This window comes from Mesoplodon bidens, assembly GCF_964165515.1.
Source record: "Mesoplodon bidens genome assembly, chromosome: 3".
NCBI lineage: Eukaryota > Metazoa > Chordata > Mammalia > Artiodactyla > Ziphiidae > Mesoplodon > Mesoplodon bidens.
The window spans coordinates 91,390,040-91,794,896 of record NC_138178.1 but is presented as its reverse complement, the minus strand read 5'-3'; the positions used below and the strand labels follow the sequence as shown (position 1 = coordinate 91,794,896).

General features: G+C 40.5%; 1 protein-coding gene across 5 annotated transcripts; it reads right to left on the bottom strand.

The window, feature by feature from the left end:
- Positions 1 to 6,068: 6,068 nt before the first annotated feature.
- Positions 6,069 to 354,899, bottom strand: FRMD5 (FERM domain containing 5; the record flags this gene model as incomplete). Of its 5 annotated transcripts, none has more annotated exons than XM_081228955.1 (15): positions 6,069 to 6,646; positions 13,145 to 13,251; positions 14,156 to 14,224; positions 14,785 to 14,859; positions 17,520 to 17,611; positions 18,205 to 18,268; positions 18,860 to 18,946; positions 21,303 to 21,391; positions 31,874 to 31,961; positions 35,133 to 35,256; positions 37,439 to 37,536; positions 46,441 to 46,519; positions 46,749 to 46,791; positions 51,860 to 51,964; positions 354,798 to 354,899. In XM_081228955.1, the coding sequence occupies 15 exons, from the start codon at positions 354,897 to 354,899 to the stop codon at positions 6,069 to 6,071; spliced, it is 1,800 nt and encodes a 599-aa protein (XP_081085081.1). The 5 variants fall into 5 exon arrangements, with proteins under 5 accessions (XP_081085081.1, XP_081085080.1, XP_081085082.1 ...); XM_081228957.1 differs by lacking the exon at positions 18,860 to 18,946 and having other exon boundaries at positions 6,076 to 6,123; positions 6,303 to 6,646; XM_081228954.1 differs by lacking the exon at positions 18,860 to 18,946 and having other exon boundaries at positions 46,441 to 46,600.
- Positions 354,900 to 404,857: the final 49,958 nt, after the last annotated feature.

The window sequence follows — 404,857 nt, the reverse complement described above, 5'->3', positions numbered from 1 at the left end:
TTTTACAGGTTCTAGAATGGCTAGTTCTGTGGGAGTTGTTCTTTTAAGATGTTGAAAACTACTCTCAATCAAATTAGTACTATCATTTAAGCTTCGAATACTTGGTGGTATACTTGGTGCTAATTGCCTGGCTTCTGCACTAAATGTTAGCAAATTCTTGATGTTTCTCACTTTTCTGGTTTCTTTTGCCATTGTAGCTTCATCAGCTGTGCTATTTATATCCCATTCTACTTAACAGAGTTCTGTCTTCTTGAGGCGGTGCAGGAAGGAGAGGAGGAGAGTGAGTGGGGGACTTGTTTCTTGGTGGTAAGTTCTATAAAGGAGCAATTGTTTAAATCTAGAAAGCACGTAAAGGACAGTTGCCTCCCTTAGGACATCCTTAAACTGTATTCTGTTGTGAAAGGCACTTCTCCCAGAGACTCGCTTAAAGCTGTGTGGCTTCTGTAATTATGTGTGTATTATGATTGCTCTCTCCCTTCTGGATAAACCTTTTTTGTTAGCTGGCCTTTATAACATCTCATAATCATGTAAGCTCTGCATTCTCCTGTAGTTATATTCTTTGAGATGCCTGACCTTTTTTAATGTGACGTTAAGGAGGAAGGAGATGATCTCATTTGGGGTGGATGGAGACTTGGTCAGACTAAGAGAGACCGCAAATGATTAGGAACTGATAGAATCTGAATTGCTTAAGACCCATGTTAGTATTCTGTCCTTTGAGTTAACGTCTCCACAGAGAAGACTGCAAAGGTAGTTCTCCAGGAAAGCAGAGAGCTTTAGGGCTGTGGATACAAAGGTTTAAATACTTTCAGCCAGTGTACAGTACATGAGAAGAGGAGGAGGGCAGAAACATGTGCCTTCTGTATCAAACTTGAGAGGAAGAAGTATATGCCCTCTGTCTTCAGATTCCAAAAACTTAGGCGTCTCGTTTGTTAGGCTGTCCCTTCTGATTTAGTACTTTTGTTTTTCCTTGTTAGTACAGAGTTGATGGCCACTAATGAGTTTTAGTTTTAAGACGGCATAGACCCATAATTCTGGTTCATGTGGCTGTAAATGTTTGACTTTTCAAATGAAAAGGTGGAATTTTGTGAGGAAGATAATATTTAGCACAGTTACACAGAGCGAGGAGTAAAACATCTTAAGGTATGTTTTCCTAAAATGGAAGCTATGCAAGAGGATATGTTTTAAAAGTATCTTTTGTGTGTTTTACTCCACTCCATCAGCATGTTGTAGGGGTGTGTAGAGGAAGCCTGTTCATGAGCTAAAACCAGAAGTGTGTTCAGGTGCAGAGGGGCTTGGTTGTGGTTGAGGCACCCTAAGCAGGGGCCTTGAAAGGATGTGTGCATAGGTGAGTCATCATTAGTTATCCAAAGAAGGGCTATAGGGACTTCCCTGGTGGCACAGTGGTTAAGAATCCGCCTGCCAGTGCTGGAGACCCGGGTTCGAGCCCTGGTCAGGGAAGCTCCCACATGCCGCGGAGCAACTAAGCCAGGGCGCCACCACTACTGAGCCTGCGTTCTAGAGCCCATGAGCCACAACTACTGAGCCCACGTGCCATGACTACTGAAGCCCGTGTGCCTACTAGAGCCCGTGCTCCACAACAAGAGAAGCCACTGCAATGAGAAGCCTGCGCACCGCGACGAAGAGTAGCTCCCGCTCGCCGCAACTAGAGAAAGCCTGTGCGCGGCAACGAAGACCCCAATGCAGCCAAAAATAAATAAGTAAATTTATTAAAAAAACAAAAAAAGGGCTGTAGCTGTAAGTCTGTAGGATCATGGGAAACCACTCGCATCCAGTGGTTCTCACGCTTTTTTACTCTTCAGATCACTTTAAGCAGAGACTCCTGTCATTAAAAAAAAAAACAACTTCCCTGGGGACAGGGCACTGGATATAATTTTATTTTTTTATTAATTTAATTTTGACTGCATTGGGTCTTCGTTGCTGCACATGGGCTCTCTCTAGTTGCAGTGAGCAGGGGCTACTCTTTATTGTGGTGCACAGGCTTCTCATTGCAGTGGGTTCTCTTGTTGTGGAGCACTGGCTCTAGGCACACGGGCTCTAGAGTGCAGGCTCAGTAGTTGTGGTGCACGGGCTTAGTTGCTCCGCGACATGTGGGATCTTCCCGGACCCGGGCTTGAACCCGTGTCCCCTGCATTGGCAGGTGGATTCTTAAACACTGCACCACCAGGGCGGTCCCTGGATATCATTTTAAAGGTAATCGGAACCTCTTAAAATTTGGAAGTAAGTGACATACCCTGATCAGTGCTTTAGGAAGATGATCTAGTGGCAGAATGGAGGGTTGGAGGGCAGGTAGAACTGAAAATAGGAAGATTAGATAATAAGCTAGTACAGTGGACTAGCCTAGTCTCACCTTTTATCCTCATGGAATTTAGAAGACCATTACCAGTCCATAGCTACAGAGTGATGGTTACAGAATCAGATGAGATAGTGTTAAAGGAATGTATGTTGTTAAGTTGTAAATATGAGGTTTGTAATTGTAGTGGTGATATCATTCTGTTCCCTTCATAGGAAGTGTTTGCTGTTCTCTCTCTTACTCCAGGCTTACAAACACTGGTGCAGAAGCTGGACCATCTAGATTCTCCTTTGGGCTCTGAGACTGTGTGTAACCTTGGGAAAATCATTTCTTGGTTTTTCTCATCAGAAAAATGTGGTCCAATTCATCTCCAAAATTATTCCACACTTATAGCTTCTAAGTTTTTAATAGTATTTATTTTGGGGGGAAGAACAAGGATAATAGATGGCTATAAACAAAATGATTATTTTAAATAATTCCAGTCGCAGACAGCAGTCAGCTGTGTAAATCCCACTGGTATCCTTTTATCTATGTGTTGTTAATTTTAAGGAGGAGAAAGTGAGATAGGCTGTAAGTTAAAAAAAAAAGAGTCCACTCTTCTATGATATTTAAATATTTATTTACGTTTAAAAATAATTTTCATGGCACCAATGATTTTATGCTAACTACATACTGCATATGTAGAAAAAAGTACATTGCTTTGAAGGAAAATGTAACTTAGAATTTTTGGCACACAAAAGGTTAACAACTATATATTTTTTTAATGAAACTAAGAAATTCACATTTGCAGGTAGTTTACCTTCTACTGCTTAAAGATGCAGTACACTATTCTTTAGTAAGAGTTTTATTTCCTCTGATAGATGAAGCTGTGGAAACCACTGCTTTTTCTACAATGAGATCAAAACTAATTTTGAGAGAAAATAGGAGACATAGTGGAACACAGTAAAATCAGGTTAAAAACTTGAACAATTTTTAATGATGGGGAGATACCAAAAAAGACTAGTCACCAACAAAGGAAGTTTGTTATTCAAGCACTATTTGAAAAGCAAATTGAAGGAAACTTCTATCTGTATTTTGTGGGATAAGCCCTGGAAAAAAATAACCCAAAAGTTTCTGTTCAGAGAGCAAAACCCAGCTGTAGGAAGTGGTATGGACTATTGTACTGTTAGAACTCTAGACACAAGTACGTACCAGGATATGGAATACTGCATCTTTCTTTAATGTGAATATGAAAGGTCAGAGTCGAGGCTATCACTCACTGCATAGAAACACCGTATTCTACAGACTGAGGTAGGAACACTACACTAAATGGTAATCTGCTATGTTGCATAAGACAGTAGATATCCAGGTTAAAACCAGCCCCCTATTTCCTGACAGCCTTTTCTTCTCTAAGTCTACTTTTTACTCCAGTCCTGTGCTAATAAAGCCTTTCCTGTGTAGATGACAAGTGGCAGTGGCTAGTTGGTTCTAAGCGATCCCTAATCTTTACTAGGATCTCCCTCAGTTTTTGTCTTGTCACTTTGAAAATAGATGTTTGTAATTCTGCCCAAATTGTTGCTGGTATGGAAATGATCAGACAGGCCCTCTTCCATGCTTAGATTCTGGCTGCATTTTAGCATATTTCAGCGCTTGATCTTGCTCATCTTGGCATCAGACATCTCTTTGCTGGTTGGTTGTTCGAGCACCCTTTAAACAAGCAACCCCAGTGCCTCTACTGGGAAATGATCCCGGATCTTTAACACGTGTCAGGCACTGGAGCAGAGCTGGCCCTCTTTCTGCTCACACACTGGTGAGGAGCGGTTTTATTGTCGAGATCGGGGTTGGCAAATTATGGCCTGTGGGCTAAATTCAGCTCACTGCCTGTTTTTATAAATAAAAATGTTATTGGAACACAGCTTTGCTCCTTTGTTTATGTCTTACCTATGGCTGTTTTGTGATAAGATGGCAGAGTTGAGTAGTTGCCAAAGAGTATGGCCCACAAAACCAAAAAAAAAATATTTACTATCTATCTGGCACTTTACAGAAGAAGTTTGCCTACCCCTGGTCTAGATAAAAGGGCAATTAAAATTTCGAAACACAGCACCACCCCCAACCTTAAAAAAGGAAAAACTCCGTTTATTCCATGGCTATTAGATTCTGTATATGGACATGGTTCTGCCGTCTCAGAGGACAAACTAGGGGAAAGCAGATCTACACATGACTCATTCTGTTCTGCATTTGGGGCTGCCCAGCATCATAGGGTGTCAGCAGCTGCTCCACTGTCATGTGGGTCCCAGGAATATGTCCACTAACTGTCCTTACATAAGTCCTCAGGCCCCAGATGACTTAGAAATCTCTCCCTGAGATGAAAACAAGATCTTGTGTGTGAGTGGCTGTAAGAGTTGCAGAGCTTGGGCCTCGGACCCCACACTCACCCTCCACATGCTGCGCTTCTGCATGCTTCCACGGCGCCCCTCGGGCAAGGATGGCAAGTGCTTTCCTACAACTTTCATTTTCCCAGTGCAGAGGATGACGCTAGGGGGCAGGATTTCTACATCTAAGTCTTGGTTTCTGCCACATTCACCTTCTTTTGTAGGCATCTCTTAGAACTCCTATTTAAAGAGATTCTTTTCCTGGTCCCTTCCCAGGCTGTTTGTTGATCTTGGAATTCTATTTTCTGAGGCTTTTTATTCTCAGGATCAGTTTCTTCCTTGTATCGTTTAAGTTCGTCAGGCTCTATTTTTCTTAATCCATAAAGTAAAAACAAAATATGAATTGATAAGAAAATACATTTTGTTGTTAAAATATAAATTGAAATAGTCTTTTTTTGGGGGGACGGTGTTGTACAAAATAAGTACTGCTCTGTGATCTCAACAGTCTCTCAGGTACCTTAGCTCTGGTTTCTGTTAAACTTAGTCCTGCATTTCTGACAGTTCTATCCCTGGCACCACCGAATTCACCTAATGCTTCTGGAGCACTATAAAAGTCTTGAGGTTCTTCAGAGAAAAACCCCACAGAGGTCTAAGTTCAGTATACAAAACTCTTGGTGATGCCCACTAGGATCTAGTCTAAGGGGACAGACCCCACCCCTGCTGCTGCTGCTGTAGTGGTGGTGGTCCCTTCAGATGCCCACTCTGCTCAGATTTGAAAGAAATAAAAGGAAAAGAAAATCCAACTCAGACCGTCATAAGAAGCAACTTTCCATTTAATCATTCTACACGGATGTGTACTTTTTTTTAAAAGCTCTGTCTGGGAAGAAAACCTAGACAGTCCCCATTGTCCAGACCCCTGGCCTGCCCCGCTGAGGCTGCAGTGATGAGTCTACTGGAACTGAGTAGGAAAGCTCCTGCAGAATACAGAAGACAACAGCTCTCTAGTAGTCTCCAACTAGTGTCCCGTCTACTAGGTGACACTACTGCGAGAATCAGTAATAATAAAATAAATTATTTTTGATATTTTCAAAATAATACACATCTATGAAAAATCAAAATTCAAAACCAAAAATTTTATCCTGCAAATTGGGAGGATGAGAAACAGAGTCGCCGAGCCTTTCTTGAAAGAACCTCTGAAGGAAATGAGTTTTCCCAGTTAGTTTAGACAAGGCATGAGCCTATCCCTTTCTTCTTCTGGGAAACGACCCTCCTAGGCTGTGGACTTTGAGTCATGAGAGGAGGACTTGGTACATGTGCCGATGGTTCCGCGATGGGTCCCATTGCTGGGAATGGGTAGCCGGGCTCCTTGGTCCACCTGGCTAGTTATTGGGAGGATTCATGCCTTCTCAGGTGTCAGTGAGCAGGCTCACCACTGAGCGGATTTTGCAGGCAAACCATCGCCTGAGGGGACAAAAGTATTGATAGTGGAATTGTTCAAACTCGGGGGTCTGGCGGATATCGCGGAAAAAGGCAATGTCAAGGTCGGACTCAGTAAGGATGATCAGGAGGAGGAGCAAAACAAAGAGGAGTCCCATGGTCACAAGGAGCAAACGGAGGACACTTAAAACAAACTTATTCACCTGTTCCTCCTCTGGCCTGCCGTGCCCCTGACACAGGGCCCTCAGCTCTCCCCCAAGGGCCTCCATCTCTGCAGCAGTTGGGGTGCTGGCCTCAGACTCCTTCTCCTCCTCAATGCTGCAGGTGGCCCCATTGATCTGCCGGGAAAGCAGCATCAGCTCCAGGCTGTGCTCGGCCACAGGGGTGGGCAGCACGCTGTCTGCAGGGCTGTAGGCCTCATCCGCGATCACGGCGACTCGCTCATTGCTGTCTGCCCGGCTGCTTCTCACGTGAGGCAGGAAAGTGTCCCCGTGGGAGGAGGAACGTACCGGGGTGGAGTGGGCACTGTCCCGTAGGGACTCGAGGCCTGGAAAGGCAAAAGGAAAATGAGCAGGCCTTCTGTGTGCCGGCACCCACTTCGCTGTCAGGCAGAGGCAGCACCTACCTTGCTTTATCTGGTCACTAAAATCTTAGGAGAAGCCCCTTTGCACGCCCCACGTGACCAGCAGCAATGGCCACTGCACTCTGTTTTGATGTATCAAGAATAGGACAAGAGAAGCAGCAGGAACTAGAGTGGCATTGGTTGAAAGTTTCTTTCTTTTTGCTTATAGTTTTGGCCATATTGGTTAAAGATTCTGCCTTTCCTGCCTTTGGTGTCCTGGGCCTGCCTTTAGCCCAATTTGAAAGAGAATCGCAGACTATCCCTGACCCAACCAGAGCTGGGGTCATGGTTCAGGGAGCCGAGGGCCTTGAGAGGCAGGAATGTGGAGGAGACTGTGTTTTGCCCAGCTGGGCCTCATCAAATACAGATTCTGGAGCTGAGTGTCCTCCTAACAACCCGGCACACAGCTCCTTGAGTTCATGAGCTCATCTTTTGGATTTCTGCAGTTGCTATCAGTCTCCTTAGCCTCCCAGTTCTAGCTGTCCTGACTTTGTGGGAGGTAAAAACCTGATCTGCTCTTCCTAAGTGCTCTCCCTCTCTTTTCACCTTAGACTGAGCCGGGTCCAGAACAGGCTAACAGCTCCCCTTGCTTTAGCTACTCCAGAGTATGGAGTGGTCTCTGAGACTATCTTGTTGCATCAGTGGGAAATTCTCTTACATTAGTTAGGAGAAAGGGTCTTCTGCCCCTAAAACTACTCATTATCTCTTTACTTTCTTAGATGGAACGTTTCTTTCTTTCCAGGGCTCAAAGCTCTAGTAGGGAAGAACAGGAGCTGGTTACCCCCCTCAACCAAACAGCAGCCACCCAGGCCAGAGGATGTCAGAGCTCAGAGTCACCAAGTGTGGCCCATGTCATAGTGCTCCCAAGGAAATGGCTTCTTGTTTCAAGTTCAGTGTCTGTATTTTCTACTCCTGGCCATATTGGTGGTTCCAGAGTGGCTCTCCCTGCTTTTGTGGTTCACATCCAGAGAAGCTCGTCCCCTTCTGTTGCTCTGAAATCGACCCTGACTGCCCCAGACAGCTGGACACCCAGCTAGTAAAGGTAAGACCTAACCAGAGCCGATTACGGAGTTTTCTGGTTCTGGGCTGGCTTCAGAAGCCCCAAGGTCTCTTTTAAAAGGTGGCAGTAACATTTCAGAAACAGTGTATCTCGTCTTCCTTGGCTTCCTTGGTAGGTAGCCAGTTGCAGCCAGGCCTCCTGCCTGCCCAGCCTGCTGTAGCCCGTCTCGGCATACACACAGTAAAAGATTCTCCATAGGAATGAACCCTGGGTTACGAACGAGTGGCTGGCATGGGCAGGGGAGATGGCAGCCCCCTGCTATCCGCCTCTGCTCCCCACCACCTCACCATTAGTGTACTAGCCGCAGCTCTCGGCTCCTGCTTTCAGAAGCTGCACGGTCTTGGCTGTATTTCCTTTGTCCCTATGCTATAAAATACTTAAATTTGTATAATGTTTTAAACTTTTTAAAGCACTTCCATTTTATCTTTAAACAACTTCATGAAGTGGTGAGGGCAAGAGGTTACAGTCACGTGGTTGGTTGTTACTGGCAAAGACAAGGGTAGAATCCAAGCCTCTTTCTCTTCCGTGGTGCTAATGATCATGCAGTTGGATTCCGGGGAGTGGAACAACAGGCCAGGATGAATTAAGTCAACAGCCTGCACCTGCCTTAGACTTAGGTCCCAATTGCCCAAGAAACTGTTGTGAAATAGGTGAAATTAAGAGACTGTCCCTTGTTCCAGAGCCTTTGATGTTCCTCCGCTCTCTGCTTTCCCCCAGTGTTCCTCCCTTCTTCCCCCATTTGCACGTGTGTAGCATGAGAAACAGTACCTGGGAGTGTGAAATGGGTTTCTGATAAAACAAACCTTTCCAGGCTCTGACCTTACATGTTGCTGGCTCAGCTCCTTTCCCAAGTACTCTTCTGGCTCCCTGTTCTCTGGAACCTCAGCCCCGTTGCACAGGGCACCTCACACCCTTTCAAGGGCTGTTCCCTCACAAGGACAGCTCTGACTGCCAGATCTTCCAATGTATGACCAGCATAGCTGCCGGAAGCCACTTAGTGCAATCATAGCCTGGCCTACAATTCAGCCCTAAGCTTGCTGGGGAAGGTGAGAGGCAAAGGCTGTGACATCAGAAAGAGCAAATCTGAGGGACACCAGAAGCCACATTAGAGTGAGTTGTTGGTGCTCTCAGTAAACAAGATAATGGCTACATATGTATTTCTAAGTAGAGAGCCTGACAAACAAAATTACTCAGTGAATGTTAGTCTTCTGTTCCCTCAACAGACCTCACCTGTAAAGTTAAGGTTATTCCTATGCTAGGTTAGTCCTGTACAGAATTTCAGGTTTCACTAGAAACCACCACTCGCCTCAAACGTGTTATTCTGGGATGGATGGGGTGGGTGCCGTGGGTGGGATCTGGGTGAGGGGCACAGCAAAACAGAGGGTGTCTTTTTACCTTGGAGGTGCTCCAGCTGATCTCCTCGCCCAAAGGTGGCTCCCAGTGGGCCAGGGGGCACAGTGGTCAGGAGCCTACCCTGGAGCCGGGGCCCCATCCTCAGGATGCGCACACTCAGGGGCCGAAGGCAGTGATTAGTCAACCGGAGCTGAACTCGGACTCTGGTGTGAATCTTAATCAGACTCTTCCCCATGGTGGCCCAGGAAGGCAGGTACTTCTTCAGTGGAAACCAGCTGATCTCTTCATGGGAACCAGCCAGGCAGGGAAGGTACAGAGGGAAAGGATGGGAAACCAACTGCTCTCACGCCACGGCAGCCCTGTCGAGTGCCTCCCATGCTGGAGAGAAAAGGTTGGCTCTGAGAGTCTCAGAGCAGACTGAGCTGCAGGGAAAGAGCAGCTCTGAGAGGCCAGTGTTATCAGGGGACTGGATTCAGTCAGAAGGACTTAGAGCTATAAAAGGTAATGCTTTCCCAGCCAGTAGCTGTTTTCCCTGAGGCCCGTATAAGGGCCCCAGACCTCTCAGAGGGTGAGGAACAGAGAGGGCAGGGAATAATCCCAGAGAATAGGGGAAATCGGGACTGTCCTAGAAAATTCAGGATGTGAAGCTACAGAGAAAATGGCTTTGGGTTGGGTGGCTCTGAAGTGTGAGGCGGTGGCTCTGGGGCTGGAAATGGGCTGCGTCCCCTCCTCCACTGGGATCTACGCTGTTTGTCTGGCTGCCCCGTGGGGCACAATGGGTGAAAGGAACTGACATACCTGAGCGTCCTCTCTGGGTCAGGCCTGTGCTAATAACGTGTTATCTTGGCATCCCTGAGAGCAGAGGGCAGGGCCAACCAATGCAGTCTTCTTTTTAAGGGTCTCAGCTCATTGAGATTACATGGTTTCATTCAAACTGTAACGTTACGTTAATGTTTTTGCAATTTTCCCCACTGTTTTTGGAGATAGCAAACAAAGCTTTCCCCTGGAAAAGGCAAATGGTTTCTGTGATATTAATTTATGTGCCGTATGGACTACAGGAAAGACAATCCCTGATGAAGCGTGAACCAATTTCAAATGTCCACAACTTCCTGGGAGTTTTGATGGTTTGTGTCCTTCCTCTGAGGTCCCCATCGCGTCCCTCCCACCCTTCCCTGCCTGGTTGGGGTGAACAGTGAGGGTCAGCCGTGTTAGGTGCTTTAAAGGCAAAACCCCCTCTTGAGAGATGATGCAGCTGAACTCTCACCATCACAATGGATTAATGAAATAATCCATTCTTTATTTCCCCAGACTTGATGATCCCTGCACTGATAGAGCCACTCAACTGCTAAACTCTTGTATTTTTTTTTCACATCCAAACCGGATGTCCATCTGCCTCTCCTCACCCTGAATTACATTCTGCCTGTGAGTTTCATTCCTGCCAGGGCAGTTCTGAGCTGCTACCCATGCCCTTCTGAGTCTAATGGCCCCCGAGGGCCATGACCAGGGATGAAGACTGTGCTTGTCTATAGGCACCACTGGGCATGGGGTGTAAGGAGCACGTTGGCTTGGGGAGTAGCACGTGGAGGCCTGCTGTGTTATAATCTGCCAGGTGTGAAGTTCTGAGCCTAAGCTTTTGAGGCCATGCCCTGGCCCTGGGGTGTGGGGGGGGTCTCTGCTCTAATAGCTTTCTGCACCCTCTCCTGGCATTTTGTAAGCATGGGTGACAGTTTTGGATGTTGAGGAGCCTACTGCTGCTACAATGGGAGAAGACAGGTTCTGGGAGGAGGCTGAAGGCACAGCCAGAGCTGGTTGGGAACTGAGGCAGCCTCACAGCTCGTCTTGGGGGAGCTTGAGGATGGTTCTCCCCACCTCTGAGTTGTTCTGCTAACCCTGCTTGGCAGCTACTCCAAATGAGTTATATCCCCACATGGATGGCCTCAGTCTTCCCTCTTCTGGGAATGCTGGTTTTACTGGACATTCTTCCATATGCTGGGGAGCAGTAGTGCCTGAGGCTGCTCTTCTATGCAATACCTGCATTAGGGCCAGCTTCCCCCAGGGGGTGGCCTTTTCTCTGGGAGGACAGCTGTCCCGACTTTCTGCAAGAGCCTTGGGATGAACCTGGTGGCTTCAGCCTCAGGACGGATGGGAACAAGGGCCACAGAGAGGGGAGAAAGTTATGTTTCCTCAAAAGAGGAGAAGACAGTCCACTTTCCTGAGATGCACACCCCAAAATAAGAGAGCTGGGCTCACTTCTCCTGCTCAGCCTAAGATAGGAGGGAAAACCAGGGGGCTGTGTCTGATGATGGCCAGACCTCAATAATTCCATACCTTGCATAGCGATTATACTTGGGAGTTTCCAAGGCACCCTCCCTCACCCCCCCACCCCTTTCTACAGTGGGGGCAACAGGCTCAGAGAGGTTAAGCAACCTGCCCAGAAAAATGTGTGGCAGAGCTCCTATTTTGACCTCATCCTTGACTTCCTGACCACGGCTCTTTGCATTGTGCTTGCTGCCTGCCCAGTAAATGCTTTCATCTCTTTAAAGTACTTGCACGTAGATCAGCTTCCTCGAAACCCATGGGGTTTTACAAATGGAGCAACTAAGGTACTCACATAAATAAGGCCTTTGATGGTGGTTGTCCAGCCAGGGTTCTCAACCCCTAGACTGTTTGTAGTTTTACAACATACTCAGGTGATGCAGAGTCAGTGACACATTGTAAAATCCTAAACACAAACCAGAGATCCTCCCGGAGGAGCAGCAGAGCAATGTCCTTCCTAACCTAAGCGATTCTTCATTTTCATTAACAAGCAGCATTCCCACAGAAAGGGCAGAGGGCCTTCCCTCCCCAGCTTCCAGGAAAGGGACAGGTTTGAAGCAGTCCTACTGCTGTGTACTGCTGCTTGAGATCTTCTGAGGTCCTACAAAACACTGTCTTCAGGGGACTTCCCTGGTGGCGCAGTGGTTAAGAATCCGCCTGCCAATGCAGGGGACATGGGTTCGATCCCTGGTCAGGGAAGTAAGATCCCACATGCTGCGGAGCAGCTAAGCCCACGCATCACAACTACTGAGCCCACGCGCCTAGAGCCCATGCTCCACAAGAGAAGCCACCGCAATGAGAAGCCCACGCACCACAACGAAGAGTAGCCCCCGCTCGCCGCAACTAGAGAAAGCCTGCGCGTAGCAACAAAGACCCAACGCTGCCAAAAATAAATAAATAAATAATTTAAAAAAACCCAACAAAACAAACAAAATGTTGTCTTTAGGAAGGAAAGCACTCAACTCTATACCTGTATCAAGCCTGTGGGGCAAGCTGGGTCAGTGACTCCAGCTGGAGGGCAATCTTCCCAGAGTCTCCTAACAGTATAAACTGCCCAGAGACTGGAGAGGTATCAACCCCAGCTACTGGGTCATCTCGTTCAGTGAAAATACACAGACTTTGTCTCTCTTCCCACCTCCACCTCCTCCAGAGCGAGGGAATGGTAGAGAGAGAAGGGGCATATTGGATTTCCTGAGACAATGTTAAAGAATTCAGATAGCAAGAGGACAGATTTCTACAACTGAAGTAGAAGGTGGTGGCAGCTACTGGAATGCTTCAGAACCAAGAGTTTTCATTTCTTGGTTACCTGCCTCAGCCACCCTGATCCTTTAAGCTGTGGAAACTGGTTATCAGATCTGGAACACAAGTGAAAGAAAGCCTCTGATGGAAATCAATTTCAGAACTGCATGGAACCTGGTAGCTTCCACGTACAAAGTTCTCTCCCAAAGGTTTAGTCTAATACTCTCAGATCTACAAACCCCTCCTGGACCACAGCTCGTCAGGGCTGGATGGGATTACCCTTCACCTGACACCCAGCTGGTGATCCCATTGACGGGATGAAACATTCTCCCGACCGTTGGAGAAACTTGCTGCTGTCTCTAGTGCAAATTCACTTCTTTTCAAGGTCCCTGTGAGGAACTGGTCCGGGTGACAACTTGGAGGAACCCCAGGTCATCTCCAGAGCTCATGCTCACCTTCCATGATGGAGATGTGAACAGCTCTTCTCCGGGTCCTGGGGACACTGCTCAGCCTTGGGCCATGGGTTATGGAGGGACAGCTGCGGCTAGGGACCATCCCTGCTCTGAGGTTAAAGAAAAAAAGAATTCTGTTGACTTAGTGCACTGACAAATGTGGTCAGGACTCAGAGTTGAGGACTGGTTACTAGAATTGCCTGAGAATTGCCTGGCTGTGTTAAGTTTTGTTTTGTTTTGAAAAATCTTTAATACCTGCTTTCTGCCTTTAGTCCCTGGATCCCAGTCAGAGATACTGCTTCAAACCTGTCAACCTCCTTATATCCCAGACCCACCCGAACCTTTCTTTAGTGTGGCAATGGTGCCACTGGTCCCTGGGCAGGATTGTCAGAGAGTACAGCCCAGGATATGCGGTGCTCCTAAACATGTGCCTAAGACTGATATGCAGCCTCCTCTGACTTCCCACAGAGGCTGCTGGTGGCAGGGGGCTCCGTGTGAAGGCAGGTAGTAATGCTCCCATATTCCCAGAGGTCAGTCTGGTTGGCAAACCCCAGACCTTTTGGCCAATCATATTCTCCCTCAGTCTTACCAGGTTTTAGGAGATGGCCTCCTGGACATACATGATTTACAGTTATACATAAAGCATGGATCCTGAAACTATTTCAGACCTAGTGTGACTGGCTTCCTGTAATGGACTGTTTACAGAGCCAATGAAATCTTGCTGCTTGGGCATGTCCTCCAAGGTCTATGACCAATTTCAGGACTTGGGATGATGGTAGAGAATTACCCAGGACGGTGGCTCCTGGGTCTGATGTACTGTCTGCATTAGCCCACCTTCCTCATTCTCCAGGGTCACCCTGTTCCCATGCCTTTGGCTGAGATGGGTCTCTTTACCCTGCTGCCCTATTTGGAAGCCATCATGGCCAGAATCTTCACAGTACTCAGACTGCTGGCTCTTTTAAGATTCTGAGATCTGAGCTGGACCTGGTTTGGGGGTAAGCCCCTGGTGCTTACCTGTGTATTTCTGGTGGCTCCCGTTTGATCTTGGCACTGGACTCCATTACTTCCTTTGCAACTCGGCCACTATAAGTAGTATAAATAAAACAAGCAGCAAGACATGAGACAGTGTTCCAGGACTGAGCTCCTCTGAAGATCTCAGATACTTGGGCTGAATCGGGAAGTGGCCTCTTTGGCCTACCCCTTCTCAATGTTTAGGCCACTGAGTAGGGCTTGCTTGCTGGGGTAAAGAGCTCTAAGGCGTCCTGACAGCTCTCTATCTCTGCGGTCTTTGGGATCTTCCATCCTCATTTAGGAATGATTCCTCATTGTCCAGCGTGTTCCAAAAATATTGCAAAAAAAAAGAAATCTTTATATAGAAATGAAAGGAATCACTCTTACAGTTCTTATTTTGCTGCTTTTGTAAGCGCAGGAGAAGACACACATTTTAACCCCTACAGGCAAACAGCTGCAGGGAAGGAAAGAAATAGTCAAAGGGTTAGGAGACAGGAGAATCGGATGGAAACCTCACACTTCTCTGGAGGTTCCCAGTGTCTTTGTTCTCAGGATAAGGACCACTGGGCCACCCTTCTCCAGAGAAGGGTCTCAAAATAGGTCCACAACGGTTACTTACTGTCACTATTTACCTGTATCGGAACCGGCTCCCTTTAAAGAATAAATTGCTGCTGGACACTGTGCGGACTTGGCTTGACTTCTCCAGCCTGCAGCAAGGCAAAGTCCAGTGTGAGAGATGGCCTGCAATGCCTTACAGCCTAAGGCTCTGCAGCAAGGCAAAGTCCAGTGTAAGAGATGGCCTGCAATGCCTTACAGCCTAAGGCTGTGTCCCCAGCTCCTTCCAAAGGCTACTTGAAGAAACCCTTCAGGAAAAGGCCCTTCACAGCCCTGCTTGTCTCTGACTCTCCTTTAGCACCTGAGGGCCGTGTTCACGGTCTCAGTGCTATGGACAGGCGTGCTGCAACCCACTTCCACATTAGGAGAGCGAGGGCTCCCCAAGAGTGCCTCATGGGTTCACCATGGGGACTGAGAGAATAAATGTTAGGGAAAGAGAATGCCACCTGCTGAATCTCAGCCAGGCCACTGGTTAGCAGTGTGACCCTGGGCAAATTTTTCCTCTCTTAGCCTCAATCTTATCTATAAAATGGTGGAGCTGGGACTGCTTGACCTCAGGAGTCCCTTCCAGTCCTAGTATTTGAGAATTCATGTCCATGTCTGGGTAACTGGGGGGAGAAGAGAGTAGTGCCCTTCCTATTCCATCTCCTTCTTGGAGAGAACCTAAAGTATATTGTCACATTAGAGACTCTGAGAAGTTGTGAAATGAAGAAACTAGCTGAACTTCAATAAAAGTTCCACCATTTGTTTGAACTTGGAACCATTTGCCCTCCCCCAGAAAGCCCATTAACACCACTTTCAAGGCTGTGAACAGCTGAGGTGGAGACTCTGGAAGCCACCCTTGAGTGACTGCTCTGATCCCTGTACCTCCTCTCACTTAGAAAGGGAAGCTTGGGCAGAGCTGCCCAGATTGAATCTCCTAAGACCTGACCCCATCCACAACACGCCCTGGGTGCCTGTAGTGCTAACCCAGCTGGGAACCGAACTGGTCTGAAGCCTTTGTCCTGAGCGGGCAGTGAATATTTAGGGAGTTGTCCCTATAATCCATGAACAGCAGGTGCTGGGGACACCATCCCCACCTGTCTCAGGGCTCCATGAGGCTCTGAGCCTACTTACTCTCCTGTCTGAGCACATTTTTTTTTTTTTTTTGGTTTAAAATATTTAATACGTGTTAGACACGTAAAGTTATTTTTATCTGAGCACGTTCTTGAGTCTGACCGGCTCCCTTCAAAGCACTAGGCCAAAAGCAGGGCAGGGATCTGCCCATGACAGACACTCTGAGTGAGGCCGAAGTGGCTCCTGCTAGCTACTTGGCATAAATGGGGGTCTGACCCAGGCTAGAGGCTTTTAACACCTAATTAGTAGTCATGGAGAACAGTGAAAAGTGGCCTTGGTTTCCAGTGTGGATGTTGGCAATCTGTTAAGGAAAGACTCAGAAACTGAGTTTGGTCACAGGTTCAGAAGCACAATTCTGTTCCCATGGCTCAGACGGAAAAACAAAGGAGGGCCTCCAGAAATGGTGCTGAAATGTTTTCTTGGCTTTTCTTGGACAGCCAGGGACTGAATAGGAGGGAAATGTGACCACATGGAAGTCTTCCGAGTGTCTTCTCCATGAAAAGAAAGAAGCCCACTCAGGTGAGAATTCAGGCTGCCCATTCAACTCACCCCTGATTCTGGTATCAAATGCACAGAATTTATTATACAACTCAGAAAGCCTGCCCAAGAAACAGCCTCTGGGGGCCAGCATCCCACAGCAGTCAGCAGGTAGCAGAGTCTGTTGAGTGGGGAGGAAGATGGTGCCCTCCCAGCCCAGAGCAATTCTGCTCTGGATCCTTCAGGTAACTGGAGGGAGAACTATGGCCTGTCAGGGGAGGAATATACCACACATTCTGTCTTACGTTGTTCTGATTAAGATGCAGCTTATTAAAGCATAAGTCATGGCATTCTATTTTAAAAACAAGACCAAGGGTTTTAGCGAAATACACTTTATCTGGCATCACCCCAGTTTCTCGATGGGCTATTTCTTTGCTCCCTAATGCTTTTATAACAACTTTTTAAATCTTTTCTTTAAAAAAGAAAACTGGGCACAAAAGCCTCAATATACTTTACAAAATCATTTGGTAAGCTAAGCTCTCTCCTTTGCCCCAAAGCTGCTATCTCAGTAACAGTCAAGTCCTTGCTTCCTCCAGCTACCCCACCCCCAGCTCCTGAGCACTTGGCCTGTCACTGGCAACACCTCTGTCAGTGACACACCAGGAAGGGCTGGTATCAACCACAGCTCAGCACCAGGCCACCCACTGGGGAGCGGGCCCCAGAGTCTCTCCAAGGCTTAGGGAGCTGTTCTGGGCTGCGCCTGTTCCTTCATGGAGCTCTTGTATTCTGGGCTCTGAATGGCTCCAAGGGGCCAGCTTTATTCAAGTCAGGCACCTATGGGCTTTCTCTGGCCCAAGCCTTACCCTGAAAAGACCCAGAACTGCTTTGCCACTGGGGGCTGTCCAACGACATCGCAAGGTAGACGCCTTGGGCAACTCCGCTGACGCTGACACACATTCCCAGACATCAGCTCTGACCCTCCAGGTGGTACAGACAGCCACCCGGAAAGGGGTCTGAGTTTTATAAGGAAGCCCAGCCTTGTCATCTCATGTCTCCTTTGTCAGAGTTTCTCAAACTTTCCTGCCCATTGTTCCTCTAAAAGTAGCTTCTATGGCTTTGGCCCTGATAAAGGCAGTTCCCATCCCAAGTGTCCACTCACTTGTAGAAGGCTTGGTTCTCTATCCCACATTTCCAGAGGTGCTTGCAGGCTTCTGGAGTTGGAGCAAAATATGTGAGAATAATTTTCTTTTCCTACAAAAAATCCCACATAGAAACAGCTGAGTGTGGATGGCGGAGCAAAGGGTGAAGAGGGCCAGGACACTGAGCCCTGAGCTGTCTGAAGGCTCCCCAGTGCTCTCAGGGAGAGGCTTCAGACGGGGAAGGGGCTGCCTGGCGGGAAGAGAAGCCTGCAGCACCCACAGGACAGAGCTGAGTTCAGTGCAGAAGGGCACACCTGGCAGGTCCAATCAGAGTAAGTCTCTGCTGGCACCGCTTGAACCAAGTGAGCCCTCCCCAGAGAAAGTGGCACTCTCATCTGGAATTTTTTTTTGTATTTATTATCTTCCTGGAATTTTCATATGGAAGCAAAAGAATCTTACTCTGTACTTCCTGGAGGTATGGAACCTCTGAGGGTCACCAGCATCCCTGAGGAAGTCCCTGTGCTCCAGGACCTACAGCCACCTCTCGTCATCTCATGTCTCCTCACCTCCAGCCTTGACCTTGGTCCTGGCTTGGCATGCAGGGGGCTTAGCTCTGCCTGGATGGACCACTTTGGTTCAGCCCTGGCCATCAGGAGCCACCCCAGTGCCCCAGCCCTCCCTGAAGAGGAGGAAGCCAGCACTCACCTCTTTCTGACTTACGTACAAATAAAAAGTCTTTCCTTCAAATTTCAGCTTGGTCACCTCATTCCTAGAAGCACAAAGAGAGCACCCGTCACCTCACTGTGGGCTACTTGCTCACAGCTAAGTCTTGTAGATGCACAGCCCACCCTGACTGGAAGGGGCTCCAGGCACAGACACAGTTTTAGCCAAAATTAGAACTGAAACAAGACAGCAGCGCAAGGGCCTTAGAGAACAGTTGTTGAAACAGTTCAATCCACAGTTTTCTGGTCAATCACACTATAATAATAGGGTGATAGGAGGATTTCGGGCTCATCAACAGTGGCTGTAAAAGGGAAACGTTTGCATGGGAAGTGAGTCTAGGTAGAGTGGTCCTGGGCCATTTCGGGATTTGGTTCATAACACAGGTGCATTATCTGGATGGGACTGTCAAACGTAAGATGCCACAGGTAGCTGATGAGGCCAAAGTTCAAGATAACAGCAAATAATGAAAAACAATGCGACCAGGTTCTGAGGGAGTTGAGTCTTTCAGGTGACTGTGCCACTGGATGGAAAATGCAGTTTAATGCAGACAAATGTCAAACAATCTCAGGGAGGGGGGCAGGGCAACATACCAAAGAGAGAGAACAGATTACATGGAACAGTCATGCAGCGTACTGACCAGGAAAGGGGCTTAGGGGTTTTTGTAGAAAAATCCTTGAAGCCACCAGCCCAGTGAATGGCTGCAGTAAAAGAGGCAAACAGGATACTGGGGTACATCCACCCGCAGGACAGACACAAATCAGAAGAAGGGACATGGTTACTGCACATGGCACGACTTAGACCTCACCTCCACATACTGCTCTCAGCCTTGGTTACATTTACAAAATGGAAAAATGACTGGGGTCTTAGGTGGATGTCCCTGAGAGCCAGAGAACTAGGCCTCAGCATTGGTCACTCCTCACTTCCCTTCCATTGGCCTGACACAGCTACCCTCTGGAGCCTGAAGGCCCTCCTACCTCACTGGGGGCAGAGTCTTTATTTTTCTACCCAACTGGGACCCTGCAAGGAGGTCTAACCATGCATATCTGCCTCCACTTGGCTTCTTCCTCTTTGAGATTTCTAGGGAGATTTCCTCAATATCCTAGAAAGTAGCAGAAAGGTAGTGAGAACAATGTACCCAATTTACTACTGGACAAAACTCAGGGGACAGAGGAAGGTCACCTGTTCCCTGGAAATCATGGCTGGGTCAGGATGAGAGCTCACAACTTCTGACCACCAGTTCTGAGCTAGTACAAGCCACATGGGATTCCTTCCCTGTTAGATTCCCTCCCAATCAATCAATCTCTCATACACATACAGAATACAATAAATATCAATTGATTGTATAAACAAGCACACAGATCATCCTAGGCTTCAATAAGCAAGATAGGAAAGTAGGAAATTTTCTATTGGAAGTGTGATTAAATTTACATCTATTACTTTAAAGTTGAGGCATATGAAGAGACGTCCTGAAGAAATGGGCTGTGAGAGAAGCTATAGAAGGAAAAAGGGTCTGGGACAACCCAGTGAGCAGCAGGGCTTCTGGAGGGTAAGGATACTTTAGGGACTATAGACCCGGGTGTGTCCTACCTGTTTCTAGCTAAAATGCCCCCTACCAGCCACCTCATGAGATAGCTACCCTGGTTGGAGTGTGGCCAGGATCCGGGCCTTCTAAGGAACATCAGACGACCCAGAGGTCTCCAAATAGCAAGTGCTCCTCACTGGGAGAGCGGTGGCCTGACCCTGTTCATTGTCTTTTTCTGAAAAGTACCTTGGTGGATAGAAGACCCCAAACCCTCACCATTTTCACCCAAGAAGTGCAGTGAGTGGGCCAGCTTGAGAAGGGGTAGCAAATGGGCGTGTTAGGGAGCACACCAGTTAGCCCAGAGCAGCAGGCCGCCCTGGGAAGTGGTTTTCTGGGGAATGGGGCCTGGCCGGGCATGTCTGGGGAGCAGTTTCACAAGCACTGTGGTTGATCATGTCGCCAAACTTCACAAGAGCCACAAGGGTTGGAAAGGGGGTGTCTGTTCACAAGCTAACAGGGGAGCTGAAGAGGATGTCACAGGAGAGCTGGCCTGCAGCATCCCCAGCAGAAAGCTCACCAGGGAGCAGCTCTGTCATCAGGTTCCCTGCTAGTTCTTCTTGAGAAGGCGGAGGAGACAAGACAGGAGCAGGCTTCCCTGGCTGAGCTCTGCTGGGCCAAGGAAAGACGCCTGTCCAAGCCCCTGAGAGGAGCTGGCCAGCTTAGACTTGGCAGTCTAAGGCCCAGGAAGGTTCAGAGATCACAGGGGCTTAGTAAAACATGCAACATGAGGCTGCAAGATGTTTGCATGGGCCAGAAAAAGGGTCTCTAAGAGAGCCAAACCTCCATCAACAAACCAGTCTGCAGCATCAGCTCACAGAGCCACGCAGCAGAACAGACCCCAACAGATGGGCGGAGAGGAAGCAGTTCCGAGCAGCTGTGGCTGCAGCAGTGGCTCTTGCCTGCTAGAACTGGGAGTGGAAGAGGCAGGGCAGGGAAGAAAGAGTGGGGATGTGATTCTTGGAGGCTGAGGACACCTAAGCCCTGAAGAGGGACAGGAGACGGAGCAGCATCTGTGCTCCTGCAGGCAGTGCCCACCATGGGGTTTGGTCCGAGGAGGGTGTTTTGCCAGAGCAACAGGGTAACTTATATCTGCCCCAGGGGTCATTGCAAGCCCTCCTTCGTTAGGAGAGTGGGTCAGGAGTAAACATCCCTGCAGATGCTATGGTCCTCAGCGGGGGACAGTCCCAAGGATTCAGTTCTCATGGGAACTTTGCTTCCCTAACATTGGCTCCAGCTCTAGACGTCTCATCCTACCCAGAAACCAACTTTCCATACCCTTTCTCTCTCTGGAGAGGCTGTTGGCTCTCAGGAACACCCCTGTGAAAGCATAGGATCCCTAGAAGAGACCACTACCTTCACCAGTTACCATTATGGATGCAAGGCTTTGGAGAGGGCTCAGAACCAGAACTCGCCCAATCACAGACATAGGACATGGGAACCACAGCCCTCCCCAGTTGGTGAGGTATAAAAAGTCTGTTTTGGAAATAAAGATACTCACCATTTAATGAAGTGGACCCTCTTGTTTCCTTGCAGAACAACAAACCCAAAAGGAGTGAAGGCCAGAAATGCAGCATTTCCTGACACGTCCTGTAACACATAAAGATTTCTCATCAGGGTGATGAAGGCATAGAGGTAAAAGGGTGAGAAACACAGTTGTTCACTGGGGATACAGGGTTAATACTTGGCCGTTGGTCACAGAGGGAAGAGCCTGGCATTTGGAAGTAATAGCCAAGTTACTTACCTTTTCTGAGCCTCGGTGGTCTTAACTGTAAGTTGCAGATTATAATACCAATCTTAGAAAGCTGTTGTGAATATCCAAAGAGAACCGCAAACCCTGGTGGGATTGTAAAATGGTGCAGTCACTTTGGAAAGCAGTTTGGAAGTTCTTCAAATTGTTAAACGTAGAGTTACCATATGACCCAGCAATTCCACTCCTAGGTATGTACCCAAGAGAATTGAAAACTATGTTCACACAGAAACTTGTGCATGAATGTTCATAGCAGGATTATTCATACTGGCTGCAAAGTGGAAATAATCCAAATGTCCATCAGCTGATAAGTGAATAAACAAAATGTGGTACATCCACACAATGGAATATTATTCAGCAGTAAAAAGGAATGAAGTACTGATACCTGTAACAACACAAATGAACCTTGAAAACATTATGCTAAGTGAAAGAAGCCAGTTACAAAAGATCACATGTTGTATGCTTGCATTTATATGAAATATCCAGAGCAGGCAAATCCACAGAGACAAAAAGTATACTACTGGTTGCCAAGGGCTGTGGGGAAGAGGAGATAGGGAGTGACAGCTAATAGGTACAGGGTTTCTTTTTGAAGGTGATGAAGATGTTCTAAAATTAGTGGTGATTGTTTCACAAGTTTCACGATTCTGTTAATGGACTAAAAACCATTGAATTGCACACTTTGAAAAGGATGGATTTTTTTGATGTGTGAATTATATTTCGAGAAAGCTGTTCTGTGTGAGAGAGAGAATAGCTGTTATCATTATCATGAGGGCCTGACACCCTGGGCTCCCTCAGGAAAGTTTAGCTGAAGAAAATATAAGAAGCAACTGGCCAAGTGCAACAGCTATCGCCAGCCCTGTGGTGCCTGAACCAACAAAGAGGCCTCCTGGTCACCTGTCACTATCAGTTGGTAAACACAAGGCTTGAGGTTCTACTGGGCAAACAGGGGAGAAGGTGCAGAAGCCGTAGGTCCTGGTTCCACCACGTGGGAAATGAGCTCCAGGAGGCCCAGGTCTTTTCTAGGCTGGGACGGGGCACAGAAAGCTGGGTGACGATTACATTCTCTCACCTGATAGCGGCCACAGGTGAGAATCTGCTCTGTCAGGGTGTGTGTTCAGGTGGCCAGAAAATTATGCCAGGCTGCTGATCGCATGGGCATGCAGGCCAGTTGTCTGGGCCACAGCTTAGATAGTGCCATGGGGTCGAGGCCAGGCCCCTGGTGTGAGGGGTGCAAGTGCGGGCCGTGGCTGTCAGGCTCTCCTAGTCTCTCCCGCCTTCAGGCTTTGCCTCCCTGGCACAGATCTTCAGCCTAACCAGTCCTAAGAACAGTGGGGCCTCTGCAGTGCCTCATAAGCCTTGCCTCAAGGAAAAGTGCAGTTTTGCCTTAAAGCTATCTCTTAGAGTCAGGATTACAGGTATGAGCATCTGGGCCCAGGGAATAAACTAAATATATTTTGCAGACATTTGAATTAATGCATAGTTGTTACTGTCCTTTCCTCAGGGTCTGTCGTGACCCCAACACTTGGCTGCAAGCACAGTGTCATTCAACCCACGGGCACAGCAAAATGCTATTTAAAAATAACCTGAATGGAGATACTTTGAAGCCACGGGGCTGGGCTTCCCCCTGCCTATCATCAGGGCTTGGTGGTGGGTGCTAACAGCTGAGCGCCAGCACTGCACACAAACACTGTCCCTGCCAGGGGGCACCGGCACTAACTGGGCAGGCTGGCCTGGGGGGGGGGGCGGCGGTGGGTGAGGGAGGGCTCTGTGCGCAGGGTGGGAGGGTGGGCACCGGGAGGCCTTCAGCTCACTGTGCAGGCAGGACCCGAGGAAGGCCTACAACTGCGGGTTTAGACAGAGACTCGAGGGTGGAGGCCTTACCTTATTTGTACTCAGAGAACAGGCCTGCAGGAGACGTTTATCAGGAGAATGTGTGAGGCAGTGAGGTGGGCCAGAGGGACCAGTGTGGCTGCCGGGGGCTGGCGGGGGGAAGCCCACACGTGAGCAGAACGAGGGGAGGGCACAGTGGGGCAGAGGGAGGAAGGTGTCTTCTGCTGCTCGCTGAAGGCCAGGCCCAGGAGGAAGGATGGAAAGGAAGGGCAGGGCCTGCAGAGGCTTGTGGATGGACTGTGGATGGTAGAGGGGGGACGGGAAGCAGCGAAGCGGGCAGGAAAGGCCTCCTTCCAGGTCTCGCACTCCAGGCCCCTGTGGGCAACGGTAGAAGAGCACCTGCGCCAGAACCAGGGGCTCCGGGTCAGTCGGCCCAGGTCCTGGCCCTGCACTCACCTCCCGTGTGGCTTCAGCCAGGTCCCTTCGTTGCCCTGTGTTTCAGGCCCCTCGCTGTCAAGTCAGGGTTGATGACATCATCTGCCTCTTAGGCTGTGCTCAGTCAGCACCCAATACATGCTAATGGTTGTGTTGCTGTTAATAATATTATAGTTGCTACTGATTAGCTGAGTTTATTGAACTCAATACAGAATCTCTTTTAAAAAAGCCTAACATTTTACTATTTTTCCTGATGCTGATGGATTTAAATTTTGCTACTTAGGAAAAGAGGGTGTGGGAAGTTGAGGTAGAAAGGGAGAAGTTACTCATTGTTAGGGACCATGGAGAAGGGGGGATGTGGGTGATACATTTGGGATCCGGGGGAAAAGTGAAGTGGGCAGGAGGGGAAGGACGTCTGTGAGAGTCATCGCGGTGACAGGCCTGTCTCTGGCCAGAGCAAAGGGAAGGGCAGGTCCTCCCACGAATTGGGTGGTGCTGGCCATCTGCGCCGCCCGGACACCACAGGGCCGGCCTCCAAGTGAAGGCAGGTATTGGAGTTAGAGGGGAACAGTCTCTCCTGACCAGACTGGCTGATTTGGAACAGGGAACAAACTGGGAGTAAATCCCTATTAGACGCCAATAAGTATTACTTATTATTCCAATAAGTCATAATAGCACCTTGTGCAATCCCAATCCATCCTCCCATTTGAAGAGAGCAATTATCCAAACTGCTTCCAATGCAATAGTTGCAGATGAAGCTGCAAGGCCCTGGCACGTGGGCATCCACAGTGTGGGCAGCTGGGATGTTTGCTACTCGTCTCTGACACGTGAGGCATGGGGCTGGAATTACAGCAAGAAATCTCCCATCTGGACCAGCATCAGGGAGTTCCCTGGTGGTCCAGTGGTTGGGATTCCACGCTTGCTTTCACTGCTGAGGGCTCAGGTTCAATCCCTGGTTGGGAAGTAGGATCCCCCAAGCTGCACAGCGCACCCGAAAAAAAAAAGACCGTGCACCAGCGTGAAAACACAAACAGGCAGCCACAAGTTTCCCAGTTTCTTTCATCTAACAAGCCATTCTCCTTGTGAGCCTGCCCTTTGGATTTGTATGTGGAAGGACAAGTTATGTGACAAAAAGAAAAGGAAATGAGGACCAGGAGAGAAGTGACACAGATGGCAGTAAGCTGTTCCTCAGCTCTTCCATCTTATCAAGCTGGATTCTATCTTTTCTCCCTGTCCCCTGCCCATCCCAATGCAATCAGCACCCACAGGGCTGAGCCATTAATTATCTGGGAGGTGGAATAAAAACTCAGGTCTTGACAGCCCCACAGCAGATATCGCCACACCCGCTCTACATCAGGTAACAGTCAAAAGACTTTAGCTTGCTTCTGTGGTTGTGAGATGACAAATCTATTTTCAATTTTTCATCCTTGTGGAAGGAGCTTCAGCCTTGGTTTAAGAACCCAACTGTGCTTCTTATTTGCTCTGTAACCTACTTGATTCCTTCTCTGGACCTCAGTTTCCTCATCTGTAAGATGAGGACAATAATACATACTCCAAGAAATACTATCGATACTTCCATCCGATTTTAGGGAGATGGCCTAAATGATGTACTGCCAGGACAAGGCCACCGTGTTTTGCTTGGGGAGGGGATGGATTTGCACAGTCATTCATGTTCATACGGAACCCACCATCAAACTTGACCTGCATCAATACATCATCATCAAATGTTCACCCTTAGACGATCACTCTGTCTAGAGAAGGATTTTTGGAAATCATAGTACTGACTGGTTCTTGGAAATAGGGACATCTGGCCATCTTTGCCCAGATCTACCTATGGATACAATGAAGTAGGCTTCTGTCTGCTGCTCCCCAGAGGACATCCTGGATGTGACTGAGTCAGGACCACAGCATTCTTGGTTGTTATGCCTCTCAAAGTCAGCCATCCCCTCTCTGGAGCACGACTGAAACTCATTCAGTCTGGGTGGATGAAGCCTCTATTATTCTTAAAAAACCTGAGAGAAGAAGATTCCGTATGCTCTTCCAGACAGTGGTGCCCATTCCTGAAAGGGCTCATAGCTGGGGACCTTCACATTCAATCAATCATGAAAACCACCCAGTTTCAATACACTTAAACACAGTCACAAGAAGCCAGAGTGGAAATGAGGAGGAGGAGGAGGCAGGCACCCTGGAAGAAGCTTGGCGTCAACCCGTGACAGCTCAGAAATGGAAATCTTGGCAGAAACGTGCCACTTAAGTGGCTTTAGTTCTTCATTCTGGCAGTAAACCTAACACGCTCCCCACAGTGTAGCCAAGAGGGGCCCACCTGAGGGGGAGGGCAAGTCATCACTGATGCTTCTTGTTCTGCTTCTCTGAGGTCAAGGGCAACGTGTCAAGATGGGGAGCGGGTTTATTTAGAGAGGAGCTTTGGTAGCTGGATTATGAAAGTAATGATCCTATTTTAAGAGCAGGCGAATGACACTATCATTTTATTTGTGTGGTTGATCTAACGTAGACCCTGCTGAAATCAATTTTCCCCTGGTCTATACAAAACAGACATAAAGCCATTTGGTGAATTTACATTACATTTTTCTATGATGATTTCAGTAGTCTCGTAGGTCTTTTGTCCTCTCTTTATCAGAACTGGCAGTGAGTCCCGCTTTGTTCCTAAATAAATGCCATCTCTCCAGATGGAAGACCATGAATGATAACCGAAAGAGCACAGCACTGAGACTCCACAACTCCAAGTTCGAGTCCCAGTACCGTCCTTGCCACTAACACTGGACATGTTAGTTAGTTCCTCAGAGCTCAGTGTTCTCATCTTAAAAAGAAGACAAGAATGTCTTCTTTTTTTAAAAAATAAATTTATTTATTTTATTTATTTATTTTTGGCTTCATTGGGTCTTCGTTGCTGCGTGTGGGCTTTCTCTAGTGGCAGCGAGCGGGGGCTACTCTTCGTTGCGGCGCACAGGCTTCTCATTGCGGTGGCTTCTCTTGTAGTGGAGCACAGGCTCTAGGCGCGGGGGCATCAGTAGTTGTAGCATGTGGCCTCAGCAGTTGTGGCTCATGGGCTCTAGAGCACAGGCTCAGTAGTTGTGGCACACGGGCTTAGTTGCTCTGTGGCATGTGGGATCTTCCTGGACCAGGGGAAAAACCTGTGTCCCCTGCATTGGCAGGCGGATTCTTCTTTTTTTTTTTAAACATCTTTATTGGAGTATAATTGCTTTACAATGTTGTGTTAGTTGCTGCTTTATAACACAGTGAATCAGCTACATGTATACATATATCCCCATATCTCCTCCCTCTTGCTTCTCCCTCCCACCCTCCCTATCCCACCCCTCTAGGTGTTCACAAAGCACTGAGCTGATCTCCCTGTGCTATGCGGCTGCTACTCACTACCTATCTATTTTACATTTGGTAGTGTATATATGTCCATGCCACTCTCTCACTTTGTCCCAGCTTACCCTTCCCCCTCCCCATATCCTCAAGTCCATTCTCTACGTCTGCGTCTTTATTCCTGTCCTACCCCTAGGTTCTTCATAACCCTTTTTTTTTTAGATTCCATATATTTGTATTAGCATTCGGTATTTGTTTTTCCCTTTCTGATTTACTTCACTCTGTATGACAGACTCTAGGTCCATCCACCTCACTACAAACAAGTCAATTTCGTTTCTTTTTATGGCTGAGTAATATTCCATTGTATATATGTGCCACATCTTCTTTATCTATTCATCTGTCGATGGACACTTAGGTTGCTTCCATGTCCTGGCTATTGTAAATAGTGCTGCAATGAACATTGTGGTACATGCCTCTTTTTGAATTATGGTTTTCTCAGGGTATATGCCCAGTAGTGGGATTGCTGGGTCATATGGCAGTTCTAGTTTTAGGTTTTTAAGGAACCTCCATACTGTTCTCCATAGTGGCTGTATCAATTTACATTCCCACCAACAGTGCAAGAGGGTTCCCTTTTCTCCACACTCTCTCCAGCATTTATTGTCTGTAGATTTTTTGATGATGACCATTCTGACCAGTGTGAGGTGATACCTCGTTGTAGTTTTGATTTGCATTTCTCTAATGATTAGTGATGTTGAGCATCCTTTCATGTGTTTGTTGGTAATCTGTATATCTTCTTTGGAGAAATGTCTATTTAGGTCTTCTGGCAGGCGGATTCTTAACCACTGCGCCACCAAGGAAGCCCAAGAATGTCTTCTTGGCAGTGTTATTGTAAAGATGAAATGAGATTGGGACTTCCCTGGTGGTCCAGTGGTTAAGACTCCACGCTTCCACTGCAGGGGCCACAGGTTCGATCCCTGGTCGGGGAACTAAGATCCCACATGCCGTGTGGTGTGGCCAAAAAAAAAAAGATTAAATGAGATAGTGTAAGTGGCTGGCATGTGGAGGCTCTCAATAAATGGCACCTTCATGATTCATGATAAGGCTGGGCTCACGTGGTAGGTCCGACCACTTCAAATCCTTGACAGGGCAGGAGGCCACAGTCTGGGCCTGCAGGAGACCCAAGGCAAACAACCAGTCCCAGGCCCCCTGGAAGGAACAAGATGCTGAGAGGTTGGAGAGGTGTCAGGGCCAGGGAGCAGACGCAACACTGGGCTGTCAGTGGTTTGCTCCATCCTCCTCCTCCAGCAGCTGTAGGCTTGGTCTGCTAGGGGCTCCTGCCAGGAGCTGGGGGTCAGGGGAAAGGCAGAGAGCTCAGGACAGCTTGTGCAAGTTCAGAGTTTGGGTATTAGTATAAGACAGCTAGCTACTGGAGCCCTCTGGCTGTCCCACCCAGAGTGGGTAGGATATCCTCTTCCTAGTCCCAGGGCCAGGCAAGGACCCTCTGGGCAGAAAGAAACCATCAGTGTGGACAGAAAGAACAGCAGCTTCTTAATCAGTCCAGGAGAACAGAGCCCGACCGAAGCGTTGTTCTGATCTCATTTAATTATCGAAACGATTCCTCTTCTTCTGTCCTCCCTAGGGCTGTGTGCCCCAGATTCCCAGGGCCCAGTAATAGAAATCATCAGTATTTATTACACCAAGCACTCCAGCTTATTTCAGCTCTCCTTGTAGCAACATTAAGGAGAGTGCTTGGTAGCCTATCACCAAAGTGACTCTAGTTAATGACAAGAGTAAAGGCTCCCAAACTGTTCTCCTTTCTCAGGAGGGCCGAGGGAATCCTGAGCCAGAGCCTAATGAGATGAGCCGAAGGGTCTGCAGCAGGGCCCTGATGTGGCCCTGGGTGAGCAAGAAGTATGGGGCCCAGGAACAAGGGAGTGGAATCCCAGCAAGATGACTCCTCCCACCTTCTCCCCAGAGGACGTCTCCTGGGGCTTCTGCTCCTTAGAGATATACAGCAGCAGGAAGTGACTTAGTTCATATATTCTTGCTCTGCCGCTCAGGGCCTTCCTTGTACATTGTGGCCTCCTGGAACCTTCATCTTCTTCATCTTCTTGTCTATAAATCAGGAAGAATAATATCCACCTCCCAGTGCTGGCATGAGGATTAAATAAGAAAGTAATGTGAAAGGATTCCAGTGGGCCTGCTAGGGAAGGTGTGCCACAAACATCTCTTCCCTCCCTCCTTCTAGGAGTGGGTGCTGTGGGGATGAAATGATATGATATATGGGACTGGGCCTTGTGCAGGGCCTGGTATGAAAGCCGGTTCCTTCCTGTAGCCTCTTCACCTCCCTGTCTGTTGGTGGACAGACTCGTCAAAGACAGGCCTGAGCCAGGACCCCTGCAGTCCTAGGGTGCATGTGGATTTGGGCTGGACGCCAAGCTGGCTGCCGCTGTAGCTTCCAGAGCCCCATAGGCAACAGCAGAGAACTCCCACCCTGCTACACTCAGTTGTCATGCTCAGGTTCATTGTCAGCCCACCTCTACGTGCCATCAGGTGACAGCCCTGCCTAGGGACCCATCTCTGAAGAGGTGGGCACTCTGTGTGGCCTCAAGGGGACTGGACAGATGTGGGTTAAATGCAGAGGTGACCTGGCATCTTCTGTTGACCATATCTATCTTTAGGCAGCTATGTCTTTTTTTTTTCCCCTTCTAACCAAAGGTCTCACGTATTTACTACTAAACCAAAGCACTAGTGCAGAAACACGCAAAGAGAAAAATAATTTTCCCAATAAAACACACCCAGCTGGTCAGACGGTAGTGACGTTCTCAAAGTGATATGGTAAGATGCAAGTGACCTTGACACAGCATAAATGTGTGCCACTTCATATGCGAGGCTCCTTATAGACCCAGCTTGGTTCTTCTCCAATGTCTTCTCTTGGAGTTGTACCTCATTTTATTACCAGTTTTCATTCCAATCCATTGGGGAACGGGATGATTCTGCTTTTATTTCTTGGCCAGGAATTGCTTGATCCTGAAAGTCTTGTGAGAAGACAAGACTTGTGAGCCTTGTGAGAAGACATGGAGCAAATCCAGCCGCACATAGGATGGCGGAGAAGAGAAGAAGGCAGCTGTTGTCTTTTCAGGTCCTGAAGTGCCTCAGCAGTTCAGGGAGCACAGGTGTGGAGTATCTGCTGAGGACTTTCACACGGATGAGGAAAGCGAGGCTCAGAGAAGTTTCTGAAGGCCCCAGGAAGGAGGGGACCAGCCCTGGAGCCAAGGCCAGCTGACTCCAAAGCTCTCTTCAGTCCTCTGCAGCCCCCCTGCTGATAGTATCTGAGGAATTTATGCAAGTTAAACTACATCGGTTGTACAGAAGGCATTATTCAGGAAGCTTTGCTAATTCATTTGTAAATATCCATATGTCTTTTTTTTTTTTTTTTTTGGTATAAAATGGCATGGATGTGTTTTCTGACAGTGCTGGCCCCCAAGAGCACAGGGGTTATCTTCAGTAGGCTGTGCTGGTAGATAGGGAACTGTGGAGCTGGGAGGGTGACCAGGTTTCTGAGTGCCAGAATGTTCTCAAAGTTCATATTTGACATTTCGGCATTAAATCCTATGCAACAAAAACATCACCATCTCCTCACCAAGCGGCCAAGGGAAACGCAACTCTGCCTCCACATCACTGGGTTCCTCGGTTTCTATTCTATTAATTTTTATTGGAAACTTATGGTGCCCCTCACTTATTAGGAAGAAGAGGTCAGTGTTTGAGAATCAGTTTCACTTGTGATACTGGGGTCTCTCTAGTAGTGGAAAGAGAGAGGCAAAGATTTGGAGAAACTGAGGCAGAGACCAGAAGTGTCAGAGCAGCTGGGATGAGGAGATGAAGCGCAGGGACCCGGCCACAGAGAGACAGGAAGAGGCCACGGGTCTCCACTGCTTTCCGTAGTCTCGAGTGGCTGCCTGAGCTCGTCTCTGAAATGCCAGACTCACGTGAGTAATCACAGAGGTTCCTCTCTGGGCAGAGCCTCCCTGGCTGGTTCCTGTCCCGCCCTCACACGCACATAATGGAATTAAACGTGACTCCACTGCAGTTCCACGCAGTGACTTAGGCCGCTGCAGTCAATAAAAACCCACTCTTGGAAGGAAACTAGATTACGGGTCAGGGAAGGGGGGGCAGTGCGCTGAGCCGCCTCTGATCATTCCCTGTCGGGGGGCCTCCCCCATTCCTCCTCTCTTTACTTCCACCAAATTACCCACTGCTGCCAAAGTGGGGCCCCGGTTTCCAGTTTGTTATTTAGATGGACTTTGTCTCGGACCCTCTGACATCGATGTGGCACCACAAGATTATGCAGCGTGGAATCCAGAGGAGTTTTCACAATGAGACATTTTCTCTGGCGTCTGCCACTAAAAAAGCCAATCATCCCAATATTGAAGGAGCGGGTGGCACAGGCATGTGGTCCCTGTCTGTCTGTCACCCTCTAGAGCAGCGGTCCCCAACCTTTTTGGCACCAGGGACCACTTTTGTGGAAGACAATTTTTCCATGGATGGGGGCGAGGGGAAGATGGTTCAGGCCATAATGCGAGTGATGGGGAGTGGCAGATGAAGCTCCGCTCGCTCGCCGCCACTCACCTCCTGCTGTGTGGCCCTAACAGGCCGCGGACTGGGGACCCCTGCCTAGAGGGGGCAAGGTCAGCGCAGTCTCCGGCCATGGGGGCGGGTCTCACCTTACACGGGTGAGGGTCCACTCCGTATGTCTCCAATGTCTGCGCTTTTCTTAAAAAGTTCAGCTCCGATGTTGCTGGTGTTTGGCCACTGGAATAAAGAAAATTGGGTAATTTCAGGATTTCCTGCTCCCATAAGTTCCCCTGAGGTAAACTCAATTAGGAAGTGCTCAGGGTGTCTCACACTCCGATTTTTCCATAGAGTGTGCTCCCTGCTCCATCCTAGGACCGAATTCAGAGACTCTTATCTAGGGTCAAAACCTTGGAAGTCTTCAGGGGCTTCCCTGGTGGCGCAGTGGTTGAGAGTCCGCCTGCCGATGCAGGGGACATGGGTTCGTGCCCCGGTCCGGGAGGATCCCACGTGCCGCCGAGCGGCTGGGCCCGTGAGCCATGGCCGCTGGGCTTGCGCGGCCGGGGCCTGTGCTCTGCAATGGGAGAGGCTACAGCAGTGAGAGGCAGCCCGCGTACCGCAAAAAAAAAAAAAAACCTTGGAAGTCTTCAGAGTGAGGCAGGCTACATAATGAATGACATGGGCTGAGTGTAACACAATAGGGAGTGGTGGGGACTAGGGCAAACTGGGAGTGCCACCCCGTCTAATGAGGGCAGCTGCTCCTCAGCTATAGTCTTGGATTGTAGTCACACCAGCATTGCTAGGTGTGACTTTTAAAGAGAATTCACAGATACTGATTTTTATGTGGCATTTCGGTTTTAGGTACTATGGGGGCAGAAAAAAAAATACATCTGTAGGCTGGCTGCAGACCATCTGATCTAGACTGAAACACAAAGAAGGGACCTGTATATCTTGCTGCCTAACCCTCTTCCTTTACCAAATGGGAACACAGGAATGGAGGGTAAAGAGATGCAACAGAAGACAATGCTGAGCTCCCCAGACTCCACAATACCTCTGTCTGCCCACAGGGTGATGACTGTGAAAAGGAAACAAGCAGAAAAAAGGAAGAAAGCAGCGCTGGCACCAAGCCATCTGAAGAAGGGGCCTTCAGCATCACTCCCCTCCTGGCTGCCTCTTTAGCAGGGGCGTGGATGGGCTCCACACAGAACCAGTGCAGGATCACCACAGGCTGTCTCAGGGTCCAGTGCCCTGGGAAGCTGACCTCCTTCTACAGATGTGGGATTGGCTTCAGTGTGAGGAGGTGTGGGCAGTTTGTCAAGTCAACAACTCTGACGGCTGGTGGGCAGGACTGAAACTTTCTAAGTTCATCATTTGCCTCAAGTAATATGGCAGGGCAGGAAGACAAGCCAGCCTGAGGGAGAAGCAGACCAGATTCCCTCTAGTGTCTTTCTGGAGAGGCATCAATCAATCAGCACCTCAGCAGCTTCTGTGCTGCCCCGTATGAAATACACCATAAACTATAGTGCAGTCTGGGCCCTCAAGGAACGCATGTTAGAGTTGGAGAAAGGAAACACAGACATATGTTTACATTATGAAGACGAGGCTGAGCCTGTGTTAGTACCTGTGTAAGGAGGCATCTTGTGGAATCGTTTACACCCACCAGCGCCTGAGACACAGGGGAGGTGTTTGGAAAATGCTGGTACATCAGGCAAAGGACCGGGCACCAGAGGCATCTGAGCACCACTACCCCTTCCAGGGAGCCTCCTTATTCCCTGTGTGGAGCCTGGAGGGCTCCGTGGGCTGCATTCACCCTCAACCCTCTGGGGCCCTCAAAGTGGGCATCCTTTCGTGGGGGATCCCCTGACTTCTATGAGGTTTCTGGAGGACTGTCCCCACTGCTCTGACATCTCCTAAAACCCTCCTGGCAGGGCCTCCCTGCTGTCCCAGCACACCCTTGATCTCTCCTTTGAATGAGCCAGGAGCCCTCACACATGTGTTTATTCTGACCTGTACCACAAGGGGCCACTATTCCCTAAGGGTGATGGGAGGAGCTCGGCAGCACCTGCACAGGGAGAGGGTGGCAGGCGGCTAGAATTCCACCTCTGGTAGGTGTCTCCATTCCTCTGGAGGGTGGGGACCAGTCCAACCACACAGTGGGCAGGTGGTCTGTTTATAAGGCTAAAGAGGCTTTGGGGACGTATTTGTTGATAAAATCTTTGAGTGAAGGTGAAGATTTTTTGTTTCGGGGGGCATCAGGTAGGAACTAGTTTAAGGTTAATGTTATCATTAGAAATATCTTTTTCCCACCCCTTGGACATTGTCCTTCCCCAGAAAGGTAGTTACAAAAACATTTGAAAAGATTTTTTTTTTTTTTTTTGCGGTACGCGGGCCTCTCACTGTTGTGGCCTCTCCCGTGCGGAGCACAGGCTCTGGACGTGCAGGCTCAGCGGCCATGGCTCACGGGCACAGCCACTCTGAGGCATGTGGGATCTTCCCGGACCGGGGCACGAACCCGTGTCCCCGGCATCGGCAGGTGGACTCTCAACCACTGCGCCAACAGGGAAGCCCAAGATTTTTTTTAAATTGCACTGTATTAATATGATAGCAGGTTTTAGTTTACAATGCTGTATTGTATATAAATTTTTTCTTCATAGTTTATCACTTTGGGGAATCTGTGCTCCAGTGTGCCATACAAAGTAGAGCCTAAACACCCTTTTGCTGCTTTTTAAAAAACCATCCTTTGTAGAAAACACTATTTCATATGGGTGAGAGGATGCATTGATGCTATTTTATGGGATGTGGCCCATTCTGGGTGACCTAGGAGAATCTGAGGAGGACAAGCCTCCTGCTTCCAGCTGCTTCTCCCCTCCTTCCCTCAGTGCAGGGGTGTGGGGTTGAGGAAGCAGTGCTGAAGACACACCCCTGAACGAGGTGCTCTCAAGGTACCCACACCAGCTATGAATCAGGCCAGCCCTGTGCGGTCCCATCCACTGATCCAGAAGCCCCCTGTCACTGTCACGGACCGAGGTCGGAGGCTTGCCCATTTTTCCCATCCCCCCACTCAACCCCTCCTCTCTTCCCTCTTCTGCTCTTTATGTTTTCCTTTTCCTTTTCCCCAGTTCATGATTCTTCCCTCTGTCTCTTCATTTATCTTAGTGGAGCAAATACCTTTCAGAGGCCAATCCTTCTCCATTTTCCTTACAATATAGCTTCTCTCTTGCCTTTAAGCCTCAGCCTACAGCACTGTTCTTGGAGAGGGAGCCTTGAGGTTGTACTGTCAGTGGATCACTGAAAATGGTACATCCCAGAGTCTGGAAGCCTGGGTCTGCAGAAGCAGAGGGTGCAGTGCAGAGGCTGTGTGCTCAGGCTGTGAGGGGGACAGTGGCCTGGACTGAACCGAGTGTCACGCACCTGAGTTCTGTTTTGTGAATCTCAGCAATCTTCCTTTCCAGCTTCTCTGAATGTTTAGGGAAAAACTGGAACTTGGAGCTGTAGCCTTCAGGGTGTTTTCCTGGGTCATAATCCCCAATCTCCGCTTGCAAAAGGAAAGTAGAGGAAAACAATTGTGGAGATAGATAAATCATCACTAGCAAAGCAACAAGAGATTAACACAGAGAGCAAAAGCCAAAGTCTGCACCAGATTTGCAAAGAACAGTGGATCCTGAGCACGGGTGTGAGTCAGGCAGAGGGCATGTTCCTCTGGAGCAGGCCCACCTTTGTCTTCCCAGGTGTGCACACTGAGTTGCTATCAAGGCCAAGTAGAGATGGTAGAGCTGACCCTGCGTTCTGAGGTCACCACATGTAAATTTGCAATAGAAGAGCAGAAGCCTGCACCATGGCCCACAGGCTCCCAGAAGAGAGCCTGAGAGCAATGCTCTTTGTGGCAGCACAGGAAACTGTGAGCTTGATCAGAAAGACAGAAGCTTTGGGGCCTGAGCCACATCCAAAGTCTAAATCTCGTTTTGAGGATTTTAGCAGGGACACAGCAAAATGACAAATGAGCCATGACCCAAACTGAGAACTCAACTCTCAGTCCCAATCAAATCCAATCAAGTGAATACATTTGAATAAATATTCACTGAGGGCTGAACAGGTGCCAGGCCCCCTGGAGAGGGCTGCAGAGTGGGAAGACTGGCTGTAAGCAGAAAGTGCCGCTGAGTTCAGGAGCACCAGGTCCTAAGGCTGACTTCTCCGTTCCCAGCAGGGGGTGGGGCTTTCTCGTCCTGCAGATTCACAGAGAGTCCATCCCCAAAGCTGCTGAGATCTCAGATCTGGGGGGGCCAGTGGGCCCACGCTACTCCCTGCAATGTGTTCCTAGGTCAGAATCCAGCCTTCTCAACATGCAGCATTCCACAGGGAACACTGTGTGTGTCAGGAGGAAGGATGTTAAGAAGTTCAGCTGCTTTGTGGTTGTCTTTTCTCCTCCCCTAGTGAGAACCACAGCCAGTGCAGATGAGAAGTCTTGAGCGGGGAGTAAATATTAAGAGGAAAATGTGCTCTTTTTCCACAACTGAATATTGTTCTATGGCACAGGTCTCCTCATCGTGCCTTCCAAACTACTCGGGAATTTCTATTATTTAGCAAGAGACTAAAGGCTTCCCTGGGCTTAAAGTCTGAAGTGATCTTGAGCCATGGAGTCATTTATTATGATTTTACTTAGAAAGGTCCAAATGGGAAACATCATTGTTGGATATCAATAACTTCTTTAAATTAAAAAAAAAAAGAAAATTTCAATATGGTTGTCAGGGTAAAACTAGAGTTTAAAATTTCACTTAGATGGGACCAGGTTTTCCTTTAAAAATGAAAGGAGTATCTTTGGGTACCTTAACGTTGGCAAGTACCTTCTAGACTTCAAGCTTAGGAGGTTTTTTAAAACAGGAGTCTCAGAAGTCAAAGTTGCAATAGGCTGACTTTTACATTCTTAACGCAGCTGTGATATTTTTTTTTGCCGGAAGAACTTTAGTTTCTTATTGGCAAGCATTTTTTTAGGTTCTGTTCACAAAGTAGCTTCCTGGAGTTCACAGATTTCTGATTATGAATTCAGATTCTTTGATAGAAACTTCATGATTTTAGTGCTATGGTCCAAAATAACCCAGTGACAGCTTCAGGCCAAAGGACTAAGAGAAGTCTACGAACTTAGCATACTTAGAAGTCCCCTGCATTTCCCGAAAGGAGAAAGGATCACATATGAAGAGTATGTACCTTTCCCACTGTTTTGCAAACACCACCAGTCTGGGTACTGGCTGAGTACAACCCCAGCTCTGCCTTCTTTGCATGTTAGAAAATGGGTTTGTTACTTGGAAACATTTTTAACTTAGAGCACTCTGAATGGAAAGGACTCTGAATGGAATGGTCTCTGAAACAGATACCAGAATTCCAACGTGCTTCACATCTTTGAGATTTGAATAAAAAGACAGGAAAAAGCTGATCTGGATTACTCTCCAGTGTCTCGATAACTTTATCAACCAAGGGTGCAAGGAAAGCCACCCCCCCGAACAGAGTCTGAAGGGGCTGCCAGAAAGACTTTAGGTACAAACAATTTAAGGTTGCAAGGTCAGGGCTTCCTGGGTCTAGGGAGTCCAGGCAAAGTCCTTTAACTCGGGCTCTGTTTCAAGTTAGATACTGTTTATATCCAAGAAGTAGTCATCTGTGGTAACTGAAATAATGTAATCAGTACTTAGCATGAAAAGCAAATTTATCCTGTCAAAAGTCATTACCTTGAAGGATATAAGCTGCTAACAAGGCAGCATCTGATGTTTTACAGAGGAGGCGGCCGTGGTACAGATCCCTTTTGATCTGCAGGAAGACTAAATACCTGGAGAGAAAACAGAAAATGAACTATAAAGGATTTCTTTGATTGCTTTAAAGACATAAATATGTAATATAAGCCTATCAAAATCTCTGTCAGGACACTTTTACTACATTAAAACAAAAATCTCAAAACATACCACAGAACAGATAACATTTTTCATTTCCCTGAAGGCTCTTTCAAGCACTTTGCCCTGACCTGATTTTGAAGTTCAATTCAAAACAACCTGTCAGTTTCCTTCTGTAGCTCAAAACAGAAATGGCGGGCTTCCCTGGTGGTGCAGTGGTTGAGAGTCCGCCTGCCGATACAGGGGAGACGGGTTCGTGCCCCGGTCCGGGAGGATCCCACATGCCGCGGAGCGGCTGGACCCGTGAGCCATGGCCGCTGAGCCTGCGCGTCTGGAGCCTGTGCTCCGCAACGGGAGAGGCCACACAGTGAGAGGCCCGTGTACCGCAAAAAAACAAAACAAAACAAAAAACAGAAATGGCACCTCCTGGTTAAAAGTATTGTCCCCCAGTGCTGGGATTTGGAAGGAGCCAGCCCCCCTCAATTCAATGCCGAGAAAGAAACCTGTGTCATGAGAGAGGGGCCGATGGGGCCTCTCTCCACCTTGGACTCTCGCTGACATTGCCTCTTAAGAAGCAGAAAGGTGGTGAAGGAACTAGCCTTGGGGAGAGTTCTGCCTCGGCTTGCCAAGTCAATCTGTCCATATGTGGAATGGCCCTCATTACGGGCAGAGGTCAACCAGACCTCTCAGAATTTGAATAAGGTGTAAGAAGAGGCACTGGTGAAGGAAATGCAGAAACTTGTGGCTAATATTTCTTCAACCGTAGGAAGCTCTCACCTCAGGTGGAAGCAGGCTATTAAGAACAGCTAATAGTAGCTGATGTGTATTGAGCACTTACTATTTCCCAGTCCAGGACTTACACACTTGACATCAGCATCTCATCTAATTTTCGCATACCACGTTGAGATATATATTGTTATTATCTCCCTCTTTTAAGATAAACTGAGGCTTAAGTGATTTTCTCATGGGCACATAACTGGTAAGTGGCAGAACCAGGATTCAAATTCAGGACTGAGGTTGGCTCGTCATCACTGTGTTATTCTACCCTCTTTGCACTATAACTGCTTTGTAGTTTCACAAGTAATTGGGTGGACTCTGTTGCCATGGGATGGAACTGTTGACGTTCCATTCTGAAAGGTCTTTACAAGGAGTGGGGTCTCTGATGTTCATAACCTCACAGGTGCCCTGAGAAGAGCAGAGGCCAGGGGTATCACACCCTTAAGTGAGTCACCTACCACAGTGGCTCCTTGGCGGTGGGCATTTGTGGTGGTTTAAATATGTCCACAGGGAATTCCCTGGCAGTCCAGTGGTTAGGAATCTGCACTTTCACTGCTGAGGTCATGGGTTCAATCCCTGGCTGGGGAACTAAGATCCCCCAAGCCACGTGGCATGGTTAAAAAAAAAAAGTTCACAAATTCCTTGATACTCCTCATTTCTAGAGGTAGAGCTTAATTCACTCCATTTCAGTGTGGGTTAGACTCAGTGGCTTGCTTCTAACAAGCAGACTAAAGCAGGAGTGGTAGTTAGCGTCTGACATCTGAGACTAGGTCACAGTGTCCCTGCAGCTTCCTCCTTGTGCTCTCCTTCTCTTGGATCACTCACTCTGCTCGAGGACACTTAAGCAGCCCTATAGAAAGGTCCATGGTGAGGAACTGAGGCGTTTTGCCAACAGCTAGCAAGGAACTGAAGCTTTCTGCCAACAGCCATGTGAGTACACCATCTTGGAAGTGAATCCTCCGGTGAAGCCTTCAGATGACCACAGGCCCAGCCAACCGCTTGGCTGCAACCCCAGGCGAGACCCTGAGCCAGAAGCACCCAGCTATGCTGCTCCTGAATTCCTGACCCACAGACACTCAGAGATGAGAAGTACTTTTATTTTAAGTGAAGTTTTGTGGCATTTTGTTAAACAGCCATAGATAACTACAGCATCCTCACAGGAGTAATGGGAATATGGTAAAATTCCCTTAAATTCCATCCGTTTGAACCAAAAAGAAATTGGGCACTCCCTGGACAACTAGAGGTATTTCTATTGCTTCTGTTTTCAGGCTGAAGAATAAAACAGAGGATCCCATGCCCACTTGATCATGTGAAAATGCTCAAAAGAAAGAGGACCAGTGACAGCACAACTTCTGGGGTGAGGAGGGGCACCAGCACGTGACTCAAGTCATTAAATAGAAACGAAGGAGCGATCAAACCTTCTTTTCTCCTAAAGCTTTGCTATTCAAAGTGTGGCCCACATAACAGGGGTGTCCGCAGCATCTGGGAGCTGGTTGGAAATGGAGAATTAGGCCCATCTGAGACCTACTGAATCATTTTAACAAGATCCCCAGGTGATCTGTACATAGATTAAAATTTATGAAGCACTGTCCTAAGAAAATTCGCAAGCATCCTTCTAACCACATCAGGATGGACTGCCCTCCTCAAACCAAAGGGAAGGCGACTACTGTGGTCCGGAAGTTAGTAAGAACTCCCCTTCTTATCCCAAGCACTCCCACTCGGCCCCAAGGAAAACTGAAGGAAAAAGACATCGTGCAATGAGTAGTAATTTTTTAAGCTGGATCTACCAGATCAAGCTTGTCTTCACTCTGCTTCCCACGATGAAATGCCACAGGTGTGTGGAAGGAAGGAGGCGGTGCTTCTCTGCCTCTCATGGCTTTGACTCCCACCTTCCACCGGCTTTGGCAGGATGTGGCAGCAAGCCTTTGGCCTCTTACTTACAGATCACTCCCGGGGCCTGAGTTCATGCATCACTCCTCCCACACCCCTCTGCTTGTCTGTGTCCAAAATTCAGGGACTGCACGTACTGGACTGAAGGAGATATTTCAAAGGCTCTGGATAGTGATCCTCAAGGTGGTGGTGAGGAGAACACCCCCCCACACACCCCGGGGTGGAGCATGTGAGAGTCTGTGTATGGGTGCTGCTGGGTTTGAAAAGGCTCCTCTAGAGCTTCTGATTTGCCCTCCGAGGGGGACACACTCCTCCTCACAGTGAGAACCACGATAGGTGCATGACGGGTGCCTCAGGTGAGCTGGAAAGTAAACAAGGCTTTCCGCTGCTGGGCGGGGTTCCTTCAGACTTCAGAAGGTAGAACAGCTACAGGGAGGTCAAGGGTAAGGCCGTGGGAACACTGTCAAGCAATGGCGTAGCGACTGGAGGGGGAGGGGAAGGAGGGGCAAGTCAACATCCTAAAGAAACACACCACAGTCTGCAGAGGACGAGATGAGCTCATGAAAGAATCAGCTGACAGCTTCAAGGGAGAGAGTTACACTAGGGGTCCCCCCTCCCTTTTCTCCCACAGCAGCTTCCGTCAAGCTTTGTGTTTTGTTCATTTAAGGAGGTAACCAATGACTCAGTGTTGTTGGTCATGAAAATACATCCCACATGACTCATAGCATCCTTAGACCTATTCCCAAGAGGGTCTGGCATGTTCTCCCCTGCGACATAAGGGCCTAAGGAAGACTATCTTGTTGCCTGAGGCATTGTCACCAGGGCCACTGTGTTGCCAGGCAAGGGATCAGCCTGCTTATAATAAGCAGCTCATAATGAGCTCATAATGAGCAGGCTGGTTGGGCTCCCCAGTCTCAGACCCTCATAGTAGGAGTTACAGAGCCTAACTCTCACATTTTATAGCTGAGGAAACAGAACCCGCATGGTAATTCAGTGAGCTATGGTTAGGGAGAAAAGGGTCCTAAATGAAGTCAGGGGAGCTCTTTGTCATCAGAGAGAAATTCTCACTGGAATGAAAAAGAAATCAGCTTTAGACCAGATTTAAGACAAAAAGCTTTCTCTTTAGGACACTTTTTTGGTTAAACTTTGCCTATCTCCTTCTGGCTCCAAAGAGGATTTACCTCACCTCCAGTTTTGTTTAAATGCCAGGTTGTCCTAAATTGATGGAGGACCATCCAAAGGCAGAATGTGTGAGAGCCTAAAAGACGACCAAGGAGGGCTTCCCTGGTGGCGCAGTGGTTGAGAATCTACCCGCCAGTGCAGGGGACACGGGTTCGAGCCCTGGTCTGGGAAGATCCCACATGCCGCGGAGCAGCTAAGCCCGTGTGCCACAACTACTGAGCCTGTGCTCTAGAGCCTGCAAGCCACAACTACTGAGCCCACGTGCCACAACTAGTGAAGCTTGCGTGCCTAGAGCCCATGCTCCGCAACAAGAGAAGCCACCGCAATGAGAAGCCCGCCCGCCACAATGAAGAGTAGCCCCTGCTTGCCGTAACTAGAGGAAGCCCGCGCGTGGCAACAGAGACCCAACGCAGCCAAAAAAAGAAAAAAGAAAAAAGATTCTTCAGGGTTAAAAAAAAAAAAAAAAGATGACCAATAAAAACCCATGTATTTCTGGAACATGTACATCCAAGGAACTGGCTTTGGCATTCTGATTTCTGATATCAGAGGGTGAGGATGAATCCAGAGATATTTCCCCAATTAAAGGTTCTGAACTCTGGAAAGCACTGGCAGCTCCTGAAGAGTTTCTTCCAGAAGATCCTTTGGCCCTGTCTTCCCTTCATTAGAGTCTTTGCCCCTGGTTTCCTCTGTTTTCTGCCATCCCTTTTCCTAACTATGATCGTGTTTAGTATGTCTTCCTCCCCCATACTAGACTGCGGGCTCCTTGGAGTTAGAGATTATGTTTTGTCACTTTTAATATTCTTCTAGAGAGCCTATACATCCTGTGCCTATTCACCCTCCCTCCCACCCATCCATCCACTCATTCATCCATCCATCCATCCACTCATCCATTCATCCATTTATCCATCCAACCACCAACCCATCCATCCATCCATCCATTCAACCATCCCTCCATCCGTCCATCCAACCTTCCATCCATCTATCCATCTAGTTCTGAGCACACACATGTGCCAGGCACAGCCACAGGTGCTGGGAATACAGCAGAGAACAAAGCAGAGTCCTTACTCTTAGGGAGCTTACATTCCAGTGGAGAGAGAAACAATACAGCAGTGATATACTTAGTGCACGCTGTGTGCCACACACTGTACTGTTCAACACGCACTCTTTCAGCAATTCTATGAGGTGACTACTGTTTTTATCCCTGTCTCATCATACATGAGGAAAGGGTGTGATCAGAGATATTGTTGCTTGCCTTGTCACATATCTAGTTAAAGAACGACCTGGGATTTGAACTCAGATCTTTTTGATTCCTTCTCCCAGGATTGGCACACTAAACCTGCCACCAGAGTCCCCAGTGAGATAAAATAACATTTTATTGGAACACAGCCATGCTCATTCATGTATGTACTGTCTGTGGCTGCTTTCGCATTACAATGGCAGAACAGATTAGTTGCGACAGAGACCATATGGCCCACAAAGCCTAAAATACTTACTATCTGGTCTTCTACAGAAAAAGTTTGCCAACCCATCTTAGCCTAAGCCAGGCTCAAGTGATGTTCACTGATGGAATATACTACCTATAAACTCTATTAACTTTTTTAAAAAAAAATAAATGACCTGAAAAGTCTATTAACATTTTTTGAGCACCTGCTCAAATATGTGTCAGGCAGTTTGCTTCCTTTGGAAGGTGGGGCCCCATGTGCACTCAGTTTCCTTCTATTGATCTTTCAATGAGTTCGAACACCTGCAGCCCTTGTTAAAAGCTAAATCTGGTGCCTAATCCCCATTTTCTCTGCCTTGTCTCTAGCTCAGACAAGAAAATCTATTTATTTATTTAAAAAATGACAAAAGAGATTAATCAGGATTTGGCAACTAAATTTATCATCTGGGAAGCGTCCAAGAGATAAATTGAAGCACAGTTCTTCTTCATCCCCTCCTCTAAGCCTGGCTTTATGGGAGAAGCTGAGACGGCAGCGAAATTTAGGACTGATATTGCCAGGAAAAAAACACACTGACAGCTAAATTAGTTTGGCAGGAAAGGTGGGGTGGAGAGCTCTAAGCCAGTAATGAATTATGGGTATTGAATGAGGCTGGGGCAGGTACCCACTCTTTTAAGAGCAGCAGGGATGTGAATGAGGAGAAAGACGCAGCGAAGCCCAGGGCCTCCACAGAACGCTTCAGGGAGGGGGGAGGGGCACAAAGACTCCAAATCAGGCCCAGGCACCCTGAGGTCCACACACCTGACAACGCTTGGAAAATGCACTCTAGGGAAGGAAGGCTGGTGAGGCAGAGAGCAAGGGAAAATAGTCGAGGATGGTGGGCACAGTTGCATGCGGAAGGGGCAGGAGCTCACATGCTTGCCCGTGTCTTTGAAGTTTGCTGACTTGGACAGAGGCCTGGCCATGGCTTTCCCAGCCCTCACAAGTTAGCTGCTTAAGTGTTAGGACTCTAGCTAGGACAGAAAAGGAGTGGGGATTATCACATAAACAAGGGAGAAAAGCCAGAACCAACTGTACTTGTGCCCCATGCAGAGCCCCTGAGGTCTGCGGACCATGTAATCGACCTGGCAGTAAACAGTGAGCCTTTGCTCAGTGCCAGGCTCCCTGGGGGTGTATTAAGAAGTACAAGACCCCGTGTAGTGGTTAATCCTCCCAACAAAGCTGGGAGGTACTATTACTATCCTCATTTTATAAATAAGGGATCTGAAGGTCAGAGAAGTTAAATATTTTATGTCCAAGGCCACATAGCCAAGAAGTAACAGAAACAGGATCTGAGCCTCCTGGTCTATGCTACTCCTTGGGTAGGAGGGTCTGTACATTAGTATCATGTAGTGACATTTGTTTTAGAAAATTGTATTGTTAAGACCTCCTCCTGGGACTTCCCTGGTGGTCCAGTGGTTTAGACTTTGCCTTCCAATGCAGGGGGTGTGGGTTTGATCCCTGGTCAGGGAGCTAAGATCCCACATGCCTCACAGCCAAAAAACCAACACATAAAACAGAAGCAATGCTGTAACAAATTTAATAAAGACTTTAAAAATGGTCCACACATCGGGCTTCCCTGGTGGCACAGTGGTTGGGAGTCTGCCTGCCAATGCAGGGGACACGGGTTCATGCTCCGGTTCAGGAGGATCCCACATGCCGCGAAGCGGCTGGGTCCGTGAGCCATGGCTGCTGAGCCTGCGTGTCCGGAGCCTGTGCTCCGCAACGGGAGAGGCCACGGCAGTGGGAGGCCCGCATACTGCAAAAAAAAAAAAAAAAAAAAAAAAAGGTCCACACATCAAAAAAATCTTAAAAAAAAAAGAAAAGACCTCCTCCTAAGGGCCCAGAGAACTATATATTTTTGTCCTTTAATCAAATCAGAAAGCCGTGTGTCTGTCGTGCTCTCACTGGCAGCCCTCTGAGTCGTTAGACCAAACCCTCTCATCCTTGCTGTTGGTCCAGTGAGGTGCAGAAAAGGTGATCCTGATGCGAGGTGTTAGGAGGCTAGGTGCTAGGCTCTCAACAAAGATGTGTTAAATCTGCCCTGACATGTGGACAGGAACGTGGACTTCTGGGTCTGCCCTGGCACCATTACCTCTTTCGGGAGAGAAAGGTGGGGAGGGAGGGAGGAAAGGAAAGGGGGGAGGGGGAGGGAAGCGGGGAAGGAGGGGCAGGTACAGAACTGTGCCAAGCACTCTGGAAGTCATGAGCAGGGCAGGCTAGCGCTTTACCAAAATTCCTCCCTGTTTAAGTGTTAAACACAGTGGGTCTACCCTTACTCTCCTGCCTAAAGCTACAGGATTGCTCATTAACATGGATGAGCTTGGTTTTCACAGGCAAAGTGGGGGCCACATCCACTTCCACATGGATTAGCAGAGCCTGCAGTTTCCATGTGCCCAGTAAGGAGCACGAGACTTGGTTGTAACTACACGCTTCACTGTCCTCAGTGCTTTAAAGTGGGTGGTGGGTGAGCTCAGAGCACCTGGAGGAAACAACCTTCCTGATCCTTTTGATTCCTTCGCAAGATTCCCCTCAACCTCCACTGGGGCTCATGTGGAGTTCAGGATCTAGAAATAGATCTCAAGGCCTTAGAGGACAAGCAGTCTCTACACTGGCAATGGCTCGTCCCAATCTTTGCTGTCTCTCAGGCTTTAGGGAGGGGGCGCGCAGAGCTGGCAGAGCTGTCTCTTCCTCGGCTCTAGGATTCCCTGGCATCGTCTCTTCACCTAGGGCTCCACCCTTTACAAGGTAACATCAAGGTTTTGCTAATGTCCAAATTACATCTTTCTAATATAAAAATTAAGGATCCCAGTTCAGAGAGTTCTAAATCTCTGAGGTCAGACTTTTAGAGTGAATTTGGCTTAGATACACAAAACCCTTGGGGGAGCTTTGAAGCCCCAATTCATTGACCCTCTTGTAGGATGGTGTGGGCACAGAGGTTCTTTCTCATCCCCAAGTGGGGCTGGATGAGACAGGATTCATTCCATGTAGCTGCCTGCCACAGAACACGATCCCCACAATGAAGACTTTATCACGGGCCTGATCCATAAGCACACGGGAGGTCACCCACTTGGATTTAAAATCTTCAGTGTTTCCCAGCTCGTTTTTCAGTGTCCTGCTTTGCCATTTCCCAAGTACATTAGGCTGCTGGAGTCTATTTCAAGCCCCTAAATAAGCAGCAACACGGCCGTCTCCAAAAACATCCATGGTGGCCACATCATTGGTAAAAGAAAAAAATGCTTTTGATTAATTCATTACTCCAGACCCCTTTGCAGATGACCAGTTTAAGATGAAGTATTCTTGAAGGAAAGAAGCTCACTCAGTTGCAATTCTGCTGAGGGGATGGGCAAAGAGAGCATGTGGAAATGAAATATAGAAGTAAGGCTATATTTAGGAAGAATTCCTTGCCTATCAGAGTTGGGAGCTTCCAAAGTAGAGGATCTAGGAAGTTACAGTCCCTTTTTCCTATCCTCTCCAACAAGTCTTAGAGGCTGAGGGACATGGGCTCAGCCTTACCTGGTTATTTCTTCTTTCAGGGCAGCAGGGTCTGCAGGGTAAAACTTCACGCGGAAACACATGGTGAATGGAGGCTGGGCTGCAGAGAAAAAGAGGTGCCCATCAGGAAGACCTTCCCAGAAAGATGACTGGGCTCCCCGCCCCACTGGGATGCACAGGTCTCTGAACCATCTGAAGAAAATCTCCACATGTTTAGGGCCAACTTACACTTAGAACAGTGGAAAATTCCCAAGACTCAGTGCAAGTGGGAGGTTTCCTCCCACCCTCCCCAGGGGTGAGGCTTCCGTCTTTTCATGGACAATACTTACATCTCAACTGCTTCACCACAGACTTTGTAAACTCCAACCAATGCTGAAACAGAGAACACAGAACAAGAAAGCCCTAATGAGAAGCAGTGTCAAATATAACTTGTTTTATTCAATTTAAAAAACTAGACAGATTGTAGCCCAGGGTGAAAGCAGCTCAGAAGCTTGTGATATGTAGGCTTGGAGAGTACAGAATGATATGATTTTCTGAAATAAGCTCTCCATGGAACCAGCTGTGAAGGGGGGAAGAGATCCAGCTTCAGATGCCATTTCTGGGCTTCCCTGGCAATGCCGCCTTCCAACGTAGGGCGCCAGAGTTCCAAGCCATGTTTCTGGCACGCCAGTAGGCACAAATGAAAGCACATATGTGTGATGAGGACAGAGCCCCACCTGGCTTTAGTAGGAAAATACTCCCTTTAATGGGTTGTGTTTGTGTTATGCAGTGGGGACAGGATGACACACAGAGGCTATTGGTAGCAGCTCTAGAAAGCAATGGCAGGTGGAATTTCATAAATGTTGAGAAGGCAGGGATGGCTGGTGTATATTTCATCTTTGTTTGAGCAACGCATTGCCAACCCTTGTGTTAGGGAATACATACTCAGGATTCCTTGGCATCCAGGGATGTTTAAAATCTAAGTCTCATAAGATAACTAACCACAACCAATGTGTAGTATCCTGTTCTCCCTGGATTTTCACAGAGGCAGGACATGGTAGCAATGCATTTTTCCCCATGGTACTTACGTTTGGGAAAGGAAGCAACGAGAACGTTCTATATCAGTTTCCCACTTCTCCATGGATGCCTTATAAAATGCACTATTGATGTTTGTTGCTTTTATGATAATGAGGAACCTTGATAATTTGCAGAGAGCTAGAATTGCTGATATTTGGGGCTTGATTATCTGGAAGTAGCTTAAAACCACTGCTCTGTGAGGGCAGAAAACTCTGTCGTGTTTACCACTGTATCACTGGTGCCCAGCTCAGTGTTCAGTGTGCAGCTGTAGAACAGGAGAAGGAACCAGGTCCACACCTCCCTCTTTTCTGACTACTTCTATTTAGTAAAACGTCTGGCAGAGTCCTCCCTCTGGCAGGAAAGCAGGCAGGGCCACGCAGACGCATCCTAGCCTCCCTCGATGCCCAGCTCTCACCTTCTGGGCTGGGCCGTGGGTCACACAGTTAATGGACCCACCAAGAGCCAGTTCTTCCGTCAGCTCCACATGGATAATCTGGGCTGACATCCTGCTCTCTTGCTTCCTCTGATCTGAGTTCCCACGAGGCTGGCAACTCATTATAGCCACTCAGTGTGGTTTAAGAGGTCCTTCTCACATTACACGGCCCACTGCGGCTTGGCTTCACAGGGAAGCAAAGGCAGGAGATGAAACTGCATGGAAACAACTGGGGTTCCAGACCATGCCTATGAAGGCGGAGAAGGCCTGTCTGTGCGGAGCACACCAGAATTGTGGACAGTGAGAAGAGCACAGCAAGTGTCGGGGACTCAGAAAACTAAATGCCCTGAGGCACTGGACCGATAGATTAAAATAAATAAACGAAGATAGAAGGAAGCTAAGTGCAATGATAGATCCATTATTAGCAGAAGGCAGAGAGGCTGAGTGACAAAAGGCTATTCCCCTTGGCAATAGCTGGAGAGAAGACTTTAGTTTGTACTGGAGTGAGAGCTCCAGAAAGGAGTGAGGCTGGAGGAGACCGGGAGCAGGTGGAAAGAGGGTGGAAAGCTTGTCCAAGAGAGGGTCTGGTAGAGAAATCTTGACAGGATCCCCCAAATATGGTGATGGCCAGAGTTACCTTTTGCAGCTGTCTGCCTACATCTGGGTCCCAGAATCACTAGCAAATTGATAACACTGGGTTGGGGAGGAGGGATCAGGAGAAGAGTAAAAAGAAGGTTCAGAGGGCGGAGCTTCCTCCTGCATGTGGGTGAAGGAGCCAAGGTGGTACAACCTTCAGACTCTGGGGGCTTGAAGGAGAGGGTGAGAATAGTCTGAGACCAGGGCCTGAGTCAGGAACAGGGGAGGGGAGTGAGGGCAGCTCCTCCAGGAGGGACCAGAGAAATCCCAGACCCCATGGAGACCCCTGCAGAGCAAGCGATGATGGGATGGATGTGAGCAATGGGCTCTGCCGCCCTGGCGCTCAGGGGAAGAGGTCTGGGGGGAGCAGGGAGCTCACCTCCTCCATCTCTATTGTGATCAGTAGATCTAGGACAATTCTTTACAGGTCCATTTCCCCACAGCTCTCAAGGACCCTCTCAAGCCTCCCTGCTCTCCTTAAACCCTCAATAAAAGCACAGAATCATGTCACTTTAGAGGCTATAGGCTATGAATTCAGCATGGAACCCCCAGAAACCACACAGGCTCTGGCATCAGGCAGGTCTGAGCAGGAGACAGGCTTTGCCACTTGCCTTGGGCAAGGTACATAACCTGTCTGAGACCGTCTGGAGACTCATCTGGAGAATGGATGGTATAACTGTGGATACTCATCTCATTCGTGTTAAGGATCAAATAGCACATGTGAAACTCTTAGCTTCGTGCCTGATACACCTCATCACTCAACGTCCACTGGCTGAAAGATCTAGGTTTGTGCCCAGCGTGGAGCCTGGCACAAAGGAGTCACTCCATGAAAGTTTCTTTCTCCTTTTCCCCATTTCCTTATTTTTCTCTGTCTCCTTTGGCTTTTAATCTTTGTCATCTCAACATACTCTCTTATCCTCCTCAAGCACATGCTGATCCAACTAAAAAATAATGAACAGGATACATTTTACCCTTTTTTCTTCATATGCCACCGTCTTTGGGAGATGAAGAGATCTTGGGGTAACTGGTCTTCCTTCTTAAGGAGAAACAGCTCTGACTCCCCAAAATAAACAAACTACAACAACAAAATCCCTTTGTAAAAACCGTCTAAGACTCTACCATTACAGAGTGAACGGACACCTAGAGCATGTGAGGACATGTAGCTTCCTGGTGTTGTGGCACTTTGGGGGGTCTTATACTATCGTCCAGAGCTAAGGATAGTATTTATGACAAGACAGTGGGGCCTTTATAGGGTGAGGGGCTGACCTCAACACTCCTCAAACACTGGTGACGCTCAAAATTCTGCTGAGCCAGGAGGAATGAAACACGGCAGCAAAGTGGGGCAGGGCTTGTCAAAGGAAACAGATTCAGGCTTTGGTTTCTTTCCTATAGCTCAAGTCTTCAGCATAAAACCCTAAATGTGACCTGGAGACACAACGGCTCAGAGCATCCAACAACAAAACAACACCTGGGGGCTTCTGTGGTGGTGCAGTGGTTAAGAATCCACCTGCCAATGCAGGGGACGCGTGTTCGATCCCTGGTCTGGGAAGATCCCACATGCTGCGGAGCGGCTGGGCCCGTGGGCCACAACTACTGAGTCTGTGCTCTAGAGCCTGCGAGCCACAACTACTGGGCCCATGTGCTGCAACTACTGAAGCCCGTGTGTCTAGAGCCTGTGCTCCGCAACAAAAGAAGTCACTGCAGCGAGAAGCCTGCTCACTGCAACGAAGAGTAGCCCCTGCTCGCTGCAACTAGATAAAGCCTGGGAGCAGCGATGAAGACCTGATGCAGCCAAATAATTAATTAATAAATGAATGAATAAATGAATGAATGAAACAAATAACACCACCTGATTCTGGCTTGGAGAGGGAGTTACCTGTGGCCCTGGGCACTGCTGGGAGGCTGCACCCTCCAGGGCTCCAAGGTCCCCAGTGGTGACAGAGATGAAGCTCATGTTTGGAGCTATGAAAAAAATGAGTGGACCCACGAAAGGGGGGCCCGCTGGGGCTCGTGGTGACAGTGCTTTTGGAGGATGGTAGACGACAGTGGGTGTGGGGAAGGGAGGCAGTGAGGCCTGAATGCTTCTGCATACTTTCCCACTTCGGTGGGGATGCCAGAGAGAACCTCCCCACACCGAGCAAAGGGCTGATGGACGGAAGTTATAGGAACTGCAGGTGTGGGCCTGAAGGGTAGCTGGGCAAGTGGAGGGCAGGAACATGGCCCTATAACCCACTAACTCACCCACTCACCATTCCTTCAGCAGATATTTATTGAGCATCCACTGCATTCTAGGCCCTGTGCTAGTTCCATGGGTTACAGTGATGAATGAGATAAAGTCCACGCCCTCATGGAACTCATATTTTTGCAAGGAACACAGGTAATCAAACAGGTGATACCAGCATGGTGTAATAAGTTCTACTCCAGTAGGGGTAGAACAGGGCACATGGGGACACATCAGGGGGGCCCCTCAGTCAGAGTAGGGATTAGGGAAGGCTTCTGGGAAGAAGTCAAAGCCTAAGCTGAGACCTTACATGTGAGAAGGAGTTAGCCAGAAGGAAAGTGTGGGGAGTAGAGAAGTGAGGAAAGGGGAAGCGATGTTCCAGAGGAGAACTGTACAGGTCAAGGCTTTGAAGAGAAGACTGATGTGTGTGGAGAGCCACAGTATGGTCCGGCGGGGCCACAGCAGGGTGGAGACGGTCGGGGAGATGAAGCTGCAGGGTGGAGACGGTCGGGGAGATGAAGCTGGAGGGGTAGTCAGGGGCCTTGTTTCTGTATCTGTCTGGAATATCACAGTCCTTGTCAATGCCTTGTGTCTGTAGAGCCGCCCACGTTGTGTAGAGCAGAACAAGAATTGCAGGATTTGCAAGGGCTGAAAAGCCCACGTCAGTTCGGCTCCATCTCTGTCCTGCCCAGACTGGGTTGTTGTGGCACTTAGGTGAGACCCTTCCTAAGCAGAACAAGGCGAATCAGCCCATTTACTAGAGAGGAGCAGGAGAGCCTCAGCCTGTGACCTGGGCTCTGAGACCACAACACCTGCCCAGCTGCCCTGACTCTAACTGGGCAGCTTTGGGCAAATCACTTCAGCTCTCGAGGCTGCCATTTCAGCATCTAAAAAACAATGGACCACTCCAGCTGAGCTCTGCTACGGGGTCTTCCAGGTCTCACAATATGATCTGAAGAGGTGACACCGAACTGCAGGGTCCGGTTGGTCCCCGACTCCTGCGGCTAAACTCTGAACATGAGTGACAGACAGTTCAGGGCCTCAGGCTTACTGACCAACCCTCTCCTCGATCTGTGCTTTGAATATTGACTTACCCGCTGCTTATCAGGGTCCACAAAGCGAATCCCAAAATAGTCTTTCTCGAGCAGATTCAGGTGGTGGCAAAGAAGGTCAAACAGGTATTGGCCTTTGGCATCTCTCTGCAAAGAAAGCAAGCTCCGTTGAGAAATGGGCGGGCTTCTTCAGTATAACTTTGTTTTGTTGGTCACTAAAAATCGTTTGTAACAGTTGCATAAGGATGTGAAAGGGGCACATGTCCATAACTGTGTCCTCCATAGTGTGATGGACTCAACATTCTCAGGAATTCTGAGGCTTTCAGCACCTGGAAGGAGACCAAGAACCCTTCCACCCACAAAGATGTCAGAGAAGGCAGACAGAGTCAGGCAGGCCCAGTTCCCACGTATAATGCACACAGCTTTCCTCTGGACTGTCGTGTGGAACTCACCAAGTCCAGCTGGCTCTGCCTCTAAAGTGCATCATGAACCCTTCTGCTTGTCTCCATCCCCATCACCAACTCCCTAGGTGCAGCCCCCACCACCCCTCGACTGGACCATGGCCAGAGCCTACTAGCCAGTCCTCTGCTTCTGGGCTCACCCTTTCTCCACATGGCGGCCAGGGTGACCGCAATTTAGACAAACTGTCTTTTTTTAATGAATAAGTAATACAGGCACATAGTAAGATATTCAAACATACAAAAGAAAATACTATGAAGAGTCTCCCTTTTACCTATGCTGCAGTTCCCCATCCCCAGAAGCAAACCCTCACCAGCTTCTTGGGTATCCTTAATGAGGTTATTTTATACACCGGCAAGCCTATATACATATACATCTCCTGTTTTAAAAAGACATTAGCAGGGCTTCCCTGGTGGCGCAGTGGTTGGGAGTCCGCCTGCCGATGCGGGAGACGCGGTTCGTGCCCCCGTCCGGGAAGATCCCACTTGCCGCGGAGCGGCTGGGCCCGTGAGCCACGGCCGCTGAGCCTGCGCGTCCGGAGCCTGTGCTCCGCAACGGGAGAGGCCACAACAGTGAGAGGCCCGCGTATCGCAAAAAAAAAAAAAAGACATTAGCAGCATATTTTATACTGTATTCTGCTTCTTGGGATGTTTCCCCACGTAGGGTATCTTGTGACTCTTTCTACAACAGCACATATAGATATGCCTCACAGCTCTTAACTGCAGCGAGCACGCAGTGATCTTTAATGACGTTGCCGCTTGTGTGTAACACTGTCAGCAAGGGGCTTCTCTTGCTCTCAGAATAAAATCCAAGCTCTGACCGTGGCCTCCAAGGCCCTACACGACGTGGCTCCTGCCTCCTCTCTGAACTCACCCCAAATCATTCTTCTCACCACTCTCCGGCCACCGTCTCTCTGTTCCTGAGCATGCCGAGGCGTTTCTGCCTCTGCGTCTTTGTATCCCCTCCGCCTGGGATGCCCTTCCTCCAGCTCTTCATCTCCTTGAGGTCTCAACTCAAATGTCCTTGCTGCAGGGAGGTCTTTCCCTACAGAGCAGCCCCTCCCTGTCACTGTCTATCTCATTTATTTATCCTGTTTATTTCCTTCATGGCACTGACAACAGCCTGTCATTATCGTGTTGATTTGTTTACTTATTTATCATCTGCTCCCTTTCTACACCATACTTTTCATGAGGGTAGGAGCCCCCCCCCCCCAGAATTTAGCACAGGGCTTGGCATATGGCAGGTGTGTCCTCAATAATTATTTGTTGAATCAACGGATAGAAGGTGGAGGGGTGGCTAAAAGGTTTTACAAAATGTCAAGAAATTAGGCCACTTCTAAACCCATAACCTTCTCCTCAGGGGCCTGCCTGGGTATCTCTGATGAGCTGGGAGAATGACTTGCAGGGAAGTGTCCGAACAGCTGGAGTTCTGCAAGACAGCACCTCGGGGCCTGTCCCCAGTGGTCTCCGCAGCTCAGCTGAGATGCTCATCTCTGGTGGATGTGTGTTTAATTCTGCATGCCAATCAAGGTGGTCTTGTAAGATCCCAACTATCTCACCTATGACAAGGCCCAAGGCCATGGGTAATTACAGAAGGACCTGGCCCTGCTCCTGGAATGGAGAGATCTTTAAGACCGTTTACCCCTCACCTCCACCCCTTCTGCCAGCTCACCCTATACTTTCCAAGGAGAACTAGGGCAGGCTATCACATCTCTCAGCAAGTATCTTAAGACGCTTACGCTTGCAGGATTGGAAGGATGAGTGAGTGGACAGCTCAGCTGAGGAAGGTGGTGCCATGTGGGCACCTCCCCTGCTCTTCTGCTGGCCTCACACTCCCGCCCACAACAGAACCTTGAGGCAACTGGCCCCATTCTTACACCCTTCGGCCTCCCATCAGCAAGAGCCACTCTCACAACAGAGACTTGTTACGAATCACGCTGGGACTTCAGGGCACTGGGCCACAAACCAGGTCCTTCAAAGGACTCCATCAACAACTGTCACTGTGGGCAGGGGCTGTCAACTCTTTCCTTACTGATGCCCCAGAGTGTGGGAAGAGTTTCAAGTCATTTTTTTTTTTTTTTCTTTTTGCGGTACGCGGGCCTCTCACTGTTGCGGCCTCTCCCGTTGCGGAGCACAGGCTCCGGACGCGCAGGCCCAGCGGCCATGGCTCACGGGCCCAGCCGCTCCGCGGCATGTGGGATCCTCCCAGACCGGGGCACGAACCCGTATCCCCTGCATCCGCAGGCGGACTCTCAACCACTGCGCCACCAGGGAGGCCCTCAAGTCATTTTTAAGGTTCTTCTGGGAACAGAGAAAATATGCTTAACCCGGTCTCAAGCAGCATGTCCTGTACCGTTCTCTCTCTCAAAGCAATTGAAATGGAATACTAAGAGACAGTTGCATATTATGAATATTTTTCTCTACAAATTGTCCTTTGCACCAAGCTGGTTACTACACTGTCATCAGCTGGGGTGAGTTTTTTTTTAATTGAAGTATAGTTGATTTACATATTATGTTAGTTTCAGGTGAACAGCAGAGTGATTCAGTATTTTTGCAGATTATACTTTATTACAGGTTATTACGAGATAATTGGTATAATTCCCTGAGGTATAGAGTATATCCTTGTTGTTCACCTATTTTATAAATAGTACTTTGTATCTGTTAATTCCATACCCCTAATTTGTCCCTCCTGGTGTGAGTTTTACTAGCTGAAGAAGTTCCCTTCCTTACATACAACAGCCATATTAGCAGAAGCCTGGGGCAGCCATGGGGAAATTGCGCCTCTGTGATAGAAATCACATGGACTTTTGATAAGAATCATGTCTTCTTGCAGACATAGAGAATGGACTTGAGGACATGGGGAGGGGGAAGGGTAAGCTGGGACAAAGTGAGAGAGTGGCATGGACTTACATATACTACCAAATGTAAAATAGCTAGCTAGTGGGAAGCAGCCCCATAGCACAGGGAGATCAGCTCGGTGCTTTGTGACCGCCTAGATGGGTGGGATAGGGAAGGTGGAGGGAGGCGCAGGAGGGAGGATATATGGGGATATATGTATATGTATAGCTGATTCACTTTGTTATATAGCAGAAACTAACACACCATTGTGTTAAAGCAATTATACTCCAATAAAGATGTTAAAAAAAAAAGAATCATGTCTTCCACAAAAACAACTCATACTCATGGGTTGGCAGCTCAAATACACTTGTAGGGCTCTTAGCTGGTAAGAACATTAAATTCAGCAGATCCAACCTCAGAGTTCTTCCACTTCACAGGAAGAAAAAGGAAGCATGGCTTTTCTCTTCAGGTAGTTGTAAAAAAAGAAAAAAAGACACATCCCATTGTACATTCCCTTTATCAGTGAAAAAGGATCTTTTTATCATTATTTCTCAGCATCTGGTGAAACCCCTGCTCCCCACCAGGAAGTCAGAGTTCCCTCAGCTTCCCACTTACCCGTGGTGGAGGTATGGTTTTGAGCCACGAGGCTCTCGTGGGGACTAATGAAGACAAGCATCTTCCCTTGCTGTGTCTCCAAGGTTGGAGGGAAGGAAGGGAGAGAGGTAGGAGCAGAGATCCTCCTTAGAGCGGAACCCCATGAAGTTTAAAACCCCAGAAGAAACACAAAGGCAGGATCTACTGAGAGCCGCTGGGGCACCTTTCACACAGAGTTGCAATCGCCCCTCCCTTGGAGCACCCACTCCTGTGGCTGGTGGAGTGGCCCCAGGCAGTCTTTGGGGGGAAAGTCACATTCAGCTGGACCCTCCTGGTGGGTTCCTACAGCAAGCCTCTGGCAAGGCCTAGGGTTTAGGAATTTAAAACTTCCTGGCCTTGCACTTCCAGATGCCAGCCATGTCCTAGGATTCCCTCTCCGTGGTCTCCCTGCCTTAAGTTGGGGCTTTCTGGAATATTCTCTGGCAGCCAGCTTTCTCTTTTGGTGGGATGGCAAAGTCCAGCGAGTTCTGTCTCCTTTTCCCTTTGCTGGCGGTTGCCCTGTTGCTATGCTAACCCGCATGTTGTGTGCTCAGTGTTGTACCATCGATTATACTGGAGAAACAGGCTCTCACGCTGACAGGTGATTACTGTTTAGTCAAAAAGTCGGGGCTCCAAGCCTGAGGCCGTTTATCTTCAGGACAAGCGAGCCGAGGCAGAGCACACAAATCCAGCTACACCTCAGAGGTTGTTCTCTTCACAAGGACATTAGTGGGTCACAATGATGTACTAAACACCCATCTACAAAATACATTTACATTTTATGAACCACAATAGCAACTACACACATTTGAAAATAACAGTGCATACACATGCATCCTTTTAATTCTCTCTATATGGTGCCCAGAATGATTCGTGAGCCCCTTAGAATCATTTTGAAACTCAGAGGTCAGGAGAATTCATATTGGTGCTCCTTCCTGGAGGGCCTGGTTCTAGTTCTCTATGGTTTGTCTGTTCTTTAGGGAAGGCGCTGAGACAGCAAGCAGTAAGCAGGCTTGGTCCAGTGACCTAAACTAGTCAAGGTTAATTGCATTTTCTGCCTCACAGTCAATACCCTTGGGTAGGAGAACCGCTTTTTTTTTTTTTTAACCCATCACAGGGTCAATCCCAGGGACTCTGGCGTGGTGCATCCAGATAAGAGGAGCTAACATGTAGAAAGCTCCCCACTCACTGGGCCTTCTTCAATCCAGCTTACCTGTGAGGCAGGTAGATTATAAGTGCAAGCTACCTGAGTCGTGAAGAGGGCACGAGCCATCACAACTTTCTCAGATCCTGGGCCACATGCAGTTAAAGGGGAGCTGGCCATGGTTTCACGGCCCTTCAAGAAGGCAGGGGGGAGGTGGAGGGTTGCAGGAGGTGGGCACCTGGCCTCCAAAAGCGCAAGAGTCCGGGAGTGTGGAAAGGCCATGCCAGGTTGGGGGGTGGCTGGGGGAGGAAGCAAGAGCTGAACAAGTTGTCCTCGGGGGCCCGAGAGTGAGGGACAAGGCACCCAGCACCCTAGGGGTGGGATGGCATCCCAGCCTCTATTCTGTCTTAACTTTATATTTACACTTCTTGTGGGTCAAAGACTTCCTGGCTTTCCTTATCCGTGTCGTATAAGGGCATGTGCACGCAGCCGTCTGCCAGATTCAGGAGCAGATGCTGTGTAAAAGCACTTTAATGTTGGAACTTCCCTGGTGGCGCAGTGGTTAAGAATCCGCCTGCCCATGCAGGGGACATGGGTTTGAGCCCCGGTCCGGGAAGATCCCACATGCCGCGGAGCAACTAAGTCTGCATGCCACAACTACTGAGCCTGCTCTCTAGAGCCACGAGCCACAACTACTGAGCCCATGTGCCACAACTACTCAAGCCTGCGCACCTAGAGCCCGTGCTCCCCAACAAGAAAAGCCACCGCAATGAGAAGCCTGTGCACCGCAACAAAGAGTAGCCCCCGTTCGCTGCAACTAGAGAAAGCCCGCGCGCAGCAACGAAGACCCAAAGCAGCCAAAAAGAAATAAATAAATTAAAAAAACCAAAAAGCACTTTAATGTCACAGAGGAACAGCCACATTAGCTCATCTTCTCAGGGCCAGGGCGTGAGTACGCTGAGCTGAGAAGTATGAATCCATCCCTGGGGTGCAGTCCTGCCCCTGTGTTCGCACACTACAAGCGGCCTGGCTTTCTGAGGCTCAGGGAGGAGAGGGGCACGAATGCTAACCGCAGGGCCCCCGAGTTCTTAGCCTCTGCACCGTCCATGCCAATTTACATTTTCTTTGAAGGGACACAACTCCTGCCGAGCTTCTGGCCCAGGAGCCCACTTTTCTTGCTTAGTCATAAACCAACAAAATCTGCCCAGGAACTGCTGAGGCTGCAGCTAGAAAAGGCAGCCAGTTCGCTCTGGTAGAAGATGAGGGAGGGTAATTGCAGGGAGAAGTGCAGCTGTACTGTGCCGTATAGCGGGTTGCCCCCAGTGCAGCAGGGCCAGAGCTTAGCCCCATGCAGGCCCTCGCTCCCTACTCTCAGAGGAGATGGACTCCAGAGCTCGGCAGTTAGGCTGGGAATGATGGGGCCCATGCAGGTACTTGGTACCTAGAATGTAGCACCAGGAGGCTGCCCTGGAGCCAGGTGGCCATGTGGCTACTGGGGGAGAGGTCCGGCCCTGAGGAGGGAAGGCAGAGTTCAGAGGGAGAGAGGAACAGTGGTCACCCAGACTCCTGCAGCCACTGGCCCCAGCTAGTCCTTAACAAACACAGCACCTTCTTGCACCAATAACCAGCCATTCTACATGCAAACTGAGGGAACTGGGTGCTTTTCATGATGCAAATAGATATCTGTAGGTTCAGATGCCAGGCATGGGGCCTCAGGGAGCCCTGTTGGCAGTCCTTGCTTGGGTCACAGAACTGGCTGAGCTCGGCGCCACATGGTGTGGTAGGCAGAGGACATGCACGTGGGGCAGGCAAAACACATTCCGTCTGGAAGGTGGAGGTCACTGTGTGCAAGTCAATGGCATGGGAGGGAGGACTACGTGTTCTGTTAGCACAGATGGTCCAAGCCAGACTCAACAAGGGCAGTTAAGACCCTCTGAGCAGATCCTCAAACCTGCTGTTGTAGCGCTTGTAAGAGCAGGGCTAACGAGAGGGCTAGACTTACTGAGATATCAGTGACGATGCTTCAAGAGCCAAGGCGTCCCCATTCCTATGTGGATTCCTTGTACCCGGTGAAGTTACCAGAAGGACAAAAAACCTGAGCTGGGCCTGAAGGAAAGCAAACTCACCTATCTTTCTCATGGTGAGGCCACTTTTACAGTAAAGTGACTCTTAGAAGCGTCACTGTTTCTTGCTATTGATTGAATAAATTTGGGTTGTATTTTTCTAGCCAGTGCTGAATACCTCAGTGGACTAGTCATATCACAGCTATACAATTACTGAAAACTCAGCCAGGCTTGTTAGAAAAAAACTCAAACACTTTGTATTTGTGTAAAGCTCATATTCTCTCTCTTTTTCTCACACACACACACACACGCACACACACATCCTCTCATACAACTATGCCTACAACCTTGCTTCAGATAATTTGTAAAGAAAGCCCAGCATTGCATTTTGGGGCAAATAGACAACCCCTTGGAATGTAAACTGGTGCAGCCACTGTGGAAAAGAGTATGGAAGTTCTTCAAAAAACTAAAAATAGAGTTGCTATGTGATCCAGCAATCCCACCCCTGGGCATATATCCAGAAAAAACATAATTCAAAAAGATATATGCACCCCTATGTTCACAGCAGCACTATACACAATAGCCAAGACATGAAACAACCTAAATGTCCATTGACAGATGAATGGATAAAGAAGATATGCTACATATATACCACGGAATATTACTCACCCATAAAAAGAATGAAATAAGGCCATTTGCAGCAACATGGACAGACCTAGAGATTATCATACCAAGTGAAGTAAGTCAGAAAGAGAAAGACAAATACCATATGATATCACTTATATGTGGAATCTAAAATATGACACAAATGAACTTATCTACGAAACAGGAACAGACTCACAGACATAGAGAACAGACTTGTGGTTGCTGGGGGCAGGGGGGGTGGGGGAGGGAAGGACTGGGAGTTTGGGATTAGCAGATGCAAACTATTATATATAGAATGGATAAAAATGGATAAACAACAAGGTCCTACTGTATAGCATAGGGAACTATAGTCAATATCCTGTGATAAACCATAATGGAAAAGAATATGAAAAATAATGTATATATGTGTAACTGAATCTCTATGCTGCACAGCGAAAATTAGCACAACATTTGTTGTAAATCAGCTATACTTCAGTAAATAAATCACTTAAAAAGGAAATACAATAGACATCCCTTTGCACCCAACCCTAAAGACAGTTGGACAACACATTTTATTGCCTTTTTCTTTGTCTTTTTCTTTTTTTTTTTGCAAAGGGCAAATGCACATGCTATTTGTCAAGCCTGGGAATTTCTGGGGTTAAGGGGAGTGGCCTGGGTGGCCAGGGTCAGGAGCACCATGTCAAGCTCAGCATCCTCACTGGTTCTCATAATCCTGCAGCCTTTCCCCCAGTCTCCTTGCCCCTCAGCAGAAAACTGTTTATTGGCCAGTACCAACAAATGTGGTGGGTTCTAGGCTGGACACATCCCATAATGAAGAGGCCAGGATTTCTGAGTCCTGGTGCAGTCTCCTTTTCAATTACCCTATCAGGTCACTCACGTTCCCTTGGAGTTGACGTGGAGGCAAAGAGAGCAGAGAGGGGAAGGGCCCTGGGAAGCTTCACTGAGGATGAACCCTGGGCTTGGAGTCAAGGCCCTGCTCTGCCACTTCTCAGCTTGTGACCTCAGACCTGTCCCTTAATCCTTTGGAGCTTCCGTTTCCTTAGCTACAAAACAAGATTAACACTGCATCTCTCAAAGGATTATTGTGAGGCTCAAAACAAGAGACATAATATACATAAAAACCCTGTGTATTTTCCCTACCAACCTCCTCTGCCTCCTGTGACCTCTTCTTCCCTTAGGCTGAATGGACTTGAACATAACACGGCCTTAGCGATGAGGCTGTGCACTCACGGAACAGAAGCCAGTCCTCCCTGGACAAGAATGCTCAGGTGGGTCCTGGCTACACGTCCACCTGTGCAGTGTCCCCGAGCTTATGGGGTTGGCCACTATTTTGGAAATCTGCCCCGCAGGGCTCTCAAGGCACAGATTTGCATCTTCTCCATATCCCAAGGCTATTTTCCCCAGACTAGGTCAGAAGAAAAGTATAAAATATAAATATATGCCATCAACCCAAACCCCTCAGAGGCCTGGCAGCTGTATTTAATTCCATGGGGACAAAGGCAGAGCTTCTTCTGATACACTCTTGACATGCTCCTAACACTCGGGAAGGAGTGAGTGAGGTGGAGGATAAGACACGACACAGTTCCAACGGCCACCATACCATTTAATGCCTTGGCATTAATTAGAATAAAAAGAAAAAAAAATTGGAAAAGTGAATTTAAGTTACTCCAGAGCCCCGATCTCTTTCAAAAATCATAATTGGTTCTCTTTGGCATTAAAGCTACAAGAGTGAACTGTAGCTTCAGACTCTTCCCCCTGCAGTCCACAGGTGACTGCCCATCCTGCTGGCAGGTAAAGGGGGAGGTACGAACAAGCAGAGCTCACAGCTCCTGGATTGCAGTCCCAAGTTCCCCAGAGCTCACTCAGTCACTCACAGATGCTGGTGTCCCTAGCTAGGACCAGGCAGGTCATTCTCATTGCTTCTCCTGAGAAGGACAGCCAGGGCCTCCCTTGAAAAGTCTCTCATCAGAGCAGAGAAGCCTCTGAGGCAGGGTCCAGGGCCTGGCTCTTGGTCTGTGGTCCCACTGATGGTACAAAGCCACACTGATGAATGACCCCCTTCCCACCATTTAAGTGGAGACAACCTCACTGGAACAACAAAATTGGAAGTCCCAGGAGAGGAGTGAGACATCTGCGGCCAGAAACCAAGCAGGTGGTGGAGAGATGGTTTATTTTACAAATGCTGAGGCCTGGGAAAGCAATGGGGCAAACCCCAGATCTCCCAATAGCAGCTGTCCCAGTGGTGGAGGGGGATGGAGAGGGGAGGTAAGGTAGGAGGCAATGGCAAGCTCTCTTGAAAATAGTTTCCTTAATAAACAAATTCAGAACCATACCATGCTCTGGACCAGTGGTTCTAACTGGAGCCTGCGTTGGAATCACCTGGATAGTTGTTAAAACAGAATGCTGGGCCCCTCTCCCAGAGCATCTGGCCCAGTGGGTCTGGGATGGGGCTTAACAAGATCAAGGTGATGCCCATGCTGATGGTCTGGGGATCATGGGACTAGACCCACCCTTCTCCAGCACCTGTTGGTCACTAGCAGCTCTCGGGGCAAGGACTGCAGGGATAAGGGGGAGAAAAAGTGGATATTTGAACTCCAGGACAAATACCACTCTAGAATTGTGCTCCTGCTTTGTCAGCACAATTCTCACTATTTTTTTAAGTGCTCAGTTTATTTATTTTTTTTAAAGATTTTTTTTGATGTGGACCATTTAAAAAGTCTTCATTGGATTTGTTACAATACTGCTTCTGTTTTATGCTTTGTTTTTTTCTGGCCGTGAGTCATGTGGGATATTAGATCCCTGACCAGGGATCGAACCTGCACCCGCTGCATTGGAAGGCGAAGTCTCAACCACTGGACCGCCAGGGAAGTCCCACAACTCTCACTTTTTATTCAGTTTTCATGTTCTCACGTACCAAGAGTACCAACTTCAGAGCACTAGGCTTGTGGGTTCAATACTACAGAGGAATTCTGCTCCTTCCTGCCAGATTTTTCAAACTCTAACTTTCATGACAGTGGGCAGCTGCCCAGTTCTGGCTGGAAAGTTCAAGTCTCCAATCACCATTTACTTTCAATGGCTAAGTAGCACAAAATTCACTGCCCTTTTGCCATGAGCTACATCATCAGAAAATAAAGCTGGCAGGTATCATCAAGCCTAATTCAGAGAAAGAGCTCCCTTCTCACCCCAGTTCTGCCATCAGTGGCAGGGAGTCTGTTCCAGAACATTTCCTCTCCTGGCCTCTAGGGTCTCTCGTCTAGGAAGCAGGTGGGCTGGGGGCTGCCCGAGACCCCTGCCTGCTTCTGCCTCCTTCCTGTATCTGTGCTCTTGAAGGTTCTCAGTCAGACTTGCGTCTTGGCGGTCATGACCAGCCTTCTCCTTTCTCTTTCCTGGGCGAGGATCCAGATGTTCCTCCATCAGTGGGTGGGGAAGTAGATGGGTATGGGATAGGTGCCCTGAGGATGTTCCGTGCCAGGGAGGAAAGTCTTCTGTGTTCAGCTTTGAGCAGGGAGTTTGGGGCAGGAGGGTCATGAGGGAGTAAGGAAAGGCAAATTCTGAGACCAAGAGAATTTGGGCAAGTCATTTCTTTCTCTGAGTCTCAGTTTCCCTCTGTGTAAATGACCTTGTGTCCCTTTATGCCTTTATGTGCCCAGAGCCTCTGATTCTGTTCTTAGCTGACCAGAGTAATCACACTCCAGGTCCATCTTCTCTTAAGTGAGGATAAAATAAGTGACAAAAAAAAAACAACCCCAAAAGGGTAATCAGGTAGCTTTACAAGGTGGATGTTTATTAAGACATTTATCGCTAGTTTAATTAATTTGAAAAACTCAGGGCCATTGCTCAACGTAAATGGGAAGAGTAGCTAAACAGAATTCATTCAATTCTGGAAACTGCCCCTAGCAGGCCTCAGACAGTGAAGACCATTAGGTGAAACTATTATCCCACTATGAGTCTGGTCATTTTACATTCCGCTGTGAACTACGGAAAAAATCCTCTTAGATCCTCCAGTGCACCCCTCCGGCCTCACACAGAGGGAACTGCTGCAGGATCTTCTCAGGTTGGATGCTGAGGCTGTGCCTCCCTCTGTCCTCCCCAGGCCCACTGTTTCCTAGACTACATCCCAGGCGGCAGTGGGGCTCCTGAATTTCTGTATGAAAGGGCCTTAGGGGTGATAGTCTGGGGTTGGGGAGGGGAATGAAGTTTTCTTTGCATGACCCTGAATATAAGATTGACAACTCTTCAACTGTCTAATAAAGAAGGGATAGAGAATGACAGAGATGGGAAGGGGCTAATAAGGTGTCCCTTCCAACCTCATCCCACACTATCCTAAATTTGCCTGGAGGCAGAGCCTCTGAACTTGGGCTGAGGTAAAAGTCAAGGATGTGCTTTGAGGTAAGTGCCCTTCCAGTCCCTGAGCTTAAGTTTCCTGAGGGTTCTTCCAGATATAATTACTTCAGTGGCTGAGCAGCAACAGGTACCTCTTGGTCTATGAATAATTCCTGGGCTTGGAAATGTATCTCCTCACATGCACTGGAGGTGGGGTGGGGTGATCACCTCCCCAGGACATCAGGTGAAACCACGGTCTAGGCCTTGCAGTATGGTGGAGAGAGCAAACAGAGGTGGCAAGACTTGTGGACATGTGTCAGAGCTCCTTCAGCAGTTCTTCGGCCTGAAGAGTAGGGGTGAATGCAGGAGAGGTGGGAGCCTTGAGCTCAGCAACACTCCCGAGGTCTCCGGCACATCCCTGTCATCTCTGTGCCTCCGCACAGCAAGGCCACCAATACTGAGACCAAGAGTCCCCTGAGGGCTGTACGGCAGCGCAGAGAAGTCACCACTGAAAAAAATTTTGCACATCTGCTGCAAACTGAATATTGTGTCATTTGAAGGCCAAAAAATGGATGACAAACCACTGGGGAAAATGCTCAACTCAGTATATATCTATTGAGGGCCTCCCATGGGCAAGGCACTGCCTGAGCATTCTCAGGACTGCAGAGACATGGGATTTAGAGACATCTGAAAAAGTGACTTGGGAAAAGCCATCTTCTTTCCTCCAATCTCCTGGCGCTCACGACGTGTACCGTGCACCTGTCCTCCTGCTGCCTCTCCATGTTCACGTCCCCGTTCCTGTCTGTTACCAGGAGAGGTAGAAGTGTGCTCCCCAGCGTTTGCGCTCACGGGGCATAGCCCAGGGCCTTGTACCTGATCCTCAGGAAGTGTTTGTTGATCAGCTACTAAATGATATGACCAGGCTATTAGCTGAAGATTAGCAGTAGCTCATCTTCCTGATGAGGTCCTCCTGGGTCTTCAACTCGTAATACCCAGTGAGATCAGTGCAGGAAAGAACAGAGAAGGATCATGTTGGGATAAGACTGCTCCTGGAGATGGAGCCCCTGTCCAAAGCAGAGTCAAACTTAACCCTAGCAATTATTCCAGGATTGGAGTCCCAAGTATTATCTTTTGTCTGGCCTCCTGATTCTAACTCCACCTGCATCTGAGTGGTACAAGGGGCTCCCAGACTAAACGCCACCAGGCAATAGACAGTGGCCTGCAGTACAGCTCGGCTCCAAAATAACTGCTTGGTCACCCACACACAGTCATGGGAAAGGGAAACACAGCTCCGCTTCCAGGAAGGTCTCTAGCTGGGTCCTTGCCATTGAAAAGGGAATTAAAAGTTCGATACTGGAAAAGACGAATCATTACATATGTGTAACTATATTGATGTGAATCTCAGAGTCAAGTTCCTTTCAGGAAGTTGATATTAGAAAACACTTTCATGCTCCTGGGATCATGTGGAATAGGATTTAGGATGTTTTTAATTTCTGTAAATTATCAGACACCTTCCCATGGGCAAATTCCACACGTCTCTAGGTATTTCCTCTTTCCCTTACAGTTTTTCTGATGCTTTGCCTGTCTTTCTAAAATATTTCCCGACACCTAGCCAAGGTGCCCAGGATCTTCTCTGGGATTCAGATCAACGGGTGATTAATAACATAGGACTGGATACCTCCCTTGTCATTTGTCACAGGTCAGGTTATACAGGAAGTGACTCTGGGATGGAGTTTAGCACGCAGGATGTTTTTAAGGAGTGCTCTTGGAATTGACACCCATGGAAAGTTATGAAAGAAAGCTGGAGTGGGCAGAGGGAGAAGGTGAGCTGAGACGCAGGCCTAGTGTCGACTTGGCTGAACTCTGGAGAGCTCTGGAGCTAGAATGGTCCTTCAGAGTTATTTCAAGTTGAACCAAAATAGCCAGGCCTTGTATACCGCTGCTTGAGCAGTCACTGGATGTAGACCACTGCCAACAGCACTCCCAGGGGATTGGGTGGAACATCAGAGTCTATCATATCACTCTCAACACAAACCCAAAATCATAACTACCATTTCTCAAGAGAAATGTGCAAAGCATTCCTCAAGCATTCTCTCTGATGCTAACAATTCCATAACAAAGGTTTCTATTAACCCCATTTTACCAAAGAGGAAACCAAGGCTTAGTGGAGTTAAATGACATATCTAAGACCACACAACTAGTATGTGGGGCTCAAATCCAGGCCTACCTTGCCCCAAAGTTCACACTCCTTCCATTATGCTGAACTCCCATCATTCGATTTTTCTCGTATGTCCCCTGCGGAAGCAACCTACAGCTCCATACTTCTATGCAGCTTTGGGTTGGATTTATAATCCTCTGACTCTATGTCTAAATGCATAGCTAAGCCCATTGCTTGAATTTTTTTCTGACTCTTTAGATCTCTTAGACCAAGGCACTATTGGCCTGCTTCAAGCAGAAAACCACTCCTGCTGGAAAAAGTGGAGATGCCAGGCTTCTCCATGAGGATACGCAAAGGGGAAAAATCCTCAAAACCTAACAGGAAACCAGTAATTTAGTTGACAATATTTGAAGATGATGAATAAGAAATAAGCAGCATTTAAAGCCAGATTTCTTCTTACTTTTCTTTTAGGTTTTTTTTTTGGATCAGAACATTTCCAAATCTTTATATCCAGGAGATTAGAGATCAGCTGGTAACCAATCCCAAATCCCCTAGATGGGGGAGCTGAGGCAAGAGCTGGGTGTAACATGAGAGGTCATATGCACTCTTTCTATACCCCCAAAGGCTGTTATCAAGTTTTCTTTTTTAATTTTTAATTTTGTCTGCGCCAGGTCTTAGTTGCAGCATGCAGGACCTTAGCTGTGGCATGTGGGATCTAGTTCCCTGACCAGGGATTGAACCCGGGCCCCCTGCATTGGGAGCATGGAGTCTTACCCACTGGACCACCAGGGAAGTCCCTACCTTATTCTTCCTTTGTACACTCCAGATATCGTTAAACTTTAACATGACATCTAGAGGCCAGAGGAAGTCGTCAGCTCATGACAAGAAAAGCTGCTGTCTCAGCAAAACGATGCATCATTGGCAAGTTTACTTGGCCCTGTGGGTCTTTCTCCCCAGGCAGAGTGTCTTATATGTTGTTCTCTGAGGTGCTCTTTTCAATTCATCAAAGGTACTTACTTAGGAAAGCATGTGACATCAGACTGTGTAAGAGACACAGTCAGTGGAATAAGCTCTGGAGCAGCCCCTCAGTGTGTTCAAGTCCTCCCTGAATTTCAAGTAAGAAATTGTTTGAGGCCGTATTACTGATGCCTATTCTCCCTGCCCAGGAGGACTCCAAAGAGGAAGAGTGATGGGGTGATTCCCTCACTTTTCCATTAACTAGAGGTGAACCTTATTTTGAGGAGGGGAAGAATTCTCACAGATTACGGTGAGGAGGTATATGTCATAACAGAGGTATTGTACAAGGTACAGGGATAGTGTGATGGAATGAGACTACCAGAAGGACCTCACAAATGGAGGGATTTACAAACTGAGTCTTGAAGGATGCATAGAGCTTGCCAGCCTATGAGTGGGAGAACTGCATAGGGAACAGCATGTCCAGAGCAGGGCATGTTCTAGGAATTTTACCACCTGCCATGGCACAAGGAGGTCTGTTGCAGGAGATCAAGGTGAAATACGGAGAGGCAGGGTGGTCAATGGCCACATATGCCATCCTAAGGGCTTTATTCTGTCAGTGATGGCAAGGGTTGGAAAGATTTTGAGTGGGAATAAGATGTAAGTAGATTTCATGTTGGTGGAGGAGGATTAGAAGACGGTAAGACTAGAAGCAGGAAGACCAGATGGAAAATCATTGTAACAATCCAAATGAGCTTTGATGGAACACAGACTACGATAATGGTGATGAGAATAAAAATGGGATGGATTAAAGAAATATTTAGGTGGCAGAATAAACAGTGTTTCAGTGACCAGTTTGAAGAGGGGTGTGAATGAGTAGAAACGGAGGACAATTTCCACAATTTCAGTTCAGCAAGGAGGCTGGGAGAATAGGTTGAAAAGCTATCTTTAAATTGAGCATTATCACAATGACTTTGGTGAATGGGTCATTAATTCTTTCAGGGCTCTGACTATTGAATTAATTAAGGAAATAATTAAGATTTCCTAGATCAGTCATTACATTGATTTATTTTTAGAGCACACTGTTTTTGGCAATTCTTTTTTTTTTTTTTTTTTTTGCAGTACGCGGGCCTCTCACTGTTGTGGCCTCTCCCGTTGCGGAGCACAGGCTCCGGACGCGCAGGCCCAGCAGCCATGGCTCACGGGCCCAGCCGCTCCGCGGCATATGGGATCCTCCCAGACCGGGGCACAAACCCGTATCCCCTGCATCGGCAGGCGGACTCTCAACCACTGCGCCACCAGGGAGGCCCCTGGCAAATCTTATCTTAAAAAATATTTGCTAGAATACGTTTCCTTCTTATAGGTACCACGATTGAATTCAATTATCAAGGCATATAAGTCATGTTTGTATAAATAGAGATTTGTACATTTCTTTAAAGTTAGTTTTAGATGCTCTGCTCTGATCTTCCATAGCATTCTGGGCATACCCTCCCTCTCCGTATGCTGTAATGATCTACTAATTTGTCATGGAGGCAGGGTGGATGGGACAGGGACCTTGTCTTACTTCTTTGGTATGCCTAATCCTTGAAACATAGCAGGCACTCAAGGAAATAATCTTGACTGAATAAAAGCTGTAAAATAAAAGTAGTAGAGTATATCTAACAATCCCATTCCAAGTGCCCTTTCCTTAGACTGGCCAGTAGAACTGAAACTAATTGTGCACAAAAACCTATGTGAATGCTCCTCTCGTCCCAGCAGCTGAGTCTCAGCACTAACTTCAAGTGGTATATTGGTGATCACTTTCACACCAAGGAGAGTCAATTCCAGGCATAGGAAACACAAGACATCTCAAGATTTAGCCCATCAGCAGGCGTTCTGGAAGCAATATTTTTTTCATCTCTAAGATTCTTATTCAAGAGGTATATTAAGAGAATGACTGGCACTTATATTCATTGTGAAATTAGCCATGACAGGTGTACAGTGTTTTCACTTTAAGGAAGAGCTTCAAGATGGCAGAAGAGTAAGACGTGGAGATCACCTTCCTCCCCACAAATACATCAGAAATACATCTACACGTGGAACAACTCCTACAGAACACCTACTGAACGCTGGCAAAAGACCTCAGACTTCCCAAAAGGCAAGAAACTCCCCACGTACCTGGGTAGAGCAAAAGAAAAAAGAAAAAACAGAGACAAAAGAATAGGGACGGGGGCTTCCCTGGTGGCGCAGTGGTTGAGAATCTGCCTGCCAATGCAGGGGACACGGGTTCGAGCCCTGGTCTGGGAAGATCCCACATGCCGCAGAGCGGCTGGGCCCGTGGGCCACAACTACTGAGCCTGCGCATCTGGAGCCTGTGCTCCGCAACAAGAGAGGCCATGACAGTGAGAGGCCCGCGCACTGCGATGAAGAGTGGCCCCCACTTGCCACAACTAGAGAAAGCCCTCGCGCAGAAACGAAGACCCAACACAGCCAAAAATAAATAAATAAATAAATAAATTTATTAAAAAAAAAAAAAAAAAGAATAGGGACGGGACGGGACCTGCACCAGTGGGAGGGAGCCGTGAAGGAGGAAAGGTTTCCACACACTAGAAGCCCCTTCGCGGGCGGAGACTGCTGGTGGTGGAGGGGGGAAGCTTCGGAGCCGCGGAGGAGTGCACAGCAACAGGGGTGCGGAAGGCAAAGCGGAGACATTCCCGCACAGAGGATCGGTGCCGACCAGCACTCACCAGCCCGAGAGGCTTGTCTGCTCGCCCAAAGGGGCGGGCGGGGCTGGGAGCTGAGGCTCGGGCTTCGGTCGGATCCCAGGGAGAGGACTGGGGCTGGCGGCGTGAAGACAGCCTGAAGGGACTAGTGCGCCACAGCTAGCCGGGAGGGAGTCCGGGAAAAAGTCTGGGCCTGACGAAGAGGCAGGAGACTTTTTCTTTCCTCTTTGTTCCGTGGTGCACGAGGAGAGGGGATTAAGAGCGCCGCTTAAAGGAGTTCCGGAGACGGGCGCGAGCCACGGCTATCAGCGCGGACCCCAGAGACGGGCATGAGACGCTAAGGCTGCTGCCGCCGCCACCAAGAAGCCTGTGTGTGAGCACAGGTCACTATTCACACCTCCCCTCCCGGGAGCCTGTGCAGCCCGCCACTGCCAGGGTCCCATGATCCAGGGACAGCTTCCCCGTGAGAACACAGGGCGCGCCTCAGGCTGGTGCAACGTCACGCTGGCCTCTGCCGCCGCAGGCTCGCCCTGCATCCCTACCCCTCCCTCCCCCCGGGCTGAGTAAGCCAGAGCCCCCGAATCAGCAGCTCCTTTAACCCCGTCCTGTCTGAGCGAAGAACAGACGCCCTCAGGCGACCTACACGCAGAGGGGGCCAAATCCAAAGCTGAACCCCGGGAGCTGTGCGAACAAAGAAGAGAAAGGGAAATCTCTCCCAGCAGCCTCAGGAGCAGCGGATTAAATCTCCACAATCAACATGATGTACCCTGCATCTGTGGAATACCTGAATAGACAACGAATCATCCCATATTGAGCAGGTGGACTTTGGGAGCAACGATATATATTTTTTGTCCCTTTTTCTCTTTTTGTGAGTGTGTATGTGTATGCTTCTGTGTGTGATTTTGTCTGTATAGCTCTGCTTTTACCATTTGTCCTAGGGTTCTGTCTGTCCGTTTTATGTTTTATTTTTTAAGTATAGTTTTTAGCACTTGTTATTATTGGTGGGTGTGTTTTTTGGTTTGGTTGCTCTTTCTTTTTTTTTTATTAAAAAATTTTTTTTAATAATCACTTTTTATTTTAATAGCTTTATTTTATTTATTTTACTTTCTTCTTTCTTTCTTTTTTTTCTCCCTTTTACTCTGAGCCATGTGGATGACAGGGTCTTGGTGCTCCAGCCAGGCGTCAGGGCTGTGCCTCTGAAGTGGGAGAGCCAAGTTCAGGACACTGGTCCACAAGAGACCTCCCAGCTCCACGTAATATCAAACGGTGAAAATCTCCCAGAGATCTCCATTAAATGCCAAGACCCAGCTCCACTCAATGACCAGCAAGCTACAGTGCTGAACAGCCTATGCCAAACAACTAGCAAGACAAGAACACAACCCCACCCATTAGCAGAGAGGCTGCCTAAAATCATAGTAAGGCCACAGACACCCCAAAACAACCACCAAATGTGACCTGCCCACCAGAAAGACAAGATCCAGCCTCATCCACCAGAACACAGGCACTAGTCCCCTCCACCAGGAAGCCTACACAACCCACTGAAGCAAGCTTAGCCACTGGGGACAGACACCAAAAACAACGGGAACTATGAACCTGCAGCCTGTGAAAAGGAGACCCCAAACACAGTAAGTTAAGCAAAATGAGAAGACAGAGAAACACACAGCAAATGAAGGAGCAAGGTAAAAACCCACCAGACCAAACAAATGAAGAGAAAATAGGCAGTCTACCTGAAAAACAAATTCAGAATAATGATAGTAAAGATGATCCAAAATCTTGGAAATAGAATGGAAACAATACAAGAAAGGTTTAACAAGGACCTAGAAGAACTAAAGAGCAAACAAACAGTGATGAACAACACAATAAATGAAATTAAACTTTCTCTAGAAGGAATCAATAGCAGAATAACTGAGGCAGAAGAACAGATAAGTGACCTGGAAGATAAAATAGTGGAAATAACTACTGCAGAGCAGAATAAAGAAAAAAGAATGAAAAGAATTGAAGACAGTCTTGCAGACCTCTGGGACAACATTAAAAGCACCAACATTCGAATTATAGGGGTCCCAGAAGAAGAAGTGAGAAAGAAAGGGACTGAGAAAATATATGAAGAGATTATAGTTGAAAACTTCCCTAATATGGGAAAGGAAATAGTTAATCAAGTCCAGGAAGCACAGAGTCCCATACAGGATAAATCCAAGCAGAAACATGCCAAGACACATATTAATCAAACTATCAAATATTAAATACAAAGAAAAAATATTAAAAGCAGCAAGGGAAGAACAACAAATAGCATACAAGGGAATCCCCATAAGGTTAATAGCTGACCTTTCAGCAGAAACTCTGCAAGCCAGAAGGGAGTGGCAGGACATATTTAAAGTGATGAAAGGGAAAAACCTACAACCAAGATTACTCTACCCAGCAAGGATCTCATTCACATTCAATGGAGAAATTAAAACCTTTACAGACAAGCAAAAGTTAAGAGAATTCAGCACCACCAAACCAGCTTTACAACAAATGCTAAAGGAACCTTTCTGGGCAGGAAACACAAGAGAAGGAAAAGACCTACAATAACGAACCCAAAACAATTAAGAAAATGGGAATAGGAGCATACATATCAGTAACTACCTTAAATGTAAGATTCAATGCTCCAACCTGGAGCAGACTGGCTGAATGGATACAAAAATAAGACCCGTACATATGCTGTCTACAAGAACCCACTTCAGACCTAGGGACACATACAAAGTGAAAGTGACGAGATGGAAAAACATACTCCATGCAAATGGAAATCAAAAGAAAGCTAGAGCAGCATTTCTCATATCAGACAAAATAGACTTTAAAACAAAGACTACTGCAACAGACAAAGGAGGACACTACATAATGATTAAGGGATCAATCCAAGAAGAAGATATAACAATTGTAAAAATTTATGAACCCAACATAGGAGCACCTCAATACATAAGGCAAATACTAACAGCCATAAAAGGGGAAATCGACAGTAACACAATCACAGTAGGGGACTTTAAACACCCCACTTTCACCAATGGACAGATCATCCAAAATGAAAATAAATAAGGAAACACAAGCTTTAAATGATACATTAAACAAGATGGACTTAATTGATATTTATAGGACATTCCATCCAAAAACAACAGAATACACTTTCTTCTCAAGTGCTCATGGCACATTCTCCAGGATAGATCATATCTTGGGTCACAAATCAAGCCTTGGTAAATTTAAGAAAATTGAAATCGTATCAAGTATCTTTCCTGACCACAACACTACGAGACTAGATATCAATTACAGGAAAAAATCTGTAAAAACTACAAACACATGGAGGCTAAACAATACACTACTTAAGAACAAAGTGATCACTGAAGAAATCAAAGAGGAAATCAAAAAATACCTAGAAATAAATGACAATGAAAACACGATGACCCAAAACCTATGGGATGCAGCAAAAGCAGTTCGAAGAGGGAAGTTTATAGCAATACAATCCTACCTTAAGAAACAAGAAACATCTCAAATAAACAACCTAAACTTACACCTAAAGCAATTAGAGAAAGAAGAACAAAAACCCCCCAAAGTTAGCAGAAGGAAAGAAATCATAAAGATCAGATCAGAGATAAATGAAAAAGAAATGAAGGAAAGAATAGAAAAGATCAATAAAACTAAAAGCTGGTTCTTTGAGAGGATAAACAAAATTGATAAACCGTTATCCAGACTCATCAAGAAAAAAAGGGAGAAGACTCAAATCAATAGAATTAGAAATGAAGAAGGAGAAGTAACAACTGACATTGCAGAAATACAAAAGATCATGAGAGATTACTACAAGCAACTCTATGCCAATAAAATGGACAACCTGGAAGAAATGGATAAAGTCTTAGAAATGCACAACCATCCGAGACTGAACCAGGAAGAAATAGAAAATATGAACAGACCAGTCACAAGCACTGAAATTGAAATGGTGATTAAAAATCTTCCAACAAACAAAAGCCCAGGACCAGATGGCTTCACAGGCAAATTCTATCAGACATTTAGAGAAGAGCTAACACCTATCCTTCTCAATCTCTTCCAAAATATAGCAGAGGGAGGAACACTCCCAAACTCATTCCACGAGGCTACCATCACCCTGATACCAAAACCAGACAAAGATGTCACAAAGAAAGAAAACTAAGGGCCAATCAATATCACTGATGAACACAGATGCAACTATCCTCAACAAAATACTAGCAAACAGAATCCAACAGCACATTAAAAGGATCATACACTGTGATCAAGTGGGGTTTATCCCAGGAATGCAAGGATTCTTCAATATATGCAAATCAATCAATGTGATACACCATATTAACAAATTGAAGGAGAAAAACCATATGCTTATCTCAACAAATGCAGAGAAAGCTCTCGACAAAATTCAACACCCATTTATGATAAAAACCCTCCAGAAAGGAGGCATAGAGGGAACTTACCTCAACATAATAAAGGTCATATATGACAAACCCACAGCCAACATCATCCTCAATGGTGAAAAACTGAAACCATTTCCACAAAGATCAGGAACAAGACAAGGTTGCCCAGTCTCACCACTATTATTCAACATTTTTTTGGAAGTTTTAGCCACAGCAATCAGAGAGGAAAAAGAAATAAAAGGGATCCAAATCAGAAACAAAGAAGTAAAGCTGTCACTGTTTGCAGATGACATGTTACTATACATAGAGAATCCTAAAGATGCTACCAGAAAACTACCAGACCTATTCAATGAATTTGGTAAAGTAGCAGGATATAAAATTAATGCACAGAAATCCCTTTCATTCCTATACACTAATGATGAAAAATCTGAAAGAGAAATAAGGAAACACTCCCATTCACCACTGCAACAAGAAGAATAAAATACCTAGGAATAAACCTACCTAAGGAGACAAAAGACCTGTATGCAGAAAACTATAAGACACTGATGAAAGAAATGAAAGATGATATAAACAGATGGAGAGATATACCATGTTCTTGGATTGGAAGAATCAACATTGTGAAAATGAGTCTACTACCCAAAGCAATCTACAGATTCAGTGCAATCCCTATCAAACTACCAATGGCATTTTTCACAGAACTAGGACCAAAAATTTCACAATTTGTATGGAAACACAAAAGACCCCAAATAGCCAAAGAAATCTTGAGAAAGGAAAATGGAGCTGGAGGAATCAGGCTCCCTGACGTCAGACTATAGTACAAAGCTACAGTAATCAAGACAGTATGGTACTGGCACAAAAACAGAAATATAGATCAATGGAACAGGATAGAAAGCCCAGAGATAAACCCACGCACATATGGTCACCTTATTTTTGATAAAGGAGGCAAGAATATACAGTGGAGAAAAGACAGCCTCTTCAATAAGTGGTGCTGGGAAAACTGGACAGCTACATGTAAAAGAATGAAATTAGAACACTCCCTAACACCATACACAAAAATAAACTCAAAATGGATTAAAGACCTAAATGTAAGGCAGACACCATCAAACTCTTAGAGGAAAACATAGGTAGAACACTCTATGACATAAATCACAGCAAGATCCTTTTGGACCCACTTCCTAGAGAAATGGAAATAAAAACAAAAATGAACAAATGGGACCTAATGAAACTTCAAAGCTTTTGCACAGCAAAGGAAACCATAAACAAGATGAAAAGACAACCCTCAGAATGGGAGAAAATATTTGCAAATGAAGCAACTGACAAAGGATTAATCTCCAAAATTTACAAGCAGCTCATGCAGCTCAATATCAAAAAAGCAAACAACCCAATCCAAAAATGGGCAGAAGACCTAAATAGACATTTCTCCCAAGAAGATATACAGTTTGCCAACAAACACATGAAAGAATGCTCAACATCAGTAATCATTAGAGAAATGCAAATAAAAACTACAATGAGATATCATCTCACACCGGTCAGAATGGCCATCATCAAAAAATCTATAAACAATAAATGCTGGAGAGTGTCTGGAGAAAAGGGAACCCTCTTGCACTGTTGGTGGGGATGTAAATTGATACAGCCACTATGGAGAACAGTATGGAGGTTCCTTAAAAAACTAAAAGTAGAAGTACCATATGACCCAGCAATCCCACTACTGGGCATATACCCTGAGAAAACCATAATACAAAAAGAGTCATGGGGCTTCCCTGGTGGCGCAGTGGTTGAGAATCTGCCTGTCAATGCTGGGGACATGGGTTCAGGCCCTCGTCTGGGAGGATCCCACATGCCGCACAGCAACTAGGCCCGTGAGCCACAATTACTGAGCCTGCGTGTCTGGATCCTGTGCTCCGCAACAAGAGAGGCCGCGATAGTGAGAGGCCCGCACACCGCGATGAATAGTGTCTCCTGCTTGCTGCAACTAGAGAAAGCCCTCGCACAGAAATGAAGACCCAACACAGCCATAAATAAATAAATAAACAAACAAACAAATAAATAAATAAAGTAAGAGTCAGATCACTGGAAGACAGCTCATACTTAAAAAAAAAAAAAAAAAAGAGTCATGTACCACAATGTTCATTGCAGCTCTACTTACAATATCCAGGACATGGAAGCAACGTGTCAATTGACAGATGAATGGATAAAGAAGACGTGGCACCTATATACAATGGAATATTACTCAGTCATAAAAAGAAACGATATTGAGTTATTTGTAGTGAGCTGGATGGACCTAGAGTCTGTCCTACAGAGTAAAGTAAGTCAGAAAGAGAAAAACAAATACCGTATGCTAACACATATATATGGAATCTAAAAAACAAACAAATGGTCATGAAGAACCTAGGGGCAAGACGGGAATAAAGATGCAGACCTACTAGAGAATGGACTTGAGGATACGGGGAGGGGGAAGGGTAAGCTGGGACAAAGTAAGAGAGTGGCATGGACATATATAAACTACCAAATGTAAAACAGATGGCTAGTGGGAAGCAACCGCATAGCACAGGGAGATCAGCTCGGTGCTTTGTGACCACCTAGAGGGGTGGGATAGGGAGGGTGGGAGTGAGGGAGACGCAAGAGGAAAGAGTTATGGGGATATATGTATATGTATAACTGATTCACTTTGTTATAAAGCAGAAACTAACACACGATTGTAAAGCAGTTATACTCCAATAAAGATGTCAAAAAAAAAAAAAACGTTTTCTCTTTAAGTTGAATCTCAAAAGCTTTATTTGAATTTTCTCTAACTCCAGGGATATTGTTAAGAAAAAGCCAGGGTGGCTGGCTTAGGGGTGGAGGGAGAAGGAGGAAGAGGATGCTTCATCTCTGGTTCTTCTAAATTGAATTAAATATTTTAAATCAGTCATCTCTGATCTGTCATTAGGGGATTTGCCCCAGTGCTTTTTACAAATTACAGCTGCTAGGAGTTTACAATTTAAGAATCAGTGAAGGTTAAAAATATGGACTACCAACTAATATCTGAAATGATAGCCTCAAAGACAAGAGTCCTTTACTGTCCCCTCCCTCTCTAGAGCATACTAGCACAAGGGCTACTGCTGAGATGCAGACATTTCCAAATGTAGCAACACTGAAACTCATTATAAGTTTTAACAACTTGCTTTTCAGTCTATGGGGCTTTGACAATCTAAATTTAGGTCTCCTTAATGGAATGGCTTTGCTTTAGAGAACAGATTTTGTCAAGGGCCTTATAACACTATTCTCCCCCAGCTTCATTTAACCTTACTCATTTGGAACAATGGAAGGGGGAAGGGGCCAGGAGAAGGCCAGGATTAATTAGCGGTATCTTAATTTTAAATGTTCACAATAAAAATAAATTGTTGTTACTTCCAATGATGACATATATAAAAGTTAAAATACAGATGAGTCATGAGTAATTAGGTAATCATAGCACACAATACACTTTCCTGAATAATAGTGTTCCATAAGACAGAGAGTACTTTAATACTTAAGGATTAATTAGACCCAGAACTTAAAGTTCTGGATCTTTCACAATACTTTTTATTCCCCTCTTTACTGGGTAGAATAGCGTTCCCCCCCTGAAAGCTCATGTCTACCTAAGAACCTCAGAATGTGACCTTATTTGGAAATAAGGTCTTTGCAGACTTATTTAGCTAAAATGAAGTCATCCTGGATTAGGGTGGGCCCTAAATGCAGTGGATAGTGGCCTTATAAGAAGCCCATGTGGAGACAGACACGCAGACAGAAGAGCCATATGAAAATGAACGCAGGGTTATATCAGTAACCACTAGCAGCTAGGAAGAGGCAAGGAAGGAGTCTTCTGAGCTTTCAGAGGGAGCATCGCCCTGCTGACACCTTAATTGCAAACTTCTAGTCTCTAGAACTGTGAGAAAGTAAAGTTCTGTTGTTTTAAGCCACTCAGTTTGTGACTGTTTGTTATAGCAGCTCTAGGAAACGAATACGACTCTTTCAGGGCAAAGTTCCACTCTGTGTATGGCAGACATTTGGCACTGAATGTGGCCTTGTGTTATTTAATGTTTTCACATATACATGTGTGTTATGGTTTCATATGTGTATGGAATTTCAACTAGTATCTGAAATGATAGCCTCAAAGTCAAATTTCAACAATATTTAAATTCCTCCAGCACACAGCCATACACCAAACTAAATGCTCAATAAACCGAGAATTTATTTGCATTGTTTAAAAAAGGAGATGCTACCTAGAGAGGATATAAAGTTTCAATTCTTTTAGGCTTAGCTGGGATCCTTGGAGTCTGTCCCAGGAGTGCATAGTCAAGGGTCAGCCAGAGATTTGGGCAGAATTTATGCACAAAATTTGGGCCTCCCTTATCTGCATCTCTCCTTTCTGGGATTTTCCTCTTCACTTTCCAGCTGCTGTGGTTGACCCAAACTCTGACCTCTGTGGGTTCGATAGAAACTGTGGGTTTCTATGAGTTTTAACCGCCTTACATGACACCAAATGGGACATGCCCTCAAGCTAAAAGCCATAAAAGAATGGGAAGCTTGCCCACTGCTGTCTCCTTCTCCCAAGAGTAGACCCTCCTTCAGTTTCTGCTGCTTTCCAGTCATGCTCCAGTGGCTTAAAGTGGTTGTGTTTTATATTTTGTCCAGCATTTATAGTTGTTGTCTGTGGAGAGTGGGTTCAATAGGAAGTACTTGGCCATTAAAGGAAGCAGAAACCTCCTTCACTAAAAATTCTGATGCCAATTTTTTTTTTTTTTTTTTGCGGTACGCGGGCCTCTCACTGTTGTGGCCTCTCCCGTTGCGGAGCACAGGCTCCGGACGCGCAGGCCCAGCGGCCATGGCCCATGGGCCCAGCCGCTCCGCGGCACGCGGGATCCTCCCGGACCGGGGCACGAACCCGCGTCCCCTGCATCGGCAGGCGGACTCCCAACCACTGCGCCACAAGGGAAGCCCCCCATTTTTTTTTTAAATAAAAATTTTCCTGAACCCAAAGAACTAGAAAGAGTACTACACAAAAGCCAAAGTCATAGCCACTTGCAAGTAGAGGGGAAGTGATTTAAAGTACCACTCAGGAAGTCTCCATTTAATTTTTTAAAAATACGAACTTACATTGGCCTGTAACATTAAATATCAGTAGGAAGGAAGAGGCTGCTGGAACCTGAACCTGTCACACTCCCATTCTGCGCCCACCGCAAGGACACTGATACCCAAAACACCTTCAACATCATGTATGCTCAACCACATGCACCCAACTCCAAACATCCTGAAATGTAACGCAGCCTTTTTGTGAACATTTCTTAGGGAATGGAGCAAGGGGTACACAACACGAAAGAGAGTAAAACTTTCCCCCAAGTGACTTTTAAAATGTCTTCCCCCAAGTCTCACTTCCTCAAGCAGCTACTCAAATCCCTCCTCATGTCTCCCTCTTCCAGTCTCGTCCAGCCCCTCCACTCTCTTCCCTTCTCTCTCTTTTTTGAGGCAATGCTCTCGACTGCTTCAAATCTGCAGCTCTCGCCAGTTCTCTGCTCATCATAACAAAGACAGTGTAGTCCAGCTGCTTGACAGCAGGATTCTTTTCCTCATTGTGTGGTGGGGTGTGTATATGTGTGTGGGTGTGTAGCATGACTGCAAATAGTTATAAATTAATAGCTTTCTCCTGTCATAGCTGCATATTCATATACATGTGGAAATAACTGGAAGGAAAGGGGAGCATTTCAGGACAGCAGAGTCTGAGCTAACCGTGTGCCAGGCACTGTATTTACACACATTATTTCTAATTTACACACATTATTTCTAATCCTCTCCATCTTTCAGATGAGGAACTCCAGGCTCAGAGCCGCTGTTCATTCTCTTTCGCCCAGCACACAGCCTCTGGGATGTTGTTAACATATTAATGTAAAATGCAAAAGAAAACATGAAAGATACGTCCGGGAGTTACTGGGGAGAGGAAACAGAGTAGAGGCTGGGCTGTCTTGTGCTCGGGAGGGAAGGTCTGGAGGCTGGGGCAGTGGAGGGAAAAGGTTGTTTAAAGGAAGGGTCCTGTTAGATGGGGCAGGGGCTCCAGGGGCGGAAGAGGGTCTCGGGCTCGTCTTGTTCTCCTCTTTGCCCATATGGTGATCAAACGGCCACCTCTCTGTTCCTCAAACTCTTACAGCTCATTTTTAAAGATAGAGACCCTCTGAATGATGACTTGGTTAATTTATGTACTAAAGCTAATTAAAGTAGATACTTTGGAAGTCTCATAGGCAATTTCAGTCTTTAAAACACTGAATGACACCATTTCAAACAGTAAACTACTTATCTTGGTTCACCCATATGCTAAAGAGTACGAGCTTTTAAATTCCTAAACACCTTGTCAATTTGGGGTGAACTGGTTCAAAAGAAAAAAAAAGTATCTGTAGAAGTGACTGCTTTTAAAATTATCACTTGAGTAGAATTTAATGAATACTAGTACTTAAGTGACTTCTTCTGTTTTATTGTATGATATCCTTTAAAATCTAAATTTCCTGGCATAAATGTCTTGAATGATTCATTTTTAGCAAGCATCACACAGGGATGGCTGCTGGATATTTATCTTGGATCTGAGCATGTGTGAAGAATATTAGCTAGGAAATATACTATTGGTAGATTACAAAAAGCCATGCGTGGCTACAAAAATTTCCATTTATACTGTGTTCTAAACTCCATATATTTAAAAGCTGTCATCTCGATTTCATGCTGATAACTCTGAGTTAGGCAAAAATTGACAGTTAAAGCTGCCTTCCCATAGAGTTTAGGTGTTGTTTTATAAGAAGCAATTTACAAAAGAAAATCCATTCAAAATTTAAAATTCTGATTTTAAAATGATGGTTTTTATGATCTCTGGTTTTAAGGCGGTTTCAAGGAATAAGGAAGGCATGAAAAACAAAAACAAGAATGAACAAATGATGAAGGAAGATGGGAGATAGAGTCAAGGGAATTGGTGAGTTGAATCACTGTCAGAGAGATTCAGAAAGGCAAAGACGGGAGAAACTGCACATCCAGGGAGAAAGCACAGCTGCACATTATGCCAGATAGACAGTGTAGTCCTGGGAAAGTTTAAATTTTGATAAATTAAATTTTCCTGTTGATGAGGCAGAGGCAGCTGGGATGTTTGAAAATTAAGAGACAGCTCAAACCCTAACCAAATTTCAAATACCTCTAGCACTTAAAACCTTCTACCCCAGCTGTTAGCAAAAGCTAAAAAGTGGCCAGGCTGATGTTTTTTAAATAGCCATCCTTGTGTTTATCCTCCTGCAGGTGGATAAATAAGAGAGGCGGGGAGGGAAGGAGAAAGAAAGCCAATGCTGACTGAGTGCTAGTTATGTGTCAGGCCCTGTGTTAAGCACTCCACTAATGTACTCCTTCATCTTCACAGCAACCTTATGAGACAGGCACTATCATCAAGCCCATTAGACAGACGGGAAAGCTAAAGCACGGGGAAGGTTGGTAATGTGATAATTATCACACAGTCAGTCAGTGACTGAGCTGGGAGTTGAAACCAGGCAGTTTAACCATAGAACCCAAATACATAATCACTGTACCATATGGCATTTTCTAAAATAACCAAAAATTAGTTGACAGGATAAAAGGGACTGAAAGTGTGTGGTACTCAAACACCTGGCTGCTACCTGGGAAATCTGTTAGGACATCGTAGTAGAAGTCCCGAGTCCTCTTGGGTGTTTGTCTCAGACACCCACTATTATTTTTAAGTCAAGGAAGAAAAAGAAACCTACCTGAAGGTATCCTTTCTTCTAAATTCAAACGTAAATAAGTGAAAGAATTTAAAATGTTTGAATTTTTGACATATTCACTTCATTATACTAAAATTTCTACAAAATGTCAAATACCCCTTGAGGGGAACATTTCAGTAATTTGGTGGTTGAATCATGTAGCAATTATAAGCCTAACTTCTAAAGCAGTTTCCAGAAAGAGAGTGCAATTTTTTTTTCAAAGTACGTATAAATACACACACATACCAATACTCTCTCCCTATAAGACATCTTCAAGCCAAGTTTCCATTTCTTTCAGACTCTATTTATATGCAAGCAGTTCTAAGAATTCTCAGAAAAGGACAGGTCCGACACTGTCCCCTCACTAACATCCCTCAGAGCAAGAGTCCTCATCCATTTTTCAGGCATGACCCACTTTAAGGGTTCAGGCTCCGTGGTGAGTCACATGCATATCTTCTAAGGACCTGGATGGGCTGCAAATGAGATGAAATGAAAATGACTAAAATGTTCAGAGTCAGCCACCTTAGTCTCTTTCTTATTTGCCATCTGTCCACAGATCATTAGGTTCAAATCACATTTTTGTGAATAAATATCTAGAATTCGGGGACCTCTTTTTGGGACACTTCTCCCACTTCACAGCCATACAGGCCCAAAGCAGCAGCTATAGGGCTCCAGTGGCCAGTAGGTGAAGCCCGCAGGGCAAGAACTCAAGGAGGCCCAGAGCTGGGGGCACTGCAGGCCCCCGAACGAGTTTACCTCCTCCTGCCTGTGCGGATGACTCAGACAGGCCTTGCAAAGCCCCTACAAGGCTTCTGACACCCCCGCAGTAACGGCAAGCTCCTTACTCCCTGCCTTCCCCTCAGTCCCATCTTCTGCCATATACACTCATGGTCCACACGAGGCCCCCTTCACAATGGCCTTTCCATCCCTCTTCTAAATCAGTCTTAAGGCCCTCCTAACTTTCCACTCAGTGCTGTAACTATTCATAAACATATTCTGTTTCTCACTAGACTGTAAGCTCCCTTTAGTAGGGCCCTCATCCAATTCCCCTTTCTGGAACTCATGGAGCCTTGCCCAGTAGATGTTCAACAAATACTGAATTAAACAAATGGTTCTGAAATCCAGTTTCTGAAAACTGAGAAGTCATATGCAGCTCAGTGGAAACCATAGCACTGGATGGGCACCTTTTGAGACTCAGAATGTTCACTCCTTGTATAACACTGGAGTTGTGGGATTATTCTGCACAAGCTGATGGTGTTTTCTGTAGGTCTGCTTTGTATACTTACCAGCGTCCCAAAGGTGAAGCAGTCTGATTTAGGCAATGACGGTTTAAACACACATTAATCATGCATTAGGAGTCCTAAATTGAATAGCATGATACACAGGAAAATACCTTGGACACAAGGCATCCATTACAGACAGAAGTGATCTCTCACATCCTGCTGTGTACATATTTGGAGAGTAAGTGCACTTTAGGGAGCTCTGCTTACTTAAAAGAAAAAAAGGGATGAAAGAAGAAAGAATACATCTGCATGCTGCTTGGAGGCCATGGCTTGGCACGGAGGCACCTGTCAGGGAGCCAGGGGTTTTGGAACTTGTATTGGCCATCACGACGATGAGCTGCTCAACACAAGGATGCCTCAGTGTCTCTAACTGCTTCCTTCTTCTTCCCTGGCATGCAGGAAATCTAGGAGGTTGTCTTACACTGTCTTATAAGCCCGCTGCTCAGTGGCCTCAGCCCTCCCAGCAGAGATAGCATCAGTTGGTATAGCACCTGCAGAAACCCACTCAAATATCTGGTCTAGAGGCCCTGTGTGCTTGAAGTGTTTCTGCAGGACAGGGAGGCTGGAGGGGTGAGGCTGGAGGGGTGTGACCAGGGAGATCCTACACCTATTCCCATTCTCCTCAAGAAAAAGGGGAGCAGTGGGGATATTGGCTTCACCCTTTAAAGTCAGATATAGTCTCGGGGGGATATTGGCTTCACCCTTTAAAAGATGCATTCACACAGATGAACATCCATGCCTGAACTACACCAGGATGGAAGCTGATGACAGGTCCTTGGGGATTATGGATCTGTGCCCTCTCTCTCAGCTGTCTCAGGAATGCTTGGGGACGGACACACACACACACACACACTTCTCTTGTCAGGGTCACACTGAGAGAGGCATCAACTGTGCTTCTTAACCTCAGTTTTACCTGCAGCTCCTAAATGACGGAGGCAGAGGCCAAGCACTCCCATTCGATGGAGCTGAGTCCCCCAAGTGAGCTCAGCTTGGGACCTGGCATCCTAAGATGATGAAGAGATCTTGCACAACAAGGCGCAGCTGGGGCATCCTTACCAGAAACAGCAAATTCCAGATTCTCAAGTGGTTTTCTCCAGCTGCCTTGCCCAGATGTTTTCATAACCAGAGAGGGAAACTGGGTGCTTAACAGAAAGAAGAATGAATGCTCCCCTAACCGTCTTTTTGGTACTTCGATTATGAGCAAAGTGACACTGACTTTGAACAAGAGGGATATATACTCTACAATATAATGCTCTTCATGTAAACAGAGATTGATTAACCTTTGTTTCTTTCCTTTAAACATGGTATGAGACCAGATAAAATTCAAGTGGGGCAGTCTGGAGACCTACAGAGGTAAAGCACTTAACAATGTAGAGCATTATGATTACACGTACAAGAGTGAATAAGAAAAAAGACTAGAAGGAAATAAGAGCAAATTATAATGTTAGTGTATTAAGATGCTGAGGTTGAGAACTTTTCTCATAATTTCTCAATGTTCCATGATGTGATTTTTTTTGTGATGAAAAATATTTAAAGTAAAATAATGTAGACTTCAGGTATTAAATAATTTGTGCTCTGGATAATTAAACATAGATTACTCAATTCTCCACACACCAGATGACATAATGTATGTGAAAGCACCTTATACACAGAAAGGCATACAAATGTATTGGATATTATTGCCCCTCAGTGCTTTTGAGTATTAGGCTGCCATATCAGAAAACTATTTAGAATGGCTCTTGTTTGTTATGGTGAGTGATATTCAGTAGGGATAATTCACATGCCATCAACCAAAAACATCCTTACACTAAAAAAGGGCTTGCCCACTATCTCTTTAAAAATAAACACTAACCTATGACAAATTCTATCCTGGCCAGGCCTCTCTCCTGTCCTGGGGGGAAGGCTAAACTATGAATGGGGCGCATTCTTCTAGGCCAAAGTCTGTAAGTGCATCTGTCTATATGTGTGAGTGGTTCGGAGTTGCCATGTGGTCAGACTGCCATACAGTGTCCCATCCAAGCTGGCTGAGTGGCTCTTCCAGGACCACTGGGGTCACATAACAATCTGCTCAGCACAGCGAGCAGCTTCCTTCCTAAGTGGGAAAATCTGGAGCTGCCCCATACCGACTTTTTTTTTTTTTTTGCGGTACGCGGGCCTCTCACTGCTGTGACCTCTCCCGTTGCGGAGCACAGGCTCCGGACGCGCAGGCTCAGCGCCCACGGCTCACGGGCCCAGCCGCTCCGCGGCATGTGGGATTCTCCCGGACTGGGGCACGAACCCGTGTCCCCTGCATCAGCAGGCGGACTCTCAACCACTGCGCCACCAGGGAAGCCCCATACCGACTTTTTATCACGCTCCACATAAGCAAATGCTGCACTAAATATATATTCCAAATACCATTTTATCAGAGCAACACCAGCATTTGTGCTCAGGCTAATGCTCTATTATATGGATTATAGTCAACTGGAATAAAATGAATATTCTTCACCACAACTCAATTGTTCTTTACACAGTTTTTAATGAGATTCCGCCCAGTGTCACAGCAGTACTTATGTAATTACTCTATATAACTCTGCCAGCAAGGAGGGAATGAAATCTCCTTATCAGGGTATTGCAAACCAACAACACCTCAGCAGACTGTCTCTCTCAGTGCACTGCTGAATTTTGGATAGTCTGGGAGCGTGGCCATCATGCAGAGGGAACGCTTGGGTAACCCAGGCTTCAGCACCGCAGAATAGCTTTCAGGGATGAGGACTGCACTTTCCTGACATTTCTCAAGGAAATGTTCTATGAAAAGAAAGGGAGCCTGCAACTTCTAAGCTGGGTCCTCTTTAATCAGGATGGTCAAAGGGACACGTGTGGCAGCGTGTACCTCACTCAGAGGCTGCCGAATGCAGCTTTGCTGGAACCTGGGACAATCCATCAGGGAAGGGTAGAGAGCAGGAGAAGTGGATGGAGTTGAGAAATAGTTTATTTGCCTCCTTGAGGAAGACTGTAGGTCAGCAGAAAGCAGCATAAAGAAAGTGCTGCTGGAAGCAGGTTAAATCTGGTCTCGGAAAATTATCTAAATCAGCAAGACGGGCCTCTGCCTCCTATTCCTGGGGAACCCCAGAAGCCAGGGGCTAGACCCTGAGAAGTTCCACTGAGGCTTTGTCCTGTGGTCTCAGGAATGACTTTGTTCTCTACTTGCAGTTCTGCTTTGGGCCATGAGAGAGAGGACACTGCAGCACAGTCTTGGTTTCTGCTAAAGAATTCTCAGAGCATTCCCAGGGAAGCAAAACTCCACAGAAGCTGCCGAGGTAGTGTGGAAGAGGGGACAGGACAGCTGCATTACAAAGTCCCCGCTCCTGCTTTCTGGGCTTCTCTCTGGTAGCATCGCCCCTGCCCTGTCCAAGCAAGACGCAATTCTTGGTGGTAGAGGCAGGCAGACTTAGGAAGCAAGTATTGCTCCTATTCCACAACCAAAAGAAGATCAACAATGAGAAGGCTTGGTCAGAGAGTAATAGGAAAACACAAATGGAGAATCTCTACTCCTACGGTCTACACTGCCGATTACTGTTCTATACGGTTGATGCCACTGATCAACCATAGACCACGTTGCTCACTAAGCCTTGTAGATCCTTTGCTCCTTACACACCTGGCCTTCACACCCACTTCCCTCACATTTCATCTCCAACTTCCCCTGCCAATAACAACAAGGACAGTAACCTCACACCTTAGCTACAATTTACACTCCTTGTGTAAACAGAAAGACTGCTTAGCAAGTTTCCACATTGTACCTTTCATTTGTTACCTGCATGGGTGCTAGTTTTTGCACTTGGGTGTATTAATAGTAAGACTCTAGTAACCGTAATATTCAGCACATATTTAACCCTTCAAAGGGCATTCTCAGCTATTATGTGATTTTTACAGTCTCAGATAAAAAATTCACAGAGACTGGCAGGATGGGTATTCTTCCTAATTTATAAATGAAGAAAATGTAATTCGCAGATGTTAAGTGACTTGCCTAAAGTGTATGGCACAAATGAGACCAATTCCCAGGTTTCTTGATCCTCACCCAAGGTTTCATTTAATGAAAAAGTCCTGTGCTACCTGGGTGGAATGATCATTACAGAAGAAATCTGGCAGAGCTGAGCGGCACGTGGTGGGAAGAAAGCTACTCAGCCAAGCCTTGTCAGTGCCCAGATTCAATTAAATATCATCAGGAAGAGGGCTATTCAGTTTGTGCACCTCTCATCCCTTCCTGCTCTCATGCTGTCATGGGGACTGGCACAGAACTGCACAGACTGTGATCCAGGACCTTCTGGTCCAGAGACGCCTCTGTCTGTATGCTTACCTAGGAGATGGAGGCCTGCTGGAGGCTGAAGCCCAAAGCAGATGGGCAAGCTCATCACTGCACTTGGCATCGCCCCTGGCTCATCCAGGCACTGTGAGAGACAGTGACTCAAAGGTTATTTTACAGATCCCAAATTATTCAGTTGGCCCTATGTGCTTCCCTACCCCAAATACAGGGGCTGAGCAAGAAGGCAAAGTGAGAATTTGGGGGCCAAAGTAAGATGAGTAATATTAAAGGGTAAGCCAAAGAATGACTCTAAAAGGTGAATGGTGTTGCTTTTTACTCACCCTGATGCCACCCCAAAATAGGTAGCAGGTGATAATGTGTGTGGGGAAGGGGAGTTGACTCATCCTGGCTTGCCATATCTGAACAATAACTATGACATTTTACTCTGCGTTTCTGTAGCATCTCTTTCTATTGAGCTTGGCATTGGCCACATCCACCTTCCCTCAGCTTGATGAAATAGTCTTGTCTAGCAGGGGATGAGAGGGTCCCTTTAGCAAGACTGTTCCCACCATTCTGCAAAGCCTAACATGAAATTTACCTGTCTTCATGAAGTCTTTTCTGATTCCTTCCAATTATCAATGATATTTCCTTCCTTTAAAGCCTCAAAACATTCACCTCTAAACTCATGTCTTTTTTTACAGACATTTGTGCAGTATGCTCATTCCCCTACAAAGAATAATCATTAGACTATGTTTCTTGGGGGTAGAGACTGTGTCTCACTCACTGTTTGCCCACCCCAAGGTCTGGCAGTAATGCCCTGTCCACGGTGAGTGCTCCATGAATACTGCTCAAGAGACGTGGATTATTTTCATCTTATCTAGGTTGGAACCTCTCACAGTACCTCCCTGCTATTCTTCCAGGTAGTCTTGACCATACTGAGCGCTCACATCTACGGCAGTAACTAAGCAGAGGCACAGCTTTCCTCTCTCAGGGATGTGCTGTAAGCAAAGCTGGGCAAACTGACTGGGAGTTAGGATTAGGTGATTGCTGAAGTTCCTTCTAGTTCTGAAACAATAATTCTAAAATTTTGGACAAATGAAAATAGGAGGTTAGTGAATGTGGAGGGGGAATAATAAATACTGAAATAATGAATAAATGAAAAAGGAATTGGGTATGTTGTAGGCTCAAGGAAAATACAAAATATTCAGGAAAGATATTCTGGGATGACATAATTTAAGATGCTCCATGTAGAATGGGAAGAACGTTTTCCAGAAAAAGTGGGGTTTTCTAGTACAACAGGGTCTGGTTTAGGGAGTCTTGAAATGAGATCAAATGAATATAAAATAGTGTTGAGTAAATCTGACAGAGAGAGTACAGGAAAGGCAATAAGACAGTCTGAAACAAGTGACAATCTGAAAAGACAGTGAACTCAGACACTGTGTGTGTGTGTGTGTGTGTGTGTGTGTGTGTGTGTGTGTGTGTGTGTAGGTAGATGTGATATATTAAGCATAGGTTTTGGAATCAGATTAGTGTGGAATCCCAGCTGCCATGCTCAGTAGCTGTGTGACAGTGGATAAGTTATTTAACTGAAGTTTCAGTTTCTTTATGTTTATCATGAAGATATATATGCATCTTCATATGAAATTAAATGAGATAAATGATATAAAATGCTAGCACTCATTCATTTAACAAATATTGAGTATCTTGTATGTGCTAGATAGTTTGCTAAGCATTTTTTAAAAATTAATTAATTTTTGGCTGCATTGGGTCTTCATTGCTGCATGCAGGCTTTCTCTAGTTGCAGCGAGTGGGGGCTACTCCTTGTTGTGGTGCGCGGGCTTCTCATTGCGGTGGCTTCTCTTGTTGTGGAGCACGGGCTCTAGGCGTGCGGGCTTCAATAGTTGTGGCACACGGGCTCAGCAGTCGTGGCTCACGGGCTTCAGTAGTTGAGGCTTGCAGGCTCCAGAGCACAGTTCAGTAGTTGTGGTGCACGGGCTTCATTGCTCCGCGGCAGGTGGGATCTTCCTGGACCAGGGCTCGAACCTGTGTCCCTTGCATTGGCAGGTGGATTCTTAACCACTGTGCCACCAGGGAAGTCCAAGTTTGCTAAGCATTTTACATGATAAATCATCAGAAAATGGACGCTATAATTGTTATTAGCCAAAGGGACTATGCCTCCCCTTCCTGCATCCCCCACTGCAAATTATGTCCCTTTTGATTCTGGAACTTAGAAGAAAAAATGTCATTTTATTGTATATGTGAGTTCACTCATTGGCCTTTCATATATTTTGCTTAAAAAATAAAACAAACCAAAATTTTGTCCTGAGCTTTAAGTGCACTGTAAATACAAATTAAGTAACAAGAATTTTCTTAAAGTCTCAACTTTTTAAGACAGTCTCTCCTTTGTGCACAGAGGCGTAATCAAAAAGCCAAACACACATCCTTCTCTCCTCTTGGAAAGTCATTTCTTGACATGGTACCCAAAGAAACATCTTGAAAGAGACATGCATGGTTATGTGTCCCCTCTCCGGGGACAGTCTTCTCCCGTGGATGTGAAACAGGCTTTGGCAGCTGCTCAGTATCATTAGACCAAGGGCAAGTCAACTGCTCTCTCAGGCTTAAAATAAAGTTATCATCTCAAACCAAAAATGCTATGCATTTGACCAAGAAAAGAAAGCCAATAGAGATTCAGTTATCATGAGGGATTTTTTTCTTTCTTTCTTTTTTTTTTTAGTTTCTGCTTTATAACAAAGTGAATCAGTTATACATATACATCTGTTCCCATATCCCATGAGGGATTTCTTGTTGATCTTATGAGTTTTCTACAGTGAATGCCTGAAGGTCTGATTTGTATTTTTGTATGTATGTACATACATATGTATGTATATAGGGTATTATGGAAAAATTGCTGAAGGGTACCTGCTTTGCAAAAGGGCTGTTCTTGTGTGTAGATTAGCAAACCATAAAACTTGAGTGAGGTTTGTTTTGCTAAGTATACAACTTCTTAATACATTTCATGAGCAATCAATCTCTGGGAAAAATATATTAGTTTTCAATAAAGGAACACATTATTTTTCTATTCTGTATGTTGCTTGTTTTCCAATGGGCCTTATCTACTCTGGTTATAACCAAGAATAAGGTGGCAACTTCAGAGACTGTTTTCTTGAGGTCTTGGCTGTATGAGAGAACCAAAATGTTTTCAGAATTGCAGATGGATAACTTGAGATTCATTTGGAGTTCAGGTATTTTGGTGGGAAGTTCCCGACAAAGAAGGCAAAGATATAAGGATAAGTAACTAGTACATGCAAACAAGGAGTTTTTAGAAAACCACTCACAGCTACACTTATTCAAGCCTTGGGTAAGAAGAAAGGAGGACATACATTCACTATTTCGCTTAATAATTTGAATATGATCCCATCACACTTAGAGTAGATCCATTTTGAAACTAATGCTTGGTTTTCTCTAATCCCTATTTATTCTTAATTGACACAGTAATCTCTAGCTAGGATAAGGTATTTTCTCTCATAAATTTACAAACTTTTACAAAGGAAATTACTTTGGGGAAATTACTTCAAATGTCAAGTAACTCAAGGGACTTAATCTTGGAATTTATGTTTTCTATTTTTAACGTTTTAATCCAGACACAGTTTTTCCCCCTTAAGTCCCTTCAAGTATTGAAGGGACTAAATCAGCTCTCATACAAAGAGCTCATCAGAAGGGAAATCAGAATTTTCCTCCTCATTTACTTCTTTTAAATTCAGCTGTTTTGTGAGATGTAAAAAAATAAATAAATAAATGAAATCAAACCAATTAAAATACACATGATGTGAGATGACATTTTCTGCTCCAAAGTTTTCAACATCTCAGTTACTTAGAAACATCTGCTCCACTATTTTTCCATAAGAAAAATAGATAGAAGTAATCTCAAAAAGTCATTCAATCTATGATCCCATTCCTGGGTCATATGTCAACTAAAATATCCCTAAATGAAACTGCCTATATTATGGTCTCTGAACCTTAACTTTGCAGCACTCCAAAGCATCAAACAAAATGTATTTTAAACCATTTTCATTTGTTAAAGATGTTATATAGCACTCTTCCCGTGTGTGTGTGTCTCCTTCCAAAAAGGCTGGGAATTATGAGTCTATGAATTTTAGGAAAGGTATAAACAAGGAGGGGATTAATGCTCACTGTTGGCCACTGTTTACATAACTTTATATTTAGGCTTTTTTTCTTTTGTCTCTGCAACATTGACTGTACAGTTATCAATTCATTTCTTTCAACTCTACCCTCTATGAAAACAAGAAATACCATCATCTATCCCTTATTTATTCTTTTACCTGTAGTATCAGGAGGCAGTTTAGTCAGCCTTTCTTGAGGGGAGTAAATATCTTCCCCCATTATCGCCTTAAAAAGTGACTCATACAATGTTTTGCAATTTGCAAAGTTGCAAAGCATATTCACAGAAATTATCAGAGATTTAAAAATTATTTTTAATCTTTTTTACAGATGTGAAAGCTAAGTGAGGCTATGTGTTGCCTATTAAAGTATTTGTGATAATTTCTAGTTAGGTGCCTAGAAAATGCTGAGCAGAGGCTCACATCCATTTTCTCTACCCCAAATCCTTGATTCTCTCCACTGTTCCTTATTGACATTCCAGAAGGCATTCAGACATTTGTATTACTTTAGTTCTTCTCTTAGTGCTTTGAAGTCTTGTAGCCCCAAACTGAAGTAACACTCCAGTGATGTACAGTGAAAGCATGATCACTTGATTTTGAATGCCATGTTCTTGCCAAATACCCTTTTAAAATAGCCTCTTGTCATTGATTATTAATTCAACTACCAGTCTGCCTTGATTCCTTATCATTTCCCCCATGTTTCCTTGTGGTAGCAAGCAAGTAAACATCACTGCCTACTTACTTAGTTTACTTCCCTTTCTAAACTCAGAGACCACTTATTGAGTCCTTACTGTGGGCAAGACACTGTGATAATTTCATTTTACTTAATTCTCATGTAACTCCATGAGGTATGTATTGTTATCCTATTTTATAGATGAAGAAACTGAGGCTCAGAGAGGTTAAGAATGTGTCACCTATTAAGCTGTTTGTGATCATTTCTAGAATACATCTAAGAGAATTTGAATTTTTTTCCGGTTTTTCTTCATCCCATTTATGATACAATCTATGTTCCTTTTTTCTTACATAAATTAAAGAAGCACTAAACGCCATCCCAAAGAAAGACTAAATGGTGCACGCACTAGACTCAGACTATCAGACTAATTCTCATGTAGCCAGATTCATGCTAACATAGTGGCTGGCACACAGATGCTGAATAATGTGGTACCGAGGGCTGCTCATGCCTTGAGTACCATTGATGGACCTAAGTAAAAAGGTAGGGAAAAGTAATCTTGGAAAGAAAAAAAAAAAGGAAAAGGTGAAAGAAAGAGTAAAAAGAAAGGGGATATGTTTTTGCATGTTTCTGTTGCCTCTGACATGATGCTTTTTAAAAGCAGGGTTCATTGCTTCGCATTCTGCTACCAAGTTCTTATTGGTACCACTATTGCTCGAGTGCCTGTTCTTTCCTGTGTGGTGGTCTCTGTGACTAAGAATTTCCAGGATGACAGACCCTGTAGAAACAGAACATCTTAGGGTTGGACTTGGTGCCTCTCTGCTGGCCACTCACGTCAATGCAAATCACACCTGGCACACCAGCAACACTGCTGTCAACTCCCATCCACTCTATGAACAGAGTAGAAAAGAAGAGGCCTTCCTTGCCTTAGTACAAAGCCCAGCCCCCACCATCACAGAAGACTGTGCTTTCTTCCCAATTCAAACAACCTCTAGTGACTAATTATGTAAGAAGTCTCTCTCCGTGGACCTCATAGCTCACTACCTCAATTCCTCTCAAGAGAGCCATCTGTTAGCCAAGGACTCAACATCAAAACATTCTTTGATTAGTCACAATTAATTGACAAGTACAATGTGAATACTGCCAGAATGATAAATTTAACACTAGTCAAATATTCATCATGGACTAAATAAAGAGCCTTTTAGGTTTTGAAAACAAAATATTTTAAGGTTTAAAGAACTGCTTGGCTTTAAAAATAAACCAAATACAGTCCTGGCAGTTCCAAAGAAATCGACTGATATTGAGGTGGTGTTAGCAAAGCTGCCATTACGTGCCTGAAAATAATCACAATTGACTTATGTTAATTGTTGACGTGGAAAACTTTGCAAATAAAGCAGTGAGGTGAGTGCGTGGTGAACTGGAACATGAGACCCAAGAGTTCTTACTCTGGCTGGGACACCAACTACCTTATGTCTCTTTGGTAATCAGCTGGTCTAGCTGATTACCAAAGTCCCTGCCAGGACTAATACTCCATCATTCTATGGGTATATGATTTAGATCCACAGACATATGGCTGCCTTTGGATTTCAAGGGGACCTCACTGACAATTATACTGTCTCTGTTGAGATTCCTGGCAATCCTCTGAAATTTTTTCTGGACCTTCTTGCTTGTTAAGAGACCAGCAAATACAATGAGTGGAGTTAGTCAATATTTCTTTTCCCTTTCAATGGGTTCTAGTTGGCAAGACCCATTACTTGGTACTAATGAAAGAGCAAGTTATTTACATTCACACACTCACTAAAATTCTTCAATGAGATGATTATTTTTTAAAAAAGAGATCCATATAATGGAAACCAACAGTTCTCCTTCAGTCTGTTTTGCAATCAATAAAAGATAAGTAAAAAACATATCAGTGATAATGAGCAGTAGAAAAACGAATATAATTTAGAATTTGAGTCCCTTTCTATGACTCAAGGCTGAGGAGCAAGAGTGAACAAATTGAAGTCTAATACTGTGTTTGAAAAAAGGTAACCTATATAAAATTGCCCTTTTAAAAGCATTTGTGAATGCAACTACCATAGATTAAGCAAGATGACCATTCACTGGTTATAGATCAACTTTAAACAGATTAGCCACAAGGGCTCCATCTCAGAAATGGCATTCCATACAGTGGGTCAGACTCACAATCAAAAGTCCTTACATATAATAACATGATAATCTTGTGATGTTATTTTCCCTATTCAATTCTTTGATAATTAATGCTTTTATGGCCATTTTTCCTGAACTTTTTATTTCTTTTTCAATCATGAAATAATACAGCATTAAATATTGAAAAAAATGCCCATAATGACAGAATCCTGATATAACAAGGTTTTTCTATTATGGCATATTAGATTTTGGCCTTTTTCACATACTGATTCTTTTTCTTATGCATAAGCAAGCACATGTCCAGAAGCCTGCCCTCAGTGGAGAGAAAATATTACCTAACGGCCAATTCCAGATGATGATAATTCTCTTTTGACCTTGTATTTTGCTAGTTTCATATCTTCAAGTATTGACGACATTGTGCTTTATGACTGAAGTCTGTCTTTATCATTGCTTTGGGTCTTGCCTAGAAGAAGCAACCTTGGACCACTAAATAAATGAAAACACGATGATTTACAGCCCATGGTTCAGACTCAGAGCTGGCAAACCCCACGTAACTGCAGGTAGAAGAATTCAGGAGAACTAAGTATAATTAGGGTTGCTATGAAATAAAGGAGCAAGGAAAAAAGAGGGTATGACTGAGCTATGGTTTAGGTTGAGGGGGAGCCTCCAAAGAAGTACTAAGGGACTCACCTGGTACAGAATGGGATGAAAAATGGCCTGGGGACCTAGGACTTTTTAAATTGACCATTAGGGATTCCAGCTATATTTAGCCCATAATCCTTATGGCTAAGGATGCACAAGAGCAAATAGAGAGCACGGAGGCAGGGCTTGGAGAAGCGGGTAGAGGCTTTTCCTGACTCTGTTCTATTATTTGCTGTATCCTAACCCACAAGAGTTAGATAGAACCATGATCCTTCACTTTGACAACCTGTCAAAACCATATGATATACACTAAGATAATATGTGTCTTTTACTGATCACTGGCCAGGTACTATACATCTATTGTGCCAAACTGTGCAAAGCAAGTATTATTACTGCATTTCCATTATATGATTGAGGAAGATAAGGAATCAGAAGGTCAAGTAAATTGCCAGGATTTCACATAGCTAATGTCTCTAGGTTGGGATTTGAATTTAGATCTGTGTAACACTTAAGACTGAACTTTTCCCCCATGATGCCACTCTATAAGGTATCATGCAAAATTAAAAAAAAAATTGAGGTCATTTTTAAGATCCAAAGAAATACAAATGAGGGTAGTATTAATATGCTAACTATTGGCCTCACCAGGGACTATGATGGAAGCAGAGGGTAATGTTTGAAAGGGTTAATCAAAGTACCTGCTATATGTAAAGCACTGGGCCTTGATGCAGAAAGACACAAAAGTTACAGTTCTTGCCTTCTAAGAGTTTGTAATCTAATAGAAAAGGCCATGAAGGAAGTTAAGGAACAGCAGGGATAATTAACTATTTAATATAACAATACAAGTGATATCATGAAGGAATACACAGTTAATTGCCAAATCAAATATATTTAAAACTGAGAAAAAGGAGACATTATATGGTCTGGAAAGGTTTAGGAAGACTTCCTGGAGGAAGAAGGATTTAGGCTGATTCTTAGGGATTGATAAACTCTGGGCAGACAGGGAGAAAAAGGGTACTGCATCCCTAGAGGAGAAATGGGGAACAAAGGCACAGAGTAAGACTTTGAAAGGGTGGTTAAGTAAACTGGATTTAATCCCATGGGCAGTGGGCATCCAGGAATGTTTCTGAGCAAGGAAATCACATGATCCAAGTGGTGTTCTAGGAAGATTTCTCTGGCAGTAGATTGCAGGAAGATTGCAGAGGGCCACAAAGAAGGCAGGAAAGTCAGTTAGGAGTTGACTAGAGGAGCAGCTCAGATCTCTGATGGAAGCAGAAGGAAAGAAGAAGAAGATGATACTTCATTTTTGTTCTGCTGTTATAGATATAGAAAGACGTGAACTTGGTTCTGTCTGGAACTGGTTTAGTTAAGTGTGGGAAAAGTAAAGCACGAACAACTTTGGATAGGTTTATAGTTCAATTAAGAATTATTTAACTTTACAGTTTTGTAGAAAGTTACAAGTTACATAGTATTTTCAGAAATATTCATTCATCTAACCTCATGACACCCTATGAGCTAGATAAGTTTGGCATGGTTTCCATTTTTCAGATGTTGAAACTGAGGTTTGAAGACCTGCAGTACCTAATACAGGGTCACACTGTTAGTACATTTTGGGACTGAGACCTGCATATAATGGACTTCTGATTCCATATTCCATGTGTCTGCTATTTACCATGCCAATCTCAAAAAAAATTTTTTTTCCATTTTGGAGGATCAATATGTTTAGTTTTCTTTTTTAATGGAAAATTTCAAACATACACAAAAGTAAAGAGAACAGTATAATGAACTGCTGTGTGCCTATCACCCAGCTTCATCAATGATAAATTCACAGCTAATCTAGTCTCATCTGTACTCTACCTATCCCTGATTATTAGAAGCAAATCTTCCAAATCACATCATGATTCTTTTACATTTAAGGCTCAGCTGATGTTCTAAAGAAGAACTAAAAATCAGTTGTATTCCTTACAAATGGAATATTTTCTATCTTTAGCTTTAATTGAAAAACTGAGAAGGATGTATGCTGCCTCGCAGAGCACTTCTTTTCTTACTGAGATGTGAGAAAGTGAACAGCAAAGCAACTGACCCCTTTCTCAGAATTTCCTGGGAATTTCATTTTTTCAAGGTACCTCTGGTACATGAAAAATGAAATATATTTCTTTTGTTCTTCTGACTCCTATTCTGTATGTTTCCTTTTTCCAAGCTGGAATGATGACAGTCCGTTTACTGTACTTGAGGCGCTTGTAGCTTTCCTAAAGGTGGTTTTAATAGAATGCCTTGTATCTACATTATTCTACTGTGTTTGAATGTGTATGGAATATGCAGGGCAATTTTACTGGCTAAAGGAAAACTGTTTTTCTTTCTGTACTCAGAGGGAAAAATATATTCCTATATTTAACAAGCTTTTCCTAAAATTGCAAAAAGATTTCTTTTGCTAAGGGCATGATCATTTCAAAATCATTTATTTATTTTTTCTTTTTTTTCCCACAATCATTTATTCTTACATTGCCTAGGGAAAAAATTCTATTTAGAATTTTAAAGTTAATAATTGAAAGACACTGAAAAGTCTTTGCTTTCACCCCAAATCCTGTAAGTTGTCTTTTTATTCTGAATTTGTACCTAAAGTAACATTATTTGTTGTTACCTGGGGTGAGACAGGACTGTGGGTGAATAAGGACTGATCGATTATATACAGAGGCCTTAATTCAGATTTAGAGGGAAGGATATACTTTGTTACAGACACCCAAAAAAGAGGTTTAAATTGTCTTGATTCTTTAATTATTCAGAATTTGATAGCTTTGCAGATTCATTCATTCATTTGATCAACATCTACTGTGCCCAGGTTCTGTGTGAGACTCTTAGGATGCAAATGATGAACAAGACAGATGTGGTCCTTTCCCCTAGGTGGTATTTCTCCATATAAATTAGTAGGATTTCTACAAATAAATATTGCAATATTTGATTCCTGAAAATTGTCACATATGCTCAAAAATACTGAAAGGTCTTCTTAAAAGGGGCTCATTTTAAATGCCTTAGCAAATAAATAACTGTAACTAGGATCTGAGAGGATTGTATGTGGCCTGTAACCTAATCCATAAAACGTTCCAGATAGAACATATGCCACTGATAAGCCTGCGCCTGTGGGAATAGGAAGGGCCTCTACTAGTTAACTGGATAGTTTCCTGGTTAAGAAAAGATGAATAAGGGACTTCCCTGGTGGTCCAGCAGGTAAGACTCTGCGCTCCCAATGCAGGGGGCCAGGGTTCCATCCCTGGTCGGGGAACTAGGTCCCACATGCATGCCACAGCTAAGAATTCACATGCCACAACTAAGAGTCCGCATGCCACAACTGAAAAAAAAGAGATGAATGACACTAACCCCCTAAGATTTTCTGGAGGTAAGAACTATAATGGTTATAAATATGTTTTTGTTGGAGCAATGTAATTTTATTTCTTGTACTTTCTAATATAAGCACCTCCTCCCTCAGCCGGCGCCTTACATCATAAAACCTGCCAACTGGCTTTAATTATTGCCAGTTTTTCTGTCCCTTCCCCAGAGTGAGGATCCGTTTTCAGTGGGAGTCTGCAGGAACTTGTGGCAAATCTCTGTCCTGGCAGTGTCTTAGCAATTGGAACACGCCCTTTAGCTGGTGAGGTGCCTGGATTACACACAAGAGTGAAGTCAAAGCAGATTGCTGCACAGACACACAGTCACATGAGTGTCCTAGCTGAGACACAAACTGCACCTGACAAAATGCAAATCACAAAAGGGAGGGTAGAAAAACAGGAAATTGGATTCTGTGCTTAATTTTCTACAATTACTCCATTGTAATGTGATTGATGAACTAGATAAAGAGAGGTCTAAAATTAAAACAAGAACCAGGTGGAGATTTAAGATAAACCTCTATTCCCAGAAACATCAGAGACACCCTGGGTTGCTGGCCTGATGCTCGTGGCCTATCTGCTGTCAGCAGTTCCGACAATTTGCTCTTTCTAACTGCTTCATGCTTCCATTCTTTGTCTTTGAAATGCTCCTCTTCCAGCATTGCGCTGGAGACAGAACACAGCTTAGGAGTCGAAAGTACTGCATCAGATGTTTGTTTGCAACTTACGCCTTCTCCTGCTTCAACATGTATGGAATCTAGGAAAACTCACTCTTCTTGGATATAGCATTTTACCCCATCTGTTTCTGAAGGTCATTTCCAGGATCAATTCCTCAGTCGATGAGGTGTCTTTTTTCCCCCAAAGATTTTAATTGCACTTTGTTTTGGTAGTATGTGGTAGTAATGCAATCGAAGAATTGAGAACGTAGAAGGTGTGAATCCCATTGGTGAGTAATCTGCTGACAGGGTGGGAGGATGAATCAAATTCAAATTCTGTTGTGCTGCTAGATACTACTATACTTCAATGATCAACCTAGACATACCAGGGGTAACTCACCGAACTGACCCAACCCATTAGCTCAGTATAATAGACAAGTTTGGGTCATGCAAAGTTAAAAAAGAAGAGACCGTTTTTCTTCTTATATCATATTTGGAGACATAAGGTGAAATGAAACATTTAAAATGTATACTTTTCAAGGTGAAGGAAAGATTGTTTTAAAGTATTTGTTTTCTGTTTACAAAATACATAAAACTCACCAATTATTCCATCCCTCAGAGAGTAGATCTCTGTTATTATTTTGTTGTCTTTGATTCAAGAAAATTTCTATGCAGCGGAGTGGAAATGATATTATATGTACAGTTTTATATCCTGCTTTTAAAATTTACACTTAAATATAAGGATTTTCAGTGGAAAACATTTTAACGGTGCTTCATCTCCAAATAAAGATATGACAGGCACTGGATATGCCTCGGATGTAGCAGAGCTCACATCTTGTTATTGGGAGAGCTTAGCAATAAGCATGGAAGACCACCAAACTCCATCCCTCTCATTCCCTCCTGCACAGCGCAGCAAAGAATGTCATGTGGAGAGAGTTAAGGAGCCCTTCAAATGCATCAATACTTTGAAAAGCATAATTAAATTATGCTCCTTTGGGTTAAATGGAATGTTTGCTTGTTTTTTTTTTTTTTACTTTATTTTCTTGAACGATAAAAGTTGGCAGGGAGTTAGCAGTTACTGATCTGTTCTCTCGCCTGATGAGAAAATCTCTCTGTATCTGCTAGACCTGGAGTATCTTTTGGTGAACTATAAAAAGATGCCTCTTCCTCTGGGGGACCGATGCCAGGATGCATGATATAGCTACTGCAGCACTGGCTGGATTTCAGCCTTAGTTGCCCCCTTGGCCAGATGCCGTGTGTACCAACCAACCTATACAACTATACAGCCCTGATCTCAGGGTGATGGCTTTCCACTCTCCACTTGAGTGATAGAGAGCTCATCAGTTCACATACATACTCCATTGCACCTCTGAATAGTGTTAACTGCGGCAAGTTCTTTTTGACAATGAGAAATGTCTTCCTGTAAGTTCAACCCACTGATCCTAGCTCTGCTTCTGAAAGAAATGAAATATCCTCTACTCAGGCTTCCACAAGATTCCCCTTCAGATACTTGATGCTGTACTATACCATGTCTTCCACGTCTTCCCTTCCCCAAGCTAAATACCTAATTCTTACAACTGGATCTTCACATGACTTATTTCTAGATCTTGGTCAATATCCTGTGTTATTCTCTGGTTTTCTAATATTTGTTAACTCAGAAGATCATACTGAACATGATAGTCCATGTATATTACAGCTTTATGAGACAGTAAAGCTATTAAATTTTTTTAAATAAATAAATAAATTTATTTATTTATTTTTGGCTGTGTTGGATCTTTGTGGCTGCGTGTGGGCTTTCTCCAGTTGCACTGAGCAGGGGCTACTCTTTCATTGCGGTGCACGGGCTTCTCATTGTGGTGGCTTCTCTTGTTGCAGAGCAAGGGCTCTAGGCACGCGGGCTTCAGTAGTTGTGGCTCGCGGGCTCTAGAGTGCAGGCTCAGTAGTTGTGGCACATGGGCTTAGTTGCTTCACGGCATGTGGGATCTTCCCAGACCAGGGATCGAACCCGTGTCTCCTGCATTGGCAGGCGGATCCTTAACCACTGCACCACCAGGGAAGCCCCAAAGCTATTAAATCTTGATCTGAACATTATAGTTCCCTTAAAAAAAAACCTAAGCCTGTATTTGGTTTAAGAGAAACTTACATTGTTCAATTTGTGGATATCTAGAACCCCATTTCAAGTATTCCTTTACTAAGCTAGGCCTCCATTATCTTCTACTTGTGCAATCAATTGCTAGAACTAAATGTGAGACTTATTATGCTAGTACATTTCTTTTTGTTGATGTTAGCCCACTGTTTCAGTATGTTAGGGTCCTGTTAAAACATATCAAATTAATTTCTTGGGAAGTCACTCCACAGCTAAGCCAGGGAAAGGTCATAGCTATGGTGAATTGACTTTGATCAAGGTACTTCACCAAGTTGGAGAGTCATCTTTTAGGTGAGTTTGATTTACAGCCATTTGAACAACCATTTCTGAAAGGTGTTGCTTAACAGATCAAATAGTTCTAGAAGGGAGCTCTATGTCTGAATCCCGTCTTTTTCAGTAGTCCCTTCACTTAGATAACAACAGAAGGCACCAGCTTCATCTGAAAGCACTTTATGGGAGAGACCATAATTCCCAGGACACCTAATACACAACTAGGCACATAATCAATTTTTGATAATTCCTGCCAAGTCTTGAACTTGAACTGTGGAGGAGACTGGGGCCAACAACAATCAGTAGCATGATGAAAAGGAGACACTCTTCCAATTACTGATGCTGTCTAATAGTACGTACCCCTCCAGCTTCAGAGCCCTTAGCCTTATTCTTATATTTGGGCCTTTTCTTTCTCTGGGCTAAACACTCCCCCTCCCCACCCTTCATTTGTTCATCAGTTTGTTCATTTACTTATCAGACACTTCACTGTTTATTCATTTATTCATCAGATACTTAATAAGTGCCTGCCACATGCCTTATACAATGCTAGACACAACACTGTACAATACAGTGGTGAACAAGATACATCTGTGGTCTACTGGGAGGAGACAGACAAATAAAGAGGCACTTTCAATGCAGTGTGATAAGTGGAACAGTAAGGGCATATGTTACGGTGCTATGAAAGCACATAAGAGGGTCCCCTAGCTGAAATGGGAGATAAGGAGGAAAGCTTTCCCATAGGAAATAAAATCTAAGATGAGTCCTTAAGGATGAGTGGGAGGTGGCCAAATGAAAAGGGTCATGGAAAACATTTTAGGAAGAGAACAGCATGAGCAAGGGTCTGGGAGCACAGAAATCTGACTGCCAACTTCTTTCAATATTTCTTTTTGGTCTCCAGTCATCTAGAAATCACATGTTGCAGGTATTCATTTAATTCTCTAGATCTACTCTTCCTGACCAAGTTTCTATAAGACTGCTTGCTTTTTGTGCCTTAGAATGCCTTTACCTTCCCTTTTCTTTTTCTGAGAAAGCACTGGAGTTAGTTAACTCCCACCTACATTCTGGTGTCTCTAAGCCTTCTAGGGGAAGAACCATGCCGTCTTCACCCTGATAGTGTAGATTCTTGACACACTGCTCGGCATACAGTAGGTACTCAACAAATGTTTGAAGTATTGAAAAGCAAAACATAATTATTTACAAACTGTAATATCATAAAGAATATTCTGTAAGACATAACCAGATTCATGTAGGACTCTGACTTAGAAATCACAGAAAGCCTCTTTTATAACCAACAGAAATCAAACTTTTTAATTAAAATCAATCAACAGGGACTTCCCTGGTGGTCCAGTGGTTAAGACTCTGTGCTTCCACTGCAGGGGGCACGGGTTCAATCCCTGGCTGGGAGAACTAAGATGCCATGTGGCGCAGCCAAAAAAAATTAATTAATTAATTAATTTTAAAAAGAAACATGGATCATCAATAAAATCAATCACCAAATTTTTCTTGAGAAATTGTTATCTGCAGATCCCTTTTGCGGCTAAAGCAAGTTCACAGAACAATGACTGAGGCTCTTGTGCTTTCTGACAACCCTCTCCCAGAGGGTTGAGCACTCTGCCAAGGTGCCAGCTGCCTCAAAGGTGAGAACCCCAGGCTACCCAAGTTCTGCCCAGTGATGCGGAATTGTCTCTCTCTTTTAATATGCTCAGTTGGAACAGAATCGCAGAATGTCCAGAGCAGTGAACCATGAGGAATGAGCAGATTAGCTGAGCAAAGAGATAAACTAGGCATTGCCCAAGGGACGCTGACAAGTTAAGTGACCTCCTGCCTTGCTTTCAAATCAGAGTTCTCAAAAGTTATCTAAGCTAGAACTTCCAGGGCACACGAGAAAGACTGGAACTTCCTACTGGCAGAAAATAGGAGAGGATAAAGTTAATAAGAAATGAAAAGACGTAAAGAGGTATTTGCCCCAACGTCTAAATTACTATATCAGAATTCAAGAGCTAAACAACAACAAAAAATTCGACTATCAATAAAAACTAAAGATAGATGAAAAACAGGTGACCCTAAGAACACCCAAATGGAGATATTCTTGCTAAATAAAATATAGGGTCAACATGAAAGCAATACAGGGAAGAGGAAACCTGAGGGCCAATAATCACTCAAAAAATGCTTGATCTCAGTGGTGATCAGGGACCTCCACTAAAACCTCAATGAGATAACATTTCACAATGCAAGTGATTAGCAATTTTAAAAACTCTAACAATTACACTGAAAAATCACAAAACATTGCTGAGAGAAATTAAAGAAAACCTAAACAAATGCAGGGATATATTGTGTTCATGGATTTCAAGACTCAGTATTGTTAAGATATCCATTCTCTCCAAACAGATCTATGGATCCGGCGTAATTGCTGTCAAAATCTCAGCAGGCTTTTTTTTTTTTTGAAGAATAACAAACCAATTCTAAAATTCACGTGGCAATACAAAGGACCTAAAATAGGCAAAACAATATCACAAAAGAAGAACAAATTTGGAGGACTAATACTGCCTAATTTCAAAATGTATTATAAAGCTACAGTAATCAGGACAGTGTAGTACTGACAGAAAGAAAAAAAAGATCAACACAACAGAATAAAGAACCCAGAAACAGATGCACACTTTTTTCCTAGGTTGCTTGCTCTAGGCTAGCATCCTCTTGATTCATATACTGTTTGTTCATCACACTCTTTGGAGAGAGAAAGCTAATTGTGACTCGAGTCCTGTGTAGGTGAAAGAAAATGGTCCTCCTGGCACTGGATATGTGATTAGTTTTACTATATGTAATTTGTGATTGGGTTGTACAGTGCTGTGGGCCTGTAATGATAAGATTGATGAACAGGTCCATTCTCATCAGTGCCCACAATCTTGCCAGTCAGCAAGGAGCATCTTTTCCTCACCAGGAATCAACTGAGAGAATCCCGGGAGCATGGAAGGGATGGTTTTGGTCTTTTTAGCCATGCCTGTGAGCACTCCTGGCCTTTCCTCATCTCTGTGGATTGACATCATAGACAAATACCTCCGTCGTAAGCATTCTTCCATGTCGGCTTCCAGGATACTATTCTGTCTGATGTGTCTCCTGTTTTATATTTTAGGCTCTTTCTCTTTTCCATCCTTTAAATGTTGGTGTTCCCCATGGTTTCTTCTTCTAATCTCTTTCCTTATTCCATGAAATCTGAGATTTCCCATCCACTTCTATAGCTTCAATTGTCCCTGCGAAGAGATGACTCATCTCCCTCCTGAACTCCAATTTAGTTAATACTACCTCGGCAATGTTTTCCTCATTTCCTTAAAATTTTTTCATTATAAAAGTAAAACACATTTACTGTTAAAGGATTAATAAAGAAAATAAAAAGTGTCCACAATTCCCACACATTTCTTTTTATCTTCCTATATCCTCATACATTCTTTTCCAACTCAAAACATTTTTATCATTTTTTCCTTTCTCCTCCTCTCACTCTTCATTCAACTTGTAAATACAAAAATGATCTAAATTATAGCTAATAAGATCTAGTTATATGCTGGTTTCAATGAACATGAAAGAAACATGACTTGCAGCAACGATAGATAAAAAATTAGTGAGTCATGTATACAGCCCCTGAAAATGTCCAAAAGCCTACTTCAAAATCACTGTAAAACTTTCCATCCACTTCCATATTAGCAGGCGTCCCTGGTGGTGCAGTGGTTAAGAATCCACCTGCCAATGCAGGGGACATGGGTTCGAGCCCTGGTCCGGGAATATCTCACATGCCGCGGAACAACTAAGCCCGTGTGCCACAACTACTGAGCCTGCACGCCTAGAGCTCGTACTCCTCAACAAAGACAAGCCACCCCAGTGAGAAGCCTGCACACGCAATGAAGAGTAGCCCCCACTCGCCACAAATAGAGAAAGCCCGCGCGCAGCAATGAAGACCTAATGAAGCCAAAAATAAATAAATAAAATATAGAAAGATATTAAAAAAAACCTTCCATATTAGCCTCTGATAATGTGATTTTCATTAGGCACCACATTCAAAATTTTCAATAAGTGTATTATTCAATATTGGGTTTCATTTTTACAACCTGTACTGTACTACTTGTATTTCTGCTGTTTTTCATCACAAAAGTACAGTTCATCAGTTGTCCCATGAGTTCAATGATATTTTGTGGGCTAACCTAAAAATTACATCGCCATTTACAATGTTATGTCTCTGGAGAAATATATTATAGGTTTCTGTGAACCAATTTAGAATAAAGTTTTGGAATATAATCTATGTGTAAATTGGAAAAGTTCCTGCACTTTTGAAGGGCTGTGGAAAATGGTGCTATTTATTATACCTAATGTCATTTAAAAACTTTTATGTGGTTCCAACTGAAGTTTTAGGGACTATCCTTTATATCATTAGCCCTATCCAAACTACTCATTTGGTCATATTTATTTCTTCTGTATAATTTATACTGATAATCTCCCTTTGAGATGGGGTATGAAAATGTTTGCAGTGATCACATCCTGATTCCTAATTCTATCTTTCATGTACCATTTACTCTTTCTACAATATTTATGCTTTCTAGAATTCAGAGTCTAAGCAAATTGAGAGCTGGTAGGATGTGACACTATCTCCTTTCCCTTCTTCTCTCCTTTTATCCTCACATTGCTACACTAACTAATATACAGCTGAGGATGTATTTCCTTGTCCCTTAAGATTTTCTTTTTCAGGGCTGTCCCTTTTCTTTCCCTTTTTTTCCTTTTTGGAGACAGTCAGTCATACCTACTGGGGATGCCCTTTACATGCCCATACAAACAAGGCAAGCAAATTGCTTAGGCTATTCTCCATGAATTTCAAAAGTGAGAGTAACACATTTTAGTCCACAAATGCCTTTACCACAATGGGAAAGATAAGTGGACTTAAGGTATACCTTCTTTTATATGACAGATTTTCCCTAAAAAATTGGAAGTTAATTAGAAATTAAATAAATACTTTAAAACGCATTAAGAAAAATGGACACGACTAAAATAGTGTCTAGGAATGCACATTTGGGTGATAAAATGATAAAAATGCAAGGAAAAGTGATTTCTATAGAAGTCAGAACAGTAGTTACTAATCAGGAAAGGAAAGGGCTATGATTGAGTTGGGGCATACGGATGGGACTATCAAACAGGTGGCAAAGTTCTATTTCATGACCTTCATGGCTGTTTTAGCCAGTTCAGGATGCTCTAATAAACTACTGGCCTAAACAACAAACATATATTTCTCACAGTTGTGGAGGCTGCGAAATCCAAGATCAGGGTACCAGGTGACAGCCCTCTTACTGGTTTACAGATGGTCATCTTCTTGCTGTGTCCTCACATGGCAGAGACAGGTGATTTCTCTGTGTCACTTCTTATAAAGGCCCTAATCGCATTCATGAGGGCCCTAGCCTCATGGTCCAATTACCTCCCAAGGGCCCCAACTCCAAATACCATCATATTGGGGATGGGGGTTTCAACCTATGAATTTGGGAGGAGAAACAAACATCCAGTCCAAAGCAGTGGTGTTCACCTTATAATAAGGTATTAAGCCATACATTTGGTTTACATGGTCTTCCATGTCTGTTTTATTTTATAATAAAAAGGTTTTAAAAACTACACCAGGAAGTTTGGTTTTTAGATGAAACATGGGCCAACTTAAAAAAAAAAAGCCTTTAGGGCTTCCCTGGTGGCGCAGTGGTTGAGAGTCCGCCTGCCGATGGGGGGGACACGGGTTCGTGCCCCAGTGCCGCGGAGCGGCTGGGCCTGTGAGCCATGGCCGCGGGGCCTGCGCATCCGGAGCCTGTGCTCTGCAACGGGAGAGGCCGCGGGAGTGAGAGGCCCGCGTACTGCCAAAAAAAAAAAAAAAAGCCTTTAAAACAAAAAGTTCTTTACCCCTCACTATGGAATAAACATAGTTTTTACATGTGAAGTTTGCTTAAAGGAATATGGAACTGTATTGGCAAAGTACTGTTCCCTAAATTGGCAATACAATTCCCTGTACTGGCAAAGTACTGTTCCCTAAATAAATAAGCCTGTACTTTTGAGGGCAATACATTCTATTTCTGGCACTGTAGAAACTGCTTACAGAAAGGGTTCAATTTGCTTCCCATGGCATGTTCATGCAGCTTCTATAATCCTGGACTTTTATAGGTATATACTGACCCATAATGATTTGGATTCCATTCCCAGGAGAAGGGATAGACACTAAAGTCAAGGGACTGGGACTTAAACTCAGCCTTCCATGGCTTAAAAGAGGCAACCTCCTTCCAGATTCAAAACAGTTTACTCCACATGGATTGGGGCAGGGGTCAGGGGAGGAGATAGCAAATCTGGAAACATCACCACCATTACTGACCAGAAAGAAACCTAGGTGGTGATACATAAAACTGTCAGGTGATTTCTTTCTCTCCAGCCCCAAAAGTCCAAATGGATTGTCATGAGGCATTAGTGCAGATGCTCTGAATATTTTTATATATTTTCTGATCCATTAAGAATTTCTGGAGTGATCTCTGCTTAGTTTTACCCACTGTTTTTCACAAATGTTAGGTAAGCCTGGAAAGTACCCCAGAATGATAAAATAGTGAGATAAGGCAGAATATTTCTTATTCAACAATAACAACACAGGTGTTGGGCAATGATGTGAAAATCAAGACTTGAAGAACAAAACCAATCTCCAATTGGAGAACAGAGTATTTAGTATTTAGGGTAAGGGAACCAGGAAATAACAGATTATGATTGAATTCCAAGTCCAATACACTGCCCAGAATAGCCGATGTTCCATTTGAATTCCTCCAGTTGCCACTTTGAAATACTAGTCTATAAATTTAGTCGGTTATAACCATAATTTCCCAAGAAACCTGTTTATTCTTTTTATGTAGTATTCTATTGCTTTTAATAAGGTATTTAGGCCCTACAAAGTATGTTTCCCCCCAAATCAAAGCTAATTCACTACACTTAGCAGTTAAGTGCTTCTCTGAGTGAATAAAACCCACCTCTGCTTAACAATAACAGAATCTCAACTATCTCAGCTCCTGTAACAGAGAGCTCGCCCTTCCACTTGTGCAGAACTCCTTCAGAAAATGGACAATGCTGGCTGGGTGTAAGTCGTCCAATCTTTAGATTATTCTTATTAGAAAAACAAATGCGCCCCTCTTTAGGAAGAGTTAGTATTAGTGAAAATAACTCATTATCTCTAGCACGATATCCCCCATTAAGTCTTTACCATTTCCCTATTCACTTCCTAATGTCTTTTCTGCCACCACTGAAGTTGTTTTGGTTCCTTAAGATAGAGCCAAGGAAGCACTCAATTAGAACCTGGCCCTGGCTGTCTCCCAATACTCCCTGGTTTACGGTGTTCTACTTTGACACCCCATCTAGTCTCTTGATCATTTTCCCCCTTACATGTGAAATGAAGTAATCACTGAAAACATAAACACCCAAACCATATATCAGAAATCAGAGTCTTCTTGATATTAAGACTGGTTCCCAGTTGGAAGCATCCTAGGAGAATGAAGATATATGCTATTTTATTTTATTTTTTAAAATTTATTTATTTGTTTGTTTGTTTTATTTCTTTATGGCTGCATTGGGTCTTTGATGCTGCATGCGGGCTTTCTCTAGTTGTGGCGAGTGGGGGCTCCTCTTTGTTGCAGTGAGCGGGCTTCTCATTGCAGTGGCTTCTCTTGTTGTGGAGCACGGGTTCTAGGCAAGCAGGCTTCAGTAGTTGTGGCACGTGGGCTCAGTAGTTGTGGCTTGCAGGCTCTAGAGTGCAGGCACAGTAGTTGTGGTGCACGGGCTTAGCTGCTCCGCGACATGTAGGATCTTCCCGCATCAAGGATCAAACCTGTGTCCCCTGCATTAGCAGGTGGATTGTTAACCACTGTGCCACCAGGGAAGCCCAATGCATGCTATATATTTTAATGGAGGAAAGGGTTTCAGTAAAGTTAGGGCTGTAGTTGACCCTGGCCAACCATAGTTGTGGACGGTGCTCATTTCATGATTCATTATATACTTATGTAAGAGGCATTAATTTATTTATTCATTCAAAAACATTTATTCACCACCTACCCTGCCAGGTACTATGCTTGTGGCTGCAGATAGAATAATAAGCAAAATGGTATAACCTCTGCTGTCTTTGAATTTACAATAATAATCCACAAGTCTACAAACCCTCAAATCTACTATGTAAGTTTCATAATGGAAAACTACAGGGACAACAGGATAGAAATAATGAGGAAGATCTGCCTCAGACTGGGGTTTAGGGATGTCTTTGAGGAAATGCTCTAATGTGAAGGAAGTATAGAAGATATCCAAGTGAAAGGGGAATGAGGAGAAGAGCCCTCCAAGTATAAAGAACAGATTTTCAAAGGCCATGAATCAAAAAGGAATGAGGTACATTCAAGAAAATGGAAGACTATGGTTGAGCCCCGAGTGGGGCGGATGTGCGAAAGGAGATGGAGGTCAGCTGGTGCAGAGCCTTGGAGACAATGTTAAGGATCTGAGATATTATCCAAAGAGCAAAAGAAAGCCACTGAAGAGTTTTTAAGCAAAGGAGTGACAGGATCAGACTGTGAGTGATCAGAAAATAACAAGATTATGAGAAGGAGTCTAGTTAGGAGGCTCTTTCAATGACTCTGGCAAAAGATGAGAAGTGGATGGATTTGACAGTTCTTTAGGAAGTAAAATGGGTAGGACTTGGTGATAGAAGGACCATGAGGGGTGATGGATAGATGGAAGTTCCATTTATTGAGATAGGGCTTCCCTAAGAATACTTCTACAGGGGAATGGAGCTTCAAGATGGCGGAAGAGTATGACAGAAGAGATCACCTTCCTCCCCACAAATACATCAAAAATACATCTGAACAACCCCAACAGAACACCTACTGAACGCTGGCAGAAGAACTCAGACCTCCCAAAAGGTAAGAAACTCCCCACGTACCTGTGTAGGGCGAAAGAAAAAAGAAAAAACAGAGACAAAAGAATAGGGACGGGACGTGCACCAGTGGGAGGGAGCTGTGAAGGAGGAAAGGTTTCCACACACTAGGAAGTCCCTTCGCGGGTGGAGACTGCGGGTGGCAGAGGGGAGAGCTTCGGGGCCACGGAGGAGAGCACAGCAACAGGGGTGTGGAGGGCAAAGCGGAGAGATTCCCGCAGAGACGATTGGTGCCGACCGGCACTCACCAACCTGAAAGGCTTGTCTGCTCACCCACCGGGGTGGCGGGGCTGGGAGCTGAGGCTCGGGCTTCGGTCGGATCCCAGGGAGAGGACTGGGGTTGGCGTCGTGAACACAGCCTGAAGGGGGCGAGTGCACCACAGCTGGCCGGGAGGGAGTCTGGGGAAAAGTCTGGAGCTGCCGAAGAGACAAGAGACTTTTTCTTGCCTCTTTGTTTCGTAGTGCGTGAGGAGAGGGGGTTAACAGCTTCGCTTACAGGAGCTCCAGAGACGGGCGTGAGCGTGGCTATCAGCGCGGACCCCAGAGACGGGCATGAGATGCTAAGGCTGCTGCCGCCGCCACCAAGAAGCCTGTGTGCAAGCACAGATCACTATCCCCAACTCCCCTCCCGGGAGCCTGTGCAGCCCGCCACTGCCAGGGTCCCGGGATCCAGGGACAACTTCCCTGGGAGAACGCACGGTGCGCCTCAGGCTGGTGCAATGTCACGCTGGACGCTGCCGCCGCACGCTAGCCCCGCATCCGTACCCCTCCCTCCCGCCCTGCCTGAGTAAGCCAGAGCCCCCAAATCAGCTGCTTCTTTAACCCCGTCCTGTCTGAGCGAAGAACAGATGCCCTCAGGCGACCTACACGCACAGGCGGGTCAAATCCAAAGCTGAACCCCGGGAGCTGTGCGAACAAAGAAGAGAAAGGGAAATCTCTCCCAGCAGCCTTAGGAGCAGCGGATTAAATCTCCACAATCAACTTGATGTACCCTGCATCTGTGGAATACCTGAATAGACAACGAATCATCCCAAATTGAGGCGGAGGACTTTGGGAGCAATGATATATATATATATATATATTTTTTCCCCTTCTTCTCTTATTGTGAGTGTGTATGTGTATACTTCTGTGTGTGATTTTGTCTGTATAGCTTTGCTTTTACCATTTGTCCTAGGGTTCTGTCTGTCTGTTTTTTGTATTTTTTTAGTATAGTTTTTAGCGCTTGTTATCATTGGTGGATTTGGTTTTTGGTTTGGTTGCTCTCTTCTTTCTCTCTTTTTTTTTATTACCTTACAAATTTTTTTATTTTTAATAATTATTTTTTATTTTAATAACTTTATTTTATTTTTTTCTCTTTCTTTTTTTCTCCCTTTTATTCTGAGCCATGTGGATGACAGGGTCTTGGTGCTCTGATCAGGCGTCAGTCCTGTGCCTCTGAGGTGGGAGAGCCAAGTTCAGGACACTGGTCCACCAGAGACGTCCCAGCACCACCTACTATCAAATGGAGAAAATCTCCGAGAGATCTCCATCTAAATGCCAAGACCGAGCTCCACTCAACAACCAGCAAGCTACAGTGCTGGACACCTTATGCCAAACAACTACCAAGACAAGAACACAACCCCACCCATTAGCAGAGAGGCGGCCTAAAATCATAATAAGGTCCCAGATACCCCAAAACACACCACCAGACGTGGACCTGCCCACCAGAAACACCGGACCCAGTCTCATCCACCAGAACAAAGGCACTAGTTCCCTCCACCAGGAAGCCTACACAACCCACTGAACCAACCTTAGCCACTGGGGACACACACCAAAAACAATGGGAACTACAAACCTGCAGCCTGTGAAAAGGAGACCTCAAACACCGTAAGTTAAGCAAAAGGAGAAGACAGAGAAATACACAGCGGATGAAGAAGCTAGGTAAAAACCCACCAGACCTAACAAATGAAGAGAAGATAGGCAGTTTACCTGAAAAAAAATTCAGAATAATGATAGTAATGATGATCCAAAATCTTGGATAGAATGGAGAAAATACAAGAACGTTTAACAAGGACCTAGAAGAACTAAAACACAAACAGACAATGATGAACAACACAATAAATAAATTAAAAATTCTTTAGAAGGAATCAATAGCAGAATAACTGAGGCAGAAGAACGGATAAATGACCTGGAGATAAAATAGTGGAAATAACTACTGCAGAGCAGATTAAAGAAAAAAGAATGAAAAGAATTGAGGACAGTCTTAGAGACCTCTGGGACAACATTAAACTCACCAACATTCAAATTATAGGGGTCCCAGAAGAAGAAGAGAAAAAGAAAGGGACTGAGAAAATACTGGAAGAGATTATAGTTGAAAACTTCCTTAATATGGCAAAGGGAACAGTCAATCAAGTCCAGGAAGTGAAGAGATTCCCATACAGGATAAATCCAAGGACACATATTAAACAAACTCAAAAATTAAATACAAAGAAAAAACATTAAAAGCAGCAAGGGAAAAACAACAAATAACATAAAAGGAAAGCACCATAAGCTTAACAGCTGATCTTTCTGCAGAAACTCTGCAAGCCAGAAGGGAGTAGCAGGACATATTCAAAGTGATGAAAGGGAAAAACGAACAACCAAGGTTACTCTACCCAGCAAGGATCTCATTCAGGTTAGATGGAGAAATTAAAACATTTACAGACAAGCAAAAGCTAAGAGAATTCAGTACCACCAAATCAGCTTTACAACAAATGCTAAAGGAACTTCTCTAGGCAGGAAACACAAGAGAAGGAAAAGACCTACAATAACAAACCCAAAACAATTAAGAAAATGGTAATAGGAACATACATATCGATAATTACCTTAAATGTAAATGGATTAAATGCTCCAACCCAAAGACATAGATTGGCTGAATAGATACAAAAACAAGACCTGTATATATGCTGTCTACAAGATACCCACTTCAGACCTAGGGACACATACAGACTGAAAGTGACGGGATGGAAAAAAATATTCCATGCAAATGGAAATCCAAAGAAAGCTGGAGTACCAATTCTTGTATCAGACAAAATAGACTTTAAAACAAAGACTATTACAAGAGACAAAGAAGGACAGTAAATAATGATCAAGGGATCAATCCAAGAAGAAGATATAACAATTGTAAATATTTATGCACCCTACACAGGAGCACCTCAAAACATAAGGCAAATACTAACAGCCATAAAAGGGAAATTGACAGTAACACAATCATAGAAGGGGACTTTTAACACCCCACTTTAACCAATGGACAGATCATCCAAAATGAAAATAAATAAGGAAACACAAGCTTTAAATGATACATTAAACAAGATGGGCTTAATTTATATTTATAGGACATTCCATCCAAAAACAACAGAATACACTTTCTTCTCAAGTGTTCATGGAGCATTCTCCAGGATAGATCATATCTTGGGTCATAAATCAAGCCCTGGTAAATTTAAGAAAACTGAAATCGTATCAAGTATCTTTTCCAACCACAATGCTATGAGACTACATATCAATTACATATCTTAATAACCAAGAGATCACTGAAGAAATCAAAGAGGAAATCAAAAAATACCTAGAAACAAATGACAATGAAAACACGATGACCTAAAACCTATGGGATGCAGCAAAAGCAGTTCTAAAAGGGAAGTTTATGGCAATACAATCCAACCTTAGGAAACAAGAAACATCTCAAATAAACAATCTAAACTTACACCTAAAGCAATCAAAGAAAGAAGAACGAAAAAACCCCAGAGTTAGCAGAAGGAAAGAAATCATAAAGATCAGATAAGAAATAAATGAAAAAGAATCAAAGGAAATAGCACAGATTAATAAAACTAAAAGCTGGTTCTTTGAGAAGGTAAACAAAATTGATAAACCATTAGCCAGACTCATTAAGAAAAAAAGGGAGAAAACTCAAATCAATAGAATTAGAAACGAAAAAGGAGAAGTAACAACTGACACTGCAGAAATACAAAGGATCATGAGAGATTACTACAAACAACTATATGCCAATAAAATGGACAACCTGGAAGAAATGGACAAGTTCTTAGAAATGCACAACCATCCAAGACTGAACCAGGAAGAAATAGAAAATATGAACAGACCAGTCACAAGCACTGAAATTGAAACGGTGATTAAAAATCTTCCAACAAACAAAAGCCCAGGACCAGCCCACTCCCAAAGTCATTCCACAAGGCTACCATCACCCTGATACCAAAACCAGACAAAGATGTCACAAAGAAAGAAAACTAAGGGCCAATCAATATCACTGATGAACACAGATGCAACTATCCTCAACAAAATACTAGCAAACAGAATCCAACAGCACATTAAAAGGATCATACACTATGATCAAGTGGGGTTTATCCCAGGAATGCAAGGGTCCTTCAATATATGCAAATCAATCAAGGTGATACACCATATTAACAAATTGAAGGAGAAAAAACATATGCTTATCTCAACAGATGCAGAGAAAGCTCTCGACAAAATTCAACACTCATTTATGATAAAAACCCTCCAGAAAGGAGGCATAGAGGGAACTTTACCTCAACATAATAAAGGCCATATATGACAAACCCACAGCCAACATCATCCTCAATGGTGAAAAACTGAAACCATTTCCACAAAGATCAGGAACAAGACAAGGTTGCCCAGTCTCACCACTCTTATTCAACATAGTTTTGGAAGTTTTAGCCACAGCAATCAGAGAAGAAAAAGAAATAAAAGGGATCCAAATCGGAAAAGAAGAAGTAAAGCTGTCACTGTTTGCATATGACATGATACTATACACAGAGAATCCTAAAGATGCTACCAGAAAACTACCAGACGTATTCAATGAATGTGATAAAGTAGCAGGATACAAAATTACTGCACAGAAATCTCTTTCATTCCTATACAATAATGATGAAAAATCTGAAAGAGAAATTAAGGAAACACTCCCATTCACCACTGCAACAAGAAGAATAAAATACCTAGGAATAAACCTACCTAAGGAGACAAAAGACCTGTATGCAGAAAACTATAAGACACTGATGAAAGAAATGAAAGATGATATAAACAGATGGAAAGATATACCATGTTCTTGGATTGGAAGAATCAACATTGTGAAAATGAGTCTACTACCCAAAGCAATCTACTGATTCAATGCATTCCCTATGAAACTACCAATGGCATTTTTCACAGAACTAGGACCAAAAATTTCACAATTTGTATGGAAACACAAAAGACCCCAAATAGCCAAAGAAATCTTGAGAAAGGAAAACGGAGCTGGAGGAATCAGGCTCCCTGACGTCAGACTATAGTACAAAGCTACAGTAATCAAGACAGTATGGTACTGGCACAAAAACAGAAATATAGATCAATGGAACAGGATAGAAAGCCCAGAGATAAACCCACACACACATGGTCACCTTATTTTTGATAAAGGAGGCAAGAATATACAGTGGAGAAAAGACAGCCTCTTCAATAAGTGGTGCTGGGAAAACTGGACAGCTACATGTAAAAGAATGAAATTAGAACACTCCCTAACACCATACACAAAAATAAACTTAAAATGGATTAAAGACCTAAATGTAAGGTCAGACACTCTCAAACTCTTAGAGGAAAACATAGGCAGAATACTCTATGACATAAATCACAGCAAGATCCTTTTTGACCCAACTCCTAGAGAAATGGAAATAAAAACAAAAATGAACAAATGGGACCTAATGAAACTTCAAAGCTTTTTCACAGCAAAGGAAACCATAAACAAGATGAAAAGACAACCCTCAGAATGGGAGAAAATACTTGCAAATGAAGCAACTGACAAAGAATTAATCTCCAAAATTTACAAGCAGCTCACACAGCTCAATATCAAAAAAACAAATAACCCAATCCAAAATGCGCAGAAGACCTAAACAGACATTTCTCCCAAGAAGATATACAGATTGCCAACAAACACATGAAAGAATGCTCAACATCAGTAATCATTAGAGAAATGCAAATCAAAACTACAATGAGATGTCATCTCACACCAGTCAGAATGGCCATCACCAAACAATCTACAAACAATAAATGCTGGAGAGTGTCTGGAGAATAGGGAACTCTCTTGCACTGTTGGCGGGAATGTAAATTGATACAGCCACTATGGAGAACAGTATGGAGGTTCCTTAAAAAACTAAAACTAGAACTACCGTACGACCCAGCAATCCCACTACTGGGCATATACCCTGAGAAAACCGTAATTCAAAGAGTCATGTACTACAATGTTCATTGCAGCTCTATTTACAATATCCAGGACATGGAAGCAACCTAAGTGTCCATTGACAGATGAATGGATAAAGAAGATGTGGCACATATATACAATGGAATATTACTCAGCCATAAAAAGAAACGAAATTGAGTTATTTGTAGTGAGGTGGATGGACCTAGAGTCTGTCATACAGAGTAAATTAAGTCAGAAAGCAAAAAACAAATACCATATGCTAACACATATATATGGAACCTAAAAATAAAAAATACTTCTACAGGGACTTCCCTGGTCGTGCAGTGGTTAAGAAACCACCTGCCAGTGCAGGGTACACAGGTTCGATCCCTGTTCTGGGAAGATCCCACATGCCGCAGAGCCACTAAGCCCGTGAGCCTACGTGCCACAACTCCTGAAGCCCGGGCGCCTACAGCCCGTGCTCCACAACAAGAGAAGTCACCGCAACGAGAAGCCTGTGCACTGCAACGAAGAGTAGCACCCACTCGCCGCAACTAGAGAAAGCCCGCAGGCAGCAACGAAGACCCACACAGCCAAAAAAAAAAAAAAAAAAAAAAAAGAATACTTCTACAGAGGGGGAAAAAGCATAGTTTCATTCTAAACTTTATACAACAAGTCTTAATGAATATCAGTCTTCTACATTAATAGTAAGATTGTGTGAGCTCTTAGAATCATCTTGTATTCTGGAGAAGAAAGAGAAAAATATCTCACAGTCGTAGAAAAATTATCTCATAAGGATGTCAGAGAACTTTATAAAATGCCATATAACCTACCTCATTAAAGAAAGCATGGATGGCGGAAAGTGGCGGGGGTGGTGGTGGTGGGATGAACTGGGAGACTGGGATTGACATATATACACTAATATGTATAAAATGGATGACTAATAAGAACCTGCTGTATAAAAAAATAAAATAAAATTCAAAATTAAAAGAAAGCATGGATTCCAAGAATTTTAAAGTAGTGAAGAAAAGGTTTTACTTATTGCAAAATTAAACACTTTCATGTAGAATGAAGCCAGGACACTACAGCCTTTAATTTATTTTATTTTATTTTTTTCTCATGATGGTTTTTCTTTGGAGAAAATGAAAAAGAAGCACTGGAAGACCTTTAAAGGTATCTTACTTTAAAGCTTCACTGGAAAGGCACCACTTTCAGGAAAACCCAGTAATATTATCCCTGGTCCTCACTAAATGTTATGAAGAAAGTCTCTGACAGATACCATTTTGAAACTCTTGAACTAGTGACCAGCTAAAAATACCAAATTGAGACTGAATTGGTCTCTGCTTAGGCAAGGTCAGGGACTAGAAAGTGATGGAAAACTTCAGGTAACTAAATATAGTGTGCAGACTGCAGGACTACTGAGAACTATACAGGATTCACAGAATGGGGTGAAGACACCTGGTTCTATATACATACAGGGAACCTGCTGGCAGACTTTACTTTCTGTTCAGAGGACTCAGTTTTCATACTTCACTGGGGGAAAAATGGGACTTCAAGAACCTAAGAAGTTCTTAAAGAACACTTTGACGTTTCACAAATTATACTGAAAAGCTTTTAGAGAAAAAATAGAAAATAAAAAGAAAATTATTACCTAAAATAGACTGCTGGTATAGTTCCCAGAGAACAGAAGGCAATGTTTCTTTGTTTATCAGGGTGTATGACTTGATGTTAAAAATTTTTATTAATTTATGCTAACCTTTACTTGGAAAGATAAAACTGAGCATTCACTTGCAAATTAAATTTCCCCCACTTTCTTTTTCAAATCTTCTAGCTTTTTAAGATGATTGTTCCCTTCTCATTATCCTGGGATCGGATGCATCTATACATAATCAAAATAGGTGTTTTCTGTACATTTTGGTCTCAGTCTTCAGGGTGAGCCATAACTTAAACAAGTAATGGAACCTTTTCTGCACCTTCTCAGTAGGGCCTGTTAATGTTTTTAAAAGAGTATGCTACTATGAAAGGTCCTCACGGATAATTCTTCATGGTTCCAGTCTGTAGCCCAGATAGGAGTGTCTCAACTTCTTAAAAGAACTTTCTGGAAACTTGAGTCATGTAAAAGAATGTGGAAGGTAGGGTCTGCCACCTTAATAGCTTCAGCCTGCAATACTGACTAAGCTGGAAATGTCAGAATAAATCAGAGATGGAACACACCAGGGATGTGGAGGAGATGACACTGCAAAACCAGTTCTTCCAAGAACTAAGCAATCCCAATGGCAGTCCATACAGGGAACCCACTCTCAGGGAAGCTGGGCGTGCTTTTAGAAACTGAATGGTGTTTATTCATCAGTTCTGGTGAAGTTAGGAGAAGGCAAAAATGATTTAAAAGGGGGAAAATCACCACCACCAAGGAATACTCAATGGGTTCAAATCTGTGAGTTGCCTATAAAATCAATCCCAGAAACATTACCTTTGAGGTAAATACCCCTGCCTAGAATCAGCTGGCTAATGAAGAACATCCTTCCTAGTGTCCTGTTTACATAAAGTAAAGACTTTCTTCCTTTACCTCCTGACATTTTAAGCAGACTTATGTTAAAGTTCCTTTCATTGCTCTATTATCTGTAGGTTCTTGGTTCTGTCTGCAAGTGGGTTTTTTTTTTTCTCTGTGAACTCATCTCCAGTGAGAGCTGCCTTTTGTGAGACTCCTTCCGGTGCCCTGAGTTGAAAAGTTATCTCAATGGAGAGGCTGTGAGCATGGCTGGGATTTTTTGTTTTTTGTCTTCAGTCCTTGGACCAGTTTACACATTAGATTCCTTGGCTTGCGGCTTGTGCACTTTGCAAGTAGCCTAACTTTGGGACCCCGCACCAAGTGAGTAATCCCTTACCAGAAACTGAACAGTTCCTTTCTGGCCCCTGGTTTTAGGCAAGGAGCCCAGGTCCATCTCCTAGCCACTCGCAGGGACCTAACTATCTCAATTCCAGCCACACTGAATACTTTCCAAATTCTATCTTCTATTTAGTAGAAAAGTATTGATCTGACTTCTCCAGCTATAACAATGCAGTCCCATCTCTCTAAAAGTCTGTCACAGCTACCAAAATTCACAATTGCCAAATCACTAGGATTTCATATTAAAAGAAGTCCGACAATGTTTTTATGTGCAATATGATGCAGCCATAACCACACTAGCCTGGGAATCAGGAGACCTGAGCTCTAGTCAAGTCCAGCTCCAAACAAGCCATGTGACTGTAGCCAAGTTTGTTGACCACTTGGGGTCTCAGGGGAGAAAACTAAGAATGTGGAATTGAAACAGAATGCTAATACCTCTTCCAGCTCTAAAATGCCATGATTCATTGAAATACTATCTTTCATCCTCTGGGGCCTAGCGGGAGGCTGGGATGAGGACAGCACATGCTTGAGAGAAGGTGGGAAAATTTATAAGGAAGCCCCTGGATTTCAGCTTCTAGGATTATGCAGCTCCTCCTCCTATTAAATGGCTACTAGACACATTAGCATTTCAAATACCGTTGCCTGTGACAGGGCAGCTCAGAGAGATTAGGAGGTAGACAAATTCTGTTTTTATTTTTTTCATGGCAGGCTCAGTATGTAAACATTAACTGTTCATACACTCTATTCAGCATTCCCACTCATTTTTCATGAACTCATAAAACATATCAAAGGGATATATGCTTGACTCCTTAGTTCTTCTCTCAGAATTACAGACAGACTCATTTTCCCTTGTCAACAAACCTGAAGGCTAGAGTCTTCGTTTAGTTGTAAGAATGTCTGATGGAAATAGAGAAAGCTTCACAGAATAGGACATTCCCACCCCACCCTGCCTTCCTCCTCTCCTGTCAGGCAGTATCTGTAGTTACACAAACAGCCTCTGGAAACAAATGCTGTGTACAACGCAAACAGAGGACATCAGAGGAGCAGCTTGGGCACCAGTGGGCAGACACAGAGCAGGCAGAGAGTACACACCAGAGCTGGACTGAATTGAGGCTCCCAGAGCTTCTCCAGGGCCCACAGCACCTATTATGTCAAAAATCTTTGCCTCAACCACTGTCCCAGCCGCTACAGAGAACCTTAGATAAGCATCTCTCCTCAAAAGTTAATGCACAGATACACTCATAACCAGAAAAAAAAAAAAGACTGCCATAGCAGAGCTTGAAGATGATAGTCAGTGCTTCTGACTGTGACCCAACTGATGGAAATTAGGTAGAAACAGTACTAGATTCAGAGTTTGGAAACATGGGTTCTAATCCGCACTCTGTCTGTAACTATGAGACCACGGCCAAGTCATCTGAGGTCTTTGTGTCTTACTTTTCTCATTTATAAAATGAGTATGTTTGACAAAGTGATCTCTAATGTATTTGTCAGTTCTAAAGTTCTATGAGTCTATGATAAGGTTACTAAGAACTAGGAAAACATAGTTTATATTACAGACCAAACCTAGCTAATTACAGGGGAGCATTCAAATATACAGATTCCCAGGCCCTTCACCAGTCCCTTACAGGGCTTGGGAAGCTGTTTGTAGAGCTCCTTGGAAGAACCCGATGATGAACCATATCTGGGAACCACTGGCCTTAAGCTAACAGAACTGACTGAACTGTATGACCAAAAGGATTACTCTGAATTGGCTGGGTCAACCTGGGAGGTAATAAGGAACTGACATTCTGTGAGGATAATTAGTATTCACATTAATGAGTGGGGAAATATTTATTTAATTTGCAAACACTAATAAACTTGGGAGGGGAATCAGTATTCCAAAAAACTTTAGAGACTGAAGGAGTGCTCTCTAGTGGAAACCAAAAGTATAAAATCAAAGAGGAAAGACCTAATGTATCAATAGTACCCCTGGCGAAGAAAGAAATGTCACTAAGATGAAGTTGGCAAGGTTGTATGTCAGAAAAAGACCTAAGTGTTATTAGAGTGGATAACAAACTGACCAGGAACCAGAACATTAGCACCAACCTGGGGGTAGATGTAGGAATTGAATAAGGCCATTCTCATTTTGTGTGGTTCTAAAATGCAAGAATTTCAGTTATAATCGTTTAGCTAAATAACACAAGTGCTCCCAGAACAGGGTTTAAATTTCAGCTGCCATGGGATAGTAGCATAAGGTACAAATTTCACTGCTAGCTCTTCAGTTCACAAATCACAACATAAATAACAAATGTGCATCATGAACAGTGACAAATCACATCTCTTCTTTCAAAGTCTGTTGGTGATTGGTCACTGTGGGCCTGTTATTCAAGTTCACACACAAACAACAAAGTGTCCAGTGGGGTTGTTTTCTTGAGTCCCAGTGATGAACCTGATAATGGGAAAACAGAATTGGCCAACAAAGACGAACGTGCAGCAAAGAATAAAAAAGTGGGGCTTCCCTGGTGGCGCAGTGGTTGAGAATCTGCCTGCCAATGCAGGGGACATGGGTTCAAGCCCTGGTCTGGGAAGATCCCATATGCCGCGGAGCAACTAGGCCGGTGAGCCACAACTACTGAGCCTGCGCGTCTGAGCCTGCGCGTCTGGAGCTCGTGCTCTGCAACGAGAGAGGCCGCAACAGTGAGAGGCCGTGACAGAGGCCCGCGCACCGCGATGAAGAGTGGCCCTCGCTCGCCGCAACTAGAGAAAGCCCTCGCACAGAAACGAAGACCCAACACAGCCAAAAAAAAAAAAAAAAAAAAAAAAAGAATAAAAAAGTGATAATGCTGGAATGCATACAGAGTTATAGAAGAAAGAGCTAAGTGTGGGATTGTTGACACTGCTACCATTCGAGAGACTAGATATGCACCAGAGGAACTGAGGGAAGACAAACTAATCAACGTAAATGAGGAAAGTGGTTGTGATGAAAAGTAGAAGATGTCCCAGAGGAAGTGAAGCTGGCAAAAAACTTCACATTAAAGGAACTCTTGGAGCTATTTCATGACATTGATAGCACAAGGGAAAAAAATGTTTGAAGCCGATCCAAACTTAGGAAAGAGTCTAACAAATTGCCAAGGCATGGAAAGCATGTGTGCCCAGTATGCTAAGTTACACGACAAGAAGAAGGCAAGCACTATTCAAACTACTCTGGATACGTTTTGTTTTTTTTTTGTTTTTTTTTTTTTTTGCAGTACGCGGGCCTCTCACTGTTGTGGCCTCTCCCACTGCGGGGGGATGCGCAGGCTCAGCGGCCATGGCTCACGGGCCTAGCCGCTCCGCGGCATGTGGGATCTTCCCAGACAGGGACAAGAACCCGTGTCCCCTGCATCGGCAGGCGGACTCCCAACCACTGCGCCACCAGGGAAGCCTCTGGATAAGTTTTTACAAAGAAATAAAACACTTAAATTCTTAATGTTTTAAATTACAGTATACTAATATTAGTTTAACCATGTTTTTAAATTTCTCTATACATTTATAACCAACAGGAACAGTGTTTTAAAGGTTTTGACACACATTCATGTATCATAATTTTCCCACTGATTATTAAGACCACACTATACAGTCTCAGCCTGCATGGTCATTTTTATAGTCTCACACTACCGTGCAAAGCAAAAGCCTCTGGTATTTAGGAATCATGAGGTGATTTTCTCATTATACTAAGTACTTGTCAGATATTCCTACAGTACTGGCTCCAGTTGAGATATTACAACTGAAGACTCACATGAAGAACTTGAAGGAGAAAATGAAAGTAATAATAAGTAAGGGACTAAAAAAATGGGCTATAGTAAAATATGTAAGGAAACAGATTTCTGTCACTGAAAAGAAGGTTGAAGTGGTAATTTAACTATGGTGGATCTTCAGGGACTTTTGTTTGTTTGTTTGTTTTTTGCTGTACGCGGGCCTCTCACTGCTGTGGCCTCTCCCGTTGCGGAGCACAGGTTCCGGACGCGCGGGCTCAGCGGCCATGGCTCACGGGCCCAGCCGCTCCGCGGCATGTGGGATCTTCCCGGACCGGGGCACGAACCCGTGTCCCCTGCATCAGCAGGCGGGCTCTCAACCACTGCGCCACCAGGGAAGTCCCAGGGACTTTTATATAAGGGATACTGACTAGTCATTATACCTCTCCACTAAAGAATGAACAAATAAAAACCAATTTTAACTGCAATATGACTGATTTGGGTTCAAAGAAGAATGAACTTACAGTGAAAAAGGTACTATATATCACAACATGTTCCAAAGGGAGTCGTGTAATTTTTGTTCTGGAAGGCCTAAAACGTAGAAGCAGTTCTTATTCACCTGGAATGGTTTAAGTTTTGAAGACAGGCAATGGAAGATGGTCTGTATGACCTTTCAAGGTCTCTGCCAGAGCTAAGATGCTATGATTTTTACCACTGTGGGACTTTATCTTACCCTAAGCTGCCAATTATTTCTGAGCACTGTACTTAAATTGTTCTTTGCTTTGTACATTCAGCTCACTTTGTCCCAGATCCTCTCTAGTTAAAGGGCGTTAGATTATGAAGTGGAACTCTGATGGGAAAGCAAAGCTGTAGAACAATCCTGTTTTCCACGAGGCTCTGTGGTGGGGACTGCAGTAGCTTTGATGTATGCAGCTCCCACAGCATCAGTGCATCCATACACATGAGCCCTGAGTGCCTGGGACAGGTCCTTGCTGCTGCTGCCACTGCTGCATTCTCTGCACTCAGACCAGCACTCCTTCAGAGCAGAGCTGGGTTTGAAGCATAGATATTCACAAAAACCTACTGCCAAACCAGGCTTATAAACACCCTCCCAGGACAAAACATGCACAGTAAGGACAAAAATGGACCTTTGGAGCTCTCTTCAGTGCTGACAATTCTTGAACTATAATCCAGACAATTGTTGCCACAAGAAACACACAATCTCTTCACCTTTAAGAATGATTGGGGCGACCAAGTGAGGGAATACTTGATATTTTTAAACAGGACACTGAACTGTTCTCCATTCTCCCATTCTCTGATCTCCATTTATGTATTAGCTCTGCTAAACTTGAGATCTACTCCAATATTCTTCAGGGGATGGCTCGATAATGAAACCTCTAATACACTATAATGTCCTAGCCCCTGCAGCCTTCTTCCAATCACTAGATTTCCAGGAAGAAAACATGTGATAGACAAAACCCAAACCCTGACTGCCCATAGCTCCCAACAAGATGAAATATGAGAGACACAGAAGTTCATTAAACTATGAGTTACTTGAAGACAAGGTGTCTTTGATTAAAAAAAATACTACTGGGAGTAGAATATTTGTTTTCTGTTATAAATTTGGATTTAGAAGTAGAGACTACAAATATTCTCCATAAATGAGTGTCACATCAGAATTGAAACTGTTCTTTCAGCAGGCTTCTAATGGGAGGCTTTTCTCAGTTTTCCTTGCTTTTGTTTTGTTTTAATTCGATGTGTAGTTTCAGACTTGAGAATTGCCCCTACAGCAGAAACAATCCAATTTTGGTTGGGCATTCCTGAGAATGACCAATTGTCTATTTGAAGAGGAAGTTGTGAATTCTTAAAAGAAATAATTATAAAATTATAATAAGATTAATTACTTAATTTTTCATTTAAATTTAATGTTGACATTAATATACAAATGTCACCAAACACTTTTAGAGTTTAAAAGAGATGTTTCAGCCCGCTCCCTATCACACATGTACAAACCGTGCTTCAACTTCTGATATAAGTATCTCTACTTACAAAGAATGGACAATACTGTTCAACCAATGTGTTCTTTCACAAGCTCACAGAAGATTCTACTAGGAGATGGGAGAACAGGACTCTCTGAAAATAACTATTATAAACTAAAATAAAACAGTAACTACTATTATCCAGCCTCTTTTTAGATGAAATTTGATTTTTTTTAAACTAAGAGAACAGAATGCAACAGTTTTAGAAATAAGAGAACTTCTCCTTTCAGAATATTTGTTGTATAGAGTTGCTCTAGATTTTTTAGTGCTGGCCAATAGAACTTAGTGTTAATGGAAATATTCCACATCTGCACTATCTAAGCCACTTGAAATGTGGTTAATGCAACTGAGAAAGTGAATTTTTTGTCTAATTTAATTTAAATTTAAATACCCACAAGTGGTTAGATGCTAGTACAATGCAGATTTAGAACCAAGGTGCCCAAACCTAGCCACAAAATGGAATCATCAGGGGAGCCTAAAAAATACCCATGCTTGCTGAACCCCATCTCTTATTGATTCTGACTTCATAGGTCTGAGTAGGGACCACTATTGTTCTTTTTTTTTAAAGCTTACCAGGTGCTTTTACAACTTTTTTTTTTTACAGCAGTTTTAGATTTATAGTAAAATTAAGAGGAAGATACAGAGATTTCCCAAATACCTCCTGCTCCCCAACAAGCATAGACTCACCAATTATCAACAACAGATTAGTACACTGTTACAACTGATGAACTTACATTGATACATCATAATCACCCCAAATCCATAGTTTACATTAGGGTTAGCTGTTGGCATTATACATTCTATGGGTTTGTACAAATGTATAATGACAATGTGGGACTTCCCTGGTTGTCCAGTGGTTAAGACTCCACGCTCCCAATGCAGGGGGCCTGGGTTCCATTCCTGGTCAGGGGACTAGATCCTGCATGCCACAACTAAAGATCTTGCATGCTGCAGCAAAGATCCCACATGCGGCAGCAAAGATCCTGCATGCCTCAACTAAGACCCAGCGTGGCCAAATAAATATTTTTTAAAATGCATAATGACATGTATCCATCATTATAGTATCATACAGAGTATTTTCACTGCCCTAAAAATCCTCTGTGCTCTGACTTTTCATCCCTCCATCCACCTAACCCCTGGCAACCACTGATCTTTTAACTGTCTTCATAGTTTTGCCTTTTCCATAATGTCATATAGTTAGAATCATACAGTATGTAGACTTTTCAGACTGGCTTCTTTCACTTACTAATATGCATTTAAGTTTCCTTCATGTCTTTCCATGCCTTGCTAGCTCATTTCTTTCCATCAGTGAAGAATATTCCATTGTCTGGTTGTACCACAGGTTATTCATCCACTCACTTCATGAAGGATATCTTGGTTGCTTTTAAGTTTTGGCAATTATGAACAAAGCTGCTACAAATATCTGTGTGCAGGTTTCTGTGTGGACATAAGCTTTCAACTCCTTTGGGTAAAAACCAAGGAGCGCAAATGCTGGATTGTATGGTAAGAGTATGTTTCATTTTATAAGAAGCCACCAAATTGTCTTCCAAAGTGGCTGTACCATTTTGCATTCCCACCATCAATGAATGAGAGTTCCTGTTGCTCCATATCCTTACCAGCATTTGATGCTGTGGTATTTCATTGTTTTTATTTGCATTTCCTTGATGACATACAGTGTGGAGCATCTTTTCCCATGCTTATTTGCCATCTGTACATCTTCTTTGATGAGTTGTCTGTCAAGGTCTCTGGACCATTTTAGCAATAGAGTTGCTGTTTTTTTCCTGTTGAGTTTTAAGAGTTCTTTATATATTTTGGTTCTTTATTAGATGTGTTTGACAAGTGTTTTGCAAATACTTTCTCCCAGTCTGTGGCTTATTTTCTCATTCTCTTGACATTGTCTTTCCTAGAGCAAAAGTCTTTCTTTTTAATAAAGTCCAGCTTATTTTTTTCTTTCATGGATCATGCCTTTAGTGTTGTATCTAAAAAGTCATCACCATTCCCAAGGTTATCTAAGTGTTTTTCTCTGTTATCTTCCAGGAGTTTTATAGTTTTTTCATTTTACATTTAGGTCTATGATCCTTTTTGAGTTAATCATTGTGATGGGGGTGCAAGGTCTGTATCTACACACTTTTTTTTGCATGTGACTGTCCAGGTTTCCAACCACATTGTTGAAAAGACTATCCTTGTTCCATTGCCTTGCCTTTGCTCCTTTGTCAAGGATCATTTGACTACATTTATGTGAGTTTATTTTTATGTTCTCTGTTCTATCCCATTGATCAATCTGTCTATTCTTTCACCAATACCACACTGTCTTGACTATTGTAGCTTTATAGTAAGTCTTGCTGTGCCAGTCTTCCAACTTTGTTAACTTTGTTCTTCTTCAAAATTAAGCTGGCTATTCTAGGCCTTTTGCCTCTCCATATAAACTGTAGAATCAGTTTGTCAACAGCAACAAAATAACTTGCTGGGATTTTGATTGGGATTGCATTGAATCTATGGATTAAGTTGGAAAGAGTGGACATCTTGACAAGTTTGAGTCTTCTTAACAATGAATCATGGAATATCTCTCCATTTATTTAGTTCTCCTTCTATTTTGTTCACCAGAGTTGTACAGTTTACCTCATATAGATCTTGTACATATTTTGTTAGATATATACCTAAGTATTTCATTTTTGAGACACCAATGTAAATGGTATTGTGTTTTTATTTCAAATTCCACTTGTTCGTTGCTGATATATAGAACGATTGACTTTTGTATATTAACCTTATATCCTGAAACCTTGGTATATTCACTTACTAGTTCCAGAAATTTTTTCATCAAATTTTTTTCAGATTTTCTACATAGATGATACCATTTGTGAACAAAGACAGTTTTTTTCCATCCTTTCCAATCCATACATCTTTTTTTTTTTTTTTTTTGTGGTATGCGGGCCTCTCACTATTGCGGCCTCTCCCGTTGCGGAGCACAGGCTCCGGACGTGCAGGCTCAGCGGCCATGGCTCATGGGCTCAGCCGCTCCGCGGCATGTGGGACCTTCCCGGACCGGGGCACGAACCTGTGCCCCCTGCATCGGCAGGCGGACCCTCAACCACTGCGCCACCAGGGAAGCCCATCCAATCCATACATCTTTTACTTCCTTTTCTTGTCTTTGCATTAGCCAGTACTTCTAGTACAATGTTGAGAGCAGTGATGGGTACAAACTTCCAGTTATAAGATGAATAAGTTCTGGGGATGTAGTGTACAGCAATGTGACTAAAGTTAACAAGACTGTACTGTATATGTGAAAGTTGCTAAGAGAATAGCTTTTAAAGTTTTCACAACACACAAAAAAATTGTCACTATGTGAGGTGATGGACATATTAACTAACCTTACTGTAGCAATCATATTGCAATATATATACATATCAAATCATTACACTGTACACCTTAAAATTACACAATGTTGTATATCAGTTATATCTCAATAAAGCTGGAAAAATTGGTTTCCTTATGTTCACTGCTCCCACAAAATAAAACATGAAAAAAAAATTTAAAGGAAAAAGCCTACAAATAATAAATGCTGGAGAGGCTGTGGAGAAAAGAGGACCCTCCTACACTGTTGGTGGGAATGTAAACTGGTGCAGGCATTATGGAGAACAGTATGGAGGTTCCTTAAAAAACTAAAAATAGAGTTAACCATATCATCCAGCAATCCCAATTCTGTGCATATATCTGGAGAAAACTATAGTTTGAAAAGATACATGCACCCCAATGTTCACAGCAACACTATTTACAATAGCCAAGACAGAGAAGCAACCTAAATGCCCACTGACAGATGAATGGATAAAGAAGATGTGGTATATATATACAATGAAATATTACTCTGCCATAAATATGAATGAAATAATGCCATTTGCAGCAACATAGATGGACCTAGAGATTATCACACTTAGTGAAGTCAGACAAAGACATATGTATATGTATAAGATTCCACTTACATGTGGAATCTAAAAAAAATGATACAAATGAACTTATTTAAAAAACAGAAATAGACTCATAGACATAGAAAACAAACTTATGGTTACCAAAGGGGATAGCAGGGGCAGGGGGGAAAGATAAATTAGGAGTTTGGGATTAAGATATATATACTACTATGTATAAAATAGGTAAACAACAAGGACCTACTGTATAGCAGAGTTAACTATACTCAGTATCTTATAATAACCTATAATGGAAAAGAATCTGAAAAGTATATATATATATATATATATATATATATATATATATATATCTGGATCACTTTGCTGTACACTTGAAACTAACACAACATTGTAAATGAATTATACTTCAATTAAAAGAAAAAAGAAAAAAGAGAAAAGAAAAGGAATAGTGAGAGGGGATATCCTTCCCTTGACCCTAATCTTAGTAGGAAAGCTTTCAGTTTCTTTCTCACCATTAAGCATGACACTAGCTGAAGTTTTTAGTAGGTAGTCTCAATAGGTTGAAAAAGTTCCCCTCTATCCCGAATTTACTGAGAGATTTTATGATAAATGAGTGTTGGATTTTGTCAAGTGCTTTTTTGGGACGTATTTATAGGATCATGTGATTTTTCTTTTTTAGCCTGTTGATCTGAAGGATTAATTGATTTTTGAGTGTTGAAACAGCCTTCCAAACCCAGGATAAATCCCATCTGATCATAACATATAATTCTTTTTGTACATTGTTGGATTCAATTTGCTAATATTTTGTTGAGGGTTTCTACATCTATGTTCAAGATAGATAGGGGTCTGTAGTTTTCTTTTCTTGTAATGTCTTTCTCTGGTTTGGGTATCATGGTAATGCTGGCCTATAGAATGACTTAGGTAGTATTTCCTCTGCTTCTATCCTCTGAAAGAGACTGCAGAAAATTGGTATAATTTCTTCCTTAAATGTTTGGTAGAACTCATCTGAGCCTGGTGCTTTCTGTTTTGGAAGGTTATTATTTATTTATTTAATTTCTTTAATAGATGTAGGCTATTCAGATTGTCTATTTCTTCTTGTGAGAGTTTAGGCTAATCATGTCTTTCAAGGAATTGGTCCATTTCATCTAGGATATGAAATTCGTGGGCATACAGTTCTTCACAGTATTCCTTTATTATCCTTTTAATGTCCATAAAAGGATTTGGTTTTGCTGATTTTCTCTATTGACTTCTTGTTTTCAATCTCATTGATTTCCATTCTAATTTTTATTATTTCTTTTCTTCTGTTTATTTTGAACTTAACTTGTTTTTCTTATTCTAGTTTCCTAAGGTGGAAACTTAGACTACAGATTTTAGATTGTTCCTCTTATCTAATAATTACATGCAATGTTAAAAATTTCCCTCTAAGCACTGCTTTCATTATATGCCACAAATTTTGATAAGCTGTGTTTCATTTTTATTTAGTTCAAAACGTTTTTAAATTTCTCTTGAGATTTCTTCTTTGACCCATGTGTTATTTAGAAGTGTGCCGTTTAATTTCCATATGTTATCAGAGATTTATCCTTCTGTTACTGATTTCTAGTTTAATTCCATGGTGTTCTGAGAGCAGACACTGTATGATTTCTGCTATTTTAAGGTGTGTTTTATGGCCCAGAATGCGGTCTATCTTGTTGAATGTTCCATGTGAGCTTGAGAATCATGCGTACTCTGTTTTTGATGGGTGAAGTAGTATATAGATGTCCATTCTATATAGTTGATTGAACGTGTTGTTGAGTTCAACTATGTCCTTACTGATTTTCTGCCTGTTGGATCTCTCCATTTCTGATAAAAGGGTGCTGAAATTTCCAACCATAATAATGGAGTTATTTCTCTTTGCAGTTCTATTAGTTTTGCCTTACATAGTTTGGCACTCTGTTGTTAGGTCGTACACATTAATGACTGTCATATCTTTTTGAAAAATTGACTCCTTTATCATTATGTAATATACTTCTTTATCCCTGATAACTTTCTTGGAAATCTGCTCTGTGTGCCCTGAAGTTAATACAGCCACTCCTGCTTTCTTTTGATTCGAGTTAGCATGGTATATTTTTCTCCATCCATTTCCTTTTAGTCTATATGTGTCTTTATATTTAAAGTGGGTTTCTTGTAGACAACATATATTTGGTTGTTGTTTTATGATGCACTCTGACAATCCCTGTTTTTGAATAGGTGATTTAGACCACTGATGTTCAAAAGTGATTATTGATATAGTTGGATTAGTATCTACCTTTTTTTTTTTTTTTTGCGGTACGCGGGCTTCTCACTGTTGTGGCCTCTCCTGTTGCAGAGCACAGGCTCTGGACATGCAGGCTCAGTGGCCATGGCTCACAGAGCCAGCCTCTCTGTGGCATGTGAGATCCTCCCGGACCGGGGCACGAACCTGTGTCCCCTGCATCGGCAGGCGGACTCTCAACCACTGCGCCACCAGGGAAGCCCTATCTACCATATTTGTTACTGTTTTCTACTTGCCCTTGTTCTGTTCGTATTTTTATTTCCACTCTTTTTCTGACTTTTGTGGTTTTAATTGAACATTTCATATGATTCTATTTTCTCTCCTTTCTTAGGATATCAGTTATACTTGACTTTTACTTTTCTTAGTGGTTACCCTGGAGTTTGCAATATACACTTTTCCCTTAACAACATGGGGGTTAGGGGCATTGACCCTCTGCACAGTTGAAAATCCACATATAACATACAGTCAGCTCTCTGTATACACGGTTCTGCCATATCTGCATTTCCTCTGAATCCACACTTTTGCATCTGGGGATTCAACAAACTGTGGATCATGTAGTACTGTAGTATTTACTATTGAAAAAAATCTGCATATAAGTGGAGCCATGCAGTTCAAATCCATGTTGTTCAAGGGTCAGTTGTGGGACTTCCCTGGTGGCACAGTGGTTAAGAATCTGCCTGCTAATGCAGGGGACATGGGTTCGAGCCCTGGTCCGGGAAGATCCCACATGCTGTGGAGCAACTAAGCCTGTGTGCCACAACTACTGAGCTTACGCTCTAGAGCCCGTGCTCCGCAACAAGAGAAGCCACCACAATGAGAAGCCCGCGCACTGCAATAAAGAGTAGCTCCCACTCGATGCAAGTAGAGAAAGCTGCACACAGCTACAAAGACCCAACACAACCAAAAACAAACAAATAAATAAAAGGGTCAATTGTACCACGGGCAGTATCTTAAAATAATCCTAATTCCTCCCTCTTGTCTTTTATATCATTGCTGTCATTCATTTCACTTATATATATAAGTATACAGAATCAAACACTGTGATCTGTTAGATCAATTAAGAAGTTTTTATTTTTACCTTCACTTATTCCTTCTTTGATGGTCTTCCTTTCTTCATGTAGATTCAAATTTCTGACCCATATCATTTTCCTTTTCTCTAAAGAACTTTTAACATTTCTCATAATGCAGATCTACTGGCAAAAAATTCCCTTAATTTTTGTTTGTCTGAGAAAGTCTTTATTTCTCCTTCACTTTGAAGGAAATTTCAGAGCATACAGCATTCTAGGCTGGTGGGTTTTTTTTTTTTCCTGTCAACACTTAAATATTTCATTCCACTCTCTCCTTGTTCTCATGATTTCTGAGAAGTTTATGTAATTCTTTGTTCCTCTATAGGTAAGGCTATTTTCTCTCTGCCTTCTTTCAGGATTGTTTCTTTATCTTTGATTTTTCTGTAATCTGAAAATCATATGCTTAAGTGTAGTTTTTTTGGCATTTATCCTGCTTGGTGTTCTCTGAGCTTCCTGGATCTATGTTTTGGTGTCTGACATTAATTTAGGAGAAATTTTCAGTCATTATCATTTCAAATATTTCTTCTATTCCTTTCTTCTCCTTTGGTATTACCATTATATGTGTTATACCTTTTGTAGTTGTCCCACAGTCCTTGGATATACAGTTCTTTTTTTTTTCAGTCTTTTTTCTCTTTGCTTTTCAGTTTTGGAGGTTTCTACTGAGAAATTCTCAAGCTCATGGCTCCTTAGCCATGTCTAGTCTGCTAATAAACCCTTCAAAGGCATTCTTTATTTGTTATAGTGGTTTTTATCTGTAGCATTTCTTTTTGGTTCTTTCTTAGGATTCCTATCTCTCTGCTTTCATTGCCCATCTGTTCTTGCCTGGTGTCCACTTTATCCATTAGAGCCCTTAGAATAATAATCAGGTGCTTTAAATTCCCAGTATGATCATTCCAACATCCCTACTATGTCTGGTTCTGAAGCTTGCTCTATCTCTTAAAATTGTGCTTTTTGTCTTTTAGAATGCCTTGTAATTTTTTCTTGATGGCTGGACATGATGTACTGGGTACAGGGAACTGCTGTAAATAAGCCTTTAATAATGTGATGGTAAGGTGTACGGAGGGGGAAGCATACTAAAGTCCTATGATTAGGTGATTAGGTCTCATTCTTCTTGTGAACTTGTGCCTCTGGACTGTGAACTTCCGAAGTATTTCTTAGTTTTCTCCCCTACCCCGCCCCCCCCCGCACCTTTAGGTGGAATAGGATAGCTAGAGTGGGCTGGAGTTGGGTATTTCCTTTCCCTAGGTCAGTTAGGCTCTGAAATTATCTGAGTACGTTAGGCTCTAGTTAACTAGTTTCTCCTGAGGGTCAGCCTTATTAAGAAGAAGAGAGTGCTCTGGTGTATTTAAAAATGGTCCCTCTCCTCACCTCCACTCCCACCCCTCAGTCCCCTCTGCAGGAAACATGAGGGAATTTTTCTCTGACATGTATTGTGTGAACCTGGAGGAGCTCCTGGTGGCAAATCTCACAAAATTGTGGGAGACCTCCTCTGTAATGGGTCCCCTGGAGTTTTCAACTCTCACAGTTGTCCATACTGAGCCTCTAGCACGTTGTCAATTATAGCTCAGGTTTTTCTACCAGGACACTGGTTCCCTTGACAGTCTCTGCTCTGGTAAGCTGCGACTCCCTGTATTCACCTGTCTCTCCAGTCTTGGGAGGCAGTAGTTTGCGCTGTATTCTCTCCTCTCTTTTGGATCCAAGAAGAGTTGTTGAATTTTTAGTCTATTCAGCTTTTTACTTTTGGGACAGGATGGTGATTTCCAAGCTCCTTACATGTAGAACAGGATACTAGAAGTCTCTCCAGGTGATCTTACTGTGTGGCCAGAGTTTGAGGACCTTTGTTGTAGAATTTTGCTACTCAAAGTGTTCTGTATCACCTGATAGCTTATTAAAAATGCAGAAGCTCAGGCTCTACCCTGGATCTACTGAAATCAGAAACTGCCATTTAACAAGATCCCCAGATGACTCACTGGCACATCAAAGCTTAAAAATCACTGCTCTTGAACAGTATTTTCTACCTTGGCTACACATTAGAATGATGTACAGAGTTAAAAAAAATAATACATATATCAGTATTTTACAGCATCTTTGCTCTATATCTCTAAAACCAGGTGTCATTGTTGTCCTGTTCTCTGCCCACTCCTCTCCCCAAACCACACGCAAACAGTACTCTTGACATTTCTCAAGAAAACATATTTCTGGTTCTAGGAAAGCAGAATGGATCACACTTAATAGAAATACCTCATTCTGCAGTAAAGCTGTAAAGGATATATTCCTACCAATGCATTCTCTTGTAGTTCATCACATCCCCTTCAGGGTGCCTACTGCCAACAACCTAGGATGCCAGAACTGCCGATGAAACCTAGTCTTTCTCCACACAAGAAATTGTCTCTTTGCCTATTGTCTTCCTTCCCTCAAGTTTTCTTGATGTAGCTCCATCACCAAAGCGAGCAACTATATTCCTTGGGCTTGTTTTCCAGTGATAAGACTTTATGATAGTGAAGTCTAACAATGATAGGTTTTCTCCCTATAATTTAGAGGCTACTTGCCAATGATGACAAGAAAATATCTCCACTCTTTCAGAAAAACCAGGATGGTCATACACAACACAAGCAACAATCACTTCAGCCCAAATGACTTCTGTTATTTCTGAACAACAACAACAACAAAAGATACATTTCTCAAGATTCATGAGATTGAGACTTCCCATCTGCATCCAGTAGGTCTTTAAAATTTTTTCTCCATCACATTGGAGAGACTTTACTAGACAATGTGATTAATAAAACTACATTTCCTTAACTGGTTCAATGTGGAAACTTAGATACTTTCTACACCAATTCGTCAGGGAAAAGAGTCACAGCTGCTTACCAATGGTATATGATCTTTAGCTATGTTTCTTTCTCTACAAAATGGGGATAAGACTTTTTTAGTTCTGTTATCAAGATTAAATGAGATAATGGATATACAAGGGCCTGTAAGTTACAAAGTGCTCTATGAGATTTAGATATGCTTGTTATTGGTCAGTTGGAAAGAATGATGTTTCCTGGAAGATGAGTATAGAAATAATTTCCAGGGCACAGTGAAGGTATCAAAGGATAGACAGAGGCCCTCTGATAGCAAATCTTTGGACCAGTGAACAAAGGTTTTATTTCTCATTTCTTGTCAAAGATTAGTGCCAACACTACACATTGCCTTTGACATTAGTTTCAAACAAGCAGACTGGTCAGAGGCAATGCATATGTGATCCAGCATTTGGCGGGGAGGATGTCTGTCATGACTGTTAGGCTCTCTAGTTCACTCACTTTAAGTACAACCCCCCAAATCCCACTGCTGTTCACAATGGCTGACACTAGGGCTTGCACACTAAAGGGGAAACAAGAGGGTACTCTTTCAGATCTAATTATGGATAGCCAGGGGTTTCTATCCCCAGCAGCACAGCTGCTTTCTACCAGGAAACTGATGAGAGGAGCTTGTGAGATGAGGGCTGATTTTAGCATCCGAAAGTTTGCCTGTGATTTGAATGAAAGACTGTTTGCACTCCAAAGTTCTGCCCTGCTGTGAAACAGGCAGGCCTATTTCTATCCAGCTGCCATCTGCCACGCAAGATGACTTCACTTTCTAGAACACAGATATTCTCTGTGGACAACCTGCTGGCAACTAGGCACCAAAACATCTGGGGAAAAAAATGAGCTGGGGTCATCGAATACTGGAGATAGGAGACACACAGTAATTCCATTCCTCAGCTGTTAACAGTGTTTCTTCCTGCTTCACAACTAGCTTTTAAACAAATCCCAAGTTCTTCATCTTGGACAACTGACTAAAAGTGAAGTAAAGAGCATTATTGAGGGAAATATAAATTAAGTAGTTAACTTCTCCAGGACTCAGTTCTTGATTCTATTCTACCTTAACTTACTTCCTTGGTAATCTTGTCAATTCTCATAGCCTTAAACTCCATTAATAATGGAGACCCCCAATTTTTTATCTTCAGCCCAGACTTTTATCTCAAACTCCAGAACATGGTACTGCCTGTGTGACATTTCCATTTAGATGTCTACTAGCTATCTCAAACTCCACATGTCCAACAATGAACTCCTTTTTGGAATTTTTTGTTTTCAAATAATTTCAGATTTATAGAAAATTTGCAAGAATAGTACTAAGAAATCCTGTATTTCCTTCACCCAGATCCCCTAATTGTTAACATTTTTCCATATTTACTTAAGCATACTTTCTCTGCCCATATATGTATGTATATATATTATTGTTTTTCTGATCCATTTCAGAGTAAGTTGAAAACATAATGGCTCATTGCTCCCCCAATGCTTGTGATGTTTCCTAAGAATAAGAACAGTCTTTAACATAACCACAGTGCAATTATCCAAATCAGGAAGGTAATGCTGACACAATATTTTTATCTAATCTACAGGCCTTGTTCATATTTAGCCAATTGTCCCAATATTTTACTATGTATTTTTTCCCTCCTTATCCAGGGTTCAATCCAGAATCACAAACTGTATTTAGTTGTCATGTCTTTTTAGTCTTCTTTCATCTGGGACAGTTTCACAGTTTGTCGTCGCCCTTCATGATTTACTGAAGATATTTTTATAGAATGTTCCTTAATTTTTTGAAGATTTTAAAAAATTGTGGTAAAATACACATAATATAAAGTTTATTATCTTAACCATTTTATTTATTTATTTATTTTAACAACTTTATTGGAGTATAATTGCTTTACAATGGTGTGTTAGTTTCTGCTTTATAACAAAGTGAATCAGCAATACGTGTACATATATCCCCATATCTCCTCCCTCTTGTGTCTCCCTCCCATCCTCCCTATCCCACCCCCCTAGGTGGTCACAAAGCAGTGAGCTGATCTCCCTGTGCTATGCAGCTGCTTCCAAATAGCTATCTATTCTATATTTGGTAGTGTATATATGTCCATGCCACTCTCTCACTTCGTCCCAGCTTATCCTTCCCCCTCCCTGTATCCTCAAGTCCATTCTCCACGTCTGCATCTTTATTCCTGTCCTGCCCCTAGGTTCTTCAGAACCTTTTTAAAAATTCCATACATATGTGTTAGCATACGGTATTTGTTTCTCTCTTTCTAACTTACTTCACTCTGTATGACAGACTATAGGTCCATCCACCTCACTACAATTAACTCAATTTTGTTTCTTTATATGGCTGAGTAATATTCCATTGTATATATGTGCCACAACTCTTTATCCATTCATCTGCTGATGGACACTTAGGTTGCTTCCATGTCCTGGATATTGTAAATAGAGCTGCAATGAACATTGTGGTACATGACTCTTTTTGAATTATGGTTTTCTCAGGGTATATGCCCAGTAGTGGGATTGCTGGGTCATGTGGTAGTTCTAGTTTTAGTTTTTTAAGGAACCTCCATACTGTTCTCCATAGTGGCTGTATTAGTTTACATTCCCACCAACAGTGCAAGAGGGTTCCCTTTTCTCCACACCCTCTCCAGCATTTATTGTTTGTAGATTTTTTGATGATGGTCATTCTGACTGGTGTGAGGTGATACCTCATTGTAGTTTTGATCTGCATTTCTCTAATGGTTAGTGATGTTGAGCATCCTTTCATGTGTTTGTTGGCAATCTGTATATCTTCTTTGGAGAAATGTCTATTTAGGTCTTCTGCCCATTTTTGGATTGAGTTGTTTGTTTTTTTGATATAGAGCTATCTTAACCATTTCAAAGTACACACTTCAGTAGTGTTATGCATATTAATATAGTTGTGCAACCAATTTCTATAGAACTCTTTTCATCTTGCAAAATAAACTCTAGATCCATTAAACGACTCTTAATTTGGGTTTGTCTGAGGTTTCTTCATGAGTAGGTCGAGGCTGTACATTTTCAGCAGGAATTCTACAAAAGTGATGTTATGTCCTTCTCAGTGCACCATATAAGGAGGTCATGATGTTAGTCTGTCCCCTTTCTGGTGATAGGAACGTTGGTTAGATGATAGCTGCCAGGTTTCTCTACTGTAAAATGACTATTTTCCTTCATAATAAGTGCTTTGAGGTCACGTAGAGATGCTATTCCTCATCAAATTTTTATCTTTTAGTTTAGGACCCATTGATAATTCTTGCATAAATCAATTATTACCTTCATATTTGTCAAATGGTGATTTTTCTAACTTTACCATTCCTTACTCATTTATCATCTGGCATTATACTACAAAGAAGAGCTTTCTTTCTCTCCCATTTAATTCACTTATTTATATACCAGTATGGACTCATGGACCTCATTTTATCATATGAGTGATAATCTATTACTATCACTATTTATTTTGATGCTAAAATAGTCCCAGATTTGGCCAATGGAATCCTTTTAAATTGGCTCTTGTGTCTTTTTGACATAAGTAATGTTCCTATCATTACTTGAGTACTTTCTGGCACAGTAAGATGTCCCAGGCTCATCTCAACCTTTCTCTGCTCCAGCCTGGAATCAGCTGTTTCTCCAGGGTACCTGATGTCTTTCGTGGAGAATGATATTTAAAAACATACATCTAGGTGTTGTGTGCTCACTGTTAGTGGAATGTCATTCCTTTCTGGCCTTTTCAGTGATGGAGTTAAGAAAATATGTTTGAGAGTATATATTTATATCCATTTCTATACCTATGTATCTATATATTAAAAATCATGAACTCACAATGATATCTCTAATTGCAATGCAACATCACAAGGTTCATTCCGGTCTTCCCTCTTGCCATATTGTAACTACCTTTTCTGACAGTGAGAGACCTGGCTCCTATTATTCTCAGTTTCCTTATGAGCTAAATCCCAGAGGCACCAAAAGTAGTCTAAGAATTCCCAAGTCATATAACCCTTGGAAGTTAAACTCCTGATCTTTCATTCCAAATGGGCTCCACCCATAGCCCTTTCCATCTCAGGTGATGGCAACTCCATCCTTGTAGTTGTTCAGGACAAAACCTTGTATTAATCCCTGACTCTTCATCTCTCTCTCTCTCTCTCTCTCTCATACCCTGTACCTAATCTGTCAGGAAACACTGACATTTCTGCTTTCAAAATACATTCAGGGCCTTGGACATGAATCCAGGGTGCAGACGCCTATCAAGACCAGGCAGAGTCCCTGGCACACTGGGCAGTGCAGGCAGCTCAGATGACCTGGCTCTGACCCTGAGGACATCAGGCCACCCTGTGCACCTCAGGCCACTGCCCTGCCACTCCAGAGGATCTGGGTCCCCATCGGCACACACCACCCAGGTGGTTCCAGGGATTTGGACGTCTGTGTCTTTGACGGACCATTACTTCACCTGCCACTTGCTTGTGGGATCTTGGTTCCCAGGCAAGAGGTCAGGCCCGAGCTCCTATGGTGGGAGCTCTAAGTCCAAACCACTGGACTAACAGAGAAACTCATATCCAAGGGAATATCAATCGGAGTGAGGCCTCCCGGAAGTTCTCATCTCAGCACGAAGACCCTGCTCTATCCAACTGCCTGCAAAATCCAGTGCTGGACGTCTCAGGCCAAACAACCAGTAAGACAGGGATACAGCACCACAATTCAAAAAAAAAAAAAAAGAAACGACAAAAAAATATGTTACAGACGAAGGCAGAAGGTAAAAACCTACAAGACCAAATGAATGAAGATGAAATAGGCAATCTACCTGAAAAAGAATGCAAACTAATGATAGTAAAGATGATCCAAAATCTTAGAAAGAGAACAGAGAAAATACAGGAAACATTTAACATGGATCTAGAAGAACTAAAGAGCAAACAAACAGTGATGAACAACACAATTACTCAAATTAAAAATACTCTAGAAGGAAGCAATAACAGAATAACTGAGGCAGAAGAATGATAAGTGAGCTGGAAGATAAAAAGGTGGAAATAACTGAAAGGGAGCACGATAAAAAAAAAAGAATGAAAAGAATTGAGGACAGTCTCAGAGACTTCTGGGACAACATTAAATGCACCAACATTCGAATTATAGCGGTCCCAGAAGAAGAAGAGAAAAAGAAAGGATCTGAGAAAATATTAGAAGAGATTATAGTCAAAAACTTCCCTAACATGGGAAAGGAAATAGTCAATCAAGTCCAGGAAGCAAAGAGAGTACCAAAAAGGATAAACCCAAAGAGAAACATGCTGAGACACATACTAATCAAACTATCAAAAATTAAATACAAAGAAAAAGTATTAAAAGCAGCAAGGGAAAAACAACAAATAACATACAAGGGAAAACCATAAGGTTAACAACTAATCTTTCAGTAGAAACTCTGCAAGCCAGAAGGAAGTAGCAGGACATATTAAAAGTGATGAAAGGGAAAAACCTACAAACAAGATTACTCTACCTGGCAAGAATCTCATTCAGATTCGATGGAGAAATTAAAAACATTGCAGGTAAGCAAAATTAAAGAGAATTAAGCATCACCAAACCAGCTTTACAACAAATGCTAAAGGAACTTCTCTATGCAGGAAACACAAGAGAAAGAAAAGAACTACAAAAACAAACCCCAAAGAATTAAGAAAATGGTAATAGGAACATACATATCGATAATTACCTTAAATGTAAATGGATTAAATGCTCCAACCAAAAGACACAGACTGGCTGAATAGATACAAAAACAAGACCCATATATATGCCGTCTATAAGAGACCCACTTTAGACCTAGGGACACATACAGACTGAAAGTGAGGGGATGGAAAAAAATATTCCATGCAAATGGAAATCAAAAGAAAGCTGGAGTAGCAATTCTTATATCAGACAAAATAGACTTTAAAACAAACACTATTACAAGAGACAAAGAAGGACATTACATAATGACCATGGGATCAATCCAAGAAGAAGATATAACAATTGTAAATATTTATGCACCCAACATAGGAGCACTTCAATACATAAAGCAAATGCTAACAACCATGAAAGGGGAAACTGACAGCAACACAATAATACTAGGGGACTTTAACACTTTACACTTTCACCAATGGACAGATCATCCAAAATGAAAATAAATAAGGAAACACAAGCTTTAAATGACACATTAAACAAGATGAACTTAACTGATATTTATAGGACATTCCATCCAAAAACAATAGAATACATTTTCTTCTCACATGCTCATGGAACATTCTCCAGAATAGACCATATCCTGGGGCACAAATCAAACCCTGGAAAATTTAAGAAAATTGAAAACATATCAAGTATCTTTTCCAACCACAACACTGTGAGACTAGATATCAATTACAGGGAAAAAAACCATTAAAAAAAACAAATACATGGAGGCTAAACAGTATGCTACTCAATAACCAAGATATCACTAAAGAAATCAAAGAGGAAATCAAAAAACCTAGAAACAAATGACAATGAAAATATGACAACCCAAAACCTATGGGATACAGCAAAAGCAGTTCTAAGACGGAAGTTTATAGCAAACAATCCTACCTTAGGAGACAAGAATAATCTCAAATAAACAACCTAACCTTACAACTAAAGCAATTACAGAAAGAAGAACAAAAAACCCTCCAAGTTAGCAGAAGGAAAGAAATCATAAAGATCAGATTAGAAATATATGAAAAAGAAATGAAGGAAACTATAGCAAAGATCAATAAAACTAAAAGCTGGTTCTTTGAGAAGACAAAAAAACTAATAAACCACTAGCCAGACTTATCAAGAAAAAAAGAAAGAAGACTCAAATCAATAGAATTAGAAATGAAAAAGGAGAAGTAACAATTGACACTGCAAAAATACAAAGGATCATGAGAGATTACTACAAGCAACTCTATGCCAATAAAATGGACAACTGGGAAGAAATGGACACATTGTTAGAAAAGCACAACCTCCTGAGACTGAACCAGGAAGAAACAAAAAATATGAACAGATCTATCATAAGCACTGACATTGAAACTGTGATTAAAAATCTTCCAAAAAACAAAAGCCCAGGACCAGATGGCTTCACAGGTGAATTCTATGAAACATTTAGAAAAGAGCTAACACCTATCCTTCTCAAACTCTTCCAAAATATAGCAGAGGGAGGAACACTCCCAAACTCGTTCTACAAAACCACCATCACACTGATACCAAAACCAGACAAAGATGTCACAAAAAAAGAAAACTAAAGGCCAATCTCACTGATGAACATAGATGCAAAAATCCTCAACCAAATCCTAGCAAACAGAATCCAGCAGCACATTAAAAGGGGTTTAACCCAGGAATGCAAGAATTCTTCAATATACGCAAATCAATCAATGTGATACACCATATTAACAAATTGAAGGAGAAAAACCATATGATAATCTCAACAGATGCAGAAAAAGCTTTTGACAAAATTCAACACCTATTTATGGCATAAATTCTCCAGAAGGTAGGCACAGAGGGAACTTACATCAACATAATAAAGCCATATATGACAAACCCAAAGCCAACATCTTTCTCAATGGTGAAAAACTGAAATGCTTTCCTCTAAGATCAAGAACAAGACAAGGGTGCCCACTCTCATCCCTATTATTCAACATACTTTTGAATGTGTAAGCCAGAGCAATCGGAGAAGGAAAAGGAATCCAAATCAGAAAAGAAGTAAAGCTGTCACTGTTTGCAGATGACATGATACTATACATAGAGAATCCTAAAGATGCTACCAGAAAACTACTAGAGCTAATCAATGAATCTGGTAAAGTAGCAGGATCCAAAATTACTGCACAGAAATCTCTTGCATTCCTATACAATAATGATGAAAAATCTGAAAGAGAAATTAAGGAAACAATCCCATTTACCACTGCAACAAAAAGAATAAAATACGTAGGAATAAACCTACCTAAGAAGACAAAAGACCTGTATGCAGAAAATTATAAGACACTGATGAAAGAAATGAAAGATGATATAAACAGATGGAGAGATATACGATGTTCTTGGATTGGAAGAATCAACATTGTGAAAATGACTATAATACCCAAAGCAATCTACAGATTCAGCTCAATCCCTATCAAACTACCAATGGCATTTTTCACAGAACTAGAAAAAAAAATTTCACAATTTGTATGGAAAAGACTCCAAAGAGCCAAAGCAATCTTGAGAAAGAAAAATGGAGCTGGAGGAATCAGGCTCCCTGACTTCAGACTATACTACAAAGCTACAGTAATCAAGACAGTATGGTACTGGCATAAAACCAGAAATATAAATCAATGGAACAGGATAGAAAGCCCAGAGATAAACCCACACACATACGGTCATCTTATCTTTGATAAAGGAGGCAAGAATATACAATGGAGAAAAGACAGCTTCTTCAATAAGTGGTGCTCAGAAAACTGGACAGCTACATGTAAAACAAGGAAATTAGAACACTCCCTAACACCATGCACAAAAATAAACTCAAAATGGATTAAAGACCTAAATGTAAGGCTAGACACTATAAAACTTTTAGAGGAAAACATAGGCAGAACACTCTAAGACATAAATCACAGAAAGATCCTTTTTGACCCAACTCCTACAGAAATGGAATTAAAACCAAAAATAAGCAAATGGGGTCTAATGAAACTTAAAAGCTTTTGCACAGCAAAAGAAACCATAAATAAGATGAAAAGACTACCCTCAAAATGGGAGAAAATAGTTGCAAATGAAGCAGTGACAAAGGATTAATCTCCAAAATATACAAGCAGTTCATGCACCTCAATATGAAAAAACAAACAACCCAATCCAAAAATGGTAGAAGACCTAAATAGACATTTCTCCAAAGAAGATATACAGATTGCCAAGAAACACATGGAAGGATTCTCAACATCACTAATCATTAGAGAAATGAAAATCAAAAGTACAATGAGGTATCACCTCACACCGGTCAGAATCGCCATCATCAAAAAATCTACAAACAATAAATGCTAGAGAGGGTGTGGAGAAAAGGGAACCCCCTTGCACTGTTGGTGGGAATGTAAATTGATAGAGCTATTATGGAGAACAGTATGGAGGTTCCTTAAAAAACCAAAACTAGAACTACCATATGACCCAGCAATCCCACTACTGGGCATATACCCTGAGAAAACCATAATTCAAAAAGAGTCATGTACCACAATGTTCACTGCAGCTCTATTTACAATATCCAGGACATGGAAGCAACCTAAGTGTCCATCAACAGATGAATGGATAAAGAAGTTGTGGCACATATATACAATGGAATATTACTCAGCAATATAAAGAAACAAAATTGAGTTATTTGTAGTGAGGTGGATGGACCTATAGTCTGTCATACAGAGTGAAGTAAGTTAGAAAGAGAGAAACAAATAGTGTATGCTAACACATATGTATGGAATTTTTAAAAAGGTTCTGAAGAACCTAGGGGCAGGACAGGAATAAAGATGCAGACGTGGAGAATGGACTTGAGGACACAGGGAGGGGGAAGGATAAGCTGGGACAAAGTGAGAGAGTGGCATGGACATATATACACTACCAAATGTAAAATAGATAGCTAGTGGGAAGCAGCCACATAGCACAGGGAGATCAGCTCGGTGCTTTGTGACCACCTAGAAGGGTGGGATACTGAGTGTGGGATGGAGACCCAAGAGGGAGGAGATATGGGGATATACGTTTATGTAGTGCTGATTCACTTTTTTATACAGCAGAAACTAACCCAAGATTGTAAAGCAATTATATTCCAATAAAGAGTAAAAAAACCAAAATACATTCAGAATCTGACCACTTCCCATTACCTCCAGTTCTACCAACCATGCTGATCCAAGCCACCACCAGTGTCTTGGGCTTGGATTTCTCCCAACTGGTCTACTTGCCTCTTAATCAGTCTTTTGTCAACACAGGAGCCAGAGTTGTCCTTTTAAAATATGTCACCTATTTTATATATAGTAGTGTGTCTTTTTCAATCCCAGTCTCCCAGTTTATCCCCAACCATCCCCCAGCCCCACTCCCCTCACTGGTAACCATAAGTTTGTTTTCCACACCTGTGACTATATTTCTGTTTTGTAAATAAATTCATTTGTATAATTTTTTTAGATTCCACATATAAGTGATATCATATGATATCTGTCTTTCTCTGTCTGAATTATTTCACTCAGATAACTAATAAGGACCTACTGTATAGCACAGGGAACTCGTGTCAATACTCTGTAATGACCTATATGGGAAAAGAGTCTAAAAGAGAATGGATATATGTATAACTGATACACTTTGCTGTACAGGAGAAACTAAAACAACAGTGTAAATCAACTATACTCTAATAAAAACTTTTTAAAAACAGAAATAAAATAAAATAAAGTGTAAATCACTCTTCTGCTAAACCCCTGCAATGCCCTCCTGTTTTACTCAGAGTAAAAGCCAAAGTCAATGGCTTGAAATGGCCCTACATGATCTGGCCTCTTACACCTTTCTGACTTCACCTCTAACTTTTGTCTCCATCGTCTTACTCCAGCCATGCTAGACTCCTTGCTATTTGTCAAACACTCCAGCCACACTGCCGTTTAAGCCCTTTGCTCCGAATCCCCTGCTAAAAACAATTCCTTCATTTCCCTCAAGTGTTCAATCTCACTTTCTCAGTGAGGCTCACCCTGACTCCTGGGTTTGAGATTACTTTCCACCCCCCCAGCAGTCTATCCTCCTCATGCTGTTATAAGTTTTCTTCTTCTGTAACACTAATCACCTTCTCACATACCATGTAATTTACTCATTGATTATGTTAATTATTTATTGCTTATCCTCCATCCCTGGCTCTCTGCCAGAATTTAAGCTCCATGAGGGCATGAATTCTTGTCTGTTTTGTTTGCTGATATATTCCAAGTGTCCAGAATGGTGCCTGGCATACCGTGGACACTCAACAGATATTTGGTGATGTTGAATGAATAAATTTTTGAGACCTAGCCTCAAGAATTACTTCATCTCCTATTTTGGCTGTGTAGTTGGATTAATGATTTCCTATAAACCATAATTTGATCTTTAACCTATAACAGCAGTTTGGGCCAATGACTCTCATATTCATACTTCAGACTAATATTCTCCCAAGGAGGAAGGTGTCCTTGACAGATATTTAATAAGTAACACAACCATACCAGTGATCCAAGGGACCTCAATAAATGTCAAATAATTATTTAAGTTCCAGAGAAAATTGTATAGCTTTTATACAACCTGTGTGAACCTACACGTAAGGCTTCTGTTTTTAATTTCTATAATACTGTGAGGATCTAGAATTTCATTTGGAGTTAATGTACACATTTGACAAATTTGCCCATTTTAAGAGCACTGTTTAAAAACCTTCCAGGGACTTCCCTGGTGGCACAGTGGATAAGACTCCACGCTCCTAACGCAGGGAGTCCGGGTTCAATCACTGGTCGGGGAACTAGGTCCCACGTGCATGCCGCAACTAAGAGTTTGCATGCCACAACTAAGGAGCTGGCAAGCCACAACTAAGGAGCCCGCCTGCCACAACTAAGACCTGGCACAACCAAATAAATAAAATAAATAAATATTTTTTAAAAACCCACAGCTTTTGCCCCAGAGAAACTACCTAAGGTGACAGTGTTTATTGACTTAGTCAACAAGTATTCATAGGGCACCTACTATGTGCCAGGCATTGTGCACAGTGCAAACGTGCATGACGCAAACCCTGTCCTTGTGTATCTTGCACTCTTTAAAAACAAACAAACACACAAAACCTTCCAGTTCTCCTTCTACTGATCAAAATGGAGATTAACATCCTAACACACTGCATTTCCCAGCACCTACCAGGCCAGGTATTTTTAATATTGGGTTCACCAATGGTTTTTGTATTCAGAAGTTTGTGTGTATCTATTTTCAGTGGTGGAAGGAGAACTAATACTTTCTTCAAATTCTCAAAGGAGACTCTGACTTAAAAAAATTAAGAAACATTACACTTCACTATTTAGTGGCACACCTCCATTAACAATCAGTTTCCTGAGGGCAGGAAACATGTCTTTCTCATCATCAAACCTCAGTGCCTAGAAAATAATACATAAAAAATGTTTGTTGAACCATCAAAAATAAATGAATGAGTAAAGAACAAATGAATGAGTCACTGCTGCTTCAGCTCACACTCTCTCCCCTTCTCCAGGTTTCTGAGGACGTGAACCCCAGCAGCACATCAAGAAAATCTGAATGATAATGTTTCAGAAAGTAAGAACCACTCCAAGAAGTTATCACTAGATTTGAGTGAGGGAAACTTCATAGGAGTGGAAAAGAAATCGTAAAGATGGGAGAGACTTTTGTCTTTCTCTAGCTTTTTAAAGTTATGGTGTTCTTTTGAGGCACTGGGTTCCTAGGGGCTATGGGGCTTTGTGTACTGCTGGGTGCTAAGAGGAGAGGCCCAGAGTACAGGCTGCAAGAACTTGCTCTAGGTCCTCAGTTTAAGGGGGAAAGGTGATAATACCTTTATGTTCCTTTCTAAGTCGTTCATCAGGGTAGGAAAGAAAGCAGAAATTCAAATAAGAGCCCTGTCTAGGGGTGGGGCTAATGGTGGACTCCAGGAGGGCTCAATGCCAAGGAGTACTTCCCAGAACTTCTGCGGCCAGTGTGCTTTTCCCCGTGGTGAACAACAGACACCCCCCACCTCTGCAGGAGACCCTCCAACACTAGCAGATATAAGCCCAGGAGTCTCAACTGGAGAGTATGTCTCTACTACGCTCTCTGACGACAGGATTCAGACATCCTTGACAAATTGATAGCAAGGACATCTTTTGAAAAATGGATTTGCTGATCTTTTCTTTAAGGACTTCATTTGGCTCATCTCTGGAAGTGATACAGCAGACAGGGTCTTGGTACTCCGGTGGGTGTCAGGCCTGTGCCTCTGAGGTGGGAGAGCTGAGCTCAGGACGTTGGTCCACCAGAGACCTCCTGTCTCCACGTAATATTAAACAGCGAAAGCTCTCCCGGAGATCTCCATCTTAACGCTAAGACCCAGTTCCACTCAATGACCAGCAAACTACAGTGCTGGACACCCTAGGACAAACAACTAGCAAGATAGGAACACAACTCCACCCATTAGCAGAAAGTCTGCCTAACATCATAATAAGGTCAAAGACACCCCCAAACACACCACCGGACACGGTCCTGGCTACCAGAAAGACAAGATCCAGCTTCATCCACCAGAACACAGGCACTAGTCCCCTCCACAAGGAAGCCTACAGAACCCACTGAACCAACCTTAGCCACTGGGGACACACACCAAAAACAATGGGAACTACGAACCTGCAGCCTGAGAAAAGGAGACCCCAAACACAGTAAGCTAAGCAAAATGAGAAGACAGAGAAACACACAGCAGACGAAGGAGCAAGGTAAAAACCCACCAGACCTAACAAATGAAGAGGAAATAGGCAGTCTACCTGAAAAGAATTCAGAGTAATAACAGTAAAGATAACCCAAAATCTTGGAAATAGAATGGAGAAATACAAGAAATGTTTAACAAGGAACTAGAAGAACTAAGAAGCAAACAATGATGAACAACACAATAAATGAAATTAAAAAATTCTCTAGAAGGAATCAATAGCAGAATAACTGAGGCAGAAGAACGGGTAACTGACCTGGAAGATAAAATAGTGGAAATAAACACTGTAGAGCAGAATAAAGAAAAAAGAATGAAAAGTATTGAGGACAGCCTTACAGACCTCTGGAACAACATTAAACACACCAACATTCGAATTATAGGGTCCCAGAAAAAGAAGAGAAAAAGAAAAGGACCGAGAAAATATCTGAAGAGATTATAGTTGAAAACTTCCCTAATATGGGAAAGGAAATAATCAAGTCCAGGAAACACAGAGAGTCCCATACAGGATAAATCCAAGGAGAAACATGCCAAGACACATATTAATCAAACTAACAAATATTAAATACAAAGAAAAAATATTAAAAGCAGCAAGGGAAGAACAACAAATAACATACAACGGAATCCCCATAAGGTTAACAGCTGATATTTCAGCAGAAACTCTGAAAGCCAGAAGGGAGTGGAAGGACTTATTTAAAGTGATGAAGGAGAAAAACCTACAAAGAAGGTTACTATACCCAGCAAGGATCATATTCACATTTGACAGAGAAATTAAAACCTCTACAGACAAGCAAAAGCTAAGAGAATTCAGCACCACCAAACCAGCTTTTACAACAAATGCTAAAGGAACTTCTTTAGGCAGGAAACACAAGAGAAGGAAAATACCTACAATAACAAACCCAAAACAATTAAGAAAATGATAATAGGAACATACATATCGATAATTACCTTACATGTAAATGGATTAAAGGCTCCAACCCAAAGACACAGACTGGCTGAATGGATATAACAACAAGACCCACATATATGCTGTCTACAAGAGACCCACTTCAGACCTAGGGACACATACAGACTGAAAGTGAGGGGATGGAAAAAGATATTCCATGCAAATGGAAATCAAAAGAAAGCTGGAGCAGCAATTCTCATCAGACAAAATAGACTTTAAAACAAAGACTATTAGAAGAGACAAAGAAGGACACTACATAAGGGTCAGGGGATCAATCCAAGAAGAAGATATAACAACTGTAAATATTTATATACCCAACATAGGAGCACCTCAAAACATAAGGCAAATACTAACAGCCATAAAAGGGGAAATCGACAGTAACACAATCATATTAGGGGATGTTAACACCCCACTTTCACCAATGGACAGATCATCCAAAATGAAAATAAATAAGGAAACACAAGATTTAAATGATACAATAGAAAAAATGGACTTGGCTGATATTTATAGGACATTGCATCCGAAAACAACAGAATACACTTTCTTCTCAAGTGCTCATGGAATATTCTCCAGGATAGATTAAATCTTGAGTCACAAATCAAGCCTTGGTAAACTTAAGAAAATTGAAATCGTATCAAGTATCTTTTCTGACCACAACGCTATAAGACTAGATATCAATTACAGGAAAAAATCTGTAAAAAATACAAACACATGGAGGCTAAACACTACTTAATAACCAAGAGATCACAGAAGAAATCAAAGAGGAAATCAAAAAATACCTAGAAACAAATGACAATGAAAACACAACGACCCAAAACCTATGGGATGCAGCAAAAGCAGTTTTAAGAGGGAAGTTTATAGCTACACAAGCCTACCTTAAGAAACAAGGAATATCTCAAATAAAAAACCTAACCTAACACTTAAAGTAATTAGAGAAAGAAAAACAAAAAACCCAAAGTTAGCCGAAGGAAAGAAATCATAAAGATCAGATCAGAAATAAATGAAAAAGAAATGAAGGGAACGATAGCAAAGATCAATAAAACTAAAAGCTGGTTCTTTAAGAAGATAAACAAAATTGGTAAACCATTAGCCAGACTTATCAAGAAAAAAGGGAGAAGACTCAAATCAATAGAATTAGAAATAAAAAAGGAGAAGTAACAACTGACACTGCAGAAATACAAAGGATCATGAGAGATTACTACAAGCAACTCTATGCCAATAAAATGGACAACCTGGAAGAAATGAACAAAGTCTTAGAAATGCACAACCTTCTGAGACTGAACCAGGAATAATATAAAACATGAACAGACCAATCAAAAGCACTGAAATTGAAACTGTGATTAAAATTCTTCCAACAAAGGCCCAGGACCAGATGGCTTCACAGGCGAATTCTATCAAACATTTAGAGAAGAGCTAACACCTATCCTTCTCAAACTCTTCCAAAATATAGCAGAGGGAGGAACACTCCCAAACTCATTCTACAAGGCCACCATCACCCTGATACCAAAACCAGACAATGATGTCACAAAGAAAGAAAACTACAGGCCAATATCACCGATGAACATAGATGCAAAAATCCTCAACAAAATACTAGCACACAGAATCCAACAGCACATTAAAAGGATCATACACCATGATCAAGTGGGGTTTATCCCAGGAATGCAAGGATTCTTCAATATACACAAATCAATCAATGTGATACACCATATTAACAAATGGAAGAATAAAAACCATATGATCATCTCAATAGATGCAGAAAAGGCTTTCAACAAAATTCAACGCCCATTTATGATAAAAACCCTCCAGAAAGTAGGCATAGAGGGAACTTTCCTCAACATAATAAAGGCCACATATGACAAACCCACAGCCAGCATCATTCTCAATGGTGAAAAACTGAAACCACTTCCACTAAGATCAGGAACAAGACAAGGTTACCCACTCTCACCACTATTATTCAACACAGTTTTGGAAGTTTTAGCCACAGCAACCAAAGAAGAAAAAGAAATAAAAGGAATACAAATTGGAAAAGAAGAAGTAAAGCTGTCACTGTTTGCAGATGACATGATACTACACGTAGAGAATCCTAAATATGCTACCAGAAAACTACTGGAGCTAATCAATGAATGTGGTAAAGTGGCAGGATACAAAATTAATGCACAGATTATCTCTTGCATTCCTATACGCTAATGATGAAAAATCTGAAAGGGAAATTAAGAAAACACTCCCATTTATCATTGCAGTGAAAAGAATAAAATATCTAGGAATAAATCTACCTAAGGAGACAAAAGACCTGTACGCAGAAAATTGTAAGACACTGATGAAAGAAATTAAAGATGATACAAATAGATGGAGAGATATACCATGTTCTTGGATTGGAAGAATCAACATTGTGAAAATGAGTCTACTACCCAAAGCAATCTACGGATTCAATGCAATCCCTATCAAACAACCACTGGCATTTTTCACAGAACTAGAATAAAAAATTTCACAATTTGTATGGAAAAACAAAAGACCGCGAACAGCCAAAGCAATCTTGACAAAGAGAAACGGAGCTGGAGGAATCAGGCTCCCTGGCTTCAGATTATACTGCAAAGTGACAGTAATCAAGACAGTATGGTACTGGCACAAAAACAGAAATATAGATCAATGGAACAGGATGGAAAGCCCAGGGATAAACCCACGCGCATATGGTCACCTTATCTTTGATAAAGTAGGCAAGAATATACAGTGGAGAAAAGACAGCCTCTTCAATAAGTGGTGCTGGGAAAACTGGACAGCTACAATGAAATTAGAACACTCCCTAACACCATACACAAAAATAAACTTAAAATGGATTAAAGACCTAATGTAAGGCCAGACACTATCAAACTCTTAGAGGAAAACATAGGCAGAACACTCTATGACATAAATCACAGCAAGATCCTTTTTGACCCAACTCCTAGAGAAATGGCAATAAAAAGAAAAATAAAGAAATGGAACCAATGAAACTTAAAAGCTTTTGCACAGCAAAGGAAACCACAAACAAGACCAAAAGACAACCCTCAGAATGGGAGAAAATTTTTGCAAATGAAGCAACTGACAAAGGATTAATCTCCAAAATTTACAAGCAGCTCACACAGCTCAATATCAAAAAAACAAATAACCCAATCCAAAATGCGCAGAAGACCTAAATAGACATTTCTCCAAAGAAGATATACAGATTGCCAACAAACACATGAAAAGATGCTCAATGTCAATAATCATTAGAGAAATGCAAATCAAAACCACAATGAGGTATCACTTCACACCAGTCAGAATGGCCATCATCAAAAAATCTACAAACAATAAATGCTGGAGAGGGTGTGGAGAAAAGGGAACCCTCTAGCACTGTTGGTGGGAATGTAAATTGATACAGCCACTATGGAGAACAGTATGGAGGTTCCTTAAAAAACTAAAAATAGAATTACCATACAAACCAGCAATCCCACTACTGGGCATATACCCTGAGAAAACCATAATTCAAAAAGAGTCATGTACCACAATGTTCATTGCAGCTCTATTTACAATATCCAGGACATGGAAGCAACCTAAGTGTCAATGGACAGATGAATGGATAAAGAAGATGTGGCACATATCTACAATGGAATATTACTCAGCCATAAAAAGAAACAAAATTGAGTTATTTGTAGTGAGGTGGATGGACCTAGAGTCTGTCATACAGAGTGAAATAAATCAGAAAGAGAAAAACAAATACCGTGTGCTAACACATATATATGGAATCTAAAGGAAGATAAAATGGTCATGAAGAACCTAGGGGCAGGACAGGAATAAAGACGCAGAGGTAGAGAATGGACTTGAGCACATCAGGTGGGGGAAGGGTAAACTGGGACGTAGTGAGAGAGTGGCATGGAGTTATAAATACTACCAAATGTAACATAGATAGCTAGTGGGAAGCAGCCGCATAGCACAGGGAGATCAGCTGGGTACTTTGTGACCTCCTAGAGGGGTGGGATATGGAGGGTGGGAGGGAGACGCAAGAGGGAGGAGATATGGGGATATATGTATATGTATAGCTGATTCACTTTGTTATAAATCAGAATCTAACATACCATTGAAAAACAGTTATACTCCAGTAAAGATGTAAAAAAAAAAAACAAAAACAAAAAAAACAAGAACCCTGTCCAGGAATAAACAGGGATTTATGAGGTATCTTTTTGGGACCTGAATATTTAGTGAGGGCACAGAGGCTACTCCTCTAATAGCATACCCTGAACTTCTAAGGGATTTTGAAATATTTATTACACAATTTATGCACCATGTTGGCCAAAAGGATTCATTTCTATTTATAAGAGAACTATCCACTAAGATTGATCAGGCTGTGGTTGAAGATAGATCCAATCTCTGGAATTGGCTGCATCTGTCCTGCTGAGGGAACTTTCTGCTATGGATGGCTTGGCTATGAATTACCCAAAATACTCCAGAGGGCAACAAGCCGCCTTCTGTCCCCACTTGACACTCAGCAATAGACCAAAGTGGCTACAGAACACAGTGAGTTGCCCAGAAATAATCATGACTCAGGTTCTTTAAGGCCACAGTGACAGTGACGGCTAACCTCATAGAAGAAGCCGTACAAGAATCTCTCCTCTAAATCAGACCCCACAAACCATGTTTATGACAGAGGCAAGGAAAGAAGCAAAAAAGGGGTAAAGCAAACATGCATACAATGGAGAAATCTTCCATTTACCCTTTATGCTGAGCAAAAGAGCAGTAACTGGGGGCAGGTGTAGTGACGGTCACACTTCATTCTCAGTACTTCTGTGAGTATCTACTAGCTGTTAAAGCACAGTGCTGGGTACGGGGGGTACTAAGTGAACAAGATGAGAGCCCAAGATCTCTAGTAGTAGAGATAAACATAAATGCTAATAACTGTAATTCAAGTGAGAAAGAGAGGTACAGATACACGTGTTTAGAAGAGGTAGTGAGAATATTTGCTACTGGCAGCGAGGTCTGTTGCTTGTGCTTGGTGGATCAAGGAAGGAAGCAGTGAAGGTTGGGTCCTTGGGTGCCCAGCTAAGGAAGCCTCTTCTCTTTTCTTTCCTCCCTCTCTCCCTCTCTTCATTTCTTTCTTCTTAATACTTTATATCCTTGAAAGTTTTGAATAGAGAATTAAAGATGATCAGAGCTATTCTCTGGAGAGATTAATCAGGTAGTAATGAAGTTTGTGGGAATGGAAATTAAGAGACAGAGGCAACGGATATTTAGGACATAAAATCAACAGGTCCAGGCCACTGACTGTTGTGGGGATCAGCAAGAAGGATGAGTCAGAGGTGACTTGGAGAATGTTGATGTCATTCAAGAATAGGGTCCCCAGGAGAGAAACAGGAGGCTTGAGAGAAACATATGATGTGTGGTTTTGGACACACTGAAGTGCTAGGGAAGCTACCTGACAGGCTGTTGGACATGTGGGGCTAAAGCCCTGGGGAGAGGTCTGGATTGCTGAAACTACAGATGAGAGAGCGTTCTGCATACAAATGGGAGCTGACACCGTGAAAATGCATGAGATCTACAAGGGAGGGAGTTTAGGAGGAGGAGACAAGAGGGTCAAGGACAGAACCTGAGGGAATGCCTGCATATAGGATGAGAAAAAGGGCCAGACAACAAAACTAAAATAGTAGTCATCAGAGCAATAATCTGAGACTCAGCAGGCTGTCACAGAAAATAAAGCAGGCAAGTGGCTCAAGAAGGAGTGGGAGGTCACAAAGGTAAGTGCCACACAGAGATCAGAGGATGGGACTTAAGGAAATGCTGGTAGGGCTTCGAGGTGCAGTTTCACTAGACTTGTGGTGGGATCACAAATCAGGTTTCAAGTTCAAGGGTCAAAAAGGGAGCAACAGTTATCTAGTTTACATATAGTAGTGTGTGTATGTTAATCCCAAGCTCCTAATTTATGCCCCCCCGAAGTTTCCCCCTTGGTAACCATACATTTGTTTTCGAAATCTGTGAGTCTGTTTCTGTTTTGTAAATAAGTTCATTTGTATCATTTTTATAACTAGATTCCACGTATGAGTGGACCTTCTGTATAGCACAGGGAACTCTACACCATATTCTGTAATAACCTATATGGGTAAAGAGTCTGAAAAAGAATGAATATATGTATATGTATAACTGAATCAATTTGCTGTACACCTGAAACTAACACACATTGTAAGTCGACAATACTCCAATAAAATTTAAAAAAAAGAGGGAACGTATGAATTGTTCAATTCACATTTGTGAGCGTCCATCTGTCTTTACTGCTTGCTTCTTCTTTTTCCTCAACTGAACTCACCATCTGTCCACATTCCTCACTGCTATGTGCAAGTTTCTAAAGCCTCTTCCTATTAAGGATTCAATAGACACTGACAAATATTGACAAAACGAATGAGTAAGTCCCTCTAGGAAACCCCAGGCTCCTAAAAGGTTATTGCTTATCTAGATTTTGTTCTCCAGGCAAAGATATACTGAAGACAAAGAAATGTAGTTGTTTATTTTCATGGGCTGTGAGTCAGACAGGTCTGGGTTTAAATTCTTATACCCCTACCACTTCCTAGCTGCGTAATTTCAATGTGTCAACTGAAAAAAAGGATATAATAATCGTTCTTACCTCACAGAGCTGATGTGAGGACTAAGTGGGATAATGTACACGGTGCCTAATATATAATAAGGGCTCAAAAACTGTATCACTCTTTATTATGTCACTGGACATTATCAAGGTTACTTACTGAAATAAGTATTTATTATTGATAGAGACAATAAGGAACACAGAAGAAGCATTTGAAATCGTTTCTGACCTCACAGGAGTTTACAATCTCATTAGAAGAGTCAAGGCTGACATAGATGAGAAAACAAAGGAACAATACCCTACAGGTGCTAGGTGGTGTGGTAATGTCTATATGCGAAACAGGAAATGAGGACAAGGTGGAGATCACTGGAGATTCAAAACAGAGGTGGGATGAAGATACTTTTGATAGGCTATTGAGAGAGAGACAGAGAGACAGAAAGTAGTCCAGAGGACAGGTGAATGTGTTAATGCAGAAATGCCTATGCAGGTATTGGGGTCACTTATGACCAGCTGCCTGAACATGGAAGATAAGTGATGAGGAGTAACTACATATGAAACTGGTTATGGCAGGATGGAGCCTGTCAAGACTTTAGTACAACAGTTCTCGGTGTTTGGTGGCTATCGTTGGGAAGTCCGTGCAAGTCTATCTGGAGGTGGGCAGAAAGACCTGGTAGGGAGACTGGCCTCACATGGCAGAATCAGATAGGCAGACTGAAGTCTGATGCTCATGCAAGGGTCCAGAGGACTAAATGATTTTTTGAATACCAGCCAGGATTGGAAGCAGAAGACTCATTCCAGACTGGATTTGCTCCTAATGAACCAATAAATCTGGATCTTGAGCCTTTAGATAACAGGGAGCATCAGGGGAGCTGGGGCAGAAGTGGGACAGGCAGATATCAGTGCCACAAGTACGTATATGTGCACCAGTGAATGAATAGTTATGTGTGTGCATACTTCCAAAGTCTTCCTGGGAATTGCAGAGACTCTAAATCTCCCTAAAGATTGCAGAGAGCATCTTTCTTTTGACACCTTTAAGTTCTGCAAAGCTACACACTCTAATTACATTTAGTGACAAACCATCTTAGAACTTAAGTGTATTTAGCCATTTCAAGTCTGTAACAGAAAATGGCATTAAATGATAAAGTTTCCCTACCAAATTAAATACGCCTAACCATTATATTCATAGATGAAAGAAACACATAACACAGATATAGCTCTTCCAAATTCAGTGACCAACTTCCAAAACATCTGCACTGAAAAATATGATGTTGAGAAGCATTGGGGGTAAGAATCACAGTATTTGTCACTAGTGTCATTCACTGATCTCAATTAATAGGATGTCCACTTGCTGGGTATATAAATTAATCCAGGTTTAATTGGTTACTGGAAAGGTATCATATTTTTTAGAAGTTCATTCTCAAACGAAAGCACACATTTATTTCTGAAAGTCAATATTTTGCAGTTTGCATTTCCAAGTTTTAAATTTTTCTCAAACACCTGAAGTTAAGACTGTCATTACTGGCAATACCTACATTATGAAAGAGGTACCTTCCCAGAGTTCATCAGTGCTTCTTTTCTCATATATTCAATGCTATAAATAATGCATTAGGTTCTATGGACCAGCCACGGACTTAATCCAATGGTGGCAATTTGTGTCCCTAGCACCTCGTATAATACCTGGCACATGGTGCTCTTTATTTATTTATTTTTAATTAATTAATTTATTTTTAATTAATTAATTTATTTTTGGCTGCGTTGGGTCTTCGTTGCTGTGGGTGGGCTTTCTCTAGTTGCGGCAAGTGGGTGCTACTCTTTGTTGCGGTGCGCAGGCTTCTCATTGCGGTGGCTTCTCTTGCAGAGCATGGGCTCTAGGCGTGCGGGCTCAGTAGTTGTGGCTTGCGGGCTCTCGAGCGCAGGCTCAGTAGTTGTGGTGCACGGGCTTATTTGCCCCACGGCATGTGGGATCTTCCCAGACCAGGGCTCGAACCCGTGTCCCCTGCATTGGCAGGCGGATTCTTAACCACTGCGCCACCAGGGAAGCCCTGCACATGGTGCTCTTTAAAAACTTGCTGAACAAATGATCTAATGAATCAACAAATAAATGAAGTATAGGTCTATGCTGTCCTGAAAGTAAATAACACATAAAAACGACCTACCATATATAAAAACATTTCTTTTGGAAAATGTGTTCTGAGTCCCAGCTTAGTCACCAAGAATGACCTCTCCTATGGTTCATCCTCTAACTTTGGTTGCCAAACAGGAATTTCTCCCTCAACTCTGAAAGAAAACTCAAATTAAGTACCAGCTATCCTTGACATTTTCTCACTTCTCACTTTATAGGAAGTCCTATAAAGAAAGAGGGGTGAAAGGAAGGGGATGATGAGAGGAGAGTGATGGGAGAGTTTGGGACACATTCAACAGAGACTATCATTAGGGTTGGTCCAGCCTATTTTGTCACTACATGTTCAACATTAGCATGACTGGAGCAGGTGAGGACAGAGACTGGAGTGGGTAGGGGTCAAGGTAGCAAAGAGTCTGCACTTGTGATGGGGGAGAAAATCGCAGGCAGGGCTAACACTGAGGAAAGGAGTCCTCCTGTGGTAGCCCATCTAAGGCCAAAGCACTATAGCATAGTGGTCAAGTGCAAGGCCCCTGGAGCCAGAATTCCTGGGTTCAAACTGCAGCTCCCAACTTATTAGCTTTGTGATGTCAGATGAGGTACTTAACCTCTCTGTATCCCAGTAAAATGGGGATAAGGGTCCTTACCTCAAGAGTTGTAGGAGGATTAAATACATTCACAGTGCCTGTGATGTACAAGGGGTGTTTAAGTGTTAACTAAACAAACACATTAGGCCCCTAATAAGTTGCTAATTACATGTTATACATGTAATATTAAATGAATATTAAAAACATATTCAACCTCGGTAACTATAGGCCTTCCTAAGGATTAAGGAGCAAGAAGAAAAGAAGGTGGGTATTGTTTACTAAATATCAATAAAAAGCATAGTACTATCTTCAGTTGTACTGGGACCACTGTTTTTACCCCAAAAGAAAAAAATTGTGCCAAATCACCATCTAGGAATAGGAATTGTAAAATGGTACTCTGAGGTTCTCAATGAGAACCAAACAAGTCTTAGACTTATTTTAGGAGTGTATTTTCTTCTGATGATACGGAAGAATATAAATTTAGCTCTTTCATTTTTTTTTTGACAGTGCTGCCCTATGAACAACTATTCAAAATGGGTTCCATTAAAGAGTTCATCTCATTTCACTAAGTGAAATAAGGTCATCCTTTTTAATTTCAGAAATGTCTTTGCCCAGCCAAATGACAAACGTCATTTGGACCCTTGGTACATAAATTGCAGTAATTTTTTAGACACAAACTTCAGGGTTGGACTGCCAAGTCCACATGCTTCCTTTCATGGTTTGCCAGCACCAAGAATTACTAGGGAAAACTGTTTGTTAAATGAAAAAGTTTACGTCATATTGAAGGACTGTGTGCTTAGGAACGGTTTCCCTTTGCCCAGTATTCGAAGATCAGAGTAGCTGTCATTTCCTCCTTTACTGCAGGATTATCCTTTTAAGTAAATGAAAGGTTGATTTATATGTGCATTACCCTTATTATCTTGCTAGAGCACAGAGTAAGGTTTAGAATACAGTATTCGGGTCTAGGGAGTGACGAGATGTGGTGAAATTCCCTGTTTACAGAGTTTCTAATAGAAAAGACTAACCCCTTGGTTTCCTACCAGTTCATAGGACCCAAAGAAGCATTGCTCTCTTTTGCCTCAAAACCAAGCTGCTTATCAGCTATGCTAGCTGTCCTCACCATTCTCTCATCCTCTGCAGAGCAATCTCATCAAACAACATCTGCAAACCCAGAGTGATGACAAAACGTGGCAGATCTGATCAGAGAGGGGAAAACACTAAAAATCACAAAAACTGCTTAGAACACTGAGACCAACAAGTACCACGCCATGTAACAGGAATTTGCTATGCCACTGAAGTGTTTTCCAAGACACCATCACAGTCTTTATAACATAGTTAATATTTTTATATGCAAATAATGTATTTCTTCACTATATCCTGAAACAGGTGATAGACATAGCATGGTATTGTGGAAACTGCACAGGCCCTGGAGTGTGATGACTTGGGTTCAAGTGTAGCTCCATTATTTAGAAACAGGGTGGCCTTCGATAAAAAGGGATGATGATAATACCTGCTGTATCGACTTCACAGCATTTTTGAGGGGATCAAATGAGATCATGTATCTGCAAGTACTTTGTAAACTGTTAAGGCCTTTCAGATCCAACTCTATTATCATGATTGTATTTGGCTGCTTATTTTGTATATTAATCAGTATGGGTCACAGGGTATACTGTAAATCAATCAAGCACTGATTTTAGCAAGTCACTGATCTAATAGCATGAAGCCTTTGGGAACTTAAGCATGGCTCTCAAACCCTGCTGCAGGCTGCAGAACAAGTCTCACTGTCTAGAAAAGGCTAAATGTTCATCCATTTTTGTGTATAAGGAAAGAGCAGTAAGCAAATGGAATCTTGTACATCTATATTAGCATTTAAATCAATATTTTCTCTGAGAATATATTAGGCAGCAGGATTATTTAGGTTAATGTTATCTATTTGAAATACTTTTTCAAAGCACAGGCTGCCATCGAAGTATTTAATGTGGTTTAGATCAAGGGATTAGACTTTGAGGCTTAATGGAAATAAACTTCAAAAGGCACTTTTCACAAAAGTTAATATAAATGGAATATATAAATATAAAATATCATTTTTGTCTCAGAGGAACGGTTAAGCTGTAAACACAACTCTGTTCCATGTCTCAGTGAGATTTAGGTTTTTAAAAGGGGGAGGGCCAACTCCTTTAATAAAGTGTGGAGCTACTCTTAATGGCTGTCTTTATAAAGTGATGAGGAACAATTTGATTAAGGTTAGGCATGTGGGTGATTAAGCCTTAGCAGGAAAATCTGATTGGGGGCTATGCATATGGAGGCTTGAAAAGAAAGAATACCACTTTGGGCCATAATCATTAAAAATGTCCTGTCACTAACTTCTCAAACTATGTACTTGTTTAATACCAAGTCCACTGGCACCAGCCAGCGACTGCACCCCTAAGAATTCTAGTCCAATTTTACAGGGTGAGACAAAGTATATAGGGTGGGAAGAGAGGGCCCTAGCTTCCACAGCCCTAATCCTCTCCTTTTCCATTCTTTTTTCTCATTTAGTTCAAAAGAGCCTTTTGTCCTATAAATCCCAAGCCAGCACTACCCCTTTGTCCCCCATGTCCCTCCCGACATAGACAATTTATTCCAGGAAATAATTTTTGGTAGAGTAAGACAGACTGTTGAGAGGCAGAGAGATGGCTAATAGTTGCTGTGGATATATATTTCTAATACCTCTCTGCTTGCCTATTTTTCTTCTCCAACAAGCTGTATTTCACCCAACTTTGTAAATCATAATGTTGACATTCTTATTAGCACAGTGAGTGCACACAGTGATCATCTATTAAATGCTTACTAATGATGATCAAACATCACCATTCAAGATGCCCTGGAGAAGAAAATCTATGCTACTTTAAAGGCATTAGAAGAAGAGTTTTTATAACCAGAAAGGCTACTCACAATACCTTTGGCATCTCATTAAGAAAAAAAAAATTAGAGTCCTTGGCAGAGTAGCAGATCATACACTCTTTCAGTGCAAGGAATATATTTCTCTGGTATTTTCTAGACCATCTAGAACTGAACCAGGCAAAAGAAAAGACTGCCAAGTATTTAAAGAAATAAAGTGAACATATGTTTTCTTTGGGTGAAGCAAATGAGCTATATAAAAATCCTTATTTCATTAAAGAGTCCTCTAACCAACATATGAAGAAAATATACATTCAATATATATCATATCACATCATATTTTAATAAGACTACTTTACATTTGTTTAGTGCTACTTGTTTATAAAGCACTTTATCTTTACTATCACCTTTGCTCTTCCCTCACCCCAGTCTCAAAGGAAGACTGTCCTAGGAAGCCGCTTAGGAACACTGTCCTTAATTTACAGATGAGAAACTGAGACACTGAGAAGTTAAGTGTCTTCATTTGTTCAACAAGCCAGGTACTTTTCTGGTTTCCCTGTTTACAGTGATGAACAAGACTAAGTTCCTGCTCTTATGGAGCTTTATCAGTGGTATATTTATAAATATTTAACAACCAGCTCTTTGAGTGTAGGTTCACCAAGAACTTATGATTTAACATTTCTTTTACTTTAATAAGACAGAATTGAAATAACAAAGTCGTATGTTGGAACTTCACTCATTTCTCAATAGTCTGAGTGACTTCTTTGCTAAATTAATAGTTTTCAAACATTAGAAGAATATTTTCTCAATTTTTTGTGCTATTCGCTATGTAATAGCCATAGACAATAAATTATTAACATTTTATCCACCATTTTCTTAAATTTAGATCATCAACAAAACAATAAACCAAACGCTGATTTGTAGCTTTGATGATTTCAGTGCTATAAATACTCCTACCATGACCAATTTTATGCTATCAATATGAAGTCAGTGAACTCAGAGTTGGGAAAAAAAGTACAGTAGTACACCACTGTATAGTATTTCCACAATTCAGATGTAATAGATGTAAATACACTGAAGAACATAGATAATCATAACATGGTAAGTTTTGAGCATTTATATTTTTCTTTTCTTTTTTTTTACCACCTTTATTGGAGTATAATTGCTTTACAATGGTGTTTCAGTTTCTGCTTTATAACAAAGTGAATCAGCTATACATATACATATAACCCCATATCTCCTCCCTCTTGCATATCCCTCCCACCTATATTTTTAAAATATAACTTTATAATTTAATTTCTAATAATTTCCATATTTTTTACTAGCTCACAAAAGGCAACACAGAATTTTCTTAATGTCACTGAAATTCAGACTTAAAAATGATTAAAACAAAACACTTTACATTATATATATAGAGAGAGACACAGTTACAAAAGAGACAGCAGGAAATAAAATAAGGAATATTCTGATGCTTGAATAATGTTTGAAAAGCAACAGCTGACAATGGTACTGAAAATTTAACAGATTTTGTGAGCCAGGACAGGCTGGCTCCAGCATACCAATGAGCTTGCCTTCCTTCTAATAGGGAGGGAAAAGACAGACTGGCTCAGGGTCATACATGAAATGGAAGAGCCAGCCCTGACTCTAGATCCTCTAGCAGTCTAGCACTATTTCTACAGCAGCATACTGTTTTCCGTAGAAGCAAGTAATTATCAGATTGGTATCAGAAAGTTCCGAGGTATATCTGTTTGTTATAGAACGGCTATATGGGGATCAGAAAAAAATGCCCCAAAGCTTAAACTCTATAAAGATGCTGAATTTGGTAAGAAAAGATGCAGCAAGTTCTGGAGAGAATGAAGATGGGAGAGTAGGGTAGGAGGAGTCTGAAGGTCCAATAGCTGTTAGATCTGTAGATATGCAGGAATGTTGCAGTGGGGAGATGGAAGAAGCCCCCTTCTAAATGGGTCCTGATTAAACTTAAAAGCAAAATTTTGTAGAACATCCAAGGAAACCATCAACAAAACAAAAAGACAATCTACAGAATGGGAGAAAATATTTGCAAATGATGGAACTGACAAGCGGCTAGTATCCAAAACATACAAACAGCTCACACAACTCAATATCATAAAAACAAACAACCCAGATCACTGCAACAGGACAGAAACCCCAGAAAGAAACCCGCACACCTATGGTCAATTAATCTATGACAAAGGAGGAAAGAATATACAAGGGAGAAAAGACAGTCTCTTCAATAAGTGATGGGAAAACTGGACAGCTACATGGAAAAGAATGAAATTAGAACATTTTCTAACACCATACACAAAAATAAACTCAAGGGATCAAAGAACTAAATGTAAGGTCGGACACTATAAAACTTTTAGAAACTGGGTCTTAGTGTTGAGATGGAGATATCTGGGAGAGCTCTTGCTGATTGATATTATGTGGGGCCGGAGAGTCTCTGGTGGTCCAAGGTCCTGGACTCAGCTCTTCCACCTCAGAGGCTCAGGCCTGATGCCCGGCCAGAGCACCAAGACCCTGCCAGCCACATGGCTTGGAAGAAAAGAAAGAAAAAACAAAGGGAAAAAAAAAAATAAAAGAACATATAGAACCCCAAACCAAATGGTAAAAGCAAAACTAAACAGACAAAATCACACAGAGAAACAAACACATACACATTCACAAAAAGAGAAAAAAGGGAAAAAAATTTTTAAGTAAAAAAAAATAATAATAATAAAATAAAAATTACAAAATAATATAAAAAAGAAGAGAGAAACCAAACCAATAAACAAATCCACCAATGATAAAAAGCACTAAAAACTAAACTAAGATAAACATAAAAACCAGAAACAAATCAGATGGAGAAAGCAAACCCCAAGTCTACAGTTGCTCCCAAAGTCCACTGCCTCAATTTTGGGAACATTCATTGTCTATTCAGGTATTCCACAGATGCAGGGTTCATCAAGTTGATTGTGGGGATTTAATCCATTTCTCCTGAGGCTGCAAGGAGAAATTTACCTTTCTCTTCTTTGTTCGCACAGCTCTTGGGGTTCAGCTTTGGTTCTGACCCTGCCTCTGCATGTAGGCTGCTCTCAGGCATCTGCTTCCCACCGGGACAGGAGGGGGTTAAAGCAGCTCCACCCAATGGCCAGCAAGCTACAGTGCTGGACACCCCATGCCAAACAACTAGCAAGACAGGAACACAATGCCACCCATTAGCAGAGAGGCTGCCTAAAGTCATACTAAGTTCACAGAAACCCCAAAACACATCACTGGATGTGGTCCTGCCCAACAGAAGGACAAGATCCAGCCCCACCCACCAGAACACAGGCACCAGTCCTCTCCACCAGGAAGCCTACACAAGCCAGTGAATGAACCTCACCCACTGGTGGCAGACACCAAAAACAACGGGAGCTATGAACCAGAAGACTGTGAAAAGGAGCCAGCAAATGCAGTAACTTAAACAAAATGAGAAGACAGAGAAATATGCACCAGATGAAGGAGCAAGGTAAAAAACCACCAGACCAAACAAACGAAGAGGAAATAGGCAGTCTACCTGAAAAAGAATTCAGAATAATGATAGTAAAGATGATCCAAAATCTGGGAGACAGAATGGAAAAAAAAAGGAAACACTTAACAAGGACCTAGAAGAACTAAAGAGCAAACAAACAATGATGAACAACACAATATATGAAAATAAAAATTCTCTACAAGGAATCAATAGCAGAATAACTGAGGCAGAAGAATGGATAAGTGACGAGGAAGATAAAATAGTGGAAATAAACACTGCAGAGCAGAATAAAGAAAAAAGAATGAAAAGAACTGAGGACAGTCTCAGAGACCTCTGGGACAACATTAAATGCACCAACATTCGAATTATAGGGGTCCCAGAAGAAGAAGAGAAAAACAAAGGGACTGAGAAAATACTGGAAGAGATTATAGTTGAAAACTTTCCTAACATGGGAAAGGAAATAGTTAATCAAGTCCAGGAAGCACAGAGAGTCCCATACAGGACAAATCCAAGGAGAAACACTCCAAGACACATATTAATCAAACTATCAAAAATTAAATGCAAAGAAAAAATATTAAAAGCAGCAAGGGAAAAGCAACAAATAGCATACAAGGGAATCCCCATAAGGTTAACAGCTGATCTTTCAGCAAAAACTCTTTCAGCCACAAGGGAGTGGCAGGACATATTTAAAGTGATGAAAGGGAAAAACCTACAACCAAGATAACTCTACCCAGCAAGGATCTCATTCAGATTCAATGGAGAAATTAAAATTTTTACAGACAAGCAAAAGCTAAGAGAATTCAGCACCACCAAATCAGCTTTACCACAAATGCTAAAGGAATTTCTCTAGGAAGGAAACACAAGAGAAAGACCCCCCAACCCCCCCCAAAAACAATTAAGAAAATGGTAATAGGAACATACATATCAATAATTACCTTAAATGTAAATGGATCAAATGCTCCAACCAAAGACACAGAGTGGCTGAATGGATACAAAAACAAGACCTGTATATATACTGTCTATAAAAGACCCACTTCAGACCTAGGGACACATACAGACTGAAAGTGAGGGGGTGGAAAAAGATATTCCATGCAAATGCAAATCAAAAGAAAGCTGGAATAGCAATTCTCATTTCAAACAAAACAGACTTTAAAATTATGACTACTACAACAGACAAAGAAGGACACTAAATAACGATCAAGGGATCAATCCAAGAAGAACATATAACAATTGTAAATATTTACGCACCCAACATAGGAGCACCTCAAAACATAAGGCAAATGTTAACAGCCATAAAGGGGAAATCAACAGTAACACAATAATAGAAGGGGACTTTAACACCCCACTTTTACTAATGGACAGATCATCCAAAATGAAAATAAATAAGGAAACACAAGCTTTAAATGATACATTAAACAAGATGGACTTAATTGATATTTATAAGACATTCCATCCAAGAACAGCAGATTACACTTTCTTCTCAAGTGCTCACGGAACATTCTCCAGGACAGATCATATCTTGGGTCGCAAATCTATCCTCAGTAAATTTAAGAAAACTGAAATCATAATGAGTATCTTTTCCAACCACAATGCTATGAGATTACATATAAATTACAGGGAAAAAAACTGTAAAAAATACAAACACATGGAGGCTACATAACCAAGAGATCACTGAAGAAATCAAAGACGAAATCAAAAATACCTAGAAACAAATGACAATGAAAACACAATGACGCAAAACCTATGAGATGCAGCAAAAGCAGTTCTAAGAGGGAAGTTTAAGGCAATACAATCCTATCCCAAAAAACAAGAAACATCTCAAATAAACAACCTAACTTTACACCTAAAGCAACCAAAGAAAGAAGAACGAAAATACCTCAAAGTTAGCGAAGGAAAGAAATCATGAAGATCAGATCAGAAATAAATGAAAAAGAAATGAACGAAATAGCACAGATTAATAAAACTAAAAGCTGGGTCTTTGAGAAGATAAACAAAATTGATAAACCATTAGCCAGACTCATCAAAAAAAAAGGGAGAAGACTCAAATCAATAGAGTTAGAAATGAACAAGGAGAAGTAACAACTGACACTGCAGAAATACAAAAGATCATGAGAGATTACTACAAGCAATGATATGCCAATAAAATGGACAACCTGGAAGAAATGGACAAATTCTTAGAAATGCACAACCATCTGAGACTGAACCAGGAAGAAACAGAAAATACGAACAGACCAATCACTGAACAGACCAAGCACTGAAACTGAAACCGTGATTAAAAATCTTCCAACAAACAAAAGCCCAGGACCAGATGGCTTTACAGGTGAATTCTATCAAACATTTACAGAAGAGCTAACACCTATCCTTCTCAAACTCTTCCAAAATATATCAGAGGAAGGAACACTCCCAAACTCATTCTATGAAGCCACCATCACCCTGATACCAAAACCAGACAAAGATGTCACAAAGAAAGAAAACTAGAGGCCAATATCACTAGTGAACATAGATGCAAAAATCCTGAACAAAACAGCAGCAAACAGGATCCAACAGCACATTAAAAGGATCATGCACCATGATCAAGTGGGGTTTATCCCAGGGGTGCAAGGATTCTTCAACATATTGAAATCAATCCATGTGATACACCATATTAACAGAATGAAGGATAAAAACCATATGATAATCTCAATAGATGCAGAAAAAGCTCACCAAAAAATTCAACACCCATTTATGATAAAAATTCTCCAGAAAGTAGGCAGAGAGGGAACATACCTCAACATAGTAAAGGCCATATATGACAAACCAATAGCCAACATCATTCTCAATGGTGAAAAACTGACACCATTTCCTCTAAGATCAGGAACAAGACAAGGTTGCCCACTCTCACCACTATTATTCAACATACTTTTGGAAGTGTTAGCCACAGCAACCAGGGAAGAAAAAGAAATAAAAGGAATCCAAATTAGAAAAGAAGAAGTAAAATTGTCACTGTCTGCTGATGACATGATAATATACATAGAGAATCCTAAAGATGCTACCAGAAAACTACTAGAGCTAATCAATGAATTTGGTAAAGTAGCAGGATACAAAATTAATGCACAGAAATCTCTTGCATTCCTGTACACTAATGATGAAAAATCTGAAAGGGAAATTAAGGAAACATTCCCATTTACCATTACAACAAAAAGAATAAAATATCTAGGAATAAACTCACCTAAGGAGACAAAACACCTGTATGCAGAAAACTTTTAAGACACTGATGAAAGATATTAGAGATGATACAAACAGATGGAGAGACATACCATGTTCTTGGACTGAAGAATCAACACTGTGAAAATGACTATACTACCCAAAGCAATCTACAGATTCAATGCAATACCTATCAAACTACCAATGGTATTTTTCACAGAACTAGAACAAAAAATTTTGCAATTTGTATGGAAACACAAAAGATCTTGAATAGCCAAAGCAATCTTGAGAAAGAAAAATGGAGCTGAAGGAATCAGGCTCCATGACTTCAGACTATACTACAAAGCTACAGTAATCAAGACAGTTTGGTACTGGCACAAAAACAGAAATATAAATCAATGGAACGGGATAGAAAGCCTAGAGATAAACCATACACATATGGTCACCTTATCTTTGATAAAGGAGGCAAGAATATACAATGGAGAAAAGACAGCATCTTCAATACATGGTGCTGGGGAAACTGGACAGCTACATGTAAAAGAATGAAATTAGAACAACTCCTAACACCATACACAAAAATAAACTCAAAATGGATTAAAGACCTAAATGTAAGACCAGACATTATACAACACTTAGAGGAAAACATAGGCAGAACACTCTATGACATAAATCACAGCAAGATCCTGTCTGACCCACCTCCTAGAGAAATGGAAATAAAAACAAAAATAAACAAATGGGGCCTAATGAAACTTAAAAGCTTTTGCACAGCAAAGGAAACCATAAACAAGATGAAACCATAAACAACCCTCAGAATGGGAGAAAATATTTTCAAATGAAGCAATTGACAAAGGATTAATTTCCAAAGTATGCAAAACAGCTCATGCAGCTCAAAATCAAAAAAACAAACAACCCAATCAAAACTGAGCAGAAGACCTAAACACACATTTCTCCAAAGAAGATATACAGATTGCCAACAAACACGTGAAAGGATGCTCAACATCACTAATCATTAGAGGAATGCAAATCAAAATCACAATGAGGTATCACCTCACACCGGTCAGAATGGCCTTCATCAAAAAATCTACAAACAGGGCTTCCCTGGTGGCGCAGTGGTTGAGAGTCCGCCTGCCGATGCAGGGGACACGGGTTCATGCCCCGGTCCGGGAAGATCCCACATACCGCGGAGTGGCTGGGCCCGTGAGCCATGGCCGCTGCTGAGCCTGCGCGTCCGGAGCCTGTGCTCCGCAACGGGAGAGGCCACAACAGTGAGAGGCCCGCATACTGCAAAAAATAAAAATAAAAAAATCTACAAACAATAAATGCTGGAGAGGGTGTGGAGAAAAGGGAACACTCTAGCACTGTTGGTGGGAATGTAAATTGATACAGCCACTATGGAGAACAGTACGGAGGTACCTTAAAAAACTAAAACTAGAACTACCATATGACCCAGCAATCCCACTACTGGGCATATACCCTGAGAAAACTATAATTCAAAATGAGACATGTACCACAATGTTCACTGCAGCTCTATTTACAATGTCCAGGACATGGAAGCAACCTAAAGGTCCACTGACAGATGAATGGATAAAGAAGATGTGGCACATGTATACAATGGAATATTACTCAGCCATAAAAAGAAATGAGATTGATTTATTTGTAGTGAGGTGGATGGACCTAGAGTCTGTCATACAGAGTGAAGTAAGTCAGAGAAAAACAAATACTGTTATGCTGACACATATATATGGAACCTAAAAGAAAAAGGTTCTCATGAACCTAGGGGCAGGACAGGAATAAAGATGCAGACGTATAGAATGGACTTGAGGAAATAGGGAGGGGAAAGGGTAAGCTGGGACAAAGTGAGAGAGTAACACTGACATATATACACTACCAAATGTAAAATAGATAGCTAGTGGGAAGCAGCTGCATAGCACAGGGAGACCAGCTCGCTGCTTTGTGACCACCTAGAGGGGTGGGATAGGGAGGGTGGGAGGGAGGCTCAAGAGAGAGGGGATATGGGGATATGTGTATACCTACAGCTGATTCACTTTGTTACACAGCATAAACTAACACAATATTGTAAAGCAACTGTACTCCAATAAAGATGTTAAAATTTTTTTAAATAATAATAAAACTCTTAGAAAAAAACAAAGGCAGAACACTCTTTGACATAATTTGCAGCAATATCTTTTTGATCCACCTTCTAGAATAAGGAAAATAAAAAATAAACAAATGGCACCTAATTAAACTTAAAAGCTTCTGCACAGCACAGGAAACCATGAACAAAAAGACAACCCTCAGAATGGGAGATAATATTTGCAAACAATGTGACCGACATGGGATTAATCTCCAAAATATACAAACAACTCATGCAGCTCTATGTCAAAAAAAACAAACAACCCAATCGAAAAACGGGCAGAAGATCTAAATAGACATTTCTCTAAAGAAGACATACAGATGGCCAAAAAGCACATGAAAAGATGCGCAACATCACTAATTACCAGAGAAATGCAAACTAAAAGTACAATGAGATATCATTTCACAGGAGTCAGAATGGCCATCTCCAAAAAGTCTACAAACTATAAATGCTGGAGAGGGTGTGGAGATAAGGGAGCCCTCCTACACTGTTGGTGGGAATGTAAATTGGTACAACCACTGTGGAGAACAGTATGGAGGTTCCTTAATAAACTAAAAAGAGAACTACCATATGATCCAGCAATCACACTCCTGGGCATATAGCTGGAGAAAACCATAATCCAAAAAGATACACGCACCCCAATGTTCACTGGAGCACTATTTACAATAGCCAAGACATGGAAGCAACATAAATGTCCATTAACAGAGGAATGGGCAAAGAAGATGTGGTACATATATACAATGGAATATTACTCAGCCATAAAAAAGAATGAAATAATTCCACTGCCGCAACATGGATGGACCTACAGATTATCATACTAAGGGAAGTAAGTCAGACAGAGAAAGACAAATATTATATGGTATCACTCATTTGTGGAACCTAGTTTTTACAAATGAACTTAGTCACAAAACAGAAACAGACCTAACAGATATTGAAAACAAACTTATGGCTACCAAAGGGGAAATGTGAGGGGGAAGGATAAATCAGCAGCTTACTGATAAATCAGTAGTGTGTGAACATTCACACACTACTATATATAAGATAGATAACCAACAAGGACCTACTGTATAGCAGAGGGAACTCTACTCAATATTCTGTGATAATCTACATGAGAAGAGAACCTAAAAAAGAATGAATATATGTATACGTACAACTGAATCATTTTGCTGTACACCTGAAACTTACACAACATTGTAACTCAACTATACTCCAATTTAAAAAAAAGAAAAAAAAATAAAAAACCAAACAGCCCAATTAAAAACTGGGCAGAAGACCTGAATAAATATTTTTCCAAAAAAGACATACAGATGGCTAACAGGCACATGAAAAGATCCTCAACATCACTAATTATTAGAGAAATGCAAATCAAAACTACAATGAGGAATCACCTCATACCTGTCAGAATGGCCATCATCAAAAAGTCAACAAATAACAAATATTTGAGAGGATGTGAAGAAAAGGGAACCCTCCTGCACTGTTGGTGGGAATGTAAATTGATGCAGCCACTATGGAAAACAGTACGGACGTCCTTTAAAAAACTAAACATATAACTACCATATCATCCAGCAATTCCACTCGTGGGTATATAACCAGAAAAAATGAAAACACTAATTTGAAAAGATATTTGCACCCCAATGTTCACAGCAGCACTATATACAATACCCAAGATATGGAAGCAACCCAAGTGCCCCCTCAACAGATGACTGGATGAAGAAGATGTTTTACACACACACACACACACACACACACACACGCACATTGGAATATTACTCAGCCATAAAAAAGAATAAAATTCTGCCATTTGTAGCAATGTGGGTGAATCTAGAGAATATTATGCTAAGTGAAATAAGTCAGAGAAACAAATACTGTATGATATCACATATGTGGAATCTAAAAAATAATACAAATGAATATATATGCAAAACAGAAACAGACTCACAGATACAGAAAACAAACTTGTGGTTACCAGAGGGGAGAGGAACGCGGGAGGGACAAGTTAGGGGTATGGAACTGACAGAGACAACCTACTATATATAATAGAAAAGCAACAAAGGTTTATTGTATAGCACAGGGAATTATACCCATTATCTTTTTTTTTTTTTTTTTTTTTTTTTTTTTTTTTGTGGTACGCAGGCCTCTCACTGCTGTGGCCTCTCCCGTTGCGGAGCACAGGCTCCAGACGCGAAGGCTCAGCAGCCATGGCTCACGGGCCCAGCCGCTCCACGACATGTGGGATCTTCCCGGACCGGGGCACGAACTCGTGTCCCCTGCATCGGCAGGCGGACTCTCAAGCACTGTGCCACCAGGGAAGCCCCCCATTATCTTTTAATAACCAATAATGGAGTATAAGCTGCAAAAATACTGAATCACTATGCTGTACACCTGAAACTAAAACAATATTGTAAATCAACTATACTTCAATTTTTTAAAAAAGTCCCCTTCTTTGGGCCTCACCAATTAGGTACACTCCTAGGTTGTGATCAAGGGTCTCTGAGAGATGTCCCTGCCTTGTAAATGTAGCTACCACCTTGACAACAGATATCCAAGGATATCTTCATCTCTCCTAAATTTCCCCAGATCCTCTAGTACCTCCCATCTAGAGGTTGTCTTAGGAATTGCTACAAATGAGGCATTACCAGTGATAGCCTGACAAAGGAGTCCTAAGCTATGATGTTGAGAAAAACACTTTATTCAGAGAAAATGGCATGTACAAAGGCTCAGAGGAAAGAATAAGAAAGCCAAGGGCTTTGGATAGAAAACAGCTTTGCCAGAACAGGGAGGTTTTAGCAACAGGCAGACCAGTGCAAAGCATCCTGAACCCTGTGATGAGGAACATGTCTCATTGTGAGAAAGATGCTGTTTCAGCACAACACCTTTTCGTCTATTTTTTTGTTTTCAGAAATAAGTTCCTCCCTCAACATCTGTTTACATCTAGACTTTAAAACTGTAGAGTGAATTTTTAAAGCCCCTTTTAAAGGAAGTTGGACTTATTTATGGTTCTCACGCTCCCAACAAAGCAGAGATCCTTCCAAGGGTCTAAAAATGAAATTATAAGGGGAATTAGCAAATATGAAAGTCTTTGAGAACATTTATAGTGTTTGAATTTCATTTTTACTAATATTAAACTAGACTCTTCTGAGAGATCAAGTTATTTCCTGATTGTAAGATATGGAGCATTGATGCTTTCAAGAGACAAAGGTAATACTTCGTGGATTTCTGAGAATCAGCAAGATCAAGAAAGAAGACATACTTTACCTCCCTGGGCATCTTTTACCCATTTACTAGCTAGTCTAACAATTCCTGCATTGCAGGGTTGTTGTGGGAAAAAAGAAGAAAAGAGTGTGAGGTACATACAGCACCTAGGAATAAGTAAGCATTCAGTATACTATGACTGCTGTTAACATTGTGCACAGAAATGTTTAATTCAATAAATGATCATTAAGTGTTACAATATACAAAACATGGTCTAAAATCTAGGTTTTGTTTCATCTTTTAAGTTATAAGATATTTCAGTCACAGAAAAAATACAGGGAAACCCCAGATGTCTGGCAGATCATTTAATTCCCTATGATTTCCTTTATGAAAATACCACGGTTTACCCATTCCCCAAATAATACTGGCACTGAACCTGCCTCCTGGGAGAATTTCTCTAGGGTATATATCTAGAAGTGGAATTGCTGGTCACAGGGCATGATAATCTTCCCATCACAAATTGTTCTCCAGTTTGGAACATCATTTTCTTTTGCACCCAATATTGTAGGAGCATTCTCATTCAACAACACTAGATGTCAGGTGTTTTACTTTTTGCCAACACTATGGGTATGAAATGGTATCTCATTGTTTTAACTTATATTTCCCTAATTACTAAATAGGCTGAGTATCATTTTATGTGTTTTTGTCTATTATAGGTTTCTCCTGCAGTAAACTTCCTGTTCATGTCTTCTGCTCATTTTGTAAATTGGGAAATCAGTCTTTTCCTTATTGATTCTATTTTGGCTCTCAGTTTTTTCCCAGTTACATGTACTATAAATATCTTCTCAAAGTCTATTCCTTGTCTTTTCAAATTTTGTTTACAGTGAACTATAATCATCTGAAAATGGAAAAGATAGCGTTACCTCACATGACAAATAATGCACCTGAAAGCCCCTACTCAAGCATCAGGCACAGATTAGATATTCAGTAAATGTGCTTTGCTCCATTCCCCCTCAACTCCCAACCTTAAGAAGTTCATAACTCAGTAGCAGAGGAGTGACTAAAAGCATTGGTTCTGGAGTTGAACAGACTTTACTATATTTAGCTCTATGACCTTGGCTCACCTTGCTTTAAGCTCTTTTAGCCTCAATTTCCTCATTTGCAGAAATGGGATAATAATAATTAACTCACAGAGTTATTGTGAGGTATAAAGTGTTTAGCCCAGGGTCCGGCAAACAGAAAGGTCTCAAAATATGGTAACTGCTATCACCATCAACATTATCAGGAGAGATACACAATGTATACAAATAATTATAACATAGACCCAAATATCATTAACATTCCCTATGAGAAAAATAGTAATTCAATGCTATCACAAGGCAGAGATGAGTGTGATAACATCCAGCTGGGGTCCAGAGGGAGTGAGGGAGGCTTCATGGAGGAATGGAGTGCGAATGGGCCTTGAAGGAAGATAGAAATGAAGGAGAAGGACATTCTAGGAAACAAAGCAGAGGCGTGGAGATTAGATACATCTATCTCCAGTCTGCCAAGGTATAGGGACAACTGAATAAAGCAGACTCAGGAAGTGAGCATTCATTTTTCTGGTTATAAGAGTATTCAATGCACTAAAAGGTAACTCATGGATTAATTAGCACTCTGAGTATAAGTATGGAATATTGTTGGCTTTGGAATAAAATTTGGTGCACAGGACTCAGTGGAAGAATTACTCAGAGAAAGGTGCATTAGGAGAATAGGAGATGGAACATCTGACAAGTACAGGTAAAGCAAATAGATGTAGATGCCAAATAAGTGACAGGTAAGGGGCCTGCTGCTCTGAAAAGCCAGGTTTGGTGGCTGCTCACTTACTGAGTTTCTGGGGATCAGCAGGTATGATTTTCTTTCTTAAACGAGATGAGTTCTGAAATCTGACCCAGAAAAGAAACACAGCCTTTTCTCATTGCCTCATTGCCTTTGCTTATATAGGCTCAGGCAATCATTGTCAGTCTAATTTTTTTTTTTTTTTTTTTGCGGTACGCGGGCCTCTCACTCCTGTGGCCTCTCCCATTGCGGAGCACAGGCTCCGGACGCGCAGGCTCAGCGTCCATGGCTCACGGACCCAGCTGCTCTGCGGCATGTGGGATCTTCCCGGACCGGGGCACGAACCCGTGTCTCCTGCATCGGCAGGCGGACTCTCAACCACCGCACCACCAGGGAAGCCCCTAATTTTCTTTTTTTTGAATGAAACAAATTTCATATATTTTGTCTTGAACAAAATGTGCTCCACTTATTATCTACTTTTATCTGCTTAAATTTAAAATAGCATTTGACTGTACTAGAATATACTAAAATATCTATTACCATATTTCTCATGAGCTAGTTTGTTTCTTTCCAAATTCATAGTATGTGATCAATTACTTTAAAAATAATTAGGCCTTATGTTACTGTTTTCTTAACAGTTTATAATTTATGTACTCATGAGAGAACTGACCTACAAACCTGTTATCAGGTCCAACTGTAAACTCTGTCCATCAAGACAAGTATCTGAAGTTGGACTTCCATTACAGTAGGACTGTTATTCTTGTTGTTGAACCCAAGTTCATGTGCCTGATGCATAGTGAGACCAAACAAACAGAAATGTTGGAGTCTGGAGCAGAGAAAGGTTTATTGCAATGGCCAAGCAAGGAGAATGGGTGGCTCATGCTCAAAAGACTCCAAATTCTTTTGGGGAAGAGTTTTCAAAGGCAAAATTTGGGGTGAGTGCTGCAGGGTGTGTGACTCTCTTCTGATTGGTTGATGGTGAGGTAACAGGGTGATGTCTCCAGAATCTCAACCTTCTGGTTCCAACCTCTCTGTGGTCTATGTGCTTGTGGTCAGCATGCAGTCATCATCCTCCACCTGGGTGGGGGGGGTCTTAGTTTCTGCAGAATAACTCAAAGTTATGCATCAGATTGTTATCTACAGCTCTTCAGGAGGAACTAGGAGTCCTGTGACTCTGTTGTCCTATTAACTGCTGGAGTCTGCTCTCTGGAACTTAGGGAAGGCCTAGGAGAAAGCCTTTTAAAATTTTTTTCTACAAACAAGAATACAGGGAACAAAGAGGGGTTTTTGTACCCAGGAGGGCCCCACGGGGTCCTGCTCAGTTTCACTTTTCTTCTTAGGAAATCCCAGGTTTGAGCATGGCAAAATGCTTTTTCTCGAACAGAAAACAGTGGGCAGTTCTGTATACAAAACCAGAAATGAACCACAGTAGCAGGGAAATTCCAATCACTCAAATCCAGCAGAACCCTAGGCATTTCTAAAGGAAAAAGCTACTATGTTTTTCTACCTTTTCCAAAATTTATCTGCTCATGGTGACTACTGTGTGTGCACAGATGTAGCTAAAATAATCACGCGGGACCAATAGTTCTTTCCTCACTGTTTCCAGTTCTTTTGTTTGCCTCTGGAATAAGTAAACAAACAGCAGGTGTATTCACCGCTAAATAAGTCTTAGCTGCTTGCAAGTCCCTAAAATACAACAGAATGAAAAATGGCAAGAAGAATCCTTGCTGTCTGTTGGAATTTGAACTCAATCACATGCATAAGGACAGAAGGGATCCTGTGGTTGGTCACAAACTATGGACCACAACTCTGAGATCACAGCCCAGAATTTACCTGCCACTGTATGAGGTTAGCACCCTCTTTTACGTATTACATCTCTGTAACAATACGATAACCTCAAAATGTTACTTTCTATCCTTTAATAACCACTTTCTAATTGTCACCTAGATGTGCTGTATGCATAGCATATACCACCATGTATTTACACAGTGGTGATTACTTCTTTCTTTTGGAGCAAACAACCCAAAAGCAAAACACACACAAATTAAAAACAAACAAAACCAAAAAATCACAGTTTGTTTTCCATATGAAGTTCCTCTCTTTATGTATGTAACCTGGCAATATTTTGAAAAGAATTAAGATAATTTATTCTTTTGCCTTTCTGAAAGCATAATCTTCACCCTGTCTAGCTCAAGGCATCCATCTGCTTGGGGTGAGATTACGATTTATTAGAGAAGGAATATAAATAGAAAGAAGGAAGTGACATTTGGCTTTTGATATGCAAAATATTATGGCGTATATTAGTCAGCTTTGTTACAGTAACAAATAACCCCAAATCTCAGTGGCTTATAGCAACAATATTTTATTTCTTACTCACATTAGAGCTTGGCCACATCCAGTGTCAGCTCATCCTGTGATGAAGGCTGACAAAGAAGCCCCTGTTTTGGTCATGCCACCCTCATGGCAGAAGGAATAGAACAAGAGGGCTGGTGGAAACCTGCACTGACTCTCAAAGCTTCTGCTCAGATGTGGTCTCTATCACATCCGCTCACATGCCGTTGACCAATGAAAATCACTTGTCTCAGCCCCACTTCAATGGGTCAAGGATGTGTACTCTTCTCATAGGAAGTGTTACAAGTCACATGGCAACAGGAACAGAGAATGAACAACTGCACACAACAAGAGAATCTACAACGTGCCTAAAGACAGCAGCCTGGCAAGCCAAGTTGTCTTGCGAGAGGGTTTTCCAAAATTCTTTACCTCTCCCTTTGCTATATCAACAAGTCTACATAAAAGAGAATGTGGAGAAGATATTCCATCCAGCTATTCAGCCACATTAGGTCTATGGAAGGAGGAGGATATAATGTCAGAGAATGCCCAGTCCTTCCAGACCCTGAGAGACTGGGGGAAAGGCGGCAAAGCAGCTCTCATTTCCTCTGCCTGCAGAGTCTATTAAGAGAGGATGAAACCAAAGGCTGAGTGCCTGCTCTCTCTTCTTGTTTGAGACTCCAGGACAAGATCAACTCTCTGGTGGCCTTCACCACCACATGGGGCAAAGACACAGCGACTCAGTGTTGCAGCAGGGCTGGCAGAGAAGAGCCTGAGATTCAGGTGTCCTGAGCTCCCATAGGTCATATGAGGCACGGACCCTGAAAGATTACAAGAGGAGAGAGGATGGCAGATGCAGCACAGACTCAGGGATGTGCAACCAGTAGAAGCCAAGGTGAAGCCCAGCCAGCAAGAGTGCTACTGGGTTCTGATCAGGCAGCCTACAGCCATATTTCAGCCGTAATGCCAGCAAAGCAAGCAGCACTCAGGTGGATGAGGGACACTGCCCCTGAGACCCAGAGACTGACAGGCCTGTCATTTGTGATACTACCTCAAGGGACTGTTTGAATCACTGCATCAGCTTAAGCTTTAAAAGAGATTGGATATTTAGGTAATCTGTCTTCCCTGCTAATCAGCAGGTAGAAGCTCAGGAGAAAGGACACTGTGATACTGACAAAATTATGAAGCTATATATTCTCTTGGGAAGGCTCAAAGAAATAAGTAGAACCACTTCTATTCTGTTCACCACTATATCCGCAGCCCTAACACAGTGCCTGATGTAAGTATTCAATAAATATTCACTGAATGAAGGAATGAATGAGAGGCTGTGAGAGGAAATTGATCAACAGGTAATGCTATATCATCCAGGCAGACTTAATTAAGAAGACAATGCCGGGGCTTCCCTGGTGGTGCAGTGGTTAAGAATCCGCCTGCCAATGCAGAGGACACGGATTTGAGCCCTGGTCTAGGAAGATCCCACGTGCCACGGAGCAGCTAAGCCCGTGCACCACAACTACTGAGCCCATGTGCCACAACTACTGAAGCCTGCGTGCCTAGAGCCTGTGCTCCGCAACAAGAGATGCCACCGCAATGAGAAGCCCGCGCACCGCAACGAACAGTAGCCCCCACTCACCACAACTAAAGAAAGCCCACGGGCAGCAACAAAGACCCAACGCAGCCCAAAATTAATTAATTACCAAAAAAAAAGAAGACAATGCCAGTATCTTCTTGGTATCAAGTCAACACAGTCCCTAGTTCATTCCTAAAACAAACTTATAATCTTTATGACATGGTTCCTACCACCATATTTAACTTACATCTGGTTCCCCATTTCAAAGCCCTTTGGATAACTGCAGTATCCTCTTGCCTCAAGAGAAAAACATGAAAAGCTGTGCAGGATTCAACCTTGCAGTCACAACAGGAAAGCAGTGAGCATTATGGAACCACAATGGGTGATGTCTGAACCAATAAACTAACTTTGGCATTTAGTGGCAACCTGACTTTACCTGTCCCAAGACAATTTCAGTGTTGGAGCTATGCAGCCTGTCGGCATTACAGTGGCTAGGATTCATAACACAGAATATCACAAGGAATGACAGAGAAAACATGGTAAATAAAATACAAGGTTATACAGGACTGAGGTGGAAATGTGTGCTGACTGAAACAATGAACTTCCACAATGAACTATGTTTCTCAGCATCCTAGCTGTATACCAGAATCATCTGTGAAGCTTTAAAATAGACAGATGCCTGGCAGTTCTAAGTAGGGTGGGGCCTGAGCAATACTAATTTTTAAAAGCTCTGCAGGTAATTCTGATGCACAGCCAGAGTATTCTGCAAGTGAGAACACCTGAGGACATAATCAGCAAGTACTGAATGAATCAATGAATGAAAAAGCTCCTTGGGATTACAAATTCTTCATGCGTATGGACTATGTCTTATTCATTTTTGTATGCTAGCCTCCAATGTTTCCTGTAATGAATGAATAAATGGATGAATGAGTCATGAATACTCTGCCTTGGGTAGCCTGATCTCTCAGGGAGTTTTGAACATGGGAAACAAATGAAAAAATCGATAGCTGATGTTTGTTGTATAGACTTCCTTAACAGAATTCCTGGCATAATTTAAACAGACTAATTGAGAATGAACATGTGTGGTCATTAGAACACTAATTTTTTAAAAATTAAATGAAATTAATTTTTGTTGAACTTGGGGGGGGGGTGCTAAGGGAGGGGGACAGAGGAAATTGGTGCTATGATAAGATTTGCGTAATGAAATCCTACACCCAGGATATGAAAAAGAGCAGAAGCACAAAGCTGCCTCATTCTGCCCTCTACTATTTGTTTATTTCTATATTTACTTCTCCTTGAGCAGGAGTATAAGGTACAGCTGAAAATACCTACTGTTACTGATATGATTTATGATAAAATGCAGCACTGCTTTATAGAAATGTTTAATGTGTTAATGACTCCAAAGCCCTGGATGAGTGAAGCAAACACGGATGGGCTCAGTGAAGTTTCTAGCTCCCTGTAAGCTTCATGCTCAAGCTTTGCGGTAACAGAACCTACGCTGGGGAAAAGCGAGCATGTTTCTCTTCCTAGTTAAATGCTAAATCACAGGCAACTCCGCCTTGTTAGCAAAGCTCAGCTACACCACAGATCCCACTCCGTTTCCCCAAAAAGAGGAGGTGAAGGAGGAGGCTGAGGAGAGGCTGGAATGGTCTGACTCTGTGGAGAGTCTGAAGGAGGTCCTGCAGTCTTCTGTCACACTGACACTTGAGCTTACATGGAAGGGAGGGGGATGGAAGTGCTGGATGAGGGATACTGAACAAAAGAATGTGAAGTCTGAGGCAGGCAGGAGAGAGAAGAATGGCTTGGAACTAAAGAGGGTCATTTGTAGAGACGTGGATGGACCTAGAGAGTGTCATACAGAGTGAAGTAAGTCAGAAAGAGAAAAACAAATACCGTATAATAACGCATATATGTGGAATCTAGAAAAATGGTATAGATGATCTTATTTACAAAGCAGAACAGAGACACAAACGTAGAGAACGAATGTATGGATACCAAGGGGGAAAGGGGTGTGGAGGGAGGAATTGGGAGACTGGGATTGGCACACATACATTATTGACACTATGTATAAGACGGACAGCTGATGGGAACATGCTGTATAGCACAGGGAACTCACCTAGTGCACTGTGGCAACCTAAATGGGAGGGAAGTCCAAAAGGGAGGGGATGTCTGTATGTGTATGGCTGACTCATTTTGTTGTGCAGTGGAGGCTAACACAACATTGTAAAGCAACCATACTCCAATAAAAAATTTTTAAAAAAATCTAATCTCAGGAGAAAAAATAATAAAAAAAAATAAGGAGGGAGAAGAAATCTATTCTCTGTTAAAACGATAAGAGCTTTCTTATTAGAAGTTTTCCAAAAAGGGCCAGTGTAAACAGGGAAGGAAGGAGAAGACCTGAGCATGCAGGAGAGCTGTTAGTTTGACCCGAGTGTCCTAATCAGAAGGCCTGGCAGAGTGATTAGACACCCACGTGCTCGGCAGCAGAGCTCTGGGCCCTGCCCGCCTGGTGGGTGCGGCCACACACGTGGCTATCTTGCCCTGGCTGACAAAAGCAATTATACGAGACAGTGCAAATGAAGGTTGTCTTTGAATTTCTTGAAATAAGCAAGAACCTAAAGTCTGTCCAGGGCCTCTCATCTGCAAGAAGGAAAAAAAAAAAAAAAACTGTGGACATTATAGCAATCCCATTATTGCCCAATGAAAATATTCAAACAAAATTAATAATGTTAATGCTCTTTTGTTCTATTTTGTGTACTCCGATATTTGGTGGCTATTTCTATGGTGTTCCTCAATCACCATACACCTTCTTCTACCTTCACTTTTTTTTTTTGGCCGTGGCATGGCATGTGGTATCTCAGTTTCCCCACCAGGGATCGAACTCGTGCCCCCTGTAGTGGAAGCGCAGAGTCTTAACCACTGGACTGTCAGGGAAGTCCCCGCCTTAACTTTGAGATTACCTGAATGTTACAAAGACATTAGAGAAACTAAAGACAAGGACAACTTTTGTATTTCTCAAATGATCACTCTGTCCCTGTTCTACAGATTATACGGCCAGAAGCAGGCCACATGCTGACCAGGTCCCTTGGAAGCTTTTTAAATATTGCAGCAGGCCAGAAAACAGACTATTAAAGCTTTTCAAACGATGATAAAGGACAAATTCTCTTTTAAGAGGCATCTCCACAAATATCACAAATGACCGTTTTTCCACAAGCCCCTTTCTTGATATGGCACTAGTGAGCTCTATGCTTAATATTTTCATGTGATATAATTTGCACTGTGTATATTCAATAGAGGCTTTCATTTATCCCCTTATTTCCTTTTGTTTTGTAAGATTTTTTTCTTCAGGAAACTCCATAGGTAAACATTTCTAATATTTAAAAAATGGTTTTAGTTCAGACTTAATTTCAAAAGTGGAAAGAGGAAAGGCAATAGAATATAATGATTAAAATCATAGGCATTGCAGTCAAACTCCTTGAGTTCAAATTCTGGCTCTTTTACTAACTTGGTGACTTTGGGCAAGTTACTTGATCTAAGTCTAGCTTTCTCTATAAAACAGGGAAAATAGTTTGTCCCTAAAGATTTACAAAAATTAAATAAGATCATTCATGTTTGGGGCTTAGCATGGTGTCTGATATCTAATAAGTGTTCAGTAAATGGTGATTATGATTCATTTGTACCTACTTGATCTACAGCATAAATTTTCCCATGCAGCACTCAAAACATACAGGAAAACATAACAGGTCACAGACACAGCATATCTAAAACTGGTGGTTAGAAAGATTTCAGGAGTTTGCCTGGTCACAAAGGGATTTAGCCAGGCTGCAGAGTTGAAGTTGTTGCTCTTGCTTCCTTGGCAATAGTCTGGGCGTGAAAAAGATCCCAATTTCAATAATGAAAATATACTTTTCAGGCAGGTATCTAGTTGAATCTGGCTTCCTTGAAAAGAACAGTGATATAATTTGCCACAATAGGATCTTAAGGGTCACCAATCATGCAGGGATGACTTCTGTTCATTCAACCCTCCTTTTCCAGCAAGGTAGTTTAGTTTTTCAGGCCTTCTAGTTAGAATGATCTGACTAGTTACTTAAATGGTTTTTTCCCCTGACCTAATAACATCTGTGTATTTTCCTTGAAGGCCCACTTGGCCTACACTCAAGTTCACAGACTTCTATAGACCGGTAAACTGAGTCACATTCCCCTCATTTACCACCTGCATTAGCACCTGTTTCTGCATCAATTTCACAGTAAGGGATTATAGAGAGAAAGCTGTGTTCTCTTTCTTACTCCTTTGAGAGTTAATGGGCTTATCTGTCTATCTCAGGGAAAATATATCCCCCTTACTTAGCATTGCTTGGGGCAGGGAGATGTAGGGCTTGCCTACTTCCCTGTCCCTCCACCCAGGCCCCAACCTCCAAACCAAATCCTCAGAGACATCAGCTATTTCAGATTTAGCTCTTTCTCTAGGCTTTAGGGCAGTCTGAAACTTGGGAGCTGAAAGGGAAGAGATTTAGGAAGCCCTAGTCCAATACTGATGAGTTCTGCTATCAGGCTCAGTCTAGCTCTAACCTAGCAATTGGTTGCTTGTAATTAGGAGTCTACTTTCCCTGTACCCAGGTTAGAGAACTGTATCTCCCCCTTGTCGTCTTATGTATCTATCCCCTCTTTTGGTGATATCAGGCCCTGAAGATGACTCCCTGAAACACTGAATGATGCTTACTCCAAGAGTCCCCATTTCCACTGGCATCTTGCTGGAATCCTCCTTTTCTCCATTTCCATATTTGCCAAAGACCTTGTCCTACAACTAGAATTGCCAAATTCCTCCCAGCACACGCAGCAGGTTCCAGACTTCAGTCCAAGACCTGGCCTTCTCTGGTGGCACAGTGGTTAGGAATCCACCTGCCAACGCAGGGGACACGGGTTCGAGCCCTGGTCTGGGAGGATCCCACGTGCCCCAGAGCAACTAAGCCCGTGCACCACAACTGCTGAGCCTGCACTCTAGAGCCCACATGCCACAACTACTGAGCCCACGTGCCACAACTACTGAAGCCCACGCACCTGGAGCCCATGCTCCTCAACGGGAGAGGCTGCCGTAATGAGAAGCCCATGCACCAAAACGAACAGTGGCCCCCACTCGCCGCAACTGGAGAAAGTGGCCTTTGCGTGCAGCAACGAAGACCCAACACAGCCAAATATAAATAAATTAAATAAATAAAATTTTTAAAAATGTTACTCTTCCAACATTGGTCATGTTCTATACAAACTGCCATTATAAAAAAAAAAATTGCTGCCACAGGTGGCTCTTCCAGAGCTGGCTGAGTTACAAGATACAGAACCCACACCCAGAGGATACTCTACATAAATCCATAGTTTAAATTTTTTGTTGTCTTGCCATGGCATGCTGACAAAAGGCCATAGAGTCTCTTAAGAAATTTATAATCACTAAGCAATGAAATCAACCATGGAATAAGTTTACACCACTTAGGCTTGGTCTGAGTTCAAATTTTGAACACATACACCTGGAGCAGTATCCTAAGTGCTACTCTGATGGTGCAAAGAAGTGCCCCTTTATCTTTACATGTGCCTGACTGGCTGTGAGCCAAGCACCCAGCATCCTGGCTGACTGAGACTCTGGCACTTGCTGCAATGTCTTTTGCCAAATTCTTCTGGCGTTTGTTTGAAGGTGTCAAAATGTGTTTTATTTCCTAAAGAATATTTTACTTTCTTATCCAAAGAATGTCTGTTGATTATTATCTGCCTACTAGTGTTGTCAGTATACCGTAGACGTAACAGAATTTGGAGACACCTTTGGATCTATACCATCAGTGATGTGCAATTATGTGGATGCTTCTCTTGTTAGAGGTTGGTACCTTACTATATTTTCCTTTGAACCAATTGTTCCTTTGCCAATTGAACAATTCTGATCCTATATTGAAAAATCTATCTGCTGTTTATATATCACAAACCTGAGCAGCCCTGTGCTATTCTCAGGCATCTCAGGAAGGTGAGGTCAGTCCAGTACTTTTTATTCATCAGCTGAAAGGCTCTTATTCTGTCCTGGAGCCAACTAAATAGAATGACTCAAAAATGTCACATGTGTGTTCCTGACAGACCTTCCCCGTAGTAAACTCTCTCTAAAGGTACTGCTTGGATGAACTAAGTGAGAAATGTGTGCTGACCTAAGAGAAGCCGCTGGCAAGAGAAACTGTGCCACATGTCACAAAACTCAAAGGAATAGCTCCTAATACATCCTATTACATCCAGTCAGACAGCACTTGTCAACGGGTTAGAACACCACCAGAAATGCCTTACTCCAAACTCTGCTGTCTCTTTCAGACATAACCACTCTTGAACTAGTGTCAGAGGAGGAGGCATCCTTTCTCCGACCAAGGTTGAATGTGTTCTGAGGGTTTTTAAAATCTCGTTCTTTTTTGTCTCCTTCAGACCTAAGTTTCATTAATCAGTGGCTCTCATCCTCATCACTCACACACTCGCTCAACATTCACCTATCTTTAAACTAAAAAAACAAACAAACAGAAAAACTCTCCTTGAATCCTGGGTCTCTTCTAACTGCTCTGTCCCTGTCTTTGAAGACAGTAGAGAGCAGCGGTTAAGAGTTTGGGTCCTTGCAGCTGGACTGCCTGGGCTTAAGTCCTCTTACCCACATGGCTGTGTGACTGTGTTAGTTGCTTAACCTCTCTATACCACAATTTCCTTACCAATAGAATGGGGAGGATCACTGTACTTCATTGTAGTTACTAAGAGGAATAAACAAGAAAATACATGCCAAGCACTTGAAGAAAAATCAAATTCTGATTTTTATATATTCTTGTACCCAGTAGTCTGTAGATTCTCTTGGATTTTTCTAATAGAAAATTTAAAAAAAAACCATATCATCTGTAACAACATTACTTTTGTTTCTTTCTAAGCCTTACCCATTTTTGTTTGTTTTGCTTTATTCGTGGGCTTCCAGTACAATAGTGAGTAGAAGCAGTGCCGGTCAGCATCCTTATCATCTTCTATTTTAATAAGGACCCCTGCCCCACGATGTCACTAAAAGGCCCTGACAAAGGCCATTAACGACCTCCTTGTTGTTGAATCCAACAGGCACATCTCGATCATCATGTTCCCTGTTAAGCACCATTCAACATTAATGACTACAGCTTTTTTTTTTTAACTCTTGCTTCCTTTACTTCCCACTAATACATGCCCTGTGTTTATCTCCTACCTCTGAACATTCTGTCTCAAACGCCTTTGATGACTACACTTCCTCTGACCACCCCTTAAACATAACTGCGACACATAACAGCTCACACTACGACTCAGATGTGGAAAGAAAAATAAAATTCCTTTATTTTGTTTAGAACTACTCTGACTTTCCTTCCAAACCTATGTTCATTGGTTAGTGGGAAAAATTAGTTAACTATCCAATTCAGCTTAAAGTACAGTCTTATCCAATAATTTATAAAATCCTATTAGGTGGAATTCAGTCTCTCTTGGATTAGACAGTCAGATGTGTCCAGGAAGGCAATCGTTCTCCTCCAAGATGATTACAAGTGACATTACTGAATAATTAGCAAATTCCACCATTTTTCCTAGATATTTTTCAATTTAACCTTAGATTTTTAGATATGGCATTTACGGCAAGGACTCATTCTCCTGTCATTCTCTCTTTTCTAACATGAGAGAAATGGCTAATATGTTATGACAGATTCACTTCCCCCTCTGGTGTATACCTTGTACTCTGACTATGCTTAAATGATTCATACCAAAAGACTACTCAACCCACATCAACCATAGTTAAAACAACTTAAAATGGCAAAAAGAGAATGGGAAAACGGAATAAAAAGTTTACTATGCCTAGGTAAATATTTGTGCATACATGTACATATGTCCCTTAAGCTCAACATGGAAAACCAGACGATTTGTTAAGGAATATCAGTGACACTAAAACTAGTAATAAAGACTATTATTCAACAGAGAGTAATATGGAAGGAGGAGAAATAAAATTGAGATAAGAATGGTCAGAAAGGACATTTAGAAGTATAAGAAAAGGGCAGAAGGAGAAGAGTAGAAAGGAGAAATATAGTAGTATTTGTCATCCACTCTCTTTGATATGTGAATACAATGCTGTTATATCCTGAATATGAGAACAGCTGGCTTTAACATCAGGTCAAAGCACTATCTCACCCCTGGGAAATACAGTCATTCTTCAGCTCATGATTAGGGCCTGAACAAGGTCTGTTGCCATTTGTCACTCTGTCACAGAGAGGTCAATGGAATTATTTATTTCTTCTTACCTACAACAGTATTGTCTCTGCTGCTACCATCATTCATAGCACTGTGATGTTAACATTAAAATGTACTTCAGAGCTCAGCTTTGCAGTAATCTCCTTGATTATTTTAGAAAAACCCACAACCTTGCCTAATGCCTTGCACAGAGTAGACACTGAATAAACAATTCCTGCATGAATGAATGAGGATCTCCTTTCATTGAAGAAGGGAGGTAGGTGTCTCATTCTTCCCTGTACAAATATTCCACAAAAGGAAAAGATTTTGGCATGTTTAACTTAGCTCTGGGGCTTCCCTGGTGGCGCAGTGGTTGGGAGTCCACTTGCCATGCGGGGGAAACGGGTTCGAGCCCTGGTCTGGGAGGATCCCACATGCTGTGGAGCAACTGGGCCCATGCGGTACAGCTGCTAAGGCCCGCGCGCCTGGAGCCCATGCTCCACAACAGGAGAGGCCACCACAATGAGAGGCCCAGGTACTGCAGCGAGGAGTGGCCCCTGCTCTCTGCAACTAGAGAAAGCCCACGCGCAGCAGCAAAGACCCAACACAGCCAAAAATAAATAATTAATTTTTTAAAAAAGAGAGAGAAAAGAATCAAAATAAAATAAAATAAAATAAAATTTAGCTCTGAATAGAGACCAAGTAGGAGAGAAGTCAAAGAAAATAAAAAGGGGAAAAAATAATAAATAGCTACAGATGTGCTATTACATTACATTAAGAATGGAAGTAGACAAATCACACATGCAGAAAAAATAATGTTTGAAGACAAATGATGGAAAATGTATTATGAGCTTTACTGCTACAAGGTCATTTCCATATAGTACACATTTCCATCTATTTCCTTAATTCAACATCTAATTACCAAAGCCAATTCAAGGCAAACAGAAAAGTACAATGGACCACACACAAAAGAACTGACTCAAGACGCTAATATTAATTTAATTTCCCAATTTTCCTCCCTAGCAGCTTTCCTAGTGTTTGCAAGGTTACTTTGACACAGTTTCTGTTGGCTCTGGAATTGAAATACAGTGTTGGTGTAATTGCTTTTCTAAGAATAGCAATGGTCACTACAATTTTTCTAAGCAGTTCCTAACCTTTCCAAATTTTTGGAGTTTGCTAATTCTTGGAAACACAGTATATAACACATTTGAAAGCTATATTAAGGTTAGCCAAATTCAATTTCCCTTAATTCTAAAATTCAAGAAATAGAGCATCCATGCAAGCTGAGAAAAGATTACCCTATAACTTTTCCACACCAATACTGGATGCAACCTTTCTTAAAGACATTTAGATTTAGCTGTAGGTGTCTAGCATGCCAGTACTGTCTCTACTGTGAGGACAACAGCTTTATTAAGATAGATGCACTTCACATACTTTACAATTCACCATTTAAAGTATACAATTCAATGGTGTTTATTATATTCACAAGGTTGTGCAACCATCACCAGGATCTAATTTTAGAACATTTTTGTCTCCCCTAAAAGAAACCATTAACAGCTAATTCTCATTCCTCCCAACACCTACCAGCCCCTGGTAACAACTAATCTACTTTCAATCTCTATGGATGTGCCTGTTCTGGACATTTCATATAAATGGAATCATACAACACATGACCTTTGGGGGTCTGGCTTCTTTCACTTAGCATGTTTTCAATGTTCATCTGTGTTGTAGCATGTATCAGGACTTTCTTTTTATTGACAAACAATATTCTATTGTAGGGATATACCATATTTTGTTTATCCACTTCTCAGTTGATAGATATTTGGGTTGTTTCCAATTATTGTGTACAAGTTTTTGTGTGGACATATGTTTTCATTTCACTTGGGCATATACCTATGAGTTGTATTGCTGGATCATATGGTAACTCTCTATATATTTAACTTTTGGAGGAACTGCCAGACTGTTTTCCAAAGTGACTGTCCCCATTTTATATTCTCACCAATCATATATGAGGGTTCCAGTTTCTCCACACCCTCACAAGGCTTGTATTATATACTTTTTTTATTATAGCTATCCTAGGGAGTGTGAAGCAGTATCTCATTCTGGTTTTGATTTGATTTTAATTTCCATAAGAACTAATGATATTGAGCACTTTTTCATGTGCTTATTGGCCATTTGTATATCTTATTTGGAGAAATGTGTGTGCAAATCCTTTACCCATTTTTTATTAGGTTGGCTTTTTATTATTGAGTTGTAGGAGTTTTTATATATTCTGGATGCAAGTCCCTTATTAGTTAAACGATTTGCAAATATTCTCCTCCATTATGTGGACAGTCTTTTCACTTTCTTGATGGTATCATTTGCACCACAAAAGTTTCTTATTTTAATAAAGTCTAATGTATCTATTTTTTATTTTGTCACTTATGATTTTGGTGTCATATCTATGCTAGTTTTTATTATAGCTGTATCCCTAGAAATCCACTGTTAAAGCACTTTGTATTTCTTGAAGGAAAGGCAGCACGCATTATTGCTATTACCTGTAGATAAAAAACTTGGGTCACTTAAAAAACCAAATTACAATAGTGCAACCAACAGGGAAACCCTCCTAAAAATGGCTGAGATATGCTATCAGCTACCTCTTAATAATCCATAGAAATGAGAGAAAGAACCCATATACCTGAAATCCACAGATGATATGCAATATTTATTTTAGATATAGTTTTAACCTCCTTCACCAGAACCCTGACCAGAGTTTTTAAGAAGTAGATGACTCATTTGATTTTTATTTCTTCTCCCTGAATTGGTACCACTATCTGGTAGAGAGTTCCACAAGCCTTAAAGTAGCCCAGAGAAGAAAGGCAAATGAAAGTATAAGCTGCCTGATTAAATCTCAGCTTGGACAGTGGACTCCTAAACAATAGAGCCCCCTGGTTGAATAGAGGACTGGCTCTGCTCCTTCATTCCATATCCTAGCCGTTGGAAAGTCACTGTAAAAGCCTTTGTAAATAATGTATTCATAAGTAAGGTATTTGTTGAGATGCAGAAATGGAAAGTGACAGAATCAAACTAATTTATCAACTCAATAATCAACGAGGCAAAGAAAAAATACGATACACAGACGTTAGTCTTATATCACATTGTTAGAAGCAATAGGTAGGACTATAATGTCTTTCCTTCCTCCTATCTCTGCATTTACAAATTCTTCAGTCATCCAATAAATGTTATTTAATACCTACTATGTGCTAAAGGTACACAAATTAATAATACATAAACTCTGCCTTAGTGGAGTCTGCAATTATTTAAGACCAAGTCAAACTACTATTTCCTTCATGAGCCCTCCAATTTGGAGTAACCTTTTCCACTAATCATCTTGGATAGCACTTTATCTACACCTTTATTGGAAAGTAACAACCCTCTACTTTATAGTATATTTGTTTATAAACATGTCATGTCTCCAGCACTAAACTATAAACTCTTTGAGGGCAGGATCTGTGTACAAGTCACCTTCCTGATCACCATATCACCCTGTACATGAACACACAATCAATTTTAGTTGAGTGAACGGAGTTTTTAAAATATCAAATTTAGAAACACCAGTAGAAGATTAATATAAAGCATAACCTTCACAAAAATTACATCCATGAATTGTTAATGCTGAAGCTTATTACTTTAGTCTGGAATACAGGCTATTCTAGTTTCCATATAAATGGTTTCTTCTCAACTTCAGCAGAGTGCCAAAAAGGGGGTGGTTACATTTTTAGAATTTTTCAGCTCAAGTGAAAGAAAAAAACGCTAGAAACAAAAAATTATGGGAAAGTTATACTTGAGGGGTATCTGATGAATAAAGAGTATTTTCCTTTAAGAAAAACTTTCACCAAATCTACCCCAAATGGGCAATAGATAAACCTACAAAGCAAACAATTAGATCCTAAGTTGATTTCTTAATTGACCCTGAAATTCAGAGTATTCTCTAACTTTTCCCTATCTTTCATCTCCTAATTAGTTTATATATTCAGCTACATTTTAAAAAGAACATTTAAATAATTTAAAACATTTTTAGAACAGTTTTAGAGATACAGAAATTTGCAAAGATAGTACGTTTATCCCATACCCAGTTTCTTCTCCTATTAAAACATTTTACATTAGTATGGCACATTTGTCACAATTAATGAACTAATACTGATATATTATTTTTAACCAAAATCTACACTTTATTCATATTTTCTTAGTTTTAACCTAATGTCCTTTTTCTGTTCCAGAACCCCATCCGAGGAACCATTTTACATTTTGTAGTCATGTCTCCTTAAGCTCCTCTTGGTTGTGACTGTTTTTCAGATTTTCCTTGTTTTTTAAGATCTTGCCAGTTTTGAGGAATATTAGTCAGGTATTTTGCAGAATGTCTCTCAGTTGGGATTTGTCTAAGGTCTTCCTCATGATCATACTGGGGTTATGGGTTTGGGAGAGGAAAACCACAGAGGTAAAGTGCCATTCTCATCGTATCATACCAAGGGTGTGTATTATGAACATTTCCTGTCACTGTGGATATTAATCTTTATCACCTGGCAAAGGTAGTGTTTGTCAGGGTTCTACATTGTAAAGTTACTCTTTCCCTCCTCCATTTTCTATGCTGTATGCTTTGGAAGGAAGTCACTATGTACAGCACACGCTTAATGAGTAGAGATTTATGCTCCACCTCCTTGACAGCAAAGTAGCTACATAAATTACTTGGGTTCTCCTGTATGGGAGATTTGTCTTTTCATCACCATTTATTTATTACAGATTTTTCTATTTTCTCCCATTTATTAATTTATTCATTTATTTGTATCAGTATAGACTCATGTATGTGTATTTCATACTTTGGGTTATGATACAACACTAATTTATTTTGTTGCTCAAACTGTTGCAGCTTTGACCATTAGGAACTCGTTCAGTTGGCTACTGTGTCCCTTTAACATATCCCACCATATGAGTTTCTTTTGAGCGCTTCCTTACTCTCTGGCACTAAAAGATGCTCTACACTCATCTTGTATATTTCCTGCCCCAGTCCTGGAATCAGCCATTTCTCCAAGGATCTTGGGTTCCTTTTACTGGAGAAAGGTATTAGCATCCAAAAAACTGTGTGCTAGCTCTACTTGTTGCTACTTGAGTACCATTGCTTCTACAGCCACTTCTTTTTATACAATATTTCTCTCCATTTCCAGAATCAAAATGTTGTTCAGGCCACCCTGTGATAGAGCCTAGGAAGGATATTAGAGACCAGTAAGCCTTCTGCTCTGATCTCTGGGAAGCCCCACTCTCATGGATCAGTTTCCATCTCAACAAAAGACATTGTTACCATTTCTTACAAAGAGTGAACAATTAGACTCCATTCAATACTTATCTAGTAGTATACTTCTCTGCCTCTTACAGAATCATAGATGTTAGGACCAGAAAAGGCTTTAGAGGATATCAAATTCATTTGTTCACTCATTTATAAACACACATTGAGGGCCTACTATGTGCTGGGTACAATCCTAGATGATACGGATGTAACAGTACACAAAACCAGATACAATCCCTGATATCATGAAGCTCATGGTCTTGTGAGAATGATGAATATTAATTTCAAAATATCACAGCAATGCAAGTGTGCTAAGTGCATAAGAAGAGGTAAAGGATAGCATGAGAGAGTACTGCAGGGAGTCTAGATCTGTTGTGAATTAGGATTCAGGGAGTTAAAATCAGGTAGAGTAGCAGGTAAATAGGTAAAAGGCAGAAGGAAGACAATTCCATTCAAAGGGAAAGCATGTGCAATGGACAGTGGCTGGAGGGAACGTGGTGTATTAAAAAGCTCAGAGAAGGGAGCTCAGGAACCTGGCAAAAGATGAGGATGGAAGGGAAGCAGGGACTAGAACACAAGTTCTTGCCAAATAAAGACTTTGCCTCTATTTTAAGAGGAATGGGAAGTTCCTGAAGTAAAACTCATTGAGGTTTTAAGCCGGGTGGAAGTAGGTACAGACATCTTGAGATTTATGTTTTGTAAAGATCATTCTGGATGTTGTGTGGAGAATGGATTATGGGTGGGCGAAAAGCTCCAGTATGAGGTGACCAATCGTGAAACTACTGGAGCAGGATAAAGAGATGATGCTGGAGAGCTTGGATTGGAGTGGTGGCAGTGGAGATGCAGAGAAGTGGGCAGATTTGAGGACTACATAGGAGGCAAAGTTGAGGGAACTCTGACATTTTGGGTATGGGGCAAGAGAAAGAACAGTTTAAGGGCAAGAACTGAGTTTCTGGTTTTGCACAACTGGATGGTGGATGGCGATGTCATTCACTAATAAGGAAAACATTGGAAGAGAACCAAGTTTGACAGGGAGGCCATGAGTTCAGTTTTGGATCTGTTGAATGTGAGGTATTCATGAGACATCCAAATGGAGAGGCCAAAAATATCACTGGATTAAAAAAATCTAGAGCTCAGGGTTAGTGATAAAAACTTGATATAGTTAGGTGATAACTGAAGCCATGAACACAGATAAAATAGCGTAAGAAAGGATACAGAATGGAAGAGAAGTGGCACTGGAGAAGTCAAGTTACCCACAAAATGAGATTAATAATAATTCCTGTTTCACAGAGTTGTAGTCAGGATTAAATGTCATCACATATGTGAAAGCAAGTGGCAAACTGTAAGCAACAACTATGTTAGTTACTACTATTAAAATTGTGCGTTTTATAAAAAACACTCTAATGGGATTTGTGTACGGTTGTTTACCTTCTTGTGTTCAACCACTTAACAGAACATAATGTGTATACCATTACTCATTATTTGAAAAATACAAAACCTCTAGTAGTTACAGTAAAGGACTAACAGCTATTAATGATATGAAGAACAAGATTGGCTTAATGTTATCTCATTTTCCCACTCATTGGCCCATAGGTGGAAAATGAGGCACTGAGAGAAGAAAGAATTAAGGTGCAGGAACAGCCCACATCCTGGCCTCCATCCTATTACCTTCCCCGCAATTCTGTGCTCTCCAAAGCCATTTGGAACCACAAAAATCTGAAACACTGTAACTTGGAAAAATCTGCCAGATTTTACCAAGACTCTCTTCAAATACACATTAACTAACTAAACATAAGTGACAAAGTAACATCTTCATTACAGAAACTGACTTGAATGAATGGGGAAACATTTAATACAAAGAATTATTTCTTTAATAGATTGTGACCATCAGCTAAATGCTATTTTCACAGGGGTGTCCTCCAGAAAATGAAATTAGCTTCTTTATAGAGAACTGGATATATTTTTAAAAATTAGATTCTACCCATATTTTAAACAGATGCAAACTCTTTAAGGATACAATTTTAATATGTCAGTTTTCATAATGGTAATCCCAGAATCACAAAGGTGAAAGGTACACAAGGATCTGCTTCCAAAAATGTTGAGCTGTCTCCTAAGGTTTCACAGTTTGTGAATTGCCCCAGGCACCTGGCCATGGGGGTCTGAAATTCAGCCCATGTTCCTCTCATAAAGTCTTGTGACTAGGAACAGGGTTAGGATAGCTTGGATAAAGACAGGGGATGGGGGGTGGATTTTATTTTGTTTGGCCCAGAATTGGCGCCATTGGCACCAATATGTTATAGTAGCACTGCAGAAGGGTCATATAAGAGCAACTGTTTGAACTCCAGACAAACACTGGACTCCTTTAAGATCTGATTTGGGTTTATGTGGTCTTGAAAGGAAGCTTATGACAAAAGCAACTATTAAAATGCTTTTATTAAACTATTAATACTATGCTCAGCTAAGAAGATGGTTTGATTTTCTTGTTGAAGCCCTTCACCTGACACTACACTGTCAGTGTGAAGTTATTACATAAACTCTAAGCTTTAATACCAAATGTATTTGGAAACATTAGAAGTAAATAAAAACTCAGGTACCTTTAATTTTACCAAGTACAGTGGTAAAAAGAAAAAAAAAAACACCAAATAGTAAAAATAATTCTGTAGAAGCTTTTCAGGAAAAGAAGTACGGAACATTGTTATAGTAGATGTGGTACTTTGTGGTACAAAGCAGGTATGGAACAACCACCTGACTGAAAACCTCAGTTCAAAAACTGGGATCTGAAGCTGTGGTTTGGACTTAAGTCACTCAACCTCTTTCAGCCTCAGTTTCTTCACTTGTACGAAGTGGATTGAACTAAATTATATCTAGAGCCTCCTCCAGCTCTGACATTCTCTAATTCTACAAATGTCATTGTTACAAATCCCCTTTTCTTTGTGTGAGCTTCATTTTCTATACCACAGTTATCATTTAACCACTGTTTTTGCCCTTCTTGTTCTGGTATTTCTTACCATTTTCCCCCACAATGAAATAACCTCCTCTCTTATTCACTAACTAATATATGATCCTCTCTCATCTTCAAACCTTTTCAAACTCACTAAATTTTTCATTAGCAATTATTCACTGAAAAGCTTAAAGACTTAATCATCTCTTTGTCCACTGTCCAGATTCTGCTGGACAGCTTAGCCTAAATAAACCCAATACTCCAACCCATGTTTGGACAGTCAACAAGCATTCATAATTCTAGGCAGTGGGAGGATTTACAAAAAGTAAAGGACATTCAAATTAGCATAGAATCAAACTAGGAGAGAATAATTCCGAAGTGATATATAAATGAGAGAGAGTAGGGTAAATACAGGGAAAGCAAACTTTAAGAGGTCAGAGCAGGAGAAATCTCAATATAGGCTGGAGAAGAATAAGAACTTAATTGGCAGAGGAAATCTCTCCATGTGGGGCAAATGATACAGAAACCTAGGTACTGAGCAATTATAATTATGAAAAGACTTTCCAGATGTTCTCTTTATTGTAGAGAAGAGAGGTGGTCAAGAGAACAAGTTTCCTAACTCAAGGTTTTCGTTACAGGTTTCTAAATATTCAGTACTCTGAAGAGTCTCAACCACGACAATGTGAAAAAATATCTTGTTAGAACAAAGACTGTTACTGTCAATCTAAATAAATCCTTCAGATATATTAGCTCATAAATGACTTCAGAAACCTAGGCTAGGAAGGATACTATCTTGCCAAGACATCAAACATAGCTTCTGCACCTCCTCAATTCCCCTCCAGACCATTATTTCATTGTCCCTGAAGCCAACCAGGGACACCGTGGGTGAGGGGGTGATCCCCCATATTGACGGCTAGTTAGCCATATACCCTGAGTTTCCAGATTCTCCTGTTACTTCCAAACTTGGATAAAATCCTACACCAGGGCATGCAATCTGGCTTTCCCAGTGACCACTGGTGAAGCAGGAGGACACAACTCAGAACTATGAATTAACTCATCACAGGGTGATGTTTGATAATCAGAAACAGTAGGCAGAAAGGGTCCAGGCAGATACATTTCCTCTCCCTCCCTGCTCCCACGAACTGTTCATCTATCCTATCTGGACACACCACATGAGGTCAAGTATATGCACTTGCTGAACAACCAGCTTAATCCCTTTGAGGATCAACATGACACAGTCACAGCAATCCAATCACTTTACTTTGTTTCTCATAGCTTCTTGTTTTTTGATTTTGTTTGTGGTACGCAGGCCTCTCACTGTTGTGGCCTCTCCCGTTGCGGAGCACAGGCTCCGGACGCGCAGGCTCAGCGGCCATGGCTCACGGGCCCAGCCGCTCCGCGGCATGTGGGATTCTCCTGGACCGGGGCATGAACCCGTGTCCCCTGAATCGGCAGGCGGACTCTCAACCACTACGCCACCAGGGAAGCCCTCTCATAGCTTCTTGCTTCTCATCTCTTTCCCCTTACTCTCAGTGTTCTGGGATTGTACCTCTAAATAAATCTTCATTTTAACTCCTGCCCTCAGACTCTGGCTTCTAGAGAACCCAGGCTAAAACAGCAATCAGGCCAAAAAGAAGTAAAGGAAAGAAGCTTGGATTAGTAATTGAGATACACTGGTTCTAATCTTGCTATGACTGGCTCTATTAATTGGCTATTTGACCTTCTGGGATCTGTAACACTCTGAGATCTGTGAAATGGGATAGGAGTTAGAGAAAGAGAGATTAAGCCAAATGACTGCTGGGTTGCTTCCAGCTCCAATGCTTTATGATCCTTATGAATTATACAATCCAAAGCCTCACATAACCCATGAGAAGATGGGTCAGTGTGAAAACCATGGAGTCCTATTATATTCCAATTCATTTGATCACAGCAATAGTTTGGAACAGCCTTATGAAATATAACTTTAACTGAATCTTGTGCAAAATTCTCTTAGCTCTGAAATAGGGCCATTTTCAATACCATCAGCAGCCAGTGTTATTTGATGTGTGACAGTATATTTTGCAACTTAACCAAATATCACAAATCCAATAAAAGTAGGCCACAGAAGGAGTTATGAGAGTTATAAGGCCACATCTGTTCTGTAGAAAGTTATAAATATAAGAGTATTTTTAAAAATCAGTAGTATTAAGTGAAAAAGGTCAGTCACAAAAGACCACATATGGTATGATTCCATTTATATGAAATGGCCAGCAAAGGCAAATCTATAGAGATAGAAAGTAGATTCATGATTGCCTGGGACTGGAAGTTGGGGAAATGGAGACTGACTGATAATGGGCAGGGGATTTCTTTTGGGGATGATGAAAATATCCTAAAATTAGTTTATGGGGATGGTTGTGCAACTCTGTGAACATACTAAAAAACACTGAATTATATACTTTAAATGTGTGAATTGTATAATATGTGAATTATACCTCAATAAAGTTATTTAAAAAGTAGTGGGCCTATTTTATTGTGGGGAGTGAACTGGCTCAGAGACAAAAAAAAAATGTGTGAAGAACAAATGAGCATTTATTCCTAAGGACAGAGAATTGTAAAGAACTTATTTATATCTTTAAAAAGGCTGTAGAAGAGGACTTACATAGTAACTTTATCTGGTTTCTGTTTGACACTAAATTCCCCTAAGCAGCAAAGAGCCAGACTCTTTGGGGACAGACTATCAGAAGAATTTAGGAATTTGGGCAACTGGCAGAGGAGATTCAGTGTGACCAAGTGCAAAATGACACAAATGGGAGAGGCCTTCAACTAGCATCAGTCACAAACTACATAAGGGATCTGGGAGAGACAGTGGGTTATTCAATTCAACAGAACACTTTTGGGACAACTATTATATACAAGGTACTGTTTTAAGAGCAATAGTAAAGAAGGAAATTAAAAAATGACACCAATATATACCCACTCCCTCCTCTACTTCAAAGAGCCCCTAACGTGGTAAGAGACAACAAGCATACTGAGAGGCCAGGTGAATAAATGCTGTGATAGAGCCTGAACAGGTACTAGGAAGGTTAAGGAAGACTTCATGGAAGAGCTGGCCTTTTCTCTGGGCCTCAAACATTTGAGAGTATCAATTCAATATGCTGCCGTATCCTGGAAAACTAAACAAATACTGGGATCCATTCAAGAAGAGTAAGAAATATAAACACTAAATTAGTCTACCTTATGTAAACAAGAAATGCACTCTAGGATGACTACACTTCACAAGAGGTAGAATAAAACGTCATTTATATAGAGACAAGTCTCGACAAGTCCTTGGCTTCAAATTCAGAAGCACCTTTTTTCTTAAAGTATTTAACGTTCAGAGTCAGCCCCTGAACACTTGGCTACAAAAACAGCCCGAAGTGTTAAAGAGCTTCAGACTGATCAGATGGCTATTTGTAGGAAAAGCCTTCCTCAGATTTGCTAATAATGTCCATGAGCACAAAGGAGAAGAGAAAGGGTAGAAAAAGATAAGAAGGGAAGGGGAGAGAGCTGTCAGACAGCAACAGAGATGGGAAGCAGAAGCAGAGATTACAATGACAGGGTAGGCGGCAAGGCTGCAAGTGGCAGACACTGGCACAGAAGAAAGCCAGTTACAAAAGAGGCAGAAAAGAAACTCATTCTACCGTCTAAACCAACGAGTTACCAGCTCACCAACAGCCCTGGAAGGCAGGGGAGAAACAGAAAGCAAAAGGTGCCTAAGGACACGCACATCCACCCAGAAGCCTGCCAGCCAAGGCAGTTCAAGGGCCCCTGGGGAGAAGGGGCTGTCCACGGTGCGGAGCTACATAGCTGCAAACTACATCAATCAGCTCCATGTCCCCACGCCATATATATGCACAGCACAAAATACTAACATTCCTAAACATGACCCTGAGTCAAGAAGAGATCAAGTCAAGATAAACATTCTATGTTTAGGGACTTCCCTGGTGATCCAGTGGGTAAGACTCCAAGCTTTCACTGCCGGGGGCACAGATTCGATCCCTGGTTGGGGAACTAAGATCTCACATGCCTTGTGGCAAAAAAAAAAAAAAATTCTCTGTTTAAAAAGGCGCCTCTTCAGAAATACACACACAGATGTAGAGAACAAACGTATGGACACCAAGGGGGGAAAGGGGTAGTGGGATGAATTGGGAGATTGGGATTAACATATATACACTAATATGTATTAAACAGATAATGAGAACTTGCTATATAGCACAGGGAACTCCACTCCGCTGTACAGTAGAAACTAATACAACACTGTAAAACAACTATACCCCAATAATAATAATAATAATAATAATAAAGGCACCTCTTAAAACAATTTCACTCAAAATTAAAGTAAAAAATTGGGAACATAAATCATCAAATCCTCAACTATATGGAAAACTTATTTTTTTAGTCCTCAAATGGCTTATTCCCTAATGACTTCGCACAATAGAAATTTCATTCCATAATGGAATAAGAAGATAGAAATGACAATTCTATAAGGGCGATCTAAAAGAAGACAAGGTCAGAAGCCATTTAATTACATAAAATAAGAAAAAAATCCCTGTCATACTAACTTATTCTCCAAATATGAATCTAAGAATACTTGGCTTAAGGGCCTGTGCTCTAGAGAGTAAATGAGAGAGGACCCTATGTGAAAACATGTTAAATCCCTTTAAAAATATAAGCTCAATGAAGGAAGGAACTATTTGATGATTCTCTCTCTATCCTCCATAGCCCTTGGACATAATGTCTCACATGCAATATAACTTTCCAAACTGCCACATTCTTCCCTGCATTTCACAACTGAAGCTTTCATTATGCACTAGCTGCTGCTTCTGATTAGGTCAGAAGAGTACAACAGTATCCTCCCACATTTTTCAACTCTTGACACAAAGATACAACAGTGGGGAAATCCTACATCTTTCACCTCTCTACTCCTTGTGCTTTACAAATGTGATTTTATCATTACGTTATCTTTTCTCTCAACTCCCACAACCCAGACATGCCAGCTCCTCTCAATATCATAGTTACTTAACTCTGAATCCCTCCCAGTCAAACTCTAGGGGCAGATTTTTGGGAGAGCATTTGGGAGAAATCATCGTATAAGTCTGGGATCAAAGAAGGCAAACTGTAATGCCCACGGATACTCCCAGAGGCTCAGTCCTAAGGAAAATTGTGGGGTAATCCCAGGGTTGACCAAGATAAAAAGCAGTAAAGGAGGCGGAGTCAAGATGGCGGTGTGGGAAGATGCAGAGTTAACGTCTCCCCACAACTAGGGCCCCTGCCGACCACTGGAGGGGGACTCTGACACCCAAGGAGGCAGGAGGAACCCCAAAGTGAATCGGCGGCTTGTGGGATCTTGGTTCCCGAGCCCAGGATCAGGCCAAAGCTCCTGCGGTGGGAGCTCTGAGTCCAAACCACTGTACTAACAGAGAACGTCAGACCCCAGGGAATATTCTTCAGAGTGAGGTCTCACGGAGTTCCTCATCTCAGCACCAAGACTCAGCTCTATTGAGTAGCCTACAAACCCCAGTGTTGGAAGCCTCAGGTCAAAAAACCAGTAAGACAGGAACACATTCCCACTCATTAAAAAAAGAAAAATGAGATGGCAAAAAAATACGTCACAGATGAAGGAGCAAGATAAAAACTTATAAGACCAAATAAATGAAGAGGAAACTGGCAATCTACCTGAAAAAGAATTCAGAGTAATGATAGTAAAGAAGATCCAGAATCTTGGAAATAGAAGAGGCATGGATTGAGAAAACATAAGAAATGCTTAACAAAGATTTAGAAGAACTAAAGAACAAGCAGAGATGAACAACACAATAACTGCAATGAAAAACACACTAGAAGGAATCAATAACAGAATAACTGAGGCAGAAAAACCAATAAGTGAGCTGGAAGACAAAATGGTAGAAATAACTGCTGAGGAACAGATAAAGAAAAAAGAATGAAAATAATTGAAGACAATCTCAGAGACCTCTGGAACAACACTAAACGTACCAACATTTGAATTATAGGGGTCCCAGAAGAAGGAGAGAAAAAGAAAGGGTCTGGGAAAATATTTGAAGAGATTATAGTGGAAAACTTCCCTAACATGGGAAAGGAAATAGTCACCCAAGTCCAGGAAGCACAGAGAGTCCCATACAGGATAAATCCTAGGAAAAAAAACACCAGACATATATTGATCAAACTAACAAAAATTAAATTCAAAGAAAAAATATTATAAGCAGCAAGGGAAAATCAAAAAATAACATACAAAGGAATCCCCATAAGGTTATCAGCTGATTTTTCAGCAGAAACTCTGCAGACCAGAAGGGAATGGCAGAATATATGTAAAGTGATGAAAAATAAAAACCTACAACCAAGACTATTCTCCCCAGCAAGGATCTCATTCAGATTTGATGGAGAAGTCAAAAGCTTTTCAGACAAGCAAAAGCTAAGAGAATTCAGCACCACCAAACCAGCTTTACAACAAATGCTAAAGAAACTTCTCTAAGAGGGAAACACAAGAGAAGAAAAAGTCCAAGAAAAACAAACCCAAAACAATTAAGAAAATGGTAATAGGAACATACATATCAATAATAACCTTGAATATAAATGGATTAAATGCCCCAACCAAAAGACACAGACTGTCTGAATGGATACAAAAACAAGACCAATATATATGCTATCTACAAGAGACTCACTTCAGATCTAGGGACACATACAGACTGAAAGTGAAGGGATGGAAAAAGATATTCCATGCAAATGGAAATCAAAAGAAAGCTGGAATAGCAACACTCATATCAGATAAAATAGACTTTAAAATAAAGACTATTACAAGAGATAAGGAGGGACACTACATAATGATCAAAGAATCAATCAAAGAAGAAGATATAGCAGTTATAAATATTTATGCACCCAACATAGGAGCACCTCAATACATAAGGCAAATGCTAACAACCATGAAAGGAGAAATCAACAGTAACACAATAATAGTGGCGGACTTTAACACCCCTCTTTCACCATGGACAGATCATCCAAAATGAAAATAAATAAGGAAACACAAGCTTTAAATGACACAATAGACTGGATATATGTAATTGATATTTATAAAACATTCCACCCAAAAGTGGCAGAATACACTTTCTTCTCAAGTGCACATGGAACATTCTCCAGGATAGATCACATCTTGGGTCACAAATCAAGCCTCGGAAAATTTAAGAAAATTGAAATTGTATTAAGATGTTTTCTGACCACAACGCTATGAGACTGGAAATCAAGTACAGGAAAAAAACTATAAAAACCACAAATACATGGAGGCTAAACAGTGTGTTACTAAATAACCAAGAGACCACTGAAGAAATCAAAGAAGAAATTAAAAAATACATAGAAACAAATGACAACGAAAACACAATGACCCAAAACCTATGGGACGCAGCAAAAGCAGTTCTAAGAGGGAAGTTTATAGCAACACAATCTCATCTCAAGAAACAAGAAAAATCTCAAACAATCTAACCCTACACTTAAAACAACTAGAGTAAGAAGAACAAAGAAAACCCAAAGTCAGTAGAAGGAAAGAAATCATAAAGATCAGAGCAGAAATAAATGAAATAGAAATGAAGAAAACAATAGCAAACATCAATAATACTAAAAGCTGGTTCTTTCAGAAGATAAAATTGATAAACACTTAGCCAGACTCATCAAGAAAAAAGGGAGAGGATGCAAATCATTAAATTTAGAAATGAAAAAGGAGAAATCACACCTGACACTGCAGAAATACAAAGGATTATAAGAGACTACTACAAACAACTCTACACCAATAAAATGGACAAGCACGAAGAAATGGACAGTTCTTGGAAGGGTACAATTTTCCAAGACTGAACCAAGAAGAATTAGAAAATATAAACAGACCTATCACAAGTAATGAAATTGAAACCATAATTTAAAATCTTCCACGATCAAAAGTCCAGGACCAGAAGGCTTCACAGGTGAATTCTATCAAACATTTAGAGAAGAGCTAACACCAATCCTTCCCAAACTCTTCCAAAAAATTGCAGAGGGAGAAACACTCCCAAATTCATTCTACAAAGCCACCATCACCCTGATACCAAAACCAGAAAAAGATATCACACACACAAAAAATTATAGACCAATATCACTGATGAACATAGATGCAAAAATCCTCAACAAAATACTAGCAAACAGAATCCAACAGCACATTAAAAGGATCATACACCATAATCAAGTGGGATTTATCCAAGTGATGCAAGGATTCTTCAATATACACCAACCAATCAATATGATACACCACATTAACAAATTAAGGAATAAAAACCATATGACCGGGCTTCCCTGGTGGCACAGTGGTTGAGAGTCCGCCTGCCGATGCAGGGGACACGGGTTCGTGCCCCAGTCCGGGAGGATCCCACGTGCCGCGGAGCGGCTGGGCCTGTGAGCCATGGCCGCTGGGCCTGTGCGTCTGGAGCCTGTGCTCCGCAACGGGAGAGGCCACAACAGTGAGAGGCCCGCGTACCGCTAAAAAAAAAAAAAAAAAAAAAAAAAAAACCATATGACCATCTCAATAGATGCAGAAAGAGCTTTTGACAAAATTCAACACCCATTTATGACAAAGACTCTCCAGAAACTGGGCAACATTTACCTCAACATAATAAAGGCCAATTATGACAAACCCACAGCAAGCATCATATTCAATGGCAAAAAACTGAAAGCATATCCACTAAGATCAGGAACAAGACAAGTATGTCCAATCTCACCACTATTATTCAACATAGTTTTGGAAGTCCTAGCCATAGCAATCAGAGAAGAAAAAGAAATAAAAGGAATCCAAACTGGAAAAGAAGAAATAAAACTGTCACTGTTTGCCAATGACATGATACTATACATAGAGAATCCTAAAAATGCCACCAGAAAACTACCAGAACTAATCAGTGAATTTGGTAAGGTTTCAGGATACAAAATTAATGCACAGGTATCTCTGGCATTCCTATACACCAACAACGAAAAATCTGAAAGAGAAATTAAGGAAACACTCCCATTTACCACTGCAACAAAAAGAATGAAATACCTAGGAATAAACCTCCCTAAGGAGGTGAAAGACTTGTACTCAGAAAACTATAAAACACTGATGAAAGAAATCAAAGATGACATAAACAAATGGAGAAATATACCGTGTTCTTGGATTGGAGGAATCAATGTTGTGAAAATGACTATACTATGCAAAGCAATCTACAGATTCAATGCAATCCTTAACAAACTACCAATGGCATTCTTCACAGAATTAGAACAAAAAATTTTACAATTGTATGGAAACACAAAGACCCTGAATAACCAAAGCAATCTTGAGGAAGAAAAATGCAGTTGGAGGAATCAGGCTCCCTGATGTCAAACTGTACCACAAAGCCACAGTAATCAAGACACTATGGTACTGGCACAAAAACAGAAATATAGATCAATGGTACAAGACAGAATGCCCAGAGATAAACCCACGCACATATGGGCATCTAATTTACGACATAGGAGGCAAGAACATACAATGGAGAAAAGACAGCCTCTTCAGTAAGTGGTGCTGGGAAAACTGGACAGCTACATGTAAAAGAATGAAATTAGAACACTACCTAACACCGTACTCAAAAATAAACTCCAAATGGATTAAAGACTTAAATGTAAGACCAGAGACTATAAAACTCTTAGAGGAAAACATAGGAAAAACACTCTTTGACATAAACCACAGCAAGATCTTTTTTGATCCACCTCCTAGAGTAATGGAAATAAAAACAGAAATAAACTAATGGGACTTAAATAAACTTAAAAGCTTTTGCACAGCAAAGGAAACCATAAACAAGACGAAAAGACAACCCTCAGAATGGGAGGAAAAATTTGCAAATGAAACAACAAAGGATTAATCTCCAAAATATACAAATAGCTCATGGAGCTCAATATCGAAAAAACAAACAATCCAGTTTAAAAATGGGCAGAAGACCTAAATAGACATTTCACCAAGGAAGACATACAGATGGCCAAGAGGCACATGAAAAGATGCTCAACATCACTGATTATTAGAGAAATGCAAACCAAAACTACAATGAGGTATCACCTCACACCAGTCAGAATGGCCATTATCAAAAAATCTAGAAATAATAAATGCTGGAAAGGGTGTGGTGAAAAGGGAATCCTCCTGCACTGTTGGTAGGAAGGTAAATTGATACAACCACTATGTAAAACACTATGGAGGTTCCTTAAGAAACTAAAAATAGAACTACCATATGACACAGCAATCCCACTACTGGACGTATACCCTGAGAAAACCGTAATTCAAAAAGAGACATGTATCACAATGTTTATTGCAGCACTATTTACAATAGCCAGGACATGGAACCAACCTAAATATCCATCGACACACAAATGGCTAAAGAAGATGTGGTACATATATACAATGGAATATTACTCAGCCATAAAAAGAAATGAAATTGAGTTATTTGTAATGAGGTGGATGGACCTAGAGTCTGTCATACAGAGAAGTAAGTCAGAAAGAGAAAAACAAATACTGTATGTTAACACATATATATGGAATCTAAAAAAAGGTTCTGAAGAACCTAGGGGCAGGACAGGAATAAAGACGCAGATGTAGAGAATGGACTTGAGGACACGGGGAGGGGGAAGGGTAAACTCAGATGAAGTGAGAGAGTGGCATGGACATATATACACTACCAAATGTAAAATAGATAGCTAGTGGGGAGCAGGCATATAGCACAGGGAGGTCAGCTCAGTGCTTTGTGATCACCTAGAGGGGTGGGATAGGGAGGGTGGGAGAGAGAGACGCAAGAGGGAGGAGATATGAGGATATATATATGTATATGTATAGCTGATTCACTTTGTCATAAAGCAGAAAGTAACACACCATTGTAAAGCAATTATACTACAATAAAGATGTTAAGAAAAAAAGAAGATGGCCTTAGGAAACGATTTTAGCAGATAATAAAAATAATTTGTAGTATATAAAATGTTTTTCTGAAACACTTAAAAAAACGAACAAAAAACAACAAAAAGAGATGTACCACAATGTTTATTGCAGCGCTATTTACAATAGCCAGGATATGGAACCAACCTAAATGTCCACCAACTCATGAATGGATAAAGATGTGGCACATATATACAATGGAATATTACTCAGCCATAAAAAGAAACAAAATTGAGTTATTTGTAGTGAAGTGGATGGACCTAGAGTCTGTCATACAGAATAAAATCAGAAAGAGAAAAACAAATAACGTATGCTAACACATATATAAGGAATGTAAAAAAAATGGTATGAGGAACCTAGTTGCAGGGCAGGAATAAAGAGGCAGACACAGAAAATGGACTTGAGGACATGGGGTGGGAGGGCAAAGCTGGAGCAAAGTGAGAGTAGCATCGAATATATGCACTACCAAATGTAAAATAATTGGCTGGTGGGAAGCAGCCGCATAGCACAGGGAGATCAGCTCGGTGCTTTGCGAGGACCCAGAGGGTTGGGATAGGGAGGATGGGAGGGAGGCTCAAGAGGGAGGGGATATGGTGACATGTGTATGCATATGGCTGATTCTCTTTGTTGTGCAACACAAACTAACATAGTATTGTGAAGCAATTATACTCCAATAAAGATCTATTAAAAAAAAAAGCAGTAAAGGGTACCCATGGTCTGCCACTATTAGTCTGACCCTTTGGCTAGAGTGTTATCATTATCCACTGTACTTTAAAGTGTTTAAGACTTCGGCTAGGTAATAAATGTGTGATCATTCATCCTGGCCTGTCACCCAGTCCAGGTTACAGCTGCCAATCAGGGAATTCCATAGAGTTTGACATTTGAATCAGAGTATCTACTTTTCAAAAAGTGTTGTTTTGTTTTGTTTTTGCGGTACGCGGACCTCTCACTGTCGTGGCCTCTCCCGTTGCGGAGCACAGGCTCCGGAAGTGCAGGCTCAGCAGCCATGGCTCACGGGCCCAGCCACTCCGTGGCATGTGGGATCTTCCCGGACCAGGGCATGAACCCGTGTCCCCTGCATCGGCAGGCAGACCCTCAACCACTACGCCACCAGGGAAGCCCTCAAAAAGTATTTTCCACTGCAATAAAATAAGCTTGGATGGGCTGGGACAGGTTTAGCAGGCTCTTTGCTTTGAACTTCCAGCCTCTTCCATGGTCTTGTCTAGTGGTGAGACACATTTCCCATATGTTGTTAAATCTGCAAGATGACCAGCAATCATTTTCCACCACCATTTCCTGATACAAATAACTAACATTGTCCTTTCAAAGACATCATGCAAGGTGCCTGCTGATAAAATGAAGTGTGCCAGAACACAAGTGGCTAGGCACAACTCATTCTTTCCTGTCCTGAGTGTTCACAGGAGAAGTATTTGATGCTGCTGTCCCCTGCCATCTACCTGATAAACCAGCTAATCATGTTGTAACCCATGCCATCCATGTGTTGTGAGATGCACAAAGCTACCAGGCCTCCAGGATCAGTGGGAAATATATTAAGTCACAGGTTAGATATACGTGAAGAAAATACAACCTGAGTAGTCCTGCTGTAAAATATTTGAACAGTAGAGCATTCCTTCTACAGTACTTTTGTCATTTATTTTACTGGTGTAAACAAAGACTGTATTTTATTGCTTGGTGATGTGTTTTTAATTTGTAATAAACCCTTTCAGCATCAATGAGCGTTTAAAATGTGCATGCTTAACAAAAAATTAAGTCCCAAGTTCCTTTCTCAAGTAAGTGGATTATGAGCAAGTACCCTACACAAAGTATTTGTTGACATCTTCCATCTACCATAGGAGGGGTAGAGATATCACCATCCATACTAAAACTAGAAGATATAATCTTTTTGAAGAAGTATTGGCATTTACATCAAAAATTAGTAGCTGCACATACAGAGGAGTCGAACAAATAAGTAAATGAGTGGTGGATGGTGGGAGCCAGTTTTCTTACTGTTAGAGAGGAAGCAAGGGAAGAAGGCCAGAATAAGCCATGTAGTACTGGGTTAGAGTTAAACATGTTATTAGAGTCAAAGACATGAATATAAACTCATGTTCAGCTTAATATATGTATGAAGATAGATGCAGAAATAATTATAGATATGTACTTTTACATGGGTTTGCATGGAGACATTTTCTGGCTCTGTCTGCTGAGAGACTAGAAGCAGTCACACTCTAGTAGCAGTGAGCACACCCAGATCTTGGTTTCTAAATACCATTCTACAATAAAAGAAACCAGGGTTCCTTGGATAAGTGAATGATCCTAAGGCTGGGGAAAAATGCAAGATAAGCCTGGAGCAAACAGTAGTGCCACAAGGTAAGGAAGTACTAAAAAATCAAAAGGATGGGAGTATATCAAAGGAATTTAGAGCCAACCTGAAAGAATGGCTAAAGCTGAAACAGTCTGAGCAATAAAATAAATAACATAGTTTGGTTTACAACACAAAGTAGAAAATAAATAAGCATGAGTTGATGCTGATATAAATAGATTATTGAGTAAATAAATGAATGGGGCAGAAAAGATAAATTGTCCTTTATAAAAGATAAATCTTCCTTTATAAAAGAACTCCAAATAATTTATGTAGATACTGCCGCTCCCACTGCAAGAGATAGAGCTTAATTCTTCCCTCCTCTCTCGAGTGTGAGCTGGACTTAGTGACTTGCTTCCAAAGAAGTATAGCAAATAGTATGGTGGTAGGCTGGGGGTGGGTATGAGTAACTGTACAGTGTAGAAATCGGGCAAACACTGCTTTGCCCAGGTGACAAGGTTTACATCACCAGTGATAAGTCATGCTGATAGCACGTATAGCCCTTTATGTTATTTAATGAGAACACTTCATTTCTGGGGGTCTTCCCCCTCCCCAGCTTCACTGAGATATTACCGACATATAATATATGTAAGTTTAGGGTGTACGTTGCAAAGATTTATATATATATATACACATACACATATGTATACATATATATATATATATATAAAATAATGAAATGATTACCATAATAAAGTTATGGTAATACATCCATCCCTTCACATAATTACTTGTGTGTGTGTGTGTGTGTGTGTGTGTGTGTGTGGTGATAACATTTAAGATCCACTCTCTTTAACAACTTTCAACTATATAATACAGTATTGTTAATTAGACACCATGCTGTTCATTAAGTCCCCAGAACTTATTCATCTTATAGCTGGAAGTATGTATATTTTGACTAAAATCTCCCTATTTTCCCCACACCCAAGCCCCTGGCAACCACCATTCTACTCTCTGAATTCAGCTTTTTTTTTTTTTCTTTCAGTACGCGGGCCTCTCACTGTTGTGGCCTCTCCCGTTGCAGAGCACAGGCTCCGGATGCGCAGGCTCAGCGACCATGGCTCATGGGCCCAGCCACTCTGCAGCATGTGGGATCTTCCCGGACTAGGGCACGAACCCGTGTCCCCTGCATCAGCAGGCGGACTCTCAACCACTGCGCCACCAGGGAAGCCCTGAATTCAGCTTTTTTAGATTCCATATGTAAGTAAAAATGTACAGTATCTGTCTCTGTCTGACTTATTTCACTTAGCGTAATACTCTCCAGGGTACATCCATGTTGTCACAAAAGGCAGGATATTCTTTTTAATGATGAATACATGTCTGGTATTCTTTCCTAAAACCATAACTCCTGTTGAATCATGAGAAAAACGTCAAACAAATCCAAACTGAGGGATATTTCACAAAATACCTGACCAATACTCCTCAAAACTGTCAAGGTCATAAAAGTCAAGGAAAGGCTGAGCAACTACCACAGACCAGAAGAAATTGAGGAGACAGGATGCTGTGTGGTACCCTGAATTGGATCCTTGGACAGAAAGAGAACATTAGTGGAAAAACAGGCGAAATCCAAACAATGTTTGGTTAAGATAACAGTAATGTAGCAACAGTGGTTTCTTAATTTTGACAAATGTACCATGGAAATATAAGCTGTAAACAACAGGAAAAACTAGGTGAGGGATAAGTGAGAACCCTCTGTACTATCTTTGGAACTTTTCTGTAAATCTAAAATTATTCCAAAATTAAAAGTTTATTTTTAATACAATGTTATATGTAAATTATACCTCAACAAAAGTTAGTAGTGGACTTCCCTGGTGGCACAGTGGTTAAGAATCTGCCTGCCAATGCAGGGGACACGGGTTCGAGCCCTGGTCTGGGAAGATCCCACATGCTGCAGAGCAACTAAGCCCGTGAACCACAACTACTGAGCCCATGTGTCACAACTACTGAAGCCCACGTGCTTAGAGCCCATGCTCTGCAAGAGAAGCCACCACAATGAGAAGCTTGAGCACTGCAATGAAGAGTAGCCCCCACTCACCGCAACTAGAGGAAGCCCACACACAGCAAAGAAGACCCAATGCAGCCAAAAATAAATAAATTTATAAAATAATAATAATATTGGGGCTTCCCTGGTGGCGCAGTGGTAGAGAGTCTGCCTGCCAATGCAGGGGACACAGGTTCGTGCCCCAGTCCGGGAGGATCCCACATGCCGCGGAGCGGCTGGGCCCATGAGCCATGGCCACTGAGCCTGCGCGTCCAGAGCCTGTGCTCCGCAACAGGAGAGGCCACAACAGTGAGAGGCCCGGGTACTGCAAAAAATAAAAAAAATTAAAAAAAAAAAATAATATTGAAGTATATATAGTTCAATGAGTTTTGACTCACTGTGTACAATCATGTGAAATCACCACAATTAAGACATAAAGTATTCACATCACTCCAAAAAGTTCTCCTGTATTCTTTGCAGTCAATCCACTCACCGCTCTCCAGCCCTGGCAACCACCGATCTGTTCTGTGTCCCTATGGTTTTGCCTTTTCTAGAATTTCACATAAATTGGACAGTACAGTAGATAATCCTTTGTTTCTGGCTTCTTTCATTTACCATAATGCTTTTGCAATTCATCCATACTGTAGCCTGTATCAGAAGTTTCTGCCTTTGTACTGCTGAGTAGCATTCCATTATATGAATTTACTGCAGTTTACCTGCTGAAAAATATTTGGGCTATTTCCACTTTGGGGCTTTCATGATTAAAGCTGATACGCACATTTACATACAAGTCTTTATGTGGACATACGTTAGGAGTGGGACTGCACGGTCATATTCTTAGTGTATGTTTACCTTTGTAAGAAATGGCCAGGCTTCCCTGGTGGCGCGGTGGTTGAGAGTCCACCTGCTGATGTAGGGGACACGGGTTTGTGCCCTGGTCCGGGAAGATCCCACATGCCGCGGAGCGGCTGGGCCCGTGAGCCATGGCCGCTGAGCCTGCGCATCTGGAGCCTGTGCTCCGCAACGGGAGAGACCACAACAGTGAGAGGCCCACCTACTGCAAAAAAAAAAAAAAAAAAGAAATGGCCAAACTGCTTTCCAAAAAGGGTGTATCATACTGCATTCCTGCCAGTAGTATACAATAACACTACTTCCTCCAGATTCTCAACAGCACTTGATATTATAAACCTTTAATTATAGTCATTCTAGTGGGTGTGTATTGCTATGCCATTGTGGTTTTAATGTACATTTGCCTGATGACTAACAGTGTTGAGGTTCTTTTCAAGTCATTATTGACCATTTGTATATTTCCACTGGTGAAGTGTTTAAATCTTCTGCATATTTTAAAAACTGAGTTTATTGTCTTAATGATTTGTGATATTTATATATTCTGGACATAAGTCCTTTATGAACCTATTCTAGGTTCTCTGCATTTCCATATGATTTTTAGCATCAGTCTGTCAGTTTCTTTTTTAAAAAGCCACCCATGAAGAGTTTGTATATGACTGTAAAATTTATTAGTATATCGATCTAGGACTAGAGTTTATTTGTTGTTGTTGTTTTTCGGGGGGGGGGGTATGCGGGCCTCTCACTGTTGCGGCCTTTCCCGTTGCGGAACACAGGCTCCGGACATGCAGGCTCAGCGGCCATGGCTCACGGGCCCAGCCGCTCCGCGGCATGTGGGATCTTCCCGGACCAGGGCACGAACCCGTGTCCCCTGCATCAGCAGGTGGACTCTCAACCACTGCGCCACCAGGGAAGACCTAGGACTAGAGTTTTTGTTTGTTTGTTTTGGTTTCAAGGTTTCTAACTATCAGCTGACTTCCTTTAAAAGATATGGGGCTACTCCAGCTATCTGTTTCTTCCTGAGTGAACTTTGGTTGTGTCTTTCAAGAAATTTGTCATCTCATCTAAGCTGTCAAACTTCCTGGCATGAATTTATTCATGTACTTATATATTTTAATATAAAAACAAAAGCAAAAATATTCCCCATTTAATAGAATTTGTTCTGAGTTTATCAAGTACCTCAGCATCTTAGAGGAAGCATTTTTTTCAATTAATAATATTATGGTTTATATAGAAGCGTCAGTAAGGTCACATTTATGAGCCATAAAATGTAACTGTGAAGACAACTGAGCAATTTTGTAAAAATACTAAAAACAGTAAGTTCATTTTGAAATATATTCTTCAGAAAAGGCCAGTGACATGCTAATAGATACAGACATAGTTAAGAAAATGATTAGAGTATGTGATTATGCCAAGAATAACTGTTCTGATTGTTATTTTTGAAAGTTTGGATAATCAATATACAGTTTTTTTTAGTTTGTTTTCATGTATATGTGTACATGTGTTTTAGAAAAAAATATTTCAGGAAAATTGTTTTTGAACAGGCTATTTTAAAGTCCACGAATGTAATAAAACAATTTTTCAGTCAAGAAATACTTTAAAAGATATGTATTTTAAATATCTTAAGAATCCACTTTCATTCTCAAAAGTGAATTAGGAGGAAAAATTATATTGTCAACTCAGACATAATCCACTGCTCATATCACAATTAGGATGACTTTCTAACCTCTTCCTATCACTTTACTGACCTTGAAAGCCTATCTTCAACAATCCTGGGGGAAAAAAGCAATACAGAGAAATAGATATGGTCCTGGGCATATGATAGAGGAAAGATTTCGAGGAATCAGGGAAAGGATGGACTGTTCAATAAATGAGTGAGATAACAGGCTTTTCATTTGGAAACACACATGCAAAATTATATGTATTACAACTAGATCTCTACCTTACATTCTATACAAAAATAAGCAGCAAATAGGTGGAAGGCCTAAATTTGAGGTGTAAAACTTTAAAACTAGTACAAGAAAATCTTTATTCAGCAAAAATTCCTTAATGGGGATAGCATCATCCACCAGCAGGCAGACAGCAGAAGCAAGAAGAACTACAATCCTGCAGCCTGAGGAACAAAAACCACATTCACAGAAAGATAGACAAGATGAGAAGGCAGAGGGCTATGTACCAGATGAAGGAACAAGATAAAACCCCAGAAAAACAACTAAATGAAGTGGAGATAGGCAACCTTCCAGAAAAAGAATTCAGAATAATGATAGTGAAGATGATCCAGGACCTTGGAAAAAGAATAGAAGCAAAGATCTAGAAGGTGCAAGAAATGTTTAACAAAGACCTAGAAGAATTAAAGAACAAACAAAGAGAGATGAACAATATAATAACTGAAATGAAAACTACACTACAAGGAATCAATAGCAGAATAACTGAGGCAGAAGAATGGATAAGTGACCTGGAAGACAGAATGGTGGAATTCACTGCTGCGGAACAGACTAAAGAAAAAAGAATGAAAAGAAATGAAGACAGCCGAAGAGACCACTGGGACAACATTAAACGCAACAACATTCACATTATAGGGGTCCCAGAAGGAGAAGAAGGAGAGAAAGGACCAGAGAAAATATTTGAAGAGATTATAGTCAAAAACTTCCCTAACATGGGAAAGGAAAGAGCCACCCAAGACCAGGAAGTGCAGCAAGCCCCATCTAGGATAAACCTAAGGAGAAACACGCTGAGACACATAGTAACCAAATTGGCAAAAATTAAAGACAAAGAAAAATTACTGAAAGCAGCAAGGGAAAAATGACAAATAACATACAAGGGAACTCCCATAAGGTTAACAGCTGATTTCTCAGCAGAAAGTCTCCAAGCCAGAAGGCATGGCATGATATACTTAAAGGGATGAAAGGGAAGAAACTACAACCAAGATTACTCTACCGGGCAAGGATCTCATTCAGATTCAATGGAGAAATCAAATCTTTATGGACAAGCAAAAGCTAAGAGAATTCAGCATCACCAAACCAGCTCTACAACAAATGCTAAGGGAACTTCTCTAAGTGGGAAACACAAGAGAAGAAAAGGACCTACAAAAACAAACCCAAAACAATTAAGAAACTGGTCATATGAACATACATATCAATAATTACCTTAAACGTGAATGGATTAAATGCTCCAACCAAAAGACACAGGCTTGCTGAATGGATACAAAAACAAGACCCATATATATGCTGTCTACAAGAGACCCACTTCAGACCTAGGGACACATACAGACTGAGACTGACGGGATGGAAAAAGATATTCCATGCAAATTGAAATAAAAAGAAAGCTGAAGTAGCAATACTCATATCAGATAAAACAGACTTTAAAATAAAGAATGTTACAAGAGACAAGGAAGGACACAACATAATGACCATGGGATCAATCCAAGAAGAAGATATAACAATTATAAATACATATGCACCCAACACAGGAGCACCTCAATACATAAGGCAGCTGCTAACAGCTATAAAAGAGGAAATCGACAGTAACACAATAATAGTGGGGGACTTTAACACCTCACTTACACCAATGGACAGATCATCTAAAATGAAAATAAATAAGGAAACAGAAGCTTTAAATGACACAATAGACCAGATAGATTTAACTGATATTTATAGGACATTCCATCCAAAAACAGCAGATTACACTTTCCTCTCAAGTGCGCACGGAACATTCTCCAGGATAGATCACATCTTGGGTCACAAATCAAGCCTCAGTAAATTTAAGAAAATTGAAATCATATCAAGCATCTTTTCTGACCACAACACTATGAGATTAGAAATGAATTACAGGGAAAAGAACGTAAAAAACACAAACACATGGAGGCTAAACAATATGTAACTAAATAACCAAGAGATCACTGAAGAAATCAAAGAGGAAATCAAAGAATACCTAGAGACAAATGCCAATGAAAACATGATGATCCAAAACCTATGGGATGCAGCAAAAGCAGTTCTAAGAGAGAAGTTTATAGCTATGCAAGCCTACCTCAAGAAACAAGGAAAATCTCAAATAAACAATCTAACCTTACACCTAAGGAAACTAGAGAAAGAAGAACAAACAAAACCCAAAGTTAGCAGAAGGAAAGAAATAATAAAGATCAGAGCAGAAATAAATGAAATAGAAACAAAGAAAACAGTAGCAAACATCAATAAAACTAAAAGCTGGTTCTTTGAGAAGATAAATAAAATTGATAAACCATTAGCCAGACTCATCAAGAAAAAGAGGTAGAGGACTCAAATCAATAAAATTAGAAATGAAAAAGGAGAAGATACAACAGACATCAGAGAAATAACAAAGCATCCTAAGAGCCTACTACAAGCAACTCTATGCCAATAAAATGGACAACCTGGAAGAAATGGACAAATTCTTAGAAAGGTACAACCTTCCAAGACTGAATCAGGAATAGAAAATATGAACAGACCAATCACAGGTAATGAAATTGAAACTGTGATTAAAAATCTTCCAACAAACTAAAGTCCAGGACCAGATGGCTTCACAAGTGAATTCTATCAAACATTTAGAGAAGAGTTAACACCCATCCTTCTCAAACTCTTCCAAAAAACTGCAGAGGAAGGAACACTCCAAAACTCATTCTATGAGGCCACCATCACCCTGATACCAAAACCAGACAAAGATACCACCAAAAAAGAAAATTACAGACCGATATCAGTGATGAATAGAGATATAAAAATCCTCAATAAAACAGTAGCAAACAGAATCCAACAACACATTAAAAGGATGATACACCACGATCAAGCGAGATTTATCCCAGGGATGCAAGGATTCTTCAATATATGCAAATCAATCAATGTGATACACCATATTAACAAACTGAAGAAGAAAAACCATATGATCATCTCGATAGATTCAGAAAAAGCTTTTGACAAAATTCAGCACTCATTTATGATAAAAACTCTCCAGAAAGTGGGCATGGAGGGAACATAATAAAGGCCATATAAGAAAACCCCACAGCAAACATCATTCTTAATGGTGAAAAACTGAAAGCATTTCCACTAAGATCAGGAACAAGACAAGGATGTCCACTCTCACCACTATTATTCAACATAGTTTTGGAAGTCCTAGCCATGGCAATCAGAGAAGAAAAAGAAATAAAAGGAATCCAAACTGGAAAAGAAGAAGTAAAACTGTCACTGTTTGCAGATGACATGATACTATACATAGAGAATCCTAAAAATGCCACCAGAAAACTACCAGAGCTAATCAATGAATTTGGTAAAGTTGCAGGATACAAAATTATTGCACAGAACTCTCTTGCAATCCTATACACTAATGATGAAAAATCTGAAAGAGAAATTAAGGAAACACTCCCATTTACCACTGCAACAAAAAGAATAAAATATCTAGGAATAAACCTACCTAGGGAGACAAAAGACCTGTATGCAGAAAACTATAAGACACTGATGAAAGAAATTAAAGATGATACCAACAGATGGATAGATATACCATGTTCTTGGATTGGAAGAATCAATATTGTGAAAATGACTATGCTACCCAAAGCAATCTACAGATTCAATGCAATCCCTATCAAATTACCAATGGCATTTTTTACAGAACTAGAACAAATCATCCTAAAATTTGTATGGAAACACAAAAGACCCCGAATAGCCAAAGCAGTTTTGAGGGAAAAAAACGGAGCTGGAGGAATCGGACTCCCTGACTTCAGACTATACTACAAAGCTGCAGTAATCATGACAATATGGTACTAGCACAAAAACAGAAACATAGATCAATGGAACAAGATAGAAAGCCCAGAGATAAACCCACGCACCTATGGTCAACTAATCTATGACAAAGGAGGCAAGGATATACAATGGAGAAAAGATAGTCTCTTCAATAAGTGGTGCTGGGAAAACTGGACAGCTACATGTAAAAGAATGAAATTAGAACACTCCCTAACACCATACACAAAAATAAACTCAAAATTGATTCGAGGCCTAAATTTAAGACCGGACACTATAAAACTCTTAGAGGAAAGCATAGGAAGAACACTCTTTGACATAAATCACAGCAAGATCTTTTTTTATCCATCTCCTAGAGTAATGGGAATAAAAACAAAAATAAACAAATGGGACCTAATGAAACTTCAAAGCTTTTGCACAGCAAAGGAAACCATAAACAAGACCAAAAGACAACCTTCAGAATGGGAGAAAATATTTGCAAACGAATCAAGGGACAAAGGATTAATCTCCAAAATATATAAACAGCTCAATATTAAAGAAACAAACAACCCAATCCAAAAATGGGCAGAAGATGTAAATAGAAGACATACAGATGGCCAAGAAGCACATGAAAAGCTGCTCAACATCACTAATTATTAGAGAAATGCAAATCAAAACTACAATGAGGTATCACCTCACACCAGTTAAAATGGGCATCATCAGAAAATCTACAAACAACAAATGCTGGAGAGGGTGTGGAGAAAAGGGAACCCTCTTGCATTGTTGGTGGGAATGTAAATTGATACAGCCACTATGGAGAACAGTATGGAGGTTCCTTAAAAAACTAAAAATAGAATTACCATATGATCCAGTAATCCCACTACTGGGAATATACCCAGAGAAAACCATAATTCAAAAAGACCCATGCACCCCAATGTTCATTGCAGCACTATTTACAATAGCCAGGTCATGGAAGCAACCTAAATGCCCATTGACAGATGAATGGATAAAGAAGTTGTGGTACATATATATGATGGAATATTACTCAGCCATAAAAAGGAACAAAATTGGGTCATTTGTTGAGACGTGGATGGATCTAGAGACTGTCATACAGAATGAAGTAAGTCAGAAAAAGAAAAACAAATATCGTATATTAAGGCATGTATGTGGAACCTAGAAAAATGGTACAGATGAACCAGTTTGCAAGGCAGAAGTTGAGACACAGATGTAGAGAACAAATGTATGGACACCAAGCAGGGGGAAAGCTGTGTGGGGGTGGGGCTGGCAGTGTGATGAATTGGGTGATTGCGATTGACATGTATACACTGATGTGTATAAAATTGATGACTAATAAGAACCTGCTGTATAAAAAAATAAATAAAATTAAAATTTAAAATTTAAGAAAAAGAAAGAAAGAAAAAGAGAGAGAAAGTAAGGAAAGGAGGAAGGAAGGAAGGAAGAAAGAAAGAAAGAAAACATGAGTCCATGTTTCTGGGAGTAGTCCTAGGCATTAGTTGTTTTGTTTTGTTTTTGTTTTTTTTTGCGGGGGGGGGTGGGGAGAAAAAAAAAAAGAAATGTAAACCAAACCACACATGTAATTCAAAATGTTTCAGCAGCCAAACTAAAGTAAAAGAAATAGGGAAAATTAATTTTAATAATATATTTTCTTTAACTCAATACATTTCACAATAGTATCCTTTCAATATGAAATTAATAATCAATGTGTAATAATATAAAAATAAAAATGAGGGCTTCCCTGGTGGCGCAGTGGTTGAGAGTCCGCCTGCCGATGCAGGGGACACAAGTTCGTGCCGTGGTCCAGGAGGATCCCACAGGCCGCGGAGCAGCTGGGCCTGTGAGCCATGGCCGCTGAGCCCGCGCGTCCGGAGCCTGTGCTCCGCAACGGGAGAGGCCACAACAGTGAGAGGCCCGCGTACCGCAAAAAAAAAAAAAAAAAAAAGAGAGAGATGTTATTTTCATACTAAAAGTGTGAAAGTTTTACTTCCAACATGTCTCAATTCAGATTAACCTCATTTCAAGTGTTCAATAGCCATGTGTGGTTAGTGGTTATCATACTGGACAACACAGCAATAGAGCTTTGTTACTCAAAGCGTTAGCACTACCTAAAACACAGAATCCCAGACCCAACCCCAGTCCTACAGAATCAAAATCTCCATTTTAACAAGATCACATTTAAATGTTTGAGATTTGCAGCAACATGGATGGATCTAGAGACTGTCGTAACTGAGCAAAGTAAGTCATACAGAGAAAGATAAATATCATATGATATCACTTTTATGTGGAATCTAAAAAAATGGTACAAATGAACTTATTTACAAAACAGAAATAGAGTCAAAGATGTAAAAAACAAGCTTATGGTTATCAGGTGGAAAGGGGGGGATAAATTGGGAGACTGGAATTGACATATACACATTATTATATATAAAATAGATAACTAATAAGGACCTAATGTATAGCACAGGGAGCTCTACTCAATACTCTTTAATGACCTATATGGGAAAAGGATCTAAAAAAGAGTGGATATATGTATATGTATAACTGATTCACTTTGCTGTACAGCTGAAACTAACACAACAGCGTAAATCAACTATACTCCAATAAAATTTTTAAATAAAATAAAAGTTTGAGAGACAAGGCCCAAGAGCAGAATTTCTCAAAAGGTGTGATGTGGCAAGATGGTCCTGATGTGCTTAAATAATGACTCCTTCAGCCCTCAGGATGGCAGTGGGGCTTAGCCAGAGACCCTGCCATTTACCTCTAATCTGTTTACCACAGTCTGCCATGCAAAAATCCTTTTCTGTCTTTGACTTAGACAAAAAGTTTGGGAAGCCCTGCCCTAGAAAACCTCTCACACAGGTACGTAAAGAGACATGTACAGGGATGTCCACTGAAGAACCATCCATAAGAGAAAAAAAAATATGGGAAGAATCCAAGTATCCACCTGTGGAAGGTGACATAAATTGTGATATATTCATATTACTGGATACAATATATATTCCTCCCTCAGTATCTGTGGGGGATTGATTCCAGGACCACATGAATACCAAAATCTGTGGATGCTCATTTCCCTTACATAAAATGATGTAGTATTTGCATATAATCTACACACACCCTTTCATATACTTTAAATCATCTCTAGATTGCTTGTAATACCTAATATAATGTAACTGATGTACAAATAGTTGTAAATACACTGTAAATGCTATGTCAATAGTTGCTGGCACGAGGCAAATTCAAGTTTTACTTTTTGAAACTTTCTGGAATTCCCCCCCTCCCGTTTTTTTTTTTTTTTTTTTTTTTTGCCATGCTGCATGGCTTGTGGGATCTCAGTTCCCTGACCAGGGATTGAACCCAGGCCACAGCAGTGAAAGTCCAGAATCCTAACCACTAGGACACTAGGGGACTTCCCCCCAAATATTTTTGATCTGCAGTCCGTTGAATGTGCACATATGAAACCCACAGATATGGAGGGCCCACTGTAGTACTAAAATGTTTGAACTAGATCTGAAGATATTGACATGGCCAGATATTGAGGCTAGTTATTGACCTCAGGGAGGGAAATAAAGGAATAGAATTGGGAAGAGAATATAGGTGATTTCAACTACATAACTTTAATTTTTAAAAATTTCTAAAGCAAATATTAAAAAAGTACATTTCTTCATTTTGGTTGATTGGTGCATGGGAGTATGTTTTATTATCTTTGTACTTTTTTGTATTTAGGAAGTTATTTTTCAAGAAAAACAAACCCAACACAACCAAAACAGAAATAAAAGCACATATAATTTTAAATAAAACAGAAATATGTAGAATAAAAAGTCCTACTTCATTCCTTCCCTCAATCTCAGTCTTTTCCCCAGAGTTAACCATAGTTGAGAGCTTGGTGTATATTATTCCAAATAATTTTCTATACATTTACAAATATATCTTCTATATATTAATAGGCTCTTAAGGGGGAGAATACTGAATATATTTCTGGAACTTGCTCTTTTTACACAATATATTGTGGACATCTTTCCTTGTGAAAACATATCTAATTGCTACATAGTATTTCACTGTATGGATACTCATAATGTACTTAAAAGTAGCAGTAGAAAATTGGAAAGCACTCTTACCTGAAGATAAAGCAAAGGTTCCTTAAAAGTCTTTAAAATTATATTTATTTTTTCTCTCATCCAATAAATTTGATAAAAAGAAAATCTCAAAGTTGCCTCTACCTCTCCCTTTAGAGAGGCATAAGTAGATAAATAACTTAGAATAAAAGTTCCTGCAATTCGCTACTTCCTTTCTCCGTAATTGGGAGATGAACATGACATCCTTCCTAACAATTCTAGGGCCATGATTCTGAACAGATTATTCAACTTGTCACATAAAGTGACTCTACATCATTTTACTCAACTGGTTCTGCTACATATACATATATATGTGTATGTGTGTGCATATTTATATATGCACATATATATATAATTTTTTACCCTTGGTGTTTTGAAAATAAAGAATACATCTGTATGCAATGATCAGTTTTAAAACTGACATTCAGAAAAATGAGGTTTTGAGCTTATATTCTGATTCACTGTAAAGCTAAAGCATAAATTACTTGCTCAGCTTCACCAATCCCTGTCTACCTCATGTTTTCTGCCTTATCTTTTCCAGATTTTTCTCCAAGGATGTGGGGTGCCCTGGTTCTTGTTTTCAATTCAAATTTCATCAATTCAAGAGATACTTACTCAGTACCTACAGATCTAAAGCCCTGTCTGGTTACTAGAGAAGGTCCAGAGACGGACAAGCTATTAGTCTCTGCCTTCAGAGAGCTTACAATCTATTTTAAAGAGCTATAATACAAGGCAGAATAATCAGGGCCACACAGAAGTTTGCAATGTGGTAGGGGTATACAGATTAGAGAGTGCCCTCTGGTGGAAGGGGGAGGAGATGGTGAAAAAAGACCGGGGTGAGTAAAGACAGAATTTTCATAGGAAAAGAGTAAGGAAAACAGGCATTCTGGGGAGCAGACATTAGGCAGGAAGCTGAGGGGCTGTGTTTAGGGCAGAGTGAGTTGTCCAGATGTGTCAGAGTTGAAAGGATGTTATAAAGACTTTGAATTAAATTAGTCTGGAGAGTCCTGTAGATAACTTGGTATTAAATGAGTCATCAAAAGTTTTTAGGCTGGAGAGTTAGGTGATTAAGAACTTCATTTTGGGAAGATTTATCTGATGGAAAGTGCGTAAGATGAGTCAAAGTGGGAGACTGGGGACTTGGAGACCATTGAGAAGGTTACTGCAATATTTTAGATGAGGTGAAACATCTTCAAGATTAAAAGTAAAGGGAAAAGTCAAAGAGGTTGTTAGGTTAAAGGAAAAATAAAACTGGGGAACGTCCCCCCCCCCTTATTTTTCTTTAAAGGGGAAACAGAGACCTGAGATTATATGAAGGCAGAAAAGAAAGAAGAGTAGAGAAGGAGAGATGATTGATGCTAGGAGGAAGAGAGAGTCCAATCATTGAATCAAAGTCTGAGAGGAGGGGATGAAATAGCCCAAGTGGAGGTGTTCATCTTAACAAGGAAAAGCAAAACTTTGTATTTCAAAGGAGGATGTGACAAGAGGAGGGAGAGTGAAAATACATAGAAACTTATGAAGTTGAGACAAAGGAAGTTGGGGAAATTATCACAAATAATCGCAGCCTTCTCAGAAAGAAGGAGGCAAGTTCATCTGCGTAAAGTAAAGGAACTAGGGAGACAGGGTACTTGCTGTGAGTGGGGGGCACTTGGAAAAGATCAAAGGGGTCATAATAAAGAGTAAAAGAACACAGTTTAAAAATTGCTAAGATACCTAAAAGCAAAAGCAACCAAAGGAGAAATAGTTAAAATGGTCTTATTCCAAATTAACAACCTTTGTGCTTCAAAGGACACCATTAAGAAAGTGAAAATACAGGCCACAGAATGGGAGAAGCTATTTGCAAATCCTACATCTGATAAAGGTCTTGCATCCAAAATATATTAAAAAACACTCTTACAACTCAACAATTTAAAAATGGGCAAACAAGGTGAATAGACATTTCTCCAAAGAAATACGAATAGCCAATAAGCCTATGTGAAAATACGAAATATCACTAGTCATTAGGGAAATGCAAATCACAATGTGGTATCATCTCACACCCAACAGAATGATCATAATCAAAAACAAATGGCTGTAATAAAAATAACAAGTGTTGGTGAAGGTGTAGAGAATTTGGAACTCTCATACATTGCTGGTGGGAATGTCAAACGGTGCAGCCATTTTGAGTTTGGCATTCTCTCAAACAGTTAAACATAGGGTTACCATATGACATAGCAGTTTCATTCCTAGGTATGTCTCAAAAGAAATGAAATTGTATGTCCACACAAAAACTTGTACACAAATGTCCACAGCAGCATTCTTCTAATAGCTGAAAAGTGGAAATAAATATCTATTAACTGATGAACGGATAAACAAAATGTGGGATGTATCCATAGAGTATTATTCAGTCCTGAAAAGGAATGAAGTACTGATACCTGCTACAACATGGATGAACCTTAAAAATGAACCTGGAAAACATTATGCTAATTGAGAGAAGCCAGACCCAAAGGGCACATACTGAATGATTCAATTTATATTAAATGTCCAAAACATGTATATCCACAGGGTCAGAGAGTAAATTAGTGGTTTCCAGGGACTGGAGGAAAGGGAGAATGGGGAAATTCAGAGTGACTGCTAATAGAAACAAGGTTTCTTTTTTGCAGTGATGAAAATGTTCTGGAATTACACAGTGTGATAGTTGTACAACTTTGTGAATATACTAGAAATCAATGATTTGTACAATTTAAACAGGTGAATTTTATGACATGTGAATTATATTGAAGAAAAAAAGATTGTTAGGCAGCTGTAAGTTCAGACAACCCGTATTTTGTTCTACATCTATTCAGAATGGAATCACAACTTTTCCAGGCTATAAGAAGTCACACAAGTCAGGCTATGGGAGTTACCCTGAGCAGGGTATTGGCAAGACAGGTATGACAGAAGTAATGAAGAGCACATTGTTGAATGGATACCTATAAAAGTTCAGGCTCTTTCAAAACCTAACAGTAAAAATGCAAACAATCCAATGAGGACACGGGCAAAAAAACAAAACAAAACAAAACACATTGAGATATCACTACACATCTCTCAGAATAAAATAAAAAATAATGACAACGCCAAATGCTGGTAAGGATGCAAAGAAACTGGGTTATTTATACACTGTTGGTAGGATTGTAAAATGGTACAGCCACTCTAAGAAACAGTTTGGCAGTTTCTTATAAAACTAAACACCAACCTACCATATAACCTAGCAATTTCACTCCTGGACATTTATCTCAGAGAAATGAAAACCTCTGTTCACACAAAAACCTTTTCACAAGTGTTTATAACAGCTTTATTCATAGTAACTGAAAACTGGAAACAACCCAGATGTCCTTTAACAGGTAATGGTTAAACAAACTGCGTTACACCATGGATATTTCTGGGCAATAAAAAGAAAACTATTGTTAACTACAACAACCTAGATGAACCTCTAAGGAATTATGCTGAGTGAAGAGAAACAATCCCAAAAGGTTATATGAGGTATGATTTCATTTATATGACATTCTTAAAATGACAGAAATTATAAACATGGAGAATAGATTAGTGGTCGTCAGGGTGAGGGATAGGAGGGTGGACGAGAGGAAGGTGGCAATAAAGGGGCAATAAGAGGGACCCCTGTGGTAATGGAAATGTTCTGTATCTTGACTGTATCCATGTCAATATCCTCCTTGTGATATTGTGCTATTGGTTCGCAAAGTATTATTGGGGGAAATTGGATAACGAGTACACTGGATATCTCTGTATTTATTCTTAAAACTGCACGTGAATCTACAATTATCTCAAAATTAAAAGTTCAATTAAAAAGTAGTTCAGTTTGGGCTGGAGTCAGGTTGATCAAAATCTAACATACAGTTTTCACATTTATAATACAGGGATTAGAATACCTACTAAGGAGAATTTTTTTTAAATATATGTAAAGTGAGTAGATTTGGGAACACGAGTTCTCTTAATGATAAATGGTAGTTTAACATAACTTCTACCATAATGGAAATGGCTCAGGAACTGCAAATGGCTGGCTGTTTCCAGAGGATTTATTATCAAGGACTGTGAATGCACACAGGCTTGCAGGGCACATTCATGACACTAAATCCCATAAGAAACCAGATCCCCGAATGCAAGCTGGGCCCTCTCATTGAGAGATTCCTTCTGTTCAAAAATGTTGTAAGTCATGAAAGAAAGGATCTAAATAAATCTAATACATATTTATGTGAGTCAGGGAACTGCAGTTAAGGGTCAGCTGCAGCACAGAAATTACCAAAACTGGCTCTGGAGCCCAACTGCCTGTATTTGAAACCCACCTCATCAATTACTAACCATGTGACCATAGGCAAAAACAAGTGGTTCTCTGGGCCTCAGCCTCCTCATGTATCATCAATATTATAAGACTCAATGAGATAATACATATACACTACTTTAGCATAGCAATCCATAAGTACTCAATAAATGTTAGCTCTTATTAGCAATTAAAAGGGGCTATAATAATAAACTGGTGTATTCCAACCTTTCCTGCACGGAAGGAATCACCTCAACAACATTCTCAGCCTTTACTTGAACATATCCAGTGATGGGCAGCTCACTGCTTTTCAAGGCAATCTATTCCAATTTTAGGCAGCTGTAATCACTAGGAAGTTGTTGCTTCTATTTTTATTTCAAATCTTTCCTTCAACTTCCAAACATTAGTCTTGGTTCTGCCTTTTCAAGCTATGAAAGACATCTGGGCCCTCTTCCACACAGCATGTCACATATTTGGCACCTGCTCTCTCATCATGTAGCACTTTTGGAAACTAGTCTGCTCCTGTCTTGTCCTGTGACTCAGGACACAGCTCTCTGAACCAGTTTCCTCAGGTCAAAAGTAAGAGTTCCAGATTAAATAACCTCTTAGGTTTTTTTCCCCAGAGGCAAGAACTATGATTTTACTTATGCTTTCCCCCAGTTACTCTGCTTCGGTCTCTCAGGAACTTTTCAGTCCCCTCATTACCCTGCCACCATCTGTCCAGTATGCCTCAGTTGGCTGACATCCTTCTTAAAATGTAACCCCCAGAAGGGAACACAACACTAAAGTTCTGGCAACAACAGTCAAGTGTACCGTAAAACTCTCTCCTCCCTATTAGATGCAATTTAATATAAGCATTTGGGGCTACTGTCTTACCACTTTGCTTTAGGTGAGCTTATAATTAACTAAAATCTCTGGGGGTTTTGCCATAAAATGCTATCATCTCCATCTTGTATACACAGAGGTGACTTTTGGAATTTAAGTTCAGGATTTTATATTTACTTGTTTAATGTCATCTCTTAAAGCTTTGTTCCATCATTTCAGGACATAAAGCTTTACCTGAATCTTAATTATGCCATTATCTTTTTTTTTTTTTTTTTGTGGTACATAGGCCTCTCACTGTGTGGCCTCTCCCGTTGCAGAGCACAGGCTCCAGACGTGCAGGCTCAGCAGCCATGGCTCACGGGCCCAGCCGCTCCACGGTATGTGGGATCTTCCCGGACCGGGGCACGAACCCGTGTCCTCTGCATCGGCAGATGGATTCTCAACCACTGCGCCACCAGAGAAGCCCTCATTGTATTAATGAAGGTACACTAATCATATTCTTAACAATTAGGAAAACATTTATTTAAAATCTTTTCATATTCCACTACACACACAAGTGCTTATATGCAAAAACTGCTTCCTTACTATTAATGCTGGCTTTCCTTTTAACTTTAAGATATTTCTTAAGAGTTCTTATTGTACAAACAGATAGAAAACATGTTTTGGACCTATCAACTTCATCAGTTCTCTTTTAATAATTCTAAAACCTAGCAGTTCTATGTGTGACATAAAACACTCAAAACAAAGAGCAGGGTATGCCTCTTATGTGTTGTGACTGCCTGGTGGAAGAGGAGACCAATCCACACCACCCTGCAAATGTTTGCACCTTCCTGCTACTTGTCTGTCACAATAGTGCCTGCATGATTCTCCTTTATTAATTAAATAAGGGATTTTGAAACATCGCTAGACTATCTTGTCCTTCAGAAGTGAAAAAGGTAAAAATTATTAAAGAAACGTTGTCATAGACAATTTAATCAACTTCAGAATTGGTTACTGCTTACCTCCATTATAAAAACTTCCAGTGACAAGCATTCATTATTTTTGCTTTTGTAGGGCTCCAGAATTTGCTGTGTTATATTCCCTTATGTCATACTAAGATCAAAATGACTGTGTTCAGGGCTTCCCTGGTGGCACAGTGGTTGAGAATCTGCCTGCTAACGCAGGGGACACGGGTTCGAGCCCTGGTCTGGGAAGATCCCACATGCCGCGGAGCAACTGGGCCCGTGAGCCACAACTACTGAGCCTGCGCGTCTGGAGCCTGTGCTCTGCAACAATAGAGGCCACGATAGTGAGAGGCCCGTGCACCGCAATGAAGAGTGGCCCCCGCTTGCTGCAACTAGAGAAAGTCCTTGCACAGAAACAAAGACCCAACAGAGCCATAAATAAATAAATAAATAAATAAATAAAATAAAAGAATTCCTTAAAAAAAAATGACTGTGTTCAGGTTGGAAGAGGTTCATTCCATTAATTGGACTATGATTCTGGATGCTAGATACTGCCTCTTTCAAAGATAAAACTGACCCATATTTTTGCTAGCAAAAAATAATAATAATAATCTGCTTTTTATTATCTATAAATTATACCTCAATAACATTTTAAAACATGAAAATTGTAAAGAGTTCATCTTTCAGGTAAAGTTTGGTATTTCTCTCCCTATTGTATGACTTCCTCATATTCTCTACATGAATAGGGACTTGTGATTAATAATTTTGACACTCAAACTTAACTGACCATCTATTATCATGTTGACATGTTAATAACAGCAAAAATGCAAAACATCATAGAAACTAGAATCTTGACCCACTTCAAATCCTTGACCTTGCTTCGCTGCAGAGTTTCACCCCTGGTTTTCTCTGTACAAAGGTTGATGCCACTGTTCTCAAGAGTCAATCTGTTGTGGCTGCCATTGGCCTGATCTCAAGTTGATGACATGTACCCTCAAGCAATTCCCTCTCCTGGGGCCATAAGGCGGGTGTTCCCACATCCTTCTTGGACAAAATGGGTCCTCTATGACAGGGGTCCCCAACTCCCGGTACTGGCCTGTGGCCTGTTAGGAACCGGGCCACACAGCAGGTGGTGAGTGGTGGGTGAGCGAGTGAAGTTTCATCTGTATTTACAGCCGCTCCCCATTGCTTGCATTACCGCCTGAGCTCCACCTCCTGTCAGATCAGTGGCAGCTTTAGATTCTCATAGGAGCTCGAGCCCTACTGTGAACTGCACATGAGAGGGATCTAGGAGCTGAGGCGGTGATGCTAGTGCTGGGCAGTGGCTGCAAATACAGATTATCATTAGCAGGGAGGTTTGACTGAACAGAGACCACAATAAATCAATTGCTTGCAGACTCATATCAAAACCCTATCAGTGAGTGGCAAGTGACAATTAAGCTGCATCTTACGGAGTAGACTGGATATAAGCAACACACTTCGGGTGTCACTGACTCCCATCAACCCCAGATCGGACCATCTAGTTGCAGGAAAACAAGCTCAGGGCTCGCACCGATCCTGCATTATGGTGAGCTGTATAATTATTTCATTACATATTACAATGTAATAATAATAGAAATAAAGTGCACAATAAATGTAATGTGCTTGAATCATCCCGAAACCATCCCTCCCCCTGGTCTGTGAAAAAACTGTCTTTCCTGAAACCAGTCCCTGATGCCAAAAAGGTTGGGGACTGCTGCTCTATGACATCTATTCATAGGAATTATTTTAACCTGGTAGAATTTTGTGATCCATAACAATAAAACATTAGTATGAACTATGAGCTAGATCACTGAAATATGCAATTATATTATATGTAACTAGATGTGAGATAATAAAGTGTGTATTAAAATGGGATTCTATCTGTAACCTATTTTAATCAGCACTATCCAAAAAGTATTCATAAAAAAGAGCCAAGTGTAGTGGGAAGCAGCCGCATAGCACAGGGAGATCAGCTCGCAGCTTTGCGACCACCTAAAGGGGTGGGATAAGGAGGGTGGGAGGGAGATGCAAGAGGGAGGGGATATGGGGATATATGTATACATATAGCTGATTCACTTTGTTATAAAGCAGAAACTAACACACCATTGTAAAGCAATTATACTCCAATAAAGATGTTAAAAAAAAAAAAAGAGCCAGGTGCTTAAGGCCTCATTCTAAATATCCTCTCTAAGCCCTAGCCTATATACCCATCTTAACCAGACTCTTTAAACTGGGAAATGGGAATCAATTAGTCTGGCTTTACCAATAAATCATTTCACCCTAACTCCTTACACTTTAGCAAGTTTATCTATAAAGTGAGTAGGTTAGACTAAATCATTAATTTTCAGTCTGCATGCTCAGACTCAGAGGAGACTTCCAAAAAGTAATACTGGGCTGGAAGTTACTTTTATTTCAAAAAGCTTATTTGTTACATCATCTAACTAAAATGTCAAATTTCTTTTTTTCTGAGCTGGAATTACAGTCCTAACTAACCATGATTTTCTCATGTTGACCAGAAATCCTGGTTGGCTTTGGTCAATAAAATTAGAAAACAAATAAATTATTACCTAATGCAGAGCAGGAAATCTTTCAAAATTTGGAGGCCATGGGAAACAAAATTAATTTAAAAGATCTTTGCAAAGAAAAAAGTGCAAATCACAGAGCAAGGTCACTGAATTATTCTTTCAGCTAATATTTACTGTTTATTTACCTGTGCCAGGTTTTCCTCTAGGCCTTAGTATTACAAGGATAACACTGAGAAGCCCACGGCCACAGTCCAATAAAGGAGATGATCTATTAGGTGCCTTCCAATTGCGGTATGGGAAATCTGTTTATTTGTTAATGGGGAAGTTGGTTGTTGGTGGTGTAGTGTTTTAATTTATGATTTCCCCCTTAACTGTAGGTAGGATATAAGAAATTTTAAACTTCCTCACAAAGGGCACAATACCTCCTGCCAACTTTTCATAACGATGTCAGCTTTTATGCCATCACCAGGAATTCCTAGGTGTACATTTCAGAAATCTAGAACTTATACCTCAAACACCAAGGAAATGGAGTATTGGGGTCCCTCCTGAGGCTGCAGGCTACAAGCTAAAGCAAGGACTGGGGCAGTTCAGGATGACATGACAAAGAGCCGGATTTTCTCTGTCTAGGCCTCAGTGCAAGTGAATCCTGAGGGAAAAGAGTGATTCTTAGGTCCTAAATAGTATAAAATAGAACACGCTTGTTTCTTCCCTCTATATAATAAATCTCTAAAACACCACATAGGCCTTGGAAGGTTACTAGACATTGCTGGTTTGGTACAGAGCCATCATACACAGGCCCAGAAAACATCATTTCCCTGGCTTGGAGAGCAACAATTTTAAAGTGTAGGATAGAAATGAGGTCTTACACAAGTAGACCTCAAAATGTAAATTCTAAGTGGTGTCAGTTTTAATGGAAAATAAATTGCTTCCAACAAGATGCTGTTCAACCCTTGAAGAGTTGTAGTTTATTACATATATTAAAGGATATAAGTTTCTTAATCCTCTATTTCCAAATATAGAGTTTAAGCATCATAAAAGAACAAGTGTTTCCCCTCTTAATTTAAGTGAGCTCTAACCCAATCTGCTTTTTGAAACTTATAATAAAAAAACATTCAGGGCTTCCCCGGTGGTGCAGTGGTTGAGAATCCGCCTGCCAGTGCAGGGGACATGGGCTCGATCCCTGGTCCAGGAAGATCCCTCATGCCGCAGAGCAGCTAAGCCCATGCGCCACAACTACAGAGCCTGCGCTCTAGAGCCCATGAGCCACAACTACTGAGCCCATGTGCCACAACTACTGAAGCCCACGTGCCTAGAGCCCATGCTCCACAACAAGGGAAGCCACCACAATGAGAAGCCCGCACACCGCAACGAAGAGTAGCCCCCACTTGTTGCAATCAGAGAAAAGACCATGTGCAGCAACGAAGACCCAATGATGCCAGAAACAATATATAAATAAAATAAAATAAATAAATTTATTTTAAAAACATTCAATGATAAATACTCAAATGATGATATGACTATAGAACACTATCCTCTTATTTTAGACAGTACTTTCCTTTTACATAGGTTCTAACATTTTCTTTGATATGTGTCCATGTAAGCATTCAGAGTTGCTTCCCCTGCATGTCCTCTGTTTGACCCATTTCTTCTATGGAAGTTCCATATGGAAAGTATTGGTCCAACTCAAAAACCAACTATCTAAATTCAGTTATTCCCTCCCCTGGTGTGAGGGCAGGAATTTGTTAGAACACAAGGCCTGACAGGCAGAGGGAAACACTCAGAAAAATGAAAAGCTCTATGAATAAGAATAGAAGTTTCCTGGTCTCTGGGTGTAAAACAATCCCTCTTCCAGTCATCTCTCAGTTTGAGAGGTCCAGAAAGGGGTATCTGATAGAGGCCCATAGTTGTCACCAGAAATCTTAATTCCAGCCATCACATATATTCAGAAATGCCAGATTCATCTGCTTGGCTGGCATAGATTTGCTCTTGGATATAGACTGCTAGAGGAAAAAATTGTGACGTCTGAAATCACAATGCTCTTGCCCTGATTCTTTCCCCAGAAAACATTTCTTTTGCTCACTGTCCTGGAACATTTCCCCTGGGGAGATCTATAAGCCAAGGATGACAGGTTATAGCATATCCACGTCAATGGTACCTCACGGTTCCAATGCCACGGAGCAACTAGGCCCGTGAGCCACAACTACTGAGCCTGCGCATCTGGAGCCTGTGCTCTGCAACAAGAGAGGCCGCGATAGTGAGAGGCCTGCGCACTGCGATGAAGAGTGGTCCCCGCTTGCCACAACTAGAGAAAGCCCTCGCACAGAAACGAAGACCCAACACAGCCAAAAATAAATAAATAAATACATTTTCCCTTAAAAAAAAAAAAAAGACTGAACTGAATCTGAGCAGTAGACAGAACCTTCAGTCTTTCTCCATCTGGTCTACTTACACCTGAAATATACAGATTTCTTCTAAATCCTGGCTAATCATTTTGGCTCACTTGTAAATGGAAGGTCAGAGGTTTACAGCTGGACCATAAAGTCTATATTTCAGAACCCATTTTACTGCATGAATATCATTCAATAAAAAGTACAAGCCAGGAATTTCCCCTTTTTTGGTTCACTCAGCTCCAGACTCTCCTTGTACATCCACCCCTTCTTGAGAATCCTGGCACAGAGTTTCACAGCCAAAAATAAGGCACAAGGTCAAGCAGTGCTCCTTTTGCAGAGAGGATATTCCCTCCCTTCCTTCTGGAAACACTTCAACTAACCTTGTTTTAGTTTGGCTGCTTTGCCTCATTTCAAAAATATTTCCTTATACTCCATAGCCCTTCCCTTGATGCCCTAGTTAATTAAGTTTACATAATTTCCTACTGATTAGTTTTGAACAGCTTGTTCTGGATTTTCTCTCCTTTAATTTTCTGCCTTTACTGACTGCTTAAAATCCTCAACTACGAACTTGGGAAAGGATGTATAACCTCAAAATTCACTGTTCTACACATCAAAAGGCAAGTCAGTATTGTGATTCTTTAAGAGATCTGAGATCATCTGTTCCAGGAAACAAAGAGATTGTTAGGTGGAATCCAGCAATAAGCCAGTAATAATAAACACAAAGAAGTCACTAGTTATATTCTTTCACATACAAAAATGAACTATGGTCATTCCTTTACTTATAATGTATTTACTAAGATCGTTTGAGATTTTTTCTCTTTGCTTAGGAACTCAGAGGATTAATAAAAAAATTATTAGTATTGCTCACACTGATTTATATCCCTTCTCAAATAAAATTCTGAACTGACATTTTGTCCGTCTGTTGGTGCCATAATTGAATGGCTCATAAGGCATTGAAAAATCCATTAATTTTGGCCATCTTAGGGGCTGATGTGAATTGCAGCACAACCAATGAAAGTTTCCAATAATGAATATGGTCAAAATTAATAGGTCAGCTGTGCCACACTCTGGTCCATCTGCTGCATATATACAGCCTCAAAGGACAATGAGGAAGGAAAGTTAACCCAAAACATCAACACCAATATCCTAAGGTCTTTCATGATCTGCAGAATGGCAGTAGGCTTTGAAATTACTCTAAAACCTGCTTTTCCCATTAATTCTTTCATTTTCTTGGTACTATGGGGACAATAAAACTATTCATTTTCATAAATGGTCATTCTTAAGACTGATCAAAGTTTCATCCAGTTTTCTCTTGCTCATGTTAACTCCATAAAACAAAGTCAAGGGCCCCTTCCTCCATGAGCCCACATCAGAACAGAGGCAAGGAAAGTGACTTTCAAGGTTGCAGCAAATCTCCTTCAAATACACTCTATCCACCAATCAAGAATAAGCCTGAAATGGCAAAAACCAAACAAGTGCATTTTTTAAAAGTACTCTCGGGTGGATCAGCTCGGTGCTTTGTGTCCACCTAGAGGGGTGGGACAGGGAGGGTGAGAGGGAGACACAAGAGGGAGAGGATATAGGGTTATATGTATACATATAGCTGATTCACTTTGTTATAAAGCAGAAACTAACACACCACTGTAAAGCAATTATACTCCAGTAAAGATGTTAACAACAAAAAAGAGTACTCTCGGGTGACTTTTCTGATGGTGAGATTCCCTCAGTGAACCATGCTGGGTCAGCCAGTATTCTTGCTGTGTAACAATCAGTCCTCCTCCCTGGAAGGATCAGTGCTTTTTTCTCTGGTGATTTTGTCCATAACTGACACCTAAATGTGCTGACTTTTCAGAAACATGCTTTGCATAAATCTCATTCCAGTGTTCTTTTATTTCTGTTGAAGATTATGTTGTTTCATATGAAAAGAAACGCTGTAAAATGGGAGGTTTCTGTAAAAAATTTTTTTTAAAAATCAGTTTCCACATACAGCCTGCAGATTTTTTTTACCCAGACATAAATAATCACTTCCTGAAAGCATAGCTGAAGGTCATATTATGCAGTGATGAGATGTCTAGCAAAGGAATACATACTTTTCAATTTACAAGCTCACAGATAAGTGTCGGTACTTGGAGAGAAAAAATCCATAGGTGTGGGAATGAAAGATAAGATATGGAACACTGGCTAATTGGCTAATTCAAAAGGAGAGCTTCTCCTTGGAACAAGCCTTTGGAACAAGCATAATCCGCATTATGATAAGCACTTTGCAGGTGTGCTGAAAGGAGGAGAGAGAAAGTTTGGCAATTAAGTTAGTGTTTTCCCCAGTAAATACTGACTCCAACAGGGGTATCAAAGGAGTGTGATGCAGTTACGAAACTAAATTTCACAGGATTTGGTGGCTGAAGATAGTTTGTCAATGACTTACTGAAAATGCTCATAATTCATAACAGGCTTCTCAAACACTTTCTGATCATAAGCTTTGAAAGACAGATTAACATGCCCTTCTTTTACCTTTGAGCCTCAGTGGACATGTATAAGTATCACAGGATATTTCCTGTGATAACAAACAGTGAAAAGAGACCTGGAAATATGCAGACTATCCTAATACTCTCTTTAGGATGCTATGGGAAAGATTAGGATATGAAATCCCACAGGGAAGAGCCGAAGGGAATCAAGATGTCCCCAGTACCCTAAACAGCATACATTTTAAGGAAGAAAATTTATTTGATAAACTCCTCTTAAAATATTCAAAAAAATGATCAAGATTAGATTTTATTTCTCATGACAGTCTTACAAGGTTACTAATTGTTACAATACTTTCAGGCTATGTGTTTAAATTTGGGGGACAGAAGTGCTGTCTATCCATAGTCTGGCACATCTACGTGTAATCTGACCACCTTAGTGGTCCTGCACAGGCCTCATAACTGGCTGGCATGCTCCTAGCAGGGCTTCAGCTGAGCCCAAGATTTTTTCCCCATTGCTTTTATTTCATTGTTCTTGAATGCTTTACTGTTATCAATGTTAGAAGTTTTGAATCCTTTGCTGTTTAATGCATTTGTTGTGTGTGTTACACATTCAAGACACTCAGATAAAGGTGAACGTGGAATAAAACAAGATTGGTGTGATCAAACTAGGAAAATAATAGGACATTCAAAAACAATGATAAAGGCAAAGACAGAAAAAACACAAAGACATAGAACACAGTTTAAAGGGCCATACTGTGTCAAATCAATGGTTCATTCAGTACAGTATCTTCTCTCTGACAGCGGCACCAGGGTGAGTTTTGTGGTAAAGCTTGTCATTCACTCTTTGATCTTGTCCTCAAAAGGTTAGAAAGACATCCTGAACATACCTAGCTTTCATTAATAATACATTAAGGATCTTGTCATAATCTAGTCTTGGATTTGTTGGTATTTCTATCCAGTAAATTATTTGTGTCTTCTTTTAATTGTTGAAATGAATAATTCTCTCATTTATTTTATTATTTTTTAATTAAAAATTTTTTATTTATTTTAAAACAATATGGATTCTAGTCCAGACTCTGCCAGTAATTGAGTATTTGACCATGGGTGTGGTGAATAATCTCTGTACCTGTATCCACATCTATATAATAAGGAGGCATAGCCAAAGTGATCAATGAGGTCCTTCACTGCTCTAAAATTTTATGATTTGGCTACCAAATTCCAAGAGAATGATAATATACTCATCTTTACCTTATACTTGCCCACCGTTTTCCAGGCTGTAGTTAACTTTCTCTACCTTTGTTTTCTCTAGACATCAAAGAACCAGTTTCGGGCCTCCCTGGTGGCGCAGTGGTTGAGAGTCCGCCTGCCGATGCAGGGGATACGGGTTCGTGCCCCGGTCTGGGAGGATCCCATATGCCGCGGAGCGGCTGGGCCCGTGAGCCATGGCCGCTGGGCCTGCGCATCCGGAGCCTGTGCTCCGCAACGGGAGAGGCCACAACAGTGAGAGGCCCGCATACCGCAAAAAGAAAAAAAAAAAAAAAAAAAAAAGAACCAGTTTCTCTTGGTTGAAAGGAAACTCAAAAATCATCTAAGACAACCCACAGGATGCTGAATCACCATTACAGAATTCCCTACTAGCAGTCATCTTGCTCCTGTTTGGATACTATTATTGATGGAGAATTACAAGAACTCCCAAGGCGGCCCAATTCATTTGCAATTAACTCCATCTGTCAGAAATTATTCTGATATGAATTCAGATATAAATGTTGGAATAAATCTATCTCCTTGAAACTTCCTGCTTCTTCCCTCTGGGGCAAGATAGCACAGCTCTAAACGTTTTTCCAAATGTTTCACATGATAGGTCTTCTAATCTGAAAGAAGCTAACACATTCTTCTTTTTTTTTTTTATAATGACCTTTATTGAGGACTGAATGTTCCTGACCCCCCAGAACTTCAGAATTTTTGTTGTTGTTGTTGTTGTTTTTGGCCACGCCGTGTGGCTTGTGGGATTTTAGTTCCCTGACCAGGGAATGAACCCAGGCCCTCGGCGCTGAGAGCGCAGAGTCCTAACCACTGGACCGCCAGGAAATTCCCACAGCTATCATGTTCTTGTAAGTCTTCTCTCTTCTCCATGCCAATCACTGGAGAATACAGCCTTTATTCCTATATCATAGTGTTGAAGCCTTTCATTGGCTGCTCTTCTCTGAACAAACTCCAGGTTGACAGTACCTGTCTTAATGTATGTCATCCCAGATGGAAACTAACATTTTAGCCATGGGACAGTTAAGTGCTAAGGACAAAAGGATTATATCTTCCCTTCTTTCAAACACGTATTTGGATGTTTCTATTAACATACTAAGATCATATTGACTTATGAGATTTATACTTTTTAATATTTTTAATGCATTGCTATCCAGCTCTGTTTCCCCCACCTCATATTTGCAGCCAGATACAGATAGCAGCTGAGAAACACAAAGAGAAAGATGGCCACTACAGGTGTTAGAAGACATGACTCTTATTAGCTGTGTGACCTTTGGCAAACAAGTTCAATTTCCTGTACCCTGGTTTTCTTATTTCTAAAATGGAGAGGAGAACAATTTTTTTAAATATCTAAGATATTATAAAGATAAATCAGTAGATGTACTTATTATTTTCTTAAGTTAAAAGACCTATGAAAAACAGTCGGGCAGCTCCTAAAATGGTTAAACAAAGAGGTATCATATGACCCAGCAATTCCATTCCCAAGTATATACACAAGAGAAATGAAAATATATATCCACACACAGAAAAAAAAACTTTACACAAATGTTCACAGCAGCATTATTTATATGAGCTAAAAAGTAGAAACAAGGACTTCCTTGGTGGCACAGTGGTTAAGAATCTGCCTGCCAATACAGGGGACATGGGTTCAATCCCTGGTCCAGGAAGATCCCACCAGCCATGGAGCAACATGCCACAACGCCCATGTGCCACAACTACTGAGCCTGTGCTCTAGAGCCCCTGAGCCCACAGGCTGAGCCTGTGCTCAGCCCTCACAACTGCTGAGCCCCTGAGCCACAACGACTGAAGCCCACTCACTTAGAGCCCATGCTCCATGACAAGAGAAGCCACCACAATGAGAAGCCCCTGCACCGCAATGAAGAGTAGCCCCCACTCGCCTCAACTACAGAAAGCCCACACGCAGCACTGAAGACCCAATGCAGCCAAAATTTAAAAATTTAAAAAAATAAAAAGTAGGAACAACTTAAATAGCCATTAATGGATGAATGGGTAAACAAAATGTGGAATATTCATACAGTGGAATATTATTTAGCCTCAAAAGTGAACTGATACATGCTACAACATGATGACTCTTTCAAACATGCTAAGTAAAAGAAGCCAGACACAAAAAGCCACATTTTGCATGAATTCATTCCTATGAAATGTCCACAACAGGCAAATACAGACAGGAAGTAGATTAGTGGTTTCCAGGCTGAGGGAAGAAGAGACTAAAAATAGGTACAAGGATTCTTTTCGGGGGGCATAAAAATGTTCTAAAATTGCTTGTGGTGATGGCTGCACAACTCAGTGAATATACTAAAAGACACTGAATGGTACACTTTAAATGCATGAATTGTATGATATTTATTATACCTCTATAAAGTTTTTTAAAAGAACTATAGAAATGTGAGACATTAATTGTTGTTATGTCCCTAGTGAATAACTGACAGCAACACTAAGAATACTTCCATGAGTTATAAAACTCAGAGGCCGTCACTCACATAAAAATTATAAATATAATTCTGCTAAAAGAGTGTGACTACAGTACACAATCTGGGGAAGTGGCATGTGTAAACCACGTCCCGGGATCAGGATACATAAATGCCTGTGATCTGAGTACGAAGACATTTACCCTTCGAAATCTAATACAGCTACTGGGAAATGTTCCCATATGCACAAACTTCAATTAGCAGCTGGCATTTATACAGATCATCATTTAACAACTGCAGCCATCAGTTTGTTGTGAATTTTTAAAAGTGAACAAGTCTTCCAAATAAACATTGTAGCCTGGAGAATACACATTAATTCACTAAAGAGATATTATATAACCACTGTGTCCCAGACCCTAGGCATATAAAGATGAATTAACTCCAGTTCTAGTCCCAGAGGAGTCCTGTATGAAGGCAAATGGGAGAGATAGGAGATGAGACTAGAACTATTAAAAGGACTTTTTATTTATGACAATAGGGTGAACCTGAAAAGCTTCCTCCAACATAGCTCAATGAAACTCAGAATAAAATTTAGCAAAGATACTTTTAAATATATAGCTAAGTTTTCAAGAAAATAAGGAAACTCCTCAGAGACCAAAACAGAACATTAAGTAAAAAAAAAGAAGAGTAAATAAATGGTCTGTTGCTGTGGAAACACTGTGGATGGTGGGTATGCAGACAATAGTCTTGAAAATATAAGGGTCCACACAGGACAGGAGAAGCCAAATAATACGGTCTTTAATCAAGCTAAGGAGTCTGGACGTTATCTTGTAGACAAAGAGAGTTGTGACATAAAGTAATATTTATCAATTATACCTCAATAAAGCTGAAAATAGCAGGGAAGCCACATGATCAAATTTGCATTTTAGGAAAATTATCCTGGCAGCAATATGGCTAATGGATCTGAGGAAACCAAACTTGAGAAAGAGAGACAAGTCAGAAGACTACTGATAATAGCTACCATTCACTGAGTCCTCATGTGACAGCATAAAGAGCTTTATATGTATTATCTCAATTATTATAACTCTATATAGAGATTTATTCCACATTTCATCAATAATGAAACTGAGACAGAGAGAGAGAAATAACTTGCTCAAGTCACACAATCATCAGTTGGTTTGGTAAGATACATTAAGAGTCTGATGGCTTAAGTGAAGTTAAGAAAAGGAGTTTCAGAGGTAGAATTGAGAGGACCTGCTGACCAATTAGCTCTAGGAAAGAAAGGGAGGTGTTTAATTATAATAAAGTAGCAATATCTTTATGGGTTATACAATATCTGTAACATGACTAAAGGGATACTGAAGGTTCCTCAATAAACTAAATATAACATTACCATATGACACAGCGATTCCACTCCTAGGTGAATACGCAAATGAGCTAAAAAGAGGTGTTCCAACAAATACTTGTGGATGAATGCTCATAGTCACAAGAGCCAAAATGTGGAAAGGATCCAAATGCCTATCAATAGATTAATGGATAAACAAAATGTGGTATATTCATATAATGGTATATTATTCACCTATAAAAAGGAACGATGTACTAATACATGCTACAATGTGGATGAGTCTTGAAAACATTACGCAAAGTGAAAGATGTCAGATACCAAAGGTTACATATTGTATGATTCCATTATATGAAATATCCAGGATGGGCGAATCCATAGAGATAGAAAGCAGACTAGTGGTTGCCTGGGTAGGAGAGAACAGGGAGTGACTGCTTAATGAATACGGAGTGTCCTTTTGGGGGTGATGAAAATGTTCTAGAACTAGATAGTGGTGGTGGTTGCACAACACTGTAAATGTACTTAATGCCACTGAATTGTACATTTGAAAATGATTACAGAGTGTTATGTGCAGCACTTCCTCACATGCCCGCTGACCTGAGGTGCCAGGCGCAGCCGTTTTGCACTAGGTACTCTGGTCTGAAGCGCTGGGTCCGAGCCCTCTACATTGCACCCTATGAGCAAGTGAAACTAGATGAAGCAGGAGGGAAAAGGGAGATAAAAGTTCTCTTCCGAGCCGTGTGGCTGACAGGGTCTTGGTGCTCCGGCGGGGTGTCAGGCCTGAGCCTCTGAGGTGGGAGAGCCGAGTTCAGGACATTGGATCACCAGAGACCTCCCGGCTCCATGTCATGTCAGTCAGTGAGAGCTCTCCCAGACATCTCCGTCTCAACGCTAAGACCCAGCTCCATCCAACGACGAGCAAGCTACAGTGCTGGACACCCTATGCCAAACAACTAGCAAGTCAGGAACACAACCCCACCCATTAGTAGAGAGGCTGCCTAAAATCATACTAAGCTCACAGACACCCCCAAACACACCACCGGACGAGGCCCTGTGCACCTGAAACACAAGATCCAGCCTCATCCACCAGAACACAGGCACTAGTCCCCTCCACCAGGAAGCCTACACAAGCCACTGAACCAACCTCACCCACTGGGGGCAGAACCAAAAACGACAGGAACTACGAACCTGCAGCCTGCAAAAAGGAGACCCCAAACACAGTAAGTTAAAAAAAAAAAAAAAAGAGAAGACAGAGAAATATGCAGCAGATGAAGGAGCAAGGTAAAAACCCACCAGACCTAATAAATGAAGAGGAAATAGGCAGTCTACCTGAAAAACAATTCAGAGTAATGATAGTAAAGATGATCCAGAATCTTGGAAATACAATGGAGAAAATACAAGAAACCCTTAACAAGGACAAAGAAGAACTAAAGAGCAAACAAACAATGATGAACAACACAATAAGTGAAATTAAAAGTTTTCTAGAAGGAATCAATAGGAGAATAACTGAGGCAGAAGAAAGGATAAATGACCTGAAAGATAAAATAGTGGAAATAACTACCACAGAGCAGAATAAAGAAAAAAGAATGAAAAGAATTGAGGACAGTCTGAGATCTCTGGGACAACATTAAACACACTAACATTAGAATTATGGAGGTCCCAGAAGAAGAAAAGAAAAAGAAAGGGTCTGAGAAAATATTTGAAGAGATTATAGTTGAAAACTTCCCTAACATGGGAAAAGAAATAGTCAATCAAGTCCAGGAAGCACAGAGAGTCTCATACAGGATAAGTCTAAGGAGAAACACACCAAGACACATGTTAATCAAACTATCAAAAACTAAATACAAAGAAAAAATATTAAAAGCAGCAAGGGAAAAGCAACAAATAACATACAAGGGAATCCCCATAAGGTTAACAGCTGACCTTTCAGCAGAAACTCTGCAAGCCAGAAGGGAGTGGCAGGACATATTTAAAGTGATGAAAGGGAAAAACCTACAACCAAGATTACTCTACCCAGCAAGGATCTCATTCACATTCAATGGAGAAATTAAAACCTTTACAGACAAGCAAAAGTTAAGAGAATTCAGCACCACCAAACCAGCTTTACAACAAATGCTAAGGGAACTTCTCTAGACAGGAAACACAAGAGAAGGAAAAGACCTACAAAAACAAACCCAAAACAATTAAGAAAAAGGTAATAGGAACATACATATTGATAATTACCTTAAATGTAAAAGGATTAAATGCTCCAACCAAAAAACACAGACTGGTTGAATGGATACAAAAACAAGACCTGTATATATGCTGTCTACAAGAGACCCACTTCAGACCCAGGGACACAGACTGAAAGTGAGGGGATGGAAAAAGATATTCCATGCAAATGGAAATCAGAAGAAAGCTGGGGTAGCAATTCTCATATCAGACAAAATAGAGTTTATTGATTTTTTTAACGTCTTTAATGGAGTATAATTGCTTTACAATGGTGTGTTAGTTTCTCCTTTATAACAAAGTGAATCAGCTATACATACATCCCCATACCTCCTCCCTCTTGCGTCTCCCTCCCACCCTCCCTATCCCAGCCCTCTAGGTGGTCACAAAGCATCAAGCTGATCTCCCTGTGTCATGCAGCTGCTTCCCACTAGCTATTTTACATTTGGTAGTGTATATATGTCAACGCTATTTTCTCACTTCATCCCAGCTTACCCTTCCCCCTCACTGTGTCCTCAAGTCCATTCTCTACTTAAGTGCAGGTTTTGAAGCTACATTGAACTTTGACTCTGCTATCTACTACCTGTATGACCTTTCAAGTTGTTTTTCCTCAATTTCCCCACCTGAACTTGAATTCTAGTTGACAAAACAGGCAAGAATCTAACAATTTCTTAAACAAATTTATTGAGATACAATTCACATACCATACAATTAATTTTAAAGTACACAATTCAATGACTTTTAGTGTATTCACAGAGTTGTGCAATTATCACCATAATCAATTATAGAATATTTTTCATCACCTCAAAAAGAAACCTTGTGCCCACTAGCAGTCATTCCCCACTTCCCTCTAACCCTCTCCCCACCAGCCCTAAGCAACTCCTCAGCTACTTTGTCTCTACAGATTTGTCTATTCTGGACATTTCATATAAGTGGAATCACAAATACGTGGTAAGAATTCAATCATTTTAAGGCCACTCCAGGATAAGTATAATACTCCCTTACCTAAGTATTTTTCAGTTCAATATTGGTACTTGAAAGAGAGAAATGATGCCCTGATTCTTCTTCCACAAGTCTGATTCTGCTTGCACACCTCTGAGTGGCACCAACTATTCCTATTCCAGGTCATCCCTTCTAGCTTGTTATCTTCTTCCTTTCTTCAAAACCTATGTGTCCAGAGAGGTACTGAGGACTAGAGTTAAGGAGGGAAAATGACTCTAACAGCTACCATTTATTCATTCCATATCACATGCCAGGCACTATGACAGGTACTTTACATGCATGACCTTTCATTGTTACAGAAACTCTGGGAAACAAGATCTACTATTATCTTTGTTTTACAAAAGAGAAACCTGAGGTTCAGAAAGGTTAACTAGCTTCCCTGAAGTCACACAGGCAGTACTGTCAGAGGTGGGATTTGAGTCCTGTTCGGTCTGACTTCAAGGCCCTACCCCTTTAAACCATTAAGCTCTACCACTCAGTAGAGTAGTGGTTTTCTCCTGAAAATGGACAATCAAAATGGCTTATTCAAGGAATCCCTTAGTGTAAAAAAGCAAATGGATACTTGATCCATTTGATATTGTAGATGAACTTTCATATTAATTCTATTTTTATATGTATATTTATAATAAAAACTCAGAGATAGAATTCTAGAGAAAATAAAAGCTGGCTGTCTGATATAACAGAAAAAATGTATAAACAAGGAAAAGAAAGGCAGTGCCTCTGGGACTCCAGATCTACCTATATTTCCCACATTTATTTTTGCCCTCAGCTAACCTACTTCACAATTTCAGACATGCTTTGAAATGTTTCTCTGTGGGTCCATTCTTCTATGTAAAATAAGAAAGAAAAAAGCCGACATAAAGCTATTACAACGGTTATAAAGTTTATATGTAATGTGGAACTGACCATTCCTTGTCAATACCATAGATTCCAGGAGATAAACAGGCATGCCCTTGTTTGTCCTTTAAAAAGTTGATCACTTTCTAACAGGTGGCATTTTATTGGGGTAGGTTTCAGCAGTCAGAGCAGGCAGAAGGAAAATAATTGGGATGTAAGGAATAGCAACACTTTCATTGGAGGATGTCCACAGTGCATGCAGCCAGCTAAGTCAAGACATCAGAAGTGCATATTATAAGTCTACAGAGATGAGAAAGTAGCTGATTAGACCTAAGGGCCTAATGAAATTTTGTCTTCCACCCTTCTTCCTTTCATCTTAAAGAGAGAGCACAGCAAAGACCGCCAACACCGTCCCTCAGCAGTGTATGCATGAGTGTGTGTGTGCATGCACACAGGCTCACATGCACACTCACCTCCAACTTACTTTACTTGAACTAAATTTGTGAGTTAGGGAACTACTCCAGTCTCCACATGAAACTCAGCTATTCTGGAGCTAAAGCCAGAGGCAGACTATGGCAATGCCAGGAATCTGAAAATCTGTGGTATTGGTGAACGTCAGACACACCAGTGGACACTTTTAGATTCCACCCCTGAGCTGCAAGGCCATAAGCAAGTTAACTCCTCTCCTAGAGCTTCAGAAGGCTCACCTGTAAAATTACTGAGATGACATTAAAAAAATACCTATGAATACTTCTCACTTTAGATGCCCCACATGTGTTACCAACTTTAATTATGTGTATCATAGCCAGATTTTGCACTTTGACGTGTAACTATATTTCAGCACATACAATATTTAGCCACAACAGCCAGCTCAGCCTGCTCAAGATACTTTTTTACCAAATACAAAATGCGGTGGAAGCCTTCCCTGAATTACCAGAGAGATGAATACTGCCATTTTCCCCTGAAGATGTGCGTCTTTAAGTCTTATTGTACTCATTTCCAAAGAAAGTGCTATATTTTAATCACTCTACCCTCCTTGTTTTGAATTTTTAAAAACAGCACTATGAATCCCTAGCACAACTACTAAATTCTTTCCATTGCTACAGACTGCAAATATGCAAACTGAGAAAATGGACAATTTGAGACTATCTAACACAACCAGCTCCGGGACCTTGCACAAAGAGCACTGTAACTATGGAAACATTTGGCAACAGAGTTACAACATAAATCAAAAAACCTGTTTCATTATTCAAGTACCAAGCAATTGAGATCAATTTACAGCAACGGTAAGCTATTAATAATTGTATTCTATTTAATTTGTCAAACATGATTTTCTCTCTCAATGAGATCTTTAGGAAATCCTTAAGTGTTTTCCTTAAGGAGAAGAAAATGATAAATTAAATCCACTTAAGTGGTGCGGTGTACCTGACTGGTGGTTCTGATCCATTTATGAAGCAAACAGTATGAAATCAGGCTTATTTGGCACTTAGTATATGCTTTGTAATATTACTTACTTCATATATATATATATATATATATTTTTTTTTTTTTCCTGTTTCCTTAACCAGGGTTATAAATTCCTCAAGTGCAAGAAACCGGAACAACTGACTCCTCATCACCACTACCTAACAGAGGGCTTACAATACAATCCTTAATGAATGCTTTTCTTAGTAATTTACCTCCTACTTCCTGAACACAAGTGGCTCTGGAAGAAGATAAATCACAGCACATGAATGTGAACAAGACTTTAAGAGGGGGAAAAAATGGGAATCGGTAACTGAAAGCGCCCTACAGTGCTAAGCTCCAGAAGGGTATCTTTAGGAGGTTTACAATCTCTACCCCTATAAAAACGGTGGTTGTTTCATTACAGACTCATTTTGCCACAAACTTTGTTGTTGTTGGAGAAAGGAAACCCTAGGCCAGCTCCAACTCTTAATTTCCTTCTGTGCACAGGAAGTTTTCTCTTTTAACTGGCAGTTTTTGTGTTAATTTTCTTTAGAACAGTGTGCTGCCTGAGCCCCTCCTCCCCTCTCTCCTGTTCCCCCTCAGTCAACAGGAGAAGGGGAAAATACAAAGAGGGCCCATGTATGAAACATTTTTAGGATAAAGTTCAGGCCTCCTCCATGGAGCATCAACAGAAAGCCGCACTGTATGACGACACAAGGACGGGAAAGAAGCAGACCTCGAAGTGTATAGTTTTTAAAAATCGCTTCTGATTGATTTGGTTTAATGTTCTCAACTTTTAATTTAAAAAGTCAGGTGAATAAAATATTTCATATTTTTCTCTCATAAAACAGTAATATGTAGGTTTTGTGTGGTCCTCAATCTCTTTAGGAATCCAGTCCCTTAATTGAAAGGGTCTCTTCCCTCTGGTGTGTATCTCTGGTCCTTCAGATTCTACCTCCACAGTATCTTACAGGAAGCCTCCATCCTTTCTGTTCTAGCTGAGAGGTCTTAATTAATTCTCATCCAAACTACTTTATTCACCTCCAAACTGCTCCTGCAGTTCCCAGTCTTCCCCTATAACTCCATCTGGTACTGCTAGATTAATGCTGCTAAAATATGGTTCTGATCATTCATGTACTCACAAATATTTATTAAGCACACATTCTCTGTATCAGATACAATGCTAGACTCCAAAGATTCAGAGAAAAAGGCACACAGGTTTTTGACCTCACATATTCTAATGATGTAATTCTTCTGTCCAAAATCTGTCAATGGCTCCCCATTGCCCAAAAAAGGAAACCCTTTCTAAGTGACCCTTTCTAGATTACTCTCCTAATGCACCTTTATCCTTTGTTCTAGTGAAATGAGCTTTGCACACCTTGAATTTTGCTACATCTATGCTCCTGTTTATTCTGACCTCAGTACCTAGAATCCTCTCTCTCCTGCCACCTCAACCTCCAGCAAGTCAACTTGTATTTCAAGGCCTGTCTCAAGTGAAATCTCCTTCATAAAGTCTTTCACTGACCCTATATCTTAATGTTATGTCCTCCTATATTGTTCTTCTGGAACTTCCATTTTGCTTCATGTTATAGTAATTGTGTATTACTTGTAGCCCTGTCTTGCTCTCTTTTATCAGCATGGAAACTTGTACCAATTAGATAGGAAGTACAGGGCCTAGGGCTCATTTTCAAAGATATGTACATTTTCTAAACTCTTTTTCCTTTCCTCCTTCAGGCCAAAAATACTTTATCTCATCAGGGATAAGGGAAGGGAGGGGCATACAGAAGCAAGGAAAACTGACTGATGAGTTCTTCTCCTGAAAAGAGTTATGTAATATGAAAGTTGAACATGAATAAGGGTCAGTCAGGTGAAGAAGGCAGGAATGACTAAATCTGTTAGTGTATGCAAAAGCACAGAAGAGAAGCAATACCTTGGTGATAAAACACTGCCACCATGCTGATATCTTAATGGAGCAATATAATCCAGCCCTACTGGGAAAAAAAATCACAGAAATCTTCAACAATATATATGGCAGTAGTTGTGTTTTCGGGTGAGCAGGTCACCTCACAAGGATCTTCCTTTCTCAGGGATCGCATCTCCACATTCCATTCCATATTTCCAGAGATATATGGACTCTGGCAGCCTTGGATGTACCATGAGCCCAGGGATGCACACTGACTAAAGCCAGGCCAATCAGATTTCATCTCCTGAGACTCTGGAGTAAGAACCATGAGAAAGTCAAGGAAGGTCTCCATGAGGCTGGAACTGTAACAGGGATAATATAATAACTTGGGTACTATCAGGTAGTCCTTTTTCTACCAAATGGACAGTGGTGCAGAGAAATTAGGTCTATACATAGATAAGAAAGAAGCAGATGTGCAAATAAAAGCATAGGAAGAAGGAACACAAGAACCCCTTAGGTCTGTGCTGGCTTCCTATTTGTTCCCTAGTTGCAGTATCTGCTCTCTTGTTCTTGGGTCTTCCAACCCCTATATCCTTATAATAAACCCCTCTTTCTGCTAAGGCTAGCTCAAGTTTCTTTCAGACACCTATAGCCAGCTAGTCCTAACTAAGACATAAACATTGTACTGAGCCACAAAATTCCCACTTACCAGTGTGTTGGAAACCCTCCAGTGTTAATCAAGCTCCTACAACTCACAAGTTGTCCACCATCAGTGTAAAGAACGCTAAGAGGTTTATTTTCCATTCTATTTAACATTTTATTTTGACTATAGCATAAATTATTTTAGGCTACACATATTTAGAAGTTCTATGTCCATGATGTAAATCCAAAGCCTATGATTCCTGTTTCATTTTACAGCTAGTATTCACTCTGAGTTGCTGATATATGGACATGAATATTCCGAAAGACATTTTGGAACATGAAGGGGCCATGAGTTCAGAGAAGCCATTTTTCCTGGCTTTAATCAGACCAAGTTCATCTAACAAATTTCAAGTGGGCTGATAAAATTCATTGAGGGACACACTGAAATGGCCTCTTTAGAAAGCATCAATGGAATTATCACATCCACAGATTTCATATTACCATGATGCAGTGATTCACTGTTCATCACTCATCGGACCCCTGAGGAGCCAGCCAGCGCAGCCATCTAACAAAATGAATGTAGTCTAGCTGCAGGGTGTTTCCCCAAATTACCCAATCATAAGACTCACCTGGAGCACTGGTAAACACAGATTCCAGAAGCCCATCTCAGACCTACTGAGTCAGAATCTCTGAGAAACAGGCTGAGGACTCTGTATAATGAGCATCCCCAGAGGACTCAGTTTCCCCAAACAGTTTAGCAAGACTTTAAGAATGACCCCTGAGCTTCACACTCAAGAGGAAGGCCCTGTCAGATGTTGCTGAACCAGGCTGTGACTCCCCTTTGTACTTCATCGTCTCTCTGGCTCACATTTTCTGACCTTCATTAAACTCTCTGGCTCCTCCCCAAATGCACCCTCCTGCAACAAGGCTCTGGAGCTTTCCTAGAGTTCAGCTACCTTGTTCTTCCTGGCACAGCTGACTGGAAACCCATAATAAACGACCTGCCCCTTTAGGTTCTCCCCTTCTTGCCCTAGCCCCTCCAACTGTATGCTGCCCTCAGAAGCAGCCCTGATGGCGTATGGCCCGGCCTTGATAGCCCACCTCAGCCCAAAACAGACCCCAGGAAGGCTGACCAACATGCTATCCATAAATATGAGAGTAAATCATGTCCATGATTCCAACTCAAGGTGATCTATTTGATCACATATGCAGCACTTTTCCTGTATGTACACTTTAAAAATACTGAAGCAGATTCCCCAGCGTACTACTAAAGAATTAATTAGTAGTATATTTCTTTGAAATAAATTTTGTAGAAGGGAGTTTTCAAAAGGGCAGTCCTTGACCAGCCCGTTTCACAAACCACAAATGTGCTTAAGGTCACTGTGCAAACAGTCAGCACTGTGTTTTCCACATGTCCACTACTCCCTGGGAAACGTCAGAAGCAAGAAAAGAGACAGTAAGAAGGACGGACGATAGTGGGTGACCCTTGTCACATCTTGTGATTATGGGGCTCCAGACCACAAAGTGTGGGGTCTGCTTTGGAAAGTACAAAAAAACGTGATAGTGAGTCAGCCACCAAAAAGTAAAGGACGGGTGTAAAGAGGAGTTTATTCACAGACTTACTGATAATTGTTAATTAAATCACGGACAATTTTATGCAAAATTATAATGCTGTCATTTTAGTTTATGGAACACAGGATTCTTTTTTCTCTCCACAAAAGCTAGTGAGAGAACAAGAAGTCCAATAAAACCACCCTCTTCTCTAAAATAAATGGACACTTCTGATGGTAAAATCCACATTGCCAAGGTTGATGAGTGAGAATACAGTAAACCTAAGGGGAGGGATAGGGCCATAAGGCTTACTCGAGGTCAGATCTGAACTGCTGGAATGACATGGCTATGAAAGTGTCCAGGTCAGGCAGATGAGAAGCAGAGCACCCAGCAGCCTGACGTGGCCTCGCGCTGGAAGAAGTATAAGGTGCTGCAAGTGTCAACTACAAGGAGGCTCTCTGAAGAAAGGAAGGCAGCCCAGGCGAGGCTCTGCTTTCAACGCTATATATTAAGATAATATACAAGCATGTGTACAACCAAATACACATATGGGAATGATCTATGTATGTCCTGGAGATTCAGACCAGTAACTTGTCTAATGTGTGCAAATTCTTTCTGTGGACAGAAGGACTGCTACTGTGCGCCCAGCTGAGTACACGGACGAATTATGTTTGCCCAACTGAAGAGAAACCATGCCAACTATTCCTCCCAAACAACTGATTTTAGCTTGTTCTTGTTTTCCTCCAATCACAGCCTAACAAACTGTTTCAGACAGGCATTTGACTTTTCAAATATTTGCATGCAACCATGGCAAACTCAGTGAGTCTTTGTGTTCCAGGAGCTGCGGCATGGCCTTTGAATGACATGTATACTGCATCCTGATGTAAAATGTCATGTTCTTAAAGTACAGGAGAAAGGCCCTGCAGCAGTATAGACCTGGCCTGACCCTGTGGTATGTGCATCAGCAGGAGCCAGATGCCTAAGCAGCCAAAAAAAGAAACGCCACACTACCAAAAGTTCGGAGTAACAAAAAAAAACCAGACAAAATAAAAAGTCTAAGCTTCAATGCCAATGTGTGTGACTCTCCCTGGTCACTTGACTCTTCACTGAACAGAAAGCATATTTTCTACAAAAGGAGACACCAACAGAAAAACAATCCAGGAGGTAGCTTCTGTCAGGGCCTTGGATCTCCCTTCACTCACAGAGTTGGATGACTGTGAACCACAACTGAAAATGTGCCATATCTTCACCCACGGTCATCTGATATTTCTGATGCTTCATAAAGAGACCCAGTCACAAGTGTGACTTAAAGGGAGACCCTACTCCATACCTTACTGCTTACATTTTTGTACATTCATTTAATTCCTTTAAAGATCATATATTAGAGTAATTAGACTATGTATCAGGCGTAATTAGACAAAGCCACCTTTTCCCAACAAGTCTACAACCAATGCAAAAAAAAAAAAGATATGGGGATATATGTACATGTATAGCTGATTCACTCTGTTATACTGCAGAAACTAACACACTACTGTAAAGCAATTATGCTCCAATAAAGATGCTAAAAAATTATCGTATGAGTTTCTAAATCAACTATTTGCTATTTACAGTAAAGGTGCTTGCTTTGCAGATGAAGAGAGGTGGACTGCTTTCCACCTCATCGATGTATCTATCAAAGTAGAGCAGGACAGTAGTCAGACATCAAAAATATGATGCTATTACAACAAATGCTAAAGGAACTTCTCTAGGCAGGAAACACAAGAGAAGAAAAACACCTACAATAACAAACCCAAAACAATTAAGAAAATGGTAATAGGAACATACATATTGATAATTACATTAAATATAAATGGATTAAATGCTTCAACCAAAAGACACAGACTGCCTGAACAGTTACAAAAACAAGACCCATATATATGCTGTCTACAAGAGACCCATTTCAGACCTAGGGACACATATAGACTGAAAGGGAGGGGAAAGAAGAAGATATTCCATGCAATGGAAATCAAAAGAAAGCTGGAGTAGCAATTTTCATATCAAACAAAATAGACTTTAAAACAAAGACTATTACAAGAGACAAAGAAGGACACTACATAATGATCAAGGGATCGATCCAAGAAGAAGATATAACAATTGTAAATATTTATGCACCCAACATAGGAGCACCTCAATACATAAGGCAAATACTAACAGCCATAAAAGGGGAAATCGACAGTAACACAATCATAGTAGGGGACTTTAACACCCCACTTTCACCAATGGACAGATCATCCAAAATGAAAATTAGAAGGAAACACAAGCTTTAAATGATACATTAAACAAGATGGACTTAATTGATATTTATGGGACATTCTATCCAAAAACAACACAATACACATTCTTCTCAAGTGCTCATGGAACATTCTCCAGGATAGATCATATCTTGGGTCATAAATCAAGCCTTGGTAAATTTAAGAAAATTGAAATTGTATCAAGTATCTTTTCTGACCACAACGCTATGAGACTAGATATCAATTACAGGAAAAGACCTGTAAAAAATACAAACACATGGAGGTTAAACAATACAATACTTAATAACGAAGTGAACAATGAGGAAATCAAAGAGGAAATCAAAAAATACCGAGACAGTGGAGACACAACGACCCAAAATCTATGAGATGCAGCAAAAGCAATTCTAAGAGGGAAGTTTATAGCAATACAATCCTACCTCAAGAAACAAGAAACATCTCAAAAAAAAACCTAACCTAGTACCTAAAGCAATTAGAGAAAGAAGAACAAAAAAAACCAAAGTTAGCAGAAGGAAACAAATCATAAAGATCAGATCAGAAATAAATGAAAAAGAAATGAAGAAAACGATAGCAAAGATCAATAAAACTAAAAGCTGGTTCTTTGAGAAGATAAAGAAAATTGATAAACCATTAGCCAGACTCATCAAGAAAAAAAGGGAGAAGACTCAAATCAATAGAATTAGAAATGAAAAAGGAGGAGTAACAACTGACATGGCAGAAATACAAAAGATTGTGAGAGATTACTACAAGCAACTCTATGCCAATAAAGTGGACAACCTGGAAGAAATGGACAAATTCTTAGAAATGCACAACCTGCCGAGTCTGAAATAGGAAGAAATAGAAAATATGAACAGACCAATCACTGAACAGACCAAGCATTGAACTTGAAACTGTGATTTAAAATCTTCCAACAAACAAAAGCCCAGGACCAGATGGCTTCACAGGCGAATTCTATCAAACATTTAGAGAAGAGCTAACACCTATCCTTCTCAAACTCTTCCAAAATATAGCAGAGGGAGGAACACTCCCAAACTCATTCTACGAGGCCACCATCACCCTGATACCAAAACCAAAAAAAGATGTCACCAAGAAAGAAAACGGCAGGCCAATATCACTGATGAATATATATGCAAAAATCCTCAACAAAATACTAGCAAACAGAATCCAAAAGCACATTAAAAGGATCATACACCATGATCAAGCGGGGTTTATCCCGGGAATGCAAGGGTTCTTCAATATACACAAATCAATCGATGTGATACACCATATTAACAAATTGAAGGAGAAAAAAACATATGATCATCTCAATAGATGCAGAGAAAGATTTCGACAAAATTCAACACCCATTTATGATAAAAACCCTGCAGAAAGTAGGCATAGAGGGAACTTACCTCAACATAATAAAGGCCATATATGACAAACCCACAGCCAATATCATCCTCAATGGTGAAAAACTGAAACCATTTCCACTAAGATCAGAAACAAGACAAGGCTGCCCACTCTCACCACTATTATTCAACATAGTTCTGGAAGTTTTAGCCACAGCAATTAGAGAACATAAAGAAATAAAAGGAATCCAAATCGGAAAGGAAGAAGTAAAGCTGTCACTGTTTGCAGATGACATGTCAGTATACATAGAGAATCCTAAACATGCTACCAGGAAACTACTAGAGCTAATCAATGAATTTGGTAAAGTAGCAGGATACAAAATTAATGCACAGAAATCTTTTGCATTCCTATACACTAAGGATGAAAAATCTGAAAGTGAAATTAAGAAAACACTCTCATTTACCAGGCAACAAAAAGAATAAAATATCTAGGAATAAACCTACCTAAGGAGACAAAAGACCTGTATGCAGAAAATTATAAGATACTGATGAAAGAAATTAAAGATGATACAAATAGATGCAGAGATATACCATGTTCTTGGATTGGAAGAATCAACATTGTAAAAATGACTCTACTCTACTATCCAAAGCAATCTACAGATTCAGGGCAATCCCTATCAAACTACCACCAGCATTCTTCACAGAAATAGAACAAAAAATCTCACAATTTGTATGGAAACACAAAAGACCCCGAATAGCCAAAGCAATTGTGAGAAAGAGAAACGGAGCTGGAGGAATCAGGCTCCCTGACTTCAGACTATACTACAAAGCTACAGTAATCAAGACAGTATGGTACTGGCACAAAAACAGAAATATAGATCAATGGAACAGGATAGAAAGCCCAGAGATAAACCCACGCACATATAGTCACCTTATCTTTGATTAAGAAGGCAGGAATGTACAGTGGAGAAAGGACAGCCTCTTCAATAAGTGGTTCTGGCAAAACTGGACAGGTACATGTAAAAGTATGAGATTAGATCACTCCCTAACACCATACATAAAAATAAGTTCAAAATGGATTAAAGACCTAAATGTAAGGCCAGACACCATCAAACTCTTAGAGGAAAACATAGGCAGAACACTCTATGACATAAATCACAGCAAGATCCTTTTTGACCCACCTCCGAGAGTAATGGAAATAAAAACAAAAATAAACAAATGGGACCTAATGAAACTTCAAAGCTTTTGCATAGCAAAGAAAACCATAAACAAGACGAAAAGACAACCCTCCGAATGGGAGAAAATATTTGCAAATGAAGCAACTGACAAAGGATTAAATCTCCAAAATTTACAAGCAGCTCATGCAGCTCAATATCAAAAAAAACAAACAACCCAATCCAAAAATGGGCAGAAGACTTAAATAGACATTTCTCCAAAGAAGATATACAGATTGCCAACAAACACATGAAAGAATGCTCAACATCAGTAATCATTAGAGAAATGCAAATCAAAACTACAATGAGATATCATCTCACACCAGTCAGAATGGCCATCATCAAAAAATTTGGAAACAATAAATGCTGGAGAGGGTGTGGAAAAAAAGGAACACTCTTGCACTCTTGGTGGGAACGTAAATTGATACAGCCACTATGGAGAACAGTATGGAGGTTCCTTAAAATACTAAAACTAGAACTACCATACGACCCAGCAATCTCACTACTGGGCATATACCCTGAGAAAACCATAATTCAAAGAGTCATGGGGCTTCCCTGGTGGCGCATTGGTTGAGGATCTGCCTGTCAATGGGGGGGGACATAGGTTCGGGCCCTGGTCTGGGGGGATCCCACATGCCACAGAGCAACTAGGCCCGTGAGCCACAATTACTGAGCCTGCACATCTGGATCCTGTGCTGCGCAACAAGAGAGGCTGCGATAGTGAGTGGCCCCCGCTTGCCGCAACTAGAGAAAGCCCTTGCACAGAAACGAAGACCCAACACAGCCATAAATAAATAAATAAATAAAGTAAGTAAGAGTCAGTTCACTGGAAGACAACTGATACTTAAAAAAAAAAAATGTACCACAGTGTTCATTGCAGCTCTATTTACAATATCCAGGACATGGAAGCAACGTAAGTGTCCATCAACATGAATGGATAAATAAGATGTGGCACCTATATACAATGGAATATTACTCAGCCATAAAAAGAAATGAAATTGAGTTATTTGTAGTGAGGTGGATGGACCTAGAGTCTGTCCTACAGAATGAAGTAAGTCAGAAAGAGAAAAACAAATACTGTATGCTAACACATATATATGGAATCTAAAAAAGAAACAAAAAATGGTCATGAAGAACCTAGGGGCAAGACGGGAATAAAGATGCAGACCTACTAGAGAATCGACTTGAGGATTCGGGGTGGGGGAAGGGTAAGCTGGGACAAAGTGAGAGAGTGGCATAGACATATATACACTACCAAACATAAAATAGATAGCTAGTGGGAAGCAGCCGCATAGCACAGGTGATCGGCTCTGTGCTTTGTGACCACCTCTGGGGTGAGATAGGGAGGGTGAGAGGGAGATGCAAGAGGGAGGAGATATGGGGATATATATATACTTACAGCTGATTCACTTTATTATACAGCAGAAAGTAACACACCGTTGTAAAGCAATTATTCTCCAATAACGATGTTAAAAAATAAAATAAAAATAGTAAAATAAAAGCTGTTGACAAGTTGCTCCTCTGAACTAAAAACCACTCCTACATTATTCATCTTAGTGACCTCACATCACATCCAAGGTCTCTTGTAACAAAAGAAAGTGACAACGATGTCAATGAGACACCACGTGAAGAGCTGGTATCTCCTAAGGCAGATGTGAACCACAGGCAGTTTGACTTCTGAGGTTGAAAGTCTACCTCCCAAAGAATTTGCTGAAGGGACAGAACCCTGATGTTTCTGGATTCTTTCTACTTGTTAGATTAAAGGGTCTAGACCAGGGCCTCCCTGGTGGCGCAGTGGTTGAGAGTCCGCCTGCCGATGCAGGGGATACGGGTTCGTGCCCCGGTCCGGGAGGATCCCATATGCCGCGGAGCGGCTGGGCCCGTGAGCCATGGCCGCTGAGCCTGCGCATCCGGAGCCTGTGCTCCGCAACGGGAGAGGCCACAACAGTGAGAGGCCCGCGTACCGCAAAAAAAAAAAAAAAAAAAAAAAAAAGGGTCTAGACCAGAGAACTAGTTCCTGTAGCTGTAAATAAACTAGTTCTTCAGGCCTTGCAATGCCAAGCTGGAGAAGCCAGCTTTGTGACCAAGCAGCTATACATATAACTCCGTGGGCTTTCCCCCAGGAAGGGGAGCACAGAGAAAGCTTGTAGATAGCGGGCAGTGTAGGAAATTAAACCAAATCAAGTCGGAATGTTAGAGGATATACATGGTTTCCCCCAAATACAGGCATAGTGGAGTATCTTAAACGATGTGAAACAACACTAACACCATAACCTCATTAACTAACCTACTTACTATATATTTCTTGTTGCTAATTCTCTTGGGTGCTTCTGGATTCCAGGCCTTTTACAGATGATTCTGAAACTCCTGTGAAGGTAGAAATAGACTGATAGAACTGGTATGCCTGCTTCCTTTAGATCTTCACTATAAAGCATGGCAATGGATGTACTTGTTCCCAGGGTGAGGAGGAACAAATATAAGGTGGTGAGTACTGTGTTATTTCAGAAATAGATATATTCCAGGTCCTAGGCAACTTATACCATATTTTGCAAATTACTATTAGTTCCTCCTTATTCTCTAGGGATGTAGCCTATAACTAAAGGAAAGGGGATGGTGGCATTGCTTGCTCTGAGAATGATGAATGGAACAAGTGCATCAGAATCATTTGCATGTTTTTAAAAATGCAGATTCCTGGGAGCCACTTCAAGAGAACATGAATCACAGGTTTGGAGCGGGTCCAGAATTCTATTTTAAACCATTACCCTTAGTGATTCTGAGCTCTCTTAAGTCTAGAGAACGCTGGCTTAAGGTACTTCAGGGCTGAAAAGCTTTGCGATACTGACTTGTTGAAAAGCCTTGTTAATCGATCTTTATAGTGCTTGCCACATCACACTCAATGGAAGCAGCAGTCCACTTGGCAACATTATCCATTCTTTGCAGGTACCTTTAATCTGTTGGACACACCCACTACCCTGGACCACAAGGTCTAGATTTAAACCAGATGCAGTTGGTCATGCACCCACATGTAGAGCCTTAAGAGAATATTCCAGTTAGGGGATGAGAGAAATACATAGTTCATTGCAAGAGACAAAGATAGATCAGCTGAAAAGTAAGAAGTAAGCCTCGATGCTTCAGTGTGAGGAAATGTTATTGAATCCAATAAGCATCAGTTGAGTTCCAGTCAAAGGAAGACAGAGTTCTGAGAAGGAGGGAGTGGTCTGGATGTTATCACTAATGTCAAGTAGAATGCAGATAGGGAATTTTGGCGTGAAGGAGGTCCTCAATTTATAAGAATCTTATTTCTGGTAAACAGATCTAGCAAATCAATAGAAATAAAAGCTAAATTGAAAGAGCCATGGAGAAATCAGGCTACTTTTTGATAGGAAAAGGAAAGGAAGAAATTTACCTAGCTTGAAATGAAACGTAGTTTTTATTTATTTGCTTGTTTGTTTGAAGATAAAAGACTTTCCAGAAACTCCCAAGCAAACTTTCATTCTGTCTTGAGGACAAAAAAGAATTTAAAAGTACTTTGTAAGAGTTGAAAAGCTTTTCCAGTCCACAGCCTACCCACCCCACTAATCAAATGGATGGTTAGAGTTGGACTTGAGGGCTCACTGACTCACTTGGGGATCACTTAGACAAGCAACTGGACAGAGAACCTGGCTGGGCTCCCAGCTGTCCACTGTGTGTGCCTGAAAGAGCGAACAAGCCAGAAAGCTCATCAATCACAATCTTTTGGTCCAAGGCTTGGAGACCTAAAAGGAATGAAGGGAAATGGAGAAAAGGAGATGATGACTTTGGAACAAATGCTGTGCCTACTCTCATACCCTGGGACACTGGGAGAGGGATAGAAGAGAATCCCAGTAGTTATGGTTGGGAGGCTTTCCTTCTGTTGTCCAAGAAAGAGAGACCTGGCTAGGACAAGAAGACACATATGGTCACTCAGAAAGAAAAACCTCTCTGTGGCTGATATATTGCATTCATTGTCCACATGTCATTTGCCCAAACGTCAGTACAGCCTTAGGAAAAGAGCCAGCTTGGGCATCCACTGCTGCAACGGTGCTAGTCTCTGAGACCTTGTCAGATCAATATGGACCTGTCAGTTTCTCCAGAAAGAGAGAAAATAGGAATTAAATAGTAATAAAATGACCACAAGATATAGGAGTTTTTTACCTTCCAAGGGGAAAAACGTCCTTGTATTCAAATTATGAAGCAGTTTTATGGAATAATTTTGATTAGACATATTCTGTACTTTATAGTCTGTGGATTTTTACCTCCCCTTATAACATGCATTTTCAAACTTTTCAGTCTTCAAGTTATCGCTCTAACTGTTGAGATAGAGATAGATGAAGAGACAGATCAAACAGCTTTATTTAGATATAACTCAGACTAATTCACTCATTTAAAGTATACATAATTCAGTGGGTTTAAGTATATACACAGGGTTGTGCAACCTTTACCACCATCAGTTTTAGAACATTTTCATCATCCCAAGAAGAAGCCCCACACCCATCAGAGGGCATACCCATTTCCCAGCTCCACTCTCCCTCAGCCCCAGACAACCATTAATCTACTTCCTGTCTCCATGGATTTGCCTATACTGGACATTTCATACAAATGGAATCAAACAGTATGTAGTCTTTTGTGACTGGTTTCTCTCATTTAGCATGATGCTTTCAAGGCTCATCCATGTTGCAATGTATATTTCTTTATATTGCCAAATAGTACTCCATTGTATGGATATGCCACGTTTCATTTACCTGGTTTCTCAGTTGATGGACATTCGGGTTGTTTCTACTTTTTGGCTATTATGAATAATGTTGCTAAAACATTCATATCAATACCACTATTACTACCATATACAGTAGGCAAGAGCGTATCACTCAAATTATTTCAAAGGTCTGAAAAGCAAGATGTCTTAAAAAACAAATGTGCTAGTTAGAGAAACTGTTAGAGTTAGATTTAAATAGCTGCAAAAAGAAAAAAAAGATGCAGATTTGCTAACATGTTTTGTCATTTATTACTGAGTTGAGGAATTTAAGATTGGTTCATCTTTCCACTATTTATGTGTCGCCTGTCATTTGCTTTCCTGGCTATCCTACTTAGCTCTAGCAGTTCTCAATTTAGCCTTTCAAAAAATGGAAATACTTTTTACATTCATTAGCTTTAACAAGAAAATATGTTAACATTACTGCCCATTAGAACTAAATGGATGGTGAATATTTACCACACAATTCCTTCCTATTAAGCTTATTACTGTGTTTTTTTAAGTTATGGTTAAATTTGTTCCACAGAAAAATAAAGTTAAGTGCTTGCCAAAGAAAGACAGTAAACTTGCAAAAATGTTTTTCAATTTGGAGTAAACAAGTAGGTACTAAAGCTTATTTTTCCACCTATTGTTTCAAGGTATCACAGAGCCTATGAGAAACCAATATTTACAAGCAAACATCAGAAGACATTAGCCCTTGATTTTAAAGCAAAAACATAAATCCATATATGGACAACACAAAGCAGAGAATGCACTGGAAGGTTAGTAGTATAAAAGTAAGCAGAAAGACAAGCTCACAATATGGAACAAGCTTATTTCATACACATTCATTGCAGAAACCTTTGAATTTCCACATATAACCAAGTAGGGGCTGTGACCCAATTTACACATTTACCTCATAACCTGCATTTGAAGCTCCCAAGGGGTTATTTTCACAGAAGCCTATTAAGGTCCCATTTGCTAAATGTCTATCAACGAATGTTAATAAGAGGGCTTTATTATTAGAATATAAGCCAGAGACTTATTATCTGAGTTGTATCTATAAAAGCTCTATGCATCTCAACATAAGGATCTTCCTTTATTGAGATATAACTCACACAACTATACATTTCACCCCTTGAAACTGCACACTTCAGTAGTTTTTAGCACATTCACAGAGCTAGTTTTCATTTTTGAGAACAGTTTTGTAACCAGCTGTTCACCTCTCAGAACTTTACCCTTTCTCCTTTTCTTTTATACAAGAGGTACAACAGCATATACCAGTGAAGAGTGCTGATTCTGGAGCAAGGCTGCCTGGACTTAAATTTATCATTTCACCCTCTAGATAGCTATGTATCCTTAACCTCTTTGAGCTTTCATTTTCTCATATGTAAAATGAGGATGACTGTAAAGGGTTGATATATGTGAAATATTCAGAAGCTAACCTGACACTCAATAATTAGCTAATATTGTTTTAATAAACCAAACTCTTCAAGTATACAAAGAAGCATTAAAACTGAATATGTGCTTAAAAAATTAAAAAGGTCCTTTCCTTCTAAAGATGGAATCCAAACTCCTAACAGGCCAAAAATGGCTAAGATCTCTCTAGCCTCTAGCTGCCACCTCTAGCCTCCGCTCCACTCCTCCCTGAGACCCACCCGACACACAATAACACAGACTGGCTGTGTTTGCCTGCATACGCTGCACTCTTCTTTGTTTCCATTCCTTGGCTCCTGCTGCTTCCTTGAGAATGCCTATCACAGTCCTCCAGCTAGCTAACTCATTCTGATTTTTAAAATCAGTGGTTTAGTGGTCAACTCCTCTGGAAAGGCTTAACAGATATGGTTCCAGCTTCTCACTGATCCCTTCTACAACCATCATCATAATAGTTAAGTGTCCTTCCCTCTGGATTCCCATGATATATGATTATCTCTGCACTTACTGCCTCCAACTATACTTATTCTTTGAGGAGTCTGTCTTCTCCACTAAACTGTGAGGTGCTTTTTTTTTCAGCTTCACTGAAGTATAACTGATATATAAAATTGTAAGATATTTAAAGTGTACATAGGGTTGGTTTTATATACATATACATTATGAAAGGAGGCCCCCACCTAATTAATTAACATATCCACCACCTCACTTTCTGAGTGTGTATGAGAGAGAAAATGTAAGTACTACTCCCTTAGCAAATTTAATTATACAATACAGTGTTATCAACTATAGTCACCATGTTTTGCATTAGATCTTCAGACCTTATTCATCATTTTTATTAATTAATTAACTTATTATTTATTTTTGGGTCTTTGTTGCTGCGTGCAGGCTTTCTCTAGTTGCGGTGAGCAGGGGCTACTCTTTGTTGCAGTGTGCAGGCTTCTCATTGTAGTGGCTTCTCATGTTGCAGAGCACGGGCTCTAGGCGTGCGGGCTTCAGTAGTTATGGCTTGCAAGCTCAGCAGTTGTGGCTCGCGGGCTCCAGAGAGCAGGCTCAGTAGTTGTGGCGCACGGGCTTAGTTGCTCCGTGGCATGTGGGATCTTCCTAGACCAGGGCTTGAACCCGTGTCCCCTGCATTGACAGGCGGATTCTTAATCACTGCCCCATCAGGCAAGTCCCTCATCTTATACATGAAAGTTTGTACCCTTTTACCAACCTCTCCCTTTTTAAACTGTGAGATGTTTGAGGGAAAGTTCTGCCACTTATTCCAAGGGACTAGAACTCTGCCTGAAAATACAAAGGTGCTTAATCAATGTTTGCTGATAGGATAGGACACATCAGCCATTCTCAAACTTTTTGGTCTCAGGATGCCTTTACACTGCTAAAAATAATTAAGGATTTTAAAACTTTTGTTTATATGGGATATCAATAAATATCTACCATATTAGAAATTAAAATGGATAAACTTATAATAAAACATGTATTAATTCAAGAAAGTTAGAAAGGTAAATAACTCTTAGCATTATTATGAAAATAGCTGTGACTCCAAGGACTCTCTGAAAGGGTCTCAGGGACCCCCAAGAGCCCCAGACCACAATATATGGTATAGTGGAGTTTTCATTTGTTTCTTAAATTATAAAATGTATCTTCATTCATAAAATAGTTAAAGTATTTGGGAAGGGTGATGGGCAAATGAAAAGATCTAAGATGGGAAGGGAGATACAACCTTGCCATAGCTAGAGAAAACTGCTGGAGACAGGAAGGTAAAGAAAAGGAAGAGTGGTAATAAAGTACATCACCAGCAGTCTTAGGAGAAATAATAAAGAAGCTACAAGTAACTGCACAAACAAAACCAAAAACAAGAATGACACGGAAGGCCAAAAGTTGAACAAAATCTTAAATAGAAATTGATATTTTAGGTATGAAGTGCACCATTTTGACAATTCTATCCCACCCCATTCCCATCTTTTTTGACATTCTCAATCCTCATGTGCTCTTTTTTTTACAGGACTCTCCACTGTGGAACTCTATTCTCTCTTGCCTTATAATCATTGGCTGAAAAAAGCTGCTCAAATGTTATGTGATTAGAGAAGAAAAAAAAAAGTGACAGCTCTGATGAAGCTGCATGATTGGAATCCAACTGATAAAAAATTTAACATTCTATTAGATCAAAAAAAATGATAAGATTTTAAAAATAGGAATGCTGAAGTTATTTTTACATGCTGAAAATACATTAAAAGTTAGTGTCCTTAAAATATGCTGCATGAAGGCCAGGATTGGAAAGTAATACGGACTTGGTTATAGTGCTAGGGTGGTAGATGGTTTAAATTATTTCATTAATGTTGTGATATTATCCTTTCTACAGCCACAAAAGCCATGGAAATATGACAATTAAATTTCAACTTACATTTGGCTTTGGTCTTTTCTACAAACTTTTCAGGGATATACAACTGGTTTGAATTTTGTTAAGTAGTCATATGTGCTGGGTCAAAAACTCAATGTCAAGACCAGGTGTAGGCAAACTACAGGCCAAGGCCAAATTCAGCCTGCAGACCCTTTTGGTATAGTCCTCAGGCTAAGAATAGTTTTTCGTTTGTTTGTTTTGTTTTGTTTTGTTTTTGCGGTATGCAGGCCTCTCACTGTTGTGGCCTCTCCCATTGCGGAGCACAGGCTCCGGATGCGCAGACCCATCGGCCATGGCTCACGGGCCTAGCCGCTCTGCGGCATGTGGGATCTTCCCAGACTGGGGCACGAACCCGTGTCCCCTGCATCGGCAGGCGGACTCTCAACCACTGCGCCACCAGGGAAGCCCTAAGAATAGTTTTACACTTTAAAAAGTATGTAAAAACAAAACAAAACCATCAAACAAACCAAAAAACTAAGAGTAATATGCAAAAGAAAGTGTATGTGGCCTGCAAAGCCAAAAATATTTACTATCCCTTACAAAAAAGTGTTTGCTAATGCATTCATCATAGTGTTGGGTCCATAACATATACTAAATAAATGTTAGCTACTGTTGTTATTAATTTTGATATTATTATTCCTGTATGTGATTATCCTTAATGATTATGCTCCTTGAATAATTTTAATTTCTAAACTCTGAGGACATGGCTTGAACCTTGTCTTATCACATTAACTATGAAGTATTGCTGTCACTATTTTTTTCATTCTTTTCATCCTGATTTTTTTTTACATCTTTATTGGAGTATAATTGCTTTACAATGGTGTATTAGTTTCTGCTTTATAACAAAAGTGAATCAGTTATACATATACATATGTCCCCATATCTCTTCCCTCTTGCGTCTCCCTCCCTCCTACCTTCCCTATCCCACCCCTCTAGGTGGTCACAAACCACCTAGCTGATCTCCTTGTGCTATGCGGTTGCTTCCCACTAGCTATTTATTTTACGTTTGGTAGTGTATATATGTCCATGCCACTCTCTCACTTTGTCACAGCTTACCCTCCCCTCTCCCCATATCCTCAAGTCCATGCTCTAGTAAGTCTGTGTCTTTATTCCCGTCTTACCCCTAGGTTCTTCATGACCTTTTTTTTTTTCTCTTATATTCCATATATATGTGTTAGCATACGGTATTTGTTTTTCTCTTTCTGACTTACTTCACTCTGTATGACAGACTCTAGGTTCACCCACCTCACTAAAAATAACTCAATTTCGTTTCTTTATATGGCTGAGTAATATCCATTGTATATATGTGCCACATCTTCTTTTTTTTTTTTTTTTTTTTCTTTTTTTTTTTTTTAATTAGTTTCTGCTTTATAACAAAGTGAATCAGTCATACATATACATCTGTTCCCACATCCCTTCCCTCATGCATCTCCCTCCCTCCCACCCTCCCCATCCCACCCCTCCAGGCGGTCACAAAGCACCGAGCTGATCTCCCTGTGCTCTGCGGCTGCTTCCCACTATCTATCTACCTTACGTTTGGTAGTGTATATATGTCCATGCCTCTCTTTCGCTTTGTCACAGCTTACCCTTCCCCCTCCCCATATCCTCAAGTCCATTCTCAAGTAGGTCTGTGTCTTTATTCTCGTTTTGCCCCTAGGTTCTTCATGACATTTTTTTTTAAATTCCGTATATATGTGTTAGCATACGGTATTTGTCTTTCTCTTTCTGACTAACTTCACTCTGTATGACAGACTCTAGGTCTATCCACCTCATTACAAATAGCTCAGTTTCGTTTCTTTTTATGGCTGAGTAATATTCCATTGTATATATGTGCCACATCTTCTTTATCCATTCATCCGATGATGGACACTTAGGTTGTTTCCAGCTCCGGGCTATTGTGAATAGAGCTGCAATGAACATTTTGGTACATGACTCTTTTTGAATTATGGTTTTCTCAGGGTATATGGCCAGTAGTGGGATTGCTGGGTCATATGGTAGTTCTATTTGTAGTTTTTTAAGGAACCTCCATACTGTTCTCCATAGTGGCTGTATCAATTTACATTCCCACCAACAGTGCAAGAGTGTTCCCTTTTCTCTACACCCTCTCCAGCATTTATTGTTTCTAGATTTTTTGATGATGGCCATTCTGACCGGTGAGAGATATCTCATTGTAGTTTTTTTTGTTTGTTTTTTTGTTTTTTGTCTGTACGTGGGCCTCTCACTGTTGTGGCCTCTCCAATTGCGGAGCACAGGCTCCGGACGCGCAGCCTCAGTGGCCATGGCTCACGGGCCCAGCCACTCCGCAGCATGGGGGATCTTCCCGGACTGGGGCACGAACCCGTGTCCCCTGCATCGGCAGGCAGACTCTCAACCACTGCGTCACCAGGGAAGACCTTTATTGTAGTTTTGATTTGCATTTCTCTAATGATTAATAATGTTGAGCATTCTTTCATGTGTTTGTTGGCAATCTATATTTTCTTTGGAGAAATGTCTATTTAGGTCTTCTGCCCATTTTTGGATTGGGTTGTTTGTTTTTTTGGTTATTGAGCTGCATGAGCTGCTTGTAAATTTTGGAGATTAATCCTTTGTCAGTTGCTTCATTTGCAAATATTTTCTCCCATTCTGAGGGTTGTCTTTTCGTCTTGTTTATGGTTTTCTTTGCTGTGCAAAAGCTTTGAAGTTTCATTAGGTCCCATTTGTTTATTTTTGTTTTTATTTCCATTTCTCTAGGAGGTGGGTCAAAAAGGATCTTGCTGTGATTTATGTCATAGAGTGTTCTGCCTATGTTTTCCTCTAAGAGTTTGATGGTGTCTGGCCTTACATTTAGGTCTTTAATCCATTTTGAGTTTATTTTTGTGTATGGTGTTAGGGAGTGATCTAATTTCATACTTTTACATGTACCTGTCCAGTTTTCCCAGCACCACTTATTGAAGAGGCTGTCTTTTCTCCACTGTATATTCTTGCCTCCTTTATCAAAGATAAGATGACTATGTGCGTGAGTTTATCTCTGGGCTTTCTATCTTGTTCCATTGATCTATCTTTCTGTTTTTGTGTCAGTACCATACTGTCTTGATTACTGTAGCACTGTAGTATAGTCTGAAGTCAGGGAGCCTGATTCCTCCAGCTCCATTTTTTGTTCTCAAGATTGCTTTGGCTATTCGGGGTCTTTTGTGTTTCCATACAAATTGTGTAATTTTTTGTTCTAGTTCTGTGAAAAATGCCAGTGGTAGTTTGATAGGGATTGCATTGAATCTGTAGATTGCTTTGGATAGTAGAGTCATCTTCACAATGTCGATTCTTCCAATCCAAGAACATGGTATATCTCTGCACCTATTTGTATCATCTTTAATTTCTTTCATCAGTGTCTTATAATTTTCTGCATACAGGTCTTTTGTCTTCTTAGGTAGGTTTATTCCTAGATATTTTATTCTTTTTGTTGCAATGTTAAATGGGAGTGTTTTCTTAATTTCACTTTCAGATATTTAATCATTAGTGTATAAGAATGCCAGAGATTTCTGTGCATTAATTTTGTATCCTCTTGAAAAATCTTGATTTCCTCTTTTTTCTTATACTGTGGTAAAATATACATGACAAAGAAGTTATCTTTTTCCCCCTTTTCTAACTTTTATTTAATTGTGGTAAGAACACTCAACATGAAATCTAACCTGTTAAATTTTTTTAACTACCCTCTTAAATTTTTAAGTGTACAATATTGTTGACCACAGGTACAATGTTGTTTAAAAGATCTCTAAAAAGTATTTATCTTGCTTAATGCAACTGTATGTCCGTTGATTAGTAACTCCCCAAGCCTCCTTTCTCTCAGCCACTGGCAACCACCATTCCATTCTTTGTTTCTATGAATTTTACTATTTTAAATATCTCATATAAGTGTAATTTTGCAGTATTTGTCTTTCTGTCACTGGCTTATTTCACTCAACATAATGTCTTCAAGATTCATCCATGTTGTTGCATATTGCAGAATTTCCTCGTTTTTAAAGTCTGAATAATAATTCATTGTACGTATATAATACATTTTCTTTATCCATTCATCTGTTGATGGATATTTAGATTGTATCACAGCTATTGGAGATAGTGCTGTAATGAACACAGGAGTGTTAACATTTCTTTGAAATCCTGATTTCAATTCTTCTGAATAAATACCCAGAAGTGGGACTGTTAAATAATACAGTAGTTCTAGTTTTAATTTTTCAAAGAACCTCTGTATTGTTTTCCATAGTGACTGAACCATTTTGCATTCCCACCAACACTGCACATGGGTTCCAATTTTTTTCACAGTCTCACCAGCACTTGTTGTCTTTTTTTTTTTTATAATACCCATACTGACAGGTGTGAAGTGATATCTTATTATGGTTTTGATTTGCATTTCTCTGATAATTAGTGATGGTGTACATTTTTTCGTGTATATGTTAGCCATTTGTATGTCTTCTTTGGAGCAATGTCTATTTAAGTCCTTAACTATTTTTTTAAATAAACAAATAAATTTATTTATTTATTTATTTATTTATTTATGGCTGCACTGGGTCTTTGTTGATGCACATAGGCTTTCTCTAGTTGCGGCAAGCAGGGGCTTCTCTTCGTTGCGGGGCTTCTCTTGTTGTGGAGCTTGGGCTCTAGGCGTGCAGGCTTCAGTGCAGGCACATGGGCTTAGTTGCTCCGTGGCATGTGGGATCTTCCCAGACCAGGGCTCGAACCCGTGTCCCCTGCATTGGCAGGTGGATTCTTAACCATTGCGCCACCTTAACTAATTTTTAGTTGGGTTATTAGGTGGTGTTTTGTTTGTTTGTTTGTTTGTTTTGCTATAGAGTTGTAGGAGTTTCTTACATATTTGGAGATTAAACTCTTATCAGATATATGGTTTGCAAATATTTTCTGCCATTCCATAGGTTTCCTTTTCAATATGTTGATTGTTTCGTTTGCCGTGCAGAAGCTTTTTTTTTAAGTTTGATATAGTTCCACTTGTCTATTTTTGCTTTTGCTGCCTGTGCTCTTGGTGTCATATCCATGAAATCACTGCCAAGACCAATGTCATAAAACTTTTCCCCTATGTTTTTTTCTAGGAGTTTTACAGTTTCAGATCTTATGTTTAAGACTTTAAACCATTTTGTGTTGTATTTGCATAAGGGTGTTGAATTTTGTTAAATGCTTTTTCTGCATCTATTGAGATGTATTCTGTTAATGTACTGCACCACATTGACTTTTGTACGTTGAACCATCCTGGCATCCCAGGGATAAATCCCACTTGTTCATGCTGTATGATCTTTTTAATGTACTGTTGGATTTAGTTTGCTGGTATTTTGTTGAGGATTTTCCTCCTTTATTCATCAGGGATATTGGCCTGTAGTTTTTTCTTATGGTGTCTTTGTCTGGCTGTGGTATCAGGGTAATACTGGCCTCATAAAATGAGTTTGGAAATATTCTCTCCTCTTCAATTTTTTGGAAAAGTTTGAAAAGTCTTGGCACTAATTCTTTAATTTGGTAGAATTCACCAGTGAAGGCATCTGATCCTAGGCTTTTCTTTGTTGGGAGGTTTTTGATTCCTGATTAAATCTCCATACTAGTTATAGGCTTGTTCAGACTTTCTACGTCTTCACGATTTAGTCTTGATAGGCTGCAGGTTTCTAGGAATTTATCCAATTATTCTAGGTTATCTGGTTTTTTTGGCATATAGTTTTTCATAGTAATATCATTTTTCTTTTTATTTCTGTGGCATCAATTGTAATGTCTCCTCTTTCATTTCTGATTTTATTAATTTACCCTTCTCTCCTTTTTTCTTAGCTAGCTACAGGTTTGTTAATTTTTTGGGTTTTTTTTTAGAAAAAACAACTCTTGGTTTCACTGATTGTTTTCTATTGTTTTTCTGTTTTCTATTTCATTTATTTCTGCTATAATCTGTATAATTTTCATCCTTCTGCTAATTTTGAGTTTAGTCTGTTCTAAAGACTAAGGAGTCTAAGGAGTTTTCTAGCTCCATAATAAGGTGTAAAGTTGCATTGTTTGAGATCTTTCTTCTTTTTTAATGTAGGCATGTATCACAATAAACTTCCCTCTTAGTACTGCTTTTGCTGCATCCAATAAGTTTTGGTATGTTGCGTTTTGTTTTCATTTGTATTGGGATATTTTCTAATTTCCTTTTTAAATTTTTTCTTCACTCTTTGGTTGTTGAAGAGTATGCTGTTTAATTTCCACATATTTGTGAATTTTCCAGTTTTCCTTCTGCTATTGATTTCCGGTTTCATTCCAGTTGATCAGAATAAATACTCGGTATGATTTCAGTCTTAAGTTTTGTAAGACTTGATTTGTAACCTAACATGTGATCTATCCTGGAGAAAGTTCTGTGAACACTTGATAAGAATGTGTATTCTGCTGCTGTTGGATGGAATGTTCTGTATATGACTTTAGTTCCATTTGGTCTAAAGTATAATCCAAGTCCAACGTTTCCTTATTGATTTTCTGTCTGGAGGTTCTGTCCATTATTGAAAGTGGAGTACTGAATCTTCCACTATTTTTGTATTGTTGTCTATTTCTCCCTTCAGTTCTGTCAATGTTTGCTTTATATATTTAGGTGCTCTGATGTTATTAGGTGCATAAACAATTGTTCTATCTTCCTAGATGACTGACCCTTTATCATTATTTAATATCCTTCTTTGTTTCTTGTGTCAGTTTTTCACTTAAAGTCTATTCTGAATTGACGGACTTTTTTCTTTCAGCACTTTAAAGATGTTATTCATTGTCTTCTGGCTTGCCAGGTTTCTTGACTATAAGTCTGCTCTAATTAATATCTCTGCTTCTGTATATAATGTGCCCTTTTTCTTTGGCTGCCTTCAAGATTTTTACTTCATCTTTGGTTTTCAGAAATTTGAGTATGATATGGCTAGGTAGGATATGTGTATTGTGTTTGGCATTTATCCTACTTGGGATTTCTGAGCTTTTTGGATCCATGGTTTAACGTCCTCCATTTCACCAGTTGTGGAAAACTCTCAATCATGTGCCTTCCAATATTTCTTCTGCCCATTCTTTCTGTCTTTTTGTTTCTGGGATTCCAATTATATGGTACATTAGAATGTTATACCATGTGATATTGCCCCTGAGCTCCTGGATGCTCTGTATTGTTTTGGAGTGCTTTTTTCCCGTTCTTTTTTCTCTTGGTGTTTTTGGTTTGGGTAATTTCTATTGATTATCTTCAAGGTCACTGATTCTTTCCTCAGCTATAGTAAGTCTACTGATGAGCTCATGAAAAGCATTCTTCATTACTATTACTGTGTTTTTTATGTTTACCATTGCCATTTGATTCTTTCTTGAAGTTTCCATCTCTGCTGAAACCCCCTGCTTGTTCATTTATGTTGTCCATATTTTCCACTAGATCCTTTAACATACTAATCGTAGTTGTTTTAAATTCCCTCTATAAGTATTCCAACACCTTGCTCATCTCTAAGTCTTGTTCTGTTTATTGCTTTGTCTCTTGACAGTGGGCTGTTTTTTTTCTTGCTTTTTGGTGTGTTTCATAATATTTTTTATTGAATACATCATGTAGGAGACCTTTAATGGTCTGGGCCCCAGATGGTTTCCCCTTATTCCCCCACAGGTAGAGGGTACTTTATTTCCTTTTTCCCCAGCCACAGTAGGTTTATACATGACCCCTGGGGTGCAACAGGGTTTGCTGTTTTTCTCCAAACAAATGAAGGCTTTTTTTTTTTTCTTAGAGAAGGGTATGGATAGAGCTTTGTATCTTTTCCACTGCAGCAACTACTCCCCTCCCCAGTCCTGCAGAACTGAGGGAGGATTTCCCTGGTCTCCCACCCCTGTTCCAAAACTTTCCAAAGAATATACAGCAGAAGACCTTGGATATGAACTATAAGTAGGTACAAATACCCTTTGTGTCTGCAACTCTTAGGTGTTCTATACTCTCATCCTAGCCCACACTCCACCTTTAATAATTGTTAAAATTTATTACTGAGTTCTTATTCACTTATGTGGTGGTCCCATCTTCCTCCCATGCTCTGCCACAGTAAGACAGTAGTTGCATCCTGTCTCTCTTTGTAGGTACCTATATATTCCTAGCTTTTTGGTTAGTTGATTGCCTTGCAACCTCAGCTCTCTGATAGGTTCAAGAAAAGTTATGGTTTTTTATATTATCTTTTTCTTGGTGGTATAAGAGTAACACTCTATCCAGTTTTCTACATACTAGGCCTAAGTCTGTCCCATCCTGACTATTCTAGAATACTCCAGTTATGAATAGCTCATAGACATTTCATAATTACCTTCATTCTTCTAATCTATTATATAGATATGCCTCATGTCATCATGCACCAAGAACAAATCTGCACCATAGAGTACACATCCTATTGCAATAATAAGCAGGTATTTATCCATTATGATGCCCCAAGCTATTTTTAAGATGCTACCATTGTTACCCAGGCAAAACAAATTCTTTCCTGTTAGCTACGTTTTGCAGAATTTCATATATTTTACAACTGTAGTACAGACAGTCCTCAATTTACTGCCATTCAGCAAAGTAAATCACTCATACAACCCTCTGGCAAAGACATCCCATTATTGCTTTCAATTCAGCAAAAGCACAGAGCATGGCTTCTTTTCCATTAAAATCCATCTAGCCTCAATTTTTCTCATTGCTCTTTATATCTCTATCCCTGAAACTCTCAAGGAATAAGCATTTTCTAATCCCTTTAATGAATCCATGCTGTAGTACTTCCTGGCCCTATGATCTTCCTCAGATTATTGAATCTCTCCAAACTTTACTTTCCTCATTTGCAAAATGAAGATAACAATGTGAGAAATTAAATGAGAAAATATATTATCTTTGAAAAGTGCTTGGCTATTATTATTATGCTTTTCTATCATTAATAGCTGATTATATATTAGAGTTATAGCCAATTGTATAGAGACTCAGGTATCTCTCCTCTAGTCAAGAATATAACCCTTTTAATAATGTTACTTTAAAAGGAAAACCAAATTAAAATTAAAAATCATTTCCACTTAGAATGCCTTTTCCAGGAATGCAACCCACTGAAAATATAAGGTCTTATTATGCACTACAAAGTATCTTTTCTTTCTTATTTTAACTCTCATGTATACATATATATATATATGTAGCATATATATGTGTATGTATGTGCATGCGTTTCTATATATATGAGCCTGATGATTGGCGACTGACTGCCCCTGCTCATCTGGCCTTCCATCTGCAACTGGGACAGGGACAGGCACAGTGCTTAGCTCATTTTTTCCTGGACAGGCTCCATTACCCAGTCACATATTTCACTGACTCTACAAGAACCAAGCAAATGATCTGATGGTTTTGGTAATTAAAAAACTTCTGGCCAGCATGCATGTTCAGAAACTGCCAAAGGTATTGCAGAGTGATAAATTGCTCCTGCAAGGGCCTGATCAGTTTATTTCTCTTGATCTTCAGGTTTTATCCTGTCAATAAACAAAATCCCTAAGAATATTTTGATGCAGCTGCTAGCAGTATCCTTGAGATACTAACTGTGTATGCATCCTTTCATGATAGTTACCCTAAGGCTAAAAAAGACTCATAGGAAGAAGACCTCTAGATCTAAAAATATAAAGAATTTTTAATGTCCATATGACACTTCTTATTTATGAAAACATATCTGTTTGTCTTGGTAGCATTTGGAAAAGCATTTGGTACCATCTGCAGATCATGTGAAGGTTTTTTCCCTTAGAATAACTTGCATGTTGAAAAGTTTCATAGGTTTGAAGGTAGTCTCGAATTTTTACTAAAGCTAAATACAAATCTAGTAATCACTTCAGACTTCATGGAAAACAATTTTCCATCCCTACAAAGGTTTCAACCACCAAGATTAGAATGATGATTTTGCTGCAATAGAGATTAGTTGAGTTCTAATTATGATTTATATATGCTCTGAATATAAACTAATTCAGCTAAAATGTACGGATACATCTGAAAGATTTCAAAAACATACCATTCAATAGAGACATATGGTTTCTTTAAGCTTCTTTGTAAATCTCAAGGTCACTAGGCCTACAGGAGCTAGATTCCAACTTTCTTTCAACTCTAAAGCATTTAGAGTTGTTCTTAATCACATATTCTGAACATTTTGAAGAAGTAAGACAATAAGCATCTTGTTTCTAATCTCTACAAAAGAAATGGATGCACTTCATCCCCCGCGGCTCCATTCTCAGTCATTTGGGGTGTAATAACAAGGTAGGAAATATATTCACCAACTTGGAAACCCATATGCCAGAAAAATTATTTGTTGAATACTTCTCCCTCCCTCTTCATATGAAAATGCCAGAGGTCCCTGGAGACAGAAATAGATCTCATTTTTATATTTAACAGTTTTGCTGTAATGACTATCTTAAGTGTACGGTAATTAGAATGAACTTATAATAAAATTAGTTTTACGCAAAAATCTATTATATGCTTTTACAAATAATTTTAAGAGAATAAAAGCCTAAAGGGAATATAGGAATTCCTTATATTAGGCATTTTGTTCATTATTTTAAAATTCACAACTCAATCTTCTCAGTATCTTGAAAAAATATTGAAGAAAAACTTAATGAGCAAAGAATCCTCTATCTACCATCCCACCCTCTCTGATTTTTCCCTTCTGTCTTATCTCTAAATCATCTTTTAAAATAAAAATGCTTCAGGGACAAGTTAAGCTTTACTAGCGAGTATCTTTGTGTCTAGCCAGATGAGAAGAGGGGCTTTCTAGGAATGGTTCTGTAAGAAAATCTCTCTTCAGCTTTTGCCCTGCAGCTGCCCCGACAGGACCAAAGGGTACCAAATTTTCAGGACTCTCACAAACAGGCTGCAACTACCTCCCTGAGAAACCCTCTTGTAGAGTTCTCCACCACTTATATCCAGACAACCCTGTTGTCACAGCAGGAGCACAAAACACCTTCAAATGAACAATCTGCACCTTAGGATCATGCCTCCTTCTAGTTTCTGAACCACTGAGATCACTGTCAGGTTCTACTTGATCTCCTGGACTCCAGACTACTGCTTACTTTGGATACAGGGACTTGAAGTCAGAAAATCATGGTTTAATTCTCAACTGCATTACATACTGTCTTTTTGACCTTAAGCAAGTCACTTACATACTCTGATCATCAGTTTCTTCATTTTCAAAAATAGGGATCATGATACTCTGTCTCAGAGGACTGACAAAGGGACTGAAAGGATAAAATAATATATGTGAACTTTATTTGGGGAACTGTGAAGTATTAAACAAATGCCGGTTTAAAGATTACCCAAAGCTTGGAAGATAAAACTGAACATGAATCTACAAAGGGTAAACATAATGGATGGCATTCGTTCTCTGTAAAAGTCATCGATCATAAAAAGGCCATTTGGGTTCCTCTACCCCAAGTCCAATAAGATGATTTGGTATCTCAGCAAAAATGATTTATTTAAAATAAAGTTGTAACCTAATGTTATTGAAATTTATATGAAGTAAGAATGTGTTAAAAGAAGATAACAGTATAAGTGAATATTTTAGAAAGGTGAGGAAGGTGTTACAAAGAAGAATTTGGTGCTATTTACCCTGCTGTGTCCAAGGGAAATGGATACTGATTCAGCAGGCATTGTGATTTTGAGAGACAGATGTTCTGTATTATAAAAGCAATTTTAACATATCAGTCTCCACTGAAGTATAATGAAACATACTTTCAAGACTACTTGGAGACTCACAGACTTCAAAAACAAACTTATGGTTACCAAAGGGGAAAGGCGGTGGGGAGGGATAAATTAGGAGTTTGGGATTAATGTATACTATATATACATATATAAATGAGGGAACTCTATTCAATACTCTGTAATAACCTATATGGGAAAAGAATCTTAAAAAGAGTGGATATATGTATATGTATAACTGAATCACTTTGCTGTACACCTGAAACTAACATGATATTGTAAATCAACTATACCCCAATATAAAATAAAAATCAAATTTAAAAAAGAAGACTAACTGGAGCCCTTTATTCTGATTCTATGTTCATCAAGCCATCTTTTGATTACTAATTGGATCAACAAAAGTAAAAACCAGAACTAAACTGATGTGATCCCCACCAGGACAGTGTGGGTGGGAAGCCAGCCTTAGTGATCTTTATTGAGGAGGTACTTGCATATTTATCAAGAACCATATAACTGTTCTCATTCTTCTGAATCTATACTTCTGCATCTAGGGTATAATGGCAATGTGGAAAAATATGTTTACAAAGTTGAAAATCACAGAATTATATACACTTAAAAAAAAGGAAACATCATTATAATAGTATACTTACTCTATAGATATTTCATAATAATTTAAAACAATGGTTATAAAGACTACACAGAGCAGGGGTCACAAACTCATATGCCCACAGATCAGGAAAGAAAGAATAAAGATAGAAGCAGACTGGTTTAAGAGACAACAGGGAATGATGACGACTGTGGTGAACTCCTAGCTAACAAGGGCAGCCACTACTTAGCTCCAGTCATTTACTGCCATGGGGGAAGGTGGACCCAGTGCTGCCAAATCTTCTGATTTTTCAAAAGCATCTGGAAGTCAGGATCTCTTTGTGAAATATTTTGACATTCACACATTGGCAATTAATTCAATCTAAAACAACAACAACAACACCGAGTGAGCCAATATTATGAGAGTCAAACAAAACATGAGTATAGCCTGGATTTGGCCTGAAGTCTGCCAGTTTGAACTCTGCTCTGCAACTCTGAAAAATGCTTGTGTTATAATGTTTAAAACCAAAAAATACTGGGACATATCAAATTATACAAATGCAATGCACTCTTATCATATCAGAGATCTATCAAAACTGTCCACGAGTCACATGTAATATAAAGCAGTAAGAAAGTTTGTTATCAATGTCAACTTTTATCTCCATGAAAATAGTAGTCATTTGTATTACTCACACATATATGCACTTTATTCTTTTAAATCTGGGATTGACTTACAAAATCAACTTAACATATTCTATACATTTTAATATGCTTGAGCTGGAAATGTGTTTCTTTCTAGCAAAGAAAACTATAAATAATGTTCAGATTTTTAATAATGTTTTGAGTCAATCACACATAGAAGGGTGACATTAAAACCACAGAAATATATGTAAAATAATAAAAACTAAGACTGGATTGAGATGATAGACTTTACACACATCTAAACACCTTCCTATCCTAAATCCAATGAGATGAAAGAAAATACTTTAAAAGAATAAATTCAGAATTTCAGTGAAAGCAAGGAAGAGTGCTAAGCAGATCATAAATTTTGAGAATTTCTCAAAGGATAGGAAGCAGGTGGATTCAGATCAGAGAAACAAGATCAGAGGAAAACTGAGTTCTAAACACTTGTAGGAAAAAACTGCTGTGAAGGTAGGTGCAGTTTCAGGGGGCTTCAAATTTAGAGTCAATTGAATGAGGAGCATATGGAGGTTCTGAGGCGATCATCAGGATTAAAAGGCACATCAGGTACAGTAAGACAGGGTCACTCCTTCTCCAGATTATGCTAATAAGATGACTGATCAAAGCAGCTAATATGAGCATAGGAGTCTAAGCTATCCCTTGTTGACAATTCAGGCCCTCTCCCATCACCCCTATCTGACGGCTAGCCTTCTCCAATATGACAGCGTCTTATAATAGGTGCTAACCAGAGGAAGTGGCAGGCATAAGGAAGAGAAGGAAAGATGATTTATTTGGGGATATGGAAGAATGTTTCAGGATATATAGATATATACAGAGATACAGATATAGATTTTTTTTTTGCTTAACAACTGGCAGAGCCTCCACCCTGACTATGAGGCTATAACAGCCAGAGGATCTGAATGTGCCAGTTAGAGGTGATTCTGCCAGCATAAAAGACTTCCATTAAACAGCTAAAGGGTTAAAGAAGGAATCTGCTGCTTGCAACTGAATAAGGTTGGGAGAGAGGGAGAACAGGTCAGCACTATCTCCTTTATGCTCCCCCCTCCCCTGCTGCTGGTTACTGCTCTCTTCTTTTCTGTCTGCATCCTTGCTCCCTTGGACCCAGAAAATAGAATTCCGGGATCCTCAAAGCAACCTTATATGACCACAACAAGATTTATTAAAGTGTGAATGTACTCCTCCTCGGAGAAGGAGGAGAAAACTAAAATGCATTTTGTCTCCACACATTCAACTTGCCCCTGACCCCTTTCACAGCCCTCTAAGGAAAGTTCTATTTTGTACTGCCCAGTGTCCCAGGACTTACTGTGGTTCAGAATCCAGAGAATGGACAGAGAAGGGCAGAACTACAGAGGGAAGAAGGAAGAATTCCTGCTTATTCTGTCAGTTTCTGGATTCACCTTTGTTGCAGACAATGTAATGTAGAGAGTAATATAATGGGCAAGGAATGGAGAAAAATAATTAGAGAAGCCAGAAAGACTAAGTTTGCCCATCTAATAAAGAGTTGGAGAGAGTAGCTGAGAACAAAAAAAAATCAGGTTGAGGTGCTAGAAATAGCTCAGTCTTTTAGCGAGGGAGGGGTGTCTGAGCAGCTCTAAGGTAAAGAATCTGGAGAAAAGAATAAAGGGGATCGGGCTTCCCTGGTGGCGCAGTGGTTGGGAGTCTGCCTGCCGATGCAGGGGACATGGGTTCGTGCCCTGGTCTGGGAAGATCCCACATGCCGCGGAGCGGCTGGGCCCGTGAGCCGGGCCCGCTGAGCCTGCACGTCTGGAGCCTGTGCTCCGCAACGGGAAGGGCCGCGGTGGTGAGAGGCCCGCGCACCGCAAAAAAAAAAAAAAAAAAAAAAAAAAAAAGAATAAAGGGGATTGCGAGAAACATAACTAGATTTTTATTTCATATTCTTTGAGAGAAGCAAGTCAAGACTGAGATCACTTTTAAATTCCTCCTGGTTGCTGGATTGTGCTTCTCTGTATGCAACTCTGTAGAGATGATCCAGCAGGGCCTTAATATTTCATGAAGGTGAGGGACTTGGGGTGGCCAGGAGAGGTGGAAGGGAACAGGCTGTAGGTATAGTCAGGGGTTCTAGCAGCTATATGTACCTCTTCCCTTGTCTAAGATACTTATGTTCCAAACATTAAAAGGCATTTCTAAATATAGCAGCAGCTTTCAATCATTAATATGTCTTCTACCCTCTCTCTAAAACGTACACACAGCCTTAACAGTCTGCTTTGAGGAATTAGAGGAAGGAATAAATAAAAATTAGTTAACCTGGATTCCATTTCACTTTTTGTCACTGTTCTTTGTAGAAACAAATATCTCAAAGATTAACGAAGTTTGTTAGGGGCAGTGATTGAGGCGGGTTCATATATTCTAGTAATCTCCGCTTGTGATTTAGAATAAAACTATGAGGAAGAAACTAAAGAAGCAATTATGAAAACTCTAGTACCTAAACTTCTTTAATAGGTCACAGGTAACTCCATATTAGTACATAACTCCAGGGCAGCATCTACTCTAAGCCAAATTTCAAAGCAGACCAAGTTAATTTATAGAGAGCATAAGGTGTTTTTCTTTCTACACACATTTGCATTGCACAAGGTCAAAGACATCTTTAAAAGAATGTTTAGCCTAGTAAATGGAAAATATACTTTAGGGCAGAGGGAGATGTCTTTCTGGTGCTCCTAAAAATCCAAAACATGTTGATGGTCTCCTCCTCTGAGCACTACAAGGCCAACCTTGCTTAATACTCTTTATTATTTTATCATAGGAACCCCATTTACCATTTCTGCAATATCTTAGATCCATATTCAATCACTTTTGCCCATATTCACTTTTCCAAGAACCCATCTTTTCTTCCTTTCCTACCCTTATATTTTTCACTTCACTGAATTCTTACCTCAATTTATCAGATTATTTACTTCTCTCATTCAAAATATAATTCAAACTTAAGCCCCAAGCAGATAATCTTCATAAACTAGGCAGTCACAAACTCAGATTCAATCAGATCCCCAATGTGATTCACAAAGGTGTTACAGAGAACTCTGTATATAGCCTGTCCTCTAGGAATAGTTTTATATTATTATTGTTGATTTATTATCATTTATTAGATTTATATGGCACTTTTCCTCCAAAATGGCTCACCAACCTTCCAAGATCCAAGAAAAGGAAGTAAACAGTATTTTTCTCCCTAGCTGACAACTAGGGATAAAAAAAATAGTATGAATGGGCTCAAGGTTCCTCATGAAATTGTCACAATGTTAAAAACCGAAGGCCACTGACTTCAGACTCAGAGTGACTACCCACCATAACCTAACTGGTTCTATTTCAGGATGCCTTTTTCTTTCTTTCTTTCTTTCTCTTTTTTTCAGTTTTAACAGTATTGAAAAAATGCAGATTCCTCCAAAATTTAAACTTGATCTTAAGCAATTTGATGCAAGCGTAAGGTTTCTCTGGCCTTTTGGAATGGAATATCTCCGAGAGAGATAATACTTTAAACTCTCATTTTTACCTTCTATAAAAGGAATAAATTTAAGTTCCTTTCATGAGAACAGGTTTTGATAATGGATGAGAGAGAGGGCAATTTTTATGCATTAGCAGTGATGCCATCTCCAGGGAAGGATATGAGAAGAAAGGCCCTTGATAGAAACATCAGCATCACAGAGACTAACTTCATCTACTGCATACTGAATTTAAGAAAAAATTTAAAGAAAAAAGAGTAAGGCACTGTGAGAGGAGTAAGGCACTGTGAGAGGACAAAGGCACCTAACCCAGTTCTAGTTCTACTAGAATGTAAAGCTCCATGAGGGCAGAGATTCCTCTCTGTTTTGGGGGGTTTTTTTTAATAAGTTTTTGTTTTGTTTTGTTTTGTTTTTCTTTCTTTTTTTTTTTTTTTTTGCGGTACGCGGGCCTCTCACTGTTGTGGCCTCTCCCATTGCAGAGCACAGGCTCCGGACGCGCAGGCTCAGCAACCATGGCTCACAGGCCCAGCTGCTCCGCGGCATGTGGGATCTTCCTGGACCGGGGCACGAACCCGTGTCCCCTGCATCGGCAGGCGGACTCTCAACCACTGCGCCACCAGGGAAGCCCTGTTTTGTTTTTTGACTGCGTTGGGTCTCCATTGCTGTGCGTGGCCTTTCTCTAGTTGTGGCAAATGGGGGCTACTCTTCGTTGCAGTGCGTGGGCTTCTCATTGCAGTGGCTTCTCTCGTTGCGGAGCACAGGCTCTAGGCGTGCAGGCTTCAGTAGTTGTGGCTCGTGGGCTCTAGAGCGCAGGCTCAGTAGTTGTGGCACACGGGCTTAGTCGCTCTGTGGCATGTGGGATGTTCCGGGGCCAGGGCTCGAACCCGTGTCCCCTGCATTGGCAGTCGGACTCTTAACCACTGCGCCACCAGGGAAGTCCCCTCCTCTCTGTTTTATTTATTACTCTCTCCGGCATTTAGAACAGTACTTTACACATAGCAGGTAGTAAAAAGTATTTACTGAATGAATGAGTGAGCCTCTCAAAGAATGTGACTAAGTAAAGAAGAGGGAACATATCTCAAGGGAACAGAATATGCAAACACAAAGTAGGAATGGTCAAGAGATGTACAGATAATTCAATATGGCTGGAGCATAGAACACCTGTCAGGGAAGGTCAGGACATAATGTGGACAGGTGCAGAGGACTCAGATCATAAAGGGACCCTATAGGTCATGCTAAGGAGTCTGGGCTTTAGTCTGACAATAATGAAACCATTAAAGGATTCCAAGAGAAAGAATGGCATCAGCATAATGGGTTTTAGAAAGATCTCTCTGTAATCATTGCATAGGTTAATTAGGAAAGAACTGTCTAGAGGCAAGGAGCCTAAGTAAGAGGCCACTGTAGTTTGGGCAAGAATAATGAAGACAGGAAATAAGATAGTGGCAGAGGAGGTGGGGTGGGAGGGCCAGATTTAAGAGAGATTTCAAAGATGAAACTGACAAAATGTGGTAACAGACTGATGCATAAGTGAGACAGAAGAAGGATTATAGGATAAGTAATAGATTTGACTTAGGTAACTAGATGGACAATAAAGACACTGCTTCAAAATAGGGATTATGTCAGAGCAGAGGATTTTGGAGGTATGATGATGAGTGCAATTTGGACGTGTTGAGTTTGAGTGTATGTGCCTCATGCTTGGGAACACAGCCTGAACTCAATCAACATATAGGTTCTGTAGTCATCAGTGTCTTAAGTGGTAGTAGAAACTGAGGCCAACAGTAAGATTACCCAGAAAGAAAGCATAGAGTAAGAAACAGAAATTCAAGTATAGACCTCTGTGAATCCCCAGCATGCAGGAAGGAAAAAGAACTTGCAAAAAAACTCAGAGAAGTGGAAAAGAATGAACAGAAAAAGAGAAAGAAATATTTAGATAGATTTAAAGGAAAGCATCACAGAAGAAATTGTTAGCTGTGTCAAATGTTGCAAAAAGGCCAATTAGGATAAGGGCTAAAAAGCATGTCCAGCATCTAGTAGTTAGAAGATCACTAGCGACATTAACTACAGCATTTCAGTAGGGTGGAAGCAAAAGCCAGATTCTGGTGAGTGTGAAGTGAATAAATGCCAAGGAAGTAAAAACAGCAAGAGAAGGTGGTATCTTTCAAGGTGGTTGGCTATGGAAGAAAAAGAGTAACAAACAACTATCAGAGGGAGAAAAGGACTTTCACAAAGTGAGAAAGACCACTAAAAAAGTACTGCCGCACTAGTGTTGAACTACTGACCTGGTTTCAATCTTTAAGCCAATGATCATTGTTCTAAATGTAGTAAAACTAAGACCGGGAGTCTCTAATAGGTAGACAAGATTCCGATCACCAAATCTCTAAGGCTTGTTTCTTGGTTCTATTCCCTCCCCTCTTCGCCTTCTGTCAGACCCTTTCTTGGTAAATTCTATAACTTGCTGTACCTTTCCTGGGTATTTCCAGGCTTCATGGGAGAACATTTTTAAAAAATATTCCTTATATGATAGTTAAAATAGTCTAGTCAATACCATACTTCTCACTATAAGATATAAAATAAATTTATTCAAATTGCATTCCTAAATTATAGTGACATGTAACTATTAATAGAAGATGTAGTGAAAAATAAAAATTCATTAACAAAAGGTAAAAAACCTTGAAATAGACATTATTTTAACAAAATTTAAGACATTTATTTAAGGAAAGAGACTTAATGGTAGAATAAAAGAAGACATTAATTAATAAAAGCTATACTTCAAGCTGATAAGACTAAGTATTGTAAAGACAAAACTCCTAAAGTAAAAATAAGTTTAATTTAATACCAGTTAAAATATTTTTGTATTTTCATTGATTATCAGCCTGATGAAACATGGAAAATAAGATGGCAAGAATTATTTATGGAAAAAAAGAATTATTTATGGATACAATAAAATGAACATTAATCAAAATTGTATGACACAGACTTGAGAATAAGTGACCCACAGAATGGGATAGATTTATTTGGTATTGTTTATTTAATACATAGCAAGTGAGAAATCAGTAGCAACCCAACATTTGGGGGAAGGACTCACCACTTAAGAAATGTTGAAATAACTGAATATTAGTACAAAAAATTTATTTGGATCCAAACCTTGCCTAGTATATCTGTATATGTGTATGACTGAATATTTAAAAAAATAATAAAATGAACCAGAAAATTAACCTTTTGTGGTGATTAAGAAGATATCTCACAGGAAAAAAAATAAAAACATCAGTTTACTAAACTGTAATAAAGAAAAACAAAAAGGAATACAAATTGAGAAAATGTGATAAACATTTGCTGTCCAAAAATGTAAAAGAAGCATACAATTATGTAAGGACAACATCTAAAACTCACTCGCAAGTGGTCAAAGGAAAAAATTTTGAAAAAGAAAATACAAATGAGAAAGTAATCATGTGGGAAAATACACCATTAGAAATTAAAGAAATGCTAATTAAAATTGGTTTTAAGTACTACTGTTTAACTAACAAAATAGAAATTATAAAATCTGATGTTGAATGAACTGTATTTTGACTTAGTGACATTATTAGTCAATTCAATCTTTCTGAAAAATAATCAGTAATGCGTAATCAGTAAGAACTATAAAATTGTTCATATTTTTGATTCAGTAATTCCAGCTGGCAATATAAGGAATGTAAAGAAATATTCAGTACCCTAAAAAAAGAAAGAAGGGAGGAAGAAAAGAGGGAAGGAAGGAAGAAGGGAAGAAAAAAGAAAAATACAGTTGGCTCTCCAGATCCACAGATGTGGAACCCACAGAAACAGAGGGTCGACTGTACTATGCCATTTAATACAAGGTAGTTGAGCATCCACAGATTGTGGTGTCATGGGGATCTTGGAACCAATCCCCTGTGGATATTAAGGAATGACTATAATCTATATAGAGATGTTCTTAGATGTGCTATTTAGAATAGTGAAAAACTAGAAATCACACAAGTACCCCTCAGTAGGAGAATGGTTATAAAAACTACAATATATCAGTAAGACGGACGTTGACACAGAAATTAAAAATACATCTGGTGACAAAGGACAGCAATTAATTTGGAAAAATCTAAATAAATTTTTGTTTTTACTGTATTCTTTTTTTCTGTGCAGTTTCTTACACTCATGAAAGGGTGCTTTCTAGTTTGCCAATGAAAATGTCTCATGAGTCAGAATTGAAAGCTTACTGAAATTAAGAAACAATAAAACTAGGGCTTCCCTGGTGGCACAGTGGTTAGGAATCCGCCTGCTAATGCAGGAGACACGGGTTGGAGCCCTGGTCTGCTCCTGCCACAGAGCAACTGAGCCTGTGCGCCACAACTACTGAACTTGCGCTCCAGAGCCCACAAGCCACAACTACTGAGCCCACGTGCCACAACTACTGAAGCCCGTGTGCCTAGAGCCTGTGCTCCACAACAGAAGCCTGCACACCACAACTAGAGAAAGCCCGCGTTCAGCAACGAAGACCCAACGCAGCCAAAAATAAAGTAAATAAAATAAATAAATTTATTTTTTAAAAAAAGAAAGTAACTATTTCATCCTTGTCTATGGGTCTTTCGTTCTGTTATAGAACAGGAAATGGATCTGACATGACATTTTCACAGAGTCATTTTGATTATTGCCCTAGTACCTTGTGCTCTTGTAAGTGATACCAAAGTAGATGATAGATGATTTGTTCAGTTTCTCTCTAAATGCTGAGGTTAAGCTGATTTTTTTAATTAATTAATTAATTAATTAATTAATTTTGGCTGCGTTGGGTCTTCGTTGCTGTGCGCGGGCTTTCTCTAGTTGCGGCAAGCGGGGGCTACTCTTCGTTGCGGTGCACAGGCTTCTCATTGCAGTGGCTTCTCTTGTTACGGAGCAAGGCTCTAGGCGCGTGGGCTTCAGTAGTTGCGGCTCACGGGCTCTAGAGTGCAGACTCAGTAGTTGTGGTGCACGGGCTTGGTTGCTCCACGGCATATGGGATCTTCCCAGACCAGGGCTTGAACCTGTGTCCCCTGCATTGGCAGCCGGATTCTTAACCACTGCGCCACCAGGGAAGCCCTTAAGCTGATTTTTAAATTCCTTTATTTTATACCTCGAGGCCTTTGGAATTGAGGATAAAGCTTCAGCTATAACTTCTGAGATCCTAAAATTCTTAGACGTTAGAAGGGAGAAGGGTGGTCTGATGAATACTAACTACTTTTGATTTGACATTCAGAAGAAATAAAAGCTCTTTTCTCCTAAAGAAAAAAAAAAGAATATGAAGATGATAAAATCTCACTCTTTCTCATCAATCTTCAAAATTCCACCATCATTTTTATGACCTCTTTTGAGTGTCAATGATCACTGAATAAAGCACCGGCACCAATCTTGCCATAGTAGTCCTCTTTTTGCTGTCATTTTGAATTGACTCACTGCTACAGTGCCACCACTGACTATAGGGTAAGCACAACATTAACAGTGAAGCCCAGGACATCTTGGCCTTTTCTGAGTGTATCTAAAAGCAATAAGAAGCTTTTTAAAATGTAAGTGGTCTTATCAGTAAGTTCCATAAATTAACTTTCACTTGAAGAAATTCCCACAGAGTTGCAATCAGATGCTATCAAAAAACAAATATAGGTCAGGTCAGCTACTTCAATGATTTTGTGGGACAAATGTATCATAAGTACACCAAAGTATCATTAAAAGTTCACCTCTCTGAACCTTCTCCCAAGTGATTGTCCTTCTATCTGATATATATGTTACCATGTTAAAATGACACAATCCAGCTAGGTCAGTTTAAAAAAAAAAAAATCTCCAGAAATATGGATCCAGGGCTTCCCTGGTGGCGCAGTGGTTGAGAGTCCGCCTGCCGATGCAGGGGACACGGGTTCGTGCCCCAGTCCGGGAAGATCCCACATGCCACGGAGCGGCTAGGCCCGTGAGCCATGGCCGCTGAACCTGTGCGTCCGGAGCCTATGCTCCGCAACGGGAGAGGCCACAACAGTGAGAGGCCCGCGTACCGCAAAAAAAAAAAAAAAAAAGAAAGAAAGAAATATGGCTCCAACTGACAGCTTTGAAATCCAGGCTTACTGTTAGAGATACTAGCATTCCCCTATGGCGGGTTTTACTTTCTACAAATTTTGATTTAACCTTCTTCTTAAACCTCATGATAAAAAACTAAAATGCATAAATTGATACAATAAATCTTTAAAATAGTCTAAGTTTGTATGTGACCTGTATTAGAGCATGCTGAGACTAAATGCCACAGTTCTAGAGACTATGATATATTCAAGTAAGTGTCATACAGCTCCTAATAAAATGTGGGAGTCTAAAAAAACACAGATTCTTTTCCCTCTGCACTGGTGAGATCCCTTCACAAACTTTTGCAGGAACATTACATTATCCTATTGACTAGGAACCAACTCCTTAACCTGAGTTTCACACTCCTGTCACTGCACTTCAAGGACCCTCAGCTCTTCTTATTCTCCTATAGACTCTTTCCTCATTAGAATGTTTCTAATCCTCTTTCTCTTTGCCAGCCCATCATTCTATCCTGTCTCTTGGCAGTCTCACACACTGTGTCCCTCCTACTGTCAGCCAACCAATCCTTCAACCTGCCATTACTTAAATCGTTGTGGAAATCAGTCTTCTTTACAAAAATGTTCCTAAGTAACAAGAAGTGAAGGGAACATCCAGCCACTGGATTGTTAAATTAAACTAATAAAATTCCCTCATATCAATCACTGGGGACTATTGCATTCACACATTATAAGCACTTCAAGTATCTGTTTGATGTTTGATCCTAGTGAGTGTTCATTCTGTGATTGTTCACTTTAAATCACAAACAATCAAAAAGGAGCACTCTCTCTATATAGCACAAAACAGAACATGTTTCACACAGAGTCATTTAATAAATGCTTTTTTATTATGGAAGTCATAAGAGAGAAATATCCAAATCTCAATCTGGAGTGGTCAGTGATCATTCCAGAAACGGAAAAGCACTGACTAACCACGACCATCCCCCATTTCCATGACTACTAAACAATCCCAACTTCGTTGTTGTTGGCTCTTTTTTCCCTAATGATACCCGTTAATAAAAATAACCCACCAGATGTTATTATCATTCTAAGAGAACAAGTTTTTAGTACTATGAAGGAGGCAGCTGGAGGAATCTGGCTTTTCCCACTCTGCCTCCATTTTTACTTATACTTCCATGTTTGATTAATTTCTTCAGCAGCTGTACCAAGGAACAGAAAAGGTAAAAATTTCACCCCCAACGTACAGATGGGATCATGGCAGTAATTTGTAGAAACTCATATTTTAATGATTCTCCTGAGAAAAAAAGGGTACTCATCAAAAAATGTCCAAGATGGGCAACTATTTTGATGTCTGTATTATTTAGTACTAAAGAGTTAAGAAATTAAGTTTCACAAAGAAGTATCAGTGAAAAAGGAACAGGATTATGAAGTTGATTAAGATATAGAAGCAGAATGTTAGTCGAGATCTAACACTCTTACAGAAACAAGTCAACAGTATTGGGCATAAAATATTTCTACATTATAAGATCTCAAACAAGTTTTACTTTGAAAAAGATAACACAACTGATACCTAATCCAAATAGCCCTTAAGGATCAAAGTCAATTATATTGGAAAAATGTTCCAGATGCTCTTATTTTTCCCCAATCTAAAATGAACAAAGAGATACCTACTTACATGCCATTTTAAAAAGTCAATTCAAGAAACTCCATCTAGTAAAAAGGAATTTTGCCTCTAAAGTCAAAACCCCAATTTGTGCACTTTAATTAACATTTCATATACTTGGAACCTGACCATTCTGATTTACCATAAGTCAGACTTTGCAAGTGCAAGAAGCACTGTCCCAAAAATGTAATAAGCAAAGGAATCACAGACATTATCCCCAGGGCTATGGAACTATAGCAACAACTTTGTGCTGTGACTGAAGAATCCAGTGAGGAGTGACAGCAATTCCTGTAATTGTGTCTTTACCCTGCCATCCATACCTCAAAGGCATTTTTTTATTTAAAATAAACAAAAAGTGAAAGTAATCCTTAGAGATTCCCTGCAGTCCCCAGATGACAATTTAACTCAATTTCCACTTCAATATCCCATTAGCTCCAAACAAGAAGAGACAGCTTAAAGTCATTTCCAAGGACATCAAGAGATTCTGCAGGATAAGCTTTAAGAATAAAGCTCCTCACAACAGTCCACACCACAAAAAATAGACTTAACTAGAGCCAAGAACAGAAGGAAGAACCTATTCCTGTCCGATTTTCACAGCACTGTTCTTCCTCCAGCAAGAAGGTCAGTCTAGAAGCTTTGACTTGCAGTATTTCCCCAGGTTAGTGACTAGGACCCTTCTTGTGGTTGACTTCTGGCAAGGAACAAATGAGCCACGGGTGACACAAATGACTCAGGTAACTTTTATAATAGGTGTTCCTTAAGGAACCCCAGCTTGGGGAGCTCAACCAAGGATCCTCAATGTCAATATCCACAATGTCAGCTAAGATATCCCTTACTTGATGCTCTCTCCCACACAAATCCCTCCCTTCCCCTTGAAAGATGATGGGATGGCTTCAGCCTTGCTTGGTGATTAGTAAAATTACCCCTCCTGCAGCCAATGGCACTACCTCCAAGTGGCCTACACTACTACCAGAACCATCCTCTCCCCTGTAAATCCATCATGCCCCAGCAGGTTGCTACCACCTGTCATCATTACCACATCTGTGCCCCCGTGCAAAGTGAGACCCGTGAGAGACTGGCATCCCTGTCAATCCCTGGAGGCAACAGGACTTGCCCTCTGGACCTCAACGGCTCTGCTTCATTTTCGTAGCCTTCTTTCCCAAACGGGCAATGCAGATTAGATCCCTCCCTCAGGACCCCGATTACATTCTTGTCTACCTCTTTTTCCAAGGATTATACTTCAGTCTTACTACTCCAAGGTAGTTCCAAGTGAGACTTATATACCACCCACAAAGGGAAAGCTCTTCTCAGGTGACTCTGGGAAACTAAAAAGAAAAGGGGTAAGTCTGGTGCAGTCCAGGCCAAGTGAACCTTGTTCAAAATTCCAGCAAATGACTCTAGAAGAAATCTTTCCAGAATATATATGTATTATCTGTTAGAGTTGTGAAGCCTATTTGGGAATTTGTAAGATTAGCACTTCAGAAGGTACCTATTTCTTCCAAACTTTGAGCAGCTAACACAAGTTATAGGATAGAAACTGGTTTATAATTGTATGGATCCACTGAGGATAAACTAAAAGGGAGAGAACAACTACTGGGCATATACCCTGAGAAAACCATAATTCAAAAAGAGACATATACCACAGTGTTCGTTGCAGCTCTATTTATAATAGCCAGGACATGGAAGCAACCAAGGTGTCCATCAACAGATGAATGGATAAAGAAGATGTGGGTACATATATGCAATGGAATATTACTCAGCCATAAAAGGAAATGAAATTGAGTTATTTGTAGTGAGGTGGATGGACCTAGAGTCTGTCATACAGAGTGAAGAAAGTCAGAAAGAGAAAAACAAATACCGTATGCTAACACATATATATGGAATTAAAAAAAAAAAATGGTTCCGAAGAACCTAGGGGCAGGACAGGAATAAAGATGCAGACATAGAGAATGGACTTGAGGACATGGGGAGGGGGAAGGGTAAGCTGGGACAAAGTGAGAGAGTGGCATGGACTTATATATACTACCAAATGTAAAATAGATAGCTAGTGGGAAGCAGCCACATAGCACAGGGAGATCAGCTTGGTGCTTTGTGACCACCTAGAGGGGTGGCATAGGGAGGGTGGGAGGGAGGGAGATGCATGAGGGAAGGGATGTGGGAACAGATGTATATGTATGACTGATTCACTTTGTTATAAAGCAGAAACTAATTAAAAAAAAAAAAAAAGAAATCTAGAAACAATAAATGCTGGAGAGGGTGTGGAGAAAAGGGAACACTCTTGCACTGCTGGTGGGAATGTGAATTGGTACAGCCACTATGGAGAACGGTATGGAGGTTCCTTAAAAAACTACAAATAGAACTACCATATGACCCAGCAATCCCACTACTGGGCATATACCCTGAGAAAACCATAATTCAAAAAGAGACATGTACCAAAATGTTCATTGCAGCTCTATTCACAATAGCCCGGAGCTGGAAACAACCTAAGTGTCCATCATCGGATGAATGGATAAAGAAGATGTGGCACATATATACAATGGAATATTACTCAGCCATAAAAAGAAACGAAACTGAGCTATTTGTAATGAGGTGGATAGACCTAGAGTCTGTCATACAGAGTGAAGTTAGTCAGAAAGAGAAAGACAAATACCGTATGCTAACACATATATACGGAATTTAAAAAAAAAATGTCATGAAGAACCTAGGGGCAAAACGGGAATGAAGACGCAGACCTACTTGAGAATGGACTTGAGGATATGGGGAGGGGGAAGGGTGGGCTGTGACAAGGCGAAAGAGAGGCATGGACGTGTATACACTACCAAACGTAAGGTAGATAGATAGTGGGAAGCAGCCGCAGAGCACAGGGAGATCAGCTCGGTGCTTTGTGACCGCCTGGAGGGGTGGGATGGGGAGGGTGGGAGGGAGGGAGATGCATGAGGGAAGGGATGTGGGAACAGATGTATATGTATGACTGATTCACTTTGTTATAAAGCAGAAACTAATTAAAAAAATAAATAAATAAACTTAAAAAAAAAAAAAAAAAAAAAAAAGAGACATATACCACAGTGTTCGTTGCAGCTCTATTTATAATAGCCAGGACATGGAAGCAACCAAGGTGTCCATCAACAGATGAATGGATAAAGAAGATGTGGGTACATATATGCAATGGAATATTACTCAGCCATAAAAGGAAATGAAATTGAGTTATTTGTAGTGAGGTGGATGGACCTAGAGTCTGTCATACAGAGTGAAGAAAGTCAGAAAGAGAAAAACAAATACCGTATGCTAACACATATATATGGAATTAAAAAAAAAAAAATGGTTCCGAAGAACCTAGGGGCAGGACAGGAATAAAGATGCAGACATAGAGAATGGACTTGAGGACATGGGGAGGGGGAAGGGTAAGCTGGGACAAAGTGAGAGAGTGGCATGGACTTATATATACTACCAAATGTAAAATAGATAGCTAGTGGGAAGCAGCCACATAGCACAGGGAGATCAGCTTGGTGCTTTGTGACCACCTAGAGGGGTGGCATAGGGAGGGTGGGAGGGAGACACAAGAGGGAGGAGATACGGGGATATATGTATATGTATAGCTGATTCACTTTGTTATACAGCAGAAACTAACACACCATTGTAAAGCAATTATACTCCAATAAAGATGTTAATAAATAAATAAAATAAAAGGGAGAGAACGTAGCACCTCTTGTGTAGCTTTTCATTATTAGAACTTCGAAGCACAGGGTACACAGATATACAGATTTACTTACAACCTTGACTCAGGCAAGCAGGAAACCAGTTGGCATAAACTTGTTGGTGTTAACATTGAAAAGAAATTCTTATTTCTATGCTACAAATTTCACAGTAATGTCACTACCAGAAAGTAAGTAAGTAAGTAAGTAAGTAAATAGGGCTTTGTTTCTTTGGCACAGATGACCTCTACTGACCAAAGGATGAATGCAAGCCAGGTTTTAGCCTTAAAGTTACCCAAACTTTCTGTCTATCCAAAAAGCTATCTGGTCTAATGTTTCTAACCTCACTTCTTGTTGCTCTTTCCCTTGCTCCCTCATTCTATAGTCACAGGAGCCATCTTGCTGTTTCTCACTTAGGCATCCTGCCAACTCAGGACCTTTGCATTTGTTGTTGCTTCAGGCTGCAGGGCCTCTCCCCCATAGCCCGGACCCTCATCTCAGTCAAGTCTCTCCTCAAATGCCATCTCAGAAAGGCCTTCAGTGATTACCTAAAGAGTATTTCTATCCTCTTACCCTGCTTTATTTTTCTTTAAAGTATTATCACTACTGAATATTATATTCTATATTTATTTGTTTGTTGTCTATCTACTCCACTAGAACAGAAGTACTATGAGGGCAAAGATTTCGTCTGCTTTGTTCACCATTACATGTTCAGTGCCTGGATCAGAACCCGGGACACAGTAGGTGCTCGATGAATGAAGTGCTCCCTTACCAAATATACGGAATTTATTACTTGCGTTTGTTTAATTTCTCTCTAATCAAGGTTTTTCATTCCTTGCCAAGTAGAGTTTCAATCTGGATAAAGAAAGAGACAAACAGGAACTGAGAGCTTCTTTTTTCTCTGCCTCATACAGTGGTCCTTTCCTTACCTTATTCCCCCTACTTTTCTATGCATCTAAGAAGAGCTATTGGAACTCCAGAACAGGGATAATTGTGGCTAAATGAGCCTGAGTCCCCAAGTCTATATAAATGACATCTCAGAATATCAAAAAAATATAGTTATGTTGTTTGCACAACTACTCTCAATAATTTTTTACAATTGACAAAAAAGAGTGCCAGAAGCCTAGAGATAAATGTTTTCCTAGTTTTCACAAATGGAGGAGAGGAAAGGCAGATTGCAGAAACTAGGAGTCAAAACAAGCCTACTCTGAACAAAACAAGCCCTCTAGAATGCATCATCTCTTTCCAATTTTTTTCATATTTCTTTCCAGTCCTTAGTCCTATGCATAAATAATTTTTCAAAGTTGTAATTATAATGTAGACATGTTTTTAAGGCCTAATTGTTTTAGATTTCACTGTATTATAAACATTTCTCTGTGTTATGAGTCTGGCATAATTTTTTAAATAACTGCAAATGAAAGGGAACAATGAGACATGTTTGTAGATGAGGCATAACATTTTAAAGATACTTCTGCCTATTTCCTGGACTGGAGTCACAATATTATTTAAAATGCAAACCTGATACAGGTAAGTTTTGGTAACCACAAAGTCATGCCAGGAAAATTATGAAATAGAAGATTTCCTAACAAATGCAAATAACATTTTAATCAAAACAGAATGTCAGAAATCCCAGAACCCTTTCACAAAGACGGCTAGAGTGAATATTTATTTTTATTCTATAAATCCTAGAGAAGAGCTTTATTTCTCTAGGTATAAAACTAGCAGTCTGGCTATGATAAAATATAAAAGTAGAAAGAAAACAGGGAGAGTAAGATTTAGTTATTCCTATATGGTGTTTTCTAACTTTTTGGTCATATTAATTCATCATAGTCTTCAAAGAGCATAACCTTTCATCACCTTCCAGTGATAGAAAAATGTGTTACATCTTCTAAGTTTCTTTAGGCTGTATTGGAATCTTGAATACATACTGTCTTCTTTCTCCTTAGGGGTAACAAATACCATTTTATTTCAGTTTCATAATATTATGGTTCAGACAACTATACAAATCAAAAGAGTTTTACATGTTGAGGACCTAAAAGAAAGTGCTTGAAATTGAAAAACAATATTAGAGACAGAGAGTCTGAATAAGACAGTTGTGTAAGTTCACATTTTGAGGCCACACTGCTCCCTACTCCCCGCCCAACCCCCGCATTACTGCACTACTCATATAACAGCAATACACAAAAAAATAAAAGGTAAAAAATGTAAAATCCTAGCTGCTGTATTAGTTAGGGTTCAGTTGCAGGTATGAAAATCTTCTAGTATTTTAAGCAGAATCAGATTTAATACTTAGATGCTAACACAATAATTGGGAGGGTTGGAAGAATAGCCTCTATACTAAACCTTAAGGAACAAGTCTCAGAATCCACACAGAACTCGCCTGCCAAGGGAACTTCCACCTCTGCCACCATCAGAAAGTTAAGGAAGCAGGGTGCTCCTGTGCCGAGTGCTGGCCCAGATTACACCTCCTTAGCCACAGTCCAGGAATTAGGCAGCCACCAATGTGATTGTTGGCTCTAAGAACACAATGCCTTAGCTTCAGTTAGAGATCAGGAAGTTGCTGCCAGAAATGCTGGCTCTAACAAACTAAGGGCTGCAACTTGGGGACCAAAAATAGCCACAAAATTTAAGCCACTGGATCTGCTCCAGCAAAAGTGATGCCACGTGTACTATATCCTATCCCTATACTATATACTATACTTAGCTCTGAATTCAAGTCTCATAGAAGTGAATATGATTAGTGCAATCTGAATCACATCAGGAACCCTAGATGTAAGGAAACCTATGTGGTCATTTTTACTTTTCAGTCTCTGTGGTAAAGGAAGGCATACTAGAAGGAGGTTCAAACAGATACTCAGTTATTCCACCTACCATAAATGCCAAAGCCATACCCAAGGAGATGACAGTAAGTCATATTAATTCTATTGTAATACATTAGCTAAAACAAGTATTTCCAGGGACTACAAATGGAACAGAAACATAAAGCAGTGAGTGAGGCCTAATGAGCTCCAGGTCTGGAATCAAGCAAAGAGGGCCAGGAATTCAGCTTCTGTAGGTTAATGAGAATTAAAAGTGCCTCACTTAAGGAACTGGAGCCAGGCTCATTGCTTAAAATCAGGGAGTGGGCAGAACTCCAGAAATGAGACTGAAAAGATCAGTTTATGTGAAACTGTACACCAAAAAAGGCAGGATCCAAGCCAGCCACTTGCTAGCTCAATGGCCGGATGTGCATTATCATGACTATTATGAAGATCAGGAATCCTGAGTTACCTAGTGGAACGAGATGGAGGAAACCACAAAACTGTTAGGCAAGACTGGGTAAGGTGAGATAGGTAATAATTCTCACTCAAGTTAAGCTCTCAAACCAAAATTCCAAAATACATGAACTGACACCACAATTACCAAAACAATCAACTACTGAGAAATCAATTCACTCAAGACAAAATGAAAATAATAGAACAATCTGAAATGACCTTAAGGGCTTCCCTGGTGGTGCAGTGGTTGAGAGTCCGCCTGCCGATGCAGGGGACACAGGTTCGTGCCCCAGTGCGGGAAGATCCCACATGCCGCGGAGCGGCTGGGCCCGTGAGCCGTGGCCGCTGAGCCTGCGCGTCCAGAGCCTGTGCTCCGCAACGGGAGAGGCCACAACAGTGAGAGGCCCGCGTACCGCAAAAAAAAAAAAAAAAACCAATGAAATGACCTTAAAATAAATGTGTTTAGGATCCTCAAAGAGATAAAGGAAAAACAGCCATAAAACACAGCATTCAAAGTGCAGTCTCAGTACTAATCGGGATAAATACAAATAAATCCACACCGAGACATATAATTGTGAAACTGCAGAACATCAAGGTGCCATAAAAAATATTACCTACCCAAAAAATAACAATTAGACTGACAGCAGATACTTTATCAACAATAATAGATGCCTTGAAGGTAATGGAGTTAGATTGTTCAATATGTTCAAAGTGTTAAAAGAAAAGAACTGTCAAGCCAGAATTCAATGCCCAGTTAATCTTCATAAGAATGAGGACAAAATAAAGACATTTTAAGACCTACAAAGACTCTGAGTTTTCCACTAACAGATTCTCAGTAAGGAATTGATATATTTTAGGATGAACTTCAGAAAGAAGAGCTCAAAAAAGGAACAAGATATACTGATGCTCCCACAAACTGATAAAATGTATTACCAGGACTTCCCTAGTGGTCCAGTGGTAAAGAATCTGCCTTCCAATGCAGGGGACACGGGTTCGATCCCTGGTCGGGGAACTAAGATCCCACATGCCGCGGGGCAACTAAGCCTGCGTGCCACAACTACTGAGCTCACGTGCCTCAACAAGAGAGCCTGTGTGCTGCAAACTACAGAGCCCATGCGCTCTGGAGCCCGCGTGCCACAACTAGAGAGAGAAAACTCGCACACCACTAGAGAGAAGCCCACGCACAGCAACAAAAGATACCGCATGCGGCAACTAAGACCTGACGCAGACAAAAATAAAGAGAAGAAAATGTATTATAAAATGTACCTAATTATAGACTATAAAGAAAATAACTAATCTTTCATGATTAAAAGAAAAGTGGTAACAAGAATGAACCTTTGAAACTAAGTGCTAAGTTAGTTATGCTAAGTGGAAAGAAGCCAGTAACAAACAAAACCACATATTATATAATTCCATCTATATGAAATATTCAGAATAGGCAAATCTAAAGAGAAAGTAAGTTAGTGGTTGCCTGGTCTGGGAGGACAGGAGAGGGAATGGGGAGTAGGCCAGACACTGTTTAAGGGTACAGAATTTCTTTTAAGGGGGATAGAAATGTTATAAAATTAGATTGTGGAGATGGTTGCATAACCCTATGAGCAAACTAAAAACCACTGAATTGTGCATTTAAATGTATGAATTGTAAGGTATGCAAATTATATCTTAATAAAGCAGTTTTTACAAGTGGAGCTAGAAAAGAAGAAGGGGATGTTCAAGTACACCAAGATCCTTTTAAACTCTGATATAAAATTCTATAGTTGTGTGAATATTAAAAACTTAGGAACAACCATTGTAAGAACAGAAATGCCATCTATGGATTCTAAAATCAGTGGAGGAACCAAAAAAAATGATACTGACAATTTTATCAATCTAAATTACAAGAGTAATATAAAAGAAAATAAAGAGAAAGTAAAAATGGCAAAAACGAGTTCAATTCTCTCTCTCTACACACACACACACACACACAGACACACTCATCTATTAAAAGACAGTCTATCAGACTAGTTAACAAATCCAATTAATGACACATCTAAAGCAAAATGATCCAGAAAATTTGAAAATAGATGGTGAAAAAATTTATCAGGTAAATATTAAACAAAGGAAAGCTGGCAAAGCAATATTAACAGACAAAATAGAACTTAAGATATAAAACAAAAATAAGAAAAAAGACATTATATAATGATAAAAGAACACTCTACAAAGAAGATATAATGAACTTATACAATTAATAATATAGGCTCTCAAATGTATAGGAAACAGAAACATATGCAATTAACAAAGAGAAAGTAACAAAACTACAATTGTGGTGAGAGATTTTAACATTCTGCTATCAGAAACTGACAATCAAGCAGACAAAAATTCCCTAAGGATATAGCAAATTTAACACAACGCTAAGTTTGACGTTATACATACACCCTCACACACACACAAAAAAACCCAATAGCAAACAGAAAAAGAATAAATACTGGTTTTAAGCACACATAAGACATTTATAATATTGACTACATATTAGGTCTCAAAGGTAGCATCAACTAATTTCTAAGAATAAATCCCATACTAATCACATTCCTCAAGCACAATACAGATAATCAGAAATCAACAATAAAAAGTAAATAGAGAACAAACAATCATATGTTTAGAAATTTTTAAATGTACTCAAAAATAACTCATAGGGATGAAATCAAAATAGAAATTATGAAATACTAGAACCGAACAATAATGAAAGCAATATATATCAAACATTGTAAAAATGCAACTAGGGCTTCCCTGGTGGCGCAGTGGTTGAGAGTCCGCCTGTCGATGCAGCGGACATGGGTTCGTGCCCCGGTCTGGGAATATCCCACATGCCGCAGAGTGGCTGGGCCCGTGAGCCATGGCCGCTGAGCCTTTGCGCCTGGAGCCTGTGCTCCGCTGTGGGAGAGGCCACAACAGTGAGAGGCCTGCGTACCGCAAAAAAAAAAAAAAAAAAATGCAACTAAAGTGGTAAAGAGAGATAGTCAAGAATAGAATGATGATATCCACCATCACCACTTCTAGTCAACATTGTTTTGGAGGTCCCAGACAGTATAATGAAGTAAGAAAAAAGTAAAGATAAAAGAATTTAAAAGGAAATATCAAAACTGTCATTATTTGCATGTTATCATTACTCTCATAAAAAATCCAAGGGAATCTACAATCAGAATTAATAAAGAGAATTCAGCAAGGTTGCTGGATATAAGATCAACTTACAAAAATTGACAGTGTTCTTAAGTACCAGTAGTAAACAATTCAAAATGTCATTCAAAAAAAGAAATCAAGTATAAGCAACAAACACTATACGGCAACTAGAAATAAATTCAACAAATTATGTGTAAGAATCTGCTAGAGAAAAGTATAAAACTGTATTAAAAACTCAAAGAGGGGCTTCCCTGGTGGCGCAGTGGTTGAGAGTCCGCCTGCCGATGCAGGGGACACGGGTTCGTGCCCCTATCCCGGAAGATCCCACATGCCGCGCAGCGGCTGGGCCCGCGAGCCATGGCCGCGGAGCCTGTGTGTCCGGAGCCTGTGCTCCGCAACGGGAGAGGCCACAGCAGTGAGAGGCCCGCGTACAGCAAAAAAAAAAAAAAAAAAAAACTCAAAGAGGAGCTAAAGATAGAAATATATCATGTTCATAAACAGGAATACTTGATGGAATAATTATATCAATTTTCCTCAAATTACTCCATTTAAAAAAATCAACACAATTCCAGTAAAAATTCAATAAGGAATTTTTATAGAACTCACCAAGCTCATTCTAAAATTCACATAAAAGGGACTTCCCTGGTGGCGCAGTGGATAAGGCTCCGTGCTCTCAACGCAGGGGGCCTGGGTTCAATCCTTGGTCAGGGAACTAGATCCCAGATCCCACATGCATGTCACAGCTAAGAGTTCGCATGCCACAATTAAGGAGCCCATGAGCCGCAACTAAGGAACCCTCCTGTCGCAACTAAGAAGCCCACCTGCCACAACTAAGACCCGGCGCAGGGCTTCCCTGGTGGCGCAGTGGTTGAGAGTCTGCCTGCTGATGCAGGGGACACGGGTTCGTGCCCTGGTCCAGGAAGATCCCACATGCCACGGAGCGGCTGGGCCCGTGAGCCATGGCTGCTGAGCCTGCGCGTCCGGAGCCTGTGCTCTGCAACGGGAGAGGCCACAACAGTGAGAGGCCCGCATACTGCAAAAAAAAAAAAAAAAGGGACCTGGCACAACCAAATGAATAAATAAATAAATATTTAAAATTCACAAAGAAGAAGAAAAAGCCAAGAATAGCCAAGATAACTTTGAAGAAAATGGTAAAATAATTAAAATCATGAGATACTGGCCCAAGGATAGACCAACAAACCAATGGAAAGACAGTCAAGTGCACACACAGAAACTGGATATTGGACAGTGGTGACACTCCAAACTGAGGGAGGAAATAGACTATTCAATAAAAGTTGGTGGGATACTTGGCTATGTACATGGCAAATTAGATACCCACCATACAGCCAAGTAAAACTGATGGGAGAAGAAAAAAAAAAACCCTAAATGTGAAAGCAAAACTGTAGAAGTTTCCAAAGGAATTATAACACTGTGGTTCCTTTGACTTTCCTTCTTGATTCAGTTTCTAGGCTCTAAACAATCCTAATTGTTCTCCTCAAGGGCACTCTGTACTGAATTCTCCTTGTAATTTGGAAGCTGTAGAGTGGGAGCATCACTTTCCCAGTCCTGTTATTAGACTTCTAGTAACACAGTCTACCTAAGCCCACATTAGCTTTACTTGGTCACTACAATATAGGACTGATGAACACTGTATACACCATCTATTAAACCTCTAAGTCATTTTCATGCCTGCTACACTTAAGCAAGTCTCTCATATTCTGGGCTAATTTGTATAGGGGTTTTTTGTTTCCTCCATGTGCAGGGCCTTATTCTTAAATCTATTTAATGCTATCATTAAATTAAGCCAGTTGTCTTTATCCTTGGGGACCGTTTCCATATCTTCCTACGTCATCAAATATATTCATTATCCCTTCCCACACTATGTTGTTCACAAAATCAATAAGCATGCCTTTGATAGAAGGCTTCATCTGAAGAACTGACAAAAGTGTTGATCAAGAAGTTCTAAACAGAGAACCCTAGAGGTATGATAACAGAAAATTTCTTCCATTGATTAATTAATACTAATCTACCTAATTATATTAGCAGTTAGTCCATATTTTTCCATCTGGCCTTCAAAAATATTATGACATGTGGGTAAATGTCCTATTGAGTTTTAGCTAAACTTTGCTTTTTGCATTTCCATGATCGGTCAGTCTACTAAACCTTTCCAAGAAGAAGTGAGATGAGCCCGACGTAACTTGGTTTTGGTGAATCCATGGTAGCATCATATAACTTGTGCTTCTTCTCTTAGATGCTCATAACAATTTATTAAGAATTTTTTAAGTATATTCATTAGAAATTAGCATAAATTACAAAAAACCAAATTATGAGGACTCCACACAGTTATAACATAATTACTATAATCTCTATGGGGGACTTAAAATTATGAAAATATGTATATACATCTCCACAATGTGTAGACCAGAAATTTTCTTTAAAATCTATCATTCTCGTAATGATAACTCTAAGAAATGGAGACCCTCGGAAAAGGAAAAGAGTATGGGGAGGGTGATAAATATAAAAGGTTAACTGAATTAATAAGAATTACTTTGATTATTTAAATTAGGAGAAGGTGTACTGGAATACAGCTGGACAAATTCTGTACTTCTTCCTAAGTGGAGGGTAAACAATGTGTTCCAAATCCAGAAAAAGTTATAAAACTCAGCTCCAAGATAACAGGAGGTGCCCTGCCTGACCACAAAGAAAGTATCATGCACAGTACACCCCAAACACTGAAACTGGAGATTAGAAAATACTCTGCCATCCTCACACGGCCAACTTTGAAACACTTCTCATTTGATCTTCATGCTGAATTCACACATGAGCACTTACAAGATTTACATCTAGCTTTCTTAGTGTCTCAAAAATACAGACTGTTCACTCTGGGACTGAGAAATCAGCTGTCTATAAAGATACTGTGTATACAGAGAGGGACACACAGCCCAAAATTTTCACTAACCATATAGAACCATGAGCTAGAATAAACATTTTGCTACTTAAAGCACCTTTCCAAGGGTTCCATTAATAAGCAAGATATTATTAGAGAATTATTAACTGTAAAAACTAATTCTGGAGACCAAAGAAACATGATATTTCCCAACAAACTACATGAGAGGGGTCCGGTGCAATACTGGATAATAGACAGTATATTTTTATCTTTGCCTGAAGCTCTTTTTCTTGATTGTAAATGAGAAATGGAAACACAGAACTCCTAAACCTAAACACTATAGCCAGCTACTATGTGTGACTATGAAAGTCTCCCAGAGCCTATTAGTGTCTAATACAGTAGGTGTTCATAATTTTGTATTTTGTCTGCTTCTGTGCAGTGATTTCCTTTACACCAGAAGCCTTGCAAAGAAGACTGAATCACTTAGATGTTAGGATTACCATTCAATACCTATTTCCTTGGAGATATCAGTAGAATCTGAGAGCTGAAGGATAATCTAGAAGCCACCTAATGCAACCACCTAAACTTTAAACATTAAAGAGGAAAAAAACAGACCCAAAGAGTTCAAGAGCCCGAAGTCTCATGATTACTTCATAGTGAAACTGGAACCAGAACCAGGCCATGAGGCTCCACTATCACAGTTTTCTAAGGTCTCACTCTTCTAAGTAGGACTCATTCTTTTTCATCCTCCTCAAGCTTCACTGGCCATCATCAGACACTGCAATGACATTTCACAAAAGCATTACAACTCTAGGAAGGTGTAGGACACATTGGGGCCCATGGTCATAGTATTTGGGAACTGGAAGAGTCCTCAGATTGTCCCTTCACATCTCTGCCTCTTACACACGCACAAACAGAGGTTAGGGGTTGGCACAAGCTCCGAATGTGGAGCACAAAGTCAGAATTAAGAACTGACTGTACTGATTCCCAGGCCAGTGTTCTTCACCAGTCATTGCAGGGCTTCTCTTCTCTTTATTTCCCTTAAAAAAAAAAAAAAAAAAAAAAAGCAAAACAAAACCAAAAAACCCAAAAAACATAGCTTCTGCTTAAGAACAGGAGCTTTGTAAGTTGAGGATATCTATAGAGTAGATGTTCTTTTTTTTTTTTTTTTTTTTTTTTTTTTTTTTTTTTTTTCTTTTTGGCGGTATGCGGGCCTCTCACTGTTGTGGCCTCTCCCGTTGCGGAGCACAGGCTCCGGATGCGCAGGCCCAGCAGCCATGGCTCACGGGCCCAGCCGCTCCACGGCATATGGGATCCTCCCAGACCGGGGCACGAACCCGTATCCCCTGCATCGGCAGGCGGACTCTCAACCACTGCGCCACCAGGGAGGCCCTAGATGTTCTTTTTATAAATTTTTTTTTTTAAGTAAAACCCCTCTGGAAAAGGAACTTGTAAATAAACAAGGCCCACTCAGCCTCTGATTCTATCAGTCTTTGGGCTGACTGCTCACTGCCTCTCATCCAACTAGACATGGGCAGGGCTGAGACACAGGAGACAGAAAGGCCTGGCAATGAATCAGTGAGCAGAGGAAGGAATGCACTTAGGAGTCTCCACTGCTTCACTCATGGGACTTCATGTGATGCAAAGCTTTAAGCTATCAAGTGTCTTGGGCCCAGAGGACTTGGTGGTTCAGGCACCCTAAAGGATCCTAGATGATAACAACTTCTCTTCACAGGTACAACCTGAGCTAAATGGTTTCTGTGGACTAGACTGAAAACATAACCACCCCTTAGCACAAATCTATTTCAAACACATTTTCCCATAAGCAACTGACTTTTTTTCTTTTTGTTGGCTGCGTTGGGTCTTCGTTGCTGCACACGAGCTTTCTCTAGCTGCGGTGAGCGGGGGCTACTCTTCGTTGCGGTGCATGGGCTTCTCATTGCAGTGGCTTCTCTTGTTGCGGAGCACGGACTCTAGGGGTGCAGGCTTCAGTAGTTGTGGCATGTGGGCTCAGTAGTTGTGGCTCGTGGGCTCTAGAGAGCAGGCTCAGTAGTTGTGGCACATTGGGCTTAGTTGCTCTGCGGCATGTGGGATCTTCCCAGACCAGGGCTCAAACCTGTGTGCCCTGTGTTGGCAGGGGGATTCTCAACCACTGCGCCACCAGGGAAGTTCCCAGCAACTGACATTTGAATGCTTGCATAATTCATAAATATTCCACTGTTATATTTAAGACATTCCATTCATTTTCTCCAAACAAAATCCTTTTAGAAGGGGGAACTTGCAACAGAGTGAGTCAAGTTCATATGACATCCAAGCCTTCCAAACTGTGAGAAGACTGAGGAAGCCCATGCTTGTTCCCTTACTGTGGCAGGCTGCAAAGAAAGCTGATCTTTGTTGGAAAGCAAGAGAGAAAAAGAGTTCTGGTTGAAACCTGATGAGAGTCACACCATCACAGACTGATGAATTTATCCCAATAAGTTGTTCTGGAGGCAGAAAACTCTTACTCTTTTCAGTTTACTAAGATTTACAATAAAAATGTCTGGAGTAGACTCCCACAAAGATATATAAACTACAGCAGTTTACTCCCCTGTTTTTGCTTCTTCGCTACTGATTCTGGTTCATAGACCTACCCATAAAGGCCTCCTGCAAACATCTGTCCTGCAGTCCTAATGCTCCAGGCCATCAGAGAGCTGGCAGATAGCAAAGCTGTACAGAACTGAGCGCACCAACTACTCACCATAGGCTAAACTGGGAATGAGAAATGATCATCCGTTATGGCACCATCACCTTGTGTGCCCATTAACACTTAACTCTGTAAAATCCAGCATCTCTTTAAAATCGCTGTTTCAATTAGTATATTACTTTTCACTATTGCATTTGCTAGAACAAGAGTTTCATAAACGTGGTGTTCTTATATCACTAAAACTACCAGGGCTTAATTGCTGGTAAGAGTTTAAAATAAGGTTTGGCAGGAAAGGTAAGTGGAAACATAGATGAAACATACACTACAAAACACAAAATTTGGGAGTGAAATCCATTTCAGTGTAAAACTTATCTGAACAGGACTCCAGTTCTAAGAAACCCAACCCTAAAAGTCACTACTTAGAGTCTGGGATTCGTCAGCATGTTACTCACAGTTACAGCTCTGATCACACACTAGCGGTCCAATTATGTTTAATGAGCCACAGGGACACATGGTTACAAAGGATAATTCTGCCAAACTGAATGAGAAAGTTCAATATTTAACACATGGAATTTAGTGAACACATTTGGCCACTAATAAAATATAACTGGCTCCTTGTCTTTCATTTTAATCATCTTTATTAGAAAAAAATACATCATACTAAAGAAGTTTACCATACGGAAATGGCAACTTAAAATTTAATGCTCTATTACCATGTAAAAAATTAATACATTATGATTTTGCACAATGAGAATGGAATTGAACTTTCACTATGATGTGAACTTAACTTGAAATAACTTTGTCTTTTAACATGACTTAGAAAACAGGTGTTAAGAACAGACCAACCAATACAGTACACAAGTTTTTAGTTTTCCCTAATCACCATGTTACTTCTTTATCTGCTTACATGTTTGGTTACTTAGGGAACCAAAGCTTTTTCTTTGAGATTAATTTGGATTTTAATCATACTCAATAGTGTAAAACAGTATTTATGATTTATAATCAGAGCAGATTTATAAGATGCTTCTGAGTGAAAACTGCTTGGTATATACTGCTAATTAAGTTTTAGTGAACTGTTTTCATTGCAAAACAGGCAACACTATGGATAAAGCCTTTATTGCAACCACTATATAATGTCTTTTCTATTTGACATTGAAATTCTGATAATTCATACTCTGATGCATTATAGAAAGGGCCTGTATGAAGCAAATTCTATAAATTTATGACAACTTTGAAAGATGAAAAGCCCTAAATACCTCAGAAAAATTCTAGAAATCACACAGCTCTTTCCTAATTGTTTTAAAAGGTTGTTTCTTAGATATTCTGGACTCTATAAAATCCTTATTTACCCTCTACCCCATTCCAAGAGAAGATAATAACACACAGTATTGACTACGGTTCCTTCAACAATGAAATCCAAGCTAAAATATCTTCTGTGAAATGAGAGTCCAATACTTGGTACTTACTACTCTCTGATTCCTGGCTCACACCCTTGTTGTCCTCACATCCCATCATACTGAAGAGCACAACCACTTAGAAATCTTTCTCAAACCATGCTCCTTGGAACAATGGTATTCCACAAAAATGTGTGTTCAACATAATAGATGTTAGCAATGTTTATTTTAAATTTTATTTTAAATATATATCTAGGCAAAATGGTAAACACCTTTACACAGTTACTGTCATACACAAATCTTTAAGAAATAATGCACAACCCAAGAGAAATAAAAACATATGCTAGCACACAAGAACTTATGCACAAATGTTCATGGCAGCATTACTCATAATTATGCCAAAAAGCAGAAACAACCAAAATGCCCATCTTCTGATGAAAGTGTAAATAAAATGTGGCATATCCATACAACAGAATATTACTCAGGAATAAAAATGTACGAAGTACTGGATACATGCTGAAATATGGATGAACCTTGAAATCATTATGTTAAGTGAAAGAAGCCAGTCACAAAGGACTTCAAATTGTATGATTCCATTTAGATGAAATGTCCAGAATAGGCAAATGTATAGAGACAGAAAGTAGATTAGTGGTTGCCACGGGCCCAGTGGGTCAGGGAGGAGAGTCCTGAGAGGAGGGGTTGGGTGGTGACAGCTAAGGAGAGCAATTATTTTTCGCACAATGAAAACATTCTAAAATTGATGTGGTGATGGATATACAACTCTGTGAATATACTAAAAGTCACTGAATTGTACACTATAAATGTGTGAATAGTGTAGTATGTGAATTATGCCTCAATAAAGCTATATGTAAAAAGAAAAATAGGTATTTGAACAGATTCTTCACTAAAAAGACATCCATAAACATATGAAAAGATGCCCAATTTTATTAGGTATCAGAGAAATATAAAATTAACACGAACATGAGACACCACCACACACCTACCAGAACAACTAAAATAAAAGATGGATAATAACACATGTTGGTGAGAATGTAGTGTAGCAGACATACAGCACTGAAAAGAACTTAAGTTGTAAAGCCACATAGGAAAGCTTTGGTAGGATCTATTAAAGTTGAATATAAATATACTGTACGACCTAGCAATGCTACTCCTAGATATATATACACACCAAAAAACATGTATAAGAATATTCATAGCAGGATTATTTGTAATAGCTCTAAAAAGAGAATATCCCAAAGTCCATAGAAAACTATGGTATATTTATACACTGCAATACAACACAGTAATTAAGATAAACTACGGACATATACAACATAGATAAATTGGACTAATATTACATTGAGGATAAAAACAGATACAAAAGAACACATAATAAAATAATTTAAAATGGGCAAAAGTGACGTGTTATTAGAAATTATGATAGCGATTACCTTTTGGTAGGAAAAAAAGGCAGTCATGGGGGAGAAGAATGAGTCATGAGGAAGGCTTCTCAGGGTATTGGTAATATTTTATTTCTTGATCTGGGTGCTAGGTACATGGATATGTTTACTTTGTGATAACTCATCTAGTTATATATTTATTATTTGTATTTTCCTATATAAATATATATGTATAAAAAATACTGTACTTTGGTTTAAAAGTTTATTTTTAAAAAGTGAGGGAGAAAAAGAAATGGTACACAATAGCAAAATACCTGACAATGCCAAGAAAGTTTGACCTGTCATTTACCCAGAGTATTTTCCAACAAACAGTTATACAGAACATGTATTGACAATTAAATAAATGCTGGTCTATGTTGTGAATCCTGTCATTTTGTTTCAGCACATATTTGTGATATTTTATTTATTACATTGAATATTTATACCACTCTTAGTTATTCCCCACAGACCTATGGCTAGTTCATAATCCATACATGATGACCCAAGCGAGCAAAAATCCAGACCCCTTCAATGTGAAAATAATAATCATAGCACTTGGTTTCTAAAAAATTGGAAGGTGAGCTGTCCAACATGAAACAATTTATGATTTTCAGAGCTGCATACTTCAAGAGCAGTAGATGATTGTAAACCTGCAGTTCATGTTCTCCCCTTTGTTATAAAAATCTTTTCTGAAATGGGCTTATGCTGTAAGAAAACACTCTCGGGATTTCCCTGGTGGTCCAGTGGTAAAGAATCCGCCTTCCAATGAAGGGGACGCGGGTTCGATCCCTGTTCCAGGAACTAAGATCCCACACGCCACGGGACAACTAAGCCTGCACACCACAACTACTGAAGTTGCATGCCTCAATGAGAGAGCCTGCGTGCCACAAACTACAGAACCCACGCTCCCTGGAGCCCACGCGCCACAACTAGAGAGAAAAACACCCATGCACCACAACTAAGAGAAGCCCTCATGTCTCAATGAAGACCCCGCGTGCTGCAACTAAGATTCCCACAAAAAATGAAAGAAAATAAATTTAAAAAAAAGAAAACACTCCCAACAAAATTAATGAATAGGTTTGATGCTACATCTACTATGAGGATCAGACTGAGCAACATGGTTCCTGAGAGTAAACAGTGGATATGTATAAAATACAAAAATACTGTTTTCATTTTTAATGTGGTTTTTAGGTTGTATTTCAAAACCAAAAAAAAACTATAAAATATTTTTATCTTGCAATTTTTAAATTCTTTTTGTTCTTAATTAAATTTTTTGCTTGTGGATTAACACTATATATTTATAACAAAGAAAACAGCAAAAGATTCAAATTCTGATCATTTCTTGCAATAACTAACTCCTCTGTAAAATAGTTTTGTTATATGTCAATCCATGCATTAATTATACATCTCATATATTTCATTTTTACATTTTAAAATGTTCCATGGTCAACACGTTTGGGAAACTCTGACCTAGAATTATCTTCTCAATTTTAAAATATCCCTAAACCTGCATCCATAATAACATTCTATGGTCTCAAAAGGTTAAATTTTTTAAATTCACTAACTTAATCCCTCCCCCACTTTTTTACAGTGACCATTGTCTAGATGCAGTAAGGAGTGTAATGAAATATGCAGAAAGTGCTCCAAAGGAAAGGAGAAAAAAAGAGTTGATAGTAATGATAAACAGCATAGTATCATAAAGGCAGAACCACTGAGGCAAAGATGAAAACCTTAAGTGTATTGAAAAAGACCATGTTTTGTCTCAATGGACAAAAGCCAGTCAACTAAATGCCCAATTGCAAAAACAAAACAAAACAAAAAGTACATGTACAAATAATTTTTTAAACTGTAAATATGGGTCATCAAAGATTGTTCTTTAAAAAGTAAGCACAGGGGCTTCCCTGGTGATGCAGTGGTTGAGAGTCCACCTGCCGATGCAGGGGACACGGGTTCGTTCCCTAGTCCGGGAAGATCCCACATGCCGCGGAGCAGCTGGGCCCGTGAGCCATGGCCGCTGAGCCTGCGTGTCCAGAGCCTGTGCTCCGCAACGGCAAAGACCACAACAGTGAGAGGCCCGCGTACCGCAAAAAAAAAAAAAAAAAGTAAGCACAAAGTTCAGGATTTTGTAGTAGCTTTGGCACTCAAGCTTTCCTTTGAGGTTCACACATTTGACTTTTATATGTGTTTCCAGTAACACATAATGTATGAAAGTTGAAGAATACCTATATGCCCCAGGTAGGCTCTTGCTTCTGAAGCTAAGTCACATCCTTCCCCTGCTATTTGGAAATATGAAAATGGGATTTTGTTTGGCACTGTGATAAACACTGGGAAAACATCTTTTAAATTGACACTTCTAGATATGCAAGAAACTAGTAACATTAGTTGCCACTGAGAAAGCAAGCTGGGAGACTAGAGGTCAGGGATGGGACAGAGATCAACTTTTCATTCTATTCTCAAATTTAAAAATGTCATTATTACATCTTCTACATCATGTTAAACATACACAATAATTTTTGCACACATTAGTTATTTTTATGTTGAGGTGAATTCAAATGCCTTCAGATACGTTTCATTCCTAAGTCTCTGCATGAAGCCTCCTTTCTTCAGAAGTCCCCATCCTCAACCTCTATTTATAAAGCACAGTTCATGTCAACAAACACTTAAAGGATCCAAAGCACTCCCCACTGGCCAAATGTTCAAGAATAATCCATCAGCATCAGTGTAAGACATATTCTATATTTGTGATCTATGAGGTTCCCTCACATTAAGGACTAAATCTTCAGAATTACTCCTCTTTAAATAACTGTGGATCATTTGATTATATCAAAGTCCTAATAGATGTTTAAATTATTAGTACCACCATAGTACCCTGCAGGCAGCAGTGCCTACATGCTTTCTTTCTTGAAAAGCATTTCGTCTAAGTTATACACACTTTTAGATAAATAAATCAACAAAATTACAACATCAGCTTTGTTCAGAAAATATAGAACATCCTTAAACTAAATGCTTTTGCTAAGCATGCTAGAAGAAAGGATCCATGTTGAACACCCTTCTTCTGAGTTGTTACTTACTTTTTAAATGACATATGTGGGGAGCAAAAGACATTCAGTTACATCAATGCACAATGTGGCCCTAAATTACTAGTGGGTGAATTAGGCTAAATTCTTAGACACAGGCATTTTACAACGACAATCAGGTTGTTTTATCAGTGTTTAAGTTAGAGAGCTAAAAAAGAAAAAAGAAAAAAAAAGAATCTAAGTAACAATGATGATTTTAAAAGTCCTAAACAGGGCTTCCCTGGTGGCGCAGTGGTTGAGAGTCCACCTGCCGATGCAAGGACTCGGGTTCGTGCCCCAGTCCAGGAGGATCCCACATGCCGCGGAGAGGCTGGGCCCGTGAGCCATGGCCGCTGAGCCTGCGCGTCCGGAGCCTGTGCTCCGCAGCGGGGGAGGCCACAGCGGTGAGAGGCCCGCGTACCACAAAAAAAAAAAAAAAAAAGTCCTAAACAGGTAAATCACACTACCAAGCCACTACTTTTTCAATATGCTGAAACAGAAATTTCTAAATGTATTGTGTGAAAAACAACTACTGCAAAGTCATTTATATCATAATTGTAAATCCAAAATACCACTAGTTCTACAATATGCAAATGTACCATATAATTTCACTTTAAATTACTCTCACTTCCTTTTTCCACTGGACTCCAAACAGGAAAGAAAAGAGTACAACTCAAGAGTTGAAAGAAAAAGAAAATGCAGGAACCTCAATCAGATCTGCATGACTCATGTTGTGTCAATTGCAAATTTCTGATTTCAAGCCTTTAAAAAAAAGAAACTTCAAGGACCCTTCAAATTATGTTCAAGTCAGATGCTTGATTAGACAACTGAATCACTTTACTGGACTTCATTTTTTTTTCTTGATTCAGATCTCTTCTCTTGCTGCCGCAAATATGTTTGTTCAGTGTAAATGGAGTGATGAAGATTGACCTTTCTAGCTGAGCAGCTGGCTGAACAGGATTTTAAATGGTATGCTTAGCATTTTACTCCACTCAATTTAAGGCAAAAGGAAGTGAAATAAAAGTGCATGAATGATAGATACACATATCTAAGTTTTATTCTAGGAATTTTTTTTAAGATGTTGGGGGTAGGAGTTTTATTAATTAATTTATTTATTTTTGCTGTGTTGGGTCTTCGTTTCTGTGCGAGGGCTCTCTCTAGTTGTGGCAAGCGGGGGCCACTCTTCATCGCGGTGCGCGGGCCTCTCACTATCGCGGCCTCTCTTGCTGCGGAGCACAGGCTCCAGACGCACAGGCTCAGTAGTTGTGGCTCACGGGCCTAGTTGCTCCGCGGCATGTGGGATCCTCCCAGACCAGGGCTCGAACCCATGTCCCCTGCATTAGCAGGCAGATTCTCAACCACTGCGCCACAAGGGAAGCCCTTATTCTAGGAATTTTGGAGCCTCTGTCCCACTCCTTCTGACAAAGCATCTCACATCAGGGTGAGGTATAACCAGAAGTGAAACGTTGAACGACTACCATGAGAAGTTAGGGATGCCAAAATAGAATTAGTAGTGTCTCTGTCTTTTAAGAATTGTCCCTATATATTTTCCTGTTCTCGGAAACAAAAACTGGACAGAAGGAAAAAAAGAAATTGCTGTGCCCTTAAACCCTGCCTAGTACCTTGACTCATTCCAATGTCTTTTCTCTGATTTTCCATCCAATAGCACCAAAGTAAGACATCTATTTCCTTCTTTTATACCTCATAACCTGACAAAAAGCAGTCTTGGAAACTCACTATTCTGGATATTGAAGACCACACATATTATACTTTCAGCATTTTGTAATATTTTTACTTTCCCTAATTCTCATCCCCCCTTACGCAGTCACTGTATACTCCTAACTCAACCCATCACTCACCCATTAAAATCATAAGTATAGGAGACTATGTCTAACTGCCTGAGAAATTACATACTCAAAGCAGCCCTCAAAAACAAATTTCCATGAATATCTAATGGAAAGGAGAAAGAGCCTATATTTATGAAATTTCTTTTAGACCTGCTACCTGATTTTCATTCAGTGCTAGCATGTGAGCAAGTGCTAATTTGCCTAGCTGATAGGAAGCTGAGTCCAATCATTTATTCACAGCAGGCACAATGCTAGAAGCTAAGGATGAAGAGATAAAAGACTCTTTATTCAAAGTCAGACTTTTCATTCAAAGACCTCAAAGTCTAGTGGAAAAGAGCCTCATAAGCCAACAATCATAATATCGTAGATGTGTCATGATAGGTGTATGTCCAGAGTGGCACGGGAAGACAAAAAAGCATACACCAAACTCAAGTCTAAAGAATTGTGGGAAGTTTCTCAGACAAGGTGGCATTAGATTCAAGTCTGGAGAGATCCTTAGGAGGAACAGGGGTGGGAGTGGGGGGACAGGGCATTCTATTTAGAGGAAGCAGCATGTAAAAGACACAGCAGTTCGGGGAATTCTCTGGCGGTGCCATGGTTAGGACTTCACATTTCCACTGCAGGGGGCACGGGTTCCATCCCTGGTCGGGGAACTACGATCCCACGTGCCATGCTGTGAGGCAAAAGAGACACAACAGTTCTGTTTGGGACGATGAAAGTGTTCTGGAAATAGACAGTGGTGATGGTTACACAATATTGTGAATGTACTTCATGCCACTGAATTGTACATTTTAAAATGGTAAATTTTATGTTATATATTTTATTACAATTTTTTTAAAAGACACAGATGTCTGAGAGAGTAGAAACACCAAATAAGGTATCTATAGAGAGACTGAGTGGCAGGGAAAAGGATGGAACTGTATCAAGGCTAGACCATAAAGGGCTACGTGTTCCATGCTAATGGAGTGTGGAAGCTAACTCAGAAGAGGAGGAAGACTTGGAAGCTTCATGAATGATTAGGAGGCTATTAATATAATCCAGATGAGAAATGAAGGCCTGAACTCTGGAGAGGCAGTGGAGACAAAAAGGATTAACAGATTTCCAAGACTGAAAGACAAAAGAATAAAGAAAACTTGGAGGCTAAACGTGAGCGATCGGGAGGAGTCTGGAATGCCTCAGGTTTCTGGCTGGAACACAGAGGCAGATGATGATGCCATTCACCCAGAGAGCGAAAGCAGGTGGACTGGGGAGCACAGTAACTTCTGCTGTGATCTTCCAAGTTTGAACCCTTGTGAATAAAGGATGAAGACCAGCAGTTAGAGGAATTGCAGGATTTCTTAAGTGGGTCTGTGGACTTTTGCAACAAAGCCCAGCTTTGTGGAGGAGGCCACTTTTCCCCACCTATGAAAAGAGCAAGCACTTCTCTGGCACACCAGAATTAAGGGATTTGATAGACTCATGCTGAATAGAGGTAGCTTCTCTGTCAAGGCCCTGAGGTTCTCAGCAGTACCTTCAGTGAGGCTCATCAAGGGTAGCATCTATCAACAAGGGTGAGCCAAAGACGAATAATATGGCACATTTAGGACTCTCAGAAATAACTGGGAGGTATTACAGGATAGACCAGAATCTGAGAGGTTGGTAAGAAGGAAAGGGCAAGATGGGTTATTATCATTTGGAGAACATAAAAAGGACCTATTTTATTCTTCCAGGCTACTGAGGCCTGGAGCTTACCAGTTAATACACATTTTAGAAAAGTGATACCATGTTATTCACTAACCCATTTGTAGACCACTCTTGGACATTCAGCAACATGGTGAGCATCTATGTCATAACATTCTTCCATAACTTCATACTTAAGGCTAAATAGTATCTGAGAATATATCATGATTTATTCAATCAGTCCCCTATTGTTGGACATTTAGGTTTGAATGGAGCTTTTCAAACTATTAAATATTAAATCCATCATCACCAATTAAGCACATTTTCATGACAACTAAGAATATCTAAGCATTTTGTTTGAAGATTCCTTGTCCAAAAAATTCTCTTTGGATTTTTGTCTAAAAATAAAAAACTTGTAAAAAAAAAAACCCCTATATAACCAGCTAAAAGAATACAAAGCAATTTACTAGCCCTGATTTTATAAGAAGAAAGTAAATTGCTCACTTGTGGAGGGGGTGTTAATTTTATCAAGCCACTAGCATACGATATTGCACAATGGAAGAGGCAGGTAATTCGCTAAAGGACACCCTGGTGGCACAAAAGAATAAATACATCTCCAGTAAGTAAACCATGTTCTCTTTGTCAGCAGGATCAAATGTATTGTTCTTTATCTCCTTTACCATCCCATGGATGCTTATTGGTCCCTTCCTGAGTTGGCAACACATGTAGGCAAAGACGCCTCTACCTGTGCCCATGCTGTTCCTTCTACCTGTAATGTCCCACGGCTCCCCCAATTTCTTTTTTTTTTTCTTTTTTTTATTTTTGGCTGCATTGGGTCTTCATTGCTGCACCTGTGTTTTCTCTAGTTGCAGCGAGTGGGGGCTACTCTTCGTTGTGGTGCATGGGCTTCTCATTGTGGTGGCTTCTCTCATTGCAGAGCACAGGCTCTAGGCCCACGGGCTTCAGTAGTTGTGGCATGCAGGCTCAGTAGTTGTGGCTCGCGGGCTCTAGAGCGCAGGCTCAGTAGTTGTGGCACACGGGCTTAGTTGCTCCGCGGCATGTGGGATCTTCCCGGACCAGGGCTTGAACCCGTGTCCCCTGCATTGGCGAGCAGATTCTTAACCACTGTGCCACCAGGGAAGCCCTCCCCCAATTTCTGTGCCCAAACAGCTCCTAGTTATTATTCAAGACAGTTCAACTGTTACTTCCTCTAGAAAGTCTACCCTGACCACTCTCATCCTGAGCCAAGTGTCCCAAAGCATCCTGTCTGTATATACCTCTGAATACTTAGCACAGTTTATTATGGTGATTTGATATTCACCCACCTAATCATAAGCCTGTTTAGGCTAAGACCTTGGCTTTCACTGTAACACCCTCAGGGTCTAGCACATTGCTTCATTAAATGATTGCCGAAAAAAATGTTATGACTTAAAGAGCACCAGAAAGTCTCACCTGCATATCAATACTCTTACGCACCAGTAATGCTTTCTATTGAGAGTAATTGAGCAACACACCTAACTACAAAAGTTATGTACAGTTTTCTAATAAAATAAGACACAATAATTTGACAATGCATAATCATTTTTGTGATGCATGGTAATTAAGCAAACAATAAGTGATTGTATAAATTACTACCACTGGTAATTTCCAGGAAGGCACTGGGATGGCATACAGTGATCAACTTCTTTCTCCATCAGAGATGGGACTGATCTTAACTAGTTCTGCTTCTATTTAAATGTCCCAAACTCCACAACTGCCCTCTACTCCACCATACCTTCCCCTCCTTCTACACACTCTCCACTACAATGATTATTTTCTCTGGAAATGGGATTCAGCTGAGAGACTGCTTTCTCTGATTTTGTAATGAACTGTCTGTCACCTTTATGAGCCTCACGTTCTGCCATTCCTTCCTGGGATTTTTAGGTAGAGACACTTCCTTAAAGGGTTATAAGAACCTCAGACTCCTCTTTTCCTTCCCTACTTGAAGTGTCTTTTTTTAGTAAATAGGTGCAATAGGTTGAGTGGTATGAATGAAGAAAACCTGTCCTGCCTCAAAATCTCTCCCTTAGATTACAAAGCATTTCCAGCATTTACACCTTCATTTAAGTTAACAAATAAACACATACACACACACCTCCTGCCACCAAAAGCAAATAAACTAAGTAAAACAGGTCTATTGGTCACTTAGGTGGTTGAAAGAAGCTGACAATCATACTGGGGGAGAGCTTCGAGGGAAAGTGAGGAAGAGGAGGAGCAGTGGAACTCTTGTAATGAGGCGGCAACAGAGCTCTGGCAATGAGAGAACAAGGGATGACAACAGAAAGAGGAAGGAAACTGTGTGGAGCCCAAAGATTCACTTCGAATTTCAGTCTACAGCTGTCCAAGCATCCCTCCTTTCTTCCCCTCTTTTCTAAAAGCCAACTTCCAGGAATTCCCTGGTGGTCCAGTGGTTAGGACTCTGCACTTCCACTGCAGGGGGCACAGGTTCGATCCCTGGTTGGGGAGCTAAGATCCCACATGACGCATGGCACGGCCAAAAAAAAAAAAAAAAACAGAAAGAAAATGGGGACAATACCACCTGCTCTAAGACCAAGAGAAGTTAGGTGATTGCCCAGGAATACATTAACATTACCTCATCAGTCTAAGAGATGCACTTAAAATACAAGTCCAAAGTTCAATCTTCACCATGACTGAAATATTTCAGATTGAAAGTAAATTCTGGTACACAAATGTTCATAGCAGAACATAACAGCCAAAAAGTGGAAACGATCCAGTGTCCACCAAATGATGAATAGATGAACAAAATGTAGTATATCCATACAATGGAATATTATTCAGCAATAAAAAGGAATGAAGTACAAAAATGTGAATGTACCTAATGCCACAGAACTGTACACTTAAAAATTGTTAAGATGATAAAATTTGTATTTTTTATGTTTTACCACAATTTTTTTAAAAAGAAATGAAGTACTGATACATGCTACAAGCAGGTAAACTTTGGAAACATTTTGCTAGTAAAAGAAGTCATTCACAAAAGGCCACATATTACATGATTCCATTTGTATGAAATTTCCCAAACAGGCAAACTCACAGAGATGGAAAGTAGATAAGTGGTTGCCAGGAGCTGGTGATAGGAGGGAATGGGGAGTGACTACTAATAGGTAAAGGGTTTCTTTTGGGGGTGGTGAAAATAAAAATATAAAGTGGAAATAGACACACAACTTTGTGAATATTCTAAAAACCAGTGAACTGTACTCTGTAAAAGGGTGAATTGTATGGTAACTAAATTATGTCTTTTATATTTCACTTTTTAAAAGGCAAATGCTAGTAAACAAAGTGTGCTGATATATATCTGGGACATTTAAGAACATTTAGAAGGTCAGGATTAAGGTAAGACCTCAGAAAGTGCATAAATGATCTATTTGTATATGGGAAAACAGCAATAAGTTACAAACATGACCACCATCATGAAACTAACAACAAACACATTGTTCAGAAAGAAAGTAAGACTGCCAAGATGCTAACTAAATCCACATGAAGTGAAACGTCCAAGTGTTCATTCTTAACCAGATCTGAAAGAGAAGAAAGTGAATGTCTCATGAATAACAACTTTTGCAGGGTCTCACGTTAGGGACAAAAGCTGCTGTCTCGGGCTTCACTGGTGGTGCAGTGGTTGAGAGTCCGCTTGCCGATGCAGGGGACACGGGTTCGTGCCCCGGTCCGGGAAGATCCTACATGCCGCAGAGCGGCTGGGCCCGTGAGCCATGGCCACTGAGCCTACGCGTCCGGAGCCTGTGCTCCGCAACGGGAGAGGCCACAACAGTGAGAGGCCCGCACACCGCAAAAAAAAAAAAAAAAAAAAAAAAGCTGCTGTCTCCCTCTCCTCTCCACTGTGCTAAGATTTTTAACAAGGCCTCTTCTCTTGCTGCATGGGGTGAGTGTGCAGCTGATTAGAGGCCCTGAAGGTTGCCTAGTCAAGTGCCTCCACTTCATGTCATAAGAGCCAAATTAAATGTCGACAGACATTATTATCCATTTTTAACCTCACATTCTCTATCTCTGCCTTTCTTCCAGCAAGAAGTCTTTCAAATCTGCATGCTCCATTGTATGCTCCTCCTTAACCTGGGCACCGTCTCTTAGGAAAGCAAGACAAGAGGCTTCTCTATGTCCTGCTTCTCACTATCCTCTCCACCTTTCATTTCTACAGCCTCACTTCCTTCCACACAATGTCTACCCACCCCCATCATGTTTTCTTTGGTCCCTGAACATCCTTCCTTACTAGTGCATGTATGTGGTGGTCATCTTAGCAGATTGCGAGAAGTCCAAGATTTTTCTCATTTCGTCTTCTGATATAATAGTCTACTAATGCACTTCCAAATGATCATCTAGCCTGAGATTCCAGCACTTGATCACGGTACACTCTCTTTGTGTACTGATTATTTTTAAGCACACTTTTTTGGTTATAGAAAAATATACTTTTTCTAACTTTTATGGATTTGTTTAACAACATTTACTGACTACTCACCATGTTTGAAGCACATATTATTGGTCATTCTTTGCAGATTCAGAATTATTCTTTAAACTAAAATCAGCCTACATTATTGAAAAAGCAAGAAATAAGTGCTGGTAAGGATGTGGAGAAAAGGGAATGTCCCTTCATGCACTGTTGGTGGGAATGTAAACTGAAGTAGCCACTATGGAAAACAATATTGAGACTCAACAAAACATTAAGAACAGAACTACCGTTATGACCCAGCTATTCCACTTCTGGATATTTATCTGAAGAATACAAAAAAATATTCAAAAATATGCACCCCTATGTTCATGGCAGCATTATTTACAATAGCCAAGATATGGAAACAACCATATGAATGGATAAATTTATCCATTTATGATGGATAAATAAGATGTGGTATATATCAATGGAATATTACTCAGCCATAAAAAGGAACGAAACTGAGTTATTTGTAGTGAGATGGATGGACCTAGAGACTGTCATACAGAGTGAAATAAGTCAGAAAGAGAAAAACAAATACTGTGTGCTAACACATATATATGGAATCTAAAAAAAAAAATGGTCATGAAGAACCTAGGGGCAAGACAGGAATAAAGATGCAGACCTACTAGAGAATGGACTTGAGGATATGGGGAGGGGGAAGGGTAAGCTGTGACAAAGTAAGAGAGTGGCATGGACATATATACACTACCAAACGTAAAATAGATAGCTAGTGGGAAGCAGCCGCATAGCACAGGGAGATCACCTCCGTGCTTTGTGACCACCTAGAGGGGTGGGATAGGGAGGGTGGGAGGGAGGGAGACGCAAGAGGGAAGAGATATGGGGACATATGTATATGTATAACTGATTCACTTTGTTATAAAGCAGAAACTAACACACCATTGTAAAGCAATTATACTCCAATAAAGATGTTAAAAAAATTTTTTTTAAAGACGTGGTATATATATACAATAGAATACTACTCAGACATAAAAAAGATAAAATCTTGCCACTGTGACAATATGAATAAAGCTTGAGGGTATTATGCTGAGAGAAATCAGATGGAAAATAAAAATATCATGTGATTTTACTTGTACATGGAATATAAAAAACAAACAAATAAATGAAAATAAGTGAACAAACAAAAACAAACACATAGATACAGAGAACAGAGTATTGGTTACCAGAGGGGAAGGGAGGTGAGGAGGTGAGAGAAATGGGTAAAGGGGATCAACAGTATGGTGACAGATGGAAACTAAACTTTTGGTGGTAGGCACATTGTAGTGTTGAAATATAATGTTACAAACCAATGTTGCCTCAATAAATAAAATTTTAAAAGAAAAAAAGCAGCCTTAATAATGGACAAAGCTATGCATGTGTATGGGAAATCCCTCTACCTTCCTCTCAATTTTGCTATAAATCTAAAACTGCTCTAAGAAAAAAAGAAAAGTCTTTCAAAAATTAGCCTAAAGATCAAAGATCATATATGAAACTCGACTTGACAATCATAAACAGCATCATACAATAATAAAAATTAACAGAATGCTAGCCTATTCACTAGCAGGATAAGGGCTACAGAAAGTAAAGTTTAAAATTTAGTTCATATTTTGATGGATGCATAGATATAATGGATTTTTCTGCTCAGCATAACTGCCTTCTAACTTTGTGAGTCTTGGTGGGAGATACTGTAGAAACTGAAAACATCAGACACTCACTTTCCTAGCCTTCCTTGCAGCTGGAATACAGCATATGACTTTGGCTTGGCCAACCAGACACTTCTACCCTGGACCTCGACTCTGAAGCTGTGACAGTGAAGGAGAGACCAAAGAGAATACATGCTGGTGGCAGACACAGGCAGCTAAGACAGTTGCAGCACCAATATCAAGTGTACAGAGGCAGAAGTGGCAGGAATGTGACACTAGTTTCCGGTATCCTTGGTGACAGTGGGGCAAGTTGTGGCATCAGAGACAGAGACAGCAGTATCTTCTCCAGACAGGCTCTACAGTGTTATTCTTGGTTCTGGGCGCTCTCTAGCCTCCCTTGCTGTTGTCCATTTTCCAAACCTGCTTTGTATCCTCCCTATAAGTTTTCTGAGCTGTCTAATGTCTTTTCAATAAATTCCTCTTCTGTTAAAATCAGCCAAAGTCAGTTCTGTTGCTTGCAAGTAAGAACTCTGATACAATGGGCTAATGGTTGGCAGGTAGCAGATATTAATCTAATTCCCGTAAATTAATATTTGTTGAGGACCCTCTCAGTATACCTTACTCTTTTTTGGTCAGATTTAGTGGAGTACAATTTACAAAAAGTAAAATTCACCTTTTTTAAGTAATGTGTTTTGACAAATGTTACAATCATATAACCACTACCACAATGAACATACAGAATGTTTCCACCATCTAGAAAAGTTGCCTTGTACGTTTTTAGTCAATTCCTTCTCCCAGGCCCCAGCCCCTGATAATCACTGATGTAATTTCTGTCCCTATATTTTTGCTTTTTCCAGAATGTCGTATCATAGAATTATATAGTCCAAAACCCTTTCGTGTCTGGCTTCTATTACTTAGCAAAACACGTTTGAAATTCATCATGTTGTTGCATAAATCAGTGGTTTGTTCCTTTCTATTGCTGAGTACTATTCCATCTTATGGCTGTTCCACAGTTTGTTTGTCCATTCACCAGTTGATGGATATCTGAGCTCTCTCCTACAGCAACCTTTTTTGAAACATAGAAATTTATCAAAATAGATATACTCTACCTTCTGGAAGCTTAAATGGTGGGAATCTTAGGACAAAACACAGGAAATATGGTATTTTCTCTAGCATAAAACATTTTATTTTTAAAACTGATATATGCTCAGATGTATATATTTTTCTACAAATACCTCCTGTTGGCGCATTTATGAAAATAAAGACAGCATCCCTCCCAATTTCCAAGAAAATTATAAGAAAAATTCTTCAGGGGAAAAAATTCAAGAAATATATATATGTACATTTTTGTTTCTCCTTTGCCTAGCAGTATCATTATAGCAGGATGCAATAAAAAGCAGAATGCTACTTCAGTAACACCTTCTCTCTTAAATTAACTAGGTTCCTAACTCGACAGCAATTCCAAGGCTGTTTTCATCCTGTGGTAATTCATCCTATAGGAGAAAAATCATTCTCCTAACCTATTTTCATGACTCTCAAGTTTATGAACATATGGCCTAAGGCTGTTACAATCCATTTGACCTCTAAGTATTAAAACAGATACAGTTAATATACGTTTCAATATGTAGAAGAAATACTGGCTCAGAAAAAAAATCTTAACACTTCTATGTGAAACAAAGAATTCTAACCCTAATTCTGCTGATGCGGTTTGGGCATAAAGGCTGACCTCTCCACTTCTACTTCCCTCTGGTCATACTAAGAATAAGCATCCTTGTCAAGACTTGTCAAGATTCTAATATGTCTTGGAAGGCTTTTTGAGATTTTCAAAATTATAGATTTGCTTAACCCTATTATTTTGTGGTCATTTTGCAAGCATATTTCCCAAGCACATGGATTCCAGTCAAAGACATTGATCAGGGCTTCCCTGGTGGCGCAGTGGTTGAGAGTCTGCCTGCTGATGCTAGGGGACATGAGTTCGTGTCCCGGTCTGGGAAGGTCCCACATGCCGCGGAGCAGCTGGGCCCGTGAGCTACGGCCGCTGAGCCTGTGCGTCCGGAGCACAGGGAGAGGCCACAGCAGTGAAAGGCCCGCGTACCACACAAAAAAAGAAAAAAAAAAAGACATTGATCATAATTAAATGTAATTTAAGGTTAAAAATAATAAAATTAAAATCCCCAGGCAATCAGGGTAATATTTATACCCATACTAAGGAAAGTCAATTTATTTCACTTAAAATAACTAGTATTGGTGAAATAATACTATTCTGGATAAATTATGGAGATATTATCCAATATGTATAAAATCAGGGAAAGCTAGATACTGCAGCATACAATAAATCACAGAAATGAGATCTTGAACTTGGTTATATCACACTTACTAATTGAGGCAGGAAATCTTCCTGCCATGTTACAATTCTACTGTAAAAGGTAACATGCATTTGCTATATATTGTTTTATATTTGTTATATGTGACTTATCAAAGGCCACCTTGACCTTTAACAAATCAAAGTAAACTAAGGAACTGAAATCCACTCTCTACCCCACAAGCTTACCATTTTTTATATAGTCTCAAACCTAATATTCAAGTTCCCCCTCATTTCCTTTACTTCTTAAAGAAAGGACTTGGGGAAGTTAAAGGAGTAGAGAATAACAGGGTTTCATAATAGTACCAACTGCAGCAATGTTAGTGATAGAAATCTTCAGCTGGATGGGAATAATTTCAACCTTCCAGCAACCTGGGGTACCCAACTCCAGCATGGCTCTGGAAATGAATGAAGATACTTCAGGAACTACCAAATTTGAGCAGAAATGAACGGATGAGATCTTATTTGCATCTACAGTTATAAACACAGCTAAGCTTTCTTGTCTTTACATCTTAAAATTTCACCACATTGCTATCTGTCCATCAAAATGAAATGGAACACTTGCTTCTTTCTAAAGTTAGAAGACAGTTTAAGCAAAGTAGAAAGTGAGTTGAAGATGAAAGGTAGAGTGGGGTAGCTAATAATATAAAAACAAATTCTGAACGATGTCCAGAAGTTAAAGGACGCTGACAAAAGCAGAGATAGTTTTATCAAAGATGATGGAGGAATTTACAAGTTTAACTTTTGATTCAATGATTAATTTTGTAGATAATAGTCATACTACACTTCCCTAAGAGAAGAATAACTTAAAATATTTATTTAAAATATTTTAAGAAATAAATTCTAAGGGTGCTCCTAACCCAGAGTTCTCAGAACATTTAGGAATAAAGATGTCCATTAAAGCCACTACCAGTAAAGAGAATAACAGTGATAATCTATGAGGTATTTTCAATATTTCAAAGAGCCCAGTGAAAATTCTATATTCGCTCAAGATTTCTTTGTATTTGGCTATTCATAATGACCAGAAATTCTAGTTGGCATGTATATATGTCCTTCATTAATTAAAATGGGAAAAATTAATTATTAGTAAATATAGTTTAGTGGTTAAGAGTCTTTGAAAACCAATCCATAGGAGGACAAATAATAATGGAGTTCTGTTTATCTGTCCTGATAGGGTACAACTTCTAAATCAAATAACCAAAATAAAACTGAAGGGGAAAAAAGTCATATTTTTAATGTTTTAAATCCCTTCTGAACCTCCAAGCAGAGTGACCTGATAGTCAAAGGTTTCAAAAAGGTTTAAATCATATCTGATACAGTTTAAGAGAAGCTCATGGAGTTAATATTACTTCCCTGAGTCTTCCTGGAAGACAAGGATATAAGATATAAAATTTAAATCCTCCATAATCACAACACCCAGAGATAATAACCATCAAAATTTTTATGTATAACCTTCTGTAATAGGCTGAATAATTGCCCCCAAAGATATCATTTCTAGTCCCTGAAAATGTTACTTTATTTGGAAAAGGTCTTTATAAGATTGATTAAGTTAAATTAAATTCAGGAGATCATTCAGAATTACCCAAGTGGGCCCTAAATGCAATCACAAGTGTCTTTATACAACGGAGGCAAGAGAGGTTACACACAGAAGAGAAGGCAGCGTAACTGAGACTGTAGTGATGCATCCACAAGCTAAGGAATGCCTGTAGCCTCGAGAAGTTGGCAGAGGCAAGGAACAGATTCTCCCCTAGAGCCTCTGGAGGGAGATACAGCCTTGTCAACACCTTGATTTCAGCCCAGTGATACTAATTTTGGACCTCTGGCCTCCAGAACTATGAGAGAATAAATGCTTGTTGTTTTGAACCACGAAGTTTGTGGTAACAACAGCAGTCACAGGAAATCAGTGTATCTTTTGATATTTTTCTATGACATTTTCTATAGTTCAGATTATAATACACATTTAAATTTTTATAAAATTATCTTTCAAATTATCAAATCCTTGTATACATGATTAACTCTATTATTCTATCTTCTGACATACCATAATTTACTTAACCATTCTTCTATTTTATATATAAGTTTAATTTTTTCACTCTTATAAATAATGTTCTAAAGAACACCTTAGTATAAATATTATTTTCCTGTATTTTTAATCATTTCCTTGGGAGAGTGTCCTAGGAATAAACTTGCCAATCTTTTCAAAAAAGACTGCACCAATTTAAACTTTTACTCAGTGTATTCTTACCATAATTGAGAATTATTTTTTAGTTTTTTCTAACTCAAATGAAAATACCTGGCACCTCATTTTAATTTATAGTTTTTTGCTTATGAATGAGGGTGAAGTAAACATTTTTCACATGTTTATTAGCCAACTGTAATTCCCAACTGCACTGTCCACTTTGTGGCATTTTCCCCATTGAGCTATTGGGTTATTTTTTAGTGTTTATATATGGAGTTTCTATTATTATTACTAAGGATATTAATCTTTTACCATATTAGCTACAAAGTTTTCTCCTGAATTTTTGCTTACCTTCTAGCTTTTCTTTTTGATGTTTCTGACAAGAAGAAATTTTTAATTTTCATGTGATATATCTTTTGATCTCTTTCTTTTTGATTTCTTCCATTATCTTTATGCTTAGAAAGCTCTCCCCATGCAAAGATTAAACAAATATTTCTAATTTCTTCTAGTGATTCCTATTACTGCTAATTTTGAAATTAAAGTTTTTCCAAAGTGAGAAATTGCCTTCTGAGTTTGCTTTTATCTAAACTCAGATATTTCTGAAAGTCAATGAATCATTCCAACTGAAGCAAAGACCAAAGGTTTAACATATTTTGGCATTTTTCAATCCAACTAACTCCTTAATTTGTAATTTTTTCCTAATAAATCTGTCTTTACCAATTGGACTTTTCAATATAATAATAAGTAGACAAATGGGCCGACAGGTTTCACTGCCAAGCAACTGGTATGGACCGCCTAGGTGCACTGGATTAAGAAAAATGCTCAGCAGAGAAGAGTATCTGCATTACTGACAATGGTCCAAGAAGGAGAGTACAGCAACAATGCTCTCTTCCCCAGACACCTGGACCCTGGTGGCCCTGACTTTCTTCTTCATTCTTCATCCTCTGTACTTGGCCTAGTGCCTAGCATATAAGAGATATTTATTGAGAATTTTATGGGTGACAATGATATCCATTCCAAGTTCCCTCTCTCTGAGGCATTCTAAGCACTTTAATGAGGCATAGTACTAATAAAATTTAACTTCAAATTTGTAGTAAAGTCACTGAAAGTCCATGTTCAACAAAGCAGAACACTGATCCTATTTATCCTCTGTTCTAAGAAATCTGATGCTAATATCAATTAACAGTTCAATCTTCTAATCAAGTAAAGTGACTAGAAACTCTATTGCCAATCAATAATAGATAAGCAACCCTTCATTAAAAAGGGGGAATAATTTACTTAACTACTAGGACAACTGTTAGAATAAATTAAATTGTTTGCACTGAGAAAGCACACCTCTTGCAGAAAGAGAATGAATGCACTAAACAGAATGGACTATGACAGTTTATACAGCTGTTTAAACATAAGTCTCATGCTGAGTGATTTCTCAATTAAGAGGAAATTAATGTTATAATGCAATTAATATCTTTTCTTTTAATCTCTAAAACTTTGAAGTCCACACTGTGTATGAAGATCCTTCTGAGTTTAAAGTTCTTTCACACATAGAAGATCACTCATTTGATTAAGTTCTCACAAGGACTAGTGGGAAAAATCACATGTATACAGACTTGCTCACTGCCAAATTAAAAGGAATTTCAGAATTCTTGTGTTTGATTTTTGTGTGTTAGAGCCAGTTTTATTTTTGGTGGCAAACACAATGGAAACTATAATAGTAATGACAAGAACAGTTAATTTGGTGTAAAACCTGTTTTTTTTAAACAGCTCCACTATCTGAAAGTGAGCATAAACTGTACCTTTACTGCCCAATCAGAACCCAGGAATCAACTGAAATGTATATGGGAGTTAAGAGTTCAAATTGTAGGCGCAATTATATTTAGAGGCTGGGACAATGCAAAGAATTGGAATTGACTGATTTCCCCAAGATAGTTCATGTTTGATAGTCCAGATTTTACATTTACTCCACCTCTACCCACCCTTTTTCTGATTCCCTCCTAGGTGCTGATCTTAATTCCCTAGTTCCTCTTCTGCCAAGCCGACTAAATAAGTGCTACTCCATCATACACTCACCTGCTGCTACAGGCCTCCTTTACTTCAAAGGTTTCTCCTCTCCCTGTTGTTCCTTGATCGATACCATTTCAGGATCTCCTAGGCTACTCCTCCCTATCACTTACTACTTCAAATTGCTCTATTTGATCTCTCCTGTGCTTACATGTAATCACTGGCCAGAGAACTCACGTGGAAAATGCATGAGCCCTGGATGAAGCAGCTTTCATTTTATTCAATAGAAATTGACAAGTATAAAACATATGTACCTAATAAACCACTTACTTCTGTGTTACACTTGAATTTACTCTCTTCATCTCCAATTACTCCAGGCTTCCTGAAAGGCTTTAATCATCTCTTATACTCACCTTGCATGTATTCCTTCAGGACACTCTACATCCTTTGTCTTCCATCAAGAAAATATAAAATGGTCCCTTAGATTCTCCTGCATTCCTCCACACCCTACAGGAAAATTACCTTTAATCAAATGATTCCTTTGGAACTGGAATCCCAAAAAAATATTTTGAGTAGAAAAGACCCCTTTTTCTAAAAATCCCTGAGACTTAAGATCATCATGTAGAAGGGAGAGTTGAGAGAAATGAAGTTCCTAAGAAAATAAAGTTGAAAGGAGGGAAAGGGGCTGGCAGAGAGCTGCTGAGAACAGTTATCCTGAAAATATTCAAGCACACATCTCCTCCAAGTAAATGTAGGTGTAATATGAAGCCACTCCAGGACCTGCTGTGTCAGATTTTATAAGGGTTTACTTGACAGCAGCAGATTTCTGGAGACCCTTGCTTGAGACAACTCATCAAAATATGTGAGTTCCAATATAACACAATGACAAAATTAGGAATTTTTTTAGCCAAAAATATGGTAACTATTTGTATATAATTTCTGATAATACCAAATTTAGACTATCTGAATATACTTTTTTTTTTTTTTTTTTTTGCGGTACACGGGCCTCTCACTGCTGTGGCCTCTCCCATTGCGGAGCACAGGCTCCGGACGCACAGGCTCAGCGGCCATGGCTCACGGGCCTAGCCGCTCCACGGCATGTGGGATTTTCCCGGACCGGGGCACGAACCCGTGTCCCCTGCATCGGCAGGCGGACTCTCAACCACTGCGCCACCAGGGGAGCCCTGAATATACTTTTAAAAATATGGTAACTATAGCTATTTCCCTATTTATATATAGTACTAATACTCCTTTCATGTTATAGAAAAAAAATACTATCATTACTGAAACACATGCAGAGGTAGAATATAATATTCAGTCTTTTGCCTATCGCCTTGTATATAGCAGCTACATGCCCTTTTATGCCTGGAGAGAATACAGGATTAGTGTATAAATTTTTCCTTCTGATTTTTAAATACTACTTTTGGAGGTTTTCTGCTCAAATACAGATTTCCCAAAACTTACTTTTCCCACCATTTTTTAAGACTACCTAATTGTTCTCAGCTGTCTCTTTAAACATGGAAATAAATCTCCATTTTCTCAAGATTTTTCCCTTTCAGTAGAGTTGAGAGTCCTTACATTTACCATTAGTCTCTTTTTGGCCCAAAAAGCATTTCGAGGCCCAGGACCTCCTGCAAACAAAGCAGGCTGTGTCTTTGACCCCTGTCAGCAACTTCTGATGGAGCTTATGCCCTTAGATAAACCACTGGCTTTTGTCTGCTATTCCAGAAAGAGTTATCTTACCTAGGTGGTTATACAACACCTTTACCATGAAAACTAGGTTGAGTTATGTATTACTTTATATATGATTTTTCATTTAACAACAGGATTTGCTATAGATTTTCATGAATAGTTCATTTAAAAACGCTTCCATTTACAATCAGTTTTTTTAGAAAGTCATCTATTCTGTGACTCAAGATATACCTATATTACTCTAGCTGATAATGCTTTAATTGATATATCCTATTTATGTTGCTATGTTTAAAACACACACACACAACTATTAAAATCTACAGTACTCACAGCTTGGTCAGGAGATGCATGCCTACAATCAGAAATTTTTAAGAGCCCACAAAGATGTCCTATAGCCCTAAGCAGAAGAACCTGCTCTTCTTAAAATATGTTAATGCACATTTTTTGTGTAAAACATCTAAATACAAAATACACTGTTATCACAAAATTGTGACACTTTTAGAATACAATTTAATGTATACATTAGTGAAAAATATGAAAGCTGCATTATAATTCCCACCATAATTAAGTCTGATAAGTGATATTTTAGAGAAGTCATTCTACCGGCAGTCAAATTACTGATCAAGCTGTTCAAACTGCCCGATTTTGCTGGTTATGAATTTCTCTGATCTACTTAGTATTCAACACTGTAAGCTTTTGGTTATAATCGCAAGGCTGTATTTAGGGACCGAGCATTTCTGTTTTTGTTTTTAATATACTATGGAGCATATGCACACTGAAAATGCTGGCCCTGTAGTATTTTTAGAAATTAGATTTCTCTAGGCCAAGATATGATTTTCCCCTACATATGAATGATTAAAACATATGCCAACCTTTGAATTCTCAATGAGGAATTCAACTGGCACAGGCACCTTCATCTACTCCATCCCAGGCTCTGTTTTCCCAACCCTCAGGAAAGACTGTTATGAACAAAATAACCCTAGAACATCATCACTGAAAAGAATATTCCTTAAATGACTATCTGTTGCCTTTTAACACAGTATCCCTATATATAATTTTTCTTTTTACTGAAATATAGTTGATTTACAATGTTGTGTTAGTTTCAGGTATACAGCAAAGTGATTCAGTTTCATGTACATCTATACTTTCTCAAACTCTTTTCCATTATAGCTTTTTTTTTTTTTTTTTTTTTTTTTTTTTTTTTTTGCGGTACGCGGGCCTCTCACTGTCGTGGCCTCTCCCGCCGCGGAGCACAGGCTCCGGACGCGCAGGCTCAACAGCCATGGCTCACGGGCCCAGCCGCTCCGCGGCACGTGGGATCCTCCCAGACCGGGGCACGAACCCGTGTCCCCTGCATCGGCAGGCGGACTCTCAACCACTGCGCCACCAGGGAAGCCCCATTATAGCTTTTTACAAGATATTGAATATAGTTCCCTGTACTATAAAGTAGGTCCTTTTTGTTTATCTATTTTATATATAGTAGTGTGTATCTGTTAACCTCAAACTTGTAACCTATATATCCTTTTTATTTAAGTACACAAATGGTGTTTTCTAAAATACAAAGTATAACATAACCCAGTAGTAACTCTAAATAAATCATGAACACACCAGTATTTCTATTCCTTTGCTTTAATTCAGAATTAAATTCAGTGACTTTTAAAAAACTAGCCTCTAATTTTAAAAAATGAAATGTGTTGTTACTTTTAAAATATTACTCCAAATGATGAAGGCAAGCCTAACAAAAATCATAAATAAATCTCCTAACAATGAAACAGTATTTCATGCCAGATATGATTGTTCTCCAAGATATTCATTTGTATCAGTAATATTTAAAATATACAACTTTTTAAAAATTTACTTGAATAAAAAGAAATAAGACAGACAATGGCCACTCAAAATGACTTTGAAAACCCTCTGGTAAAATTTTGTTCTTCTCTTAACCAGGAAGAAAAAGAAACAACACTACAATTGACAACTTCATCAGCTTCAAATATCAGAAACGGAAAATACTTCCATTTCACCAACACAGAAGAAAGTTGTTTCCAGTGTCTACGGTTTCTGAAGACTGACAAAGACCCTTAACTCCATCTAAGACACAGGAGTCAGATCAGCAAATGAAATCTCTTCTTGTCAGTATTGGGGGAGTTGAGATATATGATTCCACCATTCATGTCCACAAACTAAATCTTGATAAGGTATCATGAATTCCATTACAAACCAACAAATGGGCATGACCAAGGTAAAAGTATATTAGGTGTCAAACACACCTAAAGGAAGCAGAGAGCCCAGAGAAAAGGCAGGAGTACAAGAAACTCTACAACCATGAGGAAGGGAAATTCAATACCAAATAAGAAAACCTACATGCAGCTTATAGCTTTAATACTTCAGCCAGGCTTCTTAAGCTAAATATCTGTACAAAATTAAAGAAAAGAAACAACTCATCTTTTCCTTAAAAAAAAAACTAACACAGTCATCTTTTCTAATAGACAGCAGTGAGAAAGGGTCACCTATTTGAAAGAAAAAGAAGACAACTAAGGACAGAGCAGAACTTCCCCCAGAAACTAGAGACATGTGACAGAGACAAAAAGAATGCAAGTTATAAACAAACAGGGCCCAATTAAACTTAAAAGCTTTTGCACAGCAAAGGAAACCATAAACAAAATGAAAAGACCACCTATGGAACGGGAGAAAATATTTGTGAATGATGTGACCAACAAGGGATTAATTTCCAAAATATACAAACAGCTCATACAGCATAATATTACAGCGTAATAAAAAAAAAAAAAAAATAACCAACAACAACCCAATCCAAAAATGGGCAGAAGACCTAAATAGACATTTCTCCAAAGAAGACATACAAATGGCCAACAGGCACATGAAAAGATATTCAACATCACTGATTATTAGAGAAATGCAAATCAAAACTACAGTGAGGTAACCCCTCACACCAATCAGAATGACCATCATTAAAAAGTCTACAAATAATAAATGCTGGAGAGGGTGTGGAGAAAAGGGAACCCTCTTACACTGTTGGTGGGAATGTAAATTGGTGCAGAAACTATGGAAAACATTATGGAAGTTCCTTTAAAAACTAAAAATAGGGCTACCATATGATCCAGCAATCCTACTCCTGGGCATATATCTGGAAAAGACGAAAACTCTGATTCGAAAAGATACACACACCCATATATTCATAATAGCACTATTTACAATAGCCAAGACATGGAAGCAACCTAAATGTCCATGGACAGATGAATGGATAAAGATGTGGTACATATATACAATGGAATATTACTCAGTCATAAAAAAGAATGAAATAATGCAGCAACATGAATGGACCTAGAGATTATCATACTAAGTGAAGTAAGTTAGAGAAAGACAAATATCATATGTTATCACTTATATGTGGAACCTTTAAAAATGACACAAATGAACTTATTTACAAAATAGAAATAGATTCACAGGCATAGAAAACAAACTTACGGTTACCGAAGGGGAAGGGGGGTGGCGGGATAAGTTAGGATTTTGGGATTAACAGATACATACTACTATATATAAAATAGGTAAACAACAAGGACCTCCTGTATAGCACAGGGAACTACAATCGATATCTTATAATAACCTGTAAGCGAAAGAATCTGAAAAAGAATAGATATATATGAAACTGAATCACTTTGCTGTACATCTGAAACACATTATAAAACAACTACACTTCAATTAAAAAAAAGAATGCAAGTAAATTGTGGCCAAATATCAGGAAGAAAAACCACTTTAAAAACCTTGTATATCACAATTCTAAAAATTATTATTTATAATAATACTATAGCTGAGCAATACTTTAAAATTTACAAAGTACCTTATATGTTTTCCTTATTTTTTTCTCTCCTCATATGACTCTGGGAAGTAGCCTGGGCAGATATCACTGTCATCCTTTCTAATTGAATTTTTTAAAAAAATGAAAAAGTCACAGAAGTGACTCATTCAAGGTCACAGAGGTAGTATGAAGCAGAACTAAGATTTGACTTTAAGTTTTCTGAATCCAAATATGATGCACCTTTCACAATACCATTATTAAATAAAACTTCTACTCAAATCCACCAAAGGCATTCTAATAAAATTCTACTCGATCTAACCATGCACTGCTTACTCATCAGTCCTGCAGCCAATCTCAGAACTGTCAATAGAGAATTGCTTTCACACTCTAGTAATTTCTAGAAAAAACCTCAATAAAGGAAGGATTTCAGAACTGAATGCTTCTTATAAAATATAACTTATTCTAACCATTATGATTGTGCCTAATGAATTCAATTTTACCCTTTCAACATTGATGAGCCACTGCCGGTGTTTGTCAAAACTGATAAGAAAATATAATGTCTGTTTCCCCAAGGCAAATCCCTGCTTGTTCCCTCACCTATTTCCATAATGTATCGTCATTTATAACCTCTGACAGTTGTGCCACATTTTCTACACCACTTAGAAACCAAGCACATAATTTTAAAAGGTTTTGTACTAGAAATTGGTTTCCTAAAGAAAAAAAAAAAACACTTCCTTAGTCAGTGCAGCTAACTCATGAAAGATGACTTAGTTTCTATGTGCTATTTTTCAGCATAAAAGAAACTTGTTTTTTTAATATTTATGATTTTAACAAATCTTGATGATGTTTTTTATCATAATTCTTCCTTGGGCCAACAAATACTAGAATTTTAGTTATGACAAGATAATATAATATAGAATAAAGATTACTGGAGTATGAGCTTACTCCAGACTACCTATACAAGCTTAAGTAAATTTACCTCTCTCGGTCTCAGTTTTGTCCTCTAAAAAAGAGAGTGAGTTCATTAGCTTTCAAACATTATTTTTTTCACAGAGGTATCTTTTTTCTAGTAACATGTTACATGGAAATTCAATATAAAAAATGATAAAAGTAGAGCTCTTCTGGTCAGTGAGCTCAGATCCACACCCAGTCAGAATGCTCCTCAGTCCCCCAACTCCCCCAGCCTCAGACAGCCCATGAGATATGTCTGAGGAACACTGCATAAAAACCAGGAATGAACTCTTTCATGTTTATGCTGACTCCAAAAGTCTAGGATTTCATGAATTTTATGTCCCATAGCATATGTCATTAGAGAAATGCAAATGAAAATTTCAATGAAACACCACTACACACCTATCAAAATAGTTTTTTTAAAAAAAAAACAACTAATAATACCAAGTGTTGCTGAGGATTTGGAGCAACTGGAACTCTCATATATTGCCAATGGGAATGCAAAATAGTACAACCACTTTGGAAAACGGTTTGGCAGTTTCTTGTAAAGGTAAACATACACTTATGTACAACTAGCAACTCTATTTCTAGGTACTTACCCAAATGAAATGAAAACCTGTATGCAAATATCTTTTACAGCTTTATTTGTAACTGCCAAAAATAGAATTAACTCAAATATCCATCAACTGGTTAACAGATAAACAAACTGTGATCTATCCATAAAATGGAATAATACTCAGTAATGAAAAGGAACAAACTGCTGATACATGCAGTAACATGAAGGAATCTCAAAACCATTATGCTTACACTGAAAACTACAAAACATTGTTTTAAAAAATCTAAATAAATTGAAAGACATTCTATGTTCATATATTAGAAGACTTAATATTGTTAAGGGGATCGCAACACTCCCCAAACTGATCTACAGATTCAGTGCAATTCTTATCAAAATTCCACCTGGACTTTTTGCATAAATTGATAAGAAAATCCTAAAATTCATATAGAAATGCAATGGACTAAGAATAGTCAAAATGATCTTTTTTTTTTTTTTTGGCTCTGTTGGGTCTTAGTTGCAGCACACGGGATCTTCGTCACGGCATGCGGGATCTTTCCTTCCACCAGGCTTCTCTCTAGTTGTTGCGTGCACGTTTTCTCTCTCTAGTTGTGGTGCATGGGCTCCAGAGTGCGTGGGCTCTGTAGTTTGCAGCACGCGGGCTCTTTAGTTGAGGTACGCAGGCCCAGTAGTTGTGGCATGGGGGCTTAGTTGCCCCACGGCATGTGGAATCTTAGTTCCCCGACCAGGGAATGAACCCACATCCCCTGCACTGGAAGGCGGATTCTTTACCACTGGACCACCAGGGAAGTCCCAAAAATGATCTTTTAAAAGAACAAAGTTGGGGGCTTCCCTGGTGGCGCAGTGGTTAAGAATCCGCCTGCCAATGCAGCAGATACAGGCTCGAGCCCTGGTCCGGGAATACCCCACATGCCACAGAGCAACTAAGCCTGTGCGGCACAATTACTGAGCCTGCACTCTAGAGCCCACATGCCACAACTACTGAAGCCCACGTGCCTAGAGCCCGTGCTCCCAACAAAAGAAGCCATCGCAATGAGAAGCTTGCGCAACACAAAGAAGAGCAGCCCCCGCTTGCCGCAACCAGAGAAAAGCCTGCATGCAGCAATGAAGACCCAACACAGCCAAAAATAAAGCAAATAAAATAAAATAAATTAATTTTAAAAAAAAGAACAAAGTTGGAGGATTCACTTCCCGATTTCAAAACTTACCACAAAGCTGAAGTAACCCAGACAGTGGTGTGGTACTGGCATATAGATAGATCAGTGGAATAGAAGAATCCGGAAATAAACACATACGTTTATGGTCAATTGAGCCTCAACCAAAGGGACCAAGATAATTTGATGGGGAAGAATAGTCTTTCCAACCAAAGCTGCTCGACAACTGGGTGTCAACATGTAAAAGTATAAATTTAGATCCCTATCTCATATCACACACAGAAATTACCTCAAAGTGAACCACAGACCCAAATGTAACAGTTGACACTACAAAACTCTTAGAAGAAAATACAGGAAATTTTTCTGGGGTTACATCAGTGATTTCTTACATATGACACCCAAAGCACAAGCAATAAAAAAGATTGATAAGTTGGACTTCACCAAAATTAAAATCTTTTGTGATTCAAAAGATATCATCAAGAAAATGAAAAGACAACTCATAGAATAGGAGAAAATATCTGTAAATCATCTGTCTGATAAAAGACCTGCATCCAGAATATATAATGAACTATTACAACTCAATAATAAGGACAAGCCATTTTAAAAATGGGCAAAAGTGGTGAACAGACGTTCCTTAAAAAAGATATACAAATGGCTAATAAGCTCATGAAAAGATATTCAGCATCTTTAGTCATCAGGGAAGTGCAAATTAAAACCACAATGAGATCCTACTTCACACTCATAGAATGGCTATAATCAAAAAGACAACAGTGCAGATTGGAGAGGATGTCATGAAATTGGAGCTCTCATGCAGTCACTTTGAAAAACTGTTTGGCAATTCCTCAAACGTTAAACATCAAGTTACCATAGAACACAGCAATTTCACTCCTAGGTATCTATCCAAGAGAAATAAAAACATATTCCCACACAAGAACTTGTATACAAATGTTCATAGCATATCCAAGAGAAATGAAAACATATCCACACAAAAACTTGTACATAAATGATCATAGCTTATTTTTAAAAGCCAGAAAGTGGAACAATGCAAATTTCCATCAACTGATGAATGGAAAAACAAAATGTGATATGTCCATACAATGGGAAACTATTTGGCAATAAAAAAGAAGTACTAATATAAGTTACTACTTGGATGAGCCTCAAAAACATTATGCCAAGTGAAAGTTACAAAAGACTATATATAGTGTGATACCATTTATTTGAAATGTCCAGAATAGGCAAATCTATAGACAGAAAGTAGATTAGAGTTTGCCTAGGGCAGAGAGTTGGGAGGAGGGAGACTGGAAATAGGGTACTGCTAATGGGTACAAGGTTTATTTTGGAAGTTATATCAGTGTTCTAAAATTGGATTATGCTGATGACTGCACAACTCTGTAAAAATACTAAAAACTTTTGAATTGTACACCTTAAACAGATTAACTTTATGATATATAATTTGCATCTCAAAAAAGCATTATGCTAAGTGAAAGAAACCAGATTCAAAAGATTACATATTGTATGATTCTATTTATATGACATTGTGGAAGAGGCAAAACCATTAGGACAGAAACCAGATTAGTAGCTGACAGAGATCCAGGGAAGGGGAAGAGACTGACCACAAAAGGGCACAAGGTTCGAATTATAGGGGTCCCAGAAGAAGAAGAGACAAAGAAAGGGACTGAGAAAATATTTGAAGGATTATAGTTGAAAACTTCCCTAACATGGGAAAGAAAATAGTTAATCAAGTCCAGGAAACACAGAGAGTCCCATACAGGATAAATCCAAGGAGAAACACGCCAAGACACATATTAATCAAACTATCAAAAATTAAATACAAAGAAAACATATTAAAAGCAGCAAGGGAAAAACAACAAATAACACACAAGGGAATCCCCATAAGGTTAACGGCTGATCTGTCAGCAGAAACTCTGCAAGCCAGAAGGGAGTGGCAGGACATATTTAAAGTGATGAAGGAGAAAAACCTACAACCAAGATTACTCTACCCAGCAAGGATCTCATTCAGATTTCATGGAGAAATTAAAACCTTTACAGACAAGCAAAAGCTGAGAGAGTTCAGCACCACCAAACCAGCTTTACAACAAATGTTAAGGATCATCTCTAGGCAAGAAACACAGGAGAAGGAAAAGACCTACAATAACAAACCCAAAACAATCAAGAAAATGGGAATTAAAAAAAAAGAAAGAAAGAAAATGGGAATAGGAACATACATATCGATAATTACCTTAAATGTAAATGGATTAAATGCTCCCACCAAAAGACACAGACTGGCTGAATGTATACAAAAACAAGATCCATATATATGCTATCTACAAGAGACACACTTCAGACCTAGAGACACATACAGACTGAAAGTGAGGGGATGGAAAAAGATATTGCATGCAAATGGAAATCAAAAGAAAGATGGAGTAGCAATTCTCATATCAGACAAAATAGACTTTAAAATCAAGACTATTAGAAGAGACAAAGAAGGACACTACATAATGATAAAGAGATCGATCCAAGAAGAAGATATAACAATTGTAAATATTTATGCACCCAATATAGGAGCACCACAATACAAAAGGCAAATACTAACAGCCATAAAAGGGGAAATTGACAGTAACACAATCATAGTAGGGGACTTTAACACCCCACTTTCACCAATGGACAGATCATCCAAAATGAAAATAAATAAGGAAACACAAGCTTTAAATGATACATTAAACAAGATGGACTTAATTGATATTTACAGGACATTCCATCCAAAAACAACAGAATACACATTTTTCTCAAGTGCTCATGGAACATTCTCCAGGATAGATCATATCTTGGGTCACAAATCAAGCCTTGGTAAATTGAAGAAAACTGAAATTGTATCAAGTATCTTTTCTGACCACAACGCTATGAGACTAGATAGCAATTACAGGAAAAGATCTGTAAAAAGTACAAACACATGGAGGCTAAACAGTACACTACTTAATAACGAAGTGATCACTGAAGAAATCAAAGAGGAAATCAAAAAACACCTAGAAACAAATGACAATGGAGACATGACGACCCAAAACCTATGGGATGCAGCAAAAGCAGTTCTAAGAGGGAAGTTTATAGCAATACAATCCTACCTTAAGAAGCAGGAAACATCTCGAATAAACAACCTAACCTTCCACCTAAAGCAATTAGAGAAAAAAGAACAAAAAAACCCAAAAGTTAGCAGAAGGAAATAAATCATAAAGATCAGATCAGAAATAAATGAAAAGAAATGAAGGAAACGATAGCAAATATCAATAAAACTAAAAGCTGGTTCCTTGAGAAGATAAACAAAATTAATAAACCATTAGCCAGACTCATCAAGAAAAAAAGGGAGAAGACTCAAATCAATAGAATTAGAAGTGAAAAAGGAGTGTCAGTGAAAACTGACACTGCAGAAATACAAAGGATCATGAGAGATTACTACAAGCAACTCTATGCCAATAAAATGGACAACCTGGAAAAAATGGACAAATTCTTGGAAATGCACAACCTGCCGAAGCTGAACCAGGAAGAAATAGAAAATATGAACAGACCAGTCACAAGCACTGAAATTGAGACTGTGATTAAAAATCTTCCAACAAACAAAAGCCCAGGACCAGATGGCTTCACAGCCTAATTCTATCGAACATTTAGAGAAGAGCTAACACCTATCCTTCTCAAACTCTTCCAAAATATAGCAGAGGGAGGAACACTCCCAAACTCATTCTATGAGGCCACCATCACCCTGATACCAAAACTAGACAAAGATGTCACAAAGAAAGAAAACTACAGGACAATATCGCCGATGAACATAGATGCAAAAATCCTCAACAAAATACTAGCAAATGCTATCAAACTACCATTGGCATTTTTCACAGAACTAAAACAAAATATTTCACAATTTGCATGGAAACACAAAAGGCCCCAAAGACCAAAGCAATCTTGAGAAAGAAAAACAGAGCTGGAGGAATCAGGCTCCCTGACTTCAGACTATACTACAAAGCTACAGTAATCAAGACAGTATGGTACTGGCACAAAAACAGAAATATAGATCAATGGAAAAGGATAAAAAGCCCAGAGATAAACCCACGTACATATGGTCACCTTATCTTTGAGAAAGGAGGCAGGAATGTACAGTGGAGAAAGGACAGCCTCTTCAATAAGTGGTGTTGGGAAAACTGGACAGCTACATGTAAAAGTATGAGATTAGAACACTCCCTAATACCATACACAAAAATAAACTCAAAACGGATTGAAGACCTAAATGTAAGGCCAGAAACTATCAAACTCTTAGAGGAAAACATAGGCAGTACACTCTATGACATAAATCACAGCAAGATCCTTTTTGACCCACCTCCTAGAGAAATGGAAATAAAAACAAATGGGACCTAATGAAACTTCAAAGCTTCTGCACAGCAACGGAAACCATAAACAAGACCAAAAGACAACCCTCAGAATGGGAGAAAATATTTGCAAATGAAGCAACTGACAAAGGATTAATCTCCAAAATTTACAAGCAGTTCATGCAGCTCAATGTCAAAAAAAACAAACAACCCAATCCAAAAATGGGCAGAAGACCTAAATAGACATTTCTCCAAAGAAGATATACAGATTGCCAACAAACACATGAAAGGATGCTCAACATCAGTAATCATTAGAGAAATGCAAATCAAAACTACAATGAGATATCATCTCACACCAGTCAGAATGGCCATCATCAAAAAATCTAGAAACAATAAATGCTGGAGAGGGTGTGGAGAAATTGGAACACTCTTGCACTGTTGGTGGGAATGTAAATTGATACGGTCACTATGGAGAACAGTATGGAGGTTCCTTAAAAACCTAAAACTAGAACTGCCATATGACCCAGCAATCCCACTACTGGGCATATACCCTGAGAAAACCATAATTCAAAAAGAGTCATGTACCAAAATGTTCACTGCAGCTCTATTTACAATAGCCAGGAGATGGAAGCAACCTAAGTGTCCATCATCGGATGAATGGATAAAGATGTGGCACATATATACAATGGAATATTACTCAGCCATAAAAAGAAACAAAATTGAGTTATTTGTAGTGCGGTGGATGGACCTAGAGTCTGTCATACAGAGTGAAGTAAGTCAGAAAGAGAAAAACAAATACCGTATGCTAACACATATATATGGAATCTAAGAAAAAAAGAAAAAAAAGGTCATGAAGAACCTAGGGGTACAACGGGAATAAAGACACAGACTTACTAGAGAATGGACTTAAGGATATGGGGAGGGGGAAGGGTAAGCTGTGACAACGTGAGAGAGTGGCATGGACATATATACACTACCAAACATAAAATAGAAGCTAGTGGGAAGCAGCCACATAGCACAGGGAGATCAGCTAGGTGGTTTGTGACCACCTAGAGGGGTGGGATAGGGAGGGTGGGAGGGAGGGAGATTCAAGAGGGAAGAGATATGGGAACATAGGTATATGTATAACTGATTCACTTTGTTATAAAGCAGAAACTAACACACCATTGTAAAGCAATTATACTCCAATAGAGATGTTTTTTAAAAAAAAGGCACAAGGGAAATGTATGAGTTGGTGGAAATATTCTACACGTGTTGTTTATACAACTTGTATATATTTGTCAAAATTCAAAGAACTGTACACCAATAAAAGAGTGAATTTTTACTCTATGTAAATCAAGTACTGACTTTTAAAAAAGGCAAGTTTACATTATAGAAAATGCAGAAAACAATATTTGGAAACTTGAGAGCAAAAAAATAGTGGAAACCTTTAAAATACATTCCATAGCATATGTGAAGTATGCCTCCTATTGATGTCATCAAGATAATACTGTCTATGCTAGAGTGATATATGAGGACTATGCCAGAACCCCCCTTAAAATTTGAGATCAAAGTTTTAAAAAAGGCCTCCCTCTGAAAGACAGACAAAATTAAGGAAAGTTCTCTGGCCAAGTCCACTAACTTAGGGGGGAAAATGGCATTTCAAGTAGAGTCCTGATAAACACCTAAGCCTAATCAAAGTAAACAGAGTATCCTCTAGACTGGATATAACTTTAAAAAAAAAAAAGAAAAAGAAAATTTGAAGCTGTATTATTAACATATGTACATGTTAATGTATAATCTGCATGAAGTGGGGGAGGGCTAAAGAGAAGACTTTATCAGCATTTAGTAAGTACTTCTCAAGGGAGATAGGAAAACTGATTCTGGTAGATACATCATTACTAGAACTCTAGTATGGAGCAGAGATAGTTTATAAGGCTTTTACACAACCTAGAAGAATATCCCTCAAAACCATTTGATTTTCTTTGCCTTCCAAAAAAGCTTTTAATTTGGTTTTCCAAAGTCTCTGATGCTAAAAGAAGTGCCTACAATGACAGAAACTAGTATTCAGTACCCTACTGTATAATTAACAGATTCTGGATTACAAAAAAAAAAAATTCTTATGACTTTGATTAGCATGAGTCAATCCCCCAGAATCTAATGTGTTGAATGAGTAGATAAAACCATATTTTGTGTTCTGCAAAACCTAGGGCCAGATAATAGACTGAAGCAGTCACCAACCTCTTTTTTGACATCTTTCTTTAAAAGGAATATTTGCATTTATAAAGAATATCCTTCACAGAGGGAGCACAAAGAAAAACACTACTGAGCCATGGATAAATGTCTGTGCTAAAAGAGACTTGAGGGGTCTTCTATTTGAGCCTCCTCATTTTGCAGATGAGAGGTTAAGTTGCATCTTAAAGCTTAAGTTACCTGCTCAAGGCCTCAAAGTTAACCAGTCAGAGTCAGGCATTTAACACGGGTCTCCTGACTCCCCAACATCAGTGTTTTCCCCATTGGACTATACTGCCTGCTTCATCACACAGCAGTGTGTAAGAACAACTCTGAGGTCAGAGACCCATGTTCAAATCCCAGCTCCCACACTGACTAGCTGTGTAACATTGGGGGAGCTATTTAACATCTCTAAGCCTTATTGTACTCACCTGTAACTAGGGGCAATAATATTTTCTATTAAATAGGTAGGATTAAATGAAAGAATGCATATAAAGTGCTTATCACAGAGCCCAGAAACACAGTTAAGTACTCAATAAATTTTTAAATGGATCAATTAACACATATTACAATTAAGATACATAATATGGTCATTACATAACTCTCTAACACATAAGAATGGCACCATGTTATGATATGCATAATTTGTCAGTAGATTCATTTTAATTGTAATTAATTATGTCAGGGAAACATTATAAGGAGAGGAACAGAAAATCATAGAAAAAAAGGATGCAAAAAAGACTACTGAGATATTTCTAAACCCTTAATTTATCTTATTAGAATATAATTGAATTTACTGTATTTTCAAGTATCATATGTCAAAATGTATCTATCTACTTATAAATAATCCTACATAATTTTGTAAAGTAACTGGATCCTAGGGGGCTTCCTTGGTGGCGCAGTGGTTGAGAGTCCGCCTGCCGATGCAGGGGACACAGGTTCATGCCCCGGTCCGGGAAGATCCCACATGCCGCAGAGCAGCTGGGCCCGTGAGCCATGGCCGCTGAGCCTGTGCGTCCGGAGCCTCTGCTCCGCAACGGGAGAGGCCACAACAGTGAGAGGCCCGTGTACTGCAAAAAAAAAAAAAAAAAAAAAAATAGTAGCTGGATCCTAATCAAGTGAGAAAACTTTCTATAGTCATCCCAAACCATAAATCCTAACTAAATAATAAACATATTTGCTCAGGAAAACTAATTTAATCACTCTTTAAAACTTTTTATTATAATAATAGAAAAATTGTGAAGATAGTTTAAAGATGTTGCATGTGTCCTTCCCCCAGCTTCCCCCAGTGGTAACTTATATAACTACAGTACATTGTCAAAACCAAGAAATTGACGTGTGAATTGAGATAAAATTCACAACATAAGATTACCATTTTAAAGTGTACAATTCAGAGGTTTTTAGTATATTCCTAGAGTTGTGCAACCATCACCACTAAATCACCACCTTTTGAAGTCACCATAACATATCTCTAAAGACCAGAAAATCTGATATGTTCATTTTTTTTAATAAATTTATTTGTTTATTTTATTTTTGGCTGCATTGGGTCTTCATTGCTGCGTGCAGGCTTTCTCTAGTTGCGGTGAGCAGGGGCTACTCTTCTTTGTGATGCACGGGCTTCTCATTGTGGTGGCTTCTCTTGTTGAGGAGCACAGGCTCTAGGCCCGCAGGCTTCAGTAGTTAAAGCACGCGGGCTCGGCAGTTGTGGCTCGTGGGCTCCAGAGCACAGGCTAAGTAGTTGCAGCGCATGAGCTCAGTTTCTCTGCCACAGGTGGGATCTTCCCGGACCAGGGCTCACCCTCGCATCCCCTGCGTTGGCAGGCGGATTCTTAACCACTGCGCCACCAGGGAAATCCCTGTTCATTTTTAAAAATCTATTTAGTTCAAGTCAGAGGTAACCTTACATTTGCATTATTAATAATCCCCTTTATCAGAGATAACATTTTCATTCATGCACATCTATTACCAACATTTGCTGGGCCCCAACATGAGACCTTACCTACTAACTGTACAAAGATATAATCTGTGCCCTTCCAACAGTTCACAGTCTAGTGAGAGGAAGACATGTGAGTGAACATTTACATTTCAATGTGGTAAGTGCTACAATAAGGCCCCCCAAGGCACTGCCTAGCAACACTGGGGAGTGAGTCTACCCTGGAATAAGGAGGTAATGAGAGGCTGATGATTCATGCAGCAGGAGGAGAAAATGCATATGGAGGATGATAGGAGACAAGGCTGGGAGGGAGGCAGCAGAGAGATGATGGAAGACCTCCTATGCCAAGCTAAAAGGCTGTAAGCCAGTAGGCAGTGGGAAAAGCTTGAAGGATTTTAAAAAGAAAATGATCAGAGTTGCATTTTGGAAGCATGAGAAAGGTCAGAATTCGTTCACCACTCCGCAGGAGGGTAAAACTTAGACCTTTAGGACCCCATATCTGGCAAGCACAAATGGAGAGCCAGGGAAGGCAATGTAGGAGCTCTGATTCCTGCCATCACTGAGGCTAGAGTCCAAAGAGGAAAACTGAACTCATCCAGATCCCTATCTTACCTCAGAAACACCTGAGCTCTTGTGGCCTCTTGGAAGTTCCCATCTCATCCCACATAACAGAAGAAGCCTAAGGGAGTGATGAGTGAATTCAGCTTGGTGTGCTATCGATAAGACCATGCCGGTCATTAAAATTGAAATCTCTCTCTATCAGTTGGCAAATAGCCTCTGCCCTGAGAGGCTTCTCCCTTCTGCCCTGGGACCAATCCCAACCCCACCTCCCATGATTCAGCACTAAATATTTAGTGTCTGGCGCAGCACAGGGCGCTAGACCCAACTTCAGTGCCCTCTGGCAGAGTCTTGGTCAGTGAGGTAGGTATTCACCATGACTCATTGATTGTTGAATATTTTAAACATCACCCCCACATGGGGGCCAAGCCCAGAGGCCTCCTTTAAACCATTAAGCTCTTCTATCACATTCAGCTGCAACAACAAAAAATAACAGGTTGGCCAAAAAGTTCGTTTGGGTTTTTCCTTAAGATGTTACAGAAAAAACCCAAACAAACTTTTTGGCCAAACCACAGATCTTCAATGTTCTTTCATTATCCCCAACTTTCTTCTCCAGATCCTCCCTCCAAATTCTGACCAGGTATTTCTGCTTAAGGCTCATCTTGCTCTATCCCGACTGTTTCTCTGGTTTTAATCTTTTGTTTCTTCCTTTAGTCAACTATTTTAACTCTCCATCCAGTTTCACTGATTTTAGCTGTCCAGAGTAAAGACTTTCCTGGTCATGGGCAGCCCTACCATGTCCACCCATTCCCTAAGAACCAGACCTGAAGTCACAGTAGACATAGAGTCTCATTAGGTCTATTAATCCATTAAGTATAAAAAAACTGCAAAAAAGTTAATAGAAAACTCTAAACATATAATACTCAGCCCAGCCTCAAGATACCATTTTATACAATACAGACTTTCATTTGTTTGTATTGTCTCAAATTCCAATTAACTAAAATATACAACACTTTTGCGTTAAATAATGAAATTAAAGGATATGGATCACATTATGCCTCAGTGTATATATACATACGCTATGATTATATCTTTTTTTAACACTTCCCCCCACCAACAGAAGGTGTGGCCACCACACAAAGAATCTGACCATAAGCAAAGGTATAACTTGGCAGTGATGCCAATTAGAAGTGGTGATAAGAGACTGTATTAAATGAATGGCCCAAAGTATAAATCAGCATAAAACAGAGGACATAATAAGAGATGGACAGAAGAGCTATCACGTCAGAAAAGATGGTAGGAAATAAAATTGTGGAAACCAAGAAGAGAAAGTAAAGTTTTTCTACTTCTTTTGTCATTTTCTTTTGACCAGAAGCTAAAGGTATCTTATATGAGATACATTATTAGTAGGAATAGTCCATAATATTTTATAATGACACACTAAAAGATCTAATTTGCAGCAAGACAATATAGTAGCATTCTATCTGTCTCCTTAGAATAATCAGACTGTCTAGTATTCCCCAAATCAAAAATTGGAATACAGGTAATATGTGTTCTCCTTTACCATAAAAAGTATTCGTAGACAATTCCTAGATGTGCTTTCTGTACTATGGGTATTCATTTAAACAAGCTTGTCTAAATTATCCAAGGTGTATTTAAAAATAAGCAAAGAAAGTGTTGATTAGCTATTCTGCTTATAAAACCTGACATTACAATAGTTAGCTCAGTAACTTATGTCCTACAGCTATACCAAGCAAACTCTCATTCACTTCTTTTTTTTAACCTACTTCACATGTACCAGAACCTGAAACTGGACAGAGATTGAAGAAGCTGCACTGTAGTACTGGAACTACCTTCTGTTTTGATCAGATTTTTATCTCTCAACAGCCAAATTTCCTGAGTGGCCTCCCAAAGAGCTGATGGGATATTCTGTTGTACAGATGAGTGTTACTACGAAATTGTAGGTTCAACATGTCTTATAACATCCCACGCATCATTGCCAGTCCATAGGTCCTCCGGACCTACAAACCTCCAATTCCGTAATAACTCCAGGGGCTTTTAGATTTTTCTAGAGGCAAAAATCTGAAAGAGGGCAGGCTGGATGCCTTCTCCAGCCTCAATTATCCCCTAGAAGTACTTGAGATCCTTAGGTGAATTGATTAATTCTGCTTCCTTGTGTTGTGATCAATGTTCTTACCTGCTTGGTTCATGTTTGACAAAACGAGAGTCTTAGTAGCACCTCCTCACTAGAGTATCTGGAATCCTCTGGGACTCCTGAAGCCAACTCTTCCACTTAGGTGTCCTCAGAATTAGGCTAGGACCCAGACTAGAGGCCCTTGAGTTAAATCAAGCTATAGAGAAATAAGGCTGTGCACCTGCCTAGAGGCAAAGGATAATTTGCCTGATTATGCAGTGCCTGGAGGGAGTACCAGACTGAGAAGATTCCTAATGATTTGGCTTTTTCCTACCACAAATTCAATGAAAGTGGCCAGACATTTGAGTGTGCCCTAGGGCATGCTGTTTTGAGGTACCACTATTTCTTTCAGGCCTTGGGCCTGTGGGCCTTTGCTAATTTAACTGGCTCCCATAATACCATTTCACAGAAAGCCTCCTTAAACTCGCCAACAAAATGGAGTGCTTGTATTGTCAGTCATTCCCCTATTCATCAGTCTTTAGACTATCCCTCCTTATTCTCCTCTTCCAGAGCAAAATAACCTATTAGCATTGGCATTCTGCCGAACATTGATTGCCCAAATGCCAAACAGTGCTTTCTTGGAGGTTCCCATCCCCTAAGCTCCATCCTGGCACTGTGTTGAGTGCTAAAAGTGCACCCTGTGTAGGGCTGGGAACTTTGGAGCCAGCAGGCAGCAGCTCACAGGAGAATCCAGGGAAGCACTCCTCTGTCCTCCAGAAAAGCTATTTTGGGTGGCCACTTAGGTTTGGGAAAAGAGATGCTGAAAAGTGCCTTTTAGGGCTCCACGGGTTACATTTCCTAACTGTTAATGCACAATCTAGGCTACACTGTATCAGTCAAAGGATTTTCAAACAACAGCTGAATGTTGGAATTTGATACCCTCTTTTTTTGTCAGATAACTAAACTGATGCCAGACATGACGTCCCTTGAAAATAAAATTCATACTTAGTTGCTGCAGTCACAGAATTAAGATTGATATCCCAATCTACCTTTTCTTTATATGATGCCATTGCTTTGTGAAAAATCTTAATTTGTGTTACACAGTTTTGGAATTAGATTTAATTCATTGCCAGCTTTATGCATTTATTTTTAGTTTAGACTGATTCCTCTGAGCACGTCAAGAATGACTGAAATTTGCTGACAGTAATTTTTCCTAGGCAAGTAGATTTCTGTCGTTTGACTCAACTGTACCAGAGTAAGTCAAATCAACATAGTAAAGGAAAGACTAAGCATACTTGGCTTTACATTTTTAGCTTTTCTACCTAGAAGTAGCCTGCTGTTACCTTAGCCTGGAATGCCCTTTACCCATCCGCACAGCCCATTTTCTGCTTTTGGCAATCTTTCATGACCTAGTTCAAAGCTCACCTCCTTTGAGAAATATTTAATTTCAAGTCCCCCACATGTGCACTGCCACAGCATATCACCTTGTCCTAGCCCTGAATTCTGTCATGTTTCATAGTTTGCTATTTACATGTTTATAATCTCTCTCTAGATTGTAAGTCCTTGGACGACAGGGAGCTTTACTCCTCCTATTCCCCCAGTGCTTTAAGTTGTGAAGATTTCTTTGAAAAACAATATACAAATATGAAATAACCATATTGTTTGTAGGTCAGGAAAGACAAAAATAAAACTAACCAATAAATATAAGAGCATCTAATTGGAATTATGAACCATCTTTAGAATCCTGCCCACTTGAAGACAGATATGCATATCTGCAAATAACTTTTTACCTTTTAAGGGTAGAGAATCAGTTAAAGCCATTCAGAAATAAATCAAAAGTCAGAAATATGAGATTCACTCTTGGCTTCTCCTTCTCCCTCATTTTTTACATCCAGTCAATCAACACTACTCATCAATGTTATCTACTAAATATCTGTGTGACCAAGTAGTAGCTATTCTCAAACCTCAGCAAGCATAAGACTCAGCTGAAAGACTTAAACTGATGAGTTCCAGGCCCCAACTTTCCAATTTGCCAGGTCTGCAGTGGGGACATGAATCTGCGTTTCTAATGAGTACCCACGTGAAACTAATGCTCCTCATCCAGGAACCACACTTTTAAACCACTGAGAAGGTTTAACCCACCCACTCTATTCTCCTTGCTTTTAACACGGTTCACAATTTCTACAAAAGGAAGAAAACCCCTGAGTTGTGACACAGTAAGATGGCTCAAATAAGGCATAAGAATAGCTAGGTTTGGTCCTGATCCTGAATGGCTTCCCCTGGTGGGCAGTGGTTGCCTAACTTGAGATGATCTTTAACATACAAGAACAAGTCCTAAAGCATTTCTGGAGTGGTCCAGAGTGCCTCTAAATACAGACCAACAGATGAGGTCATGGTAATGCAGGGAGTCAGAAGTAGAGGAGGGGGATGAAAGCTATAATCACTGTCAAAGGGGTGTTTTCTGTAGACAAGTGAATGGAGCTATTGTACACAAACTCAGTGGTTGCCAAGCATGTGGCCCAATTATTTTGCCTGTATGAGCATGGCACGGAAGGATCTCCTTAGAGGACTTGATTCACACAGTTGATGTTTACTCTGACGGTAGCAAGCAAAAGCCTAGAGAGTTTGAACCTAAGATTCCTCACAAGTTCCTACCTTCCAAATCTAGGATATGATGCAATTAAGCTGGAAAGACCACAGAGTAAAACACCATCCTCAGAAAGAGTAAATTATAATTGGTGAAAGACCAATACAGGGGCCTATCTTGTTCAAAATATTGACAACAGTAATGAGTGTCACGTGATGGCCTTGGGAGGCAAGAGGTCCATAATTTAAATCTGGGGATTATCCTCCCAGAGAAACTGCTCTCCCTAGTCTATCTTTGGCTCTACTATATGTAAAATGTTTGTAAAAGCTTCAAAAGTTCTATTGGCCACCAGGGCCTAGGGTCTTAAAGGAACAGAAGGCCTGCTTCAATGGCTAGGATAGACGTATGACAAGCTGTTTTGCTTTCTTAGGGTAAATACCATTCACTGTACAGCATAGGATGGAGATGCTTCAGTACTCTCCAAATTTCTCAGCTGCATAAGAAAACTATTCAGGTGGTTGGCTTGAGCCCCAAGGATCAAGGCCATAAAACGGAGGGGCAACAACTGCCACTGGGCCTCCTGGAGAGCAGCACCCTCCTCCCTGAGCACCATTAGGTGAGATACAGAAGCTATGAGGTTGCTGCCAATCCTCCATGATATTCACATCTCTTGTACAAGCTCTGGCTAGGCACAGCTGAGGAAGAGTTACCCACAGGAGGCTGCTCCAAGAAACAGGATCTGCAGAGTCCAACAGAATGTTACAGATGAGGCTATTAGAGAGAAGATGAATTCAACTTAAAATAGACATAGGGCTTCCCTGGTGGCACGGTGGTTAAGAATCCACCTGCCATGATTTGTGACCACTAGAGGGGTGGGATAGGGAGGGTGGGAGGGAGACGCAAGAGGGAGGGGATATGGGGATATATGTATATGTATAGCTGATTCACTTTCTTATACAGCAGAAACTAACACACCATTGTAAAGCAATTATACTCCAATAAAGATGTTAAAAAAAAAAAGAATCCACCTGCCAATGCAGGGGACACGGGTTCAATCCCTGGCCCGGGAAGATCCCACATGCCACGGAGCAACTAAGCCCGTGAGCCACAACTACTGAGGCCCGTGCGCCTAGAGCCGGTGAGCCACAACAAGAGAAGCCACCGCAATAAGAAGCCCGTGCACCACAATGAAGAGTAGCCCCCGCTCACCGCAGCTAGAGAAAGCCCAAGCACAGCAATGAAGACACGACACAGCCAAAAATAAAAACAAATAAATAAATAAATTTATTTTAAAAAATAATAAAATAAAATAGACATAATTAGAAACAGATTGGAAAGCATGGTTCACTTCCTGTCCAGACAACAGGTTAGAAAATGAGGCTGTGAGGAGGTTGCTTTATGTAGTACTGACTTGGAGCAAAGGAGTGCAGGAGGGTTCTGTGGCTGTGGTGAACCGTATGCTCAATACCCTAATTCTGCCAGACCTCTAATGCTCCATGAGGCACTGTACTACACAGTATTCATTTGCTGTAAGCCTTCTAAACCTGCAGAGATGGGGGAAGTGAGGGCACCTGAAAGGCTTGAAATCCTAACAGACAAAGGAAAAAAATCATAGGAGCTGTGGGCTGAAGCTCCACTAATTCAACAAAGGATAACTGCAAAAAGTTAGCAGGTTTCATAAAATACCACATTTACATACTGTACTTCTCACCAGAGAGAGGGGCTACCCAGCAAAATGGTTTGAAATGGGATGGGATGAAACTACAAAAAGGGTTATACAATTGTTAGAAAATGTTTATTGTTTTCAGGCAGAAGAAATTTTAAAGTGTTGTAGTTAACACAGCAATCATGTAGCACAAACGAATCAGAAAAAGTATTTACTGAACTATGTAAGGCACTGAACTAGGTGTTGTAATTCTTAGGGTTTAAGATTTATAGCTTCCTCTTACTCTCTCCTTTATAAATTCTAAAGTATAATTTATCAGAAAATAAAGTTCTTAAAATAATCCAAAATATTTTAATATAGTAACTATTATATCATTGGTAAATTGCCTCTAAAGCTAATGCCTTGCTACTTATTTTGGATTACACATTTTAAGAATTATACATAAACCACTACAAACATACGAAAAATGACTGTTTTTTGCCTTCAGGTCGTCTGATTTTATTTTGGCAAACATTTCTTTTTTAAAATATGATATTAATATCACAGACATGATACACAAGTCTCTGGACAACGTATAAACAGAGGACTCAAAATCACATGCTCTGTACACTATGTTGAATTGCCTCATCTAGCATATTCATTCCAAGCATTTAACAGAATGCAAATTCATACAAATACCCTTGAGTAAAATCTGCTGTAGTGATTGCATCTAGGTTTCTCTTGGATGCCAATGACACAAGTTAAACAGGACTTCTTCAAGAAGAAAAAGAATGAAAGCATAAATACACATCTAGAATTTACCTTCTGTACTGAAAGGACTGATTTGCATTAGTTTTATACAATAAATGTTTTAATATACAAATTAAGAAACAGAATACAAGTGCTTTTAGGATCCTAGAAGGCTAATTTTGGAACTTAGTTTTAAGAATTAGATTCTAACTGACTTGCTATTGTAACAGAGATCCTGAGACAGCATAATTACTTTTTAAAATAAAGTTGTTTTTTTTTTTGTTTGTTTGTTTGTTTGTTTGTTTTGCGGTAGGCGGGCCTCTCACTGTTGTGGCCTCTCCCCTTGCAGAGCACAGGCTCCGGATGCGCAGGCTCAGCAGCCATGGCTCACGGGCCTAGCCGCTCTGCGGCATGTGGGATCTTCCCAGACCGGGGCACGAACCCGTGTCCCCTGCATCGGCAGGCGGACTCTCAACCACTGCGCCACCAGGGAAGCCCCAAAATAAAGTTTTTAAAAACCAATATTCATGAAAATACAACAGCCTTGTGTTGTTCTCTATGAATAAAATTATCCTAATTCTCTAAGTACATCCTTTTTGCATTAATGAAACGAAGGATTCCACTTACCAAGAAGCAGAAGTTCTTAGAAAAGACAAATCACGGTCCAAGCAATAAATTCCTCTCTAAAGCCAAAGACTTGGTAGAATAGAAGAAAAGCAAACCTGAACTCTTGATTTTAAAGAAGAGTTCTAATAAAGATTTCAGTTATGCCAGTCTTGAATTTCACAATTTTACTGAAATTAATCAGAAATCATTTTACGGGGACTTACAGCTTAAGTTAAATTATTTTTCTAAAAAAGTAAAACATTTCTCAATTCTATTTCTGAACTGAATAGAATAAGGCACAATGTAAGTACAGTATATTAGTCTATTTAAATGTTCCTTATTATTTGTAGTGATATCTCCAAATAACCTTCTCTTTACTGCGAAATAAGTATTAAATTTCCATTTTATAAATGAGGAAATTAAGGTACAGACAGGTGAAGTAACTTAAGGAGTCAGAATGGATAGAGGGAATAAAGATGGGATTTAAAGACAAAGGGGCTGGGGTTTAAATACAGTACAGCCACCTACTAGCTTTGAGCAAGTTCCTTCATCTGGGACTATTCTTCATCTGTAAAATGAGGATAATACCACCTACCTCTCAACGGCTGATGTAAGGTATAAGCAAAGCACCTAGCACAAAGCCTAGTACATAGTTAGCCATTCAACAAATATAAGCTCTCCCACCAATCTACAATCCCATTTTCTTTAGCTGGTACAATGGGTATAAAATCAATCCATAACACTGATGTGAGGTAAATGAGATAATAATACAGGCGAAGTGCCTGGCAGGTGCAAGGATCAATACATTTGTTCTCTCCCTCAATATTCTCTCCCTTACTCCATGTCCCACAGTTACTAAATGGCTGAGCCACAATCAAATCCACATCTTGGTTCCACTTAGAACTGCCTCTGCACACACATTTCATTTATGGTTGTACCTTATTTAACTGCAAAAACTAATCTAACCTAGCTGCTTAATCAGTTATTTTAATGTGTTCCCAGTAAAATCAAATTCATTTCTAGGGTAGCTTTACTTTTCAGCAATAACCCCAAAAAATTGATTAATATTCTGACTTGGCAATATATATTTTTCAATACATATTTCTACTGGCATTTCTGGAATATATTCTTAATATTTTATAAGCTGTTATAACCTGAAAGATAGTTAAAAATCTATTCTTTAGATATTACATGCCTAAGCACCTAAATGACTCCATTCGGAGAGTTCAAAGATAGTAGCTAACCTTTTCATTTTTCCTATTTTCTCCCAAATAAAATAACAAAGTAAGATAGTAAATGTGGTAAGTAAATAAATATGTGCTTAAATGAAACAGATGTGTGAAAAATATGGACCAGATCTGCATTTATGAGGCAATGACCTTCAAAACTGGCAGGGAGCTGTTAACAATGTTCTTCACAGGGGAGCAATTATACTACAAACCTCCTATGTATACTTTCATTTCTCATGGTCTACAACTACATTCGCATATCAGAAAGAATAAAAGAATAGTCTGGTAACTGTGGCAACCTTCATTGAGAAGATATAAGGCATTTTCATTACCTTAATAATCACATCCTAAATGCCAGATCAGTATAACTACTGCAATATGAAAGACCAACACTTTGACAGAATTTCCTACAACTGAAATTTACCAAATGTAGCTATTATGACTCTAACCCAGTGATACACTTCTGATTCTGTAATACCCTAAGTGGTCTCTGAAGATCTCAAGAAGCACTGAAATTTTTCTAAAATAAATACCTTATTTAAAGAAAAATATGCCATACAATACTTTTAGGAAAAGGAGGTCAAATTATCACCAATTTTTTTAAATATACAGTACTGCAATTCCTAAATGTTGTAAATACAGCTTTAACCCAGTAAGTAGCTCACATACTGATTTAAAAGACCCTGTGCCCAGTGTCTGACAAATAAGCGCATACGTGCTCGCTCTCTCTCTCTCCCCCCCTCCACCCCCCAACACACACACACACACACACACACTAGAAATATACAAGTGGGAAAAGTTGCTAAGAAAAGCTCAATCTCTAATTCTCAAAAAAAGGTGTATGCACAAAATATTAACTTCACATAAAATATTGTCTTATTTTCCACATTTCCTCACATGGGTAAAAAACAAAAGCAATTCACAATAGTAGTGCCAAAGAATGACAATATTACATATACTTTAGAATTCCTGTGTTTTTTAAATTTCATGCAAGAATCACAATGCACAATCATTAACATATCTAGATAGTGAACACTTACTACAGTATGGTCATATTACACCAAGCTTAATTTTTTTAAGTGGCCTAAATTTTTATAACATATTAAATTGTAATAATGTAAAATAAGACCAGCAGGAAAATAAATACAACCATAGTAGCATATAGCAAGCATAAATCCAATAAGTCCTGCTCAACTTAAAAATATTTTTCGCAACAGTAATAAAAACCACCCACAACTATAATACCAATAAGCCAACTGGGTTTTCCACTATCCGAGAAAAATAACTAGTTGCCTTGTTGTGATACCTTAAAACCACAAGGTTACCACTAAATGGAGAGGTGATATGAATTGTGTTTCATTTGTACTTTATATCTTGGCAGAAGTTAAGGATCTGTCCCAGAAATTTTATTTCACCATATACCCCAAAAGTATCTTTAGGACTCATGAAGTCTAAATCTCACACTGCCCTTGATATGCTATTGTGTAAATGCTTTAAATTTTAAAACAAAAGAATAAAGACTTTAAAAGCTCTGCACAATGTATTCAAATGGTAAGGATGCCCACTCAATCCATGTTTCCTCCGAGCCCCCCACCAAAAAACAAAAAAAAACTGTACATGACACATAAAGATACAATAGAAACAAAAAGTAGCATGACACTCATTCAGTAAGGAAATAATACACAACATCTCTATATCATATTCAACTACAAAAATCCTTTCACTTGATGGCTAGCATCTTTATGACTGCTTAATCTGTATTTAAGTGGCCTGAAAAAGAGATTTTGTTCTCTTTCTCTACCCTCATAGACCTTTGGCAGCAGTCAGCACTCATGCCCAGAGCTGGTTTTGGAGGTGGGAGAATAAGGAAAGTGGAGAGAAGGCTGACCTGAGCACGGAGTCAGCAGAGAGCATTTGCTCTCATATACTATCCAGCGTCTTTCTCACCCACCGCTATTTTCCGCTATTGAGCATTGTCAGCGAAAAAAATTAATGGGGGAGGGGGGCGGGGAAAGAGACAAAGAGAGTAGGACCCCGGCCGTCAGTTTTTGTCTGCCACATCTGAGGTGAGAAGCCCTCTCGGGTTTCTTGCTGCAAAGGCAAGGGATCAGGTGAGACCCTCTGGGTCCAGCTCAATTTGCTTCTCCAGAAAGAGCAGTTTTCGGCAGTGAGCGCAGGATCCTCCTGGCTGGTGAACTAAACACCGGAGCATTGTTAATGTTTTCTATCTCTTACTTTATAAAGGAGGGAGAGGGCTGTGACCGCATTCCTGGGAAAGACTACTACTCCTGACGTGCCACATAGCGAGAGGTTGTAAAAATCCCTTCAAAAATACCAGGTTCTGAAGAAATGCTGTGCAGCCTTATCGCATTGTTGGCGTTTTTTTTGTAAGTCACCGATTCGCACCAACGCCAACCCTCAAATCGCTGGGACTTGTTGCTAAATCTTTACCTCACGGCCCCCAGAATTGCCCAACTGAATAAGATTTGGGGAGCGAAAGGCCAGAGGGGGGCCTACGTCTTTAAAGCCCGGAGGGCTGGTATCCCCTTCCATAGGCCACTCTGCATGGGCTACGCGTTCAATTCTACCTTCTGAAAGCTCTGACTCACAAATGCTGGGCCGGTGGGGGGGTGCAAATTATGACATACACCATTATCCTTCCAGCCAAAGAGATGTAAGAAAAGCCGCCAGCCGTCCTTGCCGGGCCGGAGAGTCAAAGCCTGCGCCCCCCGACGGGGCGGCCGGGGAAAGAGCCTCCCTCCCGACGCCCGAGGAAGGTGCTCCCCACACCGGCGGGCTCGAGGAGCCAGGATAGAGCGTCCTCACCTCGGGAGAGGGCAGGGGACGAGGTGGGGGTCCAGGACGCGAGGACTCGCCTCTCAGCAGCGCCGAGCTCCGAGTGCCCAGCCCCGGACTGGGGCTCAGGCTGAGGCTCCCTGCACCGGGGCCGTCCGCCGCAGCCAGGGGTGGACAAAGCGCTGGGGTTTGGAGCGACGCGCGGGCGCGGGCCAAGTTGGCCAGACTCGGGGGACGAGGGGGTCCCGCGGGCGGGGCGGCGCGGCACTGACCTGGATGGTGCAGGTGTACTCGCTGTCGTCCAGCAGCCGCACGGTGCAGCTGTACTCGCGCTCCAGGCTCCTGCTGCTGCCGCTCATCAACCTGCTCAGCATCTTCCCGCCCGCCCGCCTCCGGGAGAGACGCGGCGGCGCTGCGGACCCCGGACCAGGCGCCCCTCAGCCGGGCAGCTCCGCACCGGCCCCAAGCACCTGCACCATCACCCCAGCGCGGACGCCGCCGCTGCCTCCTGCTGACCCAGCCCCTCCTCCTTCTCCTCCTCCTTCTCCGCCACCGCCTCCCCACAGCCCAGAACAAGCGCCCAGCTCTCTTTCCTCCGCGCCCCACTGCCCGTGTCCTGCTCGTGGGGCGGGGCCTGGCCGGAGGGGCCCAATGGGGTCAGCGCGGCGGAACCGAATGGCAGACAGTCGAGCCAATAGAAATAGGTCATTGCGATGATGGACAAGCTGGGGAAGCAATCACGGGAAAGCAGTCGGACCGAGCCAAGCCGGACCAGCCCTCTGGCGTCCCAAACCAGGGGCTCCTTTTCTCCCTGCGGTTCCTGTAGATGCTACTTCCCCGCCCCCGGGCCAGGTGTGGGCACCCGGCTCGATCAATGTCAGCTGTTTGGAATATATTTGGCCTCTCCTTCAAGGGCCAAGCCCCACACTCTGCAACGCCTCGGTTCTTGCCTCTGGGGAGCCGGAGCGGTGAGAGCTCACAATCCCTGCACCTGCAGAATGCAAGCACCTTCGGCTCTGGACCAGGCGGCTACCCCCACCTGCGCTGTATCCCAAGGCAGCCCGACGGTCTCCTCTGCTCCACCCCTCTTATTTTGGAGAACATCTGTTTTACAAGAGCTACTTAAGGAAAACCTGCAGGGTTCCCAGAGGGTCTGAAGCACCAGGGTTTAACCCCTAGAAAACCCTCCACTCAAACACCCTTTGCCTCCTTCCTTTTATTTTCAGAAGACAAAAGGAAAAGACTGAGACGTGCTCCTTCAGCCGGTATAATACAGAGGAAACGATCAATCCTTTCCTTACACCTTTAGAACTAGAATTATCGTGTCTTCATACTTCCTCAACAAAACGCCAGAGTATGTAAGGAGGTATACATCACAAAGAAAAAAAATTGTCTCCTGCCTTCTCTGACCTCATATCTAAAGACCTCATGTTCTTTATAAAAATTTCACTAAGAGACAGTATTCTCCCTCAAAAAATTTTGATGGAAGGAAATGTTACAAAAGGATCAAATCAACAAAGAACGTTAATGCTGTAATAAATATATTAATTGAAAATAATGAAATACACATAATTTCCTGTTATTTTCATTTACACTGTTGTTTGTAGGTATAACATAACAAAAATAAAATCCACTGTTAACCGAGAAAAAAGCCCGACCATTAAAGTATGCTTCTTCCCTAGTGTCTTTGGACTCCAGAATTTATCCTTTTTTTTTGCATGTGACCCACCCTGCCCCCCTTTGTATCTTGGATTGCTTATCACCTCAGTAACCTGGATTGCTCTCCTCATTAGTTACATTCTCCCCTATGGCATTCAGGAGCCATAAGAGGAGGTTCTTCTTCTCAGTGCAATCCTGGATGAGTTAGTTTAGAAACTAGAAGCAGTGAGTCAAGTATTCTAGCCATAAAACCAGATGTGAGCTCCTCTATTTCATAGCTCCAGCAGGTAGCCTGGTGCCTGCAACATAATACTCAATAAATGTTTTTTAAATGAAGTAAATGCAATTGATAGATATTGTACAGCATCTAAACCCCAAGAGAAGAAACTAAGAGAATTTCAGGAAGGTCTTAGAGACAAGTACAATTATTACTGTGTCAAAGTGATATTCTACAGAGTTCAGCTTTGTTGTGTAGTTGGGAGAAGATGATGAAAGATTTCAGACAGGCAGAACTTTTGTTGAAGGAAAAGTTGCTATTTGATGTAAAATCTAAGAGAGCAAGAAAAAATATCCAAAAAGCTAGAGGAAAGCCAGTAATGTGATGATAGGGAGGCCTCTTTAACAAGTTATGCAAATAATCAGCTGTCAGAATCAAAAGACAAAGCACCATGAATCCAGAAAAGCTCTACAGAACTGAATGCAGCCTTTTTTCAAAGTATGAGCATAAATACAATCAACAGGGATAAGATTGTGGCTGCTATGCCAATGCATCAAGTAACATTCCTGCTCAGCCTAAGAAAATCATGTCAGCTTAGATGTTCTTCTCATTGAAAGACCAGTCAGATACTCATCCATGCTTATGCATAATATCCAGAAAAAAACTTAAAACTCTCCCTTACTCACTGAAACAGAACACTTTGTAAAGAAAACAGAGGATGGACAAATAATGGAAGAAAAGCAAGAATCTATCAGTTTCTGGTTTCTTGTATGCCTCTACAATAAGACTTGAGAATAGAGGCCTAAGGGGAACTAAAAAGAAAGGGTTCATATAAAATCAAATGGAGGAATACTTTGTTTACCTTTGGTTTTCTCAAGTCTATTGAACAGGATGCCCAAGATGGAAAGGATTTGTTCAATAAAAGGCCTCATATGTCCTTGAGAATCAGAGTGTCATAGTGTTCAAGTTTTTGACTATAAAGGAGGTCAGATTTAAAATAAAATCCCCCCCAAAAAAACCTCAACTACAATACGTCTGAGTTCCCACCTTCCAAATTATCAGGATGTCAGCCAGCCCCCTTTAGAGCTTCCCTCCCTTCTCTACTATGCAGGAGTCCCCAGGAGAGGTGCTGTCACCCACATATTCCTGAAATAACTGAACTATTCCTGTCTCTGCTTCAGATGTCCCATACCCTGATGTTCTGGAACACTGAGCTCTCTCCAGCCAATGCAATCTTCAGCATTGCCTTGGGATTTGGCAGGAAGGGGCAGTGCCCTCTCTTCCCCAGGACATCACAAACATAAGAATGACATGGCTACTCTCAAAGCCCTTATGGACTAGATCAGGCCTGCCTTACTGTTGAGTTTCCAGCCTGGGTCCATATGTCTGGGTTCATACATCTCCCCTCTCAATCAAGAGTTCCCCTAACCATGTCTTGAGCATCCCGGCCCAACCACTGTAAAGCTCAGAGAAGAAAACAACTCTCCTCACTCAGTCAAAGGTCCACTTTCAAACTCCCATTTTCTGTCCCAGGTGCAGCTTCTCCCTAGGATGACTAACCATGGGAATATCTACTCCTTCAGAGGAAACCCCACCCTACATCCCCAGGGGTGTGACCTTGATCTCTGACCCAACTGGGCTATCACCTTAGAACATAACAGTCCAACAGCAGCACACTTCTCACAAAGATTGAGTTATTCAGTCTTTACATGTAGGTCCTCAGTCTTTACAGGTAGAACCTCACCAAAGTCAGTTCAGTACCTTTGCATAATTGTTTCTCTAGGAAACAGTAAGAATCATGCCTGTCTTTGCTTTCCTATATCCTTTAGATCTCAGCATCTGTTCTCCTAAGGGCATGGGCTCAAACAAGGATATCCACATCTCTACAGAAAAAGCAATATATTGACACATACATGGTCTAAATCAACAGAAAGAAACAGTTCTGTTCTCTTCTGCATCAATGTCTGGGGAAGCCATGCTCCTGCTCTACACACAAAGATTTACATATCCAAATGGAGCACGGCTTCTCAGCCTAAAGCATCTACATTCAGGTTAATGGTTACTTTATAGTTTTCCAAGAGTAATACATGTATACTTGCTTTAATTTGAGGAACTAAACAATTCACAGAGTTTTCCCAGAGTAGTCTACCTCTGAAGGCTTCTCTTTTATCAGGACAGAAAACCACAGTTTAAGAGACAGATTTTCTACCTTCTACCAACCCTTAGGATTTTCAGTTTAGCCCTCATTATTTAAAAGAATTATTTTTATATGGAAATATAAGAAATGCATGTGGTTTTTAAATTCCAAACCACAAACATTTATCTAGCATTTACTATGTGTCAGGCACATACTCCGTGACAGTTTTCTAGAATACATAAGACACAGACCAAAGAATATGGGAAAAGGAAATGTACAAACCAAGAAGTTCACAATCTAGGAGAGTGTGTTCAATATATGTACAGTTAGGTATAATATGATACATGGAGCATGAGCGAATTACTGCAGAAGAACAACAAATGGTACATTTACGCATGGGAGACAGCAAAGCCTAACAGAGAAAGCAATGAAGTTGGGTCCTAAGGAATGGAGTCATGTCATGATGGTTTCAGACAGGAGGAGAAGAGAAGGATATGGGATGAGAAGTGACTTTTTTTTTTTTTTTTTTTTTGCAGTATGCGGGCCTCTCACTGTTGTGGCCTCTCCCGTTGCGGAGCACAGGCTCCGGACGCGCAGGCTCAGCGGCCATGGCTCATGGGCCTAGCCGCTCCGCGGCATGTGGGAATTTCCCAGACCGGGGCACGAACCCGTGTCCCCTGCATCGGCAGGCGGACTCTCAACCACTGTGCCACCAGGGAAGCCCGAGAAGTGACATTTTAAGTAGAGGAAACAGCATGAGCAAAGATATAGAAGCACAAATGTGTATAGCATGTTCCCAAAATTGCAAGTACCCCTGGATGGATAACATGTGAGGTGAATTGGCTAGAAAGAGATGGACTGAAGCCAGATCATATAGGACCTTCAATGCCATGCTTAGGAGTTTGGATTCTGTTTTTCAGACATAGGGGAGCATGGGAGGTTTTTAAGGAGAGAAGTGACAGGATCAGATCTGTGTTTGGAAATGATCATTCCTATAGCTGTATGAATGATTAAATTAGAGCAAACGGAGATTATTTACTGGGGGGAAAATGCATTCTGAAAACAATAGAATGTCTTTAATGAGGCATCAGAAGTGTTTATAATAGGTCTCTGAGATGTGGGTGACAGGCTTTATCATATTCTCCAATTATGGTTCATTTTCCTTATATTTCCAGCCAGCCATTGTTCTAGCAACAAAATGTATATGAAACAAAGTAAATTAATTCATTTATTCAAAAAAATTTACTAGTGATCTACAATATGCAAGTCCCTATGCCAGGTACTGAGAGAATTCAAAGATGAATAAAACATATTCTCCATCCTCATAGAATTTACAGTCCCATGCAGTCTGCAAAATTACTTCAGCAACATTTATTAAGTATTCAGTTTATGTAGATTAATATTCAATCTACATTGGTTTAAAAAAAGGTATAAAGGGGAATGGCAGCAAAGATATGAGAAATAGCCCAAAAATATGGGCAAAGAAAATATATAAACAAGAAGAAATCAGAATAGCCCATATTTCTTGATTAATAGTGTCAATTGACTACTTGCTCAGAAAATGAAATAACTAACATTATTATACTTCCTCCCACCCTCTGTACGCCAACATCCAATTTTTGTGGCTTATATTATTTCTGTTTTGTCAGGGTTTAACAGCTTTTGGCAACCATATTTACTCTAGTTGTTTAGTCTCACTTCTGTATTCAAATGGATTCAGTGCTTACCACCAATCCTTTTATCTTAGCAACATCATTCTGGGTTTTTTATTTTTATTCACATCCTGATAGGTGGGATTTCTTTGCTAAGTAGTTTGTTCAAGAATGCTTAATGGCCACATTCCCTGAGTTCTTTTTTTGTCTGCCTGTTGCCTTGAACAAATACTTGAACAGAAATACTACTTGTGGCTCACATTTTGTTCACGTTCCTTCTCTCAGAATTTTGTAGCCATGGCTTCTATGGTTTTTTTTTTTCCCTGACATTTGCTATGGAGAAGTCTGAGTTGAGTCAAAATTTTTCCACTATAGGTGATTTTCTTTTCTTCTAAGATGGCTGAAGGCTCTATATAGTTAACCCTGAAGTTCAAGAACTTAATCAGAATATACCTCTATGTTAATTGTTCTAAATCAATTTTTCCTGGTGTAAGATGGTAGGTTTTTTGGTACAGTAGCTCTTATTATTTTTTAATTTGTTGAGTTCTCTTCCTCTGGGACACCAATTAGCCCAATATTGGATTATATTTGACTGTATCTTTCATTTCTTTTAAATTCTTAAATCTCTATGCCTTTTCCCTCTTTATTCATTGTGATTGTCCCAAATCTTTCCTCCATGCTATTAACCTAATATTCAGCCAATTTTATTTTGTTCCTTGATGTTGAAATTTATTTATATGATCTGTAATGATATTATTTTGGTTCTCAATCATTCTATTGTTTAACATCTCATCTTGGACCTCTTATTGTATTGAATATTATTTCCTACTGAGTCTATGGAACAAAATATTCTTAAGGAATATGCTTCTTTTCTCTGGGTTATAACAAAGAGTCTGTCCTTGACCAAACTTTAGTCTGGCCCTTATGGATCCCCTTCCTAACCAGGCCTCGACTTTTGGACTTTTTTCCATATTTTGGACTTCTTTTCCATCTTTTGGACTTTTGTCTGTCTTTGTATACCTAATTTTAGCAAGAATCCTGTTAAGTCAGTTTAGCCAGAATCCCCCAAATTCAATATCCAATCATCCTCAACATCTTACCAAATTTCTCATAACCTATCATCCCCCAGATAATGTCTGATCACCTTGGTCTGCCTTCAGCAAGAATATTGTTAGGTTGGTTTAGGTGGAATCCCCCCTTATGCCTGATGCTTCCTCTTAGTAATTTCTCATTCACTGACCCCCAACTCCACCCCCCAATCCCCATCCTGCTCCTTAGCTATAAATTCCCACTTTTCCTTGCTGTATTCAGAATTGAGCCCAGTTCTATACTGAGGACTCTTTTCCTTTATTACAATAGTCTTTCTGAATAAAATCTGTTTTTAAACACTTTAACTACCATCCAGCTCTGGTTTTTTCTTTAACAGCTATTTTCATCTAAACTAGATTCTTCACCTCTCTTTCAAAAATCATGTTTCTTTCTACCATGCTTGAATAGTAGTCATGTCCTTATATTTCATCCAGTTCATGCTCAGCATGGACAGACTCTTCAGACTTTCAATTTGCTCTGACATGTGTCAGTTTTTCTTCCCCCAGTTTGGAGTTGTTTTCTAGTCAATTTGTTCTAACATGAAGATGCAGGATAAAGGGAAGAAAAGAGGGAAGTTGGTGCTGAGTGTTGCCCTTATTTTTCTGCTCTCTTGTGAGAGTCAGTAAATGGCTAAACCCAGCCCAATCTAACCAGCCAGGGGTATATTACACTCTTGTGTAATTTGTATCAGTCCTTCTGCTCAGCCCAATGAGCTGGAAAGTGGAAAGAGGAAGTGGAAAGCTCTGGAGGCCCTTACTGTCACTGCTGAGGTCCCATGGTGGTTTATGGTGGCTTCCATTCTAAAACAGTTTTCTTAGATTCCCCCATTTCTCCACCCTCCCCAAGGTTGCTTATCTACACCCTAAGAATTCTTCTTCACACATTAGTGAAGGCATGAGGGAGAACCTCAGAACGTTGTCAAATCCCCCACCCTCAGGAGGAGGGATAAATTGGGAGATTGGGATTGACATATACACACTACTATATATAAAATAGATAACTAATAAGAACTAACTGTATAGCACAGGGAACTCTATTCAGTGCTCTGTAATGACCTATATAGGAAAAGAATCTAAAAAGGAGTGGGTATATGTATATGTATAACTGATTCACTTTGCTGTACAGCAGAAACTAACACAACATTGTAAATCAACTATACTCCAATAAAAAATAATAATTAAAAAATCCCCACCCTTTTTTCCAATCATTCTGCTTCTGAGGAATAGGGGCATGGTGAGTAGCCACACTTGACTGAACCAGAATACTGTTTCTCTTATTGGTCACCTTTAAAATTTTTTTCATTTATGTATAAGGTTTCATTCTTTACCTTGTTTTCACCTAGCTACTGGTGAATTTTGGACTTTGTAAATGCATTTTTTGTTGTTACTGTTAATTAGGTTGATGGATAGAAAATCTGTGACCCTGCCTAATTCTTCTGTCCTTACTCAGAAATTTGTCATCCAAGCTCAACTAGTTTTGGAGTAGTTACTAATCAAAGATGTTTTCATAAAGAGGTTCAAATACAAGAGAAAGGAAGAATAAACATTCCACAGTGCACATGTTAATTATTCAGTAAATGTCTGCAGAATTAATTTAAAAGGTTCCCTGAACATAGTTCAGTTAATTAAAACTGTAAATCATTATTATATCTTATCATTTCAATTTTTCCATTATAGTAATAAGGGAGCACTTACTATATGCCAGAAGCTCTGCTGGGTACTTTACATGTATTATCTAATTGAATCCTCACAACACTATGGTGAGGTTGTGCTATTGATATCATCCCCATTCTATAAATGAGGAATTTTCATTGTAGTGAGACTAAACAATTCATCAAAAGAATACAGTTATGAAGAAGCAAAACCTGACTCATACCCAGGTCTCTGGTGCCAAAGACTGTGCTTTTAACAACTGCATTATACAACCTTCGTTTTTAGGAATTTAGTGGAAAGAGCATTGAACTTGGAGTCAAAAGTCCAGAATGAATACAAGCCCTAGATCTAGCATTATATGCTGTGTAATCCTGACAAGTCATTTGAATTCTGTTTCTCATTTATAAAATGGGGATGATAATGTCTTCCCTGGTTGTTCTCAGAGTCATAAGACTTTTGCTTAAAAATAGCAGGTTGGGCCTCCCTGGTGGCGCAGTGGTTGAGAGTCCGCCTGCCGATGCAGGGGATACGGGTTCGTGCCCCGGTCTGGGAGGATCCCACATGCCGCGGAGCGGCTGGGCCCGTGAGCCATGGCCACTGGGCCTGCGCGTCCGGAGCCTGTGCTCCGCAACGGGAGAGGCCACAACAGTGAGAGGCCCGCGTACCGCAAAAAAAAAAAAAAGAAAGAAAAAAGAAAAAAAAAAAATAGCAGGTTGAACACATGCATTTACCTCTACTTTTGCTCCAAATTTGTTAAAACAACAGTAAGGGATTTTTAAAAGCATAAACCTACATGACCAATGTGAATGAAGAGGAACCACAGTAATAACATTTTGGGAGCCAGAAAGCATATGGGTGAGTAATAATTGAGCAGACCCAAGAAAGTTGAATCCATATCCAGCAAAGGAGAAAGCTGAGAAGCAATCTGATTTGCATATAGAACCCACAAAATATTTAGAAATTGATGCAACAGGTGCTTTAGGAAGTGGAGACAGGACTGAAAACAGGAAGATTGTTTGAAAGTCCATTTAACAAACAGTTCTCTTCCCTGACTGTAAGCAGCCAAGAGACTTCTTTTGTCTATTTATTGGAAAATAATTCTCTGGAGAGGGCAAAATAGAGTTGCTGAACTGGGGGTGGCGTCACCAGAAATTTAAGGAGTTTAAGTAATTCCTCTAACATAAAATGTAGATACCAAAACGAAAAGGAAACAGGCAACTTGAAGGATGAAAAGACTAAGCAGGAAAAAGAAAATGTTCAAAAAGCAAATTATTAGTAAATATCTTAATAGAGATAGGAGAAGATAAGGCATTCCTGAAATAAGTACCAAATGCCATTTAGGAAAAAAACACATTCAGATAATTAAAAAGAACCTTTAAAATATAAAATAAAATAGGAGACATGAAAAATAAACATGACTAGAAATAAGGGAAAAAAGGTGGAGGGCAGGAAATTATCAAAGGCATAATTCAAGAAAATTTTCTAAACTGAAGGACATGAATTTCCAAATTTAGAGGGTCTATGAGCTATCCAGCACAAAGTATGGAAACAAATCCACACCATGACACACCACTGTGAAATTTCAGAACTTCAGGAACAAAAATAAACTTCCAGACGGGAAAAAAGTTATACATAAGCATTAGGATTACATTGGACTTCTCAACAGCAACACTGGAATCAAGAGGTAATTCCTGAGGAAAAATAATTTAAATCTGGGATTCTATATCTAAATTAGCTGTCAATTGGGTAAAAAGACATTTTAGAAATACACCATCTCAACAAATTTAACTCTTATGCACCCTTCCTCAGGAAGCTACTGGAGGATGGTTCTCCAAACATGTTGGGGCAAACCAAGAAATAGGAACACATAGTAGATTATGTTATGTGTTCAAAAAATTCCCTGCCCTTCTCTATCAGGGTTATAATTTTACTTCCCATCCCAGTGACATCAAACTTGGCTATTGGTTTGCTTTGAACAATTAAAAGTAAGTGGAAATGATGGATATCATTGCTCTTTTCTCTCCCGAAAGATTGGTGTGGGCCAGATCAGGACTGCTCCTGGGTCCTGAGAAGAAGCCGACATGAAGCAGAGCTGCAGCCAACCTACAGAGGACATCTAATGAAAGTGAGGAATAAATCTTTTTTGTTGTTAGCCACTGAAATTTTGGAATCATGATTGAAAAAGAAAAAAAAAGAAAGAAAGAAGATAAAAGAAAAAAGTATCAAAAGCTGATTAAGATGTAGGGTTCTGGAACTGAGATCTAACACAAGAAAGAGACGTGTAAATTCTCAGAATAGTGGTCACGTTTGATCCCAGAATGACAGCTGTGAAGCGAGTCTACTCGAAGAATCAAAGTCAAAATGGATGGGTGGCGCAGTGGTTAAGAATCCGCCTGCTAATGCAGGGAACGCGGGTTTGAGCCCTGGTCCGGGAAGATCCCACATGCCACAGAGCAACTAAGCCCATGCGCCACAACTACTGAGCCTGCGCTCTAGAGCCCACAAGCCACAGCTACGGAAGCCCATGCGCCTAGAGTCTGTGCTCTGCAACAAGAGAAAGCCCATGCACAACAGTGGAGACCCAATGCAGCCAAAAATAAATAAGTAAATTTATTTTTTAAAAAATCAAAATGGAGAAAATCAGAAGGCTCTCAGATATTTCAAAGAAGGTGAAATTTATAGACTACCTAATGTGTCTGACTATATTGAAAAGAAATACACCTTTGGGGGAGAATTTGGTTATGAGGTAGTGATAATTATAATAAAACAAAATAAGTGAAAAATAAAAACAAAGCATGTATAACTCCATGAAAAACAAAAAAGAAAGGTAATCATAGTATGTAGGCATTTACATAGTCATAATAACATAAATATTGATTTAACTTAACCAACATAATGATATAACTATATTGAAAGCATGGATAGGAAAGTGTGTAGGTGTGTGATTGGGGTAGGCTGGGGTTGAAGTAGTTGAAAGATATCTTTCATAAAACACCTAATTTTTAAAAAATCAACAAGTAGCAGTATAAGCATATTATTTAGAAATACTGAGACAAATACCAAAAGAAACAGCAGAAATAGCTGACAGCTATTGCCTCTGGGGGAGGGGACTGAGAAAATTGGGGCCTAGGAAATTGCTGTTTTCTTTAATGGGCCTTATAGAATGTTTTGACTGCAAAACATTGCAACACAGGGGCATCTTGAGGCTTAAGAACTCAAAAGATACAAGAAGAAAATTAATATAATAAACCAAAGTAGTACATATTTACACACACAAAATAAAGGATGAAGGAAGGGAGGGAGGGAAGGAAACATTTGTAAACTATAAAGCACTGGGAACATTTACAATGACTGGAAACAAGTTAGAAGTCTGAGTAGCGTGGAAGTAGGAGAATGTAATGGGTAAGAGCATGTCTCTAGTTTCAGACAGCCCATGGTTCAAATTCTAGCTCTGCTTCATACTAGCTCTGTGACCTTGGGACTACTGCTAGGCCTCGGTTCCCTCATTGGTAAAACAGGGATAAGAGACCCTCTCTTATAGAGTTGCTGTGAGAATGAAATGAAGAAAACACTGGGAAAGTTTTAGCTAACATTGATCTCTTTTGTTCCCTCATCTTCCCTGTGGATTAATAGCCATTAAATGGATGACTAAAGGGCAATCGGTTGAAGGGGACATCTGAAGCAAAAACCTGAGGTGACATACAAACTGGAGAACCAGCCTCTGAATAATTGAAAACAGTGTATTGTAGTCGCTTCAGCAGCAGTAATTGGTAAGCCAGCTGCCATAGGGTTACAGCTGTTTCTTGCCTTTCTCTGTCCCTTTCCCTTTCCTTTTCCTCCTTCATTCCTAACCATTGTCATCATCATTATCTTGTAATGCACACTGAGCATCTCATTCATTCAGAAATGTAAATTGAATACCAAATGCTCTTCTTTTAGTCTCTGATTTCCATGTGCTTGGTTTCTACCTACATAATTTAGGCAACAGGTTATGTTTGTAGTTATGAAAAGGAATTCTTTTCTGCAACAAGAAGTAGTTATAATCAATGACAGTTAGGGAGGCTTATTAACTCAAGAGCAACCACAAGGAAATTTGCGCAGCACCCAACTCTCATAGAAGATCATTTTCCTTTGCAACTAGTGCAATTCTGATTCCAAAAGCCATTGTGCTTCCCTAATCTGGTAATCAAAAAATATGAATTTTCAAAGTAGATTTTTATGTCATGCTAAATAAGCCTAGTTCTTCCTTGCATGCTAGGAAGCAGGTATTTTCAGGACATAAGAGAAAGGGAGAGAGAGAGAAGGAAACTTCCAATCTCTTAGAGTTTATTGCCAGGAGAAGCCTAGTAATTCTGTAGGGAACATAGTTCTTTTTATTTTTTTCTCCTACCCATCACTCAGAGATGTTGCCCAGACTGATGAAAGGCATTCTTAAAGACCACCATTCCTTAAATGAGAAAATGTCCAGAAGATCAATGGTGCTTTCTGTGACTCAAAGTTTAGAAGACAAAAGAAACTACCTAAAGGACTCCCTCACTCCTTCATAAACATCCTGGTATTCTTTTCTCCCTCCTCCTTCCAGCCTTTTTTTATCCTTATCCATACGGGTAGAGCCATTGGACATAAAGGTTCTACCCAAACCATCCCTAGGACCATCCTAACCAATCTTTATCCCAACATCCAGTGTAATCTGCCATTGCTGCTATGGTTCCAGTCAGACGCTCCAATTCTGACACAGAGTTCTGTCCGATTGGTGAGATCTGGCCCCTACTTCTGGTATCTCAATTCCCTTATGGCTCCTTTAATTAGCTCCCTCATCTTGAAACACCGAAAAATCACAGTCCCTCTGAGAAAGGGTTTAATGTATTCTTAATAGTCCCTCCCATTCCAGATGCTGCTATCTGCAAACAGCCCTGATTCAAACAGCAGGCTGCTAGTGGGAAGCAGCTGTATAGCACAGGGAGATCAGCTCAGTGCTTTGTGTCCACCTAGAGGGGTGGGATAGGGAGGGTGGGAGGGAGACGCAAGAGGGAGGAGATATGGGGATATATGTATATGTATAGCTGATTCATTTTGTTACACAGCAGAAACTAACACACCATTGTAAAGCAATTATACTCCAATAAAGATGTTAAAAAAAAAAAAAGACAAACAGCAGGCTGTCTGTCTAGATCTCTGAATAGTCCCTCTCCTGTATTACCTAGAACTGTGATATCCAACTCAGAAAAACTCTCTAACATCGAGTTATTTCTCCTTATTATCAACTGCTTCCCCAAGATACCCTCACTTCCTTATTTCCGTGCCCTTCTGATGTGTATCAGTGAGGCAAGGATTTCCTCCCAGAATCTGCAGTTGGGTCCATCTTGTACCTATCTTGACCCAGTATACCTTGTCTACTTACCATTAACCAGAACATGCTGGCCCTGTCTGAAAATAAGACAGTCATCCAGCCAACCTACTGGGAAGAATGTGTTTCTCATAAGGAAGTAGGAAGCCTGATCTTTGAGATCAAGGCAGCTTATACATGCATGACTCTATACCCCTCCTTACCCACACTGGTCTGCCTGTAAAAAGGCAAACATATGTCTATTTCCCTACTTTTGAGTCACTAACTGGGTTTGAAAGGATATTGCACTAATCGGAATAATTAGTTCCACTGGCTGAAATTTTAGGAAAATATAAGATTTTGCATTTGGGGTTACAATAATGACTAATAACACTTACTGTATGCTAGGCACTGTATTAAGTGCTTCATATAAACTAACTCACTTAATCCTCACAACTACTCAATGAAGTAGGCACTGTTTTATCCTCACTTCACAAATGAGAAAATTAAAGCACACAGAGGTTGAATAACTTACCAAAGGTCACATAGCTAGTAGAATTGGGTGTTGAACCCAAGTAATCCTCAAGGACCATTAAGCTATACTGCCCCTAGGAAACTAAGGTTAGGTAAGGGCTCTAATTTAGATCCTCCTTCAAAATGGACTCTGTAATCCTTAAAATAAAGTCCAAAATGATTTCTCTCTGTGAACCAAGCAACTCCTAGTGCATTTGGCTTCATCTCATAATTCATTTGCTAATGTAAACAGGAAAGTAGCCAATTACTACTAAAGTGTGTTTTGTATTTATTAAACAATACTATAAAATTCTGATGAAAACCTCTATTGTAATTCAGACTTGAGGTTTTTTGTTGGTGTTCAGAAACTGGTCCAGCTGTTTCTCCAGCTGCCTGGTAATTCCACAGGAAGAAACTCAGTGAATCGGTTCAAATTCTAAATTTTGAAAAGGACAGTGCATTTCCTTTTGTCTTCATAAGACACCTACATTTAAATTACAATTCAAAAGCAACCAGGCACTGTGTGAGCAAATTTGCATAATTGGTGTCAGGGGTCTAAAGCAGAAGCAAAAGGGGGCTAGAAATTAATGGAACTGATAGAGCTGATTATTCTATCCATCTTAGCATCTTTTCAAATGTTTTATAATGGAGACATTAAATTGCTATGCATATCTCCTTTAAATCTAGCTATATTATTAAGAGCTTAATTAGGTTAAAGAAGGAAAAATGCAACCATAAGGTTTTGCATGTTTGGATCTTTGCCTTTTTGTTTAGAACTTGTATGGTAAAACATGTGCCCATTGTTCCAAAGATTTCATGGCATTCAGCATTTCTTTCTGACCCATTTGCTCACAAAGCCTGCCACATCCATTATACTAAACAGCCAGTTCATCCACCAGAAGACTAATGTGGATAATTCAAGAAAAATTTTAAGAAGCTGAACGTCTGCAGTAAATGTGGCCTATATCTTTCATAGATTTTAGCTGTTCTTTGTGGAGAAGAACACTGTCGTAATCAGGAATAATTGCTTGCAAGGAACAGAAACCCACTCAAACTAACTCAAGCACAGGGGGTGACGCTTATTCAAAGGATACAGGAGTATCTAGTGGAAGCAAAGCTGGTGGGACAGCCAGGTCTTGACATGGAACTTCGCATGCCAAGGAACTTGACATGGAACTTGAAAGTCAGGAACTAAAGGTATTCTTTTCATCTCTTCTAAGCTCAGTAATATCTTTTTTCTTTGAAGATTGGCTTTCTCTGCATCCCCTTGCTAGAAAATGGCAGTCTAGCCCCAGCTCTTTATCACCTACTAGCTCCATTGCCCAAGAAAAACTAGCTAGAGATTGCATCCCAATTCCAAATATCCAGGAGAGAGAATGTAATTAGCCCAACCTCAGGTCACATGTCTACTCCTTGTCCAGTCAGCTATGGCTAGGGGAGCAGCATCATATGCCACTGAGCGGCTCTCCCCCCTTTAGTAAGTGGAGCCGGTAGGCATTTTGAAAGGGACTCATTACAACATATTGTTGCCATTCTTCAGAATTAGATTAGAACTAGATTAGAATTAGAATTAATTAGAATTAGATTAGAATTAGAATTACAGATCAGTTAGCATTTAAACCTTCTTGGATCCACATTTTATCCATCTCTGCATCTCAAATCCATCCTTATCTCTACAGGTAACCTTAAACACTTGATTTTCTCTTTTCTGCCTATGCCAAAATCATCAACAAAGTGTTGACAAGCTAGTTGTGAGCATTTGTCAACTTGTACAACTGATGCTGACTCTCTCCTTCTCATGAAGAATTTCCTAGAAATTTTATTTTCCAGCTTCAAGAAATTTCACAAGAAATGTCTGCAAATATCTCCACCCTTGCCCTTAAACGAGGTACTCAGTGACCAAAAATAACATCAAGAAAGACAATCTACACCTTTTAGTTAGAACCTCCAAATAAATGAGAACAATGTAAACACCATCTCCTGTGAAGATGTGTAAAAGGAAAATATAAAGTCATATACTTGCTAATCAACACATTATAATTTTGACTTCCTGGCTGGAAATGGAGTCACTTCATTAAAATACAGTCATATCAAAATTTTAAAAAAAGAAAAGAAAAAAAATACAGCCATATCATTGTCAATTCCAAGTGACATTTCAGGAAAGAATAAGTGATGATACATCTAATGACCAAATTCAGCCATGATAACCCTTTGTCACTGTCATTTAGCCACCAAGACCCCTTTCTAAGAAGGAGAAAGTGCTTTATCTTCTTAATTTTTAAAAAAGTTAATTTAAGTTTTAATTTTCACAGTCTATGTGAAAGTGTCCCCCTGCCATCTAGAGTTTCCCTAGTTATAGAGGATAAAGAAGATTCCATGCTGAATAGCTTTTAACTCAGTAAGAATTTTAAATTTTAGGAGCTGAAGACAGAGATGATTTCCAAATTGCATCTGTGCAGAAAATGCTGACTATGGGTACTAGTCCAGGAATAACTACAGCCATATTTTTTCCCTTCTTATGTTTTCCAAATGAGTCATAAAGGACCCTCTGCATTCAAATAGTGCGTCATGAAATGGGAAAGATAAAATACAGAAATTGGACATTGCTGTCTCTTATTGATGAATCCAGCTTTTTGTTACCTGGTGTGAGGCCAGAATAGCCCTTCTAAAATAGAAGTGAGTTGTACTCCATGCCAGCCATTTCCAGTGCACTGTGCTATTTCTCTGCTATTTGTGTGGCACTTCTCCCAGGGGAAGCAATGTTGCTTTGTCTTTGAGAATGTCTGGTCCAGTGGTTCTTAACCCTGTTTACAAATTAGAATTACCTGAGAGCTTTAAAAAAAATACCAATGTGTGGATTCTACCAATTAAATTAGAATCTCTGAGAACCACACGTGGGTATCAGTGTTTTTAAAAAGCTCTCCAGGGACTTCCCTGGTGGCGCAGTGGTTAAGAATCCACCTGCCGATGCAGGGGACATGGGTTCGATCCCTGGTCCAGGAAGATCCCACATGCCACGGAGCACCTAAGCCCATGCACCACAACTACTGAGCCTGCACTCTAGAGCCCACAAGCCACAGTTCCTGAAGCCCACATGCTCTAGGACCCGCGTGCCGCAACTACTGAGCTGGCGTGCTGCAACTACTGAAGCCCATGTGCCTAGAGCCCATGCTCTGCAGCAAGAGAAGCCACTGCAATGAGAAGCCTGCACACTGCAGTGAAGAGTAGTCCCTACTCGCCGCAACTAGGGAAAGCCCGTGCACAGCAGCGAAGACCCAGAGCAGCCAAAAATAAACAAAAAAATAATAAAATAAAATAAAATAAATAAAAAGCTCTCCAGGAGCTTCAAATGTGCCACCAGAGTTGAGAACCTCTGGATTAGACTTTATAAAGACAGGCTGACCATTACTTTTTGCCTTAAAGACCAATGTTTCTCAACCATTATTTCATTATTGCCTCCTAATGAGCCTTTTTAGACATTTTTTTCCCTAGGTCTCCCCCACACCCAGCCCCATGAAAATTTAATACCACAGATATACTGTATACTTGTTACTGCATGTATATCTGTGCTTTATACATTAGAAGAGTAAGCCTCTTTTGCCCTCTAAGAACCAATTTTTGCCCCCTTGGGGGCAGTAGTATTCCCACTGAGAATGTATGTAGTAGACTGAACAAATCAAAGAAGTTGGATGGGTCAGCTGTGCTGTGGCTTCTCTTGTTGCACAGCATGGGCTCTAGGCACGTGGGCTTCAGTAGTTGTGGCACGTGGGCTCAGTAGTTGTGGCTCGCGGGCTCTAGAGCACAGGCTCAGTAGTTGTGGCACACGGGCTTAGTTGCTCCGCGGCATGTGGGATCTTCCCGGACCAGAGCTCGAACCGGTGTCCCCTACATTGGCAGGCAGATTCTTAGCCACTGTGCCACCAGGGAAGTTCCTAATGTTTTTTGTTGTTGTTGCTGCACCGGCTCCTTAGTTGCGGCATGTGGGCTCCTTTCGTTGTGGCACGCGAACTCCTAGTTGCAACATGCATGCGGGATGCAGTTCCCCGACCAGGGATCGAACCCAGGCCCCCTGCATTGTGAGCGTGGAGTCTTAACCACTGTGCCGCCAGGGAAGTCCCCCTTATGTGTTTTTATATAAACAAATTTGAAATACAGTTTACTTTGGTTGTTTTTATACATCAAGTCCCATAGGTCTTGTATTTGTTTCTCATAAGTGTAACCCTGGACCATGACTTTATGTTATCTTTGCTTGGTCTTTTGGGTGGCCTAACCTACATTAACAAGAAGGCTGAACATTTTTAGACTTTTTTTCCAAAAAGCATAATAATGATTACTTTATTAATAAATGAAGTCCTGTATTTGAAAAAAAAACAACAATAAACTTATGCCAGAGGAACTCCCAAAGCCTCCACTCACATTTCAATGGCCAGAGTAAGTCACATGGTGACACCTGAGCTCATCAGACTGTAATCCTCCCACAAGAAGGGGAACCAGATATTGATGAGCAATATACAAAGCAGGAAATCCTCTCAGACAATAAGAAAGGGTTACACATGCTTTTATTGATCACTAAGAGCATCTTTCCTGGTTACCATGCACCTGGTTTCAGGGCAAGGAAGGGCATGGCATGGCACTGGCAATGCTATTCCCTTCTTGGTTTTTACATCTATCTTTTACTTGAATTAAGGTGAAATTAAAAGAACTCAGTGGTCATTTTTTAAAATATTTTTTCATGGTTCTACTAACTCCGTAGCAACGATCATGGCATTCTGCTTGCGTTATTGTCAATCCTTTTAGTGGATACTCCTAATTGTCTTTTGGAGCACATCAGGTTTTCCTCGCTGACTTTTGATCAGGTTTCATATTTCCAGTCTGAGGTTTGGGAGTACTCATTAACTACATTATATACCCTGTGAAAAACTTATTGTAGCTTCAAACCCAGAAAATGCAGGTCAACATCTCACTTCTTTTGTTTATCAATCAAATTTCTGCCAGGACTATATAAGATTTCCAAGCCTCATGAAGGAAATGGTCAGAATTACAAACCATGATGACTGGACACATTGCCAAGTGCCCTAATCTAGAATTAAGTTTGGATACAGTGAAACAAACAAAACCAAACCAAAACAAAAAAGAATATAACTTCATAATTAAAATCAGGCATATCATTTAGATATAGCTAGGGGGCCCTGAAAGGAATAATGCCTGTGGAAAGTAAGGATTTTAACTTGAATTGACATTATGACGAGGACTATTTAACATGATGTCTGTCTTGTTTCTTGTTGCGATTAGGCACGCCAACTGCCACTGGTTACCAAAAGACCTTTTGAACTACAAGTTGGTCTAAGAGTTTGGACGGTTTTAGAGAGTCCTTTGATTAGGAAAAATAAAAACCGAGTTCTCGGGCCTTGCTCTATGTTCTGTGTTGGAGGATAAACCCTTTACTCCGAAGGATCCCTAATAGATCACTATAGATCTGAAGTTATTAGAGCTTTATCTTGCAAATTCCATCATGTGCTTCCCACATATCTCTTTCTCTTTGGTTTGTCTGGATTCACCTTGGGGACAAAGCTTCCCTCCCATAACCCTTTCCCTCTCATAGTCCATTCCTTGCCCCAGGCCCCATCCCTGCCTCAACAATCTCAAGGCTTTGAGGACATTAAAGAGTTTTTCTGGGACTTCCCTGGTGGTCCAGTGGTTAAGACTCCACACTCCCAATTCAGGGAGCTGGGGTTCGATCCCTGGTCAAGGAACTAGATCCCGCATGTCACAAGTAAAAAGATCCCACATGCTGCAACAAAGATCTGGCAAAGCCAAATAAAGAAACACGTTTTTAAAAAAATAAAAGAGTTTTTCTTCCTAAGATCTAATCATTTTATGACTTTCTTCAGTTCTGTCCCCTGCTAGGTCATGGAGAAGCCTATTCCTGAACGTCACAAAGAAGGGTCATTGTCTTAGGATCCCAAAGATGTCACCAGTAATAAACTTTTTATTCTAGTAGATACATTATACCACATAGAAAGTCTAAAAATCATTCTCCTTACATCATATGTTTCTGGAAGTTAATGACAAAAACCAGGGCATCTGTGATTTTTATCACCTGTTCCTGGCTGGAAGTCTACCAGGTTTGGGAAACCCAAACATGATCCCCTCAGCACTTTTTACAAGGACACTATCAAAAGATCCAGGCTTTTTTTCTAGTAGCCCACAGACTCCTGGAGCTGTAGGGATACCATAGAAGTCCTTGACTGGGTCCTACAGCCTCAGATCAGTTTGTTGTAAAGGGAAAATTTTGTGCAAGACAGAGTTGGATACACATTTTCACAAAACTGGACCCAGCCCTTCTAGTACCTCCACAGAGAGAGGCAACTGGTAGGTTTCCAGACAGCACCTTGCCCTGTGCTTCCATTTGTTTCCTCAGTCCCTGATCTATTCCTAATGTTTCTCCACACAGTTACAGCTCTGTCCGGTGCAGTTCTTTGCTCACATCTGCATTTCACTGTGAATTAGGAATCTGGCTTTGATGTGGCATTTTAGTACCAGGGCCTGATTCTGTCTCTGGGAGGATTTGAGTCTTCATAGCCCACCCTGGACAATTAGGGAAGTATCAGGCCTTCAGGGAGATTGTTGAAGAGTAAGCAATACTGCCGCCTTGTGGAAGGTAATGGTTATACTCTTCGTGGAGAAATTATTTTTTAAAAAGTAACTTTGAAAGTGAGATTTGAAGTGGGTTTGGAGATTTGCTTTTCATTTTATATCTTTGTGCGTTGTTTGAATTTTTGTCATTTGCATAATGTATCTTATTTTAAAGTAAGTTCAGTCCATTAGTAAATAAACTAAATTTCTAAAAGTGAAAAGAAGCATTTAGGATATTTAAAAATATCCTGTTGTTTGCCATGTAAAGATTTCCTGGCTCTATAACTAACTGGGTAACCTTAATCATTTGAGTCTGTTTCATCATTAGTAAAATGTGGGATTTGGATTTGATGACACTTAAATTATAACTATTCTCTATTATCTTTCAGTTAAATTTTTTCCCAGTCTTCATTTTACCAGATATAGCAATTAATATGTATGGAACTCACATAAGAGAAAAATGGAAATTTTTTAGTACTGAAAGCTAAATCAAGGCAGTCATTCTAACCTGGTGGTTCTCAAACCTAGCTGCATATTAGAATCCTTCTGGGAAGCTTTAAAAATTCCAATACCTGGACCACACTCCACACCAATTACATTAGAATCTCTGAGAGTAGGGTCTTGGCAGTAGGCATCTTTTTAAAAGCTTCTCAAATGATTCCAATGTGCAACTAAGTTTGAGAACTACTGCTAGTTAAATTGTTACCTGACCTAAAAAAAATCTCCTTTACAGAATTTAAAATTCCACTACCAAGACACAAGTAAGATTAATGACTGTCCTCTTTTCAAAATTAAATATACTAATAAAGACTAAATTAACCAAATGCTTTGATTCAAATTAGCTTAGTAAGAGTACTTTCTTCCTAACACTTAGCTAAAGTCAGCCCCATGAAGAGGTTGAGAGTTTAAATAAGGTTAGGGGAAAAGATAACTCATTTTGGAATATATCATGAAATACCTTGGGAGCGGTTAGGTATGAATAGGCTGCAGAAGGAAGCAATGAGCAACCGGAAATCATCATGAGGGTACCAGGAATATGGAAGAGGATGAACCAGGGAGTAGCAGAGGAATGAAAAGGAGCAGACAAGTGAAGCAAAGACTAATTGCAACTATTTAAAAATTTGTCTAGGTCAAAGGGTACAAACTTACAGTTGTAAGATGAATAAGTTCTGGGGATCTAATGTACAGCATGGTGATTATAGTTAATAATGCTATATTATATACCTGAAAGTTGCTAAGAGAGTAGATCTTAAATGTTCTCACCAGAAAAAAGAAATGGTAATTATGTGATGTGAGGATACTTTTGGCTAAAGCTAAGGTGATAATCATTTTGCAATATATACATGTATCAACCAACACATGTACACCTTAAACTTACACACAATATTATATATCAATTATATTTCAATAAAGCCAGAAAATTTTTGTCTAAAAATTTCCATTAATCCAATCTGTAATGTAATCATTCCTAATAATATCAAATCTTTCAGGTTGACTAGAAGAGACTAGTTATGCAGAGCATCTTAGTATGATTTCTATATATTATTTCATTAATCAAATATTTTATGTACTTTTAAAATATAACATTTAAAAATTTTAATCCTTTCAACTTCATGAAGTACATATTATTATCCCCATTTTACAGATAAGAACACTGGGTTTGAGGAGGGATTAACTTTTTTTGTTTTGTCACAATGAAAAGAAACTTAATCAAAAGGTAATTTTATTGAAATGCTAGAGAGGGTATGGAGAAAAGGGAACCCTCTTGTATTGTTGGTGGGAATGTAAATCAATACAGCCACTATGGAGAAGAGTATGGAGGTTCCTCAAAAAGCTAAAAATAGAATTATCATATGACCCAACAATCCCACTACTGACTGGGCATATAACCTGAGAAAACCATAATTCAAAAAGACACATGCCCGGAGCCTGTGCTCCACAACGGGAGAGGCCACAACAGTGAGAGGCCCGCGTACCACAAAAAAAGAAAAAAAAAAAGACACATGCACCCCAGTGTTCACTGCAGCACTATTTACAATAGCCAGGTCATGGAAGCAACCTAAATGTCCACCAACAGATGAATGGATAAAGCAGATGTGGTACATATATATGATGGAATATTAGTCAGCCATGAAACGGAACGAAACTGGGTCATTTGTAGAGACGTGGATGGACCTAGAGACTGTCATACAGAGTGAAGTAAGTCAGAAAGAGAAAAACAAATATCATATATTAACGCATATATGTGGAATCTAGAAAAATTGTGCAGATGAACCGGTTTGCAAGGCAGAAATGGAGACACAGATGTAGAGAACAAATGCATGGACACCAAGGGGGGAATGGGGAGGTGGGAGGTGTTGGGAGATTGGGATTGACATATATACACTAATATGTGTAACATAGATAACTAATGAGAATCTGCTGCATAGCACAGGGAACTCCACTTTGCTGTACAGTAGAAACTAACACAACATTGTAAAACAACTATACCCCAATAAAAAAATTATATTGTAATATTTGGTATCTGAAAGCATATAGATATAGATATAGGTATATCTCCCAGCTTCCCTGAATAATTATGCCATAGATAACTGGCTATTGTCCTCTGATATCTGCTCATCTGTTCTTTTCTTTTTAAAAAATATTTAAAATATTTTCTAATATGTTATAATTATGTTCATTTCAAGGTAAAAATGTAACAAAGAAGAATTATCCTTTACTTTTCTTCTTGAATCACATCTATGCATACCCATACACACTTCCCTTTTTGGTGATAAGTGGTTATCTTGAAATAAAAAAAAAATTACTAAGCATAAAAAATCTCTGACACAAGATAATCAAATATCACACCTGGACTGATCTTCTAACTTCACAAAAGATTAAAAGCATAAGTTATTGTTTTTATGCAGTAAGCTAAGGGAGAGATTTTATTTGCATATTTTGAAACATTAGCAACCAAAGCAAGAGCCAGCTAATGAGAAAGCGTGAGCTTCCTTCCTCGAAGCTGGAAGGAATGTCATTTCCACCAACACTTAACAAGTGACCTTTGCAGGGAAGTTTCCCTTAAAATGTGGCTGGCAGTAGTTTAAGCTACAGCATTTTCTTCCTGATACAGAATCCCCAGGCATCACCTAAGAAGGAATGGTTTGCTCTGGGCTGATCGGACCTGTGGCTCACAGACCTGAGGAGGTCATCTGGAGAAGAATGCCTAACTGTTTGAAATGCCTTCCTGACACTGTCTTGTGGTTTATATGTGATGTGTCGATTAATTTACTTCAGTTCAAGAAACATTTCTTACTATACTGGAAACAAGCACTTGTATTCAATATTGTAGGACATAAAAAGATCTAATAATCTAAGTCACCATTGTCTCTTGCCTGGATTATTACAAAAAACAAACAAATAAAACCAGTCCCAACCTCTCCCCTCCCCCAAAAAAACAAAACAAAAACAAAAAACTGGCCTTCTGGGGCTTCCCTGGTAGCGCAGTGGTTAAGAATCCGCCTGCCAATGCAGCAGACACAGGTTTGAGCCCTGGTCTGGGAAGATCCCACATGCCGTGGAGCAACTAAGCCCGTGTGCCACAACTACTGAGCCTGTGCTCTAGAGCCCACGAGCCACAACTACTGAGTCCGTGTGCCACAACTACTGAAACTCACGAGCCTAGAGCCCATGCTCCACAACAAGAGAAGCCACCGCAATAAGAAGCCCATGCACTGCAACGAAGAGTAGCCCCTGCTCACCGCAACTAGAGAAAGCCGCGCACAGCAACAAAGACCCAATGCAGCCAAAAATAAATAATAACTAAATAAATTAAATTTTTAAAAAACTGGCCTTCTTGGGCTTCCCTGGTGGCGCAGTGGTTGGGAGTCCGCCTGCCGATGCAGGGGACACGGGTTCGTGCCCCGGTCTGGGAAGATCCCACATGCCGCAGAGCGGCTGGGCCCGTGAGCCATGGCTGCTGAGCCTGCGCATCCGGAGCCTGTGCTCTGCAAGGGGAGAGGCCACAACAGTGAGAGGCCCGCCTACCGGAAAAAAAAAAAAAAAAAAAAAAAAAAAAAACTGGCCTTCCCCCATCTACTCGTGTGTCTCCAATCTATTCTTCATATTGCAGCCAAGTGTGCTTTTTTTTTTATTGGAGTATAATTGCTTTACAATGTTGTGTTAGTTTCTGTTGCACAGCAAAGTGAATCAGCCATACGCATACACATGTCCCCTCCCTCTTGGACTTCCCTCCCCCAATCCATCCCACCCAACTAGGCAATCACAGAGCACCAAGCTGAGCTCGCTGTGCTATATAGCAGGTTCCCACTAGCTATTTTACAAATGATAGTGGATTTATGTCAAACCTAACCTCCCAATTCATCCCCCCCTCTCCTTCCCTCCCTGTGTCCACACGTCCGTTCTCTACATCTGCCTTTCTATTCCTGTCCTGCAAGTAGGTTCTTCTGCCCCATTTTTCTAGATTCCACATATATGCATTAATATACAATATTTGGGTTTTTTTGTGTTTTTTTAAAATAAATTTATTTATTTATTTTTGGCTGCATTGGGTCTTTGCAGCTGCAAGTGGGCTTTCTCTAGGGCTCTAGGCGCACGGGCTTCAGTAGTTGTGGCACACGGGCTCAGTAGTTGCGGCACGCAGGCTCAGTAGTTGTGGCTCACAGGCTCTAGAGCGCACGCTCAGTAGTTGTGGTGCACAGGCTCAGTAGTTGTGGCTCGCGGGCTCTAGAGCACAGGCTCAGTAGTTGTGGCGCACGGGCTTAGTTGCTCCACGGCATGTGGGATCTTCCTGCACCAGGGCTCAAACCCGTGTCCCCTGCATTGGCAGGCGGATTCCCAACCACTGAGCCACCAGGGAAGCCCCTACAATATTTGTTTTTCTCTTTCTGACTTACTTCACTCTGTATGACAGACTCTAGGCCCATCCACATCTCTACAAATGACCCAATTATTTTTATGGCCGAGTAATATTCCATTATATATATGTACCACATCTTCTTTACCCATTCATCTGTCAATGGACAATTAGGTTTTTTCCATGTCCTGGCTATTGTAAATAGTGCTGCAGTGAACATTGTGGTGCATGTGTCTTTTTGAATTATGGTTTTCTCAGCTTATATGTCCAGTAGTGGGATTGCTGGGTCATATGGTAGTTCTATTTTTAGTTTTTTAAGGAACCTCCATACTGTTCTCCACAGTGGCTGTACCAATTCACATCCCCACCAACAATGCCAGAGGATTCCCTTTTCTCCACACCCTCTCCAGCATTTATTGTTTGTAGATTTTCTGATGATGGCCATTCTGACCGGTGTGAGGTGATACTTCATTGCAGTTTTGATTTACATTTCTCTGATAATTAGTGCTGTTGAGCATATTTTCATGTGCCTCTCAGCCATCTGTATGTCTTCTTTGCTGAAATGTTTATTTAGATCTTCTGCCCATTTTTTGATTAGGTTGTTTGGTTTTTTGATATTCAGCTGTGTGAGCTGTTTGTATATTTTGGAGATAAATCCTTTGTCTGTTGCTTCATTTGTAAATATTTCCTCCCATTCTGTGGGTTGTCTTTTCGTCTTGTTTATGGTTTCCTTTGCTGTGCAAAAGCTTTTAAGTTTAATTAGGTCCCATTCTCTTATTTTTGTTTTTATTTTCATTACTCTAGGAGATGGGTCATAAAAGATCTTGCTATGATTTATGTCAAAGAGTGTTTTTCCTATGTTTTCCTCTAAGAGTTTTATAGTATCCGGCCTTACATTTAGGTCTTTGCAGATGACATGATACTATACATAGAAAATCCTAAAGATGCCACCAGAAAACTACTAGAACTAATCAATGAATTTGGTAAGGTTGCAGGATACAAAATTAATGAACATAAATCTCTTGCATTCCTACACACTAACAACGAAAGATCAGAAAGAGAAATTAAGGGAACAATCCCATTTACCATCACAACAAAAAGAATAAAATACCTAGGAGTAAACCTACTTAAGGAGGCAAAATACCTGTACTCAAAAAACTATAAAACACTGATGAAGGAAATCAAAGATGACACAAACAGATGGAGAGATATACTATGCTCCTGAATTGGAAGAATCAATATTGTGAAAATGACTATACTACCCAAAGCAATCTATAGGTTTAATGCAATCCCTATCAAATTACCAATGGCATTTTTCACAAAATTAGAACAAAAAAATTATACAATTTTTATGGAAACACAAAAGACCCCAAATAGCCAAAGCAATCTTGAGAAAGAAAAACAGAGCTGGAGGAATCAGGCTCCCTGACTTCAGACTATACTACAAAGCTACAGTAATCAAGACAGTATGGTACTGGCACAAAAACAGAAATATAGATCAATGGTACATGATAGACAGCCCAGAGATAAACCCGTGCACCTATGGTCACCTAATCTGTGACAAAGGAGGAAAGAATATACAATGGAGACAAGACAATCTCTTCAATAAGTGGTGCTGGGAAAACTGGACAGCTACATATAAAAGAATGAAATTAGAACACTACCTAACACCATACGCAGAAATAAACTCAAAATAGATTAAAGGCCAAGTGCACTTTTAAGAACATAATTCTGACCTCATTCCCCTTATTAAAAACTCTAATTATTTCCTACTCCCCCCAGGATAAAATAATAAATTATTAGGACTGCATGATGAAGTCCCTGACTACTTCAATCAGTCTCATGTCATGCCACACTCCCCCTCATTCATTAAATCTCCATAACCCTGACTCTTTTCAGTACTTAGAACACATCGTTTTTTCTGAAATCTTAGATACTGTTCCCATCTACTTTTTCAATTCCCTTCTCACTTTCACCTAGCTATTTCCTACTCTCCATTAGAATTCACTTTAAACATTACTTCTTCCAGGAAGCATTCCCTAATCCCCCAGACTAAATTATGTCCCCTTATTGTATGCTCCTGTTAAAACCTGCATTTCTCCATCATTATACTGAACACACTTATAATTATTGGTTAACGTCTGACTTTTCTTTTTCTTTCTTTTTTTTAAAAATTTTTGGCTGTGTTGTGTCTTTGTTGCAGCGAGAAGAGGCTACTCCTTGTTGTGGTGCACAGGCTTCTCACTGCGGTGGCTTCTCTTGTTGTGAAGCATGGGCTCTAGGTGCACAGGCTTCAGTAGTTGCAGAATGCGGGCTCAGTAGTTGCAGCACACAGGCCCTAGAGCATGCGGGCTTCAGTAGTCATGGTGCATGGGCTCAGTAGTTGTAGTGCATGGGCTTGGTTGCTCCACAGCATGTAGTATCTTCCCAGACCAGGGATCGAACCCATGTCCCCTGCATTGGCAGGCAGATTCTCAACCACTGTGCCACCAGGGAAGTCCCAATGTCTGACTTTTCTGATTGACCAGAAGTTTCATTAGTGCATTTAAGACAGTGGTTACCTCCATTCACTATTATTATTATATATTTTTTGCAATATGCGGGCCTCTCACTGTTGTGGCCTCTCCCATTGCGGAGCACAGGCTCCGGATGCACAGGCTCAGCAGCCATGGCTCACGGACCCAGCCGCTCCGCGGCATGCGGGATCTTCCCAGACCGGGGCACGAACCTGTGTCCCCTGCATCGGCAGGCAGACTCTCAACCACTGCACCACCAGGGAAGCCCCTCCATTCACTATTGAATGAATAAAATTAATTAAAAATTTGTTCACTGCCCTCAGAAGAACCACAGTCTAGTTGAGCAAACATACACACACACACACACACACACATACACACACACCACTTTTAATTTTAAAACAAGATAAACTAAGTGTAGGAGGGACATGACATGCAATGAGAGTGATAGGAAAATAAGGAAAGGAGACATTAACTTTTAGTAAGAATATGTAAAATAGCACTACTTGAGCTGAGCCATGATGGATGGGAAGAACTCCGACAGGAAGAATGGTGGGAAAGGATTCCACAAGGAAGGAGGAGCCAAGGTATGCAGAGAAGAGACTACAGGTAGATTTGGGCAAAGGCAAGTACTCCGCTGTGACTGAGGTATGGCATGTTTGGAAGGGGATGGTGCAAGACAAAGCTGGAAAGGTAGGCTGGCTTTATCAAACTGAATATCAGACTGAGGTATTTGTGTGTTATTCCACAGGCAGGAGGATCAGATCTGGCTTTAGAGGATATTCTCCATCATATAGAATTAAATAAAAGAGAAGGAGAAAAAGAGGAAGAGAGATCACTTAGGGACTGTTTAGGGATCTAGTTCCAATAGATAGCAGTCTCTCCACACTCTCAATATGTCTGTAAGCATTTTAAACACACAGCAATAAAGAAACCTCTGTCCTGCTGCACATAAGCATTTCCAAGGGAATGCAGGTTATCCTATGGATACTACAGATGACAATTCCAAGAGAAGAAAGGATCTATTCAGCTAAATTTATGCTGAGAGGTGCAAGTTCCAAAGTTCGAGTGGTTTTCTCATGTTTGTTTTTTTTTTCAGCTTTATTGAGGTATAATTGACAAACTTGTAAGATATTTAAAGCTTACATTGTGATGATTTGATATACGTGTATATATTGTGAAAGAATTCCCCCCAAAGAGTTAACTGACACATCCATCACCTCACGTTTGTCTTTTCTTTTTTTCTTTTTCTTTTTCTCTTTTGTGTGTGTGCGTGCGTGTGTGTGAGAACATCTAAGTTCTACGCTCTTAGAAAATTTCAATTATACAATAGTGTTATCAACTATAGTCACTATGCTATACATTAGCTCCTCAGGCCTTATTCATCTTATAACTGAGAGTTTGTACCCTTTTACCAACCTCTCCCTGTTTCCCCCACCCCAAAAACCCTGGCAACCACTTTTCTATTCTCATTTTCTATGAGTTTGACATCTCTTTTGATTCTTCATATAAGTGATACCATGCAGTATTTGAAACAGATTTTTATCAGGGCTGATGAACATTATCTCCAGTAACAGTGCTGCTCTTTCATTTAAAGAACAAAATGCCTCAATTATGTAAAGAAAAGAAGGTGATGTGGGGTTTTTTATTTATTTATTTATTTATTTATGGCTGCATTGGCTTTTCATTGCTGCGCGTGGGCTTGCTCTAGTTGAGGCGAGTGGGGGCTACTCTTCCTTACGGCGCACGGGCTTCTCATTGTGGTGGCTTCTCTTGTTACGTAACACAGGCTCTAGGCGCGCAGGCTTCAGTAGTTGTGGCACACAGGCTCAGTAGTTGTGGTGTGTGGGATTAGTTGCTCCACAGCATGTGGGATCTTCCAGGGCCAGAGCTCAAACCCATGTCCCCTGCATTGACAGGTGGATTCTTAACCACTGCGCCACCAGGGAAGTCCCGCTGATCTGGCTTTTGAGTACAAAAATAATAGTAGAAAGTTGAATAATTAAAAACTCTTCCCCTATTTCAGGAAAATGAATTTTCATACACAGCTGGTATAACCACAATCTACCTAGAAAACTAATTTGACAATCAGATTCCTACAAGCAAAAGACATTTGATAATATTTCTATTTTCTATGGCACAGTGCCTTATGCATGAATTCGTAACACAAGCCTCTCACAACTTTGAAATTTCTTACATCTTTTCTAAAGAATTTGACTTTTTTTTTTCTTACTTTCAGGTGCTTTGTTTGGCATATGATGGGCATTCCTTTTGCATGCATCTCAGTAACAGAGTGTATGCAGTTTCATATATATGTGGGTATCTTTCTTTCCTAGGTCCTATATAAAGTATTTGCAAGAAACTATGGAATTGTAATTCCTCCAAGGATGAATATTGCTCCATTTATATAAAATGTATGTTTCACTGCTGTTTCTGTGCATTTCTGCAGACTTAATAAGCTTTTATTTCAGTTCTGAATCACGATGTAATTATGATTAATTTTAAATGGCAATTAAACTTAATATATGTATTTCCAGTAATACCTATAATTAAAACATCAGTAATATGAATGGTATGACGAAGGTCATGCACGCAGGCACAGGCATTGACAACTAAGTTAAGGCTGCCGTTTGGCTGAGAACAATGTTACGACACTACCCTGATTTCAGAGGTACATCCTGATTTCAGAGATGCTAATGTGTGGGTAAAGGAAATACATCACAGAGTCAATGAAATATGGTAAGTCCTGCCTCTGCAACTAGATTATAAGTCTTTGAAAGTTGGAATCTGCATCCAAGTAGGATGTTCTCTGTAAATAACCTCACCTTGCTTCAAACTGACCTAATAAGAAAGTATATTGGCTCACAAAACTGGAAAGCCAGAGTGATGTGGGAGAAGCTTTCAGGGTTGGTTAACCCAGTGGAAAAATTATGTGATCAAGAACTCAAGTTTTGGGCTTCCCTGGTGGCACAGTTGTTAAGAATCCACCTGCCAATGCAGGGGACACAGGTTCGAGCCCTGGTCTGGGAAGATCCCACGTGCCGCGGAGCAACTAAGCCCGTACGCCACAGCTACTGAGCCTGCGCTCTAGAGCCTGCAAGCCACAACTACTGAGCCCGCGTGCCACAGCTACTGAGCCCGCATGCCACAGCTACTGAAGCCCGTGTGCCTAGAGCCCGTGCTCCGCAACAAGAGAAGCCACTGCAATGAGAAGCCCGCCCACCGCAACAAAGAGTAGTCCCTGCTCAAAACCATGAGAAAGCCCGCACGCAGCAACAAAGACCCAACACGGCCAAAAATAAATAAATTTATTTTTTAAAAAACTCAAGTTTTTTCCATCTATCTGCTTGTCTTCCTTAATATCAGCTTCATTCTGAGGCTACCCTTTCCTCTTCCTCAGTGGTCTTAAGATAGTTGTCAATAGCTATCGAGGCTACATCCTACCTCTTAACATCCAGCCAGAACAATAAGTGTCTTTTTCCAGAAGCTTCCAACAAACATCTATGACTTGTTAGAATTGGTTCACATACCTATTTTAAAGCCAGTTACATGAAAAGGGGAGGGATTATCCTGATCAGTTTAGATTAATCAAGCATCCAATATAGAATTGGATTTGTTTCTCCTGAGGCATATGGAAGGGTGAACTCTTGGTCAAAATCAGAGTTCTGTTAGTAAGGAAAAACAGAGTAATAATTTCTGCCTACTCCAGAATCCTCCTGAATACTTTCTCAACTCCACTAGTTCCTAGCACATGACACACTAATGGTAATTTCATTAAGACCAAGGACTGTGCCTTACTTATCTTTTCTACTATCTTTAATTTCCTGCACATAGTTGATGCCTAATAAATATATTATTATTGTGTATAATAGTGGTTGTGTTCTTTGCCAAAAGAATCTAGAAATGACCTATAGTTTTCCTTCTTTATTCAGAGGTGAAGCCCTGAAACAATAGAAAGAAAACAAAAATCTTGCTTGAAAAAATCAGCCCAGTAAAATTCTTGATATTCTGAAGAATTTCATCGACATAGCAGCTTATCCATGAAAGCAAAGTTGAAGGTGTGTAGTAGATGAATAGTGAAACTTTTTTTTTAAGAAACAAGATATATTAAACAAAGCTGTTTATCAAGAACTTTAGAAAAGATTCAGGGACAAGATAAGGTAACCTTATGTCCATATCAAATGATTGCTTTTTGTGGAACTCTACTCCAAGGAAGATAGAAAGGGTAGCGAGTCTAGCTTTTTATTTTCTTCTTATTCTGATTCTCTTCCAATATGAATCATTTCTTGTTCTAAACTATTCTGATTTCCTTTCCTTTGATCCCCAAGGTCTGAAGACTAAAAAATAGACAAGATCTGTTTGGCTAGATAATCCTTTTCTCCTAGGTAGTCAGAGCTTCATGCCTTAGAGACTTTTTTTCTCCTATTCTTCCCACTGTAAATGTCTCAAGGGCACCAGAACGTGAGCTCCACAAAGGCAGGGACTTTGTCTTGTTCCTGTATCCACAGTTCCTACTACTGTCTGGCCCAAAGAAGGCGTTCACTAATTTTTTTTTAATGCAATAAATGAATGAGAAGAATGTCATTAAGAAGAAGAAATGATGTTACTATATAGTGAATTGTGGAATATTAATACTGTATTGTATTTTCCACCTAGAAAATTCTTTTAGAGTTTTAATGAGACGTGCTTGGAAAATGTACAATTTAAAATTTCATGGTAATTATTTTCCTATAGAAAATTGATATCTTCAAGGCACAGATCTGGAAAAACCTCAAATCTTGATTTTCAACAAAGTAGAAATGTATAACTCAGTTTTACATATGGTTTACAAAAAGATCTTAGAATTAAATTAACAAAATGTCTTGCACAAAGAAGGCATTTCAGTGATTAATTTAATTATATTGTCATAAATTATCAAGAGTTCAAAAGACAAGTAGATGATTTGTGAAAAGACACTGCCATGCTGAACTGGAGAGTTTTCCTATTCAAATGCCTTTGGTTACTTTTCCACCATATACAGATAATGCCCCAAAATCCCTAGAAGGATTACTATGTGTGTGGCACTTAGATGACAGATAGCAAATAGAGGGGGAAAGTGTTGGAAGAGGACACATCTCTTTCATTATTCAATAAAATTGAATTATAATTTTAGGAAAAAGGCTGGATACTTAATATTCCCAAAGTGATTTCTGGACTCTGGGAATGGCAGTCTATCAGATGCGCTATACGCATAATCTCATACACCCTCCTACACCCACAGGAGGAAAACGTTTACTTCTGTGCTGCTTATTATGTATGCTTGAAGGAAGCTTTTGAAAGAGGGTGACCAACTCCTTTCAGTTTGCCAGGACTTTCCCAATTATACAAGTCATATGTCCTAGGAAATCCCCCAGTCTCAGGAAAACTAGGACAGTTGATCATCCTACTTTGAAAACTCCTTTTAAAAAATAATAGAAAAAAAAAGGTCATGAAGAACGTAGGGGTAAGATGGGAATAAAGACACAGACCTACCAGAGAATGGACTTGAGGATATGGGGAGGGGGAAGGGTAAGCTGTGACAAAGTGAGAGAGTGGCATGGACATATATATACTACCAAACGTAAAATAGATAGCTAGTGGGAAGCAGCCGCATAGCACAGGGAGATCAGCTCGGTGCTTTGTGACCACCTAGAGGGGTGGGATAGGGAGCGTGGGAGGGAGCGAGACGCAAGAGGGAAGAGAAATGGGAACATATGTATATGTATAACTGATTCACTTTGTTATAAAGCAGAAACTAACACACCATTGTAAAGCAATTATACTCCAATAAAGATGTTAAAAAAAAACACAAAAAAACAAAACAAACAAGTCACTGATGGGGCCAACTTTTACAAACATGGACTTGTATTCCTACTTGGTCAGCATCAATTTGTAACTCAGAAAGTCTTTGTTAAATATTGAAATTAAAATGGCTTTCCTGTGGGGTTAAAATTAATAATAATAATAATAATAATAGAAAACTTACTTGGACCTACCCAGGTTTCCTAACGCACTTCTTTTCTCCTTCCTGTCTTTTCCCAATTGCTCTATTACAATTCTAAAATGTTTCTCTCTTGTACCTCTACTGTCTTGTTTCCCTTCAGCTTGTAGTGGACTTACAAGCCAAGGTTTGGTTTATAGCTTAATATTGATTATATTTGTTAACTTCTAAGTAGGTAAATGACCTCCATGAATTTTATCTGAGTTTTCAGAAAAGGTGATGTAGGTACATTGAAAGGCCTTCTTTTCTTAGCCTTCGCCTTTGTAATGAGGGATCTTAGAATAAAAATGAAAAGTAACAAAATTGTGTTTACAGATTTGAAAATAGAAGTGTATGACAGTCTTTGACGGCATAAGGATACCTCTTTTTTGGGATTCTCCCTCAGTTTTTAAAAAAGTGATTCAATTTAAATTTTCTTCTAGTCTAGTGTATCCCAAGCTGGGGCATGCTGGAGATAATTTTAAGTGATATGCAGTGATGACATCATAACTAACTTGGGCAATGAGAAAATTATATTCCTTTCACTTTTCTTTTAGTAACATTGATTTTGGCACGAACAAAAATTTCATTTTAACATCAACATGTCTTTTTTTAATATTTGTTTAATTATTTTGGCTGTGCCGGGTCTTAGCTGCAGTACGTGGGATCTTTAGTTGCAGCATGCGAACTCTTAGTTGTGGCATACATGTGGGATCTAGTTTCCTGACCAGGGATGGAACCCAGGCCCCCTGCCCTGGGAGTGCAGAGTCTTAGCTGCTGGACCACCAGGGAAGTCCCATCAATATGCGTTAACACCTCTCTAAGACCTACTAATCTTCCTTTGTAACAAAGAGTGAGTCAAGTCTTGGGCTCAGAGACCAAAAGTGTCTAGCTGGAATTTGATGAAAAGTTTTTGTTTTTGTTACATTTATCTCCATGGTTACATTCTACTTATGAAAATAGAAACTGTTTTTTTTATTTTCAGGAGTGATATAGAGACATTCTTCTTTTAAGGTAAACGTATGTAAATAAAAATAATCAATTTAAAGGAAAAACAGTTGGCGAAAACCATGAAGGTGAGATAAGGATTACTTAAGACAGGAAACCTTGTCCAGGTAATTTCCACATACTCAAGGAGAGACAGAGGATAGCCTGAAAGAGGATAGCATCTAAAGCTCCCCCTTTCCCTACACAAATACATGCCCTATTTCCCTAAAGCATAACTGAATAAAACAGTGTAGCACACTATGTCAAGACACAGAACCTCAGATTTCTACCAGGATTTAAAAGGAAAACACTTCATAGTCTCTGTTTTTCTTTCTCATAGCAGAATGCCCTTCTTAGCATTCAACAAAAACCACAACTAGCACTGCGGTTGGACTTAACAGATTCCTTTAAACTCTAAGGTCTTGTCATGTCCAGAACCTGGATGCATTATGTGGGAGAGCAGCCATGAGCTCTCCATGATATTAGTGTTAGAAGGATTGAAATGAACATCCTTGAGTTTACTTGTTGAGCTGGCATTTAGAAACAGAAACTTTAAATGGTGTTTGGTTTCTGTAATTTCTCATTCCCTTTTATGAAACTTTTTTTAGGTATCACATTCATACAAAAGAGGATAAATCTGTGAGAGAGCTTTCATCAATGGTAAACTTTGTTTTTATTAAAATAAATGATGCCATGATATTTTACCTTCTAGTCAATATTAGAGACAATATAATTTGACATTTGATTAAATTATTTGGAAACATCACATATCTTATCTTGGATTAAGATTTGAGAAAGCTGTGTTTCCCAAAATACCAACTTCATCAGATTAACTTCTACAATATTAATCAACCAAGTGTTTTTGAGCTTCTACTATATACTCAGCTCACGTAGACACAGAAGAACACACAAAGACTTATAACTCATGTATTCTTCTCTTAACAGATGTATGATACAAATAGGCAGACTCTGCGAACTAATCCACATAAAATAATTATATAGTAATAAATTGGAATAAGTACTTAAATGGTAAATAGGATAATAAAGATTTTATATGGAAGTTATGTAAGTTTACAAGGGAGTTATATGAAGAAGACAGAAATAAATGAAGGTTACGACAGTCCAAGAAAGTTTTGTGATGGGATCCTGTTTTCTTTTTAAAAGATGGATAAATTTTGAAGTAAAACTTAAAAAAAGATAAAGGTGTTTAATGATTGAGATGTTGATTAAAGCAGGATTTGGCATGATATCAGGAGGGGGTGTGAAGGAAAATATGTAGAACTAGTGCTATCAGCTTGGGATGGAGCATGGAGTTTGTGAGGGGTATTGGTGAGAGAAAATACTGGCATAAGTAGAGTGAGACCAAATTGCGGAAGACCTTGAAAACTAGCCTCAGAGGATAAGCTGATTCCACAAACAGTAGAGAAACCATCTTCATAGGGTCGTTGTGAGAATTAAATGAGCTAATATTTGTGCATAGAAATGGTATTTTAGGAATATTTGTATAGCAGTAACAGGTAAACTTTATTAAAATCAAAGAAGAAAATTAGAAAGCCAGATAGAAAGCTATTTCAATATTCTGGACACAGTCAATGAGGGTCTGGACTAGGGTGGTATCATTAGAGATAAAGAAAAGAGGAAAATCTAAAGCATATAAAATTAAAATCTAGTAATTTTTATTCAATCATTATTCAACATTTATTGAGCAAGTACTATGTGTTAGGCACTGAGCCAGGCACGTGCAGAATTAACGGAACTCAGGAAGATTCTGTACATAAGAAATTCATGAGCAGTGTCAAAGATTTCTGAACTAGGAGATTAGAAATAAAGGTGGTTCTTGGTAACTCCCTGGCCGTCCATTGGTTAGGACTCAGCCCTTCCACTGTTGGCGGCCCAATTTCAATTGAAGTGGTTCTTAACAGAGAGTCAGGGGAACTGCGATGGGGAGTGGATAATCAGCTCCAATTTGGCATTTGAAATTTGACGAGAATACGGATTGTCCATCACAGTTTATTTACCAAACACTGGGCTACATGCTAAAGCTACAGGTGTAAGACAAGGTCCCTATCTTCAAAGAGCTAACACTTAAACCAGGAAGAGAAGACAAATTAACAAAATGGTAAATGACAATATACAGTGAAATAAGCTAACTGTCAAATAAGTGGGACAGATAACAAATGCTACAAACATTCAGAAGCGGGAGGTAAGCACTGTGGGTGGAGCACTGAGGCTGCTTTGTGGAAGATGTAGTATTTGTGCTAAATGCAGAAGATCTGGTGGTAACAACAATGGAATAACTACTATTTGTTAATTGTTTACTTTGTTTATATCATCTTCTTCACATATACTACCTCTTTTAACCCTCACAGCAATCCTATGATATAGATACAGATGAGGAGATGGCTTGGAGAGTTGAAGTATGTTACAGGAGGTCATATGGTTGGTAAGAAGTAGACTAACCCATGTTTGACTCAAATGACCGTACTCTTAGCCACTTCTCTACAAGGAGAAGAAAGAAGCTGTAGAATTGAAAGTAAGAAATAGATTCAAGGGGCATGCAAGTGGAGATGTACTAAAAGCAGATTAGAAACTTGATCTAGAACATAATAATAATGATAGTTAATACTAATATAGTAGTTACTATGTAACAGGCACTATTCTATGCGTATCACAGGAGCCTACTTAATACTCCAATCCAATGAAGTTAAGTTCTATTATTATCCACATTTTACAGATAGGGAAATTAGGTGACACTGCTAGTAAGTGGCAGAGCCAGTATTTGAACTCAGATATTCTGACACCAGAATCCATGCTTTTAACCCGCATACTATCATGACTTTTGAAATTAAGCACAAGTTAAAGTTAAGTCTTAGAATTTGGGAGGGGAAGATATAGAAGACTAGGAGGGCATAAAAATGAGCAAGAGAATGAATATAAAGCCAGGCCAAGGATACTGCTTTAGGGGCACACACAGTGGGGACAAAAGGGGGAAGGCATGCTGACAAAGGAAATAGAGTGATGAACCATCAAAAGACACTAAAGACAGGTTTGTCCATCAGAGAGCGTGGTCATCAGAATAAATGTTGCTGAAAAGAGAATATGGAAACTTCCCTGGCGGTCCAGTGGTCAAGACTCTGAGCTTCCAATGCAGGGGGCATGGGTTCAATCCCTGGTCAGGGAACTAAGATCCTGTATGCTGCACAGCGCGGCCAAAAAAAAAAAAAAAAAAAAAAAGGAGAGAGAGAAAGAGAGAGGGAGAGAGAGAATATGAACTAAATAAAACTGACAGAAAAAAGAACACTGGTTTTCTTATAGAAAGCGCTCTTAGGGATGGAAGTCAAAGTCCAGGAAGTTACTAAGAGAATGGGAGAGGAGGAGGTAGGGACAGTGACGGTGGACCACACATTTTAGGAGATTGACAGTGAAAGGAGAGAGAGAAAGAGCCTGAGCTAATAGAGTTAGCAAGGTCACTTCTCTTTGCTGCCCTTAGGGACTTGGCCATAGACAGTTACTCCACTCCTTCCAACCGCTAAGTTGGAAGAGAATGTCCACAGAAGTTCCTCCTTTAATAAGTCAAATGGAAATGATGCATTAGTAAATGGACAAACAGGATCTCATTGTGAGTTCTTGTGATCCCTTTCAGGGCAAGTCTGTTCTGTACTACTCGTTCTAGCCCTTCTTTATATACTCTTTTGAGTTGTAGCTTAGATATTGCTACTAGTAGGCTGTTTCATGCCTTTGAGTTTTTCCACTTTGTTGTCTGTTTATATTCTGCAAGGTTCGACTCAAATGCCACAGTCTTTTCGAGGCTTTCTCTGACCCCAGTCTGAGTGAGACTATATCCCCACAGAACCCCGTTCCCACCCTGTCATAGCACCTGCTTCATTCCCCTACAGCTGTTAGCAATTTCATTGGTCTCCACGCACAGATGACAATCTCTTGTGAAAGGAGAGTAAGGTTTTCATGGCTGGCTTGGCAATGCCAAACACAAGCCTGACATAAAGTATGCACCTGTAAGTGTTCATTGAACAAAGGTGTAAATAAAGGAAAGTAGGATTAGAAAGCATCAGGTAGCACTTCATTTGTCTATTCAGTCCATCAGTCATCCTGTAAGGACAAGCTGAGGACTGGGCTTCCAATAGTCACTTGACTTTATTTATTAATTTTTAATTTAATGTAATTTTTTACTGAAGTATAGTTGACTTACAATATTATATTAGTTCCAAGTATACAACATAGTGATTCAATATTTTTATAGATAATACTTCATTCAAAGTATTTATAAAATATTGGCTATGCTCCCTGTGCTGTACAATATATCCTGGTAGCTTATTTATCTTATTTACTACTATTTTATACAAAGTAGTTTGTACCTCTTAATCCCTTACCTCTATCTTGCCCCCTCTCCCTTTCCCCCACTCATAACCACTAATTTGTTCTCTGTATCTGTAAGTCTCTTTCTGTTTTGTTATATTCATTCGTTTGTTTTGTTTTTTGGATTGCACATGCATTTGACTTTTTAAAATTAATTTTTATTGGAGTATAGTTGCTTTACAATGCTGTGCTAGTTTCTGCTGTACGGCAAAGCGAATCAGCCATACATATATATATATCCCCTCTTTTTCGGATTTCCTTCCCATTTAGGTCCCACAGAGAACTGAGTAGAGTTCCCTGTGCTACACAGTAGGTTCTCATTAGTTATCTGTTTTATACTTAGTAGTGTATATTTGTCAGTCCCAATCTCCCAGTTCATCCCACCCCCCAGATTCCACATGCATTTGATTTTAATGTGGCATATCACACCAAGTTCCTCACCCATAAGATAAAGTCTGCTTATAATAATAAAATTTAAAAAAAAGATAAAGTCTGCTTAGTCTCCAGAAGCTGAAAAATAGGGATTTTTAAACCTTGTAGCCCCATTTCACCATATCCTTAAACAGAAGTGGAAGTGGGAATAAACATTCTTATTCCTTTTCACAGACAAGGAAACTAAGGCAGAAAGCAGAAGAATAACTGCAAGAAGCTCATCTCTTTTATACTTAGGTTCTCAGGGTCTCTCAAGGATTAAATGATTGCTCAGTCTGTGCCAAGTTTCTAGATGAGATTGGCCTGTGACTCTTTCTATTCTCCATCAGTCACCTACAGATGCTCATCACCCCATGACAGGCTCCCACTCCCACAACCCAGTAGTCTGCCCTGGACAAATCTGTCCCTATGCCAAATACATAGTTACTTGCAAAAGCATTACCCAAACACTATCACAAATCTTCCTATCAGCCAGGGCTCTTCCCCAGATGGGCCCATTCTAGTCTTGCAGAACAGAATCTGAACCACCAAAGGCTAGCCCCCTGTCTTGCAGAAGCTTGTAACAAAGGGTAGGGGGTATGGGAATCATGAGGTACAAACAAGTTGGTTAGTTGGTATTTATTTGATCCATTTTCTTTAATCCACATGAGATGAGCTAAACAAATTGTTTACCTGGTGTCTGTCCCCTGAGGCCTGAGCGTTCAAATACACTAAACAGATGATTCACCATAAAACTCTAGTTCTGTCCATTTGTAAACCCCCAGCAAAGTCAGGTTTTCAGGTTAAGGGGGCTGTGCTCTTTGCTGATTTGTAAGTTTTAAGGCAGTTGGGTGTCTGGCTCCACTTAGTGCTGAAATGTCATAGTGCAGCCTGGTTCCGTTTTTCCACAGCCATAAAAAGCAAGGAAGGGGTAAACTATTGACCACTTTTCTGTTTTAGGAAGATATGTAGCAATCATGTTCAATTTGAGAAGTTTGAAGTTCAAATCCTTCAGTGTTTGTGCTGAAAATAGTAAAAAATGCAGGCAGGGCTTCCCTGGTGGCGCAGTGGTTGAGAGTCTGCCTGCTGATGCAGGGGACACGGGTTCGTGCCCCGGTCCAGGAAGATCCCACATGCTGCGGAGCGGCTGGGCTTGTGAGCCATGGCTGCTGAGCCTGCGCGTCCAGAGCCTGTACTCCGTAACGGGAGAGGCCACAACAGTGAGAGGCCCGCATACCACACACACACACAAAAAAATGCAGGCAAGAAATATGAGGCCAGAGTTGGAGTCAAGAGGAGACCCTCTGGCTACTATGTGGTAAACCAGTTTGGGTTCTTGGTCTGTGTTCTTTGCTTTATAGATAATGCAGCAGATCCTTTCAAAATCACTGTCCTCATGCCATTCCTAAGACTTCATGGGAGAGGGAAAAGGGCCCAAAGTGAGGCTAGAATCAGAAGCTGGAGGTTTTCAATAGCATCACTGTATTAGCCCCAATTTTTAGTTTACCACATACAAAAGATGAGATGGTACATTACTGGGTTATTTTAGATTTACTAAACCATCGGGGGCACTGTGTGCTTCTAATAAACATTTTTAAAGGATTAATAATGTTCTATGTTGAATTTCTTTCAAACATTGCACCATAAAACACTTATTTGATCTTCAGTGTCATTCTCTGTCCATCAAGAATTTGGTCAAGTCAGGGGCTTCCCTGGTGGCGCAGTGGTTAAGAATCCACCTGCCAGTGTAGGGGACGCAGGTTTGAGCCCTGTTCCGGGAAGATCCCACATGCCATGGAACAGCTAAGCCCGTGCACCACAACTACTGAGCCTGCGCCCTAGAGCCCATGCTCCGCAACAAGGGAAGCCACTGCAATGAGGAAACCACGCACCGCAAAGAGGAGCCCCTACTCGCCGCAACTAGAGAAAGCCCGCGCACAGCAATGAAGACCCAACGCAGTCTTCATTCATTTATTTAACAATTAATTAATTAATTTGAAAAAATCTCACTGACTGATGAACAGGTGGGTGATCGCTCTGAGCAAACAACCAGACTCCACAACTTGAATTGCTTCCGTATGATGTTTTATATTGGTTGAGGAAACATATTGCATGGCTTTGGAAAAAAAGAATTTGATCCTGACATAGTTTTATTTTAATAAGGACAAAGGCTTCATTTTATGTCTGCAAGACAGAGGGGTCATGCTTATTACTAGTATAATCCTCGGGTTTTCCGAATGAATAGAGTTATAGAAATGAGATTGCATCTGAGTAAATACATTAATCTGGTTCCAGGCACATTTCTTTTGGCTAGTACAATTTCAATTGTTCATTATTCTCACTTGAATGGACCTCTCTGTGTAATCATAAAAACATTTTCTTAACAACCAGTACCAAATAATTAAAAAGATAGGATACAGTGCCCTTGTGCTATGATACAGAGATAACTCTATAACCTTTATATAAAACTTTATAAATAACAAGGTACTTTTTAAATCTTAAGACACAATTCATCTAGATATTTATTTATTTAGGCTGAGCCAGAATCTTCATTGTGGCATGTGGGATCTAGGTCCCCGACCAGGGGTCGAACCTGGGTCCCCTGCATTGGGAGCGCAGTCTCACCCACTGGACCACCAGGGAAATCCTGACACTTAAGTCATCTAATCTATATGACTCTGCAAAGTAAATATTAGTACTATCATCACCATTTTATTGATGAGTAAACTGAGACTTAGAGAGATTGGGCAACTTGCCCACAACCGTAAATAAAGGAAAGAATAGGAAAGCAAGCCCTGTCCACATAGATCTCACCCTCTTTCCCTTCTCAGTGTATTTTCCACACCTTAACCTTTCAGTGTAATTTGGGATATTCATAATGTTTGAATGATAAGAGTAAGGAAAGAAAAATAGTTAAAATGTCAACCGAGGAAGAAATTAATAAGTATTTAACGAAAAGATAGCCTCCTAAATGACAGTGTCTATTAGGTTTACATAAAAATTGCATACACAGTGCCAGAAAGTAAGGAAGGGCTCCCCCACAAAAAAGGAAAAAAGATAGGAGCATGTCAAAAGGACACAGAAGTGACCTGAAAGAGCTTCCAGTGGCCAGAGCTGGAAGAATTTGATCAAACAAAATAAATAATAATAGCATTATATTATAACCTGAAGAATAGAATAAATATCCATGAGTCCATACTGATATAAATAAACGATTAAATAAGTAAACAAACAAATAAATGGGGGAGAAGGAACAATTCTTCCTCACAGAAGAATTCCAATTAATGATGTAGAAAAAATGAGGCAAATAGAAAATCACCATTAGAACACCACAGTAACAGTTGCTACAGGCAAGATCAATCAAATGTTAAAATCATTGAGTGAAACAGTAAAATCCAAATAAAGTATGGAGTTCAGCCAATAGTAATGTATCAATGTTGGCTCAATAGCTGTGACAAATGTATATGTAAGATGTTAACAATAGGGGGAAATGGGTATATGGGAACCCTATGTACTATTTTTGCAATCTTCCTGTAAATTTAAAACTATTCTTAAATATTTGTGGAATATTACAAAGACAAAATTCCAATTCTCAATTACAATGAGAAAAAAATAGTAACCTTGCAGTGTGAAACCTGGCAGACAGCACCTTAACCAAATGATCAAGGTTAATATCACCAGTAATAAGACATGTCAATATCACGTACCCCTGATAAAGGATGTGCTGAGGACACTGTCTCTGTGATATTTTTCTCAAAAATTTATAACCTCAATCTAATAATGAGAAAACATCAGACAAACCTAAATTGAGGGACAGTTTACAAATTTCCTGATCTGTAATACTTAAAAGTGTCAAGGTCATGAAAGACAAGGAAGGATTGAAGAACTATCAGAGATTAGAGGAGACTAAAAGAGACATGACAGCTAAATGCAATGTAGGAGCCTAGATCAGATCCTGGAACAGAAAAAGGATATTAGTGGAAAACTGCTGATATCAAGATTAGGTCTATGTTTAGTTAATAGTATGTACCAATGTTAATTTCCCAGTTTTGATAAATGTACCATGGCTACATGCCAACATTAGAGGAACCTAGGAAAAGGGTATATAGGAGTTCTTATATAGGTGTATAGGAAGGGTGTAAGGAATATAGATTAGTGCTATCTTTGCAACTCTTCTGTAAGCCTAAAATTATTTTGTATTTAATTTTAAAAGTAAAAGCTGTATGTAAATAATACACAAATTAGCTCTCTTCTGCTTCTTATGGCTGAAGGCAAGTCCTGTTAAGTTTTAATACTCTGTGTGGTATAACTTAAACACAATCACTACGTATGAAATCTTCCCTTCAGGAAGACAAATACTATTAGATCATAAACTCCTTGAGAGCAGGGTCCATATTTTATTGCATATATAGATGTATATTACATATACACATAATTACACACACAGATACATATGCATATATCAAGGTAAGGGGGAAGCAAAAGATTACAACCATAAAGACATGTGTTCCTGAAACTGAAGAGCCAAATTCAAAAATAAAACATCCCATGAATTAATTGAGCATGTTGTATAAGCTCAGATGCTATAAACACATCAGTCTTTTCCTCTCTGATAAGCTTTTGGGCTATTTGACAGAACAGGTTTACCTTTGCCACCTGGTAACAGGATGGCAATAATAGCAGTGGCTGACAGCCTCTCCACTTTTCTCCAATGAGACACCTCCCACAAAATGTTCAGAGTTCCCTGCATAACCATAAAAGAGAGTCTCTTGACGGTTTCTGTCAGCTGACAGCAGCATGGAATGACTGAAAAGGGAAATCATACAGTGGGAAATAAGAGACTGCCTTTTTGCACACCCACTTTGTCTCCCACCCAGCATGAATAAGAGAATAGGGACTAAAAGAGGGAAATGAGTACAGGACTGAATATTCTACCCAATTTTTCAATGATAGATAGAAAGGGCAGATGGTAGGTGGATCAGATAAGAGTTGTTTTAATCTTTTTTTTTCTAGATCCTTTTCTTTGTGTGTGTCTGAATATATATGTGTGTGAGAAAAAGAAAGAGAGAGAGATACAGAGAAAGGGGGGAGACTGGGATCCATTTCTGAATGTGTGTAAGAGGCCATATGCAGCCACAGTTACACACAGACACTTAGAGGTGTAGATAGAATTGGAGACAAAACTGCCTGCCTGCCAATTCTTCTAAATAAATATGTTCACAGATTTCATAGCATTAATGAACTGAAAAATAACCACATATTGAAGCTGGATGCAGCTGACTACACTAAGTTTGAGAATATTTTAAGTGAATATTAAACTAATAATAGGGACTTCCCTGGCGGTCCAGTGGTCAAGACTCCGCGCTTCCACTGCAGGGGGCAAGGGTTCCATCCCTGGTGGGGGAACTGAGATCCTGCGTACCACGCCGTGCGGCCAGAAAAATAAAAATAAAATAAAAAGGAAGTCTTCATTTAAAATAAACAAATAATCTAATAATAGAAATTAGAGAGGCCAAGTTCTCAAAGATGCTTGAGTAAGCAGCCAGTTAACATAATAGAGGAGGAGTACATAGTTTGGATATCAGATGTTAGATTCATGGGTATTCATCATAACTTTATAATTTCAATATAAAATATGTATGTCTTGTGAGTCAAAATGTATGTCCTGGGAGTATGGTAAAAAGATAATAGGAAAAAAATTTAATTGGTTTATAAGCAACTACAAATTTTTAAATTTAAAAAGTTGAGGCACAAGCTACAGTTATGATACATGAGTAAGGATGCTCAGAGTTGACTGATACGATGTCTGCAGCATTGTTGTGATAGCTTTGACACATTCCTGAGCTGGGCTGAGAAATATTTATCGTGATGTCCACAAACCTGTGCAGTGTTGAATTTTAATAGTAATTTTAGTAATAAAGATGTTTTTGTTACTGTGGACTACAAATAACAGATGGTTGATCAAGACAGACAAAAACTAGCCCAAACCCTTCTAATGGCCCAACTAAGAGAGAGTGGCAGGGATAAACTCCAGCTCAAGTCAGACTCCACAGCCCATGTTTTTTCCACTACATCATATCCTTTCAAAGTGCTAGTGCCAGTAAAGCTCTAACTAAACATCATCCCAGAGAAACTTAGCTGAAAGTCAGCCTTATGAGAGAAATGAAAGTGCCACTGGACACACTGATTCTAAAAGTTATAGAAAGGCAAAGTAGCAAGAACAGCCAAGGCCCTTGTGAAGAACCAGAAAAGAGAATTTAATCTCCTGGATATAAAGACACAGTATAAAGCTTTAGGAATTAAGACAGTGTGGTGTTGGTGCAAGGATAGACAAATAGAATGGAATACAGAGCTCATGCATTGATCAACATTTGATTTTAACAAAGGTGCTACCTTCAGAGCAGTGCAGAAAGAACAGTCTTTTCAATAAATGATGCTTGAATCTTGGGGAGAAAAAAAGAAACTTAACCTTTAACTCATACCATACATAAAAATCAATTCAAGGTGGATTGCAGCTCTAAACTTAAAAGTCAAAAAATGTTTCTAGAGAATAATACAGAACATTTTCATGATTTTGGTGTAAGGAAACACCAAAAACAAGACACATAAATTTAAAAGTTGATAAATTTGACTCAAATTAAAATTAAGAACTTCTGTTCATCAAAAGACATTATTGGCATAGAGTTTCTTGTAGTAATCTCTCATGATCTTTTGTATTTCTGCAGTGTCAGTTGTTACTTCTCCTTTTTCATTTCTAATTCTATTGATTTGAGTCTTCTCCCTTTTTTTCTTGATGAGTCTGGCTAATGGTTTATCAATTTTGTGTATCTTCTCAAAGAACCAGCTTTTAGTTTTATTGATCTTTGCTATCGTTTCCTTCATTTCTTTTTCATTTATTTCTGATCTGATCTTTATGATTTCTTTCCTTCTGCTAACTTTGGGGGTTTTTTGTTCTTCTTTCTCTAATTGCTTTAGGTGCAGGGTCAGGTTGTTTACTCGAGATGTTTCCTGTTTCTTAAGGTGGGATTCTATTGCTATAAACTTCCCTCTTAGAACTGCTTTTGCTGCATCCCATAGGTTTTGGGTCGTTGTGTCTCCATTGTCATTTGTTTCTAGGTATTTTTTTATTTCCTCTTTGATTTCTTCAGTGATCACTTCATTATTGAGTAGTGTATTGTTTAGCCTCCTTGTGTTTGTATTTTTTACAGATCTTTTCCTATAATTGATGTCTAGTCTCATAACATTGTGGTCGGAAAAGATACTTGATACAATTTCAATTTTTTAAAGTTTACCAAGGCTTGATTTGTGACCCAAGATATGATCTATCCTGGAGAATGTTCCATGAGCACTTGAGAAAAATGTGTATTCTGTTGTTTTTGGATGGAATGTCCTATAAATATCAACTAAGTCCATCTTGTTTAATGTATCATTTAAAGCTTGTGTTTCCTTATTTATTTTCATTTTGGATGATCTGTCCATTGGTGAAAGTGCGGTGTTAAAGTCCCCTACTATGAGTGTGTTACTGTCGATTTCCCCTTTCATGGCTGTTAGTATTTGCCTTATGTATTGAGGTGCTCCTATGTTGGGTGCATAAATATTTACAATTGTTATATCTTCTTCTTGGATCGATCCCTTTATCATTATGTAGTGTCCTTCTTTGTCTCTTCTAATAGTCTTTATTTTAAAGTCTATTTTGTCTGATATGAGAATTGCTACTCCAGCTTTCTTTTGATTTCCATTTGCATGGAATATCTTTTTCCATCCCCTTACTTTCAATCTGTATGTGTCTCTAGGTGTGAAGTGGGTCTCTTGTAGACAGCATATATATGGGTCTTGTTTTTGTATCCATTCAGCCAATCTGTGTCTTTTGGTGGGAGCATTTAGTCCATTTACATTTAAAGTAATTACTGATATGTATGTTCCTATTCCCATTTCCTTAATTGTTTTGGGTTTGTTATTGTACGTATTTTCCTTCTGTTGTGTTTCTTGCCTAGAGAAGTTCCAAAAATCCTCAACAAAATACTAGCAAACAGAATCCAACAGCACATTAAAAGGATCATACACCATGATCAAGTGGCGTTTATTGCAGGAATGCAAGGATTCTTCAATATGCGCAAATCAATCAATGTGATACACCATAGTAACAAACTGAAGAAGAAAAACCATATGATCATCTCAATAGATGCAGAGAAAGCTTTCGACAAAATTCAACACCCATTTATGATAAAAACCCTGCAGAAAGTAGGCATAGAGGGAACTTTCCTCAACATAATAAAGGCCATATATGACAAACCCACAGCCAACATCATCCTCAATGGTGAAAAACTGAAACCATTTCCACTAAGATCAGGAACAAGACAAGGCTGCCCACTCTCACCACTCTTATTCAACTTAATTTTGGAAGTTTTAGCCACAGCAATCAGAGAAGAAAAGGAAATAAAAGGAATACACATTGGAAAAGAAGAAGTAAAGCTGTCACTGTTTGTAGATGACATGATACTATACATAGAGAATCCTAAAGATGCTACCAGAAAACTACTAGAGCTAATCAATGAATGTGGTAAAGTTGCAGGATACAAAATTAATGCACAGAAATCTCTGGCATTCCTGTACACTAATGATGAAAAATCTGAAAGTGAAATCAAGAAAACACCCCCATTTACCATTGCAACAAAAAGAATAAAATATCTAGGAATAAACCTACCTAAGAAGACAAAAGACCTGTATGCAGAAAATTATAAGACACTGATGAAAGAAATTAAAGATGATACAAATAGATGGAGAGATATACCATGCTCCTGGATTGGAAGAATCAATATTGTGAAAATGACTCTACTACCCAAAGCAATCTACAGATTCAATGCAATCCCTATCAAACTACCACTGGCATTTTTCACAGAACTAGAACAAAAAATTTCAAAATTTGTTTGGAAAAACAGAAGACCCCGAATAGCCAAAGCAATCTTGAGAACGAAAAACGGAGCTGGAGGAATCAGGCTCCCTGACTTCCGACTTTACTACAAAGCTACAGTAATCAAGACAGTGTGGTACTGGCATAAAAACAGAAAGATAGATCAGTGGATCAGGATAGAAAGCCCAGAGATAAACCCACGCACATATGGCCAACTTATCTTTGATAAAGGAGGCAGGAATGTACAGTGGAGAAAGGACAGCCTCTTCAATAAGTGGTGCTGGCAAAACTGGACAGCGACATGTAAAAGTTTGAGATTAGATCATTCCCTAACACCATACACAAAAATAAGCTCAAAATGGATTAAAGACTTAAATGTAAGGCCAGAAACTATCCAACTCTTAGAGGAAAACATAGGTAGAACACTCTATGACATAAATCACAGCAAGATCCTTTTGGACCCACCTCCTAGAGAAATGGAAATAAAAACAAAGATAAACAAATGGGACCTAATGAAACTTCAAAGCTTTTGCACAGCAAAGGAAACCATAAACAAGACCAAAAGACAACCCTCAGAATGGGAGAAAATATTTGCAAATGAAGCAACTGACAAAGGATTAATCTCCAAAATTTATAAACAGCTCATGCAGCTCAATAGCAAAAAAACAAACAACCCAATCCAAAAATGGGCAGAAGACTTAAATAGGCATTTCTCCAAAGAAGATATACAGACTGCCAACAAACACATGAAAGAATGCTCAACATCATTAATCATTAGAGAAATGCAAATCAAAACTACAATGAGATATCATCTCACACCAGTCAGAATGGCCATCATCAAGAAATCTAGAAACAATAAATGCTGGAGAGGGTGTGGAGAAAAGGGAACACTCTTGCACTGCTGGTGGGAATGTGAATTGGTACAGCCACTATGGAGAACAGTATGGAGGTTCCTTAAAAAACTAAAAATAGAACTACCATATGACCCAGCAATCCCACTACTAGGCATATACCCTGAGAAAACCATAATTCAAAAAGAGACATGTACCAAAATGTTCATTGCAGCTCTATTCACAATAGCCCAGAGATGGAAACAACCCAAGTGTCCATCATCGGATGAATGGATAAAGAAGATGTGGCACATATATACAATGGAATATTACTCAGCGATAAAAAGAAACGAAACTGAGCTATTTGTAATGAGGTGGATAGACCTAGAGTCTGTCATACAGAGTGAAGTAAGTCAGAAAGAGAAAGACAAATACCGTATGCTAACACATACATATGGAATTTAAGAAAAAGAAATGTCATGAAGAACTTAGGGGTAAAACAGGAATAGAGACACAGACCTACTGGGGGTGGGCTTGGGGATATGGGGGGGGGCTGTGACGGGGCC